The 576,716-nt window shown below is 38.9% G+C and overlaps 5 protein-coding genes and 1 long non-coding RNA gene across 13 annotated transcripts; 4 read left to right on the top strand and 2 right to left on the bottom strand.

The window, feature by feature from the left end:
- The first annotated feature begins 2,021 nt into the window (after window positions 1–2,021).
- Window positions 2,022–26,373, top strand: SLC16A14 (solute carrier family 16 member 14). Of its 3 annotated transcripts, none has more exons than XM_060767811.2 (6): window positions 2,022–2,080; window positions 12,523–12,694; window positions 13,048–13,324; window positions 17,747–17,890; window positions 24,075–25,070; window positions 26,082–26,373. In XM_060767811.2, the coding sequence occupies exons 3-6, from the start codon at window positions 13,063–13,065 to the stop codon at window positions 26,231–26,233; spliced, it is 1,554 nt and encodes a 517-aa protein (XP_060623794.2). In that variant the 5' UTR covers window positions 2,022–2,080; window positions 12,523–12,694; window positions 13,048–13,062; the 3' UTR covers window positions 26,234–26,373. The 3 variants fall into 3 exon arrangements, with proteins under 3 accessions (XP_060623794.2, XP_060623792.2, XP_060623793.2); XM_060767809.2 differs by lacking the exon at window positions 2,022–2,080 and adding an exon at window positions 2,099–2,256; XM_060767810.2 differs by lacking the exon at window positions 2,022–2,080 and adding an exon at window positions 2,322–2,442.
- Window positions 26,374–32,338: 5,965 nt separating this feature from the next.
- On the bottom strand, window positions 32,339–60,599 carry FBXO36 (F-box protein 36). Its single transcript, XM_060767818.2, has 5 exons — window positions 60,435–60,599; window positions 41,084–41,192; window positions 37,109–37,281; window positions 33,914–34,126; window positions 32,339–33,597 (listed from the first exon to the last, which is right to left on the bottom strand). Exons 1-4 carry the CDS (start codon window positions 60,555–60,557, stop codon window positions 33,935–33,937), a joined length of 597 nt encoding a protein of 198 aa, XP_060623801.2. The 5' UTR covers window positions 60,558–60,599; the 3' UTR covers window positions 32,339–33,597; window positions 33,914–33,934.
- Window positions 60,600–61,014: 415 nt separating this feature from the next.
- Window positions 61,015–145,075, top strand: TRIP12 (thyroid hormone receptor interactor 12). 5 transcript variants are annotated; one of them, XM_060767814.2, is made up of 43 exons: window positions 61,016–61,214; window positions 65,936–66,046; window positions 79,359–79,505; window positions 82,662–82,787; window positions 84,778–85,580; window positions 90,540–90,645; window positions 92,086–92,222; window positions 95,158–95,241; window positions 96,330–96,425; window positions 97,612–97,760; window positions 100,220–100,255; window positions 100,564–100,659; window positions 102,622–102,714; window positions 102,870–103,031; window positions 103,369–103,437; window positions 103,548–103,713; window positions 106,954–107,071; window positions 107,765–107,921; window positions 108,242–108,395; window positions 110,344–110,572; window positions 111,240–111,358; window positions 112,829–113,036; window positions 114,211–114,311; window positions 117,149–117,323; window positions 118,318–118,459; window positions 120,025–120,216; window positions 120,791–120,942; window positions 123,208–123,380; window positions 124,656–124,729; window positions 124,818–125,017; window positions 126,779–126,906; window positions 127,071–127,222; window positions 128,700–128,842; window positions 133,046–133,202; window positions 133,854–133,952; window positions 134,868–134,982; window positions 135,151–135,305; window positions 136,722–136,886; window positions 139,091–139,255; window positions 140,217–140,330; window positions 141,301–141,395; window positions 141,559–141,662; window positions 143,568–145,075. In XM_060767814.2, exons 3-43 carry the CDS (start codon window positions 79,408–79,410, stop codon window positions 143,762–143,764), a joined length of 6,204 nt encoding a protein of 2,067 aa, XP_060623797.2. In that variant the 5' UTR covers window positions 61,016–61,214; window positions 65,936–66,046; window positions 79,359–79,407; the 3' UTR covers window positions 143,765–145,075. The 5 variants fall into 5 exon arrangements, with proteins under 5 accessions (XP_060623800.2, XP_060623799.2, XP_060623797.2 ...); XM_060767815.2 differs by lacking the exon at window positions 65,936–66,046 and having other exon boundaries at window positions 123,223–123,380; XM_060767813.2 differs by lacking the exon at window positions 65,936–66,046.
- A 16,750-nt stretch (window positions 145,076–161,825) lies between these two features.
- Window positions 161,826–358,440, top strand: DNER (delta/notch like EGF repeat containing). Its single transcript, XM_060767819.2, has 13 exons — window positions 161,826–162,269; window positions 275,615–275,911; window positions 276,655–276,749; window positions 279,090–279,256; window positions 289,926–290,071; window positions 307,436–307,589; window positions 312,710–312,823; window positions 320,104–320,328; window positions 342,149–342,271; window positions 343,358–343,471; window positions 346,835–346,966; window positions 352,807–353,053; window positions 357,361–358,440. The coding sequence occupies exons 1-13, from the start codon at window positions 162,003–162,005 to the stop codon at window positions 357,470–357,472; spliced, it is 2,193 nt and encodes a 730-aa protein (XP_060623802.2). The 5' UTR covers window positions 161,826–162,002; the 3' UTR covers window positions 357,473–358,440.
- A 19,871-nt stretch (window positions 358,441–378,311) lies between these two features.
- On the bottom strand, window positions 378,312–385,777 carry LOC137096659 (uncharacterized). 2 transcript variants are annotated; one of them, XR_010909597.1, is made up of 4 exons: window positions 384,992–385,777; window positions 382,891–383,153; window positions 380,666–380,802; window positions 378,312–379,607 (listed from the first exon to the last, which is right to left on the bottom strand). It is a non-coding gene; the product is annotated as an uncharacterized lncRNA (long non-coding RNA). The 2 variants fall into 2 exon arrangements; XR_010909598.1 differs by having other exon boundaries at window positions 382,891–383,111.
- A 173-nt stretch (window positions 385,778–385,950) lies between these two features.
- Window positions 385,951–527,182, top strand: PID1 (phosphotyrosine interaction domain containing 1). The gene is made up of 3 exons (XM_060767820.2): window positions 385,951–386,263; window positions 441,186–441,332; window positions 525,252–527,182. The coding sequence occupies exons 1-3, from the start codon at window positions 386,234–386,236 to the stop codon at window positions 525,726–525,728; spliced, it is 654 nt and encodes a 217-aa protein (XP_060623803.1). The 5' UTR covers window positions 385,951–386,233; the 3' UTR covers window positions 525,729–527,182.
- Window positions 527,183–576,716: the final 49,534 nt, after the last annotated feature.

Here is a 576,716-nt window from a genome sequence, read left to right as displayed (position 1 = left end):
TGGAGGTTGGCCAAGGCTTTGGCTTGGTCCTCTGGCAAAAGGTTCCCTTCCCTCCCTTCCCTCGAACTTCTCAAGGCTTCCACTCTTTTCCATGAAATGTTCTCGGGCTGTAAGTAAACAGCACACATGGCCTCCCAAACTGGTGGGTGGGCTGGCAGACTGAACTCTGAGCCCCTCTACATAGGCATAGAAACTAGAATATTAAGGTACATAATCCACAATATCTGCTTTGACCTGGGTTATCTGAGGCTTCTTTCACACAGCTGAATAGAATCCCACATCATGTGCTTTGAAATGGAATATCTTGCTTCTTCTTCTTAGGCTATCCTACATAGCCCGAGGATGATGGTCCTCCAAGTGTAGTGTCTTAGCGGTGGGTTCATTGGTGGCTGTGGAGCCCTATTCTTTATCTGCATGTTCTGCCACAATGAGGACATTGGTTTCCAGGTGGGAGGCTGTCCCGGTCGGGGTTGGCTTAACACGCCTTCCTCTTGGCACATTTCTCCCTTTCGCCCTCCATTTGTGCCTCTTTGAATTCTGCAGCACTGCTGGTCACAGCTGATCTCCAGTTAGAGCGCTCAAAGACCAGAGCTTCCCAGTTGTTGTTGTCTATGCCACAGTTTTTAAGCTTGGCTTTAAGCCCAACTTTAAAGCTCTGTTCCTTTCCACCAACATTATGTTTCCTGTTCTTGAGTTGGGAGTATAGTAACTGCTTTGGGAGATGGTGATCAGACATTCAGACAGCTGAGTTGATGATGGAGGAGCATTGCTTCAATACTAGTGGTCTTTACTTCTTCCAGTATGCTGACATTTGTCCGCCTTTCTTCCCAAGAGATTTGCAGGATTTTTTGGAGGCAACACTGATGTAATCATTCCAACAGTGGAGCATGATGTCTGTAGACAGTCCATGTTTCACAGGCATATAGCAGGGTTGGGAAGACAATGGCTTTATAAACAAGCACCTTGGTATCCCTACGGATGTCCCAGTCCTCAAACACTCTCTGCTTCATTCGGAAGAATGCTGCACTCGCAAAGTTTAGGTGGTGTTGTATTTCAGTGTCAGTGTTGACTTTTGTGGAGAGGTGGCAGCCAAGGTAGCGGAAATGATCAACATTTTCTAATGTTACACCATTATTGTATTTGTATTTCTGGCATTGCAGAGGGATTGGCTGGTGCCTGCTGAAAGAGCACTTTGGTTTTCTCGATGTTCAAAGGTGTTTATAGTGGCTTGTAAGTCTTCTTCTGAATGCGCACAAATGACATTATCATCAACATACTGGAGTTCTATAACAGATGTTGCTGTGACCTTGGTCTTGGCTTTCAGTCTGCTGAGGTTAAATAGCTTGCCATCTGTCCAATAGATGATTTCCACTCTGGTGGGAAGCTTCCCATCAACAAGATGAAATATAGCGATGAAGATGGAAAAGAAGGTTGGGGTAATAACACATCCCTGTTTGACACCTGATTCCACCTTAAATGGGTCACTTTGGGAGCCATTGCTGTCCAAGACTGTTGCCATCATGTCATCACAGGCATATAACAGGGTTGGGAAAACAAGCACCTTGGCCTCCCTGTGGATGTCCCATATCCCAATCCTCAAACACTCTCTGCTTCAGTCGGGAAAATGCTGCACTTGCAGAGCTCAGGCAGTGTTGTATTTCAATGTCAATGTTGACTTTTGTGGAGAGGTGGCTGCCAAGGGAGTGGAAATGGTGAACATTTTCTAATGTTTAGAAAATTAAAAAAAACCCATTAAGCTGTATTTTGGCATTGCAAAGGAAATATATAGAATGTATGGCAGTGTGGATTCAGATATCCCAATTCAAAGCAGATATGTGGGATTTTTTGCTTTGATATTCTGGGTTATCTGGTTGTGTGGAAGAGCCCTGAGTCCACACTGCTATATAATCCAGTTCAAAGCTGATAATGTGGGATTTTAAATGCGCGGAAGGGGCCTCCCTTGGCTTCTGGTTGGGTCTCCGGAGGAAAGGAAGCCTCCCCCTGGGAAACCCACGCCTGCGCTTCCTCCCACCAGCGCCTTCTTCCACGCGGCGACGCGGGGGCCAACCAGGCCGAGCTGGTAGGGGGCCAGTTTGGGGAGAGGGGGCCGCAGGTGAGCGGGGGAGGGCCAGAGAGCTTCCAGGAGGAGGCGAGGCGTGAGGCCAGGAGAGAGCGCAGGCGATGCCGCTGAGCCCGGGCATCATCCCTGGATGGCTTTGGAGAGGAAGAGCTGGATCCCCGGGGCTCCCTCCTGGGGTGAGTCAGCGGCTGTGCCAGGGCTTGCCCTCCAACCGTGTTGCCAGGGAGGGAAGGAGGGGCAAGGCAAGGCAAGGCAGGGCTGGCTGGCTGGCTGGCAGCCCCGATGGAGGCGCAGAGGCTTTGTCTGCTCTCGGCGGGAAGGTTTGCTGCTGCTGCTGCTGCTTCTGTTGCTACTGCAGGGAGGTAACTCGCGGTCACTGCCCTCTTCTTGCTCCCTGTTTCTCTCCCCCCAGGGTTCCTCGGGCGGGGTGGGAGTGGGGGGGGGGGGGGGGTCTCTGCTCTTTGAGTAGCCAGTGCCGGGGTTTTAGGGCCTGTTGGGGGTCTTCTGAGTTCCCCGAAGAAATGGGGCTCCCTGTTTGGTCTCAAAAGAGAGGCAGAAGGAGAGACCAGACCCTAGCTCAGCATTTTTGTTGTTGGAGAAGACTTAGGGTGGATCTACATCAGGCATGGACATGGGAGAAGAAGACTTAGGTTGCATCTCCATCAGGCATGGACATGGGAGAAGACTTAGGGTGGATCTCCATCAGGCATGGGCATGGGAGAAGAAGACCTAGAGTGGATCTCTACCAGGCATGGGCATGGGAGAAGAAGACCTAGAGTGGATCTCCATCAGGCATGGGCATGGGAGAAAAAGACCTAGAGTGGATCTACATCAGGCATGGGCATGGGAGAAAAAGACCTAGAGTGGAACTCCATCAGGCATGGGCATGGGAGAAGAAGACTTAGGGTGGATTTCCATCAGGCGTGGGCATGGGAGAAGAAGACTTAGGGTGGATTTCCATCAGGCGTGGGCATGGGAGAAGAAGACTTTGGGTGGATCTCCATCAGGCATGGGCATGGGAGAAGAAGACTTAGGATAGATCTATATCAGGCATAAGCGTGGGAGAAACAGGGTTAGGGTGGATCTACAACAGGTATGGGCAAACTTGGACCCTCCAGGTGTTTTGGACATCAACTCTCACCATTCCTAACTGCCTCAGGTCCTTTCCTTATCCCCAACAGCTGCTTAAGTGTATACTGCATATAGTGTATATCTGGAGAGAGGGGGAGGGTGCCTATGTGTGTGTGTGTGGAGGTGAGGAGACAATTAATGGAATAGTTGAAGCCATCCCAAAGGCCATCCAATCCAACCCCCCTTCTTCCATGCAGAAACACATAAAGTACCCCCGACATATGGCCATCTAGCCTCTGTTAAAAAGCCTCCAGAGAAGGAGACACCACCAGACTCTGAGGCAACATCATCCACTTATGAACAGTTCTAATCACCAGAAAGTTCTTCACAATGTCCAAGGCTTTTGTGGGTGGAATCACTGGTTTTTTTGGGTGATATAACCACGTTCAGAAGAGAACACTGCTGGAACATGGTCATACAGCCCCGAAAAACTCACATCAACCCAGGGCCCTTCCACACAGTCCTATAGCCCAGAATATTAAGGCAGAAACTCCCACATTATCTGCTTTGATGGCAGTGTGGACTCAGATAACCCAGTTCAAAGCAGATATTGTAGGATTTTCTGCTTTGATATTCTGGAATATATGGCTGTGTGGAAGGCCCCCCAGTTCTTCCTAATGTTTAGGTGGAACCCCTCCCCGCAATTTGAATCCATTGCTCCATGCTGTAGTCTCAAGAGCATCAGAAAACAAGCTTCCTTTCTCCTTAATGTGACATCCTTTCAAATATTTCAACATGGCTATCATGTCCCCTCCCTGCCTCCTTTTCCTCCAAGATAAACAACCTTGCTCTCTCAGCCGCTTCTCAGAAGTCTTGCTTTCTAGACCTTTGATCGTTTTGGTGGCCTTTCTCTGGACACGTTCCAACTGGTCAATGTTCTTCTTAAATTTTGGTGTCCAGAACTGTGCACAGGGTTATTTCAGGTAAAGCAGAATAGAGTGGAACGATGACGTCCCTTGATCTTGACACTATAAATCTGTTGATGCAGCCTAGAATTGCGTTGTCTTTTTTTAGCCGCTGCATCACACTGTTGACTCATGTTCAGCTTATGGTCTACTAAGGACCCATTCGGACAGGCCCATATCCCGGGACCTGACTCAGGTTTACCTGAAGTGTCCAAATGACACCTCAGGTAAACCTGAGTTAATCCGGAGTAAACTGGGATTTCCTAGTTTACTCCAGATTAATTAGATACCTGGAAAGATTCGGACCTTAATCTAGGCATTGAGCCATGGCAAATAAAGTGGTGTCAAACTGCATTAATTTTCCAGTGCAGATGCACCCTTAGTCTGGAATATAAGTATGCAAAGGAACCTTGTAGTATCCTAGAATCTTAACTGAAAAAATGAAGTTAGTAGCATAAGCTTTCATAGTCAGTTCTTAAATGGCATGTCGACACATGGTAAATTTCACATGGGATTATAATCTAGTTTGGACTAAGAATAGGATGCAGGTCTTTAAGATGTGAAATGAACTATTTTTATGTGAATACTGTATTGTCATGTGGGAAAGTCTACAAAAGTAATCTGAGGAAGTAGACTTAGTTTGTGAAAGTTTATGCTACCAGCTTTGTTATCTCATCTTTAAGGCGCTACAAGATCCCTTCACATACTGCTGACTTCAATGTATTTTCTCCAATGAGCTTGGAATCTATAGCACCAAGTGCTGCACATTTCTTATTTTATTCTGCTATTCTCCTTCAGGATGTCATCTAAAAGCACAACCCAGGGCAGTTTTGCAAGGTGGCCTGCAGGTAATGTTTATTTGGAGCCATTAAGGCAAGACCCCTGGTGATGCAGTGGGTTAAACCACTGAGCTACTGAACTCGCTGACCAAAAGGTTGGTGGTTCAAATCATGTTTAGGCACAAGTCATTTGATATTTCCATTTTTAAAAACAGATAGTTGACCTCCATTGTCCAGTTTGAGTTTATATCAGGACTAAGCACTGTTTACAATGGCCAAGCCCAACTGGTACCACATATATAGGGTATATTTATAGGATAATTAAAGACCCCCAGTGGTGTGGTGGGTTAAACCGCTGAGGTGCTGAATTTGATGACTGAAAGGTTGCAGGTTCGAATCCAGGGAGTGGCATGAGCTCCCACAGTTAACCCCAGCTTCTGCCAACCTAGCAGTTCGAAAACATTCAAATATGAGTAGATCAATTAGGTACTGTTTCTGCGGGAAGGTAATGGCACTCCATGCAGTCATGCTGGCCACATAACTTAGAAGGTGTCTGTGAACAACACTGGCTCTTCGGCTTAGAAATGGAGATGTGCACCAACCCCCAGAGTCGGACACAAGTAAACTTTATGTCAAGGGGAAACCTTTACCTTTTTAACACCTGGCTAATGTCAAGTGAATGACTCCAGAGAGGCACAGGTAGACCAGAGCCATCTGTGGTTTGCCTGAGAGAATAGCCTTAGGGTGTAGCACAGAGAGGAGGCATGAAAGTATTGTTCCCCCAAGAAGAATTCTGCTTTTCAAATCAAATACTCCTTCAGCCCTAAAATTTCTAACATTGGCAGGAGTGAGATACAGAAAACCATTCATACTTAGAATTCTTAAACTCGTCATGCTTGCTTGCTTAGTAATGTTGTTGTGTGCTGGCAAGTCATATCCATCCTATAGTGAACCTGCCCCTGGACTTTCTTTGTAAGATTTGTTTAGAGATGAGTTGCCATTGCTTTCCTCTGAGTTTGAGAGATTGTGACATGTCCAAGATTGTCCACTTGGTACAATGGTACAGTGAAGATTCAAATCCTGGTCTCCGGATTCGTAGTACAATGCTCAAATCACCGTTTTTCTTTGAATGACTAAACTCTGTTTCTCAATGCTCTTCTGAAGCAAAATTCTTATTTTCGATGGAGGCGATGTCTTCCATGGCTGACCCCTCCCCCAATCCAAATAAACATGTTCAGGATTACAGTTTCGTCTTTCTCGGTTCCCACGTGAACTTCCATCAAACAAAGTTTAATTTCAGCTGTCTGTATGGCAATTATGTGTGCGGCACATAAAATTGAATTGGGAGACATTTAGTGATGCAATTTTATTTACTGACTAGGGCCAGATGTCAGCTCTGCACATGTGAAGAGAGTGAGGGATAGGGATATGTTCTTCTGTGCCTCTGAGACTGGACTAGACACTTGCATCACTATTTAGCTTTCATAAAGAAAGGCTGCATAATTCCTATGTGGAAAGCAGTTTTCAGACCTATTTGGATTGCAACTTGACAACCACTTAATAATCATGGAGAGTTCTAGGAACTGTTGCCCAAAACGTAATTTCCCAGGCTTGCTTGTTTGTTTATATTTTGCCTTCTCCCCAGTTCTGGAGCTGGAGGTGACTTACAAAATGGAGCAACAACAATATATGATTCATTTAAATGTTGAAAAAGAATTGAACTATCAACTGAAGTAAAAACAGTTAAAGGCATGTCCACTAAAAAAGCAAAACAAACATAGACAATATAGCACATTATTAAAGGTCCTTTCTCTATGAACAATCAATCTTCAAAGGCCTGCTAAAACAAAAAGGCTTCACCTCCTTTTCGAAGGATATCAAGGAGGGCACCAGTCTAGTCTCAGCCCCCTTCCACACTGCTGAATAAAATGCCACATTATCTGCTTTAAACTGAGCTATATGGCACTGTGGACTCAGATATTCCAGTTCCAAGCAGATGTTGTGGGTTTTTCTGCCTGCGTTTTTCTGGTCTGTCCAGACAGTACCATTATCCTAGGAGCTTCCGCAGCAAACAGAAGGGCGGCCAGATGCCGTTCCCTGTAAACACGGAAGCAATCGCTACAAAAGGCAAAAAACGTGAAATTTCCAGGTGTGGGAATATCACAGTTTTCAGCCGAATATGTGGATCTTCTCATGTCTGTATGCCTCTACAATTGGAAATCATGGGATTTTTTATTTGGGTTTGTTCCTGGGTTTTAGATGTTTCTTCCTGATAGATCGGTTCCTTAAAAAAAAGGTGACACTTGAGTAGAAGGCAAAAACTTTGTTTGTGCGACAGAAACTTCATGAAATGTGTGGAGGGCACAGTTTCTCTGACCAGGACAAAGTTGTGGCCCCCTGGTCAATGTTGTACATCTTTTCACAAGAAGGGCAATCAGGAGCAGCCTTTTTTAACCCAGGAAGAACACCCTGTTGTTTGATGCCACAAGTACACAATCAAATCTGTCTGGACAGATGGCCAGGCATCCAAGCTCTAAAAAGTGGCAATAACTTCTGTTCCTGGCTTGAAAGTGTGTGTTCCTGTTTGATTGTGCAGTACTGACTTGGGCTGAAGTGGTCCTGCATTGCAAACTTTGTATGTGTGGCAGATACTTCATGAAATGTCTGGAGGGCACAGTTTTTCTGGCTAGGACAAAGAATTGACCTTTTCCAGTGATTTGGTGCAGTGATTCTCTGCAAATCTGCATCTTGAGGTTTTTTGTTTTTTTTAAACTGCTGAAGTTTCCAGTGGAAGTCCCACAATGGTCAACTTGGGAGCCTCTAAATCCCACAACAAAGCATCAAGTCTGAGTAACAGAGGCAGAAATCTTGGGACCAACAGGTCTGTATGTGGACCTCTTTTGAAGTCCCGGGATTTTTTGCCCCTGTTTAAAACTGTCTGGAAGCACCTTCAGTAGGAAGGAAGTTGTTACAGTGCCTGGGAGCAATCACTGAGAAGGGCCCTCTCACATGTTTGTGCAAGAGATATTAATTTATGCCATTTGCCAGGATTGCATGTGAAGTGTGTAGCAATATGGCCTAGTTTTCCATTATTGTGAAAAACATGTTATATGATTCCAGCAAAATACATTCCATGCAGTTTTATCCAGAAGAGTTTTTTTGGAGCAGGATACAGGGCTATCCATACCATTAAGCAGAGTCCCCAAGACAGGAGGCAAATGTAAGGTATCGTGAAAAGGCTGCACTTTGCTATTTACATTGTTATTGCTCTACTTTTAATGCCAAAGAAATGAGGAGAGGTGTTTTTGAAATTTTCTGCTTCAAGTGCCAAAATAACTTGGCTGGCCTTGAGAACGTACTAAGCACTGTGGTTTTGAAGGGAGAGGTTTTATTTCTTCTCTGCCTTAGGCGGCAGAATATCTTGAGTTGGTCCCGTAGGACTTCTATATGTTAGTTAGCCCTAAGAGAAAGGGAACTCTGGCAGAACACAATGTCACAGACTATTGCATTGCACACTTCTTTCATCTGCACAAGGCACAAAAAATGCTACCTCCTATCTTTGCAATTGCTGTGTCAGTAACTGTCACATCAATTATGTCTTTGTTATTTGAAAGATAGTTGATGGTGAAACATAACAGCGTTTGACCTCTATGTTTATGTGGAAGAGCCCTTTGCATTTTCCTTTCCTTTTTAAAAAACGTTTCGTGTTCGTGATGCAATTATGCTTCAGCCTGTTTTGCAAGCCTGGAGGATTACCTTCAAAGAAGGAAAAGGAAAGACAGTTTTATGCAAATATCCTTTCAAATGCAGAGAAATGCTAAGCCCTGCAAACATATTGCTTCTTAGAAATCCTGTCTTGAGATAATATTTGGATCCTCTTGCTGGGTAAAAGGGAAAGTGTAACAACCCTCCCCCATGTTGTTGGATTTCTATAGCCAATGTTAGAAAGTCCCTCCCTTAGACTCGAGGAGAGAGCGTCTGTCTCATAGGTCAAATCTGGTCCACAAAGTTTCCTCATCTGTCCACTAATATACCTTTGGACACCATTCTTCCAATCCAGAGGGATTTATCTGCATGCTGTTTGGTCTTCCCAGTGGGAAGATGAGAAGGACTTTGAGGAACCTGCCAGTCTCTTGGATCACTGATTGGACAGAAGAGTGACATGCCCTTTTCCATATGGACTACTCTGACAATTGGGGAGGTGGCAATATGTGAGTGGTGAGAGGGCCTTCCCATTTCAGTCTCTTCATAAGGATTGAAGGAAACAATAGGGAGCTGTCTATAACTACAGTAGTAGAATAGACTGCTTCAGCAGGGGTTGGGGCTCTGCTTCTTTGGAGGTTGGGAGTACTTTCATTGAGTGTACCTGTGTGGCAGGGGTTTGTACTAGATGGCCCTTGTAGTACAGGCATGGGCAAACTTCAACCCTCCAGGTGTTTGGGATTTCAACTCTCACAATTCTTAACAGCCGGTAGGCTGTTAGGAATTGTGAGAGTTGAAGTCCAAAACACCTGGAAGGCTGAAGTTGGTCCATCCTATTGTAGTATCTTCACACTCTTATGATTCTAAGGACAGACAAAATACTAAGTGAAGAACAATTGGAGACATAACATTGCATGATGTCTGAGTAAATGTGTTTTGTGTAGTGTGATATGATACTAGTGATCTGAAAATCTGTGGCTAGTTTAGTTCTTTGCCATCTTATGTGTCCTAAATCCTGTGAAATTGTTTAGGGTGAGCTATAACTGTATATTCAGCAAATATGCAGTCCACTTGCAAGGAGGGGAGCGTGTCTCATTTATCTTTTTTCTCTCTCTTATGAATGCAATATGATTGAAAGGGATGGCCTCTTCTATATAAATAAAAATGTAATGTTTGCTTGTGGGATTAACATAACTCAAAAACCACTGGACCAATTGACACCAAATTTGGACACAATATACCTATCAAGCCAACGAATGACTATCACTCATAAAAACACTGGAAAACACAGCGGAAGAGACTTAAAAAGCCAAAAAACAAAAAAAATACATTACAACGCATGCGCATAACCACATATATACACATATATACACACACATATACACACAGAACACATATACACAGACTGGGCCACAGCAATGTGTAGCAGGGGACAGCTAGTATTTATATAAGATCTCTTTATATAAGCCAGAAGCCCATTTTTTATGCTGTGGTGTAAGTGGAGAGCTTACGCAGATACAAGAGGAGTCCCTTTTCAGGCATATTAGTTTTGTGTGGAGAAAATGATAACAAAAGGCAGTGCATTGGGAGATTGCTAGTATCTTCCCTTTCTCATGTGTAGTACACATGCTTACTGAATGCCTGATTAGATCTACAGGATCCCATGCCAAACTGATGTAATTTTTTTTGTCATGTCAGGAGTGACTTGAGAAACTGCAAGTTGCTTCTGGTGTGAGAGAATTGACCGTCTGCAAGGATGTTGCCCAGGAGATGCCTGGATGTTTTGATGTTTTATCATCCTTGTGGGAGGCTTCTCTCATGTCCCCGCATGGGGAGCTGGAGCTGATAGAGGGAGCTCATCCACGCGCCACCGGGGGCTCTGATGTAATGATCGAATACTAAATGAGATACAGAAATAGTTACTCTGTAATACTGTCAGCTCTTCAAATTCAGTTAGGGGTACAGGATCACAGCAAAAATAGAAAAATCTGCAAATAAAAAATGTTCTTTGTTTAGAGAAAAAACCTCTCTAGGAATCTCTAGGTCCTTCCATTCCTAGAGATCCCATATCACAAAATCCATTAATAATCCACAAGTTAAATCCCGCAAACATGGAGGGTCAACTATAATACTATAATATTCTATAGTGAATTGATTTCCAAAAATGCAGTCATAGGATGAGAGTCTGTTACAAGATGTCATTGTAGCATTTGGGACCTGCATGCTTAGCTTAATTATGAATAAGTCACACTCATTGGTGTTGAGCTGAGCTACTCCAGGGCTTTCTCTTTGGGAACCCCACGCTGCATGACCCTGAGCTGTGTGGCTGCATCCTGACCAGGGAGTGACTGAGACCGTGACCTGGGTCAAGGCTGCTCTGAGTCAGTGGTGAGGTGAGGGCCGGTGTCCTATCCTAGCTCTGTCCAGCTGATACATGTGTGTACGTTTTTGGCAAGTGACCTTTACTGTTTCTGAGTGTATTTACAGTGGCAATACCCAGAGATAAAAATAAACAATGGGTTACAGCATAAAAAGTATTCACTGCCAAGAGTTTATACAAAGTAAAGATTTTGATTCCTAGCCCTGCTGCTAATAGTGATAGAAAGAACTTCTGAAGTATCCTGGTTGCATCTGTCTATTGGTAGTGGCCTGTGGTGCTGTTTGGGGGATTATGTGGTCTAAAAATCGTTCCAAGCTCCAACTAATGTAAGAAATGATATCTGACTTATATTTTATTTGTTGGCCTAACAGTAGTAAAATCAAATAAGACCAATGTAAAACTTAAATCATATCAATAAAATAATGGCACTTATCTTCAGACTTTTCTATTCCAAAAGGCATTTGATGAGTGACTATATAAAACTCATCTTATACAATGGAGTGGATCTTGAATGTGCTCATTGTCTGAGTGTGTGTATGTATGTTTTAACCTGGTTTTAGTATTTTAATTGTTTAATTTTGTTTTGACTTGTTTATTTTTGAACTGTGTCTTCTTAATTGTTATAAGCTATTTTAGTCATGATCTAGGGAAAAGGTGGGATAGAAATAATAATTGTCATCTACAAGAAAGGAGATTCCATCTGAACATTAGGAAGAACTTCCTGACTGTGAGAGCTGTTCAGCAGTGGAACTCTCTGCCCCGGAGTGCGGTGGAGGCTGCTTCTTTGGAAACTTTTAAACAGAGGTTGGATGGCCATCCGTCGGGGTGCTTTGAGTGCAACTTTCCTGCTTCTTGGCAGGGGGTTGGACTGGATGGCCCATGAGGGCTCTTCCAACTCTGTGATTCTATGATCTGAAGTTTTTTTTTCTAGCATAAGTAAGAGGATATATATGATTTTGGTAAATTCTTATAAAAACTACCAGTAACTGTAACTCTTGCTACCATAGTCAGGTTGCTTAGAGGACCCAATACCGCAAAGGCACCATATGCCATCTGAGCTAAGCAAAGTCAGCCCTTGGTAGCACTCGGATGGGAGACCGCCAATGAATACTAGGTGCCATAGGCTGTATTTCATAGGAAAGTTCTGGTAAAATCACTTCTGAATATTAATTGCCTAAGAAAACCCTATGAAATGCATGGGTTTGCTACATTTCAACAGGCAACTTGAAGGCACAGGTACACACACATTATTGCTTGGTATATCTGCCATTGAAAGTAGCACGTTACCTTGCCTGCATTAAGAGACAGATTCTTTGTACATATATATAAGTTCAGAAGCAAGATTATTTGATTAAAATTTAGCATATCTTTATGAGATTTTAGTTTGACAGGGTTCAGCACAGAGGGGAGTTATGTTTCAGGGTCTTCTGAATAGGCAACAGATGGCTTAATTATGGTAAACAAGTCATTGCAGATGGACGTACACTGAAATCAGCAAGTGGGTTAATTCTGATCTTGCTTGTGGTCATTGTCCCCTTTCCTTAGGTCAGCTGGAGGAACTGAAGTAAAAAAATATAATTTCAGCACATCCAAATGGGCAAGTCAAGTGACAGAGACATTATTTTATGCACCATTGAAAGACTGAAGTAACGGTCTTGAATTGGAAGAGGAGTTGTGAGCATACCTCCCAGTTCGTTTGTGGTTTGACCAACTTCAGGTATAGTATATGTGTGTGCTTTATATATATATATATATATGTAATGTCCTTTAAGTATGAAATTTATTAAACATATAAATATATATTATGTAACCAAAACTGAGTAACTTTGGCTACTAGTTAAAATGACATGAAGCAGTCCTAACTTTCCATGGTTTTGTCGAAGGTGGACATTCCAGGTGGTGGCAAAACAGCACCTTTCTAGCTCATATCTAGAAAAACATGAAATGTAGTTAAGAGAGTTCAATTTTTAATTTAGGTTGATGAAGAATTTAATATGAAAAAACTATGAAAAGCAGTGTTTAGCTTTACTTTTCAAGGCTCAGTGAGTACATTTTATCTATCTGTTTCAGAATACGCAACGCAAGATGTATGCCAGCCATGAGGATATTGGGTATGAATTTGGAGATGAGTCCAAAGAGAGGGAGAAGAAACTTAGGTCAAATCCAGACATTGATGGAGGATGGGCATGGATGATTGTACTGTCTTCTTTCCTGGTACATGTACTCATCATGGGATCGCAAATGGCCCTTGGGATTCTCAACATGGAATGGCTTGAGGAATTCAGCAAGAGCCGAGGCTTGACAGCATGGGTCAGCTCCCTCAGTATGGGCATTACCTTGATTGTTGGTAGGGCTCTCTTTGTTTTGATATGGTACAACAATTATAAAATATTTATAACTCTGGATGAACTCTGGATGATCAATGGACCTTCTTTGTGTTCATGGGCTGCCCTCATTCCTTCACCGAAGGAATCAGTTCTACATATGGAATATGTATGTGGTTCATAATCCTTCAGTGGTAGGCTTTGCAGTCAAGGTGCTGTGTACATAGATTGGTGTGCCTCTTCCTGTTAGACATTATTGGATCAGGGCACGTGCAGTTGCAGCCATACATGTCTACTGCATCTTAATACTAAGGAAGAGTTTTCAAGTATTTGCATATAGTGTCCACCATCTGTCTGGACAGCAGCATAATCAGAATAAGGTACTATAATTTTTTTGTTCTGAAAACACTTTCACTCAATTATTAGTCTTTAAGGTAAAGGTAAATTAAGTCCAGTTATGTCCAACTCCATTTCTAAGCCGAAGAGCCAGCATTGTCCGTAGACAACTCCAAGGTCATGTGGCTGGCATGACTGCATGGGGCGCCGTTACCTTCCCGCTGGAGCGGTACCTATTAATCTACTCATATTTTCATGTTTTCGAACTGCTAGGTTGGCAGAAGCTGGGGCTAACAGGAGGAGCTCACGCCGTTCCCCGGATTCGAACCTGCAATCTTTCAGTCAATAAGTCCAGCAGCTCAGTGGTTTAATCCACCACGCCACTGGGGGTCTTTAATTATCCTATAAAATATACCCTATATATGTTGTACCAGCTGGGCTTGGTCATTGTAGACAGTGCTTAGTCCTGATATAAACTCAAACTGGAAAATGGAGGTCAGCCATCAGCTTACATGGTGGGTTTTTTAAAATATGGAAATATCAAATGACTTGTGCATAAACACGATTTAGACTCAATTTAACTGTATGTATGTATGTATGTATTTATTTATTTATTTGCAGTATTTATATTCTGCCCTTCACACCTCGAAGGGGACTCAGGGCGGATCACAGAACATACATATGCAGCAAACATTCAATGCTGTTTTATATACAAACAAGACAGACAATTGCACATAGATAGATGTATATATTGGCTTTTCTCATCTTTAGCATCTTGAAGGCTTTGTGCTTGGTTCCGGCCATGGGGGGCGCTCCATCTCCCTGCTGAAGAGCTTTCGTTCATTACTCCTCCTTTGATCAAATCACCTTATGGGTGCCTCAGAATATCTCCCCGCTTTTAAGCAGTACCTATTTATCTACTCACATTTGCTTTCAAACCACTAGGTATGCAGAAGCTGGGTTAAAGACCAGGAGCTCACCATGAGCCGGGCTTCAAACTGGCAGCCTTTCAACTGACAAGATTTACTGCAGCTGGTGGTTTAACCTGCTGTGCTAAAGCCCAGTCAGAATCATAAGATGTTAGCATTTCCCTGGCTGTTCGACATCAGGCAACTAGTGTACGATTTAAAAACAAACCACTTGCTGGAATCCTGTTTTTTTCTCATATGTATAAGTTGCCCTATAGAAACATTTTTGTCCAATGCAAAATGCCTACCTTTAGTTCAAAGTTGCAGAAGCTGAGCTGTGCACATATTGCTATAGCAAATGTGTAACTGCATTGTATATGTACATACCGTATATATTGTACTTGGATGCATACTGCACTTGGATACACATTGGTTGAAGATTTGGTTGTGCATTTAATGTCATGATTCAGTTGTGCAACAGAGCCATTTAAAACACAAGGCTTGTGTAGTACAATTACTGTGTAACTCTGTATGTGAAAATATATACTAGGCAAACCTGATGTAGGATTTCAGTTATTTATTCCGTCAATCAGTCTAGTAAGTTTATGATGTGAGTTTGGGAAGTTAGGACAAACTTTAACCCCTGGACAGCAGCACAATTCACAAAACAAACTATAAGATTCTGGAGGCATTTTTCAACTAGTCCATCACAAGTTTCCTAAATTGGTTTGGAATCGCTGAATCCAGGATTTGCTATCCAGAAACAGAGGACCTCACTGAAGGAAGGTACCTTTGTTTAATTTTGGCACTCCATTTTTCACAATACAGCCCACTCATTCAGCAGGGTGCAGTGGCCTTCTGTGTAGCATTTCTCAAGTTGGAGGGACTGCTGTGAAGAAAAGAAAGTGGTGAAAAGTCTGCTTCCTTTATCCAAGTTGCATGAGGCTACATTGGAAAGCAATCCAGTGATTCTAAAACTTATCTTTCTACCAGGCCGTGAATCAGTTTAGAAACCATTGTACCACTAACTCTCAAATTAGCAAACTTGCTGTTCAATGTTTCTTGTTTGAAAACTGTTTCCGAATAGGTGCAAATTCAGCACTGCAAAATAGTTTGACATGAATGTTTAGCACAGTGACTAATAACTTTAGTCTTGTAATGTCGAAGGCTTTCATGGCCGGAATCACTGGGTTGTTGTAGGTTTTTTGGGATGTATGGCCTTGTTCCAGAAACATGGCCATATAGCCCGAAAAACCTACCACAACCCAACTTTAGTCTTGTGGGATCTCAGTCATCTTTTATCTTCAATAGGAGTGTCCAACTGTGTGGTGTGAGGGACTAGGTCTTGCTCCTGGTACAACCAGCGTTTGGGTTTCTTGGTGCAGCAGAATTTTGGGCTAATTTAAGCCTGTAAAAATGGATTCTAAGGGCTTGGAGATTCAAAAGGATAATGGAGTTCGTTTGTTGACCATTTTCTTCAAATTCAGACAAAATGTTTAGCCAAGTGGTCAGAATATATCTTAAAAGAGGGCAGTGGAATTTGTATGCTGCGGAAATGGGGTTCAAGGGCTACACTTTCTCCACACCTGGACTAGACCTTGAGGTTTACCAAATAGAAGTTGTGCATCTCAGAATAAGTCAAATATTCAGATTTTTGAGAAACAGGACATACTTGAGCTGAGGAATTTGTTTTCAATATCAGAACTGAGCTTATTGTGCTTTAATAAATATCTTATTTTGGCTTCTCTTCTTTCCTTTTGGTATCCTAACAGTGTGTGTGTTTCTTTGTGTGTATGTGTGGGGAGGGGAGGAGGAATGGCTGCTATTGTTTAATGATTGAAAGTGAAAATCTGTCTCGTCTACTGCAAATAACTCTAGCATAATTTGGAAAAATGGAGCAAATGTACTGTAGACGGTATGAAGGTCTCAGCATTTTTCCGTGTTAATTATTGACAAAAGATAATCTTGAAGAGAAGAAAGTTCTTGGGTCACAAAGCCTGGTAAGAGATAAATATATTTTTCTTTCACAAAAGCTTTTTGAGGACATCAAAACACTAGGAAAATGAACAATAAATTAATTATTTTAAACCTATACTGGGTTTCGTATCAATCAACAGTAATGATGTGATATTCTATGCCTAGAAATGTAAGTTTGTGATATAATGTTAAGCCTTTAAAATATTTTTTTAAAGAAATGGGTGTGTACTACAGGATTGGAAGAAGAAAATTACTAGCTAAAGTTGTCCGCATATTGACAGATCATTGCTACTGGGGTAGAATATTCAGTACTAACTACTCTTCATTTTATTTGTCTAGTTTGAATGAATTAACTCTCCAGACTCTCTGCCTTTTGAAATACTATTCTACACAGTGATGTTCAGGAAGTAGGATAATTGTCATATTGACCATATAGCAATTATCCAAAACAAAATATTGCAACAGTCATAATTACTGTGACTAATGGGTTTACAAGGGATTATTTGGAGCTGGTCTTGAGTAGTTCTAGATCTCAAGTTTGGATTCATAGGCCTTTTTTTTTTTTACAGTTGCTTATTTCTTGGATGCAGGACTGTGTATGAGCATCTCCTCTGCCCCTTATTTGTGTGTACAATAAAACTCAAGCATTGCCTAAAACCAAGAAAGAGATTACTGTCTTGGGAGGTTGTTCAGGATGAGAGAAAAATCAGAAACACTTAGCATCAGCCACTTATCCCAAACCTTGTATTAATTATGGACTGCTCTTTTTTAGTCGGGCATATTGTGAAGATACGTAATAGATAGATCTGTTTCCTGAAGAGTCCAGTTGTATCTTGAAGAGTTTGTCCAAGATAGGTAGATCAGGAATTGGACTGCTGTAAGTTTTTTGGGCTGTGTGGCCATGTTCCAGAAGCAATCTCTCTGATGTTTCGCTTGCATCTATGGCTTGCATCCTCAGAGGTTGTGAGGTCCTCACAACCCCTGAGGATGCCTGCCATAGATGCAGGCCAAATGTCAGGAGAGAATGCTTCTGGAACATGGCCATACAGCCCAAAAACTTACAGCAACCCAGTGATTCCAGCCATGAAAGCCGTTGACAATAGATCAGGAATTCTCTGAACTTTGAATTTCTAAAAAGTAATTATGAATTGACATTTTATCTACCAATCCTGCAAATGATATAGTGTGTTCTGAAAACAATATATCCCTTATGATCTCTCATAGGTCCTTTTATTGGTCTGTTCATCAACACCTGTGGATGCCGGAAGACTGCAATAACTGGGGGAATCTTGACTGCTTTAGGATGGATATTAAGTTCCTATGCTTCGAACGTTCATTACCTTTTTATTACATTTGGAGTGACAGCTGGTAAGCATAATTTCTTTTTGAATGTATCGTTATTTGGATAAATGCAACTATTTCTTAAGAACAGAGGCTAAAATGAGCACGCTTCAGATTAGGATCACACACTTTGACTGATGTACCATTCTCTGTCAGTATAGATCAGGCATGAGCAAACTTGGGCTCTCCAGATGTTTTGGACTTCAATTCTCAGAAATCCCAGCCAACTTACCGTCTGTTAGGAATTGTGGGAGTGGAAGTCCAAAACACCTGGAGGGCTGAAGTTTGCCCATGCCTGGTGTTGACTCTCCCATAGAATCCCCCAGCTTCTCAATGTTTTTTCACCAACTTGAGCACAGCACACACTTTTGGGTATACAAAGCAAAGTTAGCAGTGACATGGATGGACACTAAACTGTATTAAGTCTGTATAGTAACAGGAGGAACATCACTAATATAAATGTTTAATTTCACTAACAATGTTTAGGAAGAAGTCAACTGACAAACAACACTTTCTTTTAAAATGCTGTATCCAAGTTATTTCCCACAGAAGGAATTCAAGGGGATGGATCGGGATTTCTCAACTAGGTTCTCCAGAAACCTAGAATTCTGTGATGTTACTGGCAGTTTCATGAGAGATTATGATTGGACACCACCCCCAAACATTAATCATCATTATCATCATATTAATGTATTTGTTTATATTGCACCACCTGTACTGTACATGGTAAAAGAATGACAAAACAGTGCCTTGTTCTCTGGCTTACAATCTAATTAAGACATGACACAAAAGGAAAAGGGGATGGCAGTGTGGGAGGGGATTAAGTCCAGGAGATACTGCTCTCCCTGTGAGTCCAGGGTAGTGGCAGTTGTTTCCATCTGCTTTTGGGCCTACACACAATGGAAAACTGTAGAAAGAAGCTTATTTATTTATTTACTTATTGTATTTGTATACCACCTTTCTCAGCCTTTCAACGACTCAAGGTGATTTACAGGCAGCAAGTCAATACACATAATATCAAAATGCACATAAAAACATTAAATACAAAATGAAACCACAACTGAAACAATAAGCAATAGCCAGAGACCTTTTTAAAGTCTCCTCCTCAGTCCCCTTTCTCCTCTTATCTGGCTTGGGGCGGGGGGAGAAGCAGCAAGACTTCCTCCTTCTCCTCCTGAGGTGGCAGGCAGATGTAGTAAGACAGGTGTTTCTAAAGTCTCTTCCTCAGTCCTCTTTCTTCTCTTAGCTGGCTTGTGTTGGTGTTGGGGTTGGGGAGGGGGGAGCATACTTAATTAAGTAGCTGATGTTTAACTATGTAATCCAGTGGTTTTCAACCTGTGGGTCCCCAGATGTTTTGGCCTTCAACTCCCAGAAATCCTAACAGTTGATAAACTGGCTGGGATTTCTGGGAGTTGTAGACCAAAACACTTCTGGACCCATAGGTTGAAAACTACTGATGTTATCCCCCCTAGTGTAACACTGTTTCCCCACCCCCAATCTAACAGAAGCATTCACTTACCTGTTCTTGGTTCACTGAATAGAGCTCCTTCTCATTATGCAGCTGATGTACACTAAAGTAAGGGGCAGAATTAAGTTTGTGGCAGTGACTAAGGTAAAGGTTTCCCCTTGACGTTAAGTCTAGTTGTGTCCAACTCTGGGGGTTGGTGCTCATCTTCATTTCTAAGCCAAAGAGCCGGTGTTGTCCGTAGACGCCTTCAGAGTTAAGTTTGTGGCAGTAATTATAAAATTGTAACTAAATTGTGACTAAATAGCAATTGTAAATATGGAACTGTAAAAGATGAGTAAACTTAAGTAACTGTTCCCTATGCATGATTGCTACTTATTCATAACAGTAATACTATCACTGTCACTTCCCCCTCCCCAGCTATGCAGAGAGAGGATCGTCCATTCTGTTATTGAGTGGTGTGGAGGTTAAGGATGTTTCTGTTAAGATGGGGGAGTCTGTACAGGAAGAGTTAGCTGAGTATCCTTAAGTAATTAATACAGAACACTAGCCAATACTTTTTATGTGGTGCTGGATGAAAATTCTGAGAGCGCCTTGGACCACAAGAAGATCCAACCAGTCCATGCTCTAGGAAGTAAAGCCCGACTGTTCACTGGAAGGAAGGATATTAGAGGCAAAGATGAAGTACTTTGGCCACATCATGAGAAGACAGGAAAGCTTAGAGAAGACAATGATGCTGGGGAAAATGGAAGGAAAAAGGAGGAGGGGGGCAGACCAAGGGCAAGATGGATAGATGGTATCTTTGAAGTGACTGGCTTGACCTTGAAGGAGCTGGGGGTGGCTACGGCCAACAGGGAGCTCTGGTATGGGCTGGTCCATGAGGTCACGAAAAGATGGAAGCGACTGAACGAATAAACAACAACACCACTTTTAATGCAAGGTGTCCCTGAAAATTATTAAATTAAAGAACTAAGAGTTTTAGAGCAATGCTGGGATACTTTACATTAATTGTGTTAATGTGGATAAAATATTATGTCTATGAGATGTGGGAGCTCTCATATGATGCATTGTCACTATTGTCAACTGGTATCAGCAGCAGTCCATTTGCAGAAATGTGCAGATAGCCGTTTGCACTTGAATGTCTTTTCAGAAATGTGAGTGTATAACTAAAAGAGCAAAAAGGGGAATTTTGTTGAATGCACAAGAGACAGCTGGTTGTGAAAGTAAATCATCAACAGCCAAGTAAGAAGTTACTGACTGACAACAGTGGTGGCAGCCTAGGTTGTTTTGATATCGGAAATAGAAAATCCAGATGGGAATGTTTGTAGAAAAAATACAATCAAGTGAAGATGCCACAAAGTAAAAATACAATAAATCAGAAATGAAACATTTCAGCTTGCTTAATGGCACACCAAAACTCATTAAGAAGCATTTTATTTTTATCTATTTGAAGATTTTTTTTTCCCCTTTTACCTGGCAACAGGGTTATCTTGCACAGTAGAATAAATATTAGTCTTAAGAATAAGGAGGGAGGAAAACAATGCCCCAGATCCTGTATCAGTTTATACTGAATTAAATAACTTCTAGACTCCTCCCACTGCCCTCCAGCCTGATGGAAACTTAGTTCGGCCATGATCTGAATGATCGTATTTCTTCCCATGATGACCAGTAAAGTAGGTTGGGGAGCAAACTATAATTGTGGCAAATTTCAAAAGTGTGACTAGGGAGCAATTGTGAATACGAACCCATTATACTTAGGTAACTGTTTTTTTTATTTACAGTCATTACTTAGCCACAAATTTAACACTATTGACACAGTTGTAACTATCTTGCCAACCTACCTTACTGGTCATCAGTTGAACAGGGAAAAGGAGGGCAATCTGCTGAAGAACAAAACATGGTTGATTGTTGTTTCACTCTGTTTTTATTAGGAGTGGGGTCAGGCTAGGAGAAAAGTTAAGTACTTAGTTAAGTATAAGTAGATAAAGGAGTTTGGCCTTTGTATTCTAGGTTCACTTTCATGAGCTTCCTGAAAACTGACAAAACAAGAGGGTTGGGTGCTTAGTGATAGCAAAAACATTTTCAGGCAGAAAACATATGCTTCATTCTGACAGATGATGCTATAGTGTTGACATAAGGCCAGATTGTATTTTCAGTGAGATCCATTTGAATAATTTAAGTGAGAAAGCATTGTTTGAGCATAAGTGAAAACAAATTTGAGACAATTTTTTGCCTCTTATTTCAGAAAAAGAACGTTTGAAAATATTTTAAAAAGTAATGTGATAGAAGAGAGTCCACACCTCTATGCCTTTCTTGTTGTTAACTGCCATCAAGTCAACTTTGATTTATGGCAACCCTATGAACAAGAGACCTCCAAGTCACCCTATCATCAACAACCCTTTTTAGATCTCGCAGTCTCAGAGCTCTGGCTTTCTTGATCGAATCTATCCAGCTACATTGCAGTCTTCTTCTTTTCCTACTTCTAGTGAGTCATGTCTTTTTATGACATGTCCAATGTTCAATGGGCTTAATTTCCTTGGCTTTCAAGGAAAGCTCAGGCCTAATTTGGTCTATGACCTATTTATTTCTCCTTACTGCAATCCAGGGTATTTGCTGAACTCTCATCACAATGAAATGAGTTGATTTTCTTCTTATCAGCTTTCTTCACAGTTCATATATAATATAAGAATGGGAAATATGATGATATCACTACTCCTAATGTTAATTAATTATATATCTTTGTACTTCTGGAATTTGTCTAGTTCCAAAATAGTTGTCTAGTTCCAAAATAGCTGCTTTCCCATTCTTAATCTTCTGGTTTATTGAGCCAAGGCGTGTGTGTACACCCACATATATATTCATATTATCTCAGTAACTTTATTGTCCACTTTAACTTCTGTAAATAATCTGTGGTCATATTTTTACTTAATATTTTTTTGTAAATCGGCCTTTGCATTTTCTCCTTTGACTTTCTTCAGTACTTACTACAAGTGTTTGCTATTTTTGATAGTAATATGATGTCACCTACATACAAGGGGAAACAACACATTTTGGTTTTTTTTCTTTTCTCTTTCCCTTGCAATAACACTGCAATACAGTTACCTAACCTAACCTTTAAGAGGCTGGACTGAAGAGCACTCTTTTGTAGTAGTTCAGTAAGATTACAACTTGTGGGGAGAAAGTGGGAAATAATTGGGAGGGAAAATGCCACCACCCATGTCTTTAGAAAGAAAAAAAAAGTTTCTCCTTCATGGCAAGTTTGCTGTGCTGAATTACAAACTAAATCCAGAATTCACAAAGGCAGTTCTGAATGTACAGCATAGAATTAACACATTTGCGACTGATACGTATTCACAATCCTTACATTTTTACTAGTTTAGGGAATACACAGGCTTTGAGAATGTGTAGATTATACAGCCATGTATAATCTGTTCTGCATCTATCAACTCCATAACAAAACAACTAGTTCATTTGCCCTCTTTCACAGAGGAACTGCAGCAGGTTCCTCTAAGCATCAGTATAAAACATCACTCAGGCTCCTTCTATACTGCCATATAATCCAGATTATCAAATCAGATAATCCACACTATCTGCTTTGAACTGGGTTATATGAGTCTACACTGCCATATAACCCAGTTAAAGATAATCTGGATTTCATATAGCAGTGTAGAAGGGGCCTCATCTATCCATTTTCCCAGCCCAGTGTAAGCATACTACTATTTTGGCCTGGGGCAGAACCTAGTCTGAGTCCTGAGTGACCAATTGATATCCTTAAAGTCCTTTTGCCAGGCTTGCCAACGCATCTTTCCTGCCACTGTTGCTTTTCAATCTGCGTTGCTTCTTTACGAGCAGAAAAATCTCTGGCCAAGGAAAGTCTTGGTGACTTTAGAGTGGATTTTGTGTGTCTGAGTCTCTGTAAAGACTGATGATGGTAACTGCTAATGCCACATAATGAAGTTTTTGAAAGTAGGGAGAAAGGCACATATTGTCTGGTTGGGAGTAGCCTGAGTGGGAAGGGATATTGCTGCACTTGTACTGAGTTTTAGTCTGAAGGACACCATTCAAAGTGCTGGCTTTAGCATATAAAGCCCTAAATGGTTCCGGTCCATCTTACCTGTCCAAATGTATCTCTCCTTATGAACCATCTAGGACTCTTAAGATCGTCTGGGGAGGCTCTGCTCTTGGTCCCACCTTCTTTGCAGCGTTTGGTGGGAACGAGAAACAGGGCCTTCTCAGCGGTGGCCCCTTGGCTATGGAACACCCTTCCTAGGGACATTAGATCAGCCCCCTCCCTCCTAACATTTGATAAAAAGGTTAAAACCAGGCTTTTTGAGCGAGCATTTGCAAATGCAGTGTAACAGGCAAATCTAGATCTTCGGACCGACTGGACGATGTGCTTGGAAAATGATTTTAGTAAGGAGATGCTGAGGACTTATGTTTTTATTTATTTTATATGGTTTTAAATTATAGGTTAAATGTTATAAATTGTATTTTATGTTGTTGGGGGCATCAAATTATACTGGCTGTAAACTGCCTTGAGTTGCCTTTGGGCTGGAAAGAAAAAAATATTTTTTAAAAAGATATCCAAGGTCTTGGGCATTTCCCCCCACAATAGATTCTGCATCTTAAGATTGTATTAAAACGTGGAGTTCCTATATCAGTAATACGATATCAGTAATAGCCCCTAGCCACTGCTGGACAAGCTTCCACTACTTCCTTTGTAAGCCTGGAACATTTTCTTTTCAGGAATTGGGAGTGGTATGGTGTACCTGCCTGCTATAGTCATGGTAGGAGAATATTTTCAGAAGAGAAGAGCACTTGCCCAGGGACTCAGCACCACTGGGACAGGGTTTGGTACTTTCCTGATGACATTTTTGCTGAAGTATCTTTGCATGGAGTTTGGCTGGCGGAACGCAATGTTCATCCAGGGCGCAATCTGTTTGAACCTGTGTGTTTGCGGAGCACTCATGAGACCCATTTATTACAAGGAGGAAGCTACTCAAAACAGTGGCGAGAGAAACAACTGCCAGAGTCATGCGAAAGCTTTCTCCTGCTCTGCAGAAACACTGACATCTAATGGCATCTTCAGGGAAGATGAAAAAGAAACAAAAGAAGGACAAGGTAAGGTTGAAAAGCTTGGCAACCCTCCGGCCTTGGAAAACAAAGATGTAACTGGACATGGAAAGAACATCTATGCTCTTTGTATTCTGAAGACAGTGAGCCAACTAATGGTTACAATAAAGAAAGGTTTTGGTCTGTGGTACTCTAGCTACTTTGGAGCAGCATCCCTCTTTACCAACAGAAGATTTGCAGCCTTTGTTTTTTGGGCCTTGTTTGCATATAGCACTTTTGTCATTCCTTTTATCCATCTCCCAGAAATAGTGAAACAGTATCACCTATCTGCACAGAATGATATTTTTCCATTGACTTCAATAATTGCAATTGTTCACATTTTTGGGAAGGTCATTCTTGGCATTATCTCGGATTCCACCTGTATCAGTGCTTGGAATGTCTTCATGATTGCAAATTTTACTCTCGTCGCTTGCATTTTTATTTTGCCATTAATGCACACGTATGCTGGGCTGGCAGTGGTCTGTGCCCTAATAGGATTTTCCAGTGGATATTTTTCACTCATGCCTGTTGTAACAGAAGATTTAGTAGGGATTAAACATCTTGCAAATGCCTATGGAATCATAATATGTGCCAATGGAATTTCAGCATTGCTGGGGCCTCCATTTGCAGGTAAATGAATACTTTGATTTTCTGACTTTGTAGCCTCTATGTAATTACATATGTTTTCCTTGAATCTCAGAAGACAAATCTAAAAGAAAGGAAGCTCCTAGAACAGCAGAATTTACTGAAAAGATACCATAGAGGCAGGCAAAACTTTGGTCTAAATCTCATTGGTTAGCAGCACTCACTGACTGCAGAAATGATTCCATTAAAATAATATAGGTGAAAGTCAACAGGAGATTTCACAGACTCTTCTAAGACACAACTATAATCTGGAGTTGCGGTCAGCCTAAAGCATTAGACACAAATATTACTACTAATTACAAGCAGTCAAAAGAAAATAAAAAGGGGGAAAAGGGAGAATGTACCTATTTTAATAATAGTAGAATATTTGATTTGGGGGAAAATTCCAAAGACCCAGTGGAAAGGGGTTTTTGCGGTGAGGTTGACAAAATAATATCACATAAGTCTTCTGAGAGGTCCCAGGAATAAGAAGCCACAAAAGATGACACGACTTAATGTAAAGTGTGAGAAATACAGTATATTGATATAAATTCTTGTTTTTTTTTTTTTAAAAAAGATGGAATATCTATCTATAATAAAAAAGAGAATGGGGCTCACAAACTGTATAGGGTATTCTGGGACACTGCTGCTAAAATTCCTGAGATAGGAAACATTGGCAGGAAAATAGGAGATTGTTAGGGTTTATCTGCTAAAATGCGTGAACTACAAAAAGGTAGAGAAAATCGAGAAAGGGTTTCAGATATATTGCTGTTAAGATTCTTCAAGTAAAAATGAGGGGAGATTGGAAAATTGGCTTTGGGCATGCTAGATACAGACCTTTGTAGCACCAGATGCATTTCATGGGGCTCTAAATATTTTTAGGTTTTTCAGATAAGCATACTGAACAGGGGGAAAAAACTACACTACTCCTTCTGTTATTAAAACTAACAAGTTAAATGTGTTCTCACTGATTTTAGGACATCCTTTTAATAACCACTTTTTTGTTTTGTTTTCCAGGATGGATTTACGATCTCACACAAAAATACGACTTTTCTTTCTATATATGTGGCTTACTTTATTTGATGGGAATACTATCTTTGCTTATTCAGCCTTGTATTGGCAAGAAAAAGCAAATACCAGAAAAAAGCATAGAAAATGGAAAAGTATAGGACACTTTAATGTTTTAGAGGGATTATCATTGTTTTGATTCTGTTTCCTGAGAACATTTACAAACAGCACCTGATGTGTTTTACTTGACTGATTTATACCAAATTTGGATACTAAATAAACTTCACACTGCCATTATCAATGGATTGATGGAAACACGTAAGGTGTTCTATTCTAAAGAGGAACATTCCCATGTCTGCACAATGGAGTATGTTGATCTGCAAGAGAAGACTTTTCTTTTATTACCTGGGCTTGTTATGAGCATTACTTGACAGACTCATTTACTTCCGATTTAACTTAAGGGGTCAGAATTAGTCCCATTAGGAATAATTAAAATGAAAATATTTCTCATTGATTATTCCAACTGATAATGACTTCTTGAACAGAAACCAACTGTGAGTTTATAATAAGAACACACTTGATTTTTTTTCCTTTGAAGATCTCATAATTGTAGCAGTTTAGGCTTTAAAGACAGAATAAATCATTTATGCCTGCTGCCACAATGCAAGTTATTGAATTCAAGTTACCTAAAATAACCTTGAGATGCTAACACAGGAAAGTAGTACAATGGTGACAAATGTTAAAAGCTTTAAGTGATTATTGATGGGGAGATGTGTCCTGATTCTTGGGATTAAAGGATCAGTAGCCAGGCTGGAAGATTTACTGCTGCCCATTTCTTATGTGCTTAACTAAAGGTAGCTGCTGGCTGTGGGCAGTTTGACAGGGTCAGCAAAAATTTTATTCAGATTTAATTGACATCTGCCTTTAGGTCTTCCATGGAATAAATTCATCCCATTTCAATGCTGCTTGCATCAGCACACCATAATAGATTAGTGGCATCTTTATCAGCAGACTTGATTCACTTCCATTCATAAGATAATTATCTTCATAGCATTAGTGAAAGTTACACAAAGGTATTGTTTATGTGTGATATACAGATCAGAACACATCTCTTTCTCAAATATATCAGTCTGTCTTTTCTCATATAGTTGTTGCAGCAGGTTGTTTACGTGCAAATGATTTTTCAAGTGGTCATCTGTGAACTCACACATATGGAAATCTCTGTGCTGACTACCTTTGGACACTTTTAGCTAGGCTCTTCAGCTCACTTCATTGTATCCTCCCACACTCCATGGCTCTACCACACTTACTCAGCGTTGTTTCTGTTCAAACCTCTTCAGTTCTATGTTCACCAAAGCTGCCAACAAGCAAGGAACAGCCCAGCAATAGGGGGAGATAAATGGGGTGTGTTTAATTCACAATTGACCATTCATAGAAACTGCTACAGGAAGTATGCTGTTTTTCTTCTATGTGGTCTCTGTGACTCAGACATATGAGAAATTAGCAAACTGCCCTGGATAGAGGTGCAACCACTAAAATGCAGACAAGCTAAAGAAAGTGTACTCTCTGGCCCAAGCATCAACTGTATATGATTGACAAAACTTGGTGACTGAACTCGAGCAGCTTTATGGACACAGGCCATGAATGTAGAGGAAGTGGAGACAGCTCTTTCAGAATGAGAATGAATACAGGAAGACACCATCTTTCTGGCAGGCTAATAAGATGGTAGCAGCCACCTATTTGGAAATTCACTGCAAATAAGCTTGACAGCCTTGCCTATAAGTTCCACAGCAGACAAAAAATGTAAAGGATCTTCTGTTTTGTCCAATTGATATGGCAGGAAAGGGCACACCTGAAATTTAACATGTGCCAAGTTGGCTATCTATGGATGATGGTTGGAAAGAAGGATCTATGGATGGGGTTGAAACAGGGTTATAACAGGTGATGACAATAAAAAACAGTATTTCACACGAGAAGCTACAAGTTGTATGAGGTTCAGAAGGATGCCTCATTAATTTGGAGAGAAGTCCCACACAAAAGTGATGGAACATTCCAAGAAGGAAAAGTGTTAAGCAAACTTTTGAAGAAAATCTTGAACAAAATGTGCACAAATGAAGATGAGAAGACTCAAGGACAAACATCAAGGTATCAGCCACACAAACTCTTAAGAGATACCAAGTAAGACAGCAAGTGAAGAATATGATTTATGAACACTTGATGCCAGTTTTCATGCATGCCACTGAGAAAAGTGACGAAGCACCTCCATTTATAGCTGTACAAAAGTGATGTCCCTCACAATGCACTAATCCCAGAACTTAACAGTGTGATTGAGAAGAATCCAGGAATAGATGCCTCTTTTCTTGATTAAATTAAAAAAACAAACAAACAACCAACATAATTGTGTTGTCTGTTGTGATCTTAACATATTTGGCAAGGAAGGATTTGAAGGCTGTGCAAGCCTTGACCATAGTAACTCAAGAAAGCTGATGTAGTTCCTCTTCTTTTGAGGTAAACAAGTGCTTTGCAGGTGAGCTCTCCAAGCTGTGGCTAGATGCTTCTGTTGTCACTATCCTTGTTTGAAGATGGAGAATGGAATATCCGCAAGCAGTTTTGACAGCATACCAGATAAGAGACCCATGAACTAAGATTGTGTGGCAGAGACTCACCAGAAGATCATCTACTTCCAGGATGAACAGAGAGAGAGAAATCAGACCTGGAGAGTCTGCATTTAAAGCCAAGAGCTCAGGGACCTGTATGCCGTTTACTCTCATGGTCAGAGCACGATGTGGGCAAGAGAGCAGCCTTCATAATCTAATGCACCCCGTTGAGAGGCTGGTAGGCTCTGCCAGACGGAGAGCCTAGCATGATACCAATGTACTGGATTGGAAATAACTGTTTTCCTGGGGTTCACAAGGAGACCAAGATAATGAAATGTGTAATATAAAATTTGCAGTAGAGTTTGGTTTGGGAACATGTCCAAAATCAACAGAAAGGAGATGATATCTACCCATACATTTGTTCTTGCACTTCTCCATACTGTTCTGTCCTCTACATGGTACAAGCAGAACTAGACTGTATGAGTTAAATTATTTAGTTTCCTCTGCTACCTCCAGCCGTAATAAGTACACATAAAATACAAACACATTTTTCAAAATATGAAAACTACTTTTTTTTACATAACATGGCTTTTGTATAGGACAGTTTCTAGTGGACTAGAAGTAGTAATAAGAGTATTTATCATCTTCTGGTGTGCAGCTAGAACTTCCATCCCTAAGGCATTTCTCTTGTCTGTGGCAAATACGAGTATATAACTGTAAGCTCACCGAGGAAGAGTTAACATAGAAAACATGATGAGAAGGATCAGTAGCTACCTCCCACCACTACCTGGTGCTTCTTGAGTACAAATACCAGCTCCCTGAGTGGCCTTGTATAGAAGAAGCATGCATAACATGTACCGTATATTCTGGCATATAAGACGACTGGGCATATAAGATGACCCCCAACTTTTCCAGTTAAAATATAGTTTGGGATATACTTGCCGTATAAGACTACCCGTCTTCCAACACACACAAATAATTTTTTTAAAAGCATCAGATTTGATTTCAATATGGTAATTTTCCTATTACTGTACCTCCTTCTCTGCCTCTCAGATCTCGCATATGTGCACCTGCACCACTTCACTGCAGTCTTCAGGAGCAAGATTTGAGAGGCAGAGGAGGAGGCACAGTAATAGGATACAAGGGCAGGGCAGACAGGTAAAAGAGTTGTTTTTCTGGGCCCAGAGCCACTCTATCTCTTTTTTCTATACCCTGGGCGCCCCAGACGCTTGCAGCTTGCTCCGCCCTTCACTTAACACCTTCCCGGTGAGACACCCCTTCACCTCACCATCGGGACCGCATTAAGTCCATGAATCCTGATGAATGGATTTTCTTCTACCAAACTTGTACAGCGTCGCCCTTAATGCTTTCATACAGTCGCTGCATATGGCATTTTTGAGCTCCCCCCACAATATGCAGCAACCACAGATTCTCCAATCCAGACTGGAAGTTTCAGCACCTGCTCTATAAGAAGGCTCCTGGCGTATAAGACTACTCCTGCATATAAGACAACTCCCATGCATAAGGCTACTCCCGTGTATAAGACGACCCCTGACTTTTGATAAGATTTTCTTGGGTTAAAAAGCATTCTTATATGCCAGAATATATGGTAGTTTAGTCTCCAGTGTGCTGGATGTTACTACTACTACTACTACTAATAAAAATAATAATAAATTTTATTTATACCCCGCTACCATCTCCCCGGTGGGGACTCGGAGCGGCTTATATGGGGCAAGCCCAGACAACATATTACAGCAATAAAATCAAAGCATAAACAAAAACAACATCATCAAAATTACATTTTAAAAACGCAGTCAAAAATAACATTCTGAACACAATCACAATAACGATAACAATGGGCGGGCTATATATACAGGATAAAACAATTAAAAGACTAATGAGATAAAAATAGGCGCAGGACATTTACAGGGAACTCATACTATCACTATTATCTATGTGTGAAATAATTCTCTCTTGCCATTCTCACTTCTGTGCCAGCCAGAAAGAATATTTTTAGCATGGCACTTACTGCCTTTAATATCTTCATTTTACAATATTCTCAAAGGTTTTGCTGTTCAGAAAATGCTTCTTGTGGGATTATTTAACTTCATTTCTGCCTTACTACTGTGTAATTTAAAGCTCTATAATCTTTAATAGCATAAAATCAATTCATGGAGTGGGTTTCTCAGGGACAGGATCTGGCAGTATTGGCCTACCTTTGTGAAAAAAAAATCTTGTTGCAGACTTAAAGTCTTTGAGCATATAATGAAATGTTTGCTAGAAACATGTGAGGGCAGAACATATATCGTTCAAACTGAAGATGTCTTTTCCATACTGTAGTGAGTTAGGATCTGTACAAGACAGCAAAAATGTTATTACTTTAATATATTTCTCAAAAACCCATGAGAACATGATGGGAACATACAGAATAAGTTAATTGCTTATTCTAGAAGGGAACATATAGAGATTCCCCCCACATTCCCATAGGGAAGCTGCCTTACACATGAGAAGCACTATAAGTTTTGACATTGACAGTCCACAAAGAGAGGAAAGACTATGTAGATTATATATGAATACACCTAAATTATATAACTTTTACATTTTGTGAAGAGGGCACCCAGCTAGATAAATAACAGTCGGGTCCTAACATTTTGATGTTTTTCTAATCTTTTATCATATCTGTAAGCTTTTACAATCTTTCATTAAAATGTTACTTTTTAAAATTACAAACCACATTTTTATTTCAATGCAAAATATGGTGCTGGATTCCTAAGGCCATTAATGAAAGTGGCAAATTACATAATGATAATTCTTCAGTGGCTGACTGGCTTGTTGTTATTGGGATGTTAATAATAAAAGCTTATTTTTATAAAGGCCTTTGCAAATCTGTTGGTTACATAAGTATGTGAAAATATTATTATCAGTCTTTTCCTTCAATTTCTCTCTCTCTCTCTCTCTCTCTCTCTCTATATATATATATATATATATACACACACACACACATTCATTCATTCATTTTATCTTTGTTCACATTATTGCTCTTCAAATGTGTCCCTCTGTATCCACGGATTTAACTAATCACAGTTGGAATAGATATATGCTATATATTACTTTGCTACCAATAGATTGAACACAGCAAATCCCAGGTAAACCTGGCAATAGAAATTACATTGATGAAGCTCACCATGGCAGTTCTAGTAGTTCAGGGTGGACTTATTACTGGGTTCTGGAAGATGAAATCATGCAGATTTGCAGTGAGCTTTAAAAAAAATACTGTGATTGCAGAAATGTCAATGTTTGCTGCATAAATATTTGACGTGGTTTTTTGGCTCCTACACATGCTCTACATTTTCCAAAGTCTGGCTCTTATGTGGAAACTAGAGGTTCAACGGTGTACCTATTCCCAAAAAGAATCATTACTATCTTAAGTGCTTTTATTGACATAAATCTTAAACAAACAGTATTAATAACCAGAGATATGGTGCTAGCAGAGTCCAAATAAAACTGAATAAGAAAGAATGAGTAATTTCAGAACATCACCTCAGCAAACGAATACATTTTTTGAATTACTTCCAAAACAATTAGGAACGTTTATTTTTTTATTTAAGAAAAAATATTACAGACAACAGGAATTTTAAAAAAGTAATACTGTCTATCCTATTGTTTTTGTAAGTTAAAAACCAGATGGTATAATATGGTTTAATAAAAAAATATAAACCACATGTGACGAAAGAAAACATTTTTTAAAGTAACCAGCTTTTTTACACGTAGAGTGAAATGTAGTTGGAGTAGCCTAAATCTCATATCACATTTTATAGTAAGCCAAAAATCAACAGCAAACCTACTAAGTATGATGCCAATCTGGATGAAACCCATAGGTGTTGGGATAAAAGATGAAGTAAGGCACTGAAACAAACAAAAATCCCACTTGTGTTTAGTTTAAGAATACTTCAGTTTTGAAAATAAATTGGGTTGAAATAAAAACAAAGGTAGGAAAAATTACTTTCATATCCTTGGTTAATACAAATAGTAGATATTTGCCTAGACTGGTCTTCTGTACTAATATATGGTCATGGGTTAGGAAAGAAATGTGGAATGCATGGGCACTATTCCACATCATATTCCACTTACAGATTTGTTTAAAACGTTTGAGGATTTTTGTCAGAAGTGAGCTTCTTTTGAGAAACTGAAAGATCCATTATAGTACCTCTAATCAAACTTGCTATATACCATACAATATCAGTGTATGAAGTTAATGTATTGGTAGGTTCCCCTCTGATAATTACATTTCTTTTTTACAATCAGTTGCTGATTCTTTTATGATAAATTTTGATTCTGAACAAACACATTTGGGTTTTCCAGATGCATATAAGTAATAACACCTTTTGCATGTAGACAACAAAAGGACATGTAAGATGCTGGGAACTTGTAGTACTTAACATTGTCATCATGGAACTGATCTTGGTTAGCAAGTATGGTACATTTATTGGTAAATTCAAAAACACTGTTGTTATGTAAAGTGTTCCTAAGACAAGAACGTGTTTTAACCATGTTTCACATGATACACTTTTTATCAGCAGATGTTAAAATGATGTAGAAATAAAGTAGAAAACTACAGATAGTGTGACAATATGAATTCTATTAATTTTTTTAAAGAGAAGGAAGTGTATAATTGTACAACAAATGAAGGAAGGATGTTTTTCTCACTCTGCTCATTTTCATTTGGGGTGTGATCTTTTTTTGTGGCAGCAACAGCTTTCAGCAGCCACTTCATGGAAGCTGCTATTTAATTTTCATTAGAATCCTTTCATTTATGTCATTTTGGGAGAAAGTGACAGTAACTAGCAGAGACACATTTTATTTTTTTAGTCACTAATACCATTTCCACACTCATCAATGCCTCAGGACAATACATCAGCCAGGCCATCCTAGGAAAATAGAAAGGAAATCGTCAATAACCATCAAACATAAAATCATGCCCCAATAAAGAAAGAAAAACAAAAAATGGATGGAATAAATATGGGTGACTTAAAACAGATTTACTATAAATAGAAGAAGGGTAGGATTAATTCACTATAATGGGAAGAGTGTTTACACAATGAAAATGTATAGGGAAATGAAACAAAATAAAGATTTCATGCACTACTAATGAAGGTTAAATTAGTAGGCTTCATGTTCATTTACATCATGTATTTTGTTCTTGAGGAAGCAAAACGAGGCACTTGTGTCCAAACAGATCTATACCTTGTAACAGTTGGCACTCCATTAATCTGACATGCTTTCTGATGAATCAGAACCCATCTCTCTCCGTCTTCGGAACTGTTGCTGGAGCTGAATCTTATTAGTGAAGAAGAATTGCTTCCAGCCCACTTCTTGTGCCAGTGATCTCATTTCTGGGGTAATTTTGCCTGATAAATTTTGCACAACCATCTCCCATAGTTTGTCAGAGTTGCACAACTATTTGTAAAGGAAACAAAAGTATTAGTAACACCTAGACACTGTTCAGATAAGGGCTGTTCTTTTAATTTTACTTTGAGATTACTCTCCCACTGAAAGCAAAGGCCCTGAATTAATCCATACTAGTTCTAGAAATGCTGTAGAATCTGTAGCTGAATTGGAACAGACTGCTCTGGGAGCAGAAGAACTGCAGATCTATAAATGCCCTCCCTCCATTCTATTAATGGTCTTCCAACCTCATAAAACACCTACAGCAGCAGGGGTTCTCAAACTTTTTAGGCAGAGGGCTGGTTTGCGATACCTCAGACTGTTTTGAGGGGGGGGATTACAGTTTGAAAAAAACATGAGCAAATTTCTATGCACACTGCACATACTTGTATTTACTCAAGTCTAATGTGCCATCGAATCTAATGCAGACCTCAATTTTCAAAGCTCTGAAACAAGGAAAACTATTTGTTGCCAAATGTCATGCGCAGCAGCAAAAAGTGCACTCTTTGTAATTTAGCCACCCCCCCCCCCCAAAGTAAGCATTACTGTTGCTATATGTTTAGAATTCCTTCTTTAAAAACAAAAATGTTAGAATACTAAAGCTTCGAGTGATGGAAAAGAAAACCTTGGTGTGCATCTATGTTGTAGAATGAATCTACTTTAATTGCCTTGATTCAATGTTATGGAATCCTGGCTGCTGTAAGAATGTTGATGTCTCACCAAACTACAAATCCCAGGTTTGCATGGCATTGAGCCATTTATTTAGAGATGACATCCCTCGAAGAGGATCTCCAGGTGCAGCTCCTGCACCCCAATTGTGGCAAGGTCATTTAGCCAAAAAAGGTGAGCATTAGATTCAAGTAAATACAGTATTTTAACTGTAGTGCAATTTTTTTTTAAAGAACAATACAATATTTAAAATGAAGAACAATTTTAACCAACACAAACTTACCATTATTTCAATGGGGAGTGTGGACCTGCTTTTGACTGATGAGATAGCCAAGTTAATTAGGTTTGTTGTTGTTGTTTGCCTTCAAGTCTAAACATGAAGTCTAAAGTTTAGGGCAGCGGCTGGGTAAATTATCTTGGGGGACGACACACAAATCTGGTCCATGGGCCTTACTTTTGGGACCCCTGAACCTACAGTGACAGAGTGGAAGGATGTCTGACTTCTTTCTCCAACAGTGGACCTCTCTTTCTATCCTGGGTGTGAGAGCTGTGATTGCTCCTGTGCTCTTGGAAGATCCATATTAATTAACCCATTTTAATTGTCTTCTCAAATAAGGGGAATGGCTGTTTATTCCTTAATTTTACTTGTTTTATATCCTGCCTTCTCTCTAGCATTGGACCCAAGGCAGCTTGGGTCTATAAAACAAGAAAAAGCCAAAAACCTGATAAAAATATTAAAATGCAATTAGACAAGTCATACTAAAACCATTACATTTTAAAAGATGCAAAAAAATTCACAAACATATCAAAAAAACAGAATGAAAAAAATGAATTGGGAAGCTCCCTTTAAACAGAGATTTTGCTTGGGCATTTAAAACCACAGCTTTAAAATGCTTAGATTTCTTTCTTTTTTTAAAAAAAAATACTCAACCTTGGATTTATTGAAAACACCATTACTTTCACTGCTCTAAAGTGAATTTAAAATGGCATCAATGGTGCATATTTTAATCTGTAACAGAACTACATGGGAACAATGGGTTTAGATTCAGGCTCTAGTCTCCGGAGAGCTTCAATCATGTATTTGCTAAGTTGGAATCACCTCCACTAAACTTGTACATCTGAGTAGACATATAACTAACTGAAGTAAATGTAATTGTTGCTTAACATAATAATAATTATTAAGAATAATATTTGCTTAATTTGCATATTGACACTTCATAAATTAAATACAGCAGACTAAAATAACACATCTACAGAAAGAAATAGACTCTCACATATTTGCCCCTCAAATAATTACTGTATTAATGCTTTATAGGACTGTATGGTTCTAAACAGAAAGAACTTTAAAAACATTGCCCTTATGTGAATTTCTTTTTTGTATGAAGCATTAGCTCCCTCTTGTGGCACTTTGATTACACCAATCCTATGCTGTACTCAACAGTGAAAGATGTATAAAAATGCAGAGACTGCTTCATTCACTTAACTAAGTGAGGAATACAGTAAATTCTCATGATCCTTTTTGGTGGGTTGGAGCTGTAATAAATAATAACTACAATGATAATGTGCCTTAACAGCTATATACAATGTTCGCCAAGAAAAGATGGGGAGATATATCTATCTATCTCACATGTGAAGCAGAACAGACAACTCTGCATCTGTATGCTTGTCCACTATGCCCTGCCTCATGTACAGAGGAATAATTGTTGGAGGCTACAGACAATGCCATTGCTGTTGCCCATTTTTGGTCAAAAGATATTTAGCTGCTTGTGCTCCTTCTATTTTTATCAGTTTTATACTAATTTATGCAATGCTTTTGATATGAAATAAATAAAAGGTGAAGACATAATATGGTGCAGAACAGAGTGTGTGTTTATGACATTTTTTTCTGCTTAGTAAGGCAGCGTCTAAAATTTAAGCATTGGATGGCCCAGGAGAAGACAGTCTAAATTCCTGCATTGCCATGAAAATCTACTGGGCTATACTCTCTCAGCCTCAGAGGAAGGCAAAAGCAATCTGCCTTTGAACAAATCTTACCAGAACACCCTATGATAAGGGTCAAGAAGGACTTGAAGGCACACAGCAGCAGCAGCAAGTAATTAATTGTAAATATTGTAAGTAATATTTCTGATTCTTAAAATGCCTATATCTCCTGTGTATATGTGTATTCATGCTAACACACATTCATAAATCTCACAAGTAGCACATGTTGACCTTATATGGTGACTGCATAGATTTAGGGCACTTATTGGAAGGCACACACATATCTCCAGAATCGACTATTGGCATTGAAACTATATTGAAAGCTAAAATATTTCAAAGAATTACCGCTGCGAATCTGTGAGACACTTGAGACAGTCTGGTAATATCTTCAAGCTCCAAATAAGAAATTATACGCATAAGCAATTGGTCAGGAAGTCGCACCAGGAAATCAAATTGACCACGGCACATATTGAAGGTATGATCCAGAGTATCTGCTCCAAATATGATGGCTATTTGAACTGTGATTTTTAAATATATACATATATAAGAAAATGAAGATAAATGTATACTGTCTCACAAAAGGTTAAACATTCTACATGTAGTGATAATTACTATCTTTTTATAAATATAAAAAGAGCCTAGTTGAATCTCAACCATATTTATACATTTATGATGCACATTAGGAGGGATAGCTAATACTCCCGAAGACAGGATCAGAATTCAAAATGACCTCAACAGATGAAAGAGCTAAGCCCAAACTAACAAAATAAATTTGTACATTTTGCTAGTTTGTTAGGCAGAAAAAGTGAAATGCCTGATACTGGATGAGTGATGTCTGGCTTGACAACGGTACATAGACTTTGTACTGTTGGAGTTGGAAGAGTTGGAATAGAGCTGGAAGAGACCACATGGGCCATCTAGTCCAATCCCTTGCAATGCAGGAAAAACACAAAGAGCCCCTGACGGATGGCCATCCAGCTTGATAAGCATGTCCTCTAAACCTTCATCTAAGTCATTAACAAAGATGTTGAACAGTACTGGGCCCAGGAACAAACCCTGCTGCACTAGTCACTTCTTTCCAAGATGAAGTGGAACCATTGCTGAGCACCCTTTGGGTTCGGTCGCTTAACCAAATAGAGATCCACTTAATAGTAGCACTACCTAGTCCACATCAGACTACTTTGTTTGCGAGAAGGTCATGGGGGATCTTGTCGAAGGCTTTATTGAAATCAAGAAATGCTACATCTATAGCATTCCCTGCATCTACCAAACTTGTAACTCTATTGAAAAAAGAGATAAGATTAGTTTGGTAAGACTTGTACATGTGAAAAAGATCTTGGGAATCTTTGTGGACAACAAGTTGAACAGGAACCAACAATGTGATGCAGCAGCTATAAAAAGCCAATGGGATTTTGGGCAAAAGAAGTAGTGTCTAGACCAAGGGAAGACATGGGGTCCCTCGATTCTGCTTTGGTTAGACCTCATCTGAAATGCTGCGTCCAATTTCAGACACAGTTTTAAAAAGAGATATTAACAAGCTGGAAAGTGTCCAGAGAAGGGCAACTAAAATGATCAAAGGTCTGGAGACCATCCACTATGAGAAGTGTCTTAGAATTGGGTATGTTTAGCCTGCAGAAGAGACGGTTGAGAGGAGACATGATCTCCATGCTTAAATATTTGAAAGGATGCCATAAGGAAGAGGGAGGAGGCTTGTTTTCAGCTGCCCTAGAGACTAGGAACTGGAGCAATGGGTTCAAGTTAAAGGAAAAGAGATTCCACTTGAACATTAGGAAGAACTTTCTGACTACAAGAGCTGTTCAGCAGTGGAACTCACTGCCTCAGAGTGTGGTGGAAGCTCCTTCCTTGGAGGCTTTTAAACAGAGGCTGGATGGCCATCTGTCAGAGTACCTTGATTGTGCTTTTCCTGCATGGCTGGGGGTTGGACTAGATGGCCCATGCAGTCTCTTCCAACTCTATGGTTCTGTAAACTCACAGGTTTTCAATGTGAAAGTATACATCTAAAGATATTTGTCTCTTCCAAGCATGAAAAACGAATTATTCTGTTGAACATCAACAGGACCAAAATGTTGTATTAATAGTCAATAAAAATAATGTTAGCAATTCAATCATAGAGAACCAGTTGAATCCTTTATCTGTTCACTGCTGAAAGGCCATTGGAGAGTTGCTGAATAAACTTTTAAAATCCAATTGATTACTCATACAATTAATGCTAACCAAGGTTTTTAAAGAAAATTGTGGTTTGCAACGTAATCTGTCATAAAGTCTCAGCGTAGTTAAGACTGGATAAAATTATTTTGCACCTGATACCTGTGCATTCTGTATTTATTCCCCAAGCTGAAACGAACCATATGCTCCTGTAATTTCAAACTGGTAAGGACACTAAGACTGAGAGTTTTCATTTCAAAATTAATTATACTAAAATGCAGTGCAAATTTTGATTATTCTTAAAACATTTAATGGATTACTATGAGTGGCATGTATATAGGTTTGCAACTGTATTCAGAGTTGATGACAAACATGTGACCTATATAATAAAACAATCATCAGAATTGTTGAAATTATAGTATGCCAGATGAATGTTTTAGACATGATCTGGCTGTGTTCATCTATTTAAAAAAATGTTGAACACTTAAAATGTGTTCAATCTATCATATACATTTATCTGTACATTCTCTCCCTCCAGCAAAAGAGGTAATTGGGTTTTTTTTATAATCAGGTATAAACAAGAACTGAATCCCAATATGTTAAAATATCAGGTAGCAGCTCTAGCAACAATGATCTCAACAGAGATATCAGATGACCCTTATATAAAATGATTTTAAAGGCAGTAACTTAGAAGGCTCCAAGAACACAAAACATTCATATTTGAACTTTGCGCATAACAAAAAGAGTAGTTACCTAAATATTACTGATGATACATAACAAAATTTCACAAGGTTTGTAGACAGATGAACATATACAAAATCAAATTAATTAGCACAAGTGCCCTGTAACCAAGTGTAAATTGAACTTGGCTCCTTTTCTCTGTTTGGTGTTTCTATGTTACTACAGACATTTAAAAACCATTATCAGTTCCTGATAATTTAACAAGTTTATTTCACAAGCTTTCTACCAGAAGCTGGCAGCACCTATGGAGGATAACGATGGGTATAATGCTTTACTGACAAACATAATTTACTTCCTTTTACCTTTGCTTGAGGAAAACAAACATTTTACAACAGAAAATTGTGAATGCCTCCTAGCATTGTAAGAGACATGAAATTTGAAACACGGAGATTGACTATGGAGAGGCAGACAATACTCTTAACAATTAGCGATAAAATTAGTTGAATGTATATGGAATGAGAATTTGGAATTTACTGCGAATACTCATTCTTGAGGATGTAGTAGAGGAACAATCCACTAGCTAATAGGACTTGTCTTGCACCAGTATTCAAAGTTCTTTTATCTCTCTCCCTAAAATTTTGTTACGTACCTTAATCAGCTAAATTTGAATCTATATAGCAATACTTCAGAGTATTTTAGAAAGATAAATATTCAGAATAGTAAAAAGACAGTGGAGTAGATGGCATCTTCCTCACCCCCATACCTAGGAAGGTCATAGTTTTGGAATTGACACTGAGTACTCTTCTGTATCCTCAAAAATTCATGGCAGGCTCCAACTTATCATTCTCTGGCTGGTGTAAAGGAGGAATCAACCAGCAAAAGGGATGCAAAGTAAATCCAATTGTTTTGGGTTTGACCTACACCTTGAAGCATGTACTACATCTGAAAGAATAATGTAGTATTACTTGAAGAATTTTGCAACCAAATACATGCTCTTATCCAATTTAACAGCACTCTTTGAAAAACTATATCACTTAATGTTCTTGGGTTAAAAGATATGAAGAATGCTTCTGTATGACGAATTATCTTAGTTTTAGAAATATAGAATTGTATTAATATCTAGTTTGCGCCATTTTCCCCATTTGGATAAGTGAATTTGGCCAAATTTTGGTAAATAAACAATTTGGACCTTGGAAGAGGCATGAAAAGATTTTGGTAGTTGGGTGTATTGTCAAAGTCAAGCTGTAAACTTTGAACTGTCAAGCATTTGTGAATTTCTTCTGAAACTCTCTTTCATAATGTGAATGCAACTGAGAAAACTATTTTTACCAAAAACTTCCAGTGTGTTTCAAACTATGAAAACAAATCTGTTAATTGGCAGTGTTACAGCACCATCAATGAAGGATGCTTACAAATACATACACAGATGATTGGCACATTTATAATATTAAGATAGTATTTCCTGTAACTTACTTTGGAGAGAGGGGTCATCAAGGAAATCTTCATGACTTTCTCGAAGTTCTCCAGGTCTTGCTTCACGATACTCACTACGAAGAGATATTTTCCACCACCTGAAAATTACCTATAAATAAAAATAAAGACAAGTATTAAAATATTTAAGATAATCCTTTTAAAATAATTCAGAATGAAGAGATTATACATACCTTGGCTTTATACCGTATTTTTCTCTTAATTAACAAAATGTTTTAAGATCCAAAGCCTGAAAACTTAAGTATGCTTATTTTATAAAACTCCCACTACATTTGGGTGCTGAGCTTTACTTCAGAGTAGATATGAATGGGATTGCTCCACATAGTAACCAATGAAATTCTTGGTTGGAAAATGCAGAAAATAAATGCCATCAACTGACAGAACTCTGAGTTATAAGCAAGGATTTGTGGCTTCCTGGTTTTAACAAGGCAATATAATATTTTATTATAATGAAGCAAGCTTAGGGTAACAAGGAATGAAGCTTTGTGTGACAGGACTGCTAGCTCAGGCCTGTTCCACACAGCTGGATAAAATTCCACATTATCTACTTTGAACTGGAATATATGGCTGTGTGGACTCAGATAATCCAGTTCAAAGCAGACATTGTGGGATTTTCTGCCTTGTTATCCTGGGTTATATGGCTGTGTGGAGGGGCCCTAAGTTCAGTTTTGCTATTCCAAAGTAATTCTAACTGCTTATCTCTGCACCAGGCTCCAATTTGGTAGATCCCATGGTTCTAGCAAGAGAACAAGGTAAACCCTAGAAGTCTGAAGTCTACTTATTTCATTCTCGGAGACATATAGAGTAAAGAAAACATGTGTCTCAAAAGATTGAGTGGCAGACATAGACCTACTCATTCATGTTTAACTTAATGTTTGGTTCAAGTGCTTTGCCTATCTCATAGGCCTACAAAATGAGGTCCCCTTCCACATAGCTAAATAAAATCCCACATTATCTGCTTTGAACTGGAATATATGGTGGTGTGGCCTGAGATAACCCAGTTCAAAGCAGATATTGTGGGATTTTCTGCCTTGTGGAAGGGCTGTGTGGAAGGGCCCTGAGAGATAGGTACTTATCATGCTTCTTGAATAGCCTGGAGGAGCAATCCACATATTTGGGTTATCTTGCATGCCAGGTCAAGATTATTTTTGTTAATAATCTTGATTTCTGTGCTTTCACCTGTTTCTTTGTGAAGTTTGCACGAGTTCCTGCTGAAAACACTATAGATCGTGTGCAGCCTCACTTGAATAAGCCATTTTCTCCCATTTCCTTGCTTTGAAGCTATTTACATCTGACACACACACACACAATGTAAGCTAGGGTAGAGGTGGATTACTTCTCCAGGCCATCTAAGAGTGAACCTTCATGGCAAGTACTAATGTCTCACGTTCTGGATGGCACTAAAAAGCAGCCCACATTTGGGTTGTATTCAAATTCTCCTTTCTTGGACCAGTATGGCACATTACTGACTGCAAGATAGTCCAGCCAAAAGCAGCTTGTGCAGACTCACATTTGTCTTTATAACACATAATAGATGTTGATAGTTCCTTCCTTCCCACTGCATTACAGAAATTCTCTAAAGAGGTCTATATAATCTGTACTTGTTAACACAGATAAAGTTTAATGGAGTTACACATTTCCTGTGTCTTTGCTAAATCACAACAAAGAAATATGCACGCCTTTAATTAAAAAATATATACACCTTTAACCAACATGCAAACAAAACTCTAGAGACTTTGTGCCTTAGTGTTTTTGGGTTAGAGGAAACATATAGCACCTCTATTCCTCTCATGTGCTTGGTCTTTCTAGTGTACACTCTCACAGCCTGTATAACATCCAACTTTTTCTCTAGAGTATGTATCTAATGTCGGCATAATTTGACCATCTGATGGACTGAAACAGCCCTTTGTTCAATTACAGAATTAATTAGCATGGCTGCTGTCATGTGGGGAATAATCCAGATGTGTATGGATTGCTTCTCTATGACATCCAGAAAAGGCATTTTATTCTGTCATGAGCTTGGGATACAAGTACCCTGTTTCAGCAAGCAATATGTGTGCATATGTGTGTATATACACACACAAATACACTACAGAGAGAGAGAGAGAGTTGTAGTGATTTGAATTATGATTGAAATATTAATATTGTGCACAAAATTTCAAGGAAGAATTCATACAACAGTTTAAAGCAGTTTAAAAGACATGAAACAATTTAAACCATGGACTATTCAATCACATCGAGATCCTTAGAAGCCAAAGAGTTTGTGAAAAGAACTGCATTTCAGCTTGGTTCTGAAATGAAGTCAATGTCAAAGCCAATTGGGACTCAGAGGAGAAGGCATTCTAACACCTTTTTCCTCTATTGCTATGTAATGTATTGTTTCCACTTTTTGGACACAGAGGAAGGCTCTTCGAGCAGATCTTATTCCTCTGGCAGGCATACCCAAGCTTTTCAACAGAGATGCAATGAGTACAAACAAAAAGATAATACGTGATACCCTCAATATTGTCTAAAGGTAGTAGACTGCTGCAGGAAAAAGAAAAGACAGCATAATCTGACATAATCTAATGTTGCCTAAACACCTGCAACTTAATTGTAGCAGTGTTTAGTCTGATGAGATCTCTAATTAGACTCCAATTATATCAGAATCTTTTAGGCCCAAGAGTTTATTTATTTATTTATTTATTTATTTACGACATTTATATGCCGCCCTTCTCACCCCGAAGGGGACTCAGGGCTTCTAAGAGTTCTAAGCTTCCATTTAATGTTTTGACACATCCACATGCTAGTAATGCCACTTGGGAATTGTAGTGCATGGACTAGAGATGGTAATGCGTGCTGAATACTCTAATACTTGATTGGTTGCTGGAATGTAGAAATAGAGGCACCAACAGCTCTACTGACATCAGTGGTGGCAGTCTCACCTATCATTTGCTAAGAAGGTGCCACACTAGAGTGAGTTTTGTTTCAAGGCTGTAAACTGTCCATCTTTACCAAACCTCTATGAAAATAGAACATGATGGTGGTAAGTGGCAGCATAGTTTTCTGCGAAAAGTAGAAATTGAGGTACACATCTTAAAGATTCAAAGACTGAGGTTGGGAAGTCTTACTTCCTTATCCTACAGTGACTAAAACTGAGCTAAGATGCAATTTTCAGGGAGGGCAGACATTTTGTATATCTACAATGAATCAGGGGTTAACGTAAATGTGATCTGAGTAGGTATAAACAGTGGGTATTCTCCTCTTGGTTGATTTTGAGTAATGATGACTATGCAGACACAAATATAAGTTTTAAACACATCTTATGACTATGAGTGGAGTAAGAATTTCAGAACAATGCACACTCGAAACAACAATAATCATGGACATTTCTTGTTATAAGACTTATTTTTTAACTACACGTTGTATGCTTTGCATGCAGAAAGTCCCAAATTTGATCTCTGACATTCGGAAAAAATTAGGAAAACAGCTGCCTTAAACTCCAGAAAGCCACTGATAGTCAGTATAGATCACAAATATGGTCTTAGCTGGTATAAGGCATATTTCTATGTTCCTAACAGAAGTATCAGAAACAATCAAAAGATTAGATTTCCTTCAGTAATTGATGGCTATAAATTTATTTCAGTAGAAATAAATTGTAAGCAAGAAATTACCACATGAACAATTCTCTACCACTTTATAAGAACCCTCAGCTTTGTCTATCTTTTTTCCTTCCAGCAAGCAGGCAGGCATCACTTCCCTCCTCTCAGAAGTCAGGAAATTGTAGAGGTATTACAATTTAGGTCACGATCCACTTATTGAACATCAATGAACTACTTCATGGATTATTGGGGCATAGCTGCTGTTTCCCGCCCACATATTATTCCATCTGTGATGTGATGTGCTTTTTCTTCCGATTCTTGTTTACAAAATTGTAATTCCTGTTACCATGAGCACACTTTGCTTTATAAGTTATGATCTTTCCAATCTCTTTAAATGCTTTAGGAAAAATAAGTGATAGGTAATTTATTTATTTGCCCTATTTATACCCTGCCTTTCTCTTCCCCAAGGGGGACTTAAGGTGGCTTACATATGGCAATTATTCAATGCCTTAAACACATACAAACATTAAGCTTAAAATAAATTGCATTAATATATATTAAACATTAAAAAGTTATATTCAATATTAAAATCACACCATCCAGAAACTGTAGTCTAAGGCCATTCCATAGCCATTGCACATATTCCAATTATATTATTGCACTGTGCTATTCTCTGAAAGCCAAATCCCAGAGTCAGGTTTACACTCTCCTTCTGAAGGCTAGGAGGGATTGGGCTGATCTAATATCGCTAGGGAAGGAGTTCCACAGCCATGGGGCCACCACTGAAAAGGCCCTGTCTCTTGTCTCTACCAGTTATGTTTGCGAAATAGGTGGGATCGAGAGTAGGGCCTCCCCTGACTTTCTTAATCTCTGAGGTGGTTCATAGGGGAAGATAAACAGGTAAACTGGGCTGGAACCATTTATGGCTTTATAGGCTAAAGCCAGCACTTTGAATTGTGCTCGGTAGCAGACTGGCTGGTGTAACAGGGGAGTTGTATGCTCCCTGCATGCCGCTCTGGTGAGCAACCTGGTTGCTGCTGCCCGTTGGACCAACTGAAGCTTCTGAACACTCTTCAAAAGCAACCTCATTTAGAGCATGTTGCAGTAATCTATATGGGATATAAATAGAGCATGAACCACCATGGCCAAGTCTGACTTCCCAAGGTATGGGTGCAATTGGTGCACAAGTTTTAGTTGTGCAAAAGCTCCCCTGGCCACCGCCAAAACCTGGGGTTCCAGGCTCAGTGATGAGTCCAGGATCACTCCCAAGCTGAAAACCTTCAGAGGAAGTGTAACCCCATCCAGCATAGCTGTAACCATATACGGCCTGTGCTGGATGGGGTAAAATCCTAGCAGCAGCATAGTTTTTATTGTAGCATAGATGTAAGGCAGTTTGGAGCATAATTCGTGTCAATGAATCAGCAATAAGTGATACACACGGAGTGTTGGAGATTTAAAAGACAAATTACTAGAAGCCAAGATGACTAAACAGATTATTATCTTTGGATATAAGATGAACCACACGATTCTTTGGAAAAAATAATGCTCAGGAAAGTGAAATGCAATACTTATGAATGAAGATGCACCACAAGTATATTTATTCAATCAAGGAAGCCATGGGCCTGAATATTCAAGATCTGGGAGGGCAGTTCAAGTTATTGCTACTGGATGTTGCTGTAAGTCAAAATTTGCTTGATGCTAAACAAACAGACTGTTTGCAGCATTGGGTTCGGCAATTGATCGCTCATATACTTAGTTTGAACTCCTGGAGACTACCATCCCATTCCTCCTGGTATCAATCCAGTTCCTTTTTTTCTTCTTGGCTTCCTCAAAAATGGAAGGAATCGCAATGAAATGCAAGTGCAGAACAGCATATGATTTGTTCTGCAAATCTTTTCTATTCTTATATTTGTTTCCTAGCTTAGAAAAGCCAAGTTCAATGATGAGGTGTATAAAGGCACTTTACCAAAATAACTTTTCATTGCATCCATATAGAAGGGGAGATATCAGCAAATGCCTCAAGCATTTGAACAGTAAAGGAGGTGGTGCTTTGCTAAGCCTCTTTATACAGGACCCAAGATGGCTTCTAAAGATTAAAAAAGTACATGTAAAAATTGTTCATAGAAAACTAGACAAGGAATACCAGCTTAAAACACAAGATTAAACAATATAATATGCAACTAAAACACAGGTAATTTAGTTTTCATTTAAATCTATTTGTTGTTGGCAGCTAATATTTATCCTTGTAGTGAAAGCCATATTGTAAATATATTTTGTGTGTATACTTCCCTTCATCTGTCCTGAATCTGTCACCATTCAGGTTTGCTGTGTGATTTCAGATTCCAGAATTAAGAGAGAGAAAAATGTTTCCCGATTGTCTTTCTCTCCACCATGCAGAAATTCCTATTATGTTTCAGTTAAAGGTATAAAAAAGTGTCATTTGCATCTTTAACGCATTTCAAACTGATAATGCCATACCAGAAAATTGTGGAAATATTTTCACAGTTGACTATCCAACATCAAGATTAAACACACTGTGTGTTATTTACACACAGATTTGATGTCTACTTTAAATGTTTCTGTAAGACAATATATTTTCCTGACAACTTGATCAAATTACAGTTTAATCAAGGGCAGAGAGATGGTTCATATTTCAGGACTGTTAAGGAAAATCACTGTGTTATTCAGAAAATGAAATGACAATTATTATGCATGGGTGAACCTCACTTTTTATTCAAAGCAGCAATCTGTCCCCTCAAGAGCTCACAAAAGATATCTGAAATTTACCCAGGGGCATATCATTTGTACTGTAGTATGTTGTGTTCTCTTTTATCCCAGGGGGGAAATCGTCTAGGAAATGGAAAAGCCAGGCTGGAATCAGACACTTCCTAATTTAACCAATCTTCTTAGTTATATGAAATTGTAAGTATAGGCAGTCCCCAGGTTACAAACATTTGACATCCAAATGACTCATAGTTAAGAATGGGGATAACCTGAGGAAGTGAGAGAAAACTACCCATAAGAAGGGAAATTCACTCCTGAAAGATTATCATGTAGTAAAGGTGCCTCAAATTCTTGCTTCCACAACAAGACAAATTTTACAAAATTCAATTATCACAGGGATACAATGGGAGGTGAAATCTTTTTAACATTGGGCACAAACAGCAAAACACACGCCACATGGGTTTTAGCCCTACCCTTTGCTATCCAAAGAATATAAATATATATACATATACATATATACACATACACACACACACACACACACGTGTGTGTGTGACTGGAGTTACAGTTAAAAATGTACCTGTTCCAATTTACAAATTCAACTTAAGAACAAATCTACAGAACATATATTGAATTGTCGAAGACTTTCATGGTCAGAATCACTGGGTTGTTGTGCGTTTTCTGGGCTGTATGGTCATGTTTCAGAAGCATTCTCTCCTGACATTTCGCCTGCATCTATGGCAGGCAACCTCAAGAGTTTGTGAGGTCTGTTGGAAACTAGGAAAATGGGGTTTATATATCTGTGGGAATGTCCAGGGTGGGAGAAAGAACTCTTGTCTGTTTTTGAGCAGAAAATGTGGATCTGCTTTCCTAAAGGACAAAAGCAATAGGTGTGGTGAAACCACAGGCTGGGATAGGCTGGTTTGGCATACTATCTGAAGAAATTAGAAGCATTTACTTAAATATCTAGAATTTTCAGGTTGCCCTGAGGTGGAAGTCAGCTAAAGCAGATATTACTTTCTCCATCAAAAGCTGAGAATTAAAATCAAAACATAAATAATCAGAAGTATAGAAACCAGAGACAATACAGTACAATTCTCCTTTCCAAGTCATTGGTTAAAAATGCACTTGTGAATATTTCTGAGTCTGAAATTGTAGAAGCTTTCCCTTACAATAGACTGAGCTTCACAATTTTAACACAAATGCGCTAAGTCCTATACATGTATCACTACCACAATTTATTTATAGATTTTCCTGCCCTGTCCAGATATAACCTCCACTAAGATGTGGACATATATCTGGCTACCCTGAACGGCTGGCACTGTCAGTTTTACTGTAACAGGTCCCCTGAAGAGGCAATATACTACACACAGAGCCCAATTCAACTGAGTACATCCTCAAGCACCTAGGGGCCATGCTTTTGACACAGGCACAGGTCAGCACAAAATATACAAGGCACAGTGCTTCTGCTTTTCTTTTAGGGCCATTCAAGGTAGTATGATTTTGAAAGGTTTCTTCATTTTTCACCTTTCCTTCATTCTAGAAATCTAAAAGAGTCTAAGCTACTTTTAATGGCCCTATACATAGAGGAACTTTATAAGGTACTTAAAAAGCAATATGATTTATATTTGCATTTAGAATAGGGGAAGGCTTTGTGTAGACCTTCAGATGCTGTTAGAAAGCAACTCCCAGCACTCTTTGCCAGCATAGCCAGGGCTGAGGAATATTGGAAGCTGCAGTCCACTATCTTGAAAACTGCATTAATTCTCAATCTGATTCAGAAGCTGGCTAGTGAAACAAAATCCACTCGAGAAACAGAAAGGTTGCATTTTCAGAAGTGGGGATTTATGTAAAGAATGCCATGGGGTTCCTTCTATTTACAATATTTACTGGCCAGTGTTGAGGACACACATTGAGAAAAGTGTCCTATTAGGCTCAGTAGGAGTCAGATTTTGCAAATATAGAAACAGCATAGCTCAAAAAGGATGTATTACTTCTAAATTAACAGTTCTGTTGCTCATCTGGTTCACAAACACACCAAATTCTTAATGGAACTAAATGTTCTACGTACACCTTGAAACAGAATATGCAGAAGAAAACATCTTGTACAGAATTTTAATTAATGTATTTCAATATGCAAACATATAAGAAAAAAATGTCCAATATAACTCATATCATTATGTAGAAATGCAATCCCCCCCCCCCCCCCCCCGCCGCCAAAGGGTTGTGCTTTCTTAGTCCTTAGATTAAAAATATGTTGATAAAAAGCTTTGTCTGCCCATTTTGTTTCCTCATGTTGTGTCCTGACAGTGCTGTCTTGTCCAGTGTGTAGATTATACATCAGGGCAATTAGATGATGTGGCACTCTCATTTCTTTGAGATTGAACAATAATTTCACATAACCTACAAAGGCAAAAGCTTCATCATTATCTACAAATACAGGTTGATTCTCTTTATAAATTCCTTATTGCATTCCATTATCCTACATGTTTTGTAGTATGATTCTTACTGTATCTTATTTTTCTTAACCCAACTTGAAGTCGCACTGCACATATGGCAAAATCTTGAGTCTCATTCTGTTTGCAAGGGAAATCAGTACAATGATCTGATGATTACCACCATTTCTGGTGTCTACTTTCTTGCTTTCTGTCACCTTTACTTTCTAATGGTTAAATGTACACACACTTTTATTTCATATGCAAAAGCATTTAAAATATTATATATAATTACCTTCAAGATATGTGTATAAGTTATATATGAAATATAAATGTATTTTATATTTAGATTTGGGCCCTATCTCCAAGTTATCTTAGTATGTAATGCAGGTATTCTGAAATCTTAAAAAAAAACAACTGAAATCCAAAACTTCTCTAGTTCAAAGCATTTTGGATAAGTTATAATCAAATTGAATACATCTGCACCTGACAATTCTATATGATACTTGCTAAAGAGATGCCGGCTGTCTTATGAGATAAAAATAATTAAAAAGTGTGGGGAAGGGGGAGAATTAGGCCTAAACCCAGTTGGTAGTGCCAACTAGAGTTGAATCACTTAATCAATGAGAGGTAAATGTTTATCAGTCACAGATGCAATGGGTATATTAGAGGGGTAAGCAATCAGATTTCAGCTTTGGAATTTGACTCTCCTCCCTGAAATGTTATTGAAAAAATAAAACATTTTATCTTTCTCAAAATGTGACATATTTTAAAAGCATTTTCAAATATTATTGTATAATAGTAGGTTCTTCCCAATGCAAATCCCTAGATCTGGGAATGAGTTGTGGTATTGTTGCTATTGATATGATTTTTATAGCCTCTGACTGGATAACTAGATAGGGTTTTACTAAAATATCCATATTCCACTTTATATCCTGAAAACTTAGGCTGATTTGGAGACTAGTAAATTTGATGTTAGATGAATGGTTTAATTTGATTTCCAGAATATTTTCAGGTATATGATGAGGACATCCAGTTAGTGAGTTTACCAAATACAGTAGAGTCTCGCTTATCCAACATAAACGGGCCGGCAGAATGTTGGACAAGCGAAAATGTTGGATAACAATGAGGGATTAAGGAAAAGCTCATTAAATGTAAAATTACGTTATTATTTTACAAATTAAGCACCAAAACATCATGTTTTACAACAAATCAACAGAAAAGCAGTTCAATACACAGTAACGTTATGTAGTACTTATTGTAGTTACGAATTTAGCACCCAAACATCGCAATGTATTGAAACAGCTGTGGATCTGGGCAGGAGGCAGACTGCATTGGATAATACAGAATGTTGGATGACCGAAGGTTGGATAAGTGAGACTCTACTGTATTTGAAGTTTGCTATATTGCTCTCACAACATGATGGCAAAGTTTCTCCAATATCATTTTGAAACTGCATTAAATAGTCAGTGTAGATAGAGCCTAAATTCCATTTAATTTGGAACACAAGGGAAAGAAAACACAGCTAAATTCCTGACCTGCTATTATATTTGGCAAAATACAATTATAAAATGTAATTAATGTGAGAAATACCAATTGTGTAACTTAAACACATTTTATCCACCAAACAACTCGCAAAAAATTATCCACCAAATTACTGGGAATGATTTCAGGGATTTCTTGGCAGACAAACTGGATTTTCAGATTTAAAATGAACTCTGTTGATACAAAGAATCAAGTACTTTTACTAACATTAATTCTTACCCGTATGGAGTTTTAAACTATAAACACAACGTCTAAAATTAATGTAGTGAAAGAAGTGGAAATTTTCAAAATTAAATACCATTGGAATCAGTGAGACTTTCCTCTGGGGAAATATGAATAAGACCAGGTGAGCACATATACAATCCAAGATGTTCTGCTTCAAAGTAAATCCTATTGCACACCATATTTGCTTCTGTGGAAACTTACACAGATTATACTACATACCTGTAATACCTAACTGGAAGATATACCTGCACTACATACCTGCAATATCTAACTCGAAGTCATCCTACCAAATTAAGCAAGACTTATGAAAGACTTAAAAGAAAAGAAACCATCAGATAAGCAGGCACCTAGAAGAAGAACACTTTGATGTATACAAGCCAGTTTCAAGAGGACTTTATTTAAATACTGTATAATTAAGAAATGTGGTAAGCTTTGTTTTGAGAAAAACTGTATTTAGCTTGTTTAGAACATGGCTGAGAAAACCCCAAATGGCTTTACATCAAAAACCATGCTGGGCAGCAGAAGAGAGGGTTGTTGAGAGCTTAGAGAGGATGAGCTCTTCTCTCTGGTTTCTGGCTAAAATTGAAGGAAAAGAAGGTTAAAATTTTCTCTCAGAAGTCAGAAAGGGATGGGACAAATTTCTAGTTTAAGTGCTTGAGCAATAATTTAAACTGACATCCTGAACCTACAGCACTTAAGACCTAAATTGCTTCCCTGTGCTGTACTCTGAAGTGCAGTAAAACTGTTCAATTTGCAATTTAGAGGACAGAAACCAGATCTGGCCCCATCTATACTGGCATATAATGCAGTTTCAAACTGCATTACATGACCAGTGTAGACTCATATTATGTAGTTCAATGCAATTAAACTGAATGATATGAGTTTATACTGACCACATAATGCAGATTCAAGCTGTATTATATGGCAGTGTAGATGGGGCCCTAGGCTACTAAATTACCATGTGGATTGTTCCAGTTGCTCACTTCAACAAAACATAATAGAATCTAGAACACAGAGTGGGAATTACTGAAGAGTTCTCCATTAGTCTAATGTCATTGGCTGAGACCCCCAAGTTTCTTTCTGCCATCAAAAGAAGTAGGAGGAAAGAATTTTAATCAATGCTAATTTCTTACTTCATCACTTCCTTGATGCCCCATAAAGATTTGTTCTATAAATTTAAATTGAATAACTATGTGACCGTTCTATTACTGCTTAAAATAACTAGGAAACACTACACCAAAGCATAAAGAGACTGTAACTTGTTTCTTTAAACAACTTATAAATCGTCATTATCTCCTCTCTCTGAATCAGGATTTAGCTAAAGAAGATACTGGAAATGACCAGATCTTCCAACATTTTTTATTTGTACTTTGAAGCAGAAATTGGATCTATAATTCTTACTATTGAAACAACACTGGGGATATTACTGTATATACTAGCAATTCCCAAACTTTTTTTTGACCAGGGCCCACTAACCAGGGCCCACTTTGACCGGGGCCCACTTGACCAGCGACTACTGCCCAACATTAGTACCAAAAGGGGTGGGCCTAGTTAGCTGTGACGGTGTGCGTGGCGCCACCTATGTGTAGAACTGTTAGTTGCAAGATTTAAACTGTTGTATCATGCTTAATCCTGCACCTTTTGCCCTGCTTATGTATAGTTGTATGGATTGGTTACTTATAGCTGTCAATCAGTACTATTTGGTTCCACCTCTTCCTGCAGGAGGGTAGTGCTTCCTTTCTTTTCATTCTGCCATCAGAGTTCTTACCATATGGACGTAAGATACTTGACTCTAAAAGACCCTGATTTAAGTTACCTTTTAGAACCAGTTCTGAGGTTTTTTACCCTTGAGACTTCTGCTTCATGTTCAGACCAACCTGAATGACGTTGGAAGTCTCAAGCACCTTCAAACCGGTTCTTTTGGCACCAAAGGATGATCCTGAGTCTTCAAAACATAGGCCATCTGAACTGGGGTTGTAGTTTGTGCCAACATTCACAGCCATTGGGTAAAGAGGAAACTAGGTGAGGCTTCTCAGCTTCAAACACCTTGGACCCAGGACTAATTGAGACTGTAACATATATTTTCCTTCACCCCTCTGAAGTTTCCAGCTTATTGCTTTAAAGAAATGACTCTTTGTGATCAATAAAACTTATTTTGAGTTATTTACAGCGTTTTGGGTTTTTGAGAGTTCCAGTTTCCTATAGGAGGGCAAGAAGCAATCCCCAGGGGGAAAGATGCCACGTCCATCCCTCCTTTATTAAGAATAATAACCCCCAGGTGCGACGGCACATTAGCTCTGCAGAAGAGAGTGGAAATAAAAAAAATCCCATGAAATAAATAAATAAAGAGGAAGGAGGTTCACGGACCGAATTTTCGTTCTTGTGGCCCACAGGTTGAAAACTACTGGTATAAGCTCATGTATAAGTCTAGAAATGTATCAAAATGGAAATATTTGATTAAAGTAGCAAAAGATGAAAGCTTAGTCCACTTCAGGAGACAATAAACGAAGTATCCATACAGTACTATCTCTACTGCTTTGGGCTTTTTTGAAAGCCTGAGTGGGAAAATGGCAGTGGCGACAGTGGCCAGGGGCTACTGGCCCTGTAGAGCGGTGCTGGCACCCTTCCTTTTTTGCAAAACGATTTTCAACTTATCCAGAGGCCATATGAAAATCCATAATCTTGGTCCCAAAACCTTCCCTTAACTTATGAAGTCAGCTTATATACAAGTATACACCATAATTTTATATCACCTACAAGGTGTTCTGGATTTTTTGTGTGTCAGGAGTGACTTGAGAAACTGCAAGGTGCTTCTGGTGTGAGTCACTTGGCCGTCTGCAAGGACATTGCCCACGGGACGCCCAGATGTTTTACCATCCTGTGGGAGGCTTCTCTCATGTCCCAGCATGGAAAGCTGGAGCTGACAGACAGGAGCTCACCCTGCTCCCTGGATTCAAACCGCCAAGCTTTCAGTCAGCAGTCCTGCTGGAACAAGGGTTTAACCCATTTACCACTGGGGGCTCCAAAGGTGATTTGGATGTAACACTCATACTTTGCTCTGAATGTAATTTTTAATTATGAATATATATCTCACCTTTCTCCAAGGTAGCTAGTAACAGATAGAACAAGAAATAACAAGGAAGGAATCATGAGAATATAGGTCAAGGGCTTGTTCATATAACATACTAATCAATAATTTGGCATTATATATAAACCAAGAACATACTTTTTTCTGCATGCTGTAATTTGTCACTACAGCTGGAATTGAACAGGTTACATACACTTCCCAGAAATATTTCTGGTGTTAAATCAAGGATACAATGCTTGGATAAATAAATGTTCCCATTAACAATAAAAAAGTAAATGTCATAGTTTACAATACTTCAGTCCTCAAATATACCTACTTGGAAAAATGTAAGTAAATTTATTTCAGTTGCCCTTGTGCAATTATTACTTTTTTATCTTCCAAAATAACTTTTTAATATAAAAATACTATTTAAATGTTTAATTAACTTATTCCTGTTCAAAGAGTAAGTGAGAATTAACAGTATTTTTTGGATCTGTTATATGTTGTCTTGACTTTCAAGACAACAGATCATGGCATCTTTTTGACACATCTGTCCAGGATGGAACTTTCAAGTACTGTTTTAAGGTGGAACTGGTTCATTTTCAAGGGGAAATTTCAAAGTATATCACTAATCAACAGATTGTTGTGGTAACTGTCTTCCTGCTATTAAATGAAAACATAAAGCTTCTGAGAAAGGCTATGCAAAGTGTGGTGCCTTTTATTACAAAGTATTACAAAGATATTCCCATCTCTTCCTTCCATTTCAGTCCATGGAAGCGATTCTAGTTTTAAATCTGGTGTCAGTAATGGTCTGGATAAGGCCAAAATATCTGAAGTTCTACCTAATCAAGACAAAGATTCTCCAAAGAAGACAAAAATGACAGGCAGATAAAAGTTTCAATCAGTGGCTAATCAGATTACATTCCTCTTGAATACTTGGGTGCATTTTGGGTGCATTCCTGGTTATATCCAGGTTTCGACAATTGGCAGGAATGCACCTGAGCCTTATGAGTCAATTAATTTCAGGAAATGGGTCACAGTCATGAAGACACACCCTTTGATTACATCCTGTTTATAATATCAAAACATAGACTACGTGGGCCTGCCTTTGAAAATTATAGCTGGTCCAAAATACTTCAGCCAGAGCACTGAGCAAGCCCAACTATAATGAAAAATAACATTTTTCTTTAAGGACACTGGTTACTGTCTATTTCCAGGCACATTTGAAAGGCTTGTTTATAGCCTATAAAGTTTGACTTGGGACTAGATTATATGAAGAACCACATTATCTGATACAAGCTTGTCTGGGTTTTATGATATCTGAGGATGGTCTTTTTTTTTAGTTCTACCATATGTTAGTTTGCACTTTTGGATTTGTTTTTATATTTTTAAATTCATAATAAATTTGGATGTATCTTATGTGTTGTTTTTGATGAAAAAGCAAAATATTAATAAATACACTTGGAAAAGTTTGATTTTCTCTTTTTGGAAGCAGAGTACACACTTCAGTTTACATTTCTTTTTATTCCCTTATTTATTGGAAGTTAGACAGGCCATTTAAAGAAATGTGCAAGATCGATATGTCAGTAAAGTGTTTCAAGCTGCAATCCCCACCCCACATTTAACCAAGTCTTAATCCGATCCAGAGTTCATTATGGCTTAGTCACAAAAGTTATTTCAGTACTAGATTTCAGCCCTAAAAAGTGTAATCAAGGAAGTACTTGAGTCCAACTATCAACTCAAAAGAAATGACTTATAAGGGCCCTTCCAGATACGGGGAGGGGGGGGGGGGGCTGTCCTGCTTTTCATAATGCTTTGTCCCAAATTAATTAGATACCTCATTAGATCTTGGCCTCCCTGAAATGGGGTATTGGGGCTGTGGGGACACATCCCTGGGTACTCATGGGACTACCCCAGGGGTGAATTATCATTGTCATTTTGAACCTTTTGGGCTTCTGGAGCCCAAAGGTGTGAAATGATGCCTATTCCCTCCCCCCAAGTCCCAAAAACTAGCCTTAAAATTTTCCAAAATGTACCGAGCTGCCATTAAAATGGCCTGGAGTCCTCTTGGTATGTAAAAAATGATGTGCACGGAGATTGGGGGGGGGGGGGGGGATGATTTTCCTCCTCAGCCCCGTCTCCTGGCACGCCGTTTCTAATAATAATAATAATAATAATAATAATAATAATAACTCCTGGTCTCACGATTGTGGAAAATGACAAAGTGTGGATCGTTGATGCAGCAATCCCAGGTTCCAGCAGAACTGATGAGAAGCAACTGAAAAAGCTTATATGATATGAGGATTTAAAGATAGAACTGCACACTCTGGCACAAGCCAGTGAATGTGATTGGCACACTGGGTACACTGCCTAAAGACCTTGGCCTGCACTTAAAAGCAATCGGCATTGACAAAATTTCCATCTGTCAGCTGCAAAAGGTCACTCTACTTGGATCTGCACACATTATTCGCTGATAAATCACACAGTCCTATCACCTGGGAAGTGTCCGACATGTGACTGAATACAAAAGCCAGCATAGTGATCTTGTTTGCTGTGTACTGATCTTGTTGTGTATTAAATGATAGTAATAAACTTTATTTATATCCCGCCCCATCTCCCGCCCCATCATAGAGTTGGAAGAGACCTCGTGGGCCATCCAGTCCAACCCCCTGCCAAGAAGCAGGAAAATTGCATTCAAAGCACCCCCAACCACCTACAACCCTTCTATAACACATTAGTATAGTACCTAATGAACCATCATGGAAATTAAGATCCTCCGGGGGGGGGGGAGGGGGGCTGTTCTTCGTCCCGCCATTGTCACAGGCCCGATTGGTGGGGACGACAGACAGGGCCTTGTCGGTGATTGCCCCCCAGCTATGAAACTCCCTTCCTGGTGAGATCAGATCGGCCCCCTCCCTCCTGTCCTTCAGAAGGATGTTAAAAACGTGGCTGTGGGACCAAGCTTTTGGGACAGGGTAATAAAGCAGCAACAGGAAAGATTAGCAGGCCAATTACATTTGACGCTGATGGCCACGACGGTTTTAAATGATGTATTTTAATACTGAGATAAATGTTTTTAATGTTTATGTATGCATATATAAATTCTTGGCCTGGCATTGAATGTTTGCTGTACATATGTTGTGCTCTGCCCTGAGTCCCCTTTGGGGTGAGAAGGGCAAAATATAAATGTTTTAAATAAATAAATAAATAAATAAATACCTAGAATCATAGAATCACAGAGTTGGAAGAGACCTCGTGGGCCATTCCATGGGGGTGCTTTGAATCTAATTTTCCAAGAAGCAGGAAAATTAGATTCAAAGCACTCCCGACAGATGGCCATGCAGCCTCTGCTTAAAAGACTCCAAAGAAGGGGCCTCCATCACACCCCGGGGCAGAGAGTTCCACTGCTGAACAGCTCTCACAGGAAGTTCTTCCTAATGTTCAGGTGGGATCTCCTTTCTTGTAGTTTATAATCTGACAGTATAGAAGGTGCCTCAGATTATTAAAGCAGATAGCATACATTACCTACATTGAAGTGGATTATAGGTGTCTACATTGCCATATAATCCAGTCCAATCCCCTGCCAAGAAGCAGGAAAATTGTGAAGCCTTTGCTCAGTACTTTGCGGACAAAGTCGCTTTGATCCGTTTGGGCTTTGACACCACGTTAACGGCAGTCTCTGAGAATGTGACGCAAGCATCTGCTTGTCCAGTTTTGATGGATTCGCTTCGATCTGTTCAACTCGAGGATGTCATCAGGATTCTTGGGGAGGCGAGGCCGACCACATGCATCCTACACCCCTGCCCATCCTGGCTGGTCAAGGAAGCCAGAGGGGGTTTGGCAGAGCGGGTAAAGGTGGTGGTTAATGCCTCCCTTCGGGAAGGCAACATTCCAGCCAGCTTAAAACAAGCTGTCATAAAACCGCTGTTGAAAAAACCATCACTGGACCCCACTCAATTTGTCAACTTTCGGCCAGTTTCCAATCTCCCCTATTTGGGCAAAGTTCTGGAACGTGTGGTGGCCTCGCAACTCCAGGAGTTCCTGGTAGACACAGATTATCTAGATCCGGCGCAGTCTGGCTTTATCCGGCGCAGTCTGGCTTTACATGGTACCGAGACAGCCTTGGTCGCCTTAGTGGATGATCTTTGCCGGGAACTGGACAGGGGGAGTGTGTCCCTGTTGGTTCTGCTGGACCTCTCTTCAGCCTTCGATACCGTCGACCATGGTATTTTTCTGGGACGCCTCATGGGAATGGGCCTTGGGGGTACTGCTTTGCAGTGGCTCCAGTCCTTTCTCGGGGGCGATCCCAGAAGGTGTTGCTAGGGGACTCCTGCTCGACCCCACGGCCATTGCACTGTGGAGTCCCGCAGGGTTCAATACTGTCCCCTATGTTATTTAACATTTACATGAAGCCGTTGGGAGAGATCATCCGGAGTTTCGGGGTGCGGTGTCATCTGTACGCAGATGATGTTCAACTCTGTTACTCCTTCCCACCTACTACTAAGGAGGCTGTTCAAGTCCTGAACCAGTGCTTGGCCGCTGTAACGGACTGGATGAGGGACAACAGATTGAAACTTAATCCAGACAAGACAGAGGTACTCCTGGTCAGTCAAAAGGCCGAACAGGGCATAGGGTTACAGCCTGTGCTTGACGGGGCCACACTCCCCCTGAAGGCGCAGGTTTGCAGCCTGGGAGTGATCCTGGACCCATCGCTGAGCCTGGAGCTCCAGGTTTCAGCGGTGGTCAGGGGAACTTTTGCACAATTAAAACTTGTGCGCCAGCTGCGCCTGTTCCTTGGGAAGTCTGACTTGTCCACGGTGATCCACGCTTTGGTTACATCCCGTTTAGATGACTGCAACGCTCTCTATGTGGGGCTGCCTCTGAAGACTGCCTGGAAGCTTCAATTAGTCCAACGTGCGGCAGCCAGACTACTAACGGGAGCGGGGTACAGGGAGCATACTACTCCTCTGTTGCGCCAGCTCCACTGGCTGCCAGTCAGCTTCTGAGCACAATTCAAAGTGCTGGTCTTAACCTATAAAGCCCTAAACGACTCTGGCCCAATTTACCTGTCCGAACGTATCCTCCCCTATGAGCCATCAAGATTGCTAAGATCGTCTGGAGGGGCCCTGCTCTCGATCCCACCGGCCTCACAGGCGTGGCTGGTGGGGACAAGAGACAGGGCCTTCTCGGTGGTGGCCCCTCGACTCTGGAACTCCCTTCCACTGGAGATCAGAACTGCCCCTTCTATCTTAACATTCAGGAAATAGGTGAAAACTTGGCTTTGGGGATTGGCATTCGATGAATGAGCCCTGATCCTGTGATATGGATGGATGACGACGAATAATGATTTTTGATGACTGACCACTGTAATTATATGATTGTATTTTGCTATTTTAATGTTTTAGTGTGATTTAGAATATGATGTTTTAATGACTGTAATATTGATGTTGGAAACCGGCCTGAGTCCCTCGAACGGAGGTGAGAAGACCGGTATACAAAACTGCTAAATAAATAAATAAATAAAATTGGATTCAACGCACTCCCGACAAATGGCCATCCAGCCTCTGTTTAAAAGCCTCCAAAGAAGGGGCCTCCATCACAATCCGGGGCAGAGAGTTCCACTGCTGAACAGCCCTCAGGTGGGATCTCCTTTCCTGTAGTTTGAAGCCATTGCTCGTCAAGACACCTTCCTCATCGCTTATTTATGTGCCTTTTCCCGCCCTGGGCTCCCTCCCTCCTCTCTCGGACTCACTCACTTCCTTCTTGGTGACGATGAGCTGGTAGAAGTCCTTGCTGGGGGCCGGGGCCTGCCCTCGCGCCTCGAAGAGAGTGTCCGAGAGCAGCGACGCCATCTTGGGACGCCGGCGGGCGGTCGCCATGGCAACCAGGAAGGGAAGGGGCGGGAAGGGGCGGGCGCGGCGGAGAGGTCACGGGGAGGAAGCCCGCCCCCGCCTTAAAGGAGAACGGCCCACTTTTTCCTTCTTCTTGCGAGTGGGAAGAAGAGGCTCCCCTTCGGAAGGCAAAGAAAGGAGAGAGAGGGGTGGACTGACGGACTGACAGAGAGACACAGCGTCACTCCTCGGCAGGCCTCTCTCTCTCTCCCTGAGGGGGAAGGGGAGAAAAGCAAGGCCCAAGGGTGACGACCCCGGCGGAGGGATCCACTTCTCCGCCTGGCTCTTTTTAACGCCTGAGGCCCGCGGAGGGGGACGGGGACGATTGAGGCGAGCGCGGGCGGTGCTTGAGGGGCCTGCGGAGGAAGAGGAGGAGGAGGAGGAGAGCGGGGCCCGGGGCCCCCCTTGTGGGGGTAAAGTAGTCCCCGGCCGGCCTCCCTCCCTCCCTCTGCGCCGCCGGAGGGGCCCCGCGGAGGAGGCAGGCGCTGCGCTGGTCGGTGCTGCGGCTCAGCTGATAATTGAAGGAAAGGAAGAGGCGAGAGAGAGACACACAGAGAGAGAGAGAGAAGAGAAGGAAGAAGAGAAGGAAGGAAGGAAGGCTGAAGAAAGCGGCGCGATCACGGAGGCCGGGTCGGGACAAACTAGGTACTGCTACGAGGGAGGGAAGGCCTGTTTTCCTCCGTGGTTTGTTCTCCCCTCTCCCTCTCCCGTTTGTTGATACTGAGGGAAAGAAGAAGGAGAAGGAGAAAGCAGGGGGAAGGAGAAGGGTGACCAAAGAAGGCCTGTGTTTGAGGCCCTCCCTCGCCTTCTCTCTGTTTCTGGCCTTTTAAAGTGTGGCGGAAAGGGAATTGGATTGGAAGGGAAAGGAAGCCAAGGTGGCAGAAATGGAGCTGACAAAATGGCCAAACGGCGCCTGGCTGGGAACTGGATCGTGATTCAGCCCTTCCCTTTCTCTCTCCTCGCTCCTCTTGTACAATATTAAGGGGGGGGGGGGTATTATTTTGTTCCTGGGGAGACAACAACCCCGCCATCCTCCTCCTTTCTCTCTCTCTCTTTCTCTCTCCCCCCTGTTAATTATTTTTTTATTTCCTGAGGCTCGGGCCTACTCTCCTGACGGTAATCCTCTTCCTCTTTCTCGGTGGTTTTCGAGCGAGGTGCATACAAAAGGACGGCGGTGTCAGGGTTGACACACGGATTAGCCCCCTTCCATGGGGAAACAACACCCCCTCCCCCAATAATAACAATAATAATAATAATAATAATAACCACCTATTCAGTTTCCCAAGGGGCCTTATTCTTTCCCCCTCCTCATCCTGAGCTCCCTTGAATACGTCTAAGGGAATAATAATAATAATAATAATAATAATAATAATAAATAACCACCTATTCGGTTTCCCAAGGGGCCTTTCTTATTCTTTCCCCCTCCTCTTCCTGAGCTCCCTTGAATACGTCTAAGGGAATAATAATAATAAATAACCACACTTTCAGTATCCCAATGGACCTTTCTTATCTCTCCCCCCCCTTCCTGAGCTGTCTTCGGATTGAAAAAACACCCCTCCCCCAATAATAATAATAATAACCACCTATTCAGTTTCCCAAGGGGCCTTTCTTATTCTTTCCCCCTCCCCTTCCTGAGCTCCCTTGAATACGTCTAAGGGAATAATAGTAATAATAATAATAATAATAAATAACCACCCATTCAGTTTCCCAAGGGGCCTTTCTTATTCTTTCTCCCTCCCCTCCCTGAGCTCCCATGAATACGTGTAAGGGAATAATAATAATAATAATAATAAATAACCATACTTTCAGTATCCCAAGGGGCCTTTCTTATTGCCTCCCCCTTCCTGAGCTGTCTTCGGATTGGGACCCTTCCGTGTTGAAACAACACCCCCTCCCCCAATAATAATAATAATAATAATAATCCTATTCAGTTTCCCAAGGGACCTTTCTTACTCTCCCCTCTGCCCCTTCCTGAGCTCCCTTGAATACGTCTATGGGAATAGTTATAATAATATATAATAATAATTAATTGTAATAATAATAAACATCTATTCAGTTTCCCAGGGGGCCTTTCTTATTCTTTCCCCCTCTCCTTTCTGAGGTCCCATGAATACTTCTAAGGGAACAACAACAACAATAATAAATAACCACACTTTCAGTATCCCAATGGACCTTTATTATTTCCCCCCCCCCTTCCTCAGCTGTCTTCAGATTGGGACCCTCCAAGTGTAGAAACAACACTCCCCCCCCCAATAATAATAATAATAATAATAAACACCCTTTTAGTTTCCCAAGGGGCCTTTTTTATTCTTCCCCCTCCCCTTCCTGAGCTCCCTTAAATATGTCTATGGGAATAATAATAATAATAATAATAATAATGAAACAACCTTTCAGTTTCCCAAGGGGCCTTTCTTATTCTCCCTCTCCCCTTCCTGAGTTCCCTTGAATATGTCTATGGGAATAATAATAATACACCTTTCAGTTTCCCAAGGGGCCTTTTTTATTCTCCCCCTTCTTGAGCTCCCTTGAATACATCTATGGGAATGATGATCATGATGATAATAATAATAATAATACACCCATTCTGTTTCCCAAGGGGCCTTTCTTATTGCCCCTCCCAACTCCCTTGAATACATATATGGGAATAATAGTGATAATAATATATAATAATAATTATTAATAATAAAACACCCTTTCAGCTCCCTTGAATACATCTATGGGAATAGTTATAATAATAATTAATAGTAATAATAAAACACCCATTCAGTTTCCCAAGGGGCCTTTCCTATTCTCCCCCCCTTTCCTGAGCTCCCTTGAAAACGTCTATGGGAATAATAATGATAATCATCATCATCATCATCATAAAGCACCCAGTTTCCCAAGGGGCCTTTCTTATTCCCCCCTCCCCAAGCTCCCTATGGGAAACGAGGGAGGAAGCAGTTCCCTTTGAGCCAAATGACGATGTTGAGGACAACAATAAAAAAAGAGAGCTAAATGATCTGTTTGCCTCCATATTGGCCTGGCTTTTGGAAAGGCTGTGGGAGGAAGAAGCGTTGATCCAAAAAAATAATAAACGGGAAGGAGGATGGGGGTGTTTGTGAACCGAGATCCTTTGGATCCTGACTGAGCCCCCAACCGAATTCAGCCCGGAGGAGCAGATTGTTTTCCTCTATGTAATTTTAGAGCTCAGCTTGGTTTTTTTTTTTTGCTGGTGGTGCCTTCGAGAACAAACTAGCAGAGCTTGTGGCTTGTTTGCATAACGCGTCGTATTGAGAGATATTCGCATTCTTCTCCCTCTCCGTGCCCTTCTGGTGGTACCTTGCTGGCTGGTACGGGGCTAGCATTCTACGCTATCCCGGGGCTTTTGCCAGCCTTGCAGGCCCAACTGCCTGCTGTACAACTTTTATTGTTCTTTCCTCCCAAAGGCCAGCTCTGTTGTAGGTGGGGGTGCTCCTCGCTGTAAGGTTTTTCTTTAAGCAAACAAACAACAAAAAAGGGCTTCAGGTATGTCAAAAAGTTTAGATTAGGAACAAGGAAACATTAGGGTGGGGAGAGTGGAAAGTTTTATCAGGGCTTTAGGGAGAAAAACATCGATGTATGGAACAAAGGTCTTGCCTGTATTCCAGAGGCCTAAACATTAGGCCCGTGTCGCATTTATACAGAAGAAAAGGAATGAGACGTTGGCATTAAGTCTTAGCGTTTTCAGTGCCTGGCAGTCTTTTCAGCATTTATTCTGGCATTCATAGAGTACATGATCACGTTGATAATACAGTAGGCTGTTTTTTGTATTCGTAGGCCTTTTCATCAACAAGATTATTAATTTCATGTGCTTTTAAGGCTGAATCTCATTTTCTTTTGACAAAGCGATTTTCCCAATCATCATGTAGATAGTGACAAAGCCTTGTGACAGGAAGGTCTGTCAAATCTTTTAGGAGGGGTTAAAACAGGCATGGGCAAACTTTGACCCTCCAGGTGTTTTGGACTCCAACTCCCACAATTCCTAATAGATGTAGGCTGTTCGGAATTGTGGGAGTTGGAGTCCAAAACACCTGGAGGGCCCAGGTTTGCCCATGCCTGGGTTAAAAGGAAATCTAATTGCATCCTTTCTAATCAAAGGGAGGAGCCTTGAAAATAATGTACTCTGAAGTATTCTATTCAGAAAAATATTTGACCAAATTCCTTTTCCTGTTGGTATTTATGTTTGGGAAACATGAATGCTATTAGGATTTTTGCCCTTGAAATTGAGAATTGGGAAGAAAACTTCTTTTGATTTATTGTCCAGCAAAATAGCATTTCATATCTTAATTTTATTAAACACTATTTCATTTACATTAATCACCTTTAGTACAAACATCTGATGGAACTCAACCGATGTATTCAGCAATGACTTTCAGAATACTTACATCTAAATAAGTTATAGATCACTTTTTTTGTCTTGTCTTGCATACTGTATGCATTTAATTCACCAGATTAATGGAGAACATTCAATTAACTTAGTGCTACCTTTAATAAAAAGAAATGCAGGTGAGTTACCTCTGTGCTTAACCATTCTCCATTAAAGCTGCAATTCTGTGTATTGGGAATTGCTTAATGGATAGCAGTGGTAGGTAAATCTGTTTTAAGGTGATGCTGTTGCCTTGCACTGTTTCTTAAACACAGCTTTAAAACCTTAGTCACACTTGATTTCTTAAATGTAAACAACCCGATGCCTTACAAGCTAAGATGTTAAAGGAGTGCATGAGTAAGGATTGTCTATAGCACAGTCATGCAGTATAAGTCTGATACATGCCAACAGGTGGTATGCTGCACCCTGCACCTTCTGAAACTTTCTATGCCATTCCCCCAGGTTTTCAGATTTGCCTTTTCTTTATGTATTGTTGCAGTGTGGGCAAAATAATTGCAGCTAACAAGAAGGCTGTGTAAGGTGACACAGCATCTTAGTTGGGATCTTACCAAGTATAATGTCCACAGCCTCTAACCATGTACAGGCTCTTGGTATCTAGGACCCCTGGATTGTGGATGCTCAAGTCCCATTAAATATGTTGTAGTAAAATGGTGTCCCTTCTATCAAATGGCAAAATCAAGAGTTCTCCTTTGGATTTAAAAAAATACTTTAAAGTTAAGGGTGGTTGAATCTATGCATATGGACTTTACAAGCTATAAAAGTAATTGGTTCTGGTAATGCTATGCAAGAGTGTGGTGGGAAAGAAGATGTCAGATAAGAAGGCCAGTGGATTCAGGACGTTTCAAAAACTGTGGAAAGTGAAAGAATACATTTATACTCCAGGATAAATACATGTTATTTTCAACACTATTGTACTTCAATTTTCACACTGTCTTGAATCCTTTGTTGTCTCCTGATATAGTGGTGATGCCCAGGAAATGGGAAAGCTCTTCAACTCTGGATGAGTATTTTCTTACCATCTGCTTGGGGGTGATGGGAGATATCTCTGAAAAGGCCTGATTATGGTATACAGGTAAAGAAGATGCTCTAAAAGCACATAGATATCAAGAACAAATACCAATTTGTTTAAAATAAAAGGATATTCTGAAATGGACAGCTCCCATTAAGATCAAAGGCATGAATTCATTTTCATAAATAACCTTGTTGTTTTTTTTAACTGCTTTATGGTAAGGTACTTAGGAAACTTCCGTATACTCAACATTAAGAAACTGCCAAACATACTTGTACAGATCTAGCATGAGTGAATCTTGAAGCTCAATAGGCTAATGTAGGCAATACTTTAATTCTAAGGAAAAAAACTCATTTTGACATGGCAAACTACTTCTATAATCATTCATTTGTCTTATGGAACCAGAGCATAGAAACTAGGCATCTTAGTTAGGGCATTCTTTATGCTTTAGACAAATTAGGTTTCTCAATAGTCTTCAAAGGAAACTCTTAACAAGTTACTGTGCTGAGTCGGTGCCCTACAAATATACTGGATTTTCACTCCCATCATCTGCCACCAGGCATGTCTGGTGCCGGAAGATTCTAGGAGTTATGGTGCAGTGTATGTGGAGGACACCATGTGGGGTGGGAACATGCCCAAGATATTACATCAGTGGTGTAAAACTAACATTTATGGCACATTAAATCTAAATAAGCAGTTACATAGCTGTATGATGTTATAATGGCAATGACAGAAAAGAAAAGAGTTAGGCTTCCATGTAAAAAGCTTTAACTGCATATTAATGAATTAAGTGTTAAACCTTAGAAAAGGAGATGACATACTGGTGGCTGGTAGTCTAGGAACCTCACTCGGTTCATCTACGCTGTAGAATTATAACTTTAGCCACCATGGCTCAATGCTATGAAATACTGGAAGTTAAGTTTTATGTAGTCTTTAGCCTTCCCTGCTGTAGAGGGCTTGTGCCTTCCCAAACTACAACTCCCAGTATTCCATAGCATTGGGCCATGGTAGTCGCAGTGTTGTCAAACTGCAATAATTATACAGTGTAGATGCACCTTTAGTATTCTGTATAAAGGATAGCAGGCTAGTGCCCATGGACTGAAACAGTGTAATAATATCTTCTCCCCAGTTGACTGGCTATTATAGCCAAGATATAAAGTTGTCTTGAATGGGTGTGTAATTAAATTGAATGCTGGTCTTTCCAGAATGGACATGAAATGCTAGAGAATTGTTGCAGGTACTTTGTTACTGGAGTTCCTTTTTCTCCCTAGTTGAGTACTTTATGTCAACTGTGTGTGTGTGTGTGTTCCATACCCATGAAGTCCATACCAGCTAGGCCTGGATACGTGCTTAAAAATATTAATAATGGTTAATATTTGTAAAAGATGGGTAGAGCAAGAAAAGGAAAGTAGCAATAGATGTGAAACATATAAACATCTGTGTTCTTGGCAATAGATGCCTTTTTTTAAAAGAAAAACTACATTGTTGCTTAATTACCCTTTCTCCACAATTATATCCAACAACCTTGTGGAATAGGCCAGGCTATTCTTTTAACCAAGAACCATTCAAAATGGTTAAGAACCACCTGAAGGACCAAAAAGAAACTGGAAAGGACATATCACTTTTGGCTAGTGAATATATGCAAGGAAAGCTCAATGAGAGGGTGAAAATTGTAATTTGGTGCAGTTACTAACCCTAGTCCTAGGCAGTGGTTTGGTTTTGTTTTTGAACCATCACTGATTACTTGACTTCTGTGTGAATTTGTTGAAAAAACTACAGTAATTGCATCTGATGGACAATATTCTAGTATATAGAAGCTTGAACCATAATAAATTTTATTAGTCTTAAGGAGCTACAAGATTTTCTTTTTGTTAATTGAGTGATATACATTAAAACACAATCTTGTGCTGGAATGGTTGGTAAAGGTATATGAAGTAAAGAATTTCCAGCAAAGTCAGAGAGAAGGTTTTAATTCTTTACTTCTGAACTTCCTTATGCTATTTTGTTAATGCCAACACCATTCGTTTTCTTGTCAATGGTTTTGTTTGCCCTAGGATTGTTATTTTATTTACCCACTTAGTTATGAAAGTGTCATTCCTCTCATTCCTGGAACATAGATATAGGCGGCAAATGTGGAACAATAGCATGTGTGTGAATCAGAAGAAGCTCCTTTGGATGCTTTTAAACAGAGCCTGGATGGCCATCTGTTGGGGGTACTTTGAATGCGATTTCCAGCTTCTTGGCAGGGGGTTTGACTAGATGGTCCACGAGGTCTCTTCCAACTCTATGATTCTATCATTCTATGATAATTAGTTTTTATCTGTTTGGTTTATCCTTTTTTAATTTAGCAAAATACAAGACGTGATACATACAGATTAGGTTTAAGTGGTATTTGATCTGAAACCTTTCTAATGAGTTAGCTTGCTAGAAATTAGTACACCTATAGATACAAAGTACCAAATGTTTTAAAGTGGAAAGTAACAAACTGAGAAGTTGCTATTGTGTTCAATGCATAGGACAGTATAAGAATGCCTTAATCTTGTATATGGCCAAATGGCAGTTGATATTGCCTGTTATTCTGTGTGATTTCTCAGTCACTTAGGGGCTTTTGGTCACAAGAACCACAATATATGTTATTTTTCAGTGGGTCAAATAGGTTTTGGAAAAGAAAGCTGCAGAATTTGAAATTCTGATGAAACAAATACTGCTATGAGTATGGGCCAGCTTAACTGCATCTGGCCATAGTAAGCTTAATAGAGGAAGAAATGCAATAGTGATTTGCATGTTAAACTAGGACTCTTAAGGTGAAGAATCTTCACTAGAGAACCCCTCTGGGGGACCTTGGACAAGTCACACTCAAACCCCTTCTGAACAGATCTTGCCAAGATCAATCTGAGATAGGTGTACCTCATAAGTCAAAATGCCCCGTTGGCATGGTTTCAGTTGAAGTTGGGGGGAGTAATATTGATATACCAGGTGTAGGAATCACATGTGGTCATCCAGATGTTTTTAGATTTGGCAATCCTTGCAATTTGCTATGCTAGTTAGGGCTAATGGGATGTTGGCCAATATCATCAAATATGATGTGCAGATAACTGGTTTTTGAAATAGTATCATTTGTCCAGTTGGATAAAATTTTGGGATAGGCTTGGGGTTCTGCTGGTGTTTTGCCTCACTTGTCCACATGCTTCAAAGATGAACAGGACTTGGTAGAACTTTGTGCCCACAGATGACTTGGAACTCTTGATTTTTCTTTCGAATCATTTGACTTGTGAAAGAACTAGTTTGGATTTGTGATTAATGTATGAGAATTAGAAGTTTTAGTACCCACTGGGGCATAAAATTTATTGGTTGATTTTGGGTGTTACATGTAGTCCATGCTTTGACCTATATCTCACATGGTTGTAATGAGATTAAAATGTGGAGGAGGAAATTTATTTGTCCATTTTTGAGCTCTTTTGGAAAAAGTGGGTATAAAAACAGCGAATATGTTTTTGAAATAAAAAAATGGCTTTCAATTACTTGGTCAATATTCTATATAATTGTATACATGTGTAATCTGATGGCTGGGCATTACTATTCTTCAGTTTAAATATTGCCTTCTTGAGACTATATACCTATTTTGCTAGACCTGTTAGTGACTTGTATATCCATGGAGATGTCAGGAACCAACTGAATTCTAGATTCCTTTTCAAACATTCCTATGACCGTTATTTTTGTCGGTTATATGACCTGAGCTGTTTGTGAGTATTGAAAGCTTTTCCTGGGGTCCCCTTCTGTTTTATTGTTTTAACACTGTTTTAGGGATAAAAAAAACCTAACCAAATAAACAAACTTTGGCCAACAGTAGCAGCAATGCCCACATACGGAAATACCTGCTGAAGGTTATGTGAGCTACCTGATTGACTGACTGACTGATTGGCCTGGTTTTACCTCACAATTGTAATTGTAAAACTGAAGTGTAGAGTTCAGTCTTGGTGGTCTTGGATCAGTTTCAAGTGATGATTTTAGATGATGTGCTTCCATTTATGTAGGCTGAGCAGAGCTGTTTCTTGAAAGTGTTAACTGGGGTAAGATTCTAGGGGGAAAGACCTAATCTAATCCTCTGGTTAAGATTTTTGACATAATGTTAGGGTGCCATATTGTTTCAAAGCTGTTCATGCTGAAATAACAGCAGAGTAGCACACTAATTCCTGAGTTTTTGGAATCATTTTTTCAGAACTTCTTTCTTTGGGAATTCATTGAGTGCCTTCCCTCTGTCTTGGAGCACGCATGAATAAGATCTCTGTGGGCCCTCCTACATCTCAGAATCTGATCCCAAGTCTTCTGTTTGTCCCAGATTATCTGGCAGTGCGGACTCATATAATTCAGTTTAAAGCAGCAAACCTGGGATCAGATATAGGGCCTGTCAGGAAGGGCCCTTAGTGTGTTTATGTGCTTTCAGGTCACTTATCATCTTATGGTGGCAGCATGAATGTCATAATGTTTTGTTAGGCAAGAAATACTCAGATAATTTTGCCAGTTCCTTCTTCTGAAATACAGCTTATAGCCTCTGATATTTGAGTACTAAACAGGCCTGACGCTGCCTAGCTTCCAAGGTCAGAGGAGATCTGATACCTTTAGGGTATTTAGACCTTCCTTCTTGGTTGGACTGACATTGAGATTGTAGTTGTGCTTTTGTTGCATCTGTAGATACTGTTTGACTTAGTTGAATTTATTTGTAGGCCTTGGCAGGTATCTGGGTAGCTGTTCACAAGGACTTTCTGTATCTTCTTTCATTTGAAGTACTACTTAATTACTTTTTATTTGCTTCTTACTCCAAATATATGATAATGGGAACTGGGTGAAGCTTAGTGTCTTAGGGTGATTCTATTGGTTAACCTTAGCTGTTGCTGTGTCCAGCCTTTGAATACCAATTATTGGAGAATATAGGCAAGGAGGTGTTGTTGCATTTATGTCCTGTTCTTTGACTTAACATGATAATTTAACAGGCCAATGTATGAACAAAATGGTGGAATAGAAATATATATTTAGTATAATTCAGTATTACTGCTGTGTTTTTTTAATCCAGTGTTTAGACTTGGTGTATAATTTTTGCCCATGCAATTAACTCTAAATCAGATCAAAGACGACATAATCTTTGTGAATAAAGTGAGTGGCACTCCTTGAAAGGTCAATATATTTAATAGAGAAAGTTACATTGTTCTACATGAAGATTTGTTTGATGAAATAAGTGTATTACCTTGAATCACACAAGTAGCAGACTTCTGGTGTTATATATGTCTAGGATCTAAATTTGAGTGAAAGAAGAGAGATAAATGCAATAAATAAGTAAAATTATCTTTAGAGAGCTGTAAGTGTTGAACATTGTGAGGTTTATGGTTGAATTTAATAAATAACATGAAGGAATAATATGCATTTTTGACAATTCTAGAGCCTTGGAATCTCAAGAGACTGGGATAATTCCCTCCTTGCTTTTCTTTCAAGTAAAACCTTTTCTGTCTCAATAAAAACGTTTTGCATCTTCACACTAATAGATGACTTGTGTACATCAAATGGTGCCAATGCCAGTTATATCCAATTCTAGGTTAGAACACAACATATTGAGGAAACAATGGGGGGTGATAGGAGGTATAAACAGTGGATAGTTTTGCAAGGCATTCTATGCTGTGGTGATGTTGCCCCCCCCCCCCCCACATTAGAGATGATTCCTTGTGATACCTATAATGACCTGAGGACTTCAGTGTTTTTAAGCTGCCAGTATAGTTGCATAGAACCCTAGCTAGCCAATAATTTCAGCTTATTATGCATTTGGACAGTACTATATCAGGATAATAAGCAGATTTTTTTCCTGCCCATAGAAGCCCTTCACACCACAGACAAATAAAAATCTCTAAAATTATTGCCTTTATAACAAACAAGATTAAGAATTCTGGTTTGAAGGCATCTTAATATCTCATTCTGTTCTGAAGTTGGTAACTGGTTTCCTGGATTAGAAGAAATTGGAAATCATGATTAAAACTCTTTATTTGTTCAATGATCAAATATATTGTTTTTCCTGACAAAATATTTGTTGTTCGCTTGGGTTATTAGTGAAAGCATTGTCCAACCTGAGCCAATCTGTTATTTCTGTCAAGTACATATTTTTGTCAACAATATCAATATTAAATTGATATGTTTGAGCACAAGTCTACAGATCATGTCCAGTTTTAGTAGTCAAACATTTCTTTAAGACAGCAAGTATATAGTGTAACTAGGGCTGGGTAACCACGGAAAAATTTGTTTCTAAACTCGATTCGTTTTTAGGGGTTTTTTGCGTTTCGTTTTTTAAAAGAATTCCGAAATTTTCCTTTAAAAAAGTTCGAAATATACGATATTTTGTAAAATTACGAAACAATTACGAATCGATTCGTTAATGGCGGACGCGATTGCGCAATATGCTAAAAAACCCTCCAAATGGGACAGGGGGAACTTCTGAAGCTTCCTTCTCCCCCTGTTGTTGACTGTTGGTGTGATAATTTATTTTTTATCACTGATAAAACAAACAACAACCCTAAAACTTGCACCAGACATACAGAAATAATTACGAAACAATTACGAAACGATTTCGAAACAATTACGAAATAAATTGAAAAAATTCGTTTCGATTTTTAATTACTCCTGCATGGCTCAATATCGGTTCGTAAGCTAATTTAAATACGAATTAATAACGAATTACGAAATTAACGAACGAAACCGCCCAACCCTAAGTGTAACTACTACTCTAGTCTTTCTGTTTGTCTTTCCTTTCAGGAGGTCACAGAATGTTTCCCTTGTAGAAATTAAGAGCAGGACTAATAGCACAGATGGCATTCCCCTCCCTTCCCAGTTCTCTGCAGGTGTCATTTGATACTGAACATTGGTTTAAATTGCCTTTCAGCCCTCAGCAGACATTCATTCTCAAAACGGGGTAATAAAGGCTAGAAGATATTTTCTTCTTTCCCAGAGAAATCACGTTGTGGGCTTCTCTGTTTTTCCCTACAGCATCTCACCTTCACAATTCATCTTAACCATGCAGGAGATAGAAACAAGGGGATCTGTTCATCATTCTGGTGTGAAGGAAAGTGTGAGAAAGTTCCTTGGAAAAGGAGAAAGAGAAAAATCAACATTTTCCTATTCATCTAGTTAATTCATTTGTAAAGTTTGGTTCCATGAATGCTTGAGTCCCAATATATATAAATCCATGGATGTTTGAATCTCAATATATACAGTGGTGTAGACATTATAGAATGGTGTCCCTTATATAAAATGCAAAATCAAGGTTTGCTTTTTGGAGTTCCTTTTGTAATATTTTCAAGCCATGGATGGTTGAGCCTATGGAATACAATTTGTGGAGGGCCAACTGAAAACCTTTATTTTTAAAACCCTACTTATAGGTAAAATGCAGTAGCTCAGAAAATGTTAACCAGGAGGTATTTGGGACAAAACTTAATTCAGTGTAGAAGGATGAACCTTCAGGTGTTTTTATTTTACTAACTTCGGTCCTTTCATCCTCAAACTAGGATTCATTAATTTACTTCTGGTCTAGAATTTGAAGAGGGGGCAGTGCTAGGGAAGAGTGACTGAGTTGCTATGGAGGAGAATCAAATTGTAGAGGGAGAAACATTGAAAAATTGTGTGACACTTACCCGCCCCCCTCCCCAATCGCCAATGAATGTTTGTTGTTGTAGGTTGTGCTCCGCCCTGAGCCCCCTTCGGGGTGAGAAGGGTGGAATATAAATGTTTTTTAAATAATTGTTTTTTTTAAAAAAAAATGAGGTTTGCAGTATTGTTGGAAAGAGGAGCAAGAATCCTTTAGATGCAGTTTTGAAGAGGGAGGGCAGAAGCCATATACTGAGTATTTCTTGGGCAAGGAATACTCAGATGTAGCTTGCCATTGCCTTTCCTTGTATTGTCTACAACAAGTTGTATCCCTTGACAGATTCTCATCCAAGCCCTAACTAGCCCCGATCCTGCTTATAGATCATCTGTATAGTATTTTTTTGGAGTTTGACTCCTTCTAATTGAAATAAACTTCGAATTTAAAATTTATACTTTGGGGTAAGCCATAATTTGTCTAGAGAAGCATGTAATTTATTATGGATAACTGATCTACCTTCAGTTTTGATTGCACAATTGAGTCATGGAGGTAACTGGTTCAAGTGCTGCATTGTAAGGAAATTAATTTTTCCATTGGAGCTCTAAATGCTGACCATTTGTTTATTATATTTCTCTCTCTCTCTCCCCCCCCCCCCCCTTTCCATTTCCAAGGTCATGTTTTGGTAAAATGCAGCCTCAACCAAGGATTCCTAAAACTCTTAGTATCATTTGATATAGTCCCTGCAATTGTGATCAAAATAATCAAAAACATGGGAATTTCCACCTGGAATATTTGTGATTCAACATATACTCACAGACTTGTTTGGGTCTTTAATCGGGCTATTGTGTCAGCTTCGTGCCTATCATCGAACTCTGTGTGTGTTATTGAAATGGTTCATATGACATATAATGATGGTGATGGTGATGATAATAATAACAACTTTATTTTTGTACCCCGCCTCCATCTCCCCAAAGGGACAACCCCAAGGATTACACGTTAAAACAGACACAGTAAAATACAATCAATAACAACAAATAATAAAAACATTAAATACTGTAAATATGCTGTATAAACAATATTTGTATTTAGCATTTGCATTGTATTTTATCCTTCATTAATTATGGGCAATTGTTTCACTATTATTAGTATTGACTTTTTTCCAGAACTGAGATCTTCAGCTATAGAAATATTTTATTGCATGCTTGCTACCATTTACTTGATGAAAAGAATAATTCTAATTTCTTTTTCTCAATGAAATAATGACAAATGCTGAGTTGTAAGATGGTAAAGAAGGCTTACAAAATAAGGCTGCTAGTCTGTTTTTTATTTGCTCAACTATCCATGTATTTTGTACGCTCTAAAAGCAGTACTTTTTAACTGCTTTACTTTTAAAAACAGTTTTGTATGTTGAAGTTTATGAACAGAGATGGAGCTTGTTTTATCATCATTTTGAAGTAATATCTGTGGAAACCTCATTTTCCCTTCCCCTTAACACAAAATGGAAAAAAAACTTTTCCATATTCACTAATGAAGCCTGCCAGTAGGGACACTCACCTATAACTATACATTTTGGTAAAGAATACAACACAATATGAACACATTTTCACAGTCAAATTAGTTGCTTTAATCCTAGCTAACCTTTGTGTCTTGTCAGGACTCCCGTCTGCCCCAAAATCTTAATTGAGATATCAGACATGTGCACATGTTTGTAAACATCATGTGCACACTACTGATCTAACTCTGTCTCTCTTCTCTGTGTGTGTATATAGTCAAAAACTAAAGAGGTATGTTCAAAGATGTGTTTTGCTCAGAAAAAAATGATCCATGTAGCAGATGAATGTTAGAGCTAAAGATAGGAATTATGAGAAATTAAATTTGTGAACCGTTTGGCTGTGAAAGGTTTTGATTCAGTAAACAATGTCTTACAGACAGGGTCATAAAAAGGGTAGAACCGCTTCTAAAAAACTAAATTACCATTTATATAGTGCAGAAGAAAATGTTATATTCAAACCATAAAAGACATTGCTATAATAAAACTATTTTAATAACTTTTAAAAGCATTTTTGTTGGGAATGGAAGCAATTAAACTAATGTACAAACATATACACATACTGTATAATGCTTGCTCAATGTTATATAAGTCATTATGCTAGTGGAGTTGGATGTTAGTACCTAGTTCTTTGTTTTAATGAAACTTCCAATAAAGCTCAGGTATTAAACGGAATATTTTAAAATGTATATCTTCTGGTTAGTTTCCATTACCCCATATTATAAATGTTATAAAATATATACTTCACTGTCTGTCCCTCTGAATCAAACAGGAACTCTTCAGTCAAAACCACCACTTGCACAACTTACGTGACTAATCAAGGCAATCCTTATGAATAAGGAAATTAATTGTGAACCTCAAAAATAACTTTCAACCACCTTAATACACCTACATTTTCTGGAGTCTCTTTTCTGTATAATGTTTTTGGCTGTGTCTGATTCAAGGAATATAGTATGTATATGCTCCCATCGAGCATGCCAGTATGGTGTAGTGGTTTCAACATTGGGGTATAGCTCTGGAGACTAGGGTTCAAATCCCTACTCAGCCATGAAAACTCTAATGTGACCTTGGGCGAGTCACATTCTCAAAGGCAAAATCCCTCTAAACAAATTTTGGTAAGAAAACCTCATGTAGATGCCATAAGTCAGAAATAACTTGAAGGCACACAACAAATAGCAAGCATACCAATTAAAGGCAAAGGAGGGAGAAAAAAATACAGTCCCAAGTAATAGACCTACATGTTCAGAGGAGTGTTCTCTACTAAAGACCTGCTTTCAGAAATTTGCAAACCAAGACCTCAGGAGAACTAATTTTTAAAGTTTCAATGGTAAAGTATTTTGTACCTTCACAAAAAAAGTTTGGTGTTTAAGGCAAGTCATTTCTCAGAAGTACACTATTTCAGTTAGTAAGCCAATCAGATAGTTCCCTGTTATGGAAACAAGACAGTGTATTCATCAAAGTGTGGTGTTGAGCAAGACTAGAAGTACCTGAATAAGTATCTGAGTCAATATCAAAGTAATTCAGATAAATATTGGAGTACCTGTGGACAGAGCAAACTTTTTCACATGTTAGAGAACTGAGTTTCTTAAATGGGGGAAAGATTGATTACATAGGCCCTATAATTTGCTGTACTATCTCTCAATTCTAACATCTGTTACTGGGGAACAATTTAAAAGTAATTTGACTTTGTCCAGAGAACTCCTGAGTTTGTTGTATTAATGACTCATTTCTGTCAGCTGTAAGAAATATTGTAGGAAGTGGGGGAGGAATACATATACCCATACATACACCTGTCTGTAGTATTATGTGATTTTACAGCATTCTCACTAGCCTGTCATTTTAAAACTGAGTTAGTGGGTTTGCACAGATCCTGGATATAACTGAAAATGTGTCAGGAGAAAGCCATTGCGTTATTTGAAATTGCTGATGAAGCAAAATTGATTATTAACTTTGTAGAAAAATATTTAAATATTGGAGGGATATTTAAATTTTTGAAAAGATTACAATAGTAACAGTAATGTTTATTTTATGATTTACCTACAAAGCGGGTATTGGGTTGCATAGATGCAGAAGGGAAAAAAAGATTGGTAAACTGGTCTATAAGTGGAGATGTGTGCAATCCTCACTTTTAGCACTGCTTCCTAAACTGTGGGCCCTGACCCCAGATGAGGTACTCTTAGCTCAATGTTGGAGACTCATTTTTTAAAACTATATATCACTTAGTGGCTGTTTAGACATTTAAACAAATGTATTGTGTAGTATTTACAGTAGACTGCAGAAGATACTTTAGCTGTACTTCATAAAAATGACACTCAGCTTGTTTAGCAAGCATTGCAAATGCTAATTTGTTATCAGTAAATGTTTGATTTTCATACCTTTGTTATACACTTATATTCCTGGGGTCATGTAAAATTTCCAGGTGGAAAAGGGTCCTGTGTGGTAAAGTTTAAGAAGCCCTGACTGAAAGCATTTTAAAGCAACAGATTTAAAAATGATATTGTTCTTACATCTAGCAGGCTATAGTGGAGTATTTCTATTCCATCCAGCAACCTTCTTTGCAGACCCAAAATACTTGCTTCTAAAAACTTGGAGGCACCCCCATTTATTGATTTGGGGTGCTTCAGACAGAAGGGGAGAAAATCCCTATACTAAAGATGTTGGATTTTGGTCAAGAGATGTCTGAGACGTTAAAGATCTATAAGATCTATGCAGTGATCTCATTTATCTTTTGATTGTAACCCTCAGTTTTTAATTGTAGTCATTTTTCTAGAATGGTGCTGCCAAAATCATTGGACATTGGCAGGGTAGCCTGGGGTTTTGTTCTGAGGTCATTGGTAAGGTAGCGTAGAACGCATAAAACTTCTCATGACTTTTTTTCTGATAAATCCACAAAAATACAGAGTCTCAAAGTAATGGCTTTAAAATATTTGAAGTTATTATTTTTCTTTCAACTTTGAAGAGCTATGAAATGCTGTTCATAGACAAATTTCAAGCCAGGTGTTATGACTACTATGAGCTTTGAATAAATCATACAAAGCTTGTCTTGCAGTGCTCACTATCTTTAAATATGTCCTATTTACTACAAGATTTTGATATGATTTAGATGAAATATTCAAGTTGTGCTAAATTTAAAGCAGGGAGTTTATTAATCAGAGTACCACAAAATGGTACTGAACTTTTAATTAGTGTTAAGGGACATACTTTTCTGGCATGCATTTGTTAGATATCGCCTGATTAAGATTTACCTTGGAATGTACCTTAACTCTAGTTTAAATTAACCAGGATTTGAAGGTACCGGTAGGTTAAAATCTCTAGTAATGCCTTTAGTTATCATTAATAGGTGATCTGTGTGAAGAAGACATGCCATTTTGGAATGCATTGATGGTTGACCAGGTTTATTGCATACAAAACCCCATAACACATAATTACTTTCGGAAGCTAAAAAGAATTATCATTTTGTTTAACTAGATGAATATTCTAATTAATGTGCATATAGCTGTCCTTCTGGACCAAAGCTTCTTTTTCTCTGGAAGTTTTTGGAAAGACAATTACTTCTTTGGTTTTACATCAGAACTGCCAGTATGATCTTTTAAAAGATGCCTGCTTTAGCAAATAACATTATAAGAAAATAGTGCCATGGCAGAGCATTGTTGTGTTAAATATTAAAACCTGTGTAAAAGGATAGCGATCTTTTATTGATTTAAAATAACTTGTCTCTCTTGTTTCTAACACAACATGTATTTTCTCCAAGGAGCTACTTAAACTCATTCTGATCCTTTTAGAGTCATTCTACTTCAATAAATTAGGTAGATCTCAGATGATTTGTTGACTTTCCTCCCTTTCTATCATTTTTGCAATGATAATAGCCCTGGCAACTATAGAATGCTGTGACGTTTTTGCAGGTTACTTTAATAGACCAGTTACTGAAAATTCTTATAGATTAGATGGACAATGCGCATGGTTGACTTGTTCTTGTATTCTGTCAAGTATTGTGGTATTAAAGTTACCTTTAATATTAGATGGAATTATGTCAAAAGAAACCAGATAGCAATTTTGTCAACTTGTATAAAAGTAGATAATAATTTAAGTGTTCTAGATCTGATATAATTAGAGGAAACATGTGACCTGTGTATGTGTGTAAGGATATATACTTGCAGGCTGTATGATTTCAGCTGTATAATTAAGTGAAATACCATTTTGTCTTTCAGTGAATGGTAGTGTCTAGAAAGGGTATGTCCCTTCAGGAGAGAGGTGCCAATGTCCAACCGGCCTAATAACAGTCCAGGGGGGTCACTGCGACGTTCACAAAGGAACACTGTCGGGGCCCAACCACAAGACGACGCAGTAGGAGGAAGGTATGCAAATTACACATAAGCATTCTGTCAGTCATCAAAATACGTATGTTATATACTTTTTTACATCTTCTAAAATGTATTCAGATCAGATAACTACTTTTTAAAACCATTTTATGGTATCTGAAATGTATGTACACATAAGACATGGACAAGTATGTGAATTTGTTCCAGTAGTTTCAGAATGTTACTCACTTCATTGGCTTTTCATTAGCAGTGGAACACTTGATAATATATAAAATGGCCACTAGATATTGCAAAATTAAAAGATTTATTAGATCTTAATTTGCTGGACTACTGGGAGGTGATTCATTGAAATGATTTTTTCTTCAGAATACTAGGGTTGTTGAATTAGGAATCCAACTTTATTTCGTGAAAGAAATGCATTTCTTTATCCTCTCATGTCACCAGAATCTGAAGAAAATGCAACTCTGAGTCACAAGCTTGTAATATTCCATTGTAGTTTTCCAAGGTTGCCAAGTCAGTACTGTAAAATAAAATCTAGATGTTGCAAAATATGAAGCTCAGTTAGATCTTAATTTGCTGGACTATTAGACTATTAGAATATGGACTATTAGAAGTGATCTGTATTCTGCAAGCTTTCATCATTTTTGTGTTAAAAATCTTACTGCCTAATTTAGCCAAAAATAGTAAAAGTTAATGCATGTATCTTTAAATTAAAAATATTGCCATATCTCTGGGTATTGCTTTTTTCCTTTCTAATATAGGATTTCCATCTTCAATTGTAATGATAAAAATTAGATATTAATGATGAAACACTAGCATAAAAATACCTAGTTTAATAAAACCAGCGTGATTTTCTAAAACAAAACAAAACAAAAATCTAAAATTGAAAGTTTTTTCCCATTAGGTTCTGAAGTAGCTTAAGGTCTGACGAAGTGTCCAATAAATGTTAGTTATAATGATAAAATTACTAGATTTTTCACTAGTAGATATAAATTAGCACCTCTTATACTGTATGTCATATACCATCCATGATGTCATGGGATTTTTTTGTTAAAGTGGTTAAGCTTCAGTTTTGGGGATGACTTTTTAGTTTCTCGCGTAGATAAGCTTTTCTTTCTTGACATGTGTAAAATTAACCTTTTAAAGTTAAATAAAGCAAGTTTATTTTATTTATTATTTATTTATTTACAGTATTTATATACCGCTTTTTTCACCCCTAGGGGGACTCATTTTTCTAATTAAGCTGCAGTTAGCATTATCTTGTATGTAGATATATGTTGTTTTCAAATTAGGTAGGTGTTGGGTTGTGACAAAGCCAGTCTCATGCATAGGCTGAAAGAAGTTGCTAATAATTCTTTCAGGTCTACAGTTCTTCGCACAGTGTTGAATTCTGTTGTAAAGAATTCACCAACTCTGACTAGCAAATTCTCAAGGGAACTGCAGGTCACTGTAATGGCTAAAAGTCATGTTGTATATATAGGAATGTGCATATAGTTCTTTGTATTATATCTTTACTCTTCTGTGCACAATAATGTTTAAGTGGGGAAGCTGAGTTACATGTTCAGTCTCGGAAAGCTGTACGAAGTGATTTTTTCTCAAAATGTAGATTAGCAGTAAGTGCAGAGGTGCTAGTGGCTGAGTGTTTACCCAAGACAGGAGTTCTGTAGATTGCTCATAGTCATTTCATATAAGAGTGATAACCTGAGCATCTTACAAGTACTGCAAGATGTTCAACTTGGCATTTGTTGGATGTAGTTAACTTGTAGGAAAGTAGCATTTCGGTTTGTGCTTAGATAGACAATAGCTTAACAAGAAATTAGTAGGCCTATTAAATATATAGTTTTACAGTCAGCAATAAATTGGCAGGCCCATTGTTTTTAGTGTTTGATTTGGAACAAATGTTTGAAAATGTCCTGAGCACGAGTTAAGACTATGATTATGTTAGTTGGACTGTTCGTAAAATAAGACTGACTCTTTGTAAAGGAGAGGTAGATGACTTCTTTACTTCTTTCATGTCACTTTGAATCTCCTGAGGTTCAGTATTGTTTTTTTAAAAGTATATTTCATTCCAGAATAAACTCATAACAGCTGATTTTGGCAGAACTGAATTGTGGTTTGTGCAATATGTTGGAATGAATTAAGAATGCAATGAATACATAAATAAATACAGTACAGAAGAAGTCATCATTTTCCATTCCAAGCAATTGCTAAGTATTGTGTCTTGGTCACTTCTGATGCAAACTGTGTTGTTTGTGTTGGAGTCCTTTGGGCACTCATATATTCTAATAAGAAATTTATAGTCTAAAAAGCTTATGTTTCAATGGTAGTAAAATGATTATATGCATCTAGTCAGAGACCACCCCCCCCCTGCTTTATTGACAGCCTTCATGGAAAATCTCATGTTGCCAAAACACTGGGCTAGATAGATCTGGGTATATTCTTTAGGTAGAGTCAAAGAGAACAAACCTGACTAATTCATTGTTGCTATCACATCAACTTTCCATGCTTCTTCTGTCAGAAAATACTAAGGATAAATAGAATGATTTTAAGATTATAATCTTAGGATTCCTGGCACAATATGATACAGATTACTATGTCTTGTTGATGTAGACAGTTTACCTTAATATATTTTCAGTTGTGAACATCAGAGCTTGATGCTCTCCTTTTGAGACAGCTGTTTGCTACTCCCATCATGTGAAGGAAATATAAAAACAGGAAATGGATTGGGGATTGTTTCCCATTTCAACTTCTTTAAAAAGTATGACTAGGTATAGTTCCACAAGTTCTGAAAGCTGAAAGTTGGCCTCTGGAATTTCTACAGTTATTACCTTTGTACTGCAGCAGTGAATCTTAACAGTGGTTAAGTAACAAAAGGATAAAGCACCAAGCTACGCATTTTACTGTTAAATAGTTGAGTGGGCGTTGCTCTAAATAGTTGAATGGGTGTTGCTCTAAGGAAGAATTCTCTTTAATGTTAAAGATTTGAAGTGTGGGTAATCAGGAATTTAATTTTTTATGCTCTTGATTTATAATGTCAGGGGAGGGAGCAGGTATCTTAAATACCTAGCAAACATTTTTGTCCCTTAACTCTTTCTGTAGGCTTGGGAATAAACCCTGGATGTATGACAAATCAATCTTGTATGCATTTCTGGTTGCATCTCAATTTTCCTAATAGCTTCCTGTTTTTAACAGGTTACATTTAGGGCAGGCAAAACATAAGGCTCAAAGCCCTTCTGAAAGTCGAAAATCCATATCAAAGGCACCCAAAGTGCAGTCCAATACTACTTCTGAACAGCCCAAAGGACACTTTTCTAAAAGGTAATAGTTTTTCTACTTATGAATTCACAAATGTAGGTTCACCTATCTATGCTGCAGTCTTCATACATATTTATTTATTTATTTATTTATTAGAAAATGCTTTAGTACTACCTAGCCATGTTTGCCTTAATCCACCAAATTATTTTTTTTTACATATTTGTTCAAACCAATTCCAGATACTCAAATCACAAGCATTAGTGTATCATTGTAGAACTTGTTTTCAATATACTTACCACACAATTCTAAACATTAACAATATCATTGCTAGATTTTATTTATAGTGTATCAGCCCTGAAATTCTAATTTGTAAGGTTGATTCGTTGAATCATTTCCTGCTTATATCCTGCACAAAAGAACCATGTTTTTTGTTGATTAGTAGCAGTTATATCTGATCTTTAATGAACTCTCAGCTTATGGTTTTCCTTCAAAATGTACCCTCATAAGAGCCCTGTGAGGTAGCTTAAATCAAAAGAGAGACTGACCCCGTCTCACCCAGCATTTAGTGGGGATTAGAAGTTGGATCTCTCAAATCCAGTTAAGGATTTTAACCAGTTCCCAAGTCTTGATTTAAAAGGCCATTATCAGACCGCCCTTAGCAATAGTTTTGTTTCATGATCTTAAAATCAATTCTTATATGCCACTGAAATAACACTTAATGAGATCCATTTACTGAGCATTTTATATCACCTTTGATTTGGGACAAGAATGTTTTATTTATCCTCACTGTGCTTTTCAGTGTGGAAGAATGACATGATTCAAGCCGAAGTGTTATAGGTGTCAGAGGTAATGTTTCAGTTCAGATGTATTTGTTTCAATTTGGCCAGATAATTATTTAGACTTGCATAAGAGCATTGTTTGGGAGCAAGTAGGTACAGAGCCAGAGGAGAGATTATTACTAGCTACCCTGAGGCTCTATAATCCAGGAATGTTTATATGAGAGTAGTTGTTCTGGAGTAGAATTAACTTTAAATGCTGAACATTTTTTTTATTTCTAGCTGGCAAAAACATGCTCATTTCTGTGCCTTCACTCTAGTTAGTTAGCTTACTTTCTCTCAAAAGTTTTCTTAAGTGTGGTGGAGGCTTTTAAACAGAGGCCGGATGGACATCTGTCGGGGATACTTTTAATGCAATTTTTCTGCTTCTTGGCAGGGAGTTGGACTGGTTGGCCCATGAGGTCTCTTCCAACTCTATGATTCTATTAGTTCAACTTGGGCAGAATAGAGTTTTTATGACATGGTAGGAAACCTCTGGATGACTTTGATTGCAACTGCCATAATCCCTGAACATTGGCCATACTGAGTGGGACTGGTAGGCATTGTAGTCCAAATCATCTGGAGATCACAAGCTTCTATTCAGAAGCACCTATTTTTACCATAGTTCTAATTGCTGCCTGGGAGCAATGTTCCCCAACTGTATTCCACTTTTAATAATACCCTTTCGATTACATTTTTGAAATGTCATACAGTTGGTCATTCTTTAACATTGTTCAGTATGTCTGTAGACTGGGCATGTTATTAATATAAGCTTTTTTAAAATGAATTTTTATTCAATTAATCACAATAAAACACACCAAGGATCTTTTAGACCTATAAACCTGCACAGTTACATATTATCCACTACAATTGTCTATTAAAAAAACAAGACAAAATCACCAATCCCGCCAAAAAGAAAGACACACAAAACAGAACAAAAATATACAAACTTGTCACTCTATCTGATGGTTGGTATTCCTTAGTTGTTTATGCCTTGAGTCATCCAAACTTTTCTAAACCTCTATCATTACTGTTTAAACCTTTTCCTCAGAGGTGCTTATTAAAATCCGATTTAAAACTTTATTGTGAAATAATAATCTCATTATAGAAAAAATAGTATTTACTTCCTTTTTTAAAAAAAAGAAAAAAAAAGAAAGTTAAATTAGTAATTGTGTGTGTATGGTCTGTATTTTTGTTATTTTTATTGGTAACAATTGCCATTCTTTTTACCTTCTCAGAGGCTGTAGCTCATCTGCTATTATAATTCCACAACAAGAGGCTCTGGAAACAGAAAGTACTTTGGAGCGACAAAAACCAGGGCAGGTGGCTAAAAAAGACAATCCTCGAGGAGTGAAACGCAGTGCTAGCCCAGATTACAACCAGACAAATTCTCCTAGCCCTGCCAAAAAAACCAAAGCACTTCAGCACGCTGATTCTTCCTCAGACTTGGAAAGAAACAAGCCTCAGACAAAGTCTAAGAAAAGACATTTACATCAAGAGCAGGAATCAAAGTCTTCACAATTGCCATCAACAAGCAAAGCCCATACCAGAAAGGGTGGAGCTACCGGTAGCTCCCGAAGTCAGAAACGGAAAAAGACAGAGACCTCCTCCATTGTAAAGAGTCGTCCAGAATCGGCAGGCAGTGAAGAGAGACCAGCAAAAGTCACCAAGCTGGCTTCAAAATCAGCGAGCTCAGCCAAAGCTGGGTGTAGCACCATCACAGATTCCTCTTCTTCAGCCTCTACATCCTCCTCTTCTTCTGTTGTTGCTTCTGCTTCATCTGGTGTTCCTCAGGGTGCCAGAGTGAAACAGGGAAAAGACCAGAGCAAGGCCCGACGTTCCAGATCTGCATCCAGTCCCAGCCCACGGAGGAGTAGCAGGGATAAAGAACAGAATAAAATCGGTGGCTCTTCAAAGTTTGATTGGGCTGCTCGTTTCAGCCCTAAGGTTACCCTGCCTAAAACAAAACTGTCTCTACCAGGATCTTCTAAGCCGGAGGCATCAAAACCTGGGCCTTCAGGATTACAGGCCAAACTAGCAAGTAAGTTTCCTGAAAATGTTTACTTGTGTAAGAACATAAAATCCTTTTAATATGCTAAATCGGTAGCATCTATATGAATCATCATGAAATGTAATCTTTTGGCAATGATCACTAGTAGGAGTCAGTTTGGACAATTAGCATAGTCAAGGAAAAGATTGTATTTTTACTTCAGTAACAGGTGGAAGGTTGTGTTTTGAATACTTTCCTCTTGGTTGTGTATGTATACTCATTGTGAATGGAGAACATTTGATCCAATCTTCTCTTTGAACTACTAGCTTTCTGAATGTAACAAAGTTTTATATTAATTCTTATTTTCTTCTATTTTATTATACTCTTTTTAGTCAGAGTATAATAAGATTATGTATATTACAGTTAAAAGTAGAAGGAACTGTGGTCCTTTAAATATTGTTGGGCTATAACTTCTCTCAGCACTGAGCAATGATGGGAGCTGCAGGTGAATTGCACCTGGATTGCTACATTTTCACCATCCTTATTTAAATATTTGGATGTTCTTTATAATATAGACTGTAAACAATGTACCACTTTATTCACTGGTATTACAGAACCACCATTGTTTATTCCCTATTGCATAATGGGATGATAAGTGGCTACATTGGCAAATAAACAGTGAGTTCAGCAGAAGGGTGGTGTAGCATGGTGCTGCTCAAAGTAGTGGTCCATGGCCTGATGCCATCCATAAGCTGATGTATATCCATGAGCTGTCAGCTTCAGATTTCTTGTGAGATTCCAGAAGAGTCTGTAGGGAAAATATGATAATAGTTACCAGTATGTTGGGGGAAATGCTGATCCCTCTCATCAGACAGCTTGAGACATACTGGTGTGTAACCACCATGTAACAGTTCAGGCTTACGCTTCATAAGTATGATACAGGTTCTCGGCTTTTATAAATTTTCTGGATTTGTCTACTGAAATATTTATGAAGTGCTAGTCCTATGCTAACTTTACTGGTATAGCAATGGTGTGTCATTCTGTAGCATGGGAAAATACTCAGTTGAAAAGTATTACATAGTGTAACTTTAGAATATTCAGTGTATAGAATTTGGAAGGTTTAAACTAGTTATACCTTTTGCTGCATTACTCCTTCAACATTAGGAGTCCCTCAGTGAGGGAGAAAGGGCGGTATATAAGACAAGTAAACATTCATTGGAGTTACTGTGTTTCATATACTCTCTGCCATTGAATTTTTTATTTATAAAAAGAGTGACGTCATCAGAATCATGTTTTAACTTTAAAATGCACATATTTTCTCAATAAGCATGATTAGTATTTGTATTTTGTCATTAGCTTATTGATGGCACTGAATGACCATGGTGGTGAGCAAGAGTTCCTCCAAATTTTACCCTCGAAGCTAATACATGGTCAACAGTCTGAAAGCTGCCAAGACATGAAAGTATTTCCCTGTTATAAAGTAAACCTTTATGATACCCAGAAACATAAAACAACCCCTGACTATGCAGTCTGTGAGGTCAGATGTCAAAACAGTTTCATACTTAATCCCAATTTTATCCAGCTGAGCACATCTTTGAGTTAGGATTGCACTGTAAACCAGATTACTCATTTCTCAGAGTTGATTATGAGAATGAATGAATGTATTTCACACTACGTCCCAAGATTTTATGGTGACAAAAACAAACACAGGTTTAAATTATTCCTTGCTGTTTTATTTTTTGAATACTCTAAAAACACATTATACTATTTCAATCAAATTAAAACATTTTCAAAATAGGTGCTTAAATAGATTTTGACAAAATCGTTAACTATTAGGCACTGATAAAAAGCTGTTATTTTAATTTGGTGAGCAATGAAGCCAGTTGGCCTTGAAAACAGGGAGTGCATGTTACAACCAGGGCACCATAGCAGGGAAGGCCTTTTTCCTTCTCCTCAAACAGTGTATCAGTCTTGATAGTAAGCAGAGCAGGTATTACAACTAATTAATTATACTCCACTTTTATCTCATGGTTGAGACCCAAAACAATCCAAAAGTATCAGAAGCTGCTTGAGTCAGCATGTGGCTGATAAATGGATCATGAACAAATGCCTGAAGGTTTTCAATGTTACTGTTATGCCTATACATAACATTAAAAAGTACTTTGAGTGGAATTATGTTTTTGAAATAAAACCATGGTTTGATTTACTCACTGTAGCTCATTTCGATTACATATGAAGGTTCCATCTTTCTCTCTTGAAGGATGGTAGCTGTGAGTATCTTCAGTGTTTTACTTCTTACTCTGTGGAGTAACTCTAGATATATGAACGTTGATTGCCAAAATGCACATGCAATTCAACACCTGCCAAAAACTGTTGTTCCATCTTGCAGCTTTAGCTCCAGCACATAAGAGCATCCTAAGTCATGAGACATAGATCAGTGAGGGAAATGTTTCTTGAGTAGTAAACAACCCAGGTGCTTCTAGTTAATTAACTAGCTAGAACATGTTCAAGTTGACATTGCAACAGGTTGTTTGGATATTCTGTACCATATAGTTGCACTGATGATAGATTAAATCCAGTAACTGGTCCAAGAGGCCTGTCTGGAGTACCGAGTCAAAGTAAGTTTGTTCTATTATCAGCATGTCTAGAATTTTCAAAGTACTGTACAGATTGTAGAAGAGAAGAATACATTCCATACTTGTAAGCCAATTCTCTAGTAAAAACAATGCAAAAGGGAAAAAGAATGGTTGAGGAAGGACAAAGGAATTAAATCAGCACCTGCTTCTATAGGGACTGGATAAGGCTAGATACGACTCTCACTTTCCATGAGGTAAGAGGCAGAGTATGAAGCCTTACAGAAGCCCTTGATCTGGCTTGCTGCCAGCTTTTCTCATCAAATGTAATTGCCAACTTTGTCTGAAATTGGTGATGGAACTACAGATTGGAGGATATGCTTACGTTGCTACACAGAAAATCCAGGTGACACTGTACCTGAACCTCATCTGGTCACATATAATGTGTACATACATTATAATATCAACAATAGATGCTGCTCCCACAGTTCTTTATTCAGTGATAACAAATGGTTTAGTGTTGTAATTTCTAAAAAGAAACCTTTCCATATTTTCCTTTTGGCAATTGAGAATTTTTATATTCTTAATGTTCATATGGATTTCAGGCCACCTTGTATCTTTGGTTGCGGATTTATTGGTGCTCAGTGTTACAGCTCTTTCTGTTTAGGATAATTCTAGGTTTGGTTTAGTTTGTTTTGGCTTTCAAGGTCCCTAGAGATGGTATTGACAGTGTGATGTAGTGGTTTAAGAATTGGACTACGACTCTCGAGACTAGGGTTTGATTTCCCACTGTGCCTTGGAAAGCCACTGGGTGACTTTGGGCAAATTACACTTCCTCCGCCTCAAAAGGATTAATAGAAAACCTCCTCTGAACAAATCTTCCTGAGAACACTTTGTAATAGGATCGCTGTAAGTAGGAAATTGAGGCACACAACAAGAGATAGAGGCCCTTGATAGTACTGTGATTTATATTATCAGAAGGGTAGAGATAATTATTGAACCAGCTCAGACATTGCAATGCTGGTCAAATAAACCACATTTGTCAGCCTGAAAACAAGTTGTGAGCTTGCTTGTGTCTTCTCTGTCTCATTTTTCTGAATTCATTGTTTTTTTAAAAATGCCTTAATTCAATGTCATTTTCTCTCAAACCCCAAAAGTCTTTCAGTTGGGCATGTCAGATATGCATGCTAAGTTTGGTCCAGATCCATTGTGGTTGGATTCACAGTACTCTCTGGTTAGAGTGAACTATAACTCCCAGAATTCAAGGCCAATTCCCCCCAAACCCTTCCAGTACATTCTGTCAGTTATATTGACTATGTATGCCATGTTTGGTCCAGATCCATCATTATTTGAGTTTTCTGAACCTGAAACAGTTTAGGGTGTCTAGAAACAATTGTTGCTCCTGGAGTAAATCTGTGTGACATTTTCCCTTTTAAAAAAAATTCCTTTTTCTTTTTTTAAGCATCATTTCTTTATTTCTTTAAGATATTTCTACCCCACCTTTCCCTGTGGCCGGACACAAAGTGGTTTACCGCATATAAAACACACAATATCAGCAATAAAACATAAAATGCAAAAGTTTAAACACATATATGATGAAAACCAAGGTTGTCTATCTCATCCACTGTAAAAGGATCCAATGTGGTCCTCCAAATATTAGGAATCAAAGCACCTCTGCTTTAGTTTCACAGTAGGAACCATGATGCATGTATATGTGTACCTCACTTTAAAATCTGGAGTCTTCTGCCACCCATTCAAAGTTCTATAGCGTCTAGATGTTTGGGTTTTTTTTAGTAGTATGTAAAAAAAATCAATACAGTCTTTCTGAACTGACCAAAGGCTAGGCTGTGATGCAGAATATGGATAAAATATAACTACATTGCCCAAACTTAATGTGGGATATGGTGGAAGACAATTTACAAGGTGCTTTAGGGAATAATATAGGTGTGGTAACATAGTAGTTAGATTACATTGATGTATTTAATGTTTTGTGCCTTGTTTCTGACTTAGGCAACCCTAAGAGGAAACTTTCAAGCAGTTTTCTTGGTAAGGTTTATTCAGAGGGAATTTGCCTTGGCTTTCCTTTGAGGCTGAGAGATTATGACTTGCCTAAGGTCATTCAATGGGTTTCCATAGCTGAGTGAAGATTCAAACCCTGGTCTCCAGTGTTACAGTCCAACATTCAAGCCACTATCCCACCCACATGCACGTAATATAAGCGACGTTATGTTTGGTACAGAGTGCATGGTGTGTGTACTCCTAATCTTGTTTTCTTTCAATCCATCTTTGAAGAATCTGTTGCCCTGTGGTAGAAGAAAAGAATGGGAAATGGGCTGGCTATGAACAAATTTGTTGTTGCAATCCCCTTGTTCCAGCTCTAGCTGTTCAGTATTTGCACAAAATATGGCTTTGTGTTAATTATCTTTTGTCCATGTAGGCTTGAGAAAATCAACAAAAAAGCGCAGTGAATCGCCTCCTGCTGAGCTCCCCAGTTTGAGGCGGAGCACACGGCAAAAGACCACGGGCTCCTGTGCTAGTACCAGGTATTGTTGAATTACTAAACTTACTAATATGTTAAAATTGTACAGGACCTTTAGTCTTTTTTGTCAACGAGTGCTGGTGTTTCACCAAACTACAACTTCCAGAGTTCAATAGTACTGAGCTATGGCAATTAAAGTAGTGTCAAATTGCATTGATTATACAGCATAGATGCACTCCAGGTGAACTTTTGTACTTGGGAGAGACATGTCTTTCTGTTTCCTTTCTGGAGGTCTATGTGACAATATTTTCTGCCACATGGCTATACTTCCTGGTCTATTAGTTTAGAATTCCTATTATTTGGTATCATACTGAAGGCTGTAAGGCAGTGGTTCTCAACCTGGGGTCCCCAGATGTTTTTGGCCTTCAACTCCCAGAAATCCTAACAGCTGGGATTTCTGGGAGTTGTAGGCCAGAGACATCTGGTGACCCCAGGTTGAGAACCACTGCTGTAAGGGGACTTCTCGCATTGCCTCCCTGTAAAACTATTACTACATGTGACCTTTGTCTTCCATCATCTATGGTGGTATTTCTGGTGAGTGTTATGTCAGGGAAGAGGACCACTGAGGCCAGAAATATGCTGGAGAGCACTCCTGTCTAAGACAGTTAGCTATAGAAGTTTCTGAAGCTCAGGATGACCTAATTTGTCAAATTCACATATGACCCTTTAGAGAACCACACTTATGTCCCTGTCATATTTCAAAAATGTATATCAGCTCTCCCTGAAAGAAGCTACATGGTGATTAATGTTATCTCACGGGTATGTGGGGGAGAGAATGTGGTGGCAAAAAGTTTTAGTGCACTGCCACATTTTTGGTTATTTGTTCCCAAAAACACATCCGCCCACATGTTTGCCTCACCACTTATACAGTTTGCAAGTGTGGTTTTAAAAATATATTGACATTTTCAGTAGAGTATTATGGTAAACTGGTCTTAGTTGTACATGGATTTTAATTTTTCCTCTCCCCCTTTTCCTTGTGTAGAACATTTGATTTGGAACAAAGCATTCAGCATTCAGATTTGAAATGCTGTAAATTTTATTCAAAGACTCTAATAAATCTTAGCATTTATTCTTGTAAAAGATGTGTTGTGATTCATTGCTTGTTGTGATCAATATAGAAATTCCACAGTTCCATAGAAAGGACAGAAGAATAAATATTTTCTAGGCAGGCTTGTCATGCTTGAACTTCAGACATTTTTGAAGTCAGCTAAGCATGGACATGGTGTTATTCATGCATCTTTTGTTCTTAATATGTCTGTCTTTTGTTTCCTTTGTGATTTTGGTTCAGGCTTCTTTCAAAAGGGTTTTATGTATAGTTTGACTATCTGTTTATTGTTCCCTCATGACTCCATGTCTGGATGGCTTATTTTTAATACTAGTACTTGTAGATAAAATATATAGGTCCAAACTGACAGATTTCTAATATTATTATTTTTGTTTCTAGTCGGCGAGGCTCTGGCCTGGGCAAAAGAGGAGCAGCTGAAGCTCGCCGACAGGAGAAAATGGCTGATCCTGATAACAACCAGGATGGAGTTAATTCTTCAGCTGCACGGGCAGATGAGGCTCCTCAGGGAGCTGCAGGTAAGGAAAAGTTAAACAAACTATGTAGAAAGGAAATTTCCTGGATGTAGAAATCCCTGTTTCCAGGCTGTGTGGTTCTGTCTATTGGTCAAAATAAGAAATAACAATGGGCAAGTGGGGCTTGGTTTTTGTTACTTGACCAGTTTCTCCCCCTGTATCTGTTGGTAAATGTCATTTTGAGTTGAAGACACTTTGCAAATTACTTGGTGTGACATTTTTTTTCAAAAAAGGATTTTAAAAAATCCACTCACCATTTTTGTGGATGTGCCTGTACTGATTTTGTTGAACAAGTTGAACGATATCATTTGGCAATATGAATATGATTGTACTTCTGCCCATGACTATTTTTAATGCTTAGGATTTTATCATTAAAGGCAGCTAGTTGACAACAAATATGGATTCTCCTCGTGAAAATATGTTATGTCTAATATCCATTCAGTATTTATTTCAGATTCTGATCAAAACAGGAATCCTGGTACTGTGGTTTACAACTCTTAGACCCTTTAGATGTTTTGATCTTAAGTTCCTAAAATTCCTGCCACTATGGCTAACGATCACAAATTCTGGAACCTCACATCCCAAACAACCGAAGGTACAAATTTGATAATGGTTGTTCTAGTGAGCATTAATTGTGTTAGTGTGGTGCTTTCCTTTAAGTGTATAGTCATTTCTCCCCATTTGTGTGGGTGGTGGGAGCAGAACCCCCATGAAAGTGGAAAAACTGCAGGTATCTCTAGAAACATCCCCCACCTGTATTGAATACGCACAAAAAGTATCTGTATAATTTGTTGCTGCCCTTCACCATTTTTAATAAGGATTTATGTTATCAAATGCTGGTATTGAACTTGATCTGTGTTAATTTGTCAGTCTTATTCAGTGATCAAATTTTTGGTTGCAGGGAAAAAATCAAGTTGGTGAGGTGGCTGGGTCCAGGCCCATGAGTGTTTCTTGCTCTGACACTTGGATGGAAAAGAGGGAAGGGGATGTGATGAGAGCAGGAGAAGAGAAAGCGAGTGGTGCATGAGTCTTTGGAGCAGACATAAGAAGGTTGAGGAAGGGAGGAGGAGAGAGCCAGGGTAGACAGGAAGGAAGTGGTAATGGAAGGGAGGGTAATGGCATCTGTATTGCCTACAGCTGCTTCTCCTATGGCAGTAAACATGGATGTCTGGGCTGAATAGGGACCTGCCAGTCTTGTCTCATGTTAAGCCCATGCCTACTGAAGCCACCATTGTAAGAGCAGCTGCCATGGCCCCTTCCAATTGCCTTTGACCTCCTCTACCTGCTCCCAATATGCCCACCTGTCCCGCATCTCTCTTTTGCTCCTCCGCTTCCCTCCTTCCCTTGTCAGAGACCTGTGCCCCACATGCCCTACTGCTCCCCTCACCCCCTTCTTTCACTTGAGTGAGTGAGTAAGGGAACAGGCATGTGGCTAGGGCCAGCCACCCTGCCAGTTCAATTTCCTTCCAGCAACCAATTGATTATGAGTTATGCCTGGCTTAACACAGCTCAAGATGAATATTGATGTTATCAAAATCCCTATTAAAATGGTATAGGACAGCAGCAGTAGTGACAGCAAATAATGTACAAATCTTCAAAATTTTATTTCTGCAAAGGTGGAGGAACAGCTATCTAAGGAGGTGAGAGAGAGCCAGGGAAGAGCTCCTCAAACAAGTTCTATCTTCCTTCTTATAAATTAACAGTGATTTAAAAAACATCACATCTTCAGTACAGGCAGTCCCCAAGTTACAAACAACATAGATTCTATAGGTTTGTTCTTAAGTTGAATTTGTTTGTAAGTTGAAACAGGTACATTTTTCAAGTGTCACTCCAGCCAAATATATATAAATGGTTAGCTTTGGATAACATAGGAAAGGGTTAACATGCTTGTGGTTCTTATTTTGCTGTCTGTGCCCCTGTTCGAAGATTCCACCTCACTTCCTGTCCCTGTGATAATTGGGGTTTGAAAAATTTGGCCTGTTGCGGAAATAAGGCTTGGTGATGAAGCTTCAGTTGAGACACCTTTTCCCCCATGATAACTATTTCAGGAGTGAAATTCCCTTCCAAAGGATAGATTCCTCCCACTTCCTGTTGTCTCATCCCTGTTCTTAACTATTAGTCGTTTGTAAGTTAGATGTTTGTAATTTAAGGACTGCCTTGTGTTCCAATTTAATGTAATTGTACCCAACCACAAGTCTACCAACTGTATTTTGGTAGGAAGTTTCATGAACAATAGAAAATGGTACTTTCCCTGCAGTTTTCTTTGTGGTTTATGATTACTATTTTAAGCTTGTAATCAGGTGTAAATCCTATTAAAATTAGTGGACCTTACTTCTGAGTGAACATGGAAAGGACTTCATTTTAATCTATGATTTCTTGTAGCCAAGCATCTTAAAAAATAGAAGTCTGTTTTATGTCATACCCGTTCAAAGAATCAAGAAAGCGTTTGCTCTATTTCTCACTGTGTTTTTGACAGCTACAAAGCTGCTATTACACTCAAATCCTACAAATGGAGTTAGAGAGATCTCATTGACAGGCTTATTACAGAGAGCAGAGGAAACAGAGCCCTGATTATAATTCTCAGTTCTAACATTTGTCAATTTTCTATTAAATAAAATACTGTTGAACTTTTTTTTTTACAATAATTGTATAATGCCCTAAACCTCTGGTTTCAATACATTACTTATTTGATCAAAATTCAGAATGTTTGAATCACATGTGTTGCTGAAAGTTGAAACTGACCTTGTGTGCAAGTGCAGTCTTTCCATACTATGTGGGTCAAGACTAAAAATAAACCTGCTTTTTTGTATGCCCATTCCTATTCCCACTGGAGTCATTAAAGGTTTTCCTTTGGCTACTTCTGAAGGAATAATTCAGCAGTGTTTAACAAGTATGTATACTGTATTAATGTTCTACTACTGATTATCTTCTCCTTTAGCTTCTAGTTCTGTTGCTGGGGCAGTGGGCATGACCACCTCTGGTGAAAGTGAATCAGATGATTCTGAGATGGGGAGATTACAAGGTACAAACTAAGGCTTCTTATGTTACACTCATGAAAACTGTAAATATCTAGCAGCCTTTAGAATTCTATCTAGTAAGCTATGTAATGCTTTTATATGTTTTGAGAAAAAAAACATATAGCTTAACTAACATTATTTTTCAGGATTGTAATATAATAAATACCCCCTTGTCTCTCTAGTTAAATCTGGCTGTTAATGTGCTATTAGCAGTCTTTCAGCCTTAATAAAAATCATTCAAAGTGGATAGGTTGGAAATTGAATTATAATTTAAATAACTTTTTATTTGCAGCTGTAAAATCTACTTTACTCTTAAAAAAGCATAGCTTTTCAGAAAACATGTTATCCTTTTGTAGTGTAATGTGTTATCTGCAGGGCACCTGATATTTTCTAGTTTAAGTATTTACCTTCTTACAAATATCTGTTTCTTGTGTTGCAGTATAAAGTCCATGCATTTGCAAATTAGTGTTTTCTTTAGACAGATAGGGAGAACTTAATTCATGCTTTCATCTTAATTGATACCATTATCTAAACTACTGTTTTCAATTGTGAAAAATAATTATTTCCTGGATTTTGCCTGGTTTTACTAGGAGGTCAGATACTGCTTGCTTGGATAGGAATTATCTATATTGTGATTACATGGATCCTTTAACTAATTCTATTTTAATATATCTGGTTTAGGTAATGTATTATTGTTTATATTGATGTATTTTATTTTATTTTATGTATTATGTATTTTATGTATGGCATCTTTGTGTGCTATTTTGTAAGCTGCCCTGAGTCCCTATGGGAGATGGTGGTGAGGCACACACACACACAAACAGAAACCCTTTTATGTGAATGCTATTTCAGCAGTTGTAGACAGACAGGTTTTAGTTTTGAGACTTATGAAATTTGTTGGAAATTAGGGTTCTGCAAATTCAAATGACTCCTGCACTTAAATCTGAATGGGAATTCATTCTTCTGAAATCGTTCAGTATAAGATTTCATCATGGAATAATGTGTTATGAAATTGAAAGTCTCTGTTATCTGAATTACATGTTTTGTTGTTAAGTATGAGTTTCACACAGATGTGCTGACTTGTTTTCTTCAGCTCTACTGGAAGCGAGGGGACTTCCTCCACATCTGTTTGGTCCTCTTGGTCCTCGAATGTCGCAGCTGTTCCATCGGACAATTGGAAGTGGAGCTAGTAAGTAAACCAAGTTGTATGTTTTAGAATCTCGGTTTTTCAGACTCCCACTACATGATATAACCATTCTATGGGGCTGGTTCTCAGTATTAGATTTATAAGTTTATAATTTTTTTGTCAACACATCTTTTTCCAGCAGCTTGACAACTGCCTTCATTAAATTTAGTCTTCAGGCTTATACACTTCCTCATAATTTCTTGAATTTTTCAGTTTAATTTATTGCCATGTTCAGAACAGAATATACAAGCGCTCTCTTCTTTTTTAGAAAGCTGATTTTTAATCTTAGCAGAAGATAACACTAACACAATATTCTTGCAGTGATTGTTGTTTCATTATCAGTGATATACTGTTGTAGTGTAGCTCAGACATACAGTAGTTCACTTTGGTCTCAAATTGTTTTTGTCTATTTATTTATGTATTGAATTGGTGAACAATTGTTTATATAAAGAAGAATGGTTCTGTTTTGTTTTATTAAGATATAGCATTGGTTCTTATAAAAACTTATGAAGAACAATTCTGCCTGCTTAATCTTAAGCAATTTTCAGTAACATGACGCAGTAATGAAGCATAACGAAAAGCATAGTAGCACAATGCTATAGTGGAGAACTATACATTAAATAAGTTATTAAACATTTAATTTAGTAACCTCCAGAGATGCCACAGAGAGACCCGTGGTAAGGTCTCAAATATTATTACAGGATTGTGCAATCAGGGGAGAGAAGAGATTTCACAATATGAGACTACACATATGTTTGCAGCTTAATTTAAAGGGTGATACGGACCAGACTAGTTTAGATCAGATATGTCTTGAGCAGAAATGTCTTGGGATGACCTGCCCTGACATGTACCCTAAGAATAATTATGTTGCTGCAGCTGTAAAATGCCTTCCAGTATGCTGTTGTTTCTGTTTTGTCAAGATGGCATGAACATGAAAACTCTGTTGCGTACTGTGTGCATCTTGATGACTGAATTATTGTCAGATATTGCTGGTGTATTTGATAACTTCTCATATAATATTAACAGAGTGATAAGAGACGTGTATATGTATTCAGGTTTATTAGTTGCCTTGTTCAACTTTGTGTTGACCAGCCAATGAAAATATACTATATCTGTTGGTTAAATTTATGATCAGGCACACATGTTCCAGAATGTAACAGGTTTATGCTTTTTCAAATAATTTTTCTAGGTTCTAAAGCTCAGCAACTTCTACAGGGTCTCCAAGCTACTGATGAAAGTCAGCAGCTACAGTCTGTGATCGAAATGTGTCAGTTGTTGGTTATGGGAAATGAAGAAACCTTGGGAGGATTTCCAGTAAAGAGTGTTGTGCCAGCTCTGGTAATGATCAATATTCATGTACTCCTTTGAACAATGCTGCCTCGTGTACTGTATCTCATGAAGAAGTATATAATAACTATAAGTGTGTTGGAGCAAGGTTTCATCAGTAAACTTGCTGAGCTAATGTACAAAGAAAAATAATTTCATTTTCAAAAATACTTCTTGGAACATTACTTGGAGATGATATGTAGAGGTTTTAAACTGAGGCAGAGGAACAATGTGGTTGTTTGGTCCTAGCTGCCTAGAAGATGAACTAAGCTGTTTTTGGAAACACCACAGGAGCTGTTGGTTGGTGAGATGTAGTCTTCTAAATTGTAATTACTTTAGTGGAAGTCCATAACCAGTAAGTTCAGTTGGTTTATTCTGATTTTGAATAAGCAAGTATACATTATGCAAGATTTAGTTTTTGGTGCCTGCACTGAGGTAGCCTGGTCGAAATTGTGGGAGATGTACGTATTTGCTTCTGTATCACACAGTTGTACAGTTTGAGTCTCCTTTATCCAAAATGCTTGGGACCAGATTTTTTATTATTATTTTTGGAATTTTTAGATTTGCATATACCTAGTGAATGGGGAAAAGGGGGAATATTCTCATGTCCAGCACCCTGCTGAGTTTTTCCTCAATGAGCCAAGACAGAGAAAAGAGAAGAGGTAGAAGAGAGTAGTACTTTGCTTACAGAAGGCCACTAAGAAAGGAAGATGTTCTAGATGCTTTTCCATCTGTTAGCACATTTTTTTTTTACTTTTTAGCAAAAAGTTGGGAAGGGTGGCGAAAATAATTCATGCCGCCCCTGAAGTCTTTTAAATTCCCTCTTGGCCGGATACAGGTGGTGGTCCTCATGGCCTGCTGCACATTGCCTTCAGCTGTGCAAAAGGTTTGCATAGGAGCACAAAGCAAAATAATAATAATAATAATAATAATAATAATAATAATAATAATAATTATTATTATTCAGGTTTTTCAGTATTTTAAGTTTCAGGATAAGGGCAACTCAACTTACACCACAGTATTATATGGTGACTGTTCTGAATGTTGTTTCTGGTTTCCTCTTGCTATGTTTAAATAAGGTTTATGATATGTTAGTGTGTACTTATTTTTTCCATTTGATATATCAATGCATGTTAAATCAAACTCGATACCCCTGTATTCATTATTACCTCTTAACACTGTTTTTGAAAAGAAGAAAGCATTGACTAAGATTTAATTCCTGGGGAAACCATGTTTTTAAACCAAAAAAACCTTAAGCATTAATCATTGGGAATATTTTAAAGGCAGAGATGGAAGAATAAAGAGTCTAGACATACCCCACCCAGACACCTTGCATGGGCTGGATTATTTCAACAGCTGAAATCTTGCCCTAATACAGGGTTAGTCAAAATGCATAGGCCAATAAGCCATTCAATTGAATGGCTTATTGGCCTATGCATTTTGACTAACCCTGTACTATTTTTCCCAGCCACTGCTAAATGGAACTTATCCAGTTGGCACCTTGATTGGGAATACTTTTCTTTTTCATCCTTGTGCAAGAAATGAGCAAAGTGGGCTCAGACAGCACTTTGAGATTCCAGATGAATCTTTTGATTAAGATTTTCTACGTAGGCTAGTTCATTCCTCCCTCACCTTTTCCACACAGGGAATGAGGGGTCAGGTTAGAAAACTGTAGCTACAAGATCTCAAGAGGGGACTACCTTGTTCCAAAACCCTCAGAAGAAGAGGTGGGCCAGATTTGACATAGGGGCTGTAGCTTTCCCAATCCTTTCCTTAAAACAGGGGTTGCAAATGGAACTCTGGCATCTTCTGAAGTCTTAGGCACCTTTTGCAGCTCTGTACAGTGCCTAGGCCACTCTTTTTCTGGCAAAAGGGGACAGTTGGAAGCCACCAGAAGCAATTATTCATCTTTTATATCTCCATTTCCTTGTCACATCTAGTTTTATAATAATATAATAATAACTTTATTTTTATACCCCGCCTCCATCTCCCCGAAGGGACTCGGAGTGGTGTACATGGGGCCAAGCTCAACAGAACAGTTAAAACATAACATATTAAAATGCATATCAACAAAATAACATAAAGCAATATACCAAAATAAAAGCAACATTTTAAAAGCATTCTGGGTAGTCCATTCAGTCTCTTTAAAGTCCTGCAGGCATAAAACTGGTTCCCATGGTGCCAGTGTTGTCCATTCTTACCATAAGAAGCACCTTCCTCTGTTTGTTTATTACTGAAAGTTGATGTCTAATGAATAGGGCGTATTTTTGTCTGAGGAAATGTTAGCTATTACTAGAGCAGAGCCTTTAAAGTAACTTGTCTGTGAAAGTAGCTCTAAAAGGAAGCAAGCCAATTTGTACATGTTGTCAGACTATTTTAGGAAATGGGGAAAAGATGAGCTCCCCATATTTCTAAGGCTTGAAATCTCCTTTCATATGGTGTGAAAACTAATACTTTCATTTTGTTTCCAGATAACATTGCTGCAAATGGAGCATAACTTTGACATTGTAAGTATTTCATGCACATTTTGTTAAATGCAGTTTCAGGTAATGCTTATAGTTAGCATGACTTGTTTGCACGTTCTAAATAGCAACGAAAACTGCCTTTCAATGGCTTTTTCTCATGATGACAGCCTGCTACCTTCACAATCAAATGCAGTATTCCTCTTGATTGAAAGCTGCTGGGAAACATCTGGGGGGAGACTGCAGCCCTTCTGTGTTGTTGATTGACTGCTATAGGAAAGAGGACATTGGACTAAATAGCCTCTGGTCTGATTCAGCAGAGCTGTTCTGATATTTGTATGTTGTTTTTATAGATGAATCATGCTTGTCGGGCCTTAACCTATATGATGGAAGCACTTCCAAGATCATCTGCTGTTGTAGTAGATGCCATTCCTGTTTTTTTGGAAAAGGTAATAATGTTAGAATTGGTTGCAACAGTAAGTCTTCTGAAACAATGTTCTTGTTAGCGGCTATAAACTAATAAGGATTTGATCCTGGTGTCAAAACTGTGAACTAACAACCATTTCTTTTAGGAGAAAAATAATTTTCTCAGGTCTCTGATTTAATATTACTATTTGTTGCCATGCTGAAGAAAACATTTCACTTCAGAGAAGAGAAAGAGTTATGTCCTTTTTTATGGAGTAGTAAGAGAAATCCAGTGTATGTGGGAGTGTCTTCATTAAGTATATTAACTCAATTTATTTTCAAAGTTGGTATTGTGGTAATAGCACAGTTATGCCAACCAAAAAAAGCACAACAGGTGTCCCTCACTCTAAAAAAATCCTCTCTTTCAACCATTTTACACACACACACACACACACACACACACAGGGTTGCTGAGAGTTTTCCTGGCTGTATATTGAGATTTTAGTTTCTGTTTGCAGAGTGATTATTCATAAATGGAGAACCTAATGTTATTGCTGTTCCTATTTCTAGCCAGCCCAGGGCCATTGAAAATATAATTTAATAGGCTACAGTTTCTTTCTAGCTAACCTTCTGAGGATAACATAACTTTTCTCTTCCTGTCTGTGTTTTTAAAACACCTTTGCTCAATCCAAAATCTATAGTTTGGAAAGGCATTTTTTGTGTCTCTCTGTTTAATCTAATAAAGGTATTAGTACCATGGGGACTTTGGAATTTATTTTATGGCTAACATGGCTCTCTGTGCATTTGCATGATGTGAAGAATAGGAGTGGGGGTTTTTTTTTTTTAAGCAAAAGGCTTTTCAACCAATAAAAAAATAGTTCTGAGGATTTTGAAGTGCAAAGATACAAAGTCTATTCAGCATTAATACAATAAATTAAAATTCCAGGGATTTACAAAACTGATGGTTATCCATCTCCCTTTAGTTTTCTAAGAAATAAATGGATCCCAGACATAGTTTCTGTGGATTTAGTACAAATTTGCAGCATGTACCCTTTTATTCTTCTGCATTCAAAAATCAATTGTGAATGACTAGCAGACTGGTATTTTCCTAGTGCTTTTCCTTTTTTAAAAAGTTCTCTATATTACTTAAGTAAAGGTAAAGGGTAAAGGTTTGCCCTGACATTAAGTCTAGTCATGTTGACTCTGTGGGGTGGTGCTCATCTCTATTTCTCAGCTGAAGAGCTGGCATTGTCCGTAGACACCTCCAAGGTCATGTGGCCAGCATGTCTTCATGGAGTGCCATTATGTTCCCACAGAAGCGGTACCTATTGATCTATTCACATTTGCATTTTTTGAACTGCTAGGTTGGCAGAAACTGGGGCTAACAGTGGGAACTCACCCCGCTCCCTGGATTCTATCCAGCAACCTTTTGGTCAGCATATTCATATTCATATTGTTACTTACTGGCAGGCTTATTTATTCATATTGTTCCTGAGGTCTCTTGTGCAATTTTCTTCAGCTGAAACTCAGAAGTTCAACAGGAGGGGAAAAAAGGGTAGAAACAATGCTCATCCCAGGGGTTTGTTTTAGCATCAGAATGGCACTTGCAGTCCTTTCACTGCAAACTAGTTATCTTTCTAAAGCTTCCATAGAAGTGAGAAGAAAATTGTGCCAAGTTAGAACTGAGTTGGCTGGTGTACTTCTTAAATAAGCAGTAATATTTTTTCTTTTTTATGATGAAGCAAGGAATTGGAATGAATTCTGTTAATATGTGCTGTATAAAACAGATAGTTGGAAAGAAATCTCCCTGAATAATCAACATAAAGCATTTGTAGATAAATAAAAAGGCAAATCATATTAAAGTATGGATATTTAGTAGTAGTAGAAACTATTAAACTAAAGCTTGAAGTCTGAGCTTTGAAAAATCATTGACATTGACATTTTAGATAGGATACTAATCTAGTTTCTTGTTACTCTGAAAACTAATGAAATCATTTTCATTCCAGCTGCAAGTTATTCAGTGTATTGATGTGGCAGAGCAGGCACTGACTGCCTTGGAGATGTTATCACGTAGACATAGTAAAGCAATTCTACAGGCAGTAAGTATCCACATTAAAGAATAATGTTTTATATCTTGATAATTACTACCCCCCCCCCCCCGAGCAATTACACTCAGAAACCTGTGCATGTTACTGGTGATATAAAACTCCTTTTGGTTGAACTGTTTGATATGTTTTCTTTTCTTCTATTATAGGGAGGCTTGGCAGACTGTCTGCTGTATCTGGAATTTTTCAGCATAAATGCCCAGAGGAATGCACTGGCTATTGCCGCCAACTGTTGCCAGAGTATCACTCCTGACGAGTTTCACTTTGTTGCAGACTCTCTACCGTTGCTTACACAAAGATTAACCCACCAGGTCAGCAGCTATTGGAGATAAATCTAAACTTTCTGTTCTGTTAATTTTTATAGCAAACTCCATGTGCTACCATGTAGGTTTTCTACTACCTCTTATTGAAAATGAAACCCATTAGAGGTGATGATATTTAATATCAATTTTTATTTTAAGCCCAAATGAACTAGAGATTGTCCCAGTTTCCTGGGTGGTGATTTTGGACTGGGTCTCAAAGGTTGGGTAGGTGCTTTTGCTTATTAGCAGTGCAATTCCAGGATTGAAATTTTTGATGTGCCTGATATGAGAAATCCTGTATATTGAAACTTTAAATTTTTTTTTTATAAAATATTGTATTTAATAGGACAAAAAGTCAGTAGAAAGCACTTGCCTCTGTTTTGCACGTCTAGTGGACAACTTCCAACATGAAGAGGTAATGTCTATTTTCTCTCTTTAACACAGTGTTTAAAAGATTTTGATCAGGTGATGGTTAAAACTCTTTCTTTCTTTCTTTCTTTCTTTCTTTTTTTCTTTCTTTTAAAGAATCTGCTTCAACAGGTTGCCTCCAAGGATTTGCTCACAAATATTCAGCAGCTCCTTGTAGTGACTCCTCCAATTCTGAGCTCAGGGATGTTCATCATGGTGGTGCGCATGTTTTCCCTAATGTGCTCCAATTGTCCTACATTAGCAGTTCAACTCATGAAGCAAAGTAAGTTCGTGTGTATGCACATATGGATACTTTTTCCTTCTGAGTTCTGTTTACCAGTTGCTATCATCTATGACAGGGATGGGGAAATTATGCTTGTGCACTGTAGGAGGCCTCCACCCAAAATGCTTTTGAACACACTCCCCCCCCCCCCCACTGCCAAATGGGAGGCAAGAAGCTGCAAAATATTTTGACAATATTTAATTATAACTTTGTTTACTTCTCTACTATTCCATCATAATCACTGTAAATATGATTCCTTTTGGGTGACTATGCGAATGAAGATGTCGTTTTACATCTATGCGTTACGGCCTGTGGACTTTAATATTACACAGGGAAAATGTTTTGGGTGATGATGTACACTTGTTTTATTTGTCTCCAGAAACTAGAACATGAATGAATGCATTCAAATTATCAGAAAAGAGATGCCACCTAAACATTAGGAAGAACCTTTTTACTCTTAAGAATTGGAAAGTAGAATAGGATGCCTCAGAGAGTGATGGAATCTCTACTTGCCGTTATTTACATTAGATGGGCATCCTTCAGGAGTGCTTTAGTTGTGTATTCCAGAATCGCATAAGTTAAGCAACAACCATCTTTTTATATTGTGTGGTGATTGGTACACTTGGTGCAGTGCCTAAAGACCTTGGCCTGCATTTGAAAAACAATCAGTGCTGACCAAATTACCATCTTTCAGCTGCAAAAGGCCACCCTACTCAGATTTGCACGCATTATTCACCGATACATCACATAGCCCTAGACACTTGGGATGTGTCCGACATGTGAACCAATACAACAGCCAGCATAGTGATCTTGTTTGCTGTGTACTAATCCTGTTGTGTCTCTTTATTTGTATCCCACCCCCTCTTCCAAAATGGACTCAGGACGGTTTACAACAACAGCAACAACAAAAATACAATATATATCGTAATAATAACAACCAAAACAAAACTAGATGGCCTTTGAGACTACTTCCAAATGTTTGGTTGTAGGTTAGAGGCTGATTTTATCCTCAAAGACAACTGTTTTGACTATATTCCACACCTGAGTTGTTTTATGTCCAAGGAGATTTTTTTTTTCAAATAGGGCAAAACAGAAGTTTACTTCTGGGCTATCTCCTGTTTAAAATATGGCCTTGTCTTTTTTTCCCAAGGCAAGGGGAGGGGTTGGTTTAAGACAGAAGTTTTAAAAAGTATATATTGCCCCACATAACTTCTGTGTTCCTCCTCCTCAGCCCACCATAGCTGCCCACATGTGATTTATAGAAGTGTCAAGACATTTACAAGAAGTTAATAAAGCTATTGCAGAATGTATTTTATAAACTGCTGTATGAGGTCATTGGGGAGAACATAACTTAATTACCTTTTGGGGCAGGGGGTAGGTACTTGTACGCCAAGCTGTAAATTTCACAGTGGGACTCACAAGAAAAATAAAGCAACCAATAATGCAACGACAATAAACAAGACAAATATACAGAGATAGCATAAAAATAATAGAAGAAAATAAAAACTTGGTGCTACTACTAGTTATAGGCTTCATAAACAAATGGAAAAGTGAGAATGTACTGTATAGCTGGTGTAGGAGATGTGAGGGCATTATGTAGGCCTCCCACCTTTTTTGTGTGTGGCTGCAGGTGAACATGCCTTGTAGAAGTGCAGTTGTCCTCTGCTTGTTTCTGAAGCAATTTCTGATATTTTGCTGTGGTCAGAAAACTAAGATTGAATAATTGTAACAGAGTGTGATATCCATAGGTTTAGGAGGAGGCCAGTGTGGCTCTTACAGTTGATACAGTATATAAATAGAAAACAATGATACTATTGTCATGCAAATGAGACTTGACTGGCAAGTCTATCAAATCACACACCCTATTGAGCTATGTAAAATTCTGCTTAACATTTCTAGAGATTTGAGTGGGTAGATTGTACAAAACTTAGTGGTCACTTTCAGAAGCAGCCATCTTTACTCTAATTTCTATGAAAATGCTCTGGTCTACAAGTTTAAAAATAACAATACAAAGGGGAGCAAAGGAAAACAAGCAAAATAGAAAGTATACAGAATATTCTTTTGAGCAAAGCCTGTACATTAAGATGAGCTGACGAAATAAAAAATAAAACTTAAGTATGTAATGTGTAGAATAGATAGCTTTGTGTGGCTAAAGCAATATCTTCTGACTATTCCACACTGGTGGATGTTGAAGCATGATTCTTTTAAGGCAATACTATTCAAAATGTCGGTTTGTGGACTGATGCTGGTCCAGAAGCAATCACCTGATGGTCGTTGGAGAGTTTTTAGGAAATAGTGAAACAGTTGTCACTAAAGGTGCAAATATAGATACTGGTCTCTGGCACATTTTTTAAAAAATTATTGGTTCCTCACATTGCATAGCCTCAGCGGAACTGAGTAAAAGCAATGTATAAATACATATAAGTGTATCTATGCCTACAAATCTCAAATATTTTCTCAGATATAAATAATATGCTGTGATACATACAGATCAAAGAAATGACCATTGGACATGTCCAAAACATATTCCATCATGAAGCATTATATTATGTAATCTGCATTTAAGTTAACAGCACCAATGTTTATAAATTACAACAACAACAACAATAATAATAAACTTATTTATATCCTGCTTTTCTCCCTCACAAGACCCAAAGCAACTTCGCCGCTGCCTCCTCCTCCTCCTCCTCCTCCTCCTCCTCATTATTATTATTATTATTATTAAAATCATATAAACAGTCCAAATACATCAATAATAAATATAAACATAAAATAAGCAATTTAAAAACCACTTTGTTGGTTTTTCCTGTTGCTCCAGTGATGCAGTCTTATATACAGTATCTTGAACATTCTAATAATTGCTTCTTCAAAGAAATAGAAACAAAAATAACTCATAAAATTTGTTGGAAAGTGGTGATTTGGCATTGGCACCCATGATCTGTTTATTTCATTATAAATCAAAACAGTTGACAACATTGTTCAAAATCCATTTCTGTAGGAAGACAAATTGTTTCTGTTTCATTCAACAGGAATATTTTCTTACATTCCGAGGAGAATTATGAGTACACACTTCTTGCTTCTAGTTACTGTTGATGTAGACATTTAAATCTGATACCAAGAAAGCACTATTCTTGAAACCACCCTGTTCCTAAGTGTTATTAAGAACACGTAGTACAGAATAAAATTGTGGCGGAGGAAAAATATGTTTTTTTTTAACTTTTTCTATTTTCTTACATAAAGATATTGCAGAAACTCTTCACTTCCTTCTTTGTGGAGCTTCAAATGGAAGTTGTCAAGAGCAAATAGACCTTGTTCCAAGAAGTCCTCAAGAACTGTATGAACTTACTTCACTTATCTGGTATGTTTTCTGCAACTTTCCCTTTCAGAATTCACCTGGAATTTTAGTTCAAATACTGTATATACTCGAGTATAAGCCTAGTTTTTCAGTCCTTTTTTTTAGGCTGAAAAGGCTCCCCCGGCTTATACTCGAGTCAATGTTATTTATTATTTTACTTTGTTGTTGTTATTATTATTATTATTATTACATTTATTATTTTATTATTGTTATTATTACATTTATTATTTCACTCTAATTATTGTTATTGTTACATTTATTATTTTACTCTATTATTATTATTATTATTATTATTATTATTTTACTCTGTTATTATTGGAGGACATGTAAGCATATTTACATTGAAGAAGCTTAGAATAATGGTTTAATCAGAGTTGGACAGTCTTATCTTAAATTACAGTTTTATGTAAATATTCAAAAACATTTAACCTACTGATGCCTACATTAATATAATTTTATTGGTATCTATATTTATTTTGAAATAAATATAGATATAGCTGCTGCATTTCCCACCCTCGGCTTATATTTGAGTCAATCTATTTCCGCAGTTTTTTGTGGTAAAATTAGGTGCCTTAGCGTATATTCAGGTCGGCTTATACTCGAGTATATACAGTACATTGAAATTAGATCATTGATGAATTTTGCAAATGGACAGAAAGCACTGTTGGCAAAATTTTGATTTTTCCCTCCTTTCAGTGAATTGATGCCATGCCTCCCTAAAGAAGGAATTTTTGCTGTTGACACTATGCTAAAGAAAGGAAACACACAAAACACAGATGGTGCAATATGGCAGTGGCGAGATGATAGAGGTCTCTGGCATCCCTACAACAGAATTGATAGCCGGATAATTGAGGTATTAATTCCAGGATATTCCTTAAATATCTCCATATTATATGTGGTTTATATATCACTTAACAGCCACTTTAATAAATGTGTAGTCTTCTTAACAAGTACCAATTAACATAACAACAGAGTGAAAGCCTCTTTTTGGTAAAGATTAATAGATAAATTCTTGGTGGACTATTTTAAAAAGTGGGCTCTTTTTATTTCTTACTCAAATAATAGTCATTGATATCTTCATTTATGTAAGCTTAAACATTCATTGAAGTGTAGAGAGGAGGAGAATATACTAAATCATTCCATAACTATCTAAATTTGTGTATTTGTCTATAGGCAGCTCATCAGGTTGGTGAAGATGAAATAAGTCTGTCTACGCTGGGGCGCGTTTATACAATTGACTTTAATTCTATGCAGCAGATCAATGAGGATACTGGAACAGCACGTGCCATTCAGAGAAAACCTAATCCTTTAGCCAATACCAACACTAGTAAGTACCATTTTAAAAATCTGGTTTTTCCTGTTGTTGCTAAGATGTCCTTTCTGTGTAAATTTTGTGATTTTAGAAGGAAGATCAAATATCTTTTCATTTGTTGTGTTGACACATTACTGAAGAACAGAATCACGCTGGGGGTCATGCAAAGCAAACCTCTGGATTTCATCTGGCTAATATGCTGACTGTATTTCTTTCTTTGCTGCTCTTTTGTCCTTAGTGCTTGAAGAGTTTCATTTGTCATTGAGGTTTTTCTTTCTTTTTGGCTACAGATAGTGTCTTTTTATATTCCTCCCTGAGGGGTATCCCTGGTTTTAGTCCCAAGTTCATCTGGCTTCCAATCATATAAGTTTAATTGTGCACATCTATTTTTTACGTTGTCTTTAAATTCTATAGGAATTTTGGTATGATGAGTGGTTTAGTGTTCTTTCACTTTATTCTAATTTTTTATATCGGTAGTTCATGATCTGTGCCACAATCTGCTTCTGGTATTTTTTGCAGAAAAAAAATTAGCTTCTATGTCTTCTTCTTCTAATTATATAGTCTATATGATTTCTATATTTGGCCATCAGGTGATGTCCATTTATATAATCATTTATTTGATTGCTTTGAAGAATGTGTTATGAACAAACTGTTGCCCTTGAAAAACTAAGTCAGTCATTCTCTTGCTTCATTTCCTCATCCTAGGCTTAATTTTCTAAAGTTTTTTATTCTGCTCTCTTTCCTACTTTTGCATTTCAATTGGCTATGTTTTGGTGTGTGATCAGTTTCCTCCTGGACTCCAGTGCACAATCTTTCAATGGCTTCCTCTTTTGATTCTATGGTTAGAGTATAAACTTGGAATATAGTTACATTGATGGGCTTTCTCTAAAGTTGTATTGATATAATTTGGTCAAGCTTTGCATTTATATCCCTTGACTGTTTTTGCTACATGTTGCCTCACTATTAATGTGGCCTCCCATTTCTTCTTCATTTTCATTTCCTGAATAAGACACTGTTGGTGTTTGACTCAAAATATCCATTCCTCTCCTCTTTACCTGGCTCACTCCAAGTCTTGCAGTGTTTATATGTTCAATTTATTTTACAATGCTCACGTTCGCTCAATTCATGCTTTTCACATTCCATGATCCTACAATAAGTGTTATGCAACTTTGGATTTTGTTTTCACCTCTGAGTGTGTCAGCAGCTGGATGTCCCTTTTGTTTGAGTGCAGTTTGTTTTGTTTTGAGCTGAGTTATATTATTAGCCAAAGTATCACTTCTACTTGTCCTCTGCTCTCCCCCATCAGTTTGTTCAGTGCCTTTTGACCTTATCTTCTGGCACTATCTCCTGTTTTATTTTGGACTCTCCCATCTTAGGAATTTCAAGGTAGAAGGTTTCAAGAGTGGCTTACCATTGCCTTAGTCTCTGCAGTGCTAAAAAGCTTTGGTTATGGTAACACTGCCATTGTGTCTGAAAGGTCCTCTGCTTGTGTCATCCCCACGTTACTGCTACTCCCCAGTAGCTGCTTGGCACAATTAGTCTGCCCTCTCAGCAAAAGCATTGAAGGCCCTACCACCAGCACTTTTGCCATTAGCATAGGCTGTTTTCTCACAGGGGCACACAATCCCATTACTGTACAAAGATAATGCCGTTGGTAGGAATACTAAAGTAACTTCTCATATAGAGGCTTAAGTCTGAAAAAGTAGAATAAACGTGTAGCCATTTCTGTTTACAATGAAGGTATTTCTTCTGTCTGTTAAAGTGATATTTTATATTCAGTGCTACTTTTATATACTTGACTCATTTAACAGTTTTTGTAAATGTTGCTGCTAGACAGTTTATGTTGTTATGAAATTTAGTTTCTCTGGAAAACTACCTTGAAAACTGCAGATGAAGAAGCCAGTGTAAAAAAAAATCACTTGTAATGTTCTTGATGTTTTTCAATGAACCTGTTTTGCTATAGGTGGACAGCCAGAATCGAAGAAGGATGATGCTCGAGCACAGTTAATGAAAGAAGACCCAGAACTGGCTAAATCTTTCATTAAAACCTTATTTGGTGTTCTCTATGAAGTATACAGTTCTTCAGCTGGACCCGCTGTCAGACACAAGTGCCTTAGAGCAATTCTTAGGATAATTTATTTTGCTGATGCAGAACTTCTGAAGGATGTGCTGAAAAATCATGCAGTATCAAGGTAACTGTGAAGGAATTATCTTAATCTTGGACTTTCATTTTGATTAAAGTTAGAGAGTGAAAGATGCCATGTAAGAGATCTGGTTTTCAACAACATAGGTATTACCTTTCTTAAAATATTCAAATGCAGATAAAACACACAACTACTATGTTCTTTTTATGAATATGTATTATTCATTACATAAATCTATTTTATATATGGAAGTAGAAGCCTGATTTTTACACAAACGAAACCTAATTCCACCCATTGAGAGATAGTTCTCGAATTGACTCTTAGAAGACATGGGGGTTACTGTGGACTCTAGAAAGAACTGAAGACTGACAAAGGTATCAAATGCCAAAGCATCTTGGTGGCAGCCTACACTCCCATCTTTCAAGTGGCTACTTTGATAGTAGCTTACAATCTTATATCAGAGAAACATGGAACTGGGCAAACATAGGCCTCTTAGGTTAGATTACAGGTTTGTTTTGTATGTTTTGTTGTCATTGTGCAGCAGAAAATTCAGGATGGCACCATGTGTCATGTGATGGATGAAATACCCTTGGCAGTCCATTTTTATACAGTACGTCCCCTTCTGAAGATATTCTCAATTGTATATACACGCCATATATAGACACAGCTTTAATTTTGCTAGTTTGTCAAAAAAGCCTATATTTTTCTGTTGCAGTCACATTGCCTCCATGTTATCAAGTCAAGACCTTAAGATAGTTGTTGGTGCCCTTCAAATGGCTGAGATCTTAATGCAAAAGTTACCTGATATTTTTAGTGTTTACTTCAGAAGAGAAGGTAATGTTTTGTTTTGTTTTTTAAATTTCATTCTGGTCTTTGACATGATATAACTTTGATACCTTGTCCTTTGAAATGTTATGGGGATGGGATGTACAGTAAAATAACAGTATTAAATATAAAACCTCTGAAAAGTAGTTTTTACGTGATACAGTGTTTCAGTTTATAAGCCCTTAAATTTCCATTCAGTATTTGTTGTGTTTACAAGTATTCATGCTTTAGATACCACAATTCTAAAGCACAGGGGTGAACAGCAACATAAAACCTAGGGATTGCATATGCCTAGCCAGATCTCAAGAGGGCTGTACTGTCTACTCCACTGAGATAGATAGATATATATCTCATTCATGCCCTCCCGAAAGACCTCAGACAGGCCCCTACATTGGCAGTCTTCAGAAAGAATTTGAAGACCTGGCTGTTCCAATGTGCCTTCTCAGACTAGGAATCCCCAGTACCAAATCCCAGAAGCACTTTAATCAGAACCAAGATCATTGCACACCGCACTTATATTATAACCCCATATTCCTCCGACACATCAGCACTTTTAATCTTGTACCCCTACTCTGGCCGGCTCAATTTTAATAATGTCTTGTTGTACTGCTATTGTTATTGTTTTGCTTAACTGTTTTTTTGCTAGGTACTGTATTGCTGTATTGTGTGGGCCTCGGCCTGTTTGTAAGCCGCATCAAATCCCTTGGGAGATGCTAGCGGGGTACAAATAAAGTTATAATAATAATAATTCATTCTTCTTAAATGCTTCCCTCACATGTTCCTAGGAGGTGTTTGTATAACTTTTTAAAATATATTTTTTATTAAGGGATTTTTCTACAACATATATGGGGGCGGTAACATTTTGGTGTAGTATTATTATTACTGTCATTGTTATGATCATCATCATCCTGGGTTGATTTATACGCAAAAGAAGACTCTTCCCAAAACAGGAAATGCCTTTTGAAATTGGACATATCTATCCCAAATTTAAAACTAAGATTTCATTCCTGTCTCATATGAAACTTCTCTGTACCTCTTTTAACATTGCTTTGTCTACCACAAATAACTCTTAATTCCACCAAACCACCTTTCTTCTTGATCTGTTTCCCTCCAGTTTTCTGTCTGTTAAAAGCTCAGCAGTTGCCTAGACATGATTGGGTTTATATCCTATGTTATAAGAACAACAATTTTAGAGCAGACCAAAAGCTGATCTAGTTCACATTTTACTTACACAGTGACCAACATTTGGTTAGTGAAAGTTTACTGAATAGCCCTTACGAGTTATGATGAGTTAGATCTAGTCCTATTCATATTAGCACCATGATGCCCCTGTCAGCCCTGATGCCTAAATAGTTGCTGTAAATAGTTTGCCAGCTTTCTGGAACAGATTGTGCATAGAGAGCTGTGGAGGGAGGAAAGGCATATCACTATATTTTAAACCCCCACCCCCCTCTCATTTTCTTTCTTCCCTTTTCCCAGGTGTGATGCATCAGGTAAAAAATCTGGCTGAATCAGAAACTTTGCTGACAAGTCCCCCAAAAGCATGCACTAATGGCTCAGGAACGCTGGGTTCTACAACAACAGTAAGCACTGGAACAGCCACAGCTGCTAGCAATGCAACATCAGATTTAGGCTCTCCAAACTTACAGCACAGCAGGGAAGACTCTCTGGATTTGAGTCCTCAGGGGTGAGTGTGCTCATCTTGGTCTTGGAAACAAATGTTGATTTGCCTGTTACAAATTGTGATCCAACACTGGGATGTCTTTTTTAATAGCACTGTGGTGACATTTAAAAAAAGAATTTGTTAAACATTTAACTGAGGATACAAGGTCTTCCATTTCCTTTGTAGCTTTGCTCATGTGAAGAGTAATGAGTTTAGTAAGGAGAGCCTCCTCAGTCTATTTAGCCTCTCTCCCTGTGAGCCAGAACCCTGGAAAATCAGGGTTTAGAATCTCATGCATAGTTTCCATGTATACTAGAAGTTCTCTGCTTCTGATTCATGTTCGTATGAGGAAAGTGATGGTGGAGGAATGGGACAAGCATACTCCCTTTGTTGCATGGTTCATTAATCCTTTTTATAGAATACTTGAATAGGGTTTGTATACACACTCAATTAAAAAAATACATTTTGGTCAAGTTGTTAACATGCAGGAGTGTTAGTTTTGTTGGTAGTGTTTGAGATTTTCTTTAAAATATAAATTAGTTCTGTTGTCCGTTTCCTTTGTACAGAATAAAACAACTGATAGTAATTAATTGGTCAATGAGTTTGAACTTGGCAATTTGTTCTACTTTAACAATTTGTGTCACAGGTTGTAGTGGCTAGATAGGAGCTTTTGCAAATTCTATGAATGGATAAATTGGAAACTGTCAGCTTAACACAGGAAATCAATCTTCTAAACAAGTAAAAAGAATCTTGCTTTTAGAAACCAATTAATCAAAATCAAATGAAATGTTGTTTCTATTACTGATTTTATTCGCTTTGGAAAAAGTTAATTGCTAATACAGTTTCAAATAATAATTTTGAGTCAATTTGCCATTTGAATTGCTCTGACCTAGTTAAACTTTGCTCAACTGCTGCTTAAATCATTATACTACATAGACTTAACTCCAGTTGTTAGTTCCAATAAACCATTTGAATCAGTGAAACCTATGCAAATATTGGCTTCTAATGATTTAATGCTCTTATCCAACTTGTAACTGACAGTTGAATTTAAGCTATCCAAATACATGATCACAATTGAGTTTGTAACAAATTGAAAATTTTTAAAATCCAGATTTCTTTAAAAGGGATACTGAGAATTTGATGAAATACATCACAGATATCAGGTTTATATAAGGTGTATGTTTCCTTAATTTAATAGTCGATTAAGTGATGTTCTGAAGAGAAAAAGATTGCCAAAACGTGGACCCAGACGGCCAAAGTATTCACCTCCCAGAGATGATGACAAAGTAGACAATCAAGGTAAACTTGTTTTAAAATGTACAATGAGTATGTTAATAAAACAAATATTTGCTGAGAAGTGCAAAGGTACATAAATAATAAATTATTATTGCAATTTTACTTTTATTTGTATAACTGCTCTTTTTCCCATGATAATTCTTTCAGGAGTGAATTTCCCTTCTGAGGGGTAGATTTATCTCACTTCCTGTTGTCTTACCCCTGTTCTTAACTATGAATAATATGTAAGACGGATGTTTGTAACTCGGGGATTGCCTGTATAAGGCAATTAACAAGTTTTTTAATAAGTTTTTTTTCTAATAATACAAATAGCACAGGTAAATACGCACTCTTCTGTGGCACAGCTTACATAGGCCTTGAATCACTGTGGATACAATTTTACACCTCTATTAGTAATAAACTATAATAATGATAATAAACTTTATTTATAACCCGCCACCATCTCCCCGTAGGGGACTTAGGGCGGCTAACATGAGGCCAAGCCCTAAAATAATACAGCATAATAAGACACAAAACAACAGAAAAATTACATCACAACAAAATACATAAAATAACAAAATAAAATAGACAGTGCAAAATAACATAATAAAAATCAAACACAAAGGGGGGCCAAATGCATGAGATAAAATGGTAAAACCCTGGGTGAGATAGGGATGTATTTGTGAGGGAAGGGCCCAAGAAGGGGAAGCAGTGGGGTTGATATATTAAAGCATCACACTCCCTCTTCTAGTGTGTCTATTTAAAATTATTGGCACATAGGCATTTTGGCTGAATATTAAGTAACAAGCTTCTTAAACAAGGGAATATCCTACACTTGATTTGTTTTTGTGTCAGGAGCAACTTGAGAAACTGCAAAAGTTGCTTCTGGTGTGAGAGAATTGGCTGTCTGCAAGGATGTTGCCCAGGGGATGCCGGGATGTTTTGATGTTTTACCATCTTTGTAGGAGGATTCTCTCATGTCCTCGCATGGGGAGCTGTAGCTGTCAGAGGGAGCTCATCTGTGCTCTCCCTGGATTCAAACTGCTGACCTATCGGTCAACAATCTTGCCGGCACAAGGGTTTAACCCATTGCACCACCGGGGCTTGAATGACTTTGGGTTATCTGTCATACCTAGCAGTAGTGTGGGACTAGTTTTCCTGGGAGCAAACTGTTGTGCTTTGCTGCTCAGGAAGCTTTTGTTTTATATCCTCTTCAGCTTTTGTTTAGCCTCTCTTTCTCCTGCTCTATTATCAAGGCTGATCATTGCTATTGTATCTGCTTCAACCAGTATTCATCGCCTTATTTACTCTCCCAGATACTGCTGTCTGACTCCTTTTCTTGTGTACATGTGCGAAGGTGTTTTGCTGGCATTAGGCCTATAACCTTGTACTCTCAGGATTGTTATTATATTAAGCCAGCTATTACCCCTCTTATCTTTGTTTAGATTAGACTGCATGCCTTCTTGGAGCAAACATGCATTTATTTTCATAACATGCTGCTTTTTAATACATCACTATGTCTCCAAAACTTAAATAGGCACACAGAAATCTTAAAAACAGCCTGGCCTGTTATAAAACATGCTAAGAAATAAAATCCCCTTCCCTGATTTGTTTAACTATAGATTTTTGCAAACTGTGAACAAATATAGATGCATAGATGCAGGCGAAACGTCAGGAGAGAATGCCTCTAGACCATGGCCATATAGCCCGAAAAAACCTACAACAACCCAGTGATTCCGGCCATGAAAGCCTTCGACAATACTGTGAACAAATAGGCTTCATGGACCAGCATGCTCTTTACAATATGTTAGGATATTTTAGAATGCCAATTTAGCATTCCATGTTTTATTGCATCCCAGGATCTTTAGATAAGAGGGTCTGATATAAATGTGTGAATATGTGTATGTAAGGAGCCCAAATACTCTGAAGCAATGGTTCCAAACCTTTGGGCCTCCAGGTGTTTTGAACTTCAGCTCCCACAGTTTCTAACAGCTGATAAGCTGGCTGGGATTTCTGGGAGTTGTAGGCCTGGAGGCCCAAAGGTTGGGAACCACTACACTAAAGGCACCAGGTGCCATCTGACCTTGGAAGGTACGCAAAATCAGCTCTGGTTAGTAAATATCAGATGCTGCAGGTTGAATTTCAGGGAAGGAATTGGCACAAACACACATCAGTATTTCTTGCCTAAGAAAACCCTACAACATTCATAGGATTCCTATAAAACAGGCAACTTGAAAGTGGCACGTACCTGCACACATGTTTGTATGTTAATATGACTATAGTGAAATAAAGATAGGATTAAATATTTTAAAGAAGTCGAGCTGGGGTCCTGCATTGTACACATGCTAATTAACTGTTGCTGAATCTTCAAATGCACATGGCCGCTTTAAGATTGTTAATAACGCATACACTCTAAAGCAGTGTTTCTCAAACTCTGCTCTTCTAGTTGTTTTGAACTTCAGCTCCCAGAAATCCCAACCACCTTTACAAATGTTAGGAAATGTGGGAGCTGAAGCCCAAAACATCTGGAGGAGCTGAGCTTGAGAAGCACTGCAGCCTAAAGGGTCCCAATATTTTTTAATCACTTTGAAGATTCATCATATGCTATGGCTATTATTCTGCAATTGTGAGCTATATTTGCTTACAACAGATACTTCCGTATAGGTGTGAATCCCATGCATCTAAAAACAATATCAAAATATGAATTGCAATTGTTTTAAAGTCTGAATAGTAAATCTTGAAAAAAGGGGGAAGGAAGTAAAGTGTTTTGCATTTTAATTAGAGGTAAGAGAAAGAATTGAAAAGTAACATTCATCGATGTTCAGTTCTTCTGATACTGTTCTCTGCTCTTTTTCCAAAAGCTAAAAGCCCTACAGCTACTCAGTCTCCTAAATCTTCTTTCTTGGCAAGTTTGAATCCTAAAACCTGGGGAAGATTAAGCACACAGTCCAATAGCAACAACATTGAACCAGCACGTACTGCCGGTGTGAGTGGCTTGGCAAGAGCTGCCTCAAAAGACACAATATCCAACAACAGGTATGATCAAATAGAAGCTTGACGATGCTGGACTAAATCCTCCAAAACTTTGTGCATGTCTTTTGACATAATTTTTTTCATAACAGATAAACTTTTAGGTTTCTTGATAAAGTTAGAGAATAAAGAATTTCTAGTTAGAGCAGTGTATGCTATGCAATATGTTTGATTAACTGCAAAGCCACAAAGTTGTAGGGTTGGACAGTATTCCCATGGTTTAGCTAGCTAATTACTGCTGCTGGAAGTCCGCTAAGAGATAGTTGTCCAACATGTGTTTAAAAGCCTCCAACAAAGGAAAGTCCAACTCCTTCTGAGGTAGTGCATTCTACTATTAAAGAGTTCTTACAATCTGAAAACAATTCTTTTTATTTATTTATTTATTTAAAACTTTTATATCCCGATCTTCTCTCCTCCGTAGAGGGACTCAGAGTTAGAGTCTCTGTTTTTGCTAGGCTCTGCCACCCAGAGCAGCAGAAAACAAACTTGCTTCAACTTCTGCATTACCTTCAAAGTTTGAGTATGTCTGTCATATAATTTCTTAATCTTGCCAGGCTGAACATACCCTGATCTTACAGCCATTTTTTTATTGGTTTCGAGATCCTTTATTATGTTTACTCATCCATTTAGACATGTTTTAGCTTGTCAATATCTTTTAAAACTTGTAGATAATAAGAAATTCCAGACATATGTATGAAAAACAGAGGAAAAGCTTTTCAAATCACAGTAAAATAAAAAGTGATGAAGAGAATGTGAGGGAGAAGAAAATTGTATTTGCTACCTGAGTGAAGATAGTAAAAAGCTATGTAAGGAAGCTGATTGACCTAAAAAGGGATTGTTGTAACTCTTGTGGAAAGAGAATCAATAACTTCTCATGTTTCACTTCCTCTGAGGTGCTATGAATCTTGTTTATTAGTACAAATGCGTAATCAAAAGTGTTGTATAAGGCAGTTGTGCTTATATAAGGATGTTGAATGTATTAATTGTGCATTTCTTCTAGAGAGAAAATTAAAGGTTGGATCAAAGAGCAAGCCCACAAATTTGTAGAGCGTTATTTTAGCTCTGAGAACATGGATGGAAGTAACCCTGCACTAAATGTGTTACAGAGACTTTGCGCTGCAACTGAACAACTCAACCTTCAGGTTACAGTATAATTTGATTATTATAAGTAGATTCCTAAGCATCTAAGGGATTCTTTTTAGAATTGATCATTTTGAAATAGTGACTTTACTGGAATCAAAAAGGTTTTAAAAAAAACCCTGGATCCTAAGTATAGCCATCTTTCCACTAAGATTTATTATACAAAGGCTTTCCAGAAAGTAAGGTTACAAGTTTTTTTTTAAATACAAAGAATGAAAATGTTTTAATAAAACTTACATGGATTATAGCATAAGTATGACATTATTTTTCCACATAATCACCATTTGGTTCAATACATTTTGTCATCTGTGTGAGTTTTTTTGATGCCTGTGTCATAGACATCTCCTGCTGCTTTTTTCAGCCAGTTCGTTACGTCCATTTTCACTTCGTCGTTGTTGGAAAAGTGTTTTTCACCCAGGTGTTCTTTTAGTTTAGTGTACAAAGGATAGCCACTGGGTGCAAGATTGGGGCTGTGAGAGGGGCGGCTTAAAATATCCCAACCAAATGAAGTCATGTGTTGCATGAGCAGTGTGCGAATATGCATTGTCATGAAGGAGACAGACAGAAGGGAAAGGGAATGAGGACACTCATCTCTAACCTTCACCACAATGCAAGTTGATGATCTACTGATGACTGGCACTGCACATTCACTTCCACTGCCTTCCCATTTCCTGGCAGTGATACTAACTTCCCCTACAAAAATTCCCTGCGAGAGCTACATGCCTTGTAACCTTATCTTCTGGATAACCCTCATAGTTTAATTAAATATATGAAAACATAAGAAAATGAAGCTTTTGAAAAACAGTAGTTGCCTTAATTTTTAACACTTTTAAATGACCATGCTGATTCATATAAAGTTTATGTGTTCATTTATTTATTCAGTCTTCTATAACCAGCCTTTTGTTTTAGGCCAGTGGTTCTCAACCTGTAGGTCCCCAGATGTTTTGGCTTTCAACTTCCAGAAATCCTAATAGCTGCAAAACTGGCTGGGATTTCTGGGAGTTGTAGGCCAAAACATCTGGGGACCCACAAGTTGTAGACCACCGCTGTTTTAGGCAGTAACCAGAGGAGCTTACAATGTATTTAACAACTGTTCATTCATTCAATTTCCTGCTTCAAATACAATGGGAAAATGTGGCTTAAACAAAGCAGAAATGTTAAAAGTTGGTATGAAACGGGCAGAACAGAGAGAACATGAGCCAAAGTGTTTGCATTTTAGTGTAAAAAACATAATTCGATCTGAACCAACTCAAAAGAAAAATGTTACTTAAACAAGGTATCAATTCAAATCGCCCTTAGGTGGTTTTATGAGAGATGTCCTGAATGAATTTATTAGGTATTCTGTTTTCCTGAATTGTACTATATGAATATACAGCCATAAGTTCACTTTATCAGTGACTTTGAATAGAATTTGTAAATTGACTCTCTTTTGCAGATTTGGTTATGTTGTGTAAAATGTAATTTAGCTAACCTTGATGTTAGCTTATATATTTGTATATTTAGTTACAATTTTGTATCACTGATACTTCTATATGTGTAATAATTTTTGGATTACTGTTTAATTCAGGTGGATGGTGGAGTTGAGTGCCTTCTAGAAATCCGTAGTATAGTCTCTGAGTCTGATGTCTCTTCATTTGAGATCCAACATAGTGGATTCATGAAACAACTGCTGCTTTACTTGACGTCTAATAGTGAAAAAGATGCCGTGAGCAGGGATGTCAGATTGAAAAGATTCCTTCATGTGTTTTTCTCTTCTCCTGTAAGTATTTATAGTTCCCATTCTGTAGGGATAATGTCATTTTGGCTCTTTCACTTTATCTTCTGGTAGCTTTATTTACACTGCCAATCATCTAGGGAGGTTTTCACCTTTCCTCAGAAAAAGTTTCTTGGCAACATACAGGAGCATACTTTGAAGATAAATATCACATAGTGAAAAACTGGCTGTCATACTCATTTTGTTATGTGTAAACATTGGTGAAGCTTAAGCAGAAGTATTGTGTTTGTGGATGTTATTGTTGTTATACTGCTATGGTGCTCACAATGAAATAGCTTCTGCTCTAGTGGGCATTCCCTTGAGCATTTAGAACAACTTTCCTCATTCCAGTGCCCTCTAAGTATTTAGGACTACTTCTCCATTCATGTCTAGCTTGTATAACCAATAGATCTGATTATTAGGAATGATGAGAGTTATAATCCAGCACATCTAGAAGGTATCAGATTGCAGGAAGTGAAATTGGACCATTGTTGATTTGTTTTGGTTCATACGGTTCCTAAATGATCCCTTGGCATCACCATTTAATTTCTGAACAATAAAACACAATTTATGATTCCAGCTCCCTGGAGAAGAATCTCTTGGAAGATTAGAGCCATTAGAAAATGCACCTTTGTTGGCGTTGGTCCACAAAATGAATAACTGTCTTAGTCAAATGGAGCAGTTCCCAGTTAAAGTCCATGACTTTCCAAGTGGAAATGGAACAGGAAGCAGGTAAGGATTAATGCTCAGGTAAACCTGTATCTTTCTAGAATGTTCATAGTACATTGAGTTTTTTTTGCAATGAAAATAGCCTGCCATACTTACATTTACTATCCAGTATACAGTTCACCATGGCCATAGCAGTGCAAAATGCTTATTAAAGTTATATTTGACTTCTATTGATGGTGCTGTAATGTCTGAAGTATTTCTCAGCTGATACAAACTGCATTCATAGATTTGCTTCAGCGTTTAGTTGGCATGAACCTTTTAAATGATTTTCTCTTTAAGTTGTGCTTACTCTACACCAGTAGTTCTCAACATGGGGTCCCCAGATGTTTTTGGCCTTCAAATCCCAGTTGGTAAACTGGCTGGGATTTCTGGGAGTTGTAGGCCAAAAACATCTGGGCACCTCAGGTTAAGAACCACTGCTCTACACTTTACTAAAGATTTCCTAGTTTCCAGATGCTGTTTGGGTGGCAATAACATCTGTAGAGTTCTGTAAACAATGTGAGGTTATATACTCCAGATGGGCCGCCCCCCTAAAATGGGGGAATTTAGCTAATTGAATATGGCTTTGAGGTTATAATATTCTGAAGTGGTGGTATAGGACATTACATATAACCCAAAGAAGCTCCTCCTACTCTTTATTTAAGGACTTACTGTCACCAATCTGGAACTCAAGTCAGTTTACTAAAATTGAAAGAATTAAAGCTAAAATTGTATATGAACTATCAATAAAATTAAAAGCAGTTAAAAATCGACTATTAAAAATGCCCACGGGTTGTAACAATCTGAAATTCTGCTAAGCATCTTTATTTATAAAAGGAGAGTTGGAATTTGGATCGAGGGAGAAGTTCAATATTTTCTTTAGGATAATCTTGACATCAAGAAATGTGGATGGTTATAATACTTTAAATTAGCAATCTTGAAATCTCCTACTGTTGGTCTGTTAAATATTTTGTGACAGTTGAAATTAAATTGTAACTGTTCGATAGAAAAATAGAATTTTATTATATTCTGAAAGCAAGGTTAATAACATTTGTGTGAAACCTTCATTACAGATAAATCAATCCAAGCAACCAGTAAATATGGATGATAGTACTGATATACAACATCACTGTATTTGTTTTCCCCCTGTTGCTCCCTAGATATTATTCTTCTAGGGCAAAAATTATACCCCAGTCATTCCTTGGGTAGTGTGATAGGCGTGAACAGAGCTTGGAAAGAAGGGGTTTATAAAATGTATTTTGAAAAGTAGCTCATTTAAGCTTTGGGTGTGAAGTCAGTTCATAAAATTATAACTCTGAGTAGCCTGTCCTCCAAATCCTTATTTGGAAAATCCATACGGTAGGACTGCTGGCCTGGAGTAATTTTTCGTAATATTATTACACATAATTCAGCCAGCGTTCATTTTTTTCAAATTATCTTTTAGAGCAAGACATACTTTCAGTGGTTGCCTTCTCCATATATGTTGTATCCTCTCATTTTGAGCTATGAAAATATATACAGAGTATGAGAGAAATACATGTAGACCCCCTTCTACTAAAATATCAAAATAAAACTTTAAAATAAGAATATCTAAAAACCTAGTGCTAGTGTTTCTGATTTTTCTCAGTTCAGAATGCCACATATTTCTGTGAAAGTGTACATTCTTTACTAATTAAAGCAATATTTGTTTTTGATGTTCAACATTAAAAATGTTTTGGGGAGTTATAATTGTCACTGTATGTACTGTGATTTTTGGGTGTCTTAGCATGAAAAAATGTATAGTATGAATGATTGAGAAATGCTAGTTTTAAAATTAATTGTGTTTATTTTAATAATAACTTGTTAAACGTTTTATCCTGCATCTTTACTTCTTTGAGGCAGTGGAAAACTGTTGCTTTCACACTATTGTAATTGAATCATTACAAATATGATTATGTCAGAAATAGAGTCCTTCTATAACTTCAACAAACTAAGTGTAATCTTTTAACGTAGCAGCAGATTGCTATATTATACATAGAAATACGTATACAAGTGATCATAAATATCTAAAGCAACTGTCCAACGTAGTTTTCCATGAACTGACCTGAGCAGCAACACATTTTGACATATTCTCAATCTGTAACATTACAAGGGGGTTCTGAATCATGATGCTAAACTAAAATGCATGCAGTCTTTAGTGTGTAAAGCTAATGCAAAAGACAAAGTCTGTTTCAGTTACTGCAATGTTTTGATTATATACAACTGAAAATAGAATAACTGTAGCAACGTTTTTTCATAAATTATCTTGAGTTTTTCTCTTAACAGAGGATCCCAAGCTTTAAAATTTTTCAACACGCATCAGTTAAAATGCCAGTTGCAAAGACACCCAGACTGTGCTAATGTGAAACAGTGGAAAGGTGGACCTGTGAAGATCGATCCTTTGGCGTTGGTACAAGCCATTGAACGATATCTTGTAGTTAGAGGTACATTTTTCTTTTAATGTGGGTTGATAGCTTTGTAGGTGTATTATTATTTTATGTGTGTGAGTCCAGCTGTATACCATCTAAAATTTATGAACCACTTCATTGGAAGCTTTCTATATTCAGTATGAATTTATATTATTTATAAAGCCTAATTTAATAAATTACATAGAATTTCAGTGTATTGAATCTAGATGTAAATACCTTATTCTAGCAGTTCCACACTCTAATATAGAAGCACATGTTTATTGGTGGGAGCTGAAAGTGATGTCTGCCCTGTCTAGTTCAGAAGTTGAACAGATGGCTCCATGTTTGCTTGAATAGAAACAGCTGGTATATGTTACCATCTAACAGTATGAGCGAATATCATTTCTTGCTTAGTACAAGTAGATTTGCCATAGGAGGATGCTCTTTCTAGGGTAGTAGGTATGGGTCAGGATTTACTTATTTTTTAAAGTATTGAGAGACGAGCACAAATTCTTGGTCCTCTGTTTCCATGGTTTGCTATCAGTGTATTTGCCATTGCTGATATTCTATGTACTCTGGATTGAGGTGAACTGGGGGCTAGCAAGCAGCAACAGCTATTGACATCACCCTGTGCATTTGTTTTGATTGATTCAAATTGGGAATATGTTGACCCTCTCCTACAGGACTACCTAAACATTTTAGTTACCTTTCACCTAATCTCTAGAACGTCAATAGTATAAAATATCAGTGTAGGATCATTAGGAATTTCTGATATCAATGTTTATGTAATAGCAGAAAACTTGTCAATCTGTTCACATCTATTTTTGAAAGCAGAAGGATATAAATGGCTTGAGTATTTAAAGAAGGAAAGGAAGGAAGAAATATACTGAATCTGTAGGATTTTGTAGGAGTTTATAGGATTTTGGAAGTTCTCCGAACCCAGTTTGTACATTGACATCATTTTTGACTGTAACTTTAAACTCCAGTTTGTTTGTATGTGTTCAGTTCTCAGGCTCATGCAATTCTCTCTCTTTCTTAGTTCACTGATGGATTTTTAATCCCCCCCTCCCACTGAAATGAAAGTACTCTGTCAGTACAAAATGCTTTTTTGTTGGATCTTACTGTTGCTCTGTACTTAAGATACTATTAATGTGGCATACACGTCCATATCTTAAGCACAGCCCATTTAAAATGTTCTTTTTCTGTCTGGAAATGGAAAATGTCATTTGCAGCCTTTGCAAATATTTTACGAGTGTTTTTTATCCTAAAGGTCCAGCCAATACTACTTTATCACTCTGTTGTCTGTTTTAGGCTATGGCAGAGTCCGGGAAGATGATGAAGATAGCGATGATGATGGATCAGATGAGGAAATAGATGAATCTTTGGTGAGGTGCTGCTCAGAATTAATCTCTCTGCATTGAAACTTGAAGGGTTGCCATTAACTAAACTTTTGTTTCCTCTTTCTACGTGTAGGCCGCTCAGTTCTTAAATTCAGGGAATGTGAGACACAGACTTCAGTTTTACATTGGAGAACATCTCCTGCCATACAACATGACAGTTTACCAAGCAGTCAGGCAGTTCAGTTTGCAAGCTGAAGAGGAAAGGGAGTCCACAGATGATGAAAGTAATCCATTAGGAAGGGCTGGCATTTGGACTAAAACTCATACTATTTGGTAAGCCAACAAAGTAGGGCAGGTATTGATGTTCATTTTAGTGATACAAAAATATATTGGTGTTTAAGCTCTACTGAACAGAAGCCTCTCTTTAATTGTTGGTGTGTAATTTTTAATTTCTGATTTACAGAGTAATTTGTTACCCTATAAAAATTTAGCTTTCTGAATGATTAAAAACTTAGAAATGAAAAATGTTTTCAAGGAATTATGGCAACAATTGCGTGTGTAACTTTTGTGTCAATGTATAGAAAGAAAATTGGTTTTATTAATCTTTATCCTCCACCAAGAGGCTGAATAGTGGATGCATTCAGATACTTGAGTTAAGTACGTGTTTGGTGCTTCAACTAGTCATGGGCCCGGTAACCGTTTCAGCCATTTAATTCTTGTTTTTTACCATTTGTTTAATTTGGATGACATGAAATGGTACACCCCCTTCTAGTATGTAAATATCAGTGAAACAAAAGGAAAGTGGGAACGGTAACCATTTGGTTGCCTGATTTTCAACACTTGTTTGCAGGCCTTGGCAAGCGTGGGCGCTTTGGGCCTGCAAGCCACACATGCACTCTCTTTCCAAGGTGAGGTGCTGCTCAGTAACAACTTATAGCATGTAAAACTTACTTAGCCAAGCGTTGGGTGCTAAGTAAGAGGCGCTTGGCTGCAGGCTCTGGCAGGTGTGGGTTCTTTGAGCCTGCAAGCCATACATGCACTCTCCTTGGAAAGAGAGTGCATGTGTGGCTTGCAGGCCCAAAAAGTGCTCATGCCTGCCATTGTCTAAAACTGAGGGGGAGGGGAGTTTGGGAAGCCTGCCATTGGCACCAATGAGATGAAAATAATCATTTTTTCAGACGTGGGATGAAAAAGCTCATTTGGAAAGGCTCCCGTTTTTATGAGAGGTGCTCGAAAACGAAAATGGGGCCTTATGAATGAAACAAACAGAAACGGATAGTGATTCTGAGATTGGATCTTGATTCTACATATGAGATGCTAATGAGATGTTATAGTTATGTTTAATTGATTGTTTATGTCATTGTTTTAATTGTTTTTATGATGTTGAGCATTGAATTTTGCTATTGTTAACCGCTTTGAGTCGCCCAAGGGCTGAGAAAAGCGGTATATAAATGAAGTAAGTAAGTAAATAAATAAATTCTATACAAATGCAGAAGACTATAATTAACTCATAGAAAGAAGATGAGAAGACAATTCAAAGTCTTTCAGAAAATGTTTGAACCATAAGTTAGCAAGGATAGTTTTACTGTGAACAAGTAAATGAAGTGTGGTAAGGTATTTACTAGTAAGGATGAAAAGGTGGATCTCAAGTATATGACATATCCCCTTAGAGTAGTTCATTTAGCCATACGCTATATTAAAATGGGGTGAGTCTGTGTCTTCTTCAGAATAAGATATTAGCAAAATGTAATATCTTTGATAGATCTGCAGTTGATATCCTGCCTGTGGGTGGGGGAGATAAAATATAGAATTTGGCTCAATTTTGACCTAGAAAGGATAGCACAAGAAGAAAGAGTTAAAGTTCTTACTATGTGAAACAAGTTTTATGTAGGGAAGCGTTAGAAGAGCAATAGTTGATTTCCTATATAATATTTAGTTTGGTGCAAAGTCTTCTCCTTCATGTTTTGCTTTAAAGATTTTGAGTATACGTTTAATATTTAGTATTTCTTCTGATTTATCACAAAGAAAAACTACTACTCTTGTACTAAATTTTACTTTCAGATGAATTTAGTTACTGTAAAATATTTCTTTCAGGTACAAGCCTGTACGGGAAGATGAAGATAGTAATAAGGACTGTGTTGGTGGTAAAAGAGGAAGAGCACAAACTGCTCCTACAAAAACATCCCCAAGAAATGCAAAAAAGCATGATGAACTGTGGCATGGTAAGTGTTTCATCCATTCACAAGTCTGAAGCAAAAACTGTGTAATTATTTGAATACTCTATTTTATTGCAATTCACGTAACATTCTACCATGAACTAGCATTCTGTAATATTTGTATTAAATGAAACTACTAATTTTTTCCTGGTGAAATCATTCTATTTTAGATGGTATATGTCCCACGGTCTCAAATCCTTTGGAAGTTTATCTTATATCTTCGGCACCTGAAAATATAACCTTTGAAGACCCTTCACTAGATGCTGTTATTCTTTTGAGAGTTTTACATGCTATAAGTCGTTACTGGTATTACCTCTATGATGTGAGTATACTTTTTATTGCTGCTTTGTGAGATAATCTTTGATTAGGTTTTCCTGGATCAAAACTTTCAGCTGATAGAAGATGAAATGATGTAGTTATGCACATTTTACTTGTTCACTGAAATTCAGTGGTGAAATATGACCTTGTGTTTGGAACTATGTATCTTTATCATAAAACACAGTTACATTGCTTTTCCATAAACATACTTTAATCACAAGCTGAGTTGCAAATAGAGAAATTCACAGTTTTACCATATACTTACAGAATATTGCGTAACCTGTATTTAAAAAAAACTTGTTTCATACATTTCAAAATTATTTGGTTTATTATAATAAGCTGACGTATCTCACTTAACTCTATTTTAAAAAATCCATTTATGATTTCATCAAATCATCCTTGGAAGTAATGAGCTTGTGATTGCATGTGTGTAATAAGCAAGATAATTACTGCAAAAGAATAAGAGTGGTCTGTACTGTTTTACAAAATTAATAACAGAAATATTCTAAAAACACATCAGTGTAAGACTCCATTTAACTTTAAAAGGAGTAGACATAAAGTGTGTAAAAGCAACCATTAAACTTAACACACTAAAATGGAAGGACACTTTTCTTGTGGATACACTTTTGCTTTCCACTCCTACTTACATATACCATTGAATTGTATCCAGAATGTGTTTTTCTTGGATGGAAGAGCTGAGCTCAGTGGACCTTCTCTGCCTCATTTTATGTCTTAACATCATGTTAAGAGTCCTGTTGCATCAGAGTTAAAGTACCATCAAGTTTAGCACCCTCTTTCCAACAGTGGTTAACTAGATACTACTAAGAGCTCCATATAGCAAGGATCACATCTTCTAAAATAATGTCTCTTTCAGAAATTGGTATGCAGAGGCATACTCCTGAATATAGCAATTCTAATTAGCTGTTATGACATATAGCTGTTGACTGAGCTATTAGCTATATCTATGAAAGGTTTTTATTTAATACTTAATGTTTATCAAATGTTTCATTGTAAGAGTTATAATGGCTTTCTATCCATGAAGCAAAAGGAGATGCACCTGTATTTCTTAGCTGCTTGACATCTGGTAGCTTTTGGTGCTTTTTAAAGTCATGTATCTTTAGCAAGCTGAACTGTCTCCCTAATTCAAGTGAATCCCTGGTGCCATTCAAGGAAGACCATATAAGCCCATTTTCATGTTAAGATGCAATGTCTAGCTTGCAAAACAACCGTAACATCAGTAGCCATGCTTTGTTACAGCTTCCTGTTACATGTGTGTCATGTCTGATGCTGAGAAGGAAATTTAATCCAGAGGAAAGGATGAAGGCTCATGTCTGCTCTGTGTTAGATTGTGGTTTTGCAAACTGTTTTGTAGAGAAACAGAGTTAAATCTGAAAGGCATGCCATACTTGATCCATTTGTTCAGCATTGTGACAGAAACGATAGAGGACTTCTTAGTGCTTATGTTGCTCTTTTTATTGTAGAATGCAAGCTGTAAAGAGATTATTCCAACTTCGGAATTTATCAACAGTAAACTAACAGCAAAAGCTAACAGACAGCTTCAAGATCCCTTGGTGATAATGACAGGAAACATACCAACATGGCTGACAGAACTTGGAAAATCATGGTATGGAAATTTCACTTTCAAGCATTGTAGACATTAGGTTGCTATAAAAATACAGACCAATCTTTATGAGCCTAAAAGATGCAGCCAGTGTTTGCTTAGGGTCATACACAGACATGAATCCATATATATGCATGTGTTAGTGAAGAAATTATACCCCAGAGCAACTTGCTGCCTCCCTGCCCCACTTTTGTAGCCCTAGATACCCCTCATCAGTCTCTGAAAGCCTCTTGAGCTTCTCTCAAAGTTATAACTATTTGAAAACCTGATAGAATTTCTCAAATGGCTAAAATTATCTTTCCACCCATCCTAGAAACTCAAATTATCTGGTTTCAGCAGTATTATTTCTGGACTGAGTGCCATTTTGGCTGAGATATAACTGAAAACAAGCACAAATGGGAACACATGCAGATAGGGAGGGTGGTAAAAACTGGCCTCTGTGCAGTTGTCCAGCTCTGCTGTAAGATAACTTGAGTGTTCAGTTTACAGTTTTGTGTTTTATTCTTCGGATGAACGGGAAGAGCAATCCACCACAATTGAGTTGAGTTATTACTTTTTGGTCTCTCCCTTTTCCATCAGTTTTTATATCTTGCCCTTCCAATCTGACATAGCTCACCTTTTATGGTATATTCTGGGGAAGGATATTAGAAGGAATGGTGAAAAATGTTAGAGGCAAAAAGAATGAGATATGTTCAGATGGGAAAAAAGGCAGTGGAACCAGAAAGCAAAAATAATTCAGTACCCCTGTCCGCTGAGCAGTTAATCAAGGGATGCTATTAAACCAATATTTTCACCCAAATGACCCAGTGTGTATCTGAGAATGAATGGAAGGATGAAAACGGGAATCTTGCACACCTCTAGCAAGACTAAGGTGGAGGAAATGAAAGCACAGGTTTACTATAAAATGGGGGTGCATCTGAGTGGAAGCAAAGTTTTAAGAATAAACATACAGTGAGTAATTGAGTCAAAACCTAAAAAAGAAAAAAAAAGGTAAGAGTGCAAAAGCTGCTTTAGACTGCCTGCGGAAATCAGAGAAAAGCCCACATCAGTTGTGAAGTCTGATTGTTGGTTTCAGCCATCATGTCGATTTAAAGATTCTAAGGTAGAGAATGTGCAGGACTGAGGTCTCCAAAAGGCAGCCCCATATGCCATTTTGATTCTAAGATGTGGGCTGAGCTCTTTTAGAATGTAGTTCTGAGAGCCCAGCTTCACCAGCGTTAGTGTCACTTGACCTTTGCTGAAATAATATGGAAATGAAGAGGCTGCCTCAGCAAATCAGTGTGATTTACAAAGCCTATGATGCCACAATATATGGTGCATTTGAGGTCATTGTTTATAAAGACAGTCCCCAGCTCATAGACAAGATAGGTTCTGTAGGTTTGTTCTTATGTTGAATGTGTATGTGAGTAGGAACAGGTACCTTTTTAAATGTAACTCCAGCCAATTTTTAAAGTTTTGGATAGCATAGGGAAGGATTAACATCCCTGTGGTGTTTGTTTTGCTGTTGTGCCCCTGCTCAGAAGACTGCACCTCCCTGTCTGTCCCTGTGATAATCAAATTTTGAAATATATTGCTTGTTGTGAAAACAAAGATTGATGAAATAGCTTCAGTGGAGACAGCTTTTCCCCATGATAACCATTACAAGAATGCATTTCCCTTCCTAGGGTTAATATCTCTCACTTCTTGTTGCATCACTCCTGTTCTTAACTATGAATCATATGCAAATCAGATGTCTGTAACTTAGGGACAGTCTGTACATAAGTACTGAATATATGTGTGAGGCAATTTGAATCTGAAACAACAGACAGTTGCCTATGCATTTCAATGATTCTGAGAGAGGTATATCAATAGGTTCAAATTTATGAAGTATCAATGTGATTACAGTTAGGAGGAGGAGGCCATTTTGGTGATGCCGCTGGGAGGCAGACCAGAAAATTAGAAATAATTTGTCTTTAAGGGAGAATTGGTATTTGGTGAAAAGGTTTTAGAAAAAGCTTCAACAGAAAGCAAAGAGGGGAAAAAGCTAAGCCAGTCTTACAAAGAAGAAGTTAGATAAGAGATCCCTTATAGGGAAACTTTCCTTCTTTTCATGGAGATAAAGGAAATATCAGGCAAACAGATTAAAGATTTCAGGGAAATCAGTGGTATATATTTCAATCCTAATGCGGAGGGCAGGGATCATGCCCTAGCACAATCAAGGACAAGGAGGTGGGTTTTCTGGAGTTGAAGACAGTGAAGTTAGCACTACTCAGTTTTATAACCGCGGTACAGTGACAGTGTGTTCTAATAAAGACAGATAACATGTTCTTAAGACTTTATATTTTATATCAAGGTGTTCTATCATTAATTCTGCTAAGGTCTACTTGAATAGAACCTATTAGGGTAGATATACTGAGGCTTTATTAGTATCTTTTAATCCAAGAACATTGGGATACAAAGTTTCAAGGAATGCCGTTATTCAGCGAATTTTTAGTGCTGCAGTAATGTAATAAATAGCACTCCAAAGAGCAAGAAATGTGCAGCTCAATCTGTGACTATAATTACGGTCTATGGGTAACAACTTTGTTACAGGTTATCTGTGACACAGCCAGTTGGAAAGAACCAACAACTTTCATACAATTTCTTGACAATGACTTTCACATAAGTTATTGATTAGCAGATGCGACATTTGACAGGACAGTGGTTCATTTGGTGGTTTAGTAGTAACATTATCACCCAGAATGTATGGGTTTGGGTAAATCCCAGTAGTGGTGAATTGCTGCTCTCTGCTATTGATAATGAGAAGTTGGACTTACTGTGAATGTTCATACAGGGGTGGCAGTAGGAGAAATTAACACTTATTCTTTAGGAAAAGAGGAAATATTAGTAACTGGAATTGTGGTTTAGCTATAGTTTGGAAACAGTCAGATAAATAAACTGGAAGGAGACAAGGTAATTGGTTAAGTGAACGAACCCAGAGGGTGCTCACCAATGCTTGCTCTTCATCCTGGAAAGAAGTGACGAGTGGAGTGCCATAGGGTTTCGTCCTGGGCCCGGTTCTGTTCAACATCTTTATTAATGACTTAGATGAAGGGATAGAAGACATAATCATCAAGTTTGCAGATGACACCAAATTGGGAGGGATAGCTAATACCCCAGAATACAGGAGCAGAATTCAAAATGATCTTGACAGATGAGAGAGATGGGCCAAAACTAACAAAATGAAGTTCAACAGAGACAAATGCAAGATACTCCACTTGAGCAGAAAAAATGAAATGCAATGATACAGAATGGGGGATGCCTGGATCGATAACAGTATGTGTGAAAATGATCTTGGAGTCCTCGTGGACAGCAAGTTAAACATGCGCCCACCATGTCATGCGCCAACTAAAAAAGCCAGTGGGATGTTAGTCTGCAAAAATAGGAGCATAGTGTCTAGATCCAGGGAAGTCATCCTACCTCTCTATTCTGCCTTAGACAGATCACACCTGAATACTGTGTCCAATCCTGGGCACTGCAATTAAGGGAGATGCTGACAAGCTGAAATGTGCCCAGAGGAGGGTGACTAAAATGATCAAGAGTCCTCTGAGGAGCACCTTAAAGAGCTGTGCATGTTTAGCCTGCAGATGAGAAGATTGAGAAGAGACATGATAGCCATGTATAAATATGTGAGGGGAAGTCATAGGGAGGAGGGGGCATACATGTTCTTGACTGCCCTGGAGACTAGGACGTGAAACAATGGCTTCAAACTACAGCAAAGGAGATTCCATCTGAACATTATGAAGAACTTCCTAACTATGAGAGCTGTTCAGCAGTGGAACTCTCTGCGCTGGAGTGTGGTGGAGGCTCCTTCTTTGAAGGCTTTTAAACAGAGGCTGGGTGGCCATCTGTCGGGAGTGCTTTGAATGCGATTTTCCTGCTTCTTGGCAGGGGGTTGGACTGGATGGCCCATGAGGTCTCTTCCAACTCTATGATTCTAAGGGGAGTCCTGGGCTCCTGCCTACTCAGGTTGACATACAAGGATAAACACAGTCATGGTGGATTGCTCCCCATACCATCCCACAACAAACATTCACTGTAAGTTCAACTTCTCAATCCTTTTAAATGTTGTTATAGGTTAAGAGGAGATTTTATATTTAGTGGTGGTACATGTATATTTAAAAATTAAAATGAACACATGAAGTTAATAACTATACTCACCTTTCGCCTTACTCACTCTTTCTACAGTCCATTTTTCTTTCCATTTGACACACGGCAAATGTTGTTTTATGTGACTGCATTTGATCGAGATCGAGCCATGCAGAGACTGCTGGACACCAATCCAGAAATCAACCAGTCTGATTCTCAGGATAGTAGAGTGGCACCACGACTGGATAGGAAAAAGGTGAATATATTGGGGAAGGGGTGGTGATGGTCTCATCTGAACTCTCCCTTTAAAAAGCTGCTGTTGTATATGACAGATATATGTTGTTTTGGGGAAGAATTTGTTTATGTCTGCAGTTTTTTGATTGAACTGCATATCTCATAAGAATTCATTTGCAGTTTGTAGTTTAAATTCAAGCTGGGTGACATCCCCTGTAGCCTTTTCATAGCAACTGTGAAGTAATAAATTGGCCTATTGTTAGGCTGTAAATAGTACTCACTAGTAAGTTGATGTATACCAAAACACTGAATGCCCTCTGTAGGCTAACATGAATTCATTAGGCCCTAGTAGCTTCTAAGTTTCAAATAGATTTGCAAATCCGGACTACATTACATTATCTATAGCCAGGTTTTTGAAACCTGAGACTCTAGTCTGGCAAGATTTTTATAAAGCATCAGTAAATATTAACAATGGTTTATATGAAATACAATTTAAGAGGTCCTCCTTGCCTTTGGCAAATGCACTAATGCATTATTTCAGATTGCTTGTAATGTATATATTGGGTTATGATTGACACATTGAACTAGTACCCCTATCAACGATCTTGCTTTCAGTGCTGTGAGTATATTACAAAAATGGAAAAAATAAATAATTGTATTTTACTTCACACAGCGCACTGTGAACAGAGAAGAACTGTTGAAACAAGCAGAATCAGTGATGCAGGATCTGGGCAGTTCAAGAGCAATGTTGGAAATCCAGTATGAGAATGAAGTAAGTAATGACTGGTGAACTGTCTCTGTATGTCTTTGTAATAGGTTATCTTTGAGTTCCAAGTACAGTGCACAGGTAGCTAAGAGAAGGTGGGGTCTTTTTAATTCATATATTAGAAATAAAGGAAGCTGTTCTATACCGAATTAAGCCATCCAAACACAGGATCTTCAATTCTGTCTGACTGACAGCACTTCTTCCAGGTTTCAGGTACAAAAGTCTTTCTTAGCCTTACCAAGACCCTTGGGGATACTATTGGTCTCCCATCCAAACACTAACCAGGCTCAACTGTGGCCATTTTAAAATCAGATGAGATTGGATGTGTTCAGGATGGTTTAGTGCAGACTTCACCAACTAATTTGGTGAGCATCATTCTAAGAGGCTTTAGGTTGCTACTTTTCCTCTCCAGTATACCAATTTGGACTATTGCCCTATTCTGATAGGGCAGACTGTATGATCAAAATAGCATTGGGGTAAGAGTACCACACCTCTTGTGGGCACTGCATTACAGTTGTAGTACTCTGAAACTAAAAATCTGGATTAATTTTTCTCCCTGTTTGGTGAACAATAAGGCAACCCTTGTTGATCAGTCCAAGCTATAATAGAGTGTTCAGTCAGTTACTATTACAGCATTCTGTTTCCCACAATGTCCCCATATAATTGCTTGTTGTTCATAGGAAGCCATTTTATACTAAATGAGACCCATGGTACAGCTGGCTAAGGTTTGCTTACATTGTTTGTGGCTCCCCAGTGCTCTTCCACCAAGTACAGACCCTTTCTATTCAAAAGAAAATACTTTTGGCTAGTAGTGTTTAATTTAATTGAATGCAGTTATACTGTATCTATTGCAGAAAATATGTTCAGACTTTGTTTTTCAAAATCACAACACCTTAAGTGATCTGTTTCTTTCCCCATTAGGTCGGCACAGGTTTAGGACCTACACTGGAGTTTTATGCACTTGTATCTCAGGAACTACAGAGAGCGGACTTGGGCCTGTGGAGAGGCGAAGAAGTTACTCTTGCCAATCCTAAAGGTAAGAAATTCCAAGTCCTTTGGAACAAATTCCAAAGCTTTGCTATCTAGCAGTGAGTGATGCTTTGGGTTAGCGTTTCAAAATGGGGTGCGATTATGAGCATCAGTGTAGTAATTTGATTACTGCATAATTGTCTGTTTGCCTACCAGATTTGTTTATTTTTAACAGGAAGCCAAGAAGGGACCAAATACATTCATAATCTTCAAGGCCTGTTTGCACTTCCCTTTGGCAGAACGGCTAAACCAGCTCATATTGCTAAAGTTAAAATGAAGTTCCGTTTTCTGGGGAAATTGATGGCAAAAGCAATTATGGATTTTAGATTGGTAAGAATGTGTCTGGTTTTAAATTTTAAGTAGATTTTACTGTCACTTTCATATTGAAATTGTAGCTTTAAAAACTGTGTTCCAGTTATATAATGTTCTGTTCAAAGCTAACTAAAACAGTGTTTCTTAACCTTCCTAATTCCAAAATCCCTTAATATAGTTCTTCATGTTTTGGTGACCACCAACCATAAAATTATTTTCATTGCTACTCCATAACTGTAATTTTTCTACTGTTATGAATCGTAATGTAAATATCTGATATTCAGGATGTATTTTCATTCACTGGACCAAATTTGGCACACATTCCTGATACACCCAAATTCGAATACCGGTGGGGTTGGAGGGGGGGGGGTATTGATTTTGTCATTTGGGAGTTGTAGTTGCTGGGATTTATAGTTCACCTACAATCAAAAGAGCATTCTGAACTCCACCAATGATAGAACTGAACCAAACTTGGTGCACAGAACTCCTGTGACCAATAGAAAATACTGGAAAGGTTTGGTGGGCATTGACCTTGAGTTTTGTAGTTCACCTACATTCAGAGAGCACTGTAGACTCAAATAATAATAGATCTGGACCAAACTTGGCATGAATACTTAATATGCTCAAATGTTAACACTGATAGAGTTTGTGGAAAATAGATCTTGACATGTGGGAGTTGTAGTTGCTGTGATTTATAGTTCACCTACAATCAAGGAGCATTCTGAACCCCGCCAATGATAGAATTGGGCCAAACTTCCACACAAAACCCCCATGCCGTGAAGGGACTCGATGTGAGCCTCCCTCCAGCCTTGCATGCTCTCCTTCGCCCGTGCTGCCATGTCCCAGGCATACCTGCTCTCCCCTCCCTGCTTGGAGTCTCAGAAACACCTCTCCCCTTGGCTGAGAGGCCAGCTGAGAAGCTGGCCAATCACAGCAGGAGGAGGGCTTTTGGTGGAAAGATTCACCATCTGTTTCTAAAAAGGAAGAGAAGGACAGGCAGAGAGATCTTCAGCCTTCTCTGCCAAAGGGGTTCCTAGGACAATCAGAAATATATCTTTTCTGATGGTCTTTGGTGACCCCTCTGAAACCTCTTTGCAATTTCCCCAGGGGTGCCGACCCCCAGATTGAGAAACATTGAGCTAAAACATACTATGATTATTAGATTGTTAGCTACAAACAATGACAGCTCCCTGGTGTGGGATATAGTTCTTATCATAAAAATAAACATTTAAACTGACTCATGCTTCATAAGCATGTTATCTAATAGTGTATTAATAGAATAATTTTTAGATCATCCACAGCATTTATGTAAATGTTGTTTAATAAATTGCATTTTTCATACTATTATATTTATCTTCTTCCAGTAGTTACCTAGGAAAGTCAGTAATTTGCACACCTTTTGTATTTTTAAAAAAATTGTAATTTTGCCTTTAGGTGGACCTTCCCCTTGGCCTCCCTTTTTACAAATGGATGCTACGGCAGGAGACATCCCTAACATCTCATGACTTGTTCAATATTGATCCCGTAGTAGCCAGATCGGTGTACCACCTCGAAGAAATTGTGAGGCAGAAAAAAAGTCTTGAACAAGATAAATCACAGGTATGTGTAATTATAGGGCAGGAAATGACAAGCTTTTCTGCCCTTCTTAATGTGATAGCTGGAATTGTGACAAAAGATGCTATTTTTATGGACATACTGATCATTGCTTAAATGTTAGAGAGCTTGCAGGCCTGTAGCCAAAAAAAGGCAACAAGTAGTAGTTGGCTGTATTTGAAATTTCTACCCTAGATACTTCGTTGGATATTATTTACAAGTTACGGCTGGAAACTCTGAACTGTATTCAGATACAAGGGTACATTAATTATCATTCAGCTTTATCATTCAACTGTCTTTTATCACATATTCTTGCCCAACCTATTATACATGGCTCTGATTCAAGTTTTTACATTTGTATTTGCCTTGAGTTTCCTATGTTGTCTGCATCCTAACCAGTTAATCTTAACTGTGGTTTAGTTGAAACAAGCTTTTTTATTATCTTTGCTTGTTTCAACAGATTATTGTTAAACATTACCCAAAATTAGCTAGATTTCTGACAGGCTGTGGCTAATCCAAACTGGTACTGAATGCTTCGAAGTGCAATGCAATTGAATAAGAGAAGCATGAGTGCACAAACCTGAGGCCCATTATATTATTATTATTATTATTATTATTATTATTATTATTATTATTATTATTACTTTATTTGTACCCCGCTAGCATCTCCCGAGGGACTCGATACGGCTTACATAGGCCGAAGCCTCAGAACACAATACAACAATACAATACATAAAGCAAATTAAAACAGTTAAGCAAGGTAAACAGTAACAGTAACAATACATCAAACAATTATTAAAACTGGGCCGACCAGAGTAGTGGGTACAGGATTAAAAGTGCTGTTATTGCGGGAGGAATATAGGATTATAAAATAAGTGCAGTGTGCGGTGTACAGTGATCATGGTTCTACTAAAGTGCTTCTTGGACTTGGTATTGAGGATCCTAATCTGAAAAGGCACATCGGAACAGCCAGGTTTTCAGCTTCTTTCTGAAGACTGCCAATGTCGGGGCCTGTCTGAGATCTTTCGGGAGGGCGTTCCAAAGTCGGGGGGCCACCACAGAAAAGGTTCTGTCTCGCGTCCCCACCAAGCGCGCTTGTGACGTGGGCGGGATCACGAGCAGGGCCTCTCCAGATGACCGGAGTGAACGTGTGGGCTCGTAGACGGCTTAGATTTATATCCTATCTTGTCTTGTTGTGTGCCTTCCAAGTTGTTTCTGGCAACCCTAAAACTATGGAATTTTTGTGAAAATATTTGTTCAGAGGGTGGCTGTCATTGCACCTGTGAGGCTGAGAGAGAGTGACTTATCCAAGGTTACCCACTGGGTTTTCCATGGCAGAGTGGGGATTTTAGTGCCATTATATATTTTAACAAGATCATTATTTCCTTTCATATAAGTAAGCCTGTGTTGAGGGTTGGACTCATGCAGCTCTTGTATTGTATGCCAGAGTGGAGTTCCCAGTGAAATCTGAACTTGAGAAATGTGACTGCCTTAAAATTTAGTTAGTGAGAAAAATCCCAAATTAAACTGCAAGAAGGGAAAACCAAGGTCACACGATGACAAGTTGTTCATAAGTAGAAGCATCTGGTCTGTTTCTGGTATCTTGCCATGTGAAAGTGAATATGAGCAGCTTATTAATCCTGTAAATGGAATAGTAGGAAACCAGACCTATTTATAGGGTGTGTGCTTTATCTGTCTAATGTATAAACCAGACCAGTAATTATCGGATGAGTCCTTCCTTTGTTTTGATTATCACAGCTTTACACATAAAGATGTTATTATTATTATTATTATTATTATCATCTTTATCTTTATCCCGCTTTTCTCCCATGGGTGGGAGTTAAAGCGGTGAACAATGATTAAAACAACAGAAATTACATGGCACACCCAAAAAAAGCATTTTTATTAAAACATTTCTCAAATGTAAATACAATTCAAAAACTTCACATAAGTGTGCAGCCTATTTTGTTTTTAAGTTTAAAATGTAGCCATTAAGCATACCATAGTTAACCCGTTTCATGTGAATTTTGCCCCCAATATGTAGATTTCATCTTATTAAAAATCTGCTGCTTACCATTTTTAAGAACTTGTACAACATAGTACTCTTAAGCAAATTTTAGCCTTCAAAACGTAACGTGGATTTTTAAAATATAGAAGTCTAAGCCTAAAATGTTCCAAGTTGTTACTAACATCCATATCTATCTTTATAGACCAAAGAGAGTCTACAGTATGCATTGGAAACCCTGACCATGAATGGTTGCTCAGTAGAGGATCTAGGGTTGGATTTCACACTTCCAGGCTTTCCAAACATAGAGTTGAAAAAAGGAGGGAAAGATCTACCTGTCACCATCCACAATTTAGAAGAGTATCTTCGAGTAAGTAACATAAGATTCTTGTTGGACACAGAAGACTTCTTGTTGTTAACTGAAATAACTAAAAACAGCAAGAAGGGTTATCGTTGGTAACAACATTTGTATTCCTTTTAATGAGGTGGAGCTAAATGATTGGGTTTTTTTTTTTAAGAAAAAAATATATTGCATGCAGAAGAAAATAGAGCATAAATTGTGAAATAGGAAGATGTTGGGATGTATTTTTGAATTACCATTTACCATGGAATTCAATCTCATGGGAGGCTCAGATTCCCCTCTGTGGTGTGTGTGTGTGTGTATATATATATATTGCTATCTATAACTTATTGTATCAGCGTATCATCAAATTATCACTGTAATATCACAGCGGGTTAAACTGCTGCTGAACTTTCTGATCGAAAGGTTGGTGGTTCGAATTTGGGGAGCAGGGTGAGCTCTCTCTATTAGGCCCAGCTTCTGCCAACCTAGCAGTTCAAAAACATGCAAATGTGAGTAGATCAATAGCCTTCCCGCTTCTGCAGGAAGGTAATGGTGCTCCATGCAGTCATGCTGGACACATGACCTTGGAAGTGTCTACGGACACCGCTGGCTCTTCAACTTAAAAATGGAGACAAGCACACACACCCCCCCCCCCCCAAAAGTTGGACATGACTAGACTTAATGTCAGGGGAAACCTTTACCATTGCTTTTTATGGATATCTAGAATGTGTTCATATTTTTTGATGACATCAGTAAACCAGTTTTGTACAGCTTAGTGACTAATTAGACCTTAAGAAGTTAATTCTTCCTAACTTTCTATCCATAAATAACTGAAAAATAAATGAGAGTATTGGCTTAAGTGACAAATCCTTAACCTTGTAACCTTCTCTGGCCTGTGATTCCACTCAAAGCATCATGTTACATAATGTTTCCAATATGGTGTTGAATAATGTGATAACTCTACTATTCTCTTTGTGTGTTTTTGTAGCTAGTTATATTTTGGGCACTAAATGAAGGTGTTTCAAGGCAATTTGATTCCTTCAGAGATGGATTTGAATCTGTCTTCCCCCTTAGTCACCTTCAGTACTTCTATCCTGAGGAGGTTAGTATCTTTATCAGAAGTTTAATAATGTACACACGCCTTTAATGTTTGAATTTAAGAAAATGTTGTTCTGTAAATGACCTTAGGAAGCTATGATTGAAAATTTCACCACACCCAACAAACTAAAATGTCCAGATTTCTTGTGGTCCCATGAAATTCTAAACTGGTTTTATGTTTGTACTTTTTACATGTGTTTATATGATGCTGTGCAAGAAACTGCTTGCATGAGGAGAGGAATTTAGCTTTTATAGAATATACTACTATTCTCTCTGGAGATCATATATTGTGGAGTTCAGTACTTCTCACTCCCCTGAGGCACCCCTTCTACACTGTCATATAATCCAGGTTATCAAAGCAGATAATCCGCATTATCTGCTTTAAACTGGATTATATGAGTCTATACTGCCAGATAATCCAGTTCAAAGCATATTCTCCTATATTGAGACTTGAATTATCCTATTGTTGTTGACTCTGATGCTTGTTTTATATTTTGTTATAATGTTGTTTATGTTGTTTTAAATTGATGTTATGCATTCTGATCTGTTACGTTTTTAACACTGTTGATTGAGATTGGCCCATGTAAGCCACCCCGAGTCCCTTTGGGGAGATTGAAGTGGAGTATAAAAATAAATATATCATTATTATATTATATATTAAAGCAGATAACCTGTATTTTATATGACAACGTCGAAGGAGCCTGATACTTCTGATTGAGAACTGTGTTTGAAGTAATCTTTATAGGTAGGGAAAGAGATCACCAGAAGATAGAATTAAGAGTTAAAATATTTGATGTTGAAGAGAAGAGATGAATGTAAACTGCATTGCACTTAGATTTTATTAGCTGATGATACTTAAATAAGGTAAAAATAATTGCATTGATTGTGTAATCATTCTGTAACTGGAAATTGACACTCTCCCCTATATTTCTCTCATTTCTCCTATTTTACAACTGCCTTCCACATTCTTACAGCTGGATCAGTTGCTGTGTGGCAGCAAAACAGATACCTGGGATGCAAAAACATTAATGGAATGTTGCAGGCCAGATCATGGTTACACACATGACAGGTAATATGATTTGGTCACTAATTGATGATGATTAATAATTTGTAGACTATTTCAGATGGATTGTTCTTGTGTATCTACATAAAAATAATTTCTCCCATATTCTATAATGAATGTGCCCTTAAAGCTCTTCTAATTGAAATATTCTCTTTTTAAAACATTCCAGCCGTGCTGTAAAGTTCCTGTTTGAAATTCTCAGTAGTTTTGATAGTGAGCAGCAAAGATTATTTCTCCAATTTGTGACTGGTAGCCCTAGACTGCCAGTGGGAGGTGAGTATCTTTTTTATAGTATTGACTTGAAATAAGTGTGTACATAAGAGCTCCATATTTGTGTTTGAAAATATCTTTCTTATATTAACCACCCCCCAACACATACTGTAAGCTAAACTCCTGTACACCATTTTGAATTATTAGTAGATACAAAAGTTTTGATTTGAAAAGAATTGAGTTCTGCGAGTCTGCTAAATTCAGGAAGGGTTACTACTTAGGTAGGTATGTGTTGGACTGTCGAATTAGACAAACTTGCCAGAACTGTCACTAAAAAAAGCACAGCTGAAGAAGAGTTTTTAGATTATAGCTACAGTTCCTACTTGGCTGAGGTGAATAGCTAATATCACTAGGTAAACACCTCCATCTTGTACTGGTAGTATAGCTGCACATGAATCCATCATAGTAACTGTTAGATCACTGCCAATTGCAGTTATTCTGTGAAGACCTTAGAGTTCTTGTCTACTGAGGGAGGGAAATACATGCTCACCTGCTGCAGCATCATAATAACTTTGTACACTTTCATTTTAATACTGTGATTTAATAGGGGAAGCTTCCACAATTCTCACTCTGATAAAGAGTAATTAAGACTATCACATTATTCTTAGTATTCTATATATTAGAAAAAAGCGTATCACTAATTAGCTGAAATGCCAGCAGTGCAGAAGCTACAGATACAACTCTTCTCATGTTGGAGCCCAACTTCTGGATATCACCATTAATTATTCAAAAGTAGCATGAAGAATGTAGTATTTGTCAAAATGTCACCTTAATGTTTGCCTGAATGATGTACGAGTGTCACCAGCACAAGAGTGACACTTGGCTCTATCTCTCTTTTTCATCCAACTCCAAGGGAGCCGAGGTGGTGCAATGGGTTAAACCCTTGCTCCGATTGAACTGCTAACCTGAAGGTTGGTGGTTTGAATCCATGAGATGGGGGTGAGCTCCTGTCTGTCGGCTCCAGTTTCTCATGAGCAGACATGAGAGAAGCCTCCCACAGGATGGTAACACATCCAGGCGTCCCCTGGGCAACTTCTCCTCAGATGGCCAATTTTCTCACACCAAAGCGACTTGGAATTTCTCAAGTCACTTCTGACATGATTAAAACAAAAATCCAACTCCAAGGAATGTTCCAGTATTAAACCAATGTCTTTTTGTCAGTAAGAGACTGGGTGAAGCCATAGGTTGACAAGAAAGAGGTGCTCCTGGTCAGTCATAAGGCAGATCAAATCTCAGGCTTATAGTCTGGGTTCTCAGGTTTCACTGATGGCCAGGATTGCATTTGTATGGTTAAATCTAGTGTTCTACCCAGTCCTGGAGTGATCAGATCTGGTCATCTCCCCATATAAGCCTAATCGATACTTACAATCTTCACAGGAGACCTTTCACTGTGTCCCACCACCATCACATGTACAACTGGACAGAAGAGAGGGCCTTCTTTGTGGCTACTTGCAAGCTATGGAATTCCTTTCCATGGGAGGCTTGGTTGGCCACTTCTCGTCTCTTTTTTTCATAGTGTTATTTTTAATTTAAAGAGGCCTTCTGCTTTTAATGGGAAGAGGATCTTTTAAATACAGTGGTTTTCAACTTGTGGATCCCCAGGTGCTTTAGCGTACAACTCCCAGAAATCCTGGTTGTTTGGATTTCTGGGAGCTGAAGGCCAAAGTACCTGGGGACTCACAGGTTGAGATCCACTGTTTTAATAGAATGTGTCGTATTTTTTTACCAATCACTATGCTGCAGGAGTGTTCTTAACTGATTATAACATGTTTTTACTGGATTGTTTAATGTTGTTAAACTATGTATTAAGCGTTGTTTTAGCTACTACAGTATTTTAATAATGATAACTCAATGCTCTTATTCCTCTCATATTAAATTAGTAGTGAACATTGTTTTTGTGCTTTTTAGGCTTTCGAAGTTTGAATCCTCCCCTTACAATTGTACGCAAGACATTTGAATCTACAGAAAACCCAGATGACTTCTTACCCTCAGTAATGACCTGTGTAAACTATCTCAAATTGCCAGACTATTCAAGTATTGAGATAATGCGTGAAAAACTCTTGATAGCTGCAAGAGAAGGGCAGCAGTCATTCCATCTTTCCTGATCACAATGAAAAATGCAATGTCTGCCTGTTACAACAAAAAGAGAATCATGATTCTTTTTTCTAAATGTATCATCTGAGTCGAGGAAACGTTACGCCTTGTTGTAGAAAACGGCTTGCAGATTATAAACAAAGACACTAGGTTGATATTCATTAAAGGCCCCATGGACTTAAAAGTGATCAGGCCCTAAAGTTGTTGTGACAAGGTTTCTTTAGCAAGTTATTGTTTTAAATTATCATTTATTGATGAGTGAAGTTTAACTTGCTTTGCTGTGTGAAATTTAAAAAGGGATGTTTTTTCAGGCTGGAACAATAAATGTTGCTGTGCAGTTTAATACTGGGCTGTGTGTATCCATCTAGCCAAGTCTGCAGTTTTTTCCTCCCAAAGACAAGTTTGTACATAAGTACAGAAATTGAAAACCTGTATTGGCACATCTAGTTTAGTAGACTAGTTCTGTGTACCATCACTTGCCCCCGATTGCCCTCCCTCATGTATTGTCCGATGTGCAATCCACATGGCTCTCTTTGTGTACACCACTCACAACATTTTGGACATGGGCATTTACTGTTCCATGTTTTCTCAAATTAAGAAATAATTTAATTTTGTTAAATATATTGTCAATAATTCTGCCTTTGTAAGTAGGTAGAACCTTTCTTATAGCTTAGTTTTAATGTAGTCGTAGGATATATTGGCAACATTCTTTACCAGAAAATATTCTAGAACTGTTCACACAGTGATTTAGGCAACAGCCTCTTCACAGGGGCTCGGAGGAATTGATTTTTTTTTGCGTAGTTGAAAAACTCAACAATTGATTGGTCTGGCCAATATTTATGGTGTGGCCAGAGCATTTTGAATTGATGTAAAGTTTTTTATATAAAGTCAAATTAGTATTTCCCTTCCTGGTTCAGTCCTTCCTCTTTGATTTTGCGTTCTCTCCCCGTCCCCTTTTTTTCTTTTGGTATTTCCTCCTCCCCTCTGACCTCCCTTACCACCTCATCCTCCCCCCCCCCCAACTAGTGTGGATTAAAACAGTTCAACATTTCTTTTGACACAGATAAAGCACCTGTAAGCAATGCTCTGTCCAATTTGTTTTATGTGCTGATTTCTCAAATCTGCAATAATTTACTTCATCAGGTTAATGTTTTTACCTGAATATAAATAAAGTTTGCTTCACCTTTTTGTTCATAGTTCTGTACTGTATGCATAAGTTCAATTGTGTAAATTATTCCAATGCAAGTAAATCATCTTAAATCTCTTTGGCTGACTAGCCACCTTGTCATGGATGATTTACCATTAAAACAAGAGTTGCAAGATCTGGTATTCTTTTATTTTCATTTGAGTTCAAAAACAGACTTTTCCAAAACATTCCTGAGATGTTCATGCTAGTTCATCTCTTAATGAAAATCTGACAGATTACTTTATTCAACTTTGAGAAATCAAAATAAACACTTGGGTGCTGTTTAATTGGTTGGATGATCAGGGTAAAGCATCTATGAAACCTCAGCAAGTTTCCTTTTCAGACGAAGAACCTGTAACTACACATTGTACTTCAGTACATGTAACTGACATTGTCTTAAGTTAATGGGACTGGCCATACGGTGCACCACTCAACTGTGATGAGAAGCTGAATGCGAAATCATTGCGCAAAGACCTTGAGCAGTCTGTCAGATTAGACCTGAACGGAAGTGCTTCACAGTGGACATAACATTGGTCATGCAGAACATGGCTAGGATTTCTTAGAAACCTAAAGGCAGTGTTAAAAGTATGGACTGGTATTTAAAATTGTTCTGATAACGCTATCAAACGTGGCACAAAGACTCGTGTTTATAGTGTGTTGATAGCAACTTGTTCTTTTTTTAAGGTTCTATATTTTAAAAAGACTGACTTATGTAAAAATATTTTGTATTAAAATATCATCTGTATTGATATTTTTTTACTATGTTGTCTCCCTATAGAATCTGGCTTTGATTGTTTTGTAGTTCTTAAATTTCAAATAGTTTACGCTTAGCCAACTGGTGCCTGAAAGTCCATGCGGTGTGGGGAACTGCCATTTGAGAACAGCAGGTCAAATACCTCTTTGGGATCATGGAAGTGTTGAGCAATACACTGTGTGTGCGCACATGCGTGTGTGTAAAAAGCATGGCAATGAAGAAAACACATGTACCATATGGAAAAACACACAAGGGAGCCTAACTTATGGCATTATGGGTCTTTATAGAATACGGCAGCAAACTCTGGTTTCTGAATTCATAATGTGGAAAATGGTACATTGTGTCCTGATTGATGCACCTCTTCAGCTAATAAATGGTTGACCAACAAGAACTGCTTTAAAGAGATCCGTGATTCTACATGGATACTTCATCGCGTTGCCGCACTAACCATTTTCTGTAGGTGATTGCTGCTGTTTTGAGAAATAAACGTTCTCTGATCTGGTTGTGAAGCACAGCAGTGCAAAACAATAATAGTTCTTTGGTGCTAGTTGTCATTTTAATAAATACCTCTAACCAGGGCTTCTATACTCAACAAAATTAGGACTTTCAATTGTGCTCTAAGCAAAATGAAATTGGTATGCAAATTAAACAGAAGTGTATAACTGGATCCTCAAATCAGGCTAGGAAGAGCCTTGTAAATCCAATTTATCCATACAGTAGACTTCGGTTAATTTATTTCAGGAGCAATTGTAATTTTAATTCTGCTAATCACAGAAAAAAAAACTTATTTGTTGTTTCATGGCCTCAGACACTGTCAAAACATTGTATTGCCTGGGTTGTTCAGCCTGAAGCCCTCCAAACCTCCAACAGTATGGGCGATGTTGGACCTGATGGTGATTTTGGTTCAGTAAAGTCTGGAAGGTCACTGTTCCCTTCCTTGTTTTAAAGCGATTGGGGAACCAGGGCTTTCACTGTTTTCTTCTTCTTCTGAAGTCTTAACTATGATTCCCTGACCATTGGCCATGCTGATAGAGATGGAGATGAACTGCTATACAACGCTTGGAAGGCTAGAGCTTTTGCTCCTGCTTTAATAGATGCTGTGGAACTAGAAACTTTCTAGTTCTAACAATAAAAAAGCCTTTCAAAAACTGATCTTTACCCAGTATCTTTTATGTTTGCATAGCAGTCTAGACTGTGGATGCATTGACTCACTGTTGACAATCCTCCTCCATACCCGATAAAACATGACTATTTACCCTTGTGTCTACCCAGATCAAATAAATATTATTTTCTGAATAGATTTGTATGTAGGCTATTCAAACACTCCTCACTTCCAATCCTCTGCATTATATAGCCCTTTAATCTGGTCCAGTAGGGTTTTCGTGATGGCATGAGAAACATAAATTGGGAGTTGGGTTTCTGTTGCCGCAATAGTGGTACTTCTTTTCACCCTCAGTTTCTTGGGAGTTAATATTGCTCTTCAGTCCTATCATTGGCATTGTAGTGGCAGTCTGCATTTATTTATTTATATTGAATCTTTCCCAAAACTGGGAGTGGCTGACAGCAAGAAATAAAGCCACAAACTAGAAAAGGAGAGCACCACTAAGTGTAACTGTAGTAAGAAGTCATCAGTTAAAAAGTACAGCAGCTGCTGTTTAAAGATCCTGGGAAATGTTTGCAATGGTTGGAAACATATTTTTTGAGTGTTGGGAAATCCCGATAAGAATCCTGAACTGATAAAACAGCATTTTTTTGTGCAGGGATTAATCCTTCTGCATTGAAATACTATTTTCCATGCATTCATTTGTGGATTTGCACAGAGTAAGTCATGAAAGAAAGGGGGCATGGCAGTGCAGTAGGTTAAACCACTGAGCTGTGGAACTTGCTGACCAAAAGGTCGGCAGTTTGAATCTGCAGAGTGAGGTGAGCTCCTGTTGTTAGCCCCAGCTTCTGCCAACCTAGCAGTTCAAAAACATGCAAATGCGAATAGATCAATAGGTACTGCTCCGGTGGAAAGGTAACAGCGCTCCATGCAGTCATGCTGGCCACATGACCTTGGGGGTGTCTATGGACATCATCAACTCTTGGGCTTAGAAATGGAGATGAATACCACCCCACAAAGTCAGACTCAACTAGACTTGATGTTATGGGAAAACCTTTACCTTTAAGTCACAAAATGGTTTTTGAAGACCCTTTTTACAGTAGGAAGAAAACTGTTGAAAATACTTATTGTTACCTTCAAGAATAAATTTAGTGAAGGATTACATCTCTATTCTGAAGCATCATTGCATTCACTCTTATCATTTATTTAATTGCTTGATTCTAAAGCCCTTTACAAAATACCGTTTTTATGCTTACATTATTGAAGATTATAAGGCGAAGTATAAAATACTGCAAAGCACAGCTATCACCACTGTTTTGCTAAATTGTTATTCTAGTGATGGCGTGACATCTCCTTCATTGGGTCTTTCTTCAAGGGACTCATTTGGGAGAATCTTTTCAAAATTCCTCAGCATGTATATTTATACATAGAAAAATTCTTGTCTTAGTTGTATAACTATGTGCATATATCATCTAAATCACAGACATTACATTACAAAGGTTGCCTTTTAAATATCACAGCAAAATATATTGAATCTTTCTGACTTCATTTTTGTCTACTAGCTACCAGGTTTGGTTGAAAGTACAGCTTGATTATCTCTTTTATGAAATGCTTGGGCCAGAAGTGTTTCGAATTTCGGATTTTAGAATACCTACATTTGCATATAATTTTTTTTTGAAAATGGGTTTGTAAACACAAAATTCATTTACTTTTCATATGTACCTTAGGGAACCTGAGGGAAATTTTATACAATTATGTGCATAACCTTGTGCATGAAACAAAGTTGGTGTCCATTAAAATGTCAGAAAGCAATAGTGTCACTATCTCAGTCACCCATTTGGAGAGTTTTGGATTTTGGTGTGTTTTAGAATTCTGGATAAAGAATGCTCAACCATCCCGAGTCCCATAGGTGCGGGATATAAATAAAGTTAGTTTGTTTGTTTATTTATTATTATTATTATTATTATTATTATTATTATATTTTAAATTCTAGCTCTCAAATAGAAATTTCCTCTTGAAAGTTGCAAAAACTAAGGGCGCTTCCAGACAGCACTAAATCACAGGTTTTAAACTGGCAAAAAATCCCGGGACTTCATAAGAAGACCACATGCAGATTTCTGCCTCTGTTGTCGAGACTTGATGCTTTGTTGCAAGATTCAGAGGCTCCCAAGTTGTCCACCGCAGGTCTTCCGCTGGAAACTTTTTTAAAAAACCAAGATAAAAAAACAGGATAATCTCTGCGGCAAATCACTGCAAAAGTTCCATTTTTTGTCCTGGTCAGAGAAACTCTGCCCTCCAGACGTTTCTTGAAGTTTCTGGCACACAAACAACGTTTTTGCCTTCTATTCAAGTGTCACCTTTTAAGGAACTGACCAATCGGGAACAAACATCTAAAACCCAGAAACAAACCCAGATAAAACATCCCGTGATATCTGAATGCATGGACATACGGACATGCGAAGATCCGCATATTTGGCTCAAAACCGGCTTTTGTAGCTATTGCTTCCATGTTTACAGGGAACGGTGTCTGGCCACCCTCCTGTTTTCTGCGGAAGCGCCTGGGATAAAGGTACTGTCTGGATGGGCCCTAAGGCAGTTGTCTTCTCTCTTCAGCGATGCATGCTAAAAATCATCTGTAAACTGAGAAAATTTGATTACCGTTATCCTGGTGGATAGTTAATGGGAAGTCCCAAGCAAATCGCTGTGTCCTGGGCTACTTAAAACATCTTACTTAAAATACTCAAATGATAAAATCAAGTAAAGCTAGATAAATCAGCCAAAGCCTATAGTAATTCTGGATAGGTCTAATTTCTACGATAACTTGCTATGATGATATTTTTAGAGTGGCAGTGTGTCTATTTTTAAATCCTTTTATGGACTTAGAAATACTAGTGTCACGAGGGACATGTAAGCCTAGCTTGGACCTACAATCCAAATAGCAGGCTAATGCTAATGCTCTAGCATTCAGGTTATCAAAAAGTGTTGTCAAATGAGCATTGGATGACTGAATTATTCTGGGCCTTATCATAAATAACATCAAAAGGCTTCTTTGAAAGCCAAAATTGGTGACAATTTTAAGCCATCTTGCCCCTGTTTTCTTCTACTTCAAAAACTTTGGTGTAATCATTACTATAAAGCTGAAGTGACTTAGATCAGCAGAGTGTACACGTCAGCTGCTGCTAGTCCATTTAGCTCTTTGGGGACATGTCTTAATGCATATTTCAAACTACATATGAAAATAACAGCTTGCAAAGTCTTAATGTGATGTGAATAGTCTGCTACAACAGACGAAAGTGTCTTGTGAAAATCATTTCTTCAAACTTTTAAGAATCTCTTTTTGGTAAATATGCTGGTTGTGGGCTAAATTCAGTGTTAGTCCTCCTAGGATCAACACATTAAGATTAATAGGGCCTTATTAAATGAGTTAAGTATTTGTAAGATGAAACAAATGGTAAGAATTGCTGAATCAATGTAGCTTATATGAGTTTTGTTTTAAATCCCACACATAGATCTATTCAAATTGGGACTAACCATTGGATTTAGCCCATTGATTTCTGTTAAATCTACTCTCGGTTTTTAAGAAAACGTCTGTGGAGTTGGTATGTAAAACCTTCAGCCCTGAGTTCTTTCTACTGTCCATCTCAGACTCTTTTCCAAATTCATCTCAATTAGTAATACCTTATTTAAATTAACCCAAATACCCTAAAGGTGTCCGTTCTTATTTGATCTCGGAAGCTATGCAGGTCAGCTCTAGTTAGTACTTGGATGGGAGATTGCCAATGAATAGCAGGTGCTGTAGGCTATGTTTCAAAGGAAGGAACTGGCAGAACCACTTCTAAGTATTCCTTGCTAAGAAAACTGTAAAATGCAAGGGGTTACCATGAGTTGATGGTACATACACATGCACTATACCTTATTTACTGCAATACAATGCAGTAAGTCATAAATGCCTTCAAGGCACACATGAATAACAAACATGTAAAATAATGATTTTTTAAAAGCTGGATTGGTATGTTCCTTCTGAGTCTGATGCCGTTGAATAAGGTTTCCGAGTCCATAACTTTGACTCCACAGCCTTGTTTGGTAAGATTTGTGTGCAGATTTGCCATTGTATTCCATTAAGGTTGAAAGAATATACTTGTCCAAGGTGTCTAAGTGGGTTTCACAGCTGAGCAGGGATTGAAATCATGGTCTCCTGTAGTCCAGATCAAACTACTGCACCATGCTGACACTCTAATCTTCTCTAAATAGAAATAATATTGGATTTAGTTTTATATATCTTTTTATATGGAGGAAGACCATAATTCATAATACATGCAAAACAAATAATGTAAGATGTAATAGGATAATTTTCTAGGCAAGATCATGTTGGAGGAGTTTTCTTCTTTCTGGTAGCCAACATCTGAAGGGCTAGATAATTCCCCACTCTGATCTACAAGAAAGGAATAAAATAGAAATGTAAAGTATGGCTAGTATCCTCATCACATGGGCTTAATTTGGCAGCATACTCCGGTTCATCCCTGGTTTAAGCATGGAGCCAGCAGGCTTCCAATTCAGAACGCAGAGGAACTTCTCTCCAGGGTTGTGTGGGTAAATTAGCATGAAATTGGCGTATGTCGCAAAGGAAACAATAGGGGAGGCTTCCTGTGTTGCATCAGAAGCAATGAGGGGAAGCTGTGTGGTTGACGCCCCCCCCCCCCATGGGCAATGTGGGGCATGGGGTGATGGGTTCTCCATGCCCCCTGACGGTGATTATCAGATTTACCATGATGCATAGCAATTCAAGCAGCCCATGTGAAGAGGTTTTTGGACAATCTGAGGCTGTAGTCCAGTGTCCATATTCTGGCAAGTAAGCATGCTGAACTTAGTGTGCCTTAGCATATAGACCTGAACATGCATATATAACTGGATAAATGTCAAACCAACCCCATGCCCATCACATTCACTGAGGTTAGATGTACAAGATCACAATGAAAAATTGTGAATTGAAAACAAAGTTTTTTTCCTTTAACCTGAGATAAGACTTCACTAGACATCTCTAGGCCTTCCATATGGTCAACTTCTGACATATTTTGACCATAGAGCCACACCTGAGACATAGAGATTCCTAATTCAAATATGCCATTTTAATTAAACTTTTTATTAATGAGAGAGAACATTCAACCTACAAATGGCTCTCTTCTGCTTTCTATCCCACTATAACTGGATTCACAAATGACCTGTTTCATGAGAAAGTTAAGATCCACCACCTCACCCCAGCTCGTTCCTTCATTCCCTGTGGCCAGAACATTATCTCTTGAATACTGCGGCCTATCCAGATGTGACACAAAAGTCAGATTGGGAAAGTCAGATATGGAACCCCCATAGAATCAGAATTGGAAGAGATCACAGGGGCCACCCAATCCAGTGTATACACAAGTGCTTCAGGTATGCTCAGGACACATTTGAGAATTTAAAACATCTTAGAAACTAAAAGTATTGAAAAGGAAGAAGAAAAGAGTAAATACTGTATAATAAAAAAATTGCCAAGTTCTTACAGGTGCTTTTGATTGAAAGGATGAAGTATACTCCCCATGACTATTTCGTTCCCGGCTATGATCTTGGGAGACAGGGATGCTATCTTCTAGAGGTTATGGCAACCAGACTGATTGATAACTGGCAAATAGAGGGAGAAAATGTGGAGGCTGTGACAGACCTTGTATTTCTGTGAGGGGCGTTCATTAAAGATTTCCCACAATTTCTGAAGCAGTGAAGCATAGTATGCACCAATGGGCATTGTACCCTTTGCTAAGAAATCCATCAATACTACTATGTGCAGATCCCAAAATACTGTGAACATGACCTTATCTGCTGAGAGTTGGGTACGTCCCTTCTTTGGAGGTGATGAGTCATGATGCTCCCATTGCCTCGACTGGACTTTATTCTCAGGATCATAGTGATGGACCCAGCTTTCATCCTGTGTGATCAGTCTGTTGAAAAAGCCCTCCTGGTTTCCATGGCATATTGTCAATAGAGTCCGAGAGAATTCGATGCGTTCTTGCTTCTGGAAAGGTGTGAGCAGCCAGGGGACCCAGTGAGTGGATACCTTATGCATGTGAAGATGGTCTTGGATTATTTTTTTCATGGACCTCACACTAATCTTGACATTTTGGGCTAGGTGGCGAATGGTTAATCGGTGATTTTCCAATACAGCGACCTCCACTTGCTGGATAGTGTGTTTATCAAATAGCAGAGTGAGGGTGCCCTGGAATTTGAGCTGTTTGCACTTTAGTACAATCACATTTGAATTGATGATGCCAGTTCTTGACTACATCATCTGATGGGAAATCATCACCACAAACCTCTTTCAGCTCACCAGTCTCCTTTGGTGTGGGGTCTTTCATGTAAAGGAACTTGATAACTGCTCTGTATTTCATTAGGTCCATTATCAAACCTCACCTCACACCACTTCTGTACCTGTATAATCAAGACCGTTATCATTTCTGAGTTGTAAATTGGCATGTAACCTATAGAGAGGGGAAATTTTTAATGAACACCCCTCGTAGATGCGAAGATTACTGCAGACGCCCCATTTCTTAAGGTTGGCTCTGCATCTTGTGGTGCCAGAGCGCAGTTTGTTCAATGCCTTCCAAGTCGCCCAGTCTTCTGTGTGCCCAGGAAGGAATCTCTCATTTGGTATCAGCCATTGATTGAGGTTCTGGGTCTTAGCCTGCCACTTTTAGACTCTCGTTTGCTGAGGTGTTCCAGCAAGTGTCTCTGTAGATCTTAGAAAACTATTTCTTGATTTAAGTCATTGGAGTATTTTGGCCACATAATGAGATGACAGGAAAACTTGGAGAAGATAATGATGCTGGGGAAAATGGAAGAAAAAAGGAAGAGGGGCCAACCAAGGGGAAGGTGTATGGATGTTATCCTTGAAGTGACTGGCTTGACCTTAAAGGAGATGGGGGTGACGACGGCCAACAGCGAGCTCTGGTGTGGGCTGGTCCATGAACTCACGAAGAGTCAGAAACGAACTGAACGGATAGTCAACAAAAAGTAGCCCATTTACTCTTTGGTGGATTGAAGATACAAGACTGAGTTGTCCTTTTGCTCAAAAAACCCTCTTCTTTTCTTGACCAATTAGATTGTATATAAAATCTAAGGAAGTAATGCTACCCCTCTATTCTGTTTTGGTTAGACCACACCTGGAATATTGTGTCCAATTCTGGGCACCACAATTCAAGAGAGATATTGACAAGCTGGAATGTGTCCAGAGGAGGGCAACTAAAATGATCAAGGGTCTGGAGAACAAGCCCTATGAGGAGCAGCTTAAGGAGCTGGGCATATTTAGCCTGAAGAAGAGAAGGCTGAGAGGAGATATGATAGCCATGTATAAATATGTGAGAGGAAGCCACAGGGAGGAGGGAGCAAGCTTGTTTTCTGCTAACTTGGAGACTAGGACACAGAACAATGGCTTCAAACTACAAGAGAGGCGATTCCATCTGAACATGAGGAAGAACTTCCTGACCGTGAGAGCAGTTTAGCAGTGGAACTCTCTGCCCCGGAGTGTGGTGGAGGCTCCTTCTTTGGAAGCTTTTAAACAGAGGCTGGATGGCCATCTGTCAGGGGTGATTTGGATGCAATATTCCTGTTTCTTGGCAGGGGGTTGGACTGGATGGCCCATGAGGTCTCTTCCAACTCTTTGATTCTATGATTCTAAGAAAACAGCATGAAAATTAAGTAGAAGAAATGTAGATCTTGGATACTGAGATTATTACATACATTTATCTTTAAAAGGAGTGTTTAGCTTTTACTAGCCAGAGCCTTCATTACTTGAGCAAAAATGCACATATAAACACACTCAAAGCATTAATATGTGGCTCTTCACCTCAGGGAACAATTTGGAGGTCATTCTCTGCTACTGTTTTATAGACCCACAGAAATTAAAATGCAGCACATAAAACAGAACCACATAATATCCGAGTTGTTTTTGCCTTCTTTGGTTGCAGTTTCTTGACCTACTAGCTACTCACGTTTCCCTACTGACCATCCTTAAGGAAAACAAGCATCTAGACCTCTGCTGGGAGAACAGCTCAGTTGTTCTGCTTGTGCTGAAACAATCTGTATAATACAGGTCATCTCTGAACACATTAATAATGAAGTGATTTAGACGTGCCGGTTGCTATAAGATTACGTCATTTGCAGATGGATATATCCTATACATTTCTAAGAGCATTGCCTGATGCTTTGCTGCGCATATTTAAGTCACAAGGGCCTCTCAAAGGAGTGTGGAGTGAGCAGCACACACTCTTTACAGTCTAGCATCATTTTATTGGACGAAGCAATGCTTGACTAGGGATAGTTTCATGAGGATATTAAGGGGATATTAGAATATCTTTATTTGTTGTCTATTCAATGCAGATTTTCTAAGTCTTTCAGCTACTAGGATACAGATAATCCCTTGAAATAAAGCTGAGTTAAGTCTGTCAGCAATTCAAGCTGCCCTAATGAGCTATTAGACTAATAATACATTTTAAAATCAAGTGAGTGTAAATAAAGGGAGAGCCCTAACTCCCAATTGTACACAGGATGAATAGGATATAGGATGAATACTGTTTTATTGCTAATAGCCCAAAATCTCTCATACAATGGTCTCTGCCCAACGTTTAACAAAGGTTCTGCTTAAGATAGGATCATGCAAAAAGGAAATTGAGTTAAAATCTGAGTTAAACTACAAAGTAAAATACTAGCAATTTGTGAAACAAATTGGTAATTTTACACCAGACAGGTTTTTGATTTATTTGTTACTATACAGGTAACAATTTTATGTTCTGTATTCAAAATACTCCTCAAATACAATACAATTTGTAAGTTTTCTGGGCTGTATAGCCATGTTCCAGAAGCATTCTTTCCTGAAGTTTCACCCACATTTATGGCATGCATTCCCAGAGGTTGTGAGGTCCGTTGGAAAGTAGGCAATTGAGGTTTATGTATTTGTGGAATATCCAGGGCGGGGGAAAAAACTCTTGTCTGTTTGATTAACATTAAATAGCCTTGCAGGTTCAAAGCCTGGATGCTTCCTGCCTGGGGGAATTTTTTGTTAGGAGGTGTGAGCTGGCACTCATTGTTTCTTGTCTGGAATTTCTGTTTTCTGAGTGTTCCTCTTTATTTACTGTCTTGATTTTAGAGTTTTTTAAATACTGGTAGTCAGATTTTGATAATTTTCATGGTTTCCTCCTTTCTGTTGAAATTGTTCACATGCTTGTGGATTTCAATTCCACAGATATATAACCCCCCCCCCCCTTGTCTATTTTCCAACAGACCTCACAACCACTGAGGATGCTTGCCATAGATGTGAGCAAAACATCAGGAGAGAATGATTCTGGAACATGGCCATACAGCCTGGAAAACTCACAGCAACCCAGTGATTCCAGCCCTGAAAGCCTTCGACAATCGATTCAATGTGTTATTTATTTAATTTCAACTCATACGTTCTACTCCATCCATCTTGCATATTTTGTGCTTGGAAAAAAAGCTACTTTTAAGAGATTTTGCTCCTAGGTTTATTTAACTCGCCACATCTTCCTTTGTGCTTTGCTACTCTGCTGCTGAGCATGCATGCTCAGTGAGGAGCACATCTCACCACACTAAAACAGTGGATGTGGCTCTTAATGAGACATGCTGCATTATCACAGGATGTCTACGCTCTACACCAATGGAGAAATTATACTGTTTAGCTGGTATTGCACAACCTGACATCTGCTGGGAAGTAGCAGCCAGTAATGAAAGGACCAAGGCAGCAACATCTTCGGCCCATCCTCTGTTCAGATATCAGACAGCACGCCAACACCTTAAATCAAGAAATAGTTTTCTAAGATCTAAAGAGATACTCGCTGGAACACCTCAGCAAGCGAGAGTCCAAAGGTGGCAGGCTAAAACCCAGAACCTCAAGCCATGGCTGTTACTGAATAAGAAACTCCCCCCTGGGCATACAGAAGACTGGGAGACTTGGAAGGTGATGAACAGACTGCATTCTGGCACCACGAGATGCAGAGCCAACCTTAAGAAATGGGGCTACAAAGTAGAGTCCACGACATGCAAGTATGGAGAAGAGCAAACCACAGACCACCTATTACAATGCAGTCTGAGCCCTGCCACATGCACAGTGGAGGACCTTCTTATAGCAACACCAGAGGCACTCCAAGTGGCTAGGTTCTGGTCAAAGGACATTTAATATAATGCCAAGTTTTTAAACTGTGTGTATTTTAAATACATTTTTAAACTATACCTTTGGTTTGCTTCTGATACAATAAATACATAAATTTAACTCGCCTAAGGTGCTTCCTTGATCCCATAGCATTGAGCCATGGCAGCTAAAGTGGTATCAAACACATAACTCTACAGTGTAGCGGCACCTATGACAACCTGTTTTGTTGTTGAACAGCTCTGGCCTTTAGGACATTTCTCATGACATTTGCTCAAAATGTGGTTTCTTTTTTCAATTGTTTCTCATAGATCTTGTTTTTCAGACAAGTAACCATCTTGGGGCTCCTCTTCTGGACATGATCCAATCTGTTTATATTCTTCTTAGATAATATTTACACTTATTATAGGGCCAGGTTAGCACAGCGAGCAACCTGCCAGCAATAGATGATCCTGCCAACCAGAAGGTCGGCAGCTCAAGCCTCGGTTGGGGTGAGCTCCTGCTGTCAGCCCAGCTTCTGCTCACCTAGCTGCCCGAAAACAACATTGTAAGTAGATAAATAGGTACAGCTTTGGCAGGGAGGTAAAAGGCGACCTGAAAAACATGCTGGCAAAAATCCAGCTAGGAAGAGTCCATGGATGACATACTCCTTGGCATGGAAAATGAAATAACAGCACCTCCCCATGACTGAGTTGAGCATTGTCTTTGTCAATTGTATAACAGCATTGAATGTTTGCCATATGTTCCTGTAATCCTCTATGAGTCCCCTCGGGGAGATAGAGTGGAATATACGAGAGTTGAATGAAAAGTAATGCCTCTACCTTCGTAACTCCTCAACAGATGGCAGTACTGGTATACGGCATTATTGCTTTGCTTGGCTATCAGAAGATCTGTGCACCACGGGTACCCAGGATGCTAAAACCTAAAATGAAAGTGCACAGACTTGAAACTTCAGACTGGTTCTCACCACCATACGACATCCTCCATACAGTCCAGATTTAGCACCGTCTGACTTCCATTTGTTCCCAATAATGAAAGAAGATCTGTGGGGACATCATTATTCTTCTGATGAAGATGTTGCGAGAACTGTGAGACGCTGGTTGCAGAAACAGAGTGTTGACTTCTTCCGTGATGGCTTCAAAAAACTTGTTCATCGTTGGCAGAAATGTATCCAATTGTCTGGTGATTATGTGGAAAAGTGAATAGCGGTCATTAAAGAGCACATTCTAAAGATTATTTCTGCGTTTGATTTATTAAAATATTCCCATCCAAACCCAAGTAATGAAGGTGGAGGCATTACTTTTCATTCAACCCTCGTAAATAAAGTATATTATTATGATATTATACTATTACTAGCTTTGCATAAGACCACTCCTTTTGGGGATGAGCCCTTCCAGAACCGATTTATTGAAATGTATCTCTACATTGGGGGTGTGTGGCTTTTACAATGAGTGCTTGGACATAAAGTTTTACTATTATATGATGGCTGAAGAAATATAAGAATTACTCTGGAAAGCTCAGGCTTCGTGTATCCAATTCATATTAGTGGATTCATTCTGAGTGTTCCACATTTACATGGAAATAATATAGAACAAAGACAAAGAGCCTCTGATTAAGTAAATCTGTAGTTAGGGATTTTGGACAGTAGGCAATGGGCACAGATAGAGGCTTGGCAAAAACATATATTGTATACGTGGTTTTAAAAATAGCCAGCAGAGGGAGTCAGTGTGGCACCAAGTGTGTAGCCTTTCAGGTGTGAAAGAAGGTAAGAAGTAACAATGTGCTGCCCTTCATATCAACTTGGAAATAGAAATACAGCACTGCATTACATGTAGGCTATATAACATAAATATTTTGAGCAATCACTTTGGCTAAATCCAAGCAAATCCAGTTACTCTCACACAAAAAAGTTAGAGTTATGTGGTCATATAAAGTTGGAGATATTAAGTCAGATTGCATTGCTGGTTGGTGCACCTAGTAGACCTCTTTGGGGAGAGGTCTTTCCCCAATTCTTAAGGTGAATATCTTCTCCAATCACATATCTTTCAGACGTGTTATGTTACAAGTTCTCATCATCACAACCAACATGATTAATGCCTAATCTGTCTGAAAAATGCTGGGCGTTCAGTAATTTCACAAAGGAGTTTGAGTCCACATTTCTGCCTCATAACTTCATCTTCATTCTTGTGAGTAGAAGCCAGGGCTGGGTCTGTAGGAAATGTCACCTTCCAGTGTTGCTCCTCTCAGGCCTCTTCTACACTGACATATAAAATCCAGGTTATCTGCTTTGAACTGGATTATATGGAAGTGTAAAGGTAAAAGTAAAGGTTTTCCCCTGATATTAAGTCCAGTTGTGTCCAACTCTGGAGGTTGGTGCTCATCTCCATTTCTAAGTCGAAGAGCTGGCGTTGTCCATAGACACCTCCAAGGTGATGTGACCAGCATGACTGCATGGAGCGCCATTACCTTACCACTGGAGCGGTCCCTATTGAACTACTCACATTTGCATGTTTTCAAACTACTAGGTTGGCAGAAGTTGGGGCTGACAGCAGGTGCTCACTCCACTCCCGAGATTCAACCTTTTGATCAGCAAGTTCAGCAACACAGTGGTTTAACCCACTGCGCAACCAGGAAGTGTAGACTCATATACTCCACTTCAAAGCAGATAATGTGGATTTGACAAAATCCATGACCATAAAATAAAAAACAAGTGAAGGCTTTTTGCATGTGAAAGCGAACCTGTGATTTGAAGCATCATTGTAATTGGGCAACAATGACAGAGTGCATATACTTAGAAGATTCATGAAACCAATAATTATAGAGTTTTAGCCTTACAGAGACAGCAAGACCTTTGTATCCAGGGATCCTGAATCCATGGATTCAACCATGTATGAAAACATGAACTATAACCACCCTCAAATAATTCCAAAAAGAAAATCTGGTTACCAGTATTAAAAAAACTCAAGACAGTAAATAAAAAGCAACACTAAAAAAATAAAGAATTCCAGACAAGAATCCATCAGGGCCCACTAACACCTCCCAGCAAAGGATTCCCCCAGGGCAGCAACCAGCCAGAGTTTGAGGCTGCAAGGCCATTCAGTGCTAATCAAGGTGGCCAATTGCAACATTCACACATGTCTCAAGCAGGCAAGAGTTCTTTCTTCCACCCTGGACATTCCACAGATATATAAACCCAATTTTCCGAGTTTCCAACAGATCTCACAACCTCTAAGGATGGCTGCCATAGATGTGGGTGAAACTTTCGGAGGGAATGCCTCTGGAGCATGGCCGTACAGTCCAGAAAACTAAGAGCAACCCAGTGAGTCTGGCCATGAAAGCCTTCAACAACACAGAAAACCTTAATTTTTTGATTCTGTATGAAAAATGCCATTTTCCTATCCCATTATAAAACATGAGACACAATCATCTGTAGATGTCGGTATTAATGGGGGGTTCCTGGAACCAAGCACCAATTGATACCATGGGCCCACAGTAAATATATGCTGGAGTTATAAAATTCTTTGGTAGTTACACCTAACTGCAGGGCTATTTCAATAGGAACGAAGACATTTCGGTACTGTTCCATTATGGGGAGGAAGCCACAAGGGGGCGCTAGAGAGAGAAGGATAGTCCATTTTATGGGCAGGAGGAGTTGAAGGAGGAAAACAATTTCCCCCTTTTTTATTGATTACTTCCCTGCCACACTTCCCATTTCATAAATGAGAGTTGTTTCCAGGACTGGGACATAGGCGATGGGAATAAGAGGAGAACAGGGGGAAATAGTTTTCCTCCTTCAACCCAGCCTCCCAGCCCTGTAAAATGGACTATCCTTCTCTCTCTCTCTCTCTAGCACCCCCTTGTGGCCTCCATTGAGAAAATTAAACAGTACTGAAATTTCTTCTGAAACAATGCTGAATGTGTTGTTGAAGGCTTTCATGGCTGGAATCACTGGGTTGCTGTAAGTTTTTCGGGCCGTATGGCCATGTTCCAGAAGCATTCTCTCCTGACATTTCACCTACATCTATGGTTGCATCTATGGCAACCTCTGAGGTTGCCTGCCATAGATGCAGGCGAAATGTCAGGAGAGAATGCTTCTGGAACATGGCCATACAGCCCAAAAAACGTACAGCAACCCAATGCTGAATGTTTTTATGTCACTTCGGTTTCAACCTCTTCTGAAGGAAGGCAGAGGAGAAGGAAGGAAGGAACTCTTCAATGACCCCACTGGGAAGGACATGTTTGGGTGCCTCCAATGTATTAGTTTGGTATCACTTGGCCAGGGCTCGACGCTATGGATCAGGCACGGGCAAACTTCAGTCCTCCAAGTGTTTTGGACTCAAACTCCCACAATTCCTAACAGCCTACCGGCTGTGAGGAATTGTGGGAGTTGGAATTTTGCCTGTGCCTGAGGGTCAAAAGGAAAGGGCCTGAGGATGTTAGAAATTGTGGGAGTTGGAGTCCAAAACACTAGGAGGGCTGAAGTTTGCCTGTGCCTGAGGGGCAAAAGGAAAGGAGGACGTTAGGAATTGTGGGAGTTGGAGTCCAAAACACTAGGAGGGCTGAAGTTTGCCCGTGCCTGAGGGTCAAGAGGAAAGGAGGATGTTAGGAATTATGGGAGTTGGAGTCCAAAACACCTGGAGGGCCGAAGTTTGCCTGTGCTTGAGGGGGGGGAAGAGTCTGAGGCTGTGAGGAATTGTGGGAGTCCAAAACACCTGGAGGGCTGAAGTTAGCCTCTGCCTGGTGTAGCTGCACAGACCCTCTCTTCCTCCTCCTCCTCCTCCTCTTCTTCTCCGGCGCCAAGTTGTGCGAGCGCGCCCTCTGCCGGCCATTTCCGCTCCTGCAGGCCGGCCACTCCCTCCCCAGTCTCCGCCCGCACCTTGCCGGGCAGAAGCAGCAGCAGGAGCATCAGCAGCCTCATCAGCCTCGTCAGCTTCGGGCTCCGCTGAGGAGTCGGCCTCCCTCTTCTCCTCCCTCCTCTCCTTCTTCGTCCCCGGCCACTCTCCTGCCGGGCAAGCACCACGATGCGCCGCTGCCTCCCGCTGTTGGTGCTGCTGGCCTTGGCCCAGCGCCGCGCCTGCCTGCCCGGGCCGGAGGAAGAGGGGGCCCCGCCGGCCCTGGAGCCAGCCTGCCGCGGACAGCCCTGCAAGAACAATGGCACCTGCCTGCCGGCCCTGGCCCGCCTGCCCGCCGCCGCCGCCCTCCCGCGACGCCTCCCGCTCCTCTTCCTCCAGCCCCAGCCCGCCTTCACCTGCGCATGCCCCCCGGGCTTCTCCGGCCCCCAGTGCCAGGTAAGAAGGGGGAGGGAGACTGCGCGCCTTCCTTCCTATCTTCCCACTCGCATCCCTCCCTCCCTTCCTTCTTTACCACCATCCTATCTTCCTTCCTTCCCACTTACATGCCTTCCTTCCTATCTTCCTCCCTCCCTTCTGTTCCTATCTCACTCCTTTCTGCCCTCTTTCCATCCCATTTACCTCCCTCCCTCTTCCCTTCCTATCTTCCCACTATCTCTCCCATACTTCTTTACCACCATCCTATCGTCCTTCTTTCCTACCTTCCTTCCTATCTATCTTCCCACTTACATGCTTTCCTCCCTCCCTCCTTGCCTCCCATCCTTCTTCCCACTTACATGCCTCCCTCCCTCTCTCCCATCCTTCTTTACCACCATCCATCCTTCCTTCCTTCCTTCCTTCCTTCCTCCCTATCTTCCCACTTTCCCTCCCTCTCTCTCTTCCTTCTCTATCTTCTTCCTTCCTTCCTTTCTATCTTCCCACTTACTTGCCTCTCCCTCTCTCCCATCCTTCTTTACCACCATCCTATCGTCCGTCCGTCCTTCCTTCCTTCCTTCCTATCTATCTTCCCACTTACATGCTTTCCTCCCTCCCTCCCATCCTTCTTCCCACTTACTTGCTTCCCTCTCTCCAATCTTTCTTTACCACCATCCTATCTTCCTTCCTGTCTTCCTGCCCACTCTTACATATCTGTTCCTCTCTCTCTCTTTGCCCTCCTTCCATTCCACTTACCTCCTTCCCTCCTCCTTCCCTTCCTTCCATTCCTCTTTCTTTCCCTCTCTCCTTCCTTTCTTCCCAAATACCTTCCTTCCTGCCTTCCTTCCCACTTGCATACCTTCCTTCCTTCCTATCTTCCTCCCTCTCTTCTGTTCCTCTCTCACTCCTTTTTGTCCTCTTTCCATCCCACTTACCTCTCTCCCTCCCCTTCCTTCCTTCCCTCCCTCCCTCCCTCCTTCCTTTCTTCTGTCCTTCCTATCTTCCTTCCCAATTACTTTCCTTTCTGCCTTCCTTCTTTCCCGCTTACACACCTTCATTCCCATCTTCCTCCCTCCCTCCCTTTCTGTTCCTCTCTCACTCCTTTTTGCCCTCTATCCATCTAATTTACCTCCTTCCCCCTTCCTTCTTTCCTTCTGTCCTTTCTCCTATCTGTCTCTCCTTCCTATCTTCCTTCCTTCCCATCTTTCTCCCTCCTTTCTGTTCCTCTCTCATTCCTTTTTGCCCTCTATATCCCACTTACCTCCCTCCCTCCATTCTCCCTTCTTCCTTTCCTTCCTTTCAACCCTCCTCCTTTCCCCCCTCTCTCCTTCCTTTCTTCTTTCCTGCCTTCCTTCCCACTTACAAACCTTCCTTCCCATCTTTCTCCCTCCTTTCTGTTCCCCTCTCACTTCTTTTTGCCCTCTTTCCATCCTGCTTACCTCTCTTCCTTCTTTCTTTACCACCATCCTTCCTCCCTTCTTTCCTTGCTTCCCGTCCCTCCTTCTTTCCCTCCTTCCTTCCTTCCTTCCTTCCTTCCTTCTTTCCCTCCCTCATTCTCCTTCCTTCCTTCCCACTTACACACCTTCCTTCCCATCTTTCTCCCTCCTTTCTGTTTCCCTCTCACTCCTTTCCATCCTGCTTACCCCCCCTTCCTCTTTTCATTACCACCATCCTTCCTCCCTTTTTCCCTTCCTTCCTCCAGTCCCTTCTTATTTCCCTCTCTCCTTCCTATCTCCCGTAACACCCCCCTCCTCTGTCTTTTCTTCTTCCCCCTTTCTTTCTTTTCAGGTTTCCCATTCCTTGTGCCTTATCCTTTTACTCCCCACTTGCCCTTCTGCCGAGGTGCCCTGCTTCCCTTTGCCCTCTTTGTGGGGCACATGTCCTTCATCCCCTGGATTTGACCGAGTCTCCGTTTTGATCTGTTGTTACACAGTCTGTGTGCTTGCCTTTCCCCCCATTTATTTTGGCATGGAGACCTTTTGGAGGATCTCTCGGGCCCCTTTCACACAGCTGAATAAAATCCCACATTTTCAGCTTTGAACTGCAATATATGACAGTGTGGACTCACATAACCCAGTTTAAAGCAGATATTGTGGAATTTTCTGCCTTGATATTCTGGGTTATAGGTCTGTGTTCTCTGTTCTCTTTGTCTTTTGGGAGAGGAGCCATAAGGACACATGTCCCATGCCCTGGATGATGAAGGAAGAGCATCTTGGTCTCTCCTTGGGCACTGCACTTCTTAAAAAGGCTCCCGAAAGTCCACTCTTCTGTTCTGGGAATGATGGGTTGGGTGTCCTGAGAGGCCTTTCCACATAACCATACAACCAAGAATATCAAGGCAGAAAATCCCACAATATCTGCTTTGAACTGGGTTATCTGAGGGCCCTTCCACACAGCCCTATATCCCAGAATATCAAGGCAGAAAATCCCACATGATCTGAGTGTGGACTCAGATAACGCAGTTCGAAGCAGATAATGTGGGATTTTCTGCCTTGATATTCTGTGATTTAGGGATGTGTGGAAGGGACCTGAGTCCACACTACCACATATCCCAGTTCAAAGCAGATAATGTGGGATTTTCTGCCTTGATATTCTGGGATATAGGGATGTGTGGAAGGGCCCCGAGTCCACACTACCACATATCCCAGTTCAAAGCAAGTAAGGTGGGATTTTATCCAGCAGTGTGGAAGGGGCCTGAGATATTGCTTTTGAGGACAGTGGGTTGGGTGTCCTCTGGGTCTGTCGGAAAGGCCGCTCCATCAGCGCTTCTCAAGGGTACCGCAAACTCCTTGCCTGATTGAAAGCAGAGATCGCAGTTTGTCCTGCTCAAGGTTAAATCCGAAGGCTTTTGTCTTTCTCTCTTGCTTAGCTCCCCTTTTAGAGAAACATTTCAGTGCTTTGATCAATAGCTTTTGCTCATCAGGAAATGTCCTGGTGGCTTTTCTCGCTGTGTGTGACAATAGGGTATTTATTTATTCCTTGGCTTAAACTTCCAATAGCTCTGTGGCAGGACCTCATGCCGTGGGACTACAATGGAGGGAGAAAATAGACCTCCAGCAGCTTTACATTCTCCCTTTTATCGTTACTATTTTTTATATAGAACATCATCAATGCCTTGATGATAAATTGTTAACAGAGTCTCATTGTTGGTTTCGGAATACGATGTGGTTCACTTTGGTGGAAAACGAGCTATCGGTTTGAATGTGGGCTTTAAAATGGTGCACTGAGATCCCTTTCCACAAGAAGGGAAACAGTCACATTCTTCTTGTATTTCATCAGATAAGGCTGCCTGGATTTGTGTTCCCTTGTTTTTATTTGGAGCTAAAGGTTCAATAATACTTCAGGATGTAGGGAATTATATTTGTTTTATTATTTGCAAGGAAATGTGCTCCTTTACACCATTATTATTATTATTATTATTATTATTATTATTGTCGTGTCAGGAGCGTCTTGAGAAACTGCAAGTTGCTTCTGGTGTGAGAGAATTGGCTGTCTGCAAGGACGTTGCCTAGGGGACGCCTGGATGATTTGATATTTTTATCATCCTTTTGGGAGGCTTCTCTCATGTCCCATCATGAGGAGCTGGAGCTGATAGAGGGAGCTCATCCGCCGCTCCCCGGATTCGAACCTGCGACCTGTTGGTCTTCAGTCCTGCCGGCACAGGGGTTTAACCCACTGCGCCACCGGGGGCTCCCCTACACCATTATAATGAAGGGGAACCAAACTCAGCTCCATGCAAAGTCTGGAAGCTGTTCATCAAGTACATTGGTTTTACTATATATTATAGTATAGTATAGTATATACACTGGAGTCTCACTTATCCAACCTTCACTCATCCAACGTCGTGTATTATCCAACGCAGTCTGCCTCCCACCTGGATCCACAGCTGTTTCAATACATTGTGATGTTTTGCTGCTAAATACGTACATATAGTAATTACTACATAATGTTACCGTGCATTGATAATAATACATTGATTATCATATTATAATGTAATACAATATAATACTAATAATAATACAAAATAATAATTATATATTTCATATTACATGTAATATTACTAATAATATTACAGTATAGTGGTATAGTACAATATGGGAATGTATAGTACTAAAACTGTGCTATGCTAATAATATAATATATTCTATTTACATATAACTTGTAAGCCGCTCTGAGTCCCCTTTGGGGTGAGAAGGGTGGCATATAAATGTCGCAAATAAATAAATAAAAAATAAATATTGAACTGTTTTTTCTGTTGATTTGTTGTAAAACACGATGTTTTGGTGCTTAATTTGTAAAATCATAACGTAATTTGACATTTAATAGGCTTTTCCCTAATCCCTCCTTATTATCCGACATTTTCTCTTATCCAACATTCTGCCAGCCCATTTATGTTGGATAAGTGAGACTCTACTGTAATATATAATCCTAACATTGTGCTGTGTTAATAATATAATATATTGTAAGTAAATGTAAAGGTTTCCCCTTGACATTAAGTCTAGTTGTGCCCGACTCTGGGAGGTGGTGCTCATCTCCATTGCTAAGCCGAAAAGCCGGCGTTGTCCATAGACACCTCCAAGGTCATTTATTTATTTATTTATTTATTTACTATTCTTGTATACCGCCGTATCTCAAGCCCGAGGGCGACTCACGGCGGTTTCCAGACAGTAAACAACAAGACACTAAAAACAGCAGCAAGCAATATACCATGACAATTAAACTACACAATTCTATTACTAGCAATTAACAACGTCAATACATAGTTATCACAGGAAAACCCATCATCCAAAACGTGATCCAAATTCGTCGTCCATTGTCCGTTCCTATGTTCAAATTACCTAAATTGCACTACAGTTACTCAAACACCTGCACGAACATCCAGGTCTTCAACTTTTTACGAAATGTCAAGAGAGATGGGGCCAGCCTAACATCTGCAGGAAGGGCGTTCCACAGCCGAGGAGCCACCACCGAGAAGGCCCTGTCTCTCGTCCCCGCCAGCCGTGCTTGAGAGGCTGGCGGGATCGAGAGCAGGGCCTCCCCGGAAGATCTCAAAGTCCGGGTGGGTTCATAGGCCGAGATGCGGTCCGCTAGGTATCTTGGGCCGGAACCGTTTAGGGCTTTATAGGCCAGTACCAACACCTTGAATTGGGCCCGGTAGCAAATCGGCAGATTTGCCTGGCATGACTGCATGGAGCACCGTTACCTTCCCGCCAAAGCAATACCTATTGATCTAATAACATTTGCATGTTTTTGAACTGTTAAATTGGCAGAAGCTGGGGCTAACAGTGGGAGCTCACTCTGCTCCCTGGATTCAAACTGCAGACCTTTTGGTCAGTGAGTTCAGCATCTAAGCAGATAATAATATTATCATGTAATACAATATAATGCTAATAATAATACAATATAATAATTGTATATAATATATTACATGTAATATTACTAGTAATATGACAGTATAGTACAATATAGTAATATATAATACTAACATTGTGCTATGCTAATATATGGTGGGATGGTTCATGAGGTCACGAAAAGTCGGAAGTGACTGAATGAATGAACAACAACAACAAATAATATATGGTATGTACATTTAATGATCATAATGTTAGAATGTAATACAATATAATACTAATAATAATACAATATAATAATATAATATTTGTATATTATATATTACATGTAATAATAATAATATTGCAGTATAGTGGTATAGTACAATATAGTAATATATAAGACTAATGCTAATAATATATTGTATATACATCTAATATTTATAATATTATAGTGTAATACAATATAATACTAATAATGGTCGTATTAGTATTAGTGAAGGTTTCCCCTTGACATTAAGTGTAGTCGTGTCCAACTCTGGGGGTTGGTGCTCATCTCAATTTCTAAGCTGAAGAGCTGGCACTGTCCATAGATGCCTCCAAAGTCATGTGAGTGGCATGACTGCATGGAGCGCCATTATCAAAGCGGTACTTATTGCTCTACTCACATTTGCATGTTTTTTAATAGCTAGGTTGGCAGAAGCTGAGGCTAACAGCAGGAGCTCACCCCGCTCCCCAGTTTTGATCTTCTGGCCTTTCAGTCAGCAAGTTCAGCAGCTCAATGTTTTAACCCACTGTGCCACTGGGGCTCACTAATAATAATACAATATAATAATTGTATATTATATATTACATGCAGTATTACTAATAATATAGCAGTATAGTGTTATAGTACAATATAGTAATATATAATACTAATACCAGGGTCGCCGGTGGCGCAGTGGGTTAAACCACTGAGCTGCCGAACTTGCTGACCAAAAGGTTGGTGGTTTGAATCTGGGGAGTGGGGTGAGTTGCCGCTGTTAGCCCCAGCTTCGGCTTGGAAGTGTCTGTGGACAACGCTGACTCTTCAGCTTAGAAATGGAGATGAGCACCACCCCCCAGAGTCAGACACGACTAGACTTAATGTCAAGGGGAAACCTTTACTAATACGAATATTGTGCTATGCTAATAATATAATAGATTGTATATACATGTAATACTTGTAAGCTGCTCTGAGTCCCCTTTGGGGTGAGAAAGGGCAGGTTATAAATACAAATAAATAAATACAGTTGAATTTTGTTTATCCAACCTTCGCTCATCCAATGTTCTGTATTATCCAACGCAGTTTGCCTCCCATCTGGATCCATAGCTGTTTCAATACATTGTGATGTTTTGGTGCTAAATTCGTAAATACACTAATTACTACATAATGTTACTGTGTATTGAACTGCTTTTCCTGTTGATTTATTGTGTTGGATAAACGAGACTCTAAATATTTTTTAGGCATTGTTTGAACATGACAAACAGATCAGCAAATCATTTTTGTTGTCACAATGATACATCCACACTGTAGCTCCAGCTTCCATGAGTATAATCTGAAATACAAATGTTGTCATATTGCTTTACTGTGGACAAGGTTAGTGAAGAAGGAAGTTGTGCCTTTCTTGCTTCCTTTCAGCAGCTCAAGTCCATTGCTAGATCAAGGAGATTTCAGTGAACAAAATGGAATTATTTTTTTAAACAGCGTGACAATCTTGCTAATGAGAAATTGGCTATCTGCAAGCTTTATCATATTCTAAGAAGAGATTTGAATGGATCTTAGCATTCATGTATTTCAGGCATGGTCAAACTTCGGTATTGCTGCGGCTGAGGGGGAAAAGGAAAGGGCCTGAGGCTGTGAGGAATTGTGGGAGTTGAAGTCCAAAACACCTGGAAGACCGAAATTTGCCCGTGCCTGATATATATAGTACATTATTCCTTTAAAGCAGTGTTTCTTAACCTGGGGGTGTGGTACCCCGGGGGGGGGGGGTCACAGGGGTGGTTTCAGAGAGGTCACTAAAGACCATCAGAAAACACATATTTCTGATGATCTTAGGAACCCCTTTGGCAAAGAAGGCTGAAAATCTCTCCGCCTGTCCTTCTCTTCCTTCTTGGAAACAGACGGCAAATCCTCTCACCAAAAGCCCTCCTTCTGCTCTCTGGATGTAGGTGAATGAATACTCCAAAACTCAATGTCAGTCAATGCCCACCATGCCCTTCCAGTATTTTCTGTTGGGTCATGGGGGTTCTCTGTGCCAAGACTGGTTCAGTTCCATTGTTGGTGGAGTTCAGAATGCTCTTTGATTGTAGGTGAACTATACATTACAGCAACTACCAAATATCAAGGTCTGTTTTCCCCAAACTCCACCAGTGTTCACATTTGGGCATACTGAGTATTTCTCCTAAGTTTGGTCCAGATCGATCATTGGTTGAGTTCTCGGTTCCTTCTGGATGTAGGTGAACTACAACTCCAAAACTCAAGATCAATGCCCACCAAACCCTTCCAGTATTTTCTGATGGTCATGGGAGTTCTGTTGGTCAAGTTTGGTTCAATTCCATCATTGGTGGAGTTCAGAATGCTCTTTGATTGTAGGTGAACTATAAATCCCAGCAACTACAACTCTCAAATGACAAAATCAATCCCCCCCAATCCTCCCCAACCCCGCCAGTATTCAAATTTGGGTGTATCGGGTATTTGTGCCAAACTTGGTCCAGTGAATGAAAATACATCCTACATATCAGATATTTACATTACAATTCATAACAGTAGCAAAATTACAGTTATGAAATAGCAATGAAAATAATTTTATGGTTGGGGGTCACCACAACATATAAAGGGGTTGCGGCATTAGGAAGGTTGAGAACCACTGCTTTAAAGACTATCAAAGTGCAATACTCATTTACAAAGGAGGAGATACATCTTGTCTAAAAATGTGTGTGTGTGTGTGTGTGTGTGTATGTGAAGGAATAGTTAATAAAATTCTAAAATGCCTGTGGATGGTTCTTCTTAAATTTCTACAAAATGTGGGCATTTTTGTTGCCTGGGTGTTTGAAAAGCTAATGCTATTAATATTCAGCATAAATTATAGGGTTTTGTTGCAGGAGCAAATATTAATTCTTGGCTGGCAATGTTGATAAAACTTATTAACTTTCTTTTCTCTTGTCGCAAATGTAGCTTACCATTTTATTTGCAAAAATACACACTCCAACAATTAATAATAGCCATTTACTTCTACCTGTCCGTCCTGGAATAACATTAAACTAAATATCCTATTGTAATCATTCCTCTCACATCTATTTACCCTTCAGCTCTAAACAGATGGGATTGAATGCCTGTTAGTCATACTCAGAGAAATATCAGTGACATCAATGTTAGTAATGAAGGTTAGTCATGATGAACTTAATCCCATTGATCTCGTTGGGTCTGCTTGAAGAATAATCAAAATCGGATCCAGACTTTTATGTTGGGGTTGGGAACCATATGGCCACCCAGATGTTGCTGAACTATAAATCCCAGCAGCCCTAACCATCTTGACTAATGGTTTGAAATTCTGTGAATTGCAGTCCAACATCATCGAAAAAGAAGCAGGAGTTTCACACTTTCAATATAGGGAAGTTAGCGAAAAAAGCACCTACCTAAATGCACATGATACGATCAGAAATACTCACATTTCAGTTCTTTTCATTGTATTGCAAGAGCTAAGCTTATGTCCAAATAGTTTCAGGAAAATCAATGACCGCAGCCATTCTATGTGTAGCAACGAATAGCACGTAATACCTGGTTGCCCGAGGTGAAATCAGTGTGCTTTCCATTTTACATCCAAAGGTGCATTTTGTCTGTTCAATAGAGCTAATCATAATGCAAATAGCCATATAACCCAGAATATCAAGGCAGAAAATCCCACAATATCTGTTTTGAACTGGAATATCGGAATCTACACTGCAATATATTCCAGTTCAAGGGCTGGGCTGTAGCACAGCTGGTTAATCACCAGCAGCAATAGATCACTTACACCAGAAGGTGGCAAGTTCAAAGCCCATGTTGGATTGAGCACCTGACCTCAGCCTAAGCTCACAGTCCACCTAGGCAGTTGGAAAATAGCTGAGCCATGAGTAGAGAAATTAGGTATCGCTAATGCCAGTGATCAAAGTACAAGGAGGGAAATCCCACAATCAAAAAGAGCTTGTTATCACAGTGGATGGAGAGATAGAACCCCATTGTGGCCAGAATCAAGCATAACCAACAGACACTGAAGTTGAAAAATGCTGAAATGCTTCTATCTGTCTGTCGTCTGTCTTGTATGCCAAAAACGGCATTGAATGTTTGCTCTGTATGTGTGCATTGTGATCGGCCATGAGTTCCCTTCGGGGTGAGAAGGATGGAATATAAATGCTGTAAATAAATAAAATAAAATAAACAAAGCAGATAATGTAGGATTTTATTCAGCTGTGTGGAAGGGACTCTAGATGCATATGTACAGTGGCACAGAGCTTGGAAAACCTACTTATCGAGTCGTCACCTAGAATCCCCCATTCTTGGACCTGCAATCCCCAAAAGTAACTTTTTCAAGCTCTGTGTTGGCAGTGTACATGAAAGTCTTGCACGTGGGTTTCTGTGTTTATCTCTGACTCTTTTGAGGAATCTTTAAGCTTACTCTAATATGAATCTGACAGAAGAGTGTGCAATGTGTTTGATTTAAAATTAGACATCTTGTATTTTGGCCTAATTAGTAAATTTAAAAGCTATTGATTGAGGCAGAGTACTTTTTTTTTAAACAGGGAGACTAAGATTCTTGGGCCCAATCCAACTCTCTTGACTTTACAAAAATTCCCAAGTGACCACACCCTCTTCCCCACTTTACCATGTATTAGAGATTTTTCAGTTGTTATATGGGATTTGACCCTTTTTCAAATGCTTGCAATGTCCATTATAAGAAAGTACTTAAAAAAAAAAAAGAAAAACTATCTTTTAAAGATTTTTCAGGTGTTACAGTTGAACATACTCAGCAAAAATGTGCTCAAGATACAGTGTAAAAAAGTGTACAAAGTTTGTGATTCACAACAACCCAGAACAAAGCTCTGGCCACCACAATACAAATGGTTGTGATGGAATAACTCTAAAAAATGCATAAGGAGGTTGAACTAAAAGGACTGGAATTTCCATATGCCTTTTATCCTACCTTTGGCAAGAAAAATGAAATCTGCAGATAAAGGATGGGTGACACCTGGCTTGACAACAGTACATGTGAAGGGGATCTAGGGGTCTTAGTAGACAACATGTTGACCATGAGTCAACAGTGTGATGCATCAACTAAAAAAGCCAATGCAGTTCTAATCAGCATCAATGGGAATATAATGTCTAGATCAGTGATTCTCAACCCGTGGGTCCCCAGGTATTTTGGCCTACCACTCCCAGAAATTCCTGCTAGTTTACTTTCTGTTAAGATTACTGGGAGTTGAAAGTCAAAACATCGGGGGACCCAGAGGTTGCGAACCACTGGTCTAGATTGAGAGAAGTCATAGTCTCACGCTATTTTGCATTGGTCAGAGCTCACCTGGAATAACACTCTAGACACCACAATTCAAGAAGGTTATTGACAAGCTAGAAGGTGTCCAGAGAAGAGTGACCAAAACAATCAAAGGTTTGGAAACCAAGCCATGTGAGGAGTGGCTAAGGGAGCTGGAGACGTTTATCTTGGAGAAAAGAAGGCTGGAAAGGGACATGAAAGCCATGTTTAAATATCGGAAGTGATGTCACATTGAGAAAGGAGCAAGCTTGTTTTCTGCTGCTCTGGTGACTAGGACATGTGGCAATGGATTTGAAGTGCAGGAAAAATACATTCCACCTAAACATTAGAAAGAACATCATGATGGTAAGAGCTGTTCGGCAGTGGAATATGCTGCCATGGAGTGTGGTGGCATCTCCTTCTCTGGAGGTTTTTAAGCAGAGGCTGGATGGTCATATGTTGGAAGTGCTTTTATTGTGTGTTCTTGTATGGCAGGAGGTTGGACTGGAAGTGGTCTCTTCCAATTCTATGATTGGTTCAGAAAGGATGATGACTCTGACTGACCACTGCTCTCATTTCCCCATCCAAACATTCAAAAAGGCCAGAGAAGGTAGAGGGGATTTTAGGTTCTTCTGGGACAGATTATGCTTTGGCCTATTGCTAGTCTACCCATATAAGGGAATGGTTCCTTTTTGGTAAGAGTTGAGGTATACCATACTTCCATTGACCTGTGGATAAACTGACCCAGATTTTTGGGTTGATTTTTGGACTAAAATTTCTAGACTTAAACATGCATATATATCTGGTTCCAATTTACTTGTACTTTGACTGTAACAATGTCTAGAAATGTGGTGGCTTAAATAAATCCCTCTGCAGCAGAAAACTGCACAGATATCCCCAATGTATTAGCTGCAGCCGTCTTGGTATTCTTTTTGGATGCAGCTGTAGGATGGAAGAACAAGAACACTAACACAGTGCATGTTCTAAAAATATTTATTACGTACTTCTTTTCTATCACTGCAGCCGATCTTTTGTACGAATGCCTGTTGTCTGCCTTTCTAGCTATTGTAATCTCTTTCTTAAAAAATCAGTTGAGCTTGCTACTGGCTGCTACTGGTTGAGGGTATAGGTAGTATACTGTTCATTGTGTAGCAAGACAACCAGTAGCACTGTCCTTTAAAAACAAAACATATGTGATTCTTGCACCCACACTGAAAACCAAAACCACTGTTTCAGTGAACAGCATCTTTGAAAGGTTGATTCTATTGTGATGCCTTCCATGTGTACTCCTCAGCAACAAATGATTTTGGAACCATTGAGATAAGCTTAAACACATTAAAGATCACATCTGGTCTTGAAAGTTAAACAGGGTCAGCTCTGGTTATTGTTTGGAGTAAACACTATCAATAAATGCTCGTATATTTCACAGTAAGGAAATGGCAATAGCACTCTTGAGTTTTCCTTGCTTAGAAAAATCTGAAAGTTGAAGACTTGAAGACATATATCTCCCCCTCCTGCTGAGAGGGATAGAAATACATTGAACAAAGGGTATACCATATATACTTGAATATAAGCTGATTTTTCCAGTCCTTTTTTAGGGCTATAAAAGCCCCCCTCAGTATATACTCAAGTGAGTGTCCTGGTTGGCTTACATTTGGGTCGGCTTGTATTTGGGTCAGCGTATACTCAAGTATATAGGTAATCAGAGTTGGTCAGTCATATCTTAAATTACAATTTTAATATTCTAAATGTTAAGTATTCAAAAACATTTAACCTACTGATGCCCCAATCCATGTAGTGTTATTGGTATCTATTTTTATTTTTGAAATTTGCCAGTAGTGGCTAAATTTCTCACCCTCGTGTTATACTCGAGTCAATAAGTTTTCCCAGTTTTTGGTGGTAAAATTAGGTGCCTCGGCTTATATTTGAGTTGGCTTATACTCAAATATATACGGTATGTAGCTGAAAGTACTTGGGTAGAAAAAACAAAAACGGCTGTAAATTGCACGAAGAAGCAATTATAGTTGACCCTCCATTTCTAGGTTTGACATTTGCGGGTTTGTTTTTTCATGGATTAGATTAAAATGTTCACTATGCATCTCTTGGTTTTCCAGTGTGACTGTGATAATTTTCCATCAGAAAAGAAGTCTATATTATGTTATTGACCTTCATGCACACATTTTAAGGCATCTTTTCCAGTGATGCTTATGCTACTCACACTTTCTGTTCAGTCTTTCACCTGCAAGAACGTCCCTGCTCCTGGCTTTCTTTGCAACTCAGATAACATTGCTTTTCTGTTAAGCAGGATTTGGAAAAGATTTTTTACTAAAATTCACAATAATATTTTTTCACAGCCCCACTGTTGAACATAATTATTGGTTTGTCTCTATACCACCCCCCTGATACAGATAGGTGCTATTTCAGATGTTCTGTTTCATACTTGCTTAGCCTCCCTAGTTTAATGGCAGAGCACTTGCTTTGAATGCAGAAAATCTCAGGGCCAATCTCTAGTATAGCCAATTAAAGGATTTCAGCGAAGGAGAGCCAGTGTGCTATAGCAGTTTGTGTGCTTGACTGTGTCTTGGGAGACACAGATTTTTGTGCACTGTGAGTCATGAAACCTTGAGTCACCTTGGAGCACTCAACCTTTCTCAGCTTGTAATGATCTGGAGGGCTTAATCTACTCAGATTGTACTCAGTTTATGTTCAAGAGGTACTCTGAAGTAAAGCGAAATCTGTGAGAGTACAAATTATAGTTTCCTTGATGACAAATAGATGGGTAAAATAAAGTTACAGAACATGATGTCATACTGAGTATGGAGCAAGCTTATTTTTGGCTTCCCCAAAAACATGGAGCAATGGATTCAAACTACAGGAAAAGAGATTCTACCAAAATATTAGGAAGAACTTATTGATGATAAGAGCTATTTAACAATGGAGTACACTTCCTCAAGGTATGGTGGAGTCTCCTTCTCTGGAAGTTTTTAAACAGAGCCCGGATGGCCGTTTGTTGGGAGTGTTTGGATTGTGTATTCCTGGATGATAGAAGGTTGGACTGGATAGTCTCTCTCAACTCCATGATTCTATGAACATATAAAAAGGTGTTCATATCCCACTTCTTTCAAACTGTGACATAACCTCAAATGCTGGTGGTTCCCAGTCCACCACTGCTCAGTCACCAATCTCTTAAGCACCATTTGGGCCTTTTGGGTACTCAGAAATGTTTCCAGTATTGCCATATCTGAGAATGGGAAGAAGGAATACCCTCACAGATGTGGGCAATATATCCTAACAGGACTGTTTTTTTTCTGGAAGCTTTGTGACACAAATCCCAAATTTGGGAAGTAGTATTTTCCATTTTCATCTTCCAGTCTTGAGACAGAGGGTGCATCTATGCTGTAGAACTAATGCAGTTCGACACCACTTTAACTGCATGGTTCAATGCTATGGAATTCTGGAAGTTGTAGCTTTACAAGGCCTTTAGCCATTTTTGCCAAAGAGTGCTGGTGCCTCAACAAAGTACAGCTTTCCATAGCAATGAGCAACTATATTAAACCTATGTCAAATTGCATTAATTTTACAATGTAGATGCATCCTGAAGGGCCTCCTGGTGGCACAGTGGGTTAAACCTCTCAGCTGCTGAACTTGCTGACTGAAAGGTTGGTGGTTCGAATCCAAGGAGTGGGGTGAGCTCCCACTCTTAGGCCCAGCTTCTGCCAACCTAGTAGTTCGAAAACAATCAAATGTAAGTAGATCAATAGGTATCACTTCTGCGGGAAGGTAACGGCGCTCCATGCAGTCATGCTGGCCACATGACCTTGGAGGTGTCTATGGACAATGCTGACTCTTTGGCTTGGAAATGGAGATGAGCACCACCCTCCAGAGTCAGGCACAACTAGACTTAATGTCAGGGGAAACCTTTATCTTTACTAGATGCATCCTGAGAGAAAAAGATTTCTGTTGTCATGGAGAGCTTCCTTATCATCACAGGGTCCGACAGAGTCTCACACCAGCTGCATCTCGATTTGCTGTTACATTTAAGGCCTCTTTATGAAATACAAAAAATAATAATAATTGCACAGCTGTGGAATGGTTAAGCATGGGCAGACGATTATATTATTAAAAAAATCTGTATGCATGGATAAGATATCCAATTACTGAACTCTTCACCGGTTTTCTGCAAAAGCAATCAACTACACCTCTATACCTACTTCACAGAATTGTTTTGAGAATTAGATTGACGGAAGGGGAGTCATGTAAATCACTCCATACTCATGGGAGAAAAGATGAGATATAAATGTAACAGTCATAATTGTAATAGTAACTAAATTTGTTGGCAACTAAGACCTTCTCCTGAAACCTCAAAGTGCCATTGCTAGTTCTGGAAACTTGTACTGGGTTAGATGGACCAGTAAGCAACACATACAAGTTTTATGTTTGTCTCCCATTAGAAGCTGTTATGCATTAAACATTAATGCATGTCTGCTTTTACCTTATAAAGTATGAGACAGCTATTCCTTTATTTATTGCTTTCTTGCTACAATTTATATACTGCTTTCATGCCAAGGCACTCGAGGCATTTCATTATTTAATACAAAAGCAGACAAAAGTTTCAAACATCAAAATAAAAAAAGATCAGCCTTGTTTCTGGCCATTTGCAACAGGATCTTCACAAAACAATAGCAACACAAATTCTCTAGTCTGGTCTTCCTATCTTTTACATGTGTTTCCCCAGCTTCTTCCCAATGAATGTGAAAGAAATGTATGGTTTTGATCCCAAGCTAATTGTGACCTGAGGTAATTGTGCAGGGATGGACATCATGTGGCTCTCCAAATATTGTTGAATTACAAGTCGCAACATCTTCCTCATTGGCTATGTTGGCTCAGGTTGTTGGGAATTGCAGCACAACAGTATAGTTGAGACCCTCCATTCTGGGACCCTCCATGGATGACAAAAAGCATGGGATGGCTGCAATCCATATTATTAAATGGCATCAGTGCATTCATGTGCACCATGTGAAGGCACAGATCAGGAGACCACAGGTCAGGAAGGCCCACTCTATCTGGAGGGCAGCAAGAATCTCACCCCTGCTATAGAAAGAGAAATTGTGAGGAAAGGATATATATCTAGGATAATCCTGAAAGTGTCATCCAGCCTGATTGGCACTTTCAAATGTAGCCTCTGTTTTTTTTTCCTTTTCCTTTTTCTCTCCTAAGAGTTGACAGAAAAAGGTCCACCCAGTTCCCTTCCTGTCATCATCCAAGTATTGCTACTTCTTTCTTGTCCCCCTTGAATGTATAGAAAAGCAGCTGGTAATAGAAAGCAGAAGAAGAAACACAACAAACAAACCATTGAGCTTTTCCCTCAAGGAAAGGAGCAATTGCTGTAATTATTACCTGGACTGTACTTGTGGCTCTCCTTACACATGAAAGGGTACAGGATGCCTCTACAGACTTGTTTCACTGTAATGCTCCTATCAGGATCTTGAATCTGGTGTTAACATCTTTATAAATGACTTAAATGCTATATTAGGAGGCATGTTTATCAAATCTGCAGATGACACGGTGTTAGGGGAGTAGTGATTACTCCAGAGAACAAGATCTGAATTCAAAATGATCTTGACAGATTGGAGGAGTGGGCCAACACTAATGCAATGAATTTCAACAGGGATAAATGATAAATCTAGGCAAGAAAAATGAAATGCACACATGTAGGATGGGTGACATCTGACTTGAGATGAATTCATGTGAAAAGGATCTAAGTGTCTTGTTGTTTATTCATTCAGTCACTTCCGACTCTTTGTGACTTCATGGATCAGCCCACGCCATTGCTCCCTGTCGGCCATCACCACCCCCAGCTCCTTCAGAGTCAAGCCAGTCATTTCGAGGATACCATCCATCCATCTTGCCCTTGGTCGGCCCCTCTTCCTTTTTCCTTCCATTTTCCCCAGCATCATTGTCTTCTCTAAGCTTTCCTGTCTTCTCATTATGTAGCCAAAGTACTTCATCTTTGCCTCTAATATCCCTCCCTCCAATGAGCAGTCAGGCTTTATTTCCTGAAGTGACACCACTATTGGTTTGATCTTCTTGCAGTCCAAGGCACTCTGAGAATTTTCCTCCAACCACAGTTCAAAAGCATCTGTCTTCCTTCACTCAGCCTTCCTTATGGTCCAGCTCTCACATCCATAGGTTACCACGGGGAATACTATTGCTATGACTATGCTACGACTAAGTGTCTTAGTAGACCACAAACTAACCATTGAGTCCAGATTGTGATGCAGTGGCCAGAAAAGCCAATATAATTTTGGGTTGTAGCAATTGAAATATAATGTCCAGATCAAGAGAATAGTGGTGTCACTTTATTCTGCTTTGGTCATGCCACAGCTGGAATAATGTACCCAGTTCAAGAAATATATTGAGAAAACTGGAATATATCCTGGGAAGGATGACCAAAATGATCAAACATCTGTACACCAAGCCTTATAAGAAAGAATTTAGGAAGCTGAGTATATTAAACTTGGGGTGGAAAAGACTGAAATGTGCCATGATAGTTAGCTTTAAATATCTGAAGAGATTATATGTAGAATATTGTTTTTGTTTAGATAATTTTTACTCCATTGCTCTGCTACAAAGGCACTCAAAACAGCTTGAAGAAGTAGTGACCTTGTTTCCTACAGTTTCAGACATTAGAAAATGAACCAATGGATTTGAATTACAAGCAGAGATATTCCATCTAAACATTAGGAATAACTTCTTGACTGTTTGGCAGTGAAATAGACTGCCTCAGAAAATAGTGGACTGTCCATCTTTGGAGGTCCTTAAGCCGAAGTGCATGGCTTCTGCTCAAGTTGGGACTAACAAGGGTGGTTAGGCCACAATTAGAGCACACATCCCTTCTGTGTCTGGGGATAATTTGTTTCTGACCATGGACAGATATGACCTGATCACCAAGCTAATTTCTATCTGCTGGTTATGAAGTATCTGGTTCAACTTGTAGTCCCTCATATACAATTTGTCCTGCATATTATCAGTGGCTTCTCCATCCACAGATTCCACAATTCATGACTTCTTGTTGTTTATTTGTTCAGTTACTTCCGACTCTTCATGGACCAGCCATGCCAGAGCTCCCTGTTGGCCATCACCACCCCCAGCTCCTTCAGAATGAAGCCAGTCACTACAAGGATACCATCCATCCATCTTGCCCTTGGTCGGCCCCTCTTCCTTTTTCCATCCATTTTCCCCAGCATCATTGTCTTCTCTAAGCTCTCCTGTCTTCTCATTATGTGGCCAAAGTACTGTACTTCATCTTTGCCTCTAATATCCTTCCCTCCATGACTTGAAACTATGGATGTTGGTTTTGCAGCTACCCCCTCTCTCCCTCTTACTGTGTATTTGTGCATCCTTAAGTTCTTGATGCAAATAGGAGTCCTTTTGAATGCCTCTAGTGCTGTAAACCTTTTAGGAATCTGTCAGGAGGTCTGTTTGTTTTTAATGTACTCAGATAACCTTTTGCATTCTTTTGAATAGACTCCTTTGCATAATTTGCACGCCATTACTCGATGCAAATTGTTTTGCTTCCAGAAACACTTCAAGGATTTCAAGCACTATGGTTTACCTCTTTGTGCTTATAGTTGTTGAAAAAAATGTGGCACTACAAATATGGAACGTGGCAGCCTCATCTAAACTGGGAAGTTTTTTATTACTGTTCTTACTCCTTTTTCCTTCAAGATACAAATGATGTTTGCTAATTATATGATTTATGGAGGATGCTCCCACTTAAAAACCCCCCAGTAATAATGTATTGTCAAAGGCTTTCATGACTGGAATCACTGGATTGCTGTGAGTTTTTCGGGCTGTATGGCCGTGTTCCAGTAGCATTCTCTTCTAATGTTACACCTTCATCTGTGGCTGGCATTTTCAGAGGTTCTGTTGGCAGTGAAGCACACATACATATATACTTGAGGAATGTCCAGGATAGGAGAAAGAACACTTGTCTGTTTAAAGCAAGTGTGAATGGTGCAATTACCAATAACGACAACGATAACAACAGTACTTTCCAATGTATTTGCATAAGCCCCAATGGAGTTCAACATTTACTGCAGGTGTATAGAATTCCTCTAATTTATGCTTTTTCCACTGAAATGGTCAATTTCCATTTTTATTTTGTAACATTGTCATAGTATTAGTGTTACAGTGGTAAGCTCAGATGATGATATTGTGTCCTTTGCCCTCTGTACACATAAAGCAGTCCTTACCATGAAAATCAAAAATTGCAATCTAGAATCTTAAATTTAGCTCTGGGACACCCAGATAACCAGGTTTTTGTTATCCCCTTCTGCTCTGCTTTTTACTTCCATTTTGTTTTCTCTACCTCTTCATTATACCTTTTAACTCACCGTATATCTGTGTAAGCATCCTATGCATGTGAGCATTCATCTGGCATTCCTTCATCATGTTTACTATGCATAAGTGTTTTCGTGGAAAGGGCCTGTCCTGGTTTCTCTTATGTCAATATGTCTTAGGTAAAGGAGACTTTGAGTAGGGTCAACCCTCCACCTTTGTAGAGGTGACTTTCTGGATTTGATTATTTGCAGATTTGATTAAAATATTCTCTTTAAGGATCCCTAGGTCCTCCAGTATGACTTTGTGGTCACCATCAAACCGAAGCCGACCATAGAATCATGTTGGAGGGCCAAGAGATTCCTTGAGAGATGTTCTTTCAGGAGAAAAAAACACCACATTGTTTAGTCACATTTTTTTCCTTTTACAAAGTGCTCTGTGCCCCTAACCCCAGTAAATGTGGAGGATGGACTCTACTCCCTTTCTAGGAAAACATACATCTAATAACCCATGGTTATTTCTTTCCCTCCTAACTCTGAACAATTTTGTCTTGAGAAATATTATCTTTGAATTTTGCCATTCTTTTGTATGACCAATCTTTGTCTAAATAGAGCTATTTTTGTTCTTTTATTTATTCCTCTGCTTCATAGCCTTATAATCTCTTCTTAGCTATTTTGTTCATTTATTGTTTTTCAACTCTTCCATTTTCTCATTTTTCTCTCAAGTCTTTACTTAATCTTTTTACTGAAGAAAGAAGTCATTCTTCCTTGTCTGCATTCATTTCCCCGCTTTTGTTTGAATTAATTCAATTCTGTTTTAGATTCTGAGTTATTTTCTCTGTAGATGTACAAAAGTATTTTCCCCCTTTTGATTCTATTTTGATGATTTTTTTTTTAAAAAATGCCTTTTCAGTTTTTTAAATTTTCTGTTATTTATCTTCTTATTTCTCCTCTTGCTTAATTTGCCTATTTCAAGTCTGGTATGGTTTCTCCTATTCCAAGAAACAAATATCAGATTCCTTCATTTTTCCTACTGATAATTTATTTCCTTTCATATCTAAAATTCCCATTTTTCTGTGCAGAAAACAGAACTTTTGTACAAAAGATAATATTTCTGAGCAACAAATTCTGTTTTCTTTGCAAGAATTAAAGCTTTCATTCATTTTAAGACTCCAACTACAGGATGTTCCATTAAAAATATTTTTTCCCACTGAGAATAATGTTCATTGCTGAAAATTCTGTTTCTCAGTGTGTAGAATAAGTCCCTAACTGTGAACAGTCTTAGGGCGCTTTTAGACAGCATGAAAATCTGGGTTTTAAAGGGATGTTAAAAATTCCTGTGACTTGAAAATATGTCTCCACATAGACCTGTGGCTCCCGGGATTTCTCTCCCCCCCCCCCCCCAATCCTCATAGGCTTCCTCTGTATCGGAACAAGAAGGAGGGCAGACGGCGGACATCTGGCAAAAGGTTTTTTGTTTTTTAAAAATCATTCTGTTTTGTGTTGGACTGTATATGCAAACTTGCAAACATCTTAATATAAGTATAAGCAGATTCTCATGTATGCATATGGGGGTCAGCACATAACGAAGTGAATAAAAAAAGTGTATTTCCATGGTTAAGGGTGGATTTGAAACTTGGTCTCCAGAACTCTAGTCGAATGCTGTAACCACTACCCTAAACTGATTTGGCAGAGTGCTGGGTGCCAAATTAAATGCTTCCCCTTTTAAGACTTTCTTAGCTAGATTAGCTTGGAAAGGCTAGTCTGACCCAAAAGGAGTAAAGGTACTAGTTGAGTTTCAGACCTTCTCTGAGCAAGTTCTTGACCTGGTATTCTCTCAAGTGCTGCAATGTCAGACTTCACTCTTTTAAGCTCCATGGCCTTCTAGTACTGCTGTAGTGAAAAGCAGAATTTGTTCTTCATTGGTTTATTCTTTCCTTCAAACAATAAACTATATCTACTATGTCTTTTCATGAATTCCATAATATTTGACTTGTGTTTAGTGTCCCCTCCCCCCTTTTTTATATAAGCACACCACTTCAACTATCTGCTGCTTCCATTTGTTAGTCATTTGCAGATTTCCTTCCTCTTCCCCATTTCACAATGGCTACCTTTCTTTGTCAATCCTTGACTACTATATTGTACACAATTGCAAAATCTTTCATGTTCTTAGGTCAGCCATTTATCTTGCCTTTTCTTCATCCCAGTTTGATTTTATTTCTACTCTTGATTCAAGTCTTCACAAAGGTAAACTTTTACTCTGTTTCGGGTCCTTACATTTCCTTAGTCATTACTACCCAAACTTCTAAATTTCCACTGTTGTCCTTCCCAGCAGTACTAAGTCCTTCTATTTGCTGTCACCATATTTTTTCTCTGTTCATTCCTTTTGTAGAGGATATCCTGCCTCCTGACATCTGTTTGGATACCCATCTGTTTGCTCGGGATTTTGCTTTTGTTACCTTTCCTTCTTGAATTCCTTATCATTTTATGCTTCGCTTTTCCCTAATCTATGTCTCTTTGAGCTTATGAAATTGCAGAAATTGTTTCTGAATATGCACAAATGCCGCATTTTCCATTGACCAATTCAGATGCAGACTAGGAAGCACTTCAACTTTATGGCAACCTAATGTATTACATTATTAGAACAGCCAGGGCAAATTTAGGTTAAATGAATAGCATATGAACACAAATTAGTATTTAAGATGTATTCATTTTCATTATCTGGCTTTCTGTGTGTTGTGTCTATTAGACATAATCCAGTAAGTTTGCTGTATTTTTATATGAATGATGGGAGAGAGGGCAAGTATAACTTGTTTGCCTACCGTCCTCCCACGCTACAACTTGTTACATATCTCCACTTCTACTAATCCTCTTAATTTTGCGTATGTCTTTAGTAATCACAGTATTGTTAATAACTGCTTTATGTTAAACGTGAGGTTTTCTCTATATTCAGTTGGAACTAAGTGCTATTTAATGCTGAATCTTTAAAATGTATGTAAAGTACTTAAATTACAGTATAAACCTCTACTTTCTACTTCTGTGCTTCTATTGCTCATATAGAAATGATTTCTGATAACTGAGTACAATTTTAATTAGAACTTCATATTGAATTTTGGTAGATAATGGATTTCATTCCTATTCCTATTTCAAGGTCAAGTTCTATTCAAATATTTACACTGTTTTCATATTCATGTAGAAATGTCTACAGATAGATACTCAAAAAGTCAAATATTTTTAATCTCAAGAGAGTTTGTGGATTACTCATACTCATCTGCATTTTGTAGGACAGACTGTATTTCTGGAAACTGGCAACAGGAGAGATTTAGTATCTTCAGTGTACACCGACAGCAGTTCAATGGACTTCCTGGAGAAAAATTAGATAGTTTTGAAAATAATGCAATACTGCAACTGTTGGGAAATGAAGCTCTGATTGGCAGATATGGTGTCGTGCAAAGATCAAAGAGGTTATTGGGATCTCAGTGGTAATAGGTTGATTACATTCTTGAATATTGTGTGTTCAAGGTTCACTTCATTATCTCCTTCTTCTTAAGCACCAGTAAATTATCTAACCTGGAAATAGCAATTGGTAATTATAGACTGGGAAATCATAGCAACTAGTTGTAACTAGTGCTTATGACTTTCATGTGTTATGGATCTCAGAAACTAGGGAAGTAACACATTGTTTACCTGCTTGGCTAAAGACTGGTACTATATTTAGGGGGATTTTTTGTTTGTAAAAATATATCTATCTATAAAAGTAATAATATAATGTAAGGATACAATGTTGTGAGCGATAGATAGGTTGTTTAACTGATCTCACTTACAGTATACTAGTTTAATGATTGCCCAGAATTCCCAGTTAGCATGACATCGAAGTGCAATCTGAGTCTTGTTTTTAACATATTCAAGGAAACACTAATGAAAATGAGGTATTTCGAAACACATTCAATTCGATTGACAATGTCCTTTCCATCCACGAGAGGATTACTTTCATATTTTATGTTGCCAATTCATATTGTTTCGTATAATTTAATTTCACTATTGCTTTTGTATTATTCACAAGCTCACGTATTTAATCCCTAAATGTTTACATTGTATATTATGTTGTATAATTTATCTCTCTTTGTTGTATTGAAATTCATTCAACCAGATTTTCTAAATATCGTCTAAAATTATTTTCCACTATATGCTATTGAGAGGATTGCTTTTGTAGATCTAAATATGTTATTACCTTAATGGATGGTTCCTATCCTAAGAGTAGTAGTTGTTTGAGTCCATGAAATAAAAGGTAAAGTAGACTAAATACATTTTTGTTTTGTTTATTGAAAGCAGTGATTCCCAACCTTTTTTAAAAAACCAGGGACCACTTTGACCAGGGATCACTTTGACCAGGGACTACTCTCCAGCATTAGTACCAAAAGGGTTACAAATCAGTTTTTGGTCAACTTTAGATTCGGTTTCGTTATTTGAGGTGCTGATTCAGAAAATTGCATTGGATAGACCACATCAGTTCTAATTTCTGATACAGAACATATGTCATCTAGTAGTCGCTATTTCCTTGCATACAGAAAGCCATATTTAATCTAGAGCTGATGTGGTCTATCCAATGCAATTTTCTGAACCAGCACCCCAGATAACCCCAGGAACAGGCCTAAAAACAAAGATACCAAGGCACCCCTGTTTCCACATGGAATGGCTCCACTCAGGGGGAAGGAGGAGAAGCAGCAGCCAGGAGGCTTGTTGTCATGCCTTTCATGGGTTGTCAGCTTCTCCACTCCGGACATCCCTGTTGCCTTGACACTATAAAAGTGTTTCACGAAACCAGTCACTCTCATTGTAACGGTGTAGTAATTATGAGGCCGCAGACCATATTTTAGTTCTTGGAGACCACTGGGGGTCCATGGACCACAGGTTGGGAACCACTGATCTAGAGAAATGAATGGCTTTTATACAAATAACAGTTAATAGAGGTCCTTACCGTTGGTTTGGAGCATATGGTTTTAATTTATTGTAAAAAGTTTTCCGTTTCATAATTTCTTAGTATTTTACACAGAGCCCTTCAACTCTATCAAATGCTTTTTCAGTATCCATAAATGTATCCAGTGCATTTGAGCTCTTAATTTAATGCATCATACTGATTATTTTTCTCCTTACTTTGTCTTAAGTCTGCCTTCTTTTGATAAAGCTGGAGTGATCCTTCTGTATTAACCATTCAGCCATTAGGTGAACATGTCTTACAATTTTGTTTAATAAAGATGTTGGGTGGTATGATGTTAATGTATTTTTCTCTGATTTGTGAAAAAATATGGACAGCATATCCATATTTCTGCAGGTCATAAAGGTTTCTAATACACTGCATAGCTTTGAGTTAGCTGACACCATGTGTCTCATTCCTTTATTATTGCTTTTGATATGAACCTATCTATGTTTGAAGTTGAGTTTTTAGGTATGTATTTGCCCTAGCTCTTCTGTTGCCACTTTTGAATAAGCAAAATTAATATATTTCTCTAAAAATGTGGACATTTGACAGTATTTAAAAGGTCTAAATCCAATATTGCATGAGATGATTTCTATTCATACAACTTCTCTTTCTGGCATCCTTCCTGAACATTAGGAAGAACTTCCTGACTGTGAGAGCTGTTGAGCAGTGGAACCCTCTGCCCTGGAGTGTGGTGGAGGCTCCTTCTTTGGAGGCTTTTAAACAGAGGCTAGATGGCCATCTGTCAGGGGTGCTTTGAATGCAATTTTTCTGCTTCTTCGTTCTGGACTGGATAGCCCATGAGGTCTCTTCCAACTCTATGATTCTGTGATTCTATGATTCTGTGAAAGTGTCTCTGTGTGTTTCAGGTGACGCTGTGGAATAAATTTGATGAAACAAACATATCACATCTCAGGTATAAACATGTTATACCCAGTTATTTGAGGGTTATTTCAGGTGATGATGTCTATGACATGATTTCTGCTGAAGCCTGGCAATTGATTACTGCTGGGTTTTTATTAAACTGCATCTCCAAAGAGAATGTTGGTCTCTCTCCTCAGTCTCTGTGACTTCTTTCTGCTCTCAAGAGGAGGAATGCTATCCAGAGCCTTCAACTTCTTCTCTGATTCCTCTTACCAATCATCTTGATTCTTCTCTTCCAGTGAGATAAAGTATTTAATTTTACCTCATTGATTTAAGATGTGACACCAATATTCTGTGCTATATTATACTAAACAGTCCATATTGGTATGCAATACAATTCTTTAAATCTGATATATGGATTAGTGCTTAGACCCAGGTCTTTCTGAAATACCCGGGTCTAATGGCTATGAGGCCTGTGGGGCTGGCAACAGGGTAGTCTCGCGACTACCTGGGGGTCAGCCCCCACTTCCAATCTTGCTTCTCCGGGCTCCATGAGTCCAGAGAAGTGAGAGGGCACCAATCCCCTCCCCCAACACTCCCCCCAAAAATTCTTAAAAGTAAAAAAAAAACTTACTGGGCCACTATGACATTCCTCTGGCAGGCCTCCTGGTGCATAGAAACAACAGGACCAACATGCCAGGAGTTGGTGGTGGGAGAGGAGCAAAATCACGTCATTTCTATGCACCAGGAGGCCTGCCAGAGGAGTGTCATGGCGGACCGGTAAGTTTTTACTTTTTTGGGGGGAGGGGAGTTGGGTGGCCCCAATCCATCCTGGATGTTGGAGACTCCCAACCAGGAAAGCAGGCATGGGGACAAAAATCCATATGGAAGCAGGTTTTTTCCCCCATGTCTGGAAGCACCCATATATATTCATTCTGAGTTCTTACATTTTGTGAGAGCATGAATATTTTAGCTTCTATGGGAAATTTATCCATTACCATTTTCGAATTGTTAAGGAAAAATGTTACTTCTTAGGACTATATGTTTCCTAAGACTGCTTTGTTTCCAGAAGTAGCCTGTTGGTGAAACACATATTTAGGGGACAATCTTTTTAAAAACCCCCACTATTTTTCATATTTTATATGGCCCTCAAACTTAATCACTGATACAACAACCAAATTCAATTTTTTATTTCTAAAATGAAGAGTCAACACCATTTTGCAAAACATATTTAGCAGTAGAATCATTTTTAACTGGTAAATAATTTTCACTTGCACACCAGGAGTCATTTAAAAAATAATCATGACAGTTGTTTCCTTTTTTTTTTTTTTTTTGCTTTTTCTTATACAGTAGAGTTTTGCTTCATCAACATAAATGGGCTGGCAGAATGTTGGATAATTGAAAATGTTGAATAATAAAGAGAGATTAAGGAAAAGCCTGTTAAACGTCAAATTACGTTATTATTTTACAAATTAAGCACCAAAACATCATGTTTTACAACAAGTCAACAAAGTAGTCCAATACATGGTAACGTTATGTAGTAATTACTGTATTTATGAATTGTAATGTTTTGAAACGGCTGTGGATCCGGGCAGGAGGCAGACTGCGTTGGATAATACAGAACCTTGAATGAGCGAAGGTTGGATAAACGAGACTCTATTGTATTTGAGAGCAAACATCGACCTGCTATGTAACTAAACCGCATTGATTACATTTCTGTAGTATGATCTTTTTCTTATCCCATGCTGTCTGACAATTTTCTTTGTCCCTATTTTGCAAGCTGTGTTTTAGCAACAATGTTCCACCTACCCCTTCTTTTGTCTTAATAAATGCTGCACTTTCCTCCTTTTACTACCAGATTCTGGGTCATTAATATTGATAGAGACAGTTTTCATTTCCATATACATATAGTATAATATATGAACGTCAGATCAAATTTGTGTAGAGAAGAAAATTGCAGCGTTTCTCCCCTTTTTACTCTCTTTCTTCATATTGTTTTCAATTATATCTAAATATTCCAATAACCTAATTCTCAACAACATATTCACCAGATAACAGGCTTAATGAAATTCATCCAACAGATACCAAGCAGAATATCCCTTTGTACCCTGTAACTGTGCTTTGATAAGATTAAAGCGAAACAATTAATTAGATCTCCGACTTTATTTATATATTTATCATGGCCTTTTAATGTACTCTAGTTTAATGAAAATAAAGGGAAAATAAAAAGCTTCAAAATACCAGTTCATTCAGAAACAATAGAAATCACAACAAACTTGCCACCAGCCAAAACAATTAATTAAATAAGGACTCAATTAATCTTACTAGAACTAGTTGTTGCCATTATTCTATTAGTTACCACATAATAATTATGAGTCAATTGAGATAAATGAAATCTTACATAAGACAAAATAGAACTAGAATTTCAGCCAGGATGTTTTGAAATCCCCCATTTGCTTTACTCCATTTTGCACAACTTGAGGAATCTGTCTATATTGCTGAGAAGTGTTCCTTGTAAGAGAAGCAATGAGGCAATAAGCCTGATTAAGGGAAAAATCGAATGCGCAAGCAGAGTTCTGCTTGCACAACAGGGCTTCACCCTTCTTTCTTCTCTTTTGCAGTCTCCACAACACACAACTCTTTGAAGCAGGTTTTTAGCAAATGGGAAAGCCTCCAGGGAGTGATGGAAATGGTCTGCTTCCATTCTGCTGACGGAAAACATTGCGTCAGCGGGAGGGATTAATGGTATACAAATGAGAAACATTAAAGAATTGAGTTGGAAAATAGCTCAATGAAATGATTATAGATTTTTCAGATTTGTTACAAGAGTGGCAAATGACCCCTCCAGGGGTCGCGACCCCCAGATTGAGAACCGCTGTCTTAGAAAGTCTTTTTGGTTTCAGATACCACCTGTACATCATATTTTTCTTTCAAGTCTATAACAGTTTCTTCATGCATGGTTTTTTACTTTCATAAGTGTCCTGTCCTTCTAACTCTAATGCATGTGGAGGGCTTTTTTTGCCATGTCACAGCGACTTGAGAAACTGCAAGTTACTTCTGGTGTGAGAGAATTGGCCGTCTGCAAGGACATTGCCCAGGGGACGCCCGGATGTTTTGATGTTTCACCCTCCTTGTGGGAGGCCTCTCTCTTGTCCCTGCATAATAAATAATAATAATAACACTTTATTTGTATTCCGCCCTGTCTCCCCATAGGGACTCAGGGCGGATTCCAACATAACAATGGCAAACATTCAATGCCTACATAAAACACACGATACTAACATAAAATCCCAGAAAAACCCACATATAAAAGTAACATTAAAGCTTAACCTCAAATTAAGGCCTAACACCAGTAAATTAAACCTGACATCAATAAGTTTAAACTACACGTAATCAGACAAAATTCTATAATAACATAAATCTAAACAAAACATCCACATTGGTGTACAACAGCCAGCAAGGGTTCACACAATGGTGTGGGTTATATAGTCAAATGAGGTCATTGGGCTAGTGTGGACCAGGAAAGCTCAAATGCGCATAGTTCTCAACCAGAGGCCTGGCGGTGCTCTCTCGACCATCTAACCCCCTCCTCTCTATATGTTGGTGAGTAAAAGTAGGTCTTCAGTTGTTTTTTAAAGGAGAGGAGGGAGGTGGTTGGCTTTATTTCTTTAGGGAGGAAGTTCAGAGATGGGGGATGACCACGGCAAAGGCCCTCTCTCTCATTCTCACCAGCCATGCTTGGGATTGGGGTGGAACTGAGAGCAGGGCATGAGGAGCTGGAGCTGACAGAGGAAGTGGAGCTGACAGAGGGAGCTCATCTGCACTCTCCCCGGATTCGAAGATCCGACCTGCCAGTCTTCAGTCCTGCCGGCATAAGGGTTTAACCCCATTGCGCCACCAGAAGCTCCATATGTGGAGGGCTGACTCTATAGTTAAACTCTTATAGCTGGATTCACAAATAAAATATGTATAATCCTACATAATACATTCCAATATATATATTCCATCCGAAGCTTAGACAAAATGCTGAAATGAAATGCAAGTAGTAAGAAAACATATTAAACATTGTAGGCAAATAGAAATATTATAATATCTGCATGAAAAAGAATAAGAAGAAGTATTCAGGCACATTACAATGTGTAAATATTCTAGACAGAAATATATGCTTTTCAACAATGGTGCGCAAAGCCTGATTTGGCAGCCCCCATTATTACAAGAGCAGCAGCAGCAGCAACAACAAATTATTATCATCACAAAAATAGTGAAGTCTGCAAAGGTTGCAACTGACCATTTCAAGGCTATAGCAGGGTGGGATGGGGTCTGGATAACCTTCTTAAAAGTTGGATGTTATTTTTCTAGGAAGTGACCTGAAGTAGATAAATTGGTGTCAAGGGGTTCACAAGTTTTGAAAAATTGATGAGTGCAACCCAGAGCAATCTGGCTGAAGGCAAAATAAAAATCCCCTGTTATTTGCCCTCTCTTGCTTTAAAGCAAGTGGAACTATCTGAACCTGCAAGGGAAAAAAAGATGAGACATAATAGTATACCAATAAGATGCCACTGTGTTGCTGTCTGACGACCAAATCCTTGGGGGAGTCTACCTGAGGAGTAGTGCATGAAATGGCTTATTACCAGGATTCCTGTTGTGTGCGCTTCCATTTATTCCTTTTCTCCTGAGTGCTGTAAAGTGAGAGAGCAAATATTACATCTCTTGTTGTCCCTTTTGGGTTTGTCCATTTTAAAAATACTTTTCAGTTGGGTCTGCAATATTTGTTAACCCACTATAGACCCCTTTGCTTTTTCTTCATCCGTTAGTTCAATTAGTATTTATTTCCACATACTATATCATGCTTATTTGTTTTTTGTTTTGTTTATGGAGGCATTACATAGCAATGGGATTCATCTTTCATCTGTGTCGAATACAAAAAAATGTGCCATTTTGCAATTTATATTACCCACACTTCAAAAATATGAGATGGGGAAATGCCAATTTAATCTTGGAGCGCGTCCTTTTAAACACTAGTGGCATATTCTTTAGAACGCACTGAACGCCTTCAAGAGGTAATCATAGCTTGGAAGAAGTTAGATATTTGCTGCATTACAAAATGCTTTTGATAAAGATTTCCATCATTTTTAATACGGACCTGTCTCAGTATATGGAGGCTTGATCCCTTTGAAATGTTCCAAGCAAATCAGATATATTACTTTTAGCTATTTATTGGTATATCATTGAATAATGTCATACCAATATTTTCATATTTGTCATATAAAACGGAGGAACAGCTATGCTCGCCATGAAACAAATTCCAAAATTCATATAAATTCATTTGTAGTACTTTTCTTTAAACCAACCAAAAATATATAAATACGGCAGATAAATAAATAAATAAATAAAAAGACATAACAATCTGTGCCGATTATCCAAGATCCCCAGATATCTTTGTCATGGAAAGTGTTATAATTATCAGGCTGGGAAGAAAGAGAGAGAGATAAAATTTAATCTTAAAGACATATCTATATACAGTAGAGTTTCACTTATCCAACATAAACGGGCTAGCAGAACATTGGATGAGCAAAAATGTTGGATAATAAGGAGGAATTAAGGAAAAGCCTATTAAACATAAAATGACATTATGATTTTACAAATTAAGAATCAAAACATCATGTTTTACAACAAATCGACAGGAAAAGCAGTTCACTACATGGTAACGTTATGTAGTAATTACTCTATTTACTAATTTAGCACCAAAATATCGCAATTTATTGAAACAGCTGTGGATCCGGACAGGAGGCAGACTGTCTTGGATAATACAGAACAGTGGTTCTCAACTTGGGGTCCTCAGATGTTTTTGGCCTTCAACTCCCAGAAATCCTAACAGCTGGTAAACTGGCAGGGATTTCTGGGAGTTGTAGGCGAAAAACATCTGTGGACCCCAGGTTGAGAAGCACTGATACAGAACATTGGCGAGACTCTACTGTACATAATCAAAGCAAAAATATTTATGTGTTTATGTGGCTGGAATGCCCACTTCCACAGACAGGCTGCCACTTCCACAAACAGCTTTAACCCACAGTGCTGAGGGAACCACCAAAAACCTTCCCTTCAATGGCATTTCTGGTTATAGCAAGCGCCATGAACATGTAACCCAACCCCGTCAGTGACCTCCCCAAACACTATACTGCTCACCACCCAAGAAATGCTTTCATTTGGGGACTATTTCATCCTAGGTTTTCATCCTAGATTCTCCACCACAGACATCCCAGTGTTTTTTACTCTCTCCATTGCTGTGGAATTTGCATGATCCCACCCACTGCCTCTCCCTTAACCCTTTTCTACTCTTTTCAACTCTGTGCAACAAACAGAGAAGAACTAATCATCAGCTAAACATTCTGGAGGGGTTTGGGAGATTGATTCCATATGATGGAAGTTGTAGTTCACCCTGCACCAAGTCAGAGCACTGTGACCCCAATGACAATGGACCTGGACTACATTTGGCACACAGAACCCTCATGATCTAAGAAAAATACTGGAGAGGTTTGGGGGAATTCACTTTGATTTATAACCATTGTAGGTACTGGGATTTATAGTTCACCTGCATTAAAGAGCACTCTGGACCCCACCGATGATGGAACTGTTCCTAACATGGCACACAGAACCACCATGACCAACTGAGAATACTGGAGGGGTGGGGTGGGGGGGGGAGATCTTCATTTTTACAAGTTGTAGTTCCAGAGACACTGTGACAGCCACCAATGACAGATCTGGACCAAACTTGGCACACAGAACCCCTATAACCATCTGAACCTACTGGAGGGATTTTAAGGGACTGAGTTGCAGTTTATCCTGCAGCCAGAGATCACACTGAACCCCACCAAGGATGTATCCAGATCTAACTTGCCCAACATGACAAACTTTAACTACTGATGGAGTTTAAGGTGAGTTGTAGTTCACCCACAACCTTATACATTTTGTAAAACAAACAAAAAATGACTTTTTAAAATAACCCGGGCAGTGCCAGATACCCAAGCTAGTCATTAATAAAGGAGGATCTGCAGACTCTTAGTTTGAGTTCATCAGATGTTAGGTTTAATCTCAAATGGCCTTTATTCTGGAAAACAAGAAAAACAATAACCTTTGAGTCTTCATTATGAAAATACAAACATCCAAATACAAACATAAACAGCAAGTTACTGATTTCTTCCTTTGAACCAAACATTGTATTGGAACTAATTAAAATAATCTCCTTTATCCATTTGATTTACTTTTCATATTGCATTCCTGATGTAAAGCAATAAGAGGATTCAGTGAGACTGTCAACATGGAGCTTTTCCTGCATTCCCAAAATATTTGCTGGCAAATCCTTGAAATAAAAGGAAAGACTACAGATAGGGGTTTGTTGTTGGCTGTGCTCCTTAATGTTTTCTTATTTGTTGTTCTGGTTTTCCCCATTAAGCCAACATTTCCCCCATTAAATTAATAATAAAACGTAACTGTATGCCCAGTTTTACTTGTCGCCAAATGCCATATGTTTATTGCTGACAAATAACAGCAATTAAAATACAGGGTGTTCAGAAGGTTAGTGATTAGTGTATACTAATCTATGTGTATTGCATAGAAATGAGGTGTGCTACAAAGATACTCAACCTGTGTTGTCATGATGAATTGTGATTCTGGAACATGGCCATACAGCCCCCAAAACTTACAACAACCCATTGTATACATTTACTGACAGATTAAAAATTTAGTGACAATATATGTGGATGGGGGCTTCTTGTACTGCTGCTTGTTGCTTGTCTAGTTGAGCTTTAAAACATGCTGTTTAATTAGAGAAGAAATTTAATTTAACTTTAAAAATACATTCTTTTCATGACATTCTTGGGAGTTTATTAGATCAGTATAATTTGTTATGGAACTGATCACAGTGTAATAATTCTACAGTAGGGTTTGGAGCATATTTTTCTGGATTTCTCTGATATTTAATGATTCCTTATGGTGTAAACAATAATAGTTTTTAACTGTAAGAGAATGACCTTCTTAGGAATAAGTTCAATTTCCTAGCAATATTCAAGTATGTTTACTTGTGAATAAGTTTTGTTGTGCATAACGTGGCTTGCTTGCAAACAGTTACAGGCCTGTAGCTTTTCAGAGCTGGATGGTCCTATGGAGCGATGGTAACGGTAAAAATTCTTCTTACGTTATATTTTCTCTCTTTTTCTGACAATCTTTAATTTCTCTGTACTGCAGTGATAACATTTCCTGCAAATTCCTCCAATATATGTTTAAATATTGATGTGTTATTCATGTTATTCCAAGTTGTCAGAGATCAAGAAGCTCTTCTTTGTCATTGAAGGATAGAAATTGTTTTATGGGCTAGATTAAATTTTAACACTGTCATTTAGAATACCTTTGTAACAATTCATTCGTTTAACTCTGGTCCCCTTCCACATAACTGTGTAAAATCCACATTGAACTGGATTGTGTGGACTCAGATAATCCAGTTCAAAGCAAATATTGTGGATTATTTGCCTTGATATTCTGGGTTATATGGCTGTGTGGAATGGCACTCTCTTGCATCAGAATGGAATATCTTTGTGCTTCAAGGTCACTTTTTTTGGAATCCATAAAATGTCATGCCTCTCTTTTGTGGCACCAATTACTGTCACAATTTTTTTGCTACCTACCACATACATATTCTTCCCTAGGATAAACAATGATCTGACTTCAACTTGAGAAGCCAGAATGATTAAATTACTTAATGGTGAATTGACGTATAAGTAAATCACATGGGTTACGTAGATCAACTTCAGTTGGGACTAACTATAAGATCAGCCAGCACAAATATGTTGATTTTTCCGCACACCTCAATCAATTTTTTTACGGTGTCAGAAGCGAATTGAGGGTTCATTTCCAATGCATTTAAAAACACAAACAGTTAAAAACTTGGTATTATACTAAATGTCCTTTGACCAGAAGATGGCCACTTGGGATGTCTCAGGCTGCATTGTAGTAAGTGGTATGTGATTTTCTTTTGTCCACAATCATATGTCGTGGACTCCACTTTGTAACCCCATTTCTGAAGACTGGTTCTGCACCCGTAGTGCCAGAGTGCAGTCTGTTCAGCTCCTTCCAAGTCCCCCAGTCTTCTGTATGTCCTCATCCGGTATCAGCCATGGATTGAGGTTCCGGGTTTTAGCCTACCAATTTTGGACTCTCGCTTGCTGAGTTGTTCTTGCAAGTATCTCTTTAGATCTTAGAAAGCTATTTCTTGATTTAAGGTGTTGTCGTGCTGGCTGATATCCAAATAGATGATGGGCCGGAGATGTCACTACCTTGGACCTTTCATTATTGGCTGCTACTTCCTGACAGATGTCAGGTGGTGCAATACCAGCTAAACAGTATAAATTCTCCCATTTTTCCACACCCCAGTCAATGAAATAAGCATGTAACATGTTTTTTGTCAAGCCAGGATCTGGTTATACAGAATTGGTTGTTAGTAGTTGGCCTGATTTGAAGGAAATTGGGATTAATTGAGGTCAGGAAATATCCCACAGTACAAGAATTAGATGCTTTCATTTTATCTACATTTTACTTTCATGTCTTCTTCTGGCTTTGGATGGAACATACTTTATTCTGTACACCCAAGCATTCCTTTGGATATGGGGTACTTTCACACTCAACAACACAATGGGTCGAAAAATACCCTGCAACTCACATGCCACATTTCCTAATGCATGAGGTTCAATAAAGCACTGTCTGGAATTACCATAAATATTCTTTCCACTCCCTTTCCCTCCGGGTTTAAGATTTATTTGTTTGTGATAAAAATACTCTAGTTGTATAAATATACAGTTGAAATAGTAGCAACCGAGTAGGAATCTGTCTGTGATATCAGGCCTGCTTTCATCTATAGAAAATGCTAGGTGGCATACAAAAAGCAGTGAATGTAAGTGGAAAGCGAGGCTGGTTTATCAATGGGAGCAATTGGAGCAAACATTCAGTTATTGTCTATAGTTGTCACATTCTTACAACTGCTGATACTGCACAGATACATACACTATCTCCTTATACTTGTATCTGGATATAAATGCTTCTGGGAAGAGGAGGGCTGCAAATCTCTTTTTCCTGCTGTTTTCCTCAAAGTCAGTGGCATTTGCATCTACTCCCACCATCACCTTGTTTCACAGATGTGGTACAAATGAAGAATGAGGTGTTATGACCATGCGCCTTTTCTGAGGCCTCTGCTTCAGCTATACAAGCTGCGGCACAGTCAGTGAGCATGTCCACAGTCATCGGCTCTTGGGGACTGAAAGGGACTACCTCTGATCCCAGGAGGCTTCTTTTGTTCTGGAGGCACTGCCAAGCCTGTTCACCACAGTACAGAGCCAGCCCTCCAATTAAAGAGTCATAGATGTGCCCAAAGAAGACTCTGTTTTTGATAATACTTAATTCCACCAACCACCTTAATCCAGTCTTGTAGGAAAGTGTTGCTCCTCATGCTAACTCTGGACCAGTGGTTCCTAACCAGTGGTCAAGGGGCCACTTGATCAGGGACAACTATGACCAGGGATGGACCGTTTTGACCATAGACCACTCTCCAACATTAGTACCAAAAGGGTTACGAATCAGTTTTTGGTCAATTTTAGATTTGGTTTGGTTATTACGGGTGCTGATTCAGAAAACTGTGTTTGGTAGACCACATCAGCTCTAGTTTCTAATACAGAACATTTGCCATCCAATTGTCGCCATCTGCTTGCCCACAGAAAACCATATTTAATAATCTAGAGCGAATGTGGTAGTAGTAATATTTTGTGAGTAGTCAACCTCCCCCCTCCCAACATCCCTGTTGTCTTGGCACTATAAGAGGGTTTTGCGAGACCAGTTGCTCTCATTACCATGTGGTTTCGAGGCAACAGTGTAATGATGAACCGCCCTGAGTACTCTTCAGGTTGAAAAGGGCGGTATACAAATATTGCAAATAAATAAATAAATAAATAAATAAATAAATAAATAAAGTGGTGAAGTCACAGATCATATTTTCATTCTTGGGGACCACTGGTGGTCTACGGACCACCGGTTGGGAACAACTGCTCTGGACAGTCCCTAACCTTCAGGAGGTGCATTAAGACAACAAAGTGCTGAAGTTGGAGTGTGTTTGTGTATGAAACAGAAAAGCCCTATTGTATACACGGCCAATTCTTTTAGCCATATAATAGGAAATTTCATAGAGACCTATTAGAAGAGTAAGTGAATTACTTAATACATGCAAGATAATCGACAAAGGAAGGCATAACCTATGCACATTGCACATTAATTTTAAACACTCAGGAGAAGGATGTAAGCAGTGATCTGACAGCTCAAAACCCTCTCTCTACTCTGAAGTGGCAGTTGTAAGTGTAGCCTTGATTTCAAATCATAAATAATTGAGTAAAGATTATGATTGAAACATTTTTATGCCATTATGGGAATCCATATTATATTCTTCCTTGACTTTAAATGCAGCTCTTGATATAAATCCAGAGGCAGAGGTGAATAGCAGAAACTGTGAAAAAATTGCAAGAGTATAATCGTGCCCTGTAGACTGGATGTAAATTAGAGTACTTACATTGACCTGTGGATAAATAAACCCATGTGTTTTGCCTCTATTTTGTGACTAAAATGTCTAGACTGATACACAAGTATATTCAATATATTTGTCAATCTCTTTTTTAAAATGCTGAAATTGTGCAATTATGCTATAAAATAAAATTTAAAAAAGTAAAAAAACCTCAAGGCTTACTGGATAGGGAAAGAGAGCAAGAAGGTGGGGTTATGGAGGATGTCCAGAAGAGTGATCCCATGACTATCCATTAGCGAACTATTGCAGTTGCACTAATGAAGTGAAGTGTGACATTGAAGGTTCTCAACTCAGCATGCATCCATTATTTGTTCTAAACTAACACAACTGATGCAACACAATAAGTTGATGTGATAAGGTCAAAAGTTGTATATCTCAAAAACACTTATTTGAAATGAGAAGTGGCTTCCTCGCCACTTTTGTTTTTCCACTTTCCCCATTGGTGACAAGCAAAGCAATCCAGGGACAAAAAGTTGGCCTTTGGATCTTGTGCAATTGCCGATCCTTGCTCTAACTTGCTCAGATAATTAGTAAAATGCAATTCTTTTGAATGGATTTTGGAAAATGTCTTCTGATTCATGCTTCTATTGCTTATAATGTTGTTTGGAACTCATTGCCTCCTAAAATTTTCATTTCTTCATTCATCCTCCTTGTTTGAAGTACCTTTGAAGTTTCAGGTACCTTTAAAGTTTAGTAGCTTTGAAGTTTCAAGTACTTCAAAGTTTTTCTTCCTCTGTGACTATGATTTGGAGAGTGTCCAAAAGATGGTAACTAGGTTTGCAAGAAATCTGGCAACTGAATCTCACAAGGAACACTTGAACAAACTGGGTATGCTGTGAATTAACACACAACCACCACTACTACTAAGATGAGAAACAATAAATTTCCTCTAATATGTCTTTCCTTTTAATTTACAAGAAGAAGTTATTTATGACAGTTATTTATCTGTTGGGTTTGGAAAGTATAGGATTTGTGTTTGTAATAAATGAGAACCAATTACAGGAGATAAAAAAGCAAGCAACCCCAAACACATACCTAAGGCAAGATAAATCAGAAGTGAGCTCAGTATAGGTTTCATATGATATCGTTGTTTGACATCACTTTGACTTCAGTGTATGGTGACTCTGTGAGCGAGAGACCTCCAAGATCTCTGGTTGTAATTTGCTCTGCTCACATCTTGCAAAACTCAGAACCATGGCTTCCTCGATCGAATCAGTGCATCTGAATGCAGCCCTCATCTGTACCTCTGCTGCCTTCAATTTCTACTTAGCAAACTTGATAGTTTTTTTTCCAAGCCAAATGACTTCATGATGTTACCAAACAACCCCCTCTGAATCTGATCATATGTCCAAAGTATGACCGTTTCAATTTAGTCTTGGCTTCTATGAGAGTCCAAATCTGATTTGCACTAGGGCCTGTTCGTTTGCCTTTTTATCAATATATGATGGTGGCATAATGGGTTAAACTCTTCTGCCGGCAGGACTGCTGACCAAAAGATTGGTGGTTCAAATCCAGGGAGTGGGGTGAGCTCCCGTCTGTCAGTTCCAGCTTCTCATGTGGGGACATGAGGGAAGCCTCCCACAGGATTGTAAAACATCCGGGCATCCCCTGGACAACATCCTTCCAGATAGCCAATTCTCTCACACCAGAAGCAAATAACATTTGTTATTGTTATCATGTCACTGCTACTATAATTTTAAAGAGACAGTATATGGAATACGTTTTAATATTTGTATTGGAAAGTGCTTATTGTACTTATTGTATTGTATTTTTAAAGGTTGTATGTTATGTGTTGTCGTGGCCTGTGGTTGGTACAATAAACAATTCATTCCAATTCATTCACACCAGAAGCGACTTGCAGTTTCTCAAGTCACTCCTGACATGAAAAAAAAGATGTACAATATAAACAAAACATTCTATGCATTGTAATATCACAAACATATTAGGAGTGAAATAAGAATACTTGTAAAATTCAAGAAAATACAATATCCACAAGACAGTGGATATATTATTGGGCTAACAAAACAAAGCACAAATACATCATGCAATTTTCAAATCTCCGCTGGTTTCTTCAAAAGGCAAAATTGTTTAAAAAAATCATGCAGGAGAAGAAGAAAAAATGATGACTTTAGATCACATGCCCACATTTTGTCTTAAATGTTCCTTTTGCTGTCAGTTAAGATAGTCTGGAGTGATATCAAGGCAGGCAGCTCCCCTCTTTGGCCATGTGGAGACAGAGAAGCAAAGAGCAGCAAAATCCATGGAATTAAATTTCCATCCATTAACAAAAGAAAAATAACTCCCCCTGAGATCCAAGCTGCCTCTATCCTGCGGAGGTTACAAGCTTCTTTCTTAGGCAGCAAAAATTGAATTTCTCAAGAAGCCTCTGTACTGTTTCATCTGAAAAAAAACTTTATGTGTTGTATAAATAAAACATGCCAAATGAGGTCCCAATGAAAGAGTTTTGCCTTTGCAGGAGGTAGAAAACTCAAAAGGTTAAGTTCTTCTTTGGCTCCTTCATGTTTGGGACTTTACTGTTTTCCATCTATCAACTTTGGGTTTTTTTCTTTGACATTAATAAAAATAACTGAAGTTGCACAATGTACAAGGACAACATTTTGAAGGAGACGGCACTTGTATGTCTATGTACATAGGAAAATATGACATTTCCTGAAAATGGCTTGTAATTTTGAGGACATAAATATGAGACCTCTAGAGGCACTGTAGTATTGATGACATATTGTCCAAAGAGAGTGCTGTCATTTCTTTCTAAAACAATAGTTTTATTAAATATATTAAATACGTAAACATAACTGCACACAAAGCACAAGACATTAGTAAGCAAAAACAAACATAAAAATAGAAAATATAAATACTCAGCAGCACTGATACAAACATAACCCTCCATCCCATTAACAAAATTACACAACTAAGCAAATCTACCTGTACTCATCCTCAACCCGCTACCACCTTTGTGTGTGTGTGTGTGTGTGTCAGTGGCTCCCTTTTTTTGACCAGGGACCCCTCTACAACTTTAGTACCAAAGGGGTTATGAATCAGTTTTTCTCAACTTTAGATTATGTTTGGTTATTTGGGGGTGCTGATTGAGAAAATTGCACTGGATAGACCACATCACCTCTAGTATCTGATACAGAACATAAGCCATCCAGTAGTCACCATCTGTTCGCCCACATAAAATATATTTAATAAGCCTCAGCACTATAAGAGCGTTTTGTGAGGCCAGTCGGTCTCGTTGCAACAGTGTAGTAAAGGTGAGGCAGCGGATCATATTTTAGTTCTTGCAGACCACTGGTGGTCCATGGGCCACAGGTTGGGAAACACTGGTGTATGTGTCTATATACCTATGTATATTTTCCCCTTCTGCTGTACTTTCAAAGATTCCATTGTAGTTAAAGGTCAAACTTATATTTCTTCTGTCTTTGGCTCATTATGATAAAAAAAATTCAGAAAAACTGCTCTGCTTTTTCTTGCTACTTGGCTGTTAATGTCATAGGCACCTCTTTGAGCTAGAAGGTGGTAACTGTAATGCACCCAGCAGCCTGACAGATTTCCTGGTATGATGGAAATTGTGCATATTTCTTAACACAGAAGTAGAGTTATTTCCTGCAAGGAAATTTCCACACAGTTCAAAAGCAAAAAAACAAAAACAAAAAAATCCATACACTATACCTTTCAGTTGGCATGTCTGCAACCTGTATGGTAAATTTAATAAATGCATGTTAAAATCTCATGTAGTTGTGATATTTTGATGAAGATCACTTTCAGAGGGGTTGCTTTGTAATTTTGAAAATGGCTTTTGCACTGTCACTATACACTTAGTTTCCAATATGCTTAGTGATTTGAATGAAACTTTTGAGAGACATGTCTATTTATTTGTAATATCAGTATCAATAGAATAAACTATCTATTTACTTATTTCCAAGAGTTGTACAAGAATTACTAATAGTTGTTGGTAATGAAAATAGATGGGCTGGCATTTTGTATTGAGGTTATGGGTTCGTAGACAGTCTGTCTGTGCTCTGTAAGATTTCCTTGATCATAATTCTAGCCCACTGTAACAGCCAATGGCCAGAAAGGAAATCCGTTGAGCTGCCAATCAGGGAACAAGGAGGAGGAGGGTTCTAGTCTCTTCCCATAAGAGAGCAAGTCTGTGATATCCGGAACCAGGACCTTTATCACAATTCCTCATTGCAGCTTCTCCTGCTGGTTGGAGGTGTCTGGAAATGTCATCTTTTTAATGGCCCAGTTGGTGTTTGTGTCTATCTCCTATGTTTGATGCATCTGCTGTTTGATGCAGCTGTGGACTTGAGGAGAAAGGTCGGTTCAGCAATCAATATAGCCATAGTTTTCTTATCTTTAATTGCAAAAGCATTTCAGATTATTCAAGTGTTGCATGGCAGTCTCTAAATCTGTAGTTTCGTATGTGTTTCCCTAGAGTTCCTCTGGAAAAAGTAGAGACACTGCACTGCAAACATAAACCTTTCTCTAGAGATTTTGAAATTCAGTTAAAATGAAAAATCTCTTTTAAAAGGTTTTAAAATCTATTTGAAAACAACATATAATAGAGTATTGCTAGCATCTGTCCTAGATTTTTTGCCAAAGTTAATGAATCAAGTCTTGCTCAGTTCATTTTTTAAAAACTAATAATTTATGAAAAAATATCGGACTCAGGCCTGTGGATCATAGATGAGTGGCATATGGAAGCTTACTGTTTTGCTTTTCCTAACTGTAGAGATGATGATGAGGTTCTTAGTTTTCTAGAGGACCTCTCAGTGAACTGCTTATGATGGAGCACTAGCTACATTATGTATTATGTACCCGAAGAAGATTTTTTTTAAAGTATTATTATATCAGTTTGAATAACCCAGTTTAAGTAGCAGAATTGCCCGGCTGAGCATTCCCTTGAGTCGGAATGAGAGCACACATCTCTGGCAACATACTTTTTTACGAGTGTTGGGAAAAAGTCTGTCCCTGTGTGATTGACATGAGAGTTCTTTGTTGAATGATTACATACTTCCAAATCTTTGGGAATTTGGAAGCTTCTGTTTTCTGAAGACAACATGAGATGGAACATAGTTACAATATCACAGTTATACCTCTGATGCAGGATCTTCCATAATAATAATAATAATAATAATAATAATAATCATCATCATCATCATCATCATCATCATCATCATCCCTCCGATGGGTGCCACTACATCCTCGCAGTGATGTTGAAGGGCTCTATCTGCCTAGAAAGTCTCGTGGCAGAGGACTTTTACAAGTAAAACAAGCAGTCAAAGAAGAAAAACATGCCCTGGCAGAATATGTAAATGAAAGCCAAGAACCTGCTTTAATTGAAGTCAGTAATCGGAAACTTCTCAAAGCACAACAGACAAAGAACCAGTACAAGAAAACTTCACTACAAACCAGAGCTGACAGCTGGCACAACAAAGCATTGCATGGGCAGTTCCTTGACAAAATTGAAGGAAAAGTTGACAGGGAGAAGACCTGGTTATGACTCACGAATGGAACACTGAAGAAGGAGACAGAAGGCCTGATTCTTGCAGCCCAGGAGCAAGCCATCAGAACAAATGCCATTAAGGCCAGGATCGAAAAATCAGCTGATGACCTAAAATGCAGACTGTGCAAGGAAGCTGATGAAACCATGGATCATATCCTCAGCTGTTGCAGGAAAATCGCACAGACGGACTACACTCAAAGGCACAACTCTGTGGCCCAAATGATTCACTGGAACTTATGTCACAAGTACCACCTGCCAGCAGTAAAGAATTGGTGGGATCATAAACCTACAGAGGTAGTGGAAAATGAACTGTGGGACTTTCGAATCCAGACTGACAAAGTCTTGGAATACGATACACCAGACATCACAATTGTGGAAAATAAAATGTTTGCATTATTGATGTCGCCATACTAGGTGACAGTCACATTGAGGAAAAACAACATGAAAAACTCAACCGTTATCAGGACCTCAAAATTGAATTGCAAAGGCTCTGGCATAAACCAGTACAGGTGGTCCCAGTGGCCATCAGCACACTGGGGGCTGTGTCAAAAGATCTCAGCCGGCATTTGGAAACAATAAACATTGACAAAATCATGATCTGTCAACTGCAAAAGGCCACCTTACTTGGATCTACATGCATCATTTGAAAATACATCACACAGTCCTAGACGCTTGGGAAGTGTTTGACTGATACTTTGTGCTACGAAATCCAGCATATAGATCTCATTTGCTGTGACATACTGTGTTTTTGCGTCAGTAAAATAATAATAATAATAATAATAATAATAGGTTGTTGTAGTTTTTTCAGACTGTATGACCATGTTCTAGAACCTCACAACCATGTTCTAGGACCTCACAACCTCTGAGGATACCTGCCATAGATGCAGGTGAAACGTCAGGAGATAATGCTTCTAGAACATGGCCATATAGCTTGAAAAAACTACAACAACCCGGTGATTCTGGCCATGAAAGCCTTAAACAATTCAATAATAATAATAATAATAATAATAATAATAATAATAATGATGATGATGAATGCCTAGGGCAGTGGTTCTCAACCTGTGGGTCCCCAGGTGTTTTGGCCCACAACTCCCAGAAATCCCAGCCAGTTTACCAGCTTTTATGATTTTTGTGAGTTGAAGGCCAAAACATCTGGAGATTCACAGGTTGAGGACCACTGGCTTAGGGGAAAATGGCAGTAGCAGCCCTGAGCTGGCATTGGTGCATTCCCTTCTCCATTGAATCATATTCAATGGGTCATATAAAAATACATAATTTTAGCCCCAAACCTGCCCTCAACTTATACATGAGATTGGCTTACACGTGAGTATTTATAGTAGGAGGTTTTGTTTCTCATGTAGCTAGTCGGATGAGAAAAAAAGACATTTCCCAAAGAGTTTGTTTCTTTTCCCACTTTTTCCTTCACATCATCTTTCCCCCTTATTTTCAATAAACCAGGAAATAGTGGGTAGTCAGTCTAGCAGATGTGTGTCTCAGATTTCTGAATCCTTCATTCCAAAAATTGTCTCTATTCATCTGCTAGACTACTTGTTTTTCTTGCTCTCCTAATCTCCATGCTCTGCATCCTCCATCTGCTGCTACTAGTGCTGAGTCCTACAAAGTAACATCCCACACACTGCAGAAAAAGGGGAAAAAGGAAGCCATCCGTCAGTCCAGAATGGGGTCTCAGGGAAAAACCGTTCTTGACCTTAGGATGATGATCAGTGCCATCAAAGGCCTTGAAATGGATTAGCATGGATTAATGCTGTAACTGATTAGAGCTCTCTAAATGAGATTGCAACTGGTTCTCAGGGAGAAATAGAATCCAATTTGTGCTTTTGTGATGAGTTCACTTTTCAGAACTAATAAGGGTAGAGGTCAGTGTAAACCTATACCTATTACTCTATCAAATGAGATTCAATTTCAACAAGGCACGGATCTGCTACACATTTTATGCAGTTACTTTCCTAAGGAGATGTACATCTAAGAAAAATATTCCATGACTACTTAACAAAAAACTAGGACCCTAAAATACTATTCAAAGTTATGTGCTGTTTCAAGTAAATTGGAGCTGGTTGCATGATAGGCAGGTAAACCTCTAATAGAAGTGATGCATGCCTTGCATTCAGAGATATGGGATTGGAAATGTAACAGTTGTACTTATAGCTGTTATAACGAGAGATAAATGGGTGTGCTAATAATTAAATAATATCAAAATCAAGATATTTGACCAATTGGTAGTATGTAGAGGGCCAAGAACAAAAATCTTGGAGAACTAGAGTGCAAAGAAAGAAGCCAGAAGCAGAAATCTCTTCTGTCAAAGCATAACAATGAAGATAGACAGGAAAGAAATCAGCAGTGGATATAATCACAGAAGCTTGGAAAACAAAAGAAGTCCAATTAAAGGGAGTCATCAATGGTCTCAAGAATACCCGCAAGGTCAAAGATACAGACTAGAGATGTCTTGATTTGATAGAGATGAGGTTGCCAGTGATGTTGGAAAAACACAGAGGAAAAAAAACTAGTTAGCGCAGCCTTCCTCAGCTTGAATTCCTCCAGCTATTTGGGAATTAGCCACAAATAATATGACCAATTCCCCTCGGAGTTGGAAATATCTTAGGGGAAATGGGAGACGCTTGGCTCGACAGCAGTACGTGTGAAAAAGATCTTGGAGTCCTTATGGACAACAAGTTAAAATTGAGCCAACAATGTCATGCAACAGCAAAAAAGGCCAATGGGATTTTTGCCTGTATAAATAGGAGTATAGTGTCTAGATGCAGGGAAGCTATGCTACCCCTCTATTCTGTCTTGGTCAGACCACATCTGAATAGTGTGTCCAGTTCTGGGCACCGCAGTTTAAGAGAAATGTTGACAAACTGGAATGTGTCCAGAGGAGGGCAACTGATTAAGGGTCTGGAGAACAAGCCCTATGAGGAGCAGCATAAAGAGCTGGGCATGTTTAGCCTGAAGAAGAGAAGGTTGAGAGGAGACATTATGGCCATGTATAAATATGTGAAAGGAAGTCACAGGGATGAGGGAGCAAGCTTGTTTTCTGCTTCCCTGGAGACTAGGACACTGAACAATAGCTTCAAACTACAAGAAAGGAGATTCCACCTGAACATTATTAAGAACTTCCTAACTGTGAGAGGTGTTCAGCAGTGGAACTCTCTGCCCTGGAGTGTGGTGGAGGCTCCTTCTTTGGAGGCTTTTAAACAGAGGCTGGGTGGCCATCTGTTGGGAGTGCTTTGAATGTGATTTTCCTGCTTCTTGGCATGAGGTTGGACTGGATAGCCCATGAGGTCTCTTCCAACTCAATGATTCTATGATTCTATGAAATCAAAAGCATCCAGAGGGTGCAACATTGAAGAAGAGTGTAGTAGAATTTGAAGGGGGGAATTAGAGAGAAATATAATAGTGGCAAATGTTGTTTAATATTACAGTGCTAAAGACATGAAGGCAAGTTGCTGTAGGCCATTCTGTGCGGAGTCCTACAAAATGTGGAAGGTGGGTGTTTTCTTAGTAATGGAGCAACCATCTAGTCAATCATAGCCAATCATCAGATAGTCAATGACATCGAGATCTGACTTTCAATATCTGCCCAGATCCTTGAACTAGAGTCCTGTTGACAAACTACATTGATCTAACTATGCCAGTGTTGGCAGTAGTGGCAGGAGGGAAAAGGCCATGAGTAGAGCAGGTATGAAGGAAGTAAGAAAATTGATGTTTTTCTTCTTTCCCTCGTCCTCCCTGCACCACCCTGCATTGTGTGCCAATAAGATTCCAGCCTAGATTGGCTGGTTGGGCATTGACACAAATGCTAGCCTTTTTGTGCTAGAAATGGTTTCATTTGTTGTCCTTGCTAGGTAACTGAAGTTGCTCCATCTCATAGCCCAGACACTGAAAACATTATGTAGTAGAAGGAAAGAGCTTTCATCTAGTAGTTGGAAAGGCATATATGTCAGTTTGTGGGAAATAGAGAATTTCTTGCCTGGCCACCTTAGCCATAGATTGGCTGGACTCAGCGAGACAGTTCTGCTCACTCAGCTACATCTATACCTTAAATATGTTCTGCTGAAAGCATGTTCTGTAATTTCTGTATTGAAGCCTGAAACAGCTTACTGTTCATTCAATTTTAATAATTTATTCCATCTCAAACTAAGTTGGTATATGAAGCTTCTAATTTGTAAATAACATGAGCAATAAAGATTATTGTTTCATTGCAGATGAAAGCCATTGTTTGATTGTTCATGAATTTTAATGAGTAATCTGCCCCTTAAGAATTGGGTATCATCATTAATCCTTCCACAAATAAGTGATCATCTTTTGCAGCGGAATACACAATTGTGGAAACACAATATTTCTTTCTTTGTCTCAGATGGATCAATGTGACAATAAAGTGTAATAAAAACAATTGGGTTTCTCTGTACAATTTCCTTCAGAACTTGACAAATGAATAATAGATGTGTTGCTTTTGTATGTTTCTTTGGGGAAATTACCAGAGTGAGCTAGCTTCATGGATTGGTACTTCTTTGATTTCCTTTTCTAACCAGGGGAGGAAACTTTTATATATTTGACCCTCAACTTTCACAGGTTTTACTTCCATAGATTTGATTATTTGTGTGTTTGTAGCAGATTATTAAATCAGATCATATCTCCTGCTGTGTTGTTGTCCTTCTTTCAAGGAGAAGGACAAGAAGGATGACGATACTAAAGGAGCTTTGCATAGCAGCTGTGGCAAGGCAAGTGAGTGGGAGCCACTGGCGGAGGGAGAGATCCAGTCTCAATTGCCTTCTCTTATCCCTTGAGCAACCCCAGGACTGGGGCCCCTGGGATCACCTCTGGTCCTGCAAAAAGGGAAAGAGAGAGGCACGGAAGGGGAGAAAGAGGATGCCATTGCCATTGCCATTTGTGGGAACTCAAGGAATTGAATGGAGGGATGAAAGGAGAGAAGGAAATAACTGAAAGGAGATGGAAACAGCAATATTATGAAGATTACAGTGAAAGAGGAAGGTGAAAAAGAAGGAGATGTGGTTGGGTTCCTTGTGAATGTCTTCCTGGCTTGGTGGACACTACATACACATTCTGTGCAATATTCTTCCCACCTCTTATTTCCTGCATGTTATCCATCCCACACTGTGCATTGCTAATGTGGTGGTGATATCCTTTTTACAAGGAGCCCCTGGTGGTGCAATGGGTTAAATCCATGTGCTGGCAGGACTGAAAACTAACAGGTTGAGGGTTCGAATCCGGGGAGAGCATGGTTGAGCTCTCTCTGTCAGCTCCAGCTCCCCATACGGGGACATGAGAGAAGCCTCCCTCAAGGATGGTAAAACATCAAAACATCCAGGCAATCCCTGGGCAATGTCCTTGCAGATGGCCAATTCTCTCACACCAGAAGTGACTTGCAGTTTCTCAAGTTTCTCCTGAGACACACACACACAAATCCTTTTCACAGCTTCAAAACTAACCCGGAATGAGAGGGTGGTGGAGATAGCAGCAATAGCAACTTCACTTGGCCTGATATCCCCAAACGTCTCCCTGGCAGTGCCAGATGCTAAGTTCTTCCCCACTCATTCTCCTGTAGTTTGGCTGCACAAACCTGGGAACAAGAGCAGGAGGGGAGGAAGCTGTGGAAGTAGATGTAGCAGCAGACAGGGATGGATGTTTGCCTTTCATGCTTGCTTTTCCACCCATCCCATCCTAGCCTAGCTGCATGTCACATTGTCGCCCACCTTGCCATTCCTTCCCTCCAACTGCCCTGCCCTGTACTTCCTTCTGGGAAAGGGGAGAAGTCCATAACTGTCACTACTGCTGTTACCATTAGCCAAGCCGTGCTGTGGCTGTTGTAACAAACTTCCTCAGTGTTGGCATCTTTTTCTTCCTTTTCTTAAAGAGTTGGATGAGAACACTGAAGGAGATTTCTCTACCAGTCTCATTGTCCTAAGACGCAGTGGACGGAAGACTTGCTGACCAGCAGCAAAGTTGTGCCAGAGGTGGTTTGGGATCATGGTGGAGATTTTTACAGCAGCAGCAGAGTTTGTTGTATGCCTGTAGTATACCACCTCTGCCACATCTTTTCTGCTTAAAATATTAATGGTTTTTCTACTTTCACAGGGAGCCTGATCCCATAACAGTTTAACCCCATGAAAGTTGAGGGTTGACAATAGTTGTTACAGCCTAATGAGGAGAGACCGTTTGTATTAAAATTCCTGTGTGTTTAATTGTGCAGAAGTGGAAATTTCAGCTTATCTTGCGATTATGCTGACAGAAGTCTGAAGAGAGAGCTTAAATTGTACAATGATCAAGAATATTTATTTATCATATCAAAAGCAAACCAAGGGTACAATTGTAATGTATTAAAAAAACCCATTACTTGGCATTATATTAAATGTCCTTTGACCAGTAGCTGGCCACTTGGAGAGTCTCTGGGGTTGCTATAAGGAGGTCCTCCATTGTGCATGTGGCAGGGCTCAGACTGCATTGTAATAGGTGGTCTGTGGTTTGCTCTTCTCCACGCTCACATGTCGTGGACTCCACTTGTGGCCCCATTTCTTAAGGTTAACTGTGCATCTTGTGGTGCCAGAGTGCAGTCTGTTCAGCGCCGTCCAAGTCGCCCGGTCTTCTGTGTGCCCAGGGGGAAGTCTCTCATTTGGTATCAGCAATGGCTTGAGGTTTTTGCCTGCCAGTTTTGGACTCTCACTTGCTAAGGTGTTCCCGTGAGTATCTGTAGATCTTAGAAAACTATTTCTTGATTTAAGGAATTGGCATGCTGGCTGTTATCCAAACAGAGGATGGGCCAAAGATGTTACTGCCTTGGTCCTTTCATTATTGGTTGCTACTTCCTGGCAGATGTCAGGTGGTGCAATACCAGCTAAACAGTATAATTTCTCCAGTGATGTAGGGCATAGACATCCTATGATAATGCGACATGTCTCATTAAGAGCCACATCCACTGTTTTAGCGTGGTGAGATGTGTTACTGGGCATACGTACTCAGTAACAGAGTAGCAAAGCGCAAGGGCAGATGTCTTCACTGTATCTGTTTGTGATCCCCAGGTTGTGCCAGTCGGCTTTCGTATTATATTGTTCCTAGCACCCAGTTTTTGCTTGATATTCAAGCAGTACTTCTTGTAGGTCAGAGCACAGTCTAGGCTAATTCCTGGGTATTTGGGTGTGCTGCAATGCTCCAGTGGGATACCTTCCCAGATAATCCTCAGAGTTCGAGATGCTTGTCTGTTCTTAAGATGGAAAGTACATGTCTGTGTTTTAGATGGATTAGGAATCAGCTGGTTTCCCTTGTAATAGGCAGTAAGGGCACCTAGAGCTTTGGAGAGCTTCTATTCAACCTGTCACCCAAATCCCCGAGGAATCGAGAATATGAATCCCATTGTTTAAAAACTAAAAATCCTCCTTTTCGACTTTAGACTTGTGGAATACCTCTATTTATTAAAGCTTTACAAAGATATCTAGAAAAATTTCCTTACTTATATGCATGTAAAATCATGTGCGTTTTCACAGAAGGCCCACGGAATAAGGAAATAGTTTTCTAGTAAAAAATATTCCTTTTTGTGTATCAGCAAATCTTTCTCTTGCTCAATCTCTTCAGAGAGTAAACAAAGAGATTCAGAGTGAGCTTTCCTTCTCAATCCCTCTATATCAATATAAATACATTATCTGAAGAAGGCTTCTGTTATGTGTTTTTTGTAAGCAGAGAAATAATTAAAATGAGTGCATACTCTGAAGTATTTGTATGATGTGTTCAGCCTTTTTACTTAATATTACACTCTGATTTGTGATCAAGACACAGTCTAAATCATGTAGCATGCTTCTACATTGAATGATTCAAGTTGGTTTACATGGCAGTGTTTATTTTGTAATTTGAATAATGCCCCTTGGCATTTGTAAAGCAAAGAGCAATAAAGAAGCGAAACTATTGGGGTTAGAATACAACAGGATGATTATGGTACTACCTAGTGCCTATGATATGTGAATATACAGTAAAAGCTCTATATTTGTGGAAGCGTTGTGTCCAGCCAGACCACAGTTACATTAAAACACAGATATGACAGAACACAAATAAATAACCTTACTTATGGTCCCAGCATAGGGAGGCATTCTGTCTGGGAATTGGCTAGGTCCTCCAATGCAGTTCTAGGAATATATCCTAGATTTTCCTGGGGACTTAGCACATTCCTAGAGAGACTATTTCCCCTTGTGTACAGGGTAGCAGGGGCCTGGTCAAGGAGCTACTTGTTATACTTCGATCATACAATGTTTGACTTGTATGTTATCTCTCTGGAGCAAGAGGGGGATACTTACAATGGGGCAATGTGCAAAATTCTCTCTTCTTAAGTACCGTAATCTTTGCATAACACATTCTTCATGCAATTATTCATTCTATTGATAATCTGCTATATAGCTGAAAAGGTTCTCAGAGCAGTTTGCATATTAGTAAAAGCTACAAAAACAAGATATCTCACTTGAATACAATCATAAGCACAGATGTTTTTGCACAATCTTAATTCAGCTTCCAGTAAGAATGTAACATAGATGGATCTCCAGAAAGTATTGTTAATTTGCCGTATTTCTCTTTTTTCTTGGTGATTTAATTAGAGTCATAGGCGCCGCGGTGGCGCAATGGGTTAAACTCTCATCCTGGCTGAACTGCTGACCTGAAGGTCGGTGGTTCGAATCTGCAAGATGGGGTGAGCTCCTGTCTGTGAGCTCCAGCTTCCCATGCGGGTACATGAGAGAAGCCTCCCACAGGATGGTAACAGATCCAGGCATCCCCTGGGCAAGCTCCTTGCACACAACCATTATCTCGCTCCATGTACTAACCCGGGCCCTTTGTTCCTCAGGGGAGGTTCTCCTTTCGCCTCTACCAATCTCACAAGCTCGTCTTGTGGGCACAAGGGAGAGAGCCTTCTCTTCTGTGGCCCCCCGACTTTAGAACTCTTTACCTGGGGACATCAGGAAAGCCCCTTCATTGGAAGCATTTAAAAAGAACCTCAAAACCTGGCTTTTCCGCTGCGCCTTTGGCGAGTAGGTGCACAGCATGATTTTTTACGCCCCCTCAACCTTTTCGGCTAATGGAGTTCGTGCCCTCCAAATAGGATGTTCTGCCCCACAACTCTGTGTGTTTTATGAGATCCATTTAAACGTCCTGCTCCTATTTTATCTCATCATAGTCTGTTAATTGTTTTTTTTATTCAGAATATGTGGCCCGCCCATTGTCATCTCTATTGTGATTATGTCTATTGGAATGTTCATGTTGTTGTTGTTGTTGTTGTTGTTGTTGTTGTTATTAATTTACTGTCATTTTGATAATGTTGTTGTTGTCTATTTTATATGCTTTGATTTTATTGCTGTATTATGTTGTCTGGGCTTGGCCCCATGTAAGCGGGGAGATGGTGGCGGGGTAGAAATAAAGTTTATTATTATTATATTATTAAAGCGACTTGCAGCTTCTCAAGGCACTTCTGATATAAAAAAATAGAGTCATGTTGATATCGTATTCACTTTAAAAAATTCAGTCAAAAACAAGGCATAGTGATCCCTGAGATAACCAAACATAAGAGAGAGCACAACTTCATACCTTTCAATAGTTGCTTATTAAGCCCGTGAAAGGTGGTGGCACAGCTGATTCATTTACCCCCCCCCCCCCGGCTCATATGTTAGGTCTAATAAATATATTTCCTCAATATGGAATTCTTTTTAAGGCGCTCACGTACTCTCCCTCTCCCTGGCAACAATGTTCATCCCTTTTGTTAATCTTGTGGGAGACAAATTTTGTTATGTTCCGTTTCACCCACTCCAGCTGCCTTTTTGTATGCCTTTCTTTGCTATATGTTGCACCACAAAACTCTGAGCTATGTTAAACATTAGGTTGGGAGCTGTGCTTGACTACTGGGTACTTTTTTTTGTTCCTTTACTTTATTCTAATACATTGCTAGTTGCTTGGCAACAGAAGGGTTGTTCTTTAATCTTTTTTTGCTTCTTCATTTTACAGTTACTGTCCCATGGGTCAGGAAGACTCTTCAGAGAGAATGACATATTTTATTCTCGGGCACAGTTTAATAGTTATCTCTTGTACTGAACTTAAGTTTGATAGACACAGTTACCATTGTTTTTCACATGCCTTGGAACATACAGTATTCTATTGTCATGTGTATTGACCGTGACTATATTATTATTTAGATACTTTTTGATTCACAAACATACAGAATAATGGAATAAATTCAGTATGTTTTGGCTGTCTTGGTGTAGTTGATTATCAGAGCCTTGAAATGTTTGAAACTGGAGACTAGGAACCAGGATACATAGCGGAAAAAGAGGTGGCAATAATTCCTTATGTCAAAGTAAGTTCACTGATTTATTTCCAAGTGTGGGATTGTTATTTCAAATGGATTTAGTGAATTTTTAACCTGAATTCTATTATTTAAGACTAGTTTGCCAGAGAACAATCCACAGCAGGTTTAAAAGATAAGAACTCTTTGAAGTCTCTGTTGCTTTTCTTGGGTGACTCCTTCCTCAGTTTTTGCTAACACATCTCCTTGTTCCTCATGTTTTGTACAAGCTGCGCAGGTTTGGTCTCTTTTCTGTGACTTTTGTCATACTGTTTTGCAGTGTTGGGTATAGTAAGCCTGGGCAGAGTAGTGTTTGAATGTTGGAGGACCAGCATTTGAATCCCCACTTCTTCATGGAAACCTACTGGGTGGCCTTGTACAAATCACACTATCTACGGCTGGATCTACATTGCCATATAATCCAGTTTCAGAATGCAGATTAACTGCATTAAACTGAATTATATGGCAGTGTAGATTCATGTAAAGGTAAAGGTTTTCCCCTGACATTAAGTCCAGTCGTGTCCAACTCTAGGGGTTGGTGCTCGTCTCCATTTCTAAGCCGAAGAGCTGGCGTTGTCCGTAGACACCTCCAAGGTCATGTGCCTGGCATGATTGCATGGAGTGCCATTACCTTCCTGCCGGAATAGTACCTATTGATCTACTCACATTTGCATGTTTTCGAACTGCTAGGTTGGTAGAAGCTGGACCTAACAGCAGGAGCTCACCCCACTCCCCAGATTCAAACCACCGACCTTTTGGTCAGCAGCGCAGTAGTTTAACTTGCTTACATATTAGTAAAAGCTACAAAAACAAGACATCTCACTTGAATACAATCATAAGCATGATTGTTTTTGCACAATCTCAATTCAGCTTCCAGTAAGAATGTAACATAGATGGACCTCCAGAAAGTATTACTAATTCACGTATTTCTCTTTATCTGGGTGATTTAGTTAGAGTCATAGGAGCCGCGGTGGCGCAATGGGTTAAACTCTGGAGTGAGCTCCTGTCTGTCAGCTCCACCTTCCCCTGCGGGAAGCTCATACTGCTCCCCGGATTCGAACCTGCGACCTTTCGGTCAACAAGTTTAGCAGCTCAGTGGTTTAACCCTCTGTGCCACCAGGAGCTCCACAGCTGGATCTACATTGTCATATAATCCAGTTTCAGAATGCAGATTAACTGCATTAAACTGAGTTATATGGCAGTGTAAATCACATAATTCAGTTCAATGCCATTAATCTGAATTCTGAAACTGGAATGTATGGCAGTGTAGATGTAGCCTTAGTTTCAGAAGAAGGCAAGGACAACTCTTCTCTGAAAAATTCTGTCAAGAAACCCCTGTGATAGGTTTGTTTTGGGTCACTGTAAGTCAGAAATAAAGGTAAACAGTAATAATGATGTCCTCAAATTTACCCTGTCTGCATAACTATAGTCCATGCTGGCTGAAGAGATGTCGCAATTAAAATCCGAAACAGAAACTTCCCCAACTGTGCTATTATTTATCTTTGGAATGTCCTTCACTTGTCACTTGACTATTTTACATCTTCCTTACCACATCTTCCTCAAAAAATTCTTCCAGTTGTAGTTCTTGAACTGAGGGTCAATGAACTTTGTGGAATGCTTTGACTTCTCCAGCCACTATTGACCCTGCTCATCCTGATAAGGATGAGCAGGATCAATATCTTTTTTAGCCAGTGTTGCTTGAGGGCAGCATCATACAATGACATATTCGTGTCAGAAGTAAGTGGACCTTCTCTCTTGCTTCCACCTCATGAGATGTCACTACCATTCTACTTTTGCATGTGAAAGAAAAAGGAAGGAAGGCTAGAGGTTTTTCCTCAAGTATCTTGTCAACTTCACTTTCTTTTCATGTATTATACTGAACACCTCCTAAGAAGTTGCTGCAAACCCCAAGCTTTCCTTCTTAGCATGGATTTATCAGTGTGACCTAGAAAGTAGCTTCTTCATGCATGAGGACAACACAACTTTGGTGTGTCAGGCAGTTGCCCTGTACGTGCTGTAAAGATGTCAGTGTAGTTAACTGTCTGGAACTGGCTGTGCTTTCTGTCAGTCTCTTCCATCATATCTTGAAAAATAGAGGAGCAAGTCCTGTGACAATCACAGATGTAAAGCATTATTCCATCCCTCCGTTTGCTACCCCTTGCGGTTAATGACTATAGAAATAGATGTTCTTTCGCATTTCACATCTTATTTCTTACATTGCTAACTTTTTTCCTCCCAAGAAGAGGATTTTCTGTAGCAGAAGGAAAGGAAGAAAAAAAATCAACATTTAGGAAAATATGTTGCATTGTTTTGCTGTGTATTAGTCTATATTTTTTCTAGTAGCAAACATAAACCTCAAGAGGTAGTCCTACCCCGTTTATATACAAGCTTGAAACATGGCTGGAGAAGTCAAAGCATTCCACAAAGTTCATTGAGGGCTTTCAGTAGAGCAGAAACAATTTACTTCTGGTTAGACTCCCCTTCCATAAAGTAATGGGAATTAACAAGAAAATAATTGCTTTAGTTGTTATTTATTTTATTTACAGTATTTATATTCCACCCTTCTCATCCCGCAGGGGACTCAGGGTGGATTACAATGCACATATACATGGCAAACATTCAATGGCGTTAGGCATACAACATATATAGACACACACAGAGGCAATTTAACATTCCAACTTTCCAGCTTCATGAGGGTATGCTCAATTCTTGCCACAGGGGGAGCTACCGTTTCACCATCCACTTGTGACACCGAGTCCTTGATGGAGTACTTCCTCATTCTTATGCACACTGTTGGAAGGTTTTATGGTGTCGTAAATTGGTTAAATTAGCCTCTCTGCATAAAGCAGTACCTAAATTTCCTATTTGACAGCTGCAGCTATCTTTCGGGTTGCATAGGTTAACAGCAAGTTAGACTATTAATGGTTGAGAGCTTACTCCGACCTGGGCTGGTTTTGAACTCATGACCTCTCAGTCAGTAGTGATTTAACTAGCTGTGCCACAGCCCGTTCCCTTTAGTGTGCAATGATCTAGCTAGATGTTTCCAGATACACACAGAATAGCATCTCTTTTGGTTTTGATTATTCTCCAGGCAAATCTCTTTCACGATTGAGTTTCCTGCCATATGATTAGGTTTTGGAAGCAGACCTTGGTGAAGTAGAGTGTGTAGCAACAGCTTGTAAATAATTTATAATGAAAGCAAAATTTTGTTTGCATAAGCATTCTATAGGGGGCATTCTGGATTGGTTGTTTGTGACATAACTTGTCAGTGCTCAAGCATTTTTAGAACAAAGCAGGGGTTTTCATGCTGCTTTTAAACTGGTATTTTCCTATGTATTACTTACTTACTTATTTATTTATTTATCGTGTCAGGGGCAACCAGACAATTGTATTACTGGCAAGAAAACACAGCAACACTGATTGCGACGTTCAGTAGTAAGTCTAAATATGCATTACAGAAATTGTGTTCTGTTTACTGAAGAATATTGTAGAGTGGATAGGCTGATGGGTAGAAAGGTCCGTAAGTTAATTAGCTGGATAAACAGGGTGTAATAAACAGTACTAAAACCTTGGGTTTTCAGAATAGAGTCAAGAAAATCTATCTGTCTGTCTATCTATCGAGTAAGTAGCAGTTTCCATCTTCAGCTACAAAAATGACGTAGTGATTTCTGCAGATGGTTGCCCTTCCAAGACCTATAGAAACATTTAAAGTGAAAAGAATTTTTAACAGGTGACTGAAACCGAGATGTTTTAACAATGACTTTGCAACAGCTTTAGTTTTATACTAGCTGTTTTTAAAAGATTATTGAAATGCTGCAGAGCATTTCAAAGTAACATCCTTTGCCATGCGTGAGATTCTATTTTTAGCAGTGCATCTTTGGCTGAACACGTGAGGTGGAAAAACTATGCTCATGTTAAGTAGGATATGACCCTTTGGCCAGTGAGATTTATTGTGGTATAATGGCTAGGTTGTCAGATAAGCATGGAAGATCCTGTTTCAATGCTTCTCTAAATGGTCAAATCTTGCTGTTCGTCAGTTATTGTAGGCAACCAGAAAGCCTGAATTAAAAATGCGAAGTTTGTTGTTAACTGCTGTGAAGGCGGCTTTGAATTATGGTGAGCCTATGAATGAGGAGCCCCCACTGGCACAGAGGGTTAAACCGCTGAGGTACCGAACTTGCTGATCAAAAGGTCACAGGTTTGAAATTAGGGAATGGTATGAGCTCCTGCTGTTAGCCCCAGCTTCTGCCAGCCTAGCAGTTCGAAAACATGCAAATGTGAGTAGATCAATAGGTACCGCTCCAGCGGAAAGGTAAGGGTGCTTCATGCAGTCTGGGTTATATGGCTGTGTGGAAGGATCCTTCATTCCAGTTTGAAGTACAATTGCAGATGACAACTCTTTGAGTATGATTTACAACAAATTATGAATCCATCTGATAGTGCATCTATCTACTGCATATTTAATATGTTTCCTAATCAAAATATTATGGGGACCTTATCAAATACTTCATTGAAATCTACATAAATGGCATACACAGCACTCTCATCAACTAATAAATTAGTGACCTGGATTTTAAAAAGAGAAATGACTGATTTGTCAGGATTTGTTCTTGAAAATCCCACGCTGGCTCCTACTGAACACTGCAATGCCATCAAGATACTTGCAGACAAATTCCTATATAATTCATTCTACTTTTTTTTTTTGCTTAGTTTTGACATCAAGCTCACTGGCCTATAGTTTCCTGTATTGTCTTTTTGAAGAGAAGGACAATGTTTTCTTATTCTCTACAGTTTCTCAAACATGATGGCAAGCTGTTCTGTCAGTATGTCAGCCATGTTCTTCAACACTCTGGATGCAGTTCAACGTTGAACTTATTTAGGTTAACTAGGTGATTCCCGTAGATCCCGTATCTTCTTTTTTAAGTGAAGGGCCAATTGCATCCCTGATCATTTCTCTGCTCTTGTTTCAGCCTTATTTGAAAAACACCTTCTTGTCACTTCCTGCGTTCCTAGCTAGTTTTCGATCATTTTGAGCTTTAACATGCAGGAATAATTCAGAAGGACCTTGATAAACTAGAAAATGGCAGAAATTAATAAAATGAAATTTAGTAGAGACAAATGCAAAATTCTATACATAGGCCAGAAATGCATAGGCATGGATGAAAGATACACGGCTTAGCAATACTACATGTGAAAAGGAATTTTGGATTATTGTTATCATAAATTGAACACAATCGCCTTGGATGCATGGTCTCCAAGGGAAGTACTATATTACACTATATTCTGTGTTGGTCAGCACTCCCCCCCCCCCCCCCCATGGAGTACTGCATTCATTTCTGGGCACATCAGTTTAAGAAAGTTACAGACAAGTTAATAGAGAATCAGCATGGGGTAGTGGTATAAGCATTGGACTATACATTTGGAAACAAGGGTTAAAATCCTCACTAGGCCAAGAAAACCCATTAGATGACCTTGGGTAAGCGATGTTCTCTCAACCTGAGATGAAGGCAAAGACAAAATTCCCTCTGAGTAAAACTTAATAAGAAAACTCTGAAACAGGTTCACCTTAGAATCATCATAAGTTTGAAGTAACTTGCACACAATATCACATAGACAGGTTGAAGCAGGTTCACAGAAGGGCAGTGACGATGATAAGAGGCATGGAGAGCAAAATGTATGAGGAAAGGTTGAGGCAACTGGGCTTGTTCAGCTTGGTGAAGAGAAGACTGAAGGGTGACATGTCTGTATTCTTTAAACACCTGAACAGATGTTATAGAGTAGTGAGGGCAGGTCTGTTATCTACTGCCCCAGAGGGTAGGACCTTATCAAATGGTTTGAAGTTATGGATAGATTTCAATTGAACATTACAAGGAAATCTCCACCATAATAATGGTTCAGTAATTGAACTAATTGCCCAGGCAGCTGGTGGAGTCCCCACTCTGGAGGCTGGATAGCTACCTGGTGGAGATGAGTTAACTGGAGATCTTGTAGTGAACAGGGGATTTGATGTGATGGCTTATGAAGACCCTTATATAATAAAACAACAATAACTTCATTTTTCGTATCCTGCCTCCATCTCCCTGGGAGGCTTATATGGGGAAAAGTCCAAACAGACATAGATTAAAAACACAATGCAATAAAATAAGCAACATCATAATAACATAAGACAACATCATAGAACAACCAATAGCCTGAACAGTAATAAATATTGAACTTGGAGGGTAGGAGGTTGTGCAATATAGTTTTAAGACAGGGGCTGGTAGAAAAGTGTCATTTAGAATGCCAGATCTATAGGGCAGGGGACAGTGAAAAAATGCAGGAGTTAGGAGCCCATTATCTGGTGATCTGTTTAATCATAGGCACAGTGGAACATCCATGTTTTAAGGTTCTTGCGAAAAGCGGACAGGGTGGATGCCAGTCTAATCTCCCTGGGGAGAGAGTTCCAGAGCCGGGGGGCCACTACTGAGAAGGCCCTTGCCCTCATTCCCACCAACCGCTCTTGAGATGAAGGTGGGAGCGAGAGAAAGGCCTCCCTGGAAGATCTTAGAGCTCACGCAGTTTTGTAGGGGAAGATGCGATTGCAAATAATCTTAAGATCCTATGACTCCTCCAAAGCTTTTGTGAATTATTTTCTGGAAATTATTTTAGTGAAATATGATTAATTCATTAGACTAATTGGTAGATATGTACTTGACTGAATGACTAGACTTTGCATTTATAACCTTCTTGAAAAAAATGACAGACAAAAGACGATGTGTGGAGCACTTATGAATGCATTCTTTGGTGAACAAAGAATTGTAGTTGTATGTGGGCAGATTATCATTTTGAGTTGTGAATAATGTGATAAGATGCTAAATGATGTTTCACTCCTTAAAGAGTTCTTATAGTAAGCCATTATCACAGGTGCCATTGCTGTGAACAACATTCTGTGTAGGAGGATGTTGATAAAAGCCACACAGGTACCCCTGTTAACAAGAAGGGAAATCCAGTGACACTCTCTGTAATTAGAATCATTTTTTCAATTGATGTAGTAGCTAAAGAAGCCATTAAGAGATACAGAGGGGTGGCAGACAACTCAATGAGAATGTCAGCCCACTAGATTACTGCTGTGAGAATGCAAATTCTGTGTTAGGAATCATTAGGAAAGGAATAAAAAAATAAATCTGCCAACATTATTGTATCTTTATATTTCAGGACTGGTCTGTAATGTGACCGCTCGTGGAACAATTTGTACAGTTCAGGACACTGTATCTGAAAGAGGAGTAGACAGAAAGTCTCTCTTTTAAATCACCTATATCTTTCAGTGTTTAAGAAATGTAAAAATTGTGGAATCAGTACTCGGCATAGTTTTTAAAAATGGTCAGACCGAATGCTTTGTGTTTGATGTGTCCAAGTGAACATCTTGTGATATGTCAAAATGTGAGTTTATGAGAGAGAATGCGAGAAAACCTCTTCCCTGAAATAGATACATTTCAGGACCCACCAATGTTTGGTACTCCAGTTGAGTTCAAGCATTTCCAGTTTAATCCAATGGACTTTCAGACAGCAATTAATGGTCACCAACAAAACTCTATAAACTGATGGTTGAACAAAGCAGACACCAATCTTTTGTGAAATACCAGCAATTTAACTGAATGATGTTTGCTAGAATTCTTTTGGGATTTTATACTGTATTATTTACACAAGGAGATATTAAGTATTCCCCATTAGCCTATAGTGCAGTGGTTCTTAAACTGTGGGTCCCCAGATGTTTTGGCCTTCAACTCCCAGAAATCCTAACAGCTGATAAACTGGCTGGGATTTCTGGAAGTTGTAGGCCAAAAGACTTAGTGATCCATAGGTTGAGAACCACTGCTATAGTGTAACAGACTGGCTAACAGGCTGTTCCAGTCTGAAGGTCTCATCCCAATGACCTTGAACACCTACCAGAAAGGCCTGGAATGTTCCAAATGTTGGGACATTCAAAATAGTATTTTGGCCATTATCTTCTCATCTCTTACATAGATGGAGTACAGACAAGAAAGCGGAGTCAAGAAATAATCTCCAGTTCTATGCATGGCACTATTTGTACATTGAATAAGACTCTGAACTAATAACTCAGAAGTTATAACTGGATGACAGTGGTTTAAATGCACAATGTTACATTTGTATCATTATACAAATTAAAGGTGGCAGACTTACCTGATACATGTGAACTAAAGAAGGAAAAATAAATCTAACTGTACCTTACTAATGATTACCATTCAAAAGCTCAGATCTGTTCCGAGGGAGGCTGGCATATAAATAGGATGGATTTTGTTGGCTGCTAACGAGAAATTCTTAGGTAATAGAAAAAGTGTCAGCACTATTAAGGAGAGATGCTGGCGTCGCAGATGTATATTTCGTTGTTACTGCACAGTGATTTATGGAAGATAGAAATAGATAAAGTTTGTGAAATCAAAGGGAGCCTTTCTGTGAAACTGCTGCTACATAAGAAATACTTCTGAATGATAGAAGATTCTATGGTTGGAGAACAAATATACACAGTTTTAAATTTGACTAAATCTCAGGTTCTTCAGTTTTGCTTGAATATGAGCTAGTGAATAATTGCTTTCCTGCCAATAATATATATAGAGAGTGGGGGGGGGGGGGGAGGTTTTACAGCATATCATCAACATATGCTAGGATTAGGGACCACAGTCAAAGTGGGAAAACCAATAATAATATAATAATAATAATAATAATAATAATAATAAGAAGAAGAAGAAGAAGAAGAGGGGGAGGAGGAAGAAGAAGACCTGGTTATGGCTCACTAATGGAACACCGAGAAGGCCTGATTCTTGCAGCCTAGGAGCAAGTCATCAATTAAGTGCAATTAAATGCAATTAAGACTAGGATCGAAAAATCAGCTGATGACCCAAAATATAGACTGTGCAAGGAAGCTGATGAAACCATTGATCATATCCTCAGCTGCTGCAAGAAAATCACACAGGTGGACTACAAACAGAGGCACAACTATGTGGCCCAAATGATTCATTAGAACTTATGTCACAGCTATCATCTGCCAGTACTAAAGAATTTGTGGGATCATAAACCTGCAAAGGTAGTGGAAAATGAACACGCAAAAATACTGTGGGACTTTCGAATATGAACTGACAACATTTTGGAACACAATACACCAGACATCATGATTGTGGAAAAGAAAAAAGTTTGGATTATTGATGTTGCCATACCAGGTGACAGGCAAATTGATGAAAAACAACAGGAAACACTCAACCATTATCAAGACCTCAAAATTGAACTGCAAAGGCTCTGGCATAAACCAGTACAGGTGGTCCCAGTGGTCATTGGCACACTGGGTGCCATGCCAAAAGATATCAGCCAGCATTTGGAAACAATAAACATTGACAAAATCACGATCTGTCAGCTGCAAAAGGCCACCTTACTTGGATCTGTGCATCATTCGAAAATACATCACCAGTCCAAAACATTTGGGAAGTGTTCGACTTGTGATTTTGTGAAACGAAATCCAGCATATAGATCTTGTTTGATGTATTGTCGAAGGCTTTCATGGCCGGAATCACTGGGTAGGTTTTTTCGGGCTATATGGCCATGGTCTAGAGGCATTCTCTCCTGACGTTTCACCTGCATCTATGGCAAGCATCCTCAGAGGTAGTGAGGTCTGTTGGAACTAAGAAAAAGGGTTTATATATCTGTGGAATGACCAGGGTGAGACAAAGGACTCTTGTCACCTAGCTCCAGCAGACAAGAGTACTTTGTCTCACCCTGGTCATTCCACAGACATATAAACCCCTTTTCCTAGTTCCAACAGACTTCACTACCTCTGAGGATGCTTGCCATAGATGCAGGTGAAACGTCAGGAGAGAATGCCTCTAGACCATGGCCATATAGCCTGAAAAAACCTACAACAACCCAGATCTTGTTTGCTGTGTCATAATGTGTTTTTGTGTCAGTAAAATAATAATAATAATAATAATAATAACAATAACAATAACAATAACAATAATAATACCCTATTTTTTTAACCTGAGGGAACATCCCTTGAGGAAACTCTAAGACTCCCAAAAACAGTGAAATAGTCAGAATTTTTAAAAATAGTTTTGGGATTTTGACTTTTCTCATCCCGATCCTATTCATTACTATGTGCAGGCAGAGATTTAGCTCCTTTACTTATTTTCTGAATTAAGTGTAAAGTAGAAAGTCGTGTGTCATCAGTAAGTTGATGGCATGGGACTTCAAAACCTTAGATAGCCTTGTAATGGGACCGCCTCAATGTACTTCATCAGTACTGAGAGAGAGAGAGATAGAGAGAGAGAGAAGACAGTGCCGACAAGGTGTTTGTGAGAAAGTGACATAAGCATTTGGAAATCACACACTCAAAGCTTGAAACATGAATAAAGAGCAGGTTTGTTGGCATTTGCAAGATGTTTTGGTGTAAAGTGTTGGCTTTTATCGTGGAGAAAGAAATCCTCTGATTGTAATTGAACCTAATGTTATAGCTTCAAATACCGTCTCAGTTTGGGGCAGATGATCTTGAGCTATGTGAGTGAGCAAATTGTATGTCATATCAGGGCTTGTAATTTTAGTTACAATGAGATGGAATTTTTGAAAAGACCACATGCATTGTTAGAATCCATTACTGAGTACATGTATTCATGTGCATAATCATAGTGGGTTTGCACAGTAGAATCATACAGTTGGAAGAGACCAGAAGGGCCATCCAGTCCAACCACCTGGTAAGCAGGAATATGCAATCAAAGCACTCCCAACAGTAGGGATGGTCTTGAAAATGGATGTTATAAAGCATGAAAGTGTGGATTATGCAAACCCTCTGGAGCGCAACTGCTTCACTGGGAGAACAGCATGAATGGAAATTGTACCTTCCAGAAATTGCATGCTATCCTGAGGATGCATTTTAAAAAATTATATTCCCATCCTAAATAGAAGGCACCATTTTGTATGGTAGCAGAGCAGATATACAAAACAGGTGTGAGGTCCCCAAACTGTGTTTTGGCAAAAGAAAATCTGTATAGCGAAAAAGAAAGTGACCTCCCAGTTCTTCACTATTTTGAGTGGCTTTTAAAGTTTTCAGAGGGTTCTGAGTGTAAGAGAAAATCTACGTTGACCAAGTAATGCCAGACGAAAGTGACAAAGGAGGAAGCTAATTGAATATGTACCTAATCACACATCAGGCACAGGAACCAGGTCATGGCCTGGGTGGTGCTTATATGCATGGGAGAGCTTGCCTGTGACGTGGTTCCAAGATCCGTTGTGTCCGCAACTTAATAATCACGGGATTTTGGGTTTCTCCCCCAACTCCTCCCCTTCAACGTGCATTTGCGGATCTGATGAGCATCCCTTCTATAATCAATTTTGTCATGAGATGTGGTTTACACCAACATATGCTCATGCACATTATCAGGTCTATTTTGTCATATCCAGTGATTTTGCTTATGCCAGTTTAAGACTCAAATGCACATTCCTGTGCATCATTAAAGCATTGCTTTTTCAACATGCATTTAATCCATGTTGAGAGGTCAGTGTAGCTAGCCCTAGAAAAATAATATCTGGACTTTACCCAGTTTTGGAGGAAATGATGGCTGAAGGCCAACATCAATGAAGAAAAGAGTTAGGTTGGAGTTAGAATGGAAAAACACCATTATTGTATGGCTGTAGCAACCCAGAATAGCTCACCTGCAGCTCACCTGCAGTGAATCTTTGTCTTTATTTGAGGCTTAACATTTCAACCATCTTTATTGTCATCTGTGCTTTGAACGCAATTGTCTTGCTTCTTTGCAAGGGGTTGGACTGTATGGCTCACAAGGCCTCTTCCAACTCTATGATTCTATGATTCTATGTTGAATTAGCCATCCCCTGCCACACGTTGCTGTGGCCCAGTCTGTGTTTTGTGTGTGTGTATATATGTGTGTATATATTTGTGTATATGTGTGTTTGCATATGTGTGTGTGTGTGTGTGGTTTTGCACATGCATTGTAATGTATGTTTTGTTTTTTGGCTTTTAAAGTCTCTTCTGCAGTATTTTTCAATGTTTTTATGAGTGATGGTCACTCGTTGGCCTGATATGTGTATTGTGTCCAAATTTGGTGTCAATTTGTCCAGTGGTTTTTGAGTTATGTTTATCCCACAAATGAACATTAAATTTTTCTTTATATAGATTGGGAAGAGAATAATACACAAACAGAGGAGTTCAGGAAGTTAACAAAGCCCATGTATTGAGGCAGTGTCTCCAAAGTCAGTGGGATTCACTATAGATTTTAATCTGAATTTTAGAGGTGATGATCTTTATTCCCAGACTTGGTTCATCACTTTGAATCACTTCTTTAAGGTTCCTGTTGAAACCTGAAAGAGAGTCACTACTTCACTGACAGGTAGCACATCACCCACTATTTCTGGGAGGGCTTAGGGTACAGGTATGGGTAGTTTTGCTTGGATCACTATAATTGAACTTTGACGCTGCACTTTTTTGTATATTTTTATCTTGTATTTGCAAGCTCTCTATGTGAACCATCTTTCAGGTCCACCACTGGGTAATGCTCCATGTCAGGGTTATGATAGCACCTTCTTACTCATCTGTTCCTTGGAATTAGTGTTCTGTTCTTATCTATCCCCTTGCTAACAGGTTCACAAAACACCCCCTACCCTAAGCACAGTTGTGGATTGCACTGTGACTACTTGGAGGATTACACTTAGATCTCCACATTTCCTGTGATTAGGGGTGCAGGACCCTTATGAAAGTACAAAAATCACAAATTAAAATTAAAATTACTTTTTAAACTGAAAGAACACCTTTCTAGAATCTTGCCATCTAGTGCAACTCTGTGGTCAACTTCCACCTGAGGTTAACTATTGAATCATGCTGTGGGACTTACAAATGCTTTGGAACATGTTCCACCAGAAAATGGCCATAGAGGAGTCACACTGGAGGACCTAGAGATTCTGAAAGAGAACATATTAATCAATCAGTCAGTCAATCAGTCAGTCAGTTTATTAATTCTCTGACCAATGGTCATATGCATTACGCCGACAGAAACAACATCTAACAAGCATTTACACCAAACACTGCAAAATCCAACAGTCAAATCCATGAATAATCAAACATAAAAAAGTGAAACCCACAAATGTGGAGAGCTGACCATTTATGATAGTGGTGCTCATATAGGTACAAAATGTTTAAGAAATAAAGGTGCCCATTTTAATGTTTACCACTCAGGTTTGTGTTCATACCATGGGATCTCACATTTTGAACCCAACATTTTTCCCAGAGGCTTTGAAAGTAGACTTCCATTATTGCCTTAGCACAAAGGGGCATAGTTCTGTTTAGCTTTGGAACAGCAGGGCAAAGCTGTTCTGTTCATCAATTCCTGCCAGCTCTTGGTGCTGCAAAATTCTGATAATGAGAATGTGTCATTTCTATATAGGTCACCTTAACCTGAACAACAAAAACAAAGACAACAACAAAACCCTAGGGTAAGTAGCCTAGATCACATTTTGAAAGCACACTCAACTTGTTATTTATTTATTTATTTTACAGCAGGGTTAAAAAAGAATAATTGACTGCATGGTTTCTCTTGAAGCAATTATTTCTGAAGTTAAATGACATCAGGTCACTTGTTTGTGTTCTGCAAGTACACACTACAGCTGAGGCAGCCCCTCTTTGCACACAAAAGAAAAACATGCATTGCTTTCAGATGTATAAGTTTGGCTCGAGGCACAAACTCTTTATACAGTGTGAATGAAAATGAATTCTGTGGCTGGATGTTTCATGTTCCTGCTGGAATAAACACTACAGTGCAGCTCTCACTCAAATACTGGTTTGTGTGTGTGTATACACACACACACACATCCAACCACATTACTGTGATTTTACACATGCATCTGGTGAACACTGATCAAAACATAGCTCTCTGGGATTTTGGGCTTTATCTAAATTCTCTGGAGGGATGGTTATACAAACTCAAGAATGGATTATCTACATACATATGTAAAGTTTTCTATTAAGCTCTGATAAGTCCTATAATGCTAATGCTTCATCTTTCAGTGATTCACCCAAATGTAATTGAGTTTCTCTACAGAGTTTCTAGGCAGCTAAATTGCTTTTTGTGTTCTTTTTACTGAAGTAATAGCATGTAATAGAAAAAGCCAGTATGGTGTAGTGGTAAAATGCTGGTCTTGGGACATTCTCCTTGGGTTATGAAACACACTGGATGATTGTGGTCTAGTTCCTTTTTCTCAGCATGACCTATCTCAGGTTTGTCATCATGTTGATAAATGGATAGAAGAGCCATGTTCATTGCCCTGAGTGCAATGGAAGAAAGACAGGGTATAAATGTATACATTTAGGAATAGATGAATAGTAGATTCCAGCAGGATCAAAAACAATAATTTTTTTGAAATAGTTTCATGCTATAACAACAACAACTTCATTTTTGTATCCTGCCTCCATCTCCCCAAAGGGACTTGGGGCAGCTTACATGGGAACAAGCCCGATCAATATAGTTTAAAATAGCACAATAACATTCGTAAAACAACATCATCCATATAAATAAAAATGTAGTGTTAGTTTGTGGGATTGACATAACTCAAAAACCACTGGATGAATTGACACCAAATTTGGACACAATACACCTATCAAGCCAACGAGTGACCATCACTCATAAAAACACTGAAAAACACAGCGGAAGGGACTTTAAAAAGCCAAAAAAAGGAAAAAAAACACTACAGTGCATGTGCAAAAATGACTCCTCTGGCAAACAAAACACACAGTAGCATATCCACACTCTCTTCTGGACCACAGCTCCCAACATCCCCTAGGTCATGCCCTTTAGGAGGATGATCCAAATGCACTGCTTCCAAGCTACAAGCTTTCCTCTCCTTGGATCTCTTTGAGAGCATCCCAATCCCTGTATATTTCCAATTTTCTATTATTGGACTGCAACTCCCAGCAATTCTCCAGATAGATAGGTAGGTAGGTAGATCGATCATGAGGACTGCTGGGAGTTGCAGTCCAATAATAGGTAGAGAAGGAAGAAAGGGGAAAAAGCAGAAGGGAAAGAAAAGTGGGGGAAGGTAGGGAATAGGAAGAGAAGGAAGGAAGGAAAGAAGGAAAGAAAACAAGGGAAGGAAGGAAGGAAAGAAAGAAAGAAGGAGAGAAAGTGAAAGGGAATGTTGGCCACAGCAACTCATGGTGGGTTCAGCTAGTAAAACAATATGAAGCTAACAATATCATAACAGTATAAAAACAACCATTGAGCAAACAACCATTAACCTGCTATAGTAAACATTCACTGGGCATGGGTGGGCAGGCTGGTTCAATCTGTTTGCAAGGACAGGGCTGATGGATAAAGTGCAAAAGTCAGATGACAGAATTAGGAGTAAAAGGGCAATATAAAGTAGACCACTATATCTATGGGCAGGGGACAGTAGTAAGGTGGAAGGGTTAGATCTTGGGTCAAAGCTGTGGCCAAAATTATCTAGGGAACTGTCTAATCAAAGCCATAGTGGAACAGTGCTCTTCTACTGATTAAAGGACCTTTTGTGACACAAAGAATTAGCTGTCATTTTTGACACTAAAGTTAATACTTACCTTGCATTATATTTATTATTAATATTTGTATGCCACTTTTTTTTTCCAAAGCAGTGCACAGTGGAACTGGAATAAAACATTAATGCCATACATATAAAGAAACATTAATACTGACATAAAACACAGTAACACACTAAAAATAATGTAAAAAGATCTTTCTTAATAGTTTTACTGGAAGGCAAACACATGGGATGAGTTTTAATGGAGGAGAAAGTCTATCTCACAATTTGGGACTGACACAGAAGAGAGACGTTTCAACAAATGAACCTCTGTGAAGTGTCCTCAAGAAGGCCTCTCCCTGGCTTATAGTACAGTGGGTGGTTTTTACAAAATAAATTAGGATGGCTAAGGTTCTAAACCATTTAGGGCTATAAAGGTTAAAACTTATCTGATCTGAGAAAACTATAGCCAAACTATAGCCAAACCGTTCAGTTTATTTCAAAAATAAAAAGTGAACTCTCCATGTGGAGAAGTTGCTATTAAATCACCAAGGGAAGAGGACATAATCCTCTGAGGCCCCTTCTACACTGCCATATAAAATCCAGATTATCTACTTTGAACTGGATTATATGGCAGTCAGTTCTGATGTGAGAGAATTGGCCATCTGGAAGGACATTGCCCAGGGGCTGTCCAGATGTTTTACCATTCTGTTGGAGGCTTCTCTTATGCACACTTAAATATGCACACTTAAATTTTCAAAACTCTGAACCCCCCCCCCCCAAATATTTACCATTTTACCCAAATCTAATGCATTCCCTAATTTTGGGGAGGTAATTTAGTCAAAAACCATGAGCATTAGAATCGAGTAAAAACTGTATATGGATGATCTGTTTTGATAATCTGGATTATATGGCAGTGTAAAACGGGCCCGAGTAGTCTTAAAATAGAGACAGGCTAATTATGAAACTATTGGACCATAAGAAGCTGTGGAGAGGCCAGTCTGCCTCCACTTTGTATTTTCTCATACACCTTTAAAACTGGGTATTTTTATTATTTTATGTCAATTCAACTTTGACTTATGGTGACTGTATGAATGAGAGGTCTCCAAGATTCCCAGGCATCCGTTACCCTATTTATATTTTTCAAACTACAGATTTCTTGATTTGATGAATCCATCCACAGTATGATCTCCTACTTTTTTTTGCTGTCTTCTATTATTGGCTTTTTCAGTGGGTCACATGATATGACCAAATTATGACAGCCTCAGTTTAATCATCAGTGCTTGTTGAGAGTTCAGTTTTGGTTTTCTCCAAGACTCATTCTTTTTTTAGCCCTATCCATGGAACTCTTCTCTGGCAGAATGTTTCCATAAAACTGATTTTCCTCCTGTCAGTTTTCTTTACTGTGTAGCGTATTAGATTTTCACAAACATACCAAAAATACCATCCACGCTTCTTAGCTTTTTCTTTATTTCATATATTGTCTACATACTGCATTTGTTAGGCAAGAAAAATAATTGCTGTCAGATGCACCAACCTCTGTGCATTCCTTCCTATTTGAATTTATTCATTCTCGTAGACCTTCTTTTAAAAATGCATGTTGCCCTTCCGTTCCTGCGTTCCCTTTGAATCATTTTCTTGTAGTGCTAGCCTTTCACTCTTGACAGCTGTGTATGTAAGATGATGACTGGCTTTCCCTCTGGGTTAATATTGATTTTGCTGGATGTTCTGTTAAATCCAATATTTCAGTAGGGGAAACAGAAGGGGGATATTAGAAGCAGAAGAGAGGCAAAGCAGATAATCCATAGTTCTGCAGTTCCTGCTGTTTTCCTCTCTCCTGATGGTTTCATAAATTCTGTGGAGAAACTCTACCAAACTGTCTCTTTCCTCCCTTGTGGAATATTGTTCTTCTTTTATGGTTTGTCCCCCCCCCCCCCCCCGCTTAATGCTGTTGGAGTATGATTTCTCATACTGTTGGTGTGTAAGAAGCCTTTCTGAATGGGATTTTGAGTGCAAGCTGATGAAAAGATGTCCTCTGGATTTTTATGGACATGACCCTATGGTTCTGTTAATAGAAAATGAAAACAACAGTGAAGTGAAAACAACATAACACGGTCCTTAGTGACATAAAAGTTAAGATTTGCTTTTGTTCTGTAGTGTCTATTAAATCTATCCAATCTGTGTGATTCCATTGTTCATCAACTAAAGGTGAACTTAAAGTTTTTTGAAGCTGTCCTTCAGAGTTCACCATGCCTCTTTTAGAGCAGTGTACAGTTGTAAGATCACTTAGTAAGAAAGTTTTCCACTGATGAATCATAGCAAGTGTCTTAAATTGTCTGGAAACTGAAATTTTTAGCAGTTCCTGGCAAATGTTGAAACCATGCAGTTGCATTTGGGCTCCAGAAAGTTATCTTCCCCTTCTCTTCCCTTCTGCCTTCTCAGGGCCCTTCCAGACAGCCCTATATTTCAGAATGTCAAGGCAGAAAATCCCACATTTCTTTGCTTTAAACTGAGATATATGGCAGTGTGTGGACACAGATAACCCAGTTCAAAGCAGATATTGTGGGATTTTCTGCCTTCATAATCTGGGATATAGGGTTGTGTGGAAGGACCTCCAGAGATATCACAGATTCTTGTTACTATGCCTGGCAATAGAGCCACGTAACATATTTCTTCTGATTATGATATTTCATCTCCTGAATAGTACCAAATGGAGAGGGAGAGGCATCCATTCTAATAAATTCAAATGAGCTGTAATGGTCTGCTGTATATACACATAGTCCCTGAGTTACAAACATCCAATTTACAAGCAACTCATAGTTAAGAACAGGGTGAAACAACAGGAAATGAGAGAAATCTACTCCTAGGAAGGGAAATTCATGGGGAAAAGGTGTCGCACTTCAGAGTAAAACCACCTTGCTTAAGACACCAAAGAACACACCAGGGGTTGTCTTTGTAGTTTTATTTAAAATAAAAGATAAAAAGTTTAAAAAGCAAAAGTATTTTTAAAAGATCAATCCAAGGTAACATAGGCAAACAAGATCCATGAAGACACAGGGAAGGCAAAGTACCTTAAGTGCATGACAAAGTCCTTAAAACATGAATATGAAAAGCTATAAGATATTTCCCAAAGTCTCTTGGTTATGCGTGAAGTTGCTCTGACACTGAGGCACATTCAACCAGACTGTTTAATACCCTTGGGCCAGCATGAAGGCATTCCTATGGCCTCAGGCCTCTCTCTCTCGCCTCCTGGCAATCCTGACACTCCTTCGCACTTTCAATTCCAAGCGATCAGCCCTATCTAACTCACCGGTCCCATCGAGGTCAAATCCCCCCTTAGCTGGCTGAGAACTATCCTCCCTAATTCCTTCATCAGGCACCTGGCATTCAGTCTCAGTAGTTTCACTTTCCCTATCGTCAACCCTTGCTGTGGGAAACAACTGAACTCCTTCCCCCTGATTCTGGTCTTCCTCGTCTAACACAGGCACAGCCTTGCTTTGCATCTGACTCTGAATCTGAATCTTATCATCCCCATCAGAATCATTGACACCATCAATCTGTGATTCCAGCTGAGTCACAACAAAAGGTCTCTCAACTGAACCTTTAGCACCAATCCTTGTTTCTACAACAAGCCATTTATTTTCAAAATCCAATTCTTACAGGGCAGTAATCTTCTGGACAGAGGCACAGACGGCAAAACAAACTCCACAGGGATTAACTTTTCCCTGTGCTATCCAAAGATATCTCAGATATTAAATAATTAATTTTTGGCTGGAGTTGCACTTAAAATATACTAATTCTGACTTACAAAAACATTCAGTTTAAGAACAAACCTACAGAACCCTGGGAACTGCCTCTACTCATGTACAAGTCAACCTCCTGTATAAGTCATGGGCAGGTTTTGGAGCCAAAATTATGACTTTTGTTGAAGCCCCTGGATCCATTGAGGGTTATTCTGAAGAGAGGGGAAAGTGTCAGCAAAGAGATAGAGGGGGTTTCTACTTCTTTTAGGTTCAGGACAGACTAAGCTCTTCTCTTTTCCCACTCTACTCAGAGATGGTTAAAGGAGCAGTTCTAACATTGGCCCAGTGTTTTGGGTCAAATTTTGACTAAACTTTATAGACTTATATGTGAGTACATATAGTAAGTGACTAAAACCTATTTATAACTTTGGGTGTAATTTGAGATTCTATTCAGTTAGGCAAATGTAAAATTAATTACTCAATATATAAATAAATGAGTTAATCTGCATACACCCAATAAAGCTACAATAACTCAGAGGTGAGTTGTTTTAAATATTCAGCATCCTTGTTTTTCAGTAGTAGTAGGTTTTCTCCTCTTTGGAGTGGAACTGAATGAACTCAGTCCTACCCAGAAATCCAGCTTTGGTTTCTTGATTTTTAGCAGTCTAATGTAGGGCTAGATATAACAATCCCAGTGAAACCAAGATGGTACATATTTTTACATTTGAAAGGATGTCACTTTGATGAGGGTACAAGCTTGTTTCCTGCTGCTCTGGAGACTAGGACACGGAGCAGTGGACTCACACTGCAGGAAAAGAGATTTCACCTAAACATTAGGATGAACTTCCAGATGGTTAGAGCTATTTGGTGGTGGAATATTCTGCCTCGGAGCAAGGTGGTCTTCTCCCCTGCAGGCTTTTTAAAAAGAGGCTGGATGGCCATCTGTTGAGAGTGCTTTAATGGTGTGTTCCTGCATGGCAGGGAGTTGGACTGGATTGCCTTTGTGGTATATTCCAATTCTATCATTCTGATTCCTATACTGTACACGTTCTGTGAAACAGCTTTTTAAGAAAAAAGAAGTACTGACTTCTTTCTTGAGACAATTTGCTCTCTGTCAGTGCTACGAGTTTCACTCAACTCACCTGTCCTTAGAAAGAGTAGCCCTGGAAATTTTGCCTGGTGTATAAACCATAACACTTTTTATTTTAAAATTTGATAGGGTTTTTCATGGTTTTGGAGAAGATCTTTCTGAAAAGATCTCTCCTAACAGTACTTCTGCTGGACCCTAGAGTTTTATATTCAGAAACACTTATGTGCCAATACTTTCAGGGACATCCATACAATTACTTGGTACAAGGAACCTGTCTAATTTAGAAAGGCTAGCCATATTAAGTTCCATGAAAGATGTTAAGGTCTGGGCATCAGCTGATCATTAAAATGTGAACCTGCAGAAAGCACCTGGCAAATGTTTCTATTCCTCTTTGATGTCAGATTATAATAAATTAGAAGGTGGATCTGTGTGAATTAGAACACACAGAAAAAAATAAGCATGTACTACTTTATTGAAATAAACCCAGAATAGACTCTTGGCATGATCTTTGACTACCAGGCTGGGTAATGAATTGCAGGATAGATAAAAAGGCAGCTCTAGCTTGGCGGGGAAATCTCTGAATAATTTACAACAGTTAGGCAAAGACTATTGTTGTGTGCCTTCAAGTCTTCCAATTAATAGGAACCGTAAAGTGACTCTGTAACAAAGTTTTGTTGGCAAGATTTGTCCTGGGGCGGGGGAGGAGGGTTTGCCTTTGTTATAGTCTGAGGCTAAGAGAGTGTGAACCCTTGGGTCTCCAAATCCTAGGGCCCATCCAGACAGGCCCCAAAGCCAGGACCAAAAAACACCTCAATTAAAACCAAATTAATTAGGAACAATCCAGGGTTTACCTGGTTTAATCCAAATTAATTAGATGCCCCATTAGATCTGGGCCTTCCTGAAAGGCCCAGGTCTAATAGGGCATTGGGCCTGTGGGGACGCACGACTGGGTAGTCCTGGGACTACTTGAGGGTGAGTTTCCATTGCCATCTTGTGCCTTTTGGGCTCCTGGAGCTCAAAGTTTCAAGATGGTGCCCACCCCCTCCCCCCAAGTAAAAGTAAAGGAAACTTACCTGGCCACCATTACATTCCTCCTCACACCCTCCTGGCATGAGGAATGATGCGCCAGTAGAAAGGGAGGATTTTCCTCCTCGGCTCCTGCCCCCCTCCTGGCATGCCATTTTTTCATGCCAGGAGGGTGCGAGGAGAAACATAATGATGGCCAGGTAAGTTTAAATTCATTTTAGGGGTTATTTTGGGGGTTTTAGGGTGGCTTCATGCCATCCTGATTGGAAGTGTCCCTAGTTCAACATTCTAAAAATTACAATACACTTGCTCTATTTATGGTTACCTTTTAGCTAATTTTTAGACTGAGTGCTGGAAATTATCACTCTTGTAATGTTTAGGGGACTTATGGCACTTCATAACTAACAAAATGTTAGTGTTCTTACAGTTTTTTCTTTAAAAGCCCTGAATTATCAACAGTAAAATGTAATTTCTAATACCACTGCTTGTAAGTAATTAATTGTAATGGCTTATTATTGACTCCGACTTATTTAACAACAGAAGCTAAACATGTATAGGATCTTGGTTTCACCATGATTGTTAGACTACTTAGAAAGTGCCTTTCGGCTTTCTTGTTTTCTTGGAACTAAATAAAAGGGCTAAATTTCATTTACCTTTCCCCTAGAAACCCATCCAATATTGCAAACCTGTGGCTTAGGTATAAAACACTCTGTCCTTCCATGACTTTGTCTTTGTTTCAAAATCTCAAAACAGAGCCCATGGCACAACAGGAGCCTGAAACTGAACCAAATTATATCCCTGTCTGAGCTTTTAAGAATAAGGGGCAATTATAAATCAAATCAAATCAAATCAAACCAATCATTGTATTCCTCATCCACCAGTTAGTGAGGTTGTAGCCCCATCACTGGAACAAAATTTAGTTAAGTACTAATTAGAAGAAGGAAAGAATTAATTGGTAACTGCTAATTTGTACCTACTTAATTCCATGTACATTATGATCCCCATATCCACAGGGATGTGTTCCAAGATTTTGTGGATACATGAAACCATGGATAATAGCAAAACTTACTATTTTCAATTTGACAATAATTGAGGTACTGAGAATAGGATATACCTTGTATGGGAGGTCCTAAGTGAATAAGTGAAACTGGACATGTGAAATCATATATATATATTTTTCTGTAGAGACAGAGCTTGTACTGTACTAATCAGAACCACAGGGAGTTCCACAATGTGGCAAAGCACCAGAAAAGCTCCTGGGCATTCATCTTTTTTCTTTCCTCCAGTTACTTTCTCTACACTGCACCTATTTTATAATCCTACATACCTCCTGCCACATCAGCACTTTTAATCCTGTACCCACTACCCCCGCCTGGCCCAGTTTTATAGTGTCTTGATGTCTCAATGTATTGTTATTGCTGTTGTTTACTCTGCTTAATCTGTTTTTAATTTGCTCTAGGTATTGTTTTGTTGTATTGTGTTTGAGGCCTTGGCCTGTGTAAGCCGCATCGAGTCCTTCGGGAGATGCTAGCGGGGTACAAATAAAGTAATAATAATAATAATAATAATAATAATAATAATAATAATACAAAAACAGTATGGCTTTAGGTGTACTAATTCTAAGAAAACAAGACGTACGATGTAGTCATCTTTTACTGGGCTGCTTCCTGAATTTCTTAGCAGATGTTTGGTGTAAGTAGTCCAAGAAAGGAGGAAAGCAAAAGGAAACAGTGATAAGGGGAGATATGCCCAGTTAAATGCGCAATTCCAGAGGTTAGCCAGAAGAGATAAGGAACTATTTTTAAATAAGCAATGCATGGAAGTGGAAGAAGACAACAGAATAGGAAGGACAAGAGACCTCTTCCAGAAAATTAGAAACATTGGAGGTAAATTTCAGGCAAAAATTGGTATGATAAGAAACAAAGATGGCAGGGACCTAACAGAAGCTGAAGAAATCAAGAGAAGGTGGCGAGACTATACAGAAGATCTGTATAGGAAGGATAACAATATCGAGGATAGCTTTGACGGTGTGGTGAATGAATTAGAACCAGACATCCTGAGGAGTGAGGTTGAATGGGCCTTAAGAAGCATTGCTAACAACAAGGCAGCAGGAGACGACGGGATCCCAGCTGAACTGTTTAAAATCTTAAAAGATGATGCTGTCAAGGTGATGCATGCCATTTGCCAGCAAATATGGAAAACACAAGAATGGCCATCAGACTGGAAAAAATCAACTTATATCCCCATACCAAAAAAGGGAAATGCGAAAGACTGCTCAAACTTCCGTACAGTGGCCCTTATTTCTCATGCCAGTAAGGTAATGCTCAAGATCCTGCAAGGAAGACTCCAGCAATACATGGAGCGAGAGTTGCCAGATGTTCAAGCTGGGTTTAGAAAAGGCAGAGGAACGAGAGACCAGATTGCCAATATCCGCTGGATAATGGAGAAAGGCAGGGAGTTTCAGAAAAACATCTACTTCTGCTTCATTGACTATTCTAAAGCCTTTGACTGTGTGGATCATAATAAATTGTGGCAAGTTCTTAGTGGGATGGGCATCCCAAGCCACCTTGTCTCTCTCCTGAGGAATCTGTACAAGGACCAAGTAGCAACAGTCAGAACTGACCACGGAACAACAGACTGGTTCAAGATTGGGAAAGGCGTACGGCAAGGCTGCATACTCTCACCCAACCTTTTTAACTTGTATGCAGAACACATCATGCGATGTGCGGGGCTGGATGAATGCAAAGCTGGGGTGAAAATTGCTGGAAGAAACATTAACAACCTCAGATATGCAGATGACACCACTCTGATGGCCGAAAGCGAGGAGGAGCTGAGGAGCCTTCTAATCAAGGTGAAAGAAGAAAGCGCAAAAGCCGGGTTGCAGCTAAACATCAAAAAAACCAAGATTATGGCAACAAGAATGATTGACAACTGGAAAATAGAGGGAGAAACCGTGGAGGCCGTGACAGACTTTGTATTTCTAGGTGCAAAGATTACTGCAGATGCAGACTGTAGCCAGGAAATCAGAAGACGCTTACTTCTTGGGAGGAGAGCAATGTCCAGTCTCGATAAAATAGTGAAGAGTAGAGACATCAGACTGGCAACAAAGATCCGCCTAGTCAAAGCCATGGTATTCCCTGTAGTAACCTACGGATGTGAGAGCTGGACCTTAGGGAAGGCTGAGCGAAGGAAGATCGATGCTTTTGAGCTGTGGTGTTGGAGGAAAGTGCTAAGAGTGCCTTGGACTGCGAGAAGATCCAACCAGTCCATCCTCCAGGAAATAAAGCCCGACTGCTCACTGGAGGGAAAGATACTAGAGACAAAGTTGAAGTACTTTGGCCACATCATGAGGAGACAGGAGAGCCTAGAGAAGACAATTATGCTGGGGAAAGTGGAAGGCAAAAGGAAGAGGGGCCGACCAAGGGCAAGATGGATGGATGGCATCCTTGAAGTGACTGGACTGACCTTGAGGGAGCTGGGGGTGGTAACGGCCGACAGGGAGCTCTGGCGTGGGCTGGTCCATGAGGTCACGAAGAGTCGGAGACGACTGAACGAATGAACAACAACAATGATCTGACATGATGAGAATCCTACTTGAACTATTTTTAGAACTGTGCTTGTAAGGTGTCATGTTCTTTTATTTCCATTTTCCCCATTTAAAAATAAATCAACTTATCAGGCTGGAAGAGCAAAGAACATGTTGAGAATATTTTAATTCTTGACTCTTGGAAAAACCATGAAAAACTATTTTGATTTTTTTTAAAAATGTACAAGATATTTCCTTGTAGTCTAGTCAAGTCAAGTATGTTTGATGCTTAGACCATAGGTCTTTCACATATAAGGAATACAAATAAATACATGAAATCTGCGAGCTGAAGACAGTATAGCATTGCTCTAAGTTTAAATAATAAGTACCAGCAGTAAAGGTACTGCTAATACTGCATACATAATAAGAATTTTAAAGAAATTGTATGTAGCAGTTGTTTTGGTAGAAGAGTTGGCAAAGAAAGGCCATGCTTTATCTGACCAAAAATCCATCTAGCCTCACATCCAGCTTCCTATGATGGCCAAGCAGATGCCAGGCTGGAGATGTCATTAGAACAGTAGATTGAGAGTTTCAGATTTAAATCCAAACTGGCCCATGAAAATGTATTGCATGACCGTAAGGTAGTCACCCCCAGCATGACAAATGCAATATTACTCTAAATCAGTGGTTTCCAACCTGTGGTTTGTGGACCACCAATGGTCTGCAAAAATAAAATTATGGTCCGTGGCCTCACCATTACTACTCTGTTAGAATGAAAGTGACTGGTCTCACGAAACTCTCTTATAGTGCCGAGGCTTATTAGATATGGTTTTCTTTGGATGAGCAGATGGTGACTACTGGATGGCATATGTTCTGTATCAGAAACTAGAGATGATGTGGTCTATCCAATGCAATTTTCTGATTCAGCACCCCAAACTGAATCTAAGGTTGACCAAAAACGGATTCATAACCCTTTTTGTACTAATGTTGGAAGGCGGTCCCTGGTCAAAGTGGTCCTTGGTCAAAGTGGTCCCTGGTCAAAAAAAAGATTGGGAACCACTGATCTGAATTAGTAGAACCATGGGAAGTAAAATAAATATTCTGCACTGGTCAGCCTTACTTGGAATGCTGTGTTCAGTTCTGGGTGCATTATATGGACAAGTTGGAATGGGTTCAGTGAAGGGCAACAAGGATGATAACTTTGGAGAACAAAATGTATGAGGGAAGGTTGAAGTAGCTGGACATGTTCAGTTTGTGAAGAGAAGATTTAGAGCTGACATATTTACATGCTTTAAATATCCCAGGGGCTGCTACAAAGTAGAGAACATAGACATTTTGATGGCTTAATTGCATTGAATTGCATTATATGAGTCTATACTGATCATTATTACAGCAGTATAGTTGGGGCTCTAATCTCAAATTGCACTGTTGGCTGACAGAAAACATTCTGGGATAGATAATATCCAAGAGCCCTTCCACACAGCCCTATTATCCCAGAATACCAAGGCAGGAAATCCCACAAAATCTGCTTTGAACTGGGTTATCTGAGTCCACAGTCAGATAATGTGGGATTTTCTGCTTTGATATTCTGGGATATAGGGCTGTGTGGAAGGGCCCCAGAACAAAATTGGAAAAATTGGTAACAAAACCTGGCACTTTCTGAACTTTTTAATTAGTGTGGATGCAGCATAATATACATATGGATATTGTTAGGAGTTGTAAAATAACTTGGGAAACAAACTGTTATGTAGAACATGGCATTTCAAAATGCGTTACTTGCATTTTCCCTCTTATAGAACTATTAAAATGTTTAGGAACATTGTCCTTTTATAGTATTTTCCTGCTCAATGCAGATGCCTATTGCTATCTTGAGGCAGCAAAATGCCATAAAAATCAGCGTGCATCCAATTTTACTGTGGGACTTTTGCACTTAGGACAGCGGTTCAGCACACTATGTGTTCTGTTTCAAAGAGTTGCCATTGTTACAAGGCACAAACAAGCTTTGTGTATGTGACCCATATCGCTATTTGTGTTTGTAGGTTATCTTGCTTTCTCATTGCCTCAGTGGAAATTGAAATGACATCGTTGTGAAGATGTTTCCCCCATTGTTTTCTCAGATTACCCATTCTTCTCCTATGACACAGATAAAGAAAGTTGATGGTGTAGAAAATTGTGTTTTTGGCTCCCGGCAGCATTGGTGGGATTTTGGAGTTGTAAGGATTTTTGGTTTTGACCTGGCTGATTTTTGGACATGCCTGTACATTACTAGAGCATTTTGCTACAATAAGAGTACAAAAACTAATTAGTGTTTGAAAATAAGTCTGTCAATTGGGAAAATGAGACACATAAGCCTTAGGTATCACTTATAGCAAATTAAGAGGCCAGTGTGTTTACATCACTTGAGAATGAAAGCGGATTAAAAAAATATTCCTGTTCATCAACAACTAGTTTTTTTTATATCTTCACTTGTAATTTGGATGGGTGGAGTCCAAATAAAGCCTTGTCAACCGATTTACAGTCTGTCACTTGACACTCTACCTACTGTTTATGATCTTCATTGCATGGACTTCATGTATGGTATTTGACTGAACAGCTCCATTCGTGCAAAATCTCACTATGAACTATAAGTGTTTTTGTTCCTTTATGAGGATAAATTAAGTTGCACACTTGTATCTGATTGTGAATCCTGTTGAATTTAGTAGAGTATACTTCTGAATAAGCATGTATAGTACTGAGTTGTTAAAGCACACAAAGATCATGGCATGCTTTTGGACTAATATTTATTGTTGAAGGAGGCTTGTCCACAGCTCGTACAGCTCATACAGGTATCACCTTGGATATTCAACTTATGTCTTGTTAGGGTGTCATTGTCATCATCATCATCTCCATGTATTTAAAACTAATCAGTTTTCACTAGTTCTACATTTTAAAACTCTTGGGACCAAAAACCTATTCATTTAATTTTTGATATGATGATTCCTATATTAAAAGAAGATTAATATCTAAATTAACTCCGCTGGTCTATTGACTAGGAGCATGTTGTGAGTCTGTACTGACTATATATGGGTACATCTACTATGAAAAAGGAATTTGGTTATGATTATATCTTGGCAATCCACGTGAAAGCTGAGGAACGGATCGTCCAAGTCAGTGGTTCTCAGCCTGTGGATCCCCAGATGTTTTGGCCTTCAACTCCTAGAAATCCTAACAGCTGGTAAACTGGCTGGGATTTCTGGGAGGTGTAGACCAAAACACCTGGCAATGTACAGGTTGATAACCACTGATCTACACTGTAGAAGTAATGCAGTTAGATACTGTTACTTTAGTGGGTTGTGGTAGGTTTTTCGGGCTGTATGGCCATGTTCTAGAAGCTTTCTCTCCTGATGTTTCATCTGCATCTATAGCAAGCATCCTCAGAGGTTGTGAGGTCTGTTACTGTTACTGTTACTTTAACTGCTGTGGCTCAATGCTATGGAATTATGGGAGTTGTATTTTCCTAGTTGTTTACCCACTTCCTTTGTTGGGAAGTTCTGGTGCCTCACTAAACTATAAATCCTACAACCCCAATATATTGAACTATGATAGTTAAAATGGTGTTAGACAGCATTCATTCTACAGTGTGGATGCATCCTATATATGTGAAATTTATTCCACCCTAAAATGGGCTGGGCTGGTAGCACAACTGGTTAAACAACTACAATAAATCACTGCCGACCAAAAGGTCGCAAGTTCAAAGCCCGAGCCAGAGTTGAGTGCCTGAGCTGTTAAAAAAACACAAAAACAAACAAATGCCCAGCTCACTGTCCACCTAAGCAGTTCGAAAACAGCTGTGAGCTGTGAGTAGAGGAATTAGGGACCGCTTAAAGCAGGGAGGCTAATTTATGACACCATAAAAATGTTGGAGAGTAAGGAGGAAATACTGCAATCAAAAAGGCTCATAGTGGACGAAGCGACAGCTCCCCCTGTGGCCAAATCGAGCAGCCTCCAGCATCCGAAATGGAAGAACTGCTAAATGGCCTCTGTCTGTCTGTATGTCTTGTATGTCAAAAACGGCATTGAATGTTTGCCATGTATATGTACATTGTGATCTGCCCTGAGTCCCCTTCAGGGTAAGAAGGGTGGAATATAAATACTGTAAATAAACAAACAAACAAACAAATAAATAAATTTAACATAGTGTAAAATGAACAGCATTTGTTTTCCTGAGGCTGTGGAAAAAAACCCTCCCATTTTAATATAGGAGCTGTATAAATATGTGAACATGCCACTAGTATTGTTTCAAACATTTTTAAATATATTCTAGCGTGGAATTCATAACGATTGAAAAAATGTAATAAAACTAACAAGGCGCTCTGTTGCAAAGGATTAATATTTAATATCATTGGGATTTTGCTTTGTAGTCTTTTCTCTCACTTCCCCATTTTTCTTTTGTCTAATATATGTATAGATTCACCTTTGCTGTAAGTGTTGCATAGATAGACACATCCAGGTAGCTGTTAAGGGCTGCTTCATCCCTTTGAGATGGATTTACAGAAGATTTATGAGCAGAAATGTATTTCTGCACTTCGAAATCAAGCCACTTACTCCTCTGTAATTGTCCAGCTGTAGCTCATCTGTTCCTCGGCATCATCATCATTCCGTATCATTCTTCCCAACAAAGAAATCAGAAGAACAAGATGAACTCAAAGCTTCACATGATGATTGTTTTAATTGGTGTTTCATTCTTATTCCCCCCCCCCCCTTAATGTTAGAGTCCCATGACTCCCCATTTTAGACAATTTATTCATTATTAAAATGATAAGTTTCCTTTTTTGGCTAGGTGCTGCCATGGAAATAGCAACCAAGGAATTCAAATAGAAGATTTAATATCTTTTCTACCGCTGCGCAAAGTGGTGGTGGAGGGAGGCATTTATGATATGAGGGCAACTTATTTGTATTTTAGTATTGTATCTCATATATCTCTATTCTAAGTATCATCTTTATTATTATAATATTTATTTATATCCCACTTTATCTCCCCTGAAGGGGGCTCAAAGCAGCTACACATTCAAATCTTCACATTCATGTTTCAAACACAGCTTGGAAAGTTATTGTTAAGGTGAATGAACTTGCTGCAGCCATCCATAATTAATGCTAGGATGGTTTTCTGGGTCCCAGAGCCCTATCATAGCTTCTCAGTTATGGTTGACCAGCATATTATTACATGTAGATCCGTTGTAAGTTTTTTGGTCCTGGTTTCAAAATGCTTTTTTTACTCTGCCTTTGTAGCAATGATTATGTATACAATGAAATTTGGTTGTGTAAAGATAGTACTGAGGGCACATAAAGCTATTTCAGAATGAGGACATTTTCCTCTCGCTGTTGGCCCTCTATGATGATAGCATAGCTGCATGGAAGAAGGTCATATAAAAATGGAGCTGAAGAGGCACTGAAGAATACTTAATTGGCACAAAAATAGGTCTTTGGATAACAATCTGGGCTCCTTAAACTTATTTTCAAACCCCAAATGTTCAGTGTTGAGTTGTCGATAAAAAAAATAATAGTGACGTGCTGCTCTAAAATCAAAACAATTTTTTAAAATGTCAGATTTACATACATATAGTCATCATTTGAAAAAAAAAACATTGTGTGTTAATTAGTCCTTGTAGTTGTGGCATGGCTTACATAATGTTAATGTCATTCAACAATATTTGGCTGGGCAAACCAAGCTACTCTGTTTATTATTTATTTATTTTATTTATTTATTTGGAGCATTTCAATCCCGTTCTTCTCATCTCTGAAGAGAGACTCAGGACAGCTACCAACAGGCACCATTTGGTGCTGAACAATAAATAACAAAGCATAAAATACACTTAACATACATTAAAAATAATTAAAAATATACATTAAAATAGTTCACAATTTCAAGTCATCTTCCAGATCAGTTCATTGCCATTTACCTATTCTGCAAATGCTTGATCCCATAACCAGGGTTTGAACTTCTTCCGGAAGGTCATGAGGGAGGGGGCAGATTTGATCTAATTAGGGAGGGAGTTCCACAGCCAAAGGGCCAGCAACAAGAGGGCCCTGTTTCTCGTTTCCACCAAACGCGCCTGTGAAGGTGGTGGGACCGAGAGCAAGGCCTCTTCAGACAATCTTACTGTCCTTGGAGATTCATAGAGGGAGAAACGTTTGGTCAGGTAAGCTGGGTTGGAACCACTTGGGTTTACTAATATATATGGCAGCATGGGCTTTGCAACTTGGATTGATGGCTTGGGAGTGGACAGAAGAAGCTAGAACAGGGGTGTCAAACTAATTTTCATTGCGGATTACATCAGCCTTATGTTTATCTTCAAAGAACGGTTGACTCCGTTGACAAAGAATCTGTGGATACAGAGGACCAACTAGAATTTATTGACATAGTCATCAGTGCTCTTTAGTTTTTATACCCACTTGGGATCCCCAGATGTCATTGAATGACAACTCGCATCACTTGTGATTATCCACCATAATCATGAGATGGGGATCATGAGAATTACAACCCAACAGCACTTGTGACTCTGAGGTTGGGAAGAGGTTAAGTAAGACATCATATCCTCAAGCCTTGTATCTAAAGTCAAACCCCACTCTCCCAACTAAACAGAATAGACTAAACCACCTTCCAGGTGTTACTATCACAATTGCTGTCAACTCTAGTTATGGCGTCTACTGTTAAGGAATACAGGAATTGTCCAGCAACTGGAGGGGCACATAAAATGACATGGACAGTCTGTAGTTTGACATGTGTGAGCTCAAATATTGCTCTTCCCTGAAGGCTGAGGCAAAAGTCAGCTGCTGCAGCCTTTTCAAACCTGTGTTTTTCCCCTCTGTAATAACTTTTGCTATTTTGCCTCTACTTAGATGTTTCTTGGCCACATGCCTTCCTGGTTTAAATCTGTAAAATGTTGGTAGCTCTTGTCTTTCCATGCTGCAATTAGCTTTTGTTATAACTACTCAAAGAATTCTGCTATAATGAATCCCAGTCTTTGAAGGTCGCCTAGCAGTTTCATCTAGTGCAGCTCATCTTTTGATTAGGATGTAGGTAAGACTGTTGTAATGAGACTTCACTGGCTGCCTACTAGGACCCAAGCTGTGCCCGGCCTGTTGCATGTTCGCTCCCTCTGGAAACACTCTGTTCTATATCTTGTCAAAATGATCCTAAGAAGCCTTGCTTTTCATCCCTCCTCTTTACTGTTCTAAGATATCAGAAGGTACAACAAAGCACACTTTTCTCGTTTCTGTTTGCTCTATCCTACAGAACCTATTTTTTTCCTACCAGCTAAAATTTTGCTCTCTCTTATGGCATTTGGAAGTAATTGCAGAGCAAAATTGTTTTATTGCTACTGAAGTATATTGTTTGACTGATTGTCATCTTTTATTGAATTTGTATTTTTTAAAATCCTGGTGGAGGTCACCAGAGTTTGAGTGCTAAGGGGACTCATATATAATTTCAAATATAAAATAAAACGACATTATAATACATTAAAAAGTCCCCTTGAGTTCTGTTGGAGTTATTGGCAAGTGAAGTACATAGGACTATGTAATGCAATAATCCCGAACATATGGACCATGACATAAGATCCTTTGAACTCAATTAGAGTTGTTTTTCTGAATAAATAAACCTGCATGGGGTCAAATTGCAACTGCCTCTTGAGTGTTCTCTCCATGTCGTACACCAGAGCAGGAACACCTCTGACACCACACCAGCTTGGTAAAATCACCAAGCAATTTATTGAAGAATATATGTAGGCAAAGCAATAAGAAATAGCAAAAACAGTAAAGATCCAATATATGAAATAGTTCATAAGCTTCAAAGAAAAACAAGATCCATGAGTACATAAAAATCCATGAAACAAGACAGCAGGAAAATCTCATAGACAAATCTTAAGCTTGGCAAAAACTTGATACATGATACTCAGAGCACTTGAAACAAGACCATGATAAATAATAACATTGACCCGACTGAAGCAACTATCTCCCATGAATCATTATAAAGCTTTTTCAGATCCCAAAACTGAAAGGAAAGCATTTTTCTTGACCTTCCCACCAGATAAAGGTTTGTTATATCTTTTTTGCTGTAGATGAACTGATTGTCTCAGTCTCTGAAGACTTTGCCTCTGCTTACTAAAACTTTGTTATCTGTTCAAGCTTTCATTATCTTCTCCCTCATTAACTTCTGGACCTGCCAAATTGTTCAGTTGTTCTGATATAAGTTGTTCTGATATCATGTTCAGTTGTTCTGATAAAAGCGGCAAAGGGCCTCTCCCAAGAATGTGGCCTTGTGAATCTTCCTGAGACAGCGGAAGCCTCTCTTCTAACCTTAACTCAGGCCCAAGCAAACCCTCATCCTCAGGCCCATTATCAGGAATATCATCCCCATTCTCATCATGAACATCAACATGAACATCAGACACAATCACAGTCTGAACAGGCTGACATACAATGCTCCAGGACAAAAATATCAAGTCCAGCATACAGATAATACTCAATGCTTCCTGGCATCTACAATCTAACAAATCTGGTGTATTAGATTTCTGTTTTAGATTTTACATGGCAGTCTGACATCCAGTATAAATCAGCCCTTGTGCATTTCATATATCCAATTTTGTGCTAATAAAGTACAGTACTTGTCCAGGATGACATAACACATACATCCTTGTTCTAACATTTTCATGCTGCTTGAATTTTCCATTCATTAGTTCCAACCTCAGATCCATGCAATCTTATGCAACATGATGTACAGCAGGTATGGGCAAACCCAGTCCAGGGGGCCAGATGTGGCCCCTTTGACTCTTTTCTCAGGCCTTCCTCTCTCTCACCCTCCTATCCTTCCTTCTCTCTCCTTCCTCCCTCTTTCACTCCCTCCCTCCCTTAGCTCCCTCTTTCGCTCTCCCCCCTTCCTCCCCTTCCACCCTTTCTTCTTTCCCTCCCTCCTCCCTCCTTCCCTCTCTTTCTCCTTCCTTCTCTTTGTCTTTCCTTCCTTAACTCTCTCCCCCTTCTCCCTCTCTCATTTTCCTTCCTTTTTTCTCTTTGTCTTTCATTCCTTCTCTCTTTCCTCCTTCACTCCCTCCCTTCCCTTCCGCCCTCCCTTCCTTCCATCCTTCTCTTCCTCCCTTTCCTCTTTCTCTTTTTCCTTTCCCCTTTCCTCCTGAGGGATGTTCTGGTGGGAGAAGAGAAGGTAGAGAGGGAACATGAGAACCGTGTATCAAGATTTTAAAAGGTGTCCCATTGAGGAGGAGTAGGGGGGAAACTGACTTTCCAGTGCTCTAGAGACCAGGACACAAGGGAACAAAGGGTTCGAATGGCAGGGAAAGAGATTCAACCGAAAACATTAGGAAGAACTTCCTGAGAGTAAGAGCTGTTGGAGAGTAGCATAGGTTGCTTCGGAGTGTGGTGGAGGCTTTTCCGCAGAGGAAGTCTATTGGGTGTGCTTTGATTGTGCCTTCCTGGATGGCAGGGGATTGGACTGGATGGCCTTGGGATTTTAGGATTCTTCCAGCTCTAGGATTCTATATCAGAAATAGGCAATACGGTGTCCCATGGATACAATTTTTCTCTCCCATCCACCATCTCATCCCGACCAAGGCCAACCCTTTTGGGATCCAAATGTTTCTTGTCTTTCCTTCACTTTCTGCATTTGAAAGAGAAGAGGAAGGGGAGGAAATGGTAAGGAGGGGGCTTGGGGAGAACCCCCTCCCTCTCGGCCCACCCACATTGCTCTGGTCTGTCGTGCGGCCCCCAAGTTAGAAAGTTTGCCCATGCCTGATGTACAGGATATGCCACTAGTAGGATGTATTAAAATACAGTATTTATTTATAAGTACATAGTTTCTTTAACAGGTTCCATAAGTTGTTCTTTATCTGCTGGCTTCTATTTAGTGTTTTATGTTTTAAAAGTGTATTTGGATTTGATGAGGCCAAAGAACTTTTGACCGTTAAAAGTCAAACTAACATATTGATGCTATACACGTGGTTGGAGTTTTCCATAAAGTCTATAAATAGCTGAGGTCGGCCAGCATCAGCTGCCTTGGTATGTAGCCTGAATCGCACCGAAGTATCCATTGTGTGGTTATTTTTGAAATCAGATGAGCCCAAGAGACACTTTCCTATACAAAATGTACCCTCTTGTGTGACTACGGGGAAATTGTTATAAATGTACTTCTAATGGCTTTAGACTTCTCCAAATATATTGTTATCTTTTCTAATCCTGTTGAACTTTGAGTTAAAAAGAAGGCAATGTTAACTAACAAGGTCATAATGTATAGAATTCTGTGACTAGCTCTGTGCATTTTGTATAACACAGTTGGGGTTCTGTCAAATCTATCTTCTACAGCAGTGGTTCTCAACTTTCTGAATGCCGCAACCCCTTAATACAGTTCCTCATGTTGTGGTGACCCCAAACCATAAAATTATTTTTGTTGCTACTTCATAACTGTCATGTTGCTACTGTTATGAATCATAATGTCAATATCTGATAGGCAGGATGTATTTTCATTCACTGGACCAAATTTGGCACAAGTACCCAGTATGCCTGAATTTGAATACTGGTAGGGTTGGGATTGGGGATTGATTTTGTCATTTGGGATTTGTAGTTGCTGGGATTTATAGTTCACCTACAATCAAAAAGCATTCTGAACTCCACCAATGATGGAATTGAGCCAAACTTGGCACACAGAACTTGGCACGGCAGAAAATACCAGAAGGGTTTGGTGGGCATCGACTTTGAGTTTTGGAGTTGTAGTTCACCTACTTCAGAGAGCACTGTGGACTCAAACGATGATAGATCTGGACCAAACTTGACATGAATTCTCAATATGCCCAAATGTGAACACTGGTGGAGTTTGTGGAAAATAACCTTGACATTTGGGAGTTGTAGTTGCTGGCATTTATAGTTCATCTACAATCAAAGAGCATTCTGAACTCCACCAACGATGGAATTGAACCAAACGTGGCAGACAAAACTCCCATGACCAACAGAAAATACTGTGTTTTCTGATGGTCTTTGATGACCCTATGACACCCCCTTCGTGACTCCCCTAGGGGTCCTGACTCCCCTAGCCTAAGCTCTCCAGGTAGTAGACATGTAACAGAAACATTGCTTATGATGATGATCATCAACATAGTTCTATAGACACCTATCCTTGCAGTGGAGTGGGGGGTGAGGAGAGATCAGAAACTTGTGTATGTTGATCTTTTTTTCACAAGATAATTGATCTAGGATATAACAGTATTTGAAGTCATTGTGAGAAACAGAAGCACTCAGTATGTGCATTGCAGTCTTTTCTCCTCCTACTTAAAAGCAGTTGACCTCATTTAATCTTTCAGAGCTGAGCAGCACTGCTGAGTCTTCAACAAGCACACACATACAAAGAACTAATACCACCCATGTACAAATAATTTTGGAGCCTTCCTTTCCTAAGCTCCAAATTGCTACTCTAGACTCATATTTTGTATTCATTGAACACAGTCTTGCACATACTTACAAGATAGTGTGACCTATTGAGGTCTGTGGAGGGAAGCATTCCTATATGGTACAGACACTCTTTTAGCAACATTCCCATACTTAGTGCTGATTAAGGCCCCATCTACACTGCTATATAATGTAGTTTCATAATGAAGATTAACAGAACTTGACTATATGGCAGTGTAGACTCAAATAATTCAGTTCAATCTGCATAATATGAGTGTACACAGACCATTATTCTACTACTACTACTGCTACTACTACTACTACTACTACTACTACTAATAATAATAATATTTTATGTATAGACCGCTCTCTCCCCCAAGGGGGACTTAGGGTGGTTTACATACAAAAAGGCAAACATCCAATGCCATAATCAAACTGTATTGCCATACTCAAATTATAAAAATTGTGTAACAGTCGGAATGGAGCCTAAGTGTACTTTGGCTCTGACTATATTAGAAAAGCATTATATGTTTGCATTTATAATTCATTTCGAACATTTACATCCCATCCTTCTCAACCCCCAAAGGGGGACTCAGGGTAGCTTACAACTGGCAATCATTAGATGCCAACAAACAAACAATCATAGTACAAATTAGTAAAATTAAATAAACCAACAATATTATAAAAATACATTAAAATATTGACCATTAAATATTAAAATACAACCGAGCCTAAGTCTCCAAATCCAAATCGTAATCCAGAGTTCCAGTCCCAGGTCTATTAGTTAACAGTTCTCATAAGTCATTGCAATTGCTGCTCGGTTCGCTGCCCGAATGCTTGGTCCCAAAGCCAAGATTTAAGCTTTTTTCCAAAGGAGAAGAGAGTGGGAGTTGTCCTGATTTCGTCTATTAACAACTATTTTTCATATCTTTACTATGCTAGCTTTTTTTTTAATGGTCTCACTTAGGGCCCTTCCACACAGCCATATAACTCAAAATATCAAGGCAGAAAATTCCACAATATCTGCTTTGAAGTGGGTTATCTGAGTTCAAACTGCCTTATATTCCAGTTCAAAGCAGATAATGTGGGATTTTATCCAGCTGTGTGGAAGCAGCCTAAATGTTCGGTCAAGGGCTGAATTAGTTCTTGGGATTGGATAACCTTGGTGGGATTGAATGTTTCCTGTAGCTTCCTCTCCAGGTCAGATCTACTCTTTGTACAAGGAGAGGCTCAAAGAACACACTTCCATGCATGGATCCTCAGGGAGAAAAGAGACAAAGAAAAGCACAGATTACATTTTGCATCACTTCATGAGGAGAGGGGCATTTTGAGGAATAGGGTCTTGGATGAGGGTTTTGCAGTTGGGCAGAAAAGTCTAGTATGATGCATTTGGCTCATGGAACAAAGATTCCAATCTGTGGAATAAAGAGAACAGTGAGGCCAGCTGGCATGCAAGAGTTTACACACTTCGAGATAAAAAAGATCATTTAGGATTGAAGATAGTGTGGGATCAGAAAGACAATCTCTTTCTCCCTCCATTGGGTGGAATATTGGATGTAAAAGAAGTTTTATAACATAGTCCATATGTGTACGCATATCTACACTGGGAATGTCATCGGGACTTACTCCTTTATAACTGTATATAGGTTTTAACTTTGTAAAACAATTATGTGTTTTCTAGAAGTTTTCCAGAAATAAGACGCATGACTTTGGTTACTCAGCACCAGGGGATAGAATGGTTGATGTAGAGATAAGAATTATATAATCATGGGATAATGGAATGCTATACCTCCTAACCTAAATGGCGTAGGAAGAAATAGGATTTGGTTGGGATTTCTTTAGTTGTATATTTACACCACTTTTTAGTCCAATGGGTTTTTAGAGTGCAATAAAATAAAATCATTCAAACAATAAGAATGGATTAGTGCGCAGAAATTGAATTGTTGGTACTCTGAACTCTTCTGGAACAGTGATTCTCATTCTTATAACCCTTTGTTAGAGAAAGATATGACTCAGGCAGATCCCTAAAAATAGTTTAGACTGTTGGTTGGAGTAAAAAAGACTCTTTCATGGAGAAACAGATCTGTAGATAAATGCAGGGTCTTACTTTAAATTACTATTTAAATTTACAACAGGTAATAAATACAGGATGTTTAAAAAAGATGGATCAGATTTGAAATTGCTATATCTGCAACTATGGTCTGCTCATAATGGAACTCTCACCACTCAAAAAGGTGGGGCATAGAGTTTCAAATGATTACTACCAGATGCCTCTCCGAGTGCCCAAACAGCCCCCTAGCCTCAGTCATTTGCATGATGGCTACCTCACACCATAAGGTCTAAAAGGATATTTAGATTTTTTTTAGATTTGTTTTCGGCTCAAAGGGTGAGTAAAACTTGATAACTTGATAACTTGATAATTCATCAAACCATTTCTAACTGTTTGTGTAATTGTAACATGTTTCCATCATGAAATATGCAGCCTTGAAACTGGGTCCATCATTTTGAAACACCTAGTGCTCTAAAATCATACTCTAATTTAATCTACAGCACCCAAGGGACCATGCAGACAGTACTTTTGTTGTGGTATCTACCGCAATAAAGGAGGAGCTGTATGGACAACGTTCTGGATAGTTCTGAATTAATTTACCAGGAAAACCCTGGTTTGTGGCAGGTTGATTAGATAATGGACTTATTCTGTGGCTTCTTGGAAGGTGTGGGATAAACCCACTACTTCTGGTGTCTGGACTACAGTCCAGAAACCATTCCCACAGTTTACTGGGCTAAATTCAACCGGTAAACTGTGGGAATACCCACCGCCCTCCCCTGAAGCCCCCAGACTCCTTTGAAAAGTAATGAAAACTTACCCGGCACCTCTCCCAACATGACACGTAGAAATGACAAGCCAGGAGAGTGCGCGTGCGGGGGGGGGGGGGGATCCCTCCCTTGCTATCCTGGTGCATCATTTCTATGTGTCAGGAGAGCTGTTCCAAGCCAGTAACGGAGACGAGGTAAGTTTTCATTACTTTTCAAAGGGATCTGGGGGCTTTGGTGAAGGGGAGTAGGGCTTCCAGGCTAGTTCTAGGAGAATGTCTGGACACCTACCTCAGAAAGCGCGTGCTTTCTGGGATAGGTGTAAACAGCCCCCTAGGAACATCTGCGTTTTACAAACACTAATGATCCTGGGAGAAAGGACTGTCTAGAACTGCCCCAAGAAAAACAAATTCTGCTTGAGGATCCATATTCAGGTCCATTGTCTTCATCATCTAACCAAGTCAATTCCATATGAGCAGGACATTTTTGTATAAAGAACCAGAACGTGTCATACATGCAGATGGCCAAAGTTGCAGTATATCCTGGAGTTTGTAATATTTAAGCTTAACAAATACTTCCCTACTCCTTTATAGGAGGAACTCAAGAACCATTTTAAGCTGTAACAGTTCAATATTGGCAGGCAGATAGTTACTAATTTCATCTACTGGCAGGTATTTGCTGTGGGAGGACAAATTCCTTTTGCTGTCAGTTGTCATTGAAACATTATTAAACACTCCTACAAGCACAATGTGTTTTACAATTGTCCTCCATGTAGTCAGTGTAGCTTTCCTCCTTATTATGTATGCATAAGATTATGATTGGCAGCCTGAATTATGACTGAGAAGACTCATTGAGAATTGCTGCTTTTTATTTTTTAGCTCATCTACTACAACTATATAGGAGTTTAGGTACTCTGATTTTGCCAGATCATTTCAAGGAGAAGCTCTGATACACTCCTCATCTCCAGTTCTGGGATTCGTACTAGACAGTGATGATAATTGAATGGAATTTGGGAATTCAACATAGATTAAATGAACTGCAAAATCAATAATGCTAAAGTGAGTTTTGTTCAAAATTTCCATAAAGGTATTGTTGGAATGCTTCTGACTGAAAACACTTGTCTCCTGAAGTGATTGATCGATTGAATGTGCCGATCGGCCTATTTCAAAAAGAAGCAACTGGGAAAAAACACCTCTGAGTATTCCTTACCTAAGAAAACCCTGTGAAATCCATGGGGTGGTGCTGAAATTGGCAGGAGACTTGAAACCACATCTACAATGTAATTATCTCTAAATAAAAAAATACTTTCATATCTTTAAAAAAAACCCCTATAATTTATATAACCCCCTATATCTTTATGTGTATGTATATGTGTGTGTGTGTGTGTGTGTGTGTGTGTATATATATATATATATATATATATATATTATCACAACTTATATAACCCCCCTATATCTTAAAGCTTCTCTATAACAGAGTTTCTCAATCTTCCTAATGCTGCGACCCCTTAATACAGTTCTTCATGTTGTGGTGACTCCCAACCATAACATTATTTTCGTTGCTACTTCATAACTGTAATTTTGCTACTCTTATGAATCGTAATGCAAATATCTGATATGCAGAATGTATTTTTATTCAATGGACCAAATTTGGCACAAATACCCGATACAACCACATTTGAATACTGGTGGGATTGGGGAGGATTGATTTTGTCATTTGGGAGTTGTAGTTGCTGGGATTTATAGTTCACCTACAATCAAAGCATTCTGAACTCCACCAACAATGGAATTGAACCAAACTTGGCACACAGAACTCCCATGGCCAACAGAAAATACTGGAAGGGTTTAGAGGACATTGATCTTGAGTTTTGCAGTTGTAGTTCACCTACATCCAGAGAACACTGTAGACTCAAACAATGATGGATCTGGACCAAACTTGGCATGAATGCTCAATAATATGCCCAAATGTGAACACTTATAGCGTTTGTGGAAAATAGATCTTGACATTTGGGAGTTGTAGTTGCTGGAGTGTATAGTTCATTTACAATCAAAGAGCATTCTGAATCTCATCAGTGATAGAATTGGGCCAAACTTCCCACACAGAACCCCCATGACCAACAGAAAATACTGTGTTTTCTGATCGTCTGGTGCCTCCTCAGACACCCCCTTGTGACCCCCCCCCCAGGGGTCCTGATCCTCCAGGTTGAGAAACACTACTCTATAAGATCTCATTGTGTGGCCTTCTCCATATAATTTCATTATGATCTTCCATCCAAAAACCATACAGAGCTAGATATGTAACATAGCATTCATTTTTTAAAAAGATGTAGATTTCTGAAAAAGCAAACGACCATTAAAGGTTGTTGCAACATATCTATGTACATTTTGAATCAGCTATGATCTCACTTCAGAGGTAAAAGAAGTAGGGCTTGCCATAAGGTTTACATAAAACTTGCAAAGACTATTGTTAGAGCTTAGATCCCAGTTTCTAACATATTGCAAGCAAAAGGCTCTCATCATTGGTCTCATAAAAAACAAGTTACTAAGTCATATCATGATAATGGTGATATGACTTAGTAACTTGTTTTTATGAGACCAATGATGAGAGCAGTTTGTTTGCAATATGTTAGAAACTGGGATCTAAGCTCTAGTAATTGTTGTACGTGCGTATTTGCCAAAAGTTGCACTAAAGTGTTGGACACATAAAATGTAAGCTAAACAATTCTGCAGATGGTGTTGTTTTGAAAGTGGCAGAATATCATTAAAGACCATAGCTGTATTCCTGTGCATAGCTAAATCCAATTTTGAATCTATGGAAGATTCCCTTCAGAGTAAATAAAACCAGAATTCTATAGCCTCCTAATTTGCTTTTCTGAGACCTAAAGAGGAGGAAGGAGTTTGACTGAAATACTTGAAATCCTGCCCACAGTGTGCCCATTTTGGTTGCAGCTTGTTATACTAGTTTGCTGCTGCTTGTTATTTGTGCTAGTCTTCTGAGACTTTAATATGCTCACCTTTTAATTATTTTATCACATTTGTTTTTGCATGTGTAAAACTATTTTAGAGTGGGTTGCTGTGCGTTTTCTGGGCTGTATGGCCATGTTCCAGAAGCATTCTCTCCTGCCCACATCCATGGCAGGCATGCTCAGAGGTTGTGAGGTCTGTTGGAAACTAGGCAAGTGAGGTTTATATATTTGTGGAATGTCCAGGGTGGGAAAATGTACTCTTGTCTGCTTGAGGCAAATGTGAATGTTGCAATTGGCCACCTTGATTAGCATTTAATTGCCTTGCAGCTTCAAAGCCTGGCTGCTTTCTGCCTGGGGGATCCTTTGTTGGGAGGTGTTAGCTGACCCTGATTGATTCTTGTCTGGAATTCCCCTGTTTTTTTTTAGTGTTGTTCTTTATTTACTGTCCTGATTTTAGAGTTTTTTCCAAGAGTACATCTATACCAAGGGGTCTAAAGCAGCAGTCCACAAACCTCTTGGAATATTTCAGGGAGTCAATGAGCTTCAAATTATAAAATTAACTTATTATCTTTATTTTCTATGACCCCAAATGAAATCTAGTATTTCCTTCACTTATTAATGTTTTCAATAAATGCCAGTAGTCTTCATTTCATATCACATTACAGTTGTTTCTTACTCTCATCCATACTTTGAAATTATGGTAGTTGTTAGACCAGATGCTAGATTACACAAGATCTCCCGGCATATCAAGTATTACAATAATAGGAGAGTTGTAAAATATAACATTAAGTACTAATATTTAGTTTCAAGACATGTCTGTGTTGAGTGTCATAAAACTATCTACTGCTACGCTCTAAGAAGGGGGTCTGTGGTTTTAGCTGGACTGGTAAAGGGGTCCGTGGAACAAAAAAATATTAAGAACCCCTGATCTATGCAATAGAATGAATGCTAGTTGAGACACTTTGCCTGACTTGGCTCAGTGCTAATGAATAATGTGAATTGTAGTTTACAAGGTCTTTAGTCTCACCAAATTGCAGATTCCAGGATTCCATAGCATTGTGCCATAGCAGTTAAAGTGATGTCAAACTGTATTACTTCTGCAGTGTAGATGCACCTTTAATATAATTTTTTTTACACAGAGGACAGGAAATTACTTGTAAAACAATTATAGTTTGAAAGAAGTAACTAAAATAGATACTTTCATTTCTACAAAACCACCATAATGCTACCTACCAGCATGTGGTAAATGTAACCAAACACATCCAAAACCCTTAAGAGTTACATTTCAAAAGGAGTGTAGTTCCTCTTTGCCATGTTGCATTTGTAATCTGATTTTGTTGCTCCTTAATAATTGGGAAAACTTGAATTATGGAGAAATAAATCAGATCCTTTAATGGTGCAACCTAAAGTCAGCAAATTACAGTACAACTGATTTTTTTTTCTGTGTCAGGAGCAACTTGAGAAACTGCAAACCGCTTCTGGTGTGAGAGAATTGGCTGTCTGCAAGGACATTGCCCAGGGGATGCCCAGATGTTTTACCATCCTGTGGGAGGCTTCTCTCATGTCCCCGCATGAGAAGTTGGAGCTGAATAATGGAAGCTCACCCCACCTCCTGAATTCGAACTGCCAGTCTTTTGGTCAGGAGTTCTACTGGCACAAGGGTTCAACCCTTTGCTACACTGAGGACTCCTTGTACAATGGATGAAACTACTTTTCAATGCAAAAGACAATCCGGTGATATCGAAAATGTCTTGGAAACAACTATGCAGAGAGACATATCACATTGCCTCAGCCTTAATATTCAGTGCATTGGAAGGCAACCTTTGTACCATATTCCCTATGAATCTTAAGTAGCAGTAATGATTCCTGCTGTAGGGATGCTTGAGGAATTGGCTTTTTTGTGAATTCCTGTACAAAGTGACCGGACGTGCCCTTCCTGGATTAATGTGTGGATTGGAATTTAGCCATCCATTGAAATATCCACCGCTCTGGCTGCTGCAGCACAGTCCTGATCAGTTTAAGTGTATAATATATTTTTAAATACACCCTCTGAGAAAATGTACATTTAAATGAATTTTAAAATTCATACTTTGAAAAGTTCATACACATATTCATGTATGCAATTTGAGAAGCTGTTTTAAATATTACGGATGAATGTGTAAATGGGGGAAATGCATAAAATGTGTGAAAGTGATATGGACTGGAAATAGATGGATCCTCCCCATCCTTAATATTGCAGTCTTCTCTGTTTTAATGTATTCCTAACAAAATACTAATTGCCATGGCATTGCTTGAATTGTAAACTGGTTCTGAGGTCTGTGAGGCACTTGAATAAGTGAGGACACTCAATATTTGGGTCTGGTCTAAGGAGACTCAAATCAAAGAGTCTTTGGATTGTCAATTCTGAGGAGGTCTTATACATTTGATTTTTTTTCATGTCAGGAGTGACTTGAGAAACTGCAAGTTGCTTCTGGTGTGAGATAATTGGCCACCTGCAAGGACGTTGCCGAGGGAACACCCAGATGTTTAGTGATGAAGTTCAGGTGCAGAACCCCTTTCTTTGACACTACCACTTTTCTCCATCTCTTTATCTGTGACTGGTTCATTACTTTATTCTGGGGCTAGAAAGTATTGTTAGTGAGACATTAGTTGTTATTTGGTTTTGTGGTTTGGTTGATTTTATTGGCATATATGTCCTTTAGGCAGAAACTTGATGAATAGCTTCCAAGAACGCATGTATCTATCACTGGGTCAATAAAGACGAATTGCTGAGATTTCCCAAGTGCTTGCTCAGCAATAAATAGGTCCAATTGAGCTAAATAGCCAGATTGTGCAAAATGTATAGTCTATTCTTGTATGAGTATATACTATTTTCTGAACTATTGTGCTTACAAAAGTTTGAAGTGCAGGAGAAAGAAATTGAAATATTTCATTAAATTAATGTCTGTTATTGTAAACATATATATATGCATGTGTTCCTCTGGGTCTAATAATAATGTGCACACAGTTTCAAAGCTCAAGATACAAATAAAAGATTGGACAAAAATAGGGAAGAGATTAAATCCAGACCTGGTGTGTGATTGTCCATTCCTGTAGGCATTTTGGTTGCTTTGCTGCAGCAAAGGGGAAGCAGTTTCTATGCATTTATTACATTTCATAGCAGTTTTCATTTTGTGGAATATTTAAAACTCACAGAAGTGGAATACCAGTTTGGGAACAGTCCAATCCAGTTGTCATTCATAGTTGATGTTAGTATTGTGAATTATCATGGGATGCCTATTTTTTCACTGGATTTGTTTAGTTGATTTGGTTATTAATTTCGTTGACTGATATAGTAGAGACTTGGAGAGATGCAGAATGTTACCAATGGAAACATTCAGCATCTTTCCCAGTCTATCACTGTGCAAATATATCAGGTAAATTGTGGTTGGGGCAGTGATATGGTGTTGGCATATTGGAAAATTTGAACGGAGAAGCTTTCTGGTCATTGTTTCTTGTTATATACAGGGGAAGGGCGAGAGTAATATGTGTGGCGATGGTTTTAAAAGTTGAATTATCATCTTTTTTTGCAGTTTCAATAGTATTGCTAATTCTCTTCTTGCAAGGTGATGCATGTATGTTTACCAGTATGGCAATATTGAGTGAGTATGTATCTGATTTTACCTTCAACTTACAGAAACTATTAGACCAGAGGACCTATTTTAACTGTAGAGAAGATGGGTGGCAAAATGATTGATGAACCAAAGAAATGGAAAAACCAAGTGAATGAACTTGCCCTCAATGGGCTCATCCCGACAGGACACAAAATGTGCGCCCTTCCAAATATTTGTGGGGGGATTCCAAACAACGGCCCATGCAAAATCGAGTGCATTCAGCACAATGCAGGAAAACCCTGCTTTGTGTTGAGGCAGTTGGATAGTGGGTTTGATCCATGCCTTCTTGAAAGGCACGAGTCAAACCCACTATGGTTGCTGTCTGGACTGCCCTCTCAGAAGTCTTGGATTTCTGAGGGGGCACTCCAGACAGCCATCTTGTGTGTTTCCAGGCTGATTCAGTGTGCAAAACTACAAGGGCACCAACCCCCCCCCCCCCAGCCATTAAAAATATAATAACTTATGTGGCTGGTATTTCCTTGTTGCTGGCCTCCTCCTGTCGCGTAGCAATGACAAGCCAGGAGAAGGGGGGAGGATGAAAGTCATGTCATTGCTATGCACCAGGAGAGGGCCAGCAGCAGGGAAATGTCAGCCCCAGAAGGTATTTTATTTTCAAAATCTTTTTTTGGGGGGGTGACTCAGGTGTCTCCCTGTCCTTCCAGAAGGCACCCCTCCCCATGAAAAGTGTAGCCTTATGGGGCCAGTGTGTGGACTACAGATTACTCCTACCTGATTTTTTAAACCCAGATCAGCATGGACTTTTCCACTTTCTGGAATCACGCAGTGTTGCAGATTTTTTTGGAAGATGGTTGACTATAGAAAGGATTAGTAGAAGGATTTGGGCTATCTTTCATAGTCACAGAATAAAAATATATTATAACAGAAGTGTTCTCTTTTCTATATAATTCACAAATGCTAGCTCCTTTCACTTCTCTCTGCTTTTCCTTTGGGGTTTTCTTTTCTGTAAAGAGAAAAGCATGAGCAAGTGAGCAAAATAAAATGGTAGCACTAGGGATGTGATCCATGTGAGGCTGGAATGTTATCTGTATGAATTCTGACCTATCATTCAAAGATCAACACAGTAAAGGGTGTACCTTAAGTGTAGTGGATTCCCAAAAGAAGTTTGAGCAAAAAACAAGAGAAAAATACACTTGACAGTTTAATGTTGTGAAAAATATATTAGGTTGTGGGTTAGGGGGCTCCTCAGTGGGCTAAAGGAAAACCAATCTTCTATGGATTTGCACTATGTCCAAATTCTTTCTGAGCATGAGCCTTTCAGGAATGGAAGAATTCTGCCACACCACAACTCATCTAAATTAAAACATTGTAATGGACCTGGGTTTGGAGTTTCTGTAAATTTTGTTTTCCAAGGGAGACGTTTAAGTGCAGTGTTAAAGTCACCTTGGTGTACATTTGTCTGCAGTCCTAACTGGGGTGAATCTTCTGCTGTGATTATTTTTATCTCCTGTCCAACCCCTTTTCTGCTTTGTCAGCAAGATTCTTCATCTGCTTGTTCCAATATTTCTGTACATTAGAACATGCAGCCTTACAGTCAGATGATTCCAGGATCAATGCAGAAACAGATACAGTCCATGATGTATCCACTTGCGCTTTAGACAGTTCTTATCTGTATAAATAAAAATGTAATGTTCATTTGTGGGATTAACAGAACTCAAAAACACGTGGGCCAATTGACACCAAATTTGAATGGCATAGACCTAACAACCCAATGTATGTCCTTCACTCAAAATTTTTAATTTTGTCATTTGGGAGTTGTATTTGCTGGGATTTATAGTTTACCTACAATCAAAGAGCATTCTGAACTCCACCAATTATGGCGTTGAACCAAACATGGCATACAGGACTCCCATGAGTCCTGGGCTTTCCACAGAAGTTGAGGAAGCAGGAACCCATTTTGTTTCCTTCTGCTTCAGGGTAAGCTTTGTTTGAATTTAACAGCTTTCAGGGCTGCTTTCTTTGAGAGGCGGGGCTTCCTGAGTTTAAAAAATAACTGCTGAGAGGCGGGGCTTCCTGGTTATCCTATATAAACCAGTGTCTGAACCCAAGGGGCAGCTGGGCTTTCCACAGAAGTTGAGGAAGCAGGAACCCATTTTGTTTCCTTCTGCTTCAGGGTAAGCTTTGTTTGAATTTAACAGCTTTCAGGGCTGCTTTCTTTGAGAGAACTCATACACTCAGTAACCTATACTTTCACCCCTGCATACAGACAACAACATCAAACACACACCAAGAGCATTAGCAACCTCCAGATGGAACAAACACGAAAACTTCCCATCTCATGCACTAGCTGTGGCATGTTCAGCTTTTTCACACTACAATTACTCAATTACATCTGCCCCAAGTGTACACAGATCACTCGCATGGAACACAGGATACGACAACTCGAGGACCGTATTAAGACCCTTAAGGACATTCAGGAACTTGAACTCTTCTTAGATACCACACACCACACTGGCCTAGACACGCAGCCCATATCACACCAACATTACGGGGAGGCTCAACAGAACAGCACCTCAGATGTGGACAACCCTCAGGCTTGGAGAAATGTCACCCTTAGAAGGACACATAGGACCCAGAAGCCTCCTCAGAATACCTCTGCTCAGCTGCAGTTACACAATAGATTCCAAATTCTCACACAACTAGCACCTGACCAAGAAACACAACATATTGGGGAAGACCAGAATGGCTTAGATACTGATCAGTGGCTCATCCTTGATCAGTGTGCGGGGGACAGCCCTGACTGGGACAACACTTCACAACATTCACACTTGCACAATCCTACAGGTGTACCATCCCCAACCATAGACCAGGAGCAACAGGAACACATACAGGAGAACCATAGGCTCTCGGACAAATCTCAATGGATTGTCCTTGATGAATGCACCGGGGATGTCGAGGAGGAGGACAACACTTTTCACCTACACAATTCACACCAACAGGATCACTTTTCTGGAGACCTACACACTACATTGCACAAAAGGGGCGCTGTCATTCCTGAAAGTAAACAGGTCTTGGTAGTAGGCGACTCCCTCCTTAGAGGAACGGAAGCTGTCATTTCCAGACCAGATGGGATGGCTCGAGAAATATGCTGCCTACCGGGGGCAAAAATACACCATATCACTCAGAGGCTCACCAGGCTCCTCAAGCCCTATCACCGTCCTCCCCTCATGTTGATTCATGTAGGAACCAATGATACTGCAAGGCATACGTTTCAAAAGATCACAAATGATTTTCGAGCTCTAGGAGCAATGCTAAAAGAATGTAATGTACAGGTGGTCTTTTCATCCCTCCTCCCTGTTGTAAGACACGGACCCACAAGAGCCCGAAAAATAGTACAGGTCAATGACTGGCTTAGAAAATGGTGTCAGGAGGAACGCTTTGGCTTCCTCGACCATGGCCTGCTATTCCAGGAGGATGGCCTACTGGCAAGGGATGGGGTGCATCTCACACAAGTAGGAAAACACTTTTTTGCTCACAGACTCGCAAACCTCATTAGACGCACTTTAAACTAGGTCCACCGGGGGAGGGGGACAACAGCCTTGCGAACACTACTTTACCCATAATGTCTGGGAATCGCCAGAAGGCTAAACGGAGGGCTGCACAAACACAACAAGGACCACGTACCAAAAGCACAATAATACCAATTAAACAGCTCAAGGGAAGATCCCAGGGGCTCACATGTCTTTACACTAATGCACAGAGCATGGGAAATAAACAAGACGAACTCCAACTTCTAGCACAACACCACAAATATGATATCATAGCCATCACTGAAACCTGGTGGGATGACTCCTATCGCTGGAATGTAGATATCGAGGGGTATAACCTCTTTCACAGAAACCGAACAAAGGGGAGAGGAGGCGGAGTAGCCTTATATGTCAAAAACTCTTATGCTGCACAAGAAATTCAAGACAGCAATCTGGGAAACCAGCTTGAAATCATCTGGATAAGAATCAAGGGAACTGGGACTCAAAAAGATGTCGTTGTAGGCGTCTACTACAAACCCCCAAGCCAGGAGGAAGATCTTGATGAAGTCTTCTGCCAACAGTTGACCAAACAGGCACAGAAAAGAGATGTAGTAGTCATAGGCGATTTCAACTATCCCGATATTTGCTGGAAAACAAACTCGGCCAAGAGTACAAGGTCCAACAAATTCCTCGCTTGCCTTGCAGACAATTTCATGGTCCAGAAGGTAGAAGAGGCAACAAGGGGATTGTCTACTCTTGATCTCATCCTAACAAATGCGGAGGACCTGATCGATGCGGTCGAAGTGGTAGGATCCTTAGGGGCAAGTGACCATGTGCTCCTGCAATTTGAGGTACAAAGGAAGGCCGAAACTAAGACAAGTCAAACCCGCATTTTGGACTTTAGGAGAGCTGATTTCCAAAAAATGAAGGAAACGCTGAGCAGCATTCAGTGGACACAGATACTAAAAGACAAGGGAGCTACGGATGGATGGGAATTTCTCAAGAGTGAAATACTCAAGGCGCAATTGCAAACCGTGCCAACAAAGAGAAAAAATAGGACAAGTGCAAAGAAGCCAGAATGGATGTCCAAAGAACTTCTAACTGTGCTAAGACACAAAAGAGACATGCACAAGAAGTGGAAAAAGGGAGAAATCACCAAAGAAGAATTCAAACAAATAGCCAACACCTGTAGGGAAAAGGTCCGCAAGGCTAAAGCAAAAAATGAGCTCAGACTTGCCAGGGACATTAAAAACAATAAAAAGGGCTTCTATTCTTATGTCAGTAGAAAAAGGAAAAACAAGGAGCCGATAGGACCTCTTCGAGGAGAAGATGGGGCAATGCTGACAGGGGATAGGGAAAAGGCAGAACTACTTAATGCCTTCTTTGCCTCGGTCTTCTCACAAAAAGAGAGTCTTCAACCTCAGCAAGATGGAGTGGATGAGGGATTGGAGGACATCCAACCCCAAATTGGGAAAGAAGTCGTCCAGGAATACCTGGCCGCTCTTAATGAGTTCAAGTCCCCAGGGCCAGATCAACTACACCCCAGAGTATTGAAGGAACTAGCGGAAGTCATTTCGGAACCATTGGCAACCATCTTTGAGAGTTCTTGGAGAACGGGAGAAGTTCCAGCAGATTGGAGGAGGGCCAATGTGGTCCCAATCTTCAAGAAGGGAAAAAAGGACGACCCAAACAACTACCGTCCGGTCAGCCTCACGTCGATACCGGGCAAGATTCTGGAAAAGATTGTTAAGGAAGTGGTCTGCAAACACTTAGAAACAAATGCAGTCATCGCTAATAGTCAACATGGATTTATCAAAAACAAGTCATGCCAGACTAATCTGATCTCTTTCTTCGATAGAGCTACAAGCTGGGTAGATGCGGGGAATGCCGTGGATGTAGCGTACCTGGATTTCAGTAAGGCCTTCGACAAGGTCCCCCATGACCTTCTGGCAAGGAAACTAGTCCAATGTGGGCTAGGCAAAACTACGGTGAGGTGGATCTGTAATTGGTTAAGTGGACGAACACAGAGAGTGCTCACTAATGCTTCCTCTTCATCTTGGAAAGAAGTGACGAGCGGAGTGCCGCAGGGCTCCGTCCTGGGCCCGGTCCTGTTCAACATCTTTATTAATGACTTAGATGAAGGGCTAGAAGGCATGATCATCAAGTTTGCAGACGACACCAAATTGGGAGGGATAGCCAATAGTCCAGAGGACAGGAGCAGAATTCAAAACGATCTTGACAGATTAGAGAGATGGGCCAAAACTAACAAAATGAAGTTCAACAGTGACAAATGCAAGATACTCCACTTTGGCAGAAAAAATGAAATGCAAAGATACAGAATGGGGGACGCCTGGCTCGAGAGCAGTACGTGTGAAAAAGATCTTGGAGTCCTCGTGGACAACAAGTTAAACATGAGCCAACAATGTGATGTGGCGGCAAAAAAAGCCAATGGGATTTTGGCCTGCATCAAGAGGAGCATAGTGTCTAGATCTAAGGAAGTAATGCTACCCCTCTATTCTGCTTTGGTTAGACCACATCTGGAATATTGTGTCCAATTCTGGGCACCACAATTCAAGAGAGATGTTGACAAGCTGGAAAGTGTCCAGAGGAGGGCGACTAAAATGATCAAGGGTCTGGAGAACAAGCCCTATGAGGAGCGGCTTAGGGAACTGGGCATGTTTAGTCTGAAGAAGAGAAGGCTGAGAGGAGATATGATAGCCATGTATAAATATGTGAGAGGAAGCCACAGGGAGGATGGAGCAAGCTTGTTTTCTGCTTCCTTGGAGACTAGGACACGGAACAATGGCTTCAAACTACAAGAGAGGAGATTCCATCTGAACATTAGGAAGAACTTCCTGACTGTGAGAGCCGTTCAGCAGTGGAACTCTCTGCCCCGGAGTGTGGTGGAGGCTCCTTCTTTGGAAGCTTTTAAGCAGAGGCTGGATGGCCATTTGTCGGGGGTGATTTGAATGCAGTGTTCCTGCTTCTTGGCAGGGGGTTGGACTGGATGGCCCATGAGGTCTCTTCCAACTCTATGATTCTATGATTCTATGATTCTATGACCAACAGAAAACACTAGAAGGGTTTGGTGGCCATTGACCTTGAGTTTGGGAGTTGTAGTTCACCTACATCCAGAGAGCACTGTGGACTCAAACCATGATGGATCTGGACCAAACTTGACACAGATACTCAATATGCTCAAATATGAACACAGATGGAGTTTGGGGGAAATGGACCTTGACATTTGGGAGTTGTAGTTACAGGGATTTATAGTTCACCTACAATCAAAGAGCATTCTGAACCCCACCAATGATAGAATTGGACCAAACTTCCCAAACAGAACCCCCACGACCAACAGAAAATGCAGTGTTTTCTGGTGGTCTTTGGCGATCCTTCTGACACCCCTCACAACCCCCCCCCCCCTTCAGGGGTCCCAACCCTCAGGTTTAAGAAATGTAGCCTTAGGCCATCCAGTCCAACTCCCTTCACCAGGACAATAAAACATAATCAAAGCTCCTGACAAAGAGCCACCCAGCCATAGATATAGATAGATATATATGATTCACACACACACACAAATATGACAGATATAATATCATAGATTTGAAAGGGACCCCTAAAGAAGGACAATAATATGTTGCATGTTCCAGAGTTGGCAAACCAGACAATCTCCATATCAACACTGAAAAAGAAACAGCAAGAAGTACTATTTACCCACAAGCATAAAGAAATTACATCTATTAGAAACAAACAGTTTCTCATTACTTTATTTTCGAGATCACAACAATGGGCCACAGTAACGCATGGCAGGGGACATCTAGTAGTTCATATATGCCAGAATCATATATGAGTGTGATTATTGAATAGCTTTCTACAAACTAGTGATTATACTGCTATAAGACTTATACCTCATGTCTTTATAGCAAATGCTAGTGTGTAAACATGACCTTACTTTGCTTGCCCTGTTCTTGCCTGGTTGATAAAACAAAAATCATTGAGGTATTGAAACATTAAGCTTTGCTCTGACTTCAAATTAAAGGTCACCATAGGAATCAGATACAGAGCTCGAGACCTTTTGTGTATCCATCTCTGTCACCAGAACTCCAGGTAGATTTCACAATTTGGAATGTATGGATATTTTTTGGCCACAGTAGTTCATGCTCTGGTAACTTTACAGTTAGATAACTACAATATACTCAACTCAGATCAACCCTCAACAATGGCTTGGAAACTACAGCTAGTGGACTATGTAGCAATTAGATAGACAATATGTTATTTGTTTTAAAGGAATTGCACTGAATGCCAATACATTTCTACTCTAAATCCAAGGAGGTGGTGATAACATTTAAGGACTTGATATGTCTAACAAAATGTCTGTCTCTCTTAATGTCTGCTATCATGTATTAAGATGTGGAAGAGTATTCTATCCTCGGGGACCAGTTTTATGCCAGGACTGGCTTCATTCCAGCACCACATTAAGACACAGCTTTTTATTAAAGCATTTGGAATCTAACAATGACTTTACATTGTTCTAACTTCTTAAAATTGTTTAAAATGCTTTTGTCTGTTTTAATCTTTTAAATTGCTTTAAATTCATTTTATTGTCATGCTGCCCTGAGTTTCTAGTGTGGTGCAGTGGGTTAAACAGCTGAGCTGCTGAACTTGCTGACTGAAAGGTCAGTGGTTCGAATCAGGGGAGCGGGGTGAGTTTCCACTGTTAGCCCCAGCTTCTGCCAAACTAGCAGTTTGAAAACATGCACGTGTGAGTAGATCAGTAGGTACCACTCTAATGGGAAGGTAATGGTGCTCCATGCAGTCATGATGACCACATGACTTTGGAGGCATCTATGGACAACACTGCCTCTTCAGCTTAGAAATGGAAATGAGCACCACCCCCCAAAGTCGGACATGACTAAACTGAATTTCAAGGGTAAAACTTTATCTTTTATAACTATTTCAATCCATCAACCAGTCACTTCTGGTTCATCAGTCTAACCATGGCTTTACCAGAGGTCAAATTTAAGAACACAGCATCATTTCTATGAACATACTCTTCTGAACTTGTTCATGTTTTTTCACTTGGGTAGAGCATGCGATATCCTTAATCAAGGTCATACATGTTCTTTTGGTGTCTCACAGATGTCTATAAAACAATATATACTTTCTTCATGGTTTCTTTGGTGTGTGAAAAGGCTATATTGCCCAGTTTTCTTTCTTTTGTGTCAGGAGCGACTTGAGAAACTGCAAGTCGCTTCTGGTGTGAGAGAATTGGCCCTTTGCAAAGATGTTGCCCAGGGGATGCTCATATGTTTTGTTGTTTTACCATCCTTGTGGGAGGCTTCTCTCATGTCCTATCATGGGGAGCTGGAGCTGATAGAGGGAGCTCATCCACGCTTTCCCTGGATTTGAACTTTTGACCTGTCGGCTCTTGTAATAATTGAAGGTTCAGAAATATAGCTATAGGTATTGTATATATAAGTGCACTTTAATTGTGAAAATAGGTACTAGTAAAAGGCAGGTATAATTTTAATTATGAAATCTCCTATCTAGGAATGATTTTACTGCACAAATCGACTTTATTGTGTGAACTATCTTGATAGAGATACAATCTCGATTAAGACATTTGACACAATAAAGTCAGTATGTTGTAGTTTTATGCAGTAAAATCATTCTTAGATAGGAGATTTCATAATAGCTTCTTTACATGTAATTGTGTGGTGTATTTGTGCAAATACTACTACTTTGAATGTTTTCATTTGATTTTGTAGTTTTGTGTGTGAAGATAATATGCTACTGCATAAGTATTATGCTTGCAAAAATATAATGTATGTTTTTTATCTGACAATAGAAAATGATAAGGTTTATTGTGTTCTTTTCACCAAACATGCATTCTGCTGTATTCACTAAACGTGTTTTTTTGGAACAGGGGTTGGCAAATATGACCCTTCAAATGTTTAGCTTGTAGCGCTAATCAACTTTACCTAGCATAGCAAAAAGTGAGAAATCATGAGAGCTGCATTCAAAATTTCTGGAGGACTAAGGTTACACATACTTGATCTACAACCTCTGTCATTCTAGTTTACAAGGGTAGTTTGCAATGAAATATAACAGTTGAAGGAAGCATTAAGCATGTACAGAGACATACGTAGTTCTGCATTTCCACTTCAGATATATTATCATCTCTGAGATTTGCTTTCCATCCAACCATTTAACAACAGTGAGCAACATGTTGAATTCCTTGAGTTAAAATAATAGAATCATAGAGATGAAAGTGACCTCGTGGCCCATCCAGTCCAACCCCCTGCTAAAAAGCAGGAAAATCACATTCAAAGCATGCCCAACAGATGGCCATCCAGCCTCTGCTTAAAAGCCTCCAAAGAAGGAGCCTTCACCACAATCCGGGGCAGAGAGTTCCACGGCTGAACAGCTCTCACAGCAAGTTGTACCAAATGTCCAGGTGGAATCTCCTTTCCTGTAGTTTGAAGCCATTGCTCTGTGTCCTAGTCTCCAGGGCAGCAGAAAACAAGCTTGCTCCCTTCTCCCTATGACTTCCCTTCACACATTTATACATGGCCATCATGTCTCCTCTCAACCTTCTCTTCTGGAGGCTAAACATGCCCAGCTCTTTAAGCCGCTCCTCATAGGGCTTGTTCTCCAGACTCTTGATCATTTTAGTCACCCTTCTGTGGACACATTCCAGCTTGTCAACATCTCCCTTCAATTGTGGTGCCCAGAATTGGAAACAGTATTCAGGTGTGATCTGTCCAAGGCAGAATAGAGGGGTAGCATGATTTCCCCAGATCTAGACATTGTTGATGCAGGCCAAAATCCCATTGGCTTTTTAATCTGCCGCATGACATTGTTGGCTCCTGTTTAACGTGGACTCCGAGATCTTTTTCACACGTACTGCTGTCGAGCCATGCGTCCCCCATTCTGTATCTTTTCATTTCATTTTTTTTCTGCCTAATTGGAGTATCTTGCATTCATCCCCATTGAACTTCATTTTGTTAGTTTTGGCCCATCTCTAATCTGTTCAGATCATTTTGATTTCCGCTCCTGTCTTCTGGAGTATTGGTTATCCCTCCCAATTTGGTTTTGTCTGCAACCTTGATGGTCATGCCTTCTAACCCTTCATCTAAGTCATTAATAGAGTTGTTGAACAGGATCAGGGCCAGGACAGAACCCTGGGTTCTATATATATTCTTCTTTTGGGTGATTATATATATCTGTTCTTCTTTTTCCCTCATCTTCCACTTCCTTCAGTAGACTAGCTTCAAAGTTAAGAAATCATAAATAAAGAATCATAGTCTCTTCTTACAACGGTGCTTTGATAAGATGCATCTAGTTACCGTCGGAAGCATGTTGAAGACCTTGATTTTTAAAAAATGGTTCTTTTGTTACTGTAGTTGTAGAGTTTTCCTTTTGACTTTGCCAATTTGTAGCCCTTGATGATTATTTCTGGCTATGATTTACTTGATACTTAGTAATTGGATTTAGGTTGAGAATAATCTCCTGGCAGGAAGATGTAATCAGTGCAAACCAATGTCAAAACCTGTGTCTTTGAAAGTGAATGTGGACAAAGATGACAAAGCTGTATGAGGGATCGAAGGGGCGAAGAAAGCACAATAGCTGGCAAAAAATCCTAATCAGTATTGATGTTGCCTTGTATTCATTGGTATTGACAGAAGCTGTAATATTTGAGAGAAATGCTGTCTGAAGCGAAAAGACTGTACGTGAAGCTCCTGAACAGTTATATCTACCCAGTAGATCTTTGTGGCTTTCATATTGATAAAGAGCATTTCCAAATTCCATCTGATAGTTTTCTTTCTGTAATTCATGTAAGGAAAGAATAATACAATTGAAAGAGATCACAAAGGCCATTCAGTCCAACCCCCTGCCATTCCCTTTTGAATTCTATACCATGGCATATTTTTTTCAATGTAGCATTTCTGTTGGAGTATTACACATCCAGGTTTGGTAGGTTTTCCAATTCAAAATGACTCACTGTATGTAAGTCCCTTAAACACAACTGCAGTCATATGTATGAAGGTGACATTCAAGAAGCTGGAAAGAAGAAAGGAAGGTCCTATTTCTTGCATATTATTGGCATATTATCTCTGCACATTTCAAAATCTGTTTGTCTCATTATGAAATGGTAAAGGGTTTTCAGTATACAGAACCATATCATTTTCATGATTTCCGGTGATTTTAGATTTTAGCCCCTGTGGAAAATCTTCTGTAGTTTTCTATGAGAATGTGTCATATTTGTTTGGAACTGAAATCTTAATTGGTAATTATAATTCATCACTTAAGCCATGTAACCACATTTCAACCGTAAGCCACACTGCCTCCTTTCTCTAAAGGTGAAGGTTTCCCCTGACATTAAGTCTAGTCGTGTCCAACTCTGAGAGGTGGTGCTTATCTCCATTTCTAAGCCGAAGAGCTGGCGTTGTCTGTAGACACCTGCGGTCATGTGGCCAGCATGACTGCACGGAGTGCCACAGAAGCAGTACCTGTTTATCTATTCACATTTTCATGTTTTCAAACTGTTAGGTTGGCAGAAGCTGAGCTCACCTTGTTCTCTGGATTCAAATTGCCAACCTTTTAGTCAGCAAGTTCAGCAGCATAGCGGTTTAACTTGCTTCACCACCAGGAGGCCCACTCCTTTCTCTAATCTCAGAAAATTGTCCATATAAATGGTACATCTGGAGCATTTTGTATGTGTTTGAAAAGTTGTTACTCTATTTCATCTGGTAATTCTGTACTGTAGAGGCAAGTTTCTATTTCCATTTTACTTATCCCAGATTATGCAGGACAACAGTTCTACTCAAGTGTTTCATATTTGACTTTCAAATTGAGCCCATTTGAAGCTCTGAACTGGGAAATTAGCTTTGTTGGATATATGTGTTTGGATAGACAGAAATAATCAGTCCTTTAAATAACCTTTGTGATGATGACTTTTGAACAAAAGAGAGAAAGTGATTTTCCAGAGAAATGGTTATAGACTAAAAAGAGTGACCAGAATCAGAAATGCTTTTGGGGAGCTAACAGTTCCACCAAAGCACCAGTTAACATGGGAATTTTACTCCAAAATTAATCGTTCCAGGCTCTAGCCAAATATATATGCTTCACAGATTCTATTGGATAGAAGGAAAGTAGTGAAGGATCATTGGAACAGAGACAATGGACATTCTAGCAAGGATTTGCTGAAAACATATTTTTACTGGTTAGATTCAACATGCTTCAAGACTCTTCCATGCCAGTATCGTGTCCTATATTCTAAATATAGAATTTTCTATTTAGAATAGAGAGCAAAGATTGCCAAAAAAGTTGCATTTGAATTGTCTCATAATGCACTTGGCCTCATTAGTATATATTTTTGGCAAACTTAAAAGATTTATGCTTTTAGATTATATATATAGTCAGCTCCCAAGCTATGAACAAGACAGGTTCTGTAGGTTTGTTCTTAAGTTGAATTTGTCTGTAAATTGGAACAGGTATATTTCTTGTGCTACCCAAAGCTAGATAAGCTTTGTGTAGCACAGGGAAGCGCTAACACCCCAGTGATGTTTGTTTTGCTCTCTGTGCCCCTGTTCAGAAGGCTTCACCTCACTTTCTATACCTGTGATAATTGGATTTTGAAAAAATGGCTTGTTGTAGAAACAAAGATTGGGTATAAAGCTTCCATTGAGACACCCTTTTCCCATGATAACTCTTTCAGGACTGAATTTTCCTTCTAAGAGATAGATTCCTCTCACTTCCTGTTGTTTCAGCCCCGTTATTAAATATGAGTTCTTTATAAGTTGGAGGTGTGTAACTCAGGGATTGCCTGCATATAAAGTAATTCTGGGCATCTAGGTTTACAGGTGGACATGCAACTTCATTTAGCCCAGAGATGAATCCCTATTTTCATTTCTGTCTTTGATTAAGCAGGTTCAGTTCTGTTTGTCTAGATTAATTTGTTCATCCTTATCCAATTCATTAGTGACTGTAGACACTAGTTTAAGTAACAGAAGAGCTTCCATGGAATTTAATAAAAAGGGAATTGTTCTGCCCCCATGCTGTCTTAACTACTTGGAAGGTGAACTGGCTGTGCAGGGAACAGATTGGAGACTATATAGTTAAATGGAACAAGAATTTATTAACTGACAAGAATTTTAGAATTTCTCTCCTCCCGAGGCTCACTACAAAGTATTTATGAGGAGAGGTAAAGTCTTTAAGAGACTGATACAGTTTTGGCTGAACTGTGGTACTTGAATCTGTATTTCTTCTTATTGTCTCTTTCTTGTATGGTGTTCAACTGTCTCTAAGATGGTCTCAATATTTAACTCTGACTCGACTTGAATGCAGCTCCAACTAGATTCAAATATAGCTCATACAGCTCTGACTGGACTTGGATACAGCTCATACAGCTCGACTGGATGTAATATTTGTAGACCCTCCAGCCTTTCTCTCGCTTCACCTTCCAGTCACAAAAAAGGTTGACTCTTCCAAGAACCAGAAGTGCCTTGCCAGAGGCTCTGCCCCCTGAAGGGATTCTTAAAGGGGCAGGGTGATGGAGACTTCAAATGCAAAAAGGCTATCTAGACTGACCCCCCCAGAAACTGTACATATTAATCCCTCTAACTAAAAAGGGCTTCACTAGGGGTAAACAGTGAGAGTCTTCATGGGGCATGATAGGAATATAGATGTGAGTTTCATCAGACCACTGGTGGTGTAGAACCTGGCAGTTTCAGGTCTATGGTAACCAGAATGGGAAGAAAATTAGCCTAGGTGACTCTGTAGGCCAATATGGCCATAATGGCAAACAGGCATTGCCCAATAACACCTTCACAGTGTCTCCCCCTAAGAAGGACATTCAGGTGTTCCAGAACCTTTCCAAAGAAGGATATTGTGGAGCACAGTCCATTATTCTCCAATTTAGTGAAAGGTGGTGAAACTATATTTGTTGAATTATCCTTTAACCAAAAGGACAGTAGTAAACTCATGCTGATGTAAATACAGCATTTCAAAAATAGTTTATTAAATTACCAATAAAACAGAATAGAGGTTGAATTGAACGTGCTTTATCAACACAGGTTTTGAAAATGGAGTACTTGAATACAAAAGAAGCCCATTACTTATTTATCCAAAATTCAAGCTATGTAAGACAGTAATTGGGGGTTACTGAGAGAGCAGAGTATCGATGGAGTCATATCATGAATGCTTGTGTAAGATAATCCCTCAGTTGTTGGTGTTGGATGCTATTAACTCCACCAAGGGAGGGCACAGTATCCAGTTGAACTTATCCTTGGTTCATAAACATGTCACAGCATGGGTTTTTAAAGCTCTATCCAACATTTTATTATTCCAAGGGGATGCTATCACCATACTTCTTTACCAGCATTTCAATATTTCCATTTTTGTTTGCTTCATTGCGCTCTTATGTCACTACTATCAGATAACCAGTTCATCGAAATGTGAACAGCGTAATCCCCTGTAATACATTTAATTTTTAAATCCATTGTCATGTGTATTTGAAGAAAGAAATGTTATGCTATGACATTAATCGATCCATTTTATTTCTGTTCAGTTTGTTTCAGATCCATGTGCGAGCAATCCTTGTCACCATGGCAACTGCAGTAGTAACAGCGATGGCTATCTCTGCATTTGTAACGAAGGCTATGAAGGTATAAATTGTGAACACTCTTTTTATAGTCCGCCGGTGTCTGGGTGGACGGAGTCAGAGGCACTAAGCCAAAGCAGCCCAGTACCAACCACCGTGGAGCCTGACATTGTCCTACCAAGATCTCATCCAACTGTTACGCTGCCTACATGGGAGCCAAAAGAAGGTCAGAAAGTTGTGGATCTAAAATGGGATGAAGTGGAGGTAAGATCTGGTAGTGTGTTGCCGAAAATAGCTGATGAAGAACCATTTCCTGAAAGCTAGAGTCGATCCATTATAAAATGCAGCTGAGAAGTACATACATATTTCTCCCCGTTTCAGGTAGCCATGGCTCTGTTTAGTTGTGCGGAAAGCTTTCTATCACTGTGAAAAATTGATAACAGTCACCTTTGTTTTTGAGATCAGGTGGCAAAGCGTTGCTATCTGTGATTCGCTGAAACTGAATGCGATAGTAAGCATAGCTAAGAGATGGTATCAATTGTTACAGCTGCTGAAATCCCATGAGCTTTCATTACCTGCTGCTTGAAAAGCCACTGTACAATCTTGTAGGTATCTAACATTCTACGATATGAAAATCCATTTACGGTTTTTTGAGCAGTTGACTGATACCTTTTGGAAAGATAGGTTTCTTTCTTTAGTAAGAATACATTTCTATAGCCACAGGAAGTTATATTTTCAAAACAGATCGTTCCCCTCTGCACCTTGTTATGGATAGCAATTTTAGCTGGGGCTATGGCAAGAGAGAGAAAGGTTGAACAATATGTTTCCATGGCATCAGGGTCCAATACCTACTCAATCTCTCAGCAATGCTATTTACATTTTTTCAAAAATTGCATGTTAAATACATTAATGCAATGTTCAGCTCCCCCCCCCCCCAATTGCTTTACTGTTTCAAAAATATATTTTTTCTATGGAAAGTTATAACCAAAATTCATTCTTGGTTTTAGATTATCCCTGACGTGGCCTGTGGAAATGCCAGCTCCAATAATACTGGTGGGGGTCGCCTTATCTCTTTTGAAGTTCCACAAAATACATCAATAAAGTAAGAAACTGCCCTATGCTGGAGCCATTATCTGCATGTGCTTTAAATAATGTGGACTATTGAATCTGAAACATGATTTCCCCCCTCTAAAATGATAATAGTATTTTGCAGAAGCACAAGAAAAAAGCTTTATATTAGGATCCTTGCAGGCTCTTAAAAGTGTTGTCTTCCACTTGGTGTACCTAAATGTTCCACTCAAATAAGTTTAAAAATTAAAGAAAAAATAACTATCCAGTTGGATTGGATTTAGGGATGGGTGTATCTGCCAGCTTAGTTTTCTCTAACATTTATATTTTTCTAGTCTTGTAAATATTGTGAAACTTGTTCACATCAAAACCAAACTAGATGTTATTGTGCCTTCAAGTCATTTATGACTTGTGGTGAACCTAGAAAACTTATTATAGAGTTTCTTGGCACAATACATTCAGAGAGGGTTTGCTTTGGTCTTCCTCTGAGGTTGAGAAAGTGACTTTACTAAGGTCATCCATTGGGATTCTATATCTAATGGTCTGTCCAGCCAGTACCTTTATCCCAGGAGCTCCCACTTCAAAATGAAAGGTGGCTGTTGCCTGAAAATGCCGTTCCCTGAAAACGTGGGAGAAATTGCTACAAAGCAAGAATATCCCGGTTCTAGCCAGAAAATGCGGATATTTGAATCTCTGTATGTCCCTGTACTGAGAAAACACTGGATTTCTTATGTTGGTTTGTTCCCAGATTGGTTGTATCCTAAAAACATGGCAACAGTTGACTAGAGGGTGAAAGCTTTATCTTGGCAAGATAAACTTCATCCTCCACATGTTTAATGGAGTTTGTGACACACAAACCAAGGTTTTGCCATGTAATCAACTTTCCCTATGTTGTTATGATAAAAGCAACGAGGAACAGACATGTATAACCCAGGAACCTCATCCTGTAGTTCCCAGGCACAAGGACATGGCCAAACTTGTCTGCAAAGATGGCCACACAGTCTCTATAACCCAGGAACGGAACTCATACAATAATTCGCATATTCACATATTCACATCTTAAGTTTCTTAAAAATAAACCGCCGAAATCTTCGGCAGACGTCCTGCAGCGGCCATTTTAGGGGGTGCAAAATCCCAGGACAAAGCAGCAAGAATGGATGATGGAGGCAGAAATCCCGGCCTACAGGTCTGTATGTGGATCAAGTTCCAGGTTTTTTTTGTCATTGACTAAAACTTGCGATTTGGTGCTCTCTGGAAGTGCCATAAGCAGGGATTTGTACCTTGCCTCCATCATCAGAATCCAAATGTCAAGCCATTACACCAGCTGAACCTCTGAAATTCAATAGATACAGCTCCTCCCAGTTTGGAGAAGACCATGTCTGCTATGTAAGAAGGAGAAGAAGGAGGAGGAGGAGGAGGAGGAGGAGGAAGGAAGGAAGGAAGAAGAAGAAAGAAGAAGGAAGAAGAAGAAGAAGAAGTTTATTTTTCTACCCCGCCTCCATCTCCCCAAGGGGACTCAGGGCAGCTTACATGGGGCCAAGCCCAGGCAATATGCAATTAAAAACAAAACAACAGCAAGTTACAAATTAAAAAAACACACACAAACAGCATAACAGTAATAAACAAGCATCAAGCATAGAAATTTGAGGAATCTCAGAGTAAAGAAAAAGTTGGCAACCTTTATTCAGCACCACAAACCCAGTTAAATTCACATGCATTGAAAGCCAGAGTTGAGTATTCAAATCCAGTTTTGTGAATTAGGTGACTTTATCACCTCCCTCCACTTCAGAATGTGTTTAGTACCATTACATTAATTTTTAAAAATAGGAAATTTTGAAAACTCCCTTTCAGGATCTTTGCTATCAGTGCCAGCCAACATTCTAATTTTTTTTTACCACTTCCCCAGTATTTTCAAATATTCTTTCCATCCTAGAGAGAAGACAGACCAGATTTTCCACCTCTAATAGTCTGTTTTTCCAGTGCCTTACCTCCTGCACAACTGAACGTTCAGTGGCCGTTTTTCTCCTGCTATTTCCACAGTTGCCAGTGTAGTTACTACGGCATAGGACACAACAGGATCCTAGACATGGTTTTCATTGGGACTTTCCCCAAGATATATGTGTTAAAAGTTTTAGTTTTAAGTGTTTGCTATCCTTTTGTCTTCAACTCCTCCTGTCTGAGAATTTGTCAGTTGGTGAAATACTGTATATTTAATCATTGTTTCCCTGAATTATTCATCTTTTGACCCTGAATTCATGCTACCAATAATATGTGCTGTTTCAATGTCTTGAGTGATGTGCTGTATGCTACGACTTTTAAAACATTTTCCTCCATATGGTGTGTTTAGTGGCTTAAATTTCTTTTTTGTTTTTAGTATCAGGCAAGATGCCACTGCTTCTCTTATCTTGCTATGGAAAGTGACAACAGACAGATTTAAACAGTGCTCACTTATAGATGCCACAAGTGTTACTCTTCTCCAAGCAATGGGTGGACTTGTCCTGACGGAGGAGATGCTTACGTTAGGAAACAACTATTTCATTGGTGAGTTTATTGAACAAAATAACACCATTCCTATCATAAGACAATAAAATATGATACAAGCATTATTTAACAAGTATCAGAAATAAAGAGAAAATGATACAGGAGAGACTGCCTTTCCATACATAAGCCTAGTTGATACTTGAGATCCTAAGGAGAGGCCTTTCTGGTTTTACTTCAACCCAAAAAATGCTGCTGTTTATCCTTCTCAGTTACTCACATGCTAATGGATGGATCCCATTCAGACACTTAGGAGCCCCTGGTATCACAGTGGATTAAACCTTTGTGCCAGCAGGACTGTTGACTAACAGGTTAGTGGTTCGAATCTGTGGAGAGTGGGTTGAGCTCCCTCTGTCAGCTCCAGCTCCCCATGTGGTGACATGAGAAAAGCCTCCCACAAGAATGGTAAAACATCAAACATCCAGGCATCCCCTGGGCAACGTCTTTGCGGGCAGTCAATTATCTCACATCAGAAGTGACTCTTGAAGAGTGTTTGAAAACTTAATCTGGCCACAGCTCTTTGAACCAGTTGAAGTTTTCAAACACTCTGGCCACAGCTCTTTGAACCAGTTGGTTAACTGGGGCTGACTACAGGGAGCACACATCCTCCCTGTTGCAGCAGCTCTACTGGCTGCCAGTTTGTTTCTGAGTGCAATTCAAAGTGCTAGTTATGACCTTTAAAGCTCTACATGGTTCAGGTCCAGGCTGTTTGGCAGACCACATCTCCTCCTATAAGGATACCCTGAGATCCCAAGCTCGGTTGGTGGGAACAAAAGAGCGGGCCTTCCTTTTCAGTGGCTAAAACCTTTTTATATTAAGGCAGATCCCAAGATTTCATAGGATGGAACCATTGCAGTTAAAGTTGAATCATAGCCCTATAATTAGGTAGTTTGACAGGACCCTGTGCACTTTTTCCAGCACTTTTTGACATTCCTTCCTGGACATTGCTTCCTACCTTTAGATTGACACTGTCTCTGATCATCTCCATCTGCTCTGTGGATGAACAGAGGACAGAGGACACTTCTGCTCTGGGGATGAACAGAATACACTTCTGTACCATTTCCTGTTGTGATGCTGCTGCTTTGCAAATTTTTGAGTTTCAAAACATGTGGAATGTCTTAAAGTAGCAGAGGATGTTAATATGGATGTGATGCCAGAGTGGGAAAATTAACCGTCCCGAATTCCACCTAATGATGAATGCACAAATGAGAAAAAATGACATATCTTCACCTCCTGATTAACAGGAATTAGATTAAAGAGCTTGTAGTTGATGATATTACACTTATTTTGGGTGTTATGAATGGGTATGGGGAAGTGGAAGATAGACTAGATGCATGCAAGAAAGATTCAGTTCATGTCTTTTGTTACAGTTCCTGTTTGAAGAGATTTACCATTACAGAAATCATAGTTTGTTTGACTGGCTTGAACACAAAGCTATTGGAATTGCTGGATTGTTTGAACAAGACCCTAACCAAATCTCTCTTCTTAAATAAAATAGAAATCTCACTCTTCCAATCTTTTCATATACATACACATTCTGTCCTCACATCAAGATAATGACTTTTGAAAAGCAGTTTGCGAAATTCTAAAAGTATTAGACCTCACAACCTCACAAACCTCACAACCTCTCGGGATGTCTCCCAGAAATGCAGGCGAAACATCAGGAGAGAATGCTTCTGGAACATGGCCATACTGCCCGGAAAACTCACAACAACACAGTGATTCTGGCCATGAAAGTCTTCGCCAATACATTTTAAAACTAATTAGTTGATTCTGTAGAAACATGAGTGGATTTTAAAAGCTCCTTTTAGTCTTTCCCTTGCTGAAATGAAGACTATGTAACAGACTGATGCATTTTCCACCTTTTATTGTCAGTTTATACCAGCCACTTTCTGATACATTGCTGCACAACTTAACCTTATTAACTTGATAACTCTGCTACAGGTTTTTCTGGATAGTTCTGATATGCAAAAACACAAACTGTTCAGAGATGTAAATTATTTGCTTCTAGGTATCCAATCAACAAAATTAACATTTGCTTAAATATGCTCAAATAGCAGTGAGAAGAATTCAATAGGCATCTGTGCCAAGGTTGTAATTAGCTAATCAGGTGATTCACCAGGCAAACAATATTGTGCTAGATATATTGCATTGAATCTTTCCATATACATGCTATTAACAAGCATCTTTTATTTCAGCACACCGTTTGTCTGTGTTTAATGTCAGGAAACTTATGTAAGAACACTTTGATGATAAGGTGTTGATACTAGGCATGGGAATCCATGGTTCTAAATAGTTCTAAAGTACTTCTAAAACTAGGGGGTGCTGGTGCTTTGCTTTTAAAGTGTTGCTAAAGTTATGTTGGCGAAAATTTCAGAACTCTAACAAAACTTTCAAAATTTCATTATAAATGGTAGTTTCTAATTGATTCTGTCATAAAAATCGCCAATAACGAAATAATAATAAAAAATGAAAGTTTTGTTAGAATTCTGAAATTTTCACCACCAGAACTTTAGCAACACTTTAGAAGCAAAGCACCAGCACTAGAAATCCATGGAGAAAGCTATAGATTTTGCGTTCAGATAGCTAGTCAGGGTTAGGATACCAGCCTTTGATCCACTGGCAGCAGGTTGACTTACATGTCAATGGGACAGTGATGTTCCTTTGAAGGACTGAATTGTCCTATTGCAGATTTTGAAGCTTTGGTGTAAAGTTGGCATTTTGGCTTGTTGTGGAAATGAGGATTGGTGATAAAGCTTCAGTGGAGACACTTTCTCCCCATGATAACTCTTTCAGGAGTGAATTTTTCTTCTGAGGGGTAGATTTCTCACTTCCTGTTGTCTCACCCTCATTCTTAACTATGAGTTGTTTGTAAATCGGATGTTTGCAGCTTGGTGACTGTCTGTAAATTAAATTAATTGTTCACCTGCATTTTGGTAAGGGAGGGATGTTCCCTCAACACAGTCCTATGTTATATAATTTACAAAATTGAGAAATAAAGATTTTTTTAAAAACAAACAAACAAGAATGGATTGAAACATAAATTGACAATTCCCTGTATATCACACTTCTCTCTTAACATGGGATTCAAAGTGGTTTCCAACAAGGCTAATGCATAATCTAACTAAAATCTTACATTCATGGGAGTAGGAACTTCATCAGATACTGTAGTGTCTCCCAGAAAATGAACATCATATTACAATTATCATGTATATCAGCTGGTTTATAGAAGTGTACAAACTGGAGCTGTGATATTTGGCTCTATTGTTGGCACAAGGACAGTTCAATAAATAGACTTGTTTCCTGAAAAACTATTATTATGTTTGGCTTTTTACATTTCAACACATTTCTAATATGCTGTTTGTGCTCTCAGTTATTATAGAGTTGGAGGCTACTGGACAGCTTCACTGACCCCTTGCTCTTAACCAGATGTTGTTTGTTCGGTTGCTGTAATAAATAATTCAGTATCTGGCTTTGTAATTTTGATGATCTGTGAACTATGAATCAGCCTATAAACAAAACCCTATATATCCTATTGAGGAACAATAATCAATGGCTAAGGAATTTTCTTTGATTTTCTGGGTGAAAATTGTCACGAAATGGTGACAATTATATTGAGTGCAACATTCCAGTGAAATCACATAATGGCAGCATTTACACATTAAGCAAGTCACGATTCCTGGTTTATCTTTGCCTTCTGTGAACAAGACAGTTGACAAGACTACATTTATCCACTCACTGAATGAGTAGGGAAAACTAAAAGAGAGCATAACCTCAGATCTTGACAACATCGTAGGAGTGTTCATAAGCCCATTAGAAAAAAAGTTAACGAATGGACTAGAAAAAGAGTTCCTTTGTTAGTATTGCACAGTGTTCATAACTTGACATTTTTCCATTACCTAGTGCCTTTGTGTTAGGTGGCCAAATAAGGCTGGTACTTTTCTATTTCCTTCTTAATTAAGTAATTCAGCTTTTGAATCATCAGCAGAAAGACATTTGAGGTTGTTATATTTTAATTGGGTCTTAGAAAGATTATAAGCTAAATTGGATAAAATTACCTTTAATTATAAAAAGGCATTGAATTTTTTTCCTGTGCTGTGGATGCAGCAGAGTGTAAACATGTTTCTGAAATGGGTCTCCTACCTGACAGCTAAAAATAGATAGCCAAGTATGAATGCTTAAATGTACTTCTGAAACAACAGGGATGTCGTAGCTAAATTATCTCAGGAAAATAGAAGAGAAGATGGAAACATTACAAGAAAAGGTGAAGTACCTGGGAGAAATAAATTGTAATAGGTTGCCAAAGACTAAATATTCAAAGGCTTGATTGAGATAAGATAGCTTCAGGCAGTAGTCCTGAAGAGCATCTACTTCAGATAAGTTACCAAAAAGATAATTTTGTTAGTATCAGAAAATACCAGGTATATTCAGATACTGCATTTCTAATTATGGCTGGAAGTCACATTCTGTATTAAGAGTAAATGAATTTATACTACACTTTTAAAAGTCTCAGTGTAATGCATTAGAAGAGGCTGCTACAGCATGTGTCCTCAGAAGGGTTCAGCTGCTTGTTCTGCAGGATTACTTGGCTGGATGTTAGTTTGAAGGTTAAATCCAGCTTTTAAAAAACCCAAATCTATACAAGAAACCATCCTTTTTAAACACCATCCACTGACTTACGTTGCATAAAAAAGAGACTGTGAGAAGACAGAAAAATAAATATTGAAATTATACAATATTCTTGGAAGGCTGGTAGGTGATGAATACAGATACCAAGTGCAGCAAAGAAACCAGGTGATTCTGGCTATTATGAGTCACTTTATTTATCTCTTTCTTTTTCCATTTTGAATTGGGTAGCAACGCAGTTTTAAAAAATCAAACTAGATTAAAATGTAATAAAAATACCAATAGCATTAAATAGGCAATTTTGAACATATTTAAAATTAAAACCATTTAGGAACAGTGCATCATCCTATTTAAACCCTTGTCAGTTCCACAAATGCTGTCATAATGGAACATAATGCTGCAAACATGTATTTGCTTGATGACCAAAGGTATGGACTACCTAGCCTATCTTGAAAGGAAAGATTCTCTTTTGCATTTCAACCCAACATGCTTGTGAGAGTGATTGGACTGAAGGAAGGATCTTCTCCAAAATCTTACTTGATGTGGAGGAGGAGGATTAGACAATGAGAGATCACTACCGGACCTCTGGTCGAGTATCATTTAGTATCTGGACTCAATTTAGTTTGTGTTAGTCCTGTTACCATCACTGGCTACACAATCAGCCCGCACAACTTGGTGAAAGACAGTTGGCTTCTATAAATCAAGGTTAATGTTTTATGTTCAGATTTTATGCCATTATACAATTTTTGTTTGATTACGCAGGGTTTAATTTTTTTTATGTTAGGCGCTTATTCTGTTTTGATATGTGGGGTTCCTCTGGGATTATTATGTTGATATTTATGGAGGCATTGAATGTTTGCCGTTGTATGTTGGAATCCGCCCTGAGTCCGCTTTTGGAAGATAGGGTGGAATATAAATAAAATTATTATTATTATTATTATTATTATTATTATTACTATTTTCCATTTTAAAAAATCAACCAACCAGCCCTTGACCTCCTTGACAATTTGAAGATTTGTAGGAACTGCATGTTTACCTGAAAGTTGGTGAATATCTCCTTCCCAACATTCGTAGAGAACAAGTGACCCTGTAAAAGTGAGAGGAAGGAGATTTAGCAGTTATTTTTAATTGTAAATTTGTTGTTGTTGCTGTGTGTTTTCAAGTAATTTCCAATGGACGTTGACCCTAAGATGTCACTCTAATGGGGTATTCTTGGCAAGATCTGTTCAAAGAAGATGTTGACTCTTTAGATTGGTTTTTATTAGTTGTATTGTATAACTGGATTATTTTAATTATTTTATAATTGTTGCTGCTATGTATTTTATCTTACTATGTGTATTGCTGGCATCAAATTGTGCCTTTTGTAAGCCACCCTGAGTCCCCCTTCGGAGGTTGAGAAGGGCGGGATAGAAATGCTCGAAATAAATAATAATAATAAATAATAGTTTGGGTTGGGAAAAACTGTTGCATTGGTTTTCCAACCTGTATGTATGGACAGTTGAAATTTCTTCAGGGAGCACCATTATCTAGATTTTGACAGAAAATGGATCATGGATAATACACTGTAATAACCCATTTTGACTTCTGTTGTACAATTATCCCCATGTTATGACATTCATTGTGGAATTACCCTATGCAAGCAAAGTAGATCTATATTTTCCAGTCCTCAGTGCATATCATGGTTGACTTTTATTCAATTGCATGTGTGAACCAGGAATACTCTTTATGTTTCAGTTGCCCTGTCTCATTAATGGAAGTTGCATGGGCGCCACATGTCATTATCTTTAGTTTGTAATCCTCTTTTATTTCTCCACCCCTTATTTCAATCGTTTTTTCTTATTACAAGAAAATATGTGAAGCAGGAAAAGCCAGAACAGTTGTACAATACTGGTAGAGAAAGTATCCTGCGTTGGCAAAGTGTACAATAGTTATTGTAAAGGAGGATCTTTACTGACCTTGCTCTTATAGACTTATGCACATGACTTCCAACCATTTCATTTTACATCCATAAGATTTCCATATTACTTTTGTTATCGTTACGTACATATCCCACCTACATACCCATGAGCTCAGGATGCATTATACTGTTCTCTTCTTCTCTTCTTCACTTCTTATGGCTGAAATTATTAATATTACAAAACTATAGTGTTCCAAATGTGTAACAACATTTCTCTAGAAACTGAAAATCTTTTCAAAAATATGCTGTGTCTTATAAAAATGCAAGTCCTCTTCTCATTGCAAAACACCAAGAATGTAGGATTCTGATTTAGCTCTATTTACTATAAGGGCATTATCTTTTTCTGGAGAGGAATGATGGTATTAGGATTAATATCTTTTTTATCCTGTTCCCTCATAAAAAAGAGTTCAGTTTATATATCCTTTTCCATAATCACACTAATTTGCATAAAAATACTATCTTTGTTTCCTTAAAGTTCTGGCTGTTTGGTCTGAGAGAGAAATCATAATCTCATATGTATTTCAATGTTATTCAGCAATGCAAACTGTTATGTTGCAAATAGGTTATAGCCTGAGGTGAGGAAGAAACAGCATGAACACCAGAATTGCAAATTTGTCACTTGGCTTTCTCTAAATAGTATACACGACAATGTTGGAAGAGGAGGAGATGAAGAACAAAGAAAAAATGTTCTGGAAAAGCATGATAACTGTTTTTCTCAGTGTACTGCTGTTTGCTGTTTGTGTGGCAAGTGTATGTGTGATATTACAGTTGTGCAACAGCAATTCTTAACAACTGTAAGTTGCAGTGTCATGAACTGCAAAATTCTGTAGCATATAGTACAGGTTAAGTATCCCTTAACCAAAATGCTTGGCACCAGAAGTGTTTTGGATTTCATTTTTTAAGATTATTTTTGAATGCCTATATTTTAATTCACATACGTAATGAAATATCATGGAAATGGGACCCAAATTGAAACACAAATTCATTTGTGTTTCATATACAGGCAGCCCCCAAGTTACAAACATTGGATTTACAGTTAAGAAAGGGTGTGAGAAAACAGGAAGTTAGAGAAATCTATCCCTTGGAAGGAAAATTCACTCCTGAAAGAGTTATCACGGAGAAAAGGTGGCTCCACTGAAGCTTTATCACCAATCCTTGTTTCCACAACAAGCCACATTTTTCCGACTCCCATTGTAACAGGGACAGAAAGTGAGGTGAAATCTTCTGAACCAGGAACCAGGCACCAAAACAAACAACACACACACACACACACACACACACACACACACACGGCTGGAGTTAACTTTTAAAAAATATACCTGTTCCAACTAACATACAAATTCAGCTTAAGAAAATAGTTACAGAACCTATCCTGTTCATAACTTGGAGACTTCCAGTATGTTTTATACACATAGACTGGAGGTAATTTTATATGCAAGATTTTAAAGTAATTTTGTAAATGAAACAACAGGGCTGTACATCAAACCATCAGCAACAAAAAGGGAGGTTGTCTCTCTACATTTGTTGTTTTGCATTATACATGAATTTGATTAAAATGTTTTATCTAAGAATCTATGACTTCTGTGGTCAACTTTCTCCAGTCATGTTGGAGGACCTAGAAAATTCTACAGAGAATGCCTTCCTAGTAATCTCAAGATCCTTCAGAGAAATTCTGTGGCAAGCTTCCATCAGAAGTTGACCTTACAGTTATTCTGGAAGACTCCGTAATTCCCAGAGAGGTGTTCTCTCAGTAAAAAATTCTTTATTTATGATTGTTAACTTTCAAGGCAGTCCTGTGCCCCAAATCCAAGCAAATGTTGATGGATGGTTGTATCTATATCTCGACCACTATTGTTGACAATTTTGGATTTTGGAATAATTTGGAATTCAGAATTCTGGATACAGGATGTTCAACCTTTATTTTCTCATTGAAGTATCCTTGTTTGTGGTTCCTGCTGGCAAATCTCTTAATTTGAGATGATTTCACTAACTTGTGTGTTTTACCCCCAAAAGAATATTTGCACAAGTAGGCTAACTTCTTTTTCATCTTTCTCAGCACTAGTATTTTGTAGTTCTGCTTTTCTTGAAATGACTCATCAGCTGATTTTTTCATTAGTAAATATGATGTCAAAAAATAGGAGCCCCCAGTGGCGCAGTGGGTTAAATCCCTGTGCCAGCAGGACTGAAGACCGACAGGTTGCAGGTTCGAATCTGGGGAGAGTATGGATGAGCTCCCTCTGTCAGCTCCAGCTCCTCATGCGGGGACATGAGAGAAGCCTCCCACAAGGATGATAAAGCATCAAAACATCAGTCCTTGCAGATGGCCAATTCTCTCACACCAGAAGTGACTTGCAGTTTCTCAAGTCGCTCCTGACATGACAAAAAAATGATGTCAAAATACATTTTCCAGTATGAGATTATTTGCAAATATATTATAAGACACTGCTACTCAAAGTGGTGGTGCATGGTGGAAGTCTGTGAACCATTATCTGCCAGTCTGTGGCCCGTTTCCAGGAAAGAAAGTAGTAATTGTAGCCAGTGGGCACAAATGTGGTACCAAGCCCTGGCAATTAGGAACAAAATGCTGGTCTCCAGGGATTCCATGATGTAAAATCATTTAGTCTCTGGCTACAGGAGACTTCGTCAGATGCTTCTTTAAACATGGCTGCTACCTGCAAAGCATGGAAGAGTTATGCAAAGTGGCATAGTGGGGTTTAATATGATGTTGTAGGAAGGCTCAGTGTAGCGCAGATTTCCAATCAGATAATTACGCTATGAATTGTTCTGTTACTTGTTTTAAAAAAAGGCTGTTTTCTACACAAAACAGCCACATGCAACATTTCCACAGAATAAGTCTACAACAACTGTAATGTTTTCTGTGTTGGCAACAGCATCTTCTATGCAGGAAATAATATTTGTCCGCAAAACAGATGATGCAGAAAATTGTGTTTTCTGTGGACAACAATCACATAGAAATTTAGGGCTGAAGAAGTTCTGAATTACAAATAGTCTTCAAAAGCTGTACATTTTTCAAAGACTTTCTCACAGCAGGATGACAATCACTAGAATGACTTTTAAAGCCTTTGAGAAGAAAATTAGTGTAGAATACATGTGCTGGGTCATGACTGCTTGTAATCAAAGTTAAAGCCATTGGATGTTCTGATCATGGACCTCTTTCAGCATATCTAGTTTGGCTCTCTGAGCGTAATGAATTTAAGATGTTTTACTTTTTGTAAAAAGGAGAAGAAAAGAATTGTATTATATTAATCAGATATTTTGTTAGTTACAGTGGAACCTCAACTTAAGAACATCCCAACATAAGAATGTTTTGAGTTAAGAGCCATCACTTTGCTCGGTTTTGCTTTGACATACAAGCAGGGTTTTGAGTTAGAAAATAGCACCACAGGGAGCAGTAGCGTGAGAGTACAAGGCTTTAGGGCTTCAAGGGAGCAGCTTCCATGCCTTGTGCTCTTGTGCACTTTGGGAGATTGGTGCCTGATTTGCTCTTGTCCGTATCGAGGAAATTTGGGTTGATTGATTTTGTGTAGTTTTTATTACTGGTATGTTTGTCTTCATGAGAGAGAGGGAAACAGAGCAAGAAAGGGAAGGAGACTGGAATGAGTATAGTATGAAGAAAATGATGCTTTCGCCTCTTCACTTTGTGCTTTGAGCTTTCCTGCCATAACTTAGTGCTTCTACCATTGTGCGACAACTTGTGCTTCTACCATTTTAAAGTTGATCTATCTTTTTTATTGTTCTATGCGAATGTGCATTTATACATTATTTGTAAAGTATGTGTTCTTATTTAAAAACACGTAACAAAATGTGTGTGTGTGTGTGTGTTTTGGGGGTGAACTGATTAATAGCATTTCAATAGGAGGATTGCTTTGAGATGAGAGTAATTTGAGTTAAGAGCTTACTCATGGAACGAGTTAAACTCTTAACTCAAGGTATCACTATATTTGGTTTATATACAGTCTTTCTTTAAGCACACAATTCATGGGAGCTTATGAGTTAAAACAAAGTACAGCTTACAAAAATCCCCAAACCCTTAATTATATCAATATTAACAATATTCTCTTTTCTCAGGTTTTGTGAATGATTCAATTGCCAAATGCATTGTGGCTTTACGCTTGACGGTAATAGTAAAAGTCAGCACGTGTTTGCCCGGGGGAACTGAATCAGATGACCATCAATGTTCAGGGAAAGGAAAATGTATCACAAAACCATCTGAGGTAAGAAGAAACCCTTGTGTTTGCAGCTGAGTGGTTCTTTGTTCTGTCTTGGCCATGTGAAACTCAAAGGGAAACAGGAGTGAGACACTAGCTGACAGGCAGCAGGTAGTGAATGTCTTTGTGGGAGCCACTGAAAGTCAGCCACAGACAGTAGATATTGGAGAAAATCAGCTGCTCTCTGCAAGATTTTTGACAAGTCTGACCTTGGCCAGAGCTAAACGGAACTTCCTCTGATGGTGCAGGCTCTGAAATTAAAATTAGGCTCCACCTCTCACTAGTGCAGTGTTTCTCAACCTTCCTAATGCCGCGACCCCTTAATACAGTTCCTAAAGTTGTGGTGACTCCCAACCAGAAAACTATTATTGTTGCTACTTCATAACTGTAATTTTGCTACTGTTGTGAATCTTAATGTAAATATCTGATATACAGGATGGATTTTCATTCACTGGACCAAATTTGAATCCAATACTCAATATGACCAAATCTGAATACCGGTGGAGTATGGGGAAAATAGACCTTGACATTTGGGAGTGGTAGTTGCTGGAATTTATAGTTCACCTACAATCAAAGGGCATTCTGAACCCCACCAATGATAGAATTGGACCAAACTTCCTACACAGAACCTCCCATGCTTTGAAGGGACTCGCTGGCACGAGCCTCCCTCCAGCGTTACATGCTCTCCCTTGCTCGCACACGGGCAGCATGCTGCCATGTGTCAAGCATGCCTGCTCTCCCCTCCCCACTTGGAGTCTCAGAAACAGCCCTCCCCTTGGCTGAGAGGCTGGCCAATCACAGCGGAGGAGGGCTTTTGGTGGGAGGATTTGCCATCTGTTTCCAAAAAGAAAGAGAAGGACAGGTAAATAGATTGTCAGCCTTTTCTGCCAAAGGCATTCTTAAGACCATCAGAAATATATGTTTTCTGATGGCCTCTTGGTGACCCCTCTGAAACCCCCTTACAACCCCCCCAGGGGTCCCAACCCCCAGATTGAGAAATGCTGCACTAGTGGGAAGTGCCATGTTGGTGGTACTGCTCCTGGAATGTAGGGTTCCTTTGATGCTTTGTAATGCCTTGGATGGTTCTCAGTAGCATCTCAGCAAAGATGACTTAATTGAACGTAGGAACTTGTATAGTTGGAATGTTTATTCAAAAGTTTTACATGCCTGATATGAAGGAACTGACCATGAGTTGCAACATTATGTGTTACTCTCTAATAAGCTCCTGGTTTATTGTGCAATTGCATAATGTGCTGATGTTTGGGCTAAGCCACAGCACCATTTCTGAGTTGTTGCATGATTTGCTTATAATGTTTCCCTGTTCTACCTGATTAAAAAAAACAACACAACAACGGTTAAACTTTAAAAAACAGGAAAAATAAGGAAGGAAGCAAATAAACTGGTAATTAAAACTAATCCACAGTTGGAGTAAAAAGGACTGAGGCAATTTATAGAGGGTATTCAAGAATCAATTAATAGGCTAGTCACCTTGAATCCCCCGCTTGCTCTCATCAAGACAAAATAAAACCTGCTGAGGAATTTTTAATCCTCATTTCTGGTGACCTTTGCTGAACAGGATGTACTTTTGTGTTAACATAATAGAGTACATTGCTGGATAACCTATCGTCCAGGTATTATGGTGGCCCTCCATTTTTTTTCTGGTTCCAGCTGACTCTGAAAATACTGTGTGAAACAAATTGTCCTCAATTAGAGGTGGCTATTTTTGTAAGTAATATGTCAGCAATTATATTGCAGTATTCATTGAAAAATGCTTTATTAATTTGAAATCTGCAAGTGTGGCCTGCATCTTTCAAATGCTTGTAAGGCATTTTTTGAAGGAATCTACAAGTAAAAGGTCAGAAGCAAAAAACTTATAAGAATCTTTTCTACAGTGTTATGGAAACCAATTGAGATAGTTAAAGACTGTGTTTATGTTTTCTGAGACATAAGATTCAGTTTGTTCACTGGGCTTAGGCCCCATCTAGGTTGCCATAAAATTTAGATTGAACTGCATTGAACTGGATTATGTGAGTCTACACTGCCATACAATCCAGTTCAATTTACATTATAGTGGCAGTTTAAATGGGACCTAAATCCTAAATGTGCATCTGATTTCATTATTGTTTAAAATCCTTATTCTAAATTTCACTCTCTTATTTTAAAAACTTTGAGAGAAATCTTAATATCAGAGAAACTGACTAGAAAGGATCAAGAGCACACAGAAGTATTCCTGTTGGAAAACGTGACATACTTTAGTGGATCTTTCTAAGGACAAAAAGTCTGTGTCCTGTCTACCCAGTTACCAACCAAAGGATGTAGTCGAGAGGGAAGCACGTTTAACTGCTTTTGTTAAACATGTAAAGCAGATTTGCATACAAATTACTTTGTGCAATTTTTGCATGAATTTTAAAGAATTCTGTTAAGTTTTCATGGTGTGTGAGAGGGCTTTGGGAGAAACCACCATGTTTTGCAATCATAAAGAGGTTGGGTGAAAATTTGGCCCAGAAAAAGTGTTTCAGTTTTTTTTAAGGGACATGCTAGCTTCTGTTTTTTTCTGTGGCATTTTGGGGTGGAAGGGTCGAAAGTCACTTCTGTCTCTTTTGCAGTTTCCCAGAGGGTAACATGGGAATTGTTTCCACTTTGTCTTCCATCCTTATATGATTCTTAACTTCCTCATCTTTAATTGATGTTATTAATTTTTCCCTTTGTAATATGTGCTTTTTGGCAAGTAATTTGGAGTTTTTGTTATTGTATTCAAAGTATTCTCTATTTAAAAATATCAAATCTCTTTGAGCTTTAAGTGCAATGAGGCAATAATAGAATGTTGTCCTGAGATGGTTTTTAAGCAATTGATTTTGAAGTGAATATATGTGATTTTAATGTTTGTATATATTTATGGTTTTATGTCCCAGCATTGAATGTTTGCCGTATATATGTTGCGTTCCACCCTGAGTCCCCTGCAGGGTGAGAAGGGCAGAATATAATTTTTAAATAAATAAATAAATGCGGGTGTGCAAAGGTTGTTAGCTCTAACCATTGTCTATGTTCACCCTGAGGTTACAGCTATGACCATAGAATGTTGTCTGGGTGAAAATCTTCCATGGGGAATAGCTGGTATTACCTCGTAGAAAAGGACATTTTGTAGATAAGACAGAAACAGAATTGATATTGCTATATAGTGAACCCAAAGGCTTTTTATTCTCTGCGAATTGGAGCTACTTCTGCACTGGTCTAGAGTTAGTATAATTTCCCTCACTATTTATAACCAATAAGGTGTAATAATACTAGTTTTGAATAGATATATAAATGTAGGACACGGTAGATGGACAACACCTCCTATTCACACACCTCCCACTTTCACCAGTGCAAGTGTGAACTAACAGAGCTCTGAAAGTGGTGGATTACCCACCACTTTGCACCCTCACCCTTTTAGGACTACACTGCTATTTTTCACAGATATCAAGTTTCACAGATATCAAGTTTTGTTCATAGAACAAAATAGATAATGTTAGGTTTCTAATGTGATATGACATATTGCATCAAGGATAAAGCAGACCTTTAGGTATTGGAAAAAATTTCTTGGAATGAATATAAAATCTATTACGCTCTAAACAGAGGGAAAGAAAAGATGTATGTTCCGTTGCATTTGTAAAATTTACCTGAGGTAGGGCTTGTAGATGTTGCTTGACATTATTACTTTTGGAGATTCAGTGGTTCTGTAATTTCATAACTCTGTTGTCCCAAACCTGTTGATGCAAGGGTTTCATGACCTGTTTACATACTTATTTTTTGAAGTTGCTTTGGAGGAAATTCACCACTTTTTTCACAGTATCTGCAGAAAACATGATTGGTGCTCAAATATCTGCACTTTGTTACTTCAAGGGTAGTCAGATTTGCTGGGTACTGTTTTGTGTGTTTCAGTCAGACCTATTTTTGCTCCCAGACAATTCACAGTTCAAAGCACTGAACTAGTTGATAAGCCTTAATCAAGTCAGATAAATTTTCTGTGCCATCAGGTTTCCTTCGCTCACTAGACAAGAATAGAGGTGCTTTCATTACTGCTCCTGTCAAATGGAGGAGTTCAAGCAGAATTCCTGGCACAGCAGGAGATTGTGGACTTCTGCTTTTTTAAAAACCAGTGACCTTGCCATCAGGATTGTCTGTGTTAGATTTTTAGAGGTTGTTTAGTCTTTAGTGTCAACATTTGTTAGTGATTGGAATGAGGAGTATATGAAATCTGTAAGTTTTGGATTTAAAAAGCATAGAAAAGAGTGTCATATTCATCATATGGCATTTACAAGGACATGTGTCACTTCGGATTTGAAAATTTCAGTCTGATCTTACTCTTTACATGTCTATGAGATCGAGTCTGCTGAGAATCGCATACACCGTTACCTGGAAATTAATTGAATTCGTTAATGGGATTTATGTAAGCAAGCTTAGGATCTCATAATAATTCCTAGTGCCAAATTATTTGATTAAATCCACATCTCATTGCCAGGACACAATGCCAGGGATAAAACTAAAATAGCTCTTTTTGGTCATTGAAACTAATCAAGCTGACAAATTTAATTATATATATAGATACTTCAGAAAGTAAACTATATACATCTAATAGTATTTATTTATTTTTTATTATTTAGAAATACCCAGTGATTTCAAAACATCTTGATTATAATCTTTAAACAAGTATGGCCATTCCTCCTCATTTACGGTGGATAGGGGCAGAGGACCACCATGACAAATTGAAAAAAAATAACATAGGAACATCTTTTTAAGAATCTAGGTCCTTCAGTGCACTGGAAACTGACAATGCTGGAGGATTTACAAATGCCTAAAGAAGTGTTCTTTCTAGGAATATCGTAAGTCCTTCAGCACAACTCCATGGTTAACTTCAGAGTCATGGTGGATAACTAAGGCTCCTTCCACATAGCTGAATAAAATCTCAAATTATCTGCTTTGAACTGGGATATATGGCAGTGTGGTCTTAGATAACCCAGTTCAAAGCAGATATTGTGGGTTATTCTGATATTCTGGGTTATATGGCTGTGTGGAAGGGCTCCTAGAGATTCCTAGAGAAAATGTTTGAATCAAACGCATTAATAATCATGCCTGCTAAAGCAAAACTCTCCAAACATTTCATGTTGGTGGGACACTTTTTAGATATGCATCATTTCATGACACAGGAATTCAGATTCAACCAACCACTTAAAAAACATACAGACATATACATAAATTGTAATATCAAAATGTATGGGAACACAAGGTATCTCATGAAAATCTTCCATTAAAATTCATGATTTGTAAGATAATAATATATATTTCCAAGAATTTTTGCCATTACTTGTTATGTTTGCATGACACATCAACACACTGCAGCTTACATACTAATAATGTGTTGCTACACAGTTTGGAAAGCTCTGTGTTAAAGTGCAATTTGGAAAGATCTGTGCTAAAGTGAAACCGAAAATGTGGAGAGTATACTATATTATTATAGCTCATGCATTTAAACATATTTGTCCAAAGATTACAATATCTGTAAATATTTTTCTTCAGTCGATCACTAGATCAGCCCATTTAACATTTTAAAAACTTGCGCTGGGCATTTCATTTGGCGAGAATCTTTTTCTTTAATAATGTTACCGAAAATCTTCTCTGCTTTGCACTAAATTCTTTAGTTTATTAATTGCATGGATGGAACTTAAGCCAAAACAAACTTGACTCCTGTAAATGCTACAGTTTAATTAGTTGGCCTGTGGGAAATGCAAGTTTAATTAGGTATGATAGCATTTTGCTACTGTTTTCTTCCCCTGGAGTGAAAGCTTTTCAGAAATGGCTCACCTATAGATAACTGCAACATATTGGCCAAATTATATGCTTAAGGTGAATCAGCCATAGCATCAGGTTATTTTAAATTAGACCTTTTAAAAATGTAAGATTTCTGGCATGGTCTAAGATTTGCTCTTCAATTTAATCCCTTATGTTTGTACAATCTCACCTCTTATTATCCAAAAGCATGTCAAGACATTTTGCCATGAAGACAGCACTGATCACTGTAGCTGGTGCTTCCACTGCCATCGCAAAGATGATTTATATGCCTATGATCTTTACCAGCTTGGTGCAAAGGTATAATAATGTACAGGTCACAGTTCGATTTACCCTTGCCATTATATAGTTTTAGTAAAGTAAATAATTAGTAACACTAAAAAAGGTGAAAAATCAGAAATACAGTTGGCTAAAAGCAATTTAAAATGCAGTAGTTGCGCCTCAACCATCTTCAAAGACCCCACTTACCTGAAAAATGCAGACACCCTTCATAATCAGATGAAAATTGTGATGTGACAACACTTCTAGTCATGTTTGCTGTACTGGTATGGCCTGCTTTAGGGTGAACAATTCACCTTGCAGCTTCTGCAGTCACCCTCAAAAGCCTGGCAAAGGGTCACTAACCCACAGACATTGAAATCATTACTTGCCATTGCTCTCTTCTTTGGGGTCTACGACTTAAGTCAAATTGGTGTCAATTAGTCCTTCATGGCTAAATATCAGTGGTCCTCAAACTAAGGACCAGGGTCTGGATGTGGCCTTCCAAGATTATTTACCCTGCACTTGTCCTAAATTTTGGACTAAGTGTCACTCTAAGTCTGAAATGACTTGGGAGCGGGGGAAGGTGTTTGTTCAATCTAAGTATTAAGTAAAAGTTACACCGAATAAGTGCTAATGTGAGTATTGGAGCAGGGCTTTAGGAGACCAGGGTTCAAATCAACACTTGCCCTTTGTAGTCCTGGGGGCAAATTGTAGCCTCTCAGGCTCAGAGGAGGGCAATGGCATATCACCTTTGAAGAAGCCTTGCCAAGCAAAACTTGCTGATAGGTCACAGTTTCCATATATTAGAAATGACTAGAAGATACTCTGTAAATAAGTAACAATTAATTATTTTAAAATATCATCAGAAGCATCAAATAAAAAGGAATAAATAATTTTAGTTATCTTTTACGGTATTTATTTATCGTGTCAGAAGTGAACTGAAGGTCTAGTTAAAATGTACTTAAAACACAAACAAAGTTAAAAACTTGACATTATGCTAAATTTCCTTTGACCAGAAGCTGGCCACTTGGAGTGCCCCTGGTGTCACTGTGAGAAGGGCCTCCATTGTGCATGTGGCAGGACTCAGGCTGCATTGTAGTAGGTGGTCTACAGTTTGCTCTCCTCCACGTGTCTCACATGTCATGGACTACTTTGTAGCCCATTTCTTAAGGTGGGCTCTGCATCTTGTGGTGCCAGAGCGCAATCTGTTCAGCATCTTCCAAGTCACCCAGTCTTTTGTACGTCTAAATGAGCTTTTCATCCAGCCTCAGCCATTGATTGAGGTTCCAGATTTTAGCCTGCCACATTTAGAATCTTGCTTTCTGAGGTGTTCCTGCGAGTATCTCTGTCAATCTTAGGAAGCTGTTTCTTCATTTAAGGAATTGGCATGCTGGCTGATATACGAACAGTGGATGGGCTGGAGATGTCACTGCCTTGGTCCTTTCATTATTGGCTGCTACTTCCCGACAGATGTCAGGTGGTGCAATACCGGCTGAACAGTATAATTTCTCCAGTGGTGTGGGGTATAGGCATCCTGTGATAATGCAACATGCCTCATTAAAAGCCACATCCACTGTTTTAATGTGGTGAGATGTATTCCCACTGGGCATGCGTGTTCAGCAGCAGAGTAGTAAAGTGCAAGGGCAGATGTCTTCACAGTGTCTGGTTGTGATCTCCAGGTTGTGCCAGTCAACTTTTACAGTGTCAACAAAATCATTGTGACTAGTTTGGAACAGGAATTGAGGTCATAATGTTCAGCCAAATCTAAGCATCACTTTTTAAAGGAGTGCGCCACAAGATATTAACTCAGTTTCATGATATCAGTGGATTTAGTAGAACATGTAGTTCTGGTAGAGTATGCATTTTAATACTTTCACAGTATTGAAAGAGTATTGCTACTGTTATTAGTTTTGGAGGGGAGTTGTTTTTCTGGAAAAATATCCCTAGTGCAGAACCCATAAGGCCTTGACTCTGTTCTGCGACTGACAATTCCATGTCAAGACCTTGAAATTAATTACTGTTTTCAGCTTCAGGCAGATGTAAAGGGAGCATCAGCAGAGATGTCAGCTGAAAGCCATTTATCTTCTTGAAACCTGATTTGTGGTGACAAAGGTGAATAGTATTAATTACTTCAAAAGTGAACAACTGTTCAGAGTAGTATTTGCCAAACATTCCCTCCACTTTCCGGTGCTGGCAATCAGCAGAACACATTTATACTAATAAGGTAAAATGTATCTATGTAAAATGACTGCTTTGGAAATAATAAACAGGCACAATAAGTTCAGTGACTGAAGCACTCAAGTTCTTTTTGGGGTGAATGTGGAACTGGGATGGTATGAAGTAGGTCCCACAGAAGCCCCAGTTTGAGATGAACTTTATGCTGAGGTTGTTCTTTCCTATGTTTGGACCTCAGTACTTGAGGAGTGGGGGGGGGGGGGTTCACATTTAGAGCCTCCCCTTTTCAGATATACCCTATATAATCATATATAAGTCTAGAAATTTTAGTAAAAAAAATTGAACCAAAAATCCAGCTCAACTTATCCACAGGTCAATATAAGTGCTGTATCTTATCTCTTATTTTTTTAAAAAACCATTTCATTATTTGCATACAACGGCTTGGCCCATCCTTGGAGGACCTAAAATATGACATGGCACCATCTCTGGTCATTTTGAATGCCTTGGTGACAGCCAGAGGAAGCTAGCTTGCTACAGTGATGCTTGTGCTTTCCCCTCTTTACAATTTGTCCATGGAGCATATCAAAATCCATAATATTAGTCCCTACACCTGCCTTCAACTTATACATGAGGTCAGCTGATACACAAATGTATATAGTACACTCCCTAAAACAGATAACCATGAAATCCTACATCAAATAAAACACAGTCTTGGATATCTAATTCGATTCTTTGTTGTTGTTTTGCTACAACTGAATAGCACAGCTACTTTACTTCTAATCCAAAAATATTCCATCAAGTAGATCCTCTGTGTCTGCCTTTAAAAAGATATAAAGGATAGTGGTTCCTAAAATGTATAAATACTCAGCTATTTGTTAGAAGCTGTTCAGGTGACATGTTGATAGGAATTATGACAATCCGTTGTCTTGTACTCTTCAGATGAATGAGTGCATGTCACCCAAAATGTAACTCTGTGATGAGAGAAAAATGACAATGGCAGACTAATAATAACTAATGGTTCCTACCTAATCATCTCTGCTTAATAACTTGTCTGAATTCCAATACTATTATCTGTCTGATTTCCACCCTGGAAGTGTTGAGACATGCTTCATTGCCAATATTTTCTTAAGAACAAATTGTTCTTTCCATTTTGTAGTAAATTGTTACCATGGATGATCTTTCAACAAAAGTGCCATTGTTTCCTTGCAAGGAAAATGGTAAGGGTTGGGTTTTAAGCTAGAGTGAAGTACCGATCTGTGATGTCTTCTTTGTTATTCTCTGATATTTGCTGTAATCCTTAGCTTCAATTACAATGAGTTCATGTGCTATACAGAAGTAGTGAAGATGAAGTGGCATTGATTTAATACACAAAAGTGCAATACATGGCTACTTGGAAGTGTCTCATTGAGTTCAATGGATCTTACTCCCATATAAGTGATAGGATTGTAGCCTTTGTGAGCACAGTCATGAATTCTTGTTGCTTAATATATTGTCAAATGCTTTCATGGCCGGAGTCATTGGGTTGTTGTAGGTTTTTTGAGCTATATGGCCATGTTCTATAAACATGGCTATATAGCCCGAAAAACCTACAACAACCCTCTTTTTGCTTAGCTGATCTTTGGTTGGCCTTTGAGCCATCTTGTCATACTTTAGTGCACAGTTAGGCAAAGAGTAAGTAAGGCAATATCAGTGAGAAATGTTACATTCAGATCCACTTCTGTTTCAGTTCTATACTTTAATGAGAGTGTGAACAGTTGAAGTTTGTGAGACTTACTTCAGCATTCACCTCAATGTTTAACATAACCATGTCATTGAATTTTACTTCAGGGTATGAATGCAAAGAATTATTCTGTTCAGGATACGTTTAGTTGGGTAGGATCCAATCAATTGACATCTCAGGCAGTAGATGTTCAAAGCAGATGTGGTAGCCCTTGGCTGTTTTGTTTCAGTTTAGCTTTTGCTGTTTTTTTGTTTGTTAGGTGGAGCAGTATTGTGTAGTCCCCATGTGATGTCTTGTAGACATGAGCTTGTATTTTGCAATGGAGGACACTAATCTATCACCACTGTTAGATGATAGTAGTAGTAATAGTAGTAATAATACTTTATTATTATACCCTGCCTCCATCTCCTCAAAGGGATTCGAGGCGGCTTACATGGGGACAATCCCAAAAGCACAGGTAAAACAACAGCATTAAAAACAATCAAATAAAAACACAACACAATCACATTAGCCACAACATTAGAACAATATCATGACTGAAAAGCAGATATCGAGCTGGATCTAGGCTGAAATAGTACAATGAATTCTTAAGTGGAGCTGAGGGAAAGTGCAAAATTCAAGTGTGCCAATCTAGAAAGAATACCTTGGCAATAAAGTGTCAAAACTGGTGGGGTGGGCCAAGCTAAAGTGCAGGAGTGTAGATAGCATCAAGTCATTCTCTGGTGAACTGCTTAATCAAAGGCACAACAGAACAGCCAGGTTTTTAGGTCGTTATGGAAAGAAGACAAAGTGAGTGCTTGTCTGTTCCCCCTGCCTTCTCTGTGTGACCTGACAAGAGGGCAGTATCTTGCCTTTTATTTCCATCAGCAGACTCTGCTGGGAAGCCCTCATCTTAGCCATGCCACTTTCTCAGTTATACACTTTGCATTTTAGTGATGATAAAATGGGACAAATCTAAACAAAACGGAAGGTATTCTCACTAGTCAAAATGCAGGTCAGGAAACAAGGTATAAACCTGTACTAGATAAACATCCTATAAAGATAAGTTATCCTAGTTGTTCACATTGGCAAAGAGGATTAAACACTTGTATTACTTTTTTAGGTATTTGATAGTTCTGGCCATTAACCAAAGAGTTCATTAATATTTCCATTGTATATTATTGTTGCTATTATCTTTCCCTTGAAATAGATTCTAGTTCTGTTGCTGGAATTGCTCAGATTGGTAGGTGCCCGAGTTGAAATCTCAGATCTAAGTGCCTCTGAAGTTTTACAACTACAGAAGTAGCTCTGTATGAGCTTTTGATTCAAAGCTGCCTGCTATCTCTCTAGTAAGATGAATCGGTTTTAAACATAGTAGAGTCCTTGAGGTGTTCGTATCTGGATCTAGATACTGACTCCAGGTTTCAGGAGCTTCTTTGCCCTGGATCAAAGCCCTAGTACTTTTTATTCTAAACTTCCCAGTAGAAACATGTATGCAAAAAATGAAATTGTTGAAGGATTAGAGCTATAAGAAATTTCTAAGTTCTTTGTCCCTCCCCCTCCCCCAAAGGTCAACATAATACTTCCAATACATTCAAGGCAGAGCCCTAAGAAAACACCAATATAGAACAAAAATCAATACCTCTCAAATGTAATGTTGTTGCTGTTGAAGAAAGTTAAAATGCAAGCTTAGCTTCATTTGGGTTGTTGTAGGTTTTTCAGGCTGTATGGCCATGTTCTAGAAGCATTCTCTCCTGATGTTTCACCTGCATCTGTGGCAGGCATCCTCAGAAGTTGTGAGGACATTTACTTTTAGCTCTATTTACTTTTAAATGCATGAGGTCATCCAATAAAAGTTATTTGTATTGATGTTCCATCCCACTCAGTTGAGTCTTAGGTGATCATATTTGGTCTTCAGTCTTACAACTGATAATAGGTTGTTTTATTCTATTGCCTCTTGTGACTCAAATTAAATTAATATAGAAAGATAAAAATTTCCCTATGTTTCATTGCAAGTAACCAAAATTTCCCCTATATTTATTGATATGATATTTTCCAAATCATCTCACCTCCTGGCAAAAGCATCAAAGACCATTTCCAGTTTGGAATGTCACTGTTTAGATGAAGTCATGTCTAATGTATTCCATATTTGTGTATTGGTATTTTAGCAAGATAATTGTTGGCTGCCTCCTCTTGACAGGAAAATAATAGTCTAATTCAGTGGTGTCCAGTCTTTGGTCCTCCAGATATTGTGGACCTTAGCTCTCAGATTTCCTGAGTATTGGACAAGCTGGCTAGGGCTTCTGAAAGTCCCAAACATCTGGAGGACTAAAAGTTCAACACCACTGGCATAATTGTTCTCAAGGAACCGTGATCTGATATTCTGTATCACTTGAGGAGGAATATATCAAAAGGTTACAGGTGAGCAGGAAACTGAACAAATAGTAGATGGCATAGCCATAGACCTGAAGAAATGAAATAAAGTGTGGCTGGAAAGACTAGAAAGAAAGATTGGGTTGTATCGAACCACCAGGAAGGAAATAAGACAAAGGAGTACAAGGACTAGACACCAGTGAAAATTAGTACAATCGACCCTCTACATTTGCAGTTTTGACTTTTGTGGATTTTGTTCTTCTTGGATTCGGTTAAAATGTTCTCTTTCGGAATCTCTAACTCTGCATGTATATCTCTATGGTCAACTTCAGTCATGGTGAAGGACCTTGAGATTTCTAGAGTGAATACCTCTCTAGGATTTTCATTGTTTGTTCATTTTCATGGTTTCTTCCTTTCTGTTGAAATTGTCCACATGCTTGTGGATTTCATGTAGTTTGCCATGGTGGTTGTTAGAGGGGCCCAGCATTGCTGTATCCTGAAATAATATACTGTGTCCAGGTTTTTTCATCATGGCTCCAGCAGTAAAGCCTAGAAGTTCCCAATAAGGTGTTCTTCCAGTTTAAAAAAGTAGCAATTTCTTTATTTGTGATTTCTCACTCTCATGGGAGCCCTTTGCCCCTATCCCTAGCAAATGTAATCTTTCAGTTTGATGATCACATTGGCTCCAGGGAAGAATATTAGGGATTATAAATCCACAGTTGTAGCCCAAGGTGGAAAGCTAGCCTTGAACCATCAGTTGCCAATCCCTGCAGAGTTTCCAGTAAAATAATGAACAGTTGTAGTCATTTGGGTCAAATGTGGTAGCCTCTCTCTTGCGTGGCCCATGCAATGTGAATGAACAAATGAGTGAGTAATAGAGGAAGAGAGACAACAACCATATTAAATATTGTTTCAAAAAAGATATTGACAAATTGGAACACGTCCAGAGGAGGTTGACCAAGACATTAAACATTTTGAAAGCCATGCCCTATGAAGGGAGCTGGTTATGTGCAGCTGGAGAAAATAGGTTAAATATTTGCTTAAATATTTGAAGGGGTGTCATATTGGAGATGCGGCAGACTTCTTTTTTGCTGCTTCAGAGATCAGGACACAGAGCAATGGGTCCAACCTGCAGGTAAAGAAATTCCATCTAAACATTAGGAAGGACTTCCCGAGACCTATAGAGTCTATAGGTGTTCTCTCGAGCCAGTCCCAGAAGAACATCTGGACACCCACCCTAAAAAACTCGCGCTTTCTGGGGTGTGTGTGGACAGGGCCCCAGGAACATCCGCATTTTTTAAACGTGGATGCTCCTGTGATAAAGCCATGTCTGGAAAGGCCCCCAGTTTCCTTCTTTGAAGGTTTTAAACAGAGGCTGAATGGCCATCTGTCAGGAGTGCTCTGATTGTATGTTCCTGTATGGCAACAGGTTGGACTGGATGGCTCTAGTTGTCTCATCCAACTCTGTGATTCTATGAAATATGGTTTTCAGGCTTTAGCTACTTGTGATTTCTCTACTTTTGTAAGGATTCCATACCTCTATGAAATTTGAGAGCTGATTAATAATTTGATGCCTGCCATTTCTGGTGTAGATTTCATTACCTTAGCAATGGCATATAATTGCATATGCATCATCAGCTCTGTTCAGGAAAAGTATGACCTAAACATGAGTGGATAGGAGCACCCAATACAGCAACTCTGCTTCCTCTGTCCCTGGTCTCATTATGTTCCTACTAGAAAGAAGTATGGGAGAGGATTGCTATTCTTCATGGAAAGATATGAATACCCAAGGTAGACTCTCCATGTGATATAGAACCCAGTTTTTTCAACAAGACAATACCTGAAAGAGTTCCTTCTCCAAAGAGAAAAAGTGTTACAGCATTAATCATAGCTTTAATCTGCAGTATTCAGAATGTAACTGTCAAGTATCTCCAGTAGTTTCTCCCAAGCACAGTGGGGATCATCGCAGTGCTATTAACCAGTAGGTTTCTGGTCTCTAGGCAAAGAAGCCAAAACTGACTGAGAAACTTCCCTGCAGTGAAGTGCTATTGTTTCAGCATTCTTTCATTCACATCAACATGCCTTATTTGGGAGAACTTCCCAGATGGACTGTGCCTCTATAAATGTAGCACAAATCGGGAAATGCAGTTGGATTGAAAAGAAATTAAACTCATTTCAGATCCACTGAAACCAGTGAAATTAAATATGACTAATTTCTCCTGTATCCAGCTCACTGTGTATTGCTATTTTTCCCTACCTGATTATATTTTATTAGATTTTGTACACTGCATGCATTGATCAACCAATACATTCTGTTTTAAAGAACACTTTAAAGTAAGATTGAAAGAGAAATGGTTTGTTGATTTGCATTCCCATTTAGAAATTTGTCTAAGGTGGAAATAGCGCGAACAAAATTGTGTTGTCAAAGGCTTTCATGACCAGAATCACTGGATTGCTGTGAGCTTTCTGGGCTCTATGGCCAAGTTCCAGAAACATTCTCTCCTGACATTTTGCTCACATCTATGACAGCCATCCTCAGAGGTTGTGAAGTCTGTTGCAAACTGGGAATCTCCGGGGTGGGACAAAGAACTCTTGTTTGTTGGAGGCAAGTGTGAAAGTTGCAATTGACCATCTTTATTAATATTGAATGGCCTTGTAGCTTCAAAGCATGGTTGGTTGCTGTCTGAGGGATCCTTTGTTGGGAGATGTTAACTGGCCCCTGATTGTTTCCTGTCTGGAATTCCCCCGTTTTCTGAGTGTTTTTCTTTATTTACTGTACTGATTTTATATTTTTTTAAAACACTGGTAGTCAGACTTTGTTCATTTTCATGGTTTCTTCCTTTCTGTTGAAATTGTCCACATGCTTGTGGATTTCATTGGCTTCTCTGTGTAGTCTGCCATGGTGGTTGTTAGAGTGGTCCAGCATTTCTGTGTTCTCAAATAATATGCTGTGTCCAGGTTTTTTCATCATGGCTGACTTCTCTGACTGAAGTAGTCTTCAGTGCCTTGCATGTTCCTTGATTCATGTTTTGGCACTGCATTTGGTGGTCCCTGTGTAGACTTGTCCACAGCTGCATGGTATATGGTAGACTCCTGCAGAAGTGAGAGGATCCCTTTTGTCCTCTGTTGAATGTAGCATTTGTTGAATTTTCTTAGTGGGTCTGTAGATAGTGGCCAGTAGTTCCCTTAATGTATGGTAAGAACACTTTTCCTCTGGGTGGATCTTTGTCTTTGCTCTTGCGGCTTGTTCTTAGTCTTGCAGCTCATCCGCTCTCTCCCTGGATTCGAGCCTGCGACCTGTCGGTTTTCAGTCCTGCTGGCACAAGGGTTTAACCCACTGTACAACCGGGGCCTACAACAGTTTAATTGAAAACCTATCATAGCAAAGTAATGGCTGTGTGACATTCTGTTTCTGTTCTCCCATTCTAGTATTTCTAGTAATTACCAAAACTATCAAATTGTTGCCAAAAGAGCAGAAACTGAAAAACCAATTATTAATTAGTATTCAAAATAGGCCAGCAGCCAGAAAAAGGAATATATGCCAAAAAAAATTAAGCTGGTATTTATTACTGTTATATTTTTGTTGTTTTTCTGTATTTCTTAGGTGTGCTCCAGATATTATAACATGTAGTGAAAAGCAAGTGCAGGCATCCCTCGGCAACTAGTGGATCCACTGCTGTGAAAGCAGCAGGTGTTTATGCTGCTCTAGGTCATAGGCCAGCTCTCCTGGTGCTAAACCTCTGCCTAGAATATGGTCCAAGAGTATGGACACTCTCTCAATATAGATCAGCTGTGGATGAATCAACCGTAAAATATACCATGGATTCACCGTTCCCATGGCACTGCATACTGATCTCCATGGTATCTTGTAACATGAAAAAGAGCTCATTCAGGAGGAAAGAACTCCCACTGCAAACTGAACTCATGAAACTTTTTAGGAGGAAAATGCTTGAGTTTTCTCTTTGAATCTTAGAATTTGAGGTAAAATCTTGGTGTGTTGTTCTAGCAGCCTGCCATGTTTTTGGCATCTGAATAGGACCCCTGCCCTACCAGGAGAGATGCTTCCAGAGAGAAGGAGAGATACATGCTGGATTATCTCTCTCCGATGCCGAAATAATTTGTTTGGTATTGTATACTATGTTTATTGGCTTGAGGGCTTAATCTCAGATGAATTTGTCTCACCCTCTAAAATAGGAAAATGTTTTGGCTCAGATTTGTCAAGTCACCAACTGAATTTGGCTGAACAGTAGAGTCTCGCTTAACCAGCATAAATGGGCTGGCAAAACACTGGATAAGTGAAAATGTTGGAGGGGTTAAGGAAAAGCCTATTAAATGTCAAATTACGCTATGATTTTACAAATTAAGCACCAAAACATCATCTTTCACAACAAATCAACAGTAAAAGCAGTTCAGTACATGGTAATATTAAGCACCAAAACATCACAATATATTGAAAACATTGACTGCCTAGAGAAACAGCTGTGGATGCGTGTGGGAGGTAGACTGTGTTGGATAATACAGAACGTTGGATGAGCAAAGGTTGGATAAGCGAGACTCTACTTTATTTATATATTTACATTATTTGGAATAACCTACATGAAATTCACAGGGATTGTGTCTGAGTAAATTTGCATAAAAATTGAGTTGCACAAATGTTAAATTGTAACCAAATAGTTAGCTGGTTTTTTTCCTTTTCATCTTGTGTACTCAAAAGATTTCAGTTAAAATTCTATTCTCTGTTGATGCTTATAAAAACAGGAATGGGGGTGCTTTTCTCTCTCTAAAAATATGTAATTAATCTCAGATGAATGGCTGTAACATACTAAATTGGTCATAATCAAAGTTCAGAAGCTGCTTTTTTTGCATAAGCATCTGTATTTTAAGGCACTTCCCCCCAAGAGATCTTGTTACCCTCGTAATTGGTCATTTGCCACAGCTAGACTACTCTCTAACCTTAGGGATGCTTCTTTCCTTGATCAAGATCACAGCTTAGAAGGAACCTTTGAAGATTCACAGTAGTGTCTTTTTTGTTCTAGGCAACATTTTTCTGTGATTGTGAAGATCAGTATTTGGGTGGTCTCTGTGAAGAATTCAATGCCTGTCAAAGCAACACATGTCAGAACAATGGAACCTGCTTGGATGTGTTAGAAAAACATGATGGAAGCCACTTCACCTGCACTTGCCTCTCTGGTATGTTTTTTTAGGTTGTGTCTGGACTCATGTACTTCTGTGTACATCCTTTTTTTGCTTTGGAAAAGTATGTCCTGCACAGCAGTGGTTGCTGTGTCTCTTGCTGTGGGTGCACCAAATTCCTGTTTGGTTCTATGGCTTCTCCTCCTGTAGCAGCTCTGAGTTGTAGCAGCTTTGCTAATGCTGGTCATACAACAAGAAGCTGCCCCCATGGAAATAAATTGTCCAACTACACCTGAACCTGCATCCCTTAAATCTGACAGATACTAATAGAAGAACAATGTTTAGATATGTATGGAAATCATAGCTGCACATTAGTTTGCAGACATTAATGAAGATGCCCCCGTAGTAGGGATACAGGTAAGGCAATGTCCTAAGAAAGAATATGGCCTATAAACATGGCTGGGTGCTCTATGTCTGATCTAGAAATTTTAATATAGATGTGAGAGGGAAGGGTAGTTTCTGGAGAACAAATGTTCTGTTCTGTACCAAAGTATAGAGCTGCTTTATTCATTTGTTTGTTCATTTGTTCATTTATTTGAAGAATATTTATTAGGCATTTATGATCCATAAAAATGTTTCAAAAGACATTACAAAACTGGGGAGGGGAGGCACTGGTGTTTCGTTTCTAAAGTATTTCTAAAGTATTGTTAGTGAAAATCTTGTTACTAAAGTGAGAGTGATGACATTTTGTTTTTTTTTATTGTGGTAATTGCACATAATTATTATAATTTGAAAAACTTCAGGGACTCCTTTCTCCCTCATTATTACAACTATTATACTCAAAAATTTGGGGGAATTTTCAAAGTGTTTATAAACAACATTTTTACAAAAAAACTACAAGAGCTATCTCCTTGAATTTTCTGTCCAATGACACAAGATCATTTTCCCCAGCTTTCAGAAATATTCCTACATCTTTTTTCCCCAGCTTTCAGAAATATTCCTACATCTACTGGTTTTAGGGATTTTAATTTTTTTTTGACAAAAACGTTTTTTTGAAAGGCTAAAACAGCTATCTTATTGAATGTCTTTCATATTAACCAATAGAAACCAATACCAATTCTACATTTTCATAAAATCCTGGAGTTGGAAGGGACCCCCAAGGGCCATCTAGTCTTTCTTCTAAGTAGGGTTGCCCCTTTGTGCTGGTGTGTCAAAGGCAACAGAAGCCAGACTGTGTCCAGTGTCCAAGGTTGCTATTATACTCAAAATATCAATTTCAAATGTCCAAGGCAGCCAGCCAGCTATTAATGGTATGCCATAATATTTATTAAACTCAGAATATCATAGTAGTAGTGTGTTGCCCCTTTGTGCAAGTGACTAATGTAGCAGCCAGCAGCCAGCAATAACTCAAAATGCTAGTTAGCTCAGCAGCCAGTCCCAATGGTTTCCTCTCCTCCTTCACCTTTTCCTTTGTGCAAGCTGTCTCCCTTCTCCCTTCCTTCTCCCTGCCTCAAGCTCTACCCTTCTCCTTCAATCTCTTCCAGAGCGCGAATGGCACCTGCGCTGGCACGCTCTGGAATTTAAAGCCAAAATGGCGGCTACTCCGCCTCCCCCGTCCCTCAACCATTATTAGCTCAGAGGCATTTCCACATGTTTGACTTTGCCTCTCAGCAGGGCTTGGTTGCTCTGTGATTTGTATGCTGCATCACACACAGACTTAAGAAGGAGTCAAAACTTAAGTATTGAAGCCCTCTTAAGTTTTGATTCTTTAATTTTTGGCGTGGACCATGCCCTCACATTGGATATCTCATCACAAGTACGAAACTAACAAATTAGTTCCAACCTAAGACGGGATACGATTTTTCTGCACAAGCCTAATATTTATTCCCTCCCCCTCCAAGGATATGCCCAAAGTGCATCATTTACAAAAAGCATCACTTAGGCCCCTTCTACACTGCCATATAATTCAGATTATCAAAGCAGATCATAAACATGATCTGCTTTGAACTGGACTATATGAGTCCACACTGCTATATAACCCAGTTCAAAGCAGATAATCTGGATTTTAGAAGGGGTCTCAGATAGTCCTTTCCCTCAGGCTTGCAATCTAAAAGGTAGAAGACATCCAGTAGGAAGGAAGAGGGGAAGAAAGCATGAGGTGATTAAAATTATTTGCCCAGAACCATGAGAGAATACGTACTCTGGAAATGACTGTATGGATGTGTGCGTTATGTTCTGACCCATGGAATTAGGGGCAGAAATCTGCAGAAATTTGCTAAGCAGGACAGGGATAGGTTTTACTCAGCAGGCAAAACTAGTATAGGCAAACATCAGCCATCCATATCCACACTGTGATTTTATATAACGAGACTTGAACATTTATGAATTCCAGAACCAAACCTGAGCAAATACTGAGGGCGCATAGTACATAGAAGTGAATGTTTGTTCAGTACATGGTTATTATCAAGGATACTCTGAAATTGCTCCTCCTGCTGCAAGATTGGGGGTGGGATTGTGGATGTTCAGATGTTGTTGGATTTTGAACTCTAGCCTTACAAAACATGGATGATAGGAATTATAATCCAAAACCTACAATTACAATCTAGTATCTGGAAATATACCAGTGGTTGTCCACCCTTTTGACAATACTCCCCTGTTTCTTGAGTAGACCATATTATGATGGAAATACAGAGTTGCCTTTTGTGTATGTGATAAATGTTCCATGTCCTTCAAGATTGATGTTTCTCCATCTTATTCCAATTTCTTCCACAACTACATGACACATAGTTATATCACCTTTTCTAGCCTAGATTCTGCTTAAAAGGTTCTTTCAAGAAACTGAACTCTTTTATGCGCATAGATGTTCATCTGCTAGATTTAATATAAATATGCATCCAAGTATATCCTTAACAAGAAAGATATGTAAATATGGTTGAGTAATGCTTTAAATTCTATTAACAGCAAAGTACATTTATGAAGATAAATTAGTCTGTAATTGAACTTGAAGGAGAGCTGCTTCAATAAGCTTTACAGGCAAGGTCACAGTGAGTGTAGTCTGTTCATTTTAATAGAAATAAATATAGATAGGCAAAGTCATTGCCCAGGTCTTGAGAGAGGAATTGAAATATTCCTCACCCACTGCAGGTGGGTTTTTAGTTTGCGTTAAATTTCTTGTAGAAAGGTTGTAAAGATCGTGTTTTAAAGAAGTACCCTCTTTTTTAAAGGCTTAGCAGTCTTTGAAAATTTTGGCAGAGAACTTAACTAAGCTCAGGATTAAGGCCTAGAAGTTGCCTTGAGGTGAGAAGTGAACATTTCAAGGTTTATTCCTTCCTACTTGGATGCTAATCTGAATGATCAAAGAGGATGTTTGGGCTTTCCCTTACATACATGGTCACCACCTTCTCATGAGCTCCCTGGCTCTCAACTCTCTGCTTCCTTATCATTGGTGGGGTGGTAGAAGAAGAAGCAAAAGGGAAACGTAGTCTTCCTTTCATCCCCTTGTTTCTTAACAGTACACATAACTCAAGGACTAATACAGATATTTAAAGCTGCCCCCCCTCCAGCAAAATAGAAAAACCAGCCATAGTGAAAGACTACATCAGATTTCACTAAAAAAACAAGTGATCACAAGAGGATTTTGGGAATTATTTATTTATTTGATTAATTATTTTTCTCCCACTTTTTTCCCGTGGATTGGACTAAAAGAGGTGAACAAAATAGAAAAACAAAACTACATAATACAGAAAACCATTATTCCCCCAACCTGACATATAAAACAATAAATCAACATATTGCATAAAACACAAATTAAATAAATATAAATAAGCATAAAAATAACCACATATATCACTATCATTAACCTTAACATTAAAATCCCTATGCCTCAGGCCACTGAGGTTGTCCTAAAACATTAAAACATTAAACTAAATGTCTCGGAGCTCCAAGTCTTTGGCCATGTTAGCCTTGTCTGACTGAGATAAGCTGCTATTGGGTTTTTTTTGGGGAAGGCCTGCTTCCATAAAAAAAGTTTTCACCTGGGAGCGAAAGGCCAATAATGAGGGGCTGAATGCATCTCTTTGGGGAAGGAGTTCCAGAGCCATGGAGGCCATCATCGAAAAGGCCCTCTCTCTCGTTCCCACCAACCGTACTTGTGACGGTGGTGGGACCGAGAGGAGGGCCTCTCCTGATGCTCTTAGGGCTTGTATGGGCTGATAGGAGGAGATGTGGTCCCTCAAGTAGGCTTTCAGAGATACGGCCTCAACTGAAAATGAACTTTTTCATGTTGCCATCCACTTAAATCCAAAAAAGGGAAAACAATGAGCAGAGAGTTTTTAAAAGACTTCTCACCTTCTTTATATCATAATTCAAAGCAATATCACAAATTTGACAAATTATTGTCAGCCTTGTGAAAACATGACAATCTGTGCTATCTATAGAATTATATTTATATAGAAGAAAAGGTTCTTACATTTTTAATATAAAACGAGTCTATTGTAACTTATTTTCCATTCTCAAATAATGCACAACATTCATTGCTTACTTTGGCCTTCAAAATCTTAATTGAAATGGAGTTCACAAGAGGATAATCTGTTTCCATATGAACTTGATGAACGTCATATTCCATCTGTGTTCAAGAAAACTGGAAGCTTCTGCCTCTGCTTTGAATTCATTGTGGCTAATTGTCACATCTGGAAGCCATGGTTCTTAAGCACAACCAGAAGGTGGTTTTCCTCCTGTCATAGCAATAACTACCCTCTGTATCAGATTCAAGCATAATAATAAATTCTGCAAGCCCAAGACTTGGAAAAGGGTGGGATATAAATGAAATAGAATTAATCCATTGATGGTTTGGTGTTAAGTCAGAATAACATCTGCTAGTATCTTCAGAATGATTTTCTTACAAAGTAGCGTTCTTTGTTATTGCAAATGCACATCGATAGGTTTTGTTCATTGAAAAGCAATGCAACTGATACACACCATGTTGATTACCAAGATAGCTCTCTTATAAGAATCCGTATTTCAGTATAAATACTAACATTGACCATTTATTAATACATTTTTCAATAAAACTCTCATCATTCTCTCTCAAACTCTCTCCTTTCCTTCCTTCTCTTTCAAACCCTCTCCCTCCTTTCCCTCCCCTCTTTAAAAAAACCCATAATTCTATCATAATGAAGGATATACTGGAGAATTGTGTCAATCAGAAATTGACTACTGCAATCAACAGCCATGTCAAAATGGAGGTACCTGCCACTCCAGCATCAATGGATTCAGTTGCCAGTGTCCAGAAGGTGAGTGATAAACATTGAAGTAGTAAATTCTATTGCAGGTATTTGAGGACATTATTTCTGCTTTGGGTTGGAATGAGTTTCTGTATTTATGCATATGTGTTCAACCATGCTTACATTGGATGCGTTGGCATGCAGCCATTCATCATTCAGGACATTATTTCTGTTTTGGGTTGGGATGAGTGTCTGTATTTGGGATGAGTGTCTGTATTTGTGTACAACCATGCTCACATTGGATGTGTTGGCATGCAGCCATTAATCATTCAGGACATTATTTGTGTTTTGGGTTGGGATGAGTTTCTGTATTTGTGCATATGTGTACAACCATGCTCACATTGGGTGCGTTGGCATGCAGCCATTCATCATTCAGGCATCTATCTCTGTGGGTTGATAAGTGCTTCCCTGGGTAATGTAGAAATGTAGCCATGAGATACGTAAGCTCATGATTGAGAGAAAGTGACAGGATTGCTAGAGATGCTACAACCATATTTATTAGTGTTCCTCTACTAGCATTTGTTTATACAGCTCATAGGCTCTTGTGCCTATTACTGCAAGTATATTGCAAGTCTGTGCTTGTGTAGCTGCTGTCCAGTACAGCAGTGCCCAAGGGTCATGCTGTAAATATCATCTTCCTGCATCTATGTCAAAGATATTAAGATGTGTCAAATGGAAATGTAGTAAGATGGCTAGAAGCATATTTCTTGTAGCTTGTTTCTGCTTGAAAGTGTCTGTTGTGTAACTTGATTGCTACAAAATTTATTAAATTTTGAAATAATAAAGCATTCACATTAGTCATCAGTTTTAAAATGTTGGTTTATAATGGAGCCCATGGCAAATAACAGTTCTGTTGACAGTCTGCTCTAGTTATTTTCCTCACCATTATTTCGTATATACCCAGGCTGTGTTGCACATACAGTCTTTTCTTAAAATTCTTTTGCCTTTCCATACCATGCAGAGACTTAACAATTAAGGTATATTTGTATTTGGCACAGCACTGGTCCTTTATTCCTCCATAGAGTAAACTCTTATTAGGGGTGACCCATTTAGCAGCTATGTTGAGACCTATAAACAGACACAATGGTAGCAGTTTAAATATGACATTTTGAATATTTTTGTGTCTTTTCCCTCCCCCATGAGTCTATAAATAGTAACAGTACTCGGTGAGGAAATCAGATGTTGGGAGTCAGCCAAATCTGAAGTGGCTTCCTAAAAGCACCCTGTCAAAATATACTATGCTAACCAATTCTAGAGAAGAAAATTAGCTAAATATATGGGCAGAACCAGGGCAGGTGGGTCTTTGCACTAAATGGGTCACCCGTTATAGTAGTTTATTGCCTCTGTGTGTGTGTGTATATATATATATAATTTACATACATTAACAGTTTACAATGTAAACAGAACACAAAACAATTCACATTTTACAAACACATAACCCCACCACCAAGTCCTAAACAAGTATAATTTCCTTTGCCATAAAGTGTCAAACAATAAACAAATGTCGTGTCCAAAATTTCTGATCAACAAGGTTGCATTGTTTTCACTCTCTACAGCATATTTAATAAAAACTGACCAATATGAATTAAAATATGATCTATTAGTTCCCACCCACCCCCGCCCCGAACACCCTCATTTTCATTGACAGCTACGTTCCATACCTCTCTATATCATGCTTCCAGCATGAGATTAGTTACTATTTTCCAGTTCCTTGCAATTATAAGTCTCACCACTGTTAGTATCACAATTTTTTTCTTTTTCATTTCTAAATTTAACTTTGTGGCATCCGTTAGTGATGCTAACCTAGCATCTGAGGTGATGTTTATTCCTATAACGTTACCTATTTCCATAAATTTATTGTTCCAAAAACTCTTCAGCTGGGGGCATTCCCACCATAAATGAAAATATGTCCCTTTATGCATGCCACATCTCCAGCAGAGGTTACTTTACATCCTGTCCATCTGATGCAATTTAACCCATGTGGTATACCATCTCCATATGTGGTACACATTTTCTTTTAATCTTATTGACAGATTCTTAACCAGTCTCTACTTTAGAACTCATTTCCAATCGAGATCCGTTTATTACCTTAATTCTGCTTCAAGGAAGTGATGCCAGGATTCTTCCTCAATTACCTGTGACTTTTAAATAAGAGAGGTGTAGGATGACTTCTAGTCCTCCATCAGGCTTTCAGTCTGGGATTCCTTAAATAGTCATAGTGTCTTACCTGTAGTATCACCTTTCTGATGTTTCCCAGTCGTAGCATAGTACTCTCGCATTTGGAACTTGTTGAAATGCCTGGTTGCTATTAGTAAGAGCTTCCCATTAATAATGCTTTTGGTTCCAGGCTCTCAACAGCCTGTGGAAACAGTCCTCCAGAACATTTGTGAAATTGTATGTAGCCCTTAAGCTAAAAAGCCTTCGCTGCCTCTGGCACAGGCCAAGGAATCCAGAACATAGATTTCTTTATTTTGAAGAAGGGTTCCAGGGGGAGGAAGTTAAGGTACAGATAGATTACAGGATACCATCTCCAAAGGCACGAATATTAAATTGCATATTTTGCTATTTTTAGCCTGTCCTGAAATTTCCAGAGAATAGAAGTTCTTCTCTCAGAAGGTTCTTGCCCTGTTTCCTTTTCCCCGTTGTGCTTAATTGTTGCTTCATGATAAGTGTTCATGAGCTCCAAAATGCAAATGTAGCTCCCTGGGGGAAAATAAGCCATGGGCTAGAATATTCTTAAATGATGAAGCCCCAAGGTCTGGAGGAAATAATGTCCCCTAAAAATGAATAAGGGAGGATGGAAGTATATAACTTTGTAACAAAGGAAAAAGGGAAAGAAAGTGTGAATGTCATTTACTGGGAATGAATCATTGGAACTTCCTTGATGTGTTGCCTAATGGGAGACTTGACAAAGCAGTGTTAGACGTTAATGACTCTGGGGAGTTTCACTGCAGAAATGAGATCTGGGAATGGATCAATACATGAAACACAAGCAGGACTTCTTTTTTAAGGGAAAATATATATCTATCTATTTCGTTTATATGCCACCTTTCTCTCAGAATGGAATTCCAGACAACTTTGAATGTGATTTTCCTGCTTCTTGGCAGGGGGTTGGACTGGATGGCCCACAAGGTCTGTTCCAACTCTATGATTCTCTGATTCTAACTCCGGAAGATAAATCAAACATCCCAATAAGGACCCCTCTGCCTACACATTAAAGGCCTACTTAAACAAAAGTCCTTGCCTATTTCTTGAGCTAGAAGTTCTTAACCAATTAAAATAGAGATGTTTGAGAACATTGGAGAAAGAATGATAACAAGAATTCATAAGGATGTGTCTCAGATTTAGCAACTCATCTCTAAAAGGCTTGAATAATTCTACTGAATTTCAGCTGTAGAACATAAGGGGAGTCGTTCCATTTGTTTCATTTCAAATTTCTTCTTTTGATTTCTAGAATTTTGTATTTGACCTCCAAGCTGAGTGGGTCTGAAGTAATGAATGAGAACTTCATTTCTAAAATAGTTTCCCACCCATCACATTTGATCAGTTATAGTCACAACTAATGATATACACTCCTGTCAAAGTGGATGAGACAATTTACAGGGAAGTTAACACTGTTATCACTCAGACAACTGGAATAAAGAAATGTTCTGAAGTATGTCATTGGGTTTGAGCATTCAAGCATTGCCTTCCTGACTTACAGTCAAATACTTTTCAAAGTCATTTGTTATCTGTGTATGCTTAAAGTGAAGCCTCTTTTGTTTCTGTCAGAGTGCTAAATCTAACAATAATCTTACAATTAGACACACTGCAATCACTGGAACTGTACTTGTGACTGCCAAGTCTCATTCAGTTCCTGAGTCCGCTCTAGATAGGACTAGCTTTGGGCTTAGTCTAGATTTACTACATAACTTTGGTTGTTGATATGGGTATTTTCAGCAGACCATTTGCCACTTCATAGTACAGGATACATGAAACTATATAAGAAACTAGTTAACTCACAGTATCTCACCTGCAGATATGTCTACCTATATCTCACCTGCAGATATGTCTACCTATTTGCATAGATTAGTCAAAAATCAACCCCCCAAAATTGGGTTGACTTATCCACAGGTCATTGTGAGTACAGTACCTTAATTCTTATAAAAAATGAACCACCCATTCTCTGGATAATGTGATGAAAGGCAAGAGCTCAATCTGTCCCAAGATAACTTAAAGGAAGGACCCTTTATTCTCTCCACCATGGCACCATTTCTGTTCTTTTTTTATTGTTAGGTGGGGAAGTGGTGGTGATAGTAGCCAGAGGTGGCTGCTCCCCTGAGGTGGCATTGGTTTTTTCTCCTCTCAACTTATCCAAGAGTCAGAATCATATCAAAATCCATCAATTTATACAAGAATCATGTCAACGTTCATAATTTTGGCCCCCAAACCAGCCCTCGACTTATACATGAGTATATAAAATACCTGTATGCATGGACTGAGGTTACTGCCTTGTTTTCAGGACCAGGATGCACAGAGTTGGTCTGTAGAGCCAGCTATTTAGTGTTGGTTGAGATAGAACAAAGCAGGCTAGAGACTCAGGAAACAGAACAACACAGTCAAGACCTACTGATCATCACTGATGATTCCAGTCAGAGAGTTTCCAAAACCCAGAGTCAAACAATAAAAATGGAATAGCCAGCAGAAATAATCTAGAACAGTTTTGGACCAGCAATATGACATAGTCCAGGATCAGTCACAGTAGAAGAGAGGAGTTCCAGAAACTGGAGGCCCTTCCACACACCCATATAACCCAGAATATCAAGGCAGATAATCCGCAATATCTACTTTGAACTAGGTTATCTAAGTCCACACTGCCATGGAATCTAGTTCAATGTGGATTTGATATAGTGGTGTGGATGGGGCCTGGATTTAGATATCCCAATTCTAAGGAAAACTTGAATCGCAGGTCCCTTCCATCCTGCCATATAACCCAGAATATCAAGGCAGGAAATCCCACAATATCTGCTTTGAACTGGTTATCTGAGTCTACACTGCCATATATTACAGTTCAAAGCAGATATTGTGAGATTTCCTGTCTTGATATTCTGGGTTATATGGCTGTGTGGAAGGGCCTACAGATTACAGTCCTGTAAGCATTTACATATGAGTAACTGCCACTAAATGCATTAAGGATTCCTTTGGAGTAGATATGAGTGAATGCAAATGGAATATTGTTTTATAGGGGGAAAAACCTTCAAAGTAAATCCACTGAAATATCTACCAATATTTTACAATTTCTTGTAGCTGTGGCATGTGTTCACAGCCACAACTTTACGTAAGGATTAATAAATGGAAAGAGAGACAATAAAGAAATGAAAATCAGTTAAACTGAGTCCTTAAATATAAGGCTGCTGTAAATGTAAAAAAAAAACCCTCATAAAATCTCAATTGAAGGGAAAGGTAACATATTTTCAATTTAGCATATTTTTCAGCAATATTGATCTTATTTTAGGGAAATTAAAAATGGAGAGGGAATCAAAAATCTATTTAGATGAGAAAGAAATCTGTGTTTCTGTGTGTGAAAGATTCACTGGAGGATTTGTTTTACTTCCATTTTATTTTAGGCATTGAGTTTTTTCACGGTTAGACAAGGTTTCTGTTCTGTTCATGTAGAGCTCCATATCTTCTTACATTTCCGCCTGAAGTCTTTTTCATAAAAATGGTAAGTTTATTGGTAAAGTGGTGGGGAATGCTGCGATGTTTCCATTCCCTTCCATGCTGGGATAATCAAGAAAGACTTGCAACGTAGATGTCCAGCAGGTTCGGCCGAGGGATGTGCAAGAAGCACATCTAGCAGCAGGTACGTCCTTGAAAGGGACAAAGACATCTTACCTGAAACAAAAACAAAGAGAGAGTGATTTGAGGATTTTATAAGAAGTTAGAACAACTGACAGTCTTTTGGATGACTGGCATCTTGTTCAAGATGCTTCACACATCTCTGAAAACCCCATCCTTATTAAAGCCAGATATTCAAAATGAAGAAGAGAAGCTGCCAGAATTGTCAATTTATTTCACTCACATTAATGTGTGATAATTGTATCCAGATTTCAGAAAGGTACTTAAAAAAAAAAAGGAACTATGTTATTGTTCAAGGCTCCTATCATACGCCATAATTCCCTGTTCCATGGCAGTTCTATGATACAATTCAGTTGAAAGTTACCATAGAGTTACCTGAAGGACATAGCAAATTTTTAGAGATGATAGGAATTTTCTACATCCCTCAGATCAACTCTATGTAACTTCTAGTGGAAGTAATTGAATTGTTTCTTTTTTCATGGTAAATTCAGGAGCATATCAATTATGTCAAATTTATCATTAAAAGTTATTGTTTCTTGGTTATTTAATTATTTTGTAAAGCCTGAAAACTAAAAGCTTCTCCTTTGTGGTAAAAACACAGTACACTCTATCATCTCAATACCCATATTGGAACCTGAAATAGCACTTGAAGTCAGAGTCTTGGGACACATCTAAACTGATTGTTTAATGCGGTTTAAAAGCATCTTGAGAGTGCTGTGTGGTTATATAACACATGCTACAACATGCTTTAAGGAGGTGGTTCTCAACCTGTGGGTCCCCAGGTGTTTTGGCCTATAACTACCAAAAATCCCAGTCAGTTTACAATCTGTTAGGATTTCTGGGAGTTGAAGGCCAAAACATCTGGGGACGCACAGATTGAGAACGACTGCTTTACGGGCTTTAGACTTAAGTCAGGCAATAGGCTGAAATACAGGGTTAGTCAAAATGCATAGGCCAATAAGCCATTCAATTGAATGGCTTATTGGCCTATGCATTTTGACTAACCCTGTAGAGCTCATCACATGCATTAGCGTGCTCTGGTCTCAACCATACTGTATGGTGCAAATGACTCCTCAGAATGGAAATAGCTGTGTGAACACTTGAGGCTCCCTAGTGATCTGCACATGCACATTCTGGCAGTGGAAGGTGGGGAAAACTGCATTCTCAGAGGCTGTCAAATTGTGGTTACTGCAGATTCCTGAACTGGCTCAAGGCCAGCATTTGGTAAGCACCATCCGGCCCCCCAACCAGTTCCAGAACTTACAGTGTTATCATCTGCACAGTGAAACCACTTCATTCTGTGTTGGTGTCACCCTGGATTGTGTCTAGTGCCCCTAGCCATGTTAACCTGTCTCACCATACAGATGAATTGTGCACTGGTTATGCCTTCACTCCCAAATCACATACTTGGTGAATGTATGAAAATAACATGTCTTTACTTCTTTTTTTAGGATTCTTGGGGCCATCTTGTGAAGAAAAGGTGGACCACTGTGCTTCATTTCCATGCCAGAACAATGGGACCTGTTATGCAGATCGGCTTTCCTATTCTTGCAGCTGTAGTCCTGGATTCACTGGACCGACTTGTGCCCAAATGATTGACTTCTGTGCTCTGAATCCTTGTGCCCATGGCATTTGTCGCAGTGTTGGAACAAGTTATAAATGCCTTTGTATCCCAGGTATGTACTCAAACAGATCATCCTGTCTCGTGTGTATGTAGATTAAAATTGATTCCTTTTCTTTTTTAGCCCAAGCTGACAGGAGATTGCTTTCAACAAACTGTAATGATAGGTATTGAAACACTCTATACTTAATCAAAAATTTCAGCATGAACATTTGGACATGTAAATTGTATTCCAGATGGCTCATCACATATCTGATGTGAACTTATAATAATAGAATGCTAGGATGCTCATTTCAGGGAGATGCACTAAAGCTTTTGATGGTATAAGTAGCTGCGAGAAGATTTGAATTAGCTTCTTAAAAATACACACAGGCTTTGCTCTTTATATAGCCCAAAATTAAATTACATTCTACACCAAAATTTCCGTATGCAAGATAAGTTTTGTAATCGTTAGACTTAGACATTGTTATTGTCATATCATTTGAAACTGGTAGTAATCTACTGGCATGAAACTAAACCTAATCTGAATCAAAAATTTGTTCCCCTTGATTCAATGTTAAGGTAAATCAAACTTGTTCCACAGATTTCATTGAGAGATACTGTGTATAAGTCTTCCTTGTGTTTAATTTGAGGGCAGGTTTTGGATTTTGATCTGTCCCTTGGATAAGTCAAGAGTCACCTTTGAGCCTGAGAGAAAGAAGTTGATAGCATAAGCTTTTGTAGATTAAGTCTTCTTCTTTATTGACTATATGGAGTAAAGTGCCTAGGGACAGAAAATGATACCTATGATTAAGCAGGTTAGTGTGTGGATAGCAATAGACTTGCAAAATGTGTGGATAGCAATAGACTTGCAAAATGGATTTGATTATGTGCTTAACACAAAATATCATCAGGTACTAGCTGTCATGAACCTCTACTCTCTTACTTGAAATAAAGGTGCCTTGTACTCTATCCTATTGAAGGGAGTTATTTTTGTTTGCCTATATTTTACCTATTGGCAATTGTTGTCAGTGTTAAGAATTTTAAGGAGAGCCTGACAAAATCCATGACAAAACAGCTTCTTTTTCAGCCTCTGTTGGGAAGAGGACGTGGGAGGACAAATGTTTTGTCATAGTAAAGGAGCCAACACAACAAATACTGAGGCATGGCCTATGTGTAACTTTTCCTTCAGATTCATTTTTTATGTGCAGCCATTTCCCAAAATTATATTAAGTCATTTTCCTTTTGAATAGCTTCCTGCACAAGAGATTCAATTTTTTACTTCTCGATTTACTAGTATTTTCTAGAATTTACACTGAGTAGGAGCCCCCAGTGGCACAATGGGTTAAACTGTTGAGCTGCTGAACTTGCTGACTGAAAGGTTGGTGGTTCAAATCCGGGGAGAGGGGTGAGCTCCTGCTGTTAGCCCCAGCTTCTGCCAACATAGCAGTTCGAACACATTGAAATGTGAGTAGATCAATAGATACTGCTATGGTGGGAAGCTAATGGCACTCCATGTAGTCATGCTGGCCACATGACCTTGGAGGCATTTATAGACAACACCGGCTCTTTGGCTTAGAAATGGAGATGAGCACCACCCCCGAGAGTCGAACACAACTAGACTTAATGTCAAGGAGAAACCTTTACCTTAGGTCCTGAGTAGATCTGCTCCCAATTTTTTTTTAAAAAAAGCTGTCTCCCTAGATATTTATATATATCTTTCTACTTACATTTGTATTTTATTAATTTATTTTATGTCTTTCCCCTCAAGATGAGACCTAAGGTATAAGTTAAGGACAAAATACAATTACAAAATGTTTCCATTATGTGGGAAATCCTATTGAACTTAATTTTAAAACAATTTAAAGCATGTTTAGAATAGTTAGATCAAAGTCTAGCACACTGTTTTTGGACTAAAACTGTCATCAGTTATTCTGGCTAGGGCATTTGGGAGTTGTCCATCCCTCTTGTAAGCACTGTGATATGAGACTAGTTTTTGAAGAAATTCTGGAAGCATGGTTTAATTAAAAATGTGCCTGGGTTAGACACCTGCTGTAGCACTGGGAGCATCCCACCACTAGCTCAGTTGAGAGTCCTTGTTCTTATCTCAGCCTTTCATGGCTTAAGGGCCACATACTTCCTGGACTATTTGTCACCATACCAATTCTCAGGAGATTTATGAAGCTCCTCTCTAGACAAATCAATTAACAAATGGGGAAAAGGCATTCCACACTTTTGAGATCCTTTTCTCAAACAGTCTTACCTGGCACTTCAGATGATGACATTTGGTTGCCAAAAAAATTCCATCAATTATCATTAGATTCTCCCATGCTTTTTGAAACTTGTTAAGGTGCTTTTTTTAAAAAAAAACCCACCTGATTTAATACCATTTTATTGGTATGTGGACTCTTGATTTTGTTATATACAGTACTGAACTGAATTGAGAGGACATGGATTATATATATATATATATATATATATATATATAGAGAGAGAGAGAGAGAGAGAGAGAGAGAGAGAGAGGAGGCGAAGACATACTCTAATCAGTGCCAGCTATATCATGACCAAGTGCCCTTCCACACAGCCATATAACCCATAATATGAAGGCAGAAAATCCCACAATATCTGCTTTGAACTGGAATATCTGAGTCCACACTGCCATATATTTCAGTTCAAAGCAAATAATCTGGGATTTTATGCAGCTGTGTAGAAGTGGCTCAAGAAAGGGGTAATTCCTAACAGAAATTTGGATGTCATGAAAGGGAAGGCAATTTCAAACCATTTAATTGGTTTCTGTTATATTTCTACTGCCAGGTAAGGTGACAGGCACTTGAAAGATTTCCTTGTGTGGCAAAATAACTTAGATAATTTTTCGTACTTTGGGTTTGTGATGGTGAAGGTGCTACTTGCTTTTCTAATTCAAGCATCCAGTTAACTTGGACCTTTCCTTGCAGAGATTATAATAGCTCATTATTGGTAAATATTTATGAAGTCTGGACCTTGAATCAGCTAGGCATGCAAGTTGGGGAATGTAGCCAGAGTGTGTTTCTCATCCTTGTGCTAGTTGTGCATGGCATATATAGCCCAGGCATGGGCAAACTTAGGTCCTCCAGGTGTTTTGGAGTCCAACTCCCACAATTCCTAGCAGTCAATAGGCTGTTAGGAGTTGTGGGAGTTGAAGTCCAAAACACCTGGAGGGCCTATGTTTGCACATGCCTATTATAGCCTCTTCAAAAAGTAGAAATCACTTCTATGAGGTATTTGGTTGGAGAGCAAAAGGAAGTTAGGTTTAAGTCCCTTCCCCTAGGTAATTGAATGACTTGAATATTGTTTACTGAAGATGCCTCCATGCATGAAGCCAGATATGGGTCAGAATGTATATATAAACCATTCATGGGTTTATTAGAAAATAATAAATTTGTTTTGTAAATAGACTACTATACTTGTGGATTCATTTCAATACTTTTGATGTATTATAAGTCAATTTTCTTCCTGTGCAATAAAGAAATAAACATTGATTGACTGAATTTTTTTCCAGTCTGTCCCTCACTTTTCCCTCATCATAATGACAGCTGGAATCTCAATAACTGTAATTGAGCTACCCTGAGCATTTTTTTTAGAAAGATGGCAGATTTATGGCTTATGAAGCAAGCAGTGCATAAATCTGAATATAAAACTGTTTTTTCGCAAAATGATGAGTATTGTCTATAATAAAATATTTGCTTCCGTCTGTTAGTCTTCGGGATATCTGGCGACAATCCATATTTTTTTTAACTGTGGCATACAGAACGGAAAACATATTCCAAGATTAAATTATTCCAAGATTTGCCATTACTCAGACTACATTACCTTAAAAACACATTTCTGTTACTTTACTTGTGAGATGAATGCAGCTCAATTTATGTGAATTTGTCATGCTTGATTATCACCGTATCTGGAAATATGTCAAACTCTGAGCCATACTGATAGTGCTGAAGTAGTATCACAGCTTGGAAAAGTTAGTTCTGGGAGATGCAGCTCAGCAAAGTAACTGGTATTTCTGTGTTGTCGAAGGCTTTCATGGCCGGAATCACTGGGTTGTTGTGAGTTTTTTGGGCTGTATGGCCATGTTCCAGAATGCTTCTTGAACATTCCTATACAGCCTGGAAAACTCACAACAACCCTCTGGTATTTCTGTCTGTTTCTAACCCTTTTTTAGGTGTTTGCTTCTGAATAAAGAATCCTATGAGAATTTCTAGTTCTATATCTTTCTGAGAGTGTTATTACATGTATATGTAGTCTGCTGAATCCAAAAGGGTGGTGTCTCCATCTCTCTGAGATATTGGCAGAACAAAAGTGTATGGGCTGGGGCTTGGCACACCTACAGTTCAGTTGGTGCTTCCCAGCTGTTCTCTTTGAACAGCCTCTCTAAGAAGGTCACAATAAATACTGTTTAGGCAATGGAAGCAACATCTACCACTGTATGAATCCATTCAAGCCAGCTCAGAGACTTGTCATCTGGACTCTGGGACCAGACCTAGTCAGTTGATTGCTCAGCTTCCTGATCTCTGAACTGATTGTTCATTTATTCTCTCTCTGCAAAGTGAATTATGACAAGGAGTTTTAAAATTGGGAACCCCTAACTGGCACAGGAGAGTTTCTGCTGGGGTGTGTGTGTTCAGTGGTAATAGTGAGAAGGTGGAGGGATGGTTTCATGCATTCCTGAAGGTACGTATCTTCAGGGGTTCAGATGTGAGTTCCTGAAGAGGGCTACTGGAAGGTTTCAGTAGGAGTTTTACAGCTGTGTATCCCACTGAACAGCTTCGCAATTGAACATTAGAGAATCTGTGGTTTGGGACCCTTTTAATCTCAAAGACCATATCCTTCTGCAAAGGATCCCCAAAGATCATATCCTTCTCTCTGCCATTAGCACAGGCTTATGATACCGCTCCTAGAAGTGGGTAGAAACAACTTCACTGTCAGGCTCGCAGTTGGAGATGATTATGCAAAGCAAGCTGGATTGCTGACCCTTGAAAACATCTTGATATTAGTAATTAGAAGTAACACTTTGCTTTGACACTACATTAATGGGCATATTTAATTTCTGGGAGATGTTGGTGAATACATAAATGGTCTTTATTACCACTTTAATTCAAGACCAAATACTTTACAGCAGCAATATTTGACAATGTGGAATTTGCAAATAGCCAGCAAACCAACATTGGGTCTTTTTTTTCTAGTTTGCTAAAGTGAGATGTTTTAATGAATTGTGTAGATGGACATTGATGATGAAGAGTGATGGGGGAGAAGTAAACATTTTTAGGTGGGGATAGGACAACTGATTTGTGTCGAGCTTTGCTTTTAAAAAGTAGCTGGATTTCTCTTTACTTCAGATTTCTGCCTATCAAAATGTGGATCTGCACATTAGGGCCCTGTCATATTCCACCATTATGACTCTCCACTTTGATTGACATAGTTGTATTCCATTATATTTTGCAGTTTGGCATTTGCTGAACTACTAGAGCTCTCTGGCTGTAAATTCTAAATTGCAAACCCCACAATTCCATATAATGGGGTCTCCATGAGTTTTTCCCCTTTGCTTCCATGGTTCAGTTCTTTCATGATATTAAATCATGTCTTGTGCCAGGTATTGTTTATCACCAAATGGTGGCTCAGAACTGCTACTCTGTCTTTGTTTTGTTCAAATGCTTCCCTACTTGGTGTTCTGACCTGTAAAAGTAGTACAACAACAACAACAACAACAACAACAACAACAATTTTATTATGGTCCATAGACCCATCAGTAAACGAACAGGTCATTATAAATTCTCCCATCTCAGAAGAAGTCAGTAGTACAAGATATATCGACATGGTTTCAAGTAATACCCCTATCACAGGTTAGTTGCTTTCTCAGCCTTGTTGCCACTGTGAGGAATTTTGTCATGATGAGAGTCACCCTGTAAAAGTAGTTCAGACTGGTACTCAAAACCCTTTGTTAGCAAATCCAGATTATGCTTTCTAATCTTGGTTTAGCTGGTTGTTAATCCAGACATTGTGCCAAATTGTTTCTTTAGTCCTGTTTTCAGTTAATATCTAAATAGTGTGTACAGTTTTTTTCTGTACACTCACATACAGCATGTTTCATGTGGTGGTGAGATGGTTTCAAGAAGGGTATAGCTCTCTCGGTTAATTGAAAATCTGTGACCCAGAAAAATTCCTAAATTCCTTTAATTTCTGGGACACAAGAACTTGTATATGTCAGTTTTAAAAATAAACTCTAAAAACACGTCGCTTTCTGTTATGTACCTAATGGCTGATGCCTACCATAATATTTGAACCATTTTGGGGCAGTTCAATGTCAGCTACAATACCTCTCCACAACCCTCATATGTCTGATTCTGAAAATCTGAGGGCACAGATTAAAGCCTGGAGCTCTAATAGCCCTTCTATATGTCTAAAGGGCTGTTTTTTCTAAATCTGTACTGTACTTTCAACCTTTCCTTTCTGATTGTAGAAGTCACAGAAGAAGCTAGTTCTATGATCTCTGCAGCAGTGCTGATCAAATGCTTCCCCTGCTCTTTCCTATCTTTCAGAATTCATAGTACTTTTACTCTCAGGTCCAATAGGGCAGTTAGAGAAAAGTGATGGAAAGCAGAACAAATGGATGCATTTATGTTGAAACGTGTTGAGATCATAGCATAGGCTTAAGGAATTTTACCAGATTTGAAGTGGCTTTCATACTCTATCAAGTCGGAATCTGGAGTCTCAGATTAAAAGAGCAACTGGACATACTTAAGGCAACTTTTAAGTACTTTGATATTAAATTTGGTGTTTAGGTAGGTAGTAGCATGTTTTCTAAAGGCATACACATTAACCATTATGAATAGTTTCTAGTGTATTTAGAGCAGGAATGGGCAAACTTTTTTTTAATCTTGGGGCCACATTGTGGGCTGGGCTAGGAGGGGGCAGGGCAGGGCCTGGGTCATCCTCAGGTTGTCCTCTCAGCATAAGAACGGGGCTTCTTGCCCTATCCTTATGCTGAGAGGAAGGCATGTGGCAACTGCTTCAATCCTCCTCCCTAGATCCCCTCCCCATGCTCCTTCCCTGATCCTTGGGCTGTCCTCTTGGCATTATGCCAGGAGGAGGGTGAGACAGGCTGTGATCAAGAGGGCTCCAGCCAAAATTGTTCTATAACCAGTCCTGAAACTACATTGAAGTGGATCCAGATAATCCATCTCATCCAGGATTCTTTGGATTTGGGAAGTTGGTTTTAGAATCTTGGACAAAAAAAAATTGAATGTAAAGGACTGACCAATAATTATCCATTATGGTGAGATTTAGAGAGGACTGTCTATTAGTGGTTTTGCAATAATTTCCTTCAGTATTCTTCGGGTTCTGCCTTGTTTTGGCAAGGAACTCTCCCACTCTCCCATCCACCCCTTTAGTTTTTTTTAATAAACCAAGAAAGATTCTCCAAGAATCCTGTATACATCCTTGAGTTGTAAACATTTAAAAATATCAGTTATCACTGGACGAACAGGCACCAAAGTTACATCCACTGGATGCTGCTAGAACATGGCCAAACCACACAACATTCTAATGAAAGGGAAATCTATAGTTCCAACCAGTGGAATGTGGATATAATTCTTATTTCTTTAGCCCAGCACATCAAGGCTAGAAGTACAGTAGCATCTGAGCTTTCCAGTTCTGCTGTGTGTTCAAAGACTTTTGGCATTTTGAAACCCACTCTGATCTTTCAGCAGTTATTCTTGCATAAAGGAAATATCAGCTGTACATATGCTTTAAGGATACCTTTCAGCTACTGTTAAAATGAAACAGGATGTAGGGTTATAAATTGCTATGTGTGCAACAGACAGTTTGATTTGGAGTTGTGCTGAGCAGCCATGAGTTCTGTCATGTGGAGACAGAGATAAATGGTATTTCAAAAAAGCAGAATCTATGGGGCCATTTGACCTTTCTCTTCCCCAGCACAAAATAAAATAAAGGAAAAAACTGAAAGAAAATGCTATAGGCACAGAGGTAGTGTTGCTTCTTTAGATATTTGGAAATATGTATATATTCACTTTTAAATAAATGCTTAGTATGCATATAGTTCATTTTTGAAAAGGTCTTCAATCATTTCAGAAAACTGACTTAGAATTATTAAGCTCCTAGGTTGATGGAAGAGGGAACGGCAGTCTCACCAAAATATACCTTGCAGTTGATTCTCTTTGCGTCAGAGACCTTCGTCAAAGACAGACGAAATATTACAGTCCTCAGTTAAAATCATGGGTTGTTTCTCTGGACAGCTCTGCTGTTCCGAACTGAAAATATATCATTAAGAGGGCACTACTGACTCAATCTTACATGAACAGGCCAGAGTGTGGAAAAATTAGATTTTTGGAATACAGTTTTCAGAACTCAGAGCAAGCCTGGCCAATTGATGCATTACTATATCTTTAGATAGTAATAACAATTTACTCTGGTAAGTGAGATAGCAGAGGCTTATATCAATGACCTTATAACATCTTTACCGAAATAGATAAAAGTGAGTCAGGAAGGTTTGTCACATGTAGGCTGTCTAAAAATATATAGAAGTATAAAATCCCCAATTAGCTGGATCCATTGTGCATTACAATGTATATTTGGAGTTGGAGAATCCAAACATTATGCCTCTTTGGATTATTCTTTATTAAATAAGAAATGGACATTCTGAAACTTTGCTTGGCTTACTTTTGTGGGAAGAATAGAATTGTCCCTAAATGTCCCTGTAGATACAGAACTACATATCCATGTAGTCCCTAAATGTCCATGTAGATGCAGACCGCAGTACACCTGAGGAGAACAAGTGTGCTGGCAGATAACAGCCAGAGATAGAAAGACAGTATGAATGCAAAATGGGAAACAAATAAAGAGTTGGGGCATTATTGTAGATGAATGGTAGTTATGGTTAAACTACAAGTGGCGTTCAGTGCACCACCAAGAACTAAAGGATTCTTCTTACTTACTTGCCTAATCGTTGTTTTGTATGTGTGTGAGTGTGTGTGTGTGAGAGAGAGACTGGGATTCACTGGGATCATGTCTGGAGGAAGAAAGTTACCTTTTCTCTCCTCTCATGCTTGATGAAAATTGGGGTGTCTGCATTTTTAATGAAAGAAACCAGTTTCCAGGTACTTTTTAAGTGCCACATATACAGTCTGTCATCGGTATCAACAGATTTTGCTTTTATGGATTCCATCATCCATGAAATCCATGCTGCTCACTGAAGGGAAGTATAATTGAGTAAAAAATAAGTACTTTGGCCACATAATGAGAAGACAGGCAATCTTGGAGAAGATAATGATGCTGGGAAAAATTGAAGGAAAAAGGAAGAGGGCAAGGGCAAGATGGATGGGTGTTATCCTTCCATCTTGCCCTTCCAATAATTGGGCAAGTAAGTGACTGGCTTGACCTTGAAGGAGCTGGGGGTAGCCATGGCCAACAGGGAGCTCTGGCATGGGCTGGTCCATGAGGTCATGAAGAACCGGAAGCGACTGAACATATATACAACAACAAATCATCCCTTGCTTGAAATTTTTATTTTAAAAAATTCTCAAAAGCAACCCCTGATTTTGCCATTTTATATATGGGACTCCGTTTTACTACACCATCGTATATAATGGAACATGAGCACCCAGACATTTTGGTATTTACAGGAGGTTCTGGAACCAAACCCCAGCGACACCAAAGACCCACTTTTAGAAAGACCCACTGTAGTTTGTTTCTTGGTGAGCGAGAATATTATGCATGCTCAGAACTTACAATATGTCATATTATTTCTGCAAAAGAGAAAAACTAAATTTCACATACTCCTTTTGGATTTGGTCGCAATAAAGAATCCCTCCCCCCATTTTTTTTCCTTTTGGTGCTACCAGGAACAATAAATCATAGACATGTTTCATTCTGAAGCCAACCATGGCGCAATATGAAGATTATGTTAGAGCCATCTTTCAGTGGCATAGCCGTTGAGCCTGGAATATCAGTATGCAAAGCAATCTTGTAGCATCTTTGAGACTAATAGAAAATGAAGTTGGTGGTATAAGATTTCATAGCTATGCTGTAGAATTAATGCAATTTGACACCACTTTAACTGTAATGGCTTAATGCTATGGGAACATGTGAGTTGTAGTTTTACATGTTTTTTAGCCTTCCCTGCAAAATAGTGCTAGTGCCTCACCAAACTTCAGCATTGTGATTTCATAGCTTTAAGTTGTGGCTGTTCATGCGGTTTCAAATTGCATTAATTATATAGAGCAGATGTCTACTTGCTCAGTTGCATTCGAGTCAGATAACAGATCACATGTTATCAAGACATGAGCCACAGAACACTTTTGTTTGTGTGGCTTTACAAATTGTAATGTTACTTTGTGTTGTCGAAGGCTTTCATGGCTGAAATCACTGGGTTGCTGTGAGTTTTCTGAGCTGTATAGCCATGTTCCGGAAGCATTCTCTCCTGATGTTTTGCCCACATCTGTAGCAGGCATCCTCAGAGGTTAAGGGATCTGTTGGAAAACTAGGCAAGTGAGGTTTATAGATCCGTTTAATGTCCAGGGTGGGAGAAAGAACTGTTGTCTGCTTAAGGCAAGTGGAATGTTGTATTTGGCCAACTTGATTAGTATTTTTTGGCCTTGTTGCTTCAAAGCCTGGCTGATTGCTGTCTGTGGGAAATCTTTGTTTGGAGCAGTTAGCTGACTCCGATTGATTCATGTCTGTATTTCCCCTGCTTTTTGAATGTTGCTCTTTGTTTACTGTCCAAACTTTAGAGTTATTTTTAATATTGGTAGCCAGATTTTGTTCATTTTCATGGTTTCCTCCTTTCTGTTGAAATTGTCCACATGCTCGTGGATTGTGGATTTGTAATGTTACTCCTTTTTTGGGCTCAAAATGATTTTTGTGCAAAAGGTCATTTGTGAAACTTTCAGAAAATAAGTTCTGGAATGTGACAGTTCACACCCCACCCATGAGATGCGTTTACATATCTTGAGGAACATAGTTTGACAGTATTCTTTGCATTTCTTATTTAGAATCATGATTATATTATACTGACATCAACCCTGGTGGTGCTGCTGCCTGGGGTAGTGACATCATAAATTACAGATGAGTGAAATCTGTCTTTGCAGATAAGAAAAAAAAACTTTTTTTGCAGTGCCCCAAGAACCGATGCACAGATATAGTCAGCAAAAAAAGGATATATAATGAGTAAGGTCATAAATTCTCCTGGGAAGAGCCTGGAGGAGAAAAAGAGAGCGCATCATATAGACTTTTATTTTTGTGAGACCAGTTTGAGGAGGCTGTATTGCCAGCTTATTCTGGGAATTTTGAGAGACAGCTGCTGAAAACAGAGCAGATGTCTACGCATAGAGGTCTGCCTCAAGGCGCACATCTCTACTACTAGATAAACAGGATTCACTCACTGCCAACAGAAGCTCAGCTGGAATGAGCTGTAAAGTGTGGACCCTTGTGTGATTTTCACATGACATTCAGTCCTACATATTTATTTCATATTATGCATTTATTTCAGGGAGAAATGGGTAATGATCAGGCCTGTAGTACTTCCAAAAATGGAACATATATGAATACAGAACTATCCTTTCTTTGGTTTGATCATTACATGATAGGATCCATAAAAATAGCTGGCACATGGTTTTATGTGTTGTTAGCTCAACTAGAAATGCTGTGGGTTTCTTTCTATTGATGTTGGATGCAAATTGTGCTCATTTAATTCTCTGAGTCAACATATTGCCCTGTATATAACTCAGTAAATGGAAGTGAATCGGTTAGGTCAGTTATATAGTTCTCAAATTCTGATTCTCCAGATGTTGTGTATTTCACTTCTCAAATTCCTAATGATTGGCCATGATATCTGTGGATTCCAGGAGTCCAAGGGTGGGTCCATGCAGGGCTTTAACCTGAGCTTAGTTGGGTTTCTTTAACTCGATTGAGCCTGAGTTGAAGTCCAGACACCTCCCTCTGGCATCCGCGCTTTCCGAGGGTGGGATGGGGGTCCAGATGCCTTCTGGCAGGGCACGCAGACACAAAACAACCTCCCCCCAAAAGCCTTGAAAAATGAAAATAACTTACTTGGCCAGCATTCCCCCTTCTCCGGAGCTCTCCTGGCAAGCAGAAATGATACACCAGGAGAAGGGGGGGCAGGAGTGATTTTCCTCCTCCCCCTTCTGCTGGTGCATCATTTCTATGCACCAGGAGAGCTCCAGAGAAGGGATAATGTTGGTCGAGCAAGTTATTTTCTTTTCATAGACTTTTCTGGGGGAGTTTGGAAGAGAGTGGGGGCGATTTTGGGTTTGTTGGGCCCCAGGAGCCAAAGAAACCCAAGACAGCTGTGTAGATGGGCACAGGAAGTTGCACAATTCGATCCCTGGACCCAATCCTCATACTGCCCACAGCTGGAAACACCCAGGTCTTCTGAAAGATCCAGTTCTTTCCAGCTGTCTAATTACTTTGGCACAAAGCAGGGTTTTCCTTTGTGCCAAAGGAATTTCTTTTTATGTGGATACCCCATGTGAAAATGCAGGAGGATGCACATTTTGGGTGCTGACTGGATGCGCCCCAAAACATTTGGAGAGTCAAATATTGATAACAAATGAATTTTGTGAAGAAAAGATGATTGGAAAAAATCTATGAGAAAATAAAACAAAGGTGGTGTTGTACCACAAGAATGGGAATATGTTGTTGGGGAAAAGATCATTGTATGATGTTTGACATGCATTTAATTGGCAGAAGCAGGCATGTAGCCGGGGGGGGGGGGGGCTCGGGGGGCTCGGGGGGCTTCAGCCCCCCCCCCAAATTCTCATGGTGGTTCGCGAAAAGGCCTTACTGGTGCATTATTTAAACTGTTATGTTTATTCATATCATGATCTGATCACCATACTCAATATATCCCATATGCATGGGGGTATTGGGGTAATGATACAAAAGGTTTGCCAGGCTAGACCCTCTTTCACTCAGACTCAGCCCCCCCCCCCCCGAAACTCAGCACTCCCCAAAACCCCCCCTGAAAAAAATTCAGCCCCCCCCCCCCCCCCGAAACGAAATCCTGGCTACGGGCCTGGGCAGAAGTATATTATTTGTGGCTACATGATGATTTTACATTAGTACTTGAAAAGTTTAATGTCTTAAGGAAACTTCATATCAGTGGTGCTGCTGCCAGCCTGCTTTCTGCATACAATTTTTATTTAATTTATTTAATTTCCAGTCCCAATGTAAAGAAGATTTCTTGCAACATATAGAACCACACTGAAGAAAGTTATGTGATGATCCAGCAGTTTAGAAGTTGGTTATTTTGATTGATTGCTTTGTCTGATCTTGCCTGCCACAAGAAGGTTTTTGTTGAACCTGCAAAATGCTGAAATATTTCCTTTTTTATTGATTCTGCTAACTAAGTAGTGACAGAATTTCAGTAACACCAGGGAAAGTGGAAACGGTTGCACTTAAAGTAGCGATAAAAGCTACCCATCCACCATTATCCAAGGTCAATGGCTTCACTTAAGAATGTATTTTTAAACTAGATTGTAAATATCTTGGCTTTGACTACAGTTATCTGTGTTTCAGACAATGCTGGGATCTCAGGTCTTATTTTAGCCATCAGTTGTGCATTTGCTAAATAAGCAAAGAAGAAAGCAGAAATAGGCCCAGGAGAACTGCCATTATATTCAGTAGAAGACAGGGAAAGTTTTGTTCATGTACAGCTGTATGTGCATAACTCTTGCATAAAACCGGGGATTTGCTGAGATGAGGTGGTACCACATAAAACTGCTTTCACACTTTCCATTCAACTTTGAGAAATTGTGGCTAGCACATGAATACCTCAATTCGTGAGGAAGATGTGTTCCTGGGCATTAATTCTTTAATAGAAGAGTTGATACCACAGGTAGAAATAACAGAGAATAAGAATAAGTTCCTACACTACCATAAAAATGAAGAACAGTTCAATATATTTCATGATTTTTCAATTTCTAAACTCACTATGTGGATATGTAAAATGAAACCAGATCAAGTATGCTAAAAAGATAAACATGTTTAACCTTCTGAGACTGCTTGAAGGCTACTTTCAAGACACCTAGGGTTGACTTTTTTTCATTGGCAGCCAATAATAATAATAATAATAATAATAATAATAATAATAATAATATCTTTATGGAATGCCCTATCTGCCCAAGAGGACTCAGGACGGTTTACACGCAAAAAAGACAAACATTAAATGCCCAACAAATACAAATACATTAAAGCAATAAAACATAATACAAAATAATAACAGCATTGAGTTAATCACATAAAAGAATTAGACATCAAACTGAAAGTCATAAAACAGCTAATCACTAGAAGCAGATTACATTTTTTAAAACATGGTCAACATTAAAACATCTAACATAATAAAACAATTTAAATTGGGTGAGCATTAGCTGTTATAGTTGTTCTTGAAATGTACCATAATGGCCACGAGGTACAAATAGGTCAGCCAGCATTCCAATTATTGTGGTCTAAGTTGCCCTAGTCCTCTTCCTCCATATATGCCAAAGTGCAAAGATACATTTTTAGGAGTTTTTTAAGGGAGCGGAAGGTGGGGGCCATTTTTATTTCTTTCGGAAGGGACTTCCAGAGATGAGGAACGATCACAGGGAAGGCCCTTTATCTCATTCCCAGCTGCCGTGCTTGTGATGGGGCTGGGATCGAGAGCAGGGCCCCCTCCAATTACCACAGTGCCCGAGATGGTCTGTATAGGGAGATGTGATTAGAAACATAGCCTGGACCTGAACCGTTTAGGGCTTTATAGGTAACAACAAACACTTTGTATTTAGCTTGGAAGCAGACCGGCAGCTAGTGGACCTGCTGCATTGGGAGTGGTTCTCTTCCTGTACGGAGCCCCAGTTAACAACCTGGCTGCCGATCTCTGTGCTAATTATAGCTCCTGAACTATCTTCAAAGGCAGCCCCATGTAGAGATTGTTGCAGTAGTCCAAATGTGACTAAGGCATAGACTACCATGGCCAAGTCAGGCATCTCAAGATACAGAAGCAGCTGGTGCACAAGTTTTAGCTGTGCGAAGACACTCCTGGCATCTGGGGTTCCAGGATCAACAATGAATCCAGCATCACCCCCAGATTGTGAACCTGTGCCTTCAGGGGAAATGTGACCTTGTCCAGCACAGGCTATAACCCTATGCCCTGTTCTGCCTTAGAACTGACCAGGAGAACCTCTGTTTTGTCAGGATTTAATTTCATTGTTCCATTACTGATGACAGGCACTGGTCCAGGATCAGGGCGGCATCCTTGGCTTTGGGTGGAAAGGGGTAATAGAGTTGGGTGTCATCTGCATTAATTTGACATCAAACTCCAAAACTCTGGATGATTTCTCCCAGCGCTTTCATGTAAATGTTAAATAGCATGGGGGACAGAATTGAACCCTGAGGGACCCCACAGTTTTCTTTTCCATTTGGTGAATAAGCCTATAAATTTTTTCTTTTTTTTTCAAAATTATGGTGTAGATAATGAGGATGGCTTACTTGTTTATCCATTGTTTTGTGTGTTTTCTTGTTTATGCGTGCTTATTAAGGGATTCTGGAGGCAGTTGATGTTTGTCTGTTGTAGGGAGGTACACATAGCTACAGTGGAGTAGAATCCTGCTCACTGAGATTTGGTTCCAGGACCCTCCTGGATACCAAAATCCATGGATATAATGGTGTAGAAAAAGGTGTGTTTTTATAAATGGCAAAAACAAAGATTGCTTTTTGGAGTTCGGCAGATATATATATAGGAGCCCCGGTGGCGCAGTGGGTTAAACTGCTGAGCTTCTGAGTTTGTTGACCAAAAGGTCACAGGTTTGAATCTAGGGAGTGGCATGAGCTTCTGCTGTCAGCCCCAGCTTCTGCCAACCTAGCAGTTTGAAAACATGTAAATGTGAGTAGATCAATAGGTACAGCTCCGGCAGGAAGGTAACTGCACTCCATGCAGTCATGCTGGCCACATGACCTTGGAGGTGCCTATGGACAACGCCAGCTCTTTGTCTTAGAAATGGAAATGAGCACCACACCCCAGAGTCGGACACGTCAGGGGAAAATCTTTACCCCGTCCCCCCTCTCTCTCTCTATATATATGTGTGTGTGTGTGTGTGTGTGTGCCATGAACAGTTGAACCCATGGATAAAGAATAAGTGGAAATGGATGGCTGACTGTAGTAATTTTCTGCAGGCAAACCCTGCAATCTGTGTTTCGCCAGCCCTCCTTCACCATCCTGCCAGTGCCAATGAAGTTAGGAAAGAAGAGAGGCTGGAGGGGAACTCATAAAAAGCCTTTGTAAAAGATATCAGAGGCTTTATTAAGTGAGGCATGCCTGTCGATGCGATGCTATTGCTTTTCCTCCAGTCGATCACTGAATGTATGATTAAAGGTGTGCCAAGTTCATCTTTAGAGCTCTCCTTTTATATGCATTTTTCCTTATTGGCATATTCAATCTCACGTGGAGAGCAATCCACACTCAACAGGGACAAACAGCACCAGAGCTGTCTCTGCATTATTTCATGAGGAGGAGGAGGAGAGGTGTTTAAAAAACCACTTCCAAATGAGCATTGAAAAAGAAGCCCAGTTAGAATATAGAAAAGACACGCCCACACATTTGGACACGATTTTTCCATCTCATGGGGAAAGAGTCTCCTTTTATCTAGAGCTTTTTCTCATTCTTCTAATTATCAGATGGAAGGAGATTTTGGCTCGACCTCCTTCTCTCGCTAGCAGGGTGAAAATACTCAAAGCCCTTTCTTCTTGAGGCTTGAGAAGTGTGGAAGGCAGAAGCTGCCCTCTAGTGGAAAACAAAGTCTTTTTTCCTTTACATGATGGTCTTTCTTGCCTGGTTGCTCTATATATCAAGTAACTACTCATTCCTAGAACCATCATTTGCTTAACATGCAAGATGGCATATTTACTAAGAGTAATGGACATTTAGGACAAAAAGCTTTTTCATATAGTTCAGAGGTTAGCAAATATTGAGAGCGACATGAATTCATTTGCAAAAGCTTTTGTACGGTGTTGGATTATTTTATAAATAGGGATTCAGTTGAGGTTACATCGAATACATCTCTGGTTTCTTCTGCTTTGTTATTTGAGTTGCACTAAACAGTGACTATTGATCTCTTTTTAGAAAATGGTGAGGCTATTCTATATCATTCCTCAGTCATTTTCTAACTTACCGCATGCCCTATTACAAACATGTTCACAGGTGATTTTATTATTATTTAAAACACCTCTCTGTTATATATTAGACCAGACATTAATAATAGGACTGCTTGCAAGTAATACATTCAGCATTGCACTGCAAGTGCCTTGCCTTTGTTTTACAGTGTAATCCAAAGTTTGGCTAGAGCTTTGAAACATACAGCAAAAGAAAACATGGGCTGTTGTTTTCTTTACTTTTCCCCTTTAAATGAAAATGGAATGCTTTTTATATATACTTTAGAAGAGATGATAATGAGAATAAAAATTACAATGTATACGAATAACAGAAATAAAGTTATGTATTTATGTAAAATCTGGCTACCAGTATTAAAAAAACTCTAAAATCATAACAGTAAAAAAGAACAACATTCAAAAACAGGGGGACTCCAGACAGGAAACAATCAGGGACAGTTAAGCACCTCTCAATAAAGGATTCCCCTAGGCAGTAAGAAGCTATATCTTGAAACTGCTAGGTCATTAAATGCTAATCAAGGTGGCCAATTTAAACAATCACACTTACCTCCAACAAAAAAGAGTTCCTTGTCCCACCTTGGACATTCCACAGATATACAAACCTCATTTTCCTTGTTTCCAACAGACCTAATAACCTCTGAGGATTCCTGCCATAGAGCAGGCGAAATGTCAGGAAAGAATGCTTCTGGAACATGGCCATACAGCCTGAAAAACTTACAGCAAACCAAGTTAATTTATGTTTTTACTTTGAATGTTCACTTAAAATGAGAAGATTAAGGAAAACAGAATTTTCAATTTCAGATTTTACTTTAGTAGCTAGATATTGGAGTAGATGTTGGAAAATCCATTTCTAGTCCCCCACAGAGCTATGACACCCATTAGAGCCAGTTTCACACTTTCAGTTTGACTTATCTCACAGGTTTGTTGCAATGATAAAGAAGGAGAGAAAGCCATTTGTTTAATTGTTTGTTTGTAGTACCGTCAACTTTCTATGTGCACAGATTCTGTATTCACAGATTCAATCAGCCACTCACAGTTTGCCAATACTGCATTGTAAATAGGCAAATAAAACCAAAAAGCAAACCTCAATTTTGCCATTTTATAGAAGAGACACCATTTTACTCTGCTATTATATATACAGTATAGTCTCACTTATCTGGCATAAACGGGCCAGCAGGACATCAGATAAATGAAAATGATGGATAATACAGAGGCTTCTGGGAGTTGAAGTCCATATTTCTATCCTGGCAAAGGTCAGTGGTGAGTGAATTCTCCTTCTGTTTGTTTTTCCAGACACAAGGAGAGAACTCACTCACCACTGATGGAAAAAAAGACTAACAAACGAGGAATTGTAATGAAAGGTAGATAGTACACTTCCACAAATCCTCAAGACAACTGCCCACCTTAATTCTTTTCTCTTCCCATATTTCTTACAAACTCCCGCGTAGCCATGGTCCCTCCTTCCAACTCGGACTGAACCATTTCTGCGCACAGAGGAGAGGCAGAGCCGTTATGCTCTGGCTTCTCCTTCGGAGTCTGCACAGTGATACTGGCCAAAATGGGGACGAAAGAAGGAAACTAAAAACATGGCCTCTAAAAGGGAAAACCCGGAGGAAAAAGGGGTGTTGGATAAAAGTGTTAAGAGTGTCAAGGTTGGATAAGTGAAGGTTGGATAAGCAAGACTCTACTGTAATGGGATTTGAGCATTGGTGGATTTTGGTATCCACAGGGGACTCCAATGGATACCAAGGATCCACTGTTCCCACGTTGGCTTACAAAGCATGGATAGTTCCCTACTAATAAGATTACAGTCTAAATAAGTAAGGATGCAGAAGAAAAGGGGGTGTCGGTGTTGGAGACACTTAAATCCCTCTGATGCTGACTTCTTTTCCTTATGGAAAAAAGGCCTCTCATCAGCCATTGGGCCCAAGGCATGTCTGATCTACACTGAGTTGCTCTTCCTTCCTCCTGAGGCCAGAGAAATTGCAGTTGAAATATGCTGCCTTGTATAACAAAATATATTACTGTCATTTCAATCAGAAACAGGGGTTTGGGTCCAATGACACTTCTTGTGGCTGTTTTATATATATATATATATATATATATATATACACATACTCAAATGCTAATTAATGATTTCCTCCCTAAAGTTATGCTCCCCTGATCTTACAAGGAGAAGGACATTTTAAAACAGAGGTTTTCAACTTTTTTGTTCCACTTCGCAGAATGTAGTGTCAGATAGTTTTATAGCACTCAACATTGACATGTCTTTAAATGTCAGTGTTGTATTATTCAAAATTATGTCAATTTAGTATTATTCAAAATTATGTTTTACAACTTTCCCACAATTTCATTTACTTAGACGATCCCTCGTAGTCTGAGGATGATGGTCCTCCAAGGTCGGTGTTCTGTCTGTGGGTCCATAGGTGACTGGGGAGCCCAATTCTTGATCTGCATCTTCTCCCCACCTAGAGGGCATTGGTTTCTAGGTGGAAGGCGGTCTCGGTCGGGGTTGGCTTGACACGCCTTCCTCTTGGCACGTTTCTCTCTTTCACCCTTCATTCGTGCCTCTTCACACTCCACAGCACTGCTGGTCACAGCTGACCTCCAGCTGGAGCACTCAAGGGCCAGGGCTTCCCAGTTGTCAGTGCCTATGCCACAGTTTTTAAGGCTGGCTTTGAGCCCATCTTTAAATCTCTTTTCCTGTCCACCAACATTCCATTTTCCGTTCTTGAGTTCAGAGTAGAGCAACTGCTTTGGGAGACAGTGGTCGGGCATCTGGACAACATGGCTGGTCCAGCGGAGTTCATGGAGGAGGACCATTGCTTCAATGTTTTAAAACTTTCCCACAATTCAATACCAGACACATCTGTTGAAATGCCCATTTTCAGCTGAAATTTAGAAATATGAGTATCATAATATGAAATGAATACTTTCGCATACATTCATAAGTGAAGGAATTTCTAAATGTTAGTTAAAGGCTAGAGAAAATAAAGTTGTTTTTCACCCACCCTAATTCAAGCTCATTGATTCCCTGAAACCTTTTCACAGTCCTTCAAGGGGTCCATGGATCTCTGGTTAAGAGTCCCTGCTTTACAAGCTTATATGTCTGTATTTATATGATGAAGACCATTGATCCCTGCTGATCATGCAGAAGAGGCTTCTACTTAAACTGGAGTGCTTTGCAGACCCAAACAACTAGAGGGCCTTTAGATTAAAGCCAAAAATAATACTATCTCAATTATTATGGATGGTTTTATATATTGATCTTCTCCTCTGTCCGTCTTCAGGCTGGAACATAGGAAGATTTCTATATGCCTTAACTGATGAAGTGAAATCTTGCAAACAAGCATAGAAGATTATGATTTATTTGCATAAATGAAAATTGAAAGGTCTCACTAGTTAAATAAAGGTGGTGGCATGGAACTGAAGCCTAGCATCTAATAAGGAAAATAATTAGCATAATTCAGCAATCATAGCTGCTGTGCAGTATCTATTTAAGTAGGGTTTGCAAGAAGATTTTTGCACTAATCCGGTGGAAATGAATGAAAGCTGTGCAGCTGCAGTAATTAGTCAGTGGCTCCCATATAGGAGAAGAGACTTTGGTAGAAGCATGGCAGTGGAAATAAGGAACAAATAATTTCTTATTTCCCTATATACAAATCAAAATAGATCTATTTTTACAATGGGCAATACAATGAATTGGTAAGAAAGAAACTACATGAATGCACAATTAGTGTCTTATTCTGTAAAATGCTTATTTTCTGGAATAATAAGTAGGCTCAATGTAGGCTGCTCTAACATTTGGCTGAGAAAGATGGTAGCACTTTTTTTGTACTTTGCTGTTTATTTCTCTTATTTGACCTTTTATAATAATTTGAATCTATAATATCAAGTAATGTCATGTCTTAATCCATTTCATGCAAGAGACCATCATTATGAGCATTATTAAATTCACTATTTGACTTATCCTTCAGATTTATCTTGCTCTGAGGTCTAGCTACAGTATGAAACAATATTATGACTGCCTAAGATTTCTACTGGTTTTTTTTTTATTGCTTATGCTAGTGTAGTTCATAAATGAATCCTGAGAATATAATAATGATTCCCACAGAAACTTGGTTTACATCATTGGAATTGAACATGTAGAGCAGTGGTTCTTAATCTGTGGGCCACGGACCATTAGTGGGCCATGAGAATGAAAATCTGGTCCGTGAGCCTCCTTCCTCTTTATTTTATTACCGCACCTTTCACACTGCCTGCCACTCCTTCCCTATTGCTGATCATGGCATATGTTCTTTATCAGAAACTAGAGCTGATGTGATCTATCCAATACAATTTTCTGCATCAGCACTCCAAACTGAATCTAAAGTTGACCAAACACTGATTTGTAACCCTTTTAGTACTAATGTTGAAGAGTGGTCCTTTGTCTCTGGTCAAAGTGGTCCCTGGTCAAAACAAAAGGTTGGGAACCACTGATGTATATATAAGGGCTCTAGATTTTTTCCAGAAGCTGGCTCCCAAGCCTTTTATTTATATACTCAGTGATTTTACATTGGCTGTAAAGGATTTGTATGCACATTGTTATTACTTTCAGACAAGTCATCTCTCCAGGATGATGAAACTATTACTTGAATAACCATTGCAGTATGTGCTCCATTTTCTTCTGTTGCATGTTTTAGGATACCATGGACTTTATTGTGAGGAGGAATATAATGAGTGCCTTTCAGTCCCTTGCCAGAATGGTGCAACCTGCAGGGATCTGATCAATAACTATGACTGTGCATGTCCTCCCGAATATGAAGGTAACAGGTGTTCTGCTCTAATATATATTTGGCTTTATATGTTCACTGTATATCCAGTTAATAAATAATGGTCTTCTGCTGCCTCTTTGATATACTGGACTAGAGTTCCAACTGTCTCCAAGAAACATGACCATTGGCTTTACCATTGGCTATGTTGGCTGGGAATTATGAGAGTGGTCAAGTATTCAATCAGAAAGGCACCAATTCAGGGGAAGGTTGCATTAGAAAAATCACGAAGCTGATACACAGTATGGAGGTTCCATGTTTATTGTCCAGTTTTTCTGGGATCCTGTTGTACAGCTGAATCTGGTCAAAGCAGACTATAATTTTGATAGGACAATATCTTCCCTTTAGCACTACTATGATGTTAGGTCTGAACTAATAATGATTGACCTGGGAAATAAGTCATTACTCCCAATGACAACCAGTTCACCTTGTTTTATTCAAGTTAGTGAAGTGGTAAAAATAGTGTATGCTGGAGAAGAATACTTTTCTGATCTAAATATACTTTCGCCAGATTGAGAGAATTAGTGGTTGAATATATAGAAGAAACAGTTTGGAAAGGGATGTATTTAAACCTAGGGAACTGGGGATGCGAGGGCTCATAAGGGCTGGCATAAGTTGACACAGTTACTTTTCATCAAAATGATCTGTTCTCTGACCCCGTGAGCCTTGGTTCTTGTCAGTTCATTGAGTTCCAAGCTGAAACCTACAATTGCATTATAACTTTGCAAAGAAACCCTATGTTACATTTTTCTTCAGTCACTAATCAGGTGTTGTATAGCAGGCATGGAGAGAATGTGTGGATGACGCTAATGGCTTTAAAGGAAGATGACCCTAAAAAAGAAATGAAAACCAGTTCACACATCAAAATACACAAAACATAGATGGAAGGAGCTCTTGGTTGTTTAGCTATTCTGCTTGCAGCAGGGGCAAAGAGGCAGCATTCATTAGCCTTCTTCCTGATGATCCTCAATTCTAAAATATTCTTGCTTATTCTGCTGTTCTAATGTGGTTGTTGTATATATTGTCAGTCTTGAACTCAAACAATGTGAACATTCATCTGATTTCATTTACCATTCTCAGGAAGGCACTGTGAATTGTACAAAGATCCATGTGTCAACATCACCTGCCAGAATGGAGGAACTTGCGACAGTGAAGGACTGAATGCCACGTGCCTCTGTGCACCTGGATTTACGGGCAAGTTATTTGAAAATTACATCGTCTATGTTAATTATAACCAATTGCATGAAAAAAAGTGTTGAAAACTTTCAGTGACAATTGTATTTCATATGGTTTCACCGAAAGTCACGGTTATTGGGAACTAGTTTCAGCAGACTAGATGGAGAGATCTGATGGGGTTTGGTTCCAGGAACCCCATACCAAAGTCCATGCCCCATTGCATAACATGGCATAACAAAATTGTGTTCCTCATATAAAATGGCAAAATTAAGGGTTTGGGTGTTATTTTTTAAACATTTTTAGCTCTGGATGATTTAATCCATGGATGATTTAATCCATTAATACAGAGGGACAACTATATCCCCAATCCCTGCACTGAAGAAATGGGGAATTTGCATGATATTGCTCTAAAATTAAAAATGAAGTGGTATTCTTCAAAGTACAAAATGAAGGAGAGGAAGAAGGTGAGGGATGGCGGCTAAATCCCCTTCTCTTTCCTTTGGTAAATCTCAAATGATGCCCTATTTCTGTTCTGTGGTATGGCTAATATGTCAAGATGAACACTGATAACAAGTGGTAGCTGCTTCCCTTCAGCTGAATTTCAGAAGCTGTCTGCAGTTGTTCAGGTTACTGTTCAGACTAAACTCCCTGCCTCTTGGTAATTGAAGAAAACGGGTTGGCAACAACTGAGAGAAAATCTGTGGCCCCACTCCTTTTTTGGGGGAATCAAACTGGATGTGTCACAAACACATTTGTAACCCTATCTGCAATATTCTTTTTTCTTTGTGGTTGGGAGTGACCTAGAAGACTATTAACCTGAAAAATAGAAAATAATAAATTTACATAGAAATATGAGAAAGGCCAAAAAGGGTTGTTCCACTGAAAAAGAATGTTTTTTAAAAAAGGATAATCATGCTTTAAAACGGCCTTTCTTCAAATAATGTTTTTTACAGTTTGAACTAAACTACAGCATATATTCTCTGCCCTACACTCCTAAAGATTTACAGATATCCTTCAAAAAGTATGATTTTCTTTTAGGCAAGTTGAGAGAGAAACAGTACCTTATTTTGTAATGGACATAATAACTGATGTCTTTGGTAGGATTGATCAAAGACACATTCTAATAGATTTTCACAATCCCTTTCTTAAATGTTGTCCTGCTTGTTCTGATGATGGAAAATTATACACACTAATTGATGTGTTGTTTTTCTTACATACAAGGAAGCATATTTTCCTCAAATATTGTCCATAAACCAGTTTATTTGTTCAGCTTCAACATGGAGGTTGTATCCATAATGCAGAATTATAACTGTTTGGCGCACATTAGCTGCCATGGCTCAGTGCTTTGGAATTCTCTGATTTGTAGTTTTCTAAGATATTTGTCCTTCTGTCAGAGAGCTCTGTGCCACAACAAACTACAAATCCCACAATTGCATGGAATTGAGACATAGGGGTTAAGCTGCTGTTAAATAGCTATAATTCTGCAGTTTGGATAGTCTCTCATTTTATTTATCTCATAGTTGCATAGTGTTAGCTTAATCTTGACCTTTTCACTTTTCAAAATGTTTGGTCCATGAATAAAAGGACAACATGGGAAATGATCCAGTTAGTTGGCAATCAATTTAAGTCTTTTTCCCTGATAGATATATTGCTGTTAGGCTTAGCTTTGACAGCCTGTTCCCATTGCTTAGAACTAATTTGATATAGTGCCACTCAGATGTAAAGAAAATTGCTAACAAGAGCTTAGTTAGCTACCCAACTGTTGAAACATTTCTTAATCAATATCTTTCTGAAACAAGATTGCATGCAAAAATGATATTTTGGAAATTACAAATAATTATATTCAAAGAGAAAGAAAGTCAGTATATTAACTGAGTAGTGTTAAGTATGGCAGATGTGCGACACTTTGATTAAAATTTGGGAAATCCATCAGAGGTCAGATAATGCTATTCGTTGGAAGAGCATTCATTGGCCAGGGCTGCTTTGAGGCATAATATTTTCCCCCTAGATGTACTAGAATGTACAGCTAATTAGTAATTACTGGACTGTGCCGCTCCAGTAACTGTGGTTGAACAAGCAATGACAACCTTTGATGCAGTTATAGTATTGGTTTCTAACTGTAGCCAAAAACCTGTCACTGCTGAGTTCTGACTTTCTGGAAATCAAAACTTTCCTCCAACTCTATAATCTACGAGAGGATGGTATGGGGTTGCACTAGTTTCTGTTGATGATTCATATAGCAGTTTCTCCCCCCTTTCCCTCAATCTCCATTGGTACTATCTACTTAGTTTTGTATGGGACTGTTGTTCCACATTGTTTATGACATTTGACTTGGCTGTCAGCATTTTGTAGCAGAAAGTCTCCTATGAAATTTACATATTCTTTAAGAATCAGTAAAAACCTCATCCACCCATGGCCCTAATTAATTTTAAAATGAAATTTTGGCACAGGCTCCTTAGCTGAATATTCTCAAAAGAATGTTTGGTTTGGTTGAATGTGGTAAACATACTGATTTAAACATGATACACATTGTGTTACATATTATACATATGACTCATTTTCCCATGGAATAATTAATGGGAGGATGTTATTCAGAATCTAACCATAACAAATTCCACTGTTGTTAATACTGATAAGATGTAAAGAACTTCAAAGAATTCCTAAATTTTATTGCTTAAGTGGTCAATTCCAATTTCCTTTGCTGTTGTTGAAAGACTTGAATCAAAGTATCCTAAAGGCATCCCGATGATTTTTGCATTTTCCTCATTTTTATATCCTCCTTCTTCATCTGCAATTCATTCTGTTTATTAAATTATATGGAGAGTATTTTGTATTTTTATAGGAACCAGTAGTTAATATTTGCCTTAGGGCCCACTAGCCTTAAAATGAGTTTGTTTAGAAAGATTTCTGTATGATTTTATTTGGTTGTTTTCAAATTTCTAACAAATCCAAGAGACATCTAATCTCCAAGAAAACTTCAGCTATTTCAACTCATTCACAGAGTGCCAATAACAATTGTAATGCAATAAAAGGAACATTTTGGGGACTGGTTACAATGATCTGATTCTATTGAATATTCAAATCACTCCTGACTAAAGTTTGATTGCTTTGCTATGCAGATGCATCACTGTGTGTTTGATTGCTGTTCAAATCCAGTTCACTCCTGTGCAGCCCTGGGGAGATCTTGTTCTAATAACAAGTAACATGAAGTGAAGGTGCTAGCGGTAAGAACTGCTTGCACAAGAATGTAATTTGCTCCTCACTGGGAGCACGTTAATTAGTGCATCACAAGCAATATGACTGCATGTCTAAAATAGAGAGGGATACAGGCAAGTTGTTCTACATCTGCAACACTGAATTGTCTTTCTTCTCTGTTTTAAGGTGAGGAATGTGACATCAATATAAATGACTGTGAGAGTAATCCTTGTCATCATGGTGGAATGTGTATAGACCAGCCCAATGGCTATACCTGTCATTGCCCACATGGATGGGTTGGAGCAAACTGTGAGATCCGTAAGTAAGAATGGTTCAATGGTGGAATATGCTGTAGCCTGGGCATGTGGTAGTGTTTCCTTCTCTGGAGGTTTTTAACAGAGGTTGGATGGGAATGCTATGATCATATATTCCTGCATGTGAAGGGGTAGAACTGGGTGGCCCTTGTCGCCTCTTCCAACTCTCTGATTCTAAGTAGTTGTGTCTTTATCATCAGTATGACTTTATTGGTAGTGAATTTAAATAAGGCTACAATTGCACTGCAGAGCTATTGCTCTACATATAACCTGTATGTCATGTTAGTAACTCTAGACAAATTTGTTTTTCATGTTTTGGAAGAAGTCATAGCTGTACGGGAAAAAAAGGTCAATTTGTGATATATGGGCAAAAACTATCTACCATACTACTGTATCTCTAGGTCTCTGACTAAATGTTGTCTGTGCACACCCCAAACTCTCTAAATCTAACACTAAGAAATACTCAAATGAATTGAATTATGTAAACTTTCAAATTATATTAACTTTCAAAGGAGGTAGGTAGCCAGACAGTGAAAACTGTGACCGTAAGAGGAACCATATTTAATAATAATAATAATAATAATAATAATAATAATAATCTTTATTTATACCCCGCCACCATCTCCCCAATGGAGACTCGGAGCGGCTTACATGGGGCCAAACCCGGACAACATATTACAACAAAATAAAACAAGAGCATAAACAATAAACAACATCAAATTACATCAAGAAAAAATAAAAAAATATATAAACACAGTCATAAAATAACATTCCAATAGGCACAATCACAATAACAATGGACGGGCCACATGTACATGTATTTAGTAGATGGAGTGAAAGTTAATCAGCCTCGTGGGCTATATATAAGCAATCTATTTAATGCATATTTGGATGAAGCTTATAGCAGTGCCAGGATATATTTTTACATCTGTATAATATCCAGTATTGCCTGTTCTGGTGACTGATCATGACAGTGACCACGCTCAAGTCGTACCCCAGTCATCATTTCATCCTTCAGTTTTCTATCATGCCATGACTCCTTCCATATCATATCCCTAACTCTCCAGAATACCTTGTTGATCTTCTGGAGAGGTTTTTGGGGAAGTACAGGTACCTGTAAAGGAGAAAGGGGGATCAGTCAAAAGGCTGCCAGATGGAAGCTGCGTCACGGGTGAGTTCCTCACCACTCATAAAAAGGAAGGGGTAGGTATTCTGAGGCATCCAGAAGGAATGCTGGCAATTAAATCCAAAAAAGGAGGAAGTTATGAACTAGCTCTTTGGCAAGGAGATAGAGCAACAGCACTTCCCACCCCAAGTGGCCGGAATCGAGCACAACACCTTCTAAGATGCCAAAAGAGGAAGAAAGCCGATATATATACCTCTTATGTCTGTCTAGTTGTGTATAAAATGGCACTGAATGTTTGCCACATATGTTTGTTCTCTGATCCATCTTGAGTCTCCTTTGGATAAGAAGGGCAGAATATAAATACTGTAAATAAATAAATAAATAAATAAACTTCCCATTTATGAACTCCTTAGCATGTGCATGCCCACTCAGTAAAACCCATAATATTCAATAGGTTTCATTCCCCGATGACAGTGGGTAGAATTGCAGCCTTAAGTTGTTTTAAGAACCAATCCATTGTTTTTATCTGCACTGGGAGTGCTCCAAGAATATATATTTTAATTGAAGAGTAGGATGCTATGTGCTTAAATAAAATGAAGGAATAATAACTGTGAGGCCTTGCTTGGGAAAAATAGTAATGCCTTAAATAGATATATCTACAGAATTGAGGAAGCAATACAGGTGTCAGCGTTATCTTCTTTACATGGTAGACAATAGGCTGACTGACAGGTGGATTTAATATCCTGAGACATGTAATAATCCCTTAGAAATGCATTTTAGACAGTGCCTCAGTATTCTAGAGATAGTATTATGTAATTTAATGACTTAATGTGAAAGAACGAGATTGCTGTGGCTATATGCTTTTATTACCTACTGGATGTGATGCGGCATGATAGCAGATATTTCAGATCCTAGTCAGAATCCTGAATTCCACAGCCGTCGAGAGCTTGGTTGCAGGTATAGGTTACAGACAATAGCTGAGTATAGCACAAAGAGGCATCTCTCCTGATGCCAACCCTGTCACTTTTATTCCTGCCCGATAAGAAGGAACAAGTGACATGAATACAAAATGCAACTCAGTTTATGCTTCTGGAAGGAAACCATGTCTGCTTTTCCAAGATTTATGTTATTGCAACTGTAATATGCATGCAAAGACAGTTTGGGAACTTTAACAGTTTCAAAGAGCTATTTCCAGATTGTTAACTTCAGCTTGTTATCAGAATCCCACAACACTCTTCATGCAACAGTTTCATTTGGCTGCCAGTTTGTTTCCAAACACAATTAAAAAGTAATGGTTATGACCTAAAAGACCCTAAATGTCCAGGTTATCTGAAGAACTATATCTTCCCATTTGATCCTGTCCAAGTTCTAAAATGGTCCTTTTCTCACCAAGTGAAGGCCTTCATATTCTAGCATCCATTTGGGAACTCCCAGTGGCACGGTATAAAGGCACGTGTATGGCCAAACAATAGCTGGACAGGGGGTAAAGCAGATCCCACCAACTGTCCCTCCAATATAAAGAATTCACACCACTTTGGCACCAATATAACATTTGAGGGGATGTCTCTCACTAATTATCTTCCGCTGCCACCATAAACTGAAATATACAGGAACACTCTAGCTGTTTAAACTATTAAAAATGCTTTTTAAGACCACCAAGCACTGTGTCTTCTTATTTGTTTAAAGGAAAACAGGTGAGGTTGTTGGAAAAGAACTATAGCCACAAAGGCACACTGTACTCAGGCTTTTTGAGTTTTAAAATAAACAAGGAAAGTTTATTGACGAAAATACAGAGAAAGTAAATGCTGTTTAATAAGCTTGGCTGTTACAGAGAAAATGTTCTTGTCTTTAAAGCGTAATGGTTACATGTAAATGGTTCTTTCTTTGTTACAACACAGAGATTTTCCTCTCTTTAAAACCAAGTACACTTGACAGGATCTGAATCTCTGCCAAGATACAACTGTAGCTTAGCTACCCTCAACTGTGGCCTAGCTAACTACAAATCCAGCTATTTCTCCCTAAATAGCTATACCAGTTTGCTACAGCTTCTTTTGCTGGCAAACCTAAGGCAAACTGCCTTCTCTTAACACAGACTCCTAAACTATCTTCCTACACTAATCTCTAACAACAACAGACTGACTGAAAAAGCCCTCTTCTTTCCCTCCAGACCATGCTAAACTCCGCCCCCTTTTTTAAACCAATCCTGGCTGTTCTAATGCTAACTCAGGCCTAGGACACTCCCCCTCTCTAAAATGGTGTTTTCCCTGAACTAAAATGGCTCCTGCTGCCCTCTGCCAGGCCTACCAGTGCTGCAACTAACTAGCCTGCCTGCCTCTAGGCCCTGCCATCCAGGCTGGAAAGGTAAGGGGTCTTTACACACGGCATATAGAACCAATGTCACCTGTTCTCAGAATTTACTTTTTTGAACTACAGCTCCAAAATCTGAGGATCACAGGTCAAAAGAAGTAATTTTCCCCAAAGTTTTTCTAAAAAGACGGGAAGAGGAATAAAACTATCAAAAACTAGCTGTACCAATTTATGACAGACAAGGATGGAATTATTCATACATCTTGATTCTATAAATGTTAAATAACTTCCAGGTAGATAATGAAGATGTTCTTAGAACAGAGGTCATAAATACAATTATGAATATAGCATGTTAAATTTCATAGCTGAATCCATAACTATTGATTCACATCTGTTAGTTCAATCATTGAACTCATTGAACAGAACATGCCCGGGCACATCTATTTTGCAGTAAAAACAATTATATCTTGTGTTTGGTCTCATTTATATTCAGTCCTTTTCCATGATAAAAGGTAAGGGGCCCTTTCTATTTTGTCCTTAATCATAAAACTGTTTCCAGGCTGCAATGAGTATAACTTAGGTTAATTTATAAAACAACTTAGTAAGCAGCCTTGTTCTTAACAGAAGCTTATTATTATGCATTGGATATGAGTTAATAGACAGTATTATTTTTGAAAAATAGATTTAAGCAAAATAATCTTAATAAAAAATAAAAACAAAAATCGGAAAGTGCACAGAATATGAATATGGATTAGGTTTAAATGCAACTGGCAGAATTCTGTGTAATTATTATTCATTACATAGCATTGACACTACTGTGCTATTTAGTGCATTTTAGCCAAGCTCCTCAAAATCCACTTAGTGGGAAATAGCTGCTGGGATTTACAGATGTCCATCCAGGGGCGTTTTCAGACAGCATCAAAAGTGGGTTTAAAAATCCCTGGACCCATGAACAAGTCCCAACACAGATTTTTCAGTCCCGGGAAATGGTTCCTGGCTGTCCTCATACCTTCCTTTGAAGCGGATTTTATGAAGCCGCAAGATTGTGGGGGGAGGGGGGGCAGGGACATCAATTGGAAGGTTTCAGCTTTGCTTCCATTGAGCCACCTGTATGTCAATGGCTTCATTTTCTGACAACCCAATCAGCTGTTTCAGACTTTTCAAGCTCTGGAGCAGTCCACACAAGGAGTTCGGTAGGAAGTCACATGTTTTCCATGACTGTGGGGATATACAGTCATGTGAAGATGTACATTTTTGGCCGGAATTGGGTTTTAAGTGTACCTTTTAAACATGTGCTTTTCAGCTGTTAACCCGATTCCACACAGACTTTCCCAAAACATCATCTAGCCACTTCCCCCTTTATACAGGTTTCTTTGAGATTTTTAGTCATGTGTAGAAGGGCCCCCACTGTTGATTTTGAAGAAGCTGCCTGATGTTCTCACTCACTCCCTTGAGCAGTTTCTGGCACGGCACAGAAAAAAGATTCCTACCAAAAATCCTCCTGGCACTGGAGATAATTTGTCCAGGGGATAACATGAGCAAACATCAAGCAACCACTTCTCAAACCACAGGGGAATTGACCTCTTTTGATCCTATAGGCTGCTTACTGGTAAGTGAGGTTTAGGTGACTTTCTCAGTTCCTACCTAACCCCTAAACCAGGCATGGGCAAATTTCGGCCCTCCAGATGTTTTGGACTTCAACTCCCTGAAATTCCAGTCAACTTACTGGCTGTTAGGAATTGTGATAGTTGAAGCTGAAAACACCCAGAGGGCTAAAGTTTGCCTGTGCCTGCCCTGAACTATAGGGATTGTGAATATGTAGCAGTTATGAATGTATAGCTATAGGTTATATATTCATAACTGCCCAACAAGATTTTGCCTAATGTTTCCTAGTGGTATAACCGTACCCTGATTTAAATTGAGCTGAGCTGCCTTAAGTCTGGTCCAAGGAGCAAGGTGAGATATTAAATAGATAGATAGATAAACATGCACAATTATTAATAAAATCAAACCATTTTAAAATTGATATCTAGGATTAATAAAGGCAGTCATAATATTACAGTGAAAACAATTGATGCTCTATTTGATAAAAATACATATTGAAAAGTAGGTTTAGGCTGAAATCTTTTTTTTTTTTTGTCAATCTGATTCCAGGGTACATTGATGGCTGTGCTTTATATAATAACACACAAGCACACATACCAGGAAGGCCACCAAAATACCTACTAGAATGGCCATAAGAATCATCCCTGCAATGTTGCCACTGTGTAATTTTGTTTGTGAACATGTCCTGTCTGTGATCGCAGCCCTAAACCTGTATAACCAGCTAAATTCAAAATGTATATCAATGAATATAAATGATCCCAGTTGGATGGCTATTAATCAACACTGAGTTATTTTCTTGATTCCAGATCTACAGTGGAAGTCTGGACACATGGCTGAGAGCCTGACGAACATGCCACGCCATTCTCTCTACATCATAATTGGAGCCCTGTGTGTGGCATTTGTCCTAATGTTGATCATTCTAATTGTGGGCATCTGTCGCATCAGCCGCATTGAGTATCAGGGCTCCTCTAGACCGGCATATGAGGAATTCTACAACTGCAGGAGCATTGACAGTGAATTCAGCAGTGCCATTGCCTCCATTCGACATGCCAGGTATGTTTGGGGATTATGGGGGTGGTCTAGTTTTATCAAACATCTCCCAACTTTTGTTCCTCCATGTGTTTTTGACTTCATTTCCCATAAGCTCCAACCAACTTGACTGACTGTCAGGAATTTTAGTAGTTGAAATTCAAAACCTACAGAGGAACAAAGGTTGATCCACCAGACTAGACGATAAGCTTGTACCCTGGCTTTTCCTCTTTATGCATGAAAATAAGCAAAGCTAGACAGAATGTGTTTTAAAACGCATACCATATTTTCTTCTAATGTGAGTCCTCACCTGCAGCTCGAGAATCATATTATATGGGATACAGAACAGAATTTTATGTGATTCTGTACTTAGTTTTTATAAACATGCATACACGCACGTAGCTTTCTCTTTATTCCTTTGCTCTACACATTTTTATTAGAGTATCATAGCAAAAATATTAAGGTCTTGAAGCATATGTTTTACTTTAAGGATTTAATATTTCTGTTGTGTTAGTCACTGTAATAAATCTGTGGGTTAAGTGAATAACTGCATCCTTCTGGGATCCAAAACAAATTTGTCTGAAGCACTTTTCCTGCTTTAGAGACTCTTTCTCTGTGTGTGTTCACACATACACAAAATGAAACAGGACCAATGGAATAAAAGCAAATCAGTAACCTTTAAGGTACAAATGTGCAAAATCCTCATGAAAAATATAAGAATGCAGCTGTTAAACATTAAATACAATGACTGAAAAGGCTGAGAATGAAAACAGCAGAAGATCTAGACAGCAGCATTACAGCTCAGTAGAAGAGATGCAATTGTAGATAACTGCAGGAAGTACCAAATCTCATGGGGCACATATTCCACTTTTGAGAGGGAAAGCAGAAAAAATAGTCCAGCCACAGTAATCATGCCATGGAAAGTAAAAGTATGCAAAGAATGGTTATGGTAAGTCCAGGGTGGAAATTTTGTGACTCTTCAGTTGATGATCAACTGCAATGGCAAAAATTCCTTAGGAATGTAGTTTTTCAGTATGTTTATTCTCAAAGGCAGCAATGAGTAATTTTGGCAATGCTCTTCCCACTGCAAGAACATTTTCTTGCAATTTTTTATTCACAATTTGAGACTTATTCTGCAAAAAAAATCAATAAATCAATCCCATCAGTGTTTTTAATTCAAGAAACAGCTTTTTCTGAATGGAAAATAATATGTGCAGAAAGTAATACTGCAAAAGTATTGTAAATGTGCAAAAGTATTGTAAATTGAGATTTATTCTGTGTAAAATTCCCACAGTTGATTTCAATTAAAAAACCAGAATTTTCTGCATAGTAATGAAGATTTCTGAATTGAAATACTGTTTTCTGTAAAAGGCTGATCTCTGCAGAAAAATAACTATTTTGCACATAAATGCTTCCAAATGGCAAACATTCTAATCAGATCAGAATTCTTTTCATCATAGTTTTTCATCCTGAAAAATACGTTTTTGGGGCATTTTTCAAATACTTTCAAATATTCTTTCCATCTCTAGCTCCTCAATGCTTGCAGTGCTGAGGTTGCTGTGACTTGCAATCCAGCAACCTCTGAAGAGGGGAGATGTAGCTATGTCATTAGGACTTCTGCACAAGTAGAGCCACCAGCATGACCATGGTCATAATCATGTGTCCTGAGGCACATTGTGCTGTTGACTGAAAAGGTGCTCCCATTACAAAATGAAACATGCAGTGGTCCATTGTGCATGATCACAGTTATCTAGCATAGTTGCTCATCATATCAGGTATGTAATTTCATCATGCTATAATTGTGCTTCATAGTCTCTGATGTGCGATCTCGGCCAATGCCTCACACTCCCGTTTTGCAGAACTGATCCAGTGTGATACTGTGATCGGTGATGTAAAAAACTGTGGATAGGTCTAGGAATATTAATGTGGTAGTATTCTCACATCTTCTCCTCAGGTAGGTCATCAGTGAAAGCCACTGATGCTATTGCCATACCATTCTGCAACATGAAAACAAATTGAAATATTTTCTCCAAGAATATCTGAAGTTACCCAGCTATTAATAGTTCTATAGGGCAGTAGTTCTCAAATAACTCTTCATCAAAGGAAGTCCTCTTCAGAAGCATCTTGCAAATTAACTAGCATTCCCCTAGACATAGTGGGGCCACTTTCAGCAAGGAGCCCAACAACACATGGGGAAGCAATGCACAGGAGCCTTCCCATGTTTCTTTCCCAACAATGGGGGGAAGCTGAACAGTGACGCTTTCCCCCATGGGATGAGGGGTACAATAAGGAGGACAATGCGGAGCATGAAGTGGCAGGTTGTCCACATACTGCACCGGGAGCCCATAGTTTCACCACAATGCAGGGCAAATCCATGGGCCTTTATGATGAGGTCAATGATCAGTCCCCCTCTTCTAGATGTTAACAGCTAAAATTGGTAACCCAGCTTACAATACAAATGCAATGTTGTTTGATCCTTTCTCCTTTTTAAAAGTCTTTCTGTGATTAGAAATCCTGTTGAGATTTTGTGTGAACATAGGAATGTCCATTTTTATAATGTGATGGCATTTTGTGACATGCTGTTATAAAATATTTACTTACACTGGAGAGACAACCTCATATTTACTCACATATCCCATCCTTATTTGGTTTTCCTTATTAAATCCAAATAGCTGTTTTCATATCAAGTTTGTTTTTGGTGAGACAGCACTAATCATTCAAGCAAAGGAAGTGTTTGAGCCATTATTGCACTAGGGTTATAATAGAAAAACACTGTAGGAGTTGTATGCTTCTGTTTGGTTTTAATTTCCAAAGGTGTTTGGCTCAGTATCTTGAAAAGCCAATTTATCAATGTACTTGATTACATTTGCCCTTTAAGTGGGATTGTTTTCAGATGAGACTTTTATCATGCAATCAGACTACATCATTCACAGAATTTGCAGTTTGTTGTCTTCCACTGGTGATTTTCTCACATTTTATCACTGTATTAACCATCTTTTACGGCTAAAAAGATGGAATAATTGTGCATGCTTTCGATTGTTAGTGGTTGGAGCTGCATGTATTTTTCCCCGATGAACTTTGTGTGCATACATTTTTCTCACCATAAACAAAAGGGACAAAAAGGTTGTGGCAATGATTGGCTAGCCCATTCCAGTCATTTTTCTTTGAAGATCAAGGAACAGTCCATCCGGACACATTGCTTTGATGCAGAAGTATCTATTCTCTTTCCTAAAATGGAGGGAGACCTTTTATTTCAGAGGTGGGCAACAATGGCTATCTAGCTGTTGTTGGGCTTCAACTCTATCAGTCCTAGCCAACCAAATCGATTTGAGAGGGATATTGAAAACTGCAGCACAGAATCATTTGGGAAGCCACAGTTGTCCACTGCCAATGTGTCATAGAACAGGATTCCTTTCCGTTTGCATAGTGCGAAAAGGGTAGACCTTAATCCATCAGTAGAGCGACTATTGTTGCCAGTGTTAGCTGCTCTGAGTTGCCAGTGTTAGCCGCTCTGAGTCTCCCCTTGGGGGTTGAGAAGGGCGGAGTAGAAATGTTGCAAATAAATAAATAAATAAATATGTTGTGTTATTTTTTAGACAATACATTATAGGATAAAACTATCTGACCACTCATTCAGGCCGAACTGAAGGGTTTCTGTAGTACTGAAGATTGAGGAATTGGAGAATTAGTTATTGTTATCTAATCATGGAGCATGTTGAAACAGGTAGCTCAAAGGTTTTCCACAATTGCATGTTTCACTGTGTCTGGCGACAAGGAGGGCACTGCAGTCATCATTTCCCAGTGCCCTGTTCTGCAGCATCTTAGAAATACTTCAGCTGGGGCACTGCCTAACTTAAGCGTTCGATTTTGGGGATCGGTTCAGTCATAAATGATTGGCAATATGAATCCCTAAAGTTATCAGATCCAGCTTATGATTCCAGAAATATTGAATAGGTTCAAGTCATCGACTTGTGTGAAAGACTTTGGTCAGTATGTTCTCATGCCACCTATACTTCAGATTTAAATAAATTTTGTAATTATCTTTCACATACCAGTGGATCAACAGATCCCTAATACATGTTTGTTGCTTTTTGCCATCAAATTGGCTTAATAGCATCCTATGAATGAAAGACTTCCAAAAGCCCACCACCCATAGTCCTGATCAGGTCTTGCAACTGAAGGCGACAGTTTCTTTGATATCATTTTTAATATAGTCTTCCTCTTTTCCTGTTTCCTGTTCACCTTACCAAACATTATGGGTGTTTTCCAACAATTTATGACTATTAATGTGTAATTCCACTCTTTCTTCTTCTTTATTTTTGGGGGTTTAGGTTTGGAAAGAAATCTCGGCCTGCAATGTATGATGCAACTCCAATTGCTTATGAAGACTACAGTCCTGATGACAAACCTTTGGTCACACTGATTAAAACAAAAGATTTGTAATCTACTCCAGGGTTTTGTGGGTATTATTTTTCAAGAGGATGGGCTACTGAATTAATTCAAATATTTTTAAGATGAAGAAAGTGTAAGAAATTTAAAAATGTTTAGCTGCTTCAAAATTTTCTGTAGATTATTTAAGAACAGGTTTTCTGCAGCTTTTAGTTTGGGGAAAATATTTTAAAACTGAAGTTCACAATTTACCTTTTAATGTAGTTTCAGCTTTAGAAACTCTAATCTTAACAATAGTGTGTGCTTCTACCAAGCTCAGAAGTTGAACCTGTGTGGTTGTTACAGATGGAATATGATATGTTAAGCAATGTCAAGTTTCTCTTCAACATAACAGTGCCAGCATTCTCAGTAGAGTTAGGAAAAAATGTAAAACTTGATATATCCATTACTGAAAAATGAAGTCTGAGATGTTTGTGTTTGTGAAAAGGAATCTAGTAAAAATTATTACTCTTAAACTGAATGAATTAGCTTTCTCCCTCTTTTGTGCATGGATACTTAACCTATTTCTGCATTATGTTCCTGAATCTTGCTGAACATACTCTTGAGTTGATGTTTGTCATTTTTGTAATAGTAATCAAGGTAGGCTTTGTAAAAATGACACACAATTGAAGTGCCTATTCAGGCAAACAAAGGATCTGATCCTGCTGCTTTTGAAATGAGTGGATAGTGTGCTGTCCTCTGATTTAATGTTGCTCAGGATCAGGTCTTTATATTGGAACTATATTTTTCTTTAAAGGTCAAAGTTTTTTTATAGTGTGAGTAAACAAAACTTATAATTTGAACAGTTTGTCTCTCAAATCTTGTTAATGTACAGTATTATTTTGTTTCAATATTGTGTATTTCTCATAGTGCACCATATTTATGTGTGTGTGGGTTTTTGTGGCTCTACTTGATTGTTTATGTGCTTCAAAATTCTTGCTTATTTGAAAAAAATATTGAATAAATGTGATCAGTTCAAGGTAGTAGCTGGTCTTTTGTTCTTCTTCAGTAGGAGTAAAAAATGGAGTTATAATCACTTTTCTCTGAATGCCCTTGATTTCATGCCAATTGACTAACGGCCATAACAGGAACCAGTCTGGCAATGCTGGCATCAAATGCCCTGTATTTAAACCCTTGGAATGTGTTCATATTGAATTATTTTTCCCCTGTACTACATAATGGAATACACTTAATGTAGATTGTAATATGTAACACAGGCAGCCCCCAAGTTACAAACATCCAACTTGCAAATGACTCACAGTTAAGAACGGGGCTGGGAAAACAAGAAGTGACAGAAATCTGTCCCTTGGAAGGGAAATTCACTCCTGAAAGAGTTATCATGGGGAAAAGGTGTTTCCACTGAAGCTTTCTCGCCAGTCCTTGTTTCCACAAGAAGCCATTTTTTTCTTCAAAATCCAATTCTCACAGGGACAGAAAGTGAAGTGAAATATTCTGAATAGGGGCACAGACAGCAAAGCAACACCACAGGGGTGTTAACTTTTCCCTATGTTATCCAAAGCTAATATATATATTTGTCTAGAATTGCACTTACATAAGGAACCTGTTCTGACATACAAACAAATTCAACTTAAGAACAAACCTGTACAGAACCTATCTTGTTCATAACTTGGGGACTGGCTGTACATCTATATGATGTAAGTGTGGATATTTAAATTTAGCAATGTAATGGATAAATATTATTCTGTTTCCGAAACAGACATTGTATACTGACAATCATTTGATTCTGTCATACTTTCTTCTTGGTACTTGGTGCACTTGGCTGTGGCTGTTTGATTTTCACGTAGTGGTGTACCACTGAACATCTGAACATAGTAAAGGCATAGATCAATGTTGTCAAGATAACTGCTGACTGCCTGTCAGCTTTGTTGATCATTGTCATCTAAAGCTGATAAAGGGAGAAAAAGCAATGTGATAGTTGGTTTCAGAACACTGACTTGATTTATCACTGCCTTCCTAGAAATAACATATTAGTGTTAACTTCACTGCACATTTTATCACATAGAAAGGATGTAACGGTCACAGGACAAGTATGGCATGAAGCAATGAGACTAGATGGCACAACAGGAGGGAGGGTGCTTCCACAAAAGATGACATTAATGAGGCCTTCAAAACCTTCCCCTCAGTTTTTGAAGATCTCATGAATAAGGCCAGTTGGGAATCATGAGTTTACCAGCCTTGGCCTGATGGAGGGGCATGGCCTCCCAAACAGCCTCATTCATGCTGCCTGCCTCTCTGATGTGTGTGCCATTGGGTGCATTACATTCAAGGGCAATTCTTTCTTTTTTTTTTAATGTGCACCTTCAAAATTGAGCTATGCATTACATTCAGTGGTGCATTATATCCAAGAGGAAGGCGCATCAAGCCAACCCCGACCAATGCCCTCACTGTGGGAGAAGATGCAGGTCAAGAACAGGGCTCTACAGTCACCTACGGACCCACCGCCAGTACACTGATCTTGGAAGACTAACCTACTCGGACAACGAGGGATCACCTAAGTAAGTAAACTGTACTGAAGTAAATATGATATTCTAGAATATACCCAGAATCCAGTCATTAGACACATGGCCCACTCTTTTGTCATAGTTTTCACAATGTGTTTGTGACCATGCAGTAGTTTAGTTTCCCCAGTAATGAAGTTCCAAAGCTTGGGAGTAGTCATGGAATTCACGTTCTTCTAGATGTGCTTTGTGAAGGTGGCAGAACCACAAGAAAGGCTCCCCTTTCTTAAATCCCACATCAGGATATATAAGTTCTTATATCCCAGATTGGCTTGTATAGGAAGTTATGGTCCTTTGAAAGTTCAGCCATAAAGAGTACATGGATTTCACTGCTATAGCTAAGCAGAGCTTAGGCCTTGCATATAGAATAAAGTTTCAAATTTAGTACCACCATTGCTAGTGAAAATAACTAAAGAGAACTGGAATACAGAAGCCAAACAAAAGCTGGATGGCCATTTGTCGGGGGTGCTTTGAATGTCATTTTCCTGCTTCTTGGCAGGGGGTTGGACTGGATGGCCTGCAAGGTTTCTTCAAACTCTACAATTCTGTGATTCTTTATAAGATCCAACATATATATCAACTCTAGAACAGGGATTAGGTAACTTGGATTCTCAGGTACTTTCCCATAATCCCCTGCCACTGATCATTTTGGCTAGAGCATTTGGGTTCAAGCCATTTAGAAGTCCAAAGCTACACTATCTCTGCTCTAAGTCATCTACTACTAGCTGGAGAAGCAAGAATCCATTCACACTGTTGGCTTTTGTTTCCCCACATGCTGCCCCTATAATCCTTGTAACAATGCGTAATAATAGACAATTGTCATCTTAATGTTGATTTGTGGGATTAACATAACTCAAAAACTACTGACTGGATGAATTGACAACAAATTTGGACACAATATACACACATCAGGCCAATGAGTGATCATCACTCATGAAAACACTGAAAAACACAGCAGAAGAGACTTAAAAGTCAAAAAATAAATAAATGATTACAAAAAATAAACAATTACAATGCACTCTTTTGTCATAGTTTTCACATAGTTTTCACACCCATACACACACATATGCAAATGCACATATATACACATATACACAAATATATTGACACACAAAGCACAAAGCACATATACACAGACAGGGCCACAGCAAGGCATGGCAGGGGACCGCTAATAATAATAATAATAATAATTATTATTATTATTATTATTATTATTATTATTATTTGTATACTGCCCTATCTTCCTGAAGGGACTCGGGGCAGTTTCCAACATATAAGGCAAGCATTCAATTGCCAAAAAGAAATCCATAGAGACAAATTACATCAGGACAAGCATATTAGACAATATAAAACAATCTAATTTAACTTCATAAACAGAATAACAGAAATTAAAAACATCATAAAATGCAAAAATCCTTCTAAAACACATTAAAAAGCAGTGGAGCTGCTTTAATGGGGACGTCATGTGTTCTAGTTGAACCTTAGGATTTTTTAAACAAGAGATCTCTTTTCAAACTGATATTTGACACACTGCAGAATACCTAAATTTAAGGTAGGGAAAACAGTCATGACAAGTAACCAGCATTTGACACTTTCCATGGTTCAAGTGACTAAGAGACGGGAGAAGGAATTTTGGTGGCATTTTCCAACTTCAAATCCAAACAAAAAAAGGCTGCTGATATGCTGTATTTTTAATCCAAACGCTGGTATAGAAATGTATCTCGTTCCTTTCTGACCTTGAATGCTGATGTTTTGATTATTTCTTTTAATAAATCTTAACCCATTCACAGAGATGTTATTTCATCCCCTTGGTTCACTGATCCTGAAGGTGACATGCAGTTTTTCCATTGTCTGTCTTTCTTTTCATAGCATGAGCAAAATTCTTGCTATCAGAGCAGCAGCATTAGTTCATGAAGTCACCAGGAGAACAAAAAGCCCTAAGATTTTACCCCATGTTCATCCTCTGCCGTTCTTTTCAGCTGTGCTAATGATGAAGTAAGACACAATCTCCAGATTACTGTAATATACATAACCACACAATAGAAAAATCACACAACACAAACTACTCGGTGAATTTTATCAATTTCAGCCCAATTCCAAAGATCTTTCTTGGAATGGCATAAAAATATTATCTTACACTCTTCTGCACCATACGTGTTGTTGTTTGATTGCTCTCTCCCTCCCCTTATAGATTACATGTACTTTGCAGGATCCCAGTGATGCCTCTTACGCTGTTTTTTTAACCTTGCTTCTTTTTCTTTCTTTTTTCTTTACCTTGGGCTGAACTTTCTGTTCCTCTATATTGTGTGTCATTGCACAGACCTCACATTTTATCCAGGAAGTCACCGGGTCTGTCTCTAGCAGCTGCAGGTGGCAGGGCTTGAAAAGATGCCTGCATCAAAACCTGAAATGCTATTCTAGTCGGTGTGTAGGCTAGATTGGACAAGTGTAGCAAGTTTTAGAGCCAATATTCTGTTTCTCAGAGATGAATGGGCTGCCAAAAAATGAAAACAAAACAAAACCTGTAAATGACCAGATATAAATGTCTGTTTTTGTTGTTGAAAAAATTGGTATTTTTAAAATGGTAAACTATAGAGGAGAGCCGGCAACCTATTTGCTACTCATGTAAATTAAAACGGGTTAAGCAAAAACCACAATCACTCCCTCAATTTTTGTTTTCAACAGCTTTTCCATCTGTACAACCAAATACACAATATGTATAGTGCTTATTCACTAGGAAGGATGCCCAGGTTCAGATCTGCCTAGAGATTATTCAGTTTGTCCTGGAAATCCTTCTTCTTTCTAAATGAATGAAGGCTCAGGGCAAAACTATATAATTCACAGTGCAGAGTAGTAGTTATTAGTCACAAGGTCCCTAATTGAGGTTAATGCCCTAGAATGGGATCAGAAAGGGGTTTAATTCTTTGTCAGCCATCTCCTAGAAGCTTGATCTTTGCACGTGGGGAATAGATCTGTTATTAGCATTTCCAAAAAGGCATATTGTTGAAACAAATGAGGGCTAGAATTATTGATTGCTATTATAAATGCATAACTTAGATGTATTTCATAACTGATTCATGGTCACAATTCCTACACATTCAATATTATGGGAAATGCATAGAGATAACAGACGTCCCCTCAAAATTGACTTAGTGGGCAGAAGCTGCTGCAAGTAACAAGAAATCCATTCTCTTGTTGACCAGGATGCAGAAGTGTGACATTTCTACCTCTTTCCATGAGTGATCTCCAGCACAAGGACGAACTGAGATAGGGATCCTGTGTCTACATGTTGCACCACAAATTGTTTATGAGAGAGAGAGAAGGAAAATCAGTCTGTTTCCTCCTGATCAACAGGAAAACAGACACCCATTGCTTGGAACAGATATGGCTCAGAAAGTCAGGATTGAGGGGAATGTGTGTGCTTGGAAATACTAAATCTCAGATAGGATGTTTTCCCCAATTAATATTGCAGACACGAGAGCCCTGATTTGCATTGAGATTACAATGGCATGTATATTGTTGAGGCTGTATAAATAACTACTGCAGTTATTACATCTCCTCCTTCTTGTAATGGTAACAAATGTGGCATTCTAGTTCTCTGCCTATGATTGAATGATACAGTTAATTGGAAAATAAATTATTACTTACATGCCTTTTGATAGATCAGAGTAATAGTTCTGTAATGCCCCTCTTCACTTTTAAAGTTATCTCATTTTACCATGACACCTACACACTTAATGCATATTCCTCGTGTGCTTAAAGTACTTTATTTATTGGTATCAGCCTATAAACTGGAACTTGAATCTTCTATGGCAGTGAACATTCAATCATTTTACAGATACCTAACAGTTTAGCAGAGGTGCTAAGAAACCCTGCTAGTGAATTGTGAATATGCATGAGACACTGGCAAAAGTATCCAAATGTGCACTGGCATTCCCTAGATGATGCTCTGGTGCACAACAGAACTAGTGAACATTGGTAATCCCTATGCATATTCATCATATTGTACATAGTTCCTGATATGCATTGGTCATTTTGTTGGCTCCCCTACAGAGCAATCTCTACTGGATACAGGTATTAAGAACTGCTCAGTTTTATTTCCTGAATACTTATGTCTTCCTTAAAAGATGTAAAAAAGTCCAGCCTGCATTTCTATGTAAAAAGGCACCAAAGATAATGGCAGCAGTCTTTGGGTGTGTTATACCACCTTAATAAAGAATTACTACCTTGCACAACCAAAATCACACTTCAGCCTTGATGTGCAATGTGAAACCATGCATAGCCATGCACAACTATATATTCAGTGTGCAACATGCAATGCATAATTATGTGAAATGATATCACATATATAATTCACCTGATATATTCTTTAGTTGAATACAGATATTACACATCAGCCAAAAACTGCACATATAAGGACATTTTTGCATAAGACAGAAACAGGATGCAAGCCATTGTGTAGAATTACCAGCTTACCTGTCCAAACATATATCTCCTTATGAACCAGCTAGGCACTTAAGATTTTCTGGGGAGGCCCTGCTCTCGATCCCGCCTTCGTCACAGGTGCACCTGGTGGGGATGAGAGACGGGGCCTTCCCAGTGGTGGCCCCTCAGCTATGGAACTCCCTCCCTAGGGATATTAGATCAGCCCCCTCCCTCCTGACATTCTGAAAAAAGGAAAAACCTGGCTCTTTCAACAGCAGCATAATAGATGAATATGGAACCAGGAAAGAGTGAACATGGAACAGCTTAGACAGTCCTTTTGGAAAATGAGTTAACAGGAAGTCACTGGTGATGATATGTTTTAAATGTTTTTTACATTGTTTTTATAATGTGTGCTAAATGTTTTTAATTGTGTTTTATAAAATAATAATAATAATAATAATAATAATAATACTTTATTTATACCCCGCCACCATCTCCCCAGGGGACTCGGGGCGGCTTACATGAGGCCAAGCCCAACAAATACATCAATAAAACAACAAAGCAATTAAGCAACTAAAACACAATACAATATGATAAATAACCTGAGTATAAGAAATAACACACAAAAATTTGAAACTGTGGGCAGGGCCAGACGTAAAGTATTTCTAAATGGGGATTTTAGAGGATAATGTGGGGACATCAATCCATCGGGTAAATAAAGTGCTTCAGAGGATGTATGGCAGAGAATTAGTCAGATCATGGCACTGATTCCTTTATTCAGGGAAGACACATTGGAACAGCTACGTTTTCAAGCTCCTCCTAAAGACTGCCAATGTGGGGGCTTGTCTGATATCCCTGGGGAGTGATTTCCAGAGTCGGGGGGCCACCATAGAGAAGGCCGTCTCCCTCATCCCCACCAGTCACGCCTGCGAAGGGGGCCGGAGCGAGAGCAGGGCCTCTCCTGATGATCGAAGAGAGTTCGTAAACAGAAATGCAGTCATGCAATTGGCAATTGCTGCCAATTTGTAAGCCTCCTTGAGTTGCCTTCGGGCTGAGAGAGGCAGCATACCAATACCGCAAATGAATAAATAATAAATTACAAACATACAAATATTTACTTGGACACAACCATATATGCCATATAAAAACAGTTCATATAACTATATAACACTATGTAACACAATTTTTGTTCCTGGGTTATAAATGTCATTTTCTAATTGGTTCTATTATAAAAACATGGGAAAAGTTTATTAAACTGCAAAAACATTGTTTTGTGGGGCATCCTGCATCACATTTTGCTATAGTTTTTCAATGAATATCTCATAGTCTCAACCAATTCAACATAGTTCATGGCAGCCACAAAAAGGAGTATAACAACTACTTTCAAAGTAAGCACCACACAATTAAACAGGAAATAACACCTTCATAGCAGGAACAGAAACTTTTTTCAAATTTTGTTACATAGCTTAATAGTTTGCAATATGTAACAAATACAAGAAATGAGCAGAGAAAATGTCAAGCAATGGACACAGTGAAAAAAAGCACTGTACACTATATGAATGGTTTTTAAAAACTGGATTGCATCTGTGGAATAAGCAATAACTGCCCAGGAGGTCTGCTTAGGAATGTTCTTTTGCACCAAGAGTGATCAGAATGAGAAAACTCTGCCCTGAACTCTTTTGGATCTTATTTCTTGAAAAGGTTGTAACTAGAACAAGGTATTCCTAGTCAATGCCAAAGATCAAGAAAGTCTACATGGATCAAAAAATCCTTGCAGATGCAATGCACTCACATAGTTTTATTATAAGCACAATATTTGAAGCTGGACAGTTGGGAAATGAATTATGTCCCTGTGATTTACTTTTTTGCAAGTTCAACAAACTTTGCTGTATATTGGATTGTAGAGACGTCTGGCTACTCTAAATGATTAAGAAGCACAATTACAATTTAGCTATGCACTAGATTTTACACTTCATTAAAAACACATTTAAATATGAATTTGTTCCCCTTTTCAGGACTTATTTTCAAGATTTTTGAAAGCATCCTGATATTTCAAAGAGAGAGCAACCCCATTCAGAACAGGCTAGGATCCCAACCAGAGATTGTTTTTTCTATGGACCAGCAGCACATCAATTTTGCCTGGATTTAAGCCTCAGTCTGTTAATCCAGCAATGATTCAGTACTGCCATAACCCCTTTGACATCCGTTGTAAAGGTGAGGTAGAACTGGATATCATTAGCATACTGATGACACTTAACCTAAATTTCTGGATGACCTTTTTCAATGGCTTCATATTATAGATGTTGAAAAGCATCAGAGATAGTATTGACCTTTGTGGAACCCCAGAGGCTAATGGCCAAAAGACTGAACAACAATCCCTAGCAAACGACAACAAACAAACATGAGTCAGTTTAGCCTGAAAAATTGCCAATACCTAGCCAAAGCTAGTTCCATGAGATAGGAACACAATAGGTGTTCCAGTTTGTTATTTAGAAAGCCAACATGCTTCACTGTCCACTCCATTTGGATCTAATAGGCAAAGCATGACTTGTTTAGGTTCTAGACCAGGGATTCTCAAACTAAGGCCTGGGGGCCAGATGCGGCCCTCCAAGGTCATTTACCCCACCCTCACTCAGGGTCAACCTAAGTCTGAAATGACTTGAAAGCAGACAACAACAACAACAATCAGCCACAAGCAGGCCCACACTTCCCATTGAAATACTAATAAGTTTAGATTTGTGAAAATTGTTCTTCATTTTAATTATTGTATTGTTTTTGAGTGTGTGTGTGTGTGTGTTTTTTTTTTTGCAGTACAAATAAGATACAGTATGTGAAGTGTGCACAGGAATTCATTCATTTTTTCCCCAAATTATAATCTGGCCCTCCAACAGTTTGAGGGGCTGTGACCTGGCCCTCTGTTTAAAAAGTTTGAGGACCCCTGTCCTAGACTATGGTTGTAGGCTAAGAGACTTTGACTCGCACTCCAGGAAGACATCTGCTTTGACAATGCTTGCAGAGAGGAGGAAGCCAATGCTCCGTTTCAGCTTCCCTCCATGGCAACATTCCACAAAGTGGTTCTGTATTCTATGCAAACTTCACATGAAACTGTTAGGAGATGTTGTTAGGAAATTTAGGTTTTGGTGCCACCTGCATGCTAATGATATCCAACTCCACCAAATTCCAAAGAAGCTGTTTTTATTCTAAACCAGTGTCTGGCATTAGCAGTGAGCTGGATGAGGGTGAACAAATTGAAGGTTTATCCAGACAAGACAGAGATTATGATGATAATAATAATAATCATCATCATCATCATCACCACCATCATCATCTTTGAGTCACTGAAAATATAGATCGGAGTATAGGGATCTGACCTATCCTATACAAGTCTGCAGTTTGGATGTACTCCCTGGACTCAGCTTGGATGTGACCAGGAAATTTTTCATATCCTTAAAGCTTGTATACCAATGGAACCCAATCTGGAGATCTCTGATCTACCCATTGAGATTTTAAATTTCTATTTTGATGTTGATCTTTTGTATTTTTATAATGATTGAAGGACTGGCAATTTGGACGACGAAACTGGATCGCGATTTTAGTCAAGAGATGAATTGGATGGTTTATTGATATATGTATTGTGGATCGTGTTTTTATGCTTTTAAACTGTATACTGTTGTTTGTTATAAGTTGTTGTAAACCGCGTTGAGTCGCCGGCTAGGCTGAGAAACGGCGGTATACAAGTATAGCAAATAAATAAATAAATAAATAAATAAATATTTTTAAACTGATTGAGTATAAATAAATATAACAAAAAAGTAGCACAACCCCAGTTGTCATGAATGCTACAGGCTAATATTCTAAGTTTTGATCCCCCTTGCGAAATTTAGATCACTGAATACTGAAAAGCTGGTAAGCAATTATACCTTCAGTGCTCTCCGTGCTTCTTCCTTATGCTTCTCTACAAAACAAGATTAAAGTGAATTGTTAGAGAAGGGTAAGGCTTCGATGAGATACTTTTAAGATTACATGAACTGTGTTTATCAGCTTTGTCTCCATCATTCAAAACCATCTGTTTGATTTTCACACGTGGAATGCTTGATACATGGAGCAAAATGACACATTCCTGACGCTTTCAAGTTTGTTTTCAGCATGTGCAAGATGTAAATTTAATGGAGAGCTTGTTAGTAATACATTTTAGGTTTCAATTCCAGCTGTTGCAGTCAATTTACTTGCAATAAGACACTCCATATGCTGTTGATTTGGGGGGGGGGGGGGGCGGCGGCGGGAGGAGGAATCCTTCTGAGAGTAATTTAGATTTCATGCCACAAATTTAAAAGGTACAAACTATTAAGGTCTCACTCATTCTTGAGGTTAGCGAAAAAAAATACCTTGCATCAAGCACCCAATTATTACATCCAGAGTTAGCTTGTGTTCATGAAACATCCATGATACTACAGCAATCTTGTATACTCGAGTATAAGCCTACCCGAATATAAGCTGAGGCACCTAATTTTACTACAAAAAACTGGGAAAAATAAGAATAGATACCAATAAAATTACATTAATTGAGGTACCAGTAGATTAAAGGTTTTTGAATATTTATCATATTTCAAAGAAAAACTGTAAGCTATAAGTGGAAATGCAGGGTCAACAAAAGCAATATGATATCAACAATAACTTAATAATAATAATAATAATAATAATAATAATAATAATTTTCAGGCTTGTGATCCCACCAGTTGTGACAAAGAACTGGTGGAATCAGAAGCCTGAAAAAGTTACAGAAAATGAACTCGTCAAATTACTCTGGGACTTCCAAATTCAGACTGAACATAATAATCCTGACCTTACGATCGTGTTAAAAAACAAAGTATGGATCATCGACGTTGCAATCCCAGGTGACAGCAGGATTGAAGAGAAACAACTGGAAAAGCTGACACGATATGAGGATTTAAAGATTGAACTGCAAAGACTCTGGCACAGGCCAGTAAAGGTGGTCCCAGTGGTGATCGGCATACTGGGTGCAGTGCCTAAAGACCTTGGCCTGCACTTAAACACAATCAGCACTGACAAAATTACCCTCTGTCAGCTGCAAAAAGCCACCCTGCTTGGATCAGCATTCATTATTTGCTAATAGAACACATAATCCTAGACACTTGGGAAGTCTGATGTGTGATCCAATACAATGGCCAGCATAGTGGCCTTGTTTGCTGTGTACTAATCTTGTTGTGTTTCTAATAATAATAATAATAATAATAATAATAATAATAATAATAATAGAACTTCATTTGTATCCCACCCTATCTCCCCATGGGGACTCAGGTTGGCTTCCAACATAGTAACAGGCAAACATTTAATGCCTATATAAATAATGCAGACCTAAATATAGATCTATAATTATATATACTATGCATGTCCCCCTGAAACATTTGCAGATCTCTTTCTATATATGTGCATTTCCCTCTTGATATATTTGCAAGCCCTATATATCTATAGATTTGCAGAGACTTGCAAACATGTGAGGGGAAAATGCATATAAAAATAATGTATACATATAGATACAGATATACAGGTACATGGAAACCTCTAGGTATCTATATGTATATAGGATTTGCAAAGACCTGCAAACACAAGGGAACAAAAATGCACATTAATACTTTGAGATACACACACACAAGCCAGGAAATTGGATGGGGTTGAAAGAGAGCTATACAAACAAGGAGGGCATTAAATATATCTCCCTCCCTTCCTCCTTCCGTCCCTTTTGACTGAAAAGAAAACACACTGTCAAGGGAGGTGAAGAGGAGAGAGAAATATACCATATATTGCAAGCAATGGCCTCCAGGATCCACTGCCTGGCCTTGACCTTGACCCCATTGTAAGTCAAGAGAGGCTTTTTCAGCTCAAAAAGGGGGCTGGAAAACTCGGCTTATCTTTGAGTATATATGGTAAGTCTTAGCAGGGATGTTGTAGATTAGCCCACTTTGGCAACAACTGTGGGGCAAATGATTTAGGGCTCAAGCTTAAGTGATACCTCCACGAAGGAATGAATATCAGAGAAAACTAATGCCCCGTTTTCAGTGATGCTTCTTTCAATGATCTTGAAAATATTCAATTAAATTACTGCAGCCATGTTATCAATAAAGTGACACCAATCTACGTTGCTCTTCTTCAAGCAATCATAGTTGACCTCTTTGGCTGGCAAACTGCCTACCTCTCTCGTGCTAAATCAAAGTCTATTGAGAATACTTTAAAACTATGCAAGGAAGAAATGCCTTCTGTGCAAGATGATTAATTATGCATACAACTTTTCAAAGACAGCATTTATATATAGATGATTTATGTACAGATGACACAATCTTGTGTGTGGCTGACATATCTTTTATCAAATAAATATCTTTATTTAACATTATATTTACAATGAAATAAATCAAATCATACTGACGTTTTAAATGCTGTGTACTATACTTAAACTTCTCAGAGTTGGTTTTTCCCATTGCTTCACATAATAAATCTCCTTTATCTATAGTTGGCTTAAAAATGGGAATGTAAAGAATAGTTGCAAATATTGTTAGAAATTGTTAACCCTTGCAAGGTTTTTCAAATTTGGAACTTTTATTGCAAACAAAATGTACAAAAATCTATGCTATTCTCCATGCAAAGATATAATTTTCCATAGAAAATATTTTTTTGAAAACCACTATGTGCCAATGAAGTGTTTTTTTAATTTAACAGGTCTCACATTTTAAAAAATTGAAACCTGCATAAAAGCACTTATTGACTGAGACAGCAAGAAAGCTTTTGAGGTTATCTATTTTTGCATGGGAAAAATAAGCAAAATTTACATCTCTACTTATGTGGGGATATAAGAATAAAGTTCTTATTATTTTACTAACACAAAGACACACTATGACACAGCAAACAAGATCTATATGCTGGATTTATTAACACAAAATCACAAGTTGAACACTTCCCAAGCATTTAGGACTGTGTGATGTACAGTATTTTCGAACGATGCATGCAGATCCAAGTAAGTTGGCGTTTTGCAGTTGACAGATTGTGATTTTGTCAAGGTGTATTGTTTTCAAATGCTGGCTGAGATCTTTTGGCACGGCAACCAGTGTGCCAATGACCATTGGACCCACCTATACTAGTTTATGCCAGAGCCTTGGCAGTTGAATTTGAGGTCCTGATAATGAGTGAGTTTTTCCTCAATGTGACATTGAGGTATGGCAACATCAATAATCCAAACTTTTTTCTTTTCCACAGATGATATCAGGTGCATTGTGTTCCAAAACTTAGTCTGGATTTGAAAGTCCCACAGTATTTTTGCGTGTTCATTTTCCACTACCTTTGCAGGTTTATGATCCCACCAGTTCTTTACTACTGGCAGGTGGTAATTGTGACATAAGTTCCAGTGAATCATTTGGGCCACAGAGTTGTTCTCTGTATGTAGTCTGTGTGATTTTCTTGCAGCAGCTGAGGATATGATCCATGATTTCATCAGCTTCTTTGCACAGTCTGCACTTTGGGTCATCAGCTGATTTTTCGATCCTGGTCTTAATTGCATTTGTTCTGATGGCTTGCTCCTGGGCTACAAGAATCAGGCCTTCTGTCTCCTTCTTCAGTGTTCCATTTGTGAGCCATAACCAGGTCTCCTCCTTGTCAACTTTTCCTTCAATTTTGTCAAGGGACTGCCCATGCAATGCTTTGTTGTGCCAGTTGTCAGCTCTGGTTTGCCGTGTAGTTTTCTTGTACTGATTCTTTGACTACTGTGCTTTGAGAAGTTTCCGATCATTGACTTCAATCAAAGCAGGTTCTTCGTTTTCTTTTACATATTCTGCCAGGGCATGTTTTTCTTCTTCGACTGCTTGTTTTACTTGTAAGAGTCCTCTGTCACCAGACCTTTTAGGCAGATATAGCCAGTCAACATCACTGCAAGGATACAGTGAATAATGAATGGGCATGAGTTTTCTTGTTTTTTGTCCAAATTGTCCAGTTCTCCCTGCGTCCAGTTTATGATGCTAGCAATATATCTTATGACAGGGATGACCCAGATCTTATGACAAGGATGGTCTTGATGGTATTTCTTCCATTGAGCTTGCTTTTGAGAATTTGTCTGACTCTTTGAGTGTATTTTTTTTGCTGACCACAGTTTTCACATGTTCATGTTTGATGTTGTCCATCAAACAACATCAAATACTTTCCAAGCAACATCACCAAAACATACAGAGTAAACAGCATAACAAAATTAACAACATAAGCATAAAATCATCACAATTACACATACATATTAAAAAATAATCCTGTCTGTTCAGAGCAATTAAAACGCTGGGCTAAGGCTAGTGCAAACTCAAAATATGAGGGGACCGGGAATTAAGTACAGTGCTATAACAGGCTAACAGCAATAGCAGGTACTGGTCTGTGGCTGCTCATTTCCAGGGCTTATTAGTGGGATGACCGGGGCAATAGGTAGGAAGTATAAGGCCATATTCAACAATGTTCGGGGCTGGGCTAGAACTGATCATTCTGAAACCACCAGGTCTTCAAGCTCTTATGAAAGGAGGGGAGGGATGGGGCCTGTATTATTTCCCTTGGTAGGGTGTTCCAGAGGCAGGGGGCCACCACCAAAAAGGCCCTCTCTCTCGTCCCCACCAACCGTATTTGTGACAGTGGTGGAAGCGAAAGGAGGGCCTCCCTGGAAGATCTTAGAGTTCACACCAATTCATAGAAGGAGATGCGATTGCGAAGATAGGCGGGGCCCAAACCATTTAACCGGACCCGTAACCTTGCCGAGCACAGGTTGCCACACTATGCAACTGACCTGGAGGACCTCTGTCTTGTCTGAAACCTTTCTCTAGGGAGAAATGCTGAAGAAGCAACAAGGCTGTGGAGAAAGAACAGGTAGCCCATGGGTAGCAGCCTGTTCATATCATGGAAGGTGGAAAATATACTTTTAAAATTAAAATTGGCAGAATTCAAGGACATCAAGGAACCACATCCCTAAAAAGCTACTTTTCCAAACTTTATAATTTGAGAGTAAACCTCATTTATTATAAAGTAGGAAATACATATGCTGCCTTGGGTCCCACTAAGGAGAAAAGTTATAAAACAAACAATAAAGGTCATAGGAGACATTAGCTATTGTCAAGATGGATTTTATCAGGCACACATATCAGCAGACAGCTAAATTTTTAATTCTTATTTTACACCAAAGTAGCATAAAATATAGTGAGTAAAGAATCTAAAAGAAAGGTACATTTTGTCACTCGCAATGCTTAATATGCAAGGAGTCTAATCCAATGCATGTACCCCTAAGAAGTAGGTCCCACTGACTTCAAAAGCACTTTTCTCCTTCTTTGCACAAGGCATCAGCCCTGGCTGGCTTATTTGTACCTCTAGTCAGCTTTGAAATTATTCTTCTGAAGGATACATCACAGGAAAAGAGAAAAGCAGTTGGCTTCATGGCATTTCTGAATACAGCAGGATTCCGGCTGAATGGGTAGTGCAAATGAAAACTCTTTTGGCACAAAGATGGGTCATTGAAGGATATCTGGCTGCCATAGCAACCCACCCTATGATCGTGGGGAACTGGAGTGAGCTCTAGGGCTCCATTTGTTATTTTCTGAAGCCCTAATGTACAATATAATGAATATGTTGTACAAACTAACTGGGTGTTCCTAGGTGTCTTGAGCTAGCCACTCCTGCCTCAATTTCAAAAACCATTAGCAATGTATAATTCATATCTATAAGAGGTGATTTCCCTCCATTTCAGACTCTGACCCAATTTAAATGCAACACTGGCAGGTATAGGAAACTTAGCTGGGTGACATTCCATGCAGCTGCGATCCCTTTTAAACTGGGTCACTTCAGGTACTTGTGTCCAGAAAGCATGGCAAATATCTCTAGCCCTTGGCAGGCAGGGAACACAACAGATTCGTGAACTAATACTTTGTGCATAAAAGCCAGGAGATCTGAAGCTTTTCTGTAGGGGAAAATGCTGAAGGAGCAACAAGGCAGCATGGAAAAGACAGGTAGCCCATGGCTAGAAGCCTGTTCATATCATGGAGGGTGGAAAATATACTTTTAAAATTAAAATTGGCAGAATTCAAGGAAATCAAGAACCTGCATCCCTAAAAAGCTACTTTTCCAAGCTTTGTTAATTTGAGAATAAACCTCATTGACCGTAGAGTGGGAAATACATATGCTGCCTTGGGTTCCTACTGAGGAGAAAAGTTGTGAAACAAACAAACAAATTGCTGTGTACAGGTTAAACCACTGAGCTGCTGGACTTGCTAACCAAAAGGCTGGCAGTTTGAATCCGGGAAGCAGGGTGTGCTCCTGCTGTTAGCCCCAGCTTTCGCCAACCTAGCAGTTCGAAAACATGGAAATGTGAGTAGATCAATAGGTACGGCCTTGGCAGGAAGGTAATGGTGTTCCATGCAGTCATAATGGCCACACGACCTTGGAGGTGTCTATGGACAATGCTGACTTTTCGGCTTAGAAATGGAGATGAGCACCACCACCCAGAGTCGAACACGACTAGACTTAATGCCAGGGGAAACCTTTACTTTAACTTTACTGATTGACTGACATGTTTAACTGCATTAGTATCAATGAGACAGAATACAATTTCATAACATAATATGTTTATCCGCTGTTCTTTGCAATCTCTGATCAGAACATCAGAAGTAAGGAACTAGTTCAGTAGAATATTTTGTTCAGCTTAGATATAAATAGAAATGGTCCTTTTAAAAATGTAGGAGAAAGTCCAGGAAAGAGGTTCTGTAGGGACAACCTTCCTGTGAACTGGTGCTACCTGCTATGTGAGTACATTTTTCATATATGTGAAGTGCTGGCAGATTTACAAGATTTATTTTGTGTTGTTGAAAGCTTTCATGTCCAGAATCATTGAGTTGCTGTGAGTTTTTTGGGCTGTATAGCCATTTTCCAGAAGCATTATCTCCTGATGAAGCACCCACATCTATGGCATATACCCACAGAAGTTGTGAGGTTTGTTGGAAACTAGGCAAGTGGGGTTTATATATCTGTGGAATATCCAGGGTGGGAAAAAGAACTTGTGTCTGTTTGAGGCAAGTGTGAATGCTGAAATTGATCACCTTGATTAGCACTGAATAGCCTTGCAACTTCAAAGCTTGGCTGCTTCTGTCTGGGGGAATCTTTTGTTGGAAGCTGATTAGCTGGCCCTGATTATTTCTTGTCAGGAATTCCCCCGTTGTTTGGATGTTGTTCTTTATTTACTGTCCTGATTTTAGAGTTTTTAAAATACTGGTAGCCAGATTATGTTCTGTAAAGAGTACAGACAAAGACCCACCCAGGGGAAAAGTGTTCTTACCGTCCATCAAGGGAACCACTGACCATATAGGGAAGCTGATGAAGAAACACAACCTACAAACTATCTACAGACCCACTAAGAAAATCCAATGGATGCTACATTAAGCAAAGGACAAGAGGGATCCTCTCACCTCTGCAGGAGTCTACCGTATACCATGCAGCTCTGGACAAGTCTAAATAGGGACCACCAAATGCAGCATTGCCCAAACACGAATCAAGGAACATGAATGGCACTGCAGACTAACTCAACCTGAGAAGTCAGCCATAGCAGAGCACCTGATGAACCAACCTGAACACAGCTTATTATTTGAGAACACAGAAATGCTGGACTACTCTAACAACCACAATGTCAGACTACACTGAGAAGTCACTGAAATCCACAAGCATGTGGACAATTTCAACAGAAAGGAAGAAACCATGAAAATGTGCAAAATCTGCCTACCAGTATTAAAAAACTCTAAAATCAGGGAGTAAATAAAGAACAGTACTCAAGAACAGGTGAATTCCTGACATGAAATAATCAGGGCCAGCTAATAATCTCCCAAAAAAGGATTCCCCCAGGCAGAAAGCAGCCAAGCTTTGAAGCTGCAAGGTTATTCATGATAATCAAAGTCATCAATTGCAACATTCACATTTGCCTCAAACAGAAAAGAGTTCTTTCTCCTACCCTGGACATTCCACAGATATTATATACATCCCACTTGTCTAGTTTCCAACAAACCTCACAACTTTTGAGGATACTTGCCATATATGTGGGTGAAACATCGGGGAGAATGTTTCTGGAACATGGCCGTACAGTTCAGAAAACTCACTCCAACCCAATATTTACTTTGTTTCTCACAAGATCTCTGCAGATCTACAAAATAGAGGCAGGAGAAAACAATGATTTGGATTGGTCCCTCAAATGGGAACAAGCTCCCTCTGAGTACATCCTGGGGTAAGCTCCTAATAAACCATGTTACACGCCCCTGCTGCTTCTAAACTGGTTTGCTTCCAAGTTAATTAAGGAACTGGACTTGCTCCTAAAATGAGTAGAATCAGTGCAATTTAATTCAAATGACTCTGGCTGTCCCATTTTGTTTCTTAAATTAATTATTCCTAGTGGAGTTTACATGAATGCCATGGCTTCAAAGGGATAGACATGAGCAAAACTTGGCATCTCTGCATTTATATTAAAATTAAATTCTTCTTGAAACCCATGGCTTCTCTCTGTAATCCTCAACCCCTTTCATCAGTTGGATATACAAAATTCTCAACTGTACATAGGAGACACAGTGCCAGCAAAGGAAGACATATTAGCAATGGATAAAAATGGTGAAATCTCCATGATTAAAGACCTCCTGGGGACAGCTTTAGAGGACAGCTCTGCTTGCAGAGGAGCAGAGAGAAGAGCAACAAAGGGCCAGATTATCACCACGGACAAGAAAGTGATAAGGAGCCAGCAATTAAGGAAGGTTGCTGAAGACAGGAGTCAGGGGCCTGCTATCTGCAGGCCTTGAAGGCATTCCAATGTAGAGGTGCAGGCAGATTACAACCAGAGGCAAGTCCTCATTATGGCGTTAAAGCTGCATTGAGCTGCCATTGCTGACAGGGCATGCACAACTCATGGGATATAGAAGCCCAGAACCATGCAAGAGATACCAAGGGTCTTGTTCTGTCACATGCTGGGCCTGTAAAGAATTTCTTTTAAATAGGACTTGCGACTTGAGCCCAGTGGGAAGCCAGGGCCCCCCGAAGAGGAGTTCTCAGAGATTTTCCACCACAAATGATCTTTAGATGGCTTGTGAAGTATAACAAAGTCCTTTATTAATGAACAACCAAACAGAAACTTCTCTTATCTTCAGTAAAGCTAAACAAATGCTTCCAGGCTTTTATGCAACTGGTGGCTTCCTAATCTTGCCCACGAAGGACAGGCAACTGTCTTCAATAACTAATTCTTTAGGGAAAGGAAAATCCCTTTTTAGCTTATCCCAGGAAAATCCCCTTTTAGCTTCTCCCAGGCTGACTGTAATCTAATCCTTACTGAGGTGGGCTCTGCTACCGGGTCGAACGGTCTCGAAGCACCGAGTGGACCTACCAGTAAAGGCTTAGATATTCTCCAGCTGGAGTTCTTTGGTCTTCCAAACTGTTTACCCTCCGAAATTCTTCAAAGCTTTAGGGCTGTTTCCCTGGAAATCTTTAGAATCTTTGGAGGCTCTTAAGACTGTTCTCCCCCGGAAAGTCTTACGGGTTGAAGCTTTTGTACAGGGGAAGCTTGCACACATCCTGTAAATTAGCTTTCCTTACTGAGACTAACTAAAAATGGCTCCCTTCACTTCCCAATTGCCCTGAGCAAGGGGCGGAACCAAAACTTAACGATGATGGACAGGTGACTTGCCCTATGACTGCAATCGAAGGAAGCCACCTATCTGCAGAGTCCCTGAAACCTAGGACTGCAAACAAACATTTAATACAAAGGAAATAAAGTTGGAGCTCCTGGTACAGCCATACCAGCACAGGTCTTCTTCCTATTAAATGGAAGGGCGGGGTGGGGGGGTGGGGTGGGGGTGGTTGGACAATTTCCATCTCAAAAGTACTTTGTCTATTGGTTACAATGCTTTTTTCCCCCTGGAAACTCTTCAGGGACAAGTAAAAGTCCCAGGATCACCACTTTGGATAGGATTGATCTAATTCAGTAGTTCCCAAGCTTTTTTTGACCAGGGACTACTTGACCAGGGACCACTTTGACCAGGGACCACCCTCCAACATTAGTACCAAAAGGGTTAAGAATCAGTTTTTGGTCAACTTTAGATTCAGTTTGGTTATTTGGGGTGCTGATTCAGAAAATTGCATTGGATAGACCACATCAGCTCTAGTTTCTGATACAGAACATATGCCATTCAGTAGTCTCTATCTGATCACCCACAGAAAACCATATTTAATAAGCCTCAGCACTATAAGAAGTTTTGAAAGACCAGTAGGCCTCGTTGCAATGGTGTAGTAACAGTGAGGCCCTGGACCGTATTTTAGTTTTTGTGGACTACTGGTGGTTCATGGCCCACAGGTTCGGAACCATTGATCTAACTCAATGCCACGCCAATGAAGGAAAACCATAGTGAAAGTATCCCTGACAGAAGGTCAACCAAAATGGAAATTAAAAAATACGCAAAAAGTATAGACTTCCTACAAAAGAGATAAAACTTTAATTCCTGAGTATATTTATTATTTCTTTATTTATTGTACTTATATCCTGCCCTTCTCACCTCCAAAAGGGGACTCAAGCTACTAAAGCTATCAAATATTTGAAGAATTGGGGAAGGCAAACCAATGAGGAGGTAAGCCTTTCTAATCTTTCTTCCCCAGAACATGTAGCTGGTGAGGAGGAATCTTAGGGCTGTTTTCTCTGAGGTAAAGCTGGCACTATCTCTTTCAGGCAGCACCTCAAAGCGGTATGGCAAATATAACAATATAGTATTTTGTTAGTTATGTTACTCATGCCAAAGAATCCAGCTTTCCTTGGTGAATAGGTTCCTTTATATTTTGTCCAAAATGATGACATTTAGGGCGCTTCCATACAGCACTAAATCACAAGTTTTAAATAGGGGTGAAAAAGCATCAGGACTTCAGAAGAGGTCGACATACAGACCTGTTGGTCCCAGGATTTCTGCCTCCGTTGTCCAGTCTTGATGCTTTGTTGTGAGATGTAGAGGCTCCCAAGATGGCCACTGTGGGACTTCCGTGTGAAACTTCAGCAATTTTTTTAAAAAACCCTCAAGATGCAGATATGCGGACAATCACTGTAGCAAAGCACTGTAAAAGTTCTGTTCTTTGTCCTGACCAGAGAAACTGTGCCCTCCAGACATTTCTTGAAGTATCTGCCACACAAACAAAGTTTACGGGGTAGGACCACTTTGGCCCAAGTCAGCACTGCACAATTAAATAGGAACACACACTTTCAAGCCAGGAACAGAACTTTGTCATTATTGACACTTTTTAGAGCCTGTCTGGACCATGAAAAGACCTAACCAGTTCATACTTCAGGAAAACCCGACTGCTCACTGGAGGGAAGGAAATTAGAGACAAAGATGAAGTACTTTGGCCACATCATGAGAAGACAGGAAAGCTTGGAGAAGACAATGATGCTGGGGAAAATGGAAGGAAAAAGGAAGAGGGGCTGACCAAGGGCAAGATGAATGGATGGCATCCTTGAAGTGACTGGCTTGACTCTGAAGGAGCTGAGGGTGGTGTCAGCCTACAGGGAGCTCTGGTGTGGCCTGGTCCATGAGGCCACGAAGAGTTGGAAGCAACTAACCAAATAAACAACAACAACTGCCTGGCCATCTCTCCAGACAGATTTGGTTGTGTATTTGTGGCATCAAACAACAGGGTGCTGTTCCTGGCTTATACATGGCTGTTCCTGACTGCTCTTCTTGTGAAAAAATGTACAACATTGACTAGGGGACCACAACTTTGTCCTGGCCAGAGAAAATGCCATCCACACATTTCATAAAGTTTCTGGCACACCAATGAAATAGTTATAGCCTTTCAGATCTGTGTGGGGAAACAGCCTGAATGTAGGTATTTATTTTGTTTGTTATACAATAAATCTGTCATTTCAAATTTTAGCACAAAGTGAAAAAAAATAGTTCTGGTGTTATGCAAAATGCATTGCTTTTTCCTAGTCACTTTATTTTGAATCAAACCTAAAAGTTGAACTTTGTCTCCCTCAAAACACCGAAGAAAATTATTATTATTAATAGTAACGACAATAAGAAAACACTTCCCACGATCAACACCAGATGATGTTATTCTTGCCAGATTGCTGTTTACTTCTGTGTGGTCTGAAGGGTGTTGTGGGAAAATGTTTATTAAATTTTAGACCCTGAGCAAGCTACATTCTCCCAAATGAGGGGAAATTACTTTTATCACTCACCAGTAGATGTCTCTGTTACTCTCATCTACCAATACATACTGTACATGGAGAGAAAGATAGGAAGAAATATAGGCAGCTTTCACTGCAGATGGTATATGGAAACCAATTTCTTCTTTGTTCTTCTATTGACAATGTTTCTGAAATAAAGAAAAAGCCAACCAGACTTTAGCAGTGGGTGGGTTTGCCAAATCTGAGTGATCAAGCCCTAACAAAAATTCCAAGTACAAATATGCTGAAGTTGTGAATCTCCATTTTAATAATGAATCAGATTGCTGCATGGCAAATTCCCCAACAGAAAGAAACTGTGATTTGTTTTAAACTAATCAAGACTTCTTTGAAATATTTTTGTTGCCCTAAGGCGTATCCCTATTTTAACAAGGAATATTAAAAAGGACTCGTGGGCTTTTGAAAGGAGAATCTACACAGCCAACCACGAATGATGGAATACAGAACATAGAAAGGTTGCTTTGTATTGTGTCAGATCCAACCAGTCCATATTCCAGGAAATAAAGCCCGACTGCTCACTGGAGGGAAGGATGTTAGAGACAAAGTTGAAGTACTTTGGCCACACAATGAGAAGGCAGGAAAGCTTGGAGATGACAATGATGCTGGGGAAAATGGAAGGAAAAAGGAAGAGGGGCCGACCAAGGGCAAGATGGATGGATGGTATCCTTGAAGTGACTGACTTGATTCTGAAGGAGCTAGAGTTGTGACGGCTGACAGGTTCTCTGGCGTGGGCTGGTCCATGAGGTCACGAAGAGTTGGAAGCAACTGAATGAATAAACTATAACAAAAATTATTACCATACAAAAAATCCCAGTTCTAATCTATGCCAGCTCCATGCCAGACTGGGGAAGACCCGTCACCCTAGAGAACTGCTGCAAGCCTGTGCAAGCACTAATCCCTGATGTTCTGACACAATTTGTTGTTTATTCATTCAGTCACTTCCAACTCTTCGTGACCTCATGGACCAGCCCACTCCAGAGAACCTGTCAGCCATCACAACTCCCAGCTCCTTCAGAATCAAGTCAGTCATTTCAAGGATACCATCCATCCATCTTGCCCTTGGTTTGCCCCTCTTCCTTTTTCTTTCCTTTTTCCCCAGCATCATTGTCATCTCCAAGCTTTCCTGTCTTCTCATGATGTGGCCAAAGTACTTCATCTTTGCCTCCAATATCCTTCCATCCAGTGAGCAGTCAGGCTTTATTTCCTGGAGTATGGACTGGACTGATCTTCTCACGGTCCAAGGCACCCTCAGAATTTTCCTCCAACACCACAATTCAAAAGTGTCTATCTTCCTTTGTTCAGCCTTCCTTGGAAATCATAGGGGCCAAAACTTAATAGTTAAGTGCAAGTAGGGGGAGTAGGTTAAACTTCAAATACTGTGTGACTGGTTCCCTTTCTAGTAGCCCAGAAAATGGAAAGGAATAGGAGAGGCACAGAAAAGAATGAGTGGAAGAAAAAAAGAGGGGAGAGGGAGAGAGAGAAAAAGAGAGAGGAGATAAGTGTGTCAAAAGAAAGAAGTGACAATGCCAGATGAAGTGAATCCATTCAGGGGCTGCATCTGGTCTGCAGACTTAATGCGGTTTGACACCACGTTACCTGCCATGTCTCAATGCTATGGAATAATGGGATTTGCAGTTTGATGAGCCAACAGAACCAGCACTCTTTGACAGAGAAAACAAAAGACCGTGTAAAATAGCATTGGGCCATGGCAATTCAAGTCAAACTGCGTTAATTCTATAGTGTAGATGCACCCTGAGTTTTAGTCTAAATTAGGCAAAATATAGGTCTAGCACAGGCAGGGCAAACTTTGGCCCTCCAGTTGTTTTGTACTTCAACTCCCACAGTTCCAAATAGCCTCAGGCCCCTTCCCCCCCCCCCCCCCCCCGCCCCAGCCACTTAAGCAAAATATGGACTGGTTGGATCTGACACAATACAAAGCAACCTATGTTCTGTATTCCATCATTCGTGGTTGGCCTCCCTTTCTTCAATGTGTGTCTGTGTATGTCAGCATCGGCACTGTGGAATTAAGGCAGCTTGACACCACTTTAACAGCTATGGAATCATGGGATTTGTAGTTTGGTGAGGCATCAGCACTCTTTGACAGAGAAGACTGAAGACCTTACAGAACTACAGCTCCCATGGCCCCACAGCATTGGGCCATAGCAGTTGAAGTGGTGTCAAACTGAATTGTCTACTTGGGGCTAATAACCCATACTTACCATGCATTCAGTCTTGGCTGTCTTAACAAGGTTCCTCCACAGGTGATAGGTATTGCAGGGTAAACCAGATTGATCCAGTTTAAGAAAATCTGGATGATGATCTGGAGTCTATGTTGTAGATGCAGTCTCCAGGTCACTTGTCCACATTGTGGTGACCCCATGAATTTCATAGGTTTTCTCCAGTGAGGAATACTCACAGGTGGTTTTGCCTGTTCCTTCCTCTGAAAATATTTCCATATAATTTAATACAGAAGTCAGCAAACCTAGGACAAAACGCTGTTATTTTTTTTTTACAATGCAAGAATTAAAAGGGTGGTAATATTACGAAGTGTTAAATGGTGTATTACACTATCTCTTCCCCCAATATCTGCATTAATGAGGCTGGAAACAGCGAGCTAAGGAGAAATGATTTAAACACTTTCTACACAGCACAGGCAAGAAAGAGAGAGAAAGAGAAGGCAATAAACAAAATATAGCACCTAGGCTACATTACAAACAGTGGGAACATTAAGACGTGCTCAGACTGATGAAAAGCCTGGATTTGAAAAGGTTAGGACAAGCAAGGAATCACTGCAAAATCCACAGAGCGACATATATTCTTTCCAAAGAGTTATGAAAAAAAGAAGAAATGAAATATTGGGATATGTCAGTTCTGTCTTTTCTTCATTCCTGCTATGCTTGCTAACACCACAGCCAGCCTGGTTTAGTGGTCTGAGTGTTGGAGAATGACTCTGGAGACCAGGGTTCAGATCCAAGTTCAGGCAAATCACACTCCCTCAACCTCAGAGGAAGGCAATAGCAAAACTCGTGAAACAAATCTTGCCAAGAAATAGCCCATGACGTTAGTCACCTTAGGCTGGAAATGACTTGAAGGCACACAATAACAACACATGCAATTGCTCACACAGGAGTCCCATACATCCAGTTGGCTATTCCCAAGAAGAGTAGATCCATCCAATTGAAAAGCTAGTCAACACATAGGTAAATCCAATTGAGTCAGTGGGTCAATGGGATTAACACTTGAATGGAGACTACAGTCTGTGTTGCTGACCATTAAGGTAAAGTCATAGAATCATAGAGTTGGCCATCCAGTCCAACCCCCTGCCAAGAAGCAGAAAAATTGAATTCAAACCACCCTTGACAGATGGCTATCCAGCCTCTGTTTAAAAGCCTCCAAAGAAGGAGCCTCCATCACATTCTGGGGTAGAGAGTTCCAATGCTGAACAGCTCTCACAGTCAGGAAATTCTTCTTAATGTTCAGGTAGAACTTCTGGACCTTCTCAAACTGGGCCTTCTTAATTCTGACAGTTTTTCTAAATATGGAAAATAATGTTTGTTTTTTGTATACTTTTACATCATTTATATTTGAAGACTTTATACGTTGTTCTAATTGCAAAGTCTTTTATTATGGGACACCCTTTTTATGGAATCTGGTCCAGCTGTACTGCATGATAAATCCGGCAATAGAAAATGTATGTGGTGCCTCCTTCCCTTGACAGAAACAGTGAAGACTGGTAAAAAAACACATCCATATTAAGTAAAACTATAGTTTGGGAACCCTATACTGGAAGATTTTTAAACAACTGAAGCCTTCAATTCATATCAGTTTTATACTAATTTATGCAAAGCTCTTGATGCAAAATAAAAACGCTCACCGGAGGGAAGGACATTAGAGGCAAAGGTGAAGTACTTTGGCCACATAATGAGAAGACAGGAAATCTTGGAGAAGATAATGATGCTGGGGAAAGGGAAAGAAAAAGGAAGAGGGGCCGACCAAGGGCAGGGTGGATGGATGGTATCCTTGAAGTTACTGCCTTGAGGGTAGCGACAGCCGACACGGATCTCTGCCGTGGGCTGTTCCATGAGGTCACAAAGAGTCAGAAATGACTGAACAAACAAACAACAAATAACATGATCATGTAATCCAAACTTCCCGCTGGCATCTGCTCTGACTTCTATGGGTTTTAAACTTGACTCCTGAGGTTCTGGTTTTATAACGTTGTATATCTGTACCCTTCTACTATTTTATTATATGATACCTTTAGAGCATACACAGGCAAACTAAGGCCCGGGGGCCAGATGTAGCCCCCTGGGTGCTTACCTCAGGCCCTCTTCATTTTCCCTGTTTTCTTATCAGAACAGCCTGCTGCGCCTTTATGCCAAAAAGATGGGGGTAGACTGTAAGGAATTGTAGGAGTTGATGTCCAAAACACCTGGAGGGCTGAAGCTGGCCCTTGCTTGCAATAGATGGTCAACCAGGCTTGACTTAAAAATCTCCAGAAAAGGGGCCCTTCCACAAAGTCTGATATACCTGAATATCAAGGCAGAAAATCCCACAATATTTACTTTAAACTGGGTTATCTGAGTCCACACTCTGAGAATGTGGGATTGTCTGCCTTGATATCCTGGGACAGAAGGCTGTGTGGAAGGGCCCTGAGTCCACACTCAGATAATGTGGGATTTCCTTAGTGTTGTATTTTCTTAGTGGCTCTGTAGATAGTTTGTATGTTGTTTCCTCATCAGCTTCCCTATGCGGTCAGTGGTTCCCTTGATGTATGGCAGGAACACTTTTCCTCTGGGTGGATCTTCATCTTGACTCTCTTGGCTTGTTCTTGGTCTTGCAGCTCTTGTGATGTCTGAGGTGGAGTCTCCATTGGCCTGTAGAGTCCAGTTGAGGCGGTTCAGTTCATCTTGGAGGAGGTGGGGTTCGCAGATTCTTTTTGCACGGTCTGCAAAACTCCAACCATCACCCAAGTCAAAAAAGAAGCACCATTAAAGCCTTGGCAGACCGTGCAGGTAAAATAAAGTGCTTCAGAGGACATTTTGCAGAGAATTGGTGTAGTAGGGCCCAAGGAGACTCCCTCAAGAGCCTCGAGGCCAATAGGTACAAAACAATTCGGGGTGGGGGATAGGGCGGGGCTTGCCAAAGGGGGCGGAGCTTGAAGCTTGGGGCCGACCTTCCCTCTTGGCCGGGCGTCGCAAAACAAGAGCGGGGACTGACCAGGGGGCGGGGCCTGGGACTGGAGAAGGCGGTGCTTAGCGGCGCCCCTCCCTCCCCGTTTGCTGCTGTGCTGCCGCTCTCGGAGGGGCCTCAGGCGGAGCGCAGCGCAGTAGGACAGCGCACGGAGGCAGCTCTAGCGCGCCTCCTTCTCCCCAGGAGTCTGCTTTGGGCTGCGCGGCTTCCCTCCGCCTCTCCCTTTCCCTCCTCCTCCTCCTCGTCCTCGTCCTCTTCCTGCTCGTCCCGATCCGACCCAGATGTGAGCGCGCCCGGCCCGAGCCCCTCCGCCTCCGCCGCATCCAACGCGCCCCGTTCGCAACAGCCTTGAGTCCCCGCGGGAGAAATATGTGGCAGCCGGCAACGGAGAGACTGCAGGTAAGAAAGAGGAGAAAGGGGGACAAGGAAGGAAAGGAGGGAGGAAGGGAATGCCAAAGGGGCTGCTGGGGTCCGTTGTCATGGGATCGCAAAGGGGGGGAAACAACGGGACCCCCGGCTGGCCACTTTCCCGCATTCCAGGCTGGGGATCTTGACTCCAGATGTGTGTTGTGTGTGTGTCTCTCTCCCTCCTTTTAGCAAACGCGGATGACTTGCAGATACCGAGGTTGTGTTGTACTGTTTTTGGAAAGGGATCTAGTCTCTCTCTCTCTCTCTTTTTTTCTTCCGTCCGAGACTCAAGGAAGAAAAGGGGCCAACTCTTTGGAGCACTTCCACAGCGTCGAGTTGGCTCTGTACTTAAAGGAGAGATAACTAAAGCCAGGCTGTTGTCCTTTAGACACATCAGGAGGTGGCAAGGCACACTAGAAAATGGGTTGCGGTGACTTTTCCGGGCTGTGTTATGGCCATGCCATTTTCCTGCTTCTTGGCTACTTAGACTGGCCCACAAAGTCTCTTCCAACTCTATGATTCTGTGGTTTTGGGTTACTGTGAGTTTTCCGGGCGTTCTGGCCACGTTCCAGAAGCATTCTCTCCTGACGTTTTGTCTGCATCCAGCCATGAAAGCCTTCAACAATACATCCCTGAGCTTTGTGTCTCTGCAAAGGGTTAACTGGCCCTTTCTCCAGGAGGTGTCCCTCAGAGATTGATTGATTTGTGTTGTAGAAAGCTTTCATGGCCTGAATCACTGGGTTGCAGTGAGTTTTCTGGACTGTATGGCCATGTTCCAGAAGCATTCCCTCCTGACGTTTTGCCTGCATCTATGGCAGGCATCCTCAGAGGTTGTGAGGTCTGTTGGAAACTAGGCAAGTGAGGTTTCTATATCTGTGGAAGGTCCAGGGTGGGAGAAAGAACTCTTGTCTGTTGGAGGCAAGTGTGAATGTTGTAGCTGGACAGCTTGAGTAGCATTGAATGGTCTTGCAGCTTCAAAGCCTGGCTGGTTGCTGCCTGGGGAATCCTTTGTTGGAGGGGTGTTAGCTCTTATTTACTGTCCTCATTTTAGAGCTTTTTAATACTGCTAGCCAGATTTTGTTCATGTTCAAAGTTTCCGTTGAAATTGTCCACATGCGTGTGGACTTCAGTGCCTTCTCTGTGTTGTCTGGCATGGTGGTTGTTAGAGTGGTCCAGCATTTCTGTACTCTCAAATAATATGCTGTCTCCAGGTTGTTCATCAAGTGCTCTGCTATGGCACCATGAAAACGAACAAAGTCTGGCTACCAGTATTAAAAAAAAGCTCTAGAGGAACACTCAGGGGAAATCCAGACAAGAATAAATCAGGGCCAGCTAATCATCTCCCATAAAAGGATTCCCCCAGGTGGAAAGCAGCCAAGCCTTGAAGCTGCAAGACTATTCAGTGCTATTCAAGGTGATCAACTGCAACATTCACACTTGCTTGAAACATGGCCGGAATCACTGGGTTGTTGTGAGTTTTCCAGGCTGTATGGCCATATTCCAAAATGTTTCTGAAACATAGCCAAACAGCCTGGAAAACTCACAACACAGCAGACAAGAGTTCTTTCTCCCATTCTGGACATTTCACAGATATATAAACCTCACTTGCCTAGTTTCCAACAGACCTCACAACCTCTGATGATGCCTGCCACAGACGTGGGTGAAATGTCAGGAAAGAATGCTTCTGGAACATGGCCGTACAGCCCGGAAAACTCACAGCAACCCAGTGATTGTGTCCATGAAAGCCTTCGACAACACATACTAGAAAAGACAACAATTCTTCCTAAGGAGAAAGGACAAGAAGAAGAACACATCCCAGAAGGATAGATTCAGGGTGCATCTACACTGTAGATTTAATTAATGCAGTTTGACAGTACTTTGGCTTACTGCTATGGAACGATAGGGATTGTTATTTGGGGTGGCACCAGCACCTTTAAAATCTCCTCCTCCTCCTCCTCCTCCTCCTCCTCCTCCTCCTCCTCCTCCTCCTCCTCCTCCTCCTTTATACCCCACTGTTTTCTCTATCAAGGAGACTTAAAACGGCTTCCATCAAAAGCCTATTAGCACAGTTAAAAATCGACAAATATACTAACATGGCTCTTAAGGCTCAAGACTTTGCAAAACTACATATCCCAGAATTCCATAGCATTAGGACATTGCTGTCAAAGAGGTGCCAAACTGCATTCATTCTTCAGAGTCCAGATGTATCCCTCCTAAGATGTTTTTGATTTCAGCATCCATCAACCCTCCCCTTCTTCCTATCCATTATCTAATACAGTAGGAATGGGGAAACCTTGGCTCTCCAGGTGTTTTAGACTCCAACTCCCACCATTCCTAACAGCCTTAGGTCCTTTCCTTTCCCCCCTCAACCGCTTAAGCGGCTGAGGGGGAAAAGGAAAGGGCCTGAGGCTGTTAGGAATGGTGGGAGTTGAAGTACAAAACACCTGGAGGGCCAAAGTATGCCCATGCCTGTGATAGAGGAATAATGGCCAAAACCGAGAGCACCAAGTTGGGTGAGTTTGCAGGACAATCACCTTCCTCAAACATTGAATGGGCCCCTTTCAACTCCCTCCTTTTTTCTTCTTCTTCTGGCAGCTTTTATGTATTTCACCAGTGTTTGGAGAGCAGGAGTTTCATTGAGGTCCGACTGTTTTGGGCTCTGTTGTGGACTGTTGTGTAGAAAGCATTGCTCAACCTCAGGCACAGGGTTGGCCTGCAGAGGGAGAGAGCCCTTTGCAAAAAAGGGAGCTGGAAGTCTGGTGCGTGTGCTGTGTGAGTGGAATCAAGGCTGTTCTGACTGCAGGGCCCTCCTTCTCCTCTCTCCCTCCTCCTCTTCTCTGTCTGTCTCTTCCTTCTCCCCCCCCCCCTCCCTAAAATATTCTCCAGATGGTCAGCCAGAAAGACTGCCAGATAAATTTATGGAATCCCACAGACAAACTTTTTTGGCAGTCCAAAGCTGCCTTAAATCTCAGAGTAAACTCTGAAGAAATTCTGAAGTGGCAAAACAAAACAGTCTGGATGGACTGAAAAGGCATGGCAGGAAAGAGAAGGTTACTATGTTGTCCAAGGCTTTCAGGGCTGGAATCACAAGTCCACAGCATCACCCAAACACGAATCTGATTGGAGTTTTTATGTAGGTATCTACCAGTGTGTGTAGGTTTTCTGTAAACTGTGTGGCCCAGTTGTTAAATCTGTGAACCCCACCTCCTCCAAGGTGAACTGACCTGTCTAAACTGGGCTCTACAGGCCAAAGGATACTCCACCACAGACATTCAGAAGACTTGCAAGACTGAGAACTAGCTACGAGAGTAAAGACAAAGATCCATTCAGAGGAAAAGTGTTCTTACCATACACATCAAAGGAACCACTGACCGCATAGGGAAGCTGATGAAGAAACACAACCTACAAACCATCTACAGACCCACTAAGAAAATCCAACACATGTTACATTCAGCAAAGGACTAGAGCAGTGGTTCTCAACCTGTGGGTCCCCAGGTGTTTTGGCCTACAACTCCCAGAAATCCCAGCCAGTTTACAAGCTGTTAGGATTTCTGGGAGTTGAAGGCCAAAAACATCTGGGAACCCCAGGTTGAGAACCACTGGACAAGAGGGATCCTCTCACCTCTGCAGGAGTCTACCGTATGCCATGCAGTTGTGGACAAGTCTACATAGGGACCACCAAACACAGAGCCCAAACATGAATCAAGGAGCATGAAAGGCATTGCAGACTACCTCAACCAGAGAAGTCAGCCATAGCAGAGCACCTGATGAACCAACCTGGACACAGCATATTATTTGAGAAATGCTGGATTACTCTAACAATTGCCATGTTAGTCTACATAAAGAAGCCCTTAAGATCCACAAACATGTGGACAGTTTCAACAGAAAGGAGGAAACCATAAAAATGAACAAAATCTGGCTACCAGTATTTAAAAAAACCCTCCAAAATCAGGACAATGAATAAAGAGCAACACTAAAAAAGCAGGGGAATTCCAGAAAAGAATCAACTAGGGCCAGCTAATACCTCCCAACAAAGGATTCCCCCATGCAGGAGGCAGCCAGGCTTTGAAACTGAAAGGCGATTAAATGCTAATCAAAGTGGCCAATTGCAACATTCACACTTGCCTCAAGCAGGCAAGAGTTCTTTCTCCCACTGTGGACATTATTCCAAAGATATCTAAACCCCACTTGTGTAGTTGGCAACAGATACCTCAACCTCTGAGGATGCCTGCCATGGATGTGGGCAAAACATCAGGAGAGAATGCTTCTGGAACATGGCCATACAAACTGAAAAAGTCACAGTGACCCAGAATCATAGAATCATAGATTTGGAAGTGGCCTTGTGGGCCATCCAGTCCAACCCCCTGCCAAGAAGAAGGAAAATCACATTTAGAGCTCTCCTGATAGATGGCCATTCAGTTAACAGTTTAGAAAGGAAAGGAAAGGAATGTTAATAGTTTACAAAGGAAAGACCAGAGATTTGCACGTCCGTGGGTGGGAGACCCATATATACATACAAAATTTTGCAGCACGCATGGATTATTTTCTGATGTTACTTGGAAGCCTAGAAGGTTTTCGTCTTAATAACGCTGAGCTGACACATGTAGTCGCGTCTCTGAAATTGAGTGTCTCATTTTGAACACGGGGCATCTCCAGCTCAGTTTCTCTCTGAATATATTCTCACATAGTGACTTGTTGCTGCTAACTGCCATCAAGTCACTGACTTATGGTGACCCGATGAATGAGAGACCTCAAAATTTCTCTATCCTCCACAGCCCTGCTTGGATCTTGCAGAATCTGGACTGCCGCCTTTTGATTTGAGTTTGTCTCCCTCTTTTTCTATGGTGTCCTACCTTACCAAGCACTATTGCCTTTTCTAGGGCATCATGCCTTCTCACGATGTGTCCAAAATGCAACAGTCTTGATTAAGCTATCTATTAAGTGATAAGTGGAATGGATGTTTTCAGAGAAAAGCTAGGCTCTCCTTATACAGTGTGATGCTAGATCAGGCATGGGCATACTTTGGTCCTCCAGGTGTTTTGGACTTCAACTCCCATCATTCCTAACAGCTTCAGGCCCTTTCATTCCCCCCCCCCCTCAGCCATTTAAGCGGTTGAGGGGGAAAAGGAAGGGGCCTGAGACTGTTAGGGAGTTGAAGTCCAAAACACCTGGAGGGCCAAAGTATGCCCATGCTTGTGCTAGATGGGTAAACACCTCCTCAAAGTATCTCTGTGAAGATCCTGTCCTACTAGTAGCTGTGACATCTCAGTGTGTTTTTCATCTAGGCCAGTGTTGCTGCTCCTAAAATAAAATCAATTCCTACTCAATCAGACATGGCTTTCTTTCCTTCAGGTAGTGTGTGGGCTCCAACGCAATACTACTCCTGGCCAACGGACTGTTCTGCCTCATTTTCCATGTTGTGATGTTTCCATACTAGAAATAGCACCTCTTAAATACAATAGCTATTTAGTAATAGCAACACTAATTTAATGGTCTTTTCCCTCTGCTTTGTACACTGTCATTTGAGCAGCATTGTTTTCTGAAAACAGACTGTTATGTAAAACTGTTGGCACACTAAAGCTCTGAGCAATAGTTGTGCAGATTTTTTTTTTATAAAAGAAATTCATTCTCCAGTGTTATGAAACGCACTGATAAAATGACACCCTTACCTCATCTCTTCCTGATTCGAATGCTGGAACTTCTAATTATCTGGATTATAGAAGCAGGTAGATTTTAGCTGAAGCAATGCAGCTCATTGCTATCAATTTTGCAAACTTTTGTATTGTGATTCAGGCACTTCGGAATTTCAAATTCACTTGTCAGATATGATGATGCCCTTTCAGCACTGGCATCATCTGAATCTTTGTGACAGTCTGTTTACCCTGGAGTTCTTAAAGGGTGTTACTTTAAATCTAGCATATATTGCATCTGCAGTAGAAGTCTAAGAGAGGATTTCCCATATCTTGTCTGTTGACTTCTCTGTTTAAAGCAAAGTCCAACGCAGAATGCGTCAGCAAAGCCTGTTTCTATCTCTTGTGTATACTGACACAAAATTCTGTAGAATAACAACAAATAGTAGTTACAGTCAGCCCTCTATATCCACAGATTCTTTACTCATGGATTCAGCTTGGAAATATTTTAAGTTACAGTAGAGTCATTCTTATCCAATATAAATGGGACGGCAGAACGTTGGATAAGTGAAAATGTTGGATAATAAGGAGGGATTAAGGAAAAGCCTATTAAATGTCAAATTACGTTATGATTTTACAAATTAAGCACCAAAACATCATGTTGTACAACAAACTGACAGAAAAAGCAGTTTGATACATGGTAACATTATGTAGTAATTGCTGTAATTACGAATTTAGCACCAAACATCACAATGTATTGAAACAGCTGTGGATCCCGGCAGGAGGCAGACTTCATTGGACAATACAGAACGTTGGATGAGCAAAGGTTGGATAAACGAGACATTACTCTATTCCATAAGTCAGACATTGATTTCCCATTTCCTCTTTTCTGTGCCACTACATGTGATGGAATTTGAGCTTCCACAAATTTGTATATCCTTGGGAGTATTCCTGGAACCAAACTCAGCAGATAATGTATTTCAGAAGCCTTTAAATATTAGAAAAAAAGAAATACAGTGGCTCCTCAGTTAATAAAGTAGAAGTTTTTTTCTGGACATCACTGCTTTAATAGAAAATTTGGCAACAGGGGCAGAAATAACATGAGAAGAATAGATATTGATTCCTATGCTACCAGATAAGAATGCCACAATAATTTTCAACAGACCTTTTATCCAAAACATATGAAATGAAATAAGCAGATCAGGTAAACCTTGCATAAGTAAGAAAGGAACATTTTAATTCAGTGTCTCATTTTGAACACGGGGCATCTCCAGTTCAGTTTCTCTCTGAATATATTCTCACATAGTGACTTGTTGCTACTAACTGCCATCAAGTCACTTTGACTTATGGTGACCTGATGAATGAGACACCTTCGAATTTCTCTATCCTCCACAGCCTTGCTTGGATATTTGAGGAAAGCTTCTTCCAGGAATGACTTTTTTCTTTTCAACTACCTCTATTTTCATGTGATTTCCATTTTAGTGTCCAAATGTATAGATCTCTCTGCTTTTTTAACATGTTAGAAGTGGCTAATGTGATAGGGGTATCTGTTTTCTCTTTTTATCTGTTGTTTTGATGTTAACACATGCTCACCAAGAGATTCTTGTGGCAGCTGCTGTGTAACTTTCCCGATTATAGAGCGGCACAACCACAAGCACAGTAGGATCAACCAGAACAGAATCCCATTCTTTCCTAGCACAAACTTTATTGCAGTAGTTTTCTCTGTTGTTTTAGATATGCTGCTGAAATCTGGTACTGGTAGTCTGTATTTCTCTAGCTCTCTTTCACCTCCTCTCAGTGCAGATTCTCTTAATGAAATCTCTAGATATATAAAAGAAAGGGATGAAAAGCGAGAGCTGGACAGGCATAAACCTATTTGGAAAAAAGAGGCTTCTTTGTCGGACACTTTGTTAACAGAAAATATTATTGTAGCTCCTACAGTATTTATGGTCATGGGTTTTTTTTTTTGTTTGAATTAGTTGGAATCCTGTATTAGTTTGAAGCTTCTTGTTTTAGTGAGATTTCATTCACAATGCAATAACCGCATTTTTTTGTAGTAATGAACCATAAACACATACTCTAAATACGTATAAGTCTAGAAACTTTAGTTAAACAATCAACTAAAATAATCTGGTTATCTACAGATCAGTATGAATACTCTAAATTAACTCCTATCAGAAAAAGAACTAGCCCCTTCTTTGCATAGAGTGACAAAAGGCAAGAGCTCAGTTCATCCTGGAAAAACAAATTTAAAAGAAGCTCTAACGTCCTCTACTTTCAGTAGTTGCACTGCTTCTGTCCGCATTGCCAGGGGGAGCAAGTCTCCTGATACAGCACTGTTACACCCCCCTCTCCACTGAATGAGTTTCCCACTTCGTGAATGTTGTGCACAAGTCATATCCAAATTCATAATTTTGCCCCCCAACCTGTCCTTTACATATGAGTTTATACTGTAGGTCCCTGGTGATGCAGCTTAAACTGCTGAGCTGCTGAACTTGCTAGCCAAAAGGTTGGTGGTTCAAATCTGGGGAGCGGGGTGAGCTCCCGCTGTTAGCACCACTTTCTGCCAACCTAGCAGTTCAAAACATGCAAATGTAAGTGGATCAATAGGTACCACTCTTCAGGAAGGTAATGTCGCTCCATGCAGTCATGCCGACCACATGACCTTGTAGGTGTCTACGCACAACGCCAGCCCTTCAGCTTGGGAATGGAGATGAGCACAACCTCCCAGAGTTGAACACAACTAGACTTAATGTGAAGGGGATACCTTTACCTTTACCTACTGTAGGTCTGATTAATGGATCATTAGCTTATATTTTACCCTTTTCTGCAGATTGATAAGTTAGCACACACATATTAAATCCAAGGCCCATGACCTGAATCCATCCCACCACTTCATTTTATGTGGCCCACAAGGCACATGTCAGGACAACATAGTTACATAGTTTGCTGTCCTCCACCAAAGTGAGGGGGTGAGCAAACCACAGACCATCTACTACAATGCAACCTGAGCCCTGCCACATGTGCAATGGAGGATCTTCTCATAGTGACACCAGAGGCACTCCAAGTGGTCAGCTACTGGTCAAAGGACATTTATTATAATGCCAAGTTTTTAAGTTTGTTTGTGTTTTAAATACATTTTAACTGTACCCAATTTGCTTCTGACATGATAAATATATAAATATAGTTACATTTATGCAGTCTTACAATTAAAAATGACTCTTTTAAGGCAACCATAGTGCTGATGTAGCCCCCAGTGAAAACAAGTTTGACAGTATCCTTCGGGATCCGTTATTTGCCCATTCCTCCTCACAGCAGTGCTACATCTGTGGCCCTTGGAGATTCAGGATAAAGATCACCAAAATGTGTCCTCCTGGATTGAGAAGAAGAACACCCCTTGGGATTTTGAAAACATTCATACTAAGAGACAGAAAAGAGAGATCTGCTTTTGGTGATGAGGACTTGAACTTGCTTACACTCTATATTAGTTATGGGAAACTCAGAGACTTGCAATTATCTCTTTTTCTTGGCCAATGAGCTAGGCGATTTAGATAGAAAAAAAATATGCCAACAATGGGGAAAGAGCTCTGAAAGGCTCTTGACTACCATTTTTCTTCCTTCGCCACCACAGCTTGGTAAATCTGAGAAACAAAGTGTATAGTTGAAGACATTGGACAAAGAGAAGGCAATTACAGTGAGTTTTAATAGGGATTTTCGCTCAACTTGTAATGGATTTACATATGTTACTGAGGTGGTTGTGCTTGAACCTGGAAGCTTAAATATGCAAAGCAAAATTGGGCTGAGTGAGAGTAAAGGAAGCAATGGAAATTCTGGCATTTGCTACAATTAAACCTGGAGTCAGTTGGCATGTTGCAACAATGTAGAGAGTGAAAAGTACTCAAAACACTTCTGTAAAACTTTTAAATCTTTGTATGATCTGGAAACTTTATTTCCTTTTTACTTGTTTTATTAGCACTGTAAATAAACAAAAAATGCATAGGATGACAAGGGCCACAGAATGAAAGCCTGCTGTAACTTCCTTGTTACCAACCTCGTACAATTTCTAAGTACAGGAAGTTCCCAAGTTACAAACAAGATAGGTTCTATAGGTTTGTCCTTAAGTTGCATTTGTTTGTAAGTCAGAATAGGTACATTTTTAAGTGTAACTCCAGCCAAAAGTACATTTTTATAGATTTGGATAGCACAGGAAAAGGTTAACACCCCTTAATGTTTCCTTTGCTGCCTGTGCCCCCGTTCAAAAGAATTCACCTCACTTTTTCCCTGTGAGAATTGGATTTTGAAAAATTTGGCTTGTTGTGGAAGTAAGGATTGGTCAGAAAGCTACAGTGGAGGCACCTTTTCCCCATGACAACTCTTTCAGGAGTGAATTTTCCTTCTGGGGGTTCCTCACTTACTGTTGCGTCAACCCAGTTCTTAACTGTGAGTAATTTGTAAATTGGATGTTTGTAATTCAGGGATTGGCTTTATCAATAATAATAATAATAGTAATAATCTTTATTTGCACCCCACCACCCTCTCCCCAAAGGGACTTGGGGCAGCTGTCAGAAGCACTCCAAGTGCCACATGCAGACAGCAATACATAAGTATAAATACAATGGCATAAGTATAATCAACAGTGCATAAAAATCTCATTGATAAAATTATAAACATTTGAAAATTATAAAATTCCTAAAATGCAGTGGAACCTGCAGGCCGGCTGTCTACCATATCAATCAAATTGTGGGCCAGTAATATCAATTATTTATCACATTGACCATAGATTACTCAGGATCAAAGGCCTGTCTGAAGAGCTGTGTTTTTAGACTCACCTGGAAGGCCTTAAGAGAGGGGGATAATCTAATTTCCTTAGGGAGGATATTCCAGAGCCGGGGAGCCCCACTGAGAAGGCCCTCTCTCTTGTCCCCACCAACTGTGTTTGAGACAGTGATGGGACTGAAAGGAGGGCCTCCTCGGTTGATCTTAATGCCCACGCTGGTTCATAGAAGGAGATGTGGTCTTGAAACTTGGTTGGACGCGAAGCATATAGAATGAAGTATCTGAACATATTAAATATGAACATTGTTCTCTAGCAGACAGAGTTTTTATTATTTCTAAGATGGAACTAATAATAATAATAATAATAATAATAATAATAATAATACTTTATTTATATTCTGCTCTATCTCCCCAAAGGGACTCAGGGTGGATTCCAAACATAAAAGGCAAACATTCAATGCCTGAATACAACAACAATATATCCATGCTAACAAAATTATACAACCCAACATATAAATACGAATTATAACTTAACAAACTAAAATTAAATAAAAAGCACAGCCTGTTATAACAGATATAAGACAAAAAAATCCAACATTAAATGGAAACATTGATTTCCCATTTCTTTGGGGCAAATCGAACTAAGAATTAACTTCAGAGAATGGAGCAGAGAATTTGATGCAGTTCAGCTAAATTTGGTCTTAAGTGACTAATACTTATCCTGCATCCAGAGGCTAAGCTCTAATTTTACTACATTATAGTATCTGGGCTACAGATAGTCAAGATAGATGTGATGATGGCAATCTTTTTTGTTTGAATATGAGTCTGTCTCGGTCATATTATATGTATGAAACTTGGGGAGAGATCAGTGTGTTGTGTGCTAATAGAGGGATGAATGCAGTTTGTGGGACATGGGTAATCCCCATCTCCAGCCTGTGGTTTGTCTTAAAGTGCTTGGCTTCAGAAACATGCGCTGATTATAATAGAAGTGAGTTTGAATGAAAGAAAAGTCCTGCCAGGGACATGGTTTTCCCAGAAAGTGACAGTGATACAGTGCAGTAATGAATGGCCGCTCTGTGGCATTTCATCTTTTCTCACTCTCATAGTCCTTTTGTTTGAATACTTCGACCTCTTGCTTCATATCTAATTTTAAAAGAAAACTCTTTCTGCTAAGGTTCAACATGCGCTCAAGATGGCAGCTTTTATTTGCTGAGATAATAGTAACTAGATCCCTCAATTAATAATTCATAAATGAAAGAATAAAAGAAAGTTAGCTTTATCTGAAAAATTAACATACAAAGCAAGATTAGAGAGAGGAGAAATGAAAGATAATTTGTTTGAGGTTACATGGAAACCATTTATCAGCTGTATGTGCCAGAACAATAACTGATTTCAAGCATCGTTAGATCATGTGCGATTTTGGATAAATATCATTGGTGCACTAATATTTTCTTTGGATCCAATCTGTCGGACAAAGGAATGCACATGGTGAAAATCTGCATAAATAATGTTTTCTCCTCCTGGCACATATGCTTTGTTTTGCATTGCAAGAATTTTATTTAAATTCACTGGGCTTAAAAAATGCTTATATAGTGAAATGGGAGAATCTGTGGATTAGGAAAGTCAATCATGCGCCTGTATAACCCAAAGCCACCATATCCATACAGACAGTGTATTAAGGGTATTGTATTACAGGGAATGTAATTAATTAATTAATTCATTCATTCATTCATATTCTTATTTTCTCCCAAAGGGGTTTATAGTATAAGTAGAAACAAATTGCTAAAACAGTAAGGAGTACCAATTTTAACATAGTTGTTATTATTTTAAATTATTTTATACTTTTTACACATAATGGTGTTTAATGGTGTTTTCATTTTTTATTACATTGTTCTTATAATTATTCATTTTTTTCCAACTAATCATCCTTCCCTTCTTGTTTTTGCATTTAAGTAAACTTCTGGTGGTGCTGTGGGTTAAACCGCTTAGCTGCTGAACTTGCTGACCAAAAGTTTGGTGGTTTGAATCCGGGAAGTGGGGTTAGCTCCTGCCGTTAGCCCCAGTTTCTGCCAACCTAGCAGTTTGCAGACATGCAAATAGGTACTGCTTTGGTGGGAAGGTAACAGTGCTCCATGCAGTCATGCTGGCCATATGACCTTGGAGGCATCTACGGACAACGCTGGCTCTTCAGCTTAGAAATGGAGATGAGCACCACCCCCAGAGTCAGACACGACTACACTTAATGTCAAGGGAAACCTTTACCTTTACTAAACTTCCTTGTGTCCCACATTAATTCTTCGTAAAACAACCTGGGAGTCTTTTTGGCTGAAGGACAGGGACATGAATCTGTTAAATAAATAAACAGAACCAAAGTTTTAAAAGGTCAATCAAATTAAAAGTTATTAAAACACATTCGATATATACAGGGGCGGCCCGTCCATTACGCCAAGTAAGCCGTTGCGGAACACTTTTTTTTCCCAGGGGCGCAGAGGCGCCTCTGTAAATGCCCCTCCAGACATTCCAGAAAACCTACAACTCCCCGGTTGTTGTTCTTATGGCTGAACTCCAGCTGGGCCCACGCGGGGAGGAGGGAGCCTGCAAGGGTTCGGAGGACTGGGGGGGGGGCGGGGAAGAGAGAGAGAGGCCTCGCCGCTGTTGCCGGCTTCTGGGCCTGAGGGGAAGGGCAAGGAGGAGGACAAAAAAAGCCGCTTCCCCTTTAAACATGCAAATGAGCTCCGCGGGGCGCCCGGGTGCTAATCCCGCCCCCGCGTGCCAGCCAGCCAGTCAGAGTCCCCGCAGCTTCCCAGGGAGGGAGGAAGAGGGGGTGATGCCACGTGGTCCCTGCCCCCTTTGCAGCCGCTGCCATTTTGAATGGAAGAGACGGGAGCAGCGGCGGAGGCTCCCTTCGTGGCCTTATGGGGAGAACGAGCACTTATTTGCCAAAGAGGAGGATGAGGAGGAGGAACCCCGGCTCGGCCTGAGGAGAAAGAAGGGGAGGGGGAGGGTCAACAGACACGGACTGCCCCCTCCCTTCCCCCCTCCAAAGGGCAGGTCACCCTGGGATGCCTGTCGCTAGGTTCTGGGTGCCATGGCCTCCCTGCGGGGTCTGTCAGGATCTCATGGAAATGCAGGATGGAACCGCTTTCCACGCCACAGCCAAGTTCCCTTCGTTTCTTCCTAAAGCTCGAGAGGGAGGGAGGGAGGGAGAGAGGGAGGGAGGGGGCGGATCTCATTCTGCTACCTGGTATCCTGCTACCATCTCCCCAAGGGACTCACTACCTCTGAGGATGTTTGCCATAGATGCAGGCGAAACGTCAGGAGAGAATGCCTCTACAACATGGCCATGTTGCCCAAAAAAACCTACAACAACCCAAGGAAGGGATAAATCGATTGAGAGGGAAGGAAGGAAGGAAGTAGGAGGAAAGATGAGTATAAGAAAGAGATAAAAAAAGGAAGGACAAAAGGAAGGGAAGGGACAGATTAAAATAGATTAATGTTGAAAAAACACTGGTTCTGGTTATTGAGCTTTGCTCTGAATCCTTTTAATGAGGTTTTGGTATTCTACTGTTTTTAATTGTTGTTTAATTAGATTGTTGATTGTTATGTTTTGAATGTGTTTTTACCTGTTTTACTCTGTAGTTACTGGCTTGGTCCCACTTACCAGCTGCCCCGAGTCCCTTCAGGGAGATTTTTATTTATTTATCGTGTCAGGAGCAACCAAACAATTGTATTGCAGTTTTAACAAATAAACAAAACACAAAGTTTGCGAGCTTGGTAGTTGATTAAATTTCCTTTGACCAGTAGAGCCTCTGGTGTTACTACAAGAAGGTCCTGCATTGTGCATGTGGCAGGGCTCAGGTTGCATTGCAGCAGGTGGTCTGTGGTTTGTTCTTCTCCACACTCGCATGTCGTGGATTCCATTTTGTGGCTCCATTTCTGAAGGTTGGCTCTGCATCTCATGGTGCCAGAGAGCGGTCTGTTCAGCGCCTTCCAAGTCGCCCCGTTTTTTGTGTGTCCAGGAGGGAGTCTCTCATTTGGTATCAGCCATTGATTGAGGTTCTGGGTTTGAGCCTGCCACTTTTGGACTCTGGCTTGCTGGGATATTCCAGCGAGTGTCTCTGTAGATCTTAGAAAACTATTTCTTGATTTAAGTCGTTGGCATGCTGGTTGATACCGAAACAGGGGATGAGCTGGAGATGGTCCTTTCACTATTGGCTGCTACTTCTCGGCGGATGTCAGGTGGTGCAATACCGGCTAAACAGTGTAATTTCTCCAGTGGTATAGGGCATGTCTCATTAAGAGCCACATCCACTGTTTTAGTGTGGTGAGATGTGTTCCACACTGGGCATGCGTACTCAGCAGCAGAGTAGCATAGCGCAAGGGCAGATGTCTTCGCTGTATCTGGTTGTGATCACCAGGTTGTGAGAGAAGGACATGAGAGAAGCCTCCTCACAGGATTGCAAGACATCTGGGCATCCCCTGGGCAACGTCTTCATAGACAGCTGATTCTCTCACTCCAGAAGCAACCAGAAACTCCACCAATGATGGAATTGAACCAAATATGGCACACAGAACTCCCACGGTGAACAGAAAATACTGGAAGGGTTTGGTGGGCATTGACCTTGAGTTTTGGAGTTGTAGTTCACCTACACCCAGAGTGCACTGTGGACTCAAACAATTAAGGATTTAGTCCAAACTTGACACAAATACTCCATGTGCCCAAATATGAACACAGATGGAGTTTGGGAAAATAGACCTTGACATTTGGGAGTTCTAGTTACTGGGATTTATAGTTCACTTACAATCAAAGAAGATTGGCCCAACAATAGAATTGGGCCAAACTTCCCACAAAGAATCCTGTTTACACACATGCATCAAGAAATTACATATATTAGAAACCAACTTTCTCATTACTTTCTTTTCAAGATCACCAGACTGGATCACAGCTACGCATGGCAGGGGACAGCTTGTGTGTGTGTGTGTGTGTGTGTGTGTGTTTGTTTGTTTGTGTGTGTGTGTGTGTGTGTGTGTATATATATATATATATATATATATATATATATATATGGCATAGTCCAACTTCAGCCCTCCATGTGTTTTGGACTTCAACTCCCACAATTCCAAACAGCCAATAGAAAGTCCAAAATACCTGGAAGGCCAAAATTTGTCCATGCCCATATATATATATATATATATATATATATATATATATATATATATATATATATGAGATTGGTTGGGGGGGGGGGGGCGCCAAAATACTGTTTGCTTACCATTGAAAATTACCTAGGGCCGCCTCTGGATATATACTATGTAGAAGAAGAAGCACATCCTTCTACTTAATAAAAATGGAAGTCAGAGATTATAATCCTTCATGTACAGGACGTGTGAAGCCCCTTCCAGAGGGAAAAAGTGAATGTCTAACATTGCTGCCCTTTTGTTCATTAATAGTGCTGGATTGGGGACAATAGTTTACTAACTAGGTGCTCTATTCTTACTAATCTTGAGGGAAAATCATGTAGGGCATTCAAATGATATGACCTAAATTGATTAAGGAGACACTTAATTCTAGTGACAGATGTACATTTGCACAAACATGAGATGGAGAAAGTGATGGGATTTCAAAAAAAGAGGATAAGGGAGAAGGAGGACAGCAACTCCCATTGGCTGTATATAAGTCAGACAATGAGAGTTAGATGGACAAAAGTATGACAAGTAGACAGGAAAGGCTATTGATTGATATGAATATGTAGGGTCGTGTGTGCGTGCGTATGTGTATTTGTGTGTGTGTGTATTCACACTTGCATACATGCTAGGAAGGAAAAATCCCACAACCTCTGTAGTTGTATCACTGCAAATAATTTGATACCATGAGTATGTGAGCATCATAGAAATACTATTTTGTACGGATGTGACATCAGAGTGGGAGAACAGCTGGCTTTCAAGAACAATTTGAATTTAGATTAAAACACGTGGACGTGTTGTTAATGGGGTCAAACCAGGGCAGGATACCACATACAGAAGCTTGGACATAGCCCTGGTGTGGATTTAGCCAAAATGTGCTGGTAAGATACTGTGGAAAGCAACTCATGAAGCAAAGTCACTAGGAAAAGGTAAGTGAATATTATCAAAGTAAAATCATGAGTGTGATCCTTTGAATACTATAGCATATAGATTATGGTATGGTTATTCTTTCAGTGTAAAATATAGATATCAGTGCAGCTATCAGTTAAAATTCAAGGGGATTTCTAAAACCAGGAGTGACTTTTTAAGGCTGTTGCAGATTTGAAATGGCAGAAAGCTACCCTGTGACTACACTTATTTGGGAAAGAATAATGTAATATTTGATACCACTGCATAGGAGGTTGAAAAGCTCTGTTAGAACCAGTAAGAAGGAGGTTGGATAACAACAACAACATGAAATATTTATTACCTGCCTCTCATAACAGCTTGAGGCAGGGTACAACAAAGTCAAAACACTTGAAAATAAAACACATATAACTAAATACATAGATAAAACACACTATTATAAAAACAATAACAACAAACATATACCAAACAGAGGGTACCAATTTAGGATATAGCAACAATGAAATTTAAATCAAAAATCATGATTGAGAGTTGAATGGGTAGGCTGGCCAGGAGAGATGGGTCTTCAATTGGGTCTTCAATTTCCATAGTTTGTTTAGCTGTTGTAGCTTTTCTGGCTGGTCATTCCACAGTCGTAGGGTGGTCAATGAAAATGTCCTCTGGTAATGGTTGCCAGTTTGGTTCTGACTGATTGGAGTAAGTGTCCCCCAGAGGACATAGGTTTCCTAAAGGACAGATTGTATAGGAGAAAGCAATCCTGTAGGTAACCTGGACCGAAACCATGTAGGGCTATAAATCAGCACTTTGTACTTTGTTTGGAAACTAATTCACAACCAATGGAGTGACTTTAATATGGGTGTAATATGCTCACTTCTAGATATTCTTGTAACCAATTTGGCTGCTATGTTTTGAACTAATTGTGGAGTTTCTGAGCGTGGTACAGAGGTAATCCAATGTACAGTGCATTGCAGAAGTCCATTCTTGAGGTTACAATTTAGATATTGGATCTAAGGAAGTTTTGGACCATATCTACATTTTATGGGAAAATCTGACTTAAAGGGCTCCAGAGCAGCCACAGGCACCTTTTGGCCATTCTGATGGGCAATTGGGCAAGATATATAGGAGCCTCCGCTGTCTTGCCACCAGCAAGTATCTTTCTCCCAGGGGTTTGCTGGTAATGTCTTGGAAGCTCCAGAGTTAATCCCATGTTCTGCTACTTTAAGTGTTTGAGGGGAGAGTGCTTGTGAACTTGGAAAAGGTAGAAATATTTGACTGTGAAGTCTGACTTTTATGAGATTCTGAACTCTAATAGTTATGCATTTTTTCCAGAAAAAAATACATAAAAATAGAAAGGCATGGACAAAGAGGGGCTGCACATGTGTTGGGAGGAGTTACATCCCACCAGCTGTGCTAAGCTAAAGCAGCTTCCAGCTTTTTAAACATGCTTCTAGAATGGATTGGTGTGATAAGAACAGTAGCCATCCAGTTGTGCTCCAGTTTCAAGCAAGATGGGTTTGCAATTCCAGATATCCATTTTAAAAATGCAATAATGTCCTACATTCCCATGTAGTGCTGGTGCGTGAATGTCCAGAATTTATTTTTCCATAACTGTATTTCTGTCATATTGAGTCCTCGTCAATGGTAATTTTCATCCATAGTTGTCTTCTCAAGAAAGCAGAATTATGCATGCTGTTTGAGGTTAATAATAGGGATAAAGTTTTTATACAATGTTCCAGTAAAGTGTTACATGCATTTTTGCCCAGAAGACTCCAGAATCATTCATCTGAATCTTGAATACTTATCTGTAAACCAGGCAGTCTGTTTGTGGCAGTGTATGACCCAAGTGTGTATTAGCTCCATAGTGTAATTTCTAGTTTGACTGTAAAAGTACTTACTTTGAGATGTGTGTTTTTGTTGTTATTTCATATTAATTTTCCTAGCAGCTAAATGATAAAACAAATAATTAAAAATGTTATTGCTGTCTGCCCTCTACCCCCTCTTTCTTAATTCCCACACATTTTCCAAAGTTTGTATTTCCTCTCAGTCGGATAACATTACAGTATGTGTGATGATATTAGGTGATGCTGGTGGTGGAGAGGGAGAGGGAGGCAGAAATGTTTCAGAATCATTTTTTTCTTATTTGTGGTTAAACATCGCAAAAAAAATATTTTAGGAAAAAATATTTTGTATTACAGGTTGACTATCCCTTATCTAAAATGCTTGGGACTAGAAGTGTTTTGAATTTTGGGAGTTTTTCTAATTTTTTTAACACCTGAGCCATGGTGGTGCAATGGGTTAAACCCTTGTGCTGGCTGGCCTGAAGACTTGAAGGTCAGTGGTTTGAATCCATGAGACAGGATGAGCTCCCATCTGTCAGCCCTAGCTTCTCATGTAGGGACATGAGAGAGGCCACCCACAGGATGGTAACACATCTGGGTGTCCCCTGGATAAAATCTTTGTAGATGGCCAATTCTATTACACCAGAAGTGACTTGCAGTATGTTCTCAATTTGCTTCTGACAAAATAAAGATAATGTACGTGATGAGATACCTTTGAGATAGGACCCAAGTCTAAATATAAAATTCCTTGGAGTTTCAAGTGTAACTTATACACATACCTTGAATGTAATTTATGCAATATCTTAATAATGAAGTTTGTGTATGTTTGAATCCACAGGAAGCAAAGTTGTCACTAACTCAGGCAGCCATATGGACAATTTTGGAATGTTTTGGAATGCTGGAAATGAGATGTTCAACCTGTATTATGGCATTTGAAATTATTCTTATTGATTCTCTTACTTCTGAAACCTCAGTATATAGAATGTGAAGCTCTTTCTGTGCTGAAGGTTTGAGACTGACAACAGCTGGTCACTCTGCTTGATTCTCAGAATTATTGTGGTGACCGTAAACATCAGAGGATGAGAAGCAGCAACCCAGAACTCACACTATTAAACTAAGGAGGGCATGTCATAACTGAATCCCTTTATTTAAAAGTGGGTGGAAACACTGAAATCTTATATCATATTTTACTTAATGTAACTTTACTTAGGCAAGTAGCAAGTACTAAGAAACCTGATCAGTGAATTGTGAAGATGGAACACCAGCAAGAGTGCCAATGTACGTTAGTGCTCAATGTGTTTCGGACTCATTGTGCATTTGTCTCACTATGTATCAGTTCCATTGTCCAATGGTCACTTGGCCAGCCTGCTAGAAAGTAATGTAAAATTGTACAATGCTAATGCCTGCATATCCAAGTCCACTTATATAGACATGCCTTCCATGCAGGATTCTACCAAACTATGAGAATTCTGTGATAAACTGAGATTATAGGAAAATAGTGTGCTAAAAATAACTTATGACACAACACTGCTAAACCTAGATCACAATGAATATTGCATTCATTTTCATTAATTTTGGAACAGATGGTTCTGCATCAAAGCTAAGAGATGTTGGAGTTGCATCTGTTGTGGCAGCTTAGTGTTAAAATGTTGACATACTTGCCAAAAACGCCATTTTTTGTGTCTAGAAATTAACTTTTTGCCTCATCTTAGTAAGCTCTATCTTATGTTTTTTTGTGTTTTTCTTTGCTTGGCGTTGCATTTGCTTGCAAATAAGCTATTACTAATCTCAAGTAAAATGGGACATGTATGATACAATCCCTCTAATTATTTACTGGCAGACTCTCTAATTGGCTTCAAGAGGATTATTCAAGAGTTAGTTATCAGATCTACTCAGCCATGGCAAAACCGTCATCTGACTGCGATGAACTGCATACTGATGTTTAGTTTTTACGCATCCAGAGCAAATACACCAATATTATTCATTTGAGAAGGCTGTTATAGGTGCATATAAAATTGATTTCTGTCATTTTCTACATAAAAAACAGAGCATATTGTATTCTGTTGAAAGCTGATTTTGTATACAAACTATATTATTTAAAACCCATTGGCCCACTTAATTGCATTGGTTTTGTTATCAAAATACTAACTGTCTTCATGATGGGAGTCAATAAAGCTGAGTATTATGTTCAAAACATTCCTATTTTATCTGTTTATTTCAAATAATGGAGAACATATAACTCCATTCATCTCACACAGTCGTCTCCTAAGAAAAATGACCTCCCAAGAAAATACTGTGGGTTGGATACAAAGCTTCCCTACTTTGTCTAATAAACATACATGTTTTCATGGATGAGTGAGCACTTTACCAGGCCTAAATTACATGATAGGGAGAGATTTGACAGTTTCTACCTATTTGTCAGGCAGCCTGAAGATGCAAAGGAGCAGTGTGTATTTGTTAAAGTACAGGAGCATGTCAAGACAGTGAGGTACCAGTAATGCTGTCCTTTGAATCCTTTCCAGTTTCTAGGGAACTGGTTAAAGATGATAGCTATAGACTCTCATTCCTGTAAGCCTCCTCTAATCTAGGTTTCCTTACCATTATGCAGTTATAACATCAGTTCATTTAATTTCAACTGCCATGATTACATCCTATGGAATCCTGGGATTTACAGTTTAGGGAGAGTTTTTAGAACTATCAGTCAAAGTATTCTAGTGTGTCACCAAGCTGCACATTTCAGGATCCCACAGGATGGAGCCATGGCAGTTAAAATGGGGTCATGGTTCTGTATTTGTGTAACGTGGAAGAGCCCTGGTGCCCTCCAGATATATTGGAAGACAGATAGTTTTGGCTCTCACTACTTGGAGACCACCAGCATGCAGGAGGTTTACACCTAGGACAGAGAAGTTAGTTCAGTTTCTCCCTTGGGACGACATTATCGTTTTCTAGAGCCGTCAATTTATATGCTAAGAAGCTGTCACCCTAGAAATAGATCAGCTCTATCACACCCCCTCATTCACAAAACCCTCTGTGCTCTCTATGACAGCTATTTTCCCCTCCGGGGAACAGGTTTTTTTCCCTTGATAGTCACAAGCTCACTGCACCATTTAGCAGATAGTTGCAGATGTGACACTTGGTGTGTGTATGTATGTGCCTTCAACTTGCCTTGTTGACTTACAGTTTCATAACCTTTTCTTAGGCAAGGAATAATCAGAGGTGGTTTTGCCAGTTCCTTTCTCTGAAATATCTGTGCATAATTTATGATGGTAGTCAGCAAACCAAGAACAAAATTCTGCAAGAATTAAAAGCATGCTGATATTACAGAGCATGAAATGCATTATATGTATGCCCCTTCCCTCAACATCTCTATAGTAGGGCTGGAAGCACTGAATTGAGGAGAAATGATTTTAAAACTCAAAGGTGGCTTTGCCACTTCCTTCCTCTGAAATATGACCTACATCACCTTCTATTTATTGACAATCTCCATTTAAATACTAACCAGGACTAACCTTGCTTAGCTGCAAGATTTTATGAGATCTGATGCCTTTAAGATATTAAGGGTTGGATTTCATCAAATATATTTTAGAGAGTGATAAGAGAAAATAATACAACCTTGATGGTCAGGAATTTTGGATATAACATTCGTTTACTGGTTGACTCATACATTTATGCTAAAGGATTATACTTGTTCAGGCCTTGGTGGTGGGGTTTTGTGTTTGGAAAATGTTCATTGTTTTGTGTCTTTTTTACACTGTAATCTGCTAATGTATGTAAATAAAAAAAATATATTAAATATATATATTTAGGGATACTACACTGATAATCCTCGTACTGCTTCCTGCTTTTTCCTTTCATGAAGATTTTTGTCCATTTAGCATACTTACTTGGAAAGATCCTGTGTTAGTGGAGATACAGCTATCTTTCAATACTCAGACAGGTACATACATGGTTTCTTTTCTGCTTTTAGATGGTTAGTTAGCAGAGGTTTCATAGCCCTGGATTTCCTTGAAACCTCCTCCTGTGTACTTGTGGCAAGATTCTGCCACAGCCAATTAAATTTGGAGGACTTTACTTAAAACCAGTTGTTTTTTTTTAAAAATACTTTCAATTTTGCAAAGAGTTGCCTTTGCTGTTTAGGTCAAAAATTGAAAACAAAGGCCTGGGAATTCAAGGCACTCAGCTGGTATCAGTTAGGTTAAGGCAATTCCCATTTTCTAAGTTTGATATACTTTATCGAAAATGAAACTCCAGAAAATGACTAATTTGAGATAGTAATATTTGAGCAAGGAAAATGAAAGTGTGTTGAGTCCGTTCTTAGAAAGGTTTTTGGGAAGATAATGTTAGACATTCGTTTACAGCACACACTCTTACAAAGCTATGATTATCTAATGACTGAAATCTATAGCTTCCTTCTTATTGTTTAATTACAAGTGTTTATTTTAAACCTTGTGCACATTTACATGAGAATACATATACTTTTGAGAAGACACCTTTAGGATGGCATTGCAATTTCATGTTTCTGTTTTTTCACTTTCATCTGTCTATGTCCAGAAAAGCATTTCAAAACTTGGAAGGTAACTTGGTATTATTAGACTCTATATAAGTGAGAGGAGAAGATTCTGCTTCAGGTTTTCTGCAAAACAAGCTTCTTGTGTTGCTGTACAAGGGCAGAAAGTGGATTTCCAGACAGTCTTGATGCTTATGAGAGGCAGCTTATAAAGCTATCTTCCAATCCAAAAGAATAGTTATTTTAGTCTTGCACAGGATATACCACAAACCTCTATGCTATACTAAGGTCTAGCAAATTTATGGCTTTTGTATGCAATAACCTGTTTCATGAGATATATAAATAACTCCCTTTACAGCTTGAATCCTATATCTCTTTAAAAAGTGTCTGTTTATATTGTTTCCCACACCAGCTTCCACCATCTTTTTCGGGCTTGCTGTGAGATTTAATTTCACCCAAAGTGAGACTTGTCATGATGAGAAGCAAGACGTTCAATACAATTATTGCGATATCATGGAGTGAAGTTTTCAAACTGAATGCTCATTTAGTACTTTCTCAATGTACGTATATTTGAAAATAAAGTGAAGTGTTTTAAAAGGGTTATTACTTCTTGCCAAAGTATGCTTGGCAGTTGGTTGTATCTCTCTAATATAATACTTGCAACCCTATCTTTGTATGTGATCAAACGAAGAAATACTGAGAAACTATTAAAACCCTTATCAGGTCCCTGGTGGCACAGTGGATTAAACTGCTGAACTGCTGAACTTTCTGATCAAAAGGTTGGTGGTTTAAATCTGGGGAGCAGGGTGAGCACCCACTGTTAGTCCCAGCCCCTGCCAACCTAGCAGTTCGAAAATATGCAAATGTGAGTAGATTAATAGGTACCACCTTGGCAGAAAGGTAACAGTGCAACATGCAGTCATGCCGGCCACATGACATTAGAGGTGTCTATGGACAACGCTGGCTCTTCAGTTTAGAAATGGAGATGAGCACCACCCCACAGAATCAGACACGACTAGGCTTAATGTCAGGGGAAACTTTTACCTTTACCGTATTAAAACCCTTATTTTATTTGCAGAGGTTCATTATTTATGAAGTGACATAAAGCTCTTCCAAAAGATGTGCATTGTAATGGTTTATAATTTTCAAAACACAAATATATCCTTATTTTTATGTATACATCAATACACAGAGGTTTGAGAATTTTCTCATGTTTTTCTGTGGTATCTGTTTTTTTTTAATGAGGAAGCTAGAAAACAGATTTGCTGTTCTTTTATCCTTTGCATGCTTGTTCCCAGTATGTATATTTATGTTCCAATTTTCATTTATTCTAGTTCTTTAAAAATATATATAATTGAACTCTACTGAAAGCTGAGGCAGATCATAGGTAGCAATTACCACGGTTGAATAGCAAATATGATCTTTCTTGAATTGCAGAGGCCTTGATGAGTTTATGCAGAGAAGTCCTCAAAGTGAAATACTGTTATTTTTCCCCCAGTTGAGGATTATGTGTGCCGTTCAAATTTGTGATCTAAATCTGTTAAATTTTTATAATAAATGGCTTCATCGAATGTGGTTTTGATTTGGCAGGAAAGCAGTATGTATGAGGGGTTTGGGTAAGTTTTATTGATAGAACACAAGTTGCCGATGATGGATAGCAGATTCTGTGAAACTAGCCAGCTTTCCCGATGAATGTAAGTTGAGTCACTTGGAAGCTGACTATATGCAGTAGGGAATATATATTCAAAGGCAGCATGCTGCATATTACAATGGAAACATACACTTTTAAGCTTGACACTGGGGCCATAGCAGTTGGGATCTGAAGACAGTGAGCTGGATGAGTTCAGGGCTGCTGCGGTACCAGATAGGGGCTGTACCAGGTTCCAGTTTTGGTGTTGTTGGGACCCTAACTGATGCCCTTGGAGGCAATGTCTCTTCATCCTGACCTGCCTGAGGAGTAAAGTGCAATGGCTCTCGGTACCTGCTGGGGTTTGGTTCCAGGATCCCCTGTGGAAATCAAAATCAATGGATGTGGTGTAGTAAAACTGTGCCTTATATAAAATGCTAAACAATATTTTTTGGGGAATATTTTCATACCATATGGATCATTTTTGTTTTTACGTTTTGTGGGCATTTTGTCCCATATGTAAGCTGCCCCAAGTCCCTTTGGGGAGATGGTGGCAGGGTATAAAAATAAAGTTGTTGTTATTATTGTTATTATAAGATACAATAAGATGAATCCACAGCAAACAAGATCATTCTGCTGGCTGTTGTATTGGATCACACGTTGGACACTTCCCATTCCCAAGTGTCTAGGACTGTGTGATGTATCAGTGAATAATGCGTGCAAATCCCAGTAAGGTGGCCTTTTGCAGCTGGCAGCTGGTAATTTTGTCAGCGCCAATTGTATTTAAGTGCAGGCCAAGGTGTTTAGGCACTGCACCCAGTGGGCACTGATCACCACTGGGATTACCTTTACTGGCTTGTGCCAGAGTCTTTGCAGTTCAATCTTTAAATCATTGTATCATGTCAGCTTTTCCAGTTGTTTCTCTTCAATCCTGCTGTCGCCTCGGATTGCAACATTTATTATTATTATTATTATTATTATTATTATTATTATTATTATATGTGATTGAACCTGTAGATGCAGGATCTGTGGAAATGGGGCCCTGGCTGTTCCTCCCACAGCATTCTCTGTGCTAAGTTTTTTTAAAGGGAGCTTGTCAGTAAGGAGACCACAAAATGTAAAAGAAGTAACGTATATCCATTAGGTCATGAGGGTTGAATTTGTCATATTCTTCAAGTAGGCCATTGGACTTTGCACAAGATGGGCTAGGTAGACTAGCCTCTCACTTTTAGCTTTTTCACAGTAAGTAGCTCAAGTGGAGTTGCAACGAGGATCCTTCCCTTTGCCTTGTTTTGCAGAAAATAGCTGTGGAAAGGAGAACTCTCACTATGAATGACTTTTTACCATTAATATATATATATATATAATTGCAGAGCCTATATAATTAAAAATTGATGCCTGGATCTTGGTATTCAGTATACAATATTCTAGAGGTCACATGAGCTCTCCCCTTTTCTTTGCCTCTTTGCCTCACAAATTTCACATGTCGATGTATCCTCCAAAGTGTCATAAGATAAAAACAAGTACTGTGTCTCCCAAAAATAAGACACTGTCTTATAGTTATTTTTCCTCAAGAAGACATACTATAGCTTGTTTTCAGGGGATGTCTTATTTTTTTATTAAGTATGGTACAGCAATCTGCATTTATGGGATGATCTCTTTGGGCTCAGTAGTAGACTGCTTGCTGAAACTTTCTCCCTATCCCCTGGTGTTTGTGTGGGGCGAGAGAGACCCACAGACTGTTGCTGGTTAGTGCTGGGAGAGAGAGATCCACAGTGCTGAGTAAAACAGCAGCCACTGCTGGGGTATATGCATTGCCATACATTTACTGCAAACAAGCTCTCTAAAGTACTCAACCCTCTCTTCTGTACAAGTTTGGTGCTTTAGATAATTTCATAAAAATTAGGATTAAAACCAACAGCAAATTTCCTATCCCAGTGATGTGGGAGACACCATCTACTGTATATATATGTATATATATATATATAATATTTTTACATATTGCTTATATTCTGTTTTCAAAACGTATAGATTAAAAAAATCTATCTGCAGAAAATTGGATTGTCAAACTGCATAGTGCTGCCAAATTGCATAAACAATTTAACTGTTTCAGGAAGAAATATGGCAAGCTGTCTTATTAAATATAAAATGTGCTTTATTAACATTAAGCTCTTGTCTACGTGAAGGCATTGGTGTGGGATGTGTGTTTGTGTGCATATAAAAATTCCTACAATCGACAAACTTAGTCATGGAAATCTCTAATGCTTCTTGATTTAAAGTTTATTTTGTTTATTTGCAGAGTAATAGACTGACCTTTTGTTTCTGTTATGGTTTGAGGCTTTTGGCATATATGAATCCTTCCAAGATAAACGGAGCAAGTGTGGTTTGGCACTGGAATAGCTAATGCTGAATGAAAGTAAGGTTTCAGAGGCAATTACTAACTGAATTAAAATGTTATCAACTGAGTTATGAATGTGGTTGTGGTCACTTGGGGATAAACTCTGGCCTCATATGTATGCATAGTGATGCTCAAATTGGTTATTGTATCATAAAACCAAACTCAATGAAATAAACCCAATATTTTCTTCTATCTTATGATTTAGACAAATATTGCTCTTTATTGCATTAAATAATTTAAATAGGTTGCTTTCAGTGCAGTGTGTAACTCTTTCATTTCACTAAGTATGGCTATATTTTGTAATAATATCTTTTGATCTGAAGCAAGACCTAGAACAGTGGTTCTCAACCTTCCTAATGCTGTGACCCCTTAATACAGTTCCTCATGTTGTGGTGACCCCCAACCATAACATTATTTTCGTTGCTACTTCATAACTGTAATTTTGCTGTTGTTATGAATCGTAATGTAAATATCTGATATGCAAGATGTATTTTCATTCACTGGACCAAATTTGGCACAAATACCCAATATGCTCAAATTTGAATACTGGTGGGTTGGGGGGGTGGGTTGATTTTATCATTTGGGAGTTATAGTTGCTGGGATTTATAGTTCGCCTACAATCAAAAAGTATTCTGAAGTCCACCAACGATGAAATTGAACCAAACTTGGGACACAGAACTCCCATGACCAGCAGAAAATACTAGAAGGTTTGGTGGACATTGACCTTGAGTTTGGGAGTTGTAGTTCACCTACATCCAGAGAGCACTGTGGACTCAAACAATGATGGATCTGGACCAAACTTGACACAAATACTCAATATGCCGAAATGTAAACACTTGTGGAGTTTGGCAAAAGTAGACATTGACATTTGGGAATTGCAGTTGCTGGGATTTATAGTTCACTTACAATCAAAGAGCATTTTGAACCCCATCAATGATAGAATTGGGCCAAACTTCCCACACAGAACTCCCATGACCAACAGAAAATACTGTGTTTTCTGATGGTCTTTGGTGACCCCTGTCACACACCCCTCACAACTTTCTCCCAGGTTGAGAAATGCTGTACTAGAAGGTCTTGGCAATCATGAGCATTGGATCCAGGTTGTCTTGGGCTGTATTGCTAACATCAACCTGCAAGCTTAAATTCTATGGTCGTGCTGTAGAATGGACATACTGTATTCAACAATGCCATTAAAGAGTTTAAATGTTTTGTTCCTTTCTTCTTGGGGAAGAGGTATAGGACCATTGGGTTTCTTTAGCAGTAGGTATTAGAGTGCTTGCTCATTTTCTCCAGCACTAGAAACTCATCACTTCTAGTGGGTGCATGATAAGAAGTGCAGTACATATTGGTGCAGTGCTGAGGAATTTTTATCATGCGGAAGGATATTAAAGACACAAAATGCTTCCAAAAGAATTACAAGATTCGCCCCTACTTGGCTAAGACATAGCTGTTAAGGGACTGCATTAGATCTGAACTGAAAATGATTCAACTGCAGCTTTTGACCACCCATGTTGAAATTCTAATGTGCTGCACACACCTATTTACTATGTAGTGTCTGTACAAAACTAGAATTGCTAACCATGAATCACTGTGAATCATTAGTTGTAGAACAGATAAAACTAGTTCAGTGAGAGAAGCGTATTTCATTGGTTTTTAAAAATCATGTTTTGTAGTGTGCTCTTTTTCAGTGAGCTTTGAGAAAGATGTGTGGGTGTATCCCTATTTTATTTCTATATCATTATGAGGCTAAGTCTGAGTTAGTAGCTTTCTCAAGGCTAAACAGTGAGCACTATGACTCATATGGGAGGGTTAAAGCCACATGATCCCAATCCAACACAGTGCATTACTTTATAATAACTTTTACGGTTTCAGCCTGATTCTTTCTTTTCTTGTCACATGATTGTAAAATTTGCATGACATACTTAGGTGAGAGATTCTGTTAAAAGCTTTTGGACGCCCAAATTAGTCTACTTGGTCACTCCTTTCTCTGTATTTTTTATACTTTCAGAGACCTCTAAAAAGTCAATGAAATAAGACTTAGCTTTGGAGAAGCCATGTTGATTATTTTACAGCAGGGCTTCCCATTCTGCTCAATAATATTTATGCTTAAAATATATTCCACCAATTTCCCTGGAACAGATTATACTAAACAGGTTGCAATATCATGCATGCCACAGATCACTATAAAAAAGATGCCTCAATGGCTACTCTCCAGTCTTCTTGTATTTAGGCTTATCTTGGAGCTTATCTACATGGACTTTAGAGCTTGTCCTCATTGTGCACTCATTCTTGGATGTCTTATGATGTTGAACTTTTGGTGCTTATTGTGAGGCCAACTAGGGCCCCTTCTTCACAGCTGTATAGAACTGGATTATATGGCAGTGTGGACTCAGATAATCCATTTTATCTGCCTTGATATTCTGGGTTATATGGATGTTTGGAAGAGCCCCAGGTCACCTCGGATTAGCCTCACATTAAAAATAAAAGTTGGAGGATGTTCTGGAATTTGCCTGAAGCTCCGAAGCAACCCCATGGCTTTGACACAGTGTGGATAGCAGGACTAGGTCTTTTTCGAACCGGTCTGCTGTCCACCTGGGCCAGTGCCACCTTCCCTTTTCTTCAGAACTTATCAATAGAGAAAAGTGGCTGGATTGCCTCCTTCTTCTTCTTGGCTTCGCCGGGTTCCTCTGCTGATATTAGCATAAGGTTCTATGATTACCAGGAGCTCTTATGGAGCTCAGCAACCATCTGGCAGTGGTGATGATGTCATGGATGGGGAGTGACAATCTGGCAGAGCCAAAGAAGTCTTTGCAGTGTCTGGACTCTTCCTTGCTACCACCACAGGTTAGGGATGGTGTGTGTGGCTGCCTCTGGGGCCACTAGAACATTTCTTATCCAGATTGACCCTGGAACGAACAACCTATATAGATGAAGCCTATGCCATTCAGTTAGAAAATTAAAAATGTCACATTTGAGATCTTCAAGAGCTCTCTCTCTCTGTCTGCCCGCTTGCCCGCGGGGTACTGTTTGGACTTGGCAATTGATTGGGTAGGGGGAGGGAGGTTGTTAGAATAGGTCTTTTATATTCATCACTAGCCGTCCCAGGCCCAGTCTGTGTATATGTATTTTGTGTGTGTATATATATGTGTGTGTGTGTGTGTGTGTGTGTGTGTGTGTGTGTGTGGGTGGTTTTGCACATGTGTTGTAATGTATTTTTTTTTTACTTTTAAAATCTATTCCTCTGTATTTTTCAGTGTTTTTATGCGTAATGGTCATGTGTTGGCCTGATAGGTGTATTTTGTCCAAATTTGGTGTCGATTCACCCAGTTGTTTTTGAGTTATGTTAATCCCACAAACGAACATTGCATTTTTATTTATATAGATTGTTAAGTTCTGTTCCTAAATTTCAGTTCATGTATGCAAATGTGTCCTATACCTTCAGCAGTGAAGACAGCTTTTGAAATAATTCATTCGGCTTCTCCGTTGTTTAGAAGGCCTTTAATTTTATTGACCTAAATCTAATTGCTAATTCTAACTAATTCAGACTCTTTGACTCAATTGTTGATGGTAAGTCTTCATATAGACTAAATCACATTTATGTGCCCTGGAACATACAACTGCACTCATTTCATGCTGCCAAACTTCTCATAGGTAAGTGGTTGTCATTGTATAAAAACAATTAGATTAGATAGGGTTATGGACTTACTGAACATGGCTTCTCTTATTTTCTTATTCAGGCTTGTTAGTATGAATGCAGTAACATTTCAGACACATGCTATCTTCCTATTAAACTATCTATAGCCTTCCTTGATAGATAAAACACATTTCTTTAGCAACAGTAACAGTTATTTGCTTTCTTGAATTCATTCATTAGCTGAAATAGCTTATTAACTGACAGTTAAAAATTCCACGCAGTTATAGCAAAGCTTGGAACATTAGATTTGACAATTAATTCCATACTGTGAAAATTAATTTGGGAAATACTGCCACAAATATTAATAACGGGGATATTAAATTAGTTAATTGATCATTAATTTACTCACTTATCAGAAATGTAGTGTTGGGCCAGACTGCAAGATTTATAGGAAATATTTGTCGCTGTTTACTTAGTGGAGTCTTATTGCTTTCTTCAAAAGGAGCGTGGGATCTCATTTCAGTTCAGTTTATCACTCATCTGCATCTCTCTGTTCTTTCCACCCACAGCAGCATAGATGCTTCACTCACTCTTCAAATTACTTGTTTGTTAAATATTAATAAGGAATGGTTTATTTTGGGTGGAAGATACTGATCCATCACAAGTAAAGTAATAAAGGGATAACTCGAAACATCTGTCCCTGAATCAAGGCTGAATAGACGTTTTAATAAAAAAAGACGACATAAAGAGGATAGTAGGGCATGAATAATTCTAGCTTTGTCTTTTTATTCCAAGCTTCAGCCTTATCAAACTCCTCAAAGGATGTGATCACTGATTAGACCCACTTAAGAAGTTATTAGATATAAAACAGAAAGGGATGGAAAAATGAGGAGAAGCCTAGTACTCTTCTGTATTGATCATTGAAGCGGTCTTGATCCTGTGTCTTGGAGGCTGGATCAAGCCAGCTTGGTAGCCCAATAGGGACTCCCTAGGCTGGCCCAGAAATGACAGGGAGTTCCCAGTGCCCAACTGTGCTGAATACAATTCAGTGCCACCAGGCAGGGACCCTCTAAAGCCATAGCACTCAACCTATCTTTTTCTTGGGGTACACTGGCTGATGTCAGCCAGTGTACGGTTTGCTAAGAAGACTGGGAAGGAAAGGGGGAAAATCCCCTCTATCCCTCTTCTGTCCCTCCTTATTGAGACTTATCACCGCAGAGCTATGTCCAGGGATTATTTACTAGACCAAGATAGGTTGGGGGCATCTACCATCCCCCATCCCAGGGCCTCCTGAGCCCAGGGAATGTGTGATGGCAGTCAAGATCTAAAGACGTGGATGTTCCATTGCACGATTGATTACACAATTCCCTGGACAATTGGCCCCAGCTAAGGCCTAAAATCTTGTCCTTGCACCTTACTACTGTGGTATCCAAAGTTATAATGATCTTTTCTAAAGTTATTAAGACAGCTATTCCAATTCTTCTTATGAACTGGTCCAGTTGTCTTGACTCCCTAACTTGGGGGACAACCTGAATTCTTCCTCAGGATTTGGGTTATCCCTTGAGTTAGTTTAATCTGGAGGAAAACCTCATTAAATATTAACTTGCACATAGCTGGTGTTTAGGGGGGCTGGTGGTGTAGGTGTGGCCCTAAAGCAGTGGTTCTTAACCTGTGGGCTGCGGATGAAAATCTGGTCTGCGACCTCCTTCCTCTTTATTTATTTATTTAATTTCTGTTCCTTTTGCGCCACCTGCCACTCCTTCCTTGTCGCTGACCATGGCATATGTTTGTATCAGAAACTAGAGCTGATGTGGTCTATCTAATGCAATTTTCTGAATCAGCACCCCAAACCGAATCTAAAGTTGACCAAAAACTGTTTTGTAATCCCTTTGGTACTACTGTTGGAGAGATCCCTGGTCAAGTGGTCCTTGGACAAAAAAAGGTTGGGAAGCACTTCCCTAAAGAGATTGAGCTGGGAGAGAGGTTTGAGGTGAAGTTTTTACTTAATTATTCAAGCCCTTAATGCTAAGTATTGCTAGATATTAATATTCACCTAAAACCAGAATTATTCCTGTTGGGAATGACAACATCAAATATGGAAAAAAATACTGACAAACTGCTATTCCTGCTAACAACAGCGGCGAGGATGTGCTACGCAAAACTATGGAAGAAGGAAGAAATACCAGAACCAGAAGAATGGCTACAAAAAGTGTATGACATTAGAAATATGGACCGACTTACATTTCTAATATCCAGAAGTAAGGATAATCCGACACAAGAGACAAATTGGGGAAAAATTACTGACTATTTAAAAGAGATAAAATATAAGACAATCATCTAAACAAAGGAAAATATCCCTAGGAAGAAGGAAAGAGAGAAGCCTATTATGGGAAAAAAATAAAAAACAACAAAGGATAGAAGACAGAGAAAAGGAGAACATCTCCACCCAGTTACTCAGGAAGTCACGAAGATCTTCAATTTTTTTTTTTTTTTTGCTTTTCTCTGCTATTTTTTTCCACACACTTTTTTCTTTTGTTTCTTCTTCTTTTTCTTTCTTTCTTTCTATCTGTCTTTTAATATTGTCACAGAAAATTCAATATATATATATATATATTTAAAAAGGTTGGGAAGCACTGCTCTAAAGAGATTGAGCTGGGAGAGAGGTTTGAAGCAAAGTTTTTACTTAATTATTCAAGCCCTTAGCAATAAGGAATTGCGGTGGTGTTCAATACCACTGAATCCAAATAATAATATTATATAATGCTTGTATAATAGGAAAAATATACAATAGAAATCATTTCAATTCATAAACAATAAGAAGAGGAAAGCTTGCTAAAAAAAAGTCACAGTGCAACCTCACTTCCTAGAAAACTTCCTGTCCTTAAAAACAAAACAAAACAAAAATCACTGGCCTTAGTATTGCCTAACATATGGTTGTGGGAAACACTTATTTTTCAGGCTTATACAGCCAGACATTCTGGAAGAGCCCTGACTGCTTTAGGGTTTGATTTCCTGCCAAGCACATAGATCCTGTGCCCACTCTGCCATTATTCTCTTCTATAACCCATTTTTCCCCCTTTCAAAATCCTCATCCCTTTTTCTGGGTGGAACAGGAAAGATCTACTTCTACTCTGACCTAGTTTCTGGAAAAGTTCTTCCACTTTCCCCCTCCCCTGCTACCTGCTGTCTTCTCAAAGGAATCACACAGATCAGCCTGTCTAACAACAGAGGTGGATGATTCATTTTCTTCAGGTCTGGCATTTCTTCAGAGGCAGCAGGGCTTCTTGTTTTTCTGATTGTGAAAGAGGAAGAACCTCTTATGAAAAGTTTAAAAATTCTAATGGCATAATCACTGAATATATTTTAGTCACAAAATGAATATAGACTTATAGAATATGTGAAGATAACAAAAATACAGAACAGAGTTGACATCTTAAAGTAAAAACAAGAGGTGTGAAAAAAAGCATTACTTAAAAACTATTAAAATGTAATGGGAATTAAAGTAGCAGAGATTTTTAAAACCTTGGGATAACAAGAGAACAAAATCAACTTATTGGGGATGACATTATATAAAAGCTTAAAGGTGATCAAAATTCATAATGATGATTTCAACATTAGACAGGCAGTCCCCGAGTTACAAACGACTCATAGTTACAAATAGAGGTGAGACAACAGGAAGCAAGGGAAACCAACCCCTCCGAAGGGAAATTCACTCCTAAAAGAGTTACCATGGTGAAAAGGTGTCTCCACTGAAGCTTTCTCACCAGTCCTTGTTTCCACAAGTAGCCATTTTTTTTTCAAAATCCAATTCTCACAGGGATAGAAAGGGAGGTGAAATCTTCTGAACAGAGGCACAGAGAGCAAAACAAACACCACAGAGGTGTTAACCCTTTCCTATGCTACCCCAAAGGTAATATATACAGTGGAACCTTGACTTAAGAGCATCCCAATTTAACAGCTTAATGCTCCAGAATGGGGTAATAGCATTTCAAAAGCCTTATATGATTCTGGCCCAGCATACTTGTCTGAATGTATCTCCCTCTTCGGTCCACCTCGGAGCCTAAGATCATCCGGGGAGGCCCTACTCTCAATCCCGCCTCCATCGCAAGCGTGATTGGCGGAGACAAAAGAAAGGGCCTTCTCAGTGGTTGCCCCCGTCTGTGGAACACACTCCCCAGTGAAATTAGGTTGGCTCCATCTATCCTTTCCTTTAGGAAGAAGCTCAAATCATGGTTTTGGGACCAGGTATTTGGGTAGCAGGCTTAACAAGTAATTGCAATGCTTTATGAGAACTGATAGGGGACAGGCTTTGGACTGGAACTCTGGATGCTGAACTGGACTTGGATGTGGCTGTATTGCTGTTAAAAATGTTTTAATTTGATATTTTATGTGTTATATTGTTTTGTTGCGTGTATTGGCATTCAATTGTTGCTGGTTGTAAGCTGCCCAGAGCACCCCCTCCGGGCTTGAGAAGGACAGGATACAAATGCTTGAATTAATTAATTAATTGCATTGAGATAAGAGCATTTTGAGTTAAGAGCTCAGTGGTGTAACACACCACACTCTTAAGTCAAGGCATCACTGTGTGTGTGTGTGTACCTGTCCTGACTTACAAACAAATTCAACTTAAGAACAAACCTACAGAACCTATCTTGTTCGTAACTTGGGGACTACCTGTATAGACATCATTAAAAATCCCAGTAAATTCATCAGTAAGGCTGACATGATGATTTCATTATCTCAAACCCTCTCCCTCCATTTAAAAAACCTTCAGCTTTAATTAGGAAATCTAGAAAGGTAAATAAAATCTCTCCAAGAACTTGAATTAATAACTTAACGAATTAATCAACAAATTAATTCCAAGGTCATTGTTTTAATGCATTTAGATGAAATGAGAACTCCTTGACTTTCAAGGACATGGCAGGAGCTCTTACCTTGTTTTTAATGTAGGAAGTTTTATCCAGAGGTTTGCCTAAGTGCTTATTACAGAGCATTAGAAGAGAACCGTATAATCAGCAAATGAAAATTGCCAAGGAATGTCTGTTGCTCCAGTGCTCCAAGATGACTGTTCTCTAGCATGAAAACCGAAGGAAGGTTGTTTTCTCTCTGCATGCTCTATTTTCTTATAAAGTCTGTAATAGGTACCACATGTCTAAGGAGAGAACTGAAGCAAAAAATAATAGATCTGCCTTTAAGGAATAACCTGCTTCTCTAAAAAGCTAAGATGTGGTCTTTGCAGTTATATGGCATGATGAATTTTGTCTAAGTATACTATAACAATGTTCTCATTCCAGAACTTCTGAAGAGTTCTCTTGTGGTGCACGAATCAAGTGTTAGTCATGAAAGTAATAAAATATGACAGGCTTGGTTTGAAAAAAAATGTTACTGAGCAATAGAAAAAGTAAATGTTAGTGAGCAAGAATTCCTTAATCATTGCTTTTTTTAGTTCAAGATTTCTTCATTTCGTTTTCAACTGGTAGCTTACTATTGCAGTTTTAATGCCTGAATTGCTTTACAATACAGTGGCAGCAGATTCCCTCTGGTGCTGATGGGGCAAAGCCAAAGGGTCATTATGAATGGAGTAAAAAATTGACCCCCAAATCATGGGTTGGCCACCCTATGTCCCCCCTCGGGGGTGAGAAGGGTGGGTTAGAAATGCAGGAAATAAATAAATAAATATCTGGGTTCAGTGTATGATTACTGCATCTTAACTCTTATCAAGAAAGAAAAGAAAAGAAAAGAAACTGTCCCCTTCTCTGAGTACAGTGTCAAGAGGCAAGAGTTTAGTTGCTTTGAGTCTCCTTTCGCAGAGAAAAGTTGAGTATAAATACTACTTCTACTACTTCTGATAATCCTATCTGAGAGAACCTAAAAGAAGCACTGGAAATCTTTACCCTCTCCACTGCAGCATCATTTCTGGCTTTTTTGAATGTCTGGGCAGTAAAACAACAGTGGCAGCCAATGACAGTTGGTAATTTTACGTCTTCATGGAATGAAGCCGCATTTTGGCTGAATCTACACTTCCAAATAATGTTATTTCAGCTGCATTATGTGGTCAATATAGACTGATCATATAATGAAGTTCAAACTTGTGGTGTAATGTAAAATAAACCACGTGCAGTTCACATTTGATCAGCCTACACACTGCCTTGCCAGAGGAAAAAAATATGCCGTGCAAAGAACAACATATGTACAATGTGATCAGTTGTATCAACTCAAATAATGTCCGAGAGATTTAAAATGGTCTTTCTCTGCCAATGTGGATAAACTTCTTCAGCAACTCATGAAGCGAGAGAACACACCCAACTCTGTCTTTCCCTGCTTCTCTCTTCTAAACTCTCTCAGAAATCCGCATAGCTGAAGCCTGAACAAAAATGTAACTGTACCTAAAAGTCCCAGGCTCAGCCTGCTCCCTGGGCCTTGCCTGACCAATCAGCTTCATGCATATTATTTTACAGTTGACACACACACATTCACTGATTCATTGCATGCTCCAACAAAACTGTGTAGATCCTGTGTAGATCCAACCTTTCTTAGCCCTATCTGCATCTAGTTTTCTCCCCCTCATGCTGTACATCCACCATTTATTGTAGTTTCCTCCTTATCCATACAGCCTTTTGGATGAGCACAAATAGTTATACGTGTTGGTATTTTGTAGGGTCTTTGGCATCCTTTTACTTTGTTTACATCCTTTAGTATACAACTCTAATTGGCCTTCTGCTTAAAAAGTCTGAGGACCCCTGATATAAAGGAAGGAAATTCTTTTGATTCATTTGAGAGTTGGCTATGAAGTCCTTACCCTTAAGGCATGCCTTGTGATATTTACCCTACTGTTAACCTGTCAGACAGAACTGTTCGTCAATCCCAAGTGTACGATAGGACTTTCTGCATATCTGGTTCAGCACACCAAATATAGCTTCATTTCTGTGTGACGGTGTTGGCTTGTAAAACTTTATTTAGGTTGTCAAAGGCTTTCATGGCTAGAATCACTGGGTTGTTGTGTGTTTTCTGGACTGTAGGCTATGTTCCAGAAACATTCTCTCTTGGCGTTTTGCCTGCATCTATGGCAGGCATCCTTAGAGGTTGTGAGGTGGATGCCTACCATAGATGCAGGCAAAACGTCAGGAGAGAATGCTTTTGGGACATGGCCATACAGCCCGTAAAACATACAACAACCCATTTATTTAGGTTTCTGAGTAGTGGCAGCTATTCTCTTGCAGATATAAAGTTGTTGGGGATGAGTCACAGATGAAATGATTTTTCTGTATTTTAAGCTCTGGGTGCATCTACACTGTAGAATTAATACAGTTTGACTCTACTTTAAACTGCCATAGTTTAATGTTATGGAATCCCGGGAGGTGGAATTTTACAAGCTTTTTAGATTTCTCTGCCAAAGAGTGCTTGTGCCTTATCAAAGTGAAACTCCAGAATTCCTTAGCATTGAGCCATAACTGGAGCTGTGCCGAACTGCAATAATTCTATAGTGTAGATGCACCCTTTTTGCTATTAATTTCAATATCGACCCTCAATGAAAAACATTAGGCCATATGGTAAACTTAGGCATGCTGTTGCAATTGATAAATTGACAACAAAATGTATCCTCATTATTATAAGAATATATTTATTTCCTTTGAAATTGGTAGAATATAGAAAGGCATTGTAGAACTCAATGAATCAAAGATGTGAAATGGCTTCTGTTGAAGGAGGTCTTGGTACTTCTAAAGCTTTTAATTTGAGCCTGAAGTCAATCAGCATCTTTATACTGACTTGACTTGGCATTGCATCATATCCTCTCTTTTAAATACTTTCCTTGTATTTGGTGCATCTGTGAGAAAAATAAATATTTACAGTGTATTTTCCCTTCACCCTTTATAGAACACGGGGATGGGGTGGAAGGAAACATTACAGGCATCTTAATTTTATATGTAGGCTGCTTCATAAGCAGAAGCTGGAGGAGAAAATAGAGCAGCCAAGCACTGCCGTTCCTCCTTTTAATTGCATGCCTAGAGAAAATTACACACTTTCATAATTTAATATAATATCCCTGTCTCAAAGAGCCCACTGTTGATTTACAGTATGGAATCTGTGATCCTGAGCACAGACTTCTTTCCAATGAAACCAAGGAAACATATATGTAAATGCATTTGGTAATTGGGTGCAAGGATTTAATTTATTTCCACCGTTATTTTTTCAGGGAGGCGAACACACTCAAAAGGGAAATTGTAAAATTACAGGGTCATGGTGGCAGCAACACATTAAAGACAAGATGAATGAACTGAATTCTTTCATATAAATAGAAATGGTGTGCAGTGGATGACATGGCTTATACTTAGAAAATGGCTTTATGGTTAATTGCCCTAATGTTTGCAGCCTTAATAGGACATTTGAATTTTTAAAAAATCAAAACATTGAGAGGATAATCTCTATATTAATGACCATAAGTTACCAAACAGCAAGTAGGTAGGCCCCTCAGGCTGGGTGTTGTTATTACAGTAGTGGTGGTGGGTGTTTTCCAGAAATGTCGAATATATATAACAGTAATTTCCGAATTAAAAGAATTTTCTTCATGATTCATGGCATTTTTCTATATAAGGGATTAGGATTGTGGGTCCTTGTGGGAAGGTGGCCTGTGGCTGGATTTACACTACCATACTATATAGTTTAAAACTGCATTATATGGTCAGTGTAGACTCATATGCAGTTAAATTACATGATATGGGTCTATACTGACTATATAATGCAGTTCCAAATCATTTATTTATTTATAGTATTTATATACTGTTTTTCTCACCCCTAGGGGGACTCAAACTAAATTAAATGGTAGTGTAGACCCAGCTTGTGTTACACATTTTATCAGGGCCAATAGGATGATCTTTGTGTCCGGGGTAGCTTGATTGGGTGGTTAAGGTGTTGTCAAGTTTCAATACCAAGCAAAGAGCTTTCTTACTTCAGCTTGGTTTTTTGTCCCCTTTATTTGTATTTCTCTCCATGTTCTTCTTTATCTGGGATGTACAATGGATCTAGGCAATAGGGAAGCTACACTTAAACTGTCAGTTTACAACAAATGGCACACACAACCTTGTCCCAAAATGGGAGAACATGGAATTCTGCTGTGGTCCCCTTATTGTGAACCATCTTCTTTCTTTGTGGTCCATCAGGTCTCAACATTAGCTTCATTCCAACACCAAGAAAAGACACGGGGCCCTTCCACCAGCCATATAACCCATAATATCAAGGCTGAAAATCCCACAAATATCTGCTTTGAAGTGGGTTATCTGAGTCTACACTGCCATACATTCCAGTTCAAAGCAAAAAATGTGGGATTTTATTCAGCTGTGTGGAAGGGGTCATGATTATCATCTAAATATGCACACAAATATGGCTTTTAATTGTGTTTCATTAGTTTAACTGGTTTTATACTGTGTTGTTTTCACTTGCTAAAATACTTAGTACACATTTAGTCTATTTAATTTTTTTCAGATGGATTTAATTGATTTTATTTTATATCTCCTTGAGTTCCCGTGGTAGGAGATGAATCGAAGAGCTCTTAAGGGATAATGTGAAAAATTGGGATTTCATGTAGGCTTTATATGCAAATTACAAGGAAAAATAATACAGCGCAGTGGTAGGAAAGAATACATCAGTAGGAAAGTCCACGAAACAGCTGATAACTCCTTTCCTAGTAAATGATGAAAATTCTTCAACATCTTTTTTATTTTTCATTGTAATATTTATAATCTAGCCACTTATTAGACAACTGTTTTGCTTTCATACTACATTGACTTGGTCAAAGGTAGTGCTTTCTGTTATAGTCTTATAGTATGATTGCTTCAGAATATAAATTTAGTCTGTTTTATCAAGTCTTGCTCTTAATAGTGTACACTATATAGTATGCACTATATCAAGCATGGGTAAAGCCAGGCCCAGGGGCTGGATGTGGCCCCTTGAGCTGTTTTCTCAGCCCCCCCCCCTCTCTCCAACCATCCTATCATTCCTTCTCTCTTTCCTCCTTCCTTACCTCCCTCTTTCTCCCTTCCTCCTTCCTTCTCTTCCACCGTTTCGTCCTTCCTTCCCTCTTGCCTCCCTTCTCTCTCTCTCCCTTTCTCCTTCCTTCTATTCTCTTCTCTCCCCTCCCTCCCTCCCTTTTGTCTTTCCTTCCATCTGTCTTTCCTCCATCCCTCCCTCTCTCCCTCCATTCCTTTCATCCCTCCCTCCCTCCCTTTTCTTTTTCTTTCCTCCTTTCTTCCTGGGGGATGTTTAGCTGGGAGAAGAGAAGGTAGAGAGGGAACATGAGAACCATGTTTCAAGATTTGAAAGGGTGTCCCATGAGGAGGAGGAGGAGGAGGAGGAGGGGGAAATCTGACTTTCTGCTGCTCTAGAGACCAAGGTACAAGGGAGCAATGGTTTCAAATGGCAGGAAAAGAGATTTCACTGAAAAGATTAGGAAGAACTTTCTGAGAGTAAGAGCTGTTGGAGAGCGGCATAGGCTGCCCAGAGTGTGGTGGAGTCTCCTTCTCTGGAGGCTTTTTTGCAGAGGCTATCAATTGGGAGTGCTTTGATTGTGCTTTCTTGCATGGCAGGGGGTTGGACTGGATAATCCTTGGGAGTGTCTTCCAGCTCTAGGATTCTAACATTATAAATCAGGCGTAGGAAATATGGAATCTCATGGATACACTTTTCCTCTCCTGTCCACCATCTCATCCTGACTAAGGCTAACCCCAAATGTTTCCTATCTTTCCTTCATGTTCTGCCTCCGAAAGAGAAGAGGAAGGGGAGGAAAGGGCAGGGAGGGGACTTGGGGAGAAGACCCCTTTCTGGCCTGCCCACCCCACTCCGGCCCGCCATGTGGACCCCAGGTTAGAAAGTTTGCCCATTCCTGCACGATATCATTTAGTGTCTTATTTAATATTCAATCAACATATTAATAAAATTAAATAATTTATATCTTACTCTTGTTACAAACGGATCCATGGCAATACAGATGAAACAATGTATAATACCAGAATTGAAAAATAAACAATTACATCATTGATTTAAATCAGTGAAAAGTAGCAACAGGAAACCCATATCTTTTATTACACTGAGCTAGGTTTGAACATTTTGCTTATCCAGAAACGATTTTTTTTCTCTCACTGGCTGTTCAACTTTCTGAAATGAATGAAAAGAAGACTTTTAAATACAGAAATTTGAAGTTGAAATAAAACCTGCCACTGAATATAGACCTTGAACTTTGAAAGTTTTGGATTGTTTTGGGTTTTTTTTTGTTTCAAAGTTCAAATATTTTGTGTGCTAATATTTGACATTTTAGAAAAACAAAACAAAACAGAAGCACCCATTCTTTCATGGGTAACCTCTCCTAGCCTCCCATGACCCAAATGTGGTGAGTATAAATGAAACCAACGAAAATCTCAGATTTCCCAGAAATAGAAGAAAGAGTAGGGTTTCTAGTGTTTAGGCTGAGATACACTTTGCTATTATGGCACTCTGAGAGAGGTTTAATTTTGACATTATGTGATCTTTCATACATATGTTATTTAACTCTGGGAATTCAATATTCCACAAGGAACAAAAATAATCCCCTTTTCTTCTTACGAGAATTGAATTATGAAGGAACAAACTTGCGTACTGAACTACAGCATAAATATAACACACCTCCAATAGATATTATTTGCAATACAGATCCTATGGAAACTACTTTTTGTCAGTAAGCAACCAGAAAATATATTTATGTATATATGTATGCATGCATGTATGTACAGTAGATATCAGCTGAAGCTTCAAAGTTCAAGGAGATCATCTCAATTGACATGGGATTCCATTTAAGTCACAGCTAATAAAATGTAGACAATTGTTTGGGGTTCTTATGAAGAAGTTATGTCTAGGAGATTGGGTTCATGCGAAGGAGTTGTGTTTGTTCATTTTAAGAGTTACAGGAATTCATAGGCTTGCCTATGCATTCAGCTCATCTTAAGCAATGAGGCTTTTCATTTCTGCTTATAAAAATTATGGTACTGTTCCATTATCTGGGCAGAGGCCACTAAGAGAGAAGAATAGTCAATTTTAGCGGGGTGTTGAAGGAGGAATACTATATTCTCTGCTTTTGCTGATTATTTCCCCTCCCTCCTTCCCATATCACAAATGAGGGTTGATGCCACGATGGGAACATGGGTGGGGGAATAACAGGAAAACCAGGGGGAAATGGTTTTACTCATTCAACCCACCCTTAACCCCCATAAAATGGACTATCCATCTCTCTCTAGCACTCCCTAGTGGCCTCCTCTTGGATAATGGAATAGTACCATAATTTTGTGTGCTGAAATACATAGTTGCAATTATTTCTATTTAGTTTCCCAAAAATGTTTGAAGCAGTGAGATCCATCTCAGTCAGATAGGATAATGGTATAATCTTTACTTTGATTAATATTATTGATTTTATCATAAATTTCAAATCCAAAACTGTTAGAAAGCAACATCTGTCAATACGAAAGCTTAAAACATGATTACGACTCCCATATTAGGCTTCTGCACGGATTCGATTTGGTCGATTCCCTTCAGCTAATCTGGATGGTCCAGCTTGTTTGGCTGGCCATAACAGCAAGGGTTCAGCCTTCATGAGTTTTTGAGCCACATCAGAGCAGTGGCTGTCAAAAACCAGCTGCCTTCAGTTACAAGTAGAGTGCGGGAGGGGATCTGCCTAAGCATTGAACCCGGTCTCCACAGACAGAAAGGAAAGGGTCACAGAAAGAGTGGTATCTTTGATGCTTTTAATCCAGGTCTTAATGAAGGATATAAAGACAAATGATGCTTAAAATGACATGAAGGGGAGCCTGGGAAGCCCCCCCCCCCCCCCAGGAAGGACAGGAAACTAATCTTTTGGCTTCCTGGATTGAAAATAGAGGTCTGTCCTCCCGAATCCTGGAAGCTCCCGAAAAATGGATTGGGACCCCCACTGAAATCCGGGACACCAAAATGGATCGCAGTTTACCCAGATTGCATAAGCCTAGAACATATTAGCCAATATGACCACAGTCTATGTTTGCTGGAGGATTCCATGCATGGTAATCAAAACAGTAACTTTTTCAACTTCTGGTCAAAACATTTTTTTAAAATCTCATGAATCTTCTTTAGTATAACAACTTAAAATATTATTTCACTAATGGTTGAATGTTTTGTAGGGCAATCATTTTTTCTTCAGGCTGTACTTACTTACTTACTTAGGTGATCCCTCATTGTCCAAGTAAGATTGTCTTCCAAGTGCTATGTCCTGGCAGTGGGTATGTAAGGTGACTGTGGAGCCCTATTCTTGACCTACATGTTCCCTGGCAGTGAGGGCATCAGTTTCCAGGTGGAAGACGGTCCTGGTCGGGGTTTGTTTGATGTTTCTCTCTTTTGTCCTCCATTTGTGCCTCTTCAAATTCTACAGCACTACTGGTCACAGCTGACCTCCACCTCGAGTGCTCAAGGGCCACGGCTTCCCAGTTCTTGGAGTCTGTGCCACAGTTTTTAAGGTTGGCTTTGGTTCTCTTTTCCTGTCCTCCAATATGTACATTGAAAGGAAAAGAGAAGCTGACAAATGTGTCATCATTGATTGGCAATTACCTTCATTCCAAGCAAGGACACAAGCCTGTTTTTAATGTTTACCAAGAAAATATCATAATACACACATTCACAGTGTACTGAACAGTAGGAAATTCTCCTCTTTATCCAATCTAAAATGAATGGTATAGAAAAAGAGGAGAATGAGCAGGAGAATATCCTTGTGGATTGTGTTGATAATCAAGTTGTTTTCTTGTGCGCAAGCTGTTTACACCAACCATTTTCTCACACTACTTAATTTATGGTTTCTTTCTCTTTGTTGCAATGGTTTATATGGAACAAAACTGCCATTCATAATTGGGCCAAACAAATGTAGTAAAACATGACCATAGCTGGGAAGTACTTCACGGTATGGATTTATGTCAAGAATGTTAATGATTTGCTTATGAATAAGTGAGCCCATAGTATTGTGAAACAGTCTCTGACAGAACTGCTGAATGGGCACTTTTAAATGAATTGAAACAATTCCTGAACTAAATAAGCTGTATTGGTCATATATGGGTATGTTTAGAGCTAGTTACATGTTTATGCATTTAGAAGTTTTAATTCCACGTACACTAATTACGCTACTCTTGCTCACATATAAAACATGGTTTTTCTGCTTTTACTTCTCTCTCAACCCATGAGGGATAATTACACTTGTCAATTCAACATAAAAGGGATGATAAATATTGTATTGAAAGTTAGATATTAAGAATCTTAGAGTTTTTAAAAAGCCCAGGATAGATTTGACTGAGAAAAGCAGCATCCCATAGTCATGTTGAAAGTATCTGTTTTGAAGATCATTAACTATAAGTGATCATAAAATTTTAAAAAATGAACTGTAAATCTCATTAAAGCAATTTGGAAGTCCTCCAGAACAGAATTATTCTCTTCTATATCCGGGAGCTGTGGCTGTGTGAGCCAACAATCAGTCAGGGCAATACATACCAGGAAATTGGTAATTTCGGCAATGTATGCAAAAAACAACAAAAACAACCCACCAAGGAACAACTCTCACAATGCTATTGGGCTATCATAAACAAAAAGTCTATAATAGTTGTTAATCTGTCTGCCATTGAAAAATAGTGTTTTTTTAGTTCTCACGAATATATGCTTTTCTCTCCAAGTGACAAACAGTTACTCATAAACTTTTGAGTATGCAAAGGGATCTTGTAGTTCCTTATAGTCTAACTGAGGGGTCTTCCAGACATGCCCCAAATGTGGGACCTGACGCGCTTTTACCTGAGATGTGCAAACGATGCCTCAGGTCAAACCTGAGTTTATTTGCTTTGTTCCAAATTAATTAGATACCCCATTAGATCTGGGCCTTCCTAAAAGGTCTGGGTCTAATTTGGCTATTGGGTCTGTGGAGACTCACCCCCCCCCCCCCCCCCCCGGGTAGTTTCAGGACTACTCAGAACTACCCAGGGTGAGTCCCCATTTGCCATCTTGCGCCTTGCCCCAGGTGGCAAAATGGGTTAAACCCTTGTGCCAGCAGGACTGCTGACTGAAAGATCAGTGGTTTGAATCTGGGGAGCGGGATAAGCTTCCATGTGTCAGCTCCAGCTTCTCATGCAGCGACGTGAGAGATGCCTCCCACAGGTTGGTAAAACATCTGGGCATCTCCTGAACAACGTTCTTGCAGATGGCCAATTCTCTCACACCAGAAGCAACTTGCCATTTCTCATGTTGCTCCTGATACAAAAAAGAACTTGTACCTTTTGGGTTACTGGAACCCAAATGTGTGAGATGGTGCCCATCCCCTTTCCACAGGCCCCCAAAACAAGCTTAATTTTTTTAAAAAAAACTTGCCAGGCCACTATTAGGGTTGTTCTTCCTTCTTCCTGGCAAGTAGAAATGACACACCAGGAGATAGGGTGAGGGGCGAGGAGCAAAATCGCTCAATGGCCCCCCTCCCCCCAAATCTTCTGGCATATCATTTCTATGTGCCAGGAAGATGGAAGAACCACCATAATGGCATCCTGTTTTTTTTTTTTTTTTTAATTTAAAGCTTGTTTTGGGAGTCTTTGGGGTGGCTGAGTGCCATCCCTGTAGATATCAGGATGGCATCTAGACATCTCCCTCCTGGGAAAGCCCAGGTTTTGTATGTGTGTGTGTATCTGCATTTAAACATGTACCAAAGTGGTTTTTTAAACCCACTTCAGTGCAAGTTTAAATTATGTTTGGAAGTGCCCCGAGACTCCATTTACACTGCCATATAATCTAGTTTTGGAATCCAGATTATCTGGTTTGAATTTAGTCGCTTTAGAGTCTCCTCTGGAGAGAAAAGCAGAGTATAAATAAACATAATAAACATAGTAATAATTGAAGAACTGTTACTTGATCTACACTGCTATATAAAATCCAGATTATCTGCTTTGAACTTGATTTTATGACAGTGCAGACTCATATCATCCAATTCAAAGCAGATAATCTAGATTCAGAAACTGGACTATATGGCAGTGTAGATCCAGCCTGAGAGATCAAAGTTGGTAGCAGAAGCTTTTATAGACTAAGGCTTCATTTACATTGGTCAGTTAAATCAGGGCTAGTCTGGAGCAGAAATGCTGGAGACTAGCCCTGGAAGTGGCCGCATGCATTATCTTGAATTGGTTGTGGTGGTGAGCCATAGTCCAGGCAGCCAGTCCAGCCTGTCCATAACTGCATTTGTCACTTGGACCATCACTTCACCATCCATGTTGCTATGCCCACTCCTCAAACTTTTGCCATTGTGGGTGCTCCATTTGAAGAAGCAGTCATGCAGCTAGGATCACCCTTCTTCTTTCTGGCTGCATAGGCACTTCTACTTATGCCAGCCTGGGTTTCCTGCAATGGTAGGAGCTCATGCAGAGCTCTGCAGCTCTCTGGAAGCAGTAGCAGAGAAATGGACCTGACCTGCAGATGTTTAGGAGCAGCATTGGTGGCAAAATGGTCTAATAGGAGCAGGGAAAAGAGGATGGTGGCAGTACCTTTTGTGGTCAGTAGATTAATCTGAATCAGGCACAATCATGCTTACAAAACTATATTGAAGTTTCAGCCTTTCAGACAAACTCTGAATTGCCATGTATTTTTTAAAACACAGGGCTAAACTGGATTAATATAGTTTACCCTGCAATAACTACAAGAGGAAGAGAAACTTTATGAAGACAGCCACAACTGAATGCATAGGACATATGAGTTATTCATCTCAACTAGATGAGCCCTAGCACTACAGGCCCATCCAAATGTGGGATCTGTCAGGGTTTTTACCAGGGTTATGCAAACGACGCCTCCGGTAAAAACAAATTAATTCTAAATAACTGAAGTTATTCCAAATTAATTAAATACCCCATTTGATCCGGGCCTTCCTGAAACGCCAGGATCTAATAGAATATTGGACTGTGGGGACTCACTTCTGGGTAGTCCTGGGACTACCTGAGTTCCCATTTGCCACCCTGAAGCTTTTGGGCTCTTGGAGTCCAAAGGTCCAGCATGGCGCCCACCCCCTCTCTCCCCAGTCCCAAATTTCCCTCTAAAAACAAAGTTAAATTCACCTGGTTATCATAACTTTCCTCCTTGCGCCCTCCTGGTGGGTGGAGATTACACATGAGGAGACCGGGGATGGGAGGGGATTTTTTTCCCTTTCCCCCCCCAGTTTGTAATTTGGATGGCATGTAGACCCCCTCCCCGCAAAGGCTTGGAGCTTTTTGTCAACATGGGGACTCAAATCCATGCCAAAATGAGTTTTTAAAACCTGCTTTGGCATGGGTTTGGGGCTTGTCTGGAAGCACCCTACATCTTCAGATGTACACATCTGGGGAAGTACACGGAGGACACCTACACTGCCATATAATCCAGTTCAAAAACTGATAATCTGGATCTTATATGGCAGTGTAGAAGGGGTCTAAGGTTAATATAGGGCCCTTTCTACACTGCCCTATATTCCAGGATCTGATCCTAGATTATCTGGTTTAAAGTGGATTATATGAGTCTCCACTGCCAGATAATCTGGGATAAGAAGATAACCTGGGATCAGATCCTGGAATATTGGGGCAGTGTGGAAAATGCCATAGAGGAGGACCAGCCTCATAGTGATGAAATGTTACAGATCCGATCTGGGATAATATGGAGCAAGGCCACATTAATGTAATCTTGCCTCAGGTTATGCAGAATTAATCTCTAAGGTACTACAAATCTCCTTTCCTTACTGATATTCCAGACTAACACAGCTATGTGTTCAAATGTTGAACTAAGTTACTGTGTAATACGTGGCTGATCTGTAAATACCATTCTCATACTTGTACTATGTCAAGATGTGAACGGCTTTCAACTATGTTTATTGGCATGCTATCTAAATATAATTTCTTGCAGCCTAGATTAGGACAGGAGGTGAGCATGTTAGATGCAGAAGCAGTGCTGTGAAGTAAATTAGCCAACTCTGAAATACTTCTTTCAGTGTCAAAGACGAGACATTCTGGAGCCAGTTTTAATATGTTCAATATATTTGAACAGTCCAGCATCTAGAGACATTAGACTGTCCCGACTAGTTTACTCACAGTATTGAGAACTTAATTTGAAGTCTGCTGAAATAAATGGAAGCCTGTCCATTGATTTGTCTTGGCTTTTGGCATGAGTCCCAGTGATATTACTTATGAATGGTGGTAGGGAAATATGTATGAGTTTGTTATTGCCTTAGCAACGCATCAAGGCTGAGAAATGAGTGTTAGCTGCTACCACCAGAGATTCCTTTGATAAAGTTTCATAAAAGAATGTAAACATTGCTATGCTGGATCACAGTAAAGGTCCATTCACAGGTGAATATGTTCTTTCTAAGCCAGATAGATTCCCTTGGGAAATTTGGAATCACCTCATGTTCTATATTTAAAATAAAAAAAACCTTTAACATGCTTAACGTCTATTTAATTAGACTTGCATTCTTGCAGTCAGCCAAACATTTTCTTTGAAGTCTGGCATTATTAGGATCAGTATCAATTTCTAAAGGTCTCAGGATTCTGTTTCTATACATGATTTTTTTAATTCTTTGAATTAGTGCTCACTATGTGTAGACACATACATGGCACATATAGTTTACCTGAGAGATCCACATCATTGAAGGATTATTTGCAAAACACTTAGGACTTGTAATGAAATATTTATAATGTGAAGTGCTGCTGTTTAGGGCTCTAACTACTCCATTCCATTCCAACTTACATCACATTCAGATTTTCATTCCTCTTTCTAAACGGTTGGTCAGCATAGTGTAACCATTGAGCTGTGGAACTCTTAACTTTCCATTTAAGAAAATTAAATTGATTTAATCTTTCAGAGCAATTGTTACAAAAGCAATTTCAGCAGTTGGAGTTAGAAGACGTATATACATGTAGGCAGAGAGGTGTGCAAGAAAGTGCCAATTAGGTTTTTTCTTTAAATTGCTGCATTTTAAGCATTTAAGTGAATTCAGAATTTCATCAGATGTGGGAAGAAATTAAAGAGCCAGTTTATTAGATTGGTTAGATTAGAGATCTACGACCTCCTTGACCACTGAAGACCATTTTGGACAAGGCTTAAGGGACAGTAATTTGACTGGCAAAGGGTATGATAACTAGTAGCCACAAGTCCAGTTACTTTACTTTAAGTCAGACCTCTCTAACTTAAATAAGTTAGAGAGATCTGACTTAAAGAAAAGTAACGTTATTGCTGTAATTTACCACTTTTTTCACCCCTAAGGGGACTCAAAGTGGTGCACATCAAAAAATGTTAAAATTCAATGCCTCACATATAATAAAATATGGGTTTGCACACACGCATTCAAAGAATAAGTGACTACGGGCTTCGATACGGTTTGAATATGGGTTATGAACAAAGATCTTGGACAAATGGAGCTATGTTTTAATTTGTTTCCTGTTTTAATGTGTTTAATGACTAATTATTAACTGTTTTAATGAAATAGGTATGTTATTGTTTTTACCAGTATTGAATTGTACCGGAGTTGTAAGTTGCTTTGAGTCCCCTGAAGGGGAGAAAGGCGGGGCATAAATGAAGTAAATAAATAAATAAATAAATATGGATGATACATTAAAAATGGAGGCTCATCTGCAAAGTCAAAATTACATTCACCCTTCCCTCCTGACCTAAATATGTACAAATGTATTTTTGACATCTGCCTTAGCCTTTAAGTTTGGGAAAATCTCTGCATATTTAATATAGTTATTATGGATGTGGTTGAATATTGAGGCTCATGGATAAGATTAGGTGATAATCTAGAACACAGTTTTTGTTTTATATATTAAGTATGCTTCTAGCTAACACCCCTCCCTACCCCTTAATGAGCTTAAGATAATGTATATGACCATCTATTTTTTTCATGACAACTGAAAGAAACTTAAATCGAAGTCCTAGTGTAATACCTTAACTATTAATTTCACTATACCCATATTTACTTCTGGGATTTTGTGTCCTCTAAAGAAGCCCCAAGGCAATACAATCTGCATGGTTGTTGCTGTTTAGAGTTCTTCTAGAGCAGCATTTCTCAAACTGAGGGCTAGGAACCCTGGGGGGTCATGAGGAGGTGTCAGAGGGATTGCCAAAGACCATCAGAAAACACAGGATTTTCTGTTGGTCGTGGGGGTCCTGTGTGGGAAGTTTCGTTCAATTTTATTGTTGGTAGGGTTCTGAATGCTCTTTGATTGTAGGTGAACTATAAATCCCAGCAGCTCCAACTCTCAACTGTCGAGGTCTGTTTTCCCCAAACTCCACCAGGGTTCAAATTTGGGCATATTTGGGTTTGGTCCAGATCCATCAATGTTTGAGTCCACAATGCTCTCTGGATGTAGGTGACCAACAACTCCAAAACTCAAGGTCAGTGCCCACCAAACCCTTCCAGTATTTTCTGTTGGTCATGGTAGTTGTTGATGGAGTTCAGAATGCTATTTGATTGTAGGTAAGCTATAAATCCCAGCAATTACAACTTCCAAATGATAAAATCAGCGCCCCCCCCCCCGCCCCCCGGGCAAAGCCCAGCAATATTCAGATTTGGGCATATCGGTATTTGTGCCAAATTTGGTCCAGTGAATGAAAATACATCTTGCATATCAGATATTTACATTACTATCCATAACAGCAGCAAAATTACAGTTATGGAGTAGCCACAAAAATACTTTTATACTTGGGGGGTCACCATAACATGAGGAACTGTATTAAGGGGTTGTGGCATTCGGAAGGTTGAGAACCACTGTTCTAGAATGATTTCCAGATTATTTTGAGGTCATAAACCCTTCATTGCTAATTAAGTGATATTAAATGTGAACATAGGGATATATTTTTCAATATGTGGCAGTTGTGTGTAACCAAGGAGCTATATTATTCCATTTGTTATTCAATTCAGACTGAAACATAAATTGTCCTGAAGAAGAGATCTGGACTATCCAGTTCCCTTTCCATATTTTTGTTTAAGAAATCCAATCTGGATCGCTTCTCAAGCTTCTAAATTGGAAAACCACAGAGATGTTCAAGTTACAAGAAGCCTTAACGAAACTTGAACATTTGTATTCATAGAAGGGTGTTCTCAAAAATGTATAACATCTTAATGGAAATCTTATGTTATGATAAAAGTAAAAGGAAATTGGTCGTGGATTTGAACAGAAGTTTCACTATATAAAATGGAACTTCATTAGTGAAATTGCAGCAGTTTCTCATCCAATTAAATGCTGTTTTACTCTCTCAAGATTAAAAAGCATGTTTCATAATGTAACAGGTAACTCTGTGAGGTGCTGGGTGGAATATATGTTTTTGCAATGCTAGTGTGAGAACCAGGGAAGGAAAGGTTTAAAGTATGGAAGTCATAATAGAAACAGATGCTGCAACAGAGCCACATTTTTTGTTAAACAATGGTTAAAGGCCAGGTTAGGGGGAAAAAATGTACAAACTCACTTCTCAGTTTGTTACAATATCAATTGCCAGAAAGAGTGTTGCAATGTATTGGAAAAACAAGTTTGACATGATGATTTAATGTAGCCTGCCAGTTAGCAAAATGTTACTAAAAGCAATGTTTTTTATTGGATCCACATTAAGCTGTCTGAATCTGTAAAAACGGAGTTACTCTTGATACTCTATATTGCACTGTAATAAGGTTTTTGAACTAAACTTGGAAGTAGTTTTCTAGTTTATTTTAACTGGCTTATTTTGAAATTATTTACAATTCTTTTACGATTTGAATTGTACTATGCTTACATTGTAATTAACCCAGACTACCAGAGTTTTTAAAGGCAATATAGGAATATAATGTAGGGACCCCAGTGGTGCAGTGGGTTAAACCGCTGAGCTGCTGAACTTGCTGACTGAAAGGTTGGCGGTTTGAATCTGGGGAGCATGGGGAGGTCCTGTTGTTAGCGCCAGCTACTGGCACCCTAGCAATTCGAAAACATGCAAAATGTGAGTCGATCAATTGGTATTGCTTCGGTGGGAAGGTAATGGCACTCCATGCAGTCATGATGGTTACATGACCTAGGAGGTGACTACGGACAACACCGGCTCTTCAGCTTAGAAATGGGGATGAGCACCATCCTCCAGAGTCAGACATGACTAGACTTAATGTCAAGGGGAAACCTTTACCTTTACCTTAGGAATATATTAATACATAAATGATGTGCAAGTTGACAGTGGGATTGTTGGAAAAGAGGGACGTACTTTTTGGAGACTCGAGGACCTTCCACTTGCATCAGATCAGATTTGGAACCAATCATCCATATAATTATTCATAATGCCCCATAGATCTTTATATAGTTATCAGAATCTAATAGTGGCACTCTCTTATGCATGGAGACTTATCATGCCCCTTTGCACAAGTATCATGCCTATTCCACTGCATTCTTCTCCTTTCCTTGGCAATTTGAAATGACCATTTGTTATTTTTTATTTGAAGGGGTGGTGAGTGATGCTGGAGGCACTCACTTGGCTGTGTGATGGTTATGCTGTTCTGACTGCATCTGGATGCTATCATCAGACCAAGAGATTCAGCATAATTCTGATGGCAGGGCTTTTCACTATGCCAGTGTTAATTTTTTGCCCTCCCTCCCTTCTTTCCATCCTTCCTTCCACTCTTTCATTGATTGTAAATTTTGCAATTAAAAATGATCATGGCATATCTAAACTGTTGGATTAATGCAGTTATTTATTTATTTATCATGTCAGAAACTACTTAATATATTTGAAACACAAACAAAGTAAAAAAAACTTGGCATTTTACTAAATGTCCTTTGACCAGTACCTGGCCACTTGGAGTGCATCTGGTGTCACTCTGAGAAGGCCCTTCATTGTGCATGCGCAGGGCTCAGGTTGCATTGTAGTCGATGGTCTGTGGTTTGCTCTCCTCCACACTCGCATGTCGTGGACTCCTCTTTGTAGCCCCATTTCTTAAGGCTGGCTCTGCGTCTCGTGGTGCCAGAGCACAATCTGTTTAGCGCCTTCCAAGTTGCCCAGTCTTCTCTGTGCCCAGGAGGGAGTCTCTCATTTGGTATCAGCCATGGCTTGAGGTTCTGGATTTTAACCTGCCACTTTTGGATTCTCACTTTCTGAGGTGTTCCTGCGAGTATCTCTGTAGATCTTAGAATGCTATTTCTTGATTTAAAGCATTGGCATGCTGGCTGATATCCGAACAGGGGCTGGGCCGGAGATGCCTTGGTCCTTTCATTTTTGGAGACTACTTCCTGGCAGATGTCAGATGGTGCAATATCGGCTAAACAGTATAATTTTTCCAGTGGTGTGTGACGTAGACATCCTGTGATAACGTGGCATGCCTCATTAAGAGCCACATCTACTGCTTTAATGTGGTGAGATGTATTCCACAGTGGGCATGCACATTCAGCAGCAGAGTAGCAAATCGCCACAATTGACTTGCAGCATGCAACCAACCAAAATAATGCAGTTTGAAACCACTTTAACTGTCATGGCCGATATTACGGAATTCTGGGAGTTGCAGTTTGATGGTATACCAGAAACTTTTTGCAGAGAATGTTAAAACTTTGCAAAACTACAGCTTCCAAAACTCCATAGCATTTGGCCATGAGAGTTACAGGCTGGATCCACACTGCCATATAATCCAGTTTCAGAATGCCTATTAACTGCATTGAACTGGATCATATTAGTTTACACTGTCATATAATTCAGTTCAATGCAGTTAATCTGTATTATATGGCAGTGCAGATACAGCTAACATGGTGTCAAACCATGTTAATTCTATATTATAGGTGCACCCAGAGAGAAGGAACCTTGCCCTACTCTAATTTCCCCCACTTTTTGCCATCTTTGTATGCTGGCAAAGCGAATTCCAATGAAGGCCTTCCATGACACACAGCCACTTCCGGTGGCAGCCTGTTGAAATCCATCTTGCCAGTGTGTGAAGATGGAGAGAGGAGTCCATTTTTAGAAGTCGGTTAAGTCAGATATCCATTCTTAAAGATGCTTTCTCCCTTTTTCCTTCTGCCTGTGGGATAGAGTCCACAGGCAGGTTTTTGAACTCCCAATCCAGCTTGTGTATTTGAAATTACCCTATTTTAGTTTTTTTGCAGTCATAGATGGGAAAGAAGGGAAAGCCAATATATACCTCTATGTATAAGTTGTCTATCTTGTCATTGTATAATCGGCATCAAATATTTGCCATATATGTGTTCTGTGATTAGCTCTGAGTCCCCTTCAAGGTGGGATGAGCGGAATATAAACACTGTAAATAAATAAATATTAAATAAATAGAAAGAAAATTTTGTCTTCCATGTTGGCCTGAATTCAAACACATCATCATCATCAACAGCAAATAACAACAGCAACATAAATAGTATTTTTCTGTTTTTATGTTCATTTAGCACTTCCAGACCATGCTGAAGACTAAGCTAAATGTCCTAACTCTTCGGAAGGAGCCTCTCCCCGCTGTAATCTTCCATGAGCCAGAAGCTATAGAACTGTGCACCACAACTCCATTAATGAAGACCCGGGCACATGCTGGATGCAAGGTATGTAACCACTCATAACCTAATCTACCTGTCTACAATGGAAATAAGGAAACCATGCGGCATGTGTGTGTGTCATAGGAAATCCCATATAAATGAGTTTGTAGAACATCTAATTAAACCTTTTTACATGCATAAATTTGAATTGCAATATACTGGAGATGAGTTAGTTCAGAAAAGATCCCTGATTTCCTGACATCTCCAATTACTCTCCTTAGATAACAAAGTTGCTGGAAACCTGTTGGTGATTGAGTAGAAAATGGCGACACAGTTAAACTCCTTGGTGTGACTCTATATAAGGTTGCTTGTCCTCATTTTTAGAAATATATTTTCTGCTAATTGTCCAACTAAAGGAAATTTCAGTATGTTTATTTGATTTTGCCCACAGAACACACATACCATATAATAAATGCATCATATCAATACAGAACTTTTCAGCACTCCAGCCCAGCTGCTCTTGGACATTAGGGGGCCTTTGAGAAGGCTGTGGAAGAGGGAATGGAAGACTATAGGGCAAATGGAAATAGCTGAAATTAACCTTCCCTCTTCTTTATACAAGCTGGAATCTTTCCTAAATCACAGACTGTTTCTTTGCACTGGATGCAAGCCACTAACTTTAGTCACCATTTTAGTGCTGTGTTTGCTCTTTCTGTCAAGAAATAATGTAAAAAGCCCATGCGTTAATGAGCAGAACAATTTGCGTGTTTATACAGCCAGCTCAGATTTTATTTAAATTTCACTTAACTCTCATGAGATAATGCAGCTGTTGCAGAATTAATAGGATTATTTGGGATTTGTACTCTTGTCATGTCATTAAACCGATGATATGAGGTATTAGACAGTGGAGTGGACAACCTTGGCATATAGTGGTTGATAACTGGTTAGAGGTTTTTAATCATAATGGGACACTTTCATTCTCAAGAGCCACTTCTGTATTGCAAAATGTACATAGAAGAAGATCTACAATGTAGTTCTCCTAGAACATTCAAATGGTATTGTCAGTTTTAGCCACATGCGAATTACACTTTTCTTTCTGTATACAGGATGCTTTCAGGGAACTTCCCCAACCACAAATATATTGATTTTTGCCATTAGACTGTTTTTGTCCCAACTACTGCAATATACTGGAACATTTTTTTTTTCATATTTATGGGAGGCTTCACACGCTGGAGCGAATATGAAGTGCAATAGGGTTGCTGTAAGTTTTTTGGGCAGTATGACCATGTTCCAGTAGCATTCTCCTCTGACCTTTTGCCTGCATCTGTGGCAAGCTTCCTCAGAGGTTTGTTCAGAGGTCTGAGGATGCTTTCCACAGATGTAGGCAAAACTTCAGGAGAGATTGCTACTTGAAGGAACATGGTCATACAGTATGAAAAACTCACAGCAACCCAGCAATTCCAGCCATGAAAGTCTTTGACAACACATTATATGGAATAGTCTGCTTGCTTATCAATAGATTTAACTTTCATTGTGGATAGGGACATTATTGTCATCCATATTTTAGAATTCATTTGGATTAAAAATATCCTTGCACCAATATTGGATTTAAAAAAATATATTTTTATTGATTTTGGGATGGATTCTCTGAACAGTTGGTTATGTGAAGCACACTTTATTTTGCAAATTTGAACATTCATTTTGATGTAAGGCAATTTTATATACTGAAATACTTTTGAATTTTCAGTAGGGTGCAGGATGAAGGTAGCTTTGTTCCTTTTATATGCCTTCAAGTCAACTTTATTATAACCCTATTATTTATTTTGCCTGGCAAGATTCAGAGGAGGTTGCAAGTCTGAGGGATTACCTGTCAGGGATCTTGTAGAAGTGGCTTTTCTGTATTGATTGGGTTGGACTAATTGATTTTGATATTCTTTCCCATTCCATGATTCATTGATGACATGGTGAAGGTGTGCCTGTTCCTTACTGCAAAGGCATATGTGACAGTGACCAGGTATTTGAGGGGTGGGGAAAAAAAAACACAGTTTTTGTAGTTGTCTGCAAGTCAGCTCCTGGCATGTTCAGTAAATTGTGACATTCAAATACATCTATACATTATTTTTCTCAAGTTTTCTTGCTCCGGATTGAATGGTTTGAACTTCACTGAGATGTGAAGCATAGCAAACTGTGTTCCTGTTCTTGGCACAGTTGTTTATCACACAGCTAAGTCAACAGGCTTGGCCCTTTTACTTCATCTGCATTTGTTTTTAACTGATGTTTTAAGCTCTGTTTTTGGATACTGGTAGAAGAACAGCACAGGTTGCTATGAAAACAGAATGGTAAGTCCTGCACAGAGGGAAAAATATGCTGATTCATCATGCCCCTGTAAATAACAAATTGCCAGAAAGAAAGTTATGATTGGGAATGTGGCCACACTGAGAACAGATGTCTCAGTGTGCCTGTTTGGCATTGACTGGTATCCTAATTATTTATTGATTTCCAAAATGTTAGCACATATTGTGTGAAATGTGTTGGTATGGTATAATGATTATCCTCGGTGGCAAACACGTCCTTTCTGTTTCAGAGAACAATAATTAGATTTTAATCTATTGGAATTCTTAATATTAAGAGCAATGTGTTCATGCTGGCTTGGAGGGACTAGTTATATTTGGGCACAAACTAAAAAGATCTGAATTATGATTATATTATATCAGGTATTGCCTCAAAGCTACAGCTGATTGTCCTTTTTGACCCCTTTACACCAGAGCTGGCACACAAAAGCTTTTGGCAACTTTCCATCAGCACTTCTGTCCCAGCCGTTTTCCGTAATACAACTGTGATTGGAGTATTTCCAAATGTTTAATTTGCAACAGGAATGGGTAGAATTACTAAGGTTGGACATCCTCCAGTGTGTATTAACAGAGATTTATTCACCACAGTTCCCCGAGACCTAGATTTGTATAGTTTAGGTAGTATTGGCATTCTGCAGAGGATACTTGGTTCACTCTTTTACAATAATAAAATGGTAAAATCTCAAAATATAACAAGAATTCAGTCAGTAAAAGAAAAAGAAACATTTTTTTGTGTTTCAGCAAGTAAGGCTATATAGTAAAATATACCAATGTTTAAAATATATGTTAAAATTATACAGTTTTCAGATTAGACATGAAGGTCACAGGGTAAGCTTGATGTTACAAACTCTAATAATGGAATGGATGTGATCAAAATATTGAGTAGCTGCATGTATGGATGATTCCAGACAGCACAAAAATGCGGGTTGAAGAGGGAGGGCACAAAAACCCAGGACCCAAGAACAGATCCCCACACAGACCTGTAAGTTCCAGGATTTCTTCCCCAGGCCTCTTCTGTCTCCGAACAAGATGGAGGATGGATGGGGGACATCCTGTGGTTTTTTTTAAAAAAATCACTGCATTATACGATGAACCGTATATGTGCACATGCATACATCTTATAAATATAAGCAGATTCGCTTATGTGCATATGAGGTTCAGCACATAATGCAGTGATTTTTTTAAAAAAACTTCTGCCAGATTTTTACCTTCCCTTAATTGTTTATTCAAACTCTGTGTAATATTATACAGTTTTAAAAGAGTTTCAGAGAGATCCAATTGCTCTCAATTCATGCCTCCTTTAAATCGGCTGTGTGTCCATTTCACAGCTCAATCAGCTGTTTTGGGCTTTTAAAAAGTGGACATGTATTGGAGCAGTCTCCATGGGGGGAGGGAAGAAAATCACACATTTTTGGTGAGTGCAGAGATATACAGTGATCTAATATGGCCAGAATCGGCATAAAAGGGAATTTTTAATCCCGTGTTTTTCGGCTGTTGCAGCACGCATTTAGCGCTATTATAATCATGTCGCTACCTCCTTTTAACATGGGAAATCCCATATTTTAGATACTGTGTAGCTGCATGTATGGGTGATTCCAGACAGCACAAAAATGCTGGTTGAAGAGGGAGGATACAAAAACCCAGGACCTGAGAACAGGTCCCCACACAGACCTGTAGGTCCAGGATTTCTTCCCCCGTCGCTTTCACAGGCCTCTTCTGTCTCAGAACAAGATGGAGGAATGTAAGTAAAATAAATGTTTTTCACTGCTGTGTGATCTCTTTAGTCATAGATTTCATATCCACTTACCCACACTCAATTATAGTGAAAAATACAAGGTTTGCCAATATCCACAGTTTCAGGTATCCATAGGGGTCTTGAAACATCTCCCCTGCAGATACTATATTCCACAAAATTTTAGTTTATACCAAAGGTAGGCAACTGTGGCTCTCCATATGCCTTGGACTGCAGCTACCATCATTGCGCACCATAACCTAGGATAATTAAGACTCATGGAAATTGAAGGTTGAAAGTTACAGCAACCTCTCTCTGGTTTATTGAAACATTCACTCACTCAGTTTGCTCTCTTATACATGAAGTCATTACTAAAGAATGGCCATGTTGGAGTGCTTCTTCTGAATCGTGTTTTTTCTGATGCACCCGTTACGCAAATACAAAGAGACAGAGGTTAAAAAGGTTGTCTGTAACTTGTGAGGTTGTTGTCACAAGTTCAACACTTTTATTAAATTCTTCTAAGTGAAGGAAGTGTTGTACAGTGACCAGAGTCAGTTCCTGTTTCAGTCAAGTGTGTAGTCACCCTTTTCAAGAAGCAAATGTTGTTTGTCTTGTTTCCATTGCACTGGCTGACATGTTCATTTATACTCGGATTGACACTTGCCTAGATTTTGAGCAGCATAAGCTGAAGAAAGTTCCTGAAGTGTGTTTGCAGTCACCCAGATGCCAATCTTTCAGTTTGTAAAATAGCATCTGCATCGTGTATGCCTTTGTTTGGAAAACTGCTAACTTTAAGCTTTTGGTTTGCTTCAGCAAGGCATGCAATATTGATTGACACTGGAGAATAGACTAATTTGTGATATGACAGTTGAGTTCTTTTGGAATGCAGTGTCAGGTTATTTTTATAATAGCACCGAAATGCTGATTTCTAAAATTTACAAATTCAGCCATTATTGTTATTATTACAGAAAAAATATCTCTAAACTGTGATCACAGGAGATATTGTGGTCTGAATTGGGAAGCAATGAATGCCTTTTTCTATGCATTTACATATGGGCCTATGTTAATGGCTTATATTGAATTAGTAGGCCTATTCTACAGAAATCCAGATTATGATAGAGTGCAAACTTCAGTGTGCAAGAATTGGTGTTTTTGTGTTTTTAATGCAGTGCAAAATCAACATTTATTGATTCAATACACCTGTTCTAAATGGAGCTAATCACTGGATGTAGACCTTTAACATAAACTGTTGGGTTGCTGAACTTGCTGACCTAAAGGTTGGCAGTTGGAATCTGCAGGTCAAGGTGAGCTCCTGCTGTTAGCTCCAGCTCCTGCCAGTCTAGCAGTTCAAAAACATACAAATATGTGTAGATCAATAAGTACCACTGAATGCTCTTCCTCATAGAAAATTAACTCTTTCAAAAATGGGAGCAAGAGTTCTAGCCTTGTCTTCTGACCAGGAGTATGTTTCTACTAGCATAATCGCTTTTAGAAATGGACCCTAAGCTTATTTATTTGCTTAAATATACTTTTTATACTGCTTTTCATTTAAACAAAAATCCCAAAGCAATTTGCATTAAAATCAAGATAGTTTACTATAAAATCAACTACTAAAATAATAAAGCAAGAGTACAAAAAGGTAAAGCATTTCTTTTTAACAACTAATGGTCAGAAGGTCAATGACCTTAGCTTAAAACTAATTGTGAATCCCTATTCAAAGAGGGCTTTGAATCCATACCTCAATAGTAACTCAATACCGATGTATTATCTTTTAATTTTATTTTATATGTTCTTGTTAGGTTTTAACATGTGAGCACAAAGAAAGAGAGTAAAAGAAAAGAAAAAGAAGACAGGAAAATGGAGGGGAGATTAAGGTATATGAATGTAGGTTAGGCATATACAATAATAAAAATTATTTGTTTGTCCCCATATATATATTTATTTGGAGGTGACCTTTTCAAAAATATGTTTATTTTTGACTAAAACAGTAAGATCTTAGAACAATGGAATTTATATATTTGTCTTTTGTTTACTGCACTGTCCAAATCTGGATTGTCTCATTATGTTTCATGAATGTGTAAGTGGATGTCCACTGAGTCCGCCTGGTGGCTGGATGGTGTCTGCATGTCCCAGAGACACCTGAACTGATTCAGTGCCACTGAACCACAACTTTTATCCTGCCCCCATTATTCTGAGCTTAACTGGGCACAAAAAAGTAATGGCCAATGCTTGGCACCTGTAATGATGATAGCTAGAGTGACAAAGCAATGTGAGAGAAGGGGGGGGGGTATCGAGGGGAGGAAACATAGAGGGTATTGCTTCCTCCTTTTCACTTTCTCTCTCCCCCACTTCCTTTCTCTGATTGCCTTGTTGCTCTGGCTAATGTTATTACAGATGTTGAGCAGTGACCAGCACCATTTCCATGCCTAGTGGACAGCAGAAGTCAGAACGACAGGGCAAGGTAGATGCCTGAGTCCAGGGAAAGCAACATGATAGTGTAAATAATAACAGCCACAACCACTTCCTAAATAAAAAGTGGCTCAACTGTTTACATTGGCCCAAAATACAGATGAACCCCAATGCTTCACATAGGGCCCAAAATATCCTGGAACCTTTCTTAACGTGGGACAAGGCCGTGTTACAGCAAATGGACCCAGTCGTCATATTTTTTTTGTGTGTGTGTCATGAGTAATTTGAGAAACTGCAAGTTGCTTCTGGAGTAAGATAATTGGCTGTCTGTAAGGACGTTGCCCAGGGGACACCCAGATGTTTGATACTTTACCATACTTATGGGAGGCTTCTCGCATGTTCTTGCATGGTGAGCTGGAGCTGACAGAAGGAGCACTGCCTGCTCTCCCCAGATCTGAACCGCTGACCTATCGGTCAGCAGTCCTGCCAGCACAAGGGTTTAACCCATTGCGCCACCGAGGGTGTCATGTTGCTGCCATAGATTTCTTTAACCCCGAACTTGCAGACGGCCAAGGACGTCGACTCATTTGGCTTTAAGTTTTACCCCCAAATCAGAAATTATAACAAAAGTGGAGATTATTGAAAATAAAATAAATCATGTCAGGATGTATACAATAAGCAATACTTACCTATCTTGTTTTTTTCTATTCTACCTGTGCACAATGTTTTGAGTAAAAGGTTTACCAAAACCTGTTGAACTGCTCATTCTTTTTTGTGGTATAGGAGCCTCTCCCAATCTTTTCCATGTTATTTCTACCTATGGTATCAAGTTTTCTGTGAAAGAAGAAAAGCCCAGGACACATCTACTTAGTTAATTGAGGTATAACTGTATATGCAACTAACTGATTGTGCTTTCAGATTCACATTAATTCTCAACATAAAGTTGGATTAGTACAGTATTCATCATGTAGGTTCACTTCTTTAAAAATCACATAATTATCAGTCTAATCCTTTAACTGTGCGTACTCATATTGTGCAAATGCCAACCCAATCCTTGTCATCTATGGTTGACTTTGTCTGCATAACCACCACTGGTTAGCTGATGCATGTATTTCTACAGCCACTTCCTTTTGTGACTCATGTGTGGTCTCTAGTCATTTCACTAAATAATGACAAGACCCAGCAAGTTTTTTTAGCCTTGCTGTATAGCGGTAAACCTGGCCCCAACCACTTCCCCTGTCATGAAAGGGTTATGGCAGGTTTCCATATAAATATGGTCCAGATTTCCCAAAAGGGCAGAACAGTTTATCTAAGGCAAGTAGAATGAGATAGTCTTGAAGCCTAAGAGATCTATGGAAGAAAGGCAGATCACAAAGGGATTACAGAGATCAATCTCAAACTTTTTTTATGCCAAGTCAAGTTCCTTAAGTAATACCAAAGTCTTAAATTATGTAATAGTATCAATACACTTCTACTTTGTGAAGTTTAGTGTAGACATATTTAGAACTTCTCATAAACTTCTTGTAATTTAGGTTGGATCTATATTGCCATATAATGCATTTCAGAACTATATTAAATGGTCAGAGAAGATCCAACCTTAGCCGATTGATAAATCTGGTATTGTATGTAGTGTGAGTATACCCAAGAGCTCTTTTTTTCTTTGCTCCCTGCTTTTTTGTTTTTTATTTTGTCTTGTCAGAAACTGCAAGTCGCTTCTGGTGTGAGAGAATTGGCCGTCTGCAAGGACGTTGCCCAGGGGACATCAGGATGTTTTGATGTTTTACCATTCTTGTGGGAGGCTTCTCTCATGTCCCCGCATGAGGAGCTAGAGCTGACAGAGGGAGCTCATCCACACTCTCACAGGATTTGAACCTGTGACCTGTTAGTCTTCAGTCCTGCCGGCACAGGGGTTTAACCCACTGTGCCACCGGGGGCTCCTGTGATACATCATCTTTCACTAGTAACTGTTGCTCAGTTCATTTGTTCAACACTTTCCATAAATTCTCCTTGCTGTGCTTTCTCTTTCAGTTTGTTATTTGCTTGAAGGAGAAGTTGTACAGGCCTGAACTGTTTTGAAAATAAACTTCATTACAGGAATGGCAACTAAAAAGATGTGCCTTAGGCATAGCTTTGTGTTCCGAAATAAAACAAAACATACTGTGTTTCAAACATGGTTTTATCATAAAGTGTGTAGCTTTATTTGTGATATGAACAGATAATTGTTTCACTGTTTGAATTTGAAAATAGTAAGTCTGATCGTCCGAACAATTTATAAAGCAGACAAGATGCATACACATGGAAATCTCTTTGTAGTGTTAACAAGGAACACTAAGCGTTACCTGGCTTACATGGAAGACAAATAGGTTTTAGGACAGGCATGGGCAAATTTTGGCCCTCTAGATGTTTTGGACTTCAACTCCCACAATTCCTCACAGTCTACCGGCCGAAACGCCCAGAGGGCCAAAGTTTGCCCGTGCTTGTTTTAGGTCAGATAAGCTAATGGCAATCTCAAGTCTCTCATTCCGGCCCTTAAGTGGCAGAAACATTATGAACACTGCTCAGGAAAGAACACTTATATGCTTGTAAAACACTCAAAAAATCTTTAGAATAACTAGGAAGTGTCTGATCAGGCCACAGAGGACATACCTTATTTATATCCCATTTGGAGTGCTAATGTGGCCTTCATTTGGTTGCCTTTGCAGAGTTAAATTGATCTGAAGTTAAATTGATCTGAAGGCCTCCAATTAGACTACTGATTAGGGCATATGATTCCTTCTTTCAGTAACTTTGTTGGCTACTGATCTGTTTCCAGGTTCAAATAAAAATGCTGGTAATGACCTATTGAACTATATATTGTGTGGCCCCAGGCAATTAAAATGGTGTCAAACTGCTATAGTTTTGCAGTGTGGCTGGGAGACAACTGAGTGAATAGTATAAGAAACCAACAGGTTCTTATATTATTTAGGTTCTTGCTATTGGCTACTCTACTCAGAGAACGGATAATTCCTTTTCTTACAAGAGTTAAAGTACAATACTCACATTGACCCATGGATAAGATGACCCAGTTTTTGTGTTGAATTTTTATGATTATTTCTAGACTTATGCAGGCAGTCCTCAAGTTATGAATAAGATAGGTTTGTTCTTAAGTTGAATTTGTATGTAAGTCAAAACACGTACATCTTTTAAGTGTAACTCCAGCCAAAGATCGATCTGTCCATCCATCCATCCATCCATCCATCCATCCATCCATGTATCCTTCTGTCTGTTTGTCTGTCTGTGCAAGCTTTGGATAGCACAGGGAAGCGTTAACACCCCTGCACTGTTTGTTTTGTTGTCTGTGCCCTGTTCAGAAGATTTCACTACAACTTCTGTCCCTGTGATAATTGAATTTTGAAAAAAATGACTTGTCATGGAAGCAAGGGTTGGTTATAAATCCTCAATAAAAACACCTCCCCCCCCCCATGACAACTCTTTCAGGAGTGTATTTCCCTTCCGAAGAGTCAATTATAAATTGGATGCTATCTGTTTTGAATTGGATTAACTGCACTGCTATATAATCCATTTCAAAGCAGATAATCTGGATTCAGAAACTGAATTATATAGCAGTGTAGATGGGACCTGAGAGAAGGTGACTTGCTGAAGGTGAGTTAATATGACTGTTCTCCCAAAGCCCTGGGGTGCCTCTACATAGTAGAATTAATGCAGTTTGACACTCATTTAACTTCCAGGTCTCAGTGCTATGGAATCGGTCCTTCTCTGCCAAAGACTGCTGTTGCCTCATCAAACTCATCAAAACTGAGGTGGTACAATGGGTTAAACCCTTGTGCCGGCTGAACTTTTGAGTTGGCAACTCAAATCAATGAGATGGGGTGAGCTCCCATCTGTCAGCTCCAGCTTCCCATGTGGGGACATTAGTGAAACCTCCCCCAGGATGGTAACATATCTGGGTGTCCCCTGGGCAATTCTTTTACACCAGAAGCGAATTGCAGTTTTTCAAGTCGCTTCTGACACGATAAAAAAAAAATCAAACTACATGTCCCTGGATTCCATAACATTGAGCCATGGCAGTTAAAGTGGTGTCAAAACAGCTCTAATTCTGCACTATAAATTCACCCAACATCAACACCATCACAATATTCTGGCTCTTGTTTGGGGGTTACTCTCACAGTTTATTTCCTGTTCACATCTCATTAACTTTTGAGTTCATCACTAAAAATGCAGAAATTTTTAAAGCAAGTTAATCTGTTCTCTCTTTCTCTCTTGCACTCTCCCTTCCCGCAGAATGCATGTCTTTAACTCTAACCACTGAAGTTGCTTTTGTGCCAGCTGTTCTGTAAATGAAATCAGTTTTCTTTTTTAAAAAATGGAGAGCTAAGAGTTCCAAAGCTTTGAAGACTCACAAAGCTATTTACACGACACATGATACAACATTCCTCGACGCCTCAATCTTGTTGTGTGTGGCAGATACTGGGCACTGTTGCAGGGGATAACGGAGTCTGTAGATATAAAAAGCAGGGTTCAGATTTGTCCTACTGAATATCTTATGACAGCAAATGATCTCGCAAAATTGAAATTTATAATTGTGGTTACTCTGAGCAGATTCTGCTGTCACTGCCAATTGGCTTGCAATGAAATGCCCTTGAAAAATGTCCTCACCTTTGTGTGACCACCTCGTTTTCTGGATGGAGCCACTAGAGAAGTCTCTGGTGTAATTTGTATGAGTGATAGCTCCGCCAGGTTGCTATGGTTACAACCCCATCCAACAGCCCGTTGGCTTTTTGGAGTGATTAGTGCAGACACTGTATCTTTGCCTTGAATTGGCTTCTGTCGAAGGACCATCCTTTATTCCTTAACACTTGAAGTACATCTAATTCACGCCGTTCTTCTAGTATACAGTGCTTTTAAAACATTGGTGAAACAGATAGGCGAGTCAAAAGTGTTATTAGTTTTGTCTCTTACAGTTTTCTGCAAAAAAGGAGCAAAAAAGATTACATTGAGCTGCATTATGATTAATGGAAGGAGCACTGGTAGCTTTCATAAAGAAGTTCAGAAATAATATTGAGAGTCTTGTTGGATCAAGACAAATCTAAAAATAAGTCATCAGTAACTAGTGATAGCTGTCAGTTTCTCTTACTGGAACTGACAGTCCTTAAATGGAAACTGCTAAAATTGTGTCCACACTGCATCAGTCTCCTAATTGCTTATAGCTAAACATCCGAATGAAGCAGAGAGTGTTTGAGGACCGGGACATCCATAGGGATACCAAGGTGCTTTCTTATAAAGCTATTGTCCTCCGAACCCTGCTATATACCTGCGAGACATGGACAATCTACAGACGTCACATGCAACTCCTGGAACAATTCCATCTGCGCTGCCTCTGGAAAATCCTGCAAATCTCTTGGACAGACAAGTGAAAAAATGTCAGCGTGCTGGAAAAAGCAAATACCATCAGCATTGAAGCAATGGTCATCCGCCATCAACTCTGCTGGACCGGCCACGTTGTCCGGATGCCTGACCACCGTCTCCCAAAGCAGTTGCTCTACTCCAAACTCAAGGACAGAAAATGGAATGTTGGTGGGCAGGAAAAGAGATTTAATGATGGGCTCAAAGCCAAACTTAAAAACTCTGGCATAGACACTGAGAACTGGGAAGCCCTGGCCCTTGAGCACTCCAGCTGGAGGTCAGCTGTGACCAGCAGTGCTCTAGAATTTGAAGAGGCACGAATGGAGGGTGTAAGAGAGAAACATGCCAAGAGGAAGGCGCATCAAGCTAACCCTGACTGGAACTGCCTTCCACCTGGAAACCAATGCCCTCCCTGCGGGAGAAGATGCAGATCAAGAATAAGGCTCCACAGTCACCTACAGACCCACCGCCAATACACTGATCCTGGAAGACTATCCTACTCAGACAACGAGGGATCATCTAAGTAAGTAAGTATAGCTAAACATATTATAAAATCCGTGTGGTTATGGGGGCATCTAAGTTGCAATGTGCCGATGAAATGTAGAAGAAATATAAGCATCAACATTTATTTAGGAAATGTCATTCAGGTTGTAGCAATCATTCAGTATCAGGGCACACAGTTATTGAATCCAAGATGGCTACAGTCTATCCAGACAAGCCTACCTTTTCTTCATCATAGAATCATAGAATCATAGAGTTGGAAGAGACCTCTTGGGCCATCCAGTCCAACCCCCTGCCAAGAAGCAGGAAAATCGCATTCAAAGAACCTCTGACAGATTGCCTTCCAGCCTCTGTTTAAAAGCCTCCAAAGAAGGAGCCTTTGCCACACTCCGAGGCAGAGAGTTCCACTGCTGAACAGCTCTCACAGTCAGGAAGTTATTCCTAATGTTCAGATGGAATTTCCTTTCTTGTAGCTTAAAGCCATTGTTCCACGTCCTTATCTCCAGGACAGCAGGAAACAAGTTTGCTCCCTCCTCCCTATGACTTCCCCTCACACATTTATACATGGCTATCATGTCTCCTCTCAGCTTTCTCTTCTTCAGGCTAAACATGCCAGCTCTTTAAGCCACTCCTCATAGGGCTTGTTCTCCAGACCCCTGATCATTTTAGTTGTCCTCCTCTGGATACATTCTAGCTTGTCAACATCTCCTTTCAATTGTGGTGCCCAGAATTGGACACAGTATTCCAGGTGTGATCTATCCAAGGCAAAATAGAGAGGGTAGCATGACTTCCCTGGATCTAGACCCTATACTCCTATTGACGCAGGCCAAAATCCCATTGGCCTTTTTTTGCCACCGCATCACATTGTTGCCTCATGTTTAACTTGTTGTCCATGAGGACTCCAAGATCTTTTTCACATGTACTGCTCTCGAGCCACCCATCCCCCATTCTGTGTCTTTGCATTTAATTTTTTTCTGCCTAAGTGGAGTGTCTTGCATTTGTCCCTGTTGGACTTCATTTTGTTAGTTTTGGCCTATCTCTCTAATCTGTCAAGATCGTTTTGAATTTTGCTCCTGTCTTCTGGAGTATTGGCTATCCCTCCCAATTTGGTGTCATCTGCAAACTTCATGATCATGCCTTCTAAGCCTTCATCTAAGTCATTAATAAAGATGTTGAACAGGACTGGTCCCAGGACGGAAGCCTGCAGTACTCTGCTTGTCACTTCTTTCCAGAATGAAGAGGTGAGCACCCTCTGGGTTCATTCACTTAACCAATTACAGCTCCAAGATAATCATTATAGATCATCAGTCCTCTCTTACTTCTATCACAGTTTAGTCAACTGGCCCCAAAAGCACAGCTAGATTGCTAACTGGACTTGACTACAGGGAATGCACAACTTGCAACAGTTTAATAAACTGCTTGTTCATTTCCAGGCACAATTGAAACATTTGGTTTTGACTCCAGCTTATTTGAAATACTATGTTACCCTTTACAAACCAGCCCATGCTTTGAGATCTTTTAGAGAGTCAATTCTCTCTGCCCCACCACCCTCACAAGTGTATCTGCAGAGATTTACTAGCAATGGCCTACTGACTGGCTGCCCACAGCCTCTTGATGGACTCAGATGACCAAACATATATCTATCTGTTTTAAAATATGTGGCGCTGGTAACGCTTCTTTGCTCTACAGTTTTCTTTCTTTCTTTCTGTCCATGGTTTTACTGTAATGGTTTTTTGAAAATATAATTTTCCTTTCACTGATAACTCTTTTTAAAGAAATTTTCTTTTATTTTTGTTGTAGCTCTGGCTTGGGCAAACTTTGGCCCTCCAGATGTTTTGGACTTCAACTTCCACAATTCCTAGCACCCTATTAGTTGTTAGGAATTGTGGGAGTTGAAGCCCAAAACACCTGGAGGGTCAAAGTTTGTCCAAGCCTGTTATAGGTTCTGTTCCATTTTTTTCTAACTTGATACCTATCCATTGTCTTCCTTCTTCCCAGCTTCCCTTTTCCTGTTGCTTGTGGAACTGTCACTCAGGGGGCTTCCAGACAGGGCGAAAACATGGGACAAAGAAGTGGGTTTTTAAAATGTGAGACCTCAAAGGGAGGCCAAACACAGACCTATCAGTCCTGCTGCATATCCCTCCGCTGTCCTCACAGCTGTTCCTTGAAGCAGATTAAGATGAAGGGTGGATGGGAGACATCCAGTGGAAGTTTTTTTTTTTAAAAAAATCACTCTAGAGATGTGCATATGAGGTCGTGCACATAATGGAGCATTTTTTGTTTAAAATAACTTCCCACGGATCTCTGTCTTTCCCCAATTCTTAATTTAAGCTCTGTTTGATATTACAAAGTGTAAAAGACAAAATTTAAGAGAGTTGTATTTGCTTTCCACTTGTGCTTTCCTGAACCACCTGTGTCCCATAAATAAATAAATAAAAATAAAGCTGTTTCCGGCTTTTCAAAAACACACATACTCCGGAGGAGTCCACACAGGGATGGGATGGGGGGTGGGTGGGAAGGAAAGCACATGTTTTCCATGCCTGCTGGGATACACAGGCATGGAAAGGTGTGTGTTTCTCAAAGAATTTGGTTTAAAGGGCACCTTTTAAACCCGTGTTTTACAGCCCTTAACCTGATTTCTCTTTATTCTTCCCACACTTTGGCTAAATGTTGTTTAGCCGCCACCCTTTCTAACCCACTTCCTCTTGGGTTTTAAGGCATGTGTATACGGGCTCTCAGTTGATCCTAAGGTTGCTCCTATTCATGATTTATTTCTCTCCAGGCCTTTTCACCTTTTTGCTCTCACTGAAACCTGGCTCCCTGCCCATAAAACTGGTGCTCCAGCTGTCTTCTCCTTTGGAGGACTCTCCTTTTCTCATACAAGGGCATGGAGTAGATGAGTTTTCTGTTATCTTTCTTTCTTTTCATCAACTCACTGATTCTCTTCTTTTTTAAGACCCCCCTTTTCCCTCTGTAATGTATAGCCATTTGCAACCCACCTGGCCCACTTTCTACTTTTACTTCTGATTTTGATTTTTAATGATATTTTGCCTACACAATCTAGCTATGTTCGGAATTACTGTGGTATCTGAACCCTGTGTGTTGTATATTATGAGCATCAGCGATGTCTAAAGACCACCACCCTACTTAATCCATGGCTGGAAAGGATAGAATATGTCTCCAAATGAATGGAAACGTTTACTTGTCCTCACATAAGACACCACTTTGATAGGATGCCCGCTGTGGAAAGAGCATGTTTCAGGCAAATGCATAATTGATAATTGTGTAAGCTATTACTGTTTCATATTCTGTTACCCTTGCTGTCAATGGAAGTGCACAGACATTAAATTAGTTGAGTATTCAAGCTCCAAAACATGAATAATGTGAAATTACAAATAATTGAGAGGAATCTCTTAACTAAATGGAGCTGCTAGAAGTGAAGTGCAAAAAACGCCACTCAGTACGTTGTGAAGCATAATTCAGCCTGACAGACAATTGAAAGGCAAAAACCTGCCCCTTTTCTGTCTCCATCTCCAAGCTGTGCTTTCAGGACTGTTGAAATCCTAAATAAAAAAATGACTTCAGCACAGGCAGGCATGACTGCATACATAATTTAACATGTTTTGGCACAATTCACAACCCTTAGCTAGGAAATGCCCCAGAGTGAGTGATTTTAGAAATCTCAGTTACAGACAACTTCTAGATAGCTGTTCATTTGAATGCTTCACTTTCTATCTATTGTATCATCCATAGTTTGTATACTCTGTTTCCAGTCCACTGAAGGGCATACATATACATCAACCCAAAAACAAAGTATCAGTTTTGCTTCTGTTTACTACACTAAAAGGTAGTAAAAAAAATCTGAGATGGTATGAGCAAAAGCTCTGCTTTGAGCTAGGCCACAAGTTCTTGTACATCTCAGAAATTTTATCCAGAATTTTGTTTTCTAACCCTGAATTGATGTGAATCTGTATGCCATTTCCTTCTATGACTTCATCATTGCTTTTACAAATAAAATACAGGTATATCTCAATTAATGAAGTATATGTGATACTGGGTTTTACTTGTTTAACAGACATTTTGGTACCAGAGCAAGGAAATGCGCACGTGCAAACACACACACACACACAGATAACAAAAAACAGCAGCTTGAACATGTTTTATTCAGAACTAAATAAATGCCTATGTAAAATGAAACAACGAGGTCATGTAAGCATTGGATGAATAAAAACATTTGGAATCTTTTAGGGACAACTTCAAGGCTTCCTCCAAAATACATCCAAGGCTTTATTATTATTTCTTTTAACAGCCTTTACTTTTCTAATCTTTACCCTTTTGGTGCCCAAGCTTACAGATCTATGTGTTTTAAAACATGTTGAGGGGTAGATAGTGAATCTTCTCTGCTCTCCCATGTTCTTTCTGTTTCTCTGTCCACACATGCACATTTAAGGAACCCAAAAGGCAGCTGCTGTTTTCCTTTCCTGTTGTAAGATGGCACACATTGCTATCACTGGATCATCCTGTTTTTTGTTTTTAGCTGTTTAAGCTTTATTGTTTTCTACAGACATGTTTCTGCAACCCAACACAAAAGTTTGCATTTCTACAGTTCTCCTTCACCATTTTCCTAATGCTAATGCTGCTAAATAACGTCTCATAAATGAGGAACAAAAAAGAGCAGGTAGGGAAGCATAAAGTGATTTTGTAAAAAAACAAACAAACACAACAGCAACAACCCACTTGTTTCTCAGAGACTTTGCTAAATGAAGTGTGTCTGTGTTGTATTGTTGAAAGAGTGACATTATCAGGAACAAGATTAAGAAATGATACTTTGTGATCTCTTTCAGAAGCAGTAAGTCTTGTTTTTGCTGCAGAAGGGGGCCAACCCAAAGAATTTGCAAATTAATTTTTTCAAACTCTCTCTATCTTTGGGTTGTTGCAGTTTTCCAGGCTATATGGCCATGTTCCAGAAGCATTCACTCATAACATTTCACCTGCATTTATGGCAGGCATTCTCAGAGGTTGTGAGGTCTGTTGGAAACTAGGAAAATGGGTTTTTATATATCAGTGGAATGTTCAGGGTGGGGGAATCCTTTGTTAGGAGATGATTAGCTGGCCCTGATTGTTTCTTCCCTGGAATTCCCCTGTTTTTGAGTGTTGCTCTTTATTTACTATTATGATTTTAGAGATTTTGTTCATTTTCAGAGTTTCATCCTTTCTGTTCAAATTGTCCACATGCTTGTGGATTTCAATGGCTTCTCTGTGTAGTCTGACATGGTGGTTGTTAGAGTTGTCCAGCATTTCTGTGTTCTCAAATAATATGCTGTGTCCAGGTTGTTTCATCAAATGCTCTACTATCTCACTTTATCTTGAATGAAACCTTGCTCATGCAGATTAGAGACTTTTGTCAGAAATTGAAAATATCCTTTCTGTTATGAATAATTCTTAATGTTGGTCCATTACTCCTGGCTATGGATTTATGTGTAGAAACATGGATTCATATATGAACTTAAACATTTGTTATTTTCTACATTTCTCAAAAACAGTAAGCAGCCAGTTACGAGCTACAGATGCTCATTTGTACTACACACCGTAGTTGACTAGTATCAAAGATGGAGAGCTACTAATTAGTTAAGAGGAACAGAACAAGGAAGGAAAGGTTAAAAAGCTGCTTCAGCATTCAGTCTGTTTATATTGGCACGAACAGGGAAGTTGTCCAGCTAATTGAGGGGAATGCATCTGCCACTGACTCAGAGGTTTTCCAAAGACATGGAGAAGTGCCATCAATGCTGAAGATCTGCTGTAGGTGCCTACATCTGTATGTGACAGCAGACTTCCCCCAGGGTATGTTTAAACTAGCCAAGTTCCTCTTTGTTCTCTATTTCACTTCCTTAGTCCTCCATCAAAGAAAAAGCCTCTGTCTCATGGCAGTTTTGGACTGCAATTCTGCTTTTTAAATTTAGTGCCGTGAGTTGATGTTGCACAGTTCGTCTCCTAAAACCAAGATTGACTGATTTGAAACAGAACCTAAATAATTGTGATAAACTCGGCTCCATGGATGAGAGAAAGAACTATAAAGCCAGAATACGACTTGCTGTTCTGCACATTGACTGCTTTGGCAAAAAACATGAGGTTGCTCCATATCCAAATTTCTCCTTTTATAGAGTTTTGATTCAATTAAGGTATTTTTCCCCCTGGATGTTCCATGGATTTAGTTTTTAAAAAAAACCAAAAAAAAAAACCAGAATGATCTTAAACCATTCGTGGTGATTTTTGCTTCCAGTTGGCCCTTGCTGTCTAAATATGGAAAGCTCTCTATATGTGTGAATGTGCACACACTTTGTTTTCTTTTATCTGGATCAAATTCCTGTTGGGCAATTCTGCTCTGGAAATGAAACCATGGGGAAAGCTGGGAAACATCTGAATAGAATTGTCTGAGAGGCAAGCCATTTTATATTATCTGCAGCGTAAGATATGGAATAGCATTTGTTTTACACTGGATGCATTCCCACTACTGGCCCTGTCAGTACTTAGGAATGGTTTCAGAAAATTCTTTTCCAGAATGTTTTCCAAAGAAATGCAGACTTGGGCAAGGAAACTGCCCCGAGGGGATCAGAATAACTTCACTATATCTATGATTTAGTGTAAAATGAGAACCTATAATTCATTGAGAAAACAAGGACTTTAGCTTATTTTGCTGTAAACAGAAAACCTTATGTTATTTTCAATATGCTTAGCATTTTTTTGATTCTTGAAATATTTTGGAAATAAATTTTGAGATATGTGTATAGTTCATAAACACTCAACCATAGCAGCTGGATGGCTATCTTCCTTTGATCTGGGCTACATATTTCCTATTGCTTCGCTTGTTTATTAGTCAGATTAGTCAATATTCCCTCGCAAACATCTCTGGTTTGGGGCAAAAATAAATAGATTAGAAATTCAGAATGTGAATCTTCTCTGCTATCCTTATGATGCCATATGATGTCAATGAAATGCAACCATATGATTGCTATATAGTATTCAGAAGCATTTGTGTCAAATTAGTACTTCAGTCAGAGGTTGCTTCCAGACAGCACCAAACTGTGGTTTAATACGTAGGACAAACAAATCAGCACCTGAGAATAGGTCCACACACAGACCTGTTAGTCCTGGAATTTCTGCCTGTGACATCCAGATTTCCAGCTTCGTTACGGGATTTCAAAGCCCACAAGATGTTTGGCCACCCTCTGTTTTGAACCAGGAGCTCCTGGAATAAAGGTACTGTGTGGATGGGCCCTGAGCATGTGGCAAATGATTACAGAAGTACTTTTCACAATGCTTTCAATGACATGAAAGTAACATATGATGTTAATTCTGCATTCAGATTGTTCTATGAATTTTGAACGTATCTTTTGTTAACCAAGAAAGGAATATAAAATATATTGAACTGTGCAAAACCTAACACAGTCTACTTGGTTTTGCTTTTTAGGGAGAAAAGCCAGAAACTGCTGATTTATTTATATAATGGATTTTAGTAGAATATTCAGACATGATCCTCATTCCTAGTGAGACTATTAATCAACAAAGAGCAAAAATAATGTTGTTCTATACTGTGGCACTGGAACCTGGTATCACCTTAGATCATGACTGACAAGTAATTGTGATCAAGCTGTACATAAGTTAATGTTGGTGTCGATGCAATTTTAATGGAAATTTAAAAGGAGATTGTTGAATCCATGTTTGTACATGAATTTTAGCCAGTGTGTTGTAGGCGTCTGAATGGGTTGAGATTCCAGAAGTTGGAATCCCATTTGTGCAAGTCGTAGTCTCTTAGCCTGAGGAGAAAGCAATGGCAAACCTCCTCTGATTCATCTTGCCATGAGAACTTTATGATAGGTCACCATAAGTTGGAGTTGACTTGAAGGCACATAACCACAGCAACAAATGTGAGTGTAGTCCACTCATCTTACAATATAATACAGAGACTTGCAGAAATTAATTTTATGTTAGTACTTCTTTATATTATTTATATTCTGTCCTATATATTCATAGATCTCAGTATGGTCCACATTACAATTAATTCTGAAAACAATTATAAATGTAGAACTGTCAATGGTTATTTGTGGTTGAAAAAAACTCAACAACACACTCATGCCTCATATACACTGCCATATAATAAATACAGTTTCTGATTCCAGATTATCTGCTTTGAACTGGATTATATGGCAGTACTGAGTTATATAATTCAGTTTAAAACAGATAATCTGGGATCAGGTACTAGGCTATATAACAGTGTAGATCCATCCTTAAAAAGGTAAAGGCTTATCTGTACAAATTTGGATTAAATCACTAGGCTGCATAGGCTTGAATAAACAGCTATATTTTTTAAAAAAAATGTTTCTATAATTAAACTATCTATGATGCAATTGGGTCTGTAAAGGGAAGGCATCCTATGATTGGTGGGACCAGTTTCTGCCAACCTAGCTGTTTGAAAACATGCAAATGTGAGTAGATCAATAGGTACTACTTCTGTGGGAAAGTAACTGCGCTCCATGCAGTCATGCTGGCCACTTTGGAGGTGTCTATGGACAACGCTGCCTCTTCAGCTTAGAAATGGAGATGAGCACCACCCCCAGAGTCGGACATTGCTAGACTTAATGTCAAGGGAAAACCTTTACCTTTACTTTAAACTGTATTAAAATATGTAATTGATTAATTATTACATAAAGCTTTATCTTTTTAAATTGTTGTTCTTATTTAGTGTTTTGATTTGATTTTCTTAGAAGCCTTCCTAAAATCTTCAGCTGTAGGATGGATATAAATGTGACAAACAAGCAAACTGGCCAAACATTTCCAATTCCCATATTTTATTTTGTGCTTAGATTATTAAAACGTATGACTGGGACTCTGGAGTCCAGGGTTTGAACCCTTCTTGGCCATAGAAGCTCATTGTGTGACCTTGGACAAGGCACATACTCTAATCCCCTGAAGAAGGGAATAGTAAACTTGCTATGAACAAATCTTGCTAACCTATGGTATGTTTGTCTTACAATCACTCTAAATCAGAAACACATTCAAGGGACACAATACCAGTATATAAATATGGCAGGTTATGTTTTGCAGATACCCGTGGTTGTAGAATCTATTAGCTTGGTAGTCCACAAATGTTTCAGTTGCTTTGATAATGATAGATGTAAGGCAGCAATATTTGAAAGAATGCAGTAAAAGATCCCAGACGTATTTCAGTTTTTTTCAAGGTCTCCCCCTCCCTCTTTGGCAGATTATCTTTTTCTCAACATATAATCTTCCCCAATTTTTACTAACTTAGATGCCTGCTAACCATTTTGAAGATTTTTTTAAATACAAAATGTTTCCTTGCAGAATGCTGAGCATCTGTTAAGCAGATGGAAGTGAAAACGTTTCCAGCTCCTAATGGCAAACACAAGAAAGGGAAACTATTCCAACCATTGAGCAAGTCGCTGGAGTCTTATGTTCCTTAGTTTCCAAAGCAAGACAGGGGTTGAGCCTCTGCAGCTTTAGGCAAGGCATTTGTTTACAACATGTGCTGAAAAATAGTTTAAACTCTACACTCTAAACATTCTTGCTAGTATTGCAGCTGGACCAAGGCTGCTATTTGTATCTCTGCGCAGAACTAAGGTCAAAATTACTTGTGGTCAGTCTATACCTTCTAGTAATGCTTCATATTTCTTATATGTTTTATTATTTGTAACTTTATTTTACATATTTTTAAATAGAATGCACATGCACTCAGCATAGCCTTAAAATGGTAAAAAAACCATGTTTAACACAGCCAACTAAAATAGAAAACATAGAGTATAGAATTGTAAAGCCCTCAAGTTGAAGATTTCTCTTAGAAGGTTAGCAAAATCTTGTATATTAGACCTGGGTCATATATATATATATATATGCCATAAAATGTGTATCATTTTACAGAAATGTTAAGTTTGGCAGTCATTTTATGGGTGAGGTTGTCCATTAATATAGGTTTTCCAGAACCCCTCATTGAAAGGAAAGCCTCCTGAACTTTCCCAGTGGTTCTTAATTGTTGCTTTTGATAAAAAGTATAAAACTTAAGTCTTTTATGCGGTGTAGAATAAAAGTCATTTTTTAAAAAACTGAAATGTAAGGATTACAGCCTTGATGTTTTATTTGGTTTTTTAAAAAAAGACATTGTCCAAAGTGCCTCCCTTCCTCTATAATAGAATAGGAACACATGATATTAGTTATTTGAAAACATTTTGAAAGTGTGTGTGCCTTGATGTGACTTAAGTAACCAGACATTTCTCTTATTGCCTTCACTAACACAGAGGTAAAATACAAGGTTTGTGCCTTTTGGATGAATTGCTAACTATTTCTACTTGTCATAGACCGGAAGCCCCCCATATCAGTTATCATGTGCCTCCCAAAAATAGGCGCACTGCTGAATGGGCATTTTCGTTCCACATCCGAAAAGCGGCTCTTTTTGCCCCATTGGCGGCAATGAGGAACCTGCGAGGCTCCCCTTTACATTCTTCCCTTCAAGGGAGCCTGGGTATCAGCAGTGGGGATTAAAAAGTACCATATCCAGCCCATTATGGGGGGCACTTCCCACAGGTATTAAAATCACTATTTAAAAAAGCATCAGAATTAAGATACCACTATTTCTGGATCCTTTCCCTTCTCTTTGTAGAGAAAACTGGGTTTTTAAGGAGGCCCAGAGAAGGAAGAGTGATGATGACCTGGAGCCCAGTGGAGCTATCCTGTATCCTCCCTGGACTACCTTGTGTTGCCTGTACTGTCTCCACTCTCCTTTCTGCTTCAGTTTAATGCTTCCTTAAAGCTGTTTATACTTTCTGCTCTAGAGGAGAGGTAGTGTTCTCTTTTTGTTTGCTGGGATTACTATTATTAATAATTAATTATTATCTTTTAGAAGTATTTTCTGAAGGAGAGGATGGGAAGGAAAAAAAGAAGCTAAAAGAATGACTCTCCAAGCCCCCAAATATGCGTGCACATGCCCCACCCATTGTCCCTCAGCTCCCCAACTCCCAATCAGTCCCACTAGATAAAAAGAATCGGGAAAATAAAGGAAAATCAAAAATATTAAACTGTGATGCCAAATAGGGCAGAAGGAGCCATGATCAGCTGCCATTATGGTCCCTTTTCAGATGGGAATCTGTAACGACTGGGCCCTTTCCGTTTTGGGCTCCTGAACAAAAGTGGAGAAACCGGATTGGCCAAAGGAACAGCTGAAAACGGATCTGGGCTCAAGTCTATGAAATACTTTCCTCCAAGGGATTTGTCTATCAGAAAACCAAAATCAACTTCTCTGCATGTTTCATTTGTTCTAGTGATCCACCGATTAGTGTAGCTTGGGTGACATACCATGTAACTCTAGATATTTTTACTTAAAAGATAGTCAGACTGACCATATTTATTGAGCATGGTTCTCCTGGAGGGCTGTGCACAGAATGACATATTTATTATCATGGCATTAGTGAAGATTTATGTGTTTTGATTTCTCCTTCATATCTGTATGTGTATTCCTACTTTTTTAACAGTGTTAAAACAACTGTCCAATTTCCTTTCATATTGTCTTTGTATATTTTCCTTGCCTAAATCCAATTATTTTCCCCAACTGGATTAAATCAGTTGAATCAATTCCTGAATCGTAATATAAGACCTATGTAAATCCCACTAATTAAATGTACCAGTTTAGTTGAGGCTACCAATTGAATTTAGACCTAAGGACATCAAAAGGAATGTTGCAGTATTAATAATTGTTGCCTGTCTTTTCGATATTGTAATTTTTTTCCCTACTGGTGAAAGGATTCCTGATACCACGTAGATGTCTCAATGTAAATAGAATTCTATTACCTCATTAGTAGTCCTACTGAATAGAGATTAATAGAACTGATGTGTTAGTATTATATCATGACCTTCCTACTTTGATTTTAACCTTTTTTATGACTTTAATTCCACCCATTGCTGGTATACAACCCTATCTCTCTTCCTTAATTGGGCTTCAGTGTCTTGGTGCTGAAAAATGGTCCTTATATGAGCATATTTTGAATAGCCTTTCATACTATGGAAACCATTTATACCCCTGGGTAAGTCTAGAAATTTTAGTATGAAAAAGTCAACCCAAAAACCCAGGGTCAACATATCAGTATGAGGACTGTACCTTAATTCATATTTTTAAAAGGGACCATCCTTTTCCTGAATAGAGTGATAGAAAGCAAGAGTTTAGTCCTGGGAGGACCTAAAAGTAGGACCAATCCCTCTACTCTCTCCACCACGACCCCAATTCCAGCCTTTTTAAATGCCTGGGGAGTGAAAGCCACAACTAAGGGGGGCTACTCCCCAAAATGGCATTGGTTCTTTCTCCTCTTCGTGGAATGATTCTTGACATTCACAGATTGTATCCAAATTGCTCTCAATTTATACATGAGTATATATGGTACGTTATATCCTAAAGATAAGTTATTTTGGGACACTCGTTTAATCAGTCTTGAAGTGCTAGGCTGTTATGAGAAATGGCATTTCAGTTCTAGATATATTTACCAGTAATAAAATGTTTCATCACCACAGTTAGGCCACTTTTACACTGTCATATAATCCAGGTTATCAAAACAGATAATCCACATGATCTGCTTTGAACTGGATTATATGAGTCTACACTGCCATATAATTGGGTTCAAAGCAGGTAATCTGGATTTTCTATGGCAGTGTAGAAGGGGTCTTATATCACTGCTATTTGAAGGAATATTGGCTGGATCTACACTGCCTTATATCCCAGGATTGATCCCAGATTATTTGCTTTGAACTGGGTTATATGAGTCTACACTGCCAGATAATCTGGGGTAAACAGATAATCTGGGATCAGATCCTGGGATATAGGGCAGTGTAGGTCCAGCCATAGTGTTCAAGGAATCTTTTCATCAGTAATGCTTGAAAAACAGGATCAGGAAGCATTGTTACTCGTCATTCTTGATTAGATCTTTCCATGTGGTTCGAAACCTGAAAAACAGGTGTTCGCCATGATCTTCTACATTGTCAATTTTGACACGCATATTTTCCTGCACTTCCTTTTTTGTGAGCTCCCTTTCCCCCCTTTCTTTTCATATTGTTAGCTGCATTTTGGGCTTCATTGCCATCCCTTTTTCTCCATTACTTCTATGTATTTTACTATCAACTGTAGTATTTTCACAGTGGGAGTTAAGTGGGCTGTAAATTTCCCCCTAAAAACATTGAGTGCCTGCAGTGGGCTCAAAATCTCAGGAGGGTGTTCTGGAGATACACTTGAAATGTAGCAGAAAAGGTATTACTCCTATGCTCAAGGATGTTTTATGTGCATAGGTCATTGGAGCTCTATTTCTTTTGCAAGGCTTTTCAGATAATTTAAGAGCATCTCATCTATTCACTTGATGCTCAAGATATTATATACTGGATTCTTAGCTGTAAACTGAGTTTAGGCTTTATGCCTCCATCACAGTGATGGTACTACATGCTATTGCCTTTCCCCCAAGTGTTTATTTTCAGAATTGTGTGCTTATAATTATGCACGATACATTCACTGATGCTTGTAGTTGTACAGGGTCTAGGGAACACACAACTATCTAAGCTACATAAAATCTAATTATCAAACAGGGATCTGGCAAGTGCAAAAACTAGACATGGAATAAGTAATATTAACATGTGATAATTCAGTTTGCATTATTGCTAACTGAGGATATAATCTTACAAAGATCTATGTGAATAAATTCAATTCAAGCCTATAATTATTTCAGACTAAACATATTGCACTCTACATGGGGCTGCCCTTGAAAACGGCCCGGAAATTTCAATTGGTTCAACTGGCGGCTGCCAGGTTGTTAACTGGTGCTCCTTACAGGGAGCGGTCAACCCTCCTGTTCCACTGGTTGCTGTTCATTTTCTGGTCCCAATTCAAGGTGTAGGTTCTTATCTACAAAGCCCTAAACGGTTTGGGACCTGCCTACCTTCGTGACCGCATTTCTGTACACGAACCCACACGATCTCTTTAATCATCTGGAGAGGCCCTGCTTGCGCTCCCACCTCCATCGCAGGTGCAATTGGTGGGGATGAGAGAGAGGGCCTTCTCGGCAGTGGCCCCTCGACTCTGGAACTCACTCCCCAAGGACATCAGGCATGCCCCAACTCTTGCAGTCTTTAGGAGGAGCCTGAAAACATGGTTGTTCCAGTGTGCCTTCCCAGAATAAGGAAACTCCCAGCAATATGTCCCTAAATGCACTTTTATGATCTAGGATTGTCTGCATGCCCTTTCCTCTCCGAAATTCTATCCTAGTTATATATTTCACCTGGTCATGCTCAGCATTATTTTTTAAAATTTTAATTATTACATTTGGCCCAGCCATAGGTTTTAAAGCATTGTCATACTATTGTTGATATTTACTGCTTGTTTTTTGTTTATGAGTTTCATTTTATTGTTTTGTATTGCTGTTGTTGTTTTTGCTGATGTATTGTGGGCTCGGCCTCATGTAAGCCACACCGAGTCCCTTGGGGAGATGGTAGCGGGGTACAAATAAAGTTATTATTATTGTTATTGTTGTTGTTGTTGTTGTTGTTGGATTTTTTTGTGAATTGCATGTGAATAGTTGACAGCATGACTTGTTGGTCCTGGAATTTCTGCCTCTGTTGTCCAAACTTGCTGCTTCATTGTGGGATTTAGAGGCTTCTATGGGATGTTCAATTTTTTTTAAAAAAAGAAACCCCAGATGTGAAGATGCGAAGATGTGAATAATTGTATAAGTTCTGTTCCTGGTTTATATAAGCTGCAGGGCCATCTCTGCGGACAGGGTGTTGTTCCTGGGTTATAAAAGTCTGTTCCTGATTGCTCTTTTTATGAAAAAATGTGCAACATTGACTAGGGGGCCACAACTTTGTCCTGGTCAGAGAAAATGTTCTTTCCACAAGTTTCATAAAGTTTCTGGCACACGAACAAAGTTTTTGTGTTTTGCTGAACTGTCACCTTTTTAAAAGGAACAAACCTATAGGAACAAATATCTAAAACCCGAGAACAAACCTAGATTAAAAAAATCCCACAATTTCCAAGTGCAGGGACATACAGACATTCAAAGATGTAGATTTTTGGCTCAGAACTGGGATTTTCCCACAACTGAAAATCTTGCAGCTTTTTGCCATTTCTGTGATTGTTTCTGCGTTTACAGAGATTGGCACTTGGCCACCCTGCTGTTTGCTGCAGAAGCTCCTGGGATAAAGGTACTGTCTGAACAGGCTGTCAGAGACTCCTAAAGAGCAAGTGGTAAAAGCTGAAATAGTTAGAAGAAGGGTGGCTTTTGGTTTTGTTAGTTTTCCTTCCAGAAAGATTATTGCATTCATTTACCTGCTGCTTAAGGATGAATTTAAATATCAAACTGACACGAACTTTTAAGAAATGTAGGTTTTACTTCATTTCAGTATAAAACTCAAGCAAATGAAAATATTGCAGGAGAGAGTAAGAGAAAAAAGTTAAGAAACTAAAGAAGCTTAAGCACAATCAGAAGGAATAAGTAGCAGAAACTGGCATTTTAGGGGATACCTCAAAAATATATTTGCAGGTCCAAAACTGCTAATTTTATTTCTTATGAGAATCTCAGCCATCAAAAATCTCAGTGGTCCAATTCCATGGAGAGTATGTTATGATACCTAGCCTTCATGTTATTCTAGTTTTTCAATTAGGGGCGGGCTTTAGCACAGCAGGTTAATTACCAAGCTGCAATAAATCTTACCAACTGAAAAGTTGACAGGAGCCCGGGTCAGGGTGAGCTCCTGACCTTTAGCCCTGCTTCTGCCTACCTAGCAATTCGAAAACAAATGTGAGTATATAAATAGGAACAGCATTAAAGTGGGGAAGTATTATTTAAGTTAGGCATTTTGATCAGAAAAAGGAAGAAGTTTATGAACAAAGAATGCTCTTCAGCAGGAAGATGGAGCAACAGCACACCCACGGTGGCCAGAGCCGAGCTCGGCCTCAAAAAGATGCCAAAAGATGGGAAAGCCTCTATCTGTTGTCTGTCTTGTCATTGTTATAATCCACATTGAATGTTTGCTATATATGTGTTCTGTGATTCACCCTGAGTTCCCTTCAGGGTGAGAAGGGCAGAATATAAATACTGCACATAAATAAATAAATAAATACCTACATGTTTTGAAATGGGAATGCAAAGTCAACATAGTATCTTGTTCAAATTTTATGTTTTACTTTTTATTGCGTGACAAAAAAGCACAGTCATATATGTATCTTCTCAGAAGTTTTTTTTTTCATGTCAGGAGCGACTTCAGAAACTGCAAGTTGCTTCTGGTGTGAGAGAATTGGCTGTCCGCGAGGACGTTGCCCAGGGGACACCTGGATGTTTTACCATCCTATGGGAGGCTTCTCTCATGTCTCCGCATGGGAAGCTGGAGCTGACAGACAGGAATTCACCCCACTCCCTAGATTTGAACTGTTCTGCTGGCACAAGGGTTTAACCTATTGCGCCACCAGGCACTCAGAAGTAAGTCTCAGAAGTAAGTCCTATTGATTTCAGTGGTATTTATTCTATTTAAGTGAGCATGGAACAGCAACCTAAATATTTGAAGATGGCAAGAGTTTAATGGGTTCATGAGTCAGTTGTCAGATGAGATATATTCAGATGAAAGAATTTTTAGCAGTATCCTTGGATACTGTGTATTGTCCTTGAACTTACCAAAGTTTTGGTTCACTTATCATGACTCTTTAAAAACATGCAAGGTTGCTATTAGTATTGAGTTGAAGTGGAATAAAGAGACTTATCAGAAGACACTTATCAGAAACATCAGTTGTCTGCTGCGGTCAGCAATGTTGTCTGCAGCAGATAACTGTATTTGTTGCGGCCAAGGCACTTGAAAGTGACCAAACGTGTTTTTCTCGGGCATCATCATTGCTGAGATAACTGGACTCATGCTATAAAATGTTTTTTTCTCAATGAATATGTCCCATTTTCTCCTTGTATAAGCAAAGTATTGCATTTCCTTGCATTAAAATGATGTCATCACATAACCAAGTTGGGCTGCATACTATCACGATACAATGCTTGATATCACCAGTTAGCCAAGAAGGGAATTCAGGGGAGGGTGAAGTGCTGATGAGAGCTGCTAGTCACTATAAACTATGGAAAAGGAGTATGAACCACTGAAAAGAGTGAATATTCCCCATTCCTGAGGGGTTGCTTCATATCCTTTTTATACTGAAAATGGATATGTTTTCAATACTCAGGTGAGCCATAGTTGCTGTTCGGAATCCAGATATTTGTTCCAGATGTTTTGCATCCATAAGAAAGTGTGATCTTACAGCAAAAATAGCACCTTTTTATTCTCCAGATTTGATTTCTTTTTTTCTTTTTGTTCTTTCTAAAATGATTATAGATATAATCCATCTTTATTCAATTTATCTAATCATTTAATTCAAAGTGTAATAATATTGCTATCCTTGTTGGCCTCCATGAGTTCAGATGAATATCTACAATAGAAAACTTACCCTGTTCGTGCATTTACTTGTATGTATCCTTCCCCATATATATATATCTCAGGGTACAGAAAAACAAACAAGCACCTAAAACTAATTATAAACAGCAAGACCCATTTAAAATATTGTAGTTCAGTGGGGCAAGGGTGAACTTCAGGCTTTCACAGGACTAAAATTTGTCTCCAAATGCCTTCTATAATGCTATTTGTTTTCAATTTTGAGGTTGCCCTGATTCTATAGTTCCATGTTAATAAAAAAAACTATTTAGCACAGTCATAGGTGATATGGGGAAACTGTATGCACTTAACTGTTTGTCTTAAATCCAGTAATCTTTTAAATATGACTTCAGGCCATTTCCTGACACTGCATCATAAGTAGAAGTTCAAAGATGCAATAGTATTGGTTTTTATTATTAAATACAGTGATTTAGTCTGGATGATAATCACAGTTTTAGGATTTTTTTTTTAAGGTAATGAGGGAACCGAATTATCTTTCAGCTGATGGACAAAAATTATGCACTGTATGCACTTAAGCGTTTGTCTTAAATCCAGTAATCTTTTAAATATGACTTCAGGCCATTTCCTGACACTGCATCATAAGTAGAAGTTCAAAGATGCAACAGTATTGGTTTTTATTATTAAATACAGTGATTTATTCTGGATGATAATCACAGTTTTAGGATTTTTTTTAAGGTAACGAGGGAACTGAATTATCTTTCAGCTGATGGACAAAAATTATTGTCCCGGATACAGTAATAAAATAAAACCGTCAAGGCATATACATGATGATGGTGTGTGTACAGTGAGCTGCATTCTGAAATACTGCTGGAAAAATTAAGGGTTTTTTTCTTGCTTAACAAGTTGCTATAACTGTCTCAGGGTGCATCCACATAGCATCCAAAATGCGGGCCCTCTTGGATGTTTATCTGAGGTGTCCAAATGATGCCTTGGGTAAAAGCAAATTAATTTGGGACAAAGCAATAAAACCCTGCTTTGTCCTAAATTAATTAGATGCTGGGTTAAATGTGAGTCTTCCTGAAAGACCTGGGTCTAATCCAGTATGGACTCTGCCTGGACTAGCCCTCCTGTAGTCCTTCTGAACCAGCCCAGAAAACCCCAAGGGCACCAACTCCCCTCCCTAGAAACTCCTTAACCCCCCCCTCAAGAACAAGAGAAAATAAGTTACTAGGCCTCTAGTGTGTAGAAATGATGCACCAGGAGAAGGGGGGGAGCGAGGAGCGATTTTGCTCCCCCCCTTCTTCTGGTTCATCATTTCAACGAGCTAGGAGACCTCCATCAGCAGTGTAATGGTGACCTGGTAAGTTATTTTCTCTTTTTTTGGGAGGGGGAGGGGGTTAAGGGGTTTTGGGGAGGGGCTATGGGTGTCTCCCTGTCCTATTGGAAGGTTTCAGAAGGGCATCTATATACCCCCACCAAAAGCACAGGTTTTTCAAGCCAGTGTGGGGACAAAGGCCCACCCCAACCCAGGTTTTTTAAACCTGGGATTCAGCAGATGTTTCCCCTCTGTGGAACCGGCCTCAGTTTGCATTTACCCCCAACTCTCTATCTTTTTATGAATATCAATTTTCTTGTCATTATTCATATAAGTCCAGGTATTTCACATGTCTTCCTCATAAAGGATCTCACATATTCTGATTGACATATGGAGTTCATATGAATATTTATCTCATCATAGGAAAGGCCAGTGGAGCTGCCTTGAATAAATATACAGTACATAGAATCTTGGAATGAATGGGGTAAATTTTCATTAAATTAGGGCAGTCAGGTCAGGGTTCTCAATTCAGTGGGAAAACTTTTTTTAAATATCTGACCATCCGCTACTGGATGAGAAAGGGAAAAGTTTCTGAGTAAATCTTTACATGTCACCAGCACAAAAAAACAATGAAGTACAGAGTGTAATCTGGTGTAACCTACAGAATATCATAAAGGATATAAAGGCCCTTCCAGATAGTCTAAACTGTAGAAATCCAGGTTTACTCTGGGTTAATCCGGATTAGCCTGGGATGTCGCTTGGACACCCCAGGCTAATACAGAACCCATCACGAGTTTTGGCTCTATGTAGAAGAGTCCTAAAATACAATGCAGATAGCTGGATGTATTACAACGCGTAGATATGTATCCTTGCAAATCTTGCAGTAGTTTAAGCTTCTCAAAAAAAAAAAACCCCAAAAAAAACAAAAACAAAAAACCAAACCTCACTATTAGAATGCAATAAGGGAAGAGAAGACCAGCATTTTTAACAATACTGTGAGATGTGAACTAGTGTGATCTATAATAGCCTTTTATCAGATGGCTGATGCAATTAGGATCTAAGACAGAGAACGATTGTAATTGAACTGCGGAAGAGTTATGGTTAAGATGTTTATTTTGATTGGATATGATAAACAAGGTGCCGTCAGCATTTTTATTTTGCTTTGTTTTGATTGGATAGTTTTGGTGAGGTTAGAGAGAATTAAAGGAGTCAAGATATAGCTAGCAGACAGCTTTTGGCAGGCCGCACTGATGAAGATCGCAGTTCATGATAGCCAGCCATGCTGTATAATGTCTTAGCATAGTGTTTAAGGTAGGATATGTATTGGTTGAAGAGACTGGTTGAAGAGACACAGAAAAATAATGTTTCAGTCCTTAGTAGAGTGTTAAGTCTTCCTTGCCACGTAATGAGAGGAAGTCATAGGGAGGAGGGAGCAAGCATGTTTTCTGCTTCCCTGGAGACAAGGATGCGGAACAATTGCTTCAAAGTATAAGAAAGGAGATTCCATCTGAACATGAGGAAGAACTTCCTGACTGAGAGAGCCATTCAGCAGTGGAACTCTCTGCCTCGGAGTGTGGTGGAGGCTCCCTCTTTGGAAGCTTTTAAACAGAGGCTGGATGGCCATCTGTCAGGGGTGCTTTGAATGCAATATTCCTGCTTCTTAGCAGGGGGTTGGACTGGATGGCCCATGAGGTCTCTTCCAACTCTATGATTCTATGATTCTATGTGATGTAATGAATGTATTGTGCCAATTGTGTACATCTTGGATTAATTGTTTTTTAATATATGCCTAAATCATATATACTTTTTTGGGGCAAATTATTAAAATAAAATTTTTTGAGAGGGAGGAAAACCAGATATAATACAGTAATTAATTCTAATCACTCAGAAGAGTGATTCTACTTATTCAGATGATGCTTTTCTTAAACTAAAAGAGCTAGATTGAATGTTGTCAGACATGGTGGAGAAAACACAAAGAAGATTTTTAAGCCATACTGGCCATATCTCAGATGTATTTATATTCCAAACAGTTTCACAGCACCAGGTAACATGCATTTTTTAAATGACGGAGAAGGAATTATAACGATCTTCATGCTGTGCACTTAAGTACAGGTAGCATAATCTTCTCTTCTCCACCATAGCCTCTAATAATCAGAAGGCAGTGAAGTGTAAAGGCTGAGAAAAGGTAAACTGTACCGGGAAGGGCAAGAGAGAGGAGGGGGAGCTATTAGAAATGTATGACATTCTAGCAGCACAGTAGGAAAGCCTGCCAAGAAAAGCGATCTTTTGAACCTCCTATGCATGTGGTTTGGTGGAGAGTAGTATTGTTTTGGGGAAAAATCTGAGAAGGGAAAGAAAACAGATTTCTAAAACCTCAGAGTTTTACCATTAAGGTTTATAGGAATGATCAAAAGATGGTGAAAGGTTTTGCAACTACCAAGCTGACTAAGAATTGGAAGCAATAACTGGAGAGGTCTAGAATATTTTTTTTATATTTCATATGTATTCAATTTTTTCTAAGCCATTGTAATTATGTGTAGTTCATTAAATACATCATTTCTAGTAGCAAGTCTGTTAACTAACATTTCAGTCCTGTGTTCAATGTTTCTCATATACCAGTCACCAGTCCCATTCCGCCATCCCTCCCTCTCTCCCTCCCCACAAAACAAAGCAGTAGAATGCTATTTTCCAAGACTGGCTGAGCTCACTCTGTTGGAGCTCCGCTTTGTGTGTATTAAGGTTTTTTGGTTTTTTTGCAGCTTCCCAGCATGCTCCATATTTCTGTGATGGAGACTAGTACTATTTGCAGCTTATTTGCATTTTATTTGATTTTTCTAGACAATCTTTCAGTATCTTCATCCAAGATAATACATTTTGTCTTTAATTTACTTCACTGTTATGTTCACACTATATTTGATTTGATACTTCATAGTGCAGAATAAAAGCAAAAACAAATGCAATCCAGTAGAGCTGTGGGAGAGGGCAAGATCAAAGGTATCAGAGGAATCAGTATTAATAATCTTGTGAATACATGTATAGAGAATGAAATTCCCATACACATATACTTGTGTATAAAGTCAACCTCATGCATAAGCTGAGGTCAGGTTTTGGGGCCAAAATTATGGGTTTTGACTTGTGGATGAGTGCAATGGTCATTCCCTGGAGAGGGGAAAATGCTAGTGCTACCAAGGGGTGAGCTGCTTCCTGTCATTTTGTTCAGAAAAGGAGATAATTCCTTTAGGAACAGTATTCACTCTTATCAAAGGAGCTTAGTCTGTCCCAGGAAAACCAAAATGATGCAGCAAAACTCTCTACAACCCTGGCACTCCTTTGAGGGGAAGCACCAAAGAGCAACCATTGCTGCCATTAGCTCTCCAAGGCATTCAGATTGACATCAGTATTTACAGTACAGTGCTTTCATTGATGACCTGTGGATACACTGACTTAGGTTTTGGTGGTTGATTTTTGTCAAAAGATTTCAAGACTTACACATGAGTATCTGTAGATTTTAAAAGATGTTTTCCTAAGAATCTGCTTGTTGGAGAATTTTGGTTTACAATAGCTACTTCTAAGAGAGTGAGGATGCTGTAAGACAGGGGTCCACAAACTTTTTAAACAGAGGGCCAGGTCACAGTTCCTCAAACTGTTGGAGGGCTGGATTATAATTTGAAAAAAACATGAATGAATTCCTATGCATACCACATATCTTATTTGTAGTGCAAAAATCACTTTAAAACAATACAATAATTAAAATGAAGAACAATTTAACAAATATAAACTTATTAGTATCTCAGTGGGAAGTGTGGGCCTGCTTTTGGCCTATGAGATAGGATTGTTGTCGTTGTCGTTGTGTGCTTTCAAGTTGTTTCAGACTTAGGTTGACCCTGAGTGAGGGCTGGGTAAATGACCTTGGAGGGCCGCATCCGGCCCCCGGGCCTTAGTTTGAGGACCCCTGCTGTAAGATATAACTTTCCAACTTCTCTGAGACTTCATCACAATAGCATGTTGAGCAGCTGCAAATGGCAGGATGTGAAAGGAACCTCTCTACTTCAAATGCCGTTCCCCATTCTAAATACTCAACAAGATGAGAAAATACTACATTTAGGTCTTCTTGGGTGTCAGTCCCAGCCCAGTCCTAACTCTGGCATTATTCCAGCTAAACACCTTTAGATTTTATGCACTCAAGAGTCCCTCTCTCAATCAGGTAGATAATTTCTTATGAGGTTTATGAAGATTATAAATGCCTTGTTGGAACAGGGACAAATCCCTTTGAGCCTTAAAAAAAAGGCAATAGTGAAACCAATTTTGAAGAAGGCATCCCTAGATATTGAATAACTACCAGCAATTTTTTAATCTTCCCTTTCTGGGCAAGGTTCTAGATCAAGTTGTGGCTTTTCAGCTCTAGCATTTCTTGGATGAAATGATTGCTCTTGATCCATCGTAGTCTGGTTTTAGGCCTGGTCATGGTACAGAGACGGCTTTGGGTATCTGGGTGGATGACCTCTGCAGAGAACTAGGTAGGGGGAGTGTGTGCTTATGAATTCTCTTGGATATCTCAGCAGCTTTCGATACCATCTATCATGGTATGCTTCTGGGGCGGCTCTCCGGAATGGGTCTTGGGGGCAGGGCCGTAGCCAGAAAAAAATTTCGGGGAGGGTTGAAAATTTCGGGGGGGGGTTTAAAACCTGCCTCTTGTCCCATATGTAAGCTGCCCCAGGTCCCTTTGAGAAGATGGTGGTGGGGTATAAGAATAAAGTTGTTGTTGTTGTTGTTGTTGTTGTTATTATTAGTTTCTTATGCAATGGAAATTTCTTAGCAGACATTTTAGCCCATAGAGGGTTCTAGAAAGATTGTAATTCTTAAGGTTGTGAAAGACACATTTTGTATATATTTTTTTCTTGATTCAAGGTACACATCAAAGCACAATCATTTCGGAGTAGTAATTGATATTATGATGTACTCTCTAACCAGTTGTAGATAAGACTGAGTGAAAAGTTTTAATACCTTTAAATATACTCAAAATGTGAATTTTGGCCATTTAGAATCCACTCAAAATTCTCCTTTTCTGCTTCATCAAAAACATTGATTTGGCTACATGTATGTGTTTTGACCCTTTTTGAAATGCAACATTTTGTTTTGTTTTGCTTTCCTTCTTGGGACAGTTTGTACCGACCACAATGTTTCTATTGTCATTGGCTCACTGTTTGTATTTTCCTTTTTGTAATGAATAATTGGAAGATGTTTTCAAGACAGCTTGTAGACCTTTCAATATTAGGGTGTAAAGATTAAAAATTAAAATATGTTTGTTACAAAACTTATTATATTCTGAATTTGGAAGAGATACGTGACTTTGCTGTCAGGATAATTCAGAAGTGAGATGAAAAGAAATGGCAAACCCTGATAAAAGAAAATGAAAAGATTGGGAAGGAAACGGAAAGAAATTCATTGTGCCAAACAAAGTGGCAGCAATTTGCACTTAGAAAAAAGGGTGTTCTAAATGTAGGGAAAATATTGAGGAAAAAATCGCAGTAAGAAAATTGCATTTCTTTTAGATATATTGATTAGTACCAGACTTTCTTATTCACCCATTAGTATCAACATAGAGGTTTAGAGGTTTACCATGTAAGGGCTTCATGCCCAAAATTCTTCTTAAACTAATATATGTAATTATACCTTTTGAGTGTTTCATTAGAAGCGAACTGTTTTGGTCAATATTTTCAATCCGTGTTGGAATCGCACTGCTTACATTCAGTTAATTCTTTCAGAATATAATTTGTGACCCATTATCTTTCTCATGTTCTCTGATCTCTTTTTCGAAGCCTCCTTGAGCCCCTATATTAAGAGAAAGGCAAGTTCAAAATAAAGTAAATAAAAGAAAATATGGTTGTGACTCATTAAAGTAAATCAGAGACTGGCATTCTCTAGCTTTATGGATCTTTATGGAGTGTTTCATATATATGCATACACACACCTGTGCACACACACATACACACACACACAACCAGCCTATCCAGATATTTACTGTATTTATTTATAATATACCAGCCACATTGATTTTTTATAGAAAGTGACACAGATTGTTCTCAGAAAAGAAGTTGTAAAGTATAACTGAAATCCAGTTGCAACCAAATATCAGTGAAATATCTGCCCGCTGCAACTTTTGATATACATGGTGACAGTTTCTTTTGTTCTGTTTGTTTACATAACAATGGTTCTTCATTGTTATGTAAAATATTTTGTCTATCCTATTGAGTAGAGCTATATAAAAGTAGGACTTTTAAAAACCAGGGAGAAGAGCATGGTGGTAAGGGATAGAAATATATATATATAAGTGTGAAAAGCAACAGTGGACACTATAAGTTGTATTGTATTTGGCATTTTATACATCGTAGCTGCTGTATAACAAATGCATTGAATAGTGTTTACATTTTATTTTGTGTGTCAGAAGTGACTTGAGAAAGTGCAAGTCACTTTTGGTGTGAGAGAATTGGCTGTCTGCAAGGACGTTGCCCAGGGGACGCCTGGATGTTTTACCATCCTGTGGGAGGCTTCTCTCATATCCCTGCATGAGAAGCTGGAGCTGACAGATGGGAGCTCACCCCATCTCGGAGATTTGAACCACTGATCTTCAGGTCAGCAGTTCAGCCAGCACAAGAGTTTAACCCATTGCGCCACTAGGGGCTCCTGTTAAAATAAAGGGGGAAAAAAACAGGGTAAAACCATAAAATGTTACCCATTCATAAGAATGCCATAAATTGAAGTTGACATGGCAACAGTTATCATAGATCAAATTTCTTCCATATTATTTTTAAACAAAAGATGTCAGATTAGATTATATTTAATCAATTGGTTCTTGTTCCAAAGGCAATTGCACAAATTAAGAAATAGGATGCTATTATATTAAAACCAGTAGTGTAATTTTGGATCTAAGAGGAAGGGCAACTTCAACAGATCTATAGGTCAGTTTTCACTTGCAGAAGTTGCCAGGGGCTACACACACACACCTTTTTCTTTACTTTTGACAATGTACATAGGGAATACTTGGAGCTGGTTTGAAAGAGAATTCTTTAGGCTTCTGGGAGTATGGGATTTTCTTTAAAACAAGCCGAACAACAAGGGAAGAAGCAGTTTTTCAGCAGGATGGTCAACAAAGGTGATTCATGTGGTCCAAGGAGCACTATAGGACTTCCTTGTCCTACATTATAAGCATATAACTGTAGTAAATTGTAAATGTGCCATCATTCATGGATATCAGGCAGTTTCCATTTACAGCTAAATACCATCTGTTTTACTGACACAAAGGAATTATACTTTTTTATTTGTGCTGATTAAATGAGTTCTGGAAATTACACACTTTTATAGTCTTCCCTTTCGTTCTGCGTCATTAGTATGTTTGGGAAATCCACAGGAATCTCCATTTGCTGCATGGTACTTTTTACTGATATGCATACACATGACTTTTATTCCCCATTATTTCTGTTCTTTATAGGTACAATGTAATTTCATGTTGTCGAGGCCCTTGGCATGAGCTTAAAAATAGCACAATCAACATAGATTTCTCAGTCTTGAGATCCAACAACTTCTAACAGCTAGGTTCTGAAGCGGTCCTTGATACAAAGTTAACATCTTTAGTTTGTGATTCACAAATATTTAGCCTAAGAATAATTTTAACATTATTTTTTTCTTGTAAGGTTTATTTTTATGGGGCAGCCATGTTGGCATCTCTCATGAAAATTTAGTGTCTAAAAAGCTTTTAAACTTTGGCTAGATTGTTTCCATTAATAACAATTGGAAGTATCCCATATTTACTTAAAATTACCCTATGTACAGAGGGCCCTCTGGTGGTGTTGCATGTTAAAACTGCTGACCTGCTGAACTTGCTGACTGAAAGGTCAGCGGTTTGAATCCAGGGAGCGGGGTGAGCTCCGGCTGTTAGCCTCAACTTCTGCCAACCTAGCAATTCGAAAACATGGAAATGTGTGTAAATCAATAGGTACCGCTTCTGCGGGAAGGTAACGGCACTCCATGCAGTCATGCTGGCCACATGACTTAGGAGGTGTCTATGGACAACGGTGGCTCTTCAGCTTAGAAATTGAGATGAGCATCATCCCCCAGAGTTGGGCATGACTAGACTTAATGTCAAGGGGAAATCTTTATCTTTCCTTTACCCTATGTACTCATGTATAAGGTAGAAATTTCAGTCAACAAATCAACCCTCAAAAACCTGGTTGACTTATCTATTGTATACATCCTAACTCTTATGAAAAAAAGAAACCACTGCCTTCTCTGAGTAAAGTGGCAAGAGGCAAGAGCTTAGTCTACTTGGGGAGACCTAAAAGAATCACTAATCCCCCTTCTCTATGCTTCTGTCTGCTTCTGGTCTTTTTTAACACCTTGATGGGAAAATCGCAGTGGTAGCCCGGGGTGCCTGGTCTTTTGCATGCATTGGTGTGTTCCCCTGTACACAGAATGACTCTCGACGTATCCACAAGTCATATCAAAATCCATAATGTTGATGCCAAAACCTGCCCTCAACTTATACATGAATATATATGGCAATAACAAGCAGGATGACATGTCGGTGTCATAATATCCATACCATGAATTGCTGGTGCAAACACACCTGCAGTATTTGGGAGAGCACTGGTTACTACATCTCAAAAGGATACTATATTACAAATCTTGCCAAGAAAAACCCGTGAGAAGTTTGCCATGGGCCAGAAATGACTTTAAGGCAGAAAACAACACTCAATTAGCAGCTACTAGTAAACATAAAAGGAGAACACTGTTGCCTTCATATCCTGCTTGCAGGCTTCCCTTAGACATCCATCTTGGCACTATAATAGTTCTGATTCTCTGAAGATTCCAGCTACAGATGCAGGCAAAACATCAGGAGAAAATGCTGTTAAAACACGGCTATACAGTCCAGAAACCACACAACACCCCAGTGATTCTGGCCATGAAAGCAATTGACAATACAGTTCTGAAACAGCTTGGGTTTTTGGTCTTATTGAGCAGCATTTTTCTTGTGATGGCAGACTGCGTTAGATAATACCGAATGCTGGATGAGTGAAGGTTGGATAAGTGAGACTCTTCTGTAATAAATCTTTCTGAAAAATTGAATCTAAAACCTTTAAAATGTACATAAGATTATTTCCTCTTTCAAACAAACTCTTCAAATGTAGTAATTTCAATTTATCTTGAGAAAAAAAACAAATAATATTTTCAAGTGTATTGAATAACTGGAAGTAAATTTCATTCCCCTTTTCCCTGCAGTGTTGATGAGTAACAATTATCATAATGAATTTATCATTTCTAGTTCCTATGTGCATTTGAAATAGTTGCCATATGGTTTGTGGGGGGAATGTACAGATGGAATTACATGTAAATGAGTGGCAAGATTATTGCAGGTGGAAGCTTGACTATGTCAAACTTTTATCTAAAGTTTGGCCAGGAGATGACAGAAAAACAGAGCAACATATTATGAGTGGGCAGTGTACTGAGTCACAACACTAAATCCTGCTTATGTGTCCACAAATACACTATAAATATTTGGAGAGTGTTTCAAGAGGTTTCTGTTTGTAATCATTCTCTAAAGTAAATGTATGGTGGTGGTGGTGGTGGTGAGCAGTTTAGGTTTCTGCACATAAAAGCTTGGCCGAAATCTTATGAAAAGCATAAAAGATCCAAAAGTTGAAACATTGGCCTGCTGTCAAGAACGTTGGTTTTATAATTAGTGAAGTCAATCAATCTGTCCTAGTTAGATTACAATTAAAATATATAAGATGACTATTGTCATTGGGTCTACTCTCTGCTCATTTTGTTGGTATGGTAATCCTAGCTAGTTTGACACTGGTCCCTCATGTTCTGATTCTGCTCAGGGGTACTTCTGTCAGCTCTAAACAACTCCATGAGATCAACCTGCAAAGGGTGTTTGTTAGAGGTGCTGAGGACAGTTTACAGACTGCATTTGCAAGCTTTTCCATTTTCTGTTCCTGGTAGATCTGTTCAGAGAGCTTCAGACTTGCCCTACCATGGGTGCTACTGTGATGGTTCAAGGGCACCGCAATTGTGGTGTTGACTGGTTCAGACCAAAACTAAATTACAAAGTGCCAACTCGAGGGAGGAAGCTGACAACACAACAGTACAGGTCTTACTGAGTATCAGGAGATGAACTTGGCTTGGGATTGCATATGATTTAAAGCTCCAGTGGCACTCAAGGGTTTTTGTTTCTTTTCTTCATAAAAAAAAATCAAGGGAATTTTTAAATTATCATCTTTTTTATCCACTGTAACCAAACTTTTCCTTATTCAGACTTCTATAACAACTGTATTACAACTGTTGTATTCTTACGTTAATGGAAATTGTTTTTGGAAAACTGATTCAAAGAATCACCGGAGTGTGGTAAAGGCGTCTTCTTTAGAAGCTTTTAAACAGAGGCTGGATGGCCATCTGTCGGGGGTGCTTTGAATGCAATTTTCCTGCTTCTTGGCATGGGGTTGAACTAGATGGCCCAGGAGGTCTCTTCCAACTTTATGAATCTATGATTCTATTAAAACAATGCCTTAATGATTCACTAACTTTCCTCTACTGTGGACTTTATTTCCAACTTATAGTTGACATAATTGAACCACTGTATGAGTGTCTTATAATACACTCCCAGTGAACTGTGTTTACTGGTAAATAATTGGAAACTGCTTTAAGTGTTGCCCCCCCCCCCCTCAGGTGAGAAAAGTGGTATACAAATGAAGTTAAAAAGGCCTTATCACACGAGAAAAAATACATTTAAAATACAATTTCTGCCTCCTGTAGATTTCTGGGGTCTGTAGTTTAGTAAGACTGTTAAAGGCTCCTCCCTAAACTACAAATCCAGAATTCTGGAGGAGGCAAAAACCGGATTTTAAGTGGATTTTTTTTTCTCTAGCGTGATGAAGTGGTAAGTAGATCATAAGCTATATATTCGTTTTTACTTTAAAAACTGGGAACTGTGGATTTATATCAGTTTACTGACTCAGACCTTAAATTAAGATTTGAAGATTGAGCCATTGTGTGTCATCTGAGCTTATCTAGTCAAAATTCAGAAGGCAGGTCTATCTTTTCTATCAGTGTTAGCATGAATTTTTGTGTTAGGCTACACATCGCTATCTTTTAAGATAATTTATTGTTATGTTTAAACCCTTTTTTTCTAAAGTAGGGATCTGAAATGAGATCTTATCCCATCCACCCCAACATCCTGAGGCAGAGGGAATAAGTGTGTGACATGGATGGAAAATAAGTTAATAAAAGCTACTTGTGTTTAGGAAACAGAAGAAAGGAAGGCAAAATAGCAAGAATTCTGTCAGATAAAGACAAATGAAACAGTGGATACAAGCAAAATGGTATGAGTTGTTGAAAACTTAATAAATATAGTAGCAGAGGCCACCTGCTAGTCAACTTAATTTGATGATATTTCTAATGTTTTAATTGTTAAACTCACTCTTATGTGCATATAACTTTGAGGAGGATCTGGAAATTTCATTAATGGCAAATTATATACAACATATGAATTATATGTTGCTGACTGACTGTCAGTTTCTTATCACTCACAATTCAAAAGTAAAGTATATGAGTTTCAAAGCTATAGAAAATTTGGGAAACGATGATGTGAAACCAGATATCTGTCTGAAATTTAAGATGTTGGAAAAATTCTCTTTCTGTGCTATCAAGATTTGAAGTGAGTTTGGTAGAAACTATATATACTGGAATACATTGCAAGAGATGTCTTCTTTGATGTGCAACTTCAAGAATCCTGCTTTTTCTCTTCTCACGGCTCTTGATTTTTAAACCAGATGTGGCTTAGACATTATTTCAGATAGAAAACACCTTTCAGTATTGAACAGCCCTCTCAAAAGTAGAATATCTAAGCACTATGGTCCTTTCATCGTCTTTTCCTCTTGGTTGAGAAACATTTAGGACATCTTCATGCTGCTCAAAGCCTTAAAGCCTGAGACATCTATAAAACGTTATTGGAATTGCAAATTGATGCCCTAGAGCAGTGGTTCTCAACCTGTGAGTCCCCAGGTGTTTTGGCCTACAACTCCCAGAAATCCCAGCCAGTTTACCAGCTATTCAAATTTCTGGGAGTTGAAGACCAAAAACATGTGGGGTCCCACAGGTTGAGAACCACTGCCCTAATGTTACTGAGTATTTGCTTTGTATTGAGTTATGTTCCATATCCATGATTGTGGCATTATTGGCATGACCATAAATGCCCCCCAAATCTATCAGTCAACAGTTGCATCCAGTGAGAGAGGTCTGTTCTAATCCTTTCTGTAGCAATCTCTGATGTCACAATCTGAAACAGTACTGTTGCAATTACTATTTTTCTGAACTATCCTTAAGAGAAGACTGTTCAGAGAACTGTAGAACTGAAAACTGACACTTAGAGAGACATCATCAAAATAGCAAATATAGATAATTTATAGTCATCACTGTAGTGCTGTGTTGGAAAGCAGATACAAATATTGCATGTGATACTGTGCCCAAGTCGTCACCCTACATAGTAATACCAAACATTATCTGATATGATGTTGCACAGCTGTTAGTTGCATCTATGAACCCCTCAGGATGGGTTTGATTCCTTAACCCAGTCCACATAGTTTCAAAACAGTGATTTTTTTCATTGAGATAAAAGGATAAATGAATAAGAAACAAATGGAAATACTATTACTTAGCTATAAGCATTCAATAAGAGAACATTTATTCTAATTTGGAGACCAGGAAAGCTTTATTAATTTTGTCTGTTGAGCTTGATAAAATCATCTGTCTCATCCAGCATCATGTTCTTTGCGTCCAACAGATGCTCATGGGAAGCTCCCAAGGAAATATCCAGTGTCTGAAGTCAATACACAATTCTGTGCTGTCACTGCTTTGGGGATATCATGTTTAGTGTTTTTTCCCTCTCTAAAATACGTTATTGTACAACAGGAAAAGTGCAGAAGAGAGTAATAACATTTTCAATGAATTGAAGCATCTTTCATGTGAGGAAAGGCTAAAGTGTTTTTAACTTCTTAGTTTTGTAAAAAGATAAGGGGGTACCTGGTACAAAGAATTACTTTTTCAACTTTTCACAATGCTAGAAATCAACCAATGAGATTGGTGCACTATTGATCACAACAAATACTGACCAAAGAAAGAGGAAGTCCTCTACAGTGGTGTGGAATTAAGTTCATGTGTTATTATAGGATAATGACAGAATAATAACAAAAATGTATATTCATGCAAAATACAATAGTTGTTGAATGATATAAAATTGCAAGATAATTTCTGTTGGATTGATGGGGAATGAAAGCTGCTAAAGGTCCATTCACTTGGTGAGGATGAATTATCCAATTGATGTGCAAAAAGAAACATTACTAAGTCATGGTGCCAATTAATGTTTATATCCATGAAAACATCTATTGATCAAGAGTATAATAATGTCATGGGAAAGAGCTCATATTTATAAACTTCCTTAACATTCAAAAGATAACACAAGGTACTTCTTTCTTGCAAATAAAATGTGTAGCCAGAATGTGTCTCACATCAAGATTTATTGGCAAGAATTTTTAAAGTGTGTAAAAAATGTTAATGAAAATGTTTAACATGGCTGAACTTATCAACAAACAATAACAATAGAAATAACCACTGCTGTAGATAAATCTTTTGGATAGCTACTTGGATCACAAATATGAGCCGTTTCTCTCTCGTTGACAAATCCTTCAGTGAGCAGGTAATTGTGTTGAAGGCATATGCAGAAACATATGTTGTATTTAAACCATGGAATAAATAATATTAAAAATAAGAAGATATATACACATATGAAGCTTCATCAAAAGCTTCACATTGAAGCAAGCATTTATTCATATTAGCCAATTGTATGAATGAATTTGTGTTTTGACAATACTAAAAAGCAGCAACAAACACATTTCTGCAAAAATTAGCATTCATAATATCTTCCATGTTCTTGAATTGATTACAGTGTTGCAAATTCCAAATTGTCTTATCAAGATTAAATAAGTGCCAGTAATACTGTATTTCAAAATATAAGTCTCCTGACCAGCATTACAGTGAAGGGCAAGTTCTTTAATTAAATAAAGTTCTGTGTCTGCTTTTACTAAGTGACCTAATAGCTTGGAAAAGGAGGTAGAACTGTATCCAGCAGAAGATGTGCCGTACAATGACGTTGCAGAATTGTTCAGTGGTATAAAGGGGGGGGGGGGGGGAAGCACAGAAAATTGTCTGATCTTTTTATGGGGAGAGAGACTCTTGAATTCGTGAAGTTCCTGATGGTGGACTTCCAATTGTTATAAGGCGTAGTATAGAAATTATTATAATTCATGTGTTCTTCAGGAGGAAGAATTAATGGTTTTCATGTTCTGTGATTCCCAATTTCATTTTTCCGACTCAGTGTGAAACTTACAACATGCTGCCTCTTGGGCAAATCTCTAGATGAATTGGGTGGTAGCAATCTCAGTCATTGTGTATGAAATACCGAACTAGACTGAATTTCAATTAAATTGCATTGAATACAGAAAAATCAATCAGTAGTTAAAGTACAGTTCATTTAAATTTTTGAAACTGAAGATTGTTTGCTATGACTGTGCTCATTACCCATATTTTACTGACAAGCTTTTTTTGGCAACCATAGATTGCCATCTGGCATAATTTGTTAGAGAAAGTGCATTATTGGTGTATGGTGATCTCTTCAACTATGATTAGTTGAGAACCAAGGCCTAACCCAGCATGATTTCCTGAAGGATGAATTAATCTTTTCTTCCATTTCTTCAGCACTCAGTAGTTTATGAATCCCGATAATATACCTTGTTGATAAATAAAAATAATGTACTGGTTCAATAGAATGTATTGGATACCTAAATATCCCTGGGTATAATGATGATGATGATGATCATGATGATGATGATGATTTATTTTTAACTCACTATCTCTCCCCAAAAGGACTGAGGACAGCTCTCAAATATAAAATGGACAAACATTCAATGCCATCAAACCAACATTGATTAATTTATACTATAGTAAAAGAAATAAAAGACATTGTCTGGTAATATGAATCAATCATTCAAGCATCGTGGAACAAATAATTAGGCAGTTAAAACTGTTGTTGTTGTTGTTGTTGTTCATTCGTTCAGTCGTTTCCAACCCTTTGTGACCTCATGGACCAGCCCACACCAGAGTTAAAACTGTATAAGATATTAAAATATAAAAGCTTTTCAATAAACTACAATAAAATAGTCATTGACAGTTTCATCCATTTAAAGAGTAATGATGTCACTCATCCTCCTATCCATAAGCGAGCAAAGGTGGGTTTTTAGCTCTTTCTAAAATTAGAGGAATGTAAGGGCTGTTCTCATTTCTCTTGAGAAGGAGTTCCAGAGGGAAGGGGCGACCACGGAGAAGCCCCCTCTCTCATTCCCACCAGCCAAGAGGAGTGCCCCTTCCAATGATCACAAAGTCCAAATCAGTTTATAAGTAGGGATGCAAGATGTAAAATAGTCTGGGCCCTAACTGTTCAGGGGCTTTATAGGGGCTCTCACCTCTCACTCTACTCTAGGTGAGGGCTCATTTTTTAAAATAAGAGTTAAGGTGCAAATACATTGGCATATGGATAATTCAACCCAAGTTTTGGGAGTAACTTTTTTGGACTGACATTTCTTGACTTATAAATGGATATATACAGTAGTTAAATTGTTGCATATCTGTAAACAGAAAAAAAATATCCAGGTGTTTTATGTTCCCATATTCTTGTTAGATAAACATTTGTTGTTGTGAGAAATAAGTACATGTCACTTTGGTTAATATGATAGGCTTTTAGGGACATGATTATGAAATCAATATGATGATAATGCCCTATCAATAAGTAGAATGATACACTAGCTAACAAGAAATTGCTTGATCATTTCGATCCATGACTTCCCATGGCTGTAGGGTTGCTCCATATGGATAATCCTAGCTGTTTTGATTCAGGCATTAATATGAACTATCTCTCCACTCTATCCTCAGGTTCGCTTTGACAGAAACCTGGATTGGATACAATTTGGCTAGACAGCACAACTTGTTCTGATTAATAAGTCTAATAAAGATTTACACTATACTTCATTTTGGCCCACAGAGTAAAATGAGGATTTAACAGTAAATGTAACATTGCCACATATCATCTATCAGACTTTGCAGATCAGATTGTTTACAGCTAGTTTTCATTAGCATGAATAGTTTCTGTCTGATGGAATAATTGTGGCTGAAAACAGATGCCATCAATCAAATTATTTTCTATCCTCTCCCCCCGTCTTTACCCTGGTTGATAAATTGATGGATGGCTCTGCTTTGCATTACATCTGGAAGTGAAAAAGTTTTCACAGAAGAATATTTGCATTCCTGAAATTCATATATATATGACAGAGGGCTTGTGACATATGCACAGCTAAAAACAGTTTTATTTCCTTTCAAATCTAGAAGAGATAAAACATTGTTCAATTAAAATAAAATGTGTGTAAAGTCAATTACCTCCAACAGGATTTCAAATATCTGGATATTGTTGTCTGTTCTTAAATAGGTAGTCAAAAGAGTGAAAATTTACAGAAACAATAAGAAAGCAATATCTCTGTGCCTAACACTTGATTGTGGACACGCAGAAAGATCTATATTTATAGAAACATTTCCTATTTTATGAGGAGGGAGTATATAATTGTGCAGTGTTTGCATACATAGAAAAGAGTTGGGTTTGTGCCACATCCAGGCAACCACTTACCTTGTTACCGCAGCTGTTTAGAAAAAAAAACTCAAATGTATGTGAGGCTAATCATAAGAGGGAGCCCCTGGTGGCGCAGCGGAATAAACCCTGAGCTGCTGAACTTCCTGACCGAAAGGTTGGCAGTTCTAATCTGGGAGCAGGGTGAGCTCTGTTAGCCCCAGATTCTGCCAACCTAGCCATTCAAAAACATGGATATTTTAGTAGATCAATAGGTACTGCTTCAGCGGGAAGGTAACAGCACTCCACGCTGTCATGTTGACCACATGATCTTGGAGATGTCTACAGACACCGCTGGCTCTGGATTAGAAATGGAGATGAGCAACACCCCCAGAGTCAGACATGGCTAGACTTAATGTCAAGGAGAAACCTTTACCTTTACTAATCATAAGAATGCTGCTGAAAATGGAAACCCTAAAGCAAGTTCCCCCTTTTTAAAAATATCAGGATATTATCATCCTGTGTGCTTCATTATCTCCACACCATGTTGGCTGTTGATGGAGAAATGGCTGGCAAACAAAAAAAGCTTAACATGATTATCATAATGTGGGTCTTTAACTACACATTTAAGGAAGAGGAAGGGATCTTTGAGACAGGATTTCTGTTTTGGTGTGGTCTGTAGAATATCCTAGATATTGATTAAGGTTTTTTATTTGATCAGCATTTCTGACTCTTAACCATTAAGATTAAAAGTCAGTCTGCAAAAAACCTTTATTTATTCTGGACAATGAAGGGCTCCTTTGTTTCATCAACATAATGAAGAAGACATGATAAGCATATTTCAAATAAAGGGTGACTAGATAATAAGTCTTACTACTGAGGCACAACTGGTGGCAACAATTACAGCAGTTAGTTTGTGATTTTATTTAATTATATATTACTTTTAATTTCATTATTTCTTCAGGAAAACTCAAGTATCATACATGATCACCCCACTTCATTTTCACATCCACTCTATAGTTATCATGCAAGGCAGTGATTGATCCAAGATGATCTAATGAGCTTCATGGATGAATGGAAATCTGTAGCTATGTCTCCCTACCCAAAATCAATTTTTTTACCATTACGTAGGAAAAGTGTGGTCCACGGGACATGTGCAGCCCCTCAAATTTATTTTGTGACCCTTAGCCTCTAGTGCTTAAAACCACTTATCATTTTCTTTAGTTATTGCATATCTCATGCCCTCTAGAAGCTGTGGGGCATTTTTGTCATGTCTTTGGGCCATTCAGGGACCAGAAGCGGCATTTTAATACTAAGCAGTCCTGCATGACCAGAGGCCTTTTAACACAACCTTTGGTCTTCCAAGTATCTTGGACTTCAACTTCCAGAAAACCCAAACAGCTTACCAGTTGTTAGGAATTGTGAGAGCTGAAGTTCAATCCAACTGGAGAACCAAAGGTTGAGAACCATCACACTACACAATTATTCCACCTTAACAGCCTGTTCAACATAGTAGGGAATCCTGTAGTTACATGAGATATTAGAGCTCTCTGGCTGCAAATTCAAAATGGCCCCCTATATTGCAAATTCCAAGATTCCTTAGGATGTTATTATGAGTTTGAATTGATCTGCAATCACTGACTTGTGTGGACACAGCCAGTTCGTGGAGTGCTGTGTAGGCACTTGGAAGTGAACCGGATTTCTATAATCTGCATTCCGCTCCAGATTAATTGGCTGTGTAGAAGCACGCATAGACTGTCAAAATGCTAAAATTCTACCCCTCCAAAAGATGATGATGATGATGATGATGATGATGATGATGATAATAATAATAATAATAGTAATAATAATAATCATTATTATTATTTTGAATAGTTTTACCCCTCCCTTCTCAACTCCTGGGGTGGGGGTGGGGGGACTTGAAATAAATTTCCACTTTTGTAGAAGTTTTTGATCTTGAATATTTTTCAGAGGGCTGCTAAAAGCAAATTAACCCCTTTTTATCAGAAAAAAACAGTGATCCAGAGAAATCGACAAAGATAGTTTTGGGGCCATATGCATTTGTAACAAGAGCCAAAGTCAATACTGAACAAGCTGCTTGCTCAAATCTGGACTGTATCACATTTAGGATTCCACTTTCAAGAGAAGAAAAACATTCTTGTATGCTTTTGGGAAGGCATGGTTTATGTATTTTCTCCCTCCTTCTCTTTATTTGAACCACGGAAAAGGGTAATTTAAGTCACAGTGACTGAGTTACACATACTACTTATCCCATCTGTGGATTTGAAAGGTCAATACTTGAGGCATGTGAGACTCAAGAACCTACTCTGAGATGTTCCAGCTGTGTTTTTTCTAAGTCGCTTTTGGAGTCTGAAGCCTGGAACTCATCTTTGAGACAACCATTCTCCCTCGTCCTTGAAAAACAATTCATATTAAAGGTCAGACATGCTATCTGACTGATCTGAACAAAAAAGATGTTTCCGCTCTATGATCAACAATATTCTCCACTAGGCTTTATCATGCCAGAATGCTTCAGAAGCCAAGTGAGCAAGATTTTGGGAACCCTCAGCCTTTTCAGAGGGGTAGTATAATGCAGCTGTGACAGCTGAGCTTCCACTTTATTAAACACAAGTTAAATATATTTGTGTTGCCTCAATTGGCCCTTTGCTATATGTCAATATAACTTCTTTCCTATCTATTATGTGAAAGGAACTGCAAGTCGCTTCTGGTGTGAGAAAATTGGCTGTCTGCAAGGATGCTGCTCAGGGGATGCCCAGATTTTTTGATTTTTACCATCTTTGTGGGAGGCTTCTTTCATGGTACCACATGGGGAGCTGAAGCTGACAGAGGGAGCACATCCATGCTCTCCCCATATTCGAACATCTGACCTGTCGGTCTTCAGTCCTGCTGATACAAGGGTTTAACCCATTGTGCCCCTGGGCACTCAATGTGACTTACAGTTTCTCAAGTTGCTCTTGATACAAAAAAATAATGTGAAAGGATGAGGAGCCCAAATTTCTACACTTTTCAACCCATGATATTATATATAGTTGGCATCCAAAAGTTGGTTTGACTTGGCAAACCAACCAACCGCTATGCTTGTGAAATTTAAGCATCCAGTTTTCACTGTCTTATCTAGCGCACGTGTTAATTCTCATTCTGTTCAAAAGTATCTTCTCAATGGGATAGGTGTCCAGTTTCAATAAGAAGAAGGTACTAAGCAGGATGGAAAAACCACTCGATACTGCACATAACAATTAAAGTACATTGTTAATCATGGAAATGGTGATAACAGTGTAATTTTCTCAGTTAACAATTTTTCTATTTTACAGACTTTCTGGCTCAGTGAAGTTTCCTCGAGTGTTTCTAGATTTGTTTTAGTTTTATCTTTCCATAAAGCAATCAATGAGTTATTTCATAGCTACAGCAAAGGTGTAAAATGGAGCTTTAACAGCAAAAATGTAAAGTTGTTTATATTATTGATAATTTAATACACTTTTCACCTTTTCACAATGGAAACTTTTAGCTTCATCCTTGTTAACTTAAGAAAGCCACTTTGAGTCACTTTGAGTGGGCAAAATGCACCCACCAGCCTCCAGGTTGAAAATGGGAAGTCATTTTGGCCATGTTATGGGACCTTGACAGGGAAGGAGAAGGTTTTTAAAGTGGAAGTGACTTCTGATCACTTTCTATTGTCAAAAGAAGGTCTCTCCTGGTCGTAATATGGCGCAGGGATGCCTGAAAACATAGTGACCTTTGGGAGCAATGTTTTATTTATTTTCCATGCAGGTGGATTATTGAGGTTTCCTGGGGGGTCTAGAGTGGCCCCCTAGCATTCCACGTTTGCCCACCTCTGCACTAAAGTTTTAGTGGATACTTCTCTTTAATACCTGCTACAGAAAGAAATAATCTATGCAGTTTTAAACCTGGAATATCCCTATTGTTCAGAACTTTAAAAATGGAGCCCCCGGTGGCGCAGTGGGTTAAACCCCTGTGCCGGCAGGACTGAAAACCAACAGGTTGCAGGTTCGAATCCGGGGAGAGGTGGATGAGCTCCCTCTATCAACTCCAGCTCCTCATGCGAGGACATGAGAAAAGCCTCCCATAAGGATGATAAAAACATCAAATCATCTGGGCATCCCCTGGGCAACGTCCTTGCAGACGGCCAATTCTCTCACACCAGAAGTGACTTGCAGTTTCTCAAGTCGCTCCTGACACGACAAAAAAAAGAAGAACTTAAAATGCTATTTGCTTCTTTTTCTTCCTGCCCATTACTGACCCTGGGCAGAATAAATGGGAACCCAATGTGAACTCTTTTTTGAAACAACTGGAAGCAATTCACTCAAGGACTGCAAGTGGTTTGTTTTATGGATGACATAATAGACATTTTTCATACCTTTGGGACTACCTTACTTAGGTAGTTAGGTACTGTATATGATAGAAAGGGACTGTTCCTATGTCCATTTCCATGTTCAAGTCAGTAACCTGTTAAAGGTTTATAAAGAAGCTGTAGAAGTATGCCTTTTTAATAATCCATGCTTCCCAAACATGATTTTAATATCTTGTTAAAAATCAGTTGAAAGGATATGCATTTCTAGAGATTAATATAATAGGCTCTCATAATTTTTGTATATTACACAGCTGTAGCAGGGATCACTGTGGTAACATACGTAAATAGTTTGAAGTACTTCAGGTGTACTTTGTAATTCTTAAGTAACCTTATAATAGAAAGATATTTGCCTGTATTGAACTAGAACTGGACCAAACTCAGAGGGTAAGTAGCAAACAAAGAAGATTGTTTAATTATTGTGCAGTGTACATAATGGTCAGGATGGACAATTAGAGGCCAATGTTCATGAAAGATACAACTCTATCATAACTACTATCATTAGAGAAAAAACCCTACGCTATTATTCCTTTGACTTTAGTTGAAATGCTTTTGATCAAACCGAAGGCAGGATGATTTAATAATAAATAGGGAGCCTATTCAAGCATATGTTCCACAATCTTGGCCTTTTATTATTAGTGCCCCAAAAGAACATCTTTAATCAAGTGGTAGTGCCTTAACAATCCAAAATGACCAGTCTTCAAAACAACTGACTGATTTCAGGTTTCCTTATTTACTCAGATTTTCTAATTACTGGAACGAGCCAGCTGCTTTTGCTATTATTTTGTTCCAAGTGTGTTGCATTGGGCAAAAACTAATGCAGGTCTGCCAAAAACTGCTGTAAGCTTTTCACAGTTTTGATTTAATTAGCTCAAATGTTTAAACCTGGCTGTTATATCCAGTACGGTAATATCAATGTCTTTCTTTCTCCAGCCTCCAATTCTTCACAACAAAATGCCAAATATGAAACAAAAGTAGTTGAAAACCACTATTTCCTAATTATGTGCCAGAGATGTCCACATTATAGAATAAAATAAAGGTTTGTTTTATTAAACTCCTTTCTGATTTTCAGAGTTGTCTTTCCCAGATTTTCTTTGGTGTATGAAATAAATTCAGCATTTTGTTACATAGGATATTTAATACTGCTATGCCCTTCCATTTTTCTTGAGAGGTTTTATTTGCTTTTATTTTTTTAATAGAGATAACTGAATGTCCGTGCTATTCAGTAATACTTTCATCTGTTTTCCTAAACATTATGCATTTGTGAAGACTTGCAACATACACTCATCCTACACAACTTACATTTAATCCAGCACAATATACACTCATCCATGTTTTTGGATTTCTCAAAAACAAGTCATTCCACATTAATCTTATCTCTTTTTTCGATAGAGTTATAAACTTGGTAGATGCAGGGAATGCTGTGGATGTAGCATTTCTTGATTTCAGTAAAGCTTTGACAAGGTCCCCCATTTCTTGCAAACAAAGTAGTCAAATGTGGGCTAGACTATGCTACTATTAGGTGGATCTCTAATTGATTGAGTGACGGAATTCAAAGAGTGCTCACCAATGATTCCTCTTAATCCTGGAAAGAAGTAAATCCTGGGGTGCCATAGGATTCTGTCCTAGGCCTGGTCCTGTTCAGCATCTTCATTAATGATTTGGATGAAGGTTTAGAGGGCATGCTTATCAAGGTTGCAGATGGCATCAAATTGGGAGGGATAGCTAATACTTCAGAAGCCAGGATCAGAATTCAAACTGACTTTAACAGATTAGAGAACTGGGTCAAAAGGAACAAAATTAATTTCTACAAGGAGAAACATAGGATACCACACTTAAGCATAAAAAGTGAAATGCAAAGATACAGAATGGGCAACATCTGGCTTGACAACATTTCATGTGAAAAAGATCATGGAGTCTTAGTAGACAACTAGTTCAATATGAGCCAACAATATGATGCAGCAGCTAAAAAAATATGGGATTTTGAGGTGCATTAAAAAGAGTATAGTGTCTAGATCAGGGAAGTAATGGGGCTCCTCTATTCTGCTTTGGTCAGACGACACCTGGAATACTGTGTTCAGTTCTGGGCACCACAACCCAAGAGGGATATTGACAAGCTGGAAGGTGTCTAAAGGAGGGTGACTAAAATTATCAAAGATCTTAAGACCATGGTCTCAGAGGAGTGGCTTAAAGAACTGAGTATGTTTAGTTTGCAGAATAGAAAGTTGAAGGGAGACATGTTAGCAATGTCTAAATAAATATGTAAAAGGGTGTCATAAGGAAGAGGGAGCATTTCCAGACTTGAATCAAATCCATTCCAAAGTGGGTATTTATTTATTTATTTATTTATCTACCTTATTTATACCCTGCCTTTCTTTACTTCTTCCCACTTCCTGGCATGTCATTTCTATGTCAACACAAAAGACAATGAATTCCCAAAATTTCAAAAACACAAATCTGCTACAAGCCGTAGTACATAAAAGTTTTTGTTTAATTTTAAAGCTTGCAGTGGTGGGGGTTGTCTGGGTGCCCTCTCGGTAACTGTGCATTTAGACACACACACCCCTGGGAAAGCCCAGCTTTTGGGGGGAGGTGTGGAGGCTCAAATCTGTGCCAAAGCAGGTTTAAAAGTGTGGAATTATGTGCAATTGATCACAGAACTGCTTTATTTATGTGCTGCTGCCATTTAAAAGTGCAAAATGATGTATTTTCCTTATACATCATAGCAAACATATAATATATTTCCTAGAGCCACAGCTGCTCTGCAAACAACAAATTTGGTGGTGTGAGTTGAAATAGACAAGAGGAAGCAGTAAGGCTGTGACAAAACAATCCTACCCACTTGAGTCATAGAGGGAAAAGCTCTTTGTGTTATTTCAAACTTATCACATATCTCTCTGCACAAAAGCTCTTTAATAATGTGCACATAATTTGAAGTTTTCCCATAGCATTAGTTTAAGCATAACAATATGAATGGAATTATAACTGGCAAGATACTGTGTGCCAAACCATCCTAACAACATATATCATGAAGAAGAACTGCCCCTTCCATTCTCCAATAAAAAGAACTAAAAGGAGTCTTTTCTTTATGTATTTACTTTATTTATACCCTGCTTTGCAGGTACAACTGTACCAGAAGCTCCAATTTTGTTTGCTTTGCATTGAATGCTTGTTGTACTCCTCTAAGTTTCAGGGACTCTGCAGATAGGTGGCTTCTTTTGGCTGCAATCATAGGGCAAGCCACCTGTCAATTATAGTTTTCCCTGGTCCTGCCCCCTTTTTGGGTTTTGGAGGGAATAGGAGCCAATTTGGGTTCATTCCACACAGAGAAGCCTTTTATGCAGGACATAATACCTGCCTGTAGAAAGCTTTGTCTTCTATGGCTTGGCCGAGGATTATACAGCCTTACAGCTCCTTCGCTGAGGGACTTCAGTCAGCCATCACGGAAACCTGAATTCGTTTCCCCTGAAAGTCTACAAAGCTCTGCCAGAAGCAGTTGGTACCGGGTGCAGGGGCTCCACGCCAACAGAGGCAAAGACAGACTGCCCAGATTAGAAGTTAAGGATTTCCCCATTAGTTACACTTATGAAGATAGTGCCTGTTCCCTGTGGACAAGATTGAGAGAGAGCCAATAGACTGTTAAGAAAGCTTTAACGTACCTGTTTGTTTTTATTAATAATTATTAATAAAGAATTTTGTTGAACCTTTAAGCAATCTAGAGACTCTGTTTGAAGGAAATCCAAAGGCTTTTAATCTGAGGCAGCCCCGGCGTCCCGTTGGGCACACAGAATTTATGTCCTGTCTACAGTCTTATGCACAGGCCCAGGGTGCGACAGCACACCCGCCTTTCTCTACCCTGGGGAAGACTCAAGGTGGCTTACAAATGCAACCTGCACAGTGCCTCCAAAAATACAAAATTCACCTAAAAAATGTTTGGATTAAGATTACAACATAATGAGCATGATTAAAGTACATTTAAGGGTAAAACACGCCATCCAGAGTTCAAGGTCTAAATCAATTCCATGATAAATTGCACATAATTCCACATTTTAAAACCTGCTTTGGCATAGATTTGAGTCCCCACACCTCCCCCCAAAACCGGGCTTTCCCAGGGGTGTGTGTGCCTAGATGCACAGTTACCGAGAGGGCACCCAGACACTGCCCCCTCCCCCAGCCTTAAAATTAAACAAAAACTTACCAGGCTGCCATTAACCTCCTCTGGCAGTCCTCCTGACACATAGAAATAACGTGCCAAGAAGGGGGAAGGAGCAATTTTCCTCCTGGGCACCCCCCCCCCCCAGTTACCTGGCACATCATTTTTACATGCCAGGAGGACCACTGGATGAGGTTAATGGTTGCCCATTAAGTTTTTGTTTAATTTTAAGGCTTTGGAGGGCTTGGGGGAGGGGTGCCCTCTCAGTTTTCCAGGCTCATGGATCCCAGAAACCCAAGAGGCCCCTTAACTCTTTAGACCTGGCTTTCAGGAAGGCCCAGATCTAATGGGGTATCAAATTAATTTGCTCTTACCTCAGACGTCATTCAATCTAAGAACAATCTTACAGAGCTTATCTTGTTTGTAACTTGGGGACTGCTTGTACTTGTGATTTAGTATGACCTGATTAGGGCCCAAAAAGTTGTTTAGATTGCAACACCCAGGGTGGCCATTATAGTTGGTCACTTTTGGGCATTATATTAAAAAGGTAACTTTTTCAAATGTGTTCCACAGCCCTGATCAAGAATGATTCCGACCCCAAGACTGAGTCAGAAGGTACTTCAGAGAACATTAAATTTTGTTTCCGGCATATATCTTATTTCAGATTATTTTAATTTCTTCAGTATATCAATTAAGTTAAATCCATTCTTTAATATGAAATAAGCTACTGATGATCAAATTAGTCATGGCACATGACAAAACATGCCATATCCTGATATCATCCCTTTCCCACTATGCTATAAAACCATGATAGCATCTCACAAAATCTCAGTGTGATTTGAAAGTTAGCACTGGTGATAATATCAATTCATTTTTCTCTATTATATACAAGTTGCTGCAAGTATGACTAGTTTTTCTCAAATTACTATACAACTGACAATATTGAACCATTTTTCAACTATATAAATCATGTTAATGACTGAGCATTCTAATATAATCTGGCTAAGCTGTTTGTAATAACGAATGCCAAATGAAAGCTGTTTGTCATGAACTTACACTTGGTTTCTTGGTCTTCACTCCTTGGAAAAGCAAAATGAAAACATAAGGCAACATTTAGTGGGAACATCTCCACTAGAGATTATATTGAAAAATATTGTGTCATTTTATAATGCCAGCTAAAGTCAATGACATCATTTTACTGGGCTGCAGAATATTTTTATATGGTTTTTCTTAAAGCCTTGCACTTAACTATGAGAAGTCTGGCTGTTTGTATTCTTTATGTAAAGGCAGTCCCAGAGTTACAAACACTTGACTTTCAAGCAGCTTATAGTTAAGCACAGGGGTTAGACAACAGGAAGTGAGAGATATCAACCCCTAGGAAGGGAAGTTTATTCCTGAAAGCATCATTATTCCTGAAAGCATCATTAAAGGGTATCTCCCCAGAAGTTTTATCACCAAACCTTGTTTATTCCAGTTATCACAGGGACAGAAAGTACAGGGGAATCTTCTGAACGAGAACAGACAGCAAAACAAACACCACAGGGGTGTTAACCTTTCCCTATGCTATCCAAACCAGATAGTTAGCTAGCTAACTAGCTAGCTAGATGGATAAGCTCCAGATAGGCTGGAGTTTCACTTTAAAATTTACCTGTTTCGACTTACACAGAAATTAAACTTTAGAACAAACCTACAGAATCTATCTCGTTCATAATTTGAGGACTGCCTGTATTTTTTCTAGATAAAGATTGAAGGCTAAGTTACGACAGAAGTAATCAATATAATAATAATAATAATAATAATAATAATAATAATAGTCATCATCATCCTTTATATGTATACTGCTGTATCTCCCCATGGGTACTCAGAGAGAACCCCTCTGGCCACAGTAGAGCAGCGGTTAAGGAGGTTATGGTAGTGCTCTCTTCAATGTTGTGCAATTCATTTTTTATCTTCGGAAGTTTGGTCCCATCTGATGAATGTAGAGGGTGTATGCCATGATTTCTTGGGCCATAGATGACCTTTGTGGATTTAAAGAATCCCTGTGCATCATGGACTTCTACACAGTGTTAGATTTCTTGAGCCTTTTTTGTCCATGAGATGTTCTTGAGGTCTCTGGTCCTTCTTTGGACCTCATGTAGTATACATTTGTGACATGTGCACATTTCCCTTGTGTCCCTTATCTCAAAATAGTTGTTTCTGTATATTGAGAAACATAAATATTGATCATCTGCAGAATCATGTAATGAATTCCAGTGAATGACGTTTAAATGGGGATCAGATGGACCTATGAATAAATGCTCCAACTCTTTTAATATTTTGACCTAAGGAATACCAAAGACATTTCTTTATTTAGGTAGAAGTTCTCAGAACATGCTGTACAGTAAGGGGATGATGATCAAATTTGGGTGGCAGAGTTGTTACTTTGACTGTATGAATGTTACTGTAATAGATTATCTGGGTGTTATTGGCTTGCAGCCATGTTAGGTATTGCTGCCTCTGGAGCAGACTGAAGATGAATTTATTTTCTAGAGCAGCCTATTTATTTCAGATTTCTATTATAGTTTTTTAATCTCTGTTCATATTTTAATAGAGTAAATTAGCATAATTTATACCTTAACTGAATAATTTAGATTGGGCTAGATACAATTTTAGTACAAAGTACAAAAGTTAGGGAAAAGATTTGTTTTTCCAGCTGCTTCAGAGTTCTCATCCAATAATTAATGTTCCTAATTTCACCCATTTTCATCCTAATTTAGTAGATTTTAAAAACGGGATTTGTGCTAAAACTGCTACTGCTACTTCTTCAGTATATTTCATTATGTGACTGTGACAATCATAACTATTCAAAACGTTTAGATAAAACAAGTTCTAGGATGGTTGGAAAGGAACAGATGCAACTTTTTGTCAATCTATATTCTGGGATACGGTCTATGTTCTTCTTTGTGTGCACAAATCATTGATCATGTACACTTCTCTTTACCATCTCCTGACCTTTATATAAAATTGAGCTCTTCTGTTTCTTCATCCCCTTCCCCTGCCAGTCTCTTCAATGAGAATTTCAACAGATTATAATGCAAAGCTCAACCCGGGCCACAAAGGCAAAGCCTGTGGCAAGGGGTGGTTTTGAAGGCCCACATGAAGGAGGCCTGATTGGGCTTTGAGGGGGGTTGGCTGATTGAAGCCGTTCCCATTGCATGTGACAAGGGACAGAAGAACCTATAAATAGAGTCTGCCCTTCACAACTTCTTTATTTTTCAACTTGTATGACCCACCCTCAGGATAGTGTGAGCTTAGAACTAGTCATGTAAGGGCTGGGTAGCACTCTCACCCCCATGTTTAATCTGGGTTTCCCTCCTGCCTATCCCATTCTGTTGAAGGTGGAAATTGGCTATAGGTGGAGTCATTTAAATACATTGTTACTGGCATGTTAAAAATTAAAATTAAATTTGATAGGCACCACAGCATCCCCTTTGTGGATGAAGGTGACCTTCTGGAATGGTCTCTCTGGGGTCTCTTCCTTGGCAGACTGGGAAAGAGGCCACCCTTGAGATTAGAATTAGGGGTTTTTCACTCCTATAAAACCTTGTAGTTTGGGAAGAGTGCCTCCAGAATGGCCATCCTGTTATGACTGGACAGGGTGAGCAACCAAAATAGTTTGGATTCCTCCTCAGGGTTGAGGTGCTGGCCCATAGTGGTCTGTGGAGGCAGCAGTGAATTGACACCTGTCCCTTGACTATAACCCTCCTTTTTTCTGCAGGTTGTAGAATTTAAATAAATAAATAGGTCAAATAAAAACCCTTTTATGTTTGTTTTCTGGTCTCTTTATTTCATGGTGCCAGTTCAAAAATAGGGCAAAGGAAAGATTCACATGACAGTCAATATTTTGTTAAATTGGGTCCCTGGAGCGTAATCAGTTTAAGTGGCATAATTAGTGTTATATAAGTAATTATATATTCATTGCAATTTCAGAAGGAATCCTCACAGAATTATGTAGGGATTTGGATCAAGAGCATAAATTGTGAGCAGAAGTTGTGAATGTTAGGGTGTTTACCCCATCTTCTTACAAACGTAAGCTGAGTTTCACATGTCCATGTTATCTCTGTGTCACAACAGTGTTGATCCTAGCATCAGCACATGACAGTTTAATGATTAAGTTCTCCTACCCAAGGATTTTGAATCTGAGTGTACCAAATTGCAACAACACATCATATAAAGATTTCTTTCTAAAATGAAAATATAGAGGGCTCTCCCTGACCACAGGGAATTGTTTCCCGGACCATAGATGCCCTTATAAAAAGGGACAACAAGGAAGCTTGAGAACCACCCAATCCCATTTACTCTACTCCATCTCCCCCATGTATACCTCCCTTCCATATCTCTTCTCAGTGACCCGGTGACTTTTCAGCAAGGGACCTTCCATCACTATCCTCTTACAAGGCCACTGAAGAGGATGCTGGAGGGATGAAATATTTTGTATTTTTTTCTTTCAAAAATTGAATACTTTTTTGACTTTGCAGATCCAGAACTTATTGAAAAAGCAGGTTCACTGGAATCAAAATAGTTTGCTATTGTAGAGAGTTTTGCATTTTACTGTTAACGGTTTTAAATTTGGCTGTTTCTGTTTACAGGGATAAAATGAAAAGTAAAAATATTTTCTGTTACAGCCTTCTTTCTTGAAGTTATTTTTTATGACCGGTATTGCTCCCCCCCCAAAAAGCAGCAGGGTTTTTTTGGTTTTTTTTTTTTTACTGTAGCAGGAAAGGCTTCCAGGATGAGTTGTTGAATGAGCTCTAAAAAAAGAAGACTGAACTTGTCCATAGGTTTACTGTGCCTTTGAAATGTGCATAAAACATGGTCCAAAAGGAAAAGCAGATAAAGAGGAGAGGAAATAAATGTAAACATCAGTATTCAGTGTTGCAATATTTACATAATGACCAGTTGTTCATGGTTCAAAAACAAGACACAGTGGACCTGTATGAAATAGCCTGGCAATGTGTCCATGCTGTAATGGCTTTCCAGGTTAGGTTCTGAGCTTCTGGGACCTGATGCAATACTAGCATCTGATCATTGGGAGGACAGATGATTCCTCCATCACCAAGTAAATTGCCATCTTCTTTACATGAAAGATTATTCCAAAAGCATTGCTGTGGGGAATAGTCACAAATAAAGATGATAAAAATGAGATATTACTGCTTTTTTAAAAAAAGAGATTTTGATGTGGATTTCCTTGACTCCATTCTGAGTGTTGTAAATGTCACAGGTTGAGTTGTTTCTGTGCTGTGAGAGGAGCAGTCTTTTGTTCTGACTTGAAGCTGTCTAGATTTGGCTGCAAAGACAAAGGAGAGTACCTACGTTTTACCGAGGTGTCATTTTTATAAAGTGCTTTTGTCTTCCGAGACACACTTTAATGCTTCGCAAATAAATCACTGCAGACTTCACCCATGACAGCCATACTATCTGCAGTCTTCACACATCAGGAGGCTGGTTGACATGGAAAATTATGTGCTGGTGCCATTTGATAAGTGCAAAATGAAGGGGGAACAGGGGGGTCTTTCTTATTTTCCCCATACATCACTGCAAGCTTATAATATATTTCCTAGAGCCACAGCTGCTCTGCAAACAACAAATTTTATTTGGTGGTGTGAGTTGAAATAGACAAGAGGAAGCAGTATGACTGTGACAAAACAATCCTACTCACTTGAGTCATAGAGAGAAAAGCTCTTCGTGTTATTTCAAACTTATCATATCTCTCTCTCTGCATAAAAGCTCTCTAATAATATGCACATAATTTGAGGTTTTCCCATAGCATTAGTTTAAGGATAACAATATGAATGGAATTGTAACTGGCAAGATACTGTGTGCCAAAAATCCTAACAACGTATATCACATGAAGAAGAATTGCCCCTTCCACTCTCAGATAAAAAGAACCAGAGGAAGTCTTTCCTAAAAGAGTTTCCAAATAAGTTGGTATCAAAATGGAGAAGTATCTGAATGTTTGGCAGTTATTTGTAGGAGTCAGAAGAGAATGAATTGTTTTTATGGTTGTTTATTCGTTCAGTCACTTCCAAATCTTTGTGACCTCATGGACCAGCCCACGCAAGAGCTCCCTGTCAGCCATTACTACCCAAAGCTCCTTCAACGTCAAGCCAGTCACTTCAAGGAAACCATCTATCCATCTTGCCTTTGGTCTGCCCCTCTTCCTTTTTCCTTCCATTTTCCCCAGCATCATTATCTTCTCCAAGCTTTCCTGTCTTCTCATTGTGTGACCAAAGTACTTCATCTTTGCCTCTAATATCCTTCCCTTGAGTGAGTAGTCGGGCTTTATTTCCTGGAGTATGGACTGGTTGGATCTTCTTGCAATCCAAGGCACTCTCAGAATTTTCCTTCAATACCACAGTTCAAAAGCATCTATCTTCCTTCGCTCAGCCTTTCTTATGGTCCAGCTCTTGCATCTATAACTTACTGCGGGGAATACCATTGCTTTAACTATGTGGATCTTTGTTGCCAGTGTGATGCCTCTGCTCTTCACTATTTTATTGAAATTGGTCATTGCTCTCTTCCCAAGAAGTTAACATCTTCTGATTTCTGATTGATTGTAATGCAATATTTAATCTGAGAGATTAAATCTACCATCAGAAAACAAGAGGTGTAGTATTTAAAGTGAATAATGTGTCAGCAAGGAGCTGTCATAAAAATTTCATAAAAATAAAGCCAAGGGATAGGCAATGGCATGCCCTGAAAAGCATATAGTATCCATTGTAAAACATGTATTGTACTGAGTTCTTATGGTAACACAAATGGGAGGTTGGGTCATTCAGATTAGAGTTGTCACTCCCAGTTTATTTATACAATTTGTGGCTATTTCTGTAGTACATAATTTTTGTTTTATTGTATGGCCTTAACTCCCATTGTTTGTAGTAGATTTGTCTTATGTACATGGTCACTTGCATTTTCCTACATGTAATGGATACTTATTTATTCTTATATAATACCTATGAGCCAATTGGAGCACATGAAGGAATAGAGATCTTTCATGCTTGAAGATAATTTCGTTGGTGTTTTCTTTTTAAACCTTTATTGATGTTCACAATACAGTTGTAATAATCACATTCTGTATTTAAGATTCATGCTGAACAGTACCCTTTTCCTTCAAATGTTTTGTTGTATGCCTTCAAGGTAGAGCTGACTAATAATGACCCTAAGGTAAACCTGTCACAGGGATTTCTTGGCAAGATTTGTTTAGAAGTCATGTGCTGATTGCTTTCCTTTGAGGCTGAGATAATGTGACTACTTCAAGGTCATCCAGTTGTTTGTTCCATGGCTGAGTGGAGACTTGAACCCTGAACGTACCTTTTAATACCAAATACAACACTAGAAGTTGTACCTCTCCGAACGCATTTCCGCCTACGAACCGACTAGAACACTAAGATCGTCTGGGGAGGCCCTGCTCTTGATCCCGCCTGCGTCACAGGTGCGCTTGGCGGGGACGAGAGACAGGGCCTTCTCAGTGGTGGCCCCTCGGCTATGGAATGCCTTGCCAGCAGACATCAGACAGGCACCTTCGTTGCTGGCATTTCGGAGAATGGTCAAGACCTGGCTTTACGAACAAGCGTTTGGCTAAGCAATGCAACTAACTAAGGAAGACGGTAACTGAACATAGGAACGGCACAATGACTATGAGAAGGGATCTGACTTTAACGGAGGCGTTATATATGTTGTTTGTTGATTTGTCTGTCTGATGTTAATTGTTGTGGAGCGACGTTGTCGTCCCAGTTGTTGTATTGCTGTGTTTTAATTGCACTGTAAACCGCATTGAGTCGCCTGTCAAGGGCTGAAATATGCGGTATAAAAGTGAAGCAAAGAAATAAATAAATAAGTTATTTAAGCTTTTTGTTACTGAAAATTTCTGTATTTCCTTTTCCAGCTTTGATCAGATTCAAAAAGAGAGAACAGATTCCATATCACTCCCAGTTTTATAAAAGAGGAAAATGTTAAAGGTCCACCTTCTCATGATAGCTGAAAATGCCAAGATCTTCATCCATATATCTATTGAAGCTGTTTGACATTTGGTCAGCCCCCTCCCCTCCATTTTTCTTGTGTGTGTGTGTGTGTGTGTGTGATCAAGAGGTCTCACTTCTTGATCAAGACACCACAGCAGTTGAAGACTAAACATGGGTTAGAAAACAGATATCAGGATCTGTTGATACTTTTCTGGATGATAAGCAAAGATTTCAGACTCCTAATTGTTTATGACTTGGCATTTTATATAGTTTTAATCTGTTTAATTGATTGATATGTGTTTTAATTACTTATATGTTTAGATTGTTTATATTTTAATGATATGTGTTTATTGTTTACCTGTGTGGCGTTGGATTTGGCCAGATTTGTAAGTCGCCTTGAGTCTCCTCTGGGGTAGAGAAAGGTGGGGTAGAAATGAAGGAAATAAATAAACTTTAGCAAAACCTATGACTGGGATGTTCAGCAGTGAACTTCAGTGTGAGATAAGTTCAGTTCTCGTAGTAAAATCCCTGTGCTTGTGGGCAACCTGTTCTTTCGTCGTGCATCCTTTGAACTTCGATCTGGTTTAATGGATCTTGGAGTTCTAGGTGAAAAACAAAGTAGATATGAACCAGCCTGAACCAGCTTCAAAGTTTTGCTCCATTGATGTAATTTTTAGATGCTGAACCTTCTGTCAATGGGTCTATGTTTTTTAGAACTAGCTAATATATGTTTGTGTCCATGGAAACTACCGAAATTACTATAACATCTGTTCTGCTGATCTGTTACTTTGACAGTCTATTCTAGTGCTGTGTTATACCACAACAGAGAATAGAAATTGGCTACCAGTGCAGAAGAAGCCAACACTCATCCTGGTCTTAATCAAAGAACAGGTGTCCGTTCAGTAGGAGGGAGGCACCTTCTTGGCAGAGATAGCTTTTTTTCACAGCTGGGAGCAAAGATTGGAAATGTTCATTTTTGGCCTACAACTTCCAAAATTACCCAGCCAATCTGCCCAGCATTTTTCAGTGGACCTGATTATAGCAGCCTTTCCAAGCTCTTACTGGCAATAGATAGAAAACAGAACAAACAGGTTCCTTGTGGCATATTCTGTTAGAGTACATATGTCATTTCATATTCACACATATTATTTGATGATTCACTATTTACTCATGTATATAAACATGTTTAAACTACTTTTCATCCATATGGATATCAATGTGCTGGATAAATATAGTTAAAACAATAGAATAACTGCCACTATCAGCTTCTTCTTTGTATAGAGTCACAGAAGGGTCCTCATGGGCCATCAAATCCCACTCATTTCTGAATGCAGGCTCTTCAGCTGAAGCATCCCCAGTAGTTAGCTGTCCAGCTTGTTTTTGAAAACCCCTAAAGGAGGAGATTCTACCACTTCTATAGGTTCCATTGCTGAAACACTCTTACTGTCAAGAAGTTCCTTCTAATGTTCAATCAGAATCTAATCTTCTGAAAATTCAAATCATTGGACCTGGTCCTACCCTCTAGCTCAGCCAAAAACAGGCTTGCACCCTCCTTTCTCATGTTAACATTACATATATGGATTTTTATGTTGAAAAAACTCATTTAAGGATTGGAAAGAGAAAGGCTTTTAATATATTTGTGACCTCCCTCCCAAAAGAACTAAAAACCTCCCCTTCTCTCCTCACCTTCAAAAAGTTACTAAAAACACACCTATATCGTTTAGATACATTAAATTCTTTCTATACTGGAATTGACCTTAGCCTATCCGTTGTTAATATGGGTATTCAGTTTACAGTTAGGCTGTTTTATATTGTTTGATGTATCTCGATTTGATGTACTTTGTTGATATGTTTCTTTGTTAGCATTGAATGCTTGCCATATGTGTTGGAAACTGCTCTGGGTTCCCTTGGGAAGATTGGGCAATCTATTATTATTATTATTATTATTATTATTATTCCCAAGTCAGGGTTGCAACAAATATTGAATGATATATAAATGCCTAAAAACTTGCGTCAAAACATTGACTAAGTGGACTTTCCTATAATGAAGGGTGTATGTGGCCAGTGAAACGGCCTTGCTTTACAACCTTTAACAGTTTTGAACTAATTTTACAAAATGCTGAGAATTCTATTAAGTGCTTAGCTTTCAGGTTTATTCCTTATTTCAGAATTTCTCTTATAGCTTGCCCCCCACCCCCGTTTTTGAGAGGGGCTGAATGTGCATGGGAAAGTTTCACCTATAATTTGGTTACTCTCACATTTTATTAATGATGATAGAGTAGTACTTTGCAAAGAGTTAATTAGTGTTATATGAGTAGCAGTTCCTTCAGAAATAGATGAAGATTGGAAAAGAGGTGCTGGTCTATTTCTGTCACATGGATGGATGAATTATGGACATTTGCACTGATGCAGAAATTAATTGCCTCATGTCAAATATTGAATAATATATAAATGCCTAAAAAACTTTAAAGTATCGTATTAGCATTTATTGACTATGTCCATAATAACTAAAGGAATGCTCATCCTCCTAAGTTACACACCAATCTCTGGAATGATTGTTGTCATCCTAAATGTTATTACTGAAATAACAGTAGATCCTGTATTTTTAAACTTCATTTTATTTTTGGTTCATAGATGTTTTGTCCAGGATTGGGTTTCTTTGTTTTGATTTTCGTTTCATCCTGTCATTTTCTGTAGCCTCTATTTGATTTTATAATTTAAATGAAAGAGTATCCAAAGCAGAAACAAAACTGCAAACAGCAAAAAAGAAGCAAAAATGATTAAACAGACCGAATTAGTCAATCTTTAAAATGCTTTAGTAAAAAAAGTTCCCGAGCTTGTACTGAAATTACTGCAATATTGCTGACAGTTTTAACTATGTAAGGAGCTATTCCAAATTTGGGGTGCCCTTAACCATAAAGTTCTACCCCTTGACAAGTCAAGATATTTTTGCGAGTCCCTTTGAACTTTCATGATCATCTTGTGTCAAAAGCAGGCTTTTATTTGTATCTGGAGCAACTTAAGAAACTGCAAGTTGCTTTTGGTGTGAGAAAATTTGCCATTTGCAAAGACATTGCCCAGGGGACACTCCGGATGTTTGATGTTTTACCATTCTTGTTGGAGGCTTTTCTCATGTCCCCACATGGGGAACTGGAGCTGACAGAGGGAGCTCAACCCATTCTCCTTGGATTTGAACCACTGACCTGCTGGTCAGCAGTCCTGCCGGCACAAGGGTTTAGCACATTGCACCACCGGCAGTCTGATAAGAAGAGAGACTGATATTTCATTCACAGAGTAATAAAACCAAAGTGCTCCTTTCCCTGAAGTGTTTACAATTTAAGTTTGGCAGCACAGAAAATAGGAAAAAAGAGAAGTGGAAAAGAGAGCAACTAAGAATGTTGTAAAAACAAATCCATTACATGGGCTCAGTATTTTTATCTGTTAAAAAATTGGTTTGTTTTGACAATTTATAGTTCACTCATTTGCCAAGGTACTTTAAGCAAGCAAGCAAGAAAAGTAAGCATTCGCAAATACAATATAAAGCAATATAGTAAACTTGGCAAGGCATCATCTAGGATAGATGCCAAAATCACAAGTGTAGAAGATAATAGCATGACTTTGACCCAAGAAAAAGGAGCCATAACCAAGCAACTGATAGTAATGAAAATTAATGCATTTGTCAAGAAGCAAAAAGTGTTTGTTTTTTCCTTAATCAATAAATGTGATCAAGGGAAGTGTTAGTTAAAAAACTGAGATGGCATCTGTTTTTGTTATCATGTATACAGGTTTTGAGGTTGCTAGCATTTAATGCACCTGCCAATTGTAGGCTGAGAAATTCTTAGGGATATATATTTAATTGGACCCACCAGAGATGTCTGATCATTAAATGAATAAGGCTTTTTGGTAAATGTATTTGTGATGAATTCATAGTGAATGCCTGCGGGTTTAAGATGGTTCATAAATAGAGGCAAGAAGATCTGCCAAATAATCCATTTTGCTTGATATCTAACCTTAAAATGAAAACTCCATCTATAGCTTAACTTTGTCCAACAACTGCTTTGTGAAGTGCTGCAGATAATGGCTTAGCTTTGGCTATCGTTGGAGGAGCAAATTAGTTACACAAGGATATTTTTATCCCCTGAACTGTTTTGCTGACATGCAATATTGGTCCCATGCAGAATGTTAATGCTTACATATTCTATTCCTCCAAAAATATTTGGTTTGGGGAAGAAAAATATAACTTTTTAATGTTTGTCTTCACTACTTCTGTGGCACTTCTTATACCATGCAACATACTGCTTTCATTAATGTCTTCACTGTTACAATTGGTTCCTAGATAGTGTAAAGCTGTAAGTCAATATTGTTCTAAAGTTCATTTTGTTGTAAAGTTGTTGTAAAGCAGAGGTGGGAAACCTCTGGTACACAGTTCCACATGTTGCTGAACTCGACTTTCCAATAACTCAAGCAGGCTTGGCTGGTGATCGAGCATGATAGGAAAAGTAGTTCATTAACATCCAGAGAAGGGCAACCAAAATTATCAAAAGTTGGGAAGCCAAGCCCCATGACAAACAGCTGAGGGAGCTGGGTATGTTTAGCTTGGAAAAAAGAAGACCGAGAGGGGACATGATAACCTTCTTTAAATATATGAAATGATGTCACATTGAAGAGGGGGCAAGCTTGTTTTCTGCTGCTCTAGAAACTAGAACACAGAGAAATGGATTTAAATTGCAAGAAAGAAGATTCCATTTAAACACGATGAAGCATTTCCTGATAGTATGAACTGTTTGGCAGAGGAATATGCTGCCTCAGAGTGTGGTAGACTCTCCTTCTCTGGAGGTTTTTAAGCAGAGTCTAGATGGTCATCTGTTGAGGTGCTTTAGTTGTGCGATCCTTTATGGCAGGGAGGTTGGTCTGGATGTCTGTGTGGTCTCTTCCAACTCTATGATTCTATGATTTATGATTAAACATAAGATATAATACAGCTATTACATATTTTCTACTGTCTCAACCACAGACTGCTTGCATAGACTTGGATTCTGCCTTAAATTCCTTGAGAATCCAGGTTGGATCAAATTCACTTTGGAAAAATCTTACAGTGAGCAAACAGTTGGGAACCCACCAAAACATGGCTTGTGGGCCACTTTCAGGACAGAGTCTAGCTTCTGTTCATCCCTGTCTTAGAGAAGGGTGCATTTAACCAGAAGGGTGAATTTTTCTTTATGTATTTTGAATACATAAAGAAAAATTCTGCAATTACTTTCCTATTGTAATTGTCAGATGCCCAATGCCAACCAAAGAACCTTATGGTGTGGCCCTGGATGATATGTAAATATGCAGCATTTTAAAATATTGAATCAAGTCTTTACCGTGTACGTCGGGGGTTATCTACTTTAAATATGTTGCTGTATGTCATTGATTTTGCTTTTGTTTAGCAGCATTGTTATAAACTGCAGTTTAAGTTATGTCCTATTTGTTTTCGCCTAAGAATCTTATTACATAAAAACAAGACTTGTAGTCCAAACAGATAATGATTCCACTTGAGGTAGTTGTAGTCATATCGGCGTACACTCTTATGCTTTAAGGCAAGCACTAAAATATATTTTGCTACTCAAAATACTAAAGGCATATTTCTTAACATGATGGTGCAAAAGGGTTGGATTTCCCAGTGTGGAAGTCTATGCCATTCAAAAGATGTGGGACTGTGTAAATGCAGTTTAACCAGAGTATCAAAAACCGCTCATGGTATTCATCACTAGTTCTGATATAAAAGAAAACAATGAGTAATTTTAGAAAATCTCCAGACTTATTCTCTGAAAGATTTGAAAATGGCAATTTTGTATTATCTACCTGGAAAACAGCAGTTTCTGCACAGAAATTTTTTTTGCACAGAAAATCTTGTTTCTAATGCAGAAAATGTCATTTTCTTAGAGTGGAAGAACCAAATCCACATGCAGATATTCTGCAGAATAAGTCCCAATATATATAATATTTCCCCTGCTCCTACTTTTGGCTTTAAGCTTCCTCACTAGCTTTTTGTGGTTCCAGTCATTTCACTGTGCAGCATCACCATGATTGCAGAAAGACAAGGGCAATAGAACTTGAGGGAATGAAAATTTGAGAAGTTACTTTTTGGGGCTAATGCAGGGAGAGTAATGTTTTTGCTGACTGGAGGTACAGTTGAAGAAAATAAGAGAAGAAACGCGGGGAGATGGATAATTTAGTTTCTATCATGCGTATGACGTTTATTTTACAGGACACATTTCAGGAGTCAACTAAAGCCTTTGAACTGATTACGACTTTGGCTTCTAACCATCTTAAAATATAACTTTGAGCAAACATAAACTAGGACATTTTCCCAACTCAATTTGCTTTCTTTTTATTAGCATTTAAAACTTTAAATGCTGTCATCCTGTATTGAACCATGGAGGAGAAGTTCAGAACTGCTAGACTGAACTTTTATCTCTTTGGTAACCCACTTCATATAAATTACATTGGAAGCATCTTTGAAGGCCGTTTGTTTTGCATTTGCTTTGAACTTGATTTTGTTGAGCAGTTTTTTAATCTTTGTGAAGGGTCTTAGCATTTCAGAGCTATTGATAGTGCTTAACCTTTGCTAAAATTCAAGTGTCCTTTTTGGAAGGACATCACTGAGAAGTGTACTATAAAATTGGTTTGGGGCACATCCTGTTCCTCCCAGAATCTTAAATGGTACAAAGATCCACAGTATTTTCTAAGTTTTCATACTTATACTGGAGGTATCAGAGGAACTGCTTCATGACAATACCTTTCTATACTGGTGGGATTGTGAAGCAATATGTTATTCTGATGATAACACTGTTGCTACCAAGGCCTCCAGCATTAGATGGGTTTTGTAAATGAGCCAGACTAAATAGCAGTGGCACTTTCACAAACTCTTGTTATTTCTGTGCAAATAGAGGCACCGGCAAACCACTTCCGTATGTCTGCTAACAGGAAAACCCTATCATGAGACAATAAAAATGAAATAAGAGACAATACTGAAAAATGAGACTCCCAGGTCAAAATGCACTCAATTAGCTATCGGGGAGCAAAGCTGGAAATTGTAGAACAGAAGCACAATCACACACCCAAAGAGGACATAAATGATTGAAATGCAAAATTAGAACCAAACATTTTAGGAGAAATTGACCTGGAATCAAGAAATGAAGCAGGAGAGAGACTTACTGAATTTTGTGAGTCCAATAGTTTTTTCATTGCAAACATATTGATCAAGCAACCAAAGAGATGACTCTCTACATGGACATTACTCGATGGCCAATACAGAAATCAACTAGATTACATCATTGGGAGCAGAAGATGGGAAAGCTCCATTCTGTTTGCAAAAACAAAACTAGGAGCAGACTGTGGCACAATGAACTAATATCAAAAATTACAATAAAAATAAAGAAGTACACTAAATCAATGACTGTATTAAAATACAATTGAAATACCTCCCATAAAAAATAGATTTAGGCTATTAAGCCTAAACAACCCAGAGTCAAAAGAACCAAAACAAGGGTCATCCAGGAGAAAATTACTGACATCATTTGTTCTTCAATGCAGGAATGAAATAAGCAAAGAAATAATTCCTACTAATATTAAACAAGTTGTTCAGTTAATAGGGTTAGGTTCCACACACAAACAGTACAGCTGAATGACAAGTTATTGATTTCTGTAGGAATATAAGGAATTGTATTATTTTTAAAGGTTGTACTTCCTAACAAATTGATCTGTTTCCTGCTCTTTGCTATGTATTTTCCAGTATTTACCACAACTTTCAGAGCCGAGCCCGCACATTATTTTTCTGGGTGTCATGTAGTATTTCAGAATAATATTCTACAATAATATTTTTTAGCAAGAAATGTTTAGTTTCAGTGTATGTGTGATTGTGGAGGCTTTTTGTTCCAAATTTAATGGAGTAACTGTTTGTGTGTAATGTAATACTTATAACCTTTGGAAATTGCTGTTTGTGTACCACATCTCGATTTAAGTTGAGGAATGTTTTCCCTAATGATAGATCAGCTAATTACTCTGCAAAGGCAACTAACATTTAGAGCTGTGGAATGAATAAGAGTTTGTCTAAATAAATTATATCTTTTGTTCCATCCTGCAAAGTTGTTTTCCCCCTCCCAGTGTGATTACAAGGCAAGATGCATTGAGCTGGGTACCATTAGAAAGCCAACTAGTCATTAATCTTGTAATAGGCTAAGGAATTAACACTTCTAAATTCAGTTAAAAATTCAAAGCTACTGAAAATAAATCCAAACTACTTTGCCTGAGGAATGTAGATTAAGAGAAATCAAAATAAGCTAACAGGAAGAAGTGATAAAAAGAAGCATAGAGGATAAAATATTTGATTGAATTAAAAGCAAGTTTGTTGAAATCTAGAGCCCCTTGTGCATTCAGATTAATTAAAGTAATGGCAACACAACAGCATGTGCAAAAGTAAAGTGTGCAGATGAGGCAGCTCTCAAGAGTGGAGATCAGAATGCTGCTATATGTAATAATGCGAAGGCAATGATCATAAGTAGGGAAGCAGTTTGACTGGATTAGGGCACAATCCTAGGGGATAGTTTACTATTTCCCTGAAAAATTGTACCCCTCATTCCATGATGGGAAAACATTTAGTTCCCATAAGTGTGCTTGCTTATTCCACTGGCAAATACAACCAGTGGTCAAGTACAAGGGGTGAATAGACTAATCATGCATCTGTCTCCTCAACAGCCCTCTGCTTATGAGTGGCTATGTCTTCTCCAACTGCAATCAATTTGTTTGAAATATTTACATTTTATTTCAGTTATTTAAATAATGCCTCTAAGTAATGCATTCAACATGGTTTGCAAAAACAAGGTACCGTTTTTTAGAAAAGGGGGTAAAACATAATGATGCAGCATGTTAAAATACCAATAAATGGTAGTATAAAAGAGTATAAAATAAATGGGTGGCTGTACCAGAAAAAACCTTCTGCTATTGCACCCAGTTTGTCATGCAGATAGATCTTCTGGATCCACAAAAGATTTTCTTCCCAGCTATGTTATTGTACTACCGGCTTTTCCATTGACCTCCCTAAGCCCCTTCTCTCAAGTACTCCCTAAGAAGTATTTTTTTTTGGGGGGGGGGGGGAATACATTAAAATTACAATATACATTCTAGGTCATCCCATACAAAATCAAAAAGCAGCCAGAAGTCATGTCTCTGATTTTCCAAAATGGCAGCCACAGCTGAGCCCAAGATTAGCTAGGGTAGACCTCTGGGCTCCAGAGTGTGCCCATCCCTGAATTAGAGAAAGAGTAGTATCCAATTCAGTTTTCATTGACACACAGTTGCTCAAAGCACTAGTTTATAAATGCAGTGTACATTTCTGTATATTGTAATTATGTTTAAGAATTCTTTATTTTTTGCTTTGTCCAACCTCACCTGGAATCCTGTGTCCAGTTCTAGGCGCCACAGTTCAGGAAATATATTTATTTATTTGTCGTGTCAGAGCAACCAGTCCATTATATATTGACAAGCTGGAATGTGTCCAGAGGAGGCAACCAAAATGACCAAAGATGTGGAAGACCCTGTGAGGATCGGTTTAGAGTATCTTTTGCCTGGAGAAGAAAAAGTAATGAGGTGGCATGGTAGCCATGTTTAAATATTTGAAAATATGTCATATTGAAGATTAGCAGGCCTATTTTCTGCTTCTTCAGTGACTAGGACATAGATTCAAATTGCTAGAAAAGAGATTCCACCTGAATATTAGGAACGCATTCCTGATAATAAGTGCTGGTCAACTATGGGATACACTGCCTTGGAGTTCAGTGAAGTCTCCTTTTTGTAGGTTTTTAAAAAGACATGGCCATCTCTATATGATTGTTGATTGTTTATTCTTACATTGCTGGGGTTGAACTGGATAGCTCTTGTGGTCACTTTCAACTCTGTGATTCTATGTAAAAACAATAATATTTTTGGTAAACTCTTGATATGATCACACCATTTAAATGCTTCAAAGTTTGTCATAAAGATGAGGGTTCAGACTTATTCTCTGCTGCTTCAGAGAATAGGACCAGGTCCAACTGTTTTAAGTTACTGGAGGATAGATTTAGATTCAACATTAAAATGAACTTCTTGACAGTGAGAGCTGTTTTGCAATGAAACCAAGAGCAGTAGTGGGGCCTCCTTCTCTGGATGTCTTCAAATAGAGGTTGGACAAGTATCTTTTGGGAATAATCTAGGTGATTCAGCCACAGGTTGCCTCCCAACTCTTTGATTCTATGATTGATAGCCAAATAGTAGCATAGAGATTTGTGGTGTTTTTAGGAACAGGTTGATAGTTTAGTTAGCTGCTAAAATTTTCCCGTCTTTCCTCAGAAGACTTGAAGAAGCACAGCAACAACTTTAAGTCAAAACCATAATATGAGCACTTAGTAAAACAAACTAGTTTTCTACAGATGCAACTTGTGCTGGCACTGCAGTGCCAGGAGATTTGAATTTCTTTTTCTTGCACTGCTAGTTTATATGAATTTATTTAAGCCATGCTTTTTGCAATCAGGTAGCATCCCCAAGTTGCAGCCATAGGGCCAGCAACCTGGCAATCATCGTTAGAGTCTTTAGACCCGCCCCTTTTCCCGGGGTTTTGGAGGCAAAGGAGGACCTTTGTTCAGTCTCACTGTTTGAAGCCTAACAGCAGGACATGTGAGATTCTCTTTCCCACCTGCACAAAGGCTTCACTTCTCACAGCTCTGCTTTTGCTGGGGGAATACAGCCAGCCTTTGCTGGGGCAACAGGACAGTTCCTACAGCCTTCGTGGAGTAAAACTAAAGGACACCTTTTGGCTTGGCAGATCTACAGCAACCATTGTCTGGTAAGGGGCCACTTCGGCTATCCATAAAGAAGCTTAGAGCTGGGAGTAGGGGCCTCATGCCAGCAAGGTAAAGAAAGATTGCCCAGGGAGGGGTCAGAAGATTTCCCTAAGGAAATTCCCATTGATTTCAATAACTTTAGAATTTTTATCCTGGTTATCTCAGCTTTTTCATCTCTTCTGATGGAAAAACCTTTGACACTGCTGTTTTCTGTAGATTGTACCTTGAGTCAAATATTGATATTCAGTTACAATCCTCACAGTGGGAGTTGCATTCTTCTTTGAAATGGATTGTGTTTCCCCCCCAAAGGTTAGCATATTCACATACACCTAATAACTATTAATAGCTGCAACTGCAGCTGTGCTTGAGATCATTGAAAAAGCTTGCCAGAAGAGAAAAGCCTTAGATAGAAATCCCCATTTGACAGGAGAAAGCGTAATAAGAATATAGGTCATTTTAGCATACCAAGAAAGTTGCGTGGGATGCCTTCATTTTACAAACACTTTGAAAAATTATATGATGATCTCCAGCTATTATAAGATGTAATAAAACTATATACCTCGGTACCTGGAAAACAGTGTGATAATAAAAGGGCCTTTATTGTTTAAATTTTAATAACATGGTATGAAGCCCCTCCCCCGTTTCCTATATTCTATGAAAGATGTCTGCTGACCTTATTAAGAACTACTATAATAATCTGAGCACATTGAAGACAGTGTTAGACTTGACTGTTCATGTGCATGAAATTCAACCTGAGGTTGACATGTTTCCAGAAGAGAATGACAAGATTTTATAAACTGGATTACAGGCAGTTCACGCGTTACAAGCATCCAATTTACGAATGACTCATAGTTAAAAACAGGGGTGAGACAACAAGAAGTGAGAGAAAGCTACCCCCAGGAAGAGAAATTCACTCCGGAAAGAGTTGTCAGAGGGAAAAGGCGTTTCCACTGCAGCTTAATCGCCAATCCTTGTTTCCATAACAAGCCAAATGTTTCAAAGTCCAATTACCACAGTGACAAGAAGTGATGTGGAATCTTCTGAACAGGGTCACAGACCGCAAAACAAACACCTCAGAGGTGTTAAGCATTCCCTATGCTATTAAAAGCGAATCTATCTGTCTGTCTATCTAGCTATTTATTTATCTAGCTAGCTAGCTAATTTGGCTGGAGTTACACTTACAAAGTGTACCTGTTCTGACTTACAAATAAATTCAACTTAAGAACAAACCTACAGAACCTATCTTGTTTGTAACTTGGGGACTGTCTGTATATCCAAAAGAAAAATATATAAATCTAGGGAATTTAGCTACTGTTGTCAGACATTTGAGTAGTAGTGTCTAGAATTATTAACATTTGGTTTACACCAAGTCTCCTGTAAAAATTGACTTCAAACAGCAATATTTTTATAATAGAGGAAGTTGACTATTTGGTCCTGAATATGTCCGAATATGTTCAGCTTAACTATGGATGGATCTACACTGATTTATTTTTCTGGGGCTGATCTGGCGTGATGTATGCTGGATTAGCCCTAGGAATGGTTTACACAGCGCCCACCCCCACTGGCCACAGCAGAGGGAGATGAAGGCCTGACCACCCAGTGATGTTGGACTTGGTTCAGCACCACCAGATGGCCACCTTTACCATCTCCTCATGTCCTCTGTGTCACAGTGGTCTCCAGGTATGACATGGGTCCTGCGAGTAGACCATTTCTTGCATGATGTCAGCCAGGGTGATGGTGTGATTGGGGAAGAGAGGTGCCCAGCAAACATAGGATGACCTTCTAAACATTTGTGACTGGTTCTATTTGGGGTGGAATTTAGACTATCCTGAGACTTTGGTTAATGCATGTCAAGGCCATGTTAAGGTGGCCTTGCCCCACATTTTCCCAAATCAGCTCTATGCATAGTTTGACTACCATTTAGCACATTTAGTGCTGTTGGGGAAAGGGCCTTTACCTAGTTCACACACTCAAGAAGACATGTCTGTCTTGCTCAATTCACCTGGCACTCACTGGCACCAGCACTTTTGCTTGTAACATTTTTTGAGTGTCAAAAAAGCCAAGGCAGGGTAGATGAGTGAGTAGCATCCATGGGATGTTTAAGGGCCAAGCCATACATACTCAACTAAAGTGAAGGATGCTTTCCTACCACTAGTTTCAGTTTCTGTATGTGGAAATGAGGAGGGGGATCACTTTGTGTTTTCTCTGTCGAAGAAAAAAAATGCCTTGGTTATCCTTACAATTATCTTGCTTTATAGACTTTCCTATAAGGTCACTGAGATAGTCTTTGTCTTCTGTGAGCAGGATGGGTTCCGCAATCTACCAAAGGCTCCATAGAAGTAGAAGGGCTCTGCTGGTAGAAGATAGATAAACCAACTTTTGTCAATTTCCCATTTCATTCTACAGCCTTTTAAAAGTTTGTTTTAACAAACTCCACATTGTTCTTGAGTAGGAACAGAGCAATCCTCTAGAGCAAATTACATAGGCCTGCATTTTTCAATATTGTAGCTGTTTCATGTATTTTTGGTGCAGAATTTGGATAAACACAATAAAAATGTCATACCACACACAGTTCTTTCACAAAAGTCCTTTCACAAAATTGACATTTTTATCAATTCAGGTGTTACTCAGCTTTGATTAAGTGCAGATGGTGATATTCCCGTACAATTTCCTTTAGTGCTTTTGAACAGATTTTTGTGTTTTGAAAGTCTGTTTGAAGATTTTAATCCCTTTCTTACTGTTTAGTCTTTACTCCCCTAAGATTTCTTACTCAATCACGTATTACAAAATAAAAACATCAAAGTAAATTGTGAAAAAATTGTACGTGGTAGAGCAAATCTGAGGTCATGTTTGGATTCAGAATGCCAAATGTGCATAAAACCAACATACATTTTAAAAATGTTTTTATGACTCACTTTTGCAAGCCAGTGTTATGCGAGAGGACAAGGAACTATAATGAAGGCCGGGAGGAAACTGGAGAGAAAAAAGCAGCCCTTCCACTGGAATTAATGAATACAAGTCCTTGCTCCTGCTGAAAAACCATGTGCCAATTCAACTAACGGATAGCATATGCTTTGGGTGATTCTTCTAACTAGTGCCCATTATGCACTGTGTGTGTGTGTATGTATATGTATAGATATATATATAGTTCTCACCAGGTTTACAGAATTTGTTTTATTAAAATGAAGCCCACTGCATTGTTCAACTTTATAATGAGAGAATAAGTGCTATAACACAGGGATAGTTTATATATTTCATACTTTTTTTAAAAAAACACACATCACTGGTTATATGAAATCCATAAGATTTATAAAAGCGAAGTATTTTTTTTACAGAAATGAGCAATGAAAGAGTATTCAAGCTGCAAATAGTTCATCATGAAAAGCAGGATTGATTTTGATGGAATTATTCATGAGTAGTGATTTTTCAGGCCTGTGGCTTAAATAATTGTACTTTAATATTCTAATTACTATGCTAGTATAGAGGCTTTTTTAAAAAAGTGTTCCAACATTTGTTTCACATTACTTTTTCAATTATTGCAGCTTTGTAGCTTTTCTTTGAATGTTTCTTAGTTATTAATGATGATGAAATGTAGACTGCCTGTTATAAAATTATAACATCATCATCAGTAGTAGTAGTAGTATTTGGTAAATGTGTAAGAAAACTGTGTTATTTCGAGAAGCAGCTGAAGCTACAACTTGTTTTTCTGTAAAATACAGTAATTTGGTTATGGTTTTAACCTGGGTGTCTCTCAGGCAGCTTGATGCACCGAGGAACTAAAGGAGATAAAATAATTTCGTATTATTTGTGAATGTGTGTGTGTGTGTTCACATTTTAAATTTTATTGTATACAAGTGACAGGCAAAAATAATAATAATACATGGAATAGGAAATGGTATTGTTTGATTGACAAAACAGAAAGCAATAATAGGTACAGAATTTTGAACCAGGCCATCCAGACAATCAAATCAATGTATTTATATAAAATGACTCAGGCAGTGGGTGGGAAGAGGGGATGCGGTGGGGTGATTCAAAGGAAAACTAATGATCTATATTGAAAAGAAAAGTACAAACCAAACCTGTCACTTAGTTACAAAAATTGTAAATAGTAATCTACATGGATTTATAGAAGGGTTGCACTGTAATGCGTTGCCATCTGTATGATTTTCAGAAATAAATATCAATTAATTCAGGCAAAAAAAATTCAAAAATTACATTAACTAGCAAAACAGGTACATTGCAACATTCTAACAAATCTTTTCCCTCCCTCCTTTCACCCATGAACTCTCACCTATGACTTCAGTCACTACTCACTGTGAATCTGATACCTAATAAAACCTACCCTTATAATTACTTTAGTAAATTCCCCTCGTGGCTACTTTAAAATTATTATATGTCTCCCTTTCCAAATATTCAAATACCAGCCTCCATTTTTGGGTAAACTATTCATTATTTCCTCCTCTGACACCATTAGGTAGCTTGGCTATTTGAATATAATCTAATAACTTTTTCTCCAATCCTTTTTAGGTAGTTATTTTTCACCTTTCCAAGATTTTGCAAACGTTGTTCGTCTCTTCTGCCTTTATTGCTTTTTGTTCTTATAAGCTGCCAAAGCAAAGTAATCACTTACAGTTCAGGAATATGTTGCTCCACTTAAAAAAATCAATGTGTAATTGTGTCTTAACTATTCTTTTAATACACAAAATATTATAATTTAGATCAATCAAAGTTTACATGATTTGCGAATTCCTAAAATTGCAAAGTGACTTCCAATCTGTAATGGGTGCTGATATTCCATTTTCTTTAAATTATTATGGCTTTATTCTGAAATATAAAAAATGGTGTGTGTGCCCCACCCCCAATGACCAAATTTCTGGACACCTCTATCCCTGCACATGGCCTTGCATTCATTCTTCCTCTGTGCTTGTTTAACATTGTTCTCTGTTCTTTTACTCCATCCAACCACTTGCCAAGAATCTTCTTTTCTCTTTCTGAACTGTTCGAAGAGTTCAAAGACCATGCTGTATATAGAACAAACACCAGCAAAGAGATGGAGAGGCCTTTTAGAGAAATGAATCTATCAGGACTGGCTGTAGTTGTGTCTCTAACTGGCACCTAAAATCAAACTGTTAAAAAACTCAGTTAACATGGAGATGTGCTGCCTCAGAGTCTCCTTAGTATCAAATTCTAGGTTTTACAAACTCGGGAGAAACACATACACATATCTTCTTTCATTGCTATAGAACATATACTTTACTATGTTGCACTTGAAGGACTACTGCCATAATGTAAGTGACGTGGTTACCTTGAGGTGTGCTATAATGCAGTGGCTATATACATAATTAATGATAAGGATAATAATAAGGATAAGTTGCTCTGTCTGCCATAGCATCCATCTTATTATTCTCCTCTGTGTATTAAAATGTGTAGTGTAATCTCAGAGGTAAATGTTGGTGCCAAGAGATTTTTTTTCTTCCATTAAAACTTCTCTTTTCATTTATCTCTGAGAGGTTTTAAGCAATGTTTTGCATAGGGCCTTGTAGCTGATGAGGACCAAAAGGCCATGGATTTTGCTTTGTATTTGTTTAATCTTCTGAGTTCTGTTCCAGTCGATAGTCCCATTTCGGGCAGGTATCTTCCACAAGAATTGCTAATGTGTTGATCATCATCAAAGCATTTTTCTCCCAGCAGGGTTCCTGACAATGTCAAATGTTTTTATGCTCAGTTTGAGTCTACTTTTTCAAAAACAAGTCAGTATTTTAAGCTTTGTATTTTTCCAGATTTGGGTGTAGAGAAGGCTCCTGAAAGCAAAATCTTGCATTCTTGTATTGCTCAGGGGAGTAATTGTCATTGACTTTAAAGAAGTTTTTAGTAACTTTTGTATATGTAATAATAGGCATGGAAATATGAAGTATATTGTCATTCTTCTATAGAAAATACTCTAGTTTATGGACTTTTAATTGTTATCTTACATTCTGCAGCAGTGTTTCTCAACCTTCCTTATGCCACGACCCCTTAATACATTTCCTCATGCTGTGGTGACCCTCAACCATACAATTATTTTTGTTGTTACTCCATAACTGTAATTTTGCTACTGTTATAAATCGTAATGGAAATATTTGATATGCAGGATGTATTTTCATTCACTGGACCAAATTTGGCACAAATACCCTTTACACCCAAATTTGAATACTGGTGGGGTTGGGGGGTGGGGGGAATTGATTTTTTTCATTTGGGAGTTGTAGTTGCTGGAATGTATAGTTCATCTACAATCAAAAAGCATTCTGAACTCCACCAATGATGGAATCAAACCAAACTTGGCACAGAGAACTCCCATGACCAACAGAAAATACTGGAAGGGTTTGCTGGTCATTGACTTTGAGTTTTGGAGTTGTAGTTCACCTATATCCAGACAGCACTGTGGACTCAAACAATGATGGATCTGGACCAAACTTGGCACGATTACTCAATATGTGAATACTGGTGGAGTTTGGGGGAAACGGACTTCGACATTTGGGAGTTGCAGTTGCTGGGATTTATATTTCACCTACAATCAAAGAGCATTCTGAACCTAAACAACAGTAGAATTGGCCAAACTTCCCATGACCAACAAAAATACTGTGTTTTATGATGGGCTTTGACAACCCCTCTAACACACCTTCTCATGCCCCCCCCCCCCCAGGGTCCTGACCCCCAGGTTGAGAAACGCTGTCCTACAGTTTCTTATTTCTACTGATTCTGGGACTGTTAGAAGACTGTCTTTATTTCCAGTGAGGGAAATGAGCCCAGTCTGCTTAAAGAGCAGTTGGACCCTTTAAGTAATAACATAATGCTAGAAGAAGGTTAATGTCATTGGCTAAGTGATATGACATAAACTGATCCTTGTAACAGCTTTAATTGACACAACTATATTATTCCACATCCAAATGAATGAATGTAGAGTTACAGTATGAGCTATTAATATTTTTGGAAGATGACTTGAGGCTTTTAAAACTGGGATTTCCTTTGTGGGGAGGCAGGTGTGTCAGTTAAAGAGTGTGCCATGGTGAATTTCCAATAAAATGCTCCAAGTTTATTCCTAATAATAGCCACATTTGGATCTCTGTTGTGGCACCAACAAAACTTACAACTTCTGCATAAACAGAGGGTTGTTTTCATGCTGAGTGCATGTTCATTACACAGTAGTTACAGTTTGGCTGGGTGTAAACAGATGGCTCTTAGAAGGTATTTTGGTGCTATTTTTAAAGAAACGGATAATACTTGAGTGTAGGCAGAGTAGATCTCAGGAACAGAGTGTTATAGCCATGCCTAAAGAGAGGACATATGGATGAAACTGCATCTGACTGCTCATACAAATTCAACTGACATTTATTTTTTCTCCCATCGAAAATTGACTTTTGCTTTCCCTGCTGTGATCTAATACAAACCACCTCTACAAAGCTGCTATTTGCATTTCCAGGGAGTGGAAACTTTTCTCAAAATGCAAGTGACTTTCATCAGACTGTGGCAAGGACAAAAAGAGTTCCTTTCCCCTCTTCCTGTAATGTTAAAACTGCTCAGGCTTCTCCAAGGCACTCTTTTTCATAATGTGATGTTTGTAAGCCTTATGTTTGGTTCAATCCATGCAGCCTGATAAGTAACATCCAGGGACTGACACAGCTCTGGGCTTGTTCAATTTAGGATTGGCAAAAAATGTTTGGCTACCATAACTGTTTATTAAAACAGAGATGTGTGGCTCTTCAAATGAGCTTGTGATTCAGCTCTCAGAACCCATCACTAGAGTTCTAGAGAAACACTCAACACATTAAATCACATTGGCCATCTATAAAATTGGCATAGTTGTTATGCTACAGTAATAATTAGTTTGGCTTGATGTACCAATAGATATCATCGGAGTAGTCTATATCAGTAAAGTCATAGGAGGAAAGATGTGAAGCAGTCATCTAAGAACAGTTTGTGTCCTCTGTTGATGTACTCCTACCATCTTATCATAAAAGCCAGGTGAAGCATCTTGCTTCACCTGACTTCTACTGAGGAAAGAGGGAGCAATGGGGCAAATCTATCAACCCGCGCATAGCTCCCTCTTGCAATGCTTTCCCCATCACATGGGGAAAGGATTGCCCTCCACTGAAGCCAGCACAAGATGGGAAGCCTCCTGTGTTGCAGGAAAAGTGTCTAGCAACACTTTTACCCCATTGGAGACGGAGCCACAGGCACCATCTAATCGCTGCTTTTGGACTCCCTGAAGCTGACTCTAAGTGTCCTAGGACACTCATTTTGAGCCATGTGATGAGGTCATGAGACAAAGAAGCAATCAGTGGAATGAAGCAGAAATAGTTCCAAACAGGCAAGTGCATTTTCTCTTGAGACAATGACATTTCTGATATTTTGTTGTCTTAAGTAAATATAGCTACACCATTTGATCACTGCAAGGGTGATTCACACCTGTTCATTGTCTGAATCTTCATTTTTTGTAGTATTGTTAAGAGATAGAAAGATTAGCCTCTGAATGTACTGGAGAGTTATACAATGTACCATGGGCTTTGAAGATCCTTTGCTAAATATAGCCAGATCTGACTGAGATTACGAGCGGTTCTTCTGAAGTTCTGTAAAAACAACTCAAGATGTTAAAATAAAAATACCAAAAAGTGTAGTTGACAAACTTTGTTTCTCTCTCTTTCTCTCTTCTCAGGTTACGTATTTGGGTAAAATTTCAACAACGGGAATGCAGTTTTTGTCAGGTTGTACAGAGAAACCAGTCATTGAATTGTGGAAGAAGCACACCCTCGCCAGAGAGGACATCTTCCCAGCTAATGCCCTCCTGGAAATCCGTCCCTTCCAAGTTTGGCTTCATCATCTGGACCTCAAAGGAGAGGCCACTGTCCACATGGATACCTTTCAGGTTGCACGTATTGCTTACTGCACTGCCGACCATAATGTCAGCCCAAACATTTTTGCTTGGGTTTATCGGGAGATCAACGACGATTTGTCCTATCAAATGGACTGCCATGCTGTAGAGTGTGAGAGCAAGCTAGAAGCCAAGAAGTTGGCTCATGCCATGATGGAGGCCTTTAAGAAGACTTTCCATAGCATGAAGAGTGATGGCCGGATCCACAGAAATAGCTCCTCCGAAGAAATGTCTCAAGAAATGGAATCTGACGATGGCTGACTTGACCCTGTTGACGGTTAAGCGGAAGCAGAAATGGCCCTGGGAATAGAAGCATATGGATGAATAAGCAACAGTTCGGTTTGGGAGTATTGAAACTCCCAACACCTGACTGATCAGCTTTTCTGAATAAAATAAAAGAAGCAATTCAGTAAATTCCTTAAATATATTCATCTTTATAATAACTGCATCACAATGAAATTTGCTGCTGTTGTTTTTTAAATGTGACTAAGCTTATTTTCTTTTTTTTTGTTCATTTTATCTTCCAGACCCATTTTATCCCTTGCTGTTCAGATTCACTTCATAAGGATGATAAATTATTTCTATTTGCTTATTGAAATCCACTGAGCAGTTAACAATAAGAACATGTTGGAGGTTGCTAGTATCTAATGTGCTAGCAAGTGTGTGCTGTTTCTACAGAAAAGTGCTGAATATGGTTTGGTGGCCAGCAGCACATCCTGTTGATCACCTCCAAACTGAAATAGGTACCTGCAACCTTTCAGGGAAGCAGGCTGACAGTCTACCGTTAATTAACATTTCACAGATTGAATATTCAAAGATGTTTATATGTTCACCTTATAATCATATGATATATTTTATTTTAGTCATTTTACCATTTTTAACATACCTGCATCCACTCATCTTCCAATTAGCACCATTATTATTTTTTAAATATTGTAGGGATACCAAAAGGTGGAATGAAGTATGGGAAATTTGTGAATTCATCCACTTTGAATCCCTGATTCAGTAGACAGGGTTGCTGCTGAAGGTTGAGAGAAATGGATTTGAGACCTTGGGCTGTGTTACATGTTGTCTTTCAGTCATGGCATGGAATGAGAACTTCAGTTCTACTACGGTCCTACTGTTATTCAATTCCATATTTTTATGAGATGCCCCTTACACTCAAGGGTCAGGGTTGAGCTACTACAATGATCTTGGCCATCTTGTAGTGAAAATTCAAGAATCCCCTGGAATCAAATTTGAATTCAGATGGTTTGTTCTGATTTGAATCTCATACTAGCATTCCGAAATCCCTTTCTGATCATGAATGAAAGGGTTCCTAATTTAACTTGGTTTAAAAAACACATTTAAAGGCCAAATGATGATTAATAGTTTGCAGGTAATGCTGCTCCTTTATACCGTCTTCTTCATAAACCGTGGTAATGTTAGGAGCACTAGGGCACCTTACAGAAGCCTTAAAGAAAGCTAATCAAAACAGATAGCTATAGAAGTATGTTCCATTGTGTGTGAATATGTACACTTTGTATGTTTGTGTGTATGTGTGTGCGTGTATGTATGTGAGCGATCCGTGTTACAGCATGTAGATTGATCATGGGATACCGAAGAGGACTTGGGCCTCTTGAAATATGCTTATTGCTTTTAAATGTATGTAAACTATTCTGCAACATAAAGGCATTCATACTTTAATAAAAAAAGTTTGAATTAAAGTTAAATAATTTTTGACTTGACTATTTTATATGCTTATTCCTGTTTTGTTTCCAGAAACCATCTTCAATATCCTGTTTTACAACTTCTAATTAAATAAATTCAAATATTGGGTATCTAATAGAACTAGTTAGACCTAAAACTCTCTATCCCGGAGTGTGGTGGAGGCTCCTTCTTTGGAAGCTTTTAAACAGAGGCTGGATGGCCATCTGTCAGGGGTGATTTGAATGCAATATTCCTGCTTCTTGGCAGGGGGTTGGACTGGATGGCCCATGAGGTTTCTTCCAACTCTTTGATTCTATGATTCTAAAAGGGCTTTTCCATCGTATAATATAGGGCAAATACTTCAATCAGAAGAATCAAATGTTCTTAAATGGAGCCTCACTTTTGTTACTGCTTTAGAAAATTAGTTTATGTTTTATTTGTTGTCTGTAAATGAATAAGTAAGTAAGTATACTCATTTTGATTTTGACTTTCCTAAAGGAGTCATCCCTGCTTCCTTTCATTTTCCGTCTGTTTATTTCTCTGATTAACAAATCAGGAGAATTGTGAATTCATTCAGGTTTCCATGAATCTGAAGTAACATCTCATTACCACTTCTTACAAACATAATGTTGAGATGCACAAATAAAGCATAATTAAGTGTTGTTACAATATATTAGTTTATCATTTGGAGTCTGTTCAGGGCAAATGTGAAAGGAAGAAAAGTGGAGTAGCTAGAGTTTCTGATCACTTTCCATATACAGCAGGTGACTTTCTAAACATAACGGCCTGTGTTATCTATGGATACTGGCCAAGAGCACATGCTGAGCTTCAGAGACGATACAGCCAATCTTTTCTTATTCAGAAAGTTACCCTTGGTGTTTGGAAAATGAATGATTGATTGAATTTATACCCCACCTTCATCCCAAGTGGGATTTGAAGGCAGCTTACAATTTTTTTAAAAAAAAATTAATAATCATATTTGACAAGAGTTAAAAGTAAGAAATGAATTAAAAATTATTTTTAAACCATGGTTAAAACAGTATGAAATTGTGACATCAGGGGCAGTCCTGGCTTGCTCCCTCCCTCCTTCATGCATTTACCTTACATGAATTTGGAACATCTGTGTTAGGGCCAGTGCTTTTCAACTTCAGAAATGATCCATTTAGAAGTGAGTTAGCTAGAGTTGCTGATAAGGCCATATTATTTTGGGCAATGAAAGTGTCTGAGATATCTACAAAATGTGGGAAAGGTAAAATGGCAAATGCAGTTCAGTATAAACAAGTGTAATATTGATTCACATTCAGGCAAAAAAACAACAAACAAAACCAAAACAAAACAACCAACTTCATACATACACCAAGGTGGTGATGACTGGTCAAAAAGTAATTTTAATTTTGCAGTACTAAATGAAAATGTTGTTCCAGTGTGCTGTGAAAAGTTGAAATATCACATTGCATATTGGATATACTTAGAAATGAAATTGTCTTTTTAAAATATATATATATATATTAGGACATACACATACATAAACACAAAAGTTACAATTCCCACCACCACCATGAGGATTATTTTCTTTCACATATTAATCCTTTTGGAGACAACCCTTCTAAATTTACATACTGTATGACATTTGTATTCAATTTCTTATGGCCTGATCTCTATGCTTATTCATAATACAATTCTTGACCTGCTTCTATCTTTCTTCAACTTCTTGCATTCTATTATCATTACAACTTAGAAATGAAATTGTCAATATAAAACAGCCCAAACAAATCTACGATATTGACAGAACTCAAACTGTCAGTATAATGCAGCCCAAACAAATACTGACCAAACATATCCAAAATGCAACTATATCAAATGTTGTGTACAGTTCTGTTCCGTTAGAGGTGGGAAAAGTGCAGAAAGGGCCATTGAATCTGTTTGGCTTAGAAAAAGAGGCAAATAAGGGAAGACATGTAAGTGTATACAACTATAATTGTGCAGAGATAATTTTTTGGTTGTGGGCACACTGCTTGAGAACCTTCTGAAAGAAGGAACAGGCTTTTTGAAATTATCCATTTTCTGGTACATATGTGCATCTCTATTAAGATAAGCATGGAGATGACTTGCAAGCATTCCTGGTTAACATAATGAAGAATGTAGCATATGAAAAACTTGGACATAACAACTTGCAGATTTATGTACTGTAGCTGCCAGTGAACATCCTACTTTGTATGTGGCAATGGCACAATGAAGTCACTTTTCAAAAGCATTGTAATAATTGGGGAGTGAGTTACTTTCTTACTTTTTATAGTTATGTTTTCAGGGGTGTTTTGCAAAAATTCTTCAGTTGTACCATCCGTCCCCAGCCATGAACTAGTAAGAGAAATATCTCCTATCTTTGAGCACGACTGAATTTTCTCCATCAGTCATCAGGAAGTGCAGGCAGGAATATTATGATATTTTTTAAAGTGCTTTGCTTGATACAGAACCTCACTCAAGCTAGTTGAGTCATTTTTACTCCAGTAATGATCACCCAAAACCCTATGGGAATTGTATAATGAAAATAATGGCTATCAGTGGCTTGTCTGCATTGTCTGGTGATCTAATGTGTACAGCTTTGGATGGATGAAATTTAATATTTGTTATTGTAACATAAGAATATCAAAGACCAATCAGATCTTTCTAACATTATAGTGCTTAGCCTGACTGGTAAGGTTTAGAAAAGGTAATGATTTTTCTAAACCCCGTTACTCAGGGCTTAGCAACTTTGAAACTGACACCTTTTATATATTGAAAACCAAGTCACAAAAGCGTCAGTTTCATTAAAATGAAAAACACCCCTAAAGAAGTTCAGCAACTAAATGTGGTCAATCTCTTTATAAAAGAAGCCATCATTATTTTTGTTCATTAAGTGGAGATATATAAACTGAAACATGAAAATGACTAATATTTCGAGAACCCTGTTGCAAAAACAGCACACTAGTAAAAACTGCATTTGGCGAGGCTTGTTGGGCCTATTTGATTGTTGTGCATTATCCAGCTCTGGAAAAAGTTAAAATCATCACCATCACATTTTTTTACTTGGGGAAAGTGTTTCCTTGTCCACAACTCTTTATTGTTAATGTCAAGAATAAAACCAAGGCCATTTGAGATAGAGGTCAATATAGACTGTTATGTCCATAAACTATACAGTTCCTCGTTATGAATGTGGATCTCATTAAAAGCAATTTTAATTGCCCTCTTTAAAATATTTTGTGGCTATTTCTTGGATTTAAACAAGCATCACAGTTGACATCTTTGGATTCATATTAAAGTTGAACAAGATTTGAATCAAGAAACATACCTGTCTGGTTCATCATGTGAAATGTGGATATAATTTCTACAAAACACTTTTTCAAAGGAGATTGTTAGTAATTTCATAAAATTGATTTTTTTTCAAAAGAGTGATAACTTCTAAAAACAACCATTGCAAGCAGTGTAAAAGAGCTGTTAAGAAGATTTGAAACACCTGGGGATAATATAAGGATGTTCATCTGGGGTTCAAGTATTTATGTCTGATCCTTGGAGGCAGACTTAAATCATTTCAGCCCAGCCGAACATCTTTATATTATTGCAGGTGTTTAAAATCTTAACTGCTCTTTCATGCTGCTTCTTCCCCCAAGGATCTGTGGCCTAAATAACCTAATGGCACTAGATCCCATCAGACCTTAGACACTAAGCAGGATCAATCTTGAGTAGCATATGAATGAGAGACCACCAGTGAATACCAGGCACTGAATTACAGAGGGAGGAACTGGCAAAACTACCTGAGTTTTCCTTGCCAAAGAAAACCCTATGAAATTCATAGCATCACTGTAAGTAAGCAGGTGCCCTGAAGGCAGATACACACAAACTGAGGATCAGACTTGAGTATTCACTATGATTGACTGATTTTCCCTGCCTCTGGCTGGACAGCAGGATCCCCATGTAGCTCAGACAACCCCAGTGACCCTTGGGTTCCCTGATGTTCCCTACCAATTGATAACATTGTCTGTTCCATGGGCTGAGAATAACCCCCACACCGGCCAAGGAACGCACTCCCTACCCAGGCTGGATACAGACACTTGATAGATCTGTGACACCTGATGTGTAATCTGACACATGCTCCGCTGCAAATGACACCAATGGTGATCTCCAGCAATCCACAGGAGCCCCAAGGTGAGATGAAACCATGTTGTTTAATGCCTCTGCTGAATCTAATGCCCAGCTCAAAGCCTGAGGAGGAGTACCAGGCCTCCTTTCAAATTTTTCCATTTGCAGCAATATAAGACACCCCCCCCCCCCCCCACTGGCAGCCGTGCCCTTCTCAATTGTGGTATCTGTGGAAGAGGCTATTTGGCCGGGGTTATCTTAGCCTTTGGTTCTCCCTAGTATAGGAAGACATGCTATACTAGGAAAAAAGTGAATAAAAGAAGTAAACCCCTAAGTGGTGGCCTATGTCCTAATGACATTATCTACCAGACCCAGTGAAATAGCCAAGTTTAATGGAACAAAAGGGCCACCAGAACAATGAGTTCAGGATTCAACAAAGATACCACAAAATGGCTGCCTACTTCAAATGTAGACTCCTTGCCTGCCAGGGGAGCGAAATGTCCAGTGGGATATGAGGCAGAAGCGCTGGGAGGTCCGGGGGAGGGGGGAAGTATGGAGCATCTCCGTAAGGACCCTTTGAGGGGGTGAACAAAAAGGATGGTGGTGGGTGCATGCACCAAAGAGACCCCACCAAGGGGCAAAAGGTCAAGGGTGCTGCCAGCACCGTCACAGGAATTGCACTGAAAGGCCCTTCCAAGGGGCTGAAGGCCAACGACACCACTAGGAAGGCTGACAAGGCTGCCCACATGGTTCCCCTTCCCAGCCGAGCACCAGCCTGGTAAAAGGAGGGAGCCCAGTCTTCAGCCACCCTGGCTCACATGTGGAAGAGGTGCGCAAGAAGGGAGCCCGGTCTTTAGCAGCTTCAACCAGCTACTTCCTCAACAGCAATATGAGGCAGACCAAGAGGAAGAGAATGGAGCTGCCCCAACAACTTGTTGCTCCACCACCTCACATGAATGACTGGCAGACCACGTGGCTCCAACAAAGTCTAGCTCTTTTGTGTGGTCCTTCAAACTGCCCCCTCCCTACACGCCTCAAGCCTTACTCGGCTGTAGTTGGGGAAACAGAGATTCATGGGATTGCTGTGTAATAGGTGTGAGAAGAAATAAAAATCTATTTCAGTCTATTTAATCCTGCTTTCTTCAAAAACTCTTTTTAATATTGAAAATCTTGCATGATTTTGATAGTCATCCATCCCACTGTCAATAAAAATTCCCCCCCCCCCCCCCCCGTTTTCAAAAATGGTTCTTTGCAGATTTAAGAAGACAAAGGATGAAATAGTAAGTGGTTCTCAGCAGATGCATGGGATCTGAAAGCAAGTCAGTGGATAAGCATGATGCAAGGCCAGTTTTTAGCAATATATTGTTATTCAAGAAAAAGATAAAATAAAACACACAAAAGATATGTAAAACTACCAAAACCTACATCTTCAAGGCTAGCTTTTGACCACATCTTCTGAAACAAAAAAAAAATGAAAGAAAGAGTCCAATTGGGAATGACTTGACCTTTTAAAAACATGCACCATTTAATTTCCTGTTCAATGGTTTTTACAAAAAAAGTACGAGTCACTCTGAATGACAAATTATTCATGGGACTAAGTATCCACTCTAAATCTTATCCTGGTGCATAAATTGATTTCACATAAGGGCAGAACATAAATATATATTTCTGATACATTTGCATCAACAAGTTAAATACGTTTCTAGCACAACAGCTTTAGCTTTTAGTTTGATATTCAGCTCCTTCTTCCAGACATCAGGCACCAGACTTCATTTATCATAGTCTCAGGAGCTTTAGAATGGTTGTGTATTACCATGGCCATGACATATTTTCCTTAAAATATCTTATACTTACTATGGAAACAATCCTTTTTGAAGTTTAATACTGTGATGTTCTTCTGGGGTTTCAGACTGTGCATGGTGAGTAATGGGCATTCTCTTCCGGACGGCACTCTTAATTAGTTTAAGTTTTCCAAGCTGTCTCCAAAGAGTTGCTAGCCTTGCAAACCACTATCACCTCCCCCCCCCCCCCCAAAGCAGGAATTAAAAAAATAAAAAACAAAACAAAAACAAACAAAAAAACCCCCCAAAACTTTGGAACTTTGAATTTCCCTCTCAACCTTTCCCATCAAATTGCATCTTGGGATGCATTGGTAGAGTATTCTTCTTTGGAAGCTTTTAAGCAGACACTAGATGGACATTTGTCAGAAATGTTTTAATTGTGCATTCTTGCATGGCAGGAAATTGGACTGGATGGCCCTTGTGGTCTCTTTCAACCCTACTGGAAGGGTTGGAAAGGCCTACTGTTCTGAAGGTGGAAGCCAACTTTAGGAAAAGACAGATGGTTAGACTTATGCTTTATAGCAATGACTGGGAATCTGTGGCTCTCCAAGTGTGGAATGGCTATTCCCATTACACCTCACCATCACCTAGACTGTCTGGGGCTAATGGGAAATGGAATCCTGAAGATCACCAAATCCTTTGTACTGTCTTCATAGGTCTAAAGTCTGGATGTTCCTGAATATCAGTTGGTGTTGTTGTGCATGAATTTCAGTATGCCTTTTCCCTTAAGAAAACTGGGTCAGAAGGCAATATATGATAGAATTCTCATGTTCTTCATTGCCTTCATCCTGCAAGGCAATGAAGAACATCTCCTCCATTTATGAAGGAAAGGGTAGGAAGGAAGCTGGCAGGAGAGTGACTGACCTGCTGAGCTTACACCAGTGAAGACACATTTTTCTCTGAGGTCAAGAAATGGGGAATAGTGCTTTACTTTCTCACACCATCACCCATCCTAACTATCATACTGTGTGAAAACAGGTTTTGAGCAGATCTCCTATGGATTTGCAAATTGACATGTCCATACTCAATTAGTCAGCTCATTTCAATACTCCAAGCAATTCATTTAGAACCCTGCAATTGAAGCTGGAAACCTAATCATTATCAATGGGGAAAATAGAACAAGGAACACATCCAGTATCTTTATTTCTTTTCTTTTCTTTTTTTCATTCCACAGTTGCTGCTGCTGCTGTTGTTTGCCTTAGTCTTCAGTTTATAGTGAATCTGTTGGAAGATTTTGTTAGGAAGATTTGTTCAAAGGGGTTTTTGCCTTTGCCTCTCAGCCTGAGAGGGTATGATTTGTCCAAGATCATTTAGTGAGTTTCTATGGTTGAACAGGGATTCAAACCCTGGTCTTGCGGCATCTTAGTCCAACATAAAAGAAACTTATTACTGTATATTGTTAAGGAGTCCCTAGTGGTGCAATGGGTTAAACCCTTGTGCCGGTAGGACTGCTGACCAACAGGTCAGCAGTTGCAATCCAGGGAAAGTGGGTTGAGCTCCCTCTGTCAGCTCCAGCTCCCCATGTGGGGACATGAGAGAAGCATCAAACTTCTGGGCATCCTCTAGGAAACATCCTTGCAAATGGCCAATTCTTTCACACCAGAAGCCACTTGCAGATTCTCAAGTCACTCCTGACACAGAAAACACAAAACAAACTCATATTGTTATGATTTTTATCCAACATGGAATTCCATTTTCAGGCAGAATATATTAAATAAATAACCCATTAAACTGGAAACCGGACTGTTTTTCTTATGTAAAAGCCCATCTTCTTGGTGTCATTCTTCCCGAGTATTTATCTTAGTGTCATTGGATTTTAGGCGGCAGATAAGGGGTACAATAGTTGAGTCCCTGACACTGTATGAGATAAATATTAAAGACTACAAATCCCTTTAAACTACAAATCCCATGATTCCATAGCATTGAGCTATGGCAAACTGCTATGGAATCGTGTTGTCAAACTGCATTAATTTCACAAATTGCATTAATTCCAAGGTCATCGATTAGAATTGAATGAATATACAAATTTGAATCCTTATATCCCTTTCAGACTGCCACACCATACAGGTTTTGCCCTTATTTGATTTAAAAGAGTCATTTCTAATTGATTTGAAAGGAATGCATGTCACCCAGAGATCAGTCGGGATATGTATGAAAGGACATGCTCAATTCCATGTTAGTGCTTTCATGAAGCATGAAGTTAAAGGGGTTGTTTATTTCCAGAGTTTCAGAATACCAAGGACAGTTGTGTTTGAAATGCCTGCTTGATGTGTGTTTTCCTGCTACTCCAATACAACACAGCCTGTATGAAAACATGAAAGCGATGTTGAGAACTGCAAAAGAACTCCCCATTAAAAACAGAAAAACCTGTTTTCCCTTGAAAGCAACTCTAACTTTTAAATTGAAATGTCCTACATTTTGTTTTGCAAAGTAAAACATCCACTACATCATATGCATCCCGGCCCTCTCTTCCCTTTGTAGTTTCCGCATTCCTTAAAAAGGGATCAAGGAAATACCCTTGCATGCACAAAAGGATCACCACTGGATCATAATTTTCATGCACACATAATTTCAGAGGATTCTCATGAACATCTCTGTTGTTTTATTAGCTGACTTTGGACTTCTTAACTTTGTGCATTCACTTAAGAGCATACCTCAACTACATAGAAGCTCTAGGAATATTTTTAAAAGTGTATTGATTAAATGTTATGCATGCCCATATTTTATCTTATTTTATCTTTAAATACTTTCCATGTTCATTTGAAGGCTTCTTTCCATTGATGAATTTTGTTGAAACTGTTCATTTTCAGTATTTTCCCCATCTAACTGCCTCTTCTCCCTAGAAGTAATAAGGTAACAAAGGATTAATTTTCCTTCAGTTTAAGAAATTTTGGATAAAGAATACAAACAGGACCCTCAACAGCTTGTTTTACTGCTTTTTTACAACCAAGTAGGAGATCTCCTATTCCTGTCTCCATTTAATTTCCTTCTCCCTTCCACCAAAGGAAACTCAAATTATGTGATGTAGTTCTCGTTGACAGAATGTAATAGTCTCCCCCGTCCCAATAATATTTTACACCAAAATCTTGGGCTTCCCCAGTAATCATATATGACTTTTCTAACATTGGTTAATTTCTAGCACATAATTCAGAACATAATTTTGCCCCTATATATTCCTTAATTTGAAATCTGAACATTGCTACTGCTTTTCACACAAAACTAGAGAGGGAACAAAATAAAAGGGGGAAGAGTTATATCTCAGTGGCAAAGCTTACAGTTTTTCATGCAAGAGATTCCAAGCCCACTTCTTGGCATCTCTGGGTAGGGTGGGAAAATCAAGTTTTGCCTCTTGGATTATTTTTTTTCAGGCTGTGGATGATTGAATCCATGGAAATCAAGGTCCAACTGTGCCATATAATGGATTTCCAGAAATCCCAAAAATACTGAGCAAGATGGACTAAAGCTTGACACAATGTCTCTTCCGATATTTCTGAGGGCATGAATATTAACAGAGCACTCTCTGAAGTTCTGAAGGAACATATTCTTTTGTTCGTCCTCTTTTTTCTTGTTCTGTGCTCTCAATAATGATTTTGCAAGTACATCTTAACCTGGATCATGTCATCTCTTGATCTGATTTCCAGATCAGTATTCCCAGGTCAAATCGAACAATGAGTTCTCATGCTTCAGGATGCATGTATACTATCTAAAATGATCTGTTTACTTACCCTCATACATGAAGTTTTTATTGTTGCTGCTGCTGCTGCTGCTGTTGTTGTTGAGGTTTCTGCTCTAAGTATTTCAGTTTAGATGTTGAAATCCTGTTTGCTTTGCCAAATTTCAGAACATTTCAAACTTATGTGTACATGTAACTTGTATAACTCCTTCAATGAAACATCTTTCAGTTACAGAAATAGCATAAAGACATCTAGGGCTAGCATCCTTGATAGACAGTGTCATTTTGAAATCAACCATATCAGCATTAAAACTGGACAAAGAAGACACAATACAAACAGCTAAAAGTCAACCACAACATTCTTGGTTTCCTTGCATTCCAATAGAAAAACATCAGAGGTGCAAAAACCAAAACAAGCTGGATTGTATGAGTATAATTATCTTTTCAAAACATATTACAACATATGGAATCATACTATCTATCTATCTATCTATTACAAAACCTATCAACATATAGAATAATATAATCAAAACATATATACAGTAAACCCTTGGTATTCCTAGATTCAGGATTAAGTGGATGCTTAAGTCCATTTTCATTTTCATAAAGAGGAATGATATAATGATGTCCCTTATACAAAATGGGAAAATCAAGTTTTGCCTTTTGGATTATTTTTTTCAAGCTGTGGATGATTGGATACATGGAAATCAAGGTCCAACTGTGGAATATCATGGATTTCCAGAAAATATCAATTTCAATCAAAAAGATCTTTAAAGATTTAAGAATATTTAGATCAGCCAGTTCTGAGAACAAACCTTTATTTTAATAATACATTAAACATCTTCTAATAATTTATTAAAAGCAGTACTCTCACAAGCATAAATAACATAATGACAGAATAACAAAACTAAAACAATATTTGCATAGAAAGAAAGCACATGCAAAATAAAAAGAGAAAAAATAAAAAGTAACCAAACATGAAAATTATACTTCATATAGGCTGGCATTGCGCCCTCTTCCCTGATGTGTGATGGGAAGTTGCTGCCAATTGTGAGAGAAATTAGATTGAACACTGTGAAAGTCACCCACTGCATGGCTATCAGCCTCCTCCCAGTAGACTGAAATCAAGGAAAATTTTCATGAGAACCACCACTTCTCTAAATGTTCCTCCAACAACAGCAAGAATATCCCTGTGGGCAGCAAAATCATGTTATTCCAACTGTATCCCCCCCCCCCATGAGGGTCTGCCTTTAGGGGCAAACCAAGAATGGGTAAATTTGAAGTCCCAGAACAGACTCAGAAGTAGAGTGGGCAGATCAAAAGACAACCTTGCAAAATGGCACTACCTAGAAGAATACTACATCTGTGTGACTGGAGCAGAACAAACAACTCAGCATCTGTATGTTGGCCCACAATGCCCTACCTCATGCACAGAGGAAGAACTGTTTAAAGCTACAGACAATGCAGTTGCTGTTGCCTGTATTTGGTCTAAAACTATTTAGCTTCTTGTGATCCCTTTATTTTATCAGTTTTAAACTTATTTATGCAATGCAATGATTTTGATATGAAACAAACAAATAAATAGAAACACTGCAAATAGGAGAATTGCTGACTAGTAAGTAAGACTAAAGCCTAAAACTAATTTTTCTTGTTTGCATCTCACAGGATAGGCTTGTAACAAGGCTCTACATAATGGTTTAAATAACAATCCCAGACTCAGCACAAAACCATAAATTACTCCAAACATTGATTGTCCACAGGAGTAATAAGGTAGCTGTCTAGATAAGCAGTAAGATCAAATTTTTCATTAAGAGCAGCCAAAGCTAGCATATTTAAAGTGAAAGACCAATACCTCCCTAAGTAGTAATATCTTTTCTATTTTCACTCTATTATATAGGTGTATCTTTGGTTGTACTATAACAAAAAAGAGAGAAATCCTTCAATAACCCTTTCCCCATGATACAAGGGAGGGGGACTTCCTTAACAGAATTTCTTGTTTTAATATGATATACTAAATCTTGATTTTGAGTATCTTCCTGATATACAATCATTTAAAAGTACACATGATGACATAGACCACATTAGAACTATTGCAGATAGTAAAACGTTGCTGTGGAAAATGTCTCCCATTCTTGGGTTGTACAAATTCTTGAAGCAGTAGGAATTGTGGAAAATATGTACAATGTCTACATTTCCACTGCCTGCTTCTTATTGTCAGATGACAATTGCAATGAATCTGAATGAATTAGCCTCAATCACTGTATTGTTTAAGGCCAATCATCCACCCAATTCTGCTGAAACACCCTTTGAATCCAGGGATCACATTTTTGCAGACTACTTTTAGTTAAACTATGGGGAAGGTGTTTTATTTGATAAGTTGTCTCCAGCATTGAACCTGATACCATTAAACAGACTGCACTCTCCTTCTGCCTTGCATTCTTAGAAGTATTGATAACCCTGTGGTCTTCATCAGGAAGCCTGTATTTGAAGGTGAGCTTTCTTATTTTACATGAGCTTTCTTATTTTACCATTCCGTTTCCATATATCATTAGGGTCCCAATTTACACATTATTTCTAGGCAGAAGTTATAGAGTTTTGGACCCTTATATTTTATCAAAAAAATCTAGGTATCAGTAACAATAATATGGGATATTTCAAGATATGTTGTTTTTCCTAATTGTGCTACTGTGATCCTATCTATGGTCATTTCGTTCATACATATAGTCAGACCATTAATACTTGCTTGAAGAGTATCTATCACTCCTGGAACCACATTCAATTTAAACCATGGAAGTCAAGGCTGGTTACACAATTTAGAAGAAATTTAGATAAAATGTATTATGTATCATAAAAGTTTTAAAACAATTAAACATCAGTTCTATTATAGGCACATATTTTAAACCAGTTTAAAACACATTTAAAGCATCTCTGAAAACAAGATAAATGCAAACTTTGTTATGCCATGTTTTCCGGCAGGTGCAAAATCTCAATATGTAGGTCTTGATATTTCAGAATCTTCCTCTCCCAATTTGTCTTTGATTTTGCTGGCCGAGGGATTGCCATCACTATAAACTTATTTCTCTTTTTCTAAACCATTAATATGTCTGAGGTGTTATGCTCTGATTGCTTGTCAATTTGAATCTTAAAGTCTTACAGAATTTGTATGGAACTATTTTAACAATGTTTTCTGCATTTCTTTGATGATAAACCAACTTTGTCTTTTTTTGGTTTTTTGCATACATTCTAATCACAACAACAACATCATGATGTTTCTTCTGTTCAGTTTGCATGATCTCCCAGCATGAACTAATAAGGTAAAATGGTATTATTTTTATGACAGCTACTACTATTGCTGGGACCAAATTTGCTTTCTCTATCAGGGGCACATTTAGTATACTAACCAAAGCAGGACCAAAGCAAAAGTAGCCACCTGACAGCCTCCTTAAATGTGAAAACCTGGCTCTTTAGAGGGAGTGAAACTCATCTAGAATATGTGGGAATCCCAGTTCCAGCTTGGTTTTCCTGTTGACAGCAGAATCCCAGTCTTGTTCAGTTTACTTACTCATAGTCAAGGCTTTGCTACAGGCAGAACTCCCATACTTTCCTTAGCATTCATCTAAAAGAGAGACAAACCTAGATTCCATTAGTCTCTGGTGAGACCAGATGACTTTCCCTAGTAGTACATCTAAATGTTGAAAAAATGCTGAAGTTGTTCTGAGGCCTAAGGAAACCCTCAGCCAAATGACTCATAACCAGTAGTACAAGTTGAGCATCCCTTATCTAGAAATAAAAAATCTTAAATTGTCCACATAGTTGGCTAACACTTTCCTTTCAAATGGTTCAATATATGCAGTTTTGCTTCATGTATAACATTATTTAAAATATTGTATAAAATTATATTTATGTGTATAAGGTATATATGAAACTTAAGGGCTTTCATGTTTAGACTTAGTTCCCATCTTTAATCTCTCTCGCTCTCTCGCTCTCTTATACACACACACACAAATACAGGTACTTCAACCCCCACCCCACCCCCAAATCCAAAATGTTTCTAGTTCCAGTCATTTCAGCTAAGGTTTACTCAACCTATAACAAATATCACAGAGAGGACACAAAACTATCAAGATTTCTCTCTTCTTGTCCAGTTTCTGATGTAGGTCATCCACTAAGATTATTAAGGCGGATTCTGTCCCAAAATCAGGAATGAACATTTCTGTTCCTTAGATCCAAATAATCAATTTCACCTAAAAAGGAAGCTTCCATTAGGTATCCTCCCCCCTCCCACCCCCCCACCCCCCCAGCAATTTAACCTAAACCAGGCTGGATAGGTTTATAATAAACACTTCCGTCTCCCAGGGGTTACATGAAATTTGCTTTGCTTTGACAAAGTGCTTTTGACATGCAGCAAATCATGCTATTGAAGTATGCAGTATATGCTAATAAGGTTTGCATTGATTAGACATGTCAAAATGTATGATATACTAATTGTGTGTTCGGTATATGGCAGTGCTTTCAATTAATATAACTGTGGAGTATTTTCAAAGTCAGTTTGCTACATGACTGCTAGCCATGTGCTGTTAATGGGACCGAGGCCCAGAATAGCATAAGCAAGTAAAATTACAGGGACTGTTTTGAAACACTTACTGAAACAGACATTATAAATTCACTGACTACACCCATAACTCAGGCACTCTAATACGATACCATATTCCCTCGTGTCCTTAGGCTATACTCATTACACCGGATATTTTGTCTAATCCATTTTTGTACATATTTCAATGTTTGTATTTTCTGACAAACTATATTTACTATTGTATCTTTTTAAAAATGGATTTAGTGCTCAATAAAAAATAACCCTATTATTCATTTTATTGTCTTTACCACTACTATTCAGGATCTCCTGTGTCCCATTCTGTTCATAGTCATTCTCAGTGGTATATTAATTATTTTCTTTGAACTCATTGCTCCTGGCCATAGACATTATCATACTACTATGTAGTTCAGAAAAAATAATGAAGAAATTACATTCTGTAGAGTTTTGTATGTGTATGCATGCATGTATGAGTGTATTTTCTTTCATCTGTCTATCCATTACTCTTGGGGCTAATGGAAAAACTCCTTTCCTGTAATGATGTTCTAAAACTGGGTGGATGCTATGTTCAGTAATGTCCATAGAGTAACAAATAGATTGAGTAAGTAAAAATAATTTGAGTTTAGATATTACGTTCAAAACAGTATTTTCAAGTCTAATGTAGTGATTAGCTATCATTTTTACTTAAAGTGAATTTTTACTGTATATACACTAATGTATAAGTCAATCTCATGTATAAGTTGGCGGCAGGTTTTGGGGCTAAAATATGGGTTTTGAAATGGTCTGGGAATAAATTGAGGGTAATTCCACAGAGAAAAGAAAGCACCAATGTCACCTGACATTGGCCAAGGCTACCCCACCCAAGCATTCAAAAAGGTGAGAAAAAAGACCATGAAGGAAAGAGTAGATGTGATCAGTGCGCCATTCATGTTCTCCTGGGAGGAACTAAGCTCTTGCCATTTTCCACTCTACTCAAATACGATGATTATTCCTTTTTTTGGATAAGAGTAAGGTACTATATTGGCATGTGGATAAATCAACCGGGTTATTTGGGTTGATTTTTTCACTAAAATTTCTAGGGTTTACACATGCATATGTAGGTCACTGGCCTATTTCTGAAAAGCAACTTTTGAAATTTTTACTGTAATTACTTCTAAAAAAATTGAGTGCTATAAGATGCTGGTCTGTGGTACAAAACACACTCTCCTCTCAACTGCTTCATTGTCATCCCAACACTCATGATAGAGCATGAGAGAATTGCAAGAAGCACAATATGAAGCAGCATACAAATAATATATTATTGGTACTGTACCATGTAAAGTTAGCCCTCATTAAGTTACAATCATAATGTAATATTCCTTAGTTCCTGAAAGAAAAAGAACCCTACAAGTAATCACAACTGGTACATTGTTATTTTTATGTTTTGGACCTGAGTAGAACCCATCTGAAAGATGACGCACTTTGTGAATTTAGACAAAGATCCTTGAAATCACTATCAGGTGCTCTAGAAAAGTTACAATGATTTCTTGTTCGTGGTAGATTATAAAAACTGAGACTGGTTACAGCAAGCAGTAGTGTAATTACTTATTGACACAGTTCATAATTAATTGGTAGAATTTGTTGCTATAAATTGTGATGATCATAAGGCTAGATGACTCAGATGCACCATCTCACTATCAGCTGCCTGGAAAATGAATTTACAAATCCTATGTAATATCTGAATTGCCACTGTGAATAATATAATTTTTACCTAGATTGATTTTTTAGAAGCAATTTTAGCTTTTGATGGGATTCTTATGTTGTTGAATCTCCGGTTGCATTGACATCATGTCAAAACTAGTATTACTTTTTTAGGTTCATTTCAATTTTCTTTACTTGCACTTTTATATAATTAACCTCAATTACTATAACTAATGCACTTATGATCTTAGAGTAATGCATGTATGTGTGAGAGTGAACACATGATAACTGCCACATTGCCCTTTTCAGTATTTCCATTGGTATTGTTATTGGTTGAATTACACATTTAATGCACTCTGTATTCTATGGCACTTCAAGAAAAAAACTTTCAACAAACCTTGGAGAATTATAAAAATCTGGGGAAAACATCAAAGATCTCTGCATGAAATGCTGGTCTGATTAACCACTATCTATTTTTATAACCATAAAAGACCTAAGAACATTTCAAAAGTATAAACTACAAAAACCTGGTAACTATTGCACAGGAGAACTCAATTAATATATCAAGAATGCCAGTTACTGAATATGAATGAGACTCACTAAAACTTTGACTACAAAGGAAAAGAAACCCAGTGTGAAACTTCACTCCGCTTTGATTTTTTTATAGAAATCTATACAAATGGGAGGAGAATAACTTATTTATAAGTTTACTGTATTTGTTTTTGAGGTTCCTGATATTCCCTCATTAATCCATTCCTCAGTTCAACAACACAGAGCTGTTGCATAACCATTCCTAGAGACTTCTTCAAATGCTTACCATGGTGGATCCTTCCGTTTGAAATCTAGGTCTCAGTGGAGGGTGTGATTGGTAATCATAACTTCAAACAATTGTTGAGGATGTTGACTGGTGTGCAGAAGACATCTTTCCCAATGCCATAGTACTGATGATACAGAATTCCCTTCCTTGACTCTTTGTATATTAGAGGCCATGATGACTGAAGGTGTCAGTTGTCATCTAAAAATGTGATTGTGTGAGTCAGACATATGCCATCATAAGTTACATCTCAATATTTGTATTGTTGAGATCAGAATTCACTACAGAATATACAATGGCTAAATTACCCAATTCAACTACTTTTTCCAGGCACTGTACATCCAACTGAGCATGTACATTTCCAGGGTGGCAAAGAGTGGGGAGAGCACAAGACTAGCAATCAACTATTGTCCTGTAACAAGACAGTGAGCAATGATATCATCTGCTGGGATCTTTGGAAGATCCTAGTATATTTCCATGGGCCCCCTTTATTTTGTCTCCAATATTTGGAGGGTTACAGCTAAAAAAAAATGCATGTTTGGGGGTGGAGTGGAGGAGTTTGCATGGGAAAGTTTCATAGGTAGTTCTTTCCCCAGTGGAGGATTGTGCTCATAATTTTCTATCTGTGGTTAAGAGCATCTTTAGATCAGGGATGAGGAACATGTGGTCTTCCAGATGTTATAGGACTAGAGTTCCTATAATGATCCTCCCCTAGCATTGACTATGCTGGGCTAGGGCTGATAGGATTTGTATTCAACAACGTTAACAGTTTTATTGTATGAATAAAAACACTAAGCGTATATTACTCACTTAGCTTTATGCATTGCAGTGTTCCGTCACTTATAGCGGGTGTTATGTTCCAAGATTACCTGTGATAAGTGAAAATCCATGAAGTAGGGATGCTCCCTCTCTCTCTCTCTCTCTCTCTCTCTCTCTATATATATATATATATATATACATACAGTATATATATTTACAATCTCAAGCTTGATGCCTCTCCAATCTTTCTTTCCTTGCATGCTGTCCCTCCTCCAGACCCCACATGCTCTCTCCTTCACTCATGGCCTTCCTCTTCCAGGCCAGGTTCCTTGATAGGCAGGGCAGGGGCAGGGTGCAGGAGCAGCGGCAACAGAGTGGTCAGCAAGACAGTGTCATGACTACCTCGCCCTGCTCATTGCTCAGACCCAGCAGCAGCAGAGAAGCATGCTCAACCCGGACGCAGAAGCACGGGCCTGGGGCAACATGTGGGAACCTGGTAGGAAGGCCTCCTCCTCCTCCTCCCTTTCTCTGAGGCACCATAGGGAAACGTGGGACGAGCAAGGCCTCATCAGGGAAGGAGGAGGAGGAGGAAGAGGAGGAGGAGGAGGAGGAGGAGGAGGAGGAGGAGGCGGCGGCAGCATCTACACTGGAGTAATGTTCCCTCACTACTTGTATATTTTAAATTCATTTTTTTAAAAAAACTCACGAAACAGCGAGTCTGCGGAAAGTGAACTGCGAAGTAGCGAGGGAACACTGTATTCTATATCCAGAATATCAAACTGCACTTCTCCTTGAGTTCTGTGAGGCCACTTCTGAAGACTATTGCAAGCACAATTTTAAAAGTTGAAAAAAAATGCTGATTTATATAAACCATTAAAACTAGCAAAACCAGTATCAATAATGTATATTTTATAGCAAATTCATGCATCCCACAAGTTTCATGCATCCCACAATACATTAATGCATGGTATGCATGCAGAAATCTTGCTACTCAACAATTATTGTAAGCAACCACAAAACTCCAATTCAAAGTGGAATAGGCTCAATTCTTATCCCTGGCAAACACACTGTACTATGTCTCCCTCTCATTTTTTGCTACACACTATACCACATCAAAGTTACACACTCTCTTATTCCTTATCTTTTTTTGTCTTTCACAAGGCATGAGGTGCAAAACAATTCAGTTGATGGCACAATGTCAAATGGATTTTAAAGAAGATGCAGTTCCAAAGGCTGTATGCTTCATCTTACAAGGGTACTTTCTTGATTTTCCAATTGCACATAGTTAGAACACAGAAAAGTGTGTCATCTACTGCTCTCAGTGGACCTCAATGCATGAACAAAATTGTCTAGCCTGAGATAGTCATGTCGGAAAAGTAGTCTCAAGTAATGTAAATAATTGAAGATTTTGGCACTTGGTATTGCAGTTATGGAATTATAATCAAGAGTTACCAATCTGTAACTGTTCCATATGCAGTAGTAAATGCCACTCAGCTCATTTTAACCAGGAGATCAGTTTAACTGCTGATCACTGTGCAAGTAGGAAGATACTTCTAGCCCCCACTCCACCTCACCTGATAGCAAGACAATTAGAAGCAAGCTATCTGGTGCAATTCCTTATTGCAGTCTTAATCATTGGTGGGAAGAGGCAACATCCTCCTCCTTGCATCCTAGTTGGCAGTTGGACAAGCCTGTGTCACTCAATGTGGCTGCTGCCTATTATGGTGGGTTGAAGTTGGTTGGTCTCGGAGGCATTGCTTAGTTGCACATACATAATTAAATAACCAATGTAGCATATTGGTGAATAATAACCAGATGTTTAAATTATGTTGGGATTAGATACATGCAATTGGTATACATAAGTGCATGTAATATTTTATAATTTTCTTTCATACCAGCTGTTACTTGTGCACATTTTTCAAAGGAGGCCGCATATAAAAGAAGTCATAGCAGTCTATTCCTGATGTAACTAAGGCATGTGCATGACAGTATTCAGAACCTTCTTTCTCAGGGCACTTCCAGACAGCGTCAAAACGCGAGACAAAAAAGTGGGTTTTTAAAATATGGGACCTCAAAGGGAGTCCAAACACAGATCTGTTACATAACACTGTTACATAGTCCCCTGTCATCCTCACAGCTGTTTTTTTTAAGTCAATTAAAATGGAGGACGGGTGGGAGACATCCAGCAGAAGGGTTTAAAAAAAATTAACTCCAGAGATATGCATGTGAGGTCCAGCACATAATGGAACAATTTTTTTTAAAAAAACTTTTCTCGGATCTCTTTCTTCCCCTAATTGTTAATTCAAACACTGTTTATCATTATAAAGTGTAAAAGACAGAATTTGAGAGAGTTGGATTTGCTTTCCCCTTGTGCTTCCCTGAGCCACCTGTGTCTCTGTTTAACAGCTGATCAGATGTTTTGGGATTTTCAGCCATGGGCATGCTTTGGAAGAGTTCACACAGGAGGGAGGGAAGGAATAACATGTTTTCTATGACTGCTCGGTCACACAGGCATGGAAAGATGTGTGTTTCTCAGGAAGAATTGAGTTTAAAGGGTATGTTTTAAACACATGTTTTCCAGCTCTTCACCTGATTTCCCCAGATTCCTCCTGCACTTTTGGCTAAACATTGTTTAGCCACACCTCTTTTAATCTGCTTCGGAGAAGGGGATATTTGGTACACCAATCTGAACAAAGCAAAAGTAAGACCATCAACAGCTACAACATGAAAATTCAGGAGCAAAGCTGACTCTGGAAAAAGCATTTGAACTACAGATCTGATTTTTCAATGGAAGTACAATTATTCCACTGTTGTTAGCATGGGGTAAGGGCAAAGTAAAACAATACAACCATGTGTATGTTTTTCATAACTTTAGGGCTACCATGAAGTAGGCTATACTGAGCTGGATCTGGACTCTTTATGCGTTGAGGTCCACATGTTTATAAACAATGGAGTGAAGCTTTACTCTTTAGGCCCTGCACTCTAGGATTCATATGTGTAACATGTTTTCCAGTTGCATAGAGCAATTCCATGGTTATTGTGTGCATTCAAGTCATTTCTGACTTCTGGCAGTGCTGTTGTGGAGGTTTTTGGGTAACATTTGTGCAGTTGCATCCAAAGCTGTATAAATACAGAGCCAACTCATTTTCTACATCTCATATAAGGTTTTTGTATGATATAACAGTACTGTAAATTTGTAATGCATTCCTTTTTCTACAGAATGAAGTATTAGACTTATCTCTATCTATCTATCTCTACCATCTATCTATCAATAGATATATATTACAACTTTTGTTTAATAACTACACCAAGATCATTTGGAATTTTTCAGTATAGTTGAATGCATCTTGAGAAAAAAAAAAGGATTTCTAGTCAGTGCAATCAAGTTAATTAAACAAGATAGCAATTAACTCTTATCCAGCAGACAAAGTGATGTTTGAATATATTGGGTCTTAGAAACTTTAATCCCAGAGGAAGATAAATCTTAGTAAGCTGCCACAGTCTTTAGGTTCAATGAAACCTAATTAGAAAATGGCTAACAAGCTCTTAGCATCAACCTGTACAGTGTGAAGAAGCAAGAAGTCGTTCCATCAACATATGTGTTTGTTTATATGTGTGAATGTACAATATACGTGTATGTATCTTGTAAATAGCTGAATGCTTTCAGTTAGAAATAGAGAATTTGTTGCCCTCCTGATGTTGCTGGGCTGTAAGCCCTGTTATCTGTCACCATTATCTATTTGTGTTGAGAGCTTAAGTTCCCCTGTGCCTTTAGGGTCAAATGTTCCTCTGTCAGTTCTATGATGCATAGAAGCTGTAATTCCAGTTTACACAATAGACTCTTACCTCCCACTTCTTGTATGAAATTAGAAAATGATAATAAATTAATTGAAACAAATATAGGTGTATACAAAGAAACATCTTATTGCAAAATGAAAGCATTTTGATCTTTCTTCTAAATATGTATATGATAATATTTCTGTCTTCCTCCTAAACACTGGCATATCAGGTTTAGAGGGACCATTTTCAGGAAAATAGTGAAATGACACTTACAGCAAAAATGCTGTTCAGTTCAAATGCATCTGGTTGCTGTTAGATGCAAGGTTTTAAAACTGGGGACTTCCAATAAATCTTGGTCCTCAGAGCGGAGGGATCTCTGGAGTTGGTAGGGGGTGATGTGGTCCCTCGGGTACATTGGCCCCAGACCACATAAGGCCTTAAAGGAACATATAAGGCCTTTTTGTCATCCATGGTTCTCTTTCTGTGAAGTGTTTTAAGAATTCTATGAAGTAGTAGTGCATACCTTCTAGAAAGCCCTGGAACAATTTATAATAATAATTGTTATTATTAATATTCACTCCCCCTCTGTTCTTCTGGTGCATCATTTGTATGCGCTGGGAGAGCTGCTTGGAGCAGGCTGGTAAGCTTTTTAAAAAACATTTTTGAAAGGGTCTGGGTACATGGGGGTAGGGCTCCCCCACGTTCTCTTGGGCTAGACCCAAGGTAACGTGTGGACAACCCACCCCAGAAAGCGCATGCTTTCTGGGATGGGGGCAAACAACCCTCCCAACACCTCTGCATTTTTTTTACGCAGATGCTTTTGGGATAAATTATAGATCAGTTTTAAGGTCACTTTTAAAAGTATATTAAATCATTTTAATGCAATGTTGCCAACAATAGATAATTAAAATAGTGAATTGTAAAATTACTTCTGATATTTTAACAGGTTAGGAGAAATGCATCCCAATCTCTGTCTCAAATATCTTTGCTTCCAGAAAAGTCAAAGGAAACTGCAAGTCAAATGCAATCTGCCTTGGGATCCTGAAATGAGTTAAATTATTTGTTTGCTTGACTAATATATTATATCCCACCCACTAACAAAAGTTCTCTGAAAGCTTACAGTGAATCCCACTGATCCAGTTCATGCTTAAGTTTATCTGCCTTCATTTCTAGTCTACATAACTTTCTGATTATGTAACCAAATCAGGCAGATGTTGAATGTCCACTTCTGGCATCTGACCCATTGTTGAAGAAGAACTAGATTTTCAGTGAATTTCTTTTGCACCTAAAAAAACTGCAAAGCTATTTGTCTGTGGCAACCTAGACTAAAATTCAGCCTTATTTATGGCTGTATGAAAAGTTCAAACAGAGAACAAGGCTCCCTTTGGCTATGCATTTAAATCTTTGCAAATGGGAACTAATGCCTGCTGTGTCTTGCTTTGTCCCTTGGCATGTTGCTTTTAATTTTTATTTCAAATGAAACATTTTAAAGAGACGGTAAGAGTCACGAGGTGGAAATATTTTTTTCCTTTTAAACTATTCTGTCCCACTCAGTTCTGGAGACTCTCAATTAATACATCTTCCTTTTCAACATTCTAGTAATTAGTCTCCTGTTCAAATTAATGTGCTGCCAGATAGATATATTGCATTTCCCTGAGTTCGACAGAGCTCTTTCAATGGAGATGAAGGAAGAGATGATTTGTAATAGACTCCTTTGCTATTCACACCCTGTTTTAAAACCTTTCAGGAAACCTATATACATAAACATTTAATCCACACTATTGGCTGTTATTTCAACATTCTGTCACAGTATCATTTGACTAAGAAACAGAACGGATCTAAAAAGTCTAGGTTCTTTATAAGAGGAATCATAAGTGCTGGGAACCAGTTTCATACTCTCTCACCTCATGTATCTCCACCTTTTTATCCATTTTTTGAGATATGAAAGGTTGCCATTTTAAGCCAAAACATGTAAATCCAACTAATCTGTTCACTTTTGCCTCTAACAATAGCAAACATTGAGAACAAAACATCTATTAGAATATAAACAAGATAAGGGATGAGAACACAGGCGCTTCTAACAACATTGTAAGATATGAGGAGATGTGAGCTGTAATAACTCCTGGCAGGTGTAATAGCTGATGCAACGAGGATGGATGGCTGGCAGCCAGAGACACCTAGTGTACAGACCCATGATGTACTTTCTCATTCATCGTATCCAATTAAAGCAGTGGTTCTCAACCTTCCTAATGCCGCAACCCCCTAATGCCGCAACCCCCATGTTGTGGTGACCCCTAACCATAGCATTATTTTCATTGCAACTTCATAAATGTCATTTTGCTGCTATTATGAATCGTAATGAAAATACCTGATATGCAGGATGTATTTTCATTCACTGGACCAAATTTGGCACAAATACCCAGTACACCCAAATTTGACTACTGGTGGGGTTGGGAGGGGGTTGATTTTGTCATTTCGGAGTTGTAGTTGCTGGGATTTATAGTTCACCTACAACCAAAGAGCATTTCAAATTCCACCAATGAAAGAATTGAACCAAACTTGGCACACAGAACTCCCATGACCAACAGAAAATACTGGAAGGGTTTGGTGGGCACTGACCTTGAATTTTGGAAATGTAGTTCACCTATATCCAGAGAGCACTTTGGACTCAAACAATGATGGATATGGACCAAACATGGCACAAATACTCAATATGCCCAAATGTGAACACTGGTGGAGTTTGGGGAAAATAGACTTGACATTTTGGAGTTGTAGTTACTGGGATTTATAGTTCACCTACAATCAAATATCATTCTGAATCCCACTAATGATATAATTGGGTCAAACTTCCCACACAGAACCCCCATGACCAACAGAAAATACTGTGTTTTCTGATGGTCTTTGGTGACTCCTCTGACAACCGCCCATGACCCCCCCCCCCCCCCCGGAGTCCTGATCCCCAGGTTGAGAAACGCTGAATTAAACCTTATATATATGATATTTGCTTTAATGTGATGTCATAAATGAGTCAGTCCTCTGTTTCGATTTATTTTCCTTTGACAGTTAATGCCATGGGGAAGAATAAAAGGGGGTAAGATACAAATCCAGATGAAGAGAGATAAAGATTCAGACTTTTTGACAGGATAACATCTCAAGAAAGGTATGGTGTATTGTAATGAATGAATGATGCCTTACATTCAATGAAATGCAAAATAATGAATGCTCAGTGCAGAGACATTGCTATGTATGTGTTACTTCCTGAGAGGAATTGATATGTTTGTATATTTTGAATACATGTGATATGATAAACACCCTAAAAGATTAACAGGGATTTTTTTTCTCATACTATGAGATTTTAAGATTTTAGAATGTTTAAGTGATGTGTTGATGTTAACTCTGCCTGTCTGTTTTAACCACTATCATTAATTGGTGCATTAACAATTTCCCATAACTACAACAACAATAACAACAAAATATGCATTTACATATACCGCAGACGTGTGTTTGAAACCATTTGGTGCTCCATTTAATACATTAGGGATGGGCTCAAATATTGAATGAGAGACCTATGAATTGTGCAAAGCTGTATATCAAAGCAGTTCAGTAAACCATTTATATATGAGCACTTCACATCAGAGGAAGCGTACATCAGAAATGTTTTAGAGATCATGAAGTATTTATTGGCTCTGTGTTTTTGTGGTCTCCCATTGACTGTAAACAGGTGTTTTATTAGTAGTTTGAATACTGTTCAGGAGTTCAAGGGCATGAAAAATTATCCTTGCTAAAACAATTCAAATTTCCCAAAGAGATTTGTAGATTTCATGGTGTTCTCCCTGTTAGGTTTCATGTTTTGAAACTGCTAATCGACACCAAGAAGCTGAAAACAGTTCTTTCCTCTAAAACACATATTTCTTTCCCTAGGTGGCCATGAAGCAACCAAATTCAACTACAGAATTGACACATCAGGCTGCAAGTTAATTGGAGAACTTGAGATTGTTTTGTCACAAAACATTCAAGAAACACAAGACTCCATCAATCTGAACATTTGACATCTCTTTGGGAGACTCCTGCAGTTTTTTGCCACAACCAACAACTATTTTAAACAAATGCTCTTCTATTCATCCAACAAAGAAGCCAAACTTTAACTAGATCTTGTCGATGAAATTAAGAAGTACTCCTAATAGAAGTTCCTCATCTTCAAGCATAACACTGGTCAACATATATTTTGGTGTCTCAAATATTAGACCTTTTTTCTGGGTATATTTGGCCTGCTGAGTCCAAAAAAGAAATACCCCCCCCCCCCAATCAGCTTTAGTTTTTGAGATATAGAACATATGCCATCTACTAGTCTCCATCTTCTTACCCATAGAAAATTATTTATTTATTATTGTATTCATTTCAGAGATTTTTATGCCACCTTTCTCCAGAGTGTACTCAAGGCGGCTCACAACATCTTATAAGTGTATTGTCGAAGGCTTTCATGGTTGGAATCACTAGGTTCTTGTGGGTTTTTTCTTATAAGTGCATTTAAAATAAAACCATAGCTAAAAACAAATAATATTATAAACAATAAAAGTTAACAACAATCTAAAATTCCCCATCTGACTGTAAAATGCCTGGTTTCAATTAAAAGCTGCTTCAAAAAGGAAGGTCTTCACACCTTTCCTAAATGACATCAGTGTGGGAGCTGATCTAGCTGCCTTCAGCAGTGAATTCCATAGCTTTGGAGCCACCACTGAGAATGTGCCTTCTTTGGTAGTTTTTAAGTGCATGCTGGTCCTGGACTGTATGGAGAGGAGTGTCTCCTTACCTGACCTTGAGGGTCTGTCTAATCTGTAGTGGTGGACATGGTATTATGATAACCAACCATATCTAAGGTCCCTTCCACACAGCTGAATAAAATCCCACATTTTCTGCTTTGAACTGGAATATATAGCAGTGTGGATTCAAATAACCCAGTTCAATACAGATATTGTGGAATTTTCTGTCTTGCTATTCTGGGTTATATGGTTGTGTGGAAGGGCCCTAAGAAATTAGAGCTGATGCAATCTAGTCAATGCGATTTTCTGAATTGTTGCCCCCATAGGCCTAAAAACAAAGACACAGAGAAATGTTTCTTTTGTTGGGCTGTTTAATAGGCACAAAACCAAGTAAATGCTTTCAGAACCAGATCTCCATAGCTTCTAGTAGGGGCAGTTAGCCTTCCACACTGGCTTTCCTAAAATTTGCAAGATTTCTTGGGAAGACTTGACAGGAATTGTTGGTTGACTACAGCAGATATTAGCCCAATATTCTCTAACACAAAACATTAAAGGGAATGTGGTCCCTTTACTAGTGTGGAAGAAGTGGTACAAGTATAGGGGTAGAGCAGGGGTGCGTCATTGATATCCATTAATTCACTCATTAATTCATTTATTTATATTATTCTACTAATTCATTGCTTTTTTGTTTTTGTTTGTTTGAAGAGATTCTTACTGAACATCTGGGACTATGCTTTCAAGCACTAATGAAATTCTATCTAGTTTCAGGGCGATATTGTTTGCTAGTTTCTTTGAGAATGAGGTTAGCATTCTCTGTATACTGTCGATTCCTTGGAAAACAGGAAAGCAATATATGTCATAAAATGTACAGGCAGTCCCTGAGTTACAAATGTCTGACTTACAAATGACTCATAGTTAAGAACAGGGGTGAGGCAACAAGAAGTGAGAGATATCTACCCTTCCGAAGGGAAGTTCACTCCTGAAAGAGTTATCATGGGGAAAAGGTGTCTCTAATGAATCTTTATCACTAACTCTTGTTTCCACAACAAGCCAAATGTTTCAAAATCCAATTATCACAGGGATCAAAAGTAAAATGGAATCTTATGAACAGGGATTCAGACAGCAAAAGAAACACCACAGGGCTGGCTGGAGTTACATGTTTTGACTGGAGTTACACTTTAAAAATGTACCTGTTCCAGCTTACAAACAAATTCAGCTTAAGAACAATCCTACAGATCTTATCTTGTTCATAACTTGGGGACTACCAGTATTGAAATAGATGCATTTTGTTCACAAAGGATCATTCACTTATGAATAAGAAAGAAGCACGTGTTCTTCAAAATTACACATCACTATAGCTGATCCCTTCTGCATGTGACAGGAAGATATCAGTTTTAGGTCAGACACATGACATACTGTCAAAGGGCCTTTCCAGACAGGCCCTATATCTCAGGATCTGGTTCCAGATTTTCTGTTTATATGTGCAGAAAACCTGAGAGCAGATCCTGGGATATAGAACCTGTCTGAAAGGGTCCAAAGTATAGCTGAGTTCTTTAATTCAGTTCCATCAATCTGCTCACTATAACTTCCTGAGGCAACATAACTTCCTTTTTTCAAAACTTAATAAAACCCATTGTATGAATCAGAAATTATTATTTTTTTATAAGGTGGGTGCATACCTAAATTTTTGTTTTATGTAGTTTTGAAGATCAAATTAGGTAGGTGGCGTCCCCCATTCTCCATACACTGAGTAAACCGATATCTAGCATTTGTCATGACTCTTGCCAGCATAGCAGGTGTTATGTTGGCAATTTCTTCCTGGATGTTGGTCTTCAAATCTTGTAGGGTCCTTGGACGGTTCACATAAACACGGAATTTCAAAAAACCCCATAGAAAAAAATCACAAGGGGCCAAATGTGGAGATCGGGGCAGCAACTCCAAATCCACTCGAAAAATAGGCCTCAAGGCAAAAGCACGCTCCTCACTGTTCCAACGCATGATGGTGACTGAACTGTGTCAGGACAAAACTTTATACTCCCGCCTCTTGAACGAGACCACTAGGGCTCCGCTACATCTTCAACCAACTGATTGGCACACATTTTTAAAAAGGAAAATATGCTGCCTCACCCTGTATATGGGTAACCTCACTTAAACATTATGGAGGAGAGGCATTAAAGAAAGTAAGGCTATGGAGTCTGTTGGCAGGATATGGTCTCAAAGTGTTATGTATGTTTTCAGATCTTGGAAAAATTTGCGTTTTTGAGCTACACTTTGCAAAACCCAGTAGCAATCTTGACTAGTGGCTCATGAGAATTGGGAGATTCTGAAGCTGTCTTCTGAGAAACTATGTCTTCCAGGTTTTGCATGTTTCACAGGATGGCTAGCAGAGATATATAGATAATATTTTTATTATTCTAAAGTCTATTCAGTGTGCACAAAAATTTGGTCAACACTTGCAAATTGCACAACCACACAAAAGGATTACCATAACTAGCCAGAAACGATATATAGTGGGATGAAACTTTACAAAATGGGATAGTGTATGTGTAAGAATTAATCATCCAAAGCCTTTTTAAAAGATCAATGGACTAGTTTTAGCTAGATTTGAACTGGTTTTAGCTAGATTTGAACTGGTTTTAGCTGGTTGTATCATACATTACAAAACATTGTCTTCTACTTCTTAAATATCTCATTTGAAAGCATACCTGTCTATTTAAACATTGCATATTCCCATTACTGCTATTTTGCAAAAAGGAGCAGAAATGAGACAAAGATTAGTGTCATGGAGTATCCTACTTGGACTCTGGGATATTTTCCAGCGAGACAATTTCTTTTGTACAAAATGTCAAGGTATTGTTTTAAAAAGTCATCCAACTGTAATGAACGGCAGTTTTCTGTTCCATCACTGGCAGGCAAATACCTAATCTAGAGTATGTTTTCCAGTTGATTTGGCACTTATTCCAACTTTAAATCCATATATTGTGAATCACTGGGGCGGGGGGGGGGGGGGAGATGATTTCTGCCATCCTATGGTGCTATTGAAAAATGCCTCCCCACTTCATCTTTAAATAGAGTTTGTGAATTTAAATGAATCAAATTGCCAGAAACAATCTGGGGCCATGGTTTTATCATGAAAAGAAAATATCGCAGTACAGAGCAAATTCTCTGTTTTCGTGGACTCCTGTTTAATCCAGTCTTGGATCTATCTTAGTGGAATGGAACGGTGCCTGTGATTGTGAAAGAAGACAAAGCAGGAAAGGTCTGGCTTGCTGGACTAGAAGTCAATTTCTTAAGACTGAAGATGTGTAAAGTTCAGGGTGGCTGTATTTTATGGAGGGTCCTTTTAGAATAAACCATCTACTTTTGCAGGGTGGTTGTTGTTGTTCATTCATTCAGTCATCTCCGACTCTTCGTGACCTCATGGACCAGTCCACGCCAGAGCTCCCTGTCGGCCGTCACCACCCCCAGCTCCTTCAAGATCAGTCCAGTCACTTCAAGGATGGCATCCATCCATCTTGCCCTTGGTCGGCCCCTCTTCCTTTTGCCTTCCACTTTCCCCAGCATAATTGTCTTCTCTAGGCTTTGCTGTCTCCTCATGATGTGGCCAAAGTACTTCAACTTTGTCTCTAGTATCCTTCCCTCCAATGAGCAGTCGGGCTTTATTTCCTGGAGGATGGACTGGTTGGATCTTCTCGCAATCCAAGGCACTCTCAGAACTTTCCTCCAACACCACAGTTCAAAAGCATCTATCTTCCTTCGCTCAGCCTTCCCTAAGGTCCAACTCTCACATCCATAGGTTACTACAGGGAATACCATGGCTTTGACTATGCAGATCTTTGTTGCCAGTCTGATGTCTCTACTCTTTACTATTTTATCGAGATTGGACATTGCTCTCCTCCCAAGAAGTAAGCGTCTTCTGATTTCCTGGCCACAGTCTGATCTGCAGTAATCTTTGCACCTAGAAATACAAAGTCTATCACGGCCTCCACATTTTCTCCCTCTATTTTCCAATTGTCAATCATTCTTGTTGCCATAATCTTGGGGGTTTTTTTATGTTTAGCTGCAACCCAGCTTTTGTGCTTTCTTCTTTCATCTTGATTAGAAGGCTCCTCAGCTCCTCCTCGCTTTCGGCCATCAGAGTGGTGTCATCTGCATATCTGAGGTTGTTAAGGTTTTTTCCAGCAATTTTCACCCCAGCTTTGCAGGGTATGCTCAAGTTAATTCTCTGGAAAGTTAAAGCAGTGTTCTCTAATGTGCTGTTCTTTAAGTGTGCAGAGGAAAGCCTCCTGTCATCCTAACCTTTGGCCATGTTGGCTGGAGCTGATGAGATGTTGCAATGGCACTTCAAGCAAATCTTAGCACTAAAATTGTGTAGTGTGGAAGAGCTCTGATTAAATAGAGCAGAGATAGAAAACTTCATTTGCTGCATTTTGACCATCCCTAGAATTGGAAGATAAGTCCAGGCTTGAGAACCAAGTCCAGGCATGTGCTGGTCCATGAGGTCACAAAGAGTCGGAAACAACTGAACGAATAAACAACAAAGCAATTGAACCAAACATCAAAAGAGGAAGATGAGAGGGGTCCAGTAATGCTAATCAGGTGAGATGAGTTTCTTTGACTTTGCTGCAAGACTGTGTAATTAAGAGTAGCATCATTCTTTCTGTTTCCAGTGTTCAAGTTGTGAGTGACATTACTTCTATAGCCATACACAAGATCAATAAGCTTGTGAAATCCCAAGGTTTGTAGAAATAATTTTGGGGCGGGGAATCCTTAGGGACACATAGGCCAGTAAGACAACCTTTTGGATCTACTGGAAGATCATCCACACTGCAGAATTATAGTACAACAGCCATTGTTCCATCCTATGCAATCCTGATATTTGTAGTTTGTTGTGGCACCAGAGCTCTCAGATACAAATGTTAAAAATACAAATCTCAGAATTTTATGCAATGTCAAATGCTATAATTTTGTAGTGTGGATTCTCTTTGATCTGATTTCCGCCCATTCATTGGACATTCTCTTAGACTTTATTAATTCCAGCCACTGCCTTTTTGCTCTTATTGTATCAGCCTGACAAAGTACTGGATGTAGTGTAGTTGGATGTAGTAGCAGGGTTATCACACATGTGAAGTGGTATATATTATCGTTGAGGAGACCAGAGCTTTAAATTATGTCGTTGCACTGCAATAATTAAAATACACACTTCCCAAAAACTACTTGAAAAAAACCACAGTTTTTACCCTCCAGGAATTTATTCAGCTTATTTTTCTTCCTCTACTAAGAGGGGAGAAAGGAAATATTGGTAGACACACACACACACACACACATATCAGGATTAATCTTGGTGCCAGATATAATTTGTTGCTGCTAAAGATGCAGACTAGGAATGTGTGTTAGTTGAACAATTGCTACTTAGAAATATTTTACTTACTTCCAAACAATAAATCATGTCCATTGCTGAGCAAAGCTGCCACAACAATGCCGGCTGGAATGTGCAAGATATTTGGCACCATTTACTTCAAAGCAGGAAACAGCATTCCCTTCACCACATGTATGAGGTAATGTCAGCTCTCTGTAGTCTTGAGGATTCAAATTTAATGGATATCGTATGGTTGAGAAATGTGCTTTAAAGCTGGCCTCATTTGCTTGCTTGCTTGCTTAATAACTAATAACTCTTGAGCACTGTCCAAGATACGTATACAAAATACCCTTTAGAATGTCAGGATTTTTACGGCTTAAAGATTTTCAGACCCCTTGAATAGAGACTAGTAGCAAGTGGATGCACATTGAGTAAGTACTGATACTTAGAGAATTTGAAACAAAACACTGGAATCCAAAGAAATACTTATATTCATAACAGGGATTTTGTGCTATCCCCAGTGGAATTTCTGCTTTCATTTTATTGGACAAAAAGAATACTCATGCAGTATTACAAATTAAGACTGACACTTTCATCAGTGTGAAAAGCGTAGTAGGATTGTATTTTTAAAAAACCATTCTAATCTTGCAATCTTATACAGTACTTATTTACTCAGAAAGTTTGGTAACTTCAGTGAGGTTTAATCTCTTATAATCAGGGCTAGCAAAAATGGGGAACTTGTTGCCTTCTCAATGTTGTTGGACTGCAACTCTCAACAGCTCTACCCAACACAGTCAAGGATACAGGAACTATCAATATCCGGAGGGTCACAAGTTCTTCACCTTTTCATATTACCCAATTACAACACCATGATTCCACTTTAACTACCATGGCACCATTCTATAGAATATAGGGATCTGTGGTTTTGAGAGGACATTCTCAGCCATGGAGCTCTAGTGCATCGTAAATGATAATCCAAGTTTCCTTGAGATGCAGCTGTAGCAGTTCAAGTAGAATCATAGTGCTGTAAGTGGGTAGTGTGAAATGGGACTTAGATCCCTTGAGCTCCCGCAACTAGGGCCATGGCCTTCTGGATACCAACCAATGCCTATTATGTTTTCTCTCCTCACACACAGCAGATGGGGTGCTAAATTTGTACCACTCCAGACTCTGCATGCAGGAATACGTGCTAGAATGATCGAAATGTCTAAGCTCCATATGCTAGGTTATATTCCATCTTCCTGATATCTATGACCTATTCACATTATTCAATTATAGCACTTATTATTCCATTTCAATTGCCATAACAACATCCTGTTTCTAGAGGGTTGTAGTCTGCAGAGATGTTACCTCCCTTTGGCCGAGAACTCCAAATATCCCTCTCTAAAGTGCAAATCCCAGGATCTCATTGAACAGAACCATGGTGAAGTCAAAAGTCTGTGCTGAGATGTGCTGAGATGTTTGGAGGACCCTGGTAGATCTCAGTGATTATGTCAAAATTTTGCATTTGGCTAAGAGACGACCCCAGCAAAGGATCACCGCCTTGTTGTGGCACTGGAGCCTGAGCACCTCAATGATGTCATGAGCGAAACCGTGAAGGGACACCCAAGATGGGACGGTCGTGGCAGAGAGGTCAGACCAAGCGTGATCCCTGGGGAAGGCAATGGCAAACCACCCCAGTATCCTTGCCAAGAAAACTAAGTGGACCAGTACAACCAGAGATATGTCGGTATGCCATTGGAAGATGGGACTCCCAGGTCGGAAGATGGCCAAAATGCTACTGGGGAGGAGCAGAGGATAGGTTCAACTAGCCCCAGATGTGATGACGCAGCTAGCTCAAAGCCGAAAGGAAGGCTAGCTGCCGACGGTACTGGAGGTGAACGACGAATCCGATGCTCTAAAGATCAACACACCATAGGAACCTGGAATGTAAGATCTATGAGTCAGGGCAAATTGGATGTTGTTATTGGTGAGATGTCAAGACTAAAGATAGACATTCTGGGGGTCAGCGAACTGAAATGGACTGGAATGGGCCTGCATACTCTCACCCAACCTTTTTAACTTGTATGCAGAACACATCATGCGATGTGCGGGGCTTGATGAATGCAAAGCTGGGGTAAAAATTGCTGGAAGAAACCTTAACAACCTCAGATATGCAGATGACACCACTCTGATGGCTGAAAGCGAGGAGGAGCTGAGAAGCCTTCTAATCAAGGTGAAAGAAGAAAGCGCAAAAGCTGGGTTGCAGCTAAACATAAAAAAACCAAGATTATGGCAACAAGAATGAGTGACAACTGGAAAATAGAGGGAGAAAATGTGTAGGCCGTGACAGACTTTGTATTTCTAGGTGCAAAGATTACTGCAGATCAGACTGTGGCCAGGAAATCAGAAGACGCTTACTTCTTGGGAGGAGAGCAATGTCCAGTCTCGATAAAATAGTAAAGAGTAGAGACATCAGACTGGCAACAAAGATCCGCCTAGTCAAAGCCATGGTATTCCCTGTAGTAACCTACGGATGTGAGAGCTGGACCTTAGGGAAGGCTGAGTGAAGGAAGAACGATGCTTTTGAGCTGTGGTGTTGGAGGAAAGTTCTGAGAGTGCCTTGGACTGTGAGAAGATCCAACCAGTCCATCCTCCAGGAAATAAAGCCCGACTGCTCATTGGAGGGAAGGATACTAGAGACAAAGTTGAAGTACTTTGGCCACATCATGAGGAGACAGCAAAGCCTAGAGAAGACAATTATGCTGGGGAAAGTGGAAGGCAAAAGGAAGAGGGGCCGACCAAGGGCAAGATGGATGGATGGCATCCTTGAAGTGACTGGACTGACCTTGAAGGAGCTGGGGGTGGTGACAGCCGACAGGGAGCTCTGGCGTGGGCTGGTCCATGAGGTCATGAAGAGTCGGAGACGACTGAACGAATGAACAACAACAACAAGGGACCATAGCCAGATACCTCTGTGTTCCTGCTTCCTTGCTGCAATAGCTGTCTAGGGTTGCTTCAGGGGTTTACTGTACGGAAGGAGCAGGGGCGGCTCAACTCATTACGCAAAGTAAGCATTTGCAATATAGTTGATTTTGCCCAGGGGTGCTCTTGAGGCGCTTTTGGGGGAAAATAGTCCTTGACATATGCGGGTTGTAATTACTGGGATGTATAGTTCACCTACAATCAAAGAGCATTCTGAACTCCACCAATGATGGAATTGAACCAAATATGGCACACAGAACTCCCACAATGAACAGAAATATATATATCAGTGATTGGTTGGGGGGGGGGGGCGCCAAAATACTGTTTGCTTACCATTGAAAATTACCTAGGGCCGCCTCTGGGAACGAGTGGCGGCTTTGTGCTCTGCAGGATGAGTGAAGGGGTGAATGCCAACTCCCACAACACCAATATAAATAAATAAATAAATAAAGGGGACATCTGCATGCATACACAATATGTGTGTATACAATGCCAACAAATGTTAAGTGCCCCTATCCACATTTTTATCAGAGAGATACACAGATTAGCATTAGCTGAGGTACTGTAGTCTCCAATATTCACCTATATAATCCTGCCTGAGTATTAACATCTCAGAAGAGGTCTTTGCTTTGGTTCTGCTGTCTTCAAAGACTATGTCTCCTGGGATGTGTGAGTGAACCTTCTTGGTGGGTGACCTCAGACTCTGAAAATCCCTTCATAGATAGGTCATACTGGCAGCCTTCTAGCTGTTCTTCTGTGAACATTTGAATTTTTTTTATTCTGCCAGACTTTTGAAAACTGACTAAAAGGCCTTTTAATAATGAATATTGTTTGTTTTTTTAGCTTCTTATCTCTCTTTCTCTCTATCATCTATTTGTCTGCCTATCTACCTATCTATCTATCTATCTATCTATCTGTCTATCTATCTCTGTCTGAAGTGGTTTTAGTTCTATATTTTTGCCTGGTTTATATTTGTCTTTCTTTTTATTTAGACTTGTTTTCATTCCTTTATGCCACTTTGAGTTCCAGGTCTGGGAATATGAAAGAATACATTAATAAAATAACAACAACAATCATTTGGTTTTTTACTTGTTTTGGTTCACAACGTTCTTCTAGTGATGTTTAAATGTTTGCTGCCTTTTTGATATTGCTGAATAACCTTTTTTATTTTTGTCTTACAATACCAGCCGCTGGGGAACAGGAGCAGGCAGATATCATTGATGGCTTCCCATGGAGAAAAACAGCTGGCCATTTTCAGAGCATAACACTGGACCAAACAGATGTTTGACCTTTTCCTCCACTCCAGTTTGCATCATAGATTCAAAGCAATACAAAGTTCTTGTTTAGTGAGCATATGGAAAGTTACTCAATCTGCACTTTCCAGATTTTAATTATTTTAACTTTAAAACCTACATATTGTAAGATAAGACCTAATATTATGTGAAAGAGTATAGGTATGGAATTGAGCATCCCTATTTTGCTGAATGTCAATTTCTAGGAGCCCTAGCCAGTGATATGGAATGCCATTAACCAACATCTGAACAGCTCAGCAGTGTGTAGGAGAATTGAATTGGGTCTTTAGAAATCTGGTTTCAAGTCTCACATTCGCCATGAAACCAAATGGATGGCTTGCACTAGTTAGCCTGTTTCATCTTGTCCTACCTCACAAATTTGTTCTTGTGAAGATAAAGTAAGGGAAATCAGAATCATGTGCAATGCCTGGTGATCCCACTGGAAAACAGGATACAAATTATATTAATACAGTCATTATAAAGTATACTTAGAAATACATATCTATCTAGAAATGCATATTTTGTGAGAAAATATATTAATAATACAGGCAATCCTTGAGTTCTAAACATCCGACTCACAAACGACTCATTAAATGGGGCGAGACAACAGGAAATAAGAGAAATCTGTCCCTAGGGAGGGAAATTCACTCCTGAAGGAGTTATCATGGGGAAAATATATCTCCACTGAGCAATTATCACTGGGACAGAAAGTAAGGTGAAATATTCTGAAGACTGGCACAGACAGCAAAACAAACACAACAGGGGTGTTAACCCTTCCCTATACTATACAAAGATCAGATATCTATCTGTCTGTCTGTCTATGGATTTACACTTAAAAGATGGATGTGTTCTGACTTATGAACACATTCATCCTAAGAACGAACCTACAGAACCTATCTTGTTCGTAACTTGGGGACTGTCTGCATATCTAAATGTTAATTTTCATGCAGACCGTGGACTAAAATTAGTGCAAAATATGTACAGTACAGTCTCTTATAATCCAATGCAGTCTGCCTCCTGCCCGTTTCAATACATTGCGATGTTTTGGTGCTAAATTTGTAAATACAATAAATACTACATAACATTACCGTGTATTGAACTGCTTTTTCTGTTGATTTGTTGTAAAACATGATGTTTTGGTGCTTATTTTGTAAAATCATAACATAATTTGATGTTTAATAGGTTTTTCCTTAATCCCTCCTTATTATCCAACATTTTTGCTTATCCAATGTTCTGTCAGCCCATTTATATTGGATAAGCAAGATTTTGCTGTAATAAGTAAAATGATTTTATTCTCGCACTGTTGTGTTGCTTCACTGCCACATTCTCCCCAATGCAATAGGGCAAAAACAACTCTGCCCCTTAAATTTAAAGCGTGACGGGTTGTCTGCGTACTGTTTTGCAGCCCAGAGCTGAATTATCAGACAGTTTGGACTTGACTTTTATCACATCCATAAATGTATGAAATCTAAACTAAAAGTCTTTCTTTCTGGAGCTCAAAGTTCAGACAGCTGCCACATGGCTCTTCCTACCCTGCTTTGAATGAAGATTTGAAAGGCGAAATTCTACCTGAAAATGTAAATCAAAGCAGTAGAAAGCAAACCAGGGGAATGCTGTGTTGGATGTCTTAATTCAGATCTGACATAATTTAGATCTGCTGGAGCAAAATTTGGATTAATGAAACAAAGGGCTTCTTGCAGGCAGGTTATTATTTATTAACACTAAAGTATGTCTTGATGATTATTTTTGTCTACTGAAATCTGGAATTAATGATAAGGAATTGTTAACTAGGATTGGAAGACCTGTGGTGATTATGGGTAAAAAAAGTGGTGATAGATCAAAGATACACAAGGCTGCTGGAGGTTTGGGGGAGAATGATGAAGCAAGTCAGAATTTCTGCAAAGGATGGATGAGGGAGTTAAAATAGAATAGGAAGGCAGCAAAGTTTTTGAAGAAAATACCAAACATCTCTATGTAAAAGGATTCACAAATGAAGCATTTGCACTTTTACTATTATTGGAGGGCAGAGGCAATTTATTAGTGCCTAGAAGAAAAATTGCTGGCCTTTTATCATATTTGTAAGTAATACTTAAAGTGAAATGTTGCAAAATATCTCTTTCAACCAAAGTGAGCATGCTTTTTCACTCAGACCCAGTAGGGAAAATTTGAATTCATGATTGCAGTTACACATATGAAACTCGGAGTTATTGTAAGAGTTATTGTATTGTATTCAGAACAAACTCATATTCATGATCCTTACAAATTCAATAGATTGTAAAAGTCCTTCAGTCCAGACATTATGGACAGCAGCCTCTGTAAGTGACAGGTTTCTGATCTGTTAATCAGGATACAGCAGACTATCATTACACTAATCAGAACACAGCAGATGGCTGGATGGCCATCTGTTGGGGGTGCTTTGAGTGCAATTTTCCTGCTTCTTGTCAGGGAGTTGGACTGGATGGCCCAAGAGATCTCTTCCAACTCTATGATTCTATGACTAATGTTCCACTCCCTTCCTCTAGTGATCTCTATTGCAAGGTGGAATTGTGAGTGGGATCCTGTTTCTGGCTGTTCTACTGGCAATGGCAATGGGTGGTGGGAGAGGAGCGCCAATGTCAGTTGGCTGCGTCCTGATCAATAAGAGAACTGACCCCCATCACATGTAGTAGCTGCTGTCTGGCAAGTTGGAGCAGGGGTGCTTGTACGGCAGTAGTAAACTGAAGACCCTTTCAGACAGGTCCTATATCCCAGGATCTGATCCCAGGTTTTGTTTATCCCAGGTTTTGTTTATCTGACAGTATCGACTCATATAATCCAGTTTAAAGCAGAAAACCTGGGAGCGGATCCTGGGATATAGGGACTGTCTGCAATGGCCCTGAGTAGCATGGAAGCAGTAAAAATAACTGAGGGATAGTTACATGCATGGCAGGGGGGTTGAACTGGATGGCTCTTGTGGTCTCTGCCAACTCTATGATTCTACATATTGAAGAAGTGGATCTATAATACCAGCTATTTTCTGTAAAATGCTAATTGTGCAAATTAATCTTTAGTATTGCAATGAATTTATAATAATTAAATGTATATTATTAATTCATAGGACGCATTGTTCTTATAGTAACAGCACATTTTCCCCTGTAATGAGCAGGCAACAATTACAGTCAAATTGTTTTAATGTTATAGTCCTCAACACAAATAATGCTTGTTGGTGTTATACACATGTGTTATTTGCTTGACACATTTCATTATGCAGTTGATTGGTTCTGGGTTACATATGTTGAGTTCCACAATAATAACTATTTTATATTGGACCTAAATTCAGTTGGATCAGTTTAAATATTAACTTGTCATTTAACAGTTGTATCAATGAATCTTCTCACATTGGGACTAACCAAGAGGATTCCAGTCATGCTTTTGTGCATTCTTAGATGGTTCATATCTATTGCCATTCCTTCAATGTGCAATGCATTTATATTGCAGAAGTAGGCACTGTGCATTTGTCATTTCACAATAATAGGTTACACTATTGGTTGCACAATGTTGATATTCAGCATCGTGGTGAAACACGACCTGTGTGTAACAATTTAACTATTGGCTTTATGCAAACTCATTGTAGGATCATAGCCAATATATCAGGGGTATGTGGAATTAGCTGCAGAAATTTTCCTGACAATTGAGGTCACAGGCCTCATTGACACAGCCATCTAATGAGTTTGAAGCTGCATTACATGGTCAGTGCAAACACATATCCTGCAGTTCAGTGTATTTAGACTGCATTATATGGCAGTGTAGATGCGACCAGAGTCCAAACTCCAGGCATATTTTCCTGGAGCAGGACCATGTAGGTGTTATTGGGATCATCAAAATGTTTGGGTACTCATAGACAAAAACTTAATCAGTTCAGAAACAGACTGACTAACCTTCAACTTGCTTTTTCAGACATAGACACTTCACTCATGATAAGATAATTTCCCAGTTGTGCCTAAAATATCAAAGGCCCAGTCAATAATAATTTGTAATAAGACATTTAGGGTCACAGTACTCTCTCTTTAGGTCATCCTCCTGGTACAAATTAGAGATATGCTTATTATTTTTTCACATTTTTGACTCCTACAAAATATTTATGTGTCTCCTATAATCTATCCAGAATTGTTATTTTGTTCTTGGTCTGTGTCATATTTACTGCCATGTCCAAGTATCTATTTGCTATGACTTTGTGTCTTGTTCAAAAATTCCCTTGTTGGAAGTTATAAATGAATTTGTTGTTCTTAACTGGCCTTAAGCTGAGTTTCACTTGTGGTGAACGAGAGACCTCCAAGTCATTCTATTTTCAACAGCTCTTGCAGATTCAGGGCTGCGACTATCCATCTGGAATGTGGGTTTTGTCTTATCCTACTGCTTTCTTTCCTTACTAAACATGATTGTCTTTTTGCTAGTGAATCATGTCTTCTCATGGAATGGCTAAAGTGCAACCATCTCACTTTAGTTTTCTGAGTTTACAGTTTAGAATTTTCAAGATTTTGCAAAATTTGCCCCTCAAAAGATTCCAGATTTAATGGTGGCAGTGGTGATAACAGCAACCACAATAGTAGTAGAAGGGATATCACTTAATGAGTTGGTTAGCAGCACTGCATCTATAACATTGTATTTATCTTCCTGGCATTTTCTATTAGAAAATAGAAATTCCCATGGGGAAAGCCACTTTTTGTTTAATTATTGTGACCACTCTGTTAGGCTTAGAATCATATTAGGTCTTTCTTTCATAATGAAAAAAAAAAACACTAAATGGTGGGAAATAAACGTTGGGGAGGTGCATGTTTTCCACAGAATTGCATGTAACAGCATAACACTAGAAAACTCTGTGAACCTATAGTTTAACAATAAGTAGGTGAATTATTCACAAAGTTCTCTATGCATGGATTTCCAGATCTAAGTTATCAAAGTGACCTGTTTTAAGAAATATATATTGCATGTGAGTAGAAAAGCATAATGTCATTTAAACACAGTTACATTTCAGAGGGTAGCAGGAGAAATGAACTCAAATACAAGCCAAGATCTTAGATCAATGCATTATTGCCAAGATATAAACTTCAAATAGTAAGCATGAAATATGTCAAACAAGAGAAATAACAACCAAATAAATGCTACCTGTCATCCCTTTGTGCAACTAGAATGTCATAAAATAAGCTTGCAAACTCATAGCTATTTGATGTTCATATTCACAATTGCCACATTAATAAGCACCCCCATCCCCAATCTACCTTAAAATCCTGCAGCCCTACAAAATGCTGCAATTCTGCAGGGCTGGCAAGTGAGGGAGTTTCCAGACAGCACCAAATCACGTGCTTTAGTCAGGGGCAAAACAAATCCCTGGGACCTGAGAAGATGTCCAGATACAGTCCTGTTGCTCCCAAGATTACTGCCTCCATTGTCCTCACTATGCTCTTTGTTACTGCCTTCATTCTGCAGAAGGACTCACAGACATGACAAAGATTTTGAAATTTTAAAATGATGCATGTGGGAGAAGGCAAAACTTGACAAGATTTGCTCAGCCAGGCAAAGAATGTGTGTTCATATGTTTAAATTCTGGGTGTATACATTTACCCATGTTTATGGTTCTGTATTAAGATCACTCTCCCCCCATCTCTATCTTCCTCTCCTGTGTCCTCATGCACAACAAGTGCCTCAGTTTTAATTGTTAAATGAGAAGCAGACATAAGTGTGGGCTTCTCCACATTGGTTTTAGTTGCATATCTCGAATTTGGTCAGTGACCCCACCTTGGTGCCTTTTCACCAGCCTCATGCACTGCTCCCAAGTGGTGACACTTCCCCCATCACACAGGGGAAGCATTGCTGAACTTTTCCCGTGTTAGGAGGGAAGAGTTCTATGATGTTTCCACTCCAATTGGGGGTGGGACTTCAACAGGAAGTCCAGTGACGTTGCATGCTGCCCATCTGTCACTGGACAGTCCTTTTAGCATTCTAGGATGCCAAAAAAGGGAAGTGTGGAGTGGTTTAAATGCTGGATTGGGACTCTAGGAGCCCAGGATTCAAAACCACACTCAAATATGGAAGTCCATTTTGTGAGCTTGAGTGAGTCATACTTTGGGCAAATCTTGCCTCCTCGTGATAGATATAGTCACAAGAAACAACCTGAGACACATAACAACCAACAGTTGACAATTGGGGTGGAGGTGGAATTTGTTTTCCATGTCAGGAGTGACTTGAGAAACTGCAACTGGTTTCTGGTGTGACAGAATTGGCTGTCTGCAAGGATGTTGCCCAAAGGATGCCTGGATGTTTTGATGTTTTACCATCCTTATGGGATGCTTCTCTCATGTCCCAGAGCTGACAGAGGGAGCTCATCTGTGCTCTCCCCAGATTTGAACATTCAGTCCTGCTGGCACAAGGGTTTAACCCATTGCACAATTGCGACATGGAGTGAAAAACTCACTAAAATTTACAAATTTATCTATACAATGGAACATGAGATTTAGAGAGAGGAACAGAGTAAGCAAAACTGATATATTTAAGATTTTGCCAAAATTCACCTATAAACTGTTTTATTTCCCTCTCCATTTGATGTGCTTTTTCTTTGTTAGAATTTTTTTCTAAATATGCTTTTGATAGTATTTCTGTTTTTCTTACATTATGTTTGTGAACTGTTAGTTGTTGTTTTGCCAGAAAGGAGGTATATACATAAATAAATAAATAAATAAATAAATAAATAAATAAATACAACAGATATTTCAGGTATATCTCAGTTAAAGATAGATTTAGTACCAGAGACAGAAAAAACATGGAAAGAATAAAGATTGTCACAAAAAGGAACAATTCAACATGTTTGGCAAACTTTTTATTCAGTTAACAACACGCACAGTGAAATAAACAAAACAGGTCAGATAGGCCATGCATAAATACAGAAAAACATTTTGCAACTTTCAGAGACGACTTGAACACTTCTTCCAAAATGCATCAAGGGACATTTCTTTCATGTTGTATCAGCTTCATTATTTTTTATGATTTTCATTTCAGTGGCCAAACTTTTAGACTTATGTTTTTAGCACACTTAGGAGAGCTTCTTGAGCAAAATCCATTCTTTTCCAGATTGAACATTATTGCATTATTTATGGCAGACACACCGCTGCAAACTGATACTAAAAGTCTGTGTTTCTACAGTCTCCAAAAGTTGCTGCTGAAATGCTTTCACCTGGGTCTTCGCCTAGGTGGAAGCATTTCAGGAAGGATGAGGAGGAAACGGGGAAATTGAATGGACTGACAATGGCTGTAAAAAGAACTTCATCAACAATTTGTACAGCAACAATACTTTTAAAGTATTCTAATGTTGAATAGTGTAGATAACTAGGGCCACTCCTACAAGTAAGCAAATTCTTCATACATCTAATCCTGGGAGACTGTATTGGCAAGCTGTTCCTCCTGAGTTGTTGTAGAACATGTTGTATGGCCATGTTCTAGAAGCATTCTCTCCTGACGTTTCACCTGCATCTATGGCAGGCATCCTCAGAGGTTGTGAGGTCCTAGCTTTCTGTTCCTCCTAAGTTTTCTAACCATAGTCTTCTCATGTGAGACCGAGATGTGCTAGCTTGCCTATGAGTGCATCTACACTGTAGAATTAGGGCAGTTTGACACTACTTTACTGCCATAGATTAAGTCTATGTAATCAAGGGAATTGTAGATTTACACAGTCTTTAATCTTCTCTGCCAAAAAGTGTTGGTGCCTTATGGCACTACAACTCCCATTATTCCCTAGCACTGAGCCATGCAAGTGAAGTGGTGTCAAACTGCATTAATTCCACAGTGCAGACACACCCTATGTTGCACCCCTGAAACTAGTCTGGATATGGGGAAGAACTATATTTTTTGCTCATGCTGAAACAGGATTTTTCTGCCAATTCAGACAGCTTCTGAACATAGAATGAGCAGGGAGGTAGTGATGTCTTTTATCTCAGCAAAATATCTTGGACTAACCCTGCTAATAGAACTCTATAGGTGAAATATTGGTCAGTATGACCATCTGTAATCAGGTAGATAAGAACAGTACTTCAAAGGCAACTCTAGAAAAGAAAGAAGAAAGAAGTCTTCGATATTTAGGGTAAGGAAGTAGGAGAATCCAAACCAGCATGTATGACTGGCACAAATACAATAAATGCAATAGAAATGTTAACAAGGTCAGAATTCCATTGTAGCCAGTTCCTCAATTAGTACATATAGATTTAAATAATTTTAAATGACAGCTCTAGGTATTTATTTGCATTTTTCCATACAAGAATAAAAGACTGTGATTGAATAAGTATGCATAGACGTTCCAAAAGAAGACTATTGATTTTTATACATAATAAATGTAAACCACAATTCATTTTAAGTATGCTATAAACCATGCCTTCATAAATCCAAAAGATTTAAAGTGATTTTCTTCGTACTGAGGGACTTTTAATGCTGCAGTATTACAGACACTTATGTGGGAATATATCCAATTGAACTCAGTGGGGCTTACGTATGAGAAGACATTTATAGGAGTATGCTTATTATTATGCACATAAACACAAGACAGAGATAATTTTCTGGGCCCAACATAGGCTTCAGGGTAGCTTTAAATTATATTCTAACACTTCCACTTATTCTTAAAGATTTCTCTATGAGCTTTAACAGAAACATTTAGAAATACAATTTTGCCATTGGGTTTTTTTAAGAGGGGAAGATTTTCAGCTGTGGTCTACCTGAAATCTCCTCATTGCTCAGCATTTGCTCAACAAGATCTGGCAGACTGTATTTTGCCCACTTCTGCCCCAGAGATTCCAAGTGAATGCAAAGATTGTGTGTTCAGTCAAGATTTTTGATAGTCACTTCCCAATATCTTACACTCGCTGACCTCTTCACCTCTTGCCTAGAAATCAGAACTGACAGCAGAGGTAACAAGTCACAGGATTTTTCTCTGATCACTCCACTTTGAGCCCTTCCAAAGTGTTTTAACTCAATTCCTCTTGGGTTTTAGCATAATATAAAAAGGCCCTTTGAGAACCTATCATTTATTCCTACTTTCCACTTGCCATTTTAGTCAATTGTCAATCCATATTAAGACAGTTCTCAATCCATACTATGACTTCTTCTGTCTGATAAGCTAAAAATGTTAAAGAATCCTTAATGAGGCACTTTGTCAAAAGCCCTCTAGATGTCCAAGTAAACAATTTCTACCTAACAGAAATTTCACCTGTTTGTGTTCTTATTAGCTCATTATTATTTTAAAATATGGAAATATGCCCAGGACTTCTCTATTTGTCCTTGGAGAGATCTAAAATATTATGCGGCCCTTAGGAAGATTGCAGACTAAAGGCTTTGTAGTTAACAAAACAAAAGAGAGTATAGATTTAATTAAAAGTAACATATCTTAGGCAGAAATCTACCCAGAAGAACAGTATGTTATATTAAAATGTAGTGTTCTAGCCATGACATATTTATTAGATGATTCAACTTAACCTATGAAATTATTACAGTGCATATTAAAGAGTTTGATGTCAAATGTTATTTATTGATTTAAATGCAGTCACAAGTTCAAATTTAAGTCAAGAGAACCAAATCCAGTATAGCTTTGTACAACACACATACAATATGTAATCGAAGGAACAATTTTAAGTAGGGACATAAACAGAAGTATATCTTTAAAGACAGATTGTGTGCGGTGGGTGAGAAGATAAACAGCCACTAAGAAAAGAAGGTTGTAAGGAAGATCCAAAAAAACAATAAAATATGTGGACCAGAGAATATAAAATTATTCAGATCAAGTGATCTAAAAGTGAAATTGTTGGCCTGAGGGAGAAAAAGGGAAGAGGAAGAACTTACAAAGAGGCCAAGTTCTATATGCAGAGCAACAGCCAATGAGTTATGTGTGTTCAGCGACAGTGTTAGTGTATGAGATTTGATTAGATATGCTCCAAGAACCCATCTCCATGTTAGACTTCTGGTCTACAGCTAGCATTCAAAATTGCAAGAGGAACCTATATAATATGAGAAAAAGCTCATTGCTGCAGATTTGTGCCTACCTTCATACATTTCACCAAGTCATGGATGGCAACAAGGACTATAGTAGAACAGGGCAGAAGCAGCCAGCTTATCTTTGCCATCACCCCTATGTTTTGATGATTTTCAGAAGAAGAATAGTTGGAAAGGGCTCTTTTGCTGGTGGACAAGCACAGATCCCAGCTCATATCTCTTCATTTATAAAACAGTTGTTAAAGAACATCCAGCCACACAAGCTGAAGAGCTCTGGGGACAACCCAACAGCTGCAGGAAGCAATGCTTCCCACATTGCTAGAGCCCGACTCATGTGAATAAGATGTAATGAACACATGCTTAGCAATGAACCATCCTGGTGGTAATGTACGACACTGTAGGCAATCATCTATTCCTGAGGGTTCTGGTCTCTTGTGTGAGATGTAAAGCAGGGGTTCTGACTAGAGGAAGTGGGGGGGTGGTGCAAAATGTTCTTCAATGAGCTCTTCCTAGAGTAGAGGCTGAGCTCCAGTTCTGCAATTGCTGCAGCTGAGCAAACATTTGGGGTCATGAGCATTCATTTTGAGCACAAATGTTGGTTTATTCAAGTTTTTGATGAAAGCATCAAAATGTCTTTCCTCATCCCCTATCTTGGTTCCCATCCAGTAAGATTCACACTTTTTATACAAAAGTAATTGTTCCAAGTATTCATTTATAGACTCTGTTAAATCATGTATAAATAAGAAAGCGTTGATTTTTTTTGGAGATATGCCAAGGTGAAGACCACATGGGTAAAAATATCTGTGAAATCTGTAGTTCTCATGTAGTCTCTTGGAAGCCAATTTTTGATACCCTGTAAGTGGAAGTTTCACATTCAATTGGTTCATGAGGGCACTAAATACTTTTGAAGACCAAATTCCAGCTTTACAGATTGAATACTCAAATGGAATCATCTCTTCAACATATGTGACCTGAGTTTCTAAAAGATTGGAACAGTTGAAGTTCCAGCTGGGTAAAATGGAATTTATAGCTGTTTGTTTTGAAAAAGGCTTTTAAAAATGATTTAAGTTATAGGGTGGTTGGGTTTTTTTTAATGGAAGGTTTTAATTTGGACTGAAATTAATTTTTCCCTGCTGTGAAGAACATTTGTTTCCAGTTTCAACTGCCTAGTCTTTGGAAAGCAGTAGGCACAAGGACATTTTTCCTAATTAAACAACATATTCTCTATCCTTGGCCAAAATGGGATAGTCTTCTGTGCTTGGCTGTTGGGGATTTTGCTCAAAGCATCGGCAACACTAGAATCATAGAATCAAAGAATTGGAAGAGACCTCATGGGCCATCCAGTCCAACCCCCTGCCAAGAAGCAGGAATATTGCATTCAAATCACCCCTGACAAATGGCCATCCAGCCTCTGCTTAAAAGCTTCCAAAGAAGGAGCCTCCACCACACTCCGGGGCAGAGAGTTCCACTGCTGAACGGCTCTCACAGTCAGGAAGTTCTTCCTAATGTTCAGATGGAATCTCCTCTCTTGTAGTTTGAAGCCATTGTTCCGTGTCCTAGTCTCCAAGGAAGCAGAAAACAAGCTTGCTCCCTCCTCCCTGTGGCTTCCTCTCACATATTTATACATGGCTATCATATCTCCTCTCAGCCTTCTCTTCTTCAGGCTAAACATGCCCAGTTCCCTAAGCCGCTCCTCATAGGGCTTGTTCTCCAGACCCTTGATCATTTTAGTCGCCCTCCTCTGGACACTTTCCAGCTTGTCAATATCTCTCTTGAATTGTGGTGCCCAGAATTGGACACAATATTCCAGATGTGGTCTAACCAAAGCAGAATAGAGGGGTAGCATTACTTCCTTAGATCTAGACACTATGCTTCTATTGATGCAGGCCAAAATCCCATTGGCTTTTTTTGCCGCCACATCACATTGTTGGCTCATGTTTAACTTGTTGTCCACGAGGACTCCAAGATCTTTTTCACATGTACTGCTCTCGAGCCAGGCGTCCCCCATTCTGTATCTTTGCTATTCTGATACTGCTGCATAATTGCTCATCCAAATCCCAGGGAACCACTAGCAGCCTCAAATCCCCTCTCCTGTGAAGGGTATTTTTCTTTTCTTTTTTCCAGGTGTACAAAGGTAGCTAGAGAGAAGTCAGCCTGCCCCCCGCCCAATCACTGTTTAGGAGATGGGGCAAAGCTGCAATTGGGGACCTATGGCTTTTCTTGCACACCTGGGGCAAAAACATTGCACAAGGGGGTATTAGATGCCTCCTTCTTTAATGGATGAAAAGGGTTACACTGGGATAAACAACAGGATTATGTTCATTCTAGCTAATGTTTTGCACCAGAGTTGTGTAGTACAAATCTTCACATGTGGAGACATATATTAGCAGTGTTATGCAACCCTTATGTTGAATGGCAGTGTTATGGAATTAAATGAGCCAACTGATGTGTAGCCAACTGGATACAGAAATGAAGATATTATGGATTGTGCAACCAGATGTACAATTGAATGGGCCTCTCCATGCACATGACAGCTAGGTCTTGGATGAAAACATTCAATTGCTTCCAATGGAAACTTGTGTACATATGAACTGTCAGCAAGCTTCCAGTCTCTTTATTTTTTGTATTTATTTTAGTGAGAAAAGAGATGAAGGAAACAGTGAGAAAATCCAAGAATGTTACATCCAGATGGAGACATCTGAATCACCCATGAATTCTGTGAAGGAAACAGAACAATTGCAGAAGAAGGGCCTTGACTGGAAGACCTTTATCAATCAGATAATTAACTGGAAGACCTTTATCTCATCCTTTATGGGAGACTTAGTACTGCTGTGTTGTATAGTTTTGGGATCTGGGACTCTGTCCTCCCTGTCCCTTTTTTTCTTCAAGACCTCATATGTACTCCTTAGCTTTTGCAAGATCCTGAGCAGTCACTGTTGCTTTGTAATTTTATATACTGATGGAACATAGGAGTTCTAGTACAAAAAAATGCACCCCAGAAAACTGAAATCAGGTCACACCTGCTTCATTTCTACATTTCTTCATTTCCACATTTTAGACATGAATCAGTTCACACTCAAATGAATAATCCCCTTTATTGCTTTCAGTGGACACTTTTTGTGACTATAATATACTAATTGTCCAGAGTGATAACATCTACTTATATATTGCTCAAATGCAAATGGAATCATATTTGAAGATTTGCAACATTTTTATCGTGGGATTAAGACTTATAAATGACATCATATGTAAACAACTGTTAGAATCATTGCATACCCTCCTCCCTCAACAGATTCGGATTTACTTTATTCATATGCCCTCCAACCAAATAATGATCTGTGTGAAAAAATATCATTGAATGTATAGCAAAAATTGCCCATTACTATTTAGACTGCACCTACTTCCTGTGGCCCGATTTAGCTTTCTGCCCAACATATTGGGCTGAAGTGGATGCTGAACAGCTGTTTTCATCCACAGTCTTGTAAACAAAGTCTTATTTCAATTGAGCCTTTCACCCAAAAAGTTATGAAAGGAATGATTTTCTACCTCATCAGATGGGCCAATTTGCCCATCATACACTGCTTCAGCATGAAGCCCTTCACACGATGTACAGGCACTTCCACTCGGACTTCAGGCCAAAATGGGAGAGGGAGCAACACATGCTGCTGCAGCAGCAACATAGGAAACTTCCTGTGTTGCTTTCCCATCAATGGGAAGAAGATGGACTACAACACTTCCCCCATGGGATGAAGGGCAGGGTAAGGCAGTTGATGTGGGATGTGGACCAGTGGCTTCTCCACACACTCCGCCGGGAGCTCATGGATTCGCCCCGATGTGGGACAAATCCATGGACCTTTTTGATGAGATCCTTAGTGAAATGTAAATCACTCAGAACAGTTGGATTTGAAGTTACACTAGACAATTTA

This window comes from Anolis sagrei, chromosome 3 (assembly GCF_037176765.1).
Source record: "Anolis sagrei isolate rAnoSag1 chromosome 3, rAnoSag1.mat, whole genome shotgun sequence".
NCBI lineage: Eukaryota > Metazoa > Chordata > Lepidosauria > Squamata > Dactyloidae > Anolis > Anolis sagrei.
This window is presented reverse-complemented; position numbering and strand designations above follow the sequence as displayed.

What these genes read in the sequence shown, in the direction of transcription:
- SLC16A14 (XM_060767811.2), top strand. Translation starts at nt 13,063, where the DNA reads ATGTATGCCAGCCATGAGGATATTGGGTATGAATTTGGAGATGAGTCC. An exon ending in GGGCATTACCTTGATTGTTG is followed by an intron (nt 13,325 to 17,746) that starts GTAGGGCTCTCT and finishes GATCTCTCATAG; the next exon opens with GTCCTTTTATTGGTCTGTTC. An exon ending in TACATTTGGAGTGACAGCTG is followed by an intron (nt 17,891 to 24,074) that starts GTAAGCATAATT and finishes TTTTCTTTTCAG; the next exon opens with GAATTGGGAGTGGTATGGTG.
- FBXO36 (XM_060767818.2), bottom strand. Translation starts at nt 60,557, where the DNA reads ATGGCGACCGCCCGCCGGCGTCCCAAGATGGCGTCGCTGCTCTCGGAC. An exon ending in TCATCGTCACCAAGAAGGAA is followed by an intron (nt 41,193 to 60,434) that starts GTGAGTGAGTCC and finishes TTTTATTTATAG; the next exon opens with GTAATTTTCAGGTGGTGGAA. An exon ending in TGTCTCACAGATTCGCAGCG is followed by an intron (nt 34,127 to 37,108) that starts GTAATTCTTTGA and finishes CTTTACAAATAG; the next exon opens with TTGTGCAACTCTGACAAACT.
- TRIP12 (XM_060767813.2), top strand. Translation starts at nt 79,408, where the DNA reads ATGTCCAACCGGCCTAATAACAGTCCAGGGGGGTCACTGCGACGTTCA. An exon ending in GAACTTACTTCACTTATCTG is followed by an intron (nt 107,072 to 107,764) that starts GTATGTTTTCTG and finishes CCCTCCTTTCAG; the next exon opens with TGAATTGATGCCATGCCTCC. An exon ending in ATGTGTTTTTCTCTTCTCCT is followed by an intron (nt 120,217 to 120,790) that starts GTAAGTATTTAT and finishes TTATGATTCCAG; the next exon opens with CTCCCTGGAGAAGAATCTCT.
- DNER (XM_060767819.2), top strand. Translation starts at nt 162,003, where the DNA reads ATGCGCCGCTGCCTCCCGCTGTTGGTGCTGCTGGCCTTGGCCCAGCGC. An exon ending in CCACAAAATACATCAATAAA is followed by an intron (nt 276,750 to 279,089) that starts GTAAGAAACTGC and finishes TTTTGTTTTTAG; the next exon opens with TATCAGGCAAGATGCCACTG. An exon ending in TGGAGCAAACTGTGAGATCC is followed by an intron (nt 346,967 to 352,806) that starts GTAAGTAAGAAT and finishes TCTTGATTCCAG; the next exon opens with ATCTACAGTGGAAGTCTGGA.
- PID1 (XM_060767820.2), top strand. Translation starts at nt 386,234, where the DNA reads ATGTGGCAGCCGGCAACGGAGAGACTGCAG. An exon ending in CGGCAACGGAGAGACTGCAG is followed by an intron (nt 386,264 to 441,185) that starts GTAAGAAAGAGG and finishes ATGTTCATTTAG; the next exon opens with CACTTCCAGACCATGCTGAA. An exon ending in GGGCACATGCTGGATGCAAG is followed by an intron (nt 441,333 to 525,251) that starts GTATGTAACCAC and finishes CTCTCTTCTCAG; the next exon opens with GTTACGTATTTGGGTAAAAT.